We start from the raw sequence: 497,642 nt of genomic DNA, 5'->3' as shown, positions 1-497,642 counted from the left end.
AAAGTAGGATTGGTAGCCATGGAGAAATTTGGTTTAGAAGTTTTGAGATGCCGGGCGCTGTGGCTCAAGTCTGTAATCCCAGCACTTTGGGAGGCCGAGGTGGATGGATCACAAGGTCAAGAGATCGAGACCATCCTGGTCAACATGGTGAAACCCCGTCTCTACGAAAAATACAAAAAATTAGCTGGGCATGGTGGCGTGTGCCTGTAATCCCAGCTACTCAGGAGGCTGAGACAGGAGAATTGCCTGAACCCAGGAGGCGGAGGTTGCGGTGAGCCGAGATCGCGCCATTGCACTCCAGCCTGGGTAACAAGAGTGAAACTCCCTCTCAAAAAAAAAAAAAAAAAAAAAAAAAAAAAAAAAAAAAAAAAAGTTTTGAAGAAGTTTTGAGATAAGAGGGAGGAAAACAAATTGGGATACACAGAAAAGAACAAATGTAACTATGTCATGTCATGTCTTCTCCAGTCAGCCTCTTAGTTGTGATACTAGATCAGTTAAACTGTTGTTTCCCATTGCAGCAAGTGGCCTTGCAGGTGGGTTTTCAAAGCTTGGCCAAAAATCTTTGAGAAGAGACATTTCTACGAAAACAGAGGAAAAATAAAGGTAACATTTGGAACAGCCTAAAAATTAGTTTCCTTAGAGTCTGGAGGGCAGTCAGTTGTGAGGATGCCCAGATTTGGGTTAGAAACATCTTCAGTTGAAACAGGCAGGCAGTGGCAATCTGGCAGATTTTCCTGGGTTGTACAGATTTTTTTTTTTTAATTTTTGTGGTTACCTAAGTGTGTATATTCATGGGGTACATGAGATATTTTGGTACAGGCATGTAATGCGTAATAATCACAACATGGAAAATTGGGTATCCATCCCCTCAAACATTTATCCTTCATATTACAAGCAATCCAATTATGCTCTTTTAGTTATTTTAAAACATAGAGTTAAATTATTATTCACTATAGTCAAACTGGTATGCTATCAAATCTTAGGTCTTATTCATTCTTTGTGACTACTTTTTGTACTCATTAACCATCCCCACTCCTCACTATCCTTTCCAGCCTCTAGTAACCATCGTTACCTCCATGAGTTCAATTGTTTTGATTTTTTGATCCCATAAATAAATGAGAACTTGCGATGTTTATCTTTCTGTGCCTGGCTTATTTCACTTAACATATTGACCTCCAATTCCCTCCATGTTGCTGCAAATAATAGAATCTCATTCTTTTTTATGTCTGGAGAGTACTCCAACATGTATAAGTATCACATTTTCTTTATGCATTCATGTATTGATGGACACAGATTGCTTCCAATTTTTGGCTATGGTGAACAGTGCTGCAAGAACTATGGGAGTATAGGTATCTCCTTGGTACATTGATTTCCTTTCTTTTGGGTATACACCCAGGAATGGGATTGCTGCATTGCATGCAGCTCAATTTTTAGTTTTTTGAGGAATCTCAAAACTGCTGTCCAAAGTGGTTTTATTGATTTACATTCCCACAAACAGGTTATGAGTGTACCCGTGTCTCCAAATCCTCAGCGTTTGTTATTGCCTGTCTGTTCAGTATAAGCCGTTCTAACTGGGGTAAGATGATATCTCACTGTAGTTTTGATTTGCATTTCTCTGATGATCAATGATATAGAACACCTTTTCATATCCCTGTTTGTCATTAGCGTGTCTTCTTTTGAGAAATGTTTGTGCAAATCTCTTGCCTATTTTTACTCACATTATTAGATGTTTTTCCTGTAGAGTTGTTTGAGCTCCTTATCTATTCTGGTTGTTAATCTCTTGTCAGATAGATAGTTTGCAAATATTTTCTCTCATTCTGTGGGTTGTGCCTTCACTTCGCTGCTTGTTTTCTTTGCTGTACAGAAGGTTTTAAACCTGATGTGATTCTCTTTATCCATTTTGGCTTTGATTGCCTGTGCTTGCAGGGTATCACTCAAATTTTTGCCCAGAAAAATGTCCTGGAGAATTTCCCCGGTATTTTCTTATAGCACATGCATAGTTTGACATCTTAGATTTAAGTCTTTAATCCACTTTGATTTGATTTTATATTACACAAGAGATATAGATAAAATTTATTATTCTGCATATGGATATCCAGTTTTCCCACCACCATTTATTGAAGAGACTTTCTTTTCTGTAACGTATGTTTTTGGCACCTTTGTTGAAAATGTATTCAAGGTAGGTGTACGGATTTGTTTCTGGGTTCTCTATTCTGTTCCATTGGTCTATGTGTCTGTTCTTATGCCAGTACCATATTGTTTTAGTTACCATAGCTCTGTAGTATAATTTGAAGTTAGCTAATGTGATTCCTACAGTTTTGTTCTTTTGCTGACGATAGCTTTGGCTAGTCTGGGTCTTTTGTGGTTTCATATAAATTTTAGAATTTTTTTTTCTATTTCTGTGAAGAATGTTATTGGTATGTTGATAGGGATTACATGATATCTGTAGATTGCTTTGGGTAGTGTGGATATTTAACAATATTGATTCTTCCAACCCATGAACATGGGCTTTCTTTCCATATTTTGGTGTCCGATTTATTTCATCAGTGTTTCATAGTTTTCATTGTAGAGACCTTTCAGTTCTTTGATTAATTCCTAAGTATTTAATTTTATGTGTGGCTATTGTAAATGGGATTACTTTTTAAATTTCTTTTTGAGTTTGTTCACTGTTGGCCTGTAGAAATGTTATTAATTTTTGTGTGTTAATTTTATATTCTGCCATTTTACTGAATGATTTATCATTTCTAATAGTATTTTGGTAGAGTCTTTAGGTTTTTCCAAATATAAGATCATATCATTTGCAAACAAGGATAATTTCACTTCTCCCATTTCAGTTTGGATGCCCTTTTTTTTTTTTTCTCTTGTCTGATCATTCTAGTTAAGACTTGCAGTACTATGTTGAATAACAGTGGTACAAGTGAGCATTGTTGTTGTGTTTCTGATCTTAGAGGAAAGGCTTTCAGTTCAGTTTTTTTCCATTCAGTATGATACTAGCTGAGGGTCTGTTATATGTGGCTTTTATTATGTTGAGGCATATATATTCCTCTTATTCCCAGGTTTTTTTTTTTTTGAGCTTTCTTCATGAAAGAATGTTGAACTTTATTAAATGCTTGCTCAGCCTCAGTTGAAATAATAATAGTTTATGTCTTTCATTCTGATGATATATCACATTGATTGATTTTTATATGTTGAATCATTCTTGCAACCCTGGAATAAATCCCATTTGGTTATGATGAATGATCTTTTAAATATATTGTTGAATTAGGTTTGCTAGTATTTTGTTGAATATTTTTGCATTAATATTTATCAGAGATATTGGCCTGTAGTTTTCATTTTTTGGTGATTTTTGTCTGGTTTTGTTATCAGGGTAACACTGGCTTTATAGAATGAATTTGGAAGTATTCCCTCCTTTATGTTTTAGAATAGTTTTAGTAGAATTGGTATCAGTTCTTCTTTAAACATTTGGTAGAATTCAGCAGTGAAGCCATTGGATCCTGGGCTTTCCTTTTTGGGAGAATTTTGGATCTGTTTGGGTTTTGGATTTCTTCATGGCTTAATTATGATAGGTTGTATGTGTCTAGCATTTTGTCAGTTTATTCTAGGTTTTCCAACTCATTGCCATATAGTTACTCATACTGGCCACTAATTATCCTTTGATTTCTGAGGTATCAGCTCTAATATCACCTTTTTCATCTCTGATTCTATTTCTTTGGATCTTCTCTATTTTTTTCCTTAGCCTGGCTAAAGATTTGTCAATTTTGTTTGACTTTTCAAAAAGCTAACTTTCTGTTTCAATGATCTTTTGTATTATTTTCTTCATTTTAATTTCATTTATTTCTGCTCTGATCTTTATTATTTCTTCTATTAATTTTCAATTTGGTGTGTTCTTGCTTTTTTAGTTCTTTAAGATGCATTGTTATTTTGTTTATTTGAAGTTTTCTACTTTTTTGATGTTTCTGGCTATAAATTTCCCTTTTTGTACTGCTTTTACTGTGTCCCATAGCTTTTGGTATGTTGTGTTTCCATTATCATTTGTTTCAAGAAATTTTTCAATTTCTTTCTTAATTTCTTCATTGATTGGTTATTCAGAATCATATTGTTTAATTTCCATGCATTTGTATAGTTTGCAAAATTCCTCCTTTCACTGATTTGTAGTTTTATCTCACCGTTTTCAGAGAAGATACTTGATATTATTTCTGTTTTTTGAATGATGACTCTCTTTGTGACCTAACATATAGTCTATTTTTGAGAATGATCCGTGTGCTGAGAAAAAGAATGCATATTCTGCAGCCATTGGATGAAATGTTCTATAAATATCTATTAGATCCATTTGTTTTATAGGGCAGATTAAGTCATATGTTTCCTTGTTGATTTTCTGTCCAGTGCTAAAAATGTGGTGTTGACATCTCTGGCTATTATTGTGTTGGAGTTTATCTCTCTTTAGCTCTAATAATATTTGCTTCATATATCTGGGTGCTGCAATGTTTGGTGCATGTATATTTACTATTGTTATGTTCTCTTGCTGAATTGCTCTCTTTATTATTTATATAATGACCTTCTTTGTCTGTTCCTATAGTTTTTGTCTCAAAATCTATTTTGTCTGAAATGTGTGACTATTTCTGTTCATTTTTGGTTTCTGACAGCATGGAATATATTTTTTCATCCCTTTGTTATTATTCTGTCTGTGTGAGTCTTTATAGGTAAAGTGTTTTTTTTTGGAGGGTAGATTTTTCTTTTTTTTTGTTTTTTTTTGTTTTTTTTTTTTTATTGCATTTTAGGTTTCGGGGTACATGTGATGAACATGCAAGATTGTGGCATAGGTACACACATGGCAGTGTGGTTTGCTGCCTTCCGTCCCCTCACCTGTATCTGTCATTTCTCCCCATGCTATCTCTTCCCACTTCCCCACCCCCTGCCCCTCCCCCATTTCCCCCCAACGGACCCCAGTGTGTAGTGCTCCCCTCCCTGTGTCCTTGTGTTCTCATTGTTCAGCACCCGCCTATGAGTGAGAATATATGGTGTTTGATTTTCTGCTCTTGTGTCAGTTTGCTGAGAATGATGGTTTCCAGGTTCATCCATGTCCCTACAAAGGACGTGAACTCATCCTTTTTGATGGCTGCGTAATATTCCATGGTGTATATGTACCACATTTTCCCTATCCAGTCTATCATCGTTGGGCATTTGGGTTGGTTCCAGGTCTTTGCTATTGTAAACAGTGCTGCAATGAACATTCATGTGCACATGTCCTTGTAGTAGAATGATTTAGAATCCTTTGGATATATACCCAGTAATGGGATTGCTGGGTCAAATGGGATTTCTATTTTTAGGTCCTTGAGGAATCGCCACACTGTCTTCCACAATGGTTGAACTAATTTACATTCCCACCAACAGTGTAGAAGTGTTCCTATTTCTCCACATCCTCTCCAGCATCTGTTGTTTCCCGATTTTTTAATGATCGCCATTCTAACTGGTGTGAGATGGTATCTCAATGTGGTTTTGATTTGCATTTCTCTGATGACCAGTGATGATGAGCATTTTTTCATATGTTTGTTGGCCTCCTGTATGTCTTCTTTTGTAAAGTATCTGTTCATGTCCTTTGCCCATTTTTGAATGGGCTTGTTTGTTTTTTTCTTGTAGATCTGCTTTAGTTCTTTGTAAATTCTGGATATCAGCCCCTTGTCAGATGGGTAGGCTGCAAAAATTTTTTCCCATTCTGTTGGTTGCCGATTCACTCTACTGACTGTTTCTTTTGCCGTGCAGAAGCTGTGGAGTTTGATTAGGTCCCATTTGTCTATTTTGGCTTTTGTTGCCATTGCTTTTGGCGTTTTGGTCATGAAGTCCTTGCCTACACCTATGTCCTGAATGGTTTTGCCGAGGGTAGATTTTTCAAAAGAATTCCAACCATTCTGTATTTTTTGATTGGAGAGTTTAGTGCTTTTACATTTACTGCTATTGATAAGTAAGGACTCTCTCCTGCCAGTTTGTTATTTGTTTTCTGGTCTCCTCTTCCTACTGTCTTTCCTTCTTGTCTTCCTTTTATTGAAAGTTATTTTCCCTGGTGATATTATTTCATTTCTTGCTTTTCAGTTTCTGTATCTGTTGTATGTTTTTTGGTTTGATGTTACCATGTGGCTTGCAAATACTGTCTTATAACCCATTATTTTAAGTTGATAAAAATTTAACACTCTTCATAAAGAAACAAACCAACAAGCAAAAATAAAACTAATAAAAATTCTACACTTTGTTTCTACACTTCTTAACTTTGTGTTTTTTTATATTTACATTTTCTTGTATTGTATATGTCTTGAAAAGTTGTTGTAGTTAATATTTTTGATTGTCTCATTGTTTAGTCTTTCTTCTTAGGATAAGAGTAGTTTACATTATCACGCAGTGTTACAATATTCTGTGTTTTTCTACGTTCTGACTCTTTCCAATTAGTTTTATACCTTCAGGTGATTACTTATTCCTCAGTAACATCCTTTTCTTTCTGATTGAAGTACTCCCTTTAGCATTTCTTGCATCAGAGGTCTGGTGTTGATGAAATCTTTCAGCTGTGTCTGTGAAAGTCTTTATTTCTCCTTCATATTTGAAGAATATTTTCACTGGATATTCGATTCCAGGATAAAGTGGTTTTTGTCCTTCAGCACTTTAAATATGTCATGCCACACTCTCGTGGCCTGTAAGTTTTCCACTTGAAAGTCTGCTGCCAGATGTATTGGAGCTCCATTCCATGTTGTTTATTTTCTCTTGCTGCTTTTAGGATCTTTTCTTTATCTTTGACCTTTGAGAGTTTGATTATTAAATGCCTTGAGATAGTCTTCTTTGGATTAAATATTGGTGTTTGATAACCTTCTTGTACTGGGATATTGATATCTTTCTCTAGGTTTGGGAAGTTCTATGTTTTTACCCATTTTAGTAAACTTTCTACCCCATTTCTTTCTCTACCTCTTTTTTAAGGGAAACAACTCTTAAATTTGCATTTTTGAGGCTATTTTCTATATCCTGTAGGCATTCTTCATTGTGTTTTATTCTTTCTTTCTTTTTTTTTTTTTTTTTGAGATGGAGTCTTGCTCTGTTGACAGGCTGGAGTGCAGTGGTGCAATTTTGGCTCACTGCAACCTCCGTCTCCCAGGTTCAAGCGATTCTCCTGTCTCAGCCTCCCTAATAGCTGGGATTACAGACATCTGACATCATGCCAGACAAATTTTTGCATTTTTAGTAGAGATGAGGTTTCACCATGTTGGCCAGGATAGTCTCAATCTCCTGACCTTATGATCTGCATGTCTCAGCCTCCCAAAGTTCTGGTATTACAGGCATGAGCCACTGCACTCAGCTTATTCTTTAGTCTCTTCTGAAGGTCTGTATTCAAGCGGCCTGTCTTCAGGCCCACCAAGTCTTTCTTCTGATTGATTAATTCTGCTATTAAAAGACTCCAATTCATTCTTCAGTATGCCAATAGCATTTTTCAACTCTAGGATTTCTGCTTCATTAAAAAAAATTATTCCAATCTCTGTTAAATTTATCTGAAAAAATTATGTGTTCCTTTTCTGTGTTATCTTGAATTTCGTTGAGTTTCCTCAACACAGCTATTTTGAATTCTCTTTCTGAAAGGTCATATCTCTGTTTCTTCAGGATTGGTCCTTGGTGCCTTATTTAGTTCATTCGGTGAGGTCATGTTTCCCGGATGGTGTTGGCACTTGCAGGTGGTTGTCTGTGTCTGAGCATCGAAGACTTAGGTGTTAATTATAGTCTTTTCAGTCTGGGCTTGTTTGGACCCATCCTTCCTGTGAAGACAGTCAGGTATTTGGGATGACTTAGATGTTATTATCTAATCTGTACGTGATTTAGAGGGTACCCCAAGCCCAATAAGTCTCAGGGCTCACCAAGGCCCTCAACGTAATATGGGGGTGATACTGCTGGTGGTTTAGGGCCCAAAGGCTCTTCAGTTAGCAGACGGTGTCTGCGGCCAGGTCTGGGTCCTTCCCTTCACAGCAGCAGATTCCCCTCTCACCCAGGGTGTGTCTAAAATTGTCATCTGGATGCCAGGGTTGGAATGGGGGCCTCCTGACCTTGACTGACCCTGTTCTGCTGTGGCTGAGCTGGTATTTGAGATGCCAGAAAAAGTCCTCCCCCTCTTCTGTCTCCTCTCCTCAAGTGGAAGGAAGAGATCACTTTTGGAGCCGTGAGCTGTTCAGCCTGGGTTTGGGGGAGAGTGATGCCAGCCCTGCCTCAGCTGTCCCACCGGGTGTTTCAGTAGGTCACGTGCTCCCACAGTCCACGGTCTCTGGGCCCTGCCCCTCAGGAGGACTCTCCCATGAGGTACAGTCCTGCGGCCTAGAGTGCCTTTCAGGTTTATTTAGATCTCCTGAGCACTTTAGCCCATGGTGGTGAGGCTTGTGGGACTCAGGTTCCAGCCACTGGCATCGATACCGCTCTGGTGCTCCCTCTGTGGGTGGGTATGGGCTGAGTTTGTCCAGTTTTCCTTTCTGCTGTAACGGAGGCGGCACTGAGTTGAATACTCCCTTTCCCAGAGTACAGAAATGCTCTGCTCCCTGCCTACTGCTGGGGAGGAGGGGTTCTGTGTCAGCAGCTCAAGTCTGTTTTCTCCACCTCTTCCATGCCTGTTTCCGTGATAGGAAGTTAGAACCACATACTTTGAGTGGTCACCTGGTTTCTGGTCCTTATGAAGATGGTTTTTTGGTGTGCATTTCGTGGTTAAATTGGTGTCCCTGTGTGGGGGACGGTCAGTGAACCTTCCATTCTGACATCTTACCCCACCTCCAATCCTCATTGTGTTTTATCTACTTCATCCTTCCTTTATTCCTTCAGTGTGAAATAACCTTTAAATAACCTCTGAACTAGACAAAACTGCATTTCCATGGATAAAAACCAGATCTTTTTGTCTTATTTATAAACTTCCCTACCAAGAACACATCCTATCATCGATATTTTCATACAGAATTGTTTTCTTTATATCTAGTATTTTAAATTACATATATTAACTACAATTTTAACCACTACTAATGAGCAACCCTCATTTCTGGTGAAAAACCAAGAAAATTAGAAATTCCAGTTGTTATATACCAGATGCAGAGCCCGGGACAGAGGACAGAGCTGTGATGATAATGTCCGGAGGGTTCAGCATTTCCCAACTTGGCCAGGAGACCAGGCTGGGCCGGGGAAGATGGGGAGCACTGGGCTTAGCTCTGCCCTGCAGCCCGACGTTATGAATGCACGTATCTCCCCAGGCCTCACTGTGGCCACCTTTCTAGGCTCTAGAATCTAAAGGCTCAAAACCAAGGACATAAGCTCATAGCAAGATGTGTGAAAGGATTTGAGGGAGCCCGGAAGCCAGGCCATATTGCTTTAGCACATGGACAAATGAGTGATTTGAATACATGGAGGTATACTACAGAACACATGACAGAGGCTGGGGGTGAATCGGGGCAGAGAGAGTGGAGAGGATAGAGAGAAGAGGGCTGAGGGTGCAAGCATAACATAAGATGCTATTTTATATATATATATATATATATACACACACACACACATACATATAATCTATTCTATAATGCTTGACAGCACAGTGGGAAGACTGTATTAACAAAAAGCTATCATACTCAAGTGGTGGATGCCCTAAATGCCCTGACTTGATCACTAATATACACATATAATAAAATTTCTCATATACCCCATGCATTTGTACAAATACAAAAAGATAAAGCAAAAAAATCACAGAAGCAAAAGTTTTATGACTTTAAAACATGTAGTAGAGACGGTATAAATTGGTTTGACCAGCAGAGCCCGGCAAAAATGCTTAAAATTCTGAAGACATTTCTATTTTATTATACCAACAATTTTAAAACTAGCTGCATTTGTCAAAGATTGCTAGTCACGTGAACTTGAAACTCATTTGGGCTTATTTAGTGAATTTATGATTATGTCAATTTTGTACCATGTAGACAATATGTAAACACAGAAATGTACTCATGTATACATAAATATGCAGACAAACACAGATTTTATGATTCATCTTTAAAATTTTGCCGTGAGACAGGTAAAACTCCCTGGTTTAAAAGAACTGTTGGATTTAACTGTGCCTCCATAAATGTAACAAGTTAAAATTTATCTGTGCCACATGGTTTAGGTCCCTACTAAGTTTAGAGGAAGCAGGACAGTAAATTTACTCTCAAACCAGAGAAAATTTAAGCTTTTTCAAAAAAAGTTTGGTTGTATGTTAGAGACATAGAAGACGTTTAAAAATAGATACCAATATAACACAAAATCATAGGAATTCATCACATGCTCTATAAGGAAACCAATTTTAGCCAGATATGTAACTTCCAATTTAAGTTTCTGTGTTTTTACCAGATCATGGAGCTCAGGGCAGTGAATAGGGCTGACAAGGCTTTTATAGTTTCCAGAGCCTAGCACTTTCTATGTGGAAAGCAGGTGCAGCTGGAAGGCAGAGCACCTGGATCCCCAGAAACCAAGGATCCTGTGTCTACACTGAATCCCAGGTCTCCCAGAGCCGAGGCAAAGCCCAGGAGGGAATGCCATGAAGCTCGGCTGTGCAACAGTTTTGCAGTGCACCTCACTGCAAGGATGTTTCCTTTGAGGCTGTTGGGAAACCTAATGCCAACTAGCCCACTCTGTGATCAGCCTATTCCCCATGGGAATTTTAGACCTTGGTAGCAATTGTTCCTACAGCCTCCAAGTGTCCAAACTGTGCTCCTCTTGTCTAAATGCTCAAACAATTAGCCTTACTTCAGTAATAACCATTCACCGAACAACTGTCAGCCACCTCTAAAACTGCAGTGACCTGTCATCCATCGAACACTCAAAGGTCAGGTGTTCTTTCACGGTGAAAAGTAACCCCTGGCATTCTTAAAAGCCAAGGAGATTGGGAAACTCAATGCAAAAGGGAGTGGAACTTTAGACCTGAAAGCAGGCTGCCCAGGACTCTTAGGATTCCATGAGGAACACGAGACCCTAATGATGTGGACAGTAGCTGGGGCAGTACTGGGTGGAAGAGTGCGGTTCTCCTGCAAAGGCCCCACCCTCAGGCCTGGATACCCGGTGCCCTCGGTGGGAACAGCCATTTCTGTTTCATTCTCCAAAAGTTGTCTTTTGGCCCGCCACACTCCCTATCCTGTATCCATATAAACCCCAAACCCCTGGCTCTAGCAGGAGACGAGCAGATGAAGGAGAGAAGAAATGTAGGGAGAAGTTCAGTTGGGGACGGTTGGAGAACTCGCTGCTGAATGGCCAAACTCCGGGGAGAGATCATCTTCCCACTCCATATGCTTTCCAGCTCCCCATCTCCTCTATCCTGCTGAGAGTCACCTCCACCACCCAATAAAACCCACATTCTCCATCCTTCAAGTCCACATGTAACCCAATTCTTCTGGGATGCTGAACAAGATCTTAGGGTACAGATAGCTGTGACACTGGCCCTCTGCCCTAACAAAAAGGCAGATGGTCCCTGAGCTGGTTAACACTTAGGGTATCCACGGATGGCAGGCTAAAAAAGTGCACCTTAACACACGCCTACTTGGGTTCTGAGAGTCCCAGACTCCCACCCCTGGATGCTGCTGTGAGGCTGAAGCCTGGTGCCCTAGCTACTGCGCCTGTCCATCTCCAAGCTCCCCTCCCGTAAGGGGTTTGAGCAGCAGGGGAACTCTTGTTTCACTAACAAAGGGGTATTGCTGCCTCTTCCTGTGTGTTCAAGCAGTCTCAGGGCCACCGGAAGTCCCTCTAGATCTCTTCATGTGGCATTGAATGTCACAAAAAAGGGTGGGGTAGAAGGACGTGGCAAAACAAGTCTTAGATGAACCAGTTTGGAAAGATTTTAAACCTTCCAAAAACCAAAGAAGCTTTACATTTCTTTCTCAGCAAAAATGATACCAACAAGGAAGTGAACAAAGGGAGGGAACATAGAACTTTTCTACAAAAGGGTTCAGTCAACTGAAAAACTCCTAGGGACAAACAGTATCCAAAAGAAAAAAAAGCAGATGGATCATTTAAAAAAAAAAAAAAAAAAAAAATATATATATATATATATATATATATATATATATCCTGAATATCAGAGTTTAATTAAGCGAACTTTTGACTACAGAGCTCTTAAAAAATCTTTTCAAATCTCTCACTATCAGATTCGAAACCAAAAGTATTTTCCAAGTGACTCAGAACCAGAACCAGTAAGCCTTTTATCACTTAACTAAGGACTTCTGAGGAATCTGCTAAGAGGCACAAAACAGTCCTCACGACCATCTCAAAACCACCTCAAAGAAAGAACAAAGAAAGGAAGGTTTTAGTAGATACAAATGGGGTACAAGCTGCATTTCTGCCCAGCAGTACTCTCCAGGATGTCAGCTTCTCAGCTGACTGTCAGAATACACATTGCACATACCATTGTATACCCCATAGATGGAGGATTAAAAGAGACAAAATGTCAGTAAGACATCTCAGAAGCTGTGCATGGAAGGGAAAAGGGTCAATGATAAATGGGTACCCCTAGAAGTCAAGAGTCACACACATATTAAACCAATTTTTATTTGTTTATTTTTAGAAACGGAGTCTTTTTTTTAAATTGCATTTTAGGTTTTGGGGTACATGTGAAGAACATGCAAGATAGTTGCATAGGTACACACATGGCAGTGTGATTTGCTGCCTTCTTCCCCTTCACCTGTATCTGGCATTTCTCCCCATGCTATCTCTCCCCAACTCCCCACCCCCCATCCCTCCCCTAGAAATGGAGTCTTGCTCTATCGCCCGTGTTGAGTGCAGAGGCACAATCACAGCTCACTGTGTACTTGAACTCCTGGGCTCAGGAAATCCTCCTGCCCAGCCTTCTGAGTAGCGGTAGGACTACAGGAGCACGCCACCATGCCTGGTTTTTTGGCAGAGGGGAGGTCTTCTATGTTGCCTAGACTTCCCTGTTATCTAGAGCACACATCTGGTTCCAGGTTTCTTTTCCAAAAATTTATAAGTAACTAAAATTTCTATACAGCTCCAGAATGCATGCATAAAGAAACTCATGGGGCAACGCTTGCTGACATTAAGGCACCAAAATGTCCAAAATTGCAATTATTTGTTGTGAGCTACATGGGTAATATGATCCAAATTACCCTTAATATCCTGTTTTAAGGTCCATAAATACTGCTGAGGAGAAATCCACCACCGTGCGCTCAATCATTTCTTGTTGAGGAGTCCAGCCGCCCTCTTCTGCAGGGTACTTTCTATCTAATAAAACTTTTCTTTCAACCCTATACTGCTATAGGTAAATTCTTCTTACCAACCCGCAAGCCAACCACTTTCTGTTCCTGGGCCTCTGACACCTTGCTCAGCACATCGTTTATGAGATTTATTTATGATGATACAGGAAGTCATAACTTATTTAAAACCCTATATAGAGTTCCATTGTCTGAATGTGCCACAATTAAATCATCCTTCTGTTCATAGACATTTAGGTGGGTTTCAATATTTTCTTAGTGCAAAACACAACAGTGAATGTTCTGATACATAATCTCCATAGACGTTTGTATGAGAGTATGTGTTTCTTACATCACCTTGGAGCTTGTTAGAAATGCAGCATCCTGGGACCCACTCAAGACCTTACAGGAATAGAACTTATATTTATTCAAGATTTTCAGGTAAACCATAGGCTAATTACAGTTTGAGCAGTTGTTCTCAAATTTAATAGCAAATTGGAATTACCTCCGAAGTTCAAAACCAAAATAAGACAAAACAACTTATACCAGGGAATACGTTTAGAGATTCTGACTTAATTACTGTAGGCTGTGCCTGGGTCTCCAGGGATTTTTAAAAGCTCCTTAGGTGATTCTAATATGCAGCCATGATCGCTGGACTGAAATTATTATGGCTTCAGTGTATGTGGCACTTGGCTTTTATTGGGATGCCTCTTGCAATAGAACCCTACTTTCTTTCTAGAAATTATTGGGATGCCTCCTTAGAAAGAACCCATAAGAGGCCAGAGCAGGTAGGTACATTGAACTTTCAATAACCTGTCGAAGCACTTGAGCCGTGCTTTGTCCTGTTTTAAGTGTAGTTAGTGCTTAGTTGAACAAACACCTGCAATCCCCTAACTATATATCAGGTGATCTAATAAGCACTTTACTAACATTATCTAACTTAATTTTTGTTTGAAAATTTCCTTTCCACTTAAGAAGATGTTGCAATTTTGAATGAAATGGTACAGTTCGTCAGAAAGTCAGAACACATTAGTCATAAGACATACTACACTAGAGGAAGGCGAGGCCCCTCTGCTTGATGTTCGGTGAGAATGTGTGGCACTCTGCTTCCAGCACCCAGTCTGGACCTGTCATAGGAAACGCTGCCACCCACTCACCCAGATACGGGTGGGCTTCAAGTGCACAGAGGAAGACAACTCAGGACTTTGTTGATTTAGAGCAGGTGTCCCCAAACTACGGCCTGCCGGCCGCATGCGGCCCCCTGAGGCCATTTATCCGGCCCCCCGCCGCACTTCAGGAAGGGGTACCTCTTTCACTGGTGGTCAATGAGAGGAGCACAGTATGTGGCGGCCCTCCAACGGTCTGAGGGACAGTGAACTGGCCCCCTGGGTAAAAAGTTTGGGGACGCCTGATTTAGAGGTTGGGCTTTTCTGCCCAGAACTGCAATGTCCTTGTGATCAGCACTGGGAAAAGTCCTTTCAGTGGGGTCTCTGAGCAATTATTAATTTCTCCAGTCACTCCACATCTTTGCACAGAAATTGCAGAGCAGAGCAATTAAATCCCAAGTGGATCTCAAATATCACAACAGAAATTTCAAAACTGAAAGTTCATTTTTTCATACTTAAATTCATATCTAATCACACAAGTAAACGTACATACATCTTCACCATCAGATAAACACTGTTGAAAGGGAACATCCTCTTTTAACTCCACTTCCCTAACCCCGCTTTTCCCTTCCCAGAGGTAAATAGCATTATTGACATAATGTGTATCCTTTCAAATCTTCTTCTATGTATGTCTAAATATATAGTTTTTTTGTTGTTGTTGGGGAAGAATTTTAAGCCCTGTGCTTTTAATATCAACGATAGTGCTTCTTATGTAACTATTTTCTCACCTCTCTCCCAGATTTGCTAAACTCTTCCATTTGTTATCCTAGCTATGAATTTATTCACCCAGGATTCAGCTTAAAAATAAACTGCAGAGGATTGAAACAAATCACAGAAGTTGAAGAGTTCGCTGCTGTATCAGAATTGTATTTTTAAAAGGCAGTAACCTCTGTGTATCTCCTGTTTTAGATGGAGAACATTGTAAGGACCAGGCCTGTCCTGGGGTGAGGAATGTGCCTTATTTTTTCATTTGGTTCCTTTCCTTCTAGTGCTAGTGGCTCCTTTAGTCAGTGGCCTGAGGGATTCTCATTTGCTGAGTGAGATGCTGTTCCTTCTGCCTTTCCTTCCTCTACCAGCGGAGGAGGACCGATTAATTTTGTTCAGTAGGAATTCTCTCTGAGAGCTGGCAGGACAGCATCCAGTCACTGGGTTCAAGCTACTAGGAAGAGACACAGGAAGTTGCATTCTGTTCTGCAGAGGGACACTCTCGGAAGGACAGCTGTCTGAGGCCTTACACATTTCCTCAACATGCCCCCTGCCAAGTCTCTCTCAGTGGACCATGAAAAGAGGAGAGTTTAATGTTTCTTTGTGTGTGATCATCATTTTATTACTTGGTAACTGAGGAGGGAATCAGGAGATTCATCTTTGGACTCAAGGACTTTGCAAAGTCACTACCAGTCAGAAAAACCACGGCAATGCTGGATTTGAAGGGAGCTCTGTCTGCCACCTCAGCTGCCCTACTGCATGTGACGGCCACCTCTGGAGTTCATGCACTGATGGGCTAAAGAGTCAAAGCAAAGCATTTGAAGGTGGACACACTTGAAAAGGGGGAGTATTTCCAGGTAAAATCCGGTTATGACATTCTTTTGCTTAAAAACCATGAGTGGTTTCCCATTGCCTAAACTCTAGATTCTATTGTCAGAGGTCACAAACCAGCAGCCTGCAGCTAAATCTGGCTGGCAGATATGTTTCATCTAACCCTACAGTGTTTTAGAAAAATTAGAATTTATTACCTAGAGATTAAGGTCAGGAGATTTAATAAATTTGGATTTCTGGTCATATTGGCCAGCGATCTCTACAGTCAGGTGAGTAAGCTGTGGCTACGCTCTTTGGAAGGGGCCTGAGTTCTCTTCCATGGGCAACAGGCCTCTCTGTACTGGGCTGCCCCAGGGCTGCTTTCTCAACTGAGCTGCTGTTTCACTTTGTAAATACTGCTTTTTCCCCTGGAGCTTCCTCTGCCACTTCAGGGTGGTTTGCATGTAGGAATTCACCAGCCTTTCTACGGGGTGACCGCTGGGTAATGCGCATCAAGAGTCAGTTGATAACGGTGGATAAATACTCCCCAGTCTTACATCTCAGATGCATGTTTCCAAGGAGTATCCTACACAGCTTCCCACCCCTTAGAACAGAGCTTCAGTTTCCCACGGCTGTAGCCTGACCCACGTTCACCCCTGGACTGGCCTTCTCCCGCTTCTCCTTTTTACTCTTTCAGTCCCTCACTGTCATTCCTTGGGAACACTTCCCAAAATAAATGCCTGCAGTGAAGCCCCTGCTGAAGGCTTTGTTTTTAGCCCTGTTTTCTTCACCAGCTTACTTGACTCATTCAGTTTACCTTCATGACCCTATAGGCATTTGAGGTTGTGACCTGCCTTAGACATTCACATTTAGGAATGAGTCCCAGGTCTTCTATGCAACTATTACCCTGAGCAACTCCTTACATACTGCATGCAATGTCAAATCTATTTGCCAGTGCTGTTTCTCTTGCCTGAAATCCCATCCCCCCAACCCTCCACTGACTCCAGGCTACCTCTTTTCCTATCAAGCAAAATCCGATTCAGTTTTCAAGGCTGGTTTTGTGGCAGACCAGGTCTCCCTAAAGCAGGTGTCCCCAAACTATGGCCCGCAGGCCACATGCAGCCCCCTGGGGCCATTTATCTGGACCCCCACCACATTTCAGGAAGGGGCACCTCTTTCATTGGTGGTCAGTGAGAGGAGCACAGTATGTGGCGGCCCTCCAACGGTCTGAGGGACGGTGAACTGGCCCCCTGTGTAAAAAGTTTGGGGACGCCTGCCCTAAAGGATGAGCAGGCAGGCCTCTGTAAGAACCATTTCAGCACTGCGTGGTTAAGTTAAATATTAAAAGCTGAAAGAGCCAGGGGCCTCTACAAGGGCTGGGATGTAACAAAAATCCACCAACAGTTTCGCCCAGGCCTTTCCTAGGTAAGAAAAGAATTCTTAGCAGGACCCATTTAGAATTAAACAAGTTTTATTGGGGGTCTGAAGAAACTCCCCAGGCCTCCACACACAAGTTTACTGGGGTCTGAAGGAACTCCCAAACCTCCGTGATTTAGCAGGAGATCAGTTAAGGGTGATCACCCCAGTACCTGGACCCAGTTAGACTAAGTAAATTTACGGAGGCTCAGAGGAAGGTCTTGAGGACTCAGACCTCAGTTACAGATCAGAAGAAGTTAATCACCATGTCTTAAACAAATGCACACTTACAAGCAGATATACAGCTTAGAAGGTATATAAGCTCTGGACAACTTTGTAATTTTGAGGTGGTCTGGTGATATTTCCCGGCCTTCTCTCTGGACTCAGTGACAGAAATCAACTCCCTTCAGTTCATCTGCATCTCATTAGTAGGCCACGAGAACAGGCAGCCTGACCCTCAGGTTGGTCTGGGAATAGTTTCAGCTGACCTTCCTCTGCGAGCCCGGCCCTAATTCTTCCACACCTGCCCACCTTCAGAGGCAAAGAGAGAGAGGGTGCAGCTAGAGGGAGACACTCCGACGGAAATGGCATCGGTGTGCGAGCGTGGGCGCTTACCTCAAAAAGGAGGCGTGCTTCGTTTTCTGAGCTTAGAATAACAGTATCAAACACTGGGCTACACCTGTTACGTGCCAGGCACCATTCTGGGCTCTTTCAAAATAGTAGATGTGAACCTTTCTTCCTCACAAGGACTCTATGAGGTATGTATTATTATTGTTACTCTCATTTCACATATTAGAAAAATGGGATGCACAGAGCTTGAGTAGTTTGTCCAGATCACACAGCTGGGGTGGTCAGATAGACAGGAGGTCTGGTTTGGACTCTGTGTCTGATCCTTGTGACTTACCAGTTGTCTTTTTCTCTAAGATGATGATGGTAATGAAGTTGATGACATAGTTTATTCACCACTGATTAAAAGTTCTGCAAGATTAAGTTCAATGAAAGGAGAATGTTCTATCCTGAGTCTCTTTTCCTCAATCTAAAAAAAAGGTATTTTAAACTGTACTCAGCTGCACGTATGAGACTTTATTAATTACGTCGGATGTGGCAGCAATCCGGCTTTATATTGTTAAAATATTTTCATTTCTATTGGGAAGCTGCTGGCCCTTCTAAAATTAATAACCTAAGGGCAAATGAGAAACAAGAAAACCAAAGTGTGACTCAGAAAGAATTTACCACCCTCCTCCTCTCCTCATAAGAAAAATAATTGAATAGATCTTAGTTTTGGCTGTTGGACTCTCTAAAGTTAATAAATCCAAGTAAAACATAGTTACAAAGCAGAGAGAATGATTTATACTAATTAAGGAGAAGTAAGAGATTTTTAAAACAGAGCTTTTAAACAGAGTGAATGTAATAGTCTCATAATGAAGCGTTTTGTCTTCTTGAGGGCATTGATAAATGGTTAATCATTTTGTAATAATCAGATCATCTAGCACTTACTGAGTGCCTCCTGTGTCAGCAGCATTGTCACTGGGGGAAGCTGGCATTGGGCTGGTGGGGCTCTCGCTGCAGGTGGTGAGTACAGGTGGTGTGGAAGGCAGTGGGCAAAAACCAGCCTTTCAGACCCCAGTCCTCCCACCAGCTGGTATAGTGAGTACTGGGCACAGGTGTGGAGTCCACAGCCAGCCCTCCAGACCCCAGACTTCCCCACCAGCTGGCATAGTGAGTACTGGGCACAGGTGTGGAGTTCACAGCCAGCCCTCCAGACCCCATATCCTCCCACCAGCTGGTATAGTGGGTACTGGGCACAGGTATGGAGTCCACAGCCAGCCCTCCAGACCCCAGACTTCCCCACCAGCTGGCATAGTGAGTACTGGGCACAGGTGTGGGGTGCATAGTGAGCCCTCCAGACCCCAGACTTCCCCACCAGCTGGCACAGTGGGTACTGGGCACAGGTGTGGAGTCCACAGCCAGCCCTCCAGACCCCAATCCTCCCACCAGCTGCCATAGTGGGTACTGGGCACAGGTGTGGGGTACATAGCGAGCCCTCCAGACCCCAGACTTCCCCACCAGCTGGCACAGTGGGTACTGGGCACAGGTGTGGAGTCCACAGCCAGCCCTCCAGACCCCAGACTTCCCCACCAGCTGGCACAGTGGGTACTGGGCACAGGTGTGGAGTCCACAGCCAGGCCTTCAGACCCCAATCCTCCCACCAGCTGGCACAGTGGGTACTGGGCACAGGTGTGGAGTCCACAGCCAGCCCTCCAAACCCCAGACTTCCCCACCAGCCCTCAGAGATGGCACAGGAACTGTGCTGCATCCTGGGTGTGCCTCTGAGAGCTGCCTCACTCTACCTTTCTGAGCCTTACTTATCTTACAAGGTGGTTGGAATTGAATGGGATCATGAATAAGCCACCAGCAGTGTACATGATCTTTGCAAAATTATCATTTGTTTCAGAAGATTCAGACTCTTTGGTTGCCACAGTTACTTTTTTAAATGTGTATTTTGAAATAATTATAGATTCACAGGAAGTTGTAGAGATAATAGAGAAGTCTTGTGTACCTTTTACTCAGTTTACCCAAGTGGTTCCATTCTTAAAAATGCTGGTAAAATATACACAACACAGAATTTACCATTTTAACCATATTTAGGTATACAGTTTACGTGCATAGATACACTAGCCTGGTTATAACCACCACCATCGTTCAGTTCTAGAACGGTTTTTCCATTATCCCAACCTGATGGTTACATCTTATGTAATTATCACACATTAAACCAAGAAACTGGTGCTGGTGCAGTGTGTGTGTGTGGTTTGAAGGCTTTTAAAAAAATTATACTTTAAGTTCCTGGGTATATGTGTTCAACGTGCAGGTTTGTTACCTGAATTTACCTGCCATGGTGGTTTGCTCCATCTGTCACCTCCTCATCTATCGACATGGTATTTCTCCTAATGCTATCCCTCCCCAATTCCCCCACCCTCTTCTATCCCTTCCCTAGCCCGAACCTCCAACAGGCCCCAGTGTGTGATGCTCCCCTCCCTGAGTCCACGTGTTCTCATTGTTCAACACCCACTTATCAGTGAGAACATGCAGTGTTTGGTTTTCTGTTCTTGTGTCAGTTTGCTGAGAATGATGGTTTCCAGATTCATCGATGTCCCTGCAAAGGACATAAACTCATCCTTTTTTATGGCTGCATAGTATTCCATGGTGTATATATACCACATTATCTAGTCTATCATTGATGGGCATTTGGGTTGGTTCCAAGTCTTTGCTATTGTGAGCAGTGCCGTAATAAACGTATATGTGCATGTGTCTTTATAATAGAATGATTTACAATCCTTTGGGTGTATAACCAGTAATGGGATTGCTGGGTCAGTTAGTATTTCTAGTTCTAGATCCCTGAGGAATCGCCACACTGTCTTCCACAGTGGCCGAACGAATTTACACTCCCACCAACAGTGTAAAAGTGTTCCTATTTCTCCACATCCTCTCCAGCATCTGTTGTCTCCAGATTTTTTAATGATCGCCATTCTAATTGGTGTGAGATCGTATCTCAATGTGGTTTTGATTTGCATTTCTCTAATGGCCAGTGATGATGAGCTTTTTTTTTTTTTTTTTTTTAATATGTTTTTGGGCTGCATAAATGTCTTCTTTTGAAAAGTGTCTGCTTATATTCTTTGCCCAATTTTTGATGGGGTTGTTTGTTTTTCCTTGTAAATTTGTTTAAGTTCTTTGTAGATTCTGGATATTTGCCCTATTGCAAAAAAACTTTTCCCATTCTGTTGGTTGCTGGTTCATTCTAATGATATATATATATATTTTTTCCTGTGCAGAAGTTGGTAAGTTTGATTAGATCTGATTTGTCTATTTTGGCTTTTGTTGCCATGGCTTTTGGTGTTTTTGTCATGAAGTTCTTGCCCATGCCTATGTCCTGAATGGTATTGCCCAGGTTTTCTTCTAGTGTTTTTTTTTTTTTTTTTTTTTTTTTTTTTTTTTTTCTGAGACGGAGTTTCGCTCTTGTTACCCAGGCTGGAGTGCAATGGCGCGATCTCGGCTCACCGCAACCTCCGCCTCCTGGGTTCAGGCAATTCTCCTGCCTCAGCCTCCTGAGTAGCTCGGATTACAGGCATGTGCCACCATGCCCAGCTAATTTTTTGTATTTTTAGTAGAGACGGGGTTTTCACCATATTGACCAGGATGGTCTCGATCTCTTGACCTCGTGATCCACCTGCCTCGGCCTCCCAAAGTGCTGGGATTACAGGCTTGAGCCACCGCGCCCGGCCTCTTCTAGTGTTTTTATGGTGTTAGGTCTTATGTTTAAATATGTAATCTATCTGGAGTTAATTTTTGTGTAAGGTGTAAGGAAGGGGTCCAGTTTCAGCTTTCTGCATATGGCTAGCCAGTTTTCCCAACACCATTTAGTTAATAGGGAATCCTTTCCCCATTGCTTGCTTTTGTCAGGTTTGCTAAAGATCAGATGGTTGTAGATGTGTGGCATTATTTCTGAGGCCTCTGTTCTGTTCCATTGGTCTATATATCTGTTTTGGTACTAGTACCATGCAGTTTTGATTACTGTAGCCTTGCAGTATGGTTTGAAGTCAGATAGTGTGATGCCTGCAGCTTTGTTTTTTGTTTGCTTAGGATTGTCTTGGCTATGTGGGCTCTTTTTTGGTTCCAAATGAAATTTAAGGTGCTCTTTTCCCCCCCAGTTCTGTGAAGAAAGTCAGTGGTAGCTTGATGGGGATAGCATTGAATCTGTAAATTACTTTGGGCAGTATGGCTATTTTCATACTGATTCTTCATAACCATGAGCATGGAAAGTTTTTCCATCTGTTTGTGTCCTTTCTTATTTCCTTGAGCAGAGGTCTGCAGTTCTCCTTGAAGAGGTCCTTCCCATCCCTTGTAAGTTGTATTCCTAGGTATTTTATGTTCTCTGTAGCAGTTGTGAATGGCAGTTCATTCTTGATTTGGCTCTCTTTAAGTCTGTTATTCGTGTACAGGAATGCTTGTGATTTTTGCACATTGATTTTTATCCTGAGACTTTGCTGCAGTTGCTTATCAGCTTAAGGAGATTTTGGGTTGAGATGATGGGATTTTCTAAACATATAATGAAATTGTCTCCAAATAGAGACAATTTGACTTCCTCTTTTCCTAATTGAATACGCTTTATTTCTTTCTCTTGCCTAATTGCCCTGGCCAGAACTTCCAATACTATGTTGACCAGGAACGGTGATAAAGGGCATCTTTGTCTTGTGCTGGTTTTGAAAAGGAATGCTTCCAGTTTTTGCCCTTTCAGTATGATATTGGCTGTGGGTTTGTCATAAATAGCTCTTATTATTTTGAGATAAATTCCATGGATACCTAGTTTATTGAGTTTTTTTATTTATTTATTTTTTATTTATTATTTATTTATTTTTTTAGCATAAAGGGCTGTTGAATTTTGTCAAAGGCCTTCTCTGCGTCTGTTGAGATAATTATGTGGTTTTTGTCTTTGGTTCTCTTTATGTGATGGATTATGTTTATTGATTTGCCTATGTTGAACAAGTCTTGCATCCCAGGGATGAAGCTGACTTGATTGTGATGGATAAATTTTTTGATGTGCTGTTGGATTTGGTTTGCCAGCATTTTATTGAGGATTTTTGCATCAATGTTCATTATGGATATTGGCCTAAAATTTTCCTTTTTAGTTGTGTTTCTGCCAGGTTTTGGTATCAGGATGATGCTGATTTCATAAAATGAGTTAGGGAGAATTCCGTCTTTTTCTGTTGTTTGGAATGGTTTCAGAAAGCATGGTACTAGCTCCTCTTTGTACCTCTGGTAGAATAGGCTGTGAATGTATCTGGTCCTGGGCTTTTTTTGGTTGGTAGGCTATTAACTGCTGCCTCAATTTCAGACCTTGTCATTGGTCTATTCAGGGATTCAACTTCTTCCTGGTTTAGTCTTGGGAGGGTGTATATGTCCAGGAATTATCTATTTCTTCTAGATTTACTTTTTTTTTTTTAACATAGAGGTGCTTATAGTATTCTCTGATGGTAGTTTGTATTGCTGTTGGATTGGTGGTGATACCCCCTTCATTATTTTTTATTGCATCTATTTGATTCTTCTCTCTTTATTAGTTTGGCTAGCGGTCTATTTTGTTGATCTTTAAAAAAGAAACCAGCTGCTGAATTCATTGATTTTTTTTGAAGGGTCTTTTTGTGTCTCTATCTCCTTCAGTTCTGCTCTAATCTTAGTTATTTATTATCTTCTGTTAGCTTTTGAATTTGTTTTATCTTGCTCCTCTAGTTCTTTTAATCATGACGTTAGGGTGTCAATTTTAGATCTTTCCTTATTTCTGTTGTGGAAATTTAGTGCTGTAAATTTCCCTCTATACACTGCTTTAAATGTGTCCCGGAGATTCTAGCACATTGTGTCTTTGTTCTTATTGGTTTCAAATAACATCTTTATTTCTGCATTTATTTCATTATTTATTCAGTAGTCATTCAGAAGCAGATTGTTCAGTTTCCATGTAGTTGTGCAGTTCTGAGTGTGTTTCTTAATCTTGAGTTCTAATTTTATTGCACTGTGGTCCAAGAGACTGGTTGTTTTGATTTCTGTCTTTTTGCATTTGCTGAGGAGTGTTTTACTTCCAATTGTATGGTCAATTTTAGAGTAAGTGCCGTGTGGTGCTGAGAAAAATGTATTCTGTGGATTTGGGGCGGAGAGTTCTTTAGATATCTGTTAGATCTGCTTGGTCCAGATCTGAGTTCAAGTCCTGGATTTCCTTGTGAATTTTCTGTCTCATTGATCTGTCTAATATTTACAGCGGAGTGTTAAAGTCTCCCACTATTATTGTGTGGGAGTCTAAGTCTCTTTGTAGGTCTCTAAGAACTTGCTCTGGGTGCTTCTTCTGAAACAATTCCGAACAATAGAAGAAGAGTAATATTTATCCATTGCCTGTACCCCCATTTTGCCTTGGAACTAACTAACTTGCTTTTGATTTTACAGGCTGCTAGGTAAAAGGGATTTGCCTTGTCTCAGATGAGCCTTTGGACTTGGATTTTTGGGTTATTGCTGGAATGAGTTCAGACCTTGGGGGACTGTTGGGAAGGAATGATTATGTTTTGAAATGTGAAGACATGAGGTTTGGGAGGGGTCAGGGCAGAATAATGTGGATTGGCTCTGTTTATCCACCCAAATCTCATCTCATTGTAATCCTCATTTGTTGAGGGAGGGACCTGATGGGAGATGATTGAATGATGGGGGCAGTTTCTCCGAGGCTGTTCTTGTGATAGTTAGTGAGTATTCACGAGGTTTGATGGTTTTACAAGTTTGATGGTTTTACAAGTGGTAGTTTCCCCTGCTCTCTCTGTCTTTCCTGCTGCCTTGTGAAGAATATTCTTGCTTTTCTTTTGACTTCTTCCATGATTGTAAGTTTCCTGAGGCCTCCCCAGCCATGTGGAACTGTGAATCAATTAAATCTCTTGTCTTTATAAATTATCTAGTCCCAGGCAGTTCTTTATAGCAGTGTGAGTATAGACTAATACACTCCTAAAATATCAGTAGTGCTGTGTCTGCCTCTTTATGTATTGTCAAGAACTTGGCAATCCAACTTCTACTTTTCCCAGATTACATCATTTCTCCTCTGTTGGTTTTCCTCACAGCATTTCCAGAAACCACAGTGCCTAAGCATCTTACATGTTTTGGAAATGACAGGTGTAGGAGTGAACCTCAAACTGACTGAGAAGTCTCACCCTGGGAAAGCATGCTTCTGGAAGAAGGACATTTGCTTCTCCCAGAATTGCTGTGAACACCTAGGAAGGGCATGGGGGTGTCTGGTATTCCGGCATAGCCCGAGTGATTTCCATAACAAATAGGCATTAGATCTTCATGATAATGGAAAGAAATGATTAATATCTAAAAAATTCTTATCCACAGAAAGGTGGTTTATTCACAGTAGTTAGTGTATTTCCTTGTGAAATATATGGCTATCCAGGAAGTTTTGTTTCTATTTGTGTTATTGCCTATGAATGAATTTTTAAAAATGCCACATCAAAATATGCTGCTTTGGTGTCCTGATTACTTTAAACTGAAGACATTTGTGGAATAGAAAATGCAGCAGGGAGCTTTCTCTGAACTTCCCGTAATGACTAAAGAATTCTCAAAGAGGAACTCAATTGTCATGAATCACTTTCCTGGGAATCTTCTCAACCACAGAGGATTTACTTAGATCACAGATGGGGAGTCTGGAGGTTGACACAATGCTCAGACAGACTTTTCCAGAGTGTCACCTATTCTTCTGAGGGCTGCTCATGTGATAGCCCAACAGGTTCTTTTAGCCCACTGCACAGATAAAGCCAATGCATGAAGGCAGCAGTGCCTCAGCAAAGAAAAAGTTAAATGATCTCAAGGCAGCCAAGCAGAAGGATGGGAAACATTTTTCAGATCTTCCTCCCCAAGAGCTCAAAGCTTAGGGTTTTAAAGGATAATCTAATTGAAGCTTTAAGACTGAATGACTGCCCTTCTGGATTTTGGACTTGCATGGGGTCTGTAGCCTCTTTGTTTTGGCCAATTTCTACCATTTGGGATGGGAACATTTATCTGTTGCCTGTAATTCCATTTTGTCTTGAAAATAACTAATGGGCAGGGGACTAGGGAATGGGTGCTGCTGATTGGTTGGGGATAAAATCATAGAACTGTTGGAATTATCTTTACATGCCGAGTCACTTTCTGCATGGAGTTCACAGAATCAGTTGAGTCATAGGTCCAGGTGGCATCAATCAGTTTGCCAGAATGCAGGATTGTGAAAAATATATGAAAGACCAATCTTAGGTTTTAAAATAGTGATGCTATCTATAGGAGCAACGGGGAAGTTACAAATCTTGTGACCTCTGGCTGCCTAACTGGTGAGCAGTAAGCAATCTAGGGAACAATGGCTGGTTATCACCTAACTATGCATGGGGTCTTAGCAGAGTTCAGGCCTTTTTAATAATTCTAATCTTGTAGACTTTCATTAATTTTACACAGTTTCATTCCCCAAACCAGGAGGAGGGTAGTTTCAGGAAGGGACAGTTATTTTTGTTTTAAAGTTAAATTGTAAACTAAACCCTTACTATAGTTAGCTTGGCCTGTGCCCAGGAATGAGCAAAGGCAGCTTGTGAAGTTAGAAGCAAAGTGAAGTCAGCTTTGTCAAATGTCTCTCACTGCCATAATTTTTGCAAAGGCAGTTTTACTCAGAGACATCTTTTTATTACCTGAGAGACTTCTTATCTGCATAACAACACAACCTTTATTCATCATACAATTCCTCCCCTCATCATCACGTACCTTGTATCACCACCACCTCAGAAACACCAAGTGCCTATTCTTTTCTTTACTTCAGACACTGTGTAAGCTTTCTTGGAATCTCATATTTTGTGGAATTGCCATGCATATGTATGTAACACGATTTTTTTCTATTAATATGCCTTATGTTAATTTAATTTATAACTCAGCCAAAGAACCTAGAAGGGTAGAGGGAAGTTGTTTTTGGCTCCCCTATACCTGCTTTGTGTAACCATCTTTGAAATGTACATTTTCTTTTCTTTCTTTCTTTTTTTTTTTTTTTTTGAGACGGAGTTTCGCTCTTGTTACCCAGGCTGGAGTGCAATGGCGTGATCTCGGCTCACCGCAACCTCTGCCTCCTGGGCTCAGGCAATTCTCCTGCCTCAGCCTCCTAAGTAGCTGGGATTACAGGCACGCACCACCACGCCCAGCTAGTTTTTTGTATTTTTAGCAGAGACGGGGTTTCACCATGTTGACCAGGATGGTCTCGATCTCTCGACCTCGTGATCCACCCGCCTCGGCCTCCCAAAGTGCTGGGATTACAGGCTTGAGCCACCGCGCCCGGCCGAAATTTATATTTTCTATCATTGAAGAAACTTCATGTCATTGATGTCTGTGGAAATCTTTTTATCATCTAGTCAACCTAAGAAAAAGACACTAGAGAAAATTATCTCTAAATATGTTGGCTTTACTCTGGCATTGAAATGAGGATTATAATTTGGAATGTGTGAAATGGCAAGCTACTAGTGCATTCAGTGAGGGAATGATAAGGAGAGCTTGTATTTGTAGAAAAATAGATTTACATAAGCTGCTTAGAAACTGAGTTTATTGGTTCCAGGGGTTCAAAGCTAGAGTTGCTCTCAGTTCATTTGTGGAGATGCCATTACTAGGCAAATGCTCTTTCAAGAACATCTTACATGGATTACTGCAGTTTTAAAGAATGTCTAGTGATAAACTGTATCAAAAGAAAAGAGGCATGAAGGACATGAAAGGTTTTTAGAGAGTCTTTGGGAGTAGTTCTTATCTCAGGCATGTAAGCATGAGCCTCCCTTCTTGGCCTCCCTGGCCCTGTTTTGTTGGGCTCTGACAAAAGTGATTTAATCCTGATATCTTCAGCTTTTATAATTAATCATCCCACCATGGCAGATTCACAACAGATTTACCTCAGCAAAGGCAAGAATATAGACCTGTGGAGGGAGGGAAGGATGATGTGTCTAATTCAATGATGTAATAAGCAAATTTATTATATTTAAAACTTTAATCAGAAAACTACATTGAAGTAAACAAGCGGACAAACACATTAAAAGTGTGTATGCATATGTGTGTGAGTAATGGAAAATAAAATGTTGGAATCCATCTGGTCCTGGGCTTTTTTTTGGCTGATAGATTATTAATTACTGACTCAATTTCAGAATCTGTCATTGGTCTATTCAGGGATTCAAGTTCCTCCTGGTTTAGTCTTGGGAGTGTGTATGTGTCCAGGAATTTATTTACTTCTTTTAGATTTTTGAATTCAGAGTTGAATTATACCAGAGTTACAAAGAGGAGCTGATACCATGCCTTCTGAAACTATTCCAAACAATAGATGAAGAGGGACTCCTTACTCCCTAACTCATTTTATGAGGTCAGCATCATCCTGATACCAAAACCTGGCAAAGACACAACAAAAATAGAAAATTTCAGGCCAATATCTCTGATGAACATCGTTGCAAAAATCCTCAATAAAATACTGGCAAACTCAATCCAGCAGCACATCAAAAAGCTCATCCATCATGATCAAGTTGGTTTCATCCCTGGGATGCAAGGCTGGTTCAACATATGTAAATTAATAAACATCATACATCACATAAACAGAACCAATGAAAATAGCCACATGATTATCTCAATAGACACCAAAAAGGTCTTCGATAAAATTCAACATCCCTTCATGCTAAAAACTCTCAATAAACTAAGTATCGATGGAACATATCTCAAAATAATAAGAACTGTTTACGACAGACCCACAGGCAATCTCATACTGAATGGGCAAAAGATGGAAGCATTCCCTTTGAAAACTGGCATAAAACAAAGATGCCCTCTCTCACCACTCCTATTAAACATAGTATTGGAAGTTATGGCCAGGGCAATCAGGCAAGAGAAAGAAATAAAGGACATTCAAATAGGAAGAGAGAAGTCAAATTGTCTGTGTTTGCAGATGACATGATTGTATATTTAGAAAACCCATCATCTCAGCCTAAAACTTCCTTAAGCTGATAAGCAACTTCAGCAAAGTTTCAGGATACAAAATCAATGCAAAAATCAGAAGCATTCCTATACACCAATAACAGACAAACAGAGAGTCAAATCATGAGTGAACTCCCATTCACAGTTGCTACAAAGAGAATAAAGTACCTAGGAATACAACTAACAAGGGATGTGAAGGACCTCTTCAAGGAGAACTACAAACCACTGTTCAAGGAGAACTACAAACCACTGTTCAAGGAGAACTACAAACCACTGTTCAAGGAAATAAGAGAGGACACAAACAGATGGAAAAACATTCCATGCTCATGGATAGGAAGAATCAATATTGTGAAAATGGCCATTCTGCCCAAAGTAACTTATAGATTTAATGCTATTCCCATCAAACTACCATTGACTTTCTTCATAGAATTAGGAAAACTACTTGACATTTTATATGGAACCCCCCCCAAAAGTCTGTATAGCTAAGACAATCCTAAGCAAAAAGAACAAAGCTGGAGGCATCATGCTACCTCACTTCAAACTATACTAGAAGGCTACAGTAATCAAAACAGCGTGGTACTGGTACCAAAACAGATATATAGACCACTGGAACAGAACAGAGGCCTCAGAAATAATGCCACACATCTACAATCATCTGATCTTTGACAAACCTGACAATAACAAGCAATGGGGAAAGGATTCCCTATTTAATAAATGTTGGGAAAACTGGCTAGCCATATGCAGAAAACTGAAGCTGGACCCCTTCCTTACACTTTATACAAAATTTAACTCAAGATGTATTAGACTTAAATGTAAGACCTAAATCCATGAAAACCCTAGAAGAAAACCTAGGCAATATTATTTAGGACATAGGCATGGGTAAAGACTTCATGACTGTAAAACCAAAACCCAAAATTGACAAATGAGATCTAATTAAATTGAAGAGCTTCTGCACACCTGACCAAAGACTAATATCCAGAATCTATGAAGAACTTAAACAAATTTACAAGGAAAAAAAGCAGACAACACCATCAAAAGGTGGGTGAAGATATGAACAAACACTTCTCAAAAGAAGACATTTATGCAGCCAACAAACAAGGTCACTAGAAAAATGTAAATCAAAACCATAATGAGATACCACCTCATGCCAGTTAGAATGGTGATAAAAAGTCAGGAAACAACAGATGCTGAAGAGAATGTGGAGAAATAGGAAAGATTTTACACTGTTGGTGGGAGTGGAAATTAGTTCATTCATTGTCAAAGACAGTGTGGCAATTACTCAAGGATCTAGAACCAGAAATACCATTTGACTCAGCAATCTCATTACTGGGTGTATATCCAAAAAAGTATAAATAATTTTACTGTAAGGACACATGTACGTGAATGTTTATTGTAGCACTATCCACAATAGCAAAGACTTGGAATCAGCCCAAATGCCCATGAATGATAGACTGGATAAATAAAATGTGGCACATATACACCATGGAATACTATGCAGCCATAAAAAAAGGACGAGCTCGTGTTTTTTTTGCAGAGACATGGATGAAGCTGGAAACCATCATTCTCGGCAAACTGACACAAGAACAGAAAACCAAACACTATATGTTAACTCCTAATTGGGAGTGGGACAAGGAGAATGCAGGGCGGGTGGACACGGGGAGGGGAACATCATACACCGGGGACTGTTGGGAGGTGGGGGACAAGGGGAGGGATAGCATTAGGAAAAATACCTAATGTAGATGATAGGTTGATGGGTGCAGCCAACCACTGTGGTATGCATATACCTATGTAACAAACCTGCACATTCTGTACATGCATCCCAGAACTTAAAGTATAATTAAAAAAACAAAAACAAAAAACACCATGAAAGTGAAAAAAAAAAAGAAAGGATTGGAAATGAAAACTGCATTATTTTACTTTCCAGTTTTGGCTGTTTTTCCCTGTTTTATTTTGCCAAAAAATTGTTTGCCGTAGTATTACTAGATCATTCTTGTTTTATGGAGCAAAAGTAAAAGTCCCTCAGTTGTGGCAAGTATCTCTAGATGTTTTACAATAGAAAGAAGAGTTAGATAGGGCTATTTTTCTTTCAGTGTTCTTTAGGAGCCAGACACTGGACTATGGACTTAGGCATTTATCATTTCATTTAACTTATCTGATGGTACAAAAGGTAAGAATGAAGAAGAAAAGATAAGTTTTGGACACTGAGAGTGCTCTTTGAGTTTTATGAACTCTTGAGATTGAGGTTATTGTTCCCAAAATTCAGTGTGCATTAGGATCCTTGGGGTGCCTGCTCAAAACAGGAATTTTTTAGCCTCACCCTAAGTGATTGGGTTTAAGTAACCTGGGCTGGTGTTCAGAAATCTGCATTTTGATCAAACAACAGGTAACCTTGATGTTGGGGGCTCACACTGATTAGAGAGAATGTTTTGTTTTAAAAGTAAAAAAAAAAAAAGAAGTAACTTGTTCTTTTAATTTAAATTAACTTATTGCTGGAATTATTAAAATGAGAGACTTGGCAAAGTTTTGGTACTTTACATGAGATTTATTCATTTTCGAGGTGGTAAATCTTGAGCCTGAAAGAGAAGCCATTGTGAGGGAAAAGGATTGTAAATTTATTTAAAGAAATCGAGTTTAAAGTTTAAAAATGTTAACTCTAAGGAAAATTGATAAGCTGTATTTTTATCTGTTAAATTCTTGGAAAGTTGAATTTCACTTTTATTTATTATTATTATTAGTTTTCTTCAGTACCTTTTCTTATTCCATAAAGTATCTGAAAGGTAAATGGTGTAGTGGAAAGTGTGTAGATGTTGGCATTAGACCCAAGTTAAACCTCAGGCCTTCCAGTGACAGACTTTGTCATCTTGAGTAAGTCAAACTCTCAGAACTTTAGGCTCCTCATCTGCAAATCTGTATAATACCTACCTCAGAGTGTTACATGCAATAAATGATGGAAAATCCAATGCAATAAATGATGGAAAATCCCCCCAATATTGCCTGATACTTAATAAGTGCTTACTACATTTTCCCTGAGCCTCGCAATGAAACATATTGTAGACCAGCTTTTTCTCTCCCCTAATTTCCAATTATATGGTGACATACTATTTAAACTTTATCGCATCTTAGTTTGCTTGCTTCCAGTATGTTAATTTAGTTAACTCTGAGAGAGTTTTAGCATTTGGTGATGGCTAAGTTTTTGTCATATTTTTACCTGTATTCTAAGAATTCTTTATTTGTTTTTGTTTTCATTTAATTCATACATATTCATTTGCTGATACATTGGTTTGTGATATTCTTTAAACATATCATACACTTATCAACTGAAATATTATTATAAGTAATAAAGTTTAGATTTCCCGGAGTCCTCAGGTTGGTGGTGACCACTCAGAGTCTTCAACTCATTCAGAAATACACACTGAGGAAAAAAAAGAAAGAAAGAAATATGTATTGGGCAATAAGGAGAACCAAACTAGTTAGTAGATAATTACATTTCAGATGAGTAATTCAGAAGAGAACACTGGAATTCAACAGAAAAGTCACGGGAAATGCTGAAAGCAAGGAAGACAAACCACCCAGCCCAGCTTTGCCTGCCCACCTCCTCAATGCCAGTCTAGGGACCAGGGGATTGTGTACCTAATTTCACCACTGTTGGGGGCCTGAGGTTGGGTCTATATACCCTGCCACTACCATGATAGCTGGCACCAACATGCATATGCCAAATAATATATTCAAAGTGCTGAAAGAAAAGAGATTATCAGCCAAAGATATTATGGTCAGCAAGATTATCCTTCACAAATGAAGAAGAAAGTATTTCCCAGACAAACAAAAACCAAGAGAATTCATCACTCCTAGTCTGGCCCTACAAGAAATGCTGTGGAGAGTTCTACACCTGGAAATAAAAGAACATTATTTACCATCATGAAAAAAATCTGGAATTATAAAAATCATAGGTGGAGAAAATACACAAACAAGGAAGAGAAACAACACAAATGTTAATATCATGGGAAAACCACCAAACCACAATGATAAACAATAAGAAAGAAAAAAAGGAAAAAAAGACATACAGAACAATCAGAGATATTGTTTTCTATTATCTGGCATTTAATGAAATGGTAGAAATAAACTTTCACATTATAACCTTCAACATAAACAGATTAAACTTTCCATTTAAAAGATATAGACAGGATACATGAATATAAAAACATGATCCCACTATATACTGCTTATAGGAAACTCATCTCACCTGGAAAGACATATACAGACTGAAAATAAAGGGACTTAAAAAGCATTCCATGCAATAAAAAACAAAAGCAAGCAGGAGTATATATATATTTGAAACAGACTTTGAGTAAAAGACAAAAAGGAGAAAGAAGGTAATTATATGATGACACAGGGATCAATTCAGCAAGAGAATAAAATTTTAAACATATATGCATATTTAAAAGGTTACTATGAAAAAATATATGCACTCAACACTGGAATACCCAGATATGTAAAGCAAATATTATTAGATTTAAAGGAAGAGGCTGGGAAGATGGCCGCCTAAGAACAGCTCAGGACTTCAGCTCCCAGTGAAGGTGCAGAGGGTGAGTGGACGCCGCATTTCCAGACGAACTCTTATTGCCCACAGACCAGGAGATACCCAGGCAGAGGGGTCGCCAGCGTCGCAGTCCCAGCAGGTGTGGCTGTTTTGGCCCCTGTGGGGCTGATTCCGCCCGCGCGGCTGCTTTGACTACGCCCTGTTGCTGCGGTTCTCGGCACAAAAGCCACTGGTCTGGGAGCCCTCTTAGCTGGCGAGCAGAGCCCTGAGACGGCAGAGTTGCCCATTCATCTGAAATAGCGAGTCAGGCCAGGAGATTCCTAGGCAAAAAATCCGCCAGGAGCCGGCGCCACAGTTCGAGCCGACTCCGTGAGTCACAGCACAGGAGATCCCGGCGCCTTTCCAGCAGGCGACCCGAACGCGGGGTCCTTCAACTTAAAAGAAAAGACTCTGAGTCAGGGAGCCAGGTGATCAGGCTCGGTTGGTCCCACCCCTCCACCCCCAACAACAACGAAAACAAAAACAGTAATTGGAAACCCTCTGGGTTGAGCCCTCCAAACCAAGCACAGCTGAACCGGGACGGTCCGGCTCCGTGGGGGAGGGGCTTCCGCCATTACTGAGACTCTCCACCGCTAAGGAGGCAGGCTGCCATTGCTGAGGCAACCCGCCGTTGCTGAGGCAACCTGCCACAACAGAGACAGTCTGCCATAACAGAGGCGGGGCCACCGTTGCCCAGACAGTTCTAACTACGCCCATATAAAAAGGACTACAGGGAAGAGCTCAGGGCAGCTGGGCGGAGCCCACAGCAGCTCAGCAAAGCCCCTGCGGGCAGGCAGTGGCTAGGCGTGCTGCTAGCTGGGCGGGTCAGACCTGAAGAAAAATCAAAAAAGGCAGTAGTGCAATGGAAACTCATAAAGCTCCAACTCCCTGGGACAGAGACAGACAACAGGTGGATAAACCCACAAAAATGGGAAGAACCCAGCGCAAAATGGATGAAAACTCCCGAAACCAGAACACCTCTCCTCCTAAAAGGGATCACAACTCCTCACCAGCAAGGAAACCAGACCAGATGGAGAAGGAGGGTGATGAAATGACAGAATCAGACTTCAGAAGGTGGGTAATAAGAAACTACAATGAGCTAAAAGAACATGTTCTAACCCAACGCAAAGAAAATAGGAACCTTGAAAAAAGATTGGACGAACTGCTGACGAGAATGGACAGCATAGAGAGGAGTATAAGTGAATTGATGGAGCTGAAAAACGCAACACGAGAACTTCGTGAAGTATGCACAAGCTTCAACAGCCGAATTGACCAAGCAGAAGAAAGGATATCAGAGGTCGAAGATCAACTCAATGAAATAAAAAGAGAAGGCAAGAACAGAGAAAAAAGCGCAAAAAGGAATGAACAAAATCTTCAAGAAATGTGGGACTATGTGAAAAGACCTAATCTACGTCTGATAGGTGTACCTGAATGTGATGAAGAGAATGAATCCAAGCTGGAAAATACTCTTCAGGATATTATCCAGGAAAACTTCCCCAACCTAGCAAGGCAGACCAATATTCAAATCCAGGAAATACAGAGAACACCACAAAGATATTCCTCAAGAAGAGCAACCCCAAGGCACATAATCGTCACATTCACCAGGGTTGAAATGAAAGAGAAAATGCTAAGGGCAGCCAGAGAGAAAGGTCGGGTTACCCACAAAGGGAAGCCCATTAGACTCACAGCAGATCTCTCAGCAGAAACCCTACAAGCCAGAAGAGATTGGGGGCCAATATTCAACATCCTTAAAGAAAAGAACTTTCAACCCAGAATCTCCTATCCAGCCAAACTAAGCTTCATAAGTGAAGGAAAAATAAAATCCTTTGTGAACAAGCAAGCACTCAGAGATTTCATCACCACCAAACCTGCTCTACAAGAACTCCTGAAAGAGGCTCTACACATATAAAGGAACAACCAGTACCAGCCACTCCAAAAACACACCAAATGGTAAAAGAGCATCAACACAAACAAGAATCTGCATCAACTAACCAACAAAACAGCCAGGTAGCATCAAAATGATAGTATCAAATTCACACATAACAATACTATCCCTAAATGTCAACGGACTAAATGCCCCAATCAAAAGGCACAGACTGGCAAATTGGATAAAAAGCCAAAACCCATCAGTGTGCTGTATCCAGGAAACCCATCTTACATGCAAGGATACACAAAGGCTCAAAATAAAGGGATGGAGGAAGATCTCCCAAGCAAATGGAGAGCAAAAAAAGGCAGGAGTTGCAATTCTCATCTCTGATAAAATAGACTTTAAAGCAACAAAGATCAAAAGAGACAAAGAAGGACATGACATAATGGTAAAAGGATCACTGCCACAAGAAGAGCTAACGATCCTAAATATATACACACCCAATACAGGAGCACCCAGATACATAAGGCAAGTTCTTAATGACTTACAAAGAGACTTAGACTCCCACACAATAATAGTGGGAGACTTTAACACCCCATTGTCAATATTAGACAGATCATCCAGACAGAAAATCAACAAGGATATCCAGGACCTGAATACAGACCTGGAACAAGCAGACCTAATAGACATTTACAGAACTCTCCACCCCAAATCCACAGAATATACATTCTTCTCAGCACCACATCATACCTACTCTAAAATTGACCACATAATTGGCAATAAATCACTCCTCAGCAAATGCGAAAGAACAGAAATCATAACAAACAGTCTCTCAGACCACAGTGCAATCGAGTTAGAACTCAGAATGCAGAAACTAACTCAGAACCACACAGCTTCATGGAAACTGAACAACTTGCTCTTGAATGTTGACTGGATAAACAATGAAATGAAGGCAGAAATAAAGATGTTCTTCGAAACCAATGAGAACGAAGACACAACATACCAGAATCTCTGGGACACATTTAAAGCAGTCTCTAGAGGAAAATATATAGCAATGAGTGCCCACATGAGAAGAAAGGAGAGATCTAAAATTGACACCCTATCATCAAAATTGAAAGAGCTAGAGGAGCAAGATCAAAAAAACTCAAAACCTAGCAGAAGACAGGAAATAACTAAGAGCAGAGCAGAACTGAAGGAAATAGAGACACAAAAAACTCTTCAAAAAATCAATAAATCCAGGAGCTGGTTCTTTGAAAAGATCAACAAAATAGACAGACCACTAGCCAGATTAATAAAAAAGAAAAGAGAGAATAACCAAATTGATGCAATAAAAAACGATAAAGGGGATATCACCACAGATTCCACAGAAATCCAAACCATCATCAGAGATTATTACAAACAACTCTATGCACATAAACTAGTAAACCTGGAAGAAATGGATAAATTCCTGGACACCTGCATCCTCCCAAGCCTAAACCTGGAAGAAGCCGAAACCCTGAATAGACCAATAACATGGTCTGAAGTTGAGGCAGCAATAAAGAGCCTACCACCCAAAAAAAGCCCAGGTCCAGATGGGTTCACAGCTGAATTCTACCAGACATACAAAGAGGAGCTGATACCATTCCTTCTGAAACTATTCCAGACCATCCAAAAAGAGGGAATCCTTCCCAAATCATTTTATGAGACAAACATCATCCTGATACCAAAACCCGGCAGAGACTCAACAAGAAAAGAAAATTTCAGGCCAATATCCATGATGAACATAGATGCAAAAATCTTCAATAAAATACTGGCAAACCGATTGCAACAGCATATCAAAAAGCTCATCCACCATGATCAAGTAGGATTCATCCCGGGGATGCAAGGCTGGTTCAACATATACAAGTCCATAAACGTAATTCACCACATAAACAGAACCAAAGACAAAAACCACATGATTATCTCAATTGATGCAGAGAAGGCTTTTGACAAAGTTCAACAACCCTTTATGCTAAAAACCCTCAATAAACTAGGTATTGACGGAACGTATCTCAAAACAATACAAGCTATTTACGACAAACCAACAGCCAATATCATACTGAATGGGCAAAAACTGGAATCATTCCCTTTGAAATCTGGCACTAGACAAGGATGCCCTCTCTCACCACTCCTATTCAATATAGTACTGGAAGTTCTAGCCAGAGCAATCAGGCAAGAAAAAGAAATAAAGGGTATCCAAATTGGAAAGGAGGAAATCAAATTGTCTCTATTTGCAGATGACATGATTGTATATCTGGAAGACCCCATCATCTCAGCCCAAAATCTCCTGAAACTGATAAACAACTTCAGCAAAGTCTCAGGATACAAAATCAACGTGCAAAAATCACAAGCATTCCTATACACCAGTAATAGACTTCAAGAGAGCCAAATCAAGAACGAACTGCCATTCACAATTGCTACAAAGAGAATAAAGTACCTAGGAATACAACTAACAAGGAACGTAAAGGACCTCTTCAAGGAGAACTACAAGCCATTGCTCAATGAAATAAGAGAGGATACAAACAGATGGAGAAACATTCCATGTTCATGGTTAGGAAGAATCAACATTGTGAAAATGGCCATACTGCCCAAAGTAATTTACAGATTCAACGCTATTCCCATCAAGCTACCAATGACCTTCTTCACAGAACTGGAGAAAAACACCTTAAACTTCATATGGAACCAAAAGAGAGCCCGCAGAGCCAAGTCAATTCTAAGCAAAAAGAACAAAGCAGGAGGCATCACACTACCGGACTTCAAACTATACTACAAGGCTACAGTAATCAAAACAGCATGGTACTGGTACCAAAACAGAGATATAGACCAATGGAACAGAACAGAGGTCTCAGAGGAAATACAACATACACACAACCATCTGATCTTCGACAAACCTGACAAAAACAAGCAATGGGGAAAGGACTCCCTGTTTAATAAATGGTGTTGGGAAAACTGGCTAGCCATGTGCAGAAAGCAGAAACAGGACCCCTTCCTTGTGGGGAACACTCCCGTGTGAGACCCCTAAAAGGCGTGAGTCTCACTATACGGTGAGTTTGATCCCAAACACAGTTTCCTACTGGAGGCAGTCGAGCTATCCGGAATATAGGAACTGAAAGATGATTGATCAGTTTCTAATATCAACCACAATATCGTTTGGGCCTAAAAATATGCGTTGCTGCTAGACCGAGTGACCCCCTACCAGCAACCAGTTCCTGCTTTTTAACCTTTTTTATGACTCTCTTTTAAGAATAAGTTTTAACCTTTTCTTTACTTACCTGACTGCCTAATGGTTTAACTGTCGATATTTACAAAGCAAATACCACCATAAGGGATGGCTTTGATTCCTGACTCAGAGATTCCTGAATGGGGAAATTGAGTTAAGTTGAGTTAGGAGTAGACAAAGGAGAATCCGGTTAAAAGATATTCTGATGAGCAAAACCAGAAAAACTTTTCACATCTCAGTTCTAAAACAAGATCAAACCGGAGATACCTGCAGCCAGGAGGAATAATGTCTGGATGCAAACAAGCTTTGTGATTACAGGAAATTCTGTTACTTTTTACAACCACTGATTGTGTATCTGACTTTTCAATTGTATAGGCCATGTAAGGTATACATTTGCATTTCCTCTTGCAACCATTGTGTATCTGATTTCTCTATTGTATAGGCCATGTGAGGCATACATTTACATTCCTCTTGCTATGACGTAAACCAGAGCCAAGAAAGTGTATTTATTCCTGGCATTTGAAAAATAAAATTTGCTGTTTAGGCACAGCCTATCAGCCCTCCAGACGCCTCGCTTTCTCTCTCTCTGTCTTTATTATTTTCTCAGGCGCACTCCCTCTTCCAGGTATTGGGACCCTCTTGCAGGTCGAGAGACCCCCGGGCAGACATGCCTACCCGTCCGGACGGTCCACGACACTTCCTGACACCTTACACCAAAATTAACTCCAGATGGATTAAAGACTTAAACATCAGACCTATTACCACAAAAACCTTAGAAGAAAATCTAGGCAAAACCATTCAGGACATAGGTGTAGGCAAGGACTTCATGACCAAAACGCCAAAAGCAATGGCAACAAAAGCCAAAATAGACAAATGGGACCTAATCAAACTCCACAGCTTCTGCACGGCAAAGGAAACAGTCAGTAGAGTGAATTGGCAACCAACAGAATGGGAAAAAATTTTTGCAGCCTACCCATCTGACAAGGGGCTGATATCCAGAATTTACGAAGAACTAAAGCAGATCTACAAGAAAAAACCAAACAAGCCTATTCAAAAATGGGCGAAGGATATGAACAGATACTTTACAAAAGAAGACATACAGGAGGCCAACAAACATATGAAAAAATGCTCATCATCACTGGTCATCAGAGAAATGCAAATCAAAACCACATTGAGATACCATCTCACACCAATTAGAATGGCGATCATTAAAAAATCGGGAAACAACAGATGCTGGAGAGGATGTGGAGAAATAGGAACACTTTTACACTGTTGGTGGGAATGTAAATTAATTCAACCATTGTGGAAGACAGTGTGGCGATTCCTCAAGGACCTAAAAATAGAAATCCCATTTGACCCAGCAATCCCATTACTGGGTATATATCCAAAGGATTATAAATCATTCTACTACAAGGACACGTGCACACGAATGTTCATTGCAGCACTGTTTACAATAGCAAAGACCTGGAACCAGCCCAAATGCCCAACGATGATAGACTGGATAGGGAAAATGTGGTACATATACACCATGGAATATTACGCAGCCATCAAAAAGGATGAGTTCACGTCCTTTGTAGGGACATGGATGAACCTGGAAACCATCATTCTCAGCAAACTGACACAAGAGCAGAAAATCAAACACCATATATTCTCACTCATAGGTGGGTGTTGAATAATGAGAACACATGGACACAGGGAGGGGAGCACTACACACTGGGGTCCGTTGGGGGGACATGGGGGAGGGGCGGGTGGGTGGGGAAGTGGGAAGAGATAGCATGGGGAGAAATGACAGATACAGGTGAGGGGACGGAAGGCAGCAAACCACACTGCCAAGTGTGTACCTATGCAACAATCTTGCATGTTCATCACATGTACCCCCAAACCTAAAATGCAATAAAAAATAATAATGATAAAAAAAAAGATTTAAAGGAAGAGATAGATTTCAATATAATAATAGTTGGGGACTTCAGCCCCATGCTTTCATTGTTATACAAATCATCTAGACAGAAAATTAACAAAGAAATATTGGACTTACATTGCACTTTAGACCAAATGGATGTAACAGACATTTACAGAACATTGCATCCAACAGCTGCAGAATTCTCCTCATCACTACATGGAACATTCTCCAGGATAGGACAGATGTTAGGACACAAAGCAAACACAACAATTTTAAAAAATCAAAATCATGTCAATTATCTTCTCAGACCACAGTGGAATAAAACTAGAAAACAACAAGAGGAATGTTAAAAACGTACAAATACATGGAAATTAAAAACATGTTCCTGAGTGACCAATGGGTCAAGGAAAATATTAAGGAGGAAAAAAAATCCTAAAACAAGTGAAATTTGAATACAACTTACCAAAACCTATGTGATACAGCAAAATCAATGCTAAGAAGGAAGTTTATAATAATAAATACCTGTATCAAAAAGAAAGATGTCAAATAAGTAATCTAATGATGCACCTCAAGGAACTAGAAAAGCAGGAATAAACCAAACCTCAGATTAGTAGAAGGAAAAAAAATAATAAAGATCAGAGTAGAACTAAATGAAATAGATACTAAAAAATTAAAGGAAGCAACAGAATGAAAGTTGGTGTTTAGCAAAGATAAACAAAACCAATAAACCACTTGTTAGACTCACCAATAAGAAAACTGCTGGGCATGGTGGCTTATGCCTGTAATGCCAGCACTTTGGGAGGCCAACACAGGAGGATTTCTTGAGCCCAGGAGTTTGAGACAAGACTAGCCTAGGCAACACAGTTAGAGCCATAAAAAAAAAAAAAAAAAAAAAATTGCTGGGTGTGGAGGCATGAGCCTCCCAGCTACTCAGGAGGCTGAGGTGAGAGGATTGCTTGAGCCCAGGAGGTTGAGACTGCAGTGAGCCCTGACTGCACCACTGTACTGCAGTCAGGGTGCCAGAGCACAAACCTGTCTCAATCAATCAATCAATTAATAATAAAAATGTAATCTGGAGAGAATTGCAAACTTTTGAGATAGTAAATAAATAAATGAAAAAGATGTACCATGTTTTGGGATAGGAAAGCTAATTTATAGATTTAATGATGTTTTGTGGAAATGTTAGTGGGAGTTTTGACAAAATTATTCTAAATTTCACATGAAAAATGGATAAATAATAAGTCATGAAAATGCTGATAAAGAACAGTAATGATGAGTGGAGGGGATGGAAGCTGTCTTATAGCTAGATATTAATACATATTTTAAAACTAAAATAATCAGTGTCAGACCAGTAGAATACAAAGCCTGGAAGCAGACAAAACAGTCAAAGAATTTCACAAGTGATAAAAGTAGCATCCAAATCACTAGAGAAAGGCTGCATTGTTTTGTAAGTTGTGCCTGAGCAACTTGTTAAATAGGGGGAAAATTAGATTTTCGTTCTTGCTATAAATCAAATAAATTCTTAGTATATTGGAGAGGTAAAAGTAAATATATTAAGCCATAAAAAAGACTAAAATATGGTCAATATCTTACTTCAGGGAAGAAAGAAAAGTTGGGAGGAAAAGTTTCTGGACTCACAGTAGAGGTCAATGCAATTCCATCTCAGAAGTGAATCCACCATGTTGGCCTCTGACTACCCTCTACTCTGGGAAGGCTCTCAGATTTCCAGTTCATCTATTGTTCTTGTGTAAGAGCACGCACTTACTGGAAAGCCTGCCCTTAGGTCAAGCAACCTTGATGTTACGGACTTCAACTGTTCTACACGTCCCTTCTGAACCACCCCTTATCTATGGTATAGAAGCCCTGGGTCTGAGCAATAATGGTGTAAAGATCCATCATCTTGTCTCACCACTGCCTGAGACACAGGCATAGCTTTTCTTAGCAAGTCCTTATTAAATGCTTCTTTCTAAGGAACTGAATACGTCAGTCTTTTTCTTTGGCCTTTCAGCTTCCTTGGACTTTGGGGTAGGTTTGCATAGAACTGCCCACCTTGAAACACTCCCCAGATTGCTTCAACAGGTTTTCAAACATACTATCAATAGTAATATCTGTAGGATACATGACAAACCAAAATTAACCTCTTTTACAGACACAGGGTTTTAATAAGTAGATTAGAAAACAAATATTACAGTAGAAAAGTAGGCAAAGAATATAAAGAGATAATTCACAAAAAGAAAATACAAATACTAAAAAAATATTTGCCTTCAGCAGTAATAAAAAAATGAAAAAATAAACCAAGACAATAAGCTAACATTTAAAAATCTTTCACATTGGCAATAATTTTTTTAAAAAGGTCTGTGCAACATAGACCACATCTCTACACAAATAATAAAAACCATTAGCCAGACGTGAAGGTGTGTGCTCATGATCTCAGTTACTAGGGTGGCTGAGATGGGAGGCTCGCCTGAATGTGGGAGCTTGGGGCTGCGGTGAGCTGTGATCACACCACTGCACTCCAGCCTGAGTGACAGAGCAAGACCCTGTCTCAAACAAAAATTAATAATGTCTGATGCTGATGAAAATATTAGATAAATGTGCATTGCTGTATATCTTACGTAAATTAGTACAGCCTTTCTAGAATAAAATTTGCAATTTTAAATCAAGATATATTAATCCTTTGCTTCACTTATGAAACCAATAAATTTCATGGAGAATAATTATCAGAGATATTCAAAGATTTACATACAGGGATGTACATTAGAACGTAACAGGATAAACTATAAAATAAAATAAAATAAACTAACTAAACTAACTAACATAAAATAAACTATAGTGCATTGCAGAAACATGCATAAAAAATAAACTTATTGTATTCCAGTATGCGTACCATGGGACTTCGCAGTTCTTCACAAAAAGAGGTGAAGCCTATGTCTTCACTTTTTGACTCTGAGGTTGGTCATGTGACTTGTTATTGTCCAATGGGACATTATTAAACATGATGTAAATAAGCAGAGGTTCAAAAAGTGCTGTGTGTTGAGATTTGGCCTCTCTTGCTGCTGGACACGCTTTCATTAATTAGCACCTGAAAACACCTGGGCTGGCTTTCTGGCTGATGAGACGCCAGGTGGGAAGAGGCTCCCAGTATTCTGGCTATCCCAGCCTTTCCAGCTGAGGCCTCAGATATGTAAATCAGGCTATCTTGAATGGCCCATACCAGAGGTGTCCAGCCACCCACGTAACTGTGAGCAATAATAAATCTTTGTTATTTTATTTATTATTATTATTGTTTGAGATGGAGTTTTACTCTTGTTGCCCAGACTGGAGTGCAATGGCATGATCGCAGCTCACTGCAGCTTCCACCTCCTGGATTCAAGCCTTCTCCTGCCTCAGTCTCCTGAGTAGCTGGGATTACAGATGTACACCACCATGCCTGGCTAATTTTTGTATTTTTAGTAGAGATGGTTTTGCCATGTTGGCCATGCTAGTCTCAAACTCCTGACCTCAGGTGATCTGCCTGCCTTGACCTCCTAAAGTGCTGATATTACAGGCGTGAGCCACTGTGCCCAGTTGTTATTTTAAACCATTAGGTTTTGAGGCAGTTTGTTATACAGCAGAAATTAACTGACATGTACATCTAAAGAGTGGCAAACTCAAATGGCTTTAGTGGTCAGCAGGTAGCATAGATATATAAAACGTCTTTCTTTGTTTTCTGTTATCAGTATTTTGTAGTTTGTTGCATACAAGACCTGTACATAATTTATTAGGTCTATATACACATCAGTACAGATGGTTCCTGACTTGTGATGCTTCAACTTATGATTTTTGGACTTTATGATGGGTTTATCAGGACTTAACCCATCATAAATTGAGGAGCTCCTTGAAACTTATGATGGGATTACTATATGTAGTGAATATGTATCACTTTTGTACTATTATAAAGTGGAAAAATCATAAGTTGAAATATTATAAATATTATAAATGTTGCCAGCATTGAATGCATTTTTGCTTTATGATATATATATATTTATTTTTATTTTTATTTTTATTTATTTATTTTTTTTATTGCATTTTAGGTTTTGGGGTACATGTGAAGAACATGCAAGATTGTTGCATAGGTACATACAAGGCAGTGTGGTTGCTTTATGATATTTTTGACTCAGCGTAGGTTTATCAGGAGGCTACCCCATCGTAAGTCAAGGAGTATTTGTGTTTCATGTTTTGAGTTATTGTAAATGACTTTATATTTCTAATTTGTGTCCCTGTATTCATTGCATTAGCACAGAAAGGGAGGCTGAGCCTTGTTACTGCCAGGTGGGGGTGGAAGTCCAGGCTTCCCACTGGACACCTGTTGACATTTATGGAGAAGTCTCCTTGTTACTGCTGGTCAGGGGTGAAAGTTCTGGCTCCCATTAGGTCTCTTCTGATACCTGCCTACCTGGAGGCGTAGGAGTGCCTTGTTACCCCTCATGTAGTCTTCACTGACACCGTGGGAGGAAGGTGGCCTCATTACTCTGGGCATTGATGAAAATTCTCATTCAGCGGTTGGCCTCTTCTCAGATTTACCAGTGGGGTCCCAGGGAGCTCATGACTGACCAGTGGGGCCAAAAGCTCAGGCCCCCTGCTTGGCCTTGTCTGATGCAACACTGGTAGGTGTTGGGATACGTGGCGATAGGCTGGTGACGCTGGAAGTCCAGATTCCCCTTCAGCCTTTGCTGGCGTGGGTAAGATTGGGACACAGTTTTTTGTTTTTTGTTTTTTTTTTTCCCCCAGTAAAACAGTTTTTATCTAAACATTTTCTGTCTTGCTTGTCTGCTCCCTTCCTGGTTCTTTAGCTAGACAGAACGCTTCTTGGGGGCTTAAAAAAAAATCTACATTTGGTGTTTATTGTGTGGCTGTCTTTTTTTTGAGACGGAGTTTCGCTCTTGTTACCCAGGCTGGAGTGCAATGGCGCGATCTCGGCTCACCACAACCTCCGCCTCCTGGCTTCAGGCAATTCTCCTGCCTCAGCCTCCCGAGTAGCTGGGATTACAGGCATGCGCCACCATGCCCAGCTAATTTTTTGTATTTTTAGTAGAGACGGGGTTTCACCATGTTGACCAGGATGGTCTCCATCTCTCGACCTCGTGATCCACCCGCCTCGGCCTCCCAAAGTGCTGGGATTACAGGCTTGAGCCACCGCGCCCGGCCCGTGTGGCTGTCTTCCTAGGCTCTGAGTCTGGGATATATTGAAAAACCAGGAAGACCAGGATGCTGACCATGTCATTCCTCAGGTCGTAAGGTTCCCAGCCAGAGCTCAGGGTCTGCCTTCTTTTCTCCTCCCTTACGAGTATTCTTATGCTTGTTTTACATACATGTCCATGAAACAAATGTAAACTATGAGCTATAGCGGCTGTTTTTTCTTAAAATTTTATAATGGGAATTTTCTTTAGGCTATGCATTCCTGAAAAAACGCTTCTTTAAATTATTGTGTAATACAGCATTGATTCAATGACCTAACTTATTCAGTCAATCACCCCCCTCCCCCATTTTTTGACATTTAGGCTATTTTTAATTCCTCACTAGTATAGATAACACTAAGTGAACATTTTCTCGTAATAGTCATCCAATTCTCTAATTGTTTTTTAGGATATATTTCTAGGAGGGGAGTTACTAGATTAGAGAGTATAAAAACATTTAAAGGCCCTTGATAAATACTGGTTTTCGGAAAGGTGGTACTGATTTTGACTTCTAAAAGTAGTATACAAGAATGTCAGACTTATCATACTCTGAAGTTGAATATTATCACTTAAAAACTATTGCTGATTTAAAAAGCAGAAATATGTTTTTAAATTTTAAATAGGGTGTCTTTAATAGTGAGGCTGAGCTTCACTACAATGCTAATTTAATAAGCTCACCAATAATGTGGAAGTTTAAAAAGTAACTCACCAAATTCATAAAATTTAAAGCTTGATGATATATAAAAATCTATATATGTGCTAAAATTACGCAGAACTGTTCATACACATACACAGAAACACATACAAATGAGTGGATGAAAACAGGTGAAATCGGAATAAGGTCTGTGGTTTTGTACCAATGTTAATTTCTCAATTTTGAAATTATACTATATTTTTTTTTAATTGCATTTTAGGTTTGGGGGTACATGTGATGAACATGCAAGATTGTTGCATAGGTATTGTTACCTTTGGAGAAAACTGGCTGCTGGGTACATGGGACCTCTTTGAACTATTTTTGTGACTTAACGTGAACCTGTAATTATTTAAAAACTAAAGTTAAAAACACATGTTGGTAGTAGTATCTTCTATTTTGTTTTCATAACCCTTTTTCTGGAGTGTCTAAACATCTAAGTCTTGAACTAGTTTCCTTGTAGTTTCTCTGCTTGAACCCGGGACATGTGAAGATGCTGTTCTGTTTGTCACAGCTGAATCTGATATGGACACTTGTCCTTGCCCAGGGGGAGGCCTCACTCCTGCTGGGCATATCATAGCTCTGGTCCAACATTGCTGATAAGCAGAGCTGAACCGTGATTTCACCCCAGGCAGTCTGATTTTGCTTCAGGTCTTGTTCCTCACTCATACGTGGGCTTGGAGTTTCTACTTCCCACTTCACTGTTCTGCTGGGTGGACGCTGTGTCTCTTGCTGTAGCAGGAGCGGCTGCGAGAAACGGAGCTCCCGAACACTGAATGGGGAAGGAAAGGGTTTATTATTATTATTATTATTATTATTATTATTATTATTAATATCATGGCCGGGAGCTGGGCGATGGTTCCAAGTTACCCAGCTCACCTGACAAAGGAAGGTTTTGCCTTTATATAGGCTTATACTTTAGATATTACACGTGAAAGAATCTTAGGTTTACAGCCTTAGAAATTACATATGAAGATTTACAGCTTTAGGACTCACATGTGAAAAAATTTCGGGTTTACAGCTTTAGAAATTACATATGAGAGGTTTCAGGTTTACAGTTTTAGGAATCACATATGAAAGGGTTTTGGGTTTACAGCTTTAGAAATCACATATGAGAGGTTTCAGATTTACAGTTTTAGAAATCGCCTGTGGGCCGGGCGCGGTGGCTCAAGCCTGTAATCCCAGCACTTTGGGAGGCCGAGGCGGGTGGATCACAAGGTCGAGAGATCGAGACCATCCTGGTCAACATGGTGAAACGCCGTCTCTACTAAAAATACAAAAAATTAGCTGGGCATGGTTGTGCGTGCCTGTAATCCCAGCTACTCAGGAGGCTGAGGCAGGAGAATTGCCTGAACCCAGGAAGTGGAGGTTGCGGTGAGCCGAGATCGCGCCATTGCACTCCAGCCTGGGTAACAAGAGCGAAACTCCGTCTCAAAAAAAAAAAAAAAAAAAAAAAGAAATCGCCTGTGAAAAGGTTTCTGTGTTTGATCTTGTTTTAAGTAGAAACAGTGCCTTCTGGAGAGTTTCCCAAGACCAAGCCTGTCACCTGCAGGAAGGTGGTTCAGGAGGTGCCCGTCCGTCCGTCAGCCTCTTCTACTGAAACGCAGAGTGGCAGTTGAAGAGGACGTCGATCCCAGACACCTGGGTCTCCTTACTCATTGCCATTTGATCTGCTTGAAAACTGAATCTGTTTTGTCTCTTTCTTTTTTCAGAAGGGGATCTTGTAATTGTTGACATAACCTGTGACATTGGGGGGATGATTAATATTGGTAGGGTGGTCTCTGATCAAAAATGAGAAAATGTATATAAAATAATTAAATTTTAAAAGAGTAAATTATTTTAAAAAGACTATAATAATAGCAAGGAAAAGTTTCAACTAAAAATAAAATAGTGTAATGAATACTCCTAGGCAGTTAGGGTTTTGCCTGTCAGGCAGGACCAGGGTCAGGGCCTGAAAGGTTGCTTTTCAATTCTGTTTGCTACAAGCACAATAAAAATCCAAACCTTACTTTCAGAATTTGGATTTGTGTAATATATAAAACACATCAAAATGTTTTATATATTAGACATCAAAGTTAACATACCTTTTAGTTTAGTTATGTTCCCAAAGGACAGAGTTGACAAAATATTTTATCCAATTGATTATTTCAAACAGCATTAAAATTTAGATTCAGCATATTAACTATCTTCCTGGGTACATTTTCCTTGGGAAAAATCAGGAATATGTGCAAGATTTCAGTATTGAGATTATACCAGAAAGCGTAGTTCTGTGATCAAATGAAAAGTATTGTTAAGCTCACGTAGGGACCAAGGGAAGGTTTCCCTTTTGCATTCTGAAGCTTCACGGAAATCACTGACACAAGGCATATTAACAGAAGAAAAGACATACAAATATATTTGATCACAGTTTTATGTGACACAGGAACCTTTAGAATGAAGACTCAGAGCAGGAAAAACTGTCCATGTTTATGCTTAGGTTTAACATAGTGGACCGCCGTGTAGAAATATGACTGGAAAAAGGCTCTGATTTAATGCTAATAGAGCAAGAAGGGAAACCCAGCAAGGCCTGTCTGTCTAGATTCTTTTTTTTTTTCTTATGAGACAGAGTTTTGCTTTTCTTACCCAGGCTAGATTGCAATGGCATGATCTCAGCTCACTGTAACCTCCACCTCCTGGGTTCAAGTGATTCTCCTGCCTCAGCCTCCTGAGTAGCTGGGATTACAGGTGCCCACCACCATGCCCAACTAATTTTTGTATTATTAGTAGAGATGGAGTTTCACCATGTTGTCCAGGCTGGTCTCAAACTCCTGATCTCAAGTGATCCGACCGCTTCAGCCTCCCCAAGTGCTGGAATGACAGGTGTGAGCACCACACGTGGCCTGTCTAGAATCTTCTTGGCTGCTCCGTTCATTCCTTCTGGGTGTGAGGCGGGACACTCTCTGGAATGGGGGGTAGCGTCTCATAACCTATGATGGAACAACTAGGTTAGATAATTTCTTTGTGGCCGGTTTTTACATAGAAGGTGGGAGGGAAGTTAGAGCAATATGTTCAGGTTTCATGGCTGGCTGTGGGGAAGAAGGGTTCTGGCTTCTATAACCCACTTTGGAGAAGAAGAACTCTAGTTTCTGTGACTAGCCTGAGGGGAGAGTGAAACGGCAAAGACAAGGGGGTGGGAAGTCAGAGGAAAAACTCGGGTTTCTGAGGCCTTTCTTTTGGGATGTCATTTTCTGCACTTAGTATTCAAAAAATGTAAGACTGCCTGGGCAGTGACCTCTGGACACTGGAAACTTTAGTGAAGGAGCACAGGACCTCGCTGATCTGGAACGAGAGTCTCCGTCTTTAAAACACTTCCTAAGAGCTCATCATCCCCTGCCACTTAGTTCAGCCTTTGGAAGACGACGGTTCCCGAATTTATAGAATTTACATCTTTCTCTTGTTACGCCTTGGTAACCAGGCTCTCTGTTTGGAAGTGCCTTTTCAGATAAGACCTAAATCTCCCTTGATATGTGGAGCCTCCTCCTAGAGCTGATATGTCTTTCCAAAGCTGAATATGGTAAGTTTCCAGGCACCACTATGTTATTGATGACTTCTATTACCCTTTGACGACCTAAATGACAGCCCTGCTGGCCAGAAGAGCAAACTGACAATTTCTCTTTCTTCTCTGTTTTACAATCACACACACTTTTGAAAAATATCTGTGGTCACTTCTGTCTGCTTTTTCACTCCTGAAATGACTTTGAAATTGCTTTTTGAGTAAACATCTGAACTCAGGGGTGCGAGCTTACTGTTGGTTGGCCTGACTGACAGCCATTAATTCAGTGAACTCCTTATTCATTCCATCTTTGTCCACGAAAGTTACCAGCAAGTGCAGGGTCGGGAGGGTGAATGAGTGTTCATGCACCGTGTGTCCGTGTGTCTGTGTGTCTGTGTGTCTGTGTGTCCGTGTGTCTGTGTGTGTGTCCGTGTGTCTGTGTGTCCTTGTGTCTGTGTGTCCGTGTGTCTGTGTGTGTGTCCGTGTGTCTGTGTGTCCTTGTGTCTGTGTATCCGTGTCTGTGTGTCCGTGTGTCCATGTGTCTGTGGTGTCTGTGTCTCCGTGTGTCCATGTGCCCGTGTGTCCGTGTGCCCGTGTCTGTGTGTCTGTGTGTCTGTGTGTCCGTCTGTGTGTCCATGTGTTGTCTGTGTGTCCGTGTGTCCATGTGGCTGTGTGTCCGTGTGTCTGTGTGTCCATGTGTCCGTGTGTTCGTGTGTCTGTGTGTCTATGTGTCCATGTGTCTGTGGTGTCTGTGTGTCCATGTGTCTGTGTGTCCGTGTGCCCATGTCTGTGTGTCTGTCTGTGTGTCTGTGTGTCCATGTGTTGTCTGTATGTCCGTGTGTCCGTGTGTTCGTGTCTGTGTGTCTGTGTGTCTGTGTATCTGTGTGTCCGTGTGTCCATGTGTCTGTGCATCCGTGCGTCTGTGCGTCTGTGTGTCCGTGTGTCCGTGCGTCTGTGTGTCTGTGTGTCCGTCTCTCTGTGTGTCTGTATCTGTGTGTCTGTCTGTGTGTCTCTCTGTGTGTCCGTCTGTGTCTGTGTCTGTGTGTCTGTGTGTCTGTGTGTCCGTGCGTCTGTGCGTCTGTGCGTCTGTGTCTGTGTGTCCATCTGTGTGTCCGTCTGTGTGTCTGTGTGTCCGTCTGTGTGTCCGTGTGTCTGTCTCTGTGTCTGTGTGTCCGTGTGTCTGTGTGTCCGTCTGTGTGTCCGTGTGTGTGTCCGTCTGACCGTGTATCTGTGTGTCCGTATGTCTGTGTGTCTGTGGTGTGCTTGCCAGGTGATAGAGAACTGACCGATTGATAACAATTGACCCTATGTTCCTCCCCTTTCTGGGTGTCCTAGAAGATGGGCTAAAGGTATGATAAGAGAGGGGCATTGAACTTTCCAAATTAAGGCTGTAAGTATTTATTGGAGGGATAGATTATGGAAGAGGATAGAGTACATATTTAGCTAGCGTCTTTGAAAAAAAAAAGGGTTCTGGTTTCTTCCACTTTCAAGTGGAAGAAAATGTGTATTTTCCCTCATAGAGGAGTTCTTCCTGGCAGGTGGCATGCTGTGGCTTTGTATAGAATGCCAAAATGTCCCAATTATTCTTGCTTCATTTAAATTTTTTCTTTCTTAAAAATAGGATAAATAATAATAATGACTCCTTATTACAGAAGAAGATAATTAACTAATGAAGTTAAACTTACTTGAATATTCTGGAGAAGATTGCTTTGGAATAAAAAGGCTTATTGTTAAAACTATAAATTATCCTTCGAAATAATAATTTTTGTAGATGATTATTAGTACATTCTGGGATTTGAGTCTTTAAAAAGTTGATTAAATGTCTCCTTCACATGCAGCTGTCAGTTTTGGAACCCTTGTTGGGTGGGAGGTCAACAGAAGTCACCTCCTGATGGCTCTACGTGACCCCTGACATTATGAAAAACTCACAGTCCGGGAAGTGCTTTTGCAGTTTTCTTAGGTCTTACAGCAACCTGGAGAAGAAGGCTGAGGATCAGGCATGGGGCTTTGGAGTTTGCTGTTCAGTGAGCTCAAGGCTCAGGTGCTGACTCAGCTGGTCTGTGCTTCTTCCATCACCCCTCTGCCCCTGCCTGTGGAGGGGGCCAGGTCTGCTCTGCATGAGTCTCCTCACCCCAAGTCTCTTATCCAAGGTGCCTGAGTCTATGCCACAGAGAGGGAGTCTTCTTGTTTGAACTGTGGCATCTTAAGGCTCCCTGAGGCTATTTTGAAAATGTTCTTCATGACAGGCTTAGAATTTCCTTTCTTTTGTCTTCCTATACCTCTCCTCTTCATTTCCTGTAGGATTAAAAACAGTGAAGACAGTAAAGAGTGAATCTATAGATTTGATTATTTTCCAATAATAGTCGAACAGAGTGGGACACATGGTGGATGTTGAATACACAGCTGATGGACTAATGAATGGATAACAGCACTCATATCCACACTGGAAGGTGATGTGCGTGGTTGTGGAGTGTGAGCTCTGGAGCCAGAATACCTGACTTTGAATTTCAGAGATTCCATTTAGTAGCTGGGAGAACTTGGCCAGGCTACTTAATTTCTCAGCTTCCGTTTTCTTATCTGTAAAGCAGGGATAAATACTCTCTCTCTTGAAGTTAGTAAATAATAAGGGCTAAGAATAGTACTTAATACACATTAAATACTCAATAAATGCTGTTAAAGTATATTTCCATATATAATCTCACTTTATCCTAACAACCATTTGATGCCAGAAATGAGACAGGTATTTCTGGACCTCATAGCTGGAGAAGTCTCAGGTTCACAGGACTGCTAAGCAGTAGAGGGATGTCTAACATTTCATTCTGATTCCAAGGTCTGATTTTTCTAGATTAAAGTTATTTGTTTAGTTTTGAAGGTAATTAAAAGACATTTAAAAAGAAAAACAATTAGCTTTGCTTTCAGTAAAGGTGATGGGTCTTATGTAAGGTCAGGATCACGTTCTGTAGTTGAATGAGATGAAAACAGGTTGAATGAAGTAATGAAGATAAGAACTGGAGCTGCAGAAACAATGAGTCCTTATCAAAACGCCTCAGTGACTCAGGGGAGAGTGGAAGAACTTTAGAATAACCAAGGAAAACAATCAATCAATCTGATTTAAAACTGAATAATACATTCTTTATTTTTTAGTGTTGGCACTGAGCTTTCACTGAAAATTCCCTTTGCTCTAAAATGGCCCAGTTTTTCCTTTTAATTTGCATTTCCTTCCTGCCCAGATGCCACTGGCAGCAGCCCAGCAGTAGATCTGCTGAAACCACTGTGCTCCCGTGACTCGGTTTGGATCTCAGAACTGTCTTTTACATTCGCTTCTTTGCTTCATTTGTCAAACTTTGTACGTTGCACACCAAAATTCTGCCCGTAAAGAACAGGAAGCTTGGGTCATCCTTCTGGGTTTACTGTTTCATATTTGGTTTCTCAGCAACTGGAATCAAGCTCTGGTGAAAGTATTAACGTATTAGCAGCTTGGAATTGTGTTCCAGGCTTCTGGAAAGTGATACGAAAAGACTAAGCAACAAGGAGACCTGGGCACATTATTTATACATTTGGAGAGCTGGCTCACTCACCCAGGGAAATCCGGCGGCACAGCTGCCAGCCCAAGGTTAATTCTGTTTTCTTCTCAGCCAGGAACAGTGTGTGCTATTACACAGAGAGAAATGAGGACCTCTTAACTGGCAAAGAGGAACTTCTCTGCATAAAGAGATACTCCAGTCGCTGCAGGTCAACAGAAATGCTTTCACATTTTGAAATCTTGCTGTGTTCAAAGTTTAATGCAAAATCCTTCCAATTCCTGGTATTCAAAAACCCTGCATTAACTGGTTAGAGACAGAAGAGGGCACCTCACCATTCCTTATGCCAAATTTATTTATTTTTTGAGTGAAAAGGAAGCTGGCTTTTGAATGAAAATGAAAAACCACTTCCTTTTCCTAATGAATGAATGAAAAGATTCTGTTAATATTTTTAGAAGCTTAACTCCGAGTAGAAATGCTGTATTCACTTCCTACTTTCGAGACCTCAGAGTTTAAGTTGGAGACTAACTATCAAAAGATTGATTATATTATAAAGTGCCTGTCAAATACATTGAGGTTTTAAGCAAAGAGCACCTGGGATATCCTTCTCCTCTACTGGCTAGGTAACCAGTTAGTTAGGTAACTCCTCCTTTCTTCTTTTCCTCAAGTTCAAATCCCAGTTTTTCCTCAAATTAAATCTTTCTAAGCATCAGTGAATCTTCTAAATTTTATGCAAAATGTGTTTGTGTATTTCACTAGAGGAGTTTTGAAGTTTTAATCAGATTATCTACTGAGTTAAAACTCTAGGAAGTTTCCATGGTTAATACTACCTTATGCTAATCAAGTTTTTACTGTATATTCTGTCATAATAAATACCACTGGAATGAAAACCTTGGGACTTACCTAATAATTTAAACCATAACTGTTAGGGAATGCAGCAACAAACCTTTTGATGGTCTTTGATATTCTTTGTATTACGTTTTAGACGGAATCAAAAGGAAACTTTCCAATCTAACCTAATCACTCTAATGACTGGTCCTGGGAGTGGCACTGATTTGTCCTGGATTACACAGGCAGTGGGCATCCGAATTCAGAATTATAGACCAGTCTTTTACCCTTTCATCCACGTTCTTTTCTCTGAATCTTGCTTGGTTGAAAGTTTGCATTGGTTCCTAAATTAATGGAATCTTTATATTGATCTGCTCACACATATGAGTTGCTTTTTTTTTAAAGGTAGGGTCTCACTATGTTGCCCAGGCTGGAGTGTACTGGCTATTCACAGGTGAGTCTATAGCTCACGATAGCCTTGAACTCTTGGCCTGAAGTGAGCATCCGTCAGCCTCCTGAATAGCTGAGACTATAAGCACGTGCCACCATACCTGGCTTCTGTGTTGTTCTGTGTTTTATAATTTTGTAGATAGTTTTGTTTAAAGTGAACACTTTAAAAGCAGCCAAAGTACCGGTTGTTTCTTTTCCAAGTTGTCTTTGTGTGTAAGATCCCCTGATAAGCCCTATGCCTTGTTCACTGTCCCCGGGTCTGTTCTTCAGCCCTTGGACACAGTGTCATCCTCACTGGAGTCAGGACAGGTATGGTGTGACACATGCATTCTGGGGATAGACTATTTTCACAAGCACAGTTCTCAATTTCATTAACATTGGACCATGCAGCAGTGTTTCTTAGGGGTTATCTAGGTTTATCTAAGTCATCTCCTTAGCATAAACTCAAGTTTTCTTATAAAGGAGATCATTATGAATAATGAAAGACATTCCTATCACTCAGGAACTTCCAAAAATTTTAGAAGCCCTGCAACAAAACCCAGGAACAAAGACCAAATATATTTCTTATTACATCACACAAGCATTATTCTGAGCATGTAATTTCACTCTCAAATGGCCCTACAAGGTGGATGCTATTATCTGCCTTTTAAAAATAGACCAGTGGAATCTCAGAGACATTAAGTAATTTACCAAAGATCACAACATCTGTGGGCAGTGTTGGATGAAGGGAACGCTTCGTCTCTGTCCACCGAGGGTTTGCTGAAAATGAGCTGATAGCAGGCAGATCAATAGGAGAAAGAGGCAGGCAAAATGTATTCAACATGCATCAACACAGAAGCTACACACAAAGTATGAGATCTGGGAGGAGCCAGATGCTTGATTCTTAAATGCTGTCTTCACAGGGGAGAGATGTGTGGACCCGGAAGGCAGACACTGTTTTGTAAACGATTCTCTTTGGAAGCTGGGTGAGAAGGTTGCAGGAAGGAGAGGAGCAGAACTTCACAGGGACAAAGCTTGTCTTATTATGAAGATAAAGTCAGTGCTCTCCTCAGAAGAAAACGTGAAAAGTCTGTGTGGTGTGGTCATGGCCCCAGTCTCTGCTCTTCTCCAGCGGTTCATCTTTCCTGGGTATTTGATGAAAGTCCTAGGCAAAGGGTCTTAAGACAATTGCATTTATTTTGGGAAAAAATTTTCTTAGCCAGACAAATTCCAAAGAGAGTCCCTCCCAGTACTTTGGGAAAGAGGGTCCGAGGAAGGGCTGGAGGTAGAAGATTACAGAGATTTTAAGGCCGCTTCTCTGGCCAGCATGTCAAAGCACAGTATTTTGGGGGCATCATTTTTTGAGCCCTAACAGTGGCAAAGCGAAGACTTGAACTTAATTAATCTGACTCTAGAAGAATCTGAACACCTCCCCATCTACTATAAAATCAGGAATCTCGGCCAGCTTCCTGATCACCTCTGGACTAGGCCAATCTGATAGGCAAGAACCTTGCGGTCCTGACTTATTTTTATTTCTACAGATTGTTTGGTTCTAATCTAAGGATGAAAACAGACACAACAAACTCAGGTGTCTGTGGCAGTGCAGACAAGTCGCATTCATGAGTACAGAGGACCGCGCGGAGCATAATCCTGGTTTCTACTTTTTCTTTCAATTTTTAATTCAAAATATACTTAAAGACATTTTTACAGAAAAATATTTTCCTACCACGAAAAGAAAAATGAAACAAGTGAAATAATTGATGATCATCCATTGTCGGCGTTAGGAAGATGGTAGAGGTGGGCTAGGGGGCTGCACGTTATCGGAGATTGTTGCAGTGTCCAGAAAGAAAAGTCAGGATGAACTGTCACCAGAGCCTTTTCCAAGAAAAGGCAGGGACTCCTAGTTTCGTGTAAAATATGTAGATTTTAATTGTTAGCTGAATGTTTTAAAAGGTACAATAAGAGCTAAATAGAGCCTATTTTTCAACCAGAGGTTACTGGTTTGTAGCCTCTGAAAGAAAGGGAATCTCTCTTGTAATTGTGTTTGTGGGCATGTGCAGGTGAAAGAATAGATGGGAAAATAGAGTTATTTCGTGCTGTGATAGCCCAGTCAGTAATGAATGATTACATTTATCACCCTTCAACTGGACTGTATTCTAAGCAGGAGTGGTTTTCAAGTCAGGCAAACAAAAGGTCTGGAAACTGATAATAACGGGTTTATAGATTTGTAAAGCAACAAAAGAACTTCCTAAACATTCATGATAAATGGGTACAGTCTCTGGACAGTCATAATAGGTGAGCATTTTGCTCTGTGTGTCCAGGGTAACCTTCAATCGCTGTGGCAATTTGCATCTTGATAGATGGGTTATTTTATCTAGAATTTTGAACTCTTCCTTTATTCTGTAAAAATATAGGTTTAGGCAATTCTCTTCTCTTTCACTGTGAGATTTTGAGAAAATGTAGACAATAAATATACTTAAAGGGAAGAGGAAAATAAATGGTTGTAAATTCCTGCTCCATCCAGTCCCGTCCCACCTGTGCAGAGTGAGCATCTCCGGAGGCTTCCCGACTCTTACCTTTCACTGGTGACATCCAGCTGCAGGACACAATGGAGCAATGGCTCTTCTTTAGTTAGTATCTGGAAATTGGGACTTTCAGAATGGTAGAGGGAAGAATATAACAAATCCTCTTCCCCTCAAAACAATGATAACACAAGACTAAAAATCAACCACTTAAGAAATCTTGGAATTGACCAAGGACATACAGCAAATTGATTAGTGTTTGTTGAACAAGACCCACTAAACTGTGTACAAATAGTGAGAGTCTGTGCTGTCTTCACCTGGGCTGTTTCCCCTCTGCCTCCACAGTCCTGTCATGTGATGGCTTTGACAGAGTGGGGCAAGCCGTGAGAAAGAGGAACTTAGCTGCTGGTGGCCGCTGACTTGGTTTGAAGAAGGGAGCAGAAAATCCGACACCCTCAGTTACTGTTGTTAGAAATGGTTGGCAAACAAAAGGGGAAGCTCCATGCTGTGATCCTGCAAGAAATCAGCAAACCAGTGAGAAATTTGAAAGAATGATCACCATAGTGGGACTTGGTAAGCTCTCACTTATCCATGATGATTTAGAAGGCTGCCCAAGGCTGTGCACATTCTCATGAGTTATCCACAAATCCTTGGCTCAGCATGAGGGCTCCAGCCAGAAAGGTCCAGGGGAAAGTAAAAGCTGGAATAGACTTGTGAACAGTGCACTTGGGATACTGGGTTGAATATTGTTCCCTGCAAAAATGAGTTCAGGTCCTAACTCCTGGTACCTGTGCGTGTTACCTTATTTGGAAATAGAGTCTTTGCAGATGTAATTAAGATTTTGGAGATAAAATCATTCTTTTTTTTTTTTTTTTTTTTTTTGGATATGTGGAATAGTTTTAATAAAGAGTTTTACATACAGGACCCTTACATATAGAACAATGTGTTTGCAAATTTAAATAATATCTGAATGTACAGTGGCATGTATTCTTATCAAAGATAAATTCAAGTTTACTGTCTATCAGTTCTAAAATGCGTTTATACAGATTGTGAGAACTGATAAACAGAATGAGGCATAAAATATTCAAGTGCTATATGTCATCAAATAGCCTCCTTCTAACAGTCTTTATCCCCTTTTAAAAAAATTTCAAAACCTATACATACATTTTTAATTTTTAAAAACAGTCTGTTAAAAGGTAACATTTCATGTTAACCACCAATTCGTATAGTCTATAGTAATAAAACTAGATATGTGATATAAATATGTGTCGATTATGTACATATGTATGTTGAGTGTTTGTTTAAAACAAGCATACACACTTACGCATACCTGCGTATGTAGCACTGGGGGCACATACAACTCACACGAGTGCTGGCAGACAGTAGGACCTAGGCTCAAAATCCAGCAAGAGCTAACACAGCAACTTAGTTGCCTTTGGTTTCAGAAATTTGTCCATTTGTGATCAAAGCTAAAAGTTTTGAGTGTGCATGTATTTTTTAAAAATAAAATTCAACTTCAGAAATGAAGCTTTTCCAGTATTCCACTACTAGCAGTTAAAAAAATCCACAGCCACAAATTATCTTGATATTTCTGTCACTCCTCATCCCAGCTGAGGTTATTTACAATTTTTTTTCTGAAGGCAAACACCAAGCATACTCAGGATCAAACTGTATGTTGAGCCTGAATACTGCCATTCAACTATATGTATGACATACATCGCATGGGTGATATATAGGTTTGGAGGGACTGATGGCATTATGTAAGACTTAGGGTGGGGGAACACCCACAATATTTAAAAACCTCTTTCCAGCAGAATGATGATCACTTGGCACATCGGACCCTTCTGCAAGCCAGTTTGTTTTTAATGAGCTTAATGCCTGCAATATATTCCAATTATTTGGTGTTTGTTTTTAAATACATTCATAATGAAGTAAGAATTCCACAACTGTTTTCCCCAGAAGTGAGACTTCTACTGTCAGTTTTCTGTTAAGAACATTCATCGCCCAAGAAACAGCTCATGATCCAATAAAAGTTTAAATATCCTAAACTTCCATACAGCTGGATCAACTGCTGAGAAGACAGTTCTTAGAGCAACCCTGTAGAATTCTCCAGAATTTAAATTTCCTTTACAATTTTGTTTTTGGCCAAGTGCTGGTTTATAAACGTAGATCTTTCTATTAAAAACTATATAAATATACCATATTTCTTTCTACAGGTATCTTGAGCTTCATGTAAGCAAGTATTCAAAAATTCTGCTCACTTGAAATCCTAGATTATATTCTACTTCATTGATCCTTGGCATATAACACATTCTCATTTGCAGCTTGCTCATGAATTTGTTTTTAAATTCTAGCTTCCTTGATAAAGTTGCTCTTCATTTTGCTTTCCAAGGTGCCATCCTATTGACATCACGAACCAGTGAATGACCAGACATTACTAGGCTTTTAAATTATCCACTTAGCTGTCATGTGGATAATAAAAATGATTTGACTGAAGAAAGCCACATTCTTTCATTAAGTGTTCACTGTTGTCATACAGAGCAAAGAGTGGCTATCTGCTGTACTTTGCCCACGTCAATTAGGAGCTGTTTTATGTGGCGTTTAAGTTGGGGCAATCTTGCAAGTGGCTCCAACTCCCCTGTGAAATCAAGCCAGCTTTCCAGAACATCAACTTCTTTTTCTATTAGATCCATCCTGCTGGTAACTTCATTCTGCACATTTTCTATGTGCGTAAGGAGATTGAGCTGCCACTGAAGATGGGAGTCTCCTGGGTCTTCGGTGCCCTTTTTATCATTATAAACAAATACTGTATTCCCATCAGCTGGATTCTTTTCAGACATTCCGTGTTCTTTTGCTGAGTATTGTAAACGGTTTTTATTTCTCATGTGGAATTCTTGCTCTTCTTCAAAACTACTAACATCATCATCATCTGAGCTCCCAGGGTCTGCGAGAGATTTACAGTCCTGACCAAAACTTTGTGGCTTTTGATAACTGTGCTCACTAGTTATGTAAGTTCCTTCCATTTTTAGGGGCAAACGAGGTGGCTCTTTATGGTTCTGTACATATTTCTTTTCTTCTCGATTAACTGTGTCTTGTGCTATTTTTTTCTCTAACCCAGCTATTACTTGATCTTGGTCTTTTCGCTTCCCAGAACAAGCCCAGAGATGAAGGTCAGGATGATGTTTATTCTTTAGTATTCCAATCTTCAGCTGTAACCCGTGTAGCACTTCTGTAACACCACAGACATCAGCAAGCAGATGATGTGTAGAAACTATCTTTTTGGCATTGAGATGAGAATAATTTTCTTTGAAAAATGATAACCCGCACATTCTCCCATTATTCAACCACTCCTTATCATAACGGTATTTTGCACTCCACCTCTGACCCGGTGGGTCCCGGCAGACATAGCAGATGCACTGCTCTGGAATGCTCTCCTCCAGCAGCCCGATGCACACACTATGTTGCCAGCACAAGTATTCTTCACACTGGATCATGAAGCCATTCTCCTCATCCATCTCACAAACACATCGCACAATTTCATTAAGAGCATCATCTTCATCCTGAGATTCCTCAAAATTGGTTGAATCAAAGTCCTGATTGTATTCATCCCCACTCAGAAGCAAACTCTCCGTTGAAGAATCATCTAGGAAGTCTACATCTGATAAGTTTTCACCACTAAGATCAACGGACAGAATTGCCCTTGGGTACTGATAGGTTGTAGTTTTCTCCATAAACATGCTTCGTAGAGCCAGAGAACTCCCAGAAGATCGAGTTAGTGGAGAAGAGCACCTTTCCAAAAATTCGAGGGAACTGTCTTCATAGTCTGAATAGTCATGCTGCTTAGATTTCTTTTTCTTTTTTTTCTTCTTCTTTTGTTTTGGTTTGTAGTGATCTTTGTCTCTCTTCTCTCTTCTTTCCTTATCCTTTTCTTTTCTCTTACCAAATGCTGTTGAGCTTTTTTCTTCCAATTTCACTTTTTTTTTTCTGTTTTCGATACTCCTGCTGCTGCTGGAGCTCCTCTTCCATCAGCTATTGCTTTGGAAGAAGGATTTGGAAGCATCTGTGTATCCTCTTTTTCTGCCCTTGCACATTCATTATGATAAGAGGAATCTGAAGCTAGTGGTGCTGTAACTTCTGAACCACGACTTAAGTCAAGAGGGAGACAGGGTCCCAGCTTCTCAAGTGGCAAATGTGCAACATCAGGCACCTCTGGTACTGAAGATTCTTGCTGATTTTAAGAACTGATGGAGAATACTTTCCCATCAGTGGCTGGAGAGGGAGAAGAAACCTTTTCTACAGAATCATCAGGCATGGGTAAGGTGGCTAAACGCTGCGATCTTCTTCTCCACTCACTATGCTTGAAAGGTCTAGGGGGATTCACAGGCTGTGGAGGACTAGTTTTATTTATCACTGAAGAAGAAAGCTGAGATACAAGCGTCAAATCCTTGACTTGTATTAATTCTGGGGAAAGTGGTGATTTAGGGGGTTTTATACACCCAGAAGAATCTCCAGATTCAATGTTTGCATTTCTTGCTGCGAGCCTTCCCTGAAGACAAAGTTGAGGATAACAGTGCAGGTTTCTGAGTGTTGGCAGAACTGCTAATGGCAGCTTCATTTTTTTTCTGACTTTGAGGTTTAGGTGAAATCGCCTGCTCCAGCATTGGAGCTGTTTCATTGTAGTCTTCCTTTTTTTCAGCACCATCCACCCCAACAGCTTTGGATGCGAGATAAAATCATTCTAAATCACCCTAAATCTAATGACTGTTGTCCTTCTAAGAGAATGGAAAGGGAGATTCAAGATGAAGAGCACAAACATGTAGCTGAAGGCTGTGTGAAGGTGGAAGCAGAGGCTGGGATGACGTGTCGACATCAGGGATTTGCTGAGACCCCCAAGACACCAGGAGAGAGTCACAGGACAGGTCCTCGCCCAACCTCCAGAAGGAGCCGACTCTGCTGACACTGTGATTTCAGGCCTCTGGGCCCCACACCTGTGAGGGAATTCATTTCCATTGCTATAAGACACCAAGTGTGTGGTTACTTGTTCTGCAGCCTTAGGAAATGAACACACTTGATGCTGAGAATGTTGGAATAATTGGGTCAACTTCCCATGAGCCTGTGGCGATGTTGGGCTGAGAGACCTGTTTCTGATTTCTGGCTTCACAACTTACTAGTTTGTGGTCATAAACCTTTAATCTCTGTGAACCTCAGTTTTCTTACCTGTAAAATGGGCTTTGGCTTTCCTGAAGGAGCCTTCTCCTGAATCCAGACTGTAATGAACTCTCGTTCTCTAGGCAAAATTTCCCTGTATCTCTGCACTTAGGCCCTGTATTAATTATTTTTGCTTATCTTTGATTCTGTCAGACTGAACAAATTCTCCAAGGGCAGAAATTGTGTAATGCTCACCTCGATGGTCGTGAGAGCAACAACATGGCAGGTGTCCTCAATCCATGCTGCTACGGTTGATTGGAGGAGTAAGGCTGGTAGTTGGTAGCAGCAGTTATCTATGATAATTATTTATGACTGTATTTAAGATTTGTCATATTCTTTTTAGCCACACATCTGTACCTCCCTCAGGGAAAAGGCAGAATTTAGACTGTTTTTTGAGAAACATGTAGACTGAAGCTCATGGAGAGGTTTAAGGGAAATGCTGTAGTGGAAGGACACCACAGGAAGTGAGCGTGGTCTGCTCATAGCATGCTGAGCCTGTCTGCATAGAGGGGACGCTTCACTCCTGCATCAAAAGATGTGTTCTTGGCTGTATGTGAAGTTCCCTTTCCCTTAAAGCATAGAATGCAAACTCAAGAGTATAGGGTCCACATTTTTGCACACATTTCATTTTTGTGAAACATTATTTGTTGATGCATATGCCCTCAACATGTTTGTGGCCTAGGGTCATATGTGGTGAAACTAAATGGGATCACAGATCTCAGAACTATGGGCCAGACCAGCTGTCCGAATCTGGGATTATCTCCAGTTATAAATAGTGAGTGGGCACAAAATCAACTAGCAAAATTAAGGGTTATAGGGCTTGGGTATTTGGGGAAAGAAAGAAAGAAAAGCGTGCCAAGAAATCCAAGTGTTAGAAATTAACCCTCCAGGAACAAAAGCAGTGGAAATCTAGAGGCAACTGCAATTGACAGCAGCAATAAAGCTCATCAGGAATGGAAATGTATGAATTGGTGAAGAGGAAAATATAAGGTGTTTTGAGAGGCTGACCTCCCTCTGTAACAGAACTGTGGTGCCTGTTTTTGAAAAAAATAATTCAAAGGATTTCACTCTTTAAGGATATTGTATGTGAAAAAATGAAATCTTTATTTTATAAAAGAACTGCATAAATAAAATTAGCATTTAGAAGGGAGTTATTCACATCCCATACTCATGGATAGGTAGAATCAATATTGTGAAAATGATCATACTGCCAAAAGCAATCTACAATTCAAGGCAAGCCCCATCAGAATACCACCATCATTCTTCACAGAATTAGAAAAAACAGTTCTAAGATTCATATAGAACCAAAAAAGGGCCTGCATAGCCAAAGCAAGACTAAGCAAAAAGAACAAATCTGGGGACATCACACTACCTGATTTAAAACTATACTATAAGGCCATAGTCACCAGAACAGCATGGTACTGGTATAAAAATAGGCACACAGACCAATGGAACAGAGAAGAGAACCAAGAAATAAACCCAAATACTTAGAGCCAACTTATCTTTGACAAAGCAAACAAAAACACAAAGGGGGAAAGGACACCCTTTTCAACAAATGGTGCCGGGATAATTGACTAGCCACATGTAGGGGAATGAAACTGGGTTCTCATCTGCCACCTTATGCAAAAATCAGCTCAAGATGGATTTAAGTCCTTAGACTTAAATCTAAGACCTGAAAATATAATAATTCTAGGAGATAACATTAGAAAAACCCTTCTAGACATTGGCTTAGGCAAGCATTTCGTGACCAAGAACCCAAAAGCAAATGCAATAAACAGATAAGCAGCTGGGACCTAATTAAACTAGAGGTTTTGCACAGCAAAAGGAACAGTCAGCAGACAACCCACAGAGTGCAAAAAAATCTTTACAATTTGTACATCTGACAAAGGACTAATATCCAGAATCTACAATGAACTCAAGCATATCAGTAAGAAGAAAACCAACAATCCCATCTGAAAGTGGATTAAGGACATGAATGGACAATTCTCAAAAGAAGATATACAAATAGCCAACAACCATATGAAAAAATGCTCAGCATCACTAGTGATCAGGGAAATGCAAATCAAAACCACAGTGTGATACCACCTCACTCCTGCTCGAATGGCTGTAATAAAAAAATAAAAAAACAGCAAACCACACTGCCACGTGTGTACCTATGCAAAAATCTTGCATGGTCTTCACATGTACCTCAAAACCTAAAATGCAATAATAAAAAAAAAAGTAGATTTTGGTGTGGACTTGGTGAGCAGGGAACATGTCTACACTGCTGGTGGGAATGTAAACCAGTAAGCCACTATGGAAAACAGTGTGGAGAGTCCTTAAAGAACAAAAAGTAGAACTACCACTTGATCCAGCAATCCTATTACTGGGTATCTACCCAGAGGAACAAAAGTCATTATCCAAAAAAGATACTTGCACACATGTTTATAGCAGCACAATTCACAACTGCAGAATCATGGAAGCAATGCAGATGTCCATCAGTCAATGAGTAGGTAAATAAACTGTGGTATAGATATAGATTGAATACTATGCAGCCATAAAAAGGAATGAATTAACAGCATTTGCAGAGACCTGGATGAGACTGGAGACTATTACCCTAAGTCAGGCGTCCCCAAACAACGGCCCGTGGGCTGCCTGTGGCCCCCTGAGGCCATTTATCCGGCCCCCTGCCGCACTTCAGGGAGGGACACCTCTTTCATTGGTGGTCAGTGAGAGGAGCACAGTATGTGGCGGCCCTCCAACGGTCTGAGGGACAGTGAACTGGCCCCCTGTGTAAAAAGTTTGGGGATGCCTGCCCTAAGTGATGTAACTCAGGAATGGAAAACCAAGCAACGTATTTCCTCGCGCAGGTGTGGGAGCCAAGCTCTGAGGACACAAATGTATAAGAAGGATTCAATGGACTCTGGGCACTCGGGGGAAGTGTGGGAGGGGGCAGGGGATAAAAGACAGCAAATGTGGGCCAGTGTGTGCTGCTGGGGTGATGGGTGCACCAAAATCTCACAAACCACCGCTAAAGAACTTACTCATGTGTCCGAATACCACTATGCACCAACTACCACTATGCCCTAGTTTTATTTATGGAAAAATGAAATAAAATGGTGTTTTGGTGAGTGGCACAAAATGCCATATGTACTTTCTTAGAAGGCATCACATGTTGTTATAATTTCTGGCATCGTATAAAATTACCAGTAGAATTAGAAAGATCCTCACTTCATTATTATTTTGGTAAGAAATTATTAGCATGTAACATATAACATATAAATTGCAGAAAAATTTAGAAGCTCTAGTTAAGGATGACTTTTTTCCCCTCAGAGATGGGGTCTCATTATATTGCCCAGGCTGACCTTGAACTCCTGGGCTCAAGTAATCCTCCCACCTCAGCCTCCAAAGTAGCTGGGACCAGAGCACTAAGCTAATTATAAATAAAAAAGAAATTACTCATTTTCCACCACCCAAAGATAAGGGCATAAACTTTTTTTTTTTTTTTTTGAGATGAAGCCTCACTCTGCCACCCAGGCTGAAGTTTACTGCACGGTCTCGGCTCACTGCAACCTTCACCTCCCGAGTTCAAGCGGTTCTCCTGCCTGGGCTTCCTGAATAGCTGGGATTACAGGCGCACACCACCATGCCTGGCTAACTCTGTGTTTTTAGTAGAGAAGGGTTTTTGCCATGTTGGCCAGGCTGGTCTTGAACTTCTGGCCTGAAGTGATCTACTTGTCTCAGCCTCCCGAAGTGCTGGGGTTACAGGTGTGAGCCACCGCGACCGGCCAGCATCAACATTTTTATGTGGCTTCTCCCAGGTATAGTATGTATATCACGTTAAAATGAGCTTTCACACTATTGATAAATTCTTGATATAGTTGAGATATTGTGTAGCAATAATTTTTCAGTTACTTTGAAAGGGTTTGATCTGTGTAGACATGAATCCATTCTTTCACTTTCTCAAATATCTGACTGTGGAAAGGAGTCTGTCTGTCTCTATCGTCCATCTATCTAATCTATCTAGTAGGTTCCCTGGATCTTGCCCCTGGCCTGGATTTGGGGAAGTCCCAGGGCAGAACCTGAGTTCTGCGGGAGAAGCTGAGAAGGCCGGATGCACGCGCCTCCACCTGGCCCGCAGCTGGGGTCCGCAGAGGTGAACCACCCGTTGGGTCTGTGACCTAACTTCTGCTCCAGTCCTGGCTGCTGCCTCGTCTCTCTTATTTCTCTTTTCTTAGCCTGTGTCTCCATATTTTGGTGATTCTGAAAACTACCCAGAAATCCTTTAGAAAACATTTTCCTTCTTAAATGAGCTAATCTTTTTGCTACAACTCAGAACACTGATCCATACAATACTCTTCTCAGTTTCACTTGGAAAATAGAAGATCTCATTGCCTTCAGTAAGGCAATGAGAGGGAACCATTGCCAATGAGGGAACCACCTGGCTTTTAAGCCTCTCCCAGGGGCCCAGGAATTTAGACCCAGGAAGAATTCTGGAGACTGTCTTGTCATCTGCTAGGCTGAGAGAGTCATGCACCATGGTGGAAAGCACACCTGCCTTGAAGCCGGAAGCCGTGGAGTCAAGGCCTCACTGTCACTCCTTAGCTGTGAGACGCTGAGAACATCAGTTAATTTCTTGGGCTATATTTGTCTGTATATGTATACGGCCTCTAGAGAGAGGGACTTAAACTTGAATTTCCTCCACATTTGGAGATCTTTGATTTTAATCAGATCCAGAAACTTTAGATTTCACCTTATAGCTCCTAATTCTGAATTCTCAGTCCCAGTAATTACATAATGCTAAGTAAGTATAAATAATGATTTAAAAATCAAAGAAATAAAAACGGAGTCAATATATATTCTTCTTTTGCAAGTTTAAACTCATTTGACCTTTTGATGAGTCAGTAGCAGCACAGATACCTGGCTGGAATAATTTATATGGATGAAAGGGCATTTCTGCTGAGGTTCACAGCTAAAGACATGAATTATATTTTCACAATTATAAATCATTTGTTTCCTCTACTGTAGCCTCTTGTGAAAGAAAGCTCTTAAATGTCAATATTACTATGTGTGTTACCAGCAACGCCTTTTTCTTCAGTCTCTCAAGGATTCAAAAATCTTATCTCAGGTGAAACTTTGAAGATATAATTGACCTGTACATTCACGGTTAAGCACAAATCAATCAATGTTACATTATGCAGTTTAGATGTTGGGGTAAGGAGCACTTTCATCTGCTTCCTTTGATGTATAACTGATTAGTGACAGTAGCATAAATATTCATAGCATTTTCCTGCTGGTCAGAATCTGGCCCAACGTCTGTATTTTACAGACAAGACTAAAGAGACTGAGAAATTAACTGCCTTGTCTAAGACCATGTAACTAACTTTCAGGTTGAGTGGTAAATCTAAGACTAGAACCCAGGATTTATGGTACCTTCAGCAATATGATGTCTAAGGCAGTGTTTCCCAATGACTGGTGAGACCCAGAGCCTTGTTCACAGTGGGAACTCACCACTAAACGCTGGCGGTTAATAGAATTTAGTACAGTGTAATTTCTGCTGTAATGTGTGTACTGAAGAATCAAAGAAAATAGTTAATTTTTTAAAAGCAGAATTGAATATTTTAGTTCTGGTAGACAGTGATTTATTTTGGTACTTACGTTTTAGATTCAGACTTCAAGTTGCTAAAATCTTGAACTGTTAATACCATATTGAAATACGTGATAACTGACCCAGCGTCTTTCATTCTGAAAGCTCAAGTTGGTGTAGGGTGATAGTGACTTTGCTTGACTCTTTAAATAATTAATGAGAACATTAACGTTGATGTGGAGCCAGCAGTGGGGCCATTTAATGTGAGCTCTGATTAACAGGCCACTTCTGTTCTATCAAGGTATTTGACATATGCACACCGTGGCTCAGTGACAACGCTCTCTTCTTGTTTGGGTTAGAATTGTTTGCTTAGATTATGATCTGATGTATTTATAGTGTATTAAGGCCTTGTTTAAATGTGGCTAAAGCAGAATGGCAAATCTTTTTCAACAGTGTGTAATGACTTAGTTAAAATATAATTTATCAGATAAGATTGATATGCTCTGACAATAATGTGCAATCGAGTTACATTAAAGGAGAACAGAGATAAAATCCCACTGGGGATGAGTTCAGAAAAATGTGTGTAGATTTATTTTGGAATCTTGGTAATTAAGATGCAGCTGATCTGATTTCTTAGCCCTCCTCTGCTTCCTTTCATATTTCACTGTCATCTCTTCCCAATTTTAGGATCCTCTTTCGTTTTCTGCTTTAGTGTGCTGGCATTTTCTTTCTCTCCAGTGAGAAGCAGTTGGACTTCTTTTCATACATAAAAAAGTGATCTTTTTACATCTTGAAGTTTGCAGTTCGTTCTCTAGAGTTAGAGGTCCTATTTGAATAATGTAAATTGAAAAAATATTCTTCAATAGTTGTAGATATTTAGTTTCCACAGTCTTTTGGGGGTGTATTTCTGGCAAAAGTGAAGTAGCTTTGAATACAGAGAGTACTCCGCTCTGAGATTTTTTTCACTGTGGTATTACCCTTTAACAGAGTTTAGTTTGTGACAGGGACCTTTCCATGTTAAGTACCTACTATGAACATTATTCCTACATTGTTGTTAATTAGGAAGACAGGAGAGGAGCAGCAGTGACAGTGACATCTATGATAGAAGGTAAAAATAAGTGTGCCTTTGAATTGCCAATAAAAGCATTGCATCATGTGCAAACTATTTTCAACAAATGTTCTGTTCTGTAATGTGCCAGGTACTCCATTGTTTCATTACCTGGTACTTCTGTGAGGTTACAGGGCAAGAAAACTTTTAAAAAGGATGCCCTGAGGCATCGTGAGATTACTAAATCCCTTTTAAGCAATTGGCTTCTAATTTTCAAAAGTGAGTGGAAACCTTTAAAAAAATGAATTCATCCAAGAAACCACCATATTAAACAGAAAAAGCAGAGCTGTCTGCTGCCTGTGTGGACTGAGGTATTGGAGGGGCTGAGCCTCCCTGTATTAGCTCCCCTCTTGCCTGGATTTTCTGGCATCACTTTAATGTAGCATATTTTAAAAATCAAATCCTAATTTGGAAAATATTACTCTATATTTAAAGTATGCTGAGGTTCTCTGTTAACTAGAATAGATTTCCAGACCTTGCTAGATAGCAGAATATTAACTGTGCAGAGCAGATTTTGTAAGTAGGTTAAGCAAATGGCTTCATTTATGATTATATTTGAGGGGTGCCAAAGGTCCCTGAGAAAAAGTATCTATTTTATAAGATTAACGGTCACACTGGAAAGAGAATTCTGAAAAGACCCTTCATTTAAGTGGCTTAAGTCCTTACTTTATCTGAGAAAGGTAATACATTTGGGAGAAATTCAACCCAAGTCAGCATGAATGTATGAACACCTGTGATACACGAAGCACTGTATGTATCTTTCAGGAATACAACGATGAGTAAAACAGATCTTGCACTCAGAAGGTTTACAGTTAGGTAGTGGAATTTGGCTCAGAGAAATATGAGATAATCTATCGAATTCAATCTCCATATTTTGCCAAGAGGAACTGGTACTGTATGGCTAACCCAGGATCCCCCAGCTTGTTGTGACACTAACCTGATAATTGTTTGACTGTTTGCCAACTTTTCCTACTTCTCTAAGAAAAAATAAGGTTAGTTATTAGTGCCTTCTTTTATTGCATATTTAAAATTAAAAAGCAAACTACAGGAGAACCATTCTTTAATAAATGCCACGCACTTATCCTCAACCAACCCATGCAGCCTCTGCTGTTCGCTTCCGTCTCAGTCCATATTGTCGAATTAAATCCCAGATATCATATCATTTAATTTGTAAATGGTTTGGTATGCATCTGTAAAAGACAAGGATTCTTATTTGAAAAGCATAAGCCCAAAACTATTACCACTCCTAAAAATCTAACAGTAGTTTTGTCATATCATAAAATATGCTAATAATATTCAAATTCCCAATTGTCTTATGAATGTCATGAATATATTTTTCTTTATTTCTCCCTCAAAATCAGGATCCTGGCAAGATCCTCACTGCTAATTGGTTGACACGTTTTAAAAATCTTTGAATCTATAGGTTCCCCTCTGCATTCCGTTTTTCTTGCTATTTTTTGTTTGTCCGCTAGAGTTTTCCACATCCGATTATTCTTGCTGAATTCCTGTGATGTAGTTCAGTTGTTCAACGTGCTCCTCTGTCCTTGGTATTTTCAGCGAATTGTAGTTACCTCCAGAGGCCGTATGAGATTCAAGTTAGATTACTTTGGTGAGACGACCTCACAGACTGGGCTGGAGTCATTCATCTTCCGTAAGAAGACTCAGGCACAGAATACCTGGTTCTTCCTCTCACTCTTTTTCTGAAAAGGGCAACAACTGATGTCGATCAATGCCTAGATCCTTTAGTTCATTGGAGATTGTAGAATAGACGCATTCTAATTCTATCATTTAAAAAAAATTTACTGGCTAAAATAGTTCTTTATTACTTTTTATTTCTATTTTTTTCTACAGGTTTTTGGGGAACAGGTGTTGTTTAGTTACATGAGTATGTTCTTTAGTGGTGATTTCTGAGATTTTGGTGCACCCATCACCCAAGCACTAAACACTGTAACCAATGGATAGATAGTCTTTTATCTCTAACCCTCTCCCCCACTTCCCCCCACAGCCCCCTGCCGCGAGTCCCCAAAGTCCACTGTATCGTTCTTATGCCTTTGCATCCTCATCTGGCTGAAATATTTCTGTAGAGAGAAACATTCTATATTCACTTGTTTTCTGTTGCTTGTAACAGAATGCCTGACACTAGATAATTTATAAAGAGAAGGAGTTTATTTTTTATAGTCTGGAGGCTGAGAAGTCTAAGACCCAAGGGGTCAGTCTGCTGATGTCCTTCTTGCTGGTGGAATCTCTGCAGAGCCCTGAGATGGCACAGGGCGTCACACGGCCAGGGGGCTGAGTTCTGTCTTCCTCGTTTTCCTTTGCTTCTCTTAAAAATGTCACATTTCTCTGACTGTGTATCTTCCCCATCATCACTGTTATGAATTATCCCCAAAAGAGATGCTTAAGTACCAATTCTAGTACCGCAGAAAATGACCTTATTTGGAAATAAGATCTGTCATTGCACACATAATTAGTTAAATTAAAGTGAGGTCATATCAAGTTCTACTCTCATGATAGCCCATTAATCTGTACCAATTAATCTACTATCCCTTTAATCCATGAGTCCAGAAATGGATTAATTCATTCATGAAGGTCCTCATGAGTCAATCACTGCGTAAAGGCCCCACCTTCTTGGTATTGCCACATTGGGGATGAAGTTTCAGTGAATTTTGGAGGGGACATTCAAGCCATAGGAATTCCATCATTCCCTATTTTCTAGAGTTTGTGTAGTAGAGGTAGGATCAATATGTGATTCTTTCCATTTATCTACAAGTTTTTGGAATAATGAGTTGGTTTCTTATCATGTCCTAAGGACATGAATAATGACTCTCCATTTCTTTCTTCATTATTGAGATGGTTAATTTTATGTCAACTAGATGAGGCTATGGGACGTTCAGAGAGCTGGTAAAAGATTTTTATGGGTGTGTCTGTGAGGCTGTTTCCAGAGAGATGAGCATTTTGATCAGTAGAGTGAGTGCAGAAGCTCAGCCTCGCACTGTGCCTGGGCACTACTCAATCTGTCACGGGCTTGAATAGAAAGGAAGGTGGTGGTGGGGGGCGGCGGGGTGAATTTTGGCCTCTGCTTGGGCTGGCACATCTGTCTTCTCTCCTGCCTCACATTAGCCTCCTGGTTCTTAGACTTTCAGGTGTGGACTGGAACTACGCTGCTAGCTTTTCTGGGCCTCCAGCTTGCAGGGAGCAGATTGTGGGACTTCTCAGCCTCCATCATTACGAGAGCCTCCATCACAAATGTCTTTCTCTGTATGTCCCATTAGTTCTGTTTCTCTGGAACCCTGACTAATACAAGTACCATGGGAACTCAGAGCATTTAAATGAATTTGATGCATTTTGGTCCACCACACTTATTATTCTTATCCATGTACAGATTTTTCTATTTTTGGCCAGTGCAAGCCTCTCACCTGGGACACTTGGGTCCTCTCGACTTGACCTCAACTGCCTTTGACAGCTTTCCAGCTATCTGTCAATAAAAGATTTTCCAGGTTTATCTTTTACATTTCCTTCTCATTTATCAACATTTAAGAGGAAAGTACAAACACTTCTTAATTTTCCTGACAAGGACTGCTAAGGCTGAGTTTCCGTGGTTTCTTCACAGTTATTACCTGTATAGGACAAGCCCCCAGGCTCCAGCTCTGAATTTGAGTCTGTGCTGCACAGTAACATAGCGGCCTGGGGTTCTTGCTCCATTGACAGTGTTGCGGGATCTTGTCTGAGTCGCTTTTGCCAGCCTCAGGTCTTGTAATTTCTGCATGGAATAAATCTTTCCTTGCCGCTTGATTCTTTAGCAGTAAATCATTTAGTAGGAAGTGATTCACTGTACACATTCTGCCCTGTAAGAAGTCAATTCAGCAAATGGCATTGCTTCTCTTTTTAAAACTGCCAAGTTTATCTTGTATTTTCCCCATCATCTCTGTTACAAATTATGTCCCCCTCAAAAGAGATGTTCAAGTACTGACCCCAGTATCTCAGAATATGGCCTTCTTTGGAAATAAGATAATTGCACATATAATTAGTTAAATTAAAGTGCCATCCTATCAAGGTAGAGTAGGCCACTAATCTAATGTGTTTCTCATCCTGATAAGAAGAGGGAAGATAATGTGAAAAGAGACACACAGGGAGAGCCCTGTGTGACCATAGAAGAGACTGCAGTGATGCTGCTACAAGCCAAGGAACGATGGCCACCACCAGAGCAGGAAGAGGCAGGGGAGGGTTCTATCCACAGTCTAAGGGTGCATAGCCCTGTGGACGCCTTGATTTCAGACTTCTAGCCTCCATAGCTATGAGAAAATAAATTTCTGCTTCTGTAAGACACATAGTTTTTGGTACTTTGTTAAAGCAACCCTAAGAAATGCCTGCAGTCATCTTTATTCAATGTGCCAGTCTAACTCCAGCCACGTGCTGTACAGGGATGTTTTCAATGATGGTCTTGTAAGATTATAATGAAGCTGAAAAATTCCCACTGCCCAGTGATGTCATAGCCACCCTAACGTTTTAGTACCATGCGTGACTCATGTTTGTGGTGACGCTGATGTAAATAAGCCGGTGGCTCTAGCAGCCGTATACAAGTCTACCACATACAGTCATGCACAGTACATCATACCCGATAAACAAATGGCTGTGTTAGTCCATTCTCATGTTGCATAAAGACATACCTGAGACTGGGTAATTTACAACCGAAAGGGGTTTAATGAACTCACAGTTCCACATGGCTGGGGCGGCGAAGGAGAAACCAAGGCATGTCTTAGGTAGCAGCAGGCATGGGAGAAGAGCAGAACTGTTCTTTATAAAACCACCAAACCTTGAGAGACTGATTCATGTCCAGGAGAGCAGCACAGGAGAAATCTACCCCCGTGATTCAGTTACCTCCCACTGGGTTCCTCCCATGACATACGGGATTGTGGAAGCTACAATTCAAGATGAGATTTTGTTGGGGACACAGCCGAACCATGTCAATGATGGTGTTACTGGTTTGTGTATTTAATTATGCTAAATTTATTATAATTATTTTTTTGTTTTGATATTTGTTTTTTGAGACAGGGTTTCACTCTGTGGCCCAGGTTGGAGTGCAGTGGCATGATCATGACTCCCTGCAGCCATAAACTCCTGAGCTCAAGCAATCCTACTGCCTGGCTAATATTTTAATTTTTGTGCAGATGGGGTCTTGCTATGTTGGCCAGGCTGATCTCCAGCTTTGGGCTCATGTGATCCTCCTATTTTATTGTTCTAAAGTGTTGGGATTATAGGCATCAACCACCCTGCCTGGCCATTATTTTAGAATGTATTCCTTCTACATGTGTACAACAGCCTTAGGCAGGTCCTTCAGGAGGTATTCTAGAAAAAGGCATTGTTATCCCAGGAGATGACAGCTCCATGTGTATTATTGCCCCTGAAGATCTTTTGGTGGGAAAAGCTATGGAGGTGGAAGACAGTGATAGTGATAACCCTGACCCTGTGCAGGCCAAGGATAATGTATGTGTGAATGTCTTAGTTTTTAACCAAAAAAGTTTAAAACATAAAAAACTAAAAAATGTAAATATAGAAGATGACTTACAGAATAAGGATATGAGGAAACAGGATAGTTTTTGTACAGCTGTATAATATATTAGTGTTTTAAGCTGTTTTATCACAAAAGAGTCGAAAACTTAAAAAAAATTATAGAAAGCTATGGTTGGTTTCATAAAATTAAATAAATTTAGTGTCATCTAAGTGTGCAGTGTTTGTAAAATCTGCGGCAGCGATGTCCTCAGCCTTCACATTCACTCACTCACTGACTCACCCAGAGCAACTTCCAGTCCTGCAAGCTCCATTCACAGGAAGGGCCCTGTACAGCTGTACCACGTTTTATCTTTTATACTGTATTTTTACTGTACCTCTCATATTTAGATATGTTTATATACACACATGCTTGCCACTGTGTTACAATTTGCCTAGAGTATTCAGTACAGTAACTTGCTGTGTGGATTTGCAGCTTAGGAGCAATAGGCTAGACCATCTATCCTAGGTATGTAGTGGGCTTCCCCATCCACGTTTGTGTAACTACTTCTGATGTTCATATTTCTCAAAACGTATCTCCTTTGTTAGGTGATGCGTGACTGTATTGAGTCAATAATAGAGAACGTTTTCTACAAATGGTGGTTTAGGTTTTTTTTTCAGATTAGAAAATAAATTGTTAGAATTTCTTAGTTTGCATTTAGCATAGAGAATCAGATAATTTGGGTCAAACCCTCATTTCACTGATGTGGAAAGTGAAGCCTCAGGGAGTAAAGTGTCTCTCCCAAGGTTACACAGTTATATGTGGGAGAAACAGAATCAGAACTCAGATTTCTGGATGCACAATTTGAAGCCTTTTCCATTCCATACATTTTTCTTTTTAGCTCTAAATTCTTTCTCTTTTCCTCTTTCTTCTTATCTTTGCAGTGAAATTTTAATAACAAGTAATGCAGTATGCTGAGTCAGTGGAGTATAGCACAGAGCTGAAAGGATAGTCCATACTTATGCCAAAAAGTAAATTCTTTTTTATAGTCACATGAATTTTATGAAAGTGGATTTGGGTTTTACTGGAACATCTTTGTATTCCCTTTGTCTCTAGAGGTCAGTGTGGCTTAAAGAAACTTTGTTCTACTTTGTTTCAAATTATATTCAGTTAATGCTTAATTAAAGTCACTTTGATCAAAGGTGACAACAAAATGATGGTCCAGGGGAACAGGAATTAATTCAAAATTACAACCACTATACACATTAACATATACAATGATATTGATGTTGGCACATGGAACTTTTCACTGAGTCCTTAGATTTTAACAACTGTAAATAATTGAACTAATTCTTACATCTTTTAACATGTAAATTATTATAATTTTTTTGTTTAAAAGATATATGACTCTGTATTAGTCTGTTTTCATGCTTCTTATAAACACATACCTGAGACTGGGAAGAAAAAGAGGTTTAATTGGATGTAAAGTTCCACATGGCTGGGAAGGCCTCAGAATCATGGTGAAAGGCACTTCTTACCTGGAGGCAGGGACAAGAGAAAATGAGGAAGAAGCAAAAGCAGAAACCCCTGATAGACCCATCAGGTTTTGTGAGACTTACTCACTACGATGAGAATAGTATGGAGGAAACTGCCTCCATGATTTAAATGATCTGTCACTGGGTCCCCCCCTATAACACACAGGAATTATGGGAGTACAATTCAAGATGAGATTTGGGTGGGGACATACAGCCAAACCATATCAGACTCTATTCTAGATTCGTTTTAGAGAGAGATGTTGGTGCTTCTTGTTTGAATGAACATTTATGACTAGTCACGTTTGTTCTTCACGAAGATATTTTGAAGCAGATATATATATATATATATATATATATATATATATATATATATGATGCATATGATGAAAAATATATATTTGTGAATATATATATTTCATCCTTTTTAAAAATTGTACTTTAGGTTCTGGGGTACATGTGCAGATCATGCAGAATTGTTGCATAGGTACGTACATGGCAAGGTGGTTTCCTGCCTCCATTCCCTGTCACCTATATCTGGCATTTCTCCCCATGTTGTCTCTCCCCAAACTCCCCACCCCCTGCTATATCTCCCCAGCCACCCTCCCAACAGACCCCACTGTGTGATGCTCCCCTCCCTGTGTCCATATGTTCTCATTGTTCAACACCCTCCTATTAGTGAGAACACGCGGTGTTTGATTTTCTGTTCTTGTGTCAGTTTGCTGAGAATGATGGTTTCCAGATTCATCCATGTCCTTACAAAGGACACAAACCCATCCTTTTTTTGGGCTGCATAGTATTCCATGGTGTATATGTGCCACATTTTCCTTGTCCAATCTATTATTGATGGGCATTTGGCTTGGTTCCAGGTCTTTGCTATTGTAAACAATGCCTCTGTGAACATACGTGTGCATGTGTCTTTATAATAGAATGATTTATAATCCTTTGGATGTATACCCAGTAATGGGATTGCTGGGTCAAATGGAATTTCTATTTCTAGGTCTTTGAAGAATCACCACACTGTCTTCCACAATGGCTGAATCAATTTACACTCCCACCAACAGTGTAAAAGTGTTCCTATTTCTCCACATCCTTTCAGCATCTATTGTCTCCAGATTTTTTAATGATCGCCATTCTAACTGGCATGAAATGATACCTCAATGTGGTTTTGATTTGCATTTATCTAATGACCAATGATGATGAGTATTTTTTCATATGTTTGTTGGCCTCATATATGTCTTCTTTTGAAAAGTGTCCATTCATATCCTTCACCCACTTTCCAATGGGTTTGTTTGTTTTTTCTGTAAATCTGTTTTAGTTCTTTGTAGATTCTGGATATTAGCCCTTTGCCAGATGGGTAGATTGCAAAATTTTTTTCCCATTCTGTTGGTTGCCAGTTCACTCTAATGATTTTTTTTTCTGCTGTACAGAAGCTCTGGAGTTTAATTAGATCCCATTTGTCTATTTTGGCTTTTGTTGCCAATGCTTTTGGTGTTTTAGTCATGAAGTTCTTGCCTATGCCTATGTCCTGAATGGTTTTGCATAGGTTTTCTTCTAGGGTTTCTATGGTGTTAGGTGTTATGTTTAAGTCTTTAGTCCATCTGGAGTTAATTTTAGTGTAAGGTGTCAGGAAGGGTCCAGTTTGTGTTTTCTGCACATGGCTAGCCAGTTCTCCCAGCATCATTTGTTAAACAGGGAATCATTTCCCCATTGCTTGTTTTTGTCAGGTTCGTCAAAGATCAGATGGTTGTAGGTGTGTGGCATTGCCGCCATGGCCTCTGTTCTGTTCCATTGTCTGTATCTCTGCTTTGGTACCAGTACCATGCTGTTTTCATTACTGTAGGCTTGTAGTATAGTTTGAAGCCCGTAGTGTGATACTTCCATCTTTGTTCTTTTTGTTTAGGATTATCTTGGCTATGTGGGCTCTCTTTTGTTTCCATATAAAGTTTAAGGTGTTTTTTTCCAGTTCTGTGAAGAGGGTCACTAGCAGCTTAATGGGGATAGCATTGAATCTATAAATTACTTTGGGCAGTATGGCCATTTTCACAATATTGATTCTTCCTAACCATGAACATGGAATGTTTCTCCATCTGTTTGTGTCCTCTCTTATTTTGTTGAGCAGTGGCTTGTAGTTCTTGAAGAGGTCCTTTATATCTTTTGTTAGTTGTATTCCTAGGTACTTTATTATTTTCATAGCAACTGTGAATGGGAGTTCGTTCTTGATTTGGTTCTCTTTTAGTCCATTATTGGTATATAGGAATGCTTGTGATTTTTGCACATTGATTTTGTATACTGAGACTTTCCTGAAGTTGCTTATGAGTTTAAGGAAATTTTGGGCTGAGATGATGGGGTCTTCTAAATACATAATCATGTCATCTGCAAATACAATTTGACTTTCTCCTTTCCTATTTGAATACCCTTTTATTTCTTTTTCCTGCCTGATTTCTCTGGCTAGAACTTCCAATACTATATTAAATAGGAGTGGTGAGAGAGGGTATCCTTGTCTAGTGCCAGATTTCAAAGGGAATGCTTCCAGTGTTTGCCTATTCAATATATTGTCTATGGGTTTGTCGTTAATAGCTTTTATTATTTTGAGATATGTTCTATTGATACCTAATTTATTGAGAGTTTAAAGCATAAAGGGCTGTTGAATTTTGTTGAAGGCCTTCTCTGCATCTATTGAGATAATCATGTGGTTTTTGTCTTTGGTTCTGTTTATGTGGTAGATTATTTTTATAGACTTGTGTATGTTGAACCAGCCTTGCATCCCTGGGATAAAGCCTACTTGATCATTGTGTATAAGCTTTTTGATGTGCTGTTGTAATCAGTTTGTCAGTGTTTTATTGAAGATTTTTGCATCTATGTCGTCATGGATATTGGCCTGGATATTTCTTTTTTTGTTGAGTCTCTGCTGAATTTGGTATCAGGATGATGCTGGTCTCATAAAATGATTTGGAAGGCTTCCCGCTTTTTGTATTGTTTGAGATAGTTTCAGAAGGAGTGGTACCAGCTCCTCTTTGTATGTCTGGTAGAATTCAGCTATGAACCCGTCTGGACTGGGGCTTTTTTGGTTGGTAGGCTATTAATTGCTGCCTCAAATTCAGCTCTTGTATTGGTCTATTCAGGGTTTCGACTTCTTCCTGGTTTAGGCTTGGGAGGGTGCAAGTGTCCAGGAATTTATCCATTTCTTCCAGGTTTATTGATTTGTGTGCATAGAGTTGCTTGTAGTAATCTCTGATGGTAGTTTGTATTTCTGTGGAATCAGTGGTGATGTCCCGTTTATCTTTTATTATTGCATCTATTTGAGTCTTCTTTTTTTTCTTTTTTATTATTCTGGCTAGTTGATCTTTCAAAAAACCGGCTCCTGGATTTATTGATTTTTTGAAGGTTTTTTTTGTTTTTGTTTTTGTTTGTTTGTCTCTGTCTCCTTAAGTTCTGCTCCAATCTTAGTTATTTCTTGTCTTCTGCTAGCTTTTGAGTTTTTTTGATCTTGCTCCTCTAGCTCTTTCAATTTTGATGATAGGGTGTCAATTTTAGATCTTTGCTTACTTTTCATGTGGGCATTTATTGCTATAAATTTCCCTCTAGACTTTGCTTTAAATGCATCCCAGAGATTGTGGTATGTTGTGTCTTCAATCTCGTTGGTTTTGAAGAACATCTTTATTTCTGCCTTTATTTCATTGTTTATCCATTTGACATTCAGGAGCCAGTTGTTCAGTTTCCTTGAAGTTGTGCGATTCTCAGTTTCTTAATCCTGAATTCTAATTTGATAGCACTGTGGTCTGGGAGACTGTTATGTTATGATTTCTGTTCTGTTGCATTTGCTGAGGAGTGATTTACTTCCAATTATGTGGCCAATTTTAGAGTAAGTGTGATGTGGTGCTGAGAAGAATGCATATTCTGTGGATTGGAGGTGGAGAGTTCTGTAGATGTCTATTAGGTCCTCTTGGTCCAGATCTGAGTTCAAGTCCTGGATATCCTTGTTAATTTTCTGTCTCATTGATCTGTCTAATATTGACAGTGGAGTGTTAAAGTCTCCCACTATTATTGTGTAGGAGTCTAATTCTCTTTGTAGGTCTCTAAGAACTTGTTTTATGTATCTGTGTGCTCCTGTATTGGGTGCATATATATTTAGGATTGTTAGCTCTTCTTGTTGCATTGATCCTTTTACCATTATGTAATGCCCTTCTTTGTCTCTTTTGATCTTTGTTGGTTTAAAGTCCATTTTGTCAGAAACAGGATTGCAACTTCTGCAGTTTTTTTGCTCTCCATTTGCTTGATAAATATTTCTCCATCCCTTTATTTTGAGCCTATTTGTGTCCTTGCACATGAGATGGGTTTCCTGAATAGAGAACACTGATGGGTCTTGACTTTGTCCAATTTGCCCATCTGTGTCTTTTGATTGGGGAATTTAGCCCATTCACATTAAGGGTTAATATTGTTATGTGTGAATTTGATCCTGCCATTTTGATGCTAGCTGTTTTTTTTGCTCATCAGTTGATGCAGTTTCTTCATTGTGTCAATGGTCGTTACCATTTGGTATTTTTTGGAATGGCTTGTACTGGTTGTTCCTTTCTATGTTTAGTGCTTTTTTTAGTTGCTCTTGTAAGGCAGGCCTGGTGGTGATGAAATCTTTGAGCAACTGTTTGTTTGTTAAGGATTTTATTTCTCCTTCGCTTATGAAGCTTAGTTTGGCTGAATATAAAATTATAGGTTGAAAGTTCTTTTCTTTAAGGATGCTGGATATTGCCCCCCACTCTGGCTTGTAGGTTTTCTGCTGAGAGATCCCTGGAGGACCCTCCTCCCTACCCATCAGAGGCCATCGGGGGCTTTTCCATCCACTCCAGCACTCTGGTTCAGATCCTGCACTTCTCCCCCAGTTTGTATAACACACAGACCAGGAGATTCCCTGCACAAAAGGCACCATAAGTTTCCAGCACAGCTGTTTCAGCTGTCACCACAGGTTTCCACACAAAAACTCACACCAATCTGGGTGGCCGTTTCAACTGGTGCCTGGAACACCTGGGAGACAAAGCTGCCCATTCAACTGAAAAAGAGGAAGCTGAAAGCAGGAAGTGAGGTGATCTGGCTCAGCAGGCCCCACCAGCAGCTCTGAATGAAATAACAAAGCTCACAGCTCAGCACTAGAGCTCTGATAAGAGATAGACTGTCTCCTCAAGGGGCTTCCCAACCCCCATAGATCCAAAGAGGTACCTCATAAAGGAGACATCTGGCTGATATCTAGTGGGTACCCTTCTGGGATGAAGATTGCAAAAGAAGAAACTGGCAGCAACACTTACTGTTCTGCAGCCCCTGCAGGTGATCCCCAGGCAAGCAGGGTCTGGAGTGGACCTCAGCAGTCCTGCAGCAGAGGGGCCTGACTGTTAGAAGAAAAACTAAAAAAAAAAAAAGAAAAGAAAGAAATACATTCAATGTCAATAAAAAGGGCGTCCACTCAGAGACCCCATCCGAAAGTCACTAACTACAAAGACCACAGGTACATAAATCCACAAAGATGGGAAGAAACCAGCATAAAAAGAATGAAAACACCAAAACCCAGAACACCTCTCCTCCTTCAAGGGATCACAACTCCTCACCAGCAAGGGAACAAGGCTGGATGGAGAATGAGTCTGATGAATTAACAGAAACAGGTTTCAGAAGGTGGGTAATAACAAACTTCTCTGAGCTAAAAGAACATGTTTAAGTCTGCTGCAGTGGAGCTCATAACTGCCTCTTTTCCCAGGTGCTCTGTCCTGGGCAGGTCGGGCTTTATTTCTATGTTCCTGATGTGCTGCTGCCTTTTTTCTGAGTTGCCCTGCCCAGCAAGGAGGTAGCCTATTCATCTTTTGCCAGCAGAAGTGTTGCTGAGCTGCCGCAGGCTCTGCCCAGCTGCTGTGTAAACTTCCTTGTGGTTTTGTTTACAGAGGTACAGTTAGAATTGCCTTGGTAATGGTGGTCAACCACTGTAATGGTGGTCAGCCTCTGTAATGGTGGACTGCCTCGGTGATGGTGGACTGCCTCTGTAATGGTGGACTGCCTCGGTGATGGTGGACTGCCTCTGTAATGGTGGTCTGCCTCTGTAATGGTGGTCGGCCTCTGTAATGGTGGACTGCCTTGGTAATATGGATGCCCTACCCCACACAGACCTGGACCATCTGGGGTCTGGCTGTGCTTGCTGGGAAACTCTCAATCCAGAGTGTTTCAGATTGCTGGTCTTTGTGTGGGTGGGGCCTGCTGAGCCAGATCACCTCACTTCCTGCTTTCAGCTTCCTCTTTTTCAGTTGAATGGGCGGCTTTGTCTCCCAGGTGTTCCAGGCACCAGTTGAAACGGCCACCCAGATTGGTGTGAGTTTTTGTGTGGAAACCTGTGGTGACAGCTGAAACAGCTGTGCTGGAAACTTATGGTGCCTTTTGTGCAGGGAATCTCCTGGTCTGTGTGTTATACAAACTGGGGGAGAAGTGCAGGATCTGAACCAGAGTGCTGGAGTGGATGGAAAAGCCCCCGATGGCCTCTGATGGGTAGGGAGGAGGGTCCTCCAGGGATTGCACTTCCCTGGTGAGGCAGTGCCCTTCCCTGCCTTGGCTCACCCTTTCTGGGCTACACCCACTGTGTGAACAGTCCCATTGAGATGCACCTGGTATACCTCCTTTGGAAATGAGGTGATAACTCACCCTCAGTGTTGCTCTGGCTGGAAGCTGCACTCCAGAGATGTTCCTATTTGGCCATCTTGGATCTCTCACTATATATTTCATCCTTAAGTGGTATTTGAAACAGAAGAGGCTTTGTGAGCTGCTTGAGATAGAAAATTTTCATGGGAAAAAAATGGAATGTCATTGAAAAGTCTGGTAAATCTTTGTGACAACTACCAACTTTATTATCCAAAGAGCTTTCAAAATTCTTTTCCTCTCCTATTCCCTCTTCCTCACTCTTTCCTTTTTTATTTTATTGGGATAGTATAAGGCTGAGCTTCTGACAAAATTAATAGGTTTTGTGCCATTAATGAGAAATCTCAGATGAGTTTTCCTATTGAAGTGCTTATAAATGAACACACAGTAATACTGAGACAGGATAGGGGAGGAAGGGAGTCATATTTCCAAGTGTCTCCTTGGGGCCAGCCAGCTGCTAAGTAGGAAAGTACCCCTACCAGCCACAATCCCAACAGTTCTGCTGTTATTCATTTCCTTTGTTGAAGTTCCATGAACAATTTTATTTGTAGAAAGAATCCAGTTGTTAAGGTTCAAAAACCCTGTACATTAATTACAGACATAAATTATAAGTAGAGTAAGGGTGGCTGAACGAAGCAGCAAACATGCTGAAGGCAATGAAAAGAAGTAGCTAAATTCTGACGATACGGAAAGAGAAAGAGAAACCAAAAGTATACACCAATAACTTCATAGTAGTGTGGGGCCATTTTGTGTACAGAGAACAGACTGCATATTCCTATGGACGTTATTACCTTTCTCATCAGTTAACATATATGGAACTCTTAGAGTGTGCTGGGCACTGTCCTAATTTCAGGAGATACTAAGAAATATTTAGCACCGATTCTACCCTAAAGTTTGGTAGATATAGAAATAAAATGTGTCAAAAACAAACAAACAAACAAAATAAAACAAAACAACCCAAGTTACTACAGCCTATTTGGTATTGGAAAGTACTAGACAAGTTCAGGGGAAGGAGGAATTATGGGAAGCTGGATTGGTTTGAAAAGGGATCACAGGCAAGTACAGCAGATACTGATGACTTTTTTTTTTTTTTTTGAGACGGAGTTTCGCTCTCTTTACCCAGGCTGGAGTGCAACAGCGCGATCTTGGCTCACCGCAACCTCTGCCTCCTGGGTTTAGACAATTCTCCTGCCTCAGCCTCCTGAGTAGCTGGGATTACAGGCACCCGCCACCGTGCCCAGCTAATTTTTTTGTATTTTTAATAGAGACGGGGTTTCACCTTGTTGACCAGCATGGTCTCGATCTCTTGACCTCATGATCCACCCGCCTCAGCCTCCCAAAGTGCTGGGATTACAGGCTTAAGCCACCGTGCCCGGCCACTGATGACTTTTTATCCAACCTATTTCATCTTATTCCTGGGCCCACAACCTCCCTTGCCACTGAGATGTGGCCATGTTAATGAGTTCTAGCCAATGGAATATTAGCCATGCTCTGTGTCATTTTTATGCCTAGTCTGTGATGTCCTCTCATGCATGTTCCTCCATGCACCTTCTCGTTGTGCAGCGGTGACATTAGAAGCCTAGTGTTAAAGATAGCAGAGCTATCAGATAGAAGAGTCTGGGTGCCTGGGTTCCTGAATCACCACGTGGAGGAGAGCCACCTAACTAATAGGAACACCCAATTTGGACTTTATGAGAGCAAGAAATAAACTTCAATTGTGTTAAACTGATATAGTTTGCATCTGTGTCCCCACTCAAACCTCATGGCGAATTGTAATCCCCAGTGCTGGCGGTGAGACCTGGTGGGAGGTGGTTGGATTATGGGGGCATATTTCCCCCTCTGTGCTGCTCGAGTGACAGTAAGTGCTTGAGAGATCTAGTTGTTTAAAAGCTTGTGGCACCTCACCATCTCTCACTTGGTCCTGCTCCTGACATGTAAGAGTACCTGGTTCCCCTTTTCCTTCCACCATGGTTAAGTTTCCTGAGTCCTTCTGCCCCAGGAAATCAGGCAGATGCCAGCATCATGCTTCCTGTACAGCCTGTGAAACTATGAGCCAATTGAACCTCTTTCCTTTATAAATTACCCAGTCTTGGATATTTCTTTATAGCAATGTGAAAATGGACTAATACATAAACCATTGAGATTTTGGTGTTTTTCTGTCATAGAGCTTATGTTACTTAACTAACACAGAAAGTGAGACTAGAACAGAATGTTGAAGGATATGTAGAATACAGACAGTTACAGCAAATGCTGAGGGCATCTCAGGCAGGAAGACTCAAATGAGCAATGTCAGGTGGCTGAAATGGAATATTAAAAGAAATTTGAAAGTTAGGTAGCTTCAGTTTATGTAGCCTAAGGTTTGCACCCAACTTTATTGCCAAGGTAAAAATGGGGAAGATAAAGGGAAATAATACTATACTTTACCCAAATTAAAGTATTGTTTCAGTGGTGGTGGAGGCATGCTCCAGGAAGATTCATATGGAAGTGGTGGTTTGGATGGATTAGCTATTGGTGAGGTGAGAGTGAAGGCAGAGATAACTTCCAGGAGAATGTTGGTGAACAGCTGAACTGGGTGATAGTGGAGGGGATAAAAGCAGAGTTTGAACATTTGAGTCATTACTAAGTGTGAACGTGGGTGACTAACTGTGGGAGCACTGAGCCAGGAAGGAAGGAATAGAACTTCCAGGTCTGTATGTTAGCTCAGTACAGTAAGTGATCCTTCTAATTATGAACTTGAGGCACAAAGAAAAGAGAGTATAACATTTATTGTTGTCTTTAAAAAAACAAGGTAGTATTACAACATATTTGTTGTAGAAAGCTCATCAAAATAGCATGTAAACATGTCAGCATATGGCCTGCTCACAAATCCATCTTGTCTTCATGGGCACACAGGAAGAGTGTATTTCCGAGGTGAAAACATGTGGATACGTTATAGCCAGAGGAGTATGGGTGGAACTTTATACACCACTACTAGGTCTGCCCATACATCCCTGGGTTTGATTCCCCAGCCTCTTAGGGGCTACATGTTTCAAAATATGAACTGCAATATGGAAGAATCTTAATCCCTGAGTAACCACTTGGATGACAGCTTTCCCGAATAGCCACCCAAACACATTAAACTGTAATTTGGGAAGGAAATACACTTTTAGTGTCTTAACCTCTGATGTTTTAGGGTATATTTTTATAGTAGCATAGCTGATCTTTTTCTGAGTTAAACACAACTTTCAGTTCTTCAGCAAACTTTTATGAGAATCTAATATATTCAAGGGATGGACTACTTCTAAAATCAAACTTTATTTATAGCATCTCTTGGTGGAATATCCCTATGACAGCACTGTTCCACTGGATTTTTATAATCTTGAAATTCATTAAAACTTTGAAGTCATCCATCTCCTGTCTACTCTTATCCTCCCATTATTTGAATCTCAGTTATTAAACTCTGGTCTTTGTGTCAGTTTTTAAAATAGGAGTATTGACAGCATATTTTGACTGTGCCTTTTATTAAATTCCTTTTTGATGAAACTCTTTACTTAACAGATGAGAAGAGTTTGAAATAAAGAAAATGTAACTCAAAATATCTTGCCTCAGATAGCTTTGGGGGTAAAAGATACGGTTTAGTCTCTTTTATTTTTTCTTTATTTGACAGCCAGTCAGCCTAATGATGTCATAACATCTGCCCACATAACTGGAGATTTGAGCAGAGATTAAAAACCTTGTTCACCTTGGGAATTCCAGTTCTGCAACAAGAAGTTAAATAACCAGAAGATTTTACAGAAACAGATTTATATCTCCTCTCTGTCAGATCTCTCTACCTTCACATCCGAATGTCAGACTCTAATGTAAGCACTCCTAAAAAATTTTTAACATACTCTTATATACTCATCATTATTTTTATTGAGTACTGTATGAGTACACAGATACTTATATACTCATCATTATTTTTATTGAGTACCGTATGAGTACACAGATACCATTCTTAGGATGAAAACTGTAGGCAGACCTGATTGCTGGAAAACAGACTCTTGACCTTAGCTAACGTTACTATGGAATTCTGGAACAATTCTGAAAATATGTCAACCAATTGGATAACCTAGAAGACATGAATGAATTCTTAGACACATACAACATACCAAAACTAGGTAATGAAAAATATAAAATCTGAACAGACCAATAGTGTATAAGAATATTTAATCAGTAATAAAAAGTCTACCATCACAGAATCCAGGACCAGGTGGCTTAATTGCTGAATTCTACCAAACTTTTAAAGAGGAGCTAATACTAATTCTTCCCAAACCCTTCCAAAAAAACAAAGTGGAGGGACTACTTGCAAGCTTATTTTACAAGGTCAGAATTACTCTGATACCAAAGGTAGACAAATACACAACAAGAAAAGAAACTTATAGAACAATATCCTTCATGAACATAGATGAAAAGGTCTTTAACAAAATATTAGCAAACTGAATTTAACAACTCTTTGAAAGAATCGTCCACCATGATCAGGTGGGATTTATCTCTGAGGTGCAATAATTGTTCAACATATGCAAATCAATAAATGTGATCCACTGTATTAATAGAATGAAGAACAAAAACCATTTGATCATCATAAGAGAGGTAGAAAAAGCATTTGGCATAATTCAGCATCTCTTTATGATAAAAACTCTCAACAAATTTGGCATAGAGGGAATGTACCTCAAAACAATAAAGGCTGTATATGCTAAACCCATAGGTAATATTATTCTCAATGGCAAAAATTTGGAAGCTTTTCCTCTTAAATCAATGATAAACCCATAGGTAATATTATTCTCAGTAGCAAAAAGTTGGAAGCTTTTCCTCTTAGATCAGGGACAAAACAAGAATGCCCACTCTCACCACATTTTTTCAACATAGTACTGAAAGTCTTAGCAAGAGCAATTAGGCATGAGAAAAAATAAAGGGCATTTAATATGAAAAGAAGTGAAATTGTTTCTATTTGCTGACAACATGATTTTACATATAGAAAACTCTTAAGACTCTACCAAAAACTCTTTAAGCTGATAAGCAAATTCAGTAAAGTTGCAGGGTACAAAATCAATGTACAAAACTAGGACTGTTTCAATGTAGTAATAAAAACCATCTGAAGATAAAATTAAAAAATAATTCAATTTACAATAGTAACAAAAATTAATTTGATGTAAATTTAACCAAGGAAGTGAAAGATCTGTATACTAAAATCTACATTGTTTAAAAAATTGAAGAAAACACATAAAAATGGAAAGCCAGCCTGTGTTCATAGATTCTAAGAATTAATATTGTGAAAATGCCCATATTGCCCAAAGCAATCTATGGGTTTAATGCAATCCCTACCAAAATGCCAATGTAATTTTTCACAGAAATAGAAAAACAATCCTTAAATCAGTATGAAACTACAAAAGACCCCAAATAGCCAAAATAATCTTGAGGAAAAAAAAAAAGAACAAAGCTGGAGGTGTCATCTTTCCCAGTTTTAAAGCATGTTGGAAAGCAATCATAATCAAAGCATCAGGGTACTGGCATAAAAATAGATGCATTGATAAATGAAACAGGTTAGAAAGCCCAGAGATAAATCTGCACATTTACAGTCAATTGATTGAAGACAAAGTTGTCAAGAACACACAATGGGTGAAAGAACAGTCTCTGTGTTAAATGAGGCTGGGAAAATTGGATATCCATATGTAGAAGAATGAAGTTGGACCTTTGTCTCATACCACATACAAAAACAAACTCAAAATAGATTAAAGACCTGTATATAAGATATGAAATTGTAAATCAACTAGAAGAAACCATAAGAGAAAAATTCCATGATATTGATTTGGGCAACAATTTTTTGCCCCCCAGAACACTGGCAAAGAAACAAAATTAGACAAGTAGGAAGACATCAAACCAAAAAGCTTTTGCAAAGCAAAGCAAACAACAAATGGAGAGACAATCTGTAGAATGGGGGGAAATACCTGCAAACCATACGTCTGATAAGAAGTTAATATCCAAAATATATAAAGAATTCAAACAATTCAATAGCAAGAAGACAAACAAATTGATTTAAAAATGAGCAAAGGAATTGAGCAGACATTTCTCAAAAGAAGACGTACGAATGACCAATACATACCTGGAAAAAAAATTCATCATCACTAATCTTAGGGAAATGCAAATTAAAGCTACAATGAGGTATCACCTCAATCTGTTAGAATGGCGTTTATAAAACAGATGAAAGATAAGTATTGGTGAAGAGGCAGACAAAAGGGAACTCTTGTACATTGTTGGTAGGAATGTAAATTAATGGAGCCATTATAGAAGATGGTGTAGGTGTTCTTCAAGAAACAAAAAATAGTGTGTTTGGTATGATTTTGGTTCTTTCACATTGGTTGAGGATTGTGTTATATCCAATTACTTGGTCAATTTTGAATATGTGCCATGTGGCAATAAGAAGAATGTATATTTTGTTTTTGGGTGGAGAGTTCTGTAAACGTCTTTCAGATCCATTTGGTCCAATGTTGAATTTAGGTTCTGAATATCTTTGTTAATTTTCTGCCTTGATGATCAGTCTAATACTCTTGGTGAAGAGTTAAAGTCTCCCACTATTATTGTGTGGGTGTCTATGTCTCTTTGTAGGTCTCTAAGAACTTGCTTTGTGAATCTGGGTGTTTCTGTGTTAGGTCCATATATATTTAGCATAGTTAGGTCTACTTGTTGGATTGAATCCTTCACCATTATGGAATGTCCTTCTTGTCTTCTCTGATCTTTGTTTGAAATCTGTTTGGTTTGAAATTGAGATTGCTACCCATTAGTACTCTTTCACATTCCTATCAGGAATTTCCCTGAGACTGCATAGATTATAGAGGAAAGAGGTTTAATTGAATCACAGTTCCACATGGCTGGAGAGTTATCAGAAAACTTACAATCATGGTGGAAGGAGAAGCAGGCACCTTCTTTACAAGGTGGCAGGAAAAGGAGATGAGTGTATGAAGAAGGAACTGTCAAACAGTTATAAAACCATCACCATTAGCATGGGGGAAACTGCCCCTATGATCCAATCAGCTCAAATCAGGTACCTTCTAGACATGTGAGGATCATGGGGATTACAATTCCAGATGAGATTTGTGTAGGGACACAGAGCCAAACCATATAACCTGTTATATTCTGTTTTCTGTTTGCTTGGTAGATTTTCCTCTATCCCTTTATTCTGAGCCTATGAGTGTAATTACATGTGAGACGAGTCTCTGGAAAACAGCACACCCTTGGGTCTTGCTTTTTTACTTGCCACTCTGTGCCTTTTAAGTGGGTCATTTAGTATTAATATGCGTAGATTTGATCCTGTCATTGTGCTGTTAGCTGGTGGTTATGCTGGCTTGTTTATGTGGTTGCTTTATAGTGACACTAGTCTGTGTGTTTAAGTGTGTCTTTGTGTTAGCTGGTAGTGGTGTTTCCTTCCCATATTTTGTGCTCCTTTCAAGATTTCTTGCAAAGCAGGTCTTATGGTAATAAAAGCCCTCAACATTTGCTTATCTAAAAGGAATCTTATTTTTCTTTCATTTAGGGAAGCTTATTTTTGCTAGATATAATATTCTTGATTGGAGATTTTTTTCTTTAGAAACATTGATTGTAGGCCCCCAATCTCTTCTGGCCTTTAGGGTTTCACCTGAGAGGTCTGCTGTTAGCCTGATGGGGTTCTCTTTATAGGTGACCTGCCCTTTGTCTCTAGCTTCCTTTAATGTTTTTTCTCTCATTTTGACCCTGGAAAATATGAAGATTATGTGTCTTGGGGATGATCTTCTTGTGTTGAATCTTGCAGAAGTTCTTCATATTTCTTGAATTTGACTGTTGGCCTCTGCATCAAGGTTGGGGAAGTTTTCATTAATGATATTCTGAAATATGTTTTCCACGTTGTTTACTTTCTTCTCCACCACTTCAGGGATGCCGATGTTCATAGATTTGGCCTCTTTACATATCTCATACTTCTAGAAGGTTTTCTTCATTCCTTTTTATTCTTTATTCTTTATTTATATCTGATTGTCTCAATCAGGGAAGCAGTCTTCCAGTTCTGAGATTCTTTCCTTAGCTTGGTTTATTCTGCTGTTAATACTTGTGATTGCATTGTGAAATTCTTGTATTGTGTTATTCATCTTTCAGACCTGTTAGCTTTTTTTTTTTAATACTGGCTATTTTATCCTTTAGCTCTTGTATTACTTTATTGTGATTCTTCTTTTCCTTAGATTGAATTTTGCCATCCTTCTGAATCTTGATGACCTTTGTTCCATATTCTGAAATCTTTTATGTCATTCCAACTTGACCTGGTAAAGAAATCTTGTTGGAGAGTTGGTGTAGTTGTTCAGAGGACGTCTCTGGCCATTTGGGCTACTGGAATTCTTGCACTGGTTCTTTCTCATATCTCTGTGTGGGTGTTCCTTTACATGTAGTGTAGATTGAGTACAGTCAGCAGACTTCTATTCTGCATGTTTTCACTGGGCCTAGGCTTTGCGCAGGGTCTTATTTGAAGCTGCCTTCTTATCTCTGGTTACGGAGGGGCGTATATTAGTGAGATATTTGTGTTTTTGAAGCTTTGGGGTGTGATCCAGCAGGTGGTCAGATGGTAGGCTCTTTGCTCCTGGGTGGGCTGTTGCCCTCTCCTGCTTTTCTTCATTCTCCATGGATTGGGTTGTTTGCTTGATTAGTCCCAGTGTAAGTACCTGAATGTTTCAGCTGAAGGTTGTGTTTCCTCGTGCCTTCCATTCCTCTCCATGACAGCTGCATCTAGTTGGCCATCTTGGTCACTCCTTCCCAGTTTTTTAATAAGATTACACTACAGATTTTTTTTTTTTTGAGACGGAGTTTTGCTCTTGTTACCCAGGCTGAAGTGCAATGGCACGGTCTCAGCTCACCGCAACCTCTGCCTCCTGGGTTCAAGGCAATTCTCCTGCCTCAGCCTCCTGAGTAGCTGGGATTACAGGCAAGTGCCACCATGCCCAGCTAATTTTTTTTTTTTTGTATTTTTAGTAGAGATGGGGTTTCACCATGTTGACCAGGATGGTCTTGATCTCTTGACCTCGTGATCCACCCGCCTCAGCCTCCCAAAGTGCTGGGATTACAGGCTTGAGCCACAGCGCCCGGCCAGATATTTTTATAATGTAAATTTTTACTCACAAGCCTGGCATGGGTGTATTTGCATGTCAATGAATCTAGAGCTACAAAATCATTTGTATGAGCTAAAAAATATTTTTTACAGGAAAAATACTGTAATTAATATGACCAGTCTTTTGTTAATGAACATTTCAATGGCTTCCAGTATTTCACTATTATAAATGATCCTTCCATGAACTTAGATGTATACATGTTTAAATTTTGTATGAGTAGTGTAAATTCAGGAGGAAATTGCTAGGAGGAAGGTAAGCACATTTATTATTTCCAAGTTTAATATTACTGGAAGGAGAGTGTATCTTTTATTTTGTATAAGGCATGGAAATAACAATGGAGAGGAGTGTACTCAATGTGTATAGCTTTTGTATCACTACACAGTTGAAAAATTAAGTCAGAGCACTGCAAGTTAAATCTCTGGAGAAAAAAGCAACCTTGTAGAGACTGGGGCATCAAGGAAAGACCATTAGTGTTGAGGAAATTCCAGTGTGTTTTGACCTGAAATGAAAAACAAGTTATGAACAAAGGACAAGTCAAGTAAGCTGATATTAGTTATGAGTCAATAGTCTTTTTCTTTAGTAAACAAAATACTTCAATCCTGGTTTTACTATTTTTGGGGTGTGCTGTTCAGCCATGGTTATCTGAGTTAGGATCACCTCAATGTTTGTTCTTCGCAACCCCGAGTTAGGGAGTAAAACAGCCCAACTTGTGGAACCCAGCTCTATGAGAAGAAGTTTGAAGCACATCCATAACTAAGTTTATTTGTACCTCTTCAAACAAAGAGAACTTGTTTGAGCTCATCTATAGGAACATAAGTTGAATAAGAAGTTTTAATTTAATTTTTAGATTCAGGGGTACATGGGAAGGATTATTACATGAATATATTGCATAATGATGAGGTTTGGGCTTCTAATGAACCCATTACTCAAATATTAAACATTGTACCCAATAGAGAATTTTTAACCCTCACCCCCTTGCCACTCTTCCCCTTTTAGAATCCTCAGTATTTCTTACTTCCATCGTTATGTCCATATGTAGCCATTGTTTAGCTCCCACTTATGAACGAGAACATGTGGTATGTGATTTTATATTTTTGAGTTATTTCTGTTAGAAAAATGCCTTGCATTCCATCCAGTTTGCTGCAAAGAACATGATTTTATTTCTTAAATGGCTGAATAGTATTTCATGATGTAAATATACCATATTTTTCTAATCCAGCCAACTGTTGATGGACACTTGGGTTTATTCCATAACTTGGTTATTGTGAATAGTGCTGAGATAAACATACAAGTGCAGTGTCTTTTTTGTATAATGATTTCTTTTTTCCCTTTGGGTAGGTGCCCAGTAGTAGGGTTGCTGGGTCATATAGTAGTTCTATTTCTTAGTTCTTTTAGATATCTCCATGCTATTTTTAATAGCGGTTGTGCTAATTTACATTCCCATCAACAATGTGTAAGTGTTCTCTTTTCTCTGTATCCTTGCCAACATCTACTGTTTTTTGATCTTTTAATAGACATTCTATACTACACAGCCAAAAAAAAAAAAAAAAAAAGGAGGGGGAGACAAAATTATGTCATTTTCAATATGAATGAAGCTGGAGGTCATTATTCTAAGTGAACTAACACAGAAACAGAAAACCAAATACTGCATGTTCTTACTTATAAGTGAGAGCTAAACACTGAGTACATATGGACACAAAGAAGGGAACAACAGACACTGGGAAATTTAGGGTGGAGGGGAATGAGGAAAGGAGGATGGAAATAAAAAAGTACCTATTGGATACTATGCTTATTACTTGGGTGGAGAAATAATCTGCACATCAAACCCATGTGATACGTAATTTACTTATATAACAAACCTGCACATATACCACTGAAACTAAAATAAAAGTTGAAAAAATAAAAACCAACAACAACAACAACAAAAACCATTCTGATTGGTGTGAGATGGTATTTCATTGTGATTTTAATTTGCATTTCTCTGATGATTACTGATGCTGAGCATTTTTTCATGTTTGTTGGCTGCTTGTATATTTTCTTTTGAGAAATGTACATTCATGTCTTTTGGCCACTTTTTAATAGGATTGTTTGATTTTGTCTTGAGTTGTTTGAGTCTTTTTTCAGATTCTGGGTAGTAGTCTTTTGTCAGAGGCATAGTTTGCAAATATTTTCTTTTATTCTACAGGTTGTCTATTTACTCTGTTGATAATTTCTTTTGCTGTGAAGGAGCCTTTTAGGTTAATTAAATCCTATTAATTGATTTTTGTTTTGTTGCATTTGCTTTTGTGGTCTTATTCATAAATTCTTTGCCTAGGCCAATGTCCAGAAGAGTTTTTCCTAAGTTTTCTTCTACGAATTTTTATAGTTTCAGTTCTTACATGTAGGTCTTTAATTCATCTTTGGTTTATTTTTGTATATGGTGAGAGATAGGAGTTGTTTTATTCTTTTGCATATGGCTAGCCAATTTTCCCAGCACCATTTATTGAATATGGTGTCCTTTTTTATTGTTTATTTTTGTCAATGTTATTAAAGATCAACCGACTGTAGGTATGTGGCTTCATTTTGGGGTTGTCTATCCTGTTCCACTGATCAGTATGTGTCTATTTTTGTACCAGTACCATGCTGTTTTACTTACTATAGTCTTGTGATATAATTTGAAGTCAGGCAATATGATATCTCTGGATTTGTTCTTTTCACTTAGGATTGCTTTAGCAATTTGGACTCTTTTAGGGGTCCATGCAAACTTTAAGATTGTTTTTTTCTAATTTTATGAAGAATAACATTGGTACTTTGAAAGATATTGTGTTGAATCTATAGAATTCTTTGGGCAGTATGTTCATTTAAAAAATACTGATTCTTCCAATCCATGAGCATGGAGTTTTTTCTATTAGTTTGTGTCATCTCTGATTTATCAGTGCTTTGTAGAGATCTTTCATCTCATTGGTTAAAGTTATTCATAGGTATTTTTTATTGTGTGGCTGTTGTAAATTGGATTGAGTTCTTGATTTGTCTCTAAACTTGAATGTTGTTGGTGTAGAGAAATGCTATTGAATTTTGTACATTGATTTTGTATGCTGATACTTTATTGAAGTCATTTATCAAACCTAGGAATCTTTTGGAGGAGTCTTTAGAGTTTCCTATGTATAATATCATGTCTTCAGTGAACAGAGTTAATTTGGTCTTCTTTTCTAATTTGAATGACTTTATTTCTTTTTCTTGTTCAATTGCTCTGGTGGAAACTTCTTGTAGTATGATGAATGGGAGTGGTGAGAATGGACATCCTTGTCTTGTTCCAGCTTTTAGGGTTAATACTTTCAGCTTCTCCCTTTCAGTATGATGTTGGCTATGGTTTGTCATATATGCCTCTTATTATATTGAGGTGTGTTCCCTCACATCCTAATTTGTTTAGGGTTTTTTTATTACAAAGCGATGTAGAATTTTATCCAATGCTTTTTCTGCATCTATTGAGATGATCATATGGTTTCTGTTTTTAATTCTGTTTATGTATTTATGTGGTAAATAACATTTATTAATTTGTGAATGTTGAGCTATCCTTGCATCCCATAATAAAACCTACTTGATCATGGTGAATTATCTTTTTGATGTGCTATTGGATCCAGTTTGCTAGTATTTTGTTAACAATTTTTCACCCATGTTACTTAGATATATTGATCTGTAGTTTTCTCTTTTTGTTGTATTCTTGCCTGATTTGGTATCAGGGTATTAATGGTTTCATAGAATGGGTTAGGAAGGAATCCCTCCTCCTTGCGTGTTTGGAATAGTTTCAGTAAGATTGCCACTAGCTCCCCTTGTATGGTAAAATTCTGCTGTGAATCCATCTGTCCTGGGCTTTTTGTTATTGAAAGATTTAAAATTTTATTTTCAAATAACTCATTTACTTTTACTTTTTACTGGTTTGTTCAGAATTTCTATTTCTTTCTGGTTGTTGGTGTATGTATATATAAAACATCTCAAGATGTTTTATATTACCAAGAATTTATTTATTTCCTCTAGGTCTTCTAGTTTGTGTCCACAGAGATGTCCATAGTAATCTCTGATGATCTTTTATATTTCTGTGGTATCAGTTATAATGTCATCTTGTCATTTCTGATGATGCTTATTTGAAAATACATTCTTTTTTTTTTTTGGTAACTAGCTAGTGGTTTATCAATTTTCTTTATCCTTTCAAAAAACAAACTTTTTATCTCATTGATCATTTATATCTTTTTTTGGTCTCAATCTCATTTAGTTCTGCTCTGATCTTTGTTATTTATTTTCTGCTGCTAACTTTGGGTTTGGTTAGTTCTTGTTTTACTAATCCCTTGAGGTGTGACATTAAGTTGTTAATTAAAGATCTTTCTATCTTTTTGATGTAGACATTTAATGCTATAGACTTCCCTCTTAGCACTTCTTTTGCTGTATCCCAGCGGTTTTGGTATGCTCTGTCTATTTGCCTTTGATTTATTCTTTCACATTGACCTTGGGTAGTCTGATGATTATATGTCCTGGTGATGTTTAGCTTGTATAGTTTTGTCCAGATGTTCCTTGGATTTTTTTGTATCTGGATGTCTATATCTCTAGCAGGATCAGGGAAATTTTCCTTCAAATATGTTTTCCAAACTTCTTACTTTTTTTTTCCTCAAAAATGTCTATAAAGTCATAGGTTTGGTCACTTTACATTATCCCATATTTCTCAAAGGCTTTGTTCACTTTTTAAATTCTTTTTTATTTGTTTTTGTCTTACTGGAGTGATTAGAAAGACCAGTCTTCAAGCTCTGAAATTCTATTTTATTGCTTGGTCTAGTCTGTTGTTAAAGTTCTCAACTGTGTTTGAAATTGTTTCAGTGAATTTTTCATTTCCAGAAATTCTGGTTGGTTTTGAAACATATAACTATTTCATCTTTCATCTCTTGATTTTTTTTTTCTGGTTTCTTTGTGTTGTTTTTTTAACTTTGTCTTGGATCTCATTGAACTTCCTTATAATCCGTATTGAGAATTCCTTATCTGTCATTTCAAAGTTTTCATTTGGGTTAGGATCCATTATTAGAGAGTTAGTGTGGTCCTTTGGGGATGTCACAACATTCAGTTTCTTCATGGTGCTGGAGTTCTTGTATTAGTTTCTTCTCATCCATAGAAGCTGTCACTTCTTATTTTTGAAGTTATTTTCATTTGGGTAGATTTTTCTTCTTTCCACCTTGAGAGGTGACTGTTGTATATGTTCAGTAGGATCCTTAGGCTTTGTGTCTATGTGCTTTTAGAGGGCCAAGGCTCTATATGAATTCTTTAGTTATAGATAGTGTTGGTGTAGGGTTTTCTCAAATTCTAGTGGCTTGCAGGTTGTAGTGGTGGGGTGATGTATGTGTGGTCAGGCTCACTATCTCTTACAGATATGGGGAAGGCGACATCTCAGGAGGCTCATCTCATCCCCCAGTGCTATGCAATTCTGTCAGCAGGGATTACACTGGGTTGTGCAGTTTACTCTACAGGCCAGTGGTTGGTGCTTGTGTGTACAGGCCAGCTGAGCACTGTACAATGATGTCCACAGTTGTGATGGGTCCTGCAATTTGACTTCCCAGTCAGTAGTGGTGCTTTCAGATGAAAGGCAGTTGTGGTGATGGCAGCGGAATATTTATCTGGCCTTTTGTTGATTGGCAGGTCATGGGACTCTCAGGGGTCCCATCCTGTTTTTGTGCTCTGCTGCCCAGGTGGCTGAAGGGAGTAAAGCTGGGTGGGGCTGAACTGGGACAGTTTGCAGCTCAGCTTCCAGGGCAGGTGTAAGTGTGGGTCGTGGTGGGGGTTTAGGGGAAGCTTTCAGCCTGCTGGTATCACCCTCCAGGGAGGAGTGCAGGTGCCTCTCCTGTACCACTAAACTGGCTCAGGAAAGAGGGGTGGTCTGGGGTTTTCAGCCCAGCAGGTGGCCATGGGACCCGCCAAACTCACACACCCTGGACCCAAACAGATGCCCTGGAGCCACCCAGATGCCTTGGCTAGGTGGGCCAAAGGATCTGCCCTGACAGCAGGCCTTATGGTTTAGGCTAGTGCCAGGTTGAATGAGTCTGGCTCCAGAAAAAAAGCAGTTCCTGCTTCTGGAACCAGCCTGGTCCTGGCTCTCTCACCCTTGACTGTGCTTGTCCCTTGATTTGAGCTCATATGAACTCTTATTATTTTGGCTTGCTTTATTCACCTTCCTCTCAATTCTTGGCCCTGCTTATTTTCCTGATTTCGGGGCTCCCTCAGTTCATTCCCGCTTCTAAGAATCTCTTTGGCCAACCCAAGTCCTGGACTTCCTTTCAACTTGATTCCAGGAGACTCTCAGTGTGTTAGGGGAACAGACGGATGCAAGGCAGTGTGGTGTGGTAGAGTGAGTGCCTCGGAACAGGCTGCCCATGTCACAGTCTGTGTCTGCCACTTTCCGGCTATATGACCTAGTCTAAGACACTTGGACTTTCTGTGCTTCAGTTTTCTCATTTAAAGAATGGGAATAATAATAATAATAGTCCCAGCCTCATGGGGTTGTTGTGAGGATAAAATGATAATTAAACGAAATGAATAAAAGTGCTTAGAACTATGCCTGGCATATAGAAAGTGCTTAATGATTTTCATCTATTATTGTTTATTTAGAGTGAGAGTGCCCTGGAAGTTCGAGGAAGGAAGCAGTTAATTTGGTCCAGGAGAGCTGCGAAAAGTCACACAGCAACCACGACACTGGAGCAGAGTTTTGATTGATGGGTGCTCTCCCAGAAGCTGGGTTGGAAGGAGGCCAATCTAAGAAGAAAAAGCTGATGCAAAAGCTCAGATAGCAGACAGAATTGGAAATGTAGCATGCATGGGGCTTTGGATGAACGCTGGGGTGACGGATCAGGAATGCATGGCAGGTGACAAAGCTAGAGATGTTGACAAGAGGAAACTGGGAAGGGCTTTGATGCTAAGCCAGGAAGTTAGTTCTTTACACCCAGGCAGCAGGAAGCCAACAGAAGTCTTCAGACAAGGAAGTAATTTCAGTCAGATTTGTAAGCTTATGTTGGCTCTGCTGCAAAGATGAATTGCAGTGAGTTGCAGTGTTGGCAAGGAGTCCCTTTGAAAAGGCTACTTCATTAATTCACAAGGAGATAGCATGTGAGAGTTTAATATGATGGGCTGTTAAGGACTGCTCTTCCCTGACCTTTTTCCTGTTGAGTTTTTGGGTTGGGTAGGTGGATTTTTTACTCATTTGTTTTGTTTTTCCATTTCTATTTTATTTATTTTTCCACAGCACAACATAAAAAGCCTGTTCTTCCTATACTAATAATTCACAGCTTAAAGCCACTACACTGCATTGGTCAACTTAAAAACCTTTCTGCAGCCAATGCAGCCTAGGAGGGTTAAAACTTATTTGGTCCAGTGTTGTAGCTTAGAGTATGGATGAGTTTTGAGTTGCCTTAGAAGTTAGTCCTTCCTCGGCTTCACTTAGACCACTCTAGCAATATCCCTGGGTGAATGCCTGAGAGTTAAGGATTAAGTTTAAAAGTCATCTTGGCATTTTCCTGCTTACATTGGTTGGATTTAGGCTGATTTCATAAAATCATAAAAATTCAATAAATTTTTAATTTTATTTGGTTTGCTGCAGGGGAAAGTCTAAAAGAATTCTGAATGGTCTTCCTTCATTGTTCCTCTTGTTATTCTCAAGTTCTTCTTGTTATTCTCAAGTGGAGAGATCTTTCCTTCAGAGTCACAGTTATTCCAAGAGTATGTCCTAACTCAAGTGTTTTGAATTATGTTACCTGTAGAACTAACTCACCAAGATCTTTGTAAAAACCCTGAACAGGTCTGAAGAGTGTCCATTTGGAATTCCAAGTTATATTTCCTATCTAAACTTTCCCTTTATTTGCTCATGTCATTTTTTTGGTTTGTTTTAACTCCCATGTTCTGTCCTCTTGAAAAAGTAGCAAAGCTTCCTGTGGTTTTACAGTTTTTTCCCCTGAAGCAGCTAGGGCAAAAATCTACAAAGACAAAAGGAAACCCTGGCAGAGATCTTTTTTTCAAACACATTTCTATTTAGCTGAGAAAAAGACTGCTTAAATGCCTATGCCATACAATTCGTTGTTCCTTTTCATTTATACTGAAAAAAAGGTTTTTGGAGTTGACCAGTTTGCCCCTCTTTGAAACATTCCTCTTCGTTAAACAACATTTAGAAGCATTCAACCCAACATGAATAGTAATTGGGGTTCAGCTTCCTTTCTCTTTTTGTTTTGGGTCTTCAGATGGGGAAAGGTAACTGATATTTGTTTAAAAATGATTCTTTCAGAAGCAATTAATTAATCTGGTGAGACAACTGCTGGAAGTATCCCCACACTTTCTTTCAGGATTGCTGGAGTTTTCAGTGTTCTTTGGCTGGAGGACCTCCAGCTGACACTGGAGATTTCTCTTTGCTTAACAACCTTGTATATTTCTCTGGGTGTGCCAGAAAGATCCAGGGACTGAAAGATCACCAGTGCCTCCAATGCCATTAGCATTCCCACTTACCTTTTCTTCTTTCATTTTAAGTTGCAGGGTACATGTGCAGGACGTGCAGGTTTGTTACGTAGGTAAACATGCCATGGTGGCTTGTGGCACCTGTCAACCTATCACCTAGGCATGAAGCCCTGCGTGCATTAGCCATTTATCCTGATGCTCTCCCTCCTCGGCTACCACTCCCTCCCCACCACGTGCCCTGGTGTGTGATGTTCCCCTCCCTGGGTCCACATGTTCTCATTGTTCAACTCCCACATATGAGTGAGAACATGTGGAGTTTGGTTTTTCATTCCTGTGTTAGTGTGCTGAGGATGATGGCTTCCAGCTTCATCCCACTCCCTGCAAAGGACATGATTTTGTTTCTTTTTATGGCTGCCTAGTATTCCATGGTGTATATGTACCACATTTTCTTTATCCAGTCTATCACTCATAGGTGTTTGGGTTGATTCCATGTCTTTGCTATTGTGACTAGTCCTGCAACACACATATGCGTGCATGTATCTTTATAGCAGAATGATTTATATTCCTTTGGGTATATGCCAAGTAATGGGATTGCTGGGTCAAATGGTATTTCTTGTTCTAGATCTTTGAGGCATTACCACACTGTCTCCCACAATGATTGAAAAAATTCATGTTCCCCCCAATAGTGTAAAAGTGTTCCTATTTCTCCACAGCCTTGTCAACTTCTGTTGTTTCTTGACTTTTTAATAATTGACATTCTGACTGGTGTGAGATGGTATCTTATTGTGGTTCTGATTTGCATTTCTCTAATGATCAGTGATGTTGGGCTTTTTTTCATATGTTAGCTGCATCAATGTCTTTTTTTGGGAGGTATCTGTTCAGGTCCTTTGCACGCTTTTCAATGGCATTGTTTGTTTTTTTCTTGTAAATTTGTTTAAGTTCCTTGTAGATTCTGGATTTTACACCTTTGTCAGATAGGTAGGTGGCAAAATTTTCTCCCATTCTGTACATTGCCTGTTTGCTCTGATGATAGTTTCTCTCAGTGTATGTGCAACCAGCCTCTGGAGGGGTTCAGAGGAATATGAGAGCTATCTTCAGATATTTGAAGGTCCATCAAGTGGAGGAAGAATTTAACATATTTGGTATACAGCTCTGAGCAATAGCACCAGGATAGGTGAGTAAAAGAATGTCCAGAAGCTAACACTTTCCACAATGTGTTCTGCAAGGACTGTGGGATGCTAATGGATGGGGTTGAGGTGTGGAAAGATATGGGGTTAAATGAGTTAGAAAATGCTGCATTTATGCTGGTAAACATTTCTTTGTGAAAGTTAATGAGTGTGGTACATATCTAGGAGGACATGATAGATGTGGATTTGACTGTGGAATGCTTTTCACGGAGGGGTCAAAGGATGGAGGCCCCACACGGAAAGTGCTAAGAACATACTCTGCTGCCTAAAACGAAAATAAATTTTGCCATTATAAGTTAAAAGCCTTTGGTGTGAGTTCTAGCTGCAATAAAGTACAGTGGGACCCCCAAACACAAATAAAATACCTTGAAATGCAGTTTTATTTGTAAGATAGAAAATAGAACTACATAGTATTGAGGTCCTTACTAGACCTCAATTGCTATGGGTGGCTTCAGGATGTATTAACCCTCCTGTCTGTTGAGTTGTTCCTGCCTGAGTGGAACCCGCTTGAAAAGCACACAGTGGGCTGTGGGCATGATGCCGAGGGCACAGCTGCACATGGCTCAAGGTGCTCCTGCCGTACTTCTGCTCCTGGCCATACTTCTCCCCACGGCATGAATGGACATTTGAAAGCACCATAGCTGAACACTTGCAAGCATGGACACCTCCTCAGTGCTTTCCTCTTCGAATGATGAGTATAAATCTGAAAACTGCGTTGAGTCTCACTGCAAGGAATGATATCAAACAGCCATTGATACTCTGATTGAACGTGGGTTAGAAGCATACCAAGAATGTTTTGCCCAGGAACGAGCTTCAGACTTTCTTGCTGAGGAGGAAATTAATTGTAATTTGAAAAATGTCCAGAAAGTTGCACAAAGCACAGCGCATGGTACTGATGATTCCTGTGACGTTCATCTTCAGGACTTATCAGCCTGTTGAGTCTGATGTGGAAGCTCCACATCTTGACTGAGGCTGGCCATACCCCGACTCTTTGGGGTACCCATACAGATCTCTGTTTTCATCCACCAGGAGCACATCTGTTACAATAAAGGAAACTATTCAGAAGATGATAAAAGAAGCAAGAAAGGTCATTGCTTTTGTGATGCATATGTTTACAGATGTGGACATTTTCAAAGAAATAGTTAGGCATCAACTTGAGGAATATTTGTATACATTCTGCTTGACGAGTCCAATTTTGATAATTTTCTAAATATGACTGAGAAACAAGGTTATTTAGCTCAGCATCTCAGGAATATTTGAGTGTGGACAGTAAAAGGCCAAGATTATCTTTCAAAAATGGGGGCAAAATTCCATGGAAAAATGGAACAGAAGTTTTTGTTAGTTGACTACCCGAAGGTGACAGACGGTTCTGACCATATATATGTGGTCATTTGGGAAAGCTCACCTCAGCATGGTTCAGATAATCACAGGACAACTTGTTGAGTCCTTTGATGAAGAATTTATAACTCTCTATGCCACATCCTGTGGCCCCAGTTCATTTGCTCAGGAAGAACCAGCAAGTGTGAAAGCAAAGCCTTCTGAGAAAACGCCACTTAGCAGCATTTGGTTTCTTCATCAGCATCTGTTTCCAGTCAAAGAAAGGTTTTTAGTAGACAAGACAAGATTCATAAACTAGGGTCTAGTTACTTCAAAAACAGAAGGATAGATACTTTAAATGAGCATGACAAATATAACATAAAAATCACAGATACAAACCTCATTTTTTCCCAAACTTTAAAGGTCCAAACGCAATGCATCTGTTTCAACCCCATCAGGTGAATGAGAATTGGAAAAGGCATAGTTATGCTGGGGAACAGCCAGAAACAGTGCCATACCTCCTGCTTAATAGGGTTTTGAATAGAACCGATAATCCACCTGGTAATTGGAAAAGGCCTTCTGATAGTCTCAGCATGGCAGCTCATCACGGGGAGGCTGTGCAAGCCACCACAACACACTGTCCAGAGTTTTTCACAGAGAAAACAGCAAATCTTGCAGACAGGAATTCAAATGTTCAGAGGTCTTTTAATGGGACAGATAATCATATCCACTTTTTGCAACAACGAATGCCAACCCTTTAACATGCCACAGAGTCATTCCTATGTAACTGGAGATTTGAATCCTACATTCAGAAGCTACACCAGACTCAAATGGACCAGCTTTAGGTGACCAGTTTGAGGGCTGTCATAGTCCTGAGAATTTGAAGGCCAATGCCGTTTGTACTCATTCTTGGCGTTGTTCCTCTTTAGTATTTAAACCCACTTTGTCTGAGCAAAAGGAAGTTAGCAGTTGTACAGCTGGCTCCTCAAATTCAACTATCATTGGTTCTCAGAGAAGTGAGACACCTAAAGAGGTCCCAGACACCCCTACACATGTACAGCATTTGACAGACAAACCCTTGCCAGAATCAATTCCCAATCTCCCATCACAGTCAGAGGCACCAAAAATGCACACCTTGCAGGTTCCTGAAAACCACTCAACAGCCTTAAACGAAACTACAAACAGCCAGACTGAATCAAATAATTATATATATACAACGGTGTGCATAAATAAGCAGACAGAAAATCTAAAGAATCAACAGAATGAGAATCTACCTAAAAGGCGTGGTTTCCCATTATTTGACAACTCAAAAGCCAACTTAGATCCTGGAAATAGTAAGCATTGTGTATATAGTACACTCACCAGGAATCAACTTAGACAACCAGAGAAGCCCAAAGAAGATTTGCTGGAAAGTTCTAGAAGCATGCACAACGTGACTCATGTGGATGAGGAGGAAGTTACCAAGAGAAACCTTCCAAGTGGCATGACTACCAAGTCAGTTTCCTGCTTTACTTGATGTGAATAAAGAGGAATCCAACAGAGAACTCGCTTCAAAGAAGGAAGTTAAGGGTTCCCCTAGTTTTTTGAAAAAGGGGTCTCAGAAGTTAAGGTCATTACTTAGCCTTACCCCAGATATAAAAGAAAATCTACCCAAATAAAGCACCTGCCTTTTATAGATTGTGGAGTAGCTCTGACACATTAGTTTCTGAGGGTGAAGAAAATAAAAAACCAAAGAAATCAGATACAAAAGCTGAGTCATGTCCTAGAAGAAAATGTTCTTCCTCATGAAGCTCTCACGGCAGCATCCACAAGAGTAAGCAAAAGTTAACAGCCCACCTCAAGGGATAAATGCTCCATCAGATGAAAATAAAAGAACACTTTCTGCAGGTCCAGTTGAAAGGAAGTTCTTGGAAAGGGCAGGAGATGCCTCTGCCCCAGGATTTAACATTGAACAGACTCAATATCGAGACCCAAGGGAGACGAACGCAGCTGTTACTTCTGAAAGAAGACCAACTTCTTATCCAAGGCCAACACCCAGGGAGCGTCTGTGATCTCACTCAACTGGCCCGTGTGTTTGCGTCATTTTGAGCCGTTCTGTAAGATTGAGAGCTCTGCTCAGCCAACAAGCAACGTGCCAAATACCAGTATAAATCGCCTGGAAATGAAATCTGTGACCATGGGCAGCGGTTACGGCAGGTTTAGTCCAATGCTTAATTCATATAATGCTGGTGTTTACCACTCATATAACATTGCTGATTATTGCTCATATCAATCCAGTGAGAACAAGCTTTGAGGATTTATGCAAAAATTTGGAAACTTTATACACAAAAATAAATAGTTATTAAAATGCAAAATGAATGAGGCTATAAATATTTGTCCAAAGAAAATTGATGACGGTCTTTGTAACATGCCAATAGATTTTTCCTAAGGACAGGATTATGGTATGATGTATATGTTCACAGCGTACTAGTATAAAGTTATTTTTCTGTGATAAAGTTAGGGTCTGCCGTAGATAGAATTTCTCTGTAAACATGTGATTTGTAAGTGGTAATGGTAAAAATAACAGATGTATTTAAACCATTTTTTTTAGACTGAAGTCCTGTCTCACTTAGAAACTTAAGTGGATGATGTCTGATGTACGGTGTTTACATATTTACCATTTTCTTTTAAAAAGGTCACATACTACGCTCAGTAACCCTTTATAATATGCCTTTGTAGTGTTTTCATATCTTCAAAAATATAAGCAAATGGGACAAAGCCTTTTTTAAAAAATTAACTTTAAATTCTATAGGATAACTTGTTGTTTATTAGTATTAATATTTCTGTGGAGAATTGTACAGCTGTTTGGGCAACAGCAGTATCATCTAAACTATTTTTAAAAAAATTTTGCCTGAAGTGTTTGCAAAGTATCAGCCTCACGTGGTATAATGACTTTTGCAGGAATTTATTTTCCTAAGCCTTTGACAACTGTGTGGGGTGCGCTTCTCCCTACTACAGATCCAGGGAGCTATCACCTGTAGGCTGCTGATTTTTTTTATAGGGATTCCTTACTTCACATTTGCAACAAACCAGCAAGAATTTAGAAAATCTGAATGATTCCCTTTCCTTTTACTATTGTATAAAAGCTTTTAGAAATGTAAACTGCCTAAATTTTTGTTAGATTGGCATGACAATGCTAAGGGGTCTTGCTTATGAAAATTCTTGCTCTTTTTTTTGAGAGGGAGTCTTACTCAGTCACCTAGGCTGGAGTGCAGTGACTCCCTCTCGGCTCACTGCAACCTCCGCCTCCTGGGTTCAAGCAATTCTCCTGCCTCAGCCTCCCGAGTAGCTGGGACTACAGGCACATGCCACCATGCACAGCTAATTTTGTATTTTTAGTAGAGACGGGGTTTCACCATGTTGACCAGGATGGTCTTGATCTCTTGACCTTGTGATCCACCTGCCTCGGCCTCCCAAAGTACTGGGAGGGATTACAGGTCTTGCTCTTCTTTAAGTTGCACCAAATATGATATGACTGCATAGTGTTTTCGTAAGAATACCATCGGGAAAATGAGAAGTTGCGCTGGTCTAGTTCTTCCATGATTTGAGGATGATATTTAGATGATAAGATACCCTTTGTCTTTCTTACATTAACCAAGTACAAGCTCCATATCTGTTCCAGAGACTCTTACTTGACTTTGCTTCATTCACAAAGAACAGAAAGAAGCAATGCATCCTGTGAGAAGTGTGAAGTGTTTTTAATATCATTTTAAATATATTACCTATTATATTCTAAGTTGCTGTGTGGAGCAGTATACTGTTGTTTTAAAAATACAAGATTCAGACAAATTTTAATATGAATCTCATAATTAAAATAATGGCATTAAAACATCTATGTCGTTAAAATAATTTTCCATAGTGTTTAGAAACCATAGGAAAAAACATTAACAAGAGAAAATATGACAGGAAAAGAGAAGCTAACAAAGCCCAGAATCCACAGTTAACCAAACTACACTGACTTTGTTAATACGCATTCTTTGTCAGTATTGGATGGGGAATTAGGATAATAAGCCATTACGCAGTTCTGAAATGGAAAGGCCTAAAATTTAGTGCAATGTAACTTTAAAACTGAAATTACCTAAAGACTAGAAGTTTAATCACGTTTAATTATGACCAAAAGCCCGTTGCCTTTTGTACAGAAATTTCCTTAATTTAAGAAAATATAGATAGCGTATGGAAACATCCTTTTAAATAGTTCCTGAGCTCTTAAGTGGAATTGAGGAGAGCAGGACTCCAGCTCCTGGGCTCAAGAGATGGGTTCTCGCCAGTATGCCCAGTCCAGACTCTAGCTTCTGGGGTCAAGCTTTGTTTCACCACCTCCTGACAGGTAACTTAGGCTTTTGAATAGTGGATTTATTTTTCTCTATCTTTTTAAAAAAATTGTTTACCTTGTATATTTTTTCTTCAAAAATACCTATGTTTCAGAATATGTACATAACAACTTTCCAAAGTCTCTGTGGCCAAGGGAGAGTATAATACTTCAAAAAATTTACAGCTGTTTAAGTTTTAAACAGACACCATCACAGTTTGTGAATGAAATCGTTTTAAGGTCTTTTTCTCCTCATATTAATATTAGGAGACAGATAATGTCGCTTTGATGAATTTTGATATTAAAGTTTGTTAACGTAGTTTTTACTCTCTACATAGTACTGTACATTAGTTTATAAGCTGAAACTCAAGACAAATGGATATAATTTCAAAGTAGTTCTTGGTGGATGGCTAGAGAATAGTGTAAGTGACCCTCTATCCCGAATATGCACATATCCCTCTATTACAAGTTTGGGATTTGTGATAATTCTGACATGGTGTGTTGAGGTGTGGGCATATGTTGTCAGTCTACACTTGCGGAAGCAAATATCTTGTTTAATCAAGAGGTTGTCTACTGCCATCTAGATAAATAAGGCAAAAAGTTTAATTCTGGCTGAATTCAGCTTTACTCAGGATACACCTGTTCAACTACTGTTCCACAGATATTTTTGTGTTCTGTGAATGTCTGTTGATTCTTGATGTGCCTGTGGCTAAGGTATGCAAAGTATGTGACATGTACGTTGCTGTTTTTTAAAAATAACTGAATCATGAGATTCAGGTAGATTCTGGGTTCTGGCATATTTAAAACAAAAAGGATAAAATGATAAGCCCAAGAGCCAACCTGTTAACTTTTCTTTTTTTTTTTTTTTTTTTTTGAGACAGAGTTTCGCCCTTGTTACCCAGGCTGGAGTGCAATGGCGCGATCTCGGCTCACCGCAACCTCCGCCTCCTGGGTTCAGGCAATTCTCCTGCCTCAGCCTCCTGAGTAGCTGGGATTACAGGCACGCGCCACCATGCCCAGCTAATTTTTTGTATTTATAGTAGAGACAGGGTTTCACCATGTTGACCAGGATGGTCTCGATCTCTCGACCTTGTGATCCGCCCGCCTCGGCCTCCCAAAGTGCTGGGATTACAAGCTTGAGCCACCGCGCCCGGCCAACTTTTCTTTTTTAAGAGATGGGTTCTCGCTAGTATGTCCGGTCTGGACCAAGCAATCCTCCAGACTCAGCTTTCTGAATAGCTCAACGTATTATATATGTATAATGTTATAAAGAAATATTCTTTCAAATGAACCTTTGTTTTTAGATTAATAAATGAATAATAAACAATTTTGTAAAAGCATTTAAAAAAGGCACACGGGGCATTCACGCTGGTTGCTAAATATTTATCAGCAGACTGCTTCCAGAGCCTGACCAAAAAATTATCTTTCAGATGTGTTTCTTCTGAAATTGTACATGGCATTGTCATTACTACTATTATGTTACTTATAAAATGAAATTAATAATAGTGCTGATTTTATTGTTAGATATTTGGGGCTTTCTCTACTAAGTGATAAAAGATTGCTTCAACAATATATACCATTTTGCTGGAATAGGCTAATACGGTGATGATGTGCTGACTAATTTTTGTTTGGAATTTCAAAGGCTAATTGAGTTTATGTTATTTACATCTGTTGGACTTGAAAATGAAATATGATAGTGTATTTAAAACCAGGTTCTGGGCTGGGCATAGTGGTTCACACCTGTAATCCCAGTACTTTCAGAGACCAAGACAGGAGGATTGCTTGAGTCCAGGAGTTTGAGACCAGTCTGGGCAATATAGTAAGACCATGTCTCTACAAAAATAAAAATAAAAAAGCATGGCAGTGCATGCATATAGTCCCAGCTATTCAGGAGGCTGAGGTGGGAGGATCACTTGAGCCCAAGGGGTCAAGGCTTCAGTGAGTAGTGATCACACCAGCACTCAAGCCTGGGTGCCTGAGTGGGACCCTGTCTCAAAAACAAACAAGTGAACAAAAACTCAGTTCTTGCCAGTCATATATATTGATTTTTATAAAGTGGAAAAACATGGAAAATAGATATACTATAACTGACACAAGAACAGAAAATCACACACCGCATGTTCTCACTCATAGGCGGGTGTTGAACAATGAGAACACATGGACACAGGGAGGGGAGCGTCACACACTGGGGTCTGTTGGGGGGAACTAGGGGAGGGACGGTGGGGGGTGGGGAGTTGGGGAGGGATAGCACGGGGAGAAATGCCAGATATAGGTGATGGGGAGGAAGGCAGCAAACCATATTGCCATGTGTGTACCTATGCAACAATCTTGCATGTTCTTCACATACACCCCAAAACCTAAAACGCAATTTAAAAAAAAAACCTAGCTACCCCCACTGATCTCAGGGCTTGGTGGTGGTAAAATAAAATAATAAAGTGACACTGAAAAAAACCACAAAGATAATCATATCTCTTTATGTAATAAAGACCAACCCAAAGTTCTTCTTAAACAGTTTTTTTTGGTAACAGACATAAATAAGAGAGAAATAAATAAAGATGTTGGACTATAGAATTTGGACCTAAAGAAGTTTGAACAGGTTGGAGTGACTAAATCTTTTAGAGACAAATGTTAAGTCCCACACTTGGGTAAAAAATGTTTGTGCTGCAGAAAAGGGGAGATACTAACCCTGCCTCACCAACTGTGGGGAAAGATGATGTTAATTAGCAGTGAGTAAATGTTCTGTGGCTCCTAACAGAGAGAATGTGCACTTAGATCACAAGCGAACTCCGATTGGTGAGACGCGAGGTGACAATTATGTTTAAGCCAACCCAAGAGAAATGTCATTTCTGTGAAATGAGGCCAAGAAAATTCATGTCTGGTTCTTGGCGGGGAAGATTGTGACACGACTAATTTTTATCAAGCTTGGCGGCCTTAATTTATAGCCATAGATAGTAAATATTATGGCTGAAATTTGCTGGTGATTGGTTAATTGAAAGACAATCAGTTAACCAATCATTCTCTCTTTTTGCTTTACAGAGGGATGGTTTGCATGTCCATCGTAGGTCATGAGTGACAGTCCAGAGGCTGGAGCTGACATTGAAAAACACACTGATTATTATGGGACCAAGTGTCTCCTGGATGAAGGTAAGTGGGATGACGTCCCAGAATGTAACCTCAGGAAAATATTATCTTCTCAAGCATGCTTTCTCTCCTGCTCTCTCTCTTCCACCTCCCCTCTCTTTTTCTAATTAAATTGGTGTCATCCAATATTTAGCCATATTTCTCATTGTCTGCCACAAAGCTCAGAACTAAATTGAATACTCATTTACAGAAAGCAAGTCATTCATCTGTGAATTCTAGTTCACTGTCCTTTCACCTTTCTAATGAGTAATAATCATTGTTTTATATCTGTTTCATCTGTTCTGTTTCATACAAATCTTGATGTTATATATTTTTTCAAATTTAGTTTTGGAAATAGGCAGAAAATACATGATGTATACATTTGAAAAATGCTGGCCCAGAAGTTACGATTAACAGATGAAACTGCTTGCATTTCACAAGTATTTTTGAATGTGAATCAGGCTTTATTACAAGGAAATATCTTATCCAAAAATATTAAATATTATTTAAAACAAAGAAGAGTGCCATCTGTTCAGTATTTTTATATGAGGTAGAACTTTCCTATATGGAGACAGATTTTTTTCCGAAATAAATATTTTGACTCTCTTTGTCAGTCTTCCCAGCCCCCATGATGAACGGAAATAATTTTGTAATTGTTCATAGACCTTCTAAGACCCACTACACGCTAGACAGGGCCCCAGATGTTAGAGATGGGGGAGCATTGAGAGACCTGGTGAGCGTGGCCTGGGTGAGGGGCTGTCTTAATGACGCAGTGACCCACAGAAGGATGAAGAAATGAACCTGGTCAAAGTTCTACCGGCTGAGAAAGAACGAAGCTGAGATGGGGATCCAGCAGCTGCTTCGGAGCACTGGTTATGAAATTGGCTGTACATTGGAATCCCCTGAAAAGGTTTAAAAACACTAAAATCTGGGTAAGCAGGAAGGGAGAATCAGAGGTCAGTGTGATACAGTTTTTCCTTGAGTACAGGGTTTTCTCTTCAGAACTGTCTAAATCGTCACTCATCACTGTGTTCTGGAGGTCTTGAGGTTGCCTTCTAAAGGGCTTAGGAGGGAAGCTGGGGTTGTTTTCTTTGGAAGGACTTCAGTGACTTGTCCGTGATCTGTTCTAGGTAACTGTTCTATTCTGCTGGAGCAATGTGGCCCTTTTACTGCTGCCTTTAGTGTAACCTCTGCCTTTTCCCTGGGGACACAATTGTGCCTATGAAGGGAATCAATCCATTTCCTGATTTCAGACGGACACTTTCCTATGAATACATAATAAATCTTTGGAGTGAAGCATGCAGGATCTGGAGTTGACTGCTCAGTTTTCAGTGCTTTCTCTACCGCTTACTAGCTAGGCAAGTTACTTAACCTCTTTATCTGTAGAATACAAATATTAATAACACAAACCTTATAGTTTAAAAAATTATTTCATTTTTAATTGACAAATAATAATTGTATTTATGGAGTACAAAATGATGTTTTGATACACATATATTTTGGAATAATCAAATAAGGCTAATTAGCATATCATTCACCTCCAATATTTGTTATTTCTTTGTGGTAAGGACATTTGACTCCTTTCTTTGAGCCATTTTGAAATATACAATATATTATTATTAACTGTAGTGATCATGCTGTAGAGTGAAACACCAGAAAGTATCCATCCCACCTGACCGAAACTTCATGCCTGTCGACCAACCCCTTCCCTTTGCCTGTCCACCCCACCCCACCAACAAAACCTTACTGTAACCACCTCTCTGCTCTGTATTTCTATGAGTTTGACTTCTCAGATTTTGTGGAATATAAATATGAAATAGATCATGTGGTGTTTGTCTCTATGTACCTGGCTTACTTCACGAAGTATCATGACCTCTAGGTTCATAGGTGTTTATGGTCAGTATTAAGTGATACAAGGAAATCACGTAGAAAATGTCCTGGGACATAGTCAATACTAGGTTAGTGAGTCTCAAAGTGTGGTCCCCAGACCAGAAGCTGCAGTGTCCGCTGAGGACTTGTTAGAAATGAGAGGCCTTGTTCCCATTGCAGAGTTGCTGAGTCAAAAACTCTCAGGGTGGGACCAAGCAATTTGAATTTTAACAAGCTCTCCAGGCAGATCTGATGCTAAAGTTTGAGGGCCAAACTTTAATATTGTTAAAGATTACTTGTGGTTATTTAATTTATTCCCACCAGCTCTCATTTCAAACAGCAAACTCAACCGAGTGGTTATTATATTATCTGAAAAGAAACACTTTATAACAAAGTAAGTTTAAAAAATTTAAATTAATTTATTGATTAATTTTAGAGACAGGGTCGTGCTCTGTGGCCCTGGCTGAAGTGCAGTGGTGTGGGCACGGCTTGCTGTGGTTATGCCACAGTGCCTGGCTGATGTCTTTTTTTTTTTTTTTGGCTGGAGTGCAGTGGTGCGATCTCGGCTCACTGCAACCTCCGCTTCCCGGGTTCAAACGATGCTCCTGCCTCAGCCTCCTGAGTAGCTGGGATTACAGGCACCTGCCAACATGCCCAGCTAATTTTTGTATTTTTAGTAGAGACGGGGTTTCACCATGTTGGTCAGATTGGTCTCAAACTCCCAGCCTCAGGTGATCCACCTGCCTCGGCCTCCCAAAGTGCTGGGATGCCAGGAGTCTTGGCTGCCTGGCTAATTTTTATTTTAGAGATGGCATCTCACCATGTTGCCCAGACTGGTCTTGAGCTCTTGAGCTCAAGTGATTCTCCTGCCTCAGCCTCTGGAGATGCTAGGATTTCTAGCATGAGCCACTGCATCTGGCCAGAATTATATTTAAATAGTCAAACTAGTCTCCTTAAATTGAATGTCAAATAATCACTTTAAAATAACTTATTTGCAATTATCAAGACCCTATACCATCTTCATTACTGAAAACCACCACAAAGTTGCTGCGATGTGATTAATCAGTCCGGAGGAATGCTTTTCTCCTTGGCTCCAGGATACAGCTTTGGAAATCTTTGGGAACGAGGTGGCTGTCTGGGACTGTGAAGTGATGAGCCTGACTGGCACACCCCAAATTGTGGGAAACCGGGTTGACCCGGTGGGGTATTACCGTTTATGAAAGGCCTTGAAAGTTAGTAAAATTAAGCTTGATATGGTAACGACCCATGGTGACAGCTGAATCTTTTTGAGAAGGGAAGAGAATGGGAAGAAAAGGTTGCATTGTAATAGGGAAGGCTGGTTACCCAAAGCCAGTAAATGCGGAGGCTTCGGAGGTTTTAGAATATCAGGATGGGGAGGAGGCCTGGAGAGAAAACGTGCTGGCCTCTACCAGAGACTGCATGTCAAACCACCATAATAGCAGTGATGTCGCCAGACCCGGGATGGCACCCAAAGGGCTGTGTTCTAGTGCGGGCTTTTGAGTGACGGGAGTTCCTGGGCTGCAGGTTGGGCGATCGCTTTGTATTTACAGGTGGTCTTCATCGGCCAGCAGGTGGAGGCATGGGAGTGGGTCATCACAAGTGAGTTCGGCCCTCTCTGGCTTGCTGGCTTTTGCACTCTTGACCTGACAAGACACAATAGGTGATGCAGACCCTTCAAATACTCTGAGACTGGGAAAACCTTCAGTTCGAAAGCATGCATTGCCCAGGGTTTGTGCTAACCCTGGGATACTGGATATGGGCCTTAAAGTCAACAAGTGGTTTTTTTAGACTCTAGTGCCTCAAGCTGTGTGTGTGTGTGTGTGTGTGTGTGTGTGTGTGTGTGAAGGGGTGTGTGTGTGTTTGATACAGGGAAGAGGGGAGGAGAAGAGAAGAGGAACTGCTTGTCTTGTCTTACTGGTGGGAGTCTATCCTTTTCCTTGATGTGATTTTGCAGGTCACTCTGAGTTGGATCTTTTGCTAAGGAAAGGCTGAGTGTTTTGTGTGCCTGCCCTTTCCTCGTGGGTCTAAGTGGGAACGAAGTTGACTTCCAATTCTGGAGGAACTCTGCATAAAGACATTCATGTTCTCACAGTAATTTTCCTTCCCTTTGTGATTTGGGGAGCTACAGCTGTGCATGGTCCTATCACAGAATTTAAGTTTTGCCAGGGTCACAACAGCATGAACATTTTTCCTCCATAGTAGGTTTTGCAGGGGGGTGGGTGTGGGAAAGCAGATTTCCAGAAATATCTTACTTTGAGTTTATCTATTGCAATGACAAGGTAGACTTACAAAGTTCTGTGATCATCTATTTGTGGGGGGGTTTAAGTATAAACACCAAATAAGTCTCAGTCCTTGAGAGATCATGCTCAAAGTCATCTTAACCTGAGACACACTTGGGTTTTAGAGGGGGGTTTGTGCAAGGTCACCAATGCTGCCTCCATCTATTTCGTGAGTTCCATTTCTCATGTAGGAAAACCATCAGCTGACAGGGATACTAGAGATAGTGTGGGCTGTGTTCTCTGTCTTTGGTGCTGATTTAGACTTCTTTCTTTTACTTATTTTTATTTTTTAAAATTATTATACTTTAAGTTCTGGGGCACGTGCAGAACGTGCAGGTTTGCTACGTAGGTATACATGTGTCATGGTGGTTTGTGGCACCTATCAGCCTGTCATCTACATTAGGTGTCTCTCCTACTGCTATCCCTCCCCTGGCCCCGCAACCCCTGCTGTCCCTCCCTCAGCCCCCACCCAACGACAGGCCCTGGTGTGTGCTGTTCCCCTCCCTGTGCGCATGTGTTCTCATTGTTCAAAACCCACGTATGAGTGAGAACATGTGGTGTTTGGTTTTCTGTTCTTGCGTCAGTTTGCTGAGAATCATGGCTTCCACTTTCTTACTGTTTTCAATGCTAGAACCAGCAAGAACAAACTCATCATCTGTTCTATTTCCAGACATCTTAGGATCATTGTTCTTCCATCTCTATTATTCATTTCTTCCACACAATCATTAAATGTACATTTATTAATTGCCTTCTACATATTGGGCAAAGTATGAAGTGCAGGGATTAATATAGCTGACATTCAATTATTGCTATGAAAATGTGAAGAAGACATTGTGTTATGTTACTGTTAATTAATGATTCTGGGATTAACATTGATATAATCAACTTTGGCATCTATGCTGGTGAGAAAAGAAAGTACAGTGAGGTTTGGTCAAAAGAGTTAAAGGAGGGATGAAGTAGGAATGGCTGGGTGGTGACAGTCCCAGATTTCATTCACAGATTCTGGGTTGTGGCATAAACAAAAGAATAATTTGAAAGCTTTCTAATCATTTTTTCCTACTTCAGTTCTTAACTGGCATGTTTAGTTATAAGCTTCAGATGTTAGTTTACATCTACAGAAACAGTGTTTCTTCTTTTTAGAATGCCAGAATGAAAAGGTACTGTTTTTGCAACATCACTTGCTTCTGCTTTTATGTTACATCACAGATTTTTAAAATATCAATCAGATTAAACAATTAAAAAATATCTTTTTCATGTATGCAATTTCAACAGGAAATAAGCTAATAAAAATCTATTATCTATCATCTATCTGTCTTATCTATCAGTCTTTGTTGTATGTTAATGTAATAGAGCATCACAGAGTGTGTAATTCATAATGAATAGAAGTTTGTTTGGCTCACAGCTGTGGAGGCTGGGAAGTCCAAGACAATGCCACTGGCATCTGGTGAGACCTTGGTGCTGTGGTGTCTAATGAGAGGAGGCAGAGGGGTTAGACAGCACAGAAGCAAGCAAGAGAGGTGAACTCACTTTTATGAGAACTCACTCATAACAAATCCACTCTTTTAATAACAATCCTACTCCTGAGATAATGACACTGATCCGTTCATGAAGGCAGAGCCCTCACGGCCTAACCACCTCCTAATGGGCCCACCCTCTGCTACTGTCACAGTGACAGTTAAATTTCAACATGGCTTTTGGAGGAGATATTCAAGCAATATTACTTCGCCCCTTGTCCCCATGACTCATGTTCTTTTCACATGCAAAATATCTTCATTCCATCCTGATGCCCCAAAAGTCTTAACTTATTCCAGTAACTCAAAAGTGCCAAAGCCAGAGCCTCATCTAGCTCAGACGTGGTTGTTCAAGGCACAGTTCATTTTGAGGAAACTCCTCTCCAGCTGTGAGCTTGTGACATGAACAAACTGCATGCCTCCAAAATACCGTGGTGGGGTGGGCATAGGATGGATACTCCCATTTCAAAGAGGGGAAATAGGCAAGACTAAAAGAAGCAACAGGCCTGAAGTATGTCTGAAACCCGAAAGGAAAACACAGGTAAATTTAAAGCTCTGTAATGATCTTCCTTGGCGCCATGTCTCACTTTCTGGGCACACAGGGGCAGAGACTGGGCTCCCTCGGCTCGGGCAGCTGTGTCCTGTGGTTTTGCTGGCTTTGTCCCCTCAGCAGCCCTCATGCGTTGGCATCTGGAGCCTGCAGCTTTGCCAGGCTGGGTTGCATGCTGGTGGCCATGCAGTTCTGTGATCTTGGGGGCAGCCCTACTTTGTGCTGCTACTGGGTATTTGCCTAGTAGGTATTGCCCTGTTAGGGACTAGCTGTTGCTTGAACAGGGACTCTCTGCAGAGAACTTGTTCCTGTGGCTTCTCTGGGTGTTGCTTTAGTGTGGGCTCTCTGTGGTGGCTCCACCACCGTTATGAGTCTCGGTCTGGGCGCCAGGCTGTCCATGGCATCCTTTTAAATCCAGATGGAGGCTGCCATGTTTCCACAGCTGGTGTGCCATAGTTATTGTCACATGGTCAGGGGTTTGAGACCAGGCTTTTACACAAGGCTTGCAACTTATAGCTTCTGGACTGGCAGGTTGAGCCACCTTGGGGCCCACTTGAGCTATGGCTGGGGCGGTTGAGGATTGCCGTGCTGGAATATGGATGCAGGGGTCCAAAGTGGTTCTGGGCAGTGAGCCTGTGAGGGTGCCCCAGTCTGTCCCCCGAAAGCATTCTGCCTTCCGAGAGCTCTGGCCCGGGATGGAAGGAGCAGCCTCAGAGGTGTCAGCAATGCTTTCAGGGCCATTCTCCCATGGTCTTCATGGTCTCTTCTATTTGTACTGATCTCTTTAGCAGACAGTCACTTGGCCAAACCTTTAGTTTGCTCTCGCAAACACGCTTTCTTATTCTTCACATTGTCAGGCTGAATGTTCAAAGAAAATTTGTTTGCTTATCTTTTAATTATAAATTTCATATTTAACATTGCTTTTTAGCCTTTTGGCTAAAATCCAGTGTATAAATTCTGTATTTAAGTCATTTCTTTCCACTTATATCTTACTGTATGCAGTTAAAAGTAGCCACACACATCCTTCTGTATTTTGTTTATAAAGTTCTTCTGTCAGATATTCTGGTTCATCGCTATTAAATTCTGCCTTTCATAAAGCTATAGAGTATGGATACAGTTCAGACAAGCTCTTTGCCAGCTTATAACAAGGGTGGCAAACCTTACTCAAGTTTCCAGTAAGATATTTCTCATTTTTGGGCTGGGCATGGTGGCTCATGCCTGTAATCTGAGCACTTTCGGTTGCCAAGATGGGCAGATCGCCTGAGGTCAGGAGTTCGAGACCAGCCTGGCCAACATGGTGAAACCACGTCTGTACGAAAAAAATACAAAAATTAGCCAGGCATGGTGGCAGGCACCTGTAATCTCAGCTACTCAGGACGTAGAGGCAGGAGAATCACTTGAATCCAGGAAGTGGAGGTTGCAGTGAGCCAAGATTGCACCATTGCACTGCAGCCTGGGTAACTAGAGAGAGACTATCTCAAAAAACAAACAAACAAACAAACAAACAAACAAACAAAAATCCTATTTCTCATTTTTGCCTGAGACCTCATTAGAATGGCCTTCATTGTTTATATTTCTACCAGCATTCAAATTACGACCACTTAAGAATTTATCTCTGAAGCTTCAGACTTCCCCAAAGTTCTTCTCTTCTTCTGAACCCTCAGCAGAATCACCCTTAATGCTCCTTTCAAGGCTGCCGAGGCTTTTGCTGGTTTGCTCCTACAAATTCTCCCAGCTTCTATCCAGTTCCAAATCTATGTCACCATTTTCAGGCATTTGTATGGCAGTAGCTCCACCTCTTGAGGCCATTTTTCTGGCTTAGTCTGTTTTAGTTTACAATAACAGAATAGCACAGATGGGGTAGTCTGTACTGAACAGGTATGCATTTGCCTCATGCTTCTGAGGGGTGGAAAGTCCAAGAGCATGTTGCTGGCATCTGTCAGGGGCCTCAGTGCTGTGCCATCCATGGCAGAAGGCAGATGGGCGAGACAGCTCAGAAGCCAGTGAGCACCAAAGGGCGGAATTCACTTTCATATCAATGCACCCCAACAATCACGACATTGCTCCATTTGTGAGGGTGGAGGATTCATGGCCTAATCACCTCTTAATACTGTCACAATGGCAATGACATTTTAATGTGAATTTTGGAGAGGATGTTAAACCCACGACAATATCTATCTTTATTTAAACAAGATGATACAATTATAGGATTTGTGGATGAAGATACTTCAATCATCAGAATAAGTAAATCACTTTTCTTTAAAACTTTAGCCTTTAGAGGCCTATTAAAAGAACAGCAGGAGATTTTTTTCAATGATGCTCTGTTATTGTTTTAGTTCAAAAAGTGGTTTCAGTGGAACAGGAGTGAGTGTGAATCTCGGGCTGATTCAGTGCTTTCCCTCTAGCAGAACCCACCTACTGAGAGACACACCAGGGCTCTGACGCAGAGGAACAGTGTAGATGTAGAAACACCCTTCAAGAGGATGAAAAAAGGATCGAGATGGGCATTGAGTTTCTTTTTCTGATTCGTTCTTTTTGATAATATAATAGCCGAAAGTCACCCTTACTTTTCAGAAGGGTCAGAATGTTACTGCCAGAGATGATCTTAAGAAAAAGCATAGACTCACTAGGAAGAAAACAATAACTGGCTGTTCAAGTGTGTTTGTGAGGGTGTGTGTGAGTGTGAGTGTGTGTGTGAGAGAGGAGTGTGAGTGTGTGTGTGAGTGGGTGTGTTTGAGTGGGTGTGTGTCTGTGTGTGTGATTGTGTGAATGTGAGTGTGTGAGGGAGTGTGAGTGAGGAGTGTTTGAGGAGTGAGCGTGTGTGTGTGTGAGTGAGGATTGTGTTAATGTGAGTGTGTGTGTGTGAGGAGTGTGATTGTTAGTGTGTGTGAGTGCGTGTGTGGATGTGTGTGAGGAGTGTTTGAGTGTTTGTGTGTGACTGTGTGAGTGTGAGTGTGTGAGTGTGTGTGTACATGCACAGGGAGCCTCAAACTTTTGAGAAAGTGTAGGTACAGCTGGCACCCAGAGAGTGACTCATGTGATCTATGAAACATCAAATAATCCTTCTCTGTTTATCTACTTTATAATTATGGCCTGTCAGATTTCCTTCTTGTATTTGTTTGAAAAATAACTACCCAGCCAGAGCGATGTAACTCTTTCCACGTTTTCCAGCTGTTCCATTTGCATCGTTGGCTCAAATGTCACCGTGAGCCGTTGAAACCTTCCTGTATGGCATTATATTAAGTAACCTTTTGTTTCACGTAGGTCACCACTTGGCTTTTAAATGTTCGTAAATTTCAGAAACTACTGATTCATTGCGAGCAGCCACAGGTGAAAGGCTTTATCTCTCTGGAATCCTTGTAAAATAGCCAGTCTCTCCAAAAGCAATTCTGAATCTTTTACACAAAAGCTAAAAGGTTAATGCTATTACTGAGGTGACATAAAGGGGACACATCTGCTTCACAAAACTGGTGGCTTTTTCATTGCCTTGTTCACGTAATGAGGCTCCTCTGAGTTGCTGGCTGCATTTTGCTGTCTTTTGGAAGCTTGGTTCATGGACAGATACATTTGTTATTCAGTCTTGTCATTATTGTGATTTTTTTTCAGTCAACATTTGTAGAGGGAGCATAGATCCATTAAGTTTTTCTTCCTAGATCAAAGTCTCAGTTCAAGCCAGGCATTGTGGCTCACGCTTGTAATCCAAGCACTTTGGGAGGCCAAGGTGGGTGGATCACATGAGGTTACGAGTTCGAGACAAGCCTGGCCAACATGGTAAAATCCCATCTCTACTAAAAATACAAAAATTGGCCAGGCATGGTGGCGGGTGCCTGTAATTTCAGCTACTCAGGAGGCTGAGGCAGGAGAAGTGCTTGAACCTGGGTGGAGGGTGCAGTGAGCTGAGATCATACAATTGCATGCCAATCTGGGCAGCAAGAGCAAAACTCCATCTCAAAAAAACAAAACAAAACAAAACGAAGTCTCAGCTGAGATTTCTGAGACGGTCACTATCGAGATCTGCTGTTTAGTATCATCCTGCATTCCTTAATTTGTATCAGTAATTGTAAGAAAAAAAGACGAATTGTAGATGTGTCTCCTGCCATCTTCTCTTTACTCAAAGTCTTTAGTAGTCAAGATTCAGAGTAGCTTAGACATATAAGGCTTCTGGCCATGGGGAAGTCTAAAATTATATTTGGGATTTCTCTAGGAAGACGTTTAGCTTCTCTATATTTTGTGATACTTCTTTGATCCTGTTTCCATTTTTAAACTATTTACCACCTCCTAAGAAGACAGGAGAGATGGTTCCAGAGATGAGCTAGCTCCCACTGAAGAAAACCACATACAAAAGCCTAGAACCAGTGGAAAGCAGAAAGTAGAAGCTATGTGCCTGGAATTTTTAGTCTTCATGCCTGTACAAAACTTGTCAGAAATTATAACTGAGACCATTAAACAATTGTAGGACCTTTTTTTGTGCCAGCCACTATGTTAAATGATGATATTTACAATGTTGTAAAGTTTACAGGGCTGCTATATCCCATTCTATAGATGCATATACTGAAAATACAAAATACTGCATGAATTGCTCAAGATTACATGACAGCTAGGTGACAAAGCTGGGTTGGAACCACTTTTTTTTTTCTGATTACCTGCAAAGTTCTATTTTGCATAATCAATAAGTAACATTGATCAGCTTCTTGATACTCTTTCCCTTTGCTCCCTCCGATTCTGTTCCTCCTTCCCACTTTCCTTTACCTGCCTCCCCTTCAAGTCACAGTCTAAGTAGTTTTCACTTTGTTGAATGTTACTTCTAGGGAACTCTCAGACCTCCCAGGCAAAGGAGCCCCTCTGCTACATGCTCTCAGGTCACCCTGGAGTTTTCTTTCAGAGCATATATCACACTAACAGTTATTCGTGTCGTTCTTTTCTACTGTCTCTTTTCCATAGCAGACGTGTGGTTCACGAGAACAGAAAAGTCTCTGTCTCGTTCTTCATTGCGTCACTGGCCCTTGGCAGAGGCTGCACACATAAAAGCAGCTTTAAACATATTTGTTGAATAAATACATAGCTATGAGTGGTAGTTGTTGTGTTATATTTACTATTTTTGATAATTATGTGTCACTCCTTATAGGAATGCTCAGTGGAGCAAGGAAGAAGCTGTCAATAAAAGCAACAAAAAACCTGCCAGCGTTAGTGATTTCTGAACACAGCCTGAGGTTGAGGTGACCACACCAAGAACAGTGACGTGTCCAAAGTGGGAAAGGAGGGCCAGATGAATGGAAAGCAAGTTAGCAATTGCTTTGCCTTTGACCTATCTGCCAGTCAGTATTCAGGAGTTTCTGAAAGAGAATTGCCTTTCTTCCTATAGCTTTGAATTAAGGGAAAGTATCAATTCATCTCCACGTTTACCCTGCTAACAAAAAAAGAAATATCCAGAGGCAATGGCAACAAAAGCCAAAATAGACAAATGGGACCTAATCAAACTCCACAGCTTCTGCACGGCAAAAGAAACAGTCAGTAGAGTGAATCGGCAACCAACAGAATGGGAAAAAATTTTTGCAGCCTACCCATCTGACAAGGGGCTGATATCCAGAATTTACAAAGAACTAAAGCAGATCTACAAGAAAAAAACAAACAAGCCCATTCAAAAATGGGCAAAGGACATGAACAGGTACTTTACAAAAGAAGACATACAGGAGGCCAACAAACATATGAAAAAATGCTCATCATCACTGGTCATCAGAGAAATGCAAATCAAAACCACATTGAGATACCATCTCACACCAGTTAGAATGGCGATCATTAAAAAATCGGGAAACAACAGATGCTGGAGAGGATGTGGAGAAATAGGAACACGTCTACACTGTTGGTGGGAATGTAAATTAGTTCAACCATTGTAGAAGACAGTGTGGCGATTCCTCAAGGACCTAAAAATAGAAATCCCATTTGACCCAGCAATCCCATTACTGGGTATATATCCAAAGGATTATAAATCATTCTACTACAAGGACATGTGCACACGAATGTTCATTGCAGCACTGTTTACAATAGCAAAGACCTGGAACCAACCCAAATGCCCAACGATGATAGACTGGATAGGGAAAATGTGGTACATATACACCATGGAATATTACGCAGCCATCAAAAAGGATGAGTTCATGTCCTTTGTAGGGACATGGATGAACCTGGAAACCATCATTCTCAGCAAACTGACACAAGAGCAGAAAATCAAACACCGTATATTCTCACTCATAGGCGGGTGTTGACAATGAGAACACAAGGACACAGGGAGGGGAGCACTACACACTGGGGTCCGTTGGGGGGAAATGGGGGAGGGGTGGGGGGTGGGGAAGTGGGAAGAGATAGCATGGGGAGAAATGACAGATACAGGTGAGGGGACGGAAGGCAGCAAACCACACTGCCATGTGTGTACCTATGCAACAATCTTGCATGTTCATCACATGTACCCCGAAACCTAAAATGCAATAAAATAAAATAAAATAAAAAAAAAAAAAGAAATATCCAGAGGCAATTTCAGTTATAAAGTTCCCCCCAAACATTTTTCAATTTACACCCATTATTTTTCAGGGCCAGTTATGGATTTCTACATTCCTAATCAGACTTTGTTTTTGAGGAAATTGTCTACATGTCTCATAAACTTGCACTTTCTTTTATGTGTGTGTGAAGTTCAGAGAGATTTCGTTTTTCTCTTTAGGTTTTGCTGATTAAAGTCACGTGAGACAACTTCGATTGCATTTTTATGAGTTCTGGTTCACAATATATCAACTTTGAAGTGGTTCCAAAATTTAAGCCAAAGATAATGCAATCTGAACCAGTCTGACCTCTGATTCATGAGTCTGATTTATAGACTGAATACTGGAGTGATGTTAAGAATGTCAATTTTTAGAGCTTTCAGGCTAAAACAACTATTGTAGAAGTGTTTTTAATTCATTCCAGAAGATTGTGCTAAGTGAATATTCAGTGCTATACAACATTGTAAAATGTTTAAATCAAGGAAAAATAATTTTACTGCACCAAAATCTATTCAAGAGTATGAAAAGACAGCAGAAACAAATTCCTTTTTATATAATAGAAAATTATGGTTCCATGGTGAAACCCTGTCTCTACTAAAAATACAAAAAATTAGCTGGGCATGGTGGCACGTGCCTGTAATCCCATCCCAGCTACTCAGGAGGCTGAGGCAGGAGAATTGCCTGAACCCAGGAGACGGAGGTTGCAGTGAACCGAGATCGCACCATTGCACTCCAGCCTGGGTAACAAGAGCGAAACTCTGTCTCAAAAAAAAAAAAAAAAAAAAAAAAAGAAAGAATGTTATGGTTCCAAACGTGTAGGATTGAGGTAGTCAAAGTGTAATAGGGCATATAGGCACACAAACGGCTGTTAAAAACAAAAACAAGAATGATCCAGAGGCATAAATATATAATAAATTATGCTACTCATTCAAAAATAAAATCTGGTAATTTACAGAAATACACAAAATGCAATAGGATGAAAAATAAATAGAAATATTTCAATTACTTCAATCTAGAACCAACATGGAAGATGACTTTGTGTTGTAAAGTTGGATTTTTAGTAATGCAGCAACATTTTAAATTATTAAATAGTAAGAATTTAGTTATAGATTGTTTCAGGCCTGCCCAGGTGCAGTGAAAGAAGTATAGGTAGACTCTAACTGAAGAATGGCTAATTTAGGAAGAATCTGCCTATGCAGACAAGACCAGATGCTTCTCTTTATTCTCCTTTAGGGACATTTGGGCTCTAGACCACATTTAAAGACCATTGATAGGATCAATGAGCTGAAAAGATATTTTACAACAAAAATACGGAGAGGTAGAGTGTGCAAAGATCAGCCCTATTTTTCCCTCGTTGCTCCTTTCCCTAGTGGTGCTCAACCTGTTTCTGCGAAGTCTCTGGTGAGAAGTGAACAAGAAACAGAGAATGAGAGGATCGATTACTTTTGAAGTTTACTCCCTTTTATTTTATTATATTTTATTTTTTAATTGACAAATTTGGACAAATGCAAAAAATTAGGTACCCACGTCCCAGTTGGGATATACAAGAGCTCCTGCATTCTCCCAAATTTCCTCCTAGTGTACTTACATTAAAACTCTCCCCTATCACTGATGTGTTCTCTGCCCTTACAGTCATGACTTTTCTCAAGTGTCTAAAAAGGGAATTGGCTGCTCTTTCTATGAAGTAGTCATTCTTTTATTCCTTTACTTTCTTAATAAACTTGAATAACAACAAAATGGAATCATACAGTATGTCATCTTTCAAGTCCAGCTTTTCCACTTAGGCTGATGGATTTAAGATTCATTCATGTTGTTTTATGTATAAATGGTTTATGTTTTGTTCTGACTGCAGAGCAGTGCTTTATCGAATGGATGTTCCACAGTTTGTTTATCCGCTCATCCACGAAGAACACTTGGGTAGTCTTCAGTTTCTGGTGACTATAAACATTTGTGTGAAATTTTGTGTACATATGTATGAACGTAAGTTTTCACTTCTCTTGTGTAAATAGTAGGAGTGGGATTGTTGACTTCGAGTCATTTAGTAAGTGTATGTTTAACTTTGAAAGAGACTGCCAAACTGTTTTATAAAGTGGCTGCACCATTTTGCATTCCTACCACCAACCTATGAGGGTATCAGTTGCTTTAAAAAAAGTCATTCCACTAGAATTGCAGGGGTAGCTTATTATGGGTTCAGTTTGCATTTCTCTAATGTTGAACACCTTTTCATTTGCTTTCTTATCATTTGCAGATCTTCATTGGTAAAGCGTCTAATAATTTTGCTCATATTTTTGGTTTTCATACTGAGTTTCAAGTGTTCTTTATTCCCATTATAAATCACTTTTTAAGTATGTGGTATACAATTTTTTTTTCCAGTCTGTAGTTTGTGCTTTTATTCTTTTAATAATGTCTGTCACCAAACAAAAGTTTTTAGTTTTGGTGAAGATTTATTTATCAATTAAGAACTCTTCAGTTAACTCAATTTCTTTGGTAAAATAGGAATATTCAGCTTATTTATTTATTTTTGAGTAGGTTTTGGGTCATTTGAATCTTTCAAGGAATTCCTCAATTTTATTTACGTTGTTGAATTCACAGCTATGAAGTTGTGTTTAATATTCTTTTACTATCCTTTTTTTTGTTTTTTTTTGAGATAGAGGCTTGCTTTTGTCTCCAGGCTGGAGTGCAGTGGCGATCTCAGCTCACGGCAACCTCCACCTCCTGGGTTCAAGCGATTCTCCTGCCTCAGCTTCCCTAGTAGCTGGGATTACAGGCACCCACTACCATGCCTGGCTAATTTTTTTGTATTTTTAGTTGAGAAAGGGTTTCACCATGTTGGGCAGGCTGGTCTTGAACTCCTGGCCTGAGGTGATCCACCCACCCGGGCCTCCCAAAGTGCTGGGGTGTGAGCCAATGTGCCTGGCCTACTATCCTTTTAATGTGAGGTTTGTGGTGACACATTCTCTTTCATTTATGTTATAAATAATTTCTATCTTTTTCCTATTTTTATTGAGCTGCCTGGCTAAAGATTAATTACTTTTCTTGTTTTTTTCTTTTCTTTTTTTTTTAAAGAACCAATTTTTCATTAATTTTCTTTGTTCCCTTTTCTCATTTTTAATTGATTTCCAGTGCTATAATCATTAATTATTTTCTTCTACTTGTGTAGCTATTTATGGGGTACATTTTATTTGCTTGCAGCTTAATTTGCTCTTATTTTCTAATTTCTTAAGTGAAAGTGCACCTTAGTGACTTAAAACATTTCATCTTTTCTAATGTTACCATTAAGTACAATAAATTTCACCTAAGCACTGATTTAGTCTCATCCCATACATTTTGATGTGTTATATTTTCATTTTCATTTAGTTCAAAATATTTTCTGATTTCTTTGAGCTCCATTTGACCCGTTGATTACTTAAAAGTTTGTTGTTTAACTTCCAAATATTCAGGGATTAAAAAAAAAAAAGACATTTGTGTTACTGAGTCCTAGTTTAATTCCATTATGGTCGGAAAACATGTTTTATATGATTTCAGTTCCTTAAAATTTGTTGAAGTTCATTTTACAAGATGGGCTATGATGCCCCTTGGTGTATGTTGCATGTGTGATTGGAAATAATATGAATTATAGTGTTGTTGGGTAGAGTGTTCAACAAATGTCAATTAGGTCTGGTTGGTTGATGGTGTTATTCAATTCATCTATATTACTTCTAATTTTTCTATTAATTCTATTGATTGCTGAGAAAGAAATGTTGAAGACTCCTAATGTAAATGATGTGTCAATTTCTCCTTTCAGTTTTGTGAGTTTTTGTTTTGTGTATTTTAAGGTTTGTATTCAGGATCATACAAATTTAGAATTGCTATGTCTTCTCAGTACAAATGGACTCTTTTCTCACGCAGTGTCTTTCTTTATCTTTGGTAACTTTCCAAACCCTAAAATCTTTTTTTAGTCTGATATTAATAAAGGTCCTGCAGCTTTCTTTTGAATAGTGTTTCCAGGTAGAGTTTTTACCATCATCTTACCCTGTAAGTATTATAATGTATCCACTCTGACAATTTCTGTATATTAATTGGTATATCAAGAACATTTGTTTTCAGTGTAATTAATAATGTTGTAATTAGGCCTACTATTTTAAAATTTGTTTATTGTTTTTCTTATTTTTAATTTTTATATTTTTCCTTTCCTAAATTCTTTTGGAATATTTGAATTATTATCATTATTTTATTTAGTGGTGTAATTGAATTTATTTATTGGCTTTTCTCCCTTTTAAATTTGTATTTCCAATTTTTGTGGGCATATAGTAGATATATATATTTATGGGGTACATGAGATACTTTGATACAGGTATGCAATGCATAATAATCACATCATGGTAAATGCTTGAGGTAAAAAGCCTAAGGCATTTATCCTTTGTATTACAAGCAGTCCAATTATATCTTTAGTTATTTTAAAATGTGCTATTAAATTATTTTAGACTATAATCATTCAGTTGTGCTAGGAAATGTTAGGTCTTATTCATTCTTTCAAACGATTTTTTTGTATCTATTAACCATCCCTGTATCCTCATGCCCCGAACCCTCCAACCCCACTACCCTTCATAGCCTATAGTGACTATTCTTCTATTCTCTGTCTCCATGAGTTCAATTGTTTTAATGTTTAGCCCCCACAAATAAGTGACAACCTGTGACATTTGGCTTTCTGAGCTTGGTTTATTTCATGACATGACCTCCAGTCCCATCCCTGTTGTTGCAAATGACAGAATCTCATTCTTTTTATGGAAGAACAGCACTCCATTGTGAACAGGTACTGTATTTTCTTTATGCATTTGTCTGTTGATGGACACTAAGTTTGTTTCCAAATCTTGGCTGTTGTGAATTGTTCTGCAACAAACGTGAAGTGCGGATGTCTCTTCAACATACTGATTTCCTTTCTTTTCAGTATATATCTAGCAGTGCGGTTGCTCGTATTTAGGTCTATTTTTAGATTGATAGGTCATATGATAGGTCTATTTTTAGATTTTTAAAGAGCCTCCAAACTATTTTCCATAGTGGTTGTACTAATTTACATTCCAACCAACAATGTATGAGGGTTCCCTTTTCTCCATATCCCTGTTAACATTTACTATTGTCTGTCTTTTGCATGTAAGCCATTTTAACTGGGGTGCGATAATATCTCATTTTAGTTTTGATTTGCATTTCTCTGATGATCAGTGATATTGAGCACCTTTTCATACACCTGTTTGCCATTTGTATGTCTTCTTTTGAGAAATGTCTATTTAGATCTTCTGCCCATTTTAAATTAGATTATTGGATTTGATCCTGTAGAATTGTTTGAGTTCCTTACATATTCTGGTTTTTAATCCCTTGTCAGGTGGACAGGTTGCAACTATTTTCTTCCATTTTGTGGGTAGTCTCTTCACTTTTTTGATTTTTTTTTGGTTTTGCTTTGTAGAAGCTTTTTAACTTGGTTTGATCCTATTTCTCATTTTTGCTTTGTTGCCTGTGTTTATGAGGCATTGCTCAAGAATTTTTTGCCTAATCCAATGTCTTGGAGAGTTTCTCTAATGTTTTGTAATAGTAGTTTCATAGTTTGAGGTATTAGAGATAAGTCTTTAGTCCATTGAAATTTGACTTTTGCATATAATGAGAGATAGTGGTTCAGTTTCATTCTTCCACTTATGAACATCCAATTTTCCCAGAACCATTTATTGAAGAGACTGTCCTTTCCCCAGTGTATGTTCTTAGCAACTTTGTCAAAAATGACTTTACTGTAGATGTACAGATTTGTTTCTCGGTTCTCTCTTCTGTTCCATTTGGCCTATGTGTCTGTTTTTATACTAGTATTATGCCATTTTAGTTACTATAGCTTTGTAGTATAATTGGAAGTCTGATAATGTGATTCTTTTGGTTTTGTTCTTTTTGGTTTGGATAGCTTTGGCTATTGTTTTTTTTTGTGGTTCCATATGAATTTTAAGATTTTTTTTTTCCTATTTCTGTGAAAATATCATTACTAATTTGATAGGGATTCTCTGGAATCTGTAGATTGCTTAGCGTAGTATGAACATTTTAACAATATTGACTTTTCCAATCCATGAACATGGACTGTCTTTCCATTTTTTTGTGTCCCCATTAATTTCTTGTATTCATATTTTATTGTTTTTATTGTAGAGCTCTTTCAATTATTTGGTTAATACTCAGTAATTAATTTTATTTGTAACTATTGTAAGTGAGATTATTACATTTTTGATTTCTTTTTCAGTTTGTTCACTCTTGGCATATAAAAATGCTACTGATTTGTTTTTCAGTTTGAATTGTTTTTTTGGTGGAGTCTTTAGGTTTTTTTCAACGTAAGATCATATCACTTGCAAATAAGATAATTTGACTTTGTCATTTCCAAGTTGGGTGTCCCTTATTTCTTTCACTTGTCTGATTGCTCAAGCTAAAACTTTCAGTACTTTGCAGAATAACAGTAGTGAAAGTGGTCATCCTTGTAATGTTCCAGATCTTATAGGAAAGGCTTTCAGTTTTTCCTTATTCAGGATGATACCAGCTATGAGTCTATTATATATGGCTTTGATTATGTTAAGGTTCATTATTCTATACACAGTTGTTTGAGAGTTTTTTTTTTTTTATCATGAATGGATGTTCAATTGCATTAAATGTGTTTTCAGCTTCAATTGAAATGATCATATGGTTTTGTCCTTCATTCTGTTGATATAATGAATCACATTTTGATTTGTGTATGCTGAACCATCTTTGCATCCCTGGGATAAATCTCACCTGGTCATGATGAATACTCTTTTTAACGTGTTGTTGGATTCGGTTTGCTAGTATTTTATTGAGGAATTTTTGCATCAGTATTCATCAGTCATATTGATAAATAGTTTTTTGTTTCTGATGTGTCTTTGGTTTTGATATCAGGGTAATGCTGGCCTTGTAGAATGAGTTTGGAAGTATTCCGTCCTCCACTATTTTTTGGAAAATTTGAGTATGATTGATATTAGTTGTTCCTTAAATGTTTGGTAGAATTCAACAGTGAAGCCACTGAGTCCTGGGCTTTGCTTTTTTTTTTTTTTTTTTTTTTTTTTTTTTCTGGGAGACTATTAAGGCTTTGATCTCATTACTTTTTATTGGTCTGTTTAGGTTTTGGATTTCTTCATGCTTCAATCTTGATAGGTTTTATGTTTCTAGAAACTTAGTCATTTCTTCTACTAATTTTTCCACTTATTGGCCTATAGTTGCTCATAGTAACCAGTAATGATCCTTTGAATTTCTGCACTATGATTTGTATTGTCTTTTTCATCTCTGATTTTATTTATTTGGGTCTTTTCTCTTTTTCTCTTAGGCTGGCTAAAGATTTGTCAATTTTATTTATCTTTTCAAAGAATAAAGTTTTTGTTTTGTTGATGATTTGGATCATTTTCTTCATTTCAATTTTATTTATTTCTGATCTGACATTTATTATTTCTTTTCTTCTGCTAATTTTTGGATTTGCTCTGTTCTTGCTTTTATAGCTTTTTAATATGTATCATTAGGTTGTTTGCTTGAAGTTTTTCTTTGTTTTGATGTAGTTGTTTGTAGGTACATATGTCCCTCTTATTACTGCTTTTGCTGCATCCCATAGGTTTTGGTATCTTGTCTTTCCATTATCATTTGTTGCAAGAAAATTTTCAATTTCTTTCTTAATTTTTAAATTTACTCACTGGTCATTCAGGAGCATATTGTTGAATTTCCATGTATTTGTATTGTTTCCAACATGCCTCTTGTTTTAAATTTCCACTTTTATTCCACTGTGGTCACAGAAGATGTTCAACATTATTTTAAGACTCTTTTTTAAATAACTTAACATGTGGTCTATCCTTGAGAATGGCACATGTGCTTAGGAAAATAATGTATTCTGTAGCTATTTGATGAAATGTTCTGTAAATCTTTATCAGGCTCATTTGATCTATAGTGCAGATTAAGTTCAATGTTTCCTTGTTGATTTTCTGTCTGGAAGATCTGTCCAATACTGAAAATGGGTATTGAAATTTCCAGTTATTATTGCATTAGGTTCCGTATTTCTCTTTAGCTCTAATAACACTTTCTGTATCTATTTGGGTGCTGCAGTGTTAGGTGTGTATATATTTACAATTGTTATATTTTCTTGCTTAATTGACTCCTTTGTCATTATATAATGATATTATCTGCCTTTTTAAAAAATTTCAATTGTCTTGAAATCTATTTTATCTCATATAAGTATAACTGCCTCTGCTCTTTATTATTTCCAGTGGCATGAAATATCTTTCTCCATCTTTTTATTTTCAGTCTTTTTGTGTCTTTATGGGTGAAGTGGGTTTCTTTATTCTATTTTTGCCTTTTAAGTTCAGGGGTACATGTGCAGGCTATTAACAAGGCCAACTTGTGTCATGAGATTATTTCATCACCCAGGTATTAAGCCTAGTACCCTTTATGTATTTTTCCTGATCCTCTCTCTCTTCTCACCCTCTATCCTCTGATAGACCCCATTGTGTGTTGTTCCCCTCTATGTGTCCTTGTGTTCTGATCATTTAGCTCCCACTTCTAAATAAGAATGTGTGGTATTTGATTTTCTTGAATTAATTTGTTAAGGATAATGCCTCTAGCTCTAATCGTGTTCCTGCAAAGGACATATCTCATTCTTTCCTTTTATGGTTGCATGGTATGCCATTGTGTATATTTATCACATTTTCTTTATCCAGTCTATCATTGATGGACACTTAGATTGATTACATGTCTTTGTTGTTGTGAATGGTGCTGCAGTGAACATACATGTGCATGCGTCTTGACAGCAGAATAATTTATATTCCTTTAGATATTTACCCAGTAATGGGATTGCCAGGTCAAATGGTGTTTCTGTCTTTAGGTCTTTGAGGAATAGCCACACTGTCTTCCACAATGGTTGAACTAATTTACACTCCCAACAGTCTATAAATGTTCCCTTTTCTTCACAACCTTGCTAGCATCTGTTATTTTCTGAGTTTTTAGTAGTAGCCATTCTGACTGGTGTGAGATGGTATTTCATTGTGGTTTTAATAGGCATTTCTCTAATGATCAGTGATGTTGAGCATTTTTCATATGATTGTTGGCCACATGTTTTGTACGTCTTCCTTTGAAAAGTGTCTATTCATGTCCTTTGCCCATTTTAATGTTTTTTTTTTCTTGTAAATTGGTTTTAGTTCTTTGTAGATGCGTTAGAACTTTGTCAAATGCATAGTTCGCAAATTTTTTTTCACGTTCTGTAAGTTCTCTGTTTACTCTGTTGATAGGTTCTTTTGCTGTGCAGAAGCTCTTTAGTTCGATTAGATTCCATCCATTTATCAATTTTTGCTTTAGTTGCAATTGCTTTTGGCATCTTTGTAATGAAATCTTTGCCCAAGCCTATGTCCTAAATGGTATTGTCCAGGTTTTCTAGTAAGGTTTTTACAGTTTTGTTTCTTTTTAAATTTTATTTGCATAGGATTTTGGGGAGATGGATGGTATTTGATTACATGAGAACATTCTTTAGCAGTGATTTGTGAGATTTTGGTATACCCATCACCTGAGTAGTATACATTAACCCAATTTATAGTCTTTTATCCCTCACCCCCTTCCCACCCTTTCCCTTTGAGTTCCCAAAGGCCATTATATCATTTTTATGTGTTTGTTTCCTCATAATTTACCTCCCATTTATGAGTTAGAACATACATTTGCTTTTCTATTCTTGAGTTACCGTTCTAAGGAAAATAGTCTCCAATTCCATCCAGATTGCTGTGAAAGCCATTAATTCATTCCTTTTTATGACTTAGTGATATTTCATTACACACACACACACACACACACACACACACACACACACACACATATCTCACAGTTTCCTTATTCACTCATTGATTGATGAGCATTTGGGATAGTTCCACATTTTTGCAATTGCAAATGTGCTGCTACAAACACGCATGTGCAAGTATCCCTTGTATAATGATTTCCTTTCTTCTGAGTAGATGTCCAGTAATGGGATTGCTGGATCAAATGATAGTTCTACTTTTAGTTCTTTAAGGAATATTTACACTGTTTCCATAGTGCTGTTAAATTTAAGTCGTTAATCCATCTTGAGTTAGTTTTGTATGTGGTATAAGGAAGGGATCCAGTTTCAATCTTCTGCATATGGCTAGCCAATTACACTTGCACCACTTATTAAATAGGGAATTTTTTCCTCATTGCTTGTTTGTCAGGCTTGTCAAAGATCAGATAGTTGTAGGTGTGCAGTCTTATTTTGGGGTTCTCTATTTTGTTCCATTGGTCTGTGTGTCTGTTTTTGTTTCAATATCATGCTGTTTTGGTTACTGTAGCCTTATAGTATAGTTTAAAGTTGGATAGCATGATACCTTCAGCTTTGTTCTTTTTGCTTAGGATTGCCTTGGCTTTTTTGCTCTTTTGTGGTTCTATAAGAATTTTAAGTAGTTTTTTTCTCATTCTGTGAAGAATCTCAGTGGTGGTTTAATCAGAATGGCATTGAATATACTGCTTTGGGCAGTATAGCCATTTTAACGACATTGATTCTTCCTACCAATGAGCATGAATTTTTTTTTTTCATTTGTTTGTATCATCTCTGATTTCTTTGAGCAGTGGTTTGTAGTTCTCCTTGTAGGGATCTTTTACCTTTCTAGTTAACTGTATTCCAAGGGATTTTATTCTTTTCATGGCAATTGTGAATGGGTGTTCGCTCCTGATTTGACTCTCAACTTGACTATTGTTGGTGTATAGGAGTGCTAGTGATATTTGCACATTGATTTTTTATCTTGAGACTTTGCTTAAATTGTTTATCAGCTTAAGAAGTTTTTGGATGGAGACTGTGGGGTTTTCCAGATATAAGATCATGTCATCTGCAAAAAGAGATAGTTTGACTTCCTCTCTTCCAATTTGGATTCCATTTATTTCTTTCTCTTGCTTGATTTTCCTGGCTATGACTTCCAATATCATGTTGAATAGAAGTGGTGAGAGAGGGCATACTTGTCTTGTGCTGGTTTTCAAGCAGAATGCTATCAGCTTTGTCTAATCAGTATGATGTTGACTACAGGTTTGTCAGAGAGGGCTCTTATTATTTTCACATATATTTCCTTCAATGCTTAGTTTATTGATAGTTTTTAACATTAATGGAAATTGAATTTTATCAAAAGACTTTTCTGCATTTATTGAGATAATCATATGGTTTTTGTCTTTAGTTCTGCTTATTTGATGAATCACATTGATTGATTTGTATATGTTGAACCAACTTTGCACACCACAGATAAAAGTCTACTGATTGCGGTAGATAAGCTTTTTGGTGTACTGCTGGATTCGATTTGCCAGTATTGTGTTGAGGATTTTTGCATTGATGTTCATCAAGATATTGGCCTAGTTTCCTTTTTTTTTGTTGTTGTTGTATGTCTGTCATGTTTTGAGATCAGAAAGATGTCAGCCTTATAGAGTGAGTTTAGGAGGAGTCTCTCTTCCTCAATTTTTGGAATAGTTGTAGAAGGAATGGTGCCAGCTCTTCTTTGAGTATCTGGTGAATCCGTCTGGTCTTGAGGTTTTTTTTAGTTGTTAGAATATTTATTATTGTCTCAATTTCAGAATTTATTGTTAGTCTGTTCAGGGATTCAGTTTTCTTCTTGGTTTAGTTTTGGGCAGGTGTATGTGTCCAGGAATTTATTTAATGTTTTCTAGATTTTCTAGTTTATGTGTGTAGTGGTATTCATAATTCTCTGATGACTGTTTGTATTTCTGTGGTGTCAGTGGTAATATTCCCCTTGTTGTTTCTGATTGTGTTTATTTAAATATTCTCTCTTTTCTTCTTTATTAGTCTATCTGGTGGTCTATTTATTTTATTAATTAAAAAACAACAAACAACCAGCTGCGAGATTCATTGATCTTTGGAATTTTTTGTGTGTCTCAATCTCCTTCAGTTCAACTCTGATTTTGGTTATTTTCTGTCTTCTGCTAGCTTTGGGATTTGTTTGATCTTGGTTCTCTAGTTCTTCTAATTGTGATGTTAGGTTGTTAACTTGAGATCTTTCTAACTTTTAGATGTGGGTACTTAGTGATATAAATTTCTCTTTTAATAATGCATTAGCTGTGTCTCAGAGATTCTAGTATGTTGTATCTGTGTTCTCATTAGGTTCAAAGAACTTTTTAAATTTCTGCTTTATTTTCATTATTTACCCAAAAGTCATTCAGGAGCAGGTTATTCAGTTTCTATGTAATTGTATGGTTTTGAGTGAATTTCTTAGTCTTGATTTCTAATTTGATTGCATTGTGGTCTGAGAGACTGTTTGTTTTGATTTTAGGTCTTTTGCATTAGCTTAACACTGCCTGCAGAAACCAATAAACAAGCAAAAAGAAAACTGATGAAAAAAAACTCTACACTTTAATTTTGTCTCCTTTTTGTTGTTTCTATTTATATCTTATTATGCTGCCTATGTCTTGAAAAGTTGTAGTTATAATTTTTGATTGGTTCATCCTTTAGTCTTTCAACTTAAGACTAGTTTACACACCACAGTTATAGTGTTATAATATTCTGTTTTTCTGTGTACTTACTATTACCAGTGAGCTTTGTACCTTCAGATGACTTTTTTTTTAAATGGAGTCTCACTCTGTTTCCAGGCTGGAATGCAGTGGCACCTTTTCAGCTCACTGCAACCTCCACCTCCCAGTTTCAAGTGATTCTCCTGCCTTAGCCTCCTGAGTAACTGGGATTACAGGTGCATGCCGTCATGCCCAGCTAATTTTTTGTATTTTTAGTAGAGATGGGGTTTCACTGTGTTGGCCAGGATGGTCTTGATCTCCTGACCTCGTGATCCATCTGCTTCACCCTCCCAAAATGCTGGAATTACAGGTGTGAGCCACTGCACTCGGCCTGTACCTTCAGATGATTTCTTATTGATCATTAACATCATTTTCTTTCAGTTTGAAGCACTCCCTTTTGCATTTCTTGTAGGTCAGGTCTTGTGTTGATGACATCACTCTACTTGTGTTTGTCTGGGAGAATCTTTATTTCTCCTTTAGGTTTGAAAGATATTTTTACTGGATATACTATCCTAGGGTAAATATATTTTTTTCTTTAGCATTTAAAATATGTAATGGCATATTCTCCTGGCCTGTAAAGTATTAATATCTACTGAAAAGTCTGCTGCCAGATGTATTGGAGCTCTGTTGTATGTTATTTATTTTCTCTTGCTGCTATTTTGATTTTTTTTAAATCTGCGACTTTTGGGAGTTTGATTGTTAAATGCCTTGAGGTAGTTTTCTTTGGGTTCTTATGTATTCTTTCTAGAAGTTTTGCTTGTCATTTATGGGAGAGACAGTGGACTTTTTCTACGTTAGCCCAAACTAGAAGCCTCACACTATTTTTTGAAAGCATTTGTTTATTCTATAAATGGGGATCAGTTATAGTTTAAATAATTTTATTTGAATGGATCCAAGATGGCCAAATAGGAACAGCTCTAGATTGCAGTTCTCAGTGAAAATGCAAAGGGTCAGTGATCACTGCATTTCAAAACGAATTTTAACTGTTCACAGACCAGGAGATTCCTGGGCAGAAAAGTGCCACAAGTCTCCAGTGCAGCTGTTTCAGCTGGCGCAGTGGGTCTCTGCACAAAAACTCAAATAAATCCAGGTGCCATTTCAACTGATGACTGGAATGCCCAGGAGACATACTTGCCCATTCAACTGAAAAAAAAGGGGGTGAAACAGGGAGTTACGTGATCTGGCTTGTCTGATCCCACCCCACAAAGGCCAGCAATCTGAAACACTCTGGATTGAAAGTTTCACAGCAAGCACAGGTGGACCCAGGATGGTCCAGCTCTGGGCGGGAGGAAGGGCATCTGCCATTACTGAGGCAGTCCACCTTTACCAAGGCAGTCTGCCATTACAGAGACAGTCTGCCATTACTGAGGCAGAATGTCATCACTGAGGCAGTTCTAACTATATCCCTATAAACAAAACTGCAAAGAAGTTCACACAGTAGCTGGGCAGAGCCCACAGCAGCTCAGCAGTGCCTCTGCTGGCAGACTGTGAGTAGGCTACCTCCTCACTGGGCAGGGCATCTCTGAAAAAAGGCTGCAGAATGACAGGAACTTATAAATAAAGCCCCACCTTCCTGGGACAGAGCACCTGGGAAAAAAAAGGCAGTTATGAGTTCTGTTGCAGCAGACTTAAATGTACCTGCCTAGCAGCTCTGAACAGAACAATGGAGCTCACAGCTCAGCACTTGAGCTCCTATAAGGGACAGACTGTCTTCTCAAGCAGCTCCCCAACTCCTGTATAACCAAAGAGACACCTCATAAAGGAGAGCTCAGGCCGACATCTGGCAGGTATCCTTCTGTGACAAAGATGACAGAAGAAACTGGCAGCAACCCTCACTGTTCTGCAGCTGCTGCAGGTGATCCCCAGGCAAGCAGGGCCTGGAGCAGACCTCCAGCAGTTGTACAGCAGGGGAACGTGACTGTTAGAAGGAAAACTAAGAAGCAGAAATAACTTCATCAGCAACAAAAAAGATGTCCACTCAGAGACCCCATCTGAAAGTCATCAACCACAAAGACCACAGGTAGATAAATCCATAAAAATGGGAAGAAACCAGCACAAAAAGGATGAAAATACCTCAAACCAGAATGCTTCTCCTCCTCCAAGGGATCACAGCTCCTCACTAGTAAGGGAACAAGATTGGATGGAGAATGAGCCTGATAAATTGACAGAAAAAGGCTTCAGAAGATGGGTAATAACAAACTTCGCTGAGGTAAAAGATCATGTTCTAACCCAATGCAAAGAAACTAAGAACATTGAAAAAAGGTTTGACAAAATGCTAACGAGAATAAACAGCTTAGAGAGGAATATAAATAAATTGATGGAGCTGAAAAACACAACACGAGAACTTCATGAAGCATACAGAAGTTTCAACAGCCGAATCGACCAAGCAGAAGAAAGGATATCAGAGATTAAAGATGAACTCAATGAAATAAAATGAGAAGGCAAGATTAGAGAAAAAGGGTAAAAAGGAATGAACAAAGTCTCCAAGAAATATGGGACTATGTAAAAAGACCTAATCTATGTTTGATAGGTGTATCTGAATGTGATGGAGAGAATGAATCCAAGCTGTAAAACACTCTTCAGGATATTATCCAGGAGAACTTCCCCAACACAGCAAGTCAGGCCAATATTTAAGTCCAGGAAATACAGAGAATACCACAAAGATATTCCTCAAGAAGAGCAACACCAAGGCACATAATCTTCAGATTCACCAGGGTTGAATGAAGGAGAAGATGCTAAGGGTAGCCAGAGAGAAAGGTCGGGTTACCCACAAAGGGAAGCCCATCAGACTCACAGCAGATCTTTCAGCAGAAAACCTACCAGCCAGAAGAGTGGGGGCCAATATCCAACACCCTTAAGAAAAGGACTTTCAACCCAGAATTTCATATCCAGCCAAACTAAGTTTCGAAAGCAAAGGAGAAATAAAATCCTCTACAAACAAGCAATTGCTCAGAGATTTCATCACCACCAGGCCTGCTTTACAAGAGCTCCTGAAAGAAGCACTAAACATAGAAAGGAACAACCAGTACCAGCCACTATGAAAACGTACCAAATGGTAAAGAGCATCGACACAATGAAGAAACTGCATCAACTAACAGGCAAAACAACCAGCTAGCATCAAAATGGCAGGATCAAATTAACACATAACAATATTAGCCCTAACTGTAAATGGGCTAAATGCCCCAAAAGACACAGACTGGCAAATTGGATAAAAAGTCAAAAACATTGGTGTGTTGTATCCAGGAAATGCATCTCACATGCAAGGATACACATTGGCTCAAAATAAATGGATGGAGGAAGATTTACCAAGAAAATGGAGAGGAAAAAAAAATAGCAGGAGTTGCAATCCTAGTCTCTGATAAAATAGACTTTACACCATCAAAGATCAAAAGAGACAAAGAAGAGCATTACATAATGGTAAAAGGATCAATGCAACAAGGAGAGCTAATGATCCTAAATACATACACACCCAATACAGGAGCACCCAGATACATAAGGTAAGTTCTTAATGACTTACAAAGAGACTTAGACTCCCACACAACAATAGTGGGAGACTTTTAACACTGCATTGTCAATATTAGACAGCTCAACAAGACAGAAAATTAACAAGGATATCCAGGACTTGAATGCACACCTGGGCCAAGCAAACGTAATAGACATTTACAGAACTCTCCACCCCAGATCCACATTCTTCTCAGCACCACATTACACCTACTCTAAAATTGACCACATAATTGGAAGTAAATCACTCCTCAGCAAATGCAAAAGAATGGAAATCATAATAGTCCCTCAGACCACAGAGCTCAGAATACAGAAACTAACTCAGAACCACACAAATTCATGGAAACCGAGCAACTGGTTCCTGAATGTTGACTGGATAAACAATGAAATGAAGGCAGAAATAAAGATGTTCTTTGAAAGTAACGAGGATGAAGACACAACATACCAGAATCTCTGGGACACATTTAAAGCAGTGTCTAGAGCAGGTGTCCCCAAACTTTTCACACAGGGGGCCAGTTGACTGTCCCTCAGACCGTTGGAGGGCCGCCACATACTGTGCTCCTCTCACTGACCACCAATGAAAGAGGTGCCCCTTCCTGAAGTGTGGTGGGGGGCTGGATAAATGGCCTCAAGGGGCCGCATGCGGCCCGTGGGCCATAGTTTGGGGATGCCTGGTCTAGAGGGAAACTTATAGTAATAAATGCCCGCATGAGAAGAAAGGGAAGATCTAAAATTGACACCCTATCATCAAAATTGAAAGAGCTAGAGGAGCAAGATTAAAAAAAAAACTCAAAACCTAGCAGAAGGCAAGAAATAACAATATCAGAGCAGAACTGAAGGAGATAGATACAAAAAGCCTTCAAAAAAATCAGTAAATCCAGGAGCAGGTTTTTTTGAAAAGATCAACAAAATAGAACACTAGCCAGATTGATAAAAAAGAAAAGAGAGAAGAATAAAATAGATGCAATAAAAAATGATAAAGGGGATATAACCACAGATTCCACAGAAATACAAACAACCATCAGAGATTACTATGAACAACTCTATGCACATAAACCAGTAAACCCGGAAGAAATGGATACATTCCTGGACACTTGCACCCTCCCAAGCCTAAACCAGGAAGAAGTCGAAACCCTAAATAGACCAAAAACAAGGGCTAAAGTTGAGGCAGCAGAAGAGCTTACCACCCAAAAAAAGCCCAGGTCCAGATGGGTTCATAGCTAAATTCTACCAGACATACAAAGAGGAGCTGGTACCACTCCTTCTGAAACTATTCCAAACTATCCAAAAAGAGGGAATCTTCCCCGAAGCATTTTATGAGATCAACATCATCCTGATACTAAAACTGGCAGAGACTTAGCCAAAAAAGAAAACTTCAGGCCAATATCCATGATGAACACAGATGCAAAAATCTTCAATAAAATACTGGCAAACTGGTTCCAAAAGCACATCAAAAAGCTTATCCACCATGATCAAGTAGGCTTCATCCCAGGGATGCAAGACTGGTTCAACATATGCAAGTCTATAAACATAATTCACCACATAAACAGAACCAAAGACAAAAACCACATGATTATCTCAATTGATGCAGAGAAGGCCTTTGGCAAAATTCAACAGCCCTTTATGCGAAAAGCTCTCAATAAACTAGGTATTGAAGGAACATATCCCAAAATAATAAAAGCTATTTACGACAAACCAACAGCCAATATCATAGTGAATGGGCAAACACTGGAAGCATTACCTTTGAAATCTGGCACTAGACAAGGATGCCCTCTCTCACCACTACTATTCAGTATAATATTGGAAGTTCTAGCCAGAGCAATCAGGCAAGAAAAATAACTAAAGGGTATTCAGTTAGGAAAGGAGGAAGTCAAATTTTCTCTATTTGCAGGTGACATGATTGTATATTTAAAAGACACTATTGTCTCAGCCCAAAATCTCCTTAAACTGATAAGCAATTTCAGCAAAGTCTCAGGATGCAAAAATCACAATCATTCCTATACACCAATAACAGACTTAAAGAGAGTCAAATCAAGAACGAACTGCCATTCACAATTGCTAAAAAGAGAATAAAATACCTAGGAATACAACTAACAAGGAACGTAAAGGCCCTCTTCAAGGAGAACTACAAACCACTGCTCAAGGAAATAAGAGAGGACACAAACAGATGGAGAAACATTCCATGATCATGGTTAGGAAGAATCAATATTGTGAAAATGGCCATATTGCCCAAAGTAATTTATAAATTCAACACTATCCCCATGAGGCTATCAATGACCTTTTTCACAGAACTGGAAAAAACCACCTTAAACTTCATATGGAACCAAAAGAGAGCCTGCATAGCCAAGTCAATTCTAAACAAAAAGAACAAAGCTGGAGGCATCATGCTACCTGACTTAAAGGCCTCAACTATGCTACAAGGCTACAGTAATGAAAACAGCATGGTACTGGTAGCAAAACAGAGATATAGACCAATGGAACACAACAGAGGCCTCAGAGGCAACACCACACATCTACAACCACCGGATATTTGACAAACCTGACAAAAACAAGCAATGGAGAAAGAAGTCCCTGTTTAATAAATGGTGTTGGGAAAACTGGCTAGCCATGTGTGGAAAGCAGAAACTGGACCCCTTCCTGATACCTTACACTAAAATTAACTCCAGATGGATTAAAGACTTAAACATAAGGCCTAACACCCTAAAAACCCTGGAAGAAAACCTAGGCAAAACCATTCAGGACATAGGTGTAGGCAAGAACTTCATGCCTAAAACACCAAAAGCATTGGCAACAAAAGCCAAAATAGAAAATGGGATCTAATTTAAGAGTTCTTTCCTGCACAGCAAAAGAAACAGTCATTAGAGTGAACCGGCAACCAACAGAATGGCAAAAAATTTTTGCAATCTACCCATCTGACAAAGGACTTATATCCAAAATCTACAAAGACCTGAAACAGATTTACGAGAAAAAAACAAACAAACCCATTCCAAAGTGGGCAAAGGATGTGAACAGACACTTTTCAAAAGAAGACATACATGAGGCCAACAAACATATGAAAAAATGCTCATCATCACTGGTCATTAGAGAAATGCAAATCAAAACTACAGGGAGATACCATCTCACGCCAGTTAGAATGGCGATCATTAAAAAATCTGTAGACAACGGATGGTGGAGAGGATGTGGAGAAATAGGAACACTTTTACACTGTTGGTGGGAGTGTAAATTAGTTCAACCATTGTGGAAGACAGTGTGGTAATTCTTCAAGGACTTGGAAATAGAAATTCCATTTGACCCAGCAATCCCATTACTGGGTATATATCCAAAGGATTAAAAATAATTTTATTATAAGGACATATGCACACGAATGTTCATTGCAGCACTGTTTACAATAGCAAAGACTTGGAACCAACCCCAATGCCCATCGGTGATAGACTGGACAAGGAAAATGTGGCACATATACACCATGGAATATTATGTAGCCATCAAAAATGATGAGTTCATGTCTTTTGTAGGGACATGGATGAACCTAGAAACCATCATTCTCAGCAAAGTGACACAAGAACAGAGAATCAAACACCGCATGTTCTCACTCATAGGCGGGTGTTGAACAATGAGAACACATGGACACAGGGAGGGGAGCATCACACACTGGGTCTGTTGGGGGGCCAAGGGAGGAACAGCAGGGGGTGGGGAGGTTGGGTAGGGATAACATGAAATGCCAGATGAGGGTGATGGGGGGATGGAGGCAGCAAACCATATTTCCATGTATGTACCTATGCAACAATCCTGTGTGATCTGCACATGTACCCTGGAACCTAAAGTACAATAAAAATAAATAAATCATTTTATTTGTTGTGTCCTTCAGGTTTTTTTCTGAATTAAATATAGTCGTGGGGTATCTGGGTGACTTATTTCCATTTTAACATCATTTATCTGTGAAAATATATTCTAAAGTCTAAAAAACCATCGTATGAAAACAACACTTAAAACACAACTCATTCCTATTGTATCTTCCTGGTAACAGAAGGGCTTGGGTCTGAAAGGAAAACTTGCCTTGTTCCTAGAGTTTCCCTTGTTTCTGTGTTTAATACCCTAGCGGTTGACTTTAGTTTTCAGGTGTTGCAGTCCATGTCTGCTCTTCTGGCTCAGAACGTGCGTAATGCTGTTTCCTGGTGGCTTCATGGCCTTTGCCTGGTTGACTGTTTCTGTCCTTCTGGGTCTGGAGCTGTCACAGTCTGTTCAAACCCTTCATGCTGATTTTTGGAGACGATCACATCAGCTGACACTAACATGATTTGCTTTCTTTCTTAATTGATTAATTTAAAATCTTTTATACTTTGTGCCAGGCATTGTTTTAGATATTGCGATACCAAAATTAACGGCATACAGACCATTAAATGGCATAGAGACCTCCTACTAAAGGAGGAGAAAACTTCTTTCTCCCTTAGTAGAAAACTATAAATGACCATATTACAAGGGTGAAAGAGAAGCTATGGGAATTTAGAGCAGGGCTGGATTACTTCTTGCTGCGGAGATTAGAGACGACTTAATTAAGGAAGTAGAAATGGAATGGGCCTGAGAGAAGCAGCAGGGCTTAATCATGCGGAGAAAGGAAGACAATACGCTGGAGGAGAGTGTGTGCGAGGAAAGGGAAGGATCTAGAGAAGGGCCAGCTGGGGGCAGTGGGTTCGTTCAGCTTATGGGCTGGAAGTAAGGGGCTCAGGAGGAGAAGCTTCTGTCCTCTCATCAGGCACAGACGTGCCGCAATATAGCCACCATCCTGTGTTCAGGCAGCTTCTTTATATCCACCCATTCCCTTCCTCATTGCATGATTATTGTGGAAATTAAGAAAGCAACATGCCATTGAAGATTCCATGTAAATACTGGGGATATTTCTTCTTTAAGGGAACTCTACCTAATCTCCAGAGGCAGGTGACAGGGAGCATGATTATGTAAAGATTCTCCATCTTCTCAAAAGCCTGCTTCTCATAACACAGAAGTCTCTGCTTCCAGAATGCCCAGAAGTGACCTTTCTGCTCCCCAGATGGAGAAACTTCTCCCATAAATTGACTGTAGACTGGATTCCCGGTGAGATCAGAGGACTGGAGGTCTCATCAACTAGCTCTGAAGGCATCTTGAGAAGGAGGATTTCTGAAGGGTTCTAAATAAGTAGAAGGGTTGTTGGGATAAGCAAATTGACTTTCAAGATGACAACACTCATTTGCATGTAAATTTTCTCATCTATTTTTACTTTAAAGCTTGATTACATCATAGTCACCCTGCATATAGCTCAGAGCTGCCTGCTTCATGTTTTTTTTTTTTTTTAAGTCAGCTTAAGGAGGCTAATTGTCTCAGTGCCTCTTACAACCTGTTATTTACTCAGAAGTGCATCTGCAATAATGCGTTAAGTGGTAGCCTAGTGACCTGAAAGAGTTAATGTGCTTCCCCTTTGCCAAACTCCTTCTGCCTTAGAATCACTTAGGCACTTAGAGGTTTTATTCGGTGAATACAGTGTAATCATGTTTGACCCACACAGCAAGTATAGGCTTTTAAAACACGTTAAGACAGGGTTGTCTACTGACCCGTGGCAAACATCAGAGAGGAATTAACAGACAGTTAAGGAGCAACTGTCTGTTTCATGGCGGCTGTACCTGCCATTGCACAGTATTTAAAGTCAAATCAGAACCAAGACTGGAGACTGGCCAGGCAAATAGAAGCAAGTCACGAGGGAGGGTCAAGGTGACTTTAAGCTGAAATGCAAAATAAACTAAGGGAAAAAAAAGCCAACCAGATCATGGCACTTCCCTGCTTAAAAACCTACAGTGATTCAGAATAAATCTTAAACTCCTCAGCATGACATACAGATTCTTTATGAATCGCTCCCAAACTAACTCTCTGGGCTTGTTTCCTGCGTGTTTATCTGTTAGTTTGCTAAGGCTTTCATTGCTAATACCACAGACTTGGTGGCTTAAACAACAGAAATTTGTTTTCTCTGGGGGCTCTAAGTCTGTTACTAAGGAGTGGCAGGTTGGCTCCTTCTGAGTCCTCTCTCCCTGGCTTGTCGGTGGCACCTTCTCCCTGTCTTCACGTGGTTTTCCTTTGCCCATCTTTGTCCAGATTTCCTCTTGTAAGGACAAAATGGGAACAGCAGAGTGAGCCCTAATCCAGGGTTCTCATTTTAACTCAGTTACCTCTTTAACGATTCTGTCTCCAGATACAGTCACATTCCAAGGTACTGGGGGTTAGGACTTTAACATGTGACTCTTGAGAATGTAATCCAGCCCATGACAACACCCATCCCCAGTCACACGAAATCACCCTCAGGTCTCCAAACGGGCCTTGTCTGCACTCACTTCTTGGCTTTAAGATACACCTGTCCTGTGAGTAAAAACTCTTCCTCACAGGCTCAGCTCTTACTTGCCTTGGGCATCACCTTTGTCCCTGCTAGCTGTGAGCCAGAGACCCACGCGGTGTGTCACTTCTGCACTGAAGAAAATTGTGCTCAACAAATTGATAAATTTAGGGACTCAAATAAAATGCAATAGGTATTATTAATTCTTCTGTGCATTTCTCCCCTTTCCACATCTCTCCTCCTTAATGGCACTGGCCAGTCCATATCCAGCCCAGGCCAGCCTTCTGGGTCTGCATCTGGTTTGAGCTGAAGCTGGGTGATCCACATGTGAGGGGGGGTGGCATGGTGGGGGGCAGGTCCTTGTGGCTGTGTGAGCTGATCTGCTCAGTGTGGTAGCCGTTAACCAAATATGGCTATTTCCATGTAAGTTAGAATTAAACAAAATTAAAAATTCAGTTTCTCAGACGAGTAGTTACATTTCAGCTGCTCAGTAGCTACAAGTGGCTAGGGGCTGCTATACAACCAGCCTATCGTTTCCATCAAAGCAGAAGTTCTACAGCTCTATGAGGACACAAAAGGCCAGGTTAGTCTGTGTTTACTTCCTCTGCCTAACCTTGAACCTTTTATTTGGGAATAGGGCAATCCCAAGCATAATGAGCTGACCAAGGTTTCTTGGCTTTCTGGAAACAAACAAAACTCTGACTTCAGAATTTACCGATTTTATTGTGGTCCTTGGGTGGAACTCAAAGCTGGTCCTCACAGTTAGAATCAACAACTCTTTTAACACATTTCTACTCATAAGCATTCTAAGGCTACAGAAGTGTTCAATGATCACCTGGGATACAAGGGAAGGTTGTCTTGGGTGCTCCAAGTTTCCTTTTATTCACTTTGTTCTTCTTTTGAGTGTTAGAATCTCCTCTTCCAGTCACGAAGTATTTTTTCTTATTTTTTCCCACTAAGCACTGACCTTAGGGAAAAATTATATATTGATCATTTCTTCCTCAGCATGGACTTATTATATTACCATGCCCTATTGTTGGATGAAATAATATAGGGAATCTGGTTTAGGAAACATGACTCTCCCCCTACCAACGATGCAAGCCTGGAGAAGTATTCCGTCCCTTCCTCGTCTGTTTCTTCTGCTGTAAAATGAGGACAGTAATGTCTATTTCATATGGTTCTAAGTACTGGGAGGAAGTGCAACACCTACCTCAGAATACACATATTAAAGGTAGTTAAAAGTTTTTTTCTATGTGAAAGAAATTTAATTATTGGCAAGTCACCAGTCGATGCTTATTTAGGGCAAGAGAGAAGTAGAGCCCTCTTGCACGACTCCTAAAAGTACTCCCAGAGCCAGCTCTCTGTTTGCCACAGATCAGGATGAGCCTTGAAGGAGGCACAAAAGGTAAAGCCTTGTTTGGCCTCTTTGGTTTTTCCATCCAAACCCAAGGTGGTGTGTTTATGATCTAATTTCTCTAACAATATTGTAAGGTTCTTCATCATGAACAGAGGCTTCGCATTGTGAAGAAAAGGTGACTTCTGGAAGTGTAGAGAAAAGGCTCAGTATGGCAGTTCATTATTTATGGTAGCCACAGTGGAAAGGAGGTGGATGCAGCCTGGGAGCAGACTGGATTTGTTAGGCATGGCTATGCGCCTTTGCCCCTGTGAGAAATACATCACAGAGTGGGAGAAAATCTTTGCAATCTATACATCCAACAACAGATACCCAGAATCTACAAAGAACTCAAACAAATCAGCAAGAAAAAAACAACCCCATCAAAAAGTAGGCTAAGGACATGAAGAGACAATTCTCAAAAGAAGGTATACAAATGACCAACAAGCATATGGAAAAATTCTCAACATCGCTAGTGATCAGGGAAATGCAAATCAAAACCACAAAATGATGCCACCTCACTCCTGTAAGAATGGCCATAATCAAAAAATTAAAAAAAATAGATGTTGGCGTGGATGCAGTGTGAAGGAAGCGGTTTTACACTGTTGGTGGGAATGTAAAGCAACCACGGTGGAGAACACTGGAGATTCCTTAAAGAACTCGGAGTAGATCTGCTGTTTGATCCAGCAATCCCACTGCTGGGTGTCTACCCAAAGGAGAAGTCATTATACAAAAAGATACTTGCACATACGTGTTTATGCAGCACAATTTGCAATTGCAAAAATATGGAACAGCCCAAATGCCCATCAATGAATGAGTGGCTAAAGCAAAGGTGGCATATATATATATGTATGTAACATGGAATACTGCTCAGCTGTAAAAAGGAATGAAAGAATGTTATTTGCAGCAACCTGGATGGAACTGGAGACTGTTATTCCAAACGAAGTAACTCAGAAATGGAAAACTAAACATCGTATGTTCTAACTAAACTCATATATGGGTGTTAAGCTATGAGGATGCAAAGGCATAAAAATAATACATCAGACTTTGGGAACTTGGGGGAGAGGGTGGGAGTGGCGGGATATAAAAAACTACACACTGGGTGCAGTGCACACTGCTCAGGTGATGGGCACACCAAAATCTCAGAATCAACATGAAAGAACTTAATCACGTAACCAAACACCAGCTGTCCCCCCAAAGCCTATTGAAATAAAAAAGAAACCCGTCAACTGTTCCACCCGTTATCTCGTCAGGAACTGCCTGTGTTGTGGGGACATTTGGGGATAACAGGACAAAATAACGACTATCAGTATTCAGTAGAGAACCTGGTATTAGAGGGACAAGTTTCCTTTTAAAATGATGCTTTTATTTGATTCTTAAAATTACCAATAACCAGAAAACCGCCCTAAAAGAAAGAAAGATATAATGTAGCCTTCCAGTTCTAGCATGAGGAAGCTGATTTCAGGATTTTCGCATTTAAAGGAAAGCTTTGCTTTTCAGGTATGTATTGCATTTGTATAAGAACAAGATTTATTTCTGAGAGTCATCCTTTATTGGTGGTCACCACTGACAAGAAGAATAATGGGCTAACCAGAAACTACACATGTAAAAGGAAAAGTACTAGAAATAGAAGCTCTTCATAGAATCACACAAAGACCTCCTTAAAGTTTCCCCCTAAACTGAGCTAGATGTTCTATCAGGTAATTACTTTGCTTTTTTCCACGATATATTTTAAATTTGAAAAACGTAAGTGAAAGTGTTACAATTGCAAGAGATTTATGTGCTATTGTCCTATTTGTTTTCCTACTTTATAACAATTGACTACATAATTCAAATACTTTAGATCTGAGCTTTCAGATGCCATGACCAGCCGTAATAACTGGGTCAGAATAAATTCCCAAAAGGTTGAATAGGGTAATGTTATGGTATTTTGAAGGACTACGAAGCATTTCATGGGCTATTTCTTTTATTCACTAACATAAATAAAGAGTGGTCCTTCCTCCACTCCACTTTTTCCCCTTTTTGCTTCTTTCTTTTTCTCCTTCCTTTCTTCCCTTTCTTCCTCCCTCCATTCACAGACTTCCTTTTATTAACTCACGAGTCTAGGAGCTTCTAGTTTTACTCCTTGCTATGTAACATGAAGTCTTATAGAATCAAGTATGCAGTATTTACTGATTTCCTACTACATTCCAGACATGGTTCTAGGCACTAGGAATACAGTGAGTGAAAAGGTATGTAAACTTGTGTCCTCATGGAGCTTATGTTTTCAAAATATCTCAGAGTTGTTGAGGGTTTTCTTAAAGTGTTTTGGGCATTTTCATAAACTGTAAAGGGGAATTCAGTTTCTCTGGTTTACAGCACACATTAAAAAGCCATTTCCGCTGGGTGCGGTGGCTCACGCCTGTAATCCTAGCACTTTAGGAGGCTGAGGTGGGTGGATCACTTGAGGTCAGGAGTTCAAGACCAGCCTGGCCATCATGGTGAAACCCCATCTCAAAAAAAAAAAAGCCATTTCCAGCTACTGAAGGAATTGTAGACAGCCTATTAGAAAGCTTGGGAAGCCTTGACCTTAAGATAACTATTCTGGTCAAGTGCTTTAAAAATGTCTGTCTCTAAATCTCGCATTTCAAATGTAACTCATCTACAAACTTCCATGGTCATAAGTCGTCTTTTAAAAAACTAAAATTGTTTTTCTTTTCTTTTTTTAAAATTTGATGGATTGTCCTGTTTCCTCATTTCCATTGGAATGTGTATGAGCAAATGCCACACAGAGCCTGATTTATCTTACTCATTTAGGTTCTGGAATTTGCATCCCTTTTCCGCTGACACACAATAGATGGCAACATGTTCTGCATGAAGATCACAGCCACTCTGTTCTCCTTACGCCGAGTGTATTTTTGAGATCCTAAGCACGAACAGTCCAACTCTCAGACCATATGTTAACAAATTAGGTGGCAGGACTCTAAATGCAGGCAAAAGTGAGCACTCTCGTGGAAATGCGTTTTGCATGAATTTAGCATTTATGAATGGGGAAATGCCAGGCAAGTTTAAAACAATTTGTTTGAAGTAATTAACTTCGTCGCACCTTTTTGAATTCTCTCCATGGTGTCATTCTTTATCATAATTTGCTGAACTAGACCCGGCAATTCAGGTTGTGAATCAACTTAGCTAAGGACACGCTAAGTGATACCAGGAGACTACCCACCTGGCGTGGTGTGCAGGAACATTTTTGTTTTTTCAATGCTGAATTTTTCCTCTCTCTAACAAAGGGAGACAAATTACCCTTTACATTACACAAACTTGAATTTTGTTATTTTATTTACTGCTTTTTCTCAAGTATAATCATCCTAAAGTTTGAATTTTTCCTCTATGAAGACTCCCTCTGTGAGGGGATCTGAACCCGATGGCAATACCACTTTTGTTCTGAAGATCTAGGTTTGCAAATGGGAAGTATTAGTAATACTTACTTCATAAAAGCTTATGTCTAGGGCAGAAAAGTCCTTTGATCCTTTTCCCTTTATTTGCTTCCCTTTTCTAACTTTTATTTTCAAATATTTAATGAATATTTATTAAATATTTATACAAACATGTATAATATTAAATATTATAGGCTATTGTTAAATATATATGAAGCACTATTGGGATGAGAATTAATTTAAATAATATTATGATGGTAATAATGGTTAATGGGTACCACTCAGTGCCTGTGTTTGCCAAGCATTTAGTTTATTCATGAACGTGTTTCATGAACCCTGACTTGGAGCTCTAAAATCAGGAGTATAGCGTCCTGTTCGTGCATAGCAGGTGCATAGTAAATGTTAACAAAACACATGGCAAAACCCCATTTCTATGAAAAATACAAAAAATTAGCTGGAGGTGGTGGCAGGTGCCTGTAGACGCAACTAATTAGGAGGCTGAGATGGGAGAATCGCTTGAGGCTGGGGAGGTCAAGACTGCAGTGAGCTGTGATGGTGCCACCTTACTACAGCCTGGAAAACAGAGCGAGATGCTGTCTCAGAACAAAAACAAAACAAAACAAAACAAAACAAAACAATGTTAACCAGATGCATTTAAATTGTGCATGTTGTTCATGAAGAGCTTGTCTCGTTCTACCCCTTTTATTTACCTCTGAAACTTTATTTTGGAGAGGTACCATCAAGGGACCCAAAAAGCTGGTTTGGTCGTGGCTTCAATCATGGTATTTATGAAGATGCCGACCAGTTGATTTTCAAGTCATCAGAAGACAGGGAGAGGGAGAAGAGTTTTGATTAAAAGAGAAGATAAGGCCGGGCACGGTGGCTCAAGCCTGTAATCCCAGCACTTTGGGAGGCCGAGGCGGGTGGATCACGAGGTCAAGAGATCGAGACCATCCTGGTCAACATGGTGAAACCCCGTCTCTACTAAAAATACAAAAAATTAGCTGGGCATGGTGGCGTGTGCCTGTAATCCCAGCTACTCAGGAGGCTGAGGCAGGAGAATTGCCTGAACCCAGGAGGCGGAGGTTGCGGTGAGCCGAGATCGCACCATTGCACTCCAGCCTGGGTAACAAGAGCGAAACTCCATCTCAAAAAAAAAAAAAAAAAAAAAAAAAAAAAAAAAAAAAAAAAAGAGAAGATATAGGAGTTAAACAAAGTGAAGGACTTGCCTGGGTGGTGAAGGATGGGGTGAGCTCCATTGAGTGTCTCCATTCCTGCAAAAGTTAAAGTCATTAATAATTGACTGCTGTGGACATTTCTTCACTTTCTAAGGACAGAGAGCTGGGGCTATGGGGGAAGGTGCAAATGATGACTGTGACAGTGAAGTCAACTGACCATGAACAGTGCAGGCAGCTGTGTGGAGAGGCAGTTGGGGGACAGAAGGAGCTCAGCTCTTGGCTGAGGATGAGGGCATGGCACTTCTCTTTCGTGGGTCCCAAAGTCAATTTAGCAGCCCTCCCAGCTCTTCCTTCCTGGGCTTCTTTGTCTCGGTTTGGTAAATGAGGTGGTTTCATGCCTGCATTTTTACCTTCTGATACCTCTTCTGAAGAAAACGCTTATGGAATCACTTGATTCTGGCTGTATGGCTGTTGGTGGAACCAATGACTCTACTCCTATCATTTTTCATCCTCTTTTTTAAAAAATCATACATAAAGAGGTTGGCAAACTCTGAAGAAAAGGAACAGATCCATGAACACAGGTGATCCATAACATTTATTTATTTATTTAGACACAGAACGTGGCTCTGTTGCCCAGGCTAGAGTGCAGTGGCACGATCTTGGCTCACTGAACCTCTACCTCCTGAGTTCAAGTGATTTTCCAGCCTCAGCCTCCTGAGTATCTGGGATTACAGGTGTCCACTACCATGCCCAGTTAATCTTTTATATTTTTAGTGGAGACGGAGTTTCATCATGTTCGTCAAGCTGGTCTCAAACTCCTGACCTCAGGTGATCTACCTGTCTTGGCCTCCCAAAGTGTTGGGATTACAGGCATGAGCCACTGTAGTCGGCCTGAATCATAACATTTAGGTATGGGATGGAGTGTGATATGAGTGTATTGTAGCCATAGGGGATGGAGAGAGGGTGAGAATAACATTAAGAGTTTTCCATATTTATAACAGACCTTAAAATTAAAATGCAAAGCAATTTAGAATACATTGATAAGTAAAAAGAAGAAAGTGAAATTACCTAATAATGACTGCAAACACTTTTTTTTTTTGAGATGGAGTCTCACTCTGTTGCCCAGGCTGGAGTGCAGTGACGTGATCTCAGCTCACTGCAACCTCCGCCTCCTGGGTTTAAGCAGTTCTCCTGCCTCAGCCTCCTGAGTAGCTGACATTATAGGCACCTGCCACCACACCTGGCACAATTTTGCAGTTTTGTATTTTTAGGAGAGATGTGGTTTCACCATATTGGTCCAGCTGGTCTCGAACTCCTGACCTCGTGATGCGCCTGCCTGTCTTGCAAAGTGCTGGGATTACAGGGGTGAGCCACTGCACCTGGCTGACTGCAAACAATTTTATGTCTAACGAAATATTTTTTCTAATTTGCATTTATACTTATTTTCAAACTGAGTTAAAAATCTTATTAATGTACAACAAATTCATTTCCACATTTATATATATATATATATATATATATATATATATATATATATATATATGTTTAGATTATTAGGGATTTTCCTATGACATTTTGTAGCTAGAGTGACTCGGTATACATAAAAGCAATAGATTTTTGTTACATTTATTTGATAGTGGCCCCTGACTCGTCTCGCTTATTATTTCTAATAGATGAGATCATCTTTGGTGTTTCAGAGAGGATGCAGGTGCCCTAGGAGCCAAGGGAGGGGCAACTGGCTGGCTGCTGCTAGGCTTCATGGATTGTAAACTTTAGTCCTGCAGTTACAGAAACTGTACCTAACACCAGTACCCTTGCAGCTGGATCAAAATCCACTTCAGCAGGAGACTAGTGGGTAAACCAGAAAGATAGTTTACTAACATACCAGGAAAAGTCATCCCTTTGTAGGGATGAGAATGATCTCATGGTTCAATACAAGGCACTCCCATTCTTTATTTTGCAGTAGCTGAGAAACAAAATTAACAACAAAAATTTGCTTGGGGAGCAGGCAGATCAATGGACTTGGAATTCATTTCAGTTGGGTCATATTGGAATTGGTAGGTTTTCTCAAATCTCAAGTGGGAGCAAACCCTTTTCACAGGTCCAGAACGTCAGATTTCATTCTGAGCAATTTTTATTCTCCTACCTAGTGCTGGAGCCATACTCCTAAAGGACTTGCCTTCTAGATCCAGCATTTTTCTGGGTCACCAACTGTAGTAGTCTGTTCTCACACTGCTTGGATATAAATATCCAAGACTGTGTAATTTATAAAGGAAAGAGGTTTACTTGACTCACAGTTCTGCATCACTGGGGAGGCCTCAGGAGACTTACAATCATGGCAGAAGGTAAGGGAGGAGCAGGCATCTTCCTCACAGGGTGGAGTGAGTGCCAGCGGTGGAAACGCCAGACGCTTATAAAACCATCAGATCTTGGGAGAACTGACTCCCTACCATGAGAACAGCCTCGGGGAACCACCCCATCATCCAGTTACCTCCACTTGATCTGACCCTTGACATGAGGATTATGGGGACACAGAGTCAAACCATGTCACTGACTTTGAATACTTTTTTCTTTTTTTTCTTTTTTTGATTTTTTTTTTTTTTTTTGAGACAGAGTCTCTGTTGCCCAGGATGGAGTGCAATGGCACGATTATGGCTTACTGCAGCCTCAACCTCCCACCGAGGTTTAAGTGATCCTCTCACTTTAGCTTCCCAAATAGCCAAGAGTCAAGGTGCAGGCCACTATGCCCAGCTTTTTTTTTTTTTTTTTTTGTATTTTTAGTAGAGATGGTGTTTCACACATTGACTAGGCTGGTCTCAAACTCCTGGGCTCAAGTGATCGACCCAGTTTGGCTTCCCAAAGTGTGGGATTACAGGCATGAGCCACTGCACCTGGCCACATTCTTTCCTTAGATATGTTCTTACTACTGAGAAAGCTAGGAAAATATTTTTAGAAGAGTACGTCTTTCTCTAGGGACAAAGAGACTTTCTACACCCATTGTGTGTTGATTTAATTAGATGAAATCTCAGCAGGTGGTCTTAATTTTCTGCCTACGATCACCTTCATCCATGGTTTCTACCAGCATAGTGAAAAAAATAGAAGGACTGGTGGCCATGTGGACTCCTGTAATTTCTTTTGTAAAAACTAATGTTGTTAAAAATACAAAGGACAGTTAATGAATACATTTTGATGACAGTGGAGACACTGCCAAGTTCAGGAATAGATGGAGCCAATAAAGTGTGAGTGTGCTAACCTTTGACCTTCTCCACCTCAGTTCCCTTTCTGTGGCCAGCACCAGTGCCACGTCTGTGAGAGCCCTTCAATGACAGCTGAAGGATGCTCTAGAAAACAAAAGGCCTGGACTTTCTTGAGACTATTTTTGGAAAATGGGCTGAGGGTGCTGTTCCTGTTGGCATCTCAGGGGATTATGTTGCTGTTTTCTCGTGAACCAGAAGGAGAATTAAGGCCCTTAATGCAAAATGAGCAGATAAAACTGCTCACCAACTTAATCAATACACATCACTTTTTTACAGTTTGGCTTAGGATAGTTTATTGGAGTCAGTCCACTGGGTGTTATCCGAAACATTTGCCAGAAAAAGTGTTTCAGCTAGGCTTGCTTGAGCTGAGAGAGCACACAAAATAGCCACCAAATTCAACATAAATACAAACGGAAAGAGGAGCCAGACAGAAAATAACATCACATTATATAAGTAACCTTGTAAGTGATGAGGACTAATTAGGCTGAATGGGACCATTTTACTTGGGTCTGGTGTTTGAACATCCACAGTTGGCCCTTTACTTCTTCCTTTACGATCTGCATGTGTATATATATGCAAGATGCCTATATTGTATATACACACATGTGTATGTACATAATATATGTATATATAATGTATGCATTTCATTAAATTTCCATAGCAGGTGCCACAACTATTCAAAATCATTTCTCCTCTACTAAGCCCTTAAATATTCACTCCATCTTCATTCTCTCGGCAAATAAATATACCTGTAAGTTTTCACTCTTAAGGTTAGGATAAACCAGCAAGCTCTTTCCCTTATATGTACAGTACATGTAATACCTCTGTCATGTATATGTACATATGCATAGCACGTGTTATATCTGTCACATGTTTATGTGTATCTGGACAGCATGTGTAACACCTGTGTCACATGTATATGTGCATATGCATAGCATGTGTAATATCTGTCATATGTATATGTGTATATGTATAGCATGTGTAACACCTGTGTTTTATGTATGCGTATGCATGTACAGCACGTGCAATACCTGTGTTATATGTATATGTGCATGTGTGTAGCATGTGTAATACTTGTTATATGTACATGTGTATATGTAGCATGTGTAATACTTGTGTTATATGCATATGTGTATATGTGTAGCACATGTAATACCTGTGTTGTATGCATATGTGTATATGGGTAACACATGTAGTATCTGTGTGTATGTGTAGCATGTGTAATACCTGTTATATGTGTATATGTAGCATGTGTAATACCTGTGTTATATGTATATGTGTATATGTACAGCATGTGATCAGTTACTTGGTCCTGCTGTCTGAACATCTGTTGTTGCTCTGGAGCATGTATCGCATCCTAGACTTTCCATGTGCTGCTCATGTGAGGTCATGCTCTTACTTCCACTTTACATATAGAGAAAAAGAGATGCTTTTCTAAATTGAAAGCTCAGAGGAGAGCAGCCTTCCTAGTCCTTGCGTTCTGTGCAGCTCTAGGGGCCTTCAAAGCCGTCACAGTGTGTTCAGCGACACTACCTTCAGCAGGACAGCCAAGTCCTGGAATAGCTTCCATGTCTGTCAGCAGAAACATTTCAGGATCAGAAGGGGAAATCCCGTCAATGGCTGCTGAGTCCTATAAATAGGGCTGGTTTTTGAATCATTGGGAGTGGCTGCCAGTAAAAGGCAAGAATACAAAAATAAAGAAGAAAATCAAGAACAGACCTGAGCAGGAAAAAGATCTAGAAGAGGCAGAGTTAGAGAAAACAGAGAGGAAGGAAATCACAGACGACAGCCTCCCTGAAGTCAGGCAAGCAATGGGCCATTTCGATGAGAGCCAGGAAAAAGCTGGTAAGAAGTGACTGGCTTTTGGAATAGAGAATTCATGAATGGAACAGTTTCAGCAGAGTGGGTAGAGCAGGGTCAGACCCCAAGGGGCTGAGAAGGAAAAGGGCAGCCAGGGAAGAGGCAGTGTGGATGGGTGGTTGGCACAGGCGTCTGCAGTAAGGACAGGGCAGCCAGGGAAGAGGCAGTCTAGCTGGGTCGTTGGCACAGGCGTCCACAGTTAGCTGGTCTGGGTCCAGTTCTGCATGCTGCCATCTCCTAGCTCTTCCTTGTGAGTTCCTTAAACTTCCCAAGTCACTTTTCTCATTTTTACCAAGAACTTACAGCAGACCTACCTCTGGAGGAATAGATGTGATAATGGTTGTAAGATGTAGGACAGTCCTAGACTCACAAGAAACATTTAATAAAATCTGCAGAAAAAAAGTAGAGGCAGTAAATTTAGATATATTTGAGAAAGGAAGAGGGAAAGGTGATCGAAGAACAGAAAAACTGGAGGACATTATAGGCTCAGTAAAATGGTGACTGTAAAGGAACATACTGGTGTAGAAGACAGAAAAGGTGGTTATGGAGGCGTGAGAGGACAGTGAAGTCAGAAAGCTGGAAGGAAGAAGGCCCTGGCCAGCCATGCCTTTTTCAGGCAGAGTACAAGGAAGGGAAAGACCTTGCTAGATTATCCTAACTTTAGGAGTGAAAACTCAGGGCCGGGCACAGTGGCTCACACCTGTAATCCCAGCACTTTGGGAGGCCGAGGTGGGTGGATCAGGAAGCCAGGAGATCGAGACCATCCTGGCCAACACGGTGAGACCCCGTCTCTACTACAAATAGAAAAACTTAGCTGGGCGTGGTGGCACGTGTCTGTAGTCCCAGCTACGTGGGAGGCTGAGGCAGGAGAACTGCTTGAACCAGGAGGCAGAGGTTGCGGTGAGCTGAGATTGCACCACTGTACTTCAGCCTGGGCAACAGAGCAAGACTATTTCTCAAAAAAAAAAAAAAAAAAAAAAAGAGTGAAAACTCAGAGTTAATTTATTTGCTGAGAGAATGGGAATGGAGTGAATGTTTCAGGGCTTAGTAGAGGAGAAATGCCCTTGAATAGTTGTGTCACCTGCTATGGAGAATGATTGAAAGAAAAGCGCAAGATAAACAGCCGAGCTCTGTGTGTCCTGCTGATGGCAGCCCGACTTTACGGTCAGTTATGAGGCTGACACTGGTGGAGTTCTCTGGGCAGAAAGAAGGTGCCCAACTGGTAGCAGGGGAGTTTCTGGCCATAAGGCAAAGTGGCAGGCCTAGGGAAGAGGCGTCCAGGGCAAGGGAGGGCATTGTTGGCAACTGACTGAGGTCCAGCCGGGAAATGAGCCCAGTCAGGCTTCAAACGAGACAAGGGAATAGAAAACGTGGTACAGGCAGATGTAACGGACACTTCCTTGCATCTTCCTAGAGGCCACGTTAGCTCTCACGAAGTTTGAGACCCTGCCTTCTTCGACAAAACTAAGGTAATTTTTCAAGGAAAACTTGGCAAACCTTCCCTAGAAAAAGAAGTAAGCTGTGGTTCTGTGCCCTTCTGATAAAAACTACAGAATTCACAGGGTCATTCAGTCTGCTTGGCCAAATGTCTTCCTTGAATGTAGACTTCAAGGTCAGTAAATCAGGAAACAAGACATTTAAAAATTTTATTTGCCCTGTGGGAACACTTGAGAAGCAAATCTGCTCCACATCTGGAGAACTGGATACGCAGATGTGAGCCCTGCACTTCAGTCTTGTGAGAACTGGAATGATTGAACAGGAACATTTTTGGCTTGCAGAGATAGCTTATTTATAGATAACTCACATCTCAAAATACTTTTTAAAAAATAGCTTTTCTACTAATAAATATTGCCATAATTAAGAGAATACTTTTAATCTCATGATAGCTCAGTAAAAAGGTACGTTAGTGTCCTGTTGCTGCTGTAACAAATTACCACAAGTTTAGTGGCCTAAAACGATTCAGATTTATTACCTTATGGCTTAGAGGTTAGAGGCGGGTTTCAGTGGGCTCAACTCAAGGCTTTGGCGGAGGCTCTGCAGGATCTCGGGGAACACCCGTTTCTTTGCCACTTCCAGCCTCTGCAGGTCCCTGTATTCCACCGTGTACGGTTCCTTCCCTCAGGTTTAAAGCCACCTCGAGGCATCTCCAGATCTCCTGTTCTTTGGCCTCTGCTTCCATCGTCACATCTCCTCTGAGCCTCCTGCCTCCCTCGGATGACGACCATTGGGATACGCTGGGTCCCCTGGATCCTTAAGTACAGCTCATCTGCAAGTTCCTTTAGCCTGGAAAGTGACGTATTAATGTGTTCTGGGGATTGAAATGTGGCATCTCTGGGGGCCATTGCTTTGCCTGCCATAGTGGGTATTATGACCCTTTGAGTGCTTTTCCTGAAGCCAGGTAGCTAGTGATGGTGTGTGATGTCCGAACTCAAGTGTCTCTGAATCCAAAGAGCTCATTGTTTCTGTGAGACCATGGTCATTTCCTTAGTATAAAGAAGTTTTGGATTCATGTATTTTTATACAAGTGCTACATGAAATGTGCGTGTATATGAGCTTCCTGCAGGCAAGGTAACAAGTTACCAGAGACTTGCTCTCTTAAAGCAGCAAAGGTTTATTCTTTCACAGCTTTGGAGGAACCATGAAAAGTATAAATCAGTGTAAAATCGGAAGTTTAAAATCAGTTTCACTGGGGCCAGAACAGAAGTGCCAGCAGGGCCACTCCCTTCAGAGGGTTTACGGGAGAGCCTGCTCCTTGCCGTTTCCAGCTTTTGGTGGCTACAGGCGTACCTGGGCTCGTGAAAGCGTCACTGCAATCTCTGCCTCTATCTTCATCCCCTCCTGTGTGTATCTGTCTCATCTCCCTCTGCCTTGCTCTTATAAAAATGCTTGAAATGACATTTGGGCTCTCCACACAGAATGATTTTCTTATTTCAAGATGAGGTTTTCTCGTATCAATCTGGGTTCTCCAGAAAAAATGAATTAATAGGAAGTATACACACACACACATATATATATAAAGTAGGATATATATATATATAATATATACAATTCCTATATGTGTATGTGTGTGTACACACACACACACATTTCCTAAACACACACATACATATAAAGTAGGATATATATAATATATACACTTACTATATGTATATGTGTGTACACACACACACACACATTTCCTATACACACACACACACACATATAAAGTAGGATATATATAATATATACAGTTCCTATGTGTATATGTGTGTACACACACACACAGACACACATTTCCTATATATATATACACACACACATATAAAGTAGGATATATATAATATATACAATTCCTATATGTATATGTGTCTAAACACACACACACACACACATTTCCTATACACACACACATATAAAGTAGGATATATATAATATATACACTTCCTATATGTATATGTGTGTACACACACACACACACATTTCCTATACATACACACACATATGAAAAGTATGATATATATAATATACACTTCCTATATGTATATGTGTACACACACACACACAATTTCCTATACATATATACACACACACACACATATAAAAAGTATGATATATATAATATATACACTTCCTATATGTATATGTGTACACACACAGACACACACACAGACACACACATTTCCAATACACACACACACACACACAGACACACACACATTTCCTATATATATATACACACACACATATATAAAGTATTATATATAATATATACACTTCCTATATGTATATGTGTACACACACACACACACACACACACACACACATTTTGAAGAATTGACTCATATGATTGTGGGGGCTGGCAAGTCCAAACTCTGTAGGACAGGTCTGTGGCTGGAAACTCAGACAGGAATTGATGCTGTGGTCTTGTGGCAGAATCTCTTTTTCTCTGGGAAACCTCAGTTTTTATCTTAAGCCTTCAGCTGATTGGATGAAGCTCATTCACATTATTGAGGATAATTTACTTAAAGTCAGCGGACTAAATCTTCATGGTGACTGTGGAGTACTTCCACAGCAACACGTGGAGCAGCGTTTATGAATAATGACTGCACACTACAGCCTGGCCAAGCTGACATACGTGTCATAGGACTTGCATCTATGAGAGCACTATTTGGTATATTATAGCACATTATAAAAATTAAGATTTAGATAGCATAGAGGATGAAGAGCTAAAGAAGGCTCTTAGTTCACTTTCTGTGCCCCATTCTATTCTCCTTCCGAGAATAAACACTGTTAACTGTGGGGTGTCTGTAATTTCAGACTTTCCCCCATGGATTTATAGATTCACATAATATATGTATATGTGCATAAATATTTTATATGTATTATTTTGACTTGCTTTAAAATATGTCTTAAAAATTTTCTATATCTGTACATACGGATCTATTTCAATTTTTAAGAATTATCTTCATGGCAGAAGGCAAGGAGAAAAAAATAAAAAAAAGAATTATCTGCATAGACGTCCAAGGTATGGATGTCTCATAATACATTTAACTTCTTTCTTTAGTGATAGACCACAATTTTCATTTTTTTAAACTATGAAAAACACGATTACAGTGCATAATCCTTGATCATCTGTCTAAGAATGATTATGTCTCTAGGAGACGTTTTTAGTAGTAGAATTGCTAAGTCTAATGGAATTCACATTTTAAAATTTGATAATGCTCTTAATTGTTCTCCACAAGGGCTGCCTGATTCGCACTCACACAACCGCAGAGCACGGTACTCACTCGTCCTCGCCCTTGTCAACTCAGAATCGTCATGTTTTCATATTTAGCAGCCCGACTGGGGGGAGATGAAATATCCTTGTCTTGGTTTATTTTTTTTTTATTACTAATGTTATATTAAACATCTTTCCAAGCATTTATTGGCCATTTTTATTGCTTTTCCTATGAATTTCCTGTGCCTATCCTTTGCTGATTCTCATTTGGGGTGCCTTTTTAAATTGCTAAATTGCTTTTTAGGAAATTATTTATTCAACATATTGTTAATTTGTTTACTGTATGAATGACAGGCATTTTACCTGTGTTTTTCACTTGCTTGTGAACTTTATTTTAGTTTTATGGATTTTTAAACTGTTAATATTTTGATATAGTTGGATTCGTTACTATTCTCCTTTGTGGCTTCTTGGTTTTGTGCCTTGCTTAGGAAGGGCTTACCTATTTTCTGATAGGCTATGAAATGGAAAGCATATGGATTTTATATTTTTAGCAAAGAGTTTATATTTGATCATTACAGTGCAGCAAACCTGGGTGATTGTGCAGTGGCTTGATAGTTGGCTGTAGTTATCATGATTTTCCACAGACTGTGTTCTCAAAGAGCTTTGAAAGAACTGAGCTTTCTAGATTTTGTTTTACTTTGTTATTTAGAGATGGGGTCTTACTACATTGCTCAGGTTGAAGAGCAGTGGCTATTAACCACTGTAATCATAGTGCATTGCGGCTTTGAGTTCCTGGGCTCGAGGGATCTTCTTGCCTCCACCTCCTGAGTAGCTGGGACTACAGGTGTGTGCCAGCATGCCTAGCATTTTTTTTTTTTTTGAGATGGAGTTTCGCTCTTGTTACCCAGGCTGGAGTGCAATGGCACGATTTCGGCTCACCGCAACCTCCGCCTCCTGGGTTCAAGCAATTCTCCTGCCTCAGCCTCCCTAGTAGCTGGGACTACAGGCGTGCGCCACCATGCCCAGCTAATTTTTGTATTTTTAGTAGAGACAGGGTTTCACCATGTTGACCAGGATGGTCTCGATCTCTTGACCTCGTGATCCACCCACCTCGGCCTCCCAAAGTGCTGGGATTACAGGTGTGAGCCACCGCGCCCGGCGCATTTTTTAAAAAATGTATTTTATTCTGTTTTAGGTTTTGGGAAAAAAAACAAAAAACAAAAAACCTTTCTGTGCTTACTAATCAAGGAGCTTCGGAGACATCCGAAGCTAGTTCCTTCAGTACTGTATTTTCCATCCTATAATTCACAAGCATGGCATTTTCCCCTACAGTAAAATTAATGCCAAAGGAAGCAAATAGTCAGTAGAATAAACTCAGTCTTAACCTTCAGTGTCATGCTGGTGATGGGCTGTTTCTCAGTCTCCCTCTGTGTCACTTGTATGTTGGCTTTTTATTTCCTGCCATTTTATGAATTGAGAGTTAGTTCTCTCCAGTTTTATCTGTTACGGTAAGAATCCCAGCTGGACATGATATCTGTTATGGAAATTGCGTATATATTTTTTATAACAACATCTGCCTTTTCACACTGCAAAAATTGGTCCTGGACAATGTGTCACCATCGAGTTACATGGCTTCAAATGACACCCCCAAATCCCAGGAAACATTAAATATGTGACACAGCATAATGGGGCTTCCTGCTGGGCTGCACCTGAGTTCTCACCTGTTCTTTGACGTTTTACCCATTTCAAAGTGAATTTCAACAATATTTTCATACATAACATAGGTAACCAGGAAATTCTCCTTTCTTTTATTCTGCTTGTAGCCTGTGAGTTTGGCAAAAAATAGATTATTTGGAACAATTTGAAAGTCTTTTAAAATTATGTTGATCGTTGAACTTTTCAAGGCATGTATAGCTTTTAAGGAGTTCACATTTTGAAAATTGCATGGTTCCAGTGACTTTTTTTTGGACCAATCTACCCAGGTGGACATAGATAGGAATTTTTTTATATATAAGAGTATATGAAAAATGGAAGAGAAGATAGGTGAGAATGAGAATCAAATTCTTTTGGAGAATTATATGTCTTAAAAATAAAGAAATTAAAACTCTTCGAACAGATAATACAGTCAGTTGTTCAAAACTGAGTGTTGCCAACGATATATGTGAGCAGCAGCTCCGCACACCTGCCTTCCAGCCCCCAGCCCCCTCCTAGAAGGGAACCGACAGTACCAGTTCCTTAGGAATTTTGCAGAGATAGTCACGTGTAAGCAAATGTATGTCTATATGTGTCTGCATACCGTAGGGCACGCTATCAGGAAGGGCAGACAGGCAGAAATTAATAGAAATCTTAGTTCTTTCATTCAGGCAATTCCACGGATAGAAATGGGCTCACTCAGATGATCTAGTATAATCGTTATTAGAGCCAATTGATCATAGGTGCTAATTACATCTGTAAAATACTTTCACATGACACCTAGATTAGCATTTGATTGAATAACTGGGACCACATCCTAGTCAAGTGGACACACAAAACGGATCATCACAAGTCCACTGCTTGTCAATCTGGCAGCTCCTTAAACGGCACATAATCTCCAAATGAAGACAGTCACGAAGTCAAACTTCCACCTAACACGTCACAACTATCCTGTGTAGAGTGAAAACATGCTAATTATTTCCAAAAGACAACGCAAATCCTCGGGTGATGTTCACTCTTATTCTTAATATCTTTTAACTTAGGTGAGGTGACGCAAAGTTACCCGTAATTAATACATAGTATGTTAGATGATAAGAGTGGGAAGAAAACAAATCTATTTGGTTAAAATATATGCAAATATATTCATAACAAAATGAGAAAGAAGTGCTCATACCGATCACAGTTTCTGCAGCTGGCTGGGTGATCCTTACTGGTGTCTGTTGCTGCCTTCTCCCACTACACGTGACGTATTCATTTCTTCTTTGCCCTCAGCAAGCACCTCCGTTTATCCTGGCTGGCTGGCTGCCTGGTGGGGTGACCCACGTTTCACTCCTGAAGGATCTGGGCCATCATCCTGCCTGGACTGGGTTGCTGTAGTTTTTCATTGATTTAGAGCAATGGGCATGGCCGTACTGAGACCCCATAAGGCAGAGGCCCCCAGTCCCCAGGCTGCACAGCAGGAGGTGAGCCATGGGTCACAGCAGCAGTGCCAGGAGATTCTCACAGGTGCGCAGACGCTGTTGTGAACCGTGCGTGCGAGGGATCTGTGTTGTGCCCTCCTTATGAGAATTTACTTAATGCCCGATGATGTGAGGTCAAACAGTTTTATCCTGAAGCTGCCTCCCCTTTCCACAGTTTGTGGAAAAATTGTCTTCTATGAAACTGGTTCCTGGTGCCAGAAAGGTTGGAGACTGGCCAGGAGGGGTCTCCTGTGTTCCGCACACTCACTGTGTAATAGCAACCCGTTTTATTCACCTGGTGACTAAGATCAGTCTCCCCAGCCAGTATGGTAATCCTTCTTTGCCTGTAGATTCAGGACCATGAGTGACAGTGGCTTAGTGCCAGTCTTAACCTGCAGTGTAGTGAATTCATGGCTGTGTCTCCTGGTGGAAGCATTTTCTCTCTTTGAAGCTAAGACATTTGGACCAGCCGCACAGAGGTCCGCTGGGGATGGGGAGTCATGAGATGAGAAGCAAAATTGTTGCTAGTGGCTGATCAGAGCTAATTTTGAGTGATGCCGCTTCCATTTCTAACCCTTAATTCCTGGACTTTTGAATTCTGGCTGTCAGAGAAACAGCAGCACATACTGGACGCAGATTCAGGGTCCAGTCAGCTCTCGAGAACGTTGCCCCGGCTGCGCAGGCATTGCCAGCTGGCATGGTAACCGAGTCTTCAAAAGCCATTCCGCTGTGCTGTCAAAACAGCGGCTTCAGAGTGCTGGGGAATGTGCAAGACCAGCGAACGCCATGGACACAGGTCCACGGCTGCACTTCATTTGCTGTGCAGATTTCTTTAATCAGAGGCAGTGCTGGGAGGAGGATACGTGGAGTAAGGCATTCTGCAGGTCCAAGGACAGCATTTTCAGGAGTACGATTTTGGGCATGAAAGGCAAATTCCTATGCAGAGTAAGTGTGTGTTCCAGTAAGAACAAACTTGTGCCCTCGTTGATGATGGAAGTGTCCGGAGTAATCAGCCTTCAACCAAACGGATCACCCTACGGGTGGTGCCATGTCAGAGACTCGGTGTTGGTCTCTGCTGCTGGGAGATTGGACGCTCATTGGTGGCTGTAGCTGGATCAGCCTTGGAATTCATATGCCTGAACCTGTGCATAACTTTATCTCTGCCCCAGTGACTGCGTTTTTTTTATGAGCTGTTGGGTGATGGGAAATGGCTGGGGAAGGAGGTGGACTGGTATCCACTGTCATCCTATCTGCTTGAAGCCGGCATCACAAACTGGCTCCTCCCTTGCTTCTTTCACTTACTAAATCTCTTGAAAATATTCCATGTCAGTGCCTGAAGAGTTTTGAGAAAACATATCTTTCCAAGATATTTTTTTGCTTTGTATAACGTGACCAGACTGAATTCACAGTCACGTGATTTAAGTGAATGTGAACAAACGGGCAAGCTCATGTCGGGACTTGACCTGATGTACCTTCTCATGCGCTGAGCTCACCCCATGGAATTAGACACACTCAGCACCTGAGAAGGAAGTTGTGCCGTCAGGCTGCCGTAAAGTCCCTGCAGCTTGAGTCCAGTTCAGTGTTGGCTGTGACTGTGTAACACTTACAGCAGCTCATGAGCAGTGACCCAAAGCAACAACCATGCTTGGCTGTCCCTGTCAGTCCCAGCTGCTTCTTAGCTCAGTGATGTCTATTCCTTTCATTTGTTGATCTGTGTCTCCTCTCTAGTCTTCTGTCATCAGGGACTTGACATAATCACTGTGGTAGTCTAAGTGCCTAGCATAATGCCTGATACATAGTAGGTGCTCACTTTGTATCCACGTTTAAATTCATTCAACAAATATTCACTGAGCTCCTACTATTAGTGCATGTTGAATGAATACTCCCTTTCTGTTTTCTGTATTTCTTTTTCTGGCTACAATTCTTTCCTCCTTTCTTTCTTTATTTGACACAAGAGGAAAACCAGTCTTATTGAAAGACAACTTAGTTCATTCAGTTCTACAAACACTTGGTGAGTGCTGACTGTGTGTGAGGCATAGATTTTGAGAAAGCTTTCTCTCGGGACACTGTTTAGTAGAAAAGGAAGACACCTAAGAATACAGTCAAAGGTAAGGTAGGGAAAGCCAGGACAGGCACATGCATTTGGAGCTCAGAGAGCATTTTCCAACCAGCAGCTGCTTAGTGTGATGGAAGAGGTCACAGGTGAGAGAGTAGTACTGATAACCAGGATTTGTGTAGTCACTACTGAGTTCTCGCACTATTGTTTGGTACCTTTCACATGTTAGCTCATATAAGCCTCACAGTAACTCTGAAAGGGAAGTCCTCATGTGTCCCAGCTTCTGGAATGGGAGAGCTCCGATGCAGAGAGGTTTGTGGACACGGCAGAGGCCTGTATTCCCTCCCCAACCAGCAGCTTCACCTTCAGCCAGTGGCCCAGAGGAACTGAGGAACCTGTCCTCTCAGGTGGCTAACGCTTAGGTGGAATAGCTCTGAGGCGAAAGTCCTTCACTATTGCAGTTTCCTGTGGGATAAACGTCAGCCATCATAGAGGTAGCTGGCTTGATAGCGGTCCCTTAACTAAAGGAAAGCTTTTCCCTTTCTCACGTCCTCTATTCTCCTACTGGTATCTTCCGAATCGCCCAGATAAACTGCTCTCAGTTCAATCCTTGTCTCAGTCTGCTATGGGTTAATCCAAAGTTTTCAGTGAGCCCAAACTAAGACAATAACAGACCCAGGGTAGATTTGAACCGGGTATTTAGACTCTTGAGCATATGCTCTTACCAACCCTTTACTGGGATAGGCAAAGAGGCTGAGAAAGGCCTCTGGGTTTGAAGAAAATAGTTTAGTGTGACTGGAACTGAGGGGTCTGGGGAGTGGGGTGTGGGGAAGGGGTGGGAGATGAGGTCAAACATGCCACGTAGGATGAATGCATGACGTTCATGTGGATCAAAGCAAGGCATATGAGCCTCATTGCAAAGGCAATGGGAAGTCATGGCTAGGTTTTGCTCAGGGTTTGAGGTGAGCAGATTTCCATTTACAAAAGCTTATTCTGCTGACAATGTGAAGGAGGAACTGGAGTGAGGAGCGGTGGAGGGACTGCAGGTGGGGTGACTGGTTTGAGGCTACAGCAGCAGGGAGAACTGAAGTGGACAAGGAAAAGAAGGCACTGACCTGACGGACACGGAGGCGTGGGGTCCACGCAGTGTACATGGGAAAGAAGACACTGACCTGACGGACACGGGAGCATGGGGTCCATGCAGTGTACATGGGAAAGAAGACACTGACCTGACAGACACGGGAGCATGGGGTCCACACAGTGTACATGGGAAAGAAGACACTGACCTGACGGACACGGGAGCATGGGGTCCACACAGTGTACATGGGAAAGAAGACACTGACCTGACGGACACGGGAGCATGGGGTCCACGCAGTGTACATGGGAAAGAAGACACTGACGTGACGGACACGGGAGCATGGGGTCCACACAGTGTACATGGGAAAGAAGACACTGACCTGACGGACACGGGAGCATGGGGTCCACACAGTGTACATGGGAAAGAAGACACTGACCTGACGGACACGGGAGCATGGGGTCCACACAGTGTACATGGGAAAGAAGACACTGACCTGACGGACATGGAGGCGTGGGGTCCACACAGTGTACATGGGAAAGAAGGCACTGACCTGATGGACACGGAGGCGTGGGGTCCACGCAGCATGGTGCAGGGTGGTTTTGTGGATGGCCTTGGACTGGCTCAGTTCTCCACCTTTCTTGCTTGTAGTTTCTGAAGAATAACTACAGAACGTGCTGAGAATGTAGCCGCCTGAGAGGAGGGATGGCTGGAACCGGCCCGTTTCCGTTCTAATCTCCCCTACAAACTAGATGTCTTTCCATGCTTCAGCAAGTCACAGGACCCTGAGGTTTAAATCTAGGGTGAGCTGCTTTCTGAGTCCCTCAGCTTCGGTCCAAGTGGCACATGTGGTCATGACTCCATTTACCCTGAGCCTTGGGGGACCAGCTCTCAGTGAATCTCAGCCTTCTGCTGTCCCTTGCTGCCTCTTTGTAAGTAACTTGTTGTATGTGAGTGTTCTGTGTCCCTGGATTCTGACAATTTGACAACCAGTGCACAGTGAAGCTGCTTCGCACATGGCGACTGGCTGTGGTTATGCGCACGCTTTTTTTTTTGAGATGGAGTCTCGCTCTGTCACCCAGGCAGGAGTGCAGTGGCGTGATCTCGGCTCACTGCAACCTCTGCTTCCCGGGTTCAAGTGAGTCTCCTGCCTCAGCCTCCTGAGTAGCTGGGAGTACAGGCATGCGCCACCATGGTCTGCTAAGTTTTGTGTTTTTAGTAGAGACAGGGTTTCACTATGTTGGCCAGGATGGTCTCCGTCTCCTGACCTCATGAGCCACCCACCTCACCTCCCAAAGTGCTGGGATTATAGGCGTGAACCACCGTGCCCGGCCAAGGTGCATACTTGAGGGCAATTGAGATATGTATGGTGAGTCTGAGGATTTGGGTGGAGGGCAGTGACTTCGACTGTAGTGGGAATATAGTGGGGGCGGGGACTGGGATATGTGACACCATGTGTATTCAGAAAAAGGACTGTTTCTATTGAACATACTAAGTTGTAAGTGCCTGAAGGTTATCCAGGTAGAGATGTCCAGAGGCAGGTGAAAACAGAGCTCTGAGATTTAGGAAGGAGGCGAAAACTAGATGTACAAATTTGGGGATATCAGTTGCTCTTTAAAGGTATTAAAGCCCTGGGCGTGAATGGAGTTCCCTGAAAACTCCAAAAGGAAAAACCTTGCTGTGGACAGCATATGTATTTTCAGGCACATGATCTCATTCAATTTTCATAATAATCATCTAGGATGAGGATGAAAGATACTATTTTCATCATGATCTTGAGAGGGAGAAAGTGGAGATGTGAGCAAGGTTAGGAAACTTGGTTCCTTAGCTGCAGAAGGGAAGAGCTGAGATGAAGACTAATCTGCTGACTCCAAGCCCAGTGCTTTTCCCATCCCACCACATGGTGACTTCTGGAAATAGGTCTGCACGCCTCTGTTGCATGGTTTAGGTATTCTCTAGGACAGTGTCTTTTTGAGAGAAGCTGTCGTATTTTTCTTCATGTCACATATATCTATGTTGTATTGTAGAAACCTGGTGTATGCCCAAATCATGATGTGTAACGTTCTTTTCTGTAATTTACACCCATTTACTGACAACTGAATGGACATTTAACCCAACGATTGCAGCTAGGCATAGATGACCCTGAATCCTGTTTTTCCAGGGAGTGATTTCTTTGCAGGTAAATTCTCAGAGGCTCAGCTAACACAGGCATTTTTCTCAGTCCATTTGTTTCTACATTGCCTGTCACCATGGTTGGGTCCCTTTTCCTTATTTTTGACCATGTGCTAAGCATCCAACCATGCCACACAGAATGAAGATTTAGGCTGTAATAACTCACATGTATTCAGTGGACATCCTGAATGCCCACAGCAAACCTTTCTGAGGTTTTTCTCGTCCACCTTTTATGATCTGTGGAAGGCACTCTCCAAATAGTCCCGTAAGTCACGCCAGGAAAGGATACTGACACAAAGCACCTTGAAATTCAACCAGGTTTGGCCAAGAGCTTAGTAAACCTACTTCCCTCTCTTATTTGCCCAGGAAATGACACTGACATTTGAAAAACTGTTACAGAAGAGATCTTGTTATGTGACAAATTGTTACAAAAATTACATGATTTGTGGCATATTTTATTTATTTGGGGAAAAAATCCTGACAATATCAAATACATAAAAGTGAGTCAGGCCCTCATCCCATCTCCTGGGGCAGTCAGTGCCAGAACTCAGTTGGAAGGAGCAGCTTGAACCCACAGAGGGCAGAAAGGGGCTTGTCACCTGCTGTGGCTGGCAATTCACTTTCCTGCTTCTAGAAGCTTCTGTTAAGTGTGGGTGGGAAAAATGGCCCCTGATTTGTGCCACGACGCTCCCTGTTGTGTTTTTTTAGCATCTTGCTATTTTATTTAATTTCTAGTCAATTATACCGATGTCTGGATCTATTAGTGATTTCCTTTTAGGCAGAAAAACCTCACCATCCCGATCCTTTTCTTTGAACATCAGAGTTTGCTTATTCTATATTTATTATGATAGTAATCAGTCATGACTTATTTATAGGAAGGAATGGTTTCTGAAACTTCTATTCCCTACCTTCAGCCCCTTCCAAGTTTCTAGAACAGAGCACCTGCAACTCATTTAGGATGTGAACGTGCCTTGCCTGGTGAAAAATTTGAATAAGCCATTTCTTCCAGAGGGCTGTGTGTGTGTTTGTGTGTGTGTGTGTGTGTGTGTGTGTGTGTGCACGTGCATGCGCAGACCTCTGAAACACTGTGACCTCTTTCCCAGTACATCAGACTTTCTGAGTATTCAAATGATTTTTGTATTCAAATGATTTGAGAGCAGGAAGTGTTTCATCATATGAAGAAAATGTTGGTCATCTATAGCCATCCTTTCTTTTTAGGAGAATAAAAATGTTTCCAGTATAATAACATTTAGCCATGTATCAGGTAATTTTCTTTTTACTTTTTTTTCAGTTTGCTAGAAATTGGACAGCAAAAGTAAAGAATAAATAATATTTTCACTTTCTGAATTGATAGCTCATGTTTGTGTCCTCAACCCGAAGTTGAAATGAGCACTGGCTAACCCTTGCTTGAAAGTGTAAACACACTTACAGTGTGTGTTTAATCGGAGCTCAGTTTCTTGACTGTTTTCTGGGGAAAAATGAGGCACTTGGGTACAGTCTCTGGCACGTGGCTCGCTGTTAACAGGCATCGAAAGTGCATCCATGTTCATCCCCCACTGCTCGTCTGTGCTCTCCCTGTACCTCTGTTTCATTTTGGGTCACTCTGAAGTTTCTAAATTCAGACGCGCCCTTGCTCAGCCTCATGCCTCTGTGTTAACGGGCAGTTTCTGGGATTTGAGACTTGCTAGATGAGATTCAATACTGGGACCAAATCCCTTCTTTCACCACCTGGGGGAGTGGATGGGAATTCTCCTCAGAGGTTCCTCCCTGAAAGGAACTGGGAGCAGGTGATGAAAACCCACATTAGTTTCTGGACTCCTGCTCCGCGTTGCTTTGATTTGGATGCTTTCAGATCTTCCTGGACTGACCTTAGCTATGATAGTCTGTTTGGCTGAGTTAAGGCTGGGGCCAATCTTAGGAAAATCTGTAGGAGAGAAGAAGCTTGTCTTAAGAATCTTTTATTGCTGTGAAATTTGCTGTGCCCATCTTTCTACTTTGTCTCCCAACTTTTAGTGCACATTCTTAAAAGAATGATCATTATGTATCCCCACCCAAACCTCACCTCGAATTGTAATAATCCCCATGTCAAGGGTGGGACCAGGTGGAGATAATTGAACCATAGGGTGCTTGCCCCCATACTGCTCTTGTGGCAGTGAATGAGTCACAAGATCCGACGTTTTTGTGAATGGGAGCTCTCCTGCACAAGCTCTCTTGCCTGCCGCCATGTAAGATGTTCCTCTGTTCTTTCAGTTTCTGCCATGATTGTGAGGCCTCCCCAGCATTTGGAACTGAGTCAGTTAAATCTCTTTCCTTTGTAAATTATCCAATCTTGAGTATGTCTTTATCAGCAGCATGAGAACAGACGAATACAGTAGGGTATGTAGTTATTACCATTTTTAAGAATGCACACTGTGAGTTTGGAGGCACTGCAGCAGGGTGTTTGTGAAAGAACACAGATGACTAGCTTGGAGACAGGAGGTCAGGACAGTGCAGATGAGATTTAGCTAAACCTTAAAGGATGCATATGACTTAGCCAAGTGGAAAGAAGGAAGATCAGAGAAGTGTGAAGCAGAGGAAATGTAAGTGCAGAAGCCCTGAGGCGTGAAAGAATTTGGAACATGGGGGATGGCCTTGGACTGGAACGGCTGAGGTGTAAGTTAATGTGGGAAACAGACTTGATGGACCAGTTCCCTCCACAATCCAAGTCGTCTGCAGCAGCACAACATTGTTCGCTTTTCTCAGGAGTGTGAGTCTTCCTTAATAAAGGCTGGTCTGCAGTCCCTTGTTGAATGAAAAATCTCCTCCTTTTAGCTTGCTTTGATGCCTGCAAATGCAAGGGTTTGGGCTGGGTTTGACTTACTACTTCTCATAAAACAGAAATGAAAATGGAGAGAATGACCCCATGAAGGTAGCTTGTAATTTTCCAGCAGCTGCTTTTCAGAGATCTCGGATGACCGTGACATCATTGCTGGCCTTCCCTGGTCTTCCAGAGAGTCCCTTTGTTCCAGTTCTCCATGGGATTTTTGTAAATCGAGTGTGGTGGTTAATGCCAGGAGTTTTTGAGGCTACTCAAACTATGAAAAGACTTCCTTCTAAAGAGAGGAAACAGTTGTGTATTTTCATTGTTGGATAATTTGAGGAAACAGTTGTGTATTTTCATTGTTGGAAAATTTGGACATGTGGCTTCTCAAACATACCAAGTGAAATCTTTTAAACAGTCTTGGATGTTTGCCGGGTGAACCTGAGGACTGTATTCCAAGGGTTATTTATTCAGCCAGATAGCGTGACATTTTCAAAGAAATTAAGAATTGGAAAAGGGAAAGCCCCTGTTTGTATGAGCACAAAACCAATCAGTTACAAGTGGCCTTCACTGGCCAGCCTAGACCGGCTCCTGGAATTTCTGTTGGCAGATACCTGAGCTATATTTAGAGCACTCTCTTTTTCTAGGAATGCTGACATTTCCCAGCTGATCATGACTTTCTGGAGATGGACCTAAATGTAGAACTGGCACCAAATTCTGCGTCTGTCACAACAGTTGGAAAGGAAGGGGCGTATTTTATATGAGTCCCCAGTCTGGACTCCCTGATTTCTTCTCAATATTGCTAGATGTTAGCTACAGCAGCTGAATGCTTTTGGTTAGAGACAGGCACTGTCAGCTCTTCCAAAATGATGCTTCTGTCATGCTCAAGAAGGCACAGGGAGAGCCCATTTTGTTTGCTCACCATGAGAAGGAACTAAGTGTCAGAGTTTGCAGCTGCCTGGTGGAAACTGCTAGAATTTTAATGCAGCACGTAAAAGGGTTGAGATTTGGTGATTCTCCAACTAGAGGAGGCTGATGGGTTTGGGCAGACTTTAGGTGAGGTTATCCTATGGATGCTGAGGTGTCAAAATAGCGACAGTGTTGCAGATAGCAGGTGGGGCTCCACCTGGTGAGTAACCTTTCTGTTGATTTATCTGTGATAAGAAATATCACTGGACAGTCCAAGGAGTACTTACTTACTTAAATGTTATGAGGTGGGAAAAAACCCCTAAGAGGTAGGGAGAAGGAGAATTCATTCCTTTATCTTCTTCATGCTCCTGAATGTTGATTTGCTCAAAAATAAGCAGGGAAGCGGGCAGTTGAATCTGTGCAGAACAAATAGGCATTACTCAACCCCAGGGCTAACAGCCTTAAGAAGTTGCAGAGAATTTCCTTAGTATCTGGTGAATGGTAATGGTTGCTTAAATTATATTATTCAAATTCAGAATCGTTGCTCGTATATCATCACTCCTTTCCCTTCTCTTAAACTAGTTTTTGTTTACCTATAAATTCTTATTCTATCAGTTGTGAATTCTCTGGTTAGTATTTCTCTATGAAGACATTTTTTAATTTGCCATTATTGATGAGTTTCAGACACCCAAGTGTTTGCTTTGAAAAAGAGATTCACTGTTACGTCCCTTTTTTTCCCACTTGTAACTTCATCTCTTGCCAGTTATGCGAAACATTGATAATACAACATTGCATTTTCATCCAATTCCTCAGCAATCTTTCAATTAACTAATCAATTCCTTTAGTTACCTGCCATCTTTTTCTAAGGGGACTTCTTGTCTTCTGCTAAAATCAAAATATTCCCACATCTCTCATGTAGTGAAAATCAGAAATACTTCTTCCCCCTTTTAAATTAATTCTGTGATTACTGAGTGAGTCATGCACGGAAAAATTGCAAAGTAAAGGTGGAGCACTGGCCCTTTTGCTTTAGTTACCTGCCATCTTTTTCTAAGGGGACTTGCTTTACCTCTCAGTAATACTTGCTTTCCTTCCCATTCCCATATATATGGGACACTTTTCTTCCTTCACCCGAAATCTGGGAGAAGATTTTGGGACAAGAATCTGGCGTGAGTTTGCTTCACATTTTCTGCCGTGGACATCTGCTGTTCTTGCCTGCCCAGAACTCCTTCTGTTGTTTTCACACGCCAGTTGACCTTTGAGGAATCACCTGACCTTCCACTTAGCATGGCAGCTACTCACATGCCCTGCCCATCGCCACAGAAGTGGGCATGTAATGTTACGCTGTAAGTCTGGCCCAAAGGAGTTTGCTATCCTCTGAGCCACACTGGTGGGCCCAGCAGTGGACAGGTGATGCAAAGAGAACTCACAACTTAGTCTCTTGCCTGTTTTTATTAATTGCCAATTTATAGTAATTTAATTAACTTATTTATATTAAATGCCAATTTATATATGCCAATTTGTATTAATACTGGGGCTTTCTCCTTCTGTAACTATAGAAATAGGGATTTTGTGAACGTGTAGTTGCTGGAGATGATCTTTGCTGGTGTGCCATGAGAAATGCAGTCAAAAGAAGGAAAAAAGCTGGGGGAGGGGTGGGGAAGAGAGGTTTTTATGAAGAGAAGTGGAGTCTGATACCTAAATAGGTTTTTAGCAATGTAAATATACTAGTTGGTAAAGCTGTGTAGAGGGTGTAGAAGACTTTGAAGCTTTCTTTATGGTCTCTTAATATACTATGTTGGTAACAAGTCATACTACACCTTGCAAGGGCTTGGAGATCAAATTTGTCTTAAAGTTAAGGAACAGTTCTGGAAGCCCTAATTAAGTGATTATATTATTTGAGAGAACGACTTCTTTTTCCACTTAAATGGAACACTTATCCCGAAATCACAGCTGGAGTTTACAGACTGACATTCTCTTCCAATTCCTTGGCATTGCACTGCAGAGTTCGTGGTGCCTTAGCCAAGACAAACCCATGGCAATTATAGCAGCATTTTGTTAGGAGCATTGCTATGCTCTCAAGTATTCTCAATCTGGTTGTCATTAAGTTGAATTAGAATGTAATGTAGAGTTTCAGCAGGGTTATTTTTCAGAAGGTCAAGTCATATTTAAGAGGTGGTGCGTGATTAAAACTAGCACGGACATCAGAAGGATTTAGCTAGCTCATCAGTTTAATTCACACATGAACATTTGGGTTCTAATGGATATATTCTTAACCTTTTAAAATTGATATCCTTTGTGCTACCTTCATAAATTTCCCTTATGTCATAATCCCATCTGAATGGGCTATTTTTCATGGTCTTATGTTGGAAACAAATGGAAATGGCTCTTCCCCATCCCCTCCTCCATTTCAATAAAATAACACTAATAAAATAAGTCTCTGCAGGAGTATTAATTTTATTTTGTGCAGATTTGGTGGGTAGATATTACAGGGAGACAGATTTCAACTTGTTATAAGGAAAACATTTTAGCATGAAGTGGTGACCTAACTCATCACTGACAGGATTCAGGTAGTAACCATTTCTATTGCTAGATAATTCCTGCTTAAGATCTTACAGAAGGAATTCATTTATTGATGTGTGTTTTGGGCAAAAAGACATTTGAGAGCTATTCTAGCTTCAAGAGACTATATACTACTAGTGGGCATACTAATGCCACGTGCACATTTATTATTAATTACAGTAACTGCTATTATTACTACTAAGCCTATTAAGTGCTTTATACAATGCTTGATATTTACATACATAAGCCATTTAAGCCCTATACCAATACTTTGTAAATATCATCCCCTGCCATGTGGATTAGATACCTAACTGTTGTTCTCTATTTTTTATTTCATGTGTGTTTGGTGACCCTTCTAGTAGGTTACAAAGGCATTCTTAAATATAAGGCAGTGTTGTATACTTTGTATTATTTCTTACAGTTACTTCAAATATGGAAGGGCAGAGCAGATTCAGTACAGAAGTTATTTATTCAGTCCTGCAGTGCACATCAGGCTGACAAACTTTTCAGAAGAGTCCTGAAACTATTTCCTGAGTCTACTTTCCCATATGGCCCACACATGGAAGTGGTTATCGCAGAGCTGTGACTATTCTTACTAAAGTATTTTACAGGGGAGAGAGAATAGAGCAGAAGTCTACCTTCAATCATCCTTTCTTCCTTACATGCACAATGAGAACCCCCTTTCTTGCTTGAACACTGTTCATTTCAGTGCTTTTGTGGAGGAGAAGGGAATTTAGCTATTCTTGTGTTATAACCAACCATTCCTTTAAAATGATTGTTTTAACTCACTTGAATCAATTCCTCATATTGTTTTGCTATCCTGCTGGCCTCACTTTAAATGCCAGTGGAATGATTACAGTGTTAAGCTATTTCACCCACAGAAACGTGGTAAGAAATTTATGGCTTGACATACTGAAAATAATACTTGTTTTATAAATGCCATACATAGTCATTTTTTGGTCATTCACAGCAACGGTAAAGGGTAGCCTGCTAGAACCCTAAATGTCACATGTCCACATAAGAGGCATTTTATGATTGCTACACTGTCATTACCATCAGCTAGTGTTTGGCCAGTAGCTTTCTACAGAATCATATATTTTATTATGGCTATTTGAAAGCAATCATTGGTGCATTTACCATTTCTGGGTTTTAATATGATTGCAACTCAGAGACTCTGAAATCAATAAAGTTTTAGATGGCATGTGCCAATTGGATAATGGAAGTGATTTGGAAGTGTAGACATTTATACCATCTGGGGAAGTCATTCTTGTTGAATAATATGGAGATCAGGGCTCTGCTTCTGGCAGATGGAAATACAGCCTTAGGGCTTAACAAGGAAAGACTTACTGGGAATATCAGCGGAAAGGCGATTTTCTCATCCACAGATGGATATGTACAGATTCTGTCTGAGAATCACACCTGAGCTCTGAAGTTAGCAAATGGTACTCGTTCCTCCTTCCACATGCCTGGGACGGACCGTGAGTGTTAAAAGGGACCTTGGTGATTGGCTGATCTCACCTCCTAATTTTACAGACAAGGAAGTCAAGAGACTAACTGAGAACTTTCCAGTCATCCAGTCACCTTATCTCCAGTGAAGTCTTTGACTTTCAGTTCCATGCTCTTCACTCCTATGATCTTTTCCCAAGCCTCAGCATCCCCAGTGTTATCTGAAAGATTCCAAAGTCATGGAAATGGCCACCACAGCAGGAAAGCTACAGACTATTCTCTTAGCTCTTCACCATCTTAGTACATGTGGAAATTATTTAACATCTCTTAGCTTCAGCATTTTCATCTGAAGGATGAGACAATAATCCCTCCTCCAATAGGGTTGTTAAACGATTAAATTAGTTCACCTGTGCAAAGTATTTAAAACATTATGATTAGTCCTAGATCTTTCTCCTTTAATAATGAGCATTAATTGTGTATACATCTAAATTATTTGAAGGGGCAGTTGCTGTATTGGGATTCTAGAAGGCACCAATTAATCTCTTTTTGGTGTCATTATTTAAAAATTTCTACATTGTTGTCTTAAACATTATTTGGAAATTTTTAATAAAAATTCAGAGTTAAGTAAAAATAATCCAATAATTTCACTCACATATATTTCACTGATGGATCTCTCAAAGGGAAGCCTAAGGAACATTAAAGATGGCACATTTTCACCTCTATAGTCTCAAATATTTCTTCAGTATCTTCAGAATTATATTCTTTAAGTGGAGTAGAAATAAAACAGTTTTTCATCCTATTTTCAAATGGTCACAACGTTGTATGTATGTGTTTGGGTGTTAAGAAACTTTCTTTGTAATCACTCAAAATACCTTTAAATACAGCGAAATACTAATTTTTGGACTACCATAGGCTTGTCAGCTCAGAATGCAAGAAGTATTCAAATCTTGCAATTTACTAGATTTAAAAAAAAAATTTAATTACACATTTGAAGTCCTGATTACATCCTAGGGAGTTATTTGCTTATGAAAAGTCAAACTATGAATTACAATATTGCAGAATAATTTTCCATTTCATCAGATTAGTTTTACCATTCATTCCACAAATGATTTGTAAAATTTCACAATACCTAAAAAACTTTGATACTACATTACAAAAAGGTACTTAAATATGGATGAGAAAGATAGATGTTTGTCTTCTTCTTTTGATATTGATATTAAATGAAAGATGGAATGTTTTTATTTGAAATCAATCCCACCTATTTCCCCCCAGACACAGTAAGTAAATAGCAATGTGAATGAAGGCTTTATGTCTGTTATTCAGTTCAAATATGTGTTAGAAAAAAGATCTGTTCAGTGTATAAAATATATCAACAAAAAGGGAATCGTAAATAGAAAAATAAAACATGTAGAAGAGACAAATATTCTGTGCACATAGCTTTAAAATCCCAATAGGGAACAGTTGTCAGAAGAAGATACTACACATTCATTAAACATAAACTCCCAAAGAGCAATATTCCAACACATTAATTTGCCACAACAGATTTACCCATTGAAACCAGTCCACCAATTTTTACCAGCAAGTAGCATCTTAATTTTACCATCTAACAGTTAAATTGAAATGAAATAAAGATTTCCACACAAATATCAGTAACATAGACTTTTCTGGATTGTAATGGAGCACCTACCAAGATTCAGTCAGCTCATAGGTAATGACACCTCCTTGTAAGTATCATCTCTTCACACAGTAGCAGGGTCTTAAATGGAAAAGGAGTCTGTTCGTTTTCTACACAAATCACGGGAAGATAGTATAGAATTGGCTCATGAAAACAGCTTATATTTTGGAAATTAATTTTAAAAATCTAAAGTTATAAATAAAAAGTGATGGAAAAAAAGTAGCTGGCTGGGTTTCTCCTCTTCTTTACAGTGATATGGTAAAAAATACAAGGAAAGCACCTAACTTCCTTTAATTAGGAAATCTGGTCCCTTCACTTGCTGTAGGGCTCAGTTTAGAACAAGAAAAGAAAAAAGTATTTTTGGCTGTAGCTTTAGTAAACGATGAGTGATGAAAAATATTGTCTTCAAGAGAGCTGACAACTCAGAACACAGACTCTATCACACTGATGTCACCTACATTCCTTCACAAAGCTTGGCAAATGAATAACTGAGCCCTATTTTGGTGGAATGAGAGAAGAAAGTACTAGTTCCAGCACAGAAATAAGATGATGGAAACCACCAACTGACACGAAACAGTTATTTCTTCTCCTGAATAATACAGACATCATGTTTGCATATAGAACAGCTTTTGCATTATTGCTCTACGTACAAGAATATATTAGGGAGCTCATAACAGACGGCACATTACAAACTTAAGGTTCTTTGGTGAAGAATGAAAGAAAACAGTATTTGAGCTTTAACAAAAATTATTTTATCCACATTTGCGTTTATCTATTGATCCTCTGGAGCCTCTCACAGAGCAGGGAGAGGTACTGTGTAAGTTTCACCATGGCAACAATCGCCACTCCCCCAGCCATCATACAGGTTGGCCAGAAGAGCGAGTGGAACAGCACGTTGGAACTGTAGAGTTTGGTTAGAATGACGCTCTTCTGGTTTCCTTCTGGGTCAGAATAGCAGGAGAAGTGTTGGTACTTCCTGAAGTTTTCCATGACAACATTCACCAGGGACATGGATTCTTCAAAGTTTTTCCCACACTTAGGTATATAGGAGCACTGCAGAGAATGAGATAAACTGTTAGGAGAAGATATTCTGCATTTTTCAGACTCAAAGAGGGTGAGGAGTATTGTGTCCACATTTGTGAGCTGTGGAATGACCATGGTGGTTATTCTTTTCATATTCAAGCTGGTGCATTTGGAAATACTAATAAATAACAAATTGGTTAAAACAGTGTTCTAAGGTATCTGACCAAGTTGTCCCTTGATAGCTCACTTATATGATTGAAATAAAATGACAAATATACTATTAGCTTGATTTAATCATTCCATGTTACATACATAAAATAAATTAAATGACTCCCAGTGGATTCTTTCTGCTATAGCTAGGATGATAGGTTTTAATTATTCTCTATCGAACATACTTCTTTATGGAATCAGAATGTCAACTCTGTCATCTTTTCTGTTTGTCCACATCTGTCCCCATAACATCAAACCTTCCAGTTCTTGCAGGGAAAGTAGTTTACTCTTATCTTTTTGTCTTGGCTTCATTTTATTTGGTTACTTTGCAACTATCATAAAAAGAACAGCTACGCTTCCGTTGAATTACTGAAAAAGAAATCTCATAATGTGTGGGAATATTGAATAGCTAAAAAGCTGAGCTGAGTGGGTCAGATGCATTTAGCACGCCAAAGTAGCTTTTCCTATAAGCCAAGGGAAAATAAAGCAGAAGCGAATCAGTTTGTTCTTTAATCACCCTCACCTAAGAACTGACTCAACCTTTCTTTTGATCTTTTTACCTCTCGTTTCTTTGGGTATCTCTTTTGCACGTCTCTCCTCTCTTTATTTCTGCACACTTTGATATGGTTTGGCTCTGTGTCTCCACCCAAATCTCACTTGAATTGTAATCCCATGAGTCAGGAGAGGGGCCTGGTGGGAGGTGATTGGATCATGGGAGCAGCTTCCCCCATGCTGTTCTCATGATAGTGAGTGAGTTCTCATGAGAACTGATGGTTTAAAACTGGCGGTTCCTCCCTTGCGTTCTCACTCTTGCTTGCTGCCATGAGAAGATGTGCCTTGTTCACCTTCATTTTATGCCATGATTGTAAGTTCCCTGGGGTTTGCCCAGCCATTCAGAACTGTGAGTTAATTAAACCTTTTTTCCTTTATAAATTACCCAGTCTCAGGTAGTATCTTTATAGCCATGTGAAAATAGACTAATACAGATAATTGGTACCAAGACAATGGGGTATTGCTATAAAGATAACCTGAAAATATAGAAGCAACTTTGGAACTGGGTAACAGGCAGAGGTTGAAACAGTTTAGAGGACTCAGAAGAAGACAGGAAGATGTGGGAAAGTTTGGAGTTTCCTAGAGATTTGTTGAATGGTTTTGACCAAAATGCTGATTGTAATATGGACAAAGAAGTCCAGACTGAGGTAGTCTCAGATGTAGTTGAGAAACTTATTGGGAACTGAAGCAAAGGTTGCGTTTGCTATGTTTTAGCTAAGAGATTGGTAGCATTTTCCTTGAGCTCTAGAAATCTGTGGAACTTTGAACTTGAGAGAAATGATTAGGGTATTTCTAAGCAGCAAAGAAGAAATTTCTATGCAGCAAAGTACTCAAAATGTTACCTGGCTTTTCCTGAAATACACAGTTATACGTATTCACAAAGAGATGATTTGAAATTGGAGCTTATGTTTAAAAGCATAAAGATTTGGAAAATGTGCAGTCTGACCAATAGTAGAAAAGAAAAACCCATTTTCTGGGTAGAAATTCAAGCCTCCTGCAGAAATTGGCAAAAGTAATGAGGAGCTGAATGTTAATAGCCAAGACAATGGGGAAAATGTCTCCACATCATGTCAGAGATTTTTATGGCAGCCCCTCCCATCACAGGCATGGGAAGGAAAAATGGCCTACGGCCCTGCTGCACTGTGCAGCCTTGCGACTTGGTGCCCTGCTGTCCAGCCATGCTAGCTGTGGCTATAAGGGGTCAAGGTACAACTCAAAGGTCATTGCTTCTGAATCAATTGCTTTAGAGGGTGCACTCCCCAAGCCTTGGCACCTTCCAGGTGTTGTTGGGCCTGCAGGTGAATAAAGTTTTGGAACTTCCACCTAGATTTCACAGGATATGCAGAAATGCCTGGGTGTTCAGGCAGAATTCTGATGCAGGGGAGGAGCCCTCATGGTGAACCTCTGCTAGGGCAGTGTTGATGGGAAATGTGTGGTTGGAGCCCCCATTCAGAGTCCCTACTGAGGCATTGCCTAGTGGAGCTACGAGAAGAGGGCTGCTGTCCTTCAGACTCCAGAAGGGTAGATCCACAGACAGCTTGCACTGTGTGCCTGGGAAAGCTGTAGGCACTCAGAGCCAGCCTGTGAAAGCAGCTGCAGGGGCTGTATGCTGCAGAACCACAGGGTGAGGTTGCCCAAGCCTTGGGAACCCACCTCTTGCATCAGTGTGCCCTGGATATGAGACATGGAGTAAAAGGAGATTATTCTGGAACTTTAAGATTCATTGACTGCCTGGCCAGGTTTTGGACTTGGATGGGGCCTGTGGTCCCTTTGTTTTAACTAAATTCTCCCTTTTGGAATGAGTGCATTTACCCAATGCCTGTATCCCCATTGTATCTTGGAAGTAACTGACTTTCTTTTGATTTTATGGGCTCCTAGATGGAAGGGATTTGCTCTGTCTCAGATGAGACTTTGACCTTGGACTTTTGAATTAATGCTGAAATGAGTTAAGACTTTGGGAGACCATTGGGAAGGCATGATTGGTTTTGAAATATATAGAGAACATGAAATTTGGGAAGAGTCAGGAGCAGAATGATATGATTTGGCTCTGTGTCTCCACCCAAGTTTCATCTCAAATTGTAATTCCCATGTGTCAGGGAGGGACCTGGTGAGAGGTGACTGGATCATGGAGGTGGTTTCCCCATGCTGTTTTCATGAGATATTATAGTTTAAAAGTGTTTAGGCCAGGTGTAGTGGCTCACGCCTGTAATCCCAGCACTTTGGGAGGCTGAGGCAGGTGGTTCATGAGGTCCAGAGATTGAGACCATCCTGGCTAACATGCTGAAACCCCATTATTCTCTACTAAAAATACAAAAATTAGCTGGGCATGGTGGCATGCACCTGTAGTCCCAGCTACTCAGGAGGCTAAGACAGGAGAATTACTTGAACCTTGGAGACGGAGGTTGCAGTGAGCTGGGATTGCGTCACTGCACTCCAGACTCACAACAGAGTGAAACTCCGCCTCAAAGACAAAAAAAAATGTTTGGCAGCTCCCCCCTTGTGCTCTCTCCTGCCACTAAGAGAAGATGTGTCTTCCTTCCCCTTCCACCATGATTGTAAGATTCCTGAGGCCTCCCCAGCTGTGTGGAACTGTGAGTCAATGAAACCTTTTTCCTTTTCAAATTACCCAGTCTCAATTATTCTTTACAGCAGTGTGAAAACAGACTAATACACACTTAAATCTTTGGATTTTTTATTCTTTAGTATCTCTCTTTTCCTTCCTTGCCCTTCCTTTAGCCCCCACCTGGCTTTAAATCTTCCTCTCTTCCTTTGCTTATATAAAAAAACCCCAAACCTTTATTTTTGTCCTTCTCTTTCTCCTATTTCTTATCTAGATACAGATGGAATTAAATAACTTTTTTTTTGTAGTTTTTCTTTTTATTTTATGTTAGATATAGTTGGGCATATTTTTTTAATTAAAAAAGCTATCTCTGAGGAAATCTCTGTAACCTATTTTCCTTGGTTTATAAATGTGCTGTGACAAAACTGATAGGATAAGGAGGCTTTTTTTTTTAGCTTGGAAAAAAGTGATTTAAATCACTTTTCTGGGAGATGTTTGGGTTTTTGGTTGACTCTATTCTCTGTTGGTAAGAACCTTTCAACAGACCTTTTACTTTCCTGCCCCTTGTTTTATATATATGTTATCAAATGATTAATTTATCTGATTTATCAGAATTAAATTGGTTTCTGTCAGAATCACTGCTTATCTGTACAGTGTTTTAGTTTGAGTGGACATATTATGCTCCTTTTTCAAAACATTGTTATTTTTAGTTGGAAAATTATTATAATAAACTGATTTTATTTATGAAACCCACATCTTGCTGTCATTTACCAATTTACAAATTGTGACTGTAAGTATTCACATATATGACTTTTACAATGTGATTGGTACCCCTGTGCAATGCACAACCTCCATGACTATATGCAGAAACACAAATAAGGTTAACTTTGAGGTACAGTGACATAAGTTTTGGGGTAGAAGCCTGAAATTTCAGAAAAATTTAGACCAGATTTCCCAGGAACAAAATATTTAAAAACAAAGAGTTTTAGCTAATGAAGTATATCTGGATTACTCTTTTCCCTGACTTTATTAGCAGGCCCATAGGCACCTTGCTTTTTTTTGCTGAGCTGTAATCATTGAATTATTTGACTATAGATAGCAGGAAAGTTCTTTGACTAGTTAAGAATGGAAGATGAGCATGCTGCATTTATCATAAACCATGTTTAATGGGCTATTCTTGTAGCAAGGTCTGGTTGACACCTTAAAATTTAACCAGTTAAGAATAAATGTGAACATGTTTGTATAGGTGAGGAGAGCAGAGAATCCTCTTGTATGAGCAAGGCATTAAGGGGCTGGTTTCTCCAAGAAAGCAGAATGTTTCAATCAGTTATAATTTAGTGTGAAACTGGCTTTTGACTGCCATGAAGTAAATTTTTCGTCATGAATTTGATCCAGATGCCTCTGGATCAAAAGGGTGTTAGGTGTGGGAATATCTTTATTTTTGTCCTTCAAAGATGGACATTTTTAAAGATGCCCTGATCATTTCTTTAACATTTTTAGGAATACTTGTTGAACCAAAGCATTTAAAAAATAACAGACAAACCATTTCTGGTTGAATTTACACCAAGCCAATTTAGATTATGAATGCTTCAGGTATCTGTATATTTTCGTGCCAAGATACTTTATAGAAGAAATTTCAGTGGTGAACGGTGCTAAGTCATTGAAATGATCTCAGTAAAAATGGCATTCCACTGAAAGTGAAGTTTTTCCTTTTCTTATGCTTCTGTGAATTGATTCCATTTAAAAATACATATTTTTAAAGAAACATCTGTCAGCCAAATGGCAATAATTCTGTCAGTAGGTAGGATTCTTCATATAAACTACCATTGAGACCGTCTGGCAGAACTGTAACACAGGAGCTTCTAATGAAAGTTGAAAGCCATTGGGCTTTCATAGAGTGCACTGGATGGACGAGGCTTGGCTCATCCTTGATTGATAGCGGGACTTCAGGGCCTGTGGTGCAGACACATGCAACAGGCAGACACCGGTGGAGAAAAGGCGCTCTGCTGCCCTGCTGTTTTTAGCTCTTTCTCATCTTGTCGTTTTTTAACACACACACAAACCAGTTGTCACTAGACTGTTAACTGCCCCTGAAAATGAACATTCAACTGTATGTCAATCAGTCATCTCCTTTTATTATTGATAGGCCCTTTGGTGATCACGAATGTCTGAGTATATAACAAACTCCTAACTTGTCTTCAGGAGACCTGTTGACTGTGTTGCTGTAGGCAAGTTGTGTGGCCTCTCAGAATCAATGTTTTAAATCTATATAATGAGGTTAATAGAGCCTTCAGGGTAGGTCTGTGTGTGTGTGTGTGAGGATTAAATGATGGATATGTGTAAAGCCTCAATAACTTTTCATTAACATGTTTTTCTGTTGGAATTCCACATTTGTCCACACGATCTTTTGAAAGTCTTCAATCAAGCATCACAAACTAAACTATGACGTCGCTAAGAAAAGCAGAATTACTACTATAGTTGCATGGCTTTTGCAGAGGCAGTCCTGTCAATGGCACCGATCTCCTGTCTCTGGCCTTTTTGTCTTAGGAGCTTTGCATTATGCTGAATTCTACACTAGGAGTCTAGGTTTTTGTTTCTGTGGCTCAAACGATGGCCATGAGTATGTTTCTTAGCCAGATATGAATTTAGAATGAAGATTTAGTTATCTTATGATTTTATCATGTGTTCGGAGAGTATTTTCATGTCACTGGTTTTGAACTTATAGAATGCATTTCAATAAACAAAATTTACTAAGTAAGATATAACTTAGTTGGAAAAATGTAATTTGGATAGAAAAAATAAACATCCGGCATTTTTAGGTCTTTCTTTTTTGGTGGGAGGTGGAGGAAAGGGAAGATTTAGCTTTTAGACTCTGCATGATATATAGCACAAAGAACATATGAGTAATAATTTCATATATACAATGCATTTCAGTACTGATAAAAATATGTTAATATTTTTACCATGATTATAGGTCATTCTTTCTTTTCTGCCTTAACATGTGTCTATATAAATCTATCAAACCTCTGAAGCAGGCTTTCAGTGGAAGATTTAGACTCACATCTCTTAATCTTGAGTTTTGTTAACAAAATCTTACTGCTTTTCCCAGTCCTTAGATTCTTGATGGACAGAAACTTCTCCTTAGTACTGAAAACCCGGGGATGGACCTGTGGTCATGTGCTCTCCCTTCCCAGCTGAAGAGCCTTCGCTGCTGTCCATGTCTCCTGATCACCCTTTCCCTCTCATGGGCAATTCAGGTCCAGCAATGGCATCTCCTCTCCAATTTTTGGGGAACTGACTGAATTTATTTTCTTAGCCTCACTTCCAGGATTTTTTGGAACAGTTATTTTTATTCTCATGATGGACAGAAGGTTTCAGAAACTACCTGTTGGGCTTTCTTCAGATGCTCTTCACGAGGCTTGTGTGAGGTGAAGAGTGATGTGCCTTCATCTTAAAAATAAACGATGTGGGGAAGGGAGGAGGCAGTAAGAGTGTTTGGCTGAATCACCTCACTGCCAGCCTCCGTCTCCTTGCGATGGCAGGAAGGAGGCTATCAATGTCTCAGATCACTTCAAGGGAAGGGTGTGTTATTCATTTGGCTTTTTATAAAGAGGAAAGTGTCTTATTCTGAAATGGGGTTAGAAGTTTAATCAAACCCAATCAATATTTATTGTCTCCAATATACCATGTAGCGTGATATATATGGGTGATAAAATCATAAACGATATAGGATGCATATAGAGAAACATATGGGTGATGAAATGGGAGACTGTACCATCGCAGAGGTGGGCTGCAAAGGTACTGTAGGACTGAGCAGCCAGGCCCTAGTCTGCCATGTCCAGGAGGCAAGGAAGCAAACAAAACCCCAAACTGGAAAGAGCACTGCTCACGTGAAACACAAATATCCCTGGTTCCAAAGTCAACGGGATGTTTTCCAGTGTTCTCAAACAATGAATGTCGTGCACACATTTACTAAGCATATATAATGTACCAGACTTTGCATTCTATGCTTGAGAATGGGACATAACGTGAATGTTCAGAGAATGTATAGATTGCCAGCTGGTAGCCTTGAATTCACAAATGCATTTTGAACTTTTGAATTTTTGAACATTAGTGATGAATGGAGGAATTGAGAAAATAAACGGAGACTTCATTTCTTCCCACTCCTTTGAGACTTCATGTTCTTTACCAATACTTTTTTCTAAAAAAAGTGGATCTTACAACATTTACCTTAGACTTGCTCAGTTGGAACTTGTAGTATCTGCTTGATTTTGGCAAGCGGACTGCTCCAAGTACTTAGTAGTGAAAAGGAAAGCAGAATTCACACTGTCACGCACGACTGTTTCTTTCAGTATTGAGACAAAGTCCCGCCACGGAGAGGATTTCCTTTCCTGTCTTTGCCCGTGGGTCTCATATCCATTATGGCACTTCTGCTTGATTTGGAGTAGAGGAGAAACTTGAAAGACCTAGAAACTGACTAAGGAGCTAGACTCTTCCTGGAGCTTTGGGATTAGACGATACCCAGAGAGTTCAACCATGGAGCCCCTGGAGTCTGGTGTACCCACTTAGTCCTAGAGTGAGGCAGATGTCTAATCCGACCTCGACTGTTCACCACAGCCCTCTCTCCTGGCAACTGGAAAGCACTAGGTTCCTTTCCCTGCTCGTCTTCTCCACGCGCAGTGTCGGCTTCTTTCTGGCACATTCCTTCTACTTGTGCACAAAGGTGCCCTCAGCTGTCCAGGCTTCAGTTTTGGGAAGGAGAGACTAAACTGTCCATCACAAAAGTGTTTCTGAATCTGTGGTCTACAGGCAGTTTCAGCAAATGTCTAAGAAATATCTCAAATTTAAAATGCTAATTATGGGATGTCAAATGCCAAATTTCAGGGCCTATTCCCCGCCACCAACCCCCACTTCTTTTTTTAGCCCATTTCAAGGTAAGCTTCTATCTGCTTAATATCTACTCTATGTAAACTGGTGCTGAATATACAGACCTAATCTTACCTGTGGATCACAGGTAATTCTATTCCTTGCTCACTGTTTCTTACTTGATCCTAAGCGCCCTTTGGAATAGAATGGGAAGGTGTAGATTCTCACTTGTTCACCAAAATATCTGTCAGAAGATAAATAATTCATAGAATTTAGATGTTTTAGAACACGTGTCTTTACTCTCTCAAGGAGATGCTCTAACGTTTTACTCTTTAAGAGCAAGCATGATGAAGTAAAGAGACTTAGATTTTAATTCAGATGTGATTAGCTAGTGAATGTGTAACTCTGGGAAAATTATTTTATTATTTTGATCTCAGCTTCATTATGTGTGGGGAACCACCCCCCCAACCCCCCACCACACACACATCTGGTGTTAGCAGCATGTTGTGAGAATGCAGTAGGAGAAACTGAATTTGGATTTTTCTACATCATCAGACCAGATATATAGTATTATGCCATATGCCAAAAATGAGTATAGTTTTCTTTTTTTGGACTAAACTATATTTTGAATCTATCCTCAAACCATATGGGCATGTTTTGCGAATTCCTGGTGAGTAAAAGAGGTTTTAAACTCCTGAAGGAGATCAGCATTGAGGAATTCAGAAGTAAAAACCCTAGTGAGTTAACACTCAGCGGCTGCTTTTATGATGCTCGTGACGGCCTGTAGCCAAGGCAGGGACCCCTGAGCCCTCTTCTGGCTCCCAGAGCCCATTAGTCAGTGGTGGCTCCAGAGAGCATGGCAGTTCATCAGCTTGAGAAGCTTCGGTCATAATGTTGACAAGAGGTTGGGCGCTGGGTGTAAAGGCGAAAGAAAAAGCTATCTGCGAGAGGGTGAAAATGTAAAAATAAAATCCTTCCTACTAAGACGCAAGCAGCTTGACTGAGACCCTTTCACCTCCTATTGCCTTAGGTCAGTTGCTATCAGTAGCGTCCGATGTATCTCAGTACAACCATACCCATTTCTTGGTAACTGTGAGGAGACCATTATTTTTGGGGAGCATGGGAGGATAACAGGAAAGGGAGTTGACACTGAGAATTTTTTGTTTTTTCCAGAATTATCTTGAACATTCCTCATTTTGCATGAAGACGGTTTAGTGACCTTTGACATGGAGGTGATTATGTATTCTCAGTGTGTATATGTCAGATTAAAGGCAGAGGCTAGCTATCCAGAAAGTGAGGAACTGCTGGGCCAGGAATGTTTGCTGCCTTTTCCCTGGGAGCATTTCCTGGTGAGGAAGGTGGTGAAAGCCTGGGAGGCTGACTGGCATTTCTGACAGTCTTGCAGAGCTATGAGCAGGAATTATTATTGGAGATCTGTCAGGTTGGGGTCTTGGTAATTCCCCCATTCACTTTGGGTTGGGATTCCAAAGAGCTGCTCTCTGGGAGTGCTAGCCTGAAACAGATAGGTCCTCACAGGGACTTCAGTTCAGATTTCAGTATTACAATTTGTGAAGTCAGAATGAGGTGATCCTGCATGGTGAGTGCCTGGCAGAAGCAAATATTTTTGGAAAAGATGCTGTTATAACATTATCCTAGGATTAAAGTTATTTTTATAAATAATTTTGCAAATATAATATCTGAAACCTAATTTAAAAAGTCAGATATTGTAAGACAACATGAAAACAAACAAGAAGGAACAAAAACAGAACAGGTACAAACAGTGAAGATATCAAAATCACTTCATAATGACTGTAATTTTACTTTTTATGCTGAATGATTTAAAGGACAATAATTAAAATGTTGTAGAGAATTGGAAATGATTAAACAAGACTCAATTGGATATTCTAGAATTAAAAAATAAAGTCAGTGAAATTAAGAACTCAGTGGGTGGGTTTAAGAGTTGATTTGCAGAGCAGAGGAAAGAATTGCTGAATTAGAAGACAGGTATGCATCCAGAAAGAAGCAAAGGAGGGAGAAAAACAGAAGGGAGCACAAGACACGTGGTGGATACAATGAGAAAGCCCAGCATACGGCCCGTCGGAGTCCCAGAAGGTGAAGAGGCAGCGAATGGGAACAGACAGTGTTGATGAGATAGTGACAGAATTTTCTAAAACTGACAAAGAATATAAAGGGGCAGGGAAGGAAGCCCTGGAAGTGCTAATGCTAATTAGGCTAAATAAAAATAGTTGCATGTTTTGTCACATAATAGTTAAATTGCAGAAAAACCAATAAAATAATCTTCAAAATAGGCCAAGATTACCTTCAAAGAAGCAGCAATTAGACTGAGGGCCGATTTCTGAACAGTAACAAAGCTTATCAGAAGACAATGGAAAAAATAATAGCCAACTTAGAATTTTATACTCAGAAGGTACTCAGTTTTTCAAGAAGAAAAATGAAATAAAAAATGCCTCCAGATAAATAAAAATGAGAACTTTTTGGGGAAAGCATTGCACTAAAATAAATACTACTAAAGATGATCCCAGATGGAAGAACAGAGATAAGGGAATAAGAATAATAAAAATGGGAAATATGGGAATCCATGTAAATTAACATTGATTATACACAACAACAGTAATATGTCTACACAAGCTTCAAGGATACGTAACACAAAAATGATAGTAAGACAGAAGGTGAGAAAAGAATAAAAAAGTGGAGTTAAAATGTTTCAATGTTTCTTCTTGCAACTAGATTGCAAGTTGTAAAATTTTATTTTAGGTTCAGGTGCAGGTTTGTTATATAGGTAAATTGTATGTTGCAGGAGTGTGGTGTACAGATTATTTTACCACCCAGCTCATAAACATAGTGCCCTCTAGGTAGGTTTTAATTCTCACCCTCTTTCCTCCTCCACCCTCGAGCAGGTTTTGGTGTGTGCTTTTCCATTCATTGTGTCCATGTGTGCTCAATATTTAGCTACCACTTACAAGTGAGAACGTGTGGTATTTGATTTTCTGTTCCTGTGTTAGTTCACTTAGTATAATGACCTCCATTTCCAGCCATGTTGCTGCAAAGGACATGATCTCATGCTTTTTCATGGCTGTATAGTATTATTCCATGGTGTGTATGTACCACATTTTCTTTATCCGGTCCACTGTTGATGGGCATTTAGGTTGATTCCATATCTTTGCTATTGTGAGACGTGCTGCCATGAACATACATATCCATGTGTCTTTACATCAGAACAACTTCTGTTCTCTTGGGTATATGCCCAGTATTGGGATTGCTGGGATGAATGGTAGTTCTGCTTTGTGTTCTCTGAGCATTCACCAAACTTTCCACAATGGCTGAACCAGCTTACATTCCCACCAGCCGTGGAGAGGCGTGCCCTCTTCTCCGCAACTTCACCAGCATCTGTTATTTTTTTACTTTAAAAATAATAATATTCCATGGATGAGTTCGTGTCCTTTGTAGGGACATGGATGAACCTGGAAACCATCATTCTCAGCAAACTGACACAAGAACAGAAAATCAAACCCTGCATGTTCTCACTCATAGGCGGGTGTTGAACAATGAGAACACATGGACATGGGGAGGGGAGCATCACACACTGGGGTCTGTTGGGGGAAATGGGGGAGGGACAGCGGGGGGTAGGGAGTTAGGAGGAGAGATAGCATGGGGAGAACTGACAGATACAGGTGAGGGGAAGGAAGGCAGCAAATCACACTGCCACGTGTGTACCTATGCAACAATCTTGCATGTTCTTCACATGTACCCCAAAACCTAAAATGCAATAAAAAAAGAATAATAACAGAATAGACGACTTCTGATGAAATAGAGGGAGAGATGAGATTATAAAGATAATCCAATGAGAAAAAGTGTGGTCTCTTCAAAAATGGACTGGCTATCCATTAGAAGATGGATTTTTTTTGACATTTCATGTGGCTATCTATGTGAAAAACAAAACAAAACAAAAAACCAAGAAACTGGATCCCTGTGTAAAAATTAATTCCAGTCAGATTTTACTGTATATGTGAAAGGGAAAAGAATAATACATCTAGAATGTAATTTAGGAGAATAACTTTATGACATTAGGGTGGGTAAAGACTATTAAACAGAACAGCAAAAGGAAAAGATTGACAAAATCCGACTACACAGAAATTAGAAGCTTCTTTCACTGAAAGACATTCAGAGAGTGAAGAGGCCACATAATGGGAGAAGACATTTGCAACACATCTAACCAACAGAGGTTCATATTTAAATAATTTCTACCATAAATGTAAAGAAGAAACAATTCCATAGAAAAATGGGCAAGCAACTTGCATGGACATTGCACAAAAACGGATATCCAAATGGCCAATAAATAAACAAAAAGATGCTTGATAACATTAGCCGTCAGAATCACAAGGAAATATCACCACATTAGCTAAATTAAAATTATAGATGTTACCAAGTGTTGGGAAAGATTTGGAGTGGAAAGCACTCTCATGTCCATAGGGTTGGTGAGAATGTAAATCGGCACATACATTTTGGAAAACCATTTGGCATTATCTTCTTAACTCCCAGATATATATATATATAGTCTATAATTTAAATATTCCATTCCCAGGTTTATACCTGAGGGACATGTGTGTGCGTGTGCACCAAGAGACATATATGAGAATATTCATGGTAGAATCACTTGTGATAGCCCCAAACTATAGACAACTCAAAACTCCATCAACAGTAGAATGAATAAATAGACATTCATACAATGGAATATGATACAGTAATGAAAATGAATGAACTATAACCAAATGGAATAAATCTAACAAAGATAATGCTATATGAAGAAAACCAGACAGAAAGGATTCTATATGATTTCATTTATGTAGTTTTTAAAAATGAGGCAAAACTATGAATACAATATGTAGTGTTTAAGGATATATCCTGAGGTGATAAAAGTACAAAGAAAATAAAGTAATTGTCATAAACAGGAAAGTTGTTGTCTTTAGTGGAGGCAGAGCCTATAGTTATCGAGAGGGGGCCTGTAGGGTGTTTTGAGCGTACAGAAAATGTTGTATTTCTTTACGCTTAAGGTGGTTACAAATGTGTTTGTAATACTTGAGCTGTACTTTTTCATTTCATGCACAGTTTCATATGTTATAATTTACTTTAAAAAACAAGATAGTGGGGCCAATAAACCAAATGACGACCTGGTATTCTGCTGAGAGCAAATAAGTCCTGAATATATATCTGGGACATTTATTGGTAGCTTCACTCTCCATTTATAGCTTAAATAATGCATTTTCATAGGGCTGTAGTGATAAATTGTCAAAATGAGGAAATGAAAATATGTCCCACTTTTTGATGCCTGTTCAGATTTAAGAGTTTTATAGGCATTTGTCATTACCAGTCAGCTTTGATTTAAAAATCTGACTTAAGGGAAAATCTTGAAAGACAAACGCTTTGTGAGGTAGCTGGGCTTTACATTTTGCAGCATGGGTATTATTTGTGGCTACTTCAAACGAAAGAAAACCAGAGAAAGCGTATTCAAACAACATTCTCTGAAATATTTATTATGTTGAGTCCTCAGAGATATTTGAAAGAATTCTTTTAAGATCTCGTAACGAAAGTGCAAGGTGGGTTTCCTTACGTTGTGTCAATATATCAGAAACAAACCCTATTCACTCCCTATGTGCTGGTATTGAACCTTGAACCGACTGCATTTTTTCAATGACTATAAGCTTTATCATTTAAGTGCTGACAATTTAATGAAAAGAAAAGCTTTTACAAGAAAGATTCGAGGTCAAAGCGTTGTGTCATGGTAGTAGGAGCATATGAGATTGTTCTGCAGAGCTAATTGTTACTACCATTCCAAAACACAATATATTTAACTTAATATTGTAATGGCAACTGGGTTCTGCCGACACCTTCCTGGTCATCCCCGACCTTATAAATGTAAATTTTATGTAAAGCTTTCATAAAATATACATTCACTGAACATCTACCATGTGGACTTGAATATATTAGTGCTGGAAAATTGAACCTCTATGAATATAACATATGTGAAGAGGAACACACACACATAAACACACATACCACACACACACGCACACAGAATGATCGTGGGTTGAAGGCAGCATGCTCTGATCAACACTGTGTATACTCAAGTCTCATCTTCATAATGACTTTGCAAGGTGACCATTTGTTACTTTTTAGAGAAAAGGAAGCTGAGGATCAGAAAGTTTAAGTTATATCCCTAAGGTCACAGAACTAAGTGACAATGACTGTGGAAACCAGAACACACCTTTACCTGATGGTTGCAGGTACCTGACAAACATAGTTTTAGCTTGTACATCTCTAAGCTGCATACTTGCTTTGAAAGACTCAGTCTATTTGTGTAAAGACATATTTCTCAGCAAACTAACACAAGAACAGAAAACCAGAAACTGCATGTTCTCACTCGTACGTGGGAGTTGAACAATTTGAACACATGGACGCGGGGAGGGGAGCATCACGGGCTGAGGCCTGTTGGGGGGATGGTGGGGCCTGGGAGAGGGACAGCATTAGGATAAATACGTAATGTCGATGACGGGTTGATGGGTGCAGCAAACCACCAGGGCATGTGTGTACCTGTGTCACAAACCTCCACATTTGCACATGCACCCCAGAACTTAAAGTATAATTTAAAAATTATCTAGAAAAAAGATATATGAATATTTACCATTTCAAATGGAAGTGAAAGATAAATCTGAACTGTCACAAATATAGGAATGATTTGTCCACAGTTTGCAGAGAAAATAAATATTTTCTAGGCAAGAGTCACATAGCGAGTTCTCTGAATGGGAGAGACAGGCTTTTTGCTTCCTGAAAGCATTTTCCTTTGAAATGCTGGCAAAGGGGAACTTCAGAGGCAGAGAGCCTGCTGCCAAGCTCCGCAGGGTAACTGAAATGCCGTGTGCCCAGTTCCTACCTTCTGATTGATTTTTATCGTCTCTTCCGTGTGGTAGAGGAGGAGCTTTTCCCCGGAAGAAGTCAGGTTCACGTACACCTGGAGGCAGGGGTACTGGGAGCGTCTCCAGCAGTCTGGACCGCAGCTGAAGGAGCAGTTAAATGTTTCCGTGATGGACGCGTTCAGCAAGGTGCACTGAGACTCTTCAGTCCACACGCTGCGAAGGAAAGGGGACAGTAAACACAGGCCCAAGAGCTAGCAGTGAGGAAGACACGGTCTGAGGGAATTATTTCTCAACTCCTGAGGCTGAAACATCTTTTCCAAATCGCTAACATGATCTATCTGTGTAAAGTTTAGGCCTTTGAATAGAACGGCTTTAAGCAAACTGCAGTAGAACTTAGACAAAGTTTGACGCACAGGAAGTTTCTCAGTGACTTCCACTGGATGTGGTATTCTGCAATGCTTGGCTTCAGTTCCTTTGTCCTTATTGAATTCACTGGTAACACGAGCCAGGCTTTGGAACCATCACCTGTCCCGCCCTGAGTTCCCACAGTGCAGGCAGCTTCTCGACGTGCTCCAGCCCCTACCTCTGTGTGTTTTACTTTGTGCTTTCTTCATCACAATTCCCACCCCGGCCCTGTTTGCAGGCATGGAAGGTGTGCGGGTGAAGGAGGGGCAGGCCTCGTGTCCAGCTTGATGGAGGCAGGACAGTGACAGGTGTCTTGAGGCCTTGCTAACAAGGGAAAAAAATGCCTCGACCCTTTCATTATATCGCAAGCGATCACTTCCTGCACATTCCTTTTCCCCGGTTGGTGCTTTGCAGACACGACCTTCTTTTGTTCTCTCAACAACTGTGTAAGTTGGGTAGTAATTTCCTTTTAAAAGTGGGCCAGGTGCAGTGGCTCACACCTGTAATCCCAGCACTTTGCGAGGCTGAGGCGGGCAGATCACGAAGTCAGGAGTTGGAGACCAGCCTGGCCGACATGGTAAACCCCATGTATACTAAAAATACAACAGTTAGCTGGGTGTGGCAGTGTGCACCTGTAATCCAGCTACATGGGAGGTTGAGGCAGAAGAATCGTTTGAACCTGGGAGGTGGAGGTTGCAGTGAGCCAAGATCATGCCACTGCACTCCAGCCTGGGCGGCAGGCTGAGTGAGATTCTGTCTCAAAATAGGCGTGAACTGAGAAATCTCATGACATATGCAAGGACATATAGGCAGTAAGTGATGGGAATCGTGAACCCACCCAATCTCGTAATTCTCAAAGGCCCAGGCTCATTCTATTGTGTCTCCCCACAAACACAATGGAAAAGAAATCCCTTGATGCAGGCTAAAGGGTGAATCAGGGTGCCCTGTGACCTCTCACCTGGAAGGGTTCCAGCTGCACTGTGGCCAACTTGTCATTTTAAAATACCTTTAATTTTATGTTCGATCAACATTTGTAATTAGGAATTAACACACCAGCAATCGATGGTTTGGTTTTGGGCATAAGCTGATCACCACAGCAATGGGAAAACAGGTTTTTAAACTGCAGATTAATACCCTTTCCCTCTGTTGCACGGCCATCTGCAGCTTCACACTCCTTTGCATGCGTGAGGTTTTATTCCAGAAGCAGTTACCAGACCTGATCCCTTCCCTTGGTGTGGCCAATTGTATTTTCCTGGAACACGGGCGGTCAGATTTTGCTTATCTACTGAGGGAAGAGTCTTGGATGGGTCCAAGCAGATGTGAAGATTTGACAGCGCTTTGGAAGCAGCGACCCCCCGGGGCCCGAGGCATCAGCATTTTCATTGAAAGTGAGCACAGCTGAGAAACACAGCAGAGCAGCGCACGTGTGAACGATGAGGCTGTAATTTCAGCAAATGACTGCATTTCAGCTAGATTTTGCTTCTAAAATGAAAGTATTAATTTAGACGGAGAAAGAAATGCCACAGAATGGTTTGATATTCTTTTGGATTGAAACCTCAGTGTTTCATGTGAAAGGGTCTTGCTTCTTTAAGCTGAACTGCTGTGAGACTTTCCCCATTCGATACAGCAAGGCTGGGCTCGCCTGCGTTCAGAGTGTCCAGTTTATGGACAGAAGTTGGCTAGAGATGCTGGGGTGTTTACCACACGGCTCACGTCGTGTGGTTATTGGCCTTCCTGTCCATTCAACAAACTTAGGGCCGACACCGAAACGAAAAGATTCAACATCTGTCATTTTAAAAAGTTGATGCATGTAGGGTTTCTCCACCTAGAAGGCACATGAGAGTCACCTGGGAGCTTGAACAGACACTGCAGCCTGGGTCCCTGTCCAGACCAATTCAGTCTGACCTTCGGGGGTGATGCTGGTGAGGGCTGGGAATTAGTGTTTTTTAAAAGTTTCTGGGGAAGTTGGAATGTTCAGTTGAGAACCGCTGATGTGGAAGGTGATGGAGGGGTTGGGTGGTGGGGGAAAGGGGTGAGGGTGCAGAAGAGACAGAAGCGTGATGTGGCAGGAATAGGAACTTCGGAATACGCAGGATGTGGGCTTGAATCTTAGCTTGGCCACGAGCAAGAGCTGTGTGACACCGGGGACATCACATGTCTCCTGAGCCTGTTTTATAATGAGTATATTTATACTTACCTTAGAGAGTAGTTGTGATAATTAAACAGGTGAAAATCTTTCTTTGACACCTGGTATCCAGGTTATATGTAGAGCTATATTTATCATTATTATTAGGTCACATTATTGAAAGATATTATTTACCAGGAACTTTGCAAAGTTCTTGTCAGGAAAGAAGGTGAGGAAGACGCCCTTCAGGGCGCCTAAGTGACGGGGAGGATGGCGGAGACAGCGGCAGGGTCCCACCTCCCAGCGGCCTTACCTCTGCATGTAGGAGCGCAGGAGTGTGATTCCCAGCAGAAAGTACATCATGATGGAGCACAGCATCATGGCCAGTCCCAGGAGGATGGCACGGTCCTCTCCTGCCTTCAGGGCTGTGACTGTTTTCCTTTTGTCCAGCAGGTCATGGTCCCTGATTTTCTGGTAAATATTTCTGAGGTTGAAAACAATATGGTCTTACACAGAGGTGAGTTAATCAGCCTGCCCGTAGGGAGCAGGCCAGTTTCTGCCCAAGCCTTCCTAGGGCCTTCAAACCTGCTTCAGGGCAGCTGGACTCGGTGTGTGTCCACTACTCACACACAAGCACACACCTGCATGCGTGCATCACACACACAAGCACACACACCTGCACGTGTGTATCACACACACTCACAAGCACACCCCTACACTTGTGCATCATGCACACTCACAAGCACACACCTGCACTCTTGCTTCACACTCTCACACACAAGCACACACCTGCATGAGTGCATCACAGACACTCAAAAGCACACACCTTCATGCATGCATCATGCACACTCACAAGCACACAACTGCACATGTGCTTCACACACACAAGCACACACCTGCACACATGCTTCACACACAAGCACACACCTGCATACATGCATCACACACAAGCACACCTGCATGCATGCATCACACACACAAGCACATACCTGCACGCGTGCATCATGCACACTCACAAGCACACACCTGTACACATGCATCACACACAAGCACACACCTGCACACATGCTTCACACACAAGCACACACCTGCACACGTGCATCACACGCACAAGCACACCTGCACATGTGCTTCACACAAGCACACACCTGCATGCGTGCATCATGCACATTCACAAGGACACTTGCACACGTGCATCTCACACACACAAGCACACACCTGCACGTGTGCATCTCACACACTCATAAGCACACACCTGCACACGTGCATCACACATACAAGCACACACCTGTATGCGTGCATCACACACACAAGCACACACCTGCACACGTGCATCACACACACAAAAGCACACACCTGCATGTGTGCATCACACACGCACAAGCACACACCTGTATGTGTGCATCACACACACACAAGCATACACCTGCACACGTGCTTCACACACTCACAAGCACACACCTGCACATGTACATCACACACAAGCACACCTGCACATGTGCATCACACACAAGCACTCACCTTCACACGTGCTTCACACACACAAGCACACACCTGCATATGTGCATCACACACACAAGCACACCTGAACATGTGCATCACACACAAGCACACTTTCACATGTGCTACACACACAAGCACACACCTGCATGCGTGCATCACACACCCTCACAAGCACACCTGCACGTGTGCATCACACACACAAAAGCACTACACCTGCATGCGTGCATCACACACTCACAAGCACACACCTGCATGCGTGCATCACACACACAAGCACATACCTGCACACGTGCTTCACACACACAAGCATACACCTGCACACGTGCTTCACACACATAAGCACACACCTGCACACGTGCATCACACACTCACAAGCACACACCTGCATGCGTGCATCACACACACAAGCACACACCTGCACACATGCTTCACACACACAAGCATACACCTGCACATGTGCTTCACACATAAGCACACACCTGCACACGTGCATCACACTCACAAGCACACACCTGCATGCGTGCATCACACACACACAAGCACACACCTGCACACGTACTTCACACACTCACAAGCACACACCTGCACGCGTGCTTCACACACACTCACAAGCACATGCATGCCTGTAGGTGCACGGTTCCAAGCAGAAATAAGCCCTCCTTCTTCACTCTGTGGCCAACGTCTAATTGTGATCTGATTTTCCTTCTATCTCATTCCAAAGAAAGAAAACAACCTTCTCAACCCTCAAAATAATGCTTTGGGTTGTTGATGTTACCCTTTAACCCAGAGCTGATCATTACTGATTTTTAAATAATTTTGGAATATGTAATGGCGCATTGATTCAAATAAATGGCAACATATACCAGGAATATGTCAAATGAGTCCTTCATTTCTCTTCAGTAGTGATAGGCAGAAGTTATTTTGGTTACGTTTTTCTCAAGCTGGGGTCTGCTTAGGACTTTATTGGCTTGAGATTGATGAGCAGTGTGAAGATGTGGAGTGGTGACCCGGCCTTCTATTCTCGTATGTGTAAACATTCGCCTGAGTTAGAAAAGTGTCATTCAAATCAAGGCCAGACCCCGTAACTCTGGACAGTTTTATTAGTATTTTGGTTTTTAATTTTAGAGCAGCAATGTAGGGTAAGAAAGAACGAGAGTTTGGAGTCAGCTGTCTCCCGAGTTTAGTGGTTTCACTGCTTATTAGCTGTGTGATCAGTGGAAGTGCCTTAGCCTTTCTGCTCCCCAACTGGCTGCAAAGTGAAAACGATGTTTAAACACATTTTAATGGCTGACATGATACAAGCAAATCCTCCAAGAGAATGACTGACTTACGTAATAAATGTTTCCCTTCAAAAATGGGGTGGGGAGCTACAGCTCAATGACACGGACATCGGAACACCCTGAAATTGCTACTTTTCTCCAAATGACTTTATATGGACAAAATGGCAAGAAAAGGAATAGTATATAAAGCTTAGGAATGGAGGATTGGATTTGAAACCAGGTCTGGAGGAGAAAGCAGAAAAGGAGAGATGGGCAGGAAGGCACTCCCAGAAATTCCTGCGGGCCTGCGACCCAGGCAGCCCCTGATTGCTCAGTTTCTATTTTGAGGCTTTGGATTGCAGGGCAGCGGGAACGGGAACATCGCTGGCCCTTGGAGCCTAGAAACAGTGAGGACAACAAATAAAATGCTGAAAATGGAAAAAGAAAGTCAAGTCATTTTTTTTTTTAGCTTCAGGCAGAAAGCCAATATGCCCAAGAATAACTTCAGATTTTTCATTCAAATTTTTTATCACTATTCACTCTTGTTGCTTGGGAGAGGACCCAGAGTAGACTCTGAAGAGGAGCTTTGCAGGGAGGGAAGATACCGGTGGTCTGCACAGTGGTGCGTTTCTCCAGGGCTTGTATTTAGCTGACTGGTGTTTATGGCCACTGTCTGTTCCGAGCTGGTTTTTAAATATTTTGATTCCTTATAGAGGTCATAGAGTGTGTATGTACTTAATATATTTCCATGAGTTTGTCGGGCTGAGTATTTATTAATCTAAATATTGGTTGTACAAAACGAACTAATCAGCTTATGATTTTTATTTTGACATTTTCTTTATGAAGTGGTTTACATGAACCTTACTCTCCCTGTGAAGTGTGCCCACTGCATTGCAGCGGGAGCGTCGGAGCTGCACACAGGCCTCTGCTCACCTGCGTTTCATGGCCCTGCCCATCCTGGCCTCTCTGGTTCTCACCTGCTCTTGGCTGCTCACGGTCCTTGCCAGAGGCCTGGAGGGCCCACGGCTTTCATTGCTCCCCTGCTCCCAGTCCCAGTGCCCCTGGAGTCGCTGGCCTGCCCTGCTTTTGACTTCCACAGCTTGGCAACTGCTCACCCTCTGTGTTTCTCTATTTGTTTTTGAGATTCTCTTTGGAAATTGTAGGATTTATATCAAAGCTTTTTAAACTTCACGTTTTATGAACTCTAATTTAAAAAACATCTTGTCCGTTAGCAGCTAAAGCCAGTGGGCAGAAAGCTTTCTGAATCAGGAAGAGACAGAGTCTAAGTAGCTTCAAAGACCTGCTGTAAAACAATGATCTGCTGTTACTTCACTAGTACTATTTATTAACATGTATTTAACTCTGATGACTGCCATTGAGATCCATATTCCTGCAGATGGAGGACAGCAAGGAGGGAGCACGATCTCACAATTCCGGGTGTTCAACTGTCACATAGCATCACTTACGTCAGCCTATCCCCATAAAAGAGAAGTGTAATCAGTCAGTTGTGTCACCAGAGCATGAAGCATACAAAGATGATTCGAACGTGTGGTTCAAAAACAAATCACAATTTGAAAGTGGTTAGCAAATGTTTTTGATATGTTCCGGAATGTAGAGAGATGGGAAAAGGGAGTGATTTTCATACAGCCCAAAAGAATCTGAGAAATCAGGTTACTACCCAGCAAAATGAAAGTGGGTGAGTGGAGTGGGCCACACCCATGGAATTCATTAGTCAGTGATTATGGAATTAATGTAAAATAAAGAAATGAATAAATGACTTAGAAGGGCGAAGAGTTCAGTTTAGGTTCACAAACTTCTGAATGCTGGCAACCTCTTGTGATTGGAGATATGGCCCCTGCCCAAAAGGAAAACAGACATGTATATAAATATCAGCATAGGATGAAAAGTTTAATGATTGAGCAATTCACAGATATTCCCATGTGTTCCCATAATAATGGGAGTACGGAAGACGGGGGGAATACCCCAGCCTGAGGGAGCAGGACAGAGCAAGGGTTGAATTTAGAAAGGGATCCTGAAGGAGAAACACGTAAAACAAAATCTTCGAGGTTGAATCAGAGTCAACCAAATGAGGCAAAGAGTTAAGGGTGTTTTAGACAGAAGGACTCACGTGAAGGAAGGGATGGAGACCTGCAATGGCAAGGCGAATATCAGAAATGACAACTGTTTTAATATTACTGAGATGCCTATGGGTTGGGGGAAAAAAGAGGCAGATGAATTTGCAAAGGTAGGTAGGCCATGAAAGGTTTTGTAAGTCTCTCTAAAGAGCGTGGCCTTTATTCTGTAGTGAATGGGGATCTGTCAGAGAGTTTCAGAATGATCACTCTGGCTACTGCGCAGAGTTCAGATGAGAAGCAGGACAAGCCTCGATCAGAGAGAGGGATGGGGAGGTTGCAGCTGTAGGGCTGGCGGGGGACAGCGCGGCTGAATCTAGGGCCTAGGTAGCACATCTGAAGAAGAAGCGGCACATGCAGAAACATCTGCGAGACGGAACTCAGGATCTGGTGGCTCACAGAACACGGGGGACGTTGAGGAGGAAAGAAAAAGGACGTAGTGTAGACTTATGCTCTGTCCTCGGTGTGGACGACTGCAGAAATGGGGCACGTGGGAAGGTGAGATTCTTGTTTCCATGTTTCCCTACTCTTCCAGGACCCAAAGACGTGACTTCTGCTGACCTTGCTAAAGCGGAAGAAGGTGACTGTATATTTATAGATTCTCTTTCCACAAGTTTCGTGTCCCAAGCACAGGCAGAGGAGTGACGAATCTCAATGGTGAGATAGGCCAGAGTCTGAAAGTCAGAAGGCCACCTCTGTTTTTCGGGTCACTGCTTATGTGGGGCGTAATTTCTGTAAAAATAATGATCATTTTGGACTTGGTTTTGTGCAGGCCTAGTGTGCTTTGGGATTTTGCTTGTCCAGGTAGTGTGGACAGTAAGTCTCAGTGGGGGAAGAGGATATTCACAGCCTGAGGCAGGGTGGGTTCTACCCCACGTTGTCTGCAGTGCCAGCTGGAAGGAGCAGGAGGGGATATTTGGGGCCACAGGCCCACGCATTCTCTTCCATAGTAGGAAGGCTTGTACAGCGTGAGTGACTGTGTGATGCTAACAAGTCTGGTTGCTCATCACCCTTTGGTTATTTCTGTCTATTCTTGATGAATCTCTCTGAGAGGAGTTGAGGATAGGTTAGCAGTGCTGAGAAGAATGGAATGAGGGCTGGCATAATTTGCTGAAGTAGAGAGCTTGGGAGGAAGAGTGAGCCTGGGGCGCGACTACAAATTCAGTTTTGGCTAAGTGTGCTGTCCCCCAGATTTGCCTTTGTGCGTCTGAAGCTGATGCAGCCTTGGTGTGTCTTGGCAAGCACCATATGTAAGGTCTGCTGAGGTAGTCTTGGCTTCACTGTGAACCCCATGTTGACAATAACAAGTATTAAGTATGTGCAGTCTTCACTCTGTGTAGAGAACATATATGTATACAGGGAATATTCTGCTCAAAGCCTTTGGAGAACAGAATTTACTAATAAATCTACAGGGCAAAGCCAAGTATCACAAAAGTGTTTGTGATAAATATCTTTTAAACAAAATATTTTCAATTGTTTAGTAAGGCTTCAATCAATTTTACCCCCAGCATTAGTCAACATAGTACAATTTTATTTTGAGCCCCACATTTGCATAGTTTCTAGAAGTTTGATATTGGGGCTCAGCCCATAATTCATAAACAAATTATGAGGCCATGCAAATACAAATATGGATATAGAGCGTAAAATGTGCAAGGAAGTTTATCCTCCTTGGCTGTCACTGATTTGAATCAAGATTCCTTTGGTATCTACCCTAGAAGGAGAAGGAGAAGGGGAAAAGCATTCAGATTAAGGCAGGGGAAAGGCCATTTATGAATGAATTTGTCTATTCATTAGTCAACATTTCTAAGTCTTCATAAGAGGCAACACAGTGTGCTAAATTCTGGTAATTCCAAATGATTAAGACTCCGTGTCCCAAGGGCGCTGAGTGAACTATCGGTCACTGCAAGGCATGGCGATGAGACCGACTCACGAGGTGTGTGCCAGGGAAGTCCATGCAAACGCCAGGCCAGTTTGCTGAAGGCTCCTGCTCAGTGGCGAATTCCCAAAAGCCAATTTACTGAAGGATCCACCTGCTGAATAAATGTTTTGCCAACTTTACCACACTCACAGATTTAACAAAGACTTATTTTATGGAGTATTGTTTTAAATATGGTAAATGAATATAAATACATCTTTGTATGAATATTTTAAGACTATGTTTAAAAAATCTGTTCAGTCTTAAAGTGTATTTTTCTTACAAATACATTCTTCTTAGCAGTATTTTAAGATCAGTTTGATATTTTTAAAAGCTAAGTTTTCTAGGGAGGCTTAGTCTCTTGTAAATATATTCTTATGAATATATTTATAAATATGCCTTTCTTGAATATGTGTGTGAATGTATCCTTCTAACAAATATAACAAAAATTTAGCATGTCATGTGGGAGCCTTTCAGTTTTTACTAGTTTCAAATTATTTTTAGAGTAACTTTCTGTTTTGCTAATATTTTAGTATTATTGAAATTCTGGTGGCAAATTTCACATTATGACCACTTTGATGGATTTATCAACTTTATCAATTAACCAAAATTTGCTTCTTGCACTCATTGGTAAAGGTTATGATAAGAATAGTGGGATCCTTGGATAAGCCGAAAAGAAGAATCAGTGAACACAAAGTCTGGCCCACTGACCTAGAGAAGGGACACCCAGGAGGTAGTGGACGGAAGAGCAGGGGCAGAGGCAGCGGGAGGGCATGGCTGGGGTGGGGCAGGGAGCAGGGGACGGGCAGAAAGGGAGGCTGGGACAAGAGACAGAAAGACGGAGGGGCCGAGAGACTGAGGGACAGTGGAGAGAGTTTGAAGGCCCCAAATCTGGCCCCCCCATACATTTTTTAATTCCTGCTAACCTACTGAGTGTGGTTTATTACAGAACGATGTAGGGTCACAATGATCATACAAGATTTTTGGTATATGACTAAATTCAATAAATTCATCAGAATGACTGAGGGGAAATGGGTTTCTTGGCAAACTGGCTTTGGGCACATTGGCCGTTACTTTTTCAGGCATTTGTGGATCAATGGTAGAAGCAAAATACAGAAAAGGGCCAAATAAATATCAGGAATTAAAAACCACGACTACAGACATGGATGGATTAAACTGCCCAGGACTGTGATTTATAAGCACAGAGCTGGTTTAGGAAGCCTGCCAGTTAGAGGCCGTAACCGGATTTAAGTGGTGATGATTGAGTCCTTTGACAGACTGAATTAAGTCTTGGACGAGGAAACGGTTGAGAAGGGAAGAATATCTAGGCAGAATGTGAGAGACTAGAGATAGCAGAGTGTGGCTGGATTCCAGGATGTCGTGGGCAGGAAAAGGCAGCAGGGGCCAGAGAATGAGGATCTCGTACGTGTTTTGGAGCTGGAGGAGGCATTACAAGAATTAAGCGGGTACAATGATCAGACACGTGCTTTACAAAGATCACTTGTGTTAGGTGTGGCTGGTTGTTTAGAAATGTTTACATATGGAGACAAAGAGGCTGATTCTTAAACTCTCCCGATGTTTCAGGTATTAGATAAAGAGGGGTTTAAAAAAAGAGGAGATTAAGATTTAGATCTACTTAGATGAAGCTGGAAGCCATCACCCTCAGCAAACGAACGCAGAATCAGAAAACCGAACACCGCATGTTCTCACTTACAAGTAGGAGCTGAGCAATGAGGACATGTGGACACGGGGAGGGGAACCCCACACACTGGGGCATGTTGCGGGAGGGTGGAGGGGCAGAGCATGAGGGAAAGGAGCAAACGCATGCTGGGGTTAGCAGCCAGCTGACGGGTTGGCAGGAGTGGTGAGCCACCATGGCACACGTTTACCTGCACTCCAAACCTGCACATCCCGCACTCGCACCCCAGAACTTAGACAAACACACAGATCTGTGCATCATTTGTGTCTAGAACTAGCCACACTACGAGTGTTAATGAGACTCCCTTGTAGTCAGAGAAACGAAAGACAGTGTGGGCACTGAAACATGGAGAGGGCAGAAGAGCATTCTGCAGAATCCTGAAGCTATCAGTGTGCGATGGGCCACCAGGTGGGTGCAGGGAAGAGAAGTAGGGAAAGCGTGAATTAGAAATGAATTAAATATATCGGAAATGACTTGGCTGCGAACTCTTCCGGAACATACATGTGCTGAATATTTGTTTGTGCCTCTCTGGCCCAGGGGTTACTGAGCTGTCCAAGAGGTAGAGACAGACTATGTCTTTGCAGGCTCAGTCTCCTGCATTTATTAGGCTCACGAAATATGCTCCTTTTATGTGGACTACACTGGCTACAGCACGCAGAGGCGGTGAGCTGGCCAGGTACAGGGCGGCTGGATGGTTGATTAAAACGAAATAAATCAGGGGCCGTGGCTGGAACAGAACCTCAGTTTCTGTCTCACCATCAGTGTCCACTGGCTCTACCACCAACACATTTAGTATTCTTCCCAGAAAAGAATCAAACTTTCCAGGCACTGACACCTGTAGTTCCCAGACTGAGGGAAACATGCCCTTCTGTTAGATCTTACGGAGGTGAGCCTGTGAGGCAGTGGCTTGCTGAGGCCGTCGGGGTGTCAGCGAGCAGAGCTGCTGTTCGTGTCTGCCCAGGAGAACACACTGTTGTTTCACATGGCAGAGAAGGCACGTGTTGGTGAATGCAGCCACTGCTCTGCCTTCTGTCCCCACAGCCTCCCTCATTTTTGAGTTGTGAGTCTTTTACGTATATCGTAATCTTCAATTCGTTTTAGACTTCATGGATTTTTTTTGAGCCGATAGGTGTATATTTTATGGTCCAATTTGATTAGCTTAATTATTATTCTCTTTTTAATCTTTTAATGTGCACATTTCATTGGAAGCAATGTGTTTTTGAGTTTAGGAAGAAATGACAACCACACTTCATTTATGTATGTACATATCATTAATGTGAAGGATTTTGTCCATGAGCCTAATGTTATTATTGCCAACTTATTAATTCGTGAGACCTCCCAGGAAGTCTTGCAATGCCGTGACCCAGGTCTTATGGATAAGACGCTAAAAGTGAGAAGGAAATTATGGAAACAAAGGTGGGTATTATTTTTTTTTAGTCCTGCCTTTAGCTTATTAGATAACACACTCTCCCAATAATATCTTAATATTGTAATTCATATTTATTTTTGTTGGACCAATTAGCATATTGAATTTTATGAAAGGCCATAATTCAAGCTGTAGAAGGAAACAGAAAATTGTGTGAATTGTCCAGATAAGTGAGTGTTATAACCTAAAGAGCCTTTGAGAAGTATTGACCTTGATATTGACCACATTATTTGGCTCTAGTACAATAATGCTAGAAATAAATAAAAAATAACTAGAATAACATCTACAGATGGAAGTAAAACTATAGTACAAAGAACTCATGGGTCATAGAATAAACAACAAGAATCAATCAGCAGAATTAAATGATGTGAAAAACACTGTAGAGCCAGCAGTGGGAGGCAGCGTGAGCAGTGCGTGGAGAGGGGCACACAGTGTTCGATGCCTGCATCAGGAAGAAAGCCAGAAGGTAATGCATGAGGCCTCCACATTAGGAAGTTAGAAAAAGACCAACAGAATACACTAAAAGAAAGTATAGGGAAGGAAATAATAAACTTGAGTAGAAATAAATGAAACAGATGAACCATATTAAAGGACTAGTGAATTCAAAGGTTAAACTTTTTGAAAAGACTAATGAAATAGACAAGCCTCTGAAAAAATTTGATAAAGAAAAAAATATAAAAGGGCCAAATGAATATCAGGAATTAAAAACTATAGCCACAGATAAGGTGTGGATTAGAAAGAAAATATTTTTAAAAACTTTATGATGAGATATTTGGAAACACTGAAGCATATACTTCCTGAAATACACAGCAAAGTTTTTCAAAAATATAGCTTGCTGAAACTGATTCAGAAATAGAGAACTCAAATAGTTATAAATCATTAGAAAATTGAATCATCAGTTAAAAATATCACCATAATGGAAATAGCAGTCTCTGATCACTTATAAACTCTACTTATAGTATACAGATCATTCCAGACCATAGAAAAAGATGAAATGCTACCCAACCCATTAATGAGGTTTGTAAACTATGTTACTAAAACCAAATCAGAACAATACACAAAATATTATAGGCCAATATCTTTCATAAACATAAATGTGAAATTCAAACAAACTATATAGCAATATATAGAAATGAAAATATACCATGATCAAGCTGAGGCCATCCCAGGAATTTATAATGTGGGCTGCTATTTTATTATCTATTTTACAATATTTTGCATAAAACTATAAATGAGATATTATCGCTTATTAGTCAATAGTACCTAACATTTATTGTTTATTATATGTTAAATGCTATACACAAAATACCTTTTTAAATATACAAAAATAATCTTATGAGTAAGCTATGGATTATATAAGAATGGATTTAGACAATTTAGATACAAATACATGTTAGGACAGTCAGAATATCTTACTCCTATTATAATCATGAATAGACCTGGTGCATAGGAAAAATGGTTTCTTACGTCAGTGTGGTATCTTTATTTTCTGCAGTTATTTTATACATTACTTCTGAAACACATAAATTGTCAAACCAGAGTGGCAAAAAGAATTTGGAAAATAATTCTTGCTTATGGAGTCTCTCTCTCTTTTTTTTAAAATTTATTTAAGTACTTAACCCTCTTCTCTCTAGAAATGATGAAGTCTGAGGGATGTTATAAAAGGAAAGAACAGGTTAGCTCAGATTTTCATATTTCAATAGTTTTCTTTCTTTCTTTTTTTTTTTTTTAATAAGAAAAAGAATAAAGAAGAGGAAGAAAGAGAAAGAGGAAGAGGGAGAGAGGATGGGGGTATTGCTTTATTGCCCAGGCTAGAATGCAATCTAAATATGGATATGCCTATAATTGTTCTTAATAATGGAGATATAAAAGAAAATGAGGGAAGAGAATAACAAGCAAGGAGCCAACCAACATTTCATTTAAACTTCTAAGCTGATATGATGTGGTACTGATAAGAGTGTATATTTTGTATATTTAAAGTGGAGAGTTCTATAAATGTTAATTACATTTACTCGTTTCAGATCTGAGTTCAAGTCCTGGATATCATTGTTAATTTTCTGTCTCATTGATCTGTCTAATATTAATGTTGAAGTCTCCCACTATTATTATGTGGGAGTCTAAGTCTCTTTATAAGTCTTGTATGTCCGCGTATTCCTGTATTGGGTGCGTATATATTTAGGATCTTTAACTCTTCTTGTTGTTGCATTGATCCTTTTATTATTATATAATGTCCTTGTTTGCTTCTTTTGATCTTTGTTGCTTAATTGTAACTTCTGCTTTTTGTTTATTTATTTTAGCTCTCTGTTTGGTTGGTAAATCCTTCTCCATCCCTTGTTTTGAGTCTTTGTGTATCCTTGAATGTGAGATGGGTCTGGATGCAGCATACTGATGGGTTTTAGTTTTTTATTCAAATTGCCTATCTGTCTTTGGATTGGGGGATTTAGTCAATTTAAATTTAGAATTAATAATAATATATGTGAGTTTAATACTGCCATTTAATATTAGCTGGCTATTTTGCCCATTAGTTGATGTAAATTCTTCATTATATTGATGCTCTTTTTGGTATTTTTTTAGAAAGGCTGATACTGTTTGTTCCTTTCTATGTGTAGTGGTTCTTTCAGAAGCTCTTGTAAAGCAGGCCTGGTGGTGATGAAATCTCTGAGTGCTTGCTTATTCACAAAAAACTTTATTTTTCCTTCACTTGTGAAGCTTATTTTGGCTGGATGTGAAATTCTGGGTTGAAAGTTCTTTTCTTTAAGGATGTTGAGTATCGGTCCCCACTCTCTTCTGGCTTATAGGGTTTCTGCTGAGAGATCTGCTGTGAGTCTGATAGGCTTCCCTTTGTGGGTAACCTGACCTTTCTCTCTGGCTGCCCTTAGTATTTTCTCCTTCATTTCAACCCTGGTGAATCTGACGATTATGTGCCTTGGGGTTGCTCTTCTTGAGGAATATCTCTGTGGTGTTCTCTGTATTACCTGGATTTGAATATTGGTCTGCCTTACTAGGTTGGGAAAATTTTCCTGAATAATGTCCTGAAGCATATTTTCCAGCTTGGATTCATTCTCTTCGTCACATTCAGGTACACCTATCAAGCGTAGATTAGGTCTTTTCATATAGTCCCATATTTCTTGGTGACTTTGCTCGTTCCTTTTTATCCTTTTTTCTCTAATCTTGTCTTCTTGTTTTATTTCATTGAGTTGGTCTTCGACCTCTGATATCCTTTCTTCTGCTTGATCAATTCGGCTGTTAAAACTTGTGCATACTTCACGTAGTTCTCGTATTGTGTTTTTCAGCTCCATCAATTCACTTATAGTCCTCTCTAAATTGTGTATTCTTGTTAACATTTCATCAAATCTTTTTTCAAAGTTCTTAGTTTCTTTGGATTGGGTTAAAACAAGTTCTTTTAATTCACAGAAGTTTCTCATTATCCACATTTTGAAGCCTGCTTCTGTAATTGGAACACACTCGTTCTCCATCAAGCCTTGTTTCGTTGCTGATGGGGAACTGCGATCCCCTGCTGAGGGAGAGGCGTTCTGATCTTGGGTATTCTCAGCCTTTTTTGGCTGTTTTCTTCCCTTCGTTATAAATTTATCCATCTGTGGTCTTTGTATTTACTGTCTTTGTAATTGGGTTTCTGAGTGGACGTCCAACTTACTGATTCTCAGCACCGAAATCTGAGCAACCCACTGTGCCGACTAAATCAGCGGCGTTAAGATTGATGGTGCTTTTCTGACTCTGCACCAAGAACCAACACTCTGAGGCGCCGGCAAAACCGCCTCGCCGGTCACAAGAGTCGCGCTGGCGACCCGTGGGGCTCCTCCGCTGGGAATCTCCTGGTGCGTGAGCAACAAGAATTCATGTGAAGGTGTGGCGTCCTCTCTAATTTATTATCTATTAATATAATCTGTTACATAAACATATTAAAGGGTTATAATCAGATAGTAATGTAATAAATGTGGAGAAACATATCTGACAAAATTTAACATCCATTCATGATAAAAACTCCTATCAACTTAAAAATAGATAGGAACATCCTTACTATAACAAATGGTATAGAAGAAATACCTATAGTAAACTTGATACTTAATGGTTAAATGTTGAAAGAATCCATTTTCTGAGCAGAAACAAAGTAAAGATGTCTATTATTACCTGTTTCATTCATGATTTTCTGATTTACTAGCAGTAGAATGAATGAATGGTATATTTACTGATAAAGAAGAAATAAAAATGTATTCACCAATGACATAATTATGAAGAAAATACAAAAGAATAGATAGATAAATTATTAATAAGAAAATTTAGGCTGGGGACAGTGGCTTGCACCTGTAATCTCCATGTTTTGGGAGGCTGAGGTGGGAGGAGGATCACTTGAACCCAGGAGTTCAAGACCAGCCTAGGCAACACAGCAAGGTGCCATCTATAAAAAGAAAATTATCCAGGCCTAGCTGTGCATGCCTGGGGTTTCAACTGCTTGCAGGGCTGAGGTGGGAGGATTGCTCGAGCTCACGATTTCAGGGCTGCAGTGAATGGTGACTGTGCTACTGCCCTCCAGCCTGGGTGACAGAGCAAGACCCTCTTGCAAACAAACAAACAAAAAACAAAAAACAAAAAACAAAAAACCCCAAAACAACAACAACAACAACAACAACAACAAAAAACCAAAAACCTAGTACAGTTGTTGAAACCAAATTGATATGCAATAGTTAATTGCCTTTCTATATGTCAGCAAAAATAGACAGTATAATTTAAACATTACAGAAAAAAAAGAGTACTCAAAAGTAAATGGAATAAAAACAAAAATTGACAAGTGGGACTTAATTAAATGAAAGAGCTTCTGCACAGCAAAATAAGTAATTAATAGAGTAAACAGACATCCTACAGTATGGGAGGAAATATTTGCAAACGATACTCCTGACGAAAGACTAATATCCAGAATCTGTCAGGAACTTAAATCAGTGAGAAGAAAACAAACAACCCATTAAAATGTGGGCAAAGGACATGAACAGACACTTCTCAAAAGAAGACACATGTATGCAGCCAACAAATATGAAAAAACAGTCAACATTACTAATCATTAGAGAAATGCAAATTAAAACCACAATGAGACCATGCAGGATGGCTATTACTAAAAAGCCAAAAATAACAGATGTTGGTGGGCTGGGAGAAAAAGGGAACACTTGGACACTGTTGGTGGAAAAATAACTTAGTTCAACCTCTATGAAAAACAATGTGGAGATTTCTCAAACTCCTAAAAATGGAACTACTATTTGACCCAGCAGCCATTATTAATACCATTACTGGAGTGGGAATCTACCCAAAGGACAAGAAATCATTCTATCCAAAAACACCTGCACGCATATGTTTATAAAAGCACTGCTCATAATAGCAAAGCCATAGAATCAGCCTAAGTGTTCATCAAATGTGGCACATATACACTGTCAAATACTGCACAGCCGTAAAAAGAATGAAATCGTGTCCTTTGCAGCTGGAGGCTATTATCCTAAGTGAATGAATGCAGAAACTGAAAACCAGATACTGCATGTTCTCACTTATACGTGGGAGTTAAACAACGGGTACACGTGGGGAAACAACAGACACTGCGGACTCCAAAAGGGAGCAGGCAGGGAGGGAAAAAAGAGCGGGGAAAGTACCTGTTGGGTACTGGGTTCACTGCTTGGGCGTGGGGTTCAGTAGAAGCCCACAGTTCAGCATCACTCAGTGCGCCCACAGAACAAACCTTGAGCATTCCCTCCTGAGTCTCGGATTAAAAAGCATCAGCAACAACAGCAAGTAGTGAAGTTATAGAGTAGGGTCGTTCAAGTTTCTTCGTTTTTTTTGGCAAGATAATGAAATCATTAATTATCTTCACATTGGTCAATTAATGCACACATGAAAAAGTAATTATCTCAAAACATAAATGAAATATCCAAATTCCCAACTGTGAGAAAATAAAATACAATTTTAAAGATTTAATTAGTTTGGCTGAATTAAACACACAAAAATTATACAAATAAATAAATGGTGAGTTAAAAGGTAACTTGAGTTTGAAGAAGGCAGTCCAAATATATTGATAATCATAACTGATTTACTCTACAATATTAGCCTGAAAGTCCCTGCCAATGGAGTAAGAATGTAACACGTAAGAAAAATATCATAAGGATTGGAAACAAAGAAACATTATTATTTGTACAAAATACAAATATGGGAAATCCAAATAAACCTATCAGCAACTATTTAAAAGCAAACTGAGTTCTACAAGGTTGATTGATTGAAAAAAATCAGTAAATACAAAAGCAGTAGCATTTCTATACATTAGCAGTAAAAACACAGTATATCTAACATAAGAGATATGACTATAGTTGCCAGAAAATGTTGCTTAAATATAAATCTAATGAAATAATTGCAAAATGTATTTGGATGAAATATAAAATTCATGGACAAATAAGGAATTATATTCAGGGATGTGGAGACTCAATATTTAAAACAACTCATTATTCAATAAATTCAATGCCATTTCAATAAAAAAGACCGTACTTAGAAATAAATCTAATAAGTGATGTACACTTTTTCTTAGAATGTAGAACTTTATCAGGAGATATTAGGGAAGACAAACCCATGTAGAGGTTAATCATATTCATTCAGAGAAAGACTTGGTGACATAAAGATGTAAATTTATCACAAATTAATTTTATAAAATTCTAATAAAAATCCTGAGGTTTTTTTTTTGGGGGGGGGGGAAGTGTGATAGGTGTGACTTGCCAACCTGATTTTAAAACTTACCTGAAAGTGCAAGTGTCTAAGAATAGTAAATGCACTTCTGACTACAAAATAACAAGATGAGTGACTCGTCCTATCAAGTATCAAGATGTATTACAGGCATAATGCTAAAATTTGTAAACTAGAGTGTGGCGTTTGTCTGAGATTGACAAAACTGGCCAGTGGAACAGAAGAGAGATTCAAAGACATATCCATGTACATATGGAAATGTAATATACGATATGTGATTTTAGCTCAACGGGGAAAGGATAAATTCTCCAATAAATGGTGCTGGGGCAATTGGATATAAATTCCAGATGACTAAATCCTTAATTGCGAAAGATAATGCTACAAAATATTTAGAAAACTGTGCAGGAAGTTACCTATTTGAATCTGGAGTAGGAGGGGATTTCAAAATATTTCAAAAATTGTTAATTTAGAATATGTTAAAACGAAGAATATGTTAATATATTTATCAAAATACATGGTAAAGAAAGTGAAAAGCCAGACCACAAACAGGGAGAAGCTATTCACATAGATACAGCAGATAAAGAATTAATATGGACTTTTATAAATAATTCCTACAAGCCTAGTGAAAGATAAACAATCCAGTAGAAACATGATAAGGGATATGATTATAATTGACACAAAATGTTACTTAAATATAAATCTAATGAGATAATTGCAATAAACAGTCAAGTATTTGACCAAATTCGGCCAAATATTTAAGCAGTCCACTCAGAGAAAAGGACTAAAGAAATAGATGCAATCTCATTACTAATCTGAGAAATAAAAATTAAAATCATAGTACCCTCTGGATTAATGAAAATTAGAAATCTGAAAACTCTAAACAAGGCTGTGAGGAATGGGAATTGCATATGTGGCTGCTTTGGAAAAACCACAGCTTGGTAAAATTAAAGCTGTGTATCGAACCAACCATTCCCATGTTAGGTTTAAGTCTGAAGCAGGATCACACATGGGCACAAAGAGACAGCAGCACTGCAGGTAAAGACAGAAGAACTGGGAATAACTCAAACATCCATCAGCAGTAGACCGGGTGAATCACGGTAGGAGGGTCATGCCGTGGACCCCGCAGAGCAGAGAACACGAGCCATGTGACTCATGCGGGCACTGTCAGGTCACAGCAACGCAACGTTTCGGGAAAAGCAAGTTGCAGAATAAATATGGCATGGTTCCATTTATATGAAGTCTCCAAACATTCAGATACAAACAATATATTGTTTAAAGGTTCAAATGTGATAAACTCACGAAAAAAACCAAACCAGAGAATGATATACCCAAAATTGAGGATGGTGATTATCTCTGGGTGGGGGCTGCGATGGGAAGTAGAATCGTATTAGGAAAGCATCCTCAAGGGCTTCAAAAATTCCAATTGTTTTGTTTTTTAAGCTAAATGATGGGGATCTGGATGTATATAATATCTTTTTTTGTATATAACATATGTAATAAATATTCCTTTGCTTCACTTTAATATTTAATGAAAACAATTTAAAGAATATTTGATAAACAATCTGTAATGCCCTTAACTTTAAAACCTTTCTCTTCTTTAATTTCTAGTTATTCTGTTTTTTTTCTTCTGCTTGAAATTAAATTAAGTTCAACTAACAAAGTAGTTTGTTTACAGAATAAAAAATACTTCTTCATATTGCTGGGTTGTAGAATGGAAGATGAAAATAGGAACTTACATTTTGCCTATAGGAGATGATTAGAAAAAGGTCTGGCTTTGAATTAAAGTAAGGAAGAAAAAAGTAAAACTGACTTCCATGTCTTCTGAGCAAGAAGACATTTGGTTTCGGAATTTAACTTTTCCTTCTATTAAGTTGTTCTGCCTGTCCTTGAGCTGGTTTCCTGGTATCTACTATCTGAGGAATCCCAGGGAATCCAATATCCTGACATATTTGGCTCTGGTCTCAGGAAGAGGCACTGTGGAGCAGCTGAGGACTTTGGATGGCCCGGCCTCTTGGTTTGCTGTAAGAACACAGCTGGAGAAACCGGGCACATGCAGAGCCCAGGTTTGCAGAATGAGAAGACACTGAATTAACAGCAATTTCAGGCAGTGCTGTTAGACAATCTAGTTAATTTATTTCCAAATAATTAATGTGAGGACCTTAATTATGTAGCTTTATTATCAGCCATCATCATCTTCATTATCACCATGACTACTGCCACCAAGAGCATCTTAAACAGAGCCACACATACTGCTCAAAGTCAGTTTAAAATCTGAATCTTCTCTTCCAAGAATTTATGAATTAAACAGCAAAGATGAAGAGGTTGTCAAGAAAAAAGGCAGAGACAAAGGAAGTCCACCATTAAACCAAGGATACCAGCTGAATGGCCGATTCCACGTATTTGTGGGCCCTGCTGACTTATTTAATAAGCGTTTGCACCCCCATCCATAAATAAAGCTTGAAAATGATTTCCTCATAGTCGTATTTTAATTATCATAAATTCCATCATTCTGAAATGATACTTTGAACATAAAAAACAGTAATTTAAGTTTCATAGAATCCTACTGATGCAGAATACTAAGCTAACTGTTCACACCTTTCAAGCTCCACAAATGTTGATGGGTTTATCATCATCTGTGATATACAGCATCCAACTCTGCTTTAACAACTCTTCCCCTTGTGGGAGTGGGTGTTCACTGTCACTCCAGATATTTCAAGTTTGACAGGAGCCTGTGTGGGTACTGGGGTGCAGGGAAGAGCACGCCAGCTTGGGTCAAATCCTGATTCCATCACTGGCTAGTTGTTGGGCCTTTGGAAGTTATTTAAAATCTCTCAGTTATTTAAAATGCCTCAGTTTCCTCATCTGTGAAGCGGGCATAACAATCTCTGTCTTACAAGTTAAGAGATCACAATTAAAACCAACAGTCCACAGTAACTGCTTCTTAAAGGTTAATTCCTTTGTTCATAAAAAGCAGCAAAATGTATTAAATGATTTGATGGGGGTAAACAGAAGGTGAGACAAATGCATTATACTTCACGTGCTCTAATAAAGCCTTCAGAGTTTCAGGAGAGTTGGCTGTTGACAGTTGCAATATTCCTGCAGGCAGCACGATTCTTGGATTTGGTCCTGGCAGGAAAGTCTCAGGACCAAATCTCTGCTCTTCTGCACTTTCAAATATGGAATTTGAAATGACACATGAAATTTTATAGTGTTACAGAAAAGATCTGGCTGAAAGATTATTCAATTGAAAATTTGAATACAATTTGGAAATAAATGGAAAATAATTTGATTGAGCCTTGGAAAAAAGCAGTGGAAGCCTAGGGAAGATCATGTAAAGCAAGTTTTCAGCTAATCTGCTTGGCCCCACGGAGAGCTGAGGGGCTCTGTTCAAATGCTAGTTGCCTTCTGGGCTCTAATTTTACTTAAATATCATATAATTATTTTTCCATAATTAAGGTAACAACATATTACAAAACATTTGGAAAGCAGAGCAGTGAAAACCATGCTATTTCTTCCAGACTTTTTTGCCTTTGTGTGTTTTTTGTGGCTGCAATCATAGTTTGTATGCAAATTTTCGACTGGCTTTTTTGGTTAATGTCAGAGCATTTTAAAGTGCTAAGTGGTATATTATATTCAATGATTTATTTAGCAGATTTTCTGTGGTGAATTTTCAAGTTGCTTCCCAATTTTTGCTGTAATATATAATCATTGTGAAGAACAACTTTCCTTTTGAAATTTTTACAGAATTTTTATCTGTGGGGAAGTCAGGTTTCAGAAGGAAAATAAACGTATCAGCTCTGAAAACAGTATTCAAGCAAACCCCCTTCAGTTTCTTCTCCTTGTGTCCAGCACTACTGATCAACTGTAATTTTTAATTTTAATTTTAGTTTTTCACAAATACCCTTCAACCAAATCAATCTAATTTCTATCAGATTCTGCCTGATGTGCAACTTGCTTAAGCTGCAATATGCTGGTAAAGGCAGTTATATTTAACATTTATCTCCACGTAACCCAAATAATAGTACAAGGTCAATGAGGAAGAGGGAGACTAAATATTTAAAAACGACTGGAGGATTTGACGAATACATTCACTCCCTGAACCCAGGTTTGAGGACTGGACTGAGCTGCATAAGGTCATCGTGTCTTTCATCAGCGCTGGTCTGCCCTCCGTCCTTCCTCCACTCCCTCATCTTTCCCTCCCCCAGGCTGTTCTCCCAAGGATTTTGAGGCCTCAATGAATCTGTCTGCCCTCTTTTCCTCTTCCCATAGTTTCTGTTTCCCACCCCCCGCCATATATCCAGTGCCCAGAAATGCAGTTTTCATCACTTCAGAAGAAGAAACTGAGCTGCCAGTGGTTCTCCGTGTTTATCATTTTATTAACCATATTGTTTATTTAGTTGTTATTAATTAATTCGATGAGTAAATTATTATTAAACCATCTGGTGCTCAGTGTCTTTTGAGCACCGCGGGCCAGGTACAGTGCTCAGCACTGGAAATCCAGCGACACTGTCTGTCTGGTTAAAGAGGGTGTGGGGAGTGCTGGTTCTTACTGGAAACTGGAAGGCTGAGCCAGCGTTGGCCAAGCAAAGAGCTTGTGACAGGGAACAGCTTTTGCAGAGCTACGGTTGAAAGTGAGCATGTAACGTGTGGGGAGACGGAGGGCAGCATGCTGAGCCCTGCTCCTCAGTGCAGAGTCCGTCCTCACCTGCAGGGCCAAGGCTCAGCTGCCTGAATCACACCTTCCTGTAACATCCTCGTGGGAGAGTCAGGTCACATGCTCTCAAGAGGGCCCAGAATCCCAGTGCATTTACCTTTTCTCGTCATGTCTGTACGAAGAAGACGTCCGGCCGCTGGTCCATATAAACATCTTAGAGGATGTTGGGCCAGGGTCTCCTCTCCTTGTGGTGGGTGTCCCGGAGGCTTGGCAGAAAGACCTAGAAGAGGCACACACTGGAGTTAACAGCCAGGAAGAGCTCTCCGTGGACCGACTCTGAAACAACACCGGGGCTTTGCGGCCATGGGCAGAGGTTCTCAATCCCGGCTGCACGTTAAAATCGACTGGGAAGTTTTTAAAAAACACTAGAGCCTGGTGCCTCTCGGGAATTTGCATTCGATCTTTTTAAAGCTCCCTTAGCTGATTGTAACACACTGCTGGGGTTGAGAGTCACTGCCTTCGGCAAACATGATTTCCTAATTGATGTTAAAATCACATTTTCCCCAAAATATCTCCTTCAAAACATCACTTTGATATGGTTTCATACTCTGTACTATGCTGTATTTTTCCAAAAGTTTAGTTCAGATTTGGATCCTAAAATTCGACTTCTTCTTTCCTCTTCTATCTGTTTTTTTTTTTTAAGTGCTGACAAGTGTGACATGTTGGTGACGAAGCGTCATCTTGCAACTGTGCCCCACTTCTGCTAATGTTGTGGCTTCTGCTTATGGCAGTTGAGTCTGTGCCTAAGAAACTTAACAGTACCCGTGGCAGTGGATACTGGCTTCTGGAGACCAGGTTTATAGAATCAAGAGTCAAGGTATTTTAAGAACGCTGTGTAGTTTTGGTTATGACTTGGCTTCAGGAGAAGTTCTTTCCTCCCTATGCACAGCACTAAAAGTAGTTAGCTATTATTATTTGTTTTTCAGATAATAATAATTTTCTTGGGCACCAGGAACATTAAATAAAGAAGTCTTAATCACATGTAAAAATTAAATGATATTTAACATGATAGAACAAAGGTAGGAAGACTGGAAGTTCCTTCATGGATGCATAGTCATTAGTGGCTTTACGTCTGGTTAAGCACAATATTAATGAAAAGCATGAGATGGAAATAACATTAGCTACTGTGACCATATTGGATTAGCTATTATATCCCATATCAGAGATTAGCTACTATATACTATATTAGAATAGCTACTATATACCATGTTAGATTAGCTACTATATAACATATCGGCTACTATATGCCACGTACTTATGCACATACATACTTCATGAAATGCATTTGCATGTATCTATGTTGCGCTTTATACAGTGAAAACTCTGCAAGGTGGGTAGTGATGTCATTTCCAGATTCTAAATGCTGCTTTCAGGATTTTGAGATTTTTGCTTACATTTAGAAGAGGTAGAACCATGCTTCAATCCAACATCTACTTGCCTTCAATTCTTACAGTTTTTTTTTAAATTTATTGCATTTTAGGTTTTTAAATTAAAAATGTGTCCTTTAGAGACGAGGACTGCCGTATTTCCCAGGCAGGAATGCAGTGCTAATCACATGCACAATCATAGCTCACTGCAGCCTCAAACTCCTGGGTCCAGGAAATCTCACCTCCTCAGCTTCTGCAGTAGTTGGGACTACAGATCTGTGACAACAAGCCCGGCTTGGCTTCGGTTCTGTAATGTGCACGTGAATCACCTCAAGATCTGGGCCAGCTGTGGTGGCTCATGCCTCTAATCCCAGCAGTTTGGGAGGCCTAGTTGGGAGGATCGCTTGAGTCCAGGAGTTTGAGACCAGACCTGGCAGCTTTGCAAGATCCTGACTCTACATAAAATGAAAAATAAACAAAATTAGCCAGGCGTGGTAGTGTTTGCCTGCAACACCAGCTGCACGGAGGCTAAGGTGGGAAGAGAGCTTTAGCCTGGGAGTTCCAGACTGCAGTGAGCTGTGCTTGTCAGTGTACCACCGCAGCCTGAGTGACGCAGAGAAAGATTTGTTGCAATGCACATTCAGCTTTAAAGGTCTTGGGTGGAGCCTGAAAGCCTGCCCTTCTAACAAGCTCTGAAGCAATGCTGATACTGCTGGTCTGCAGTCCTCACTGAGCAGCAGGGATCTAATATGGTATATAGCAGCTAATCTCAGAGGAAGTGGCTCTCAGACCTCACCGAGCAGCAGGGAACAGAGCACACACCCAGAGGGAGTGGCTGGTTACAGGCCCCATTGTGTCACTAACTAGCTGTGTGACCTTGAGAAAGTCACTTAATGACTCTGGGGCTTACTCTACCGTGGAGAGTTTGAAACTGATAACTTCTAAGATACCTCTTAGCACCAACATTTTGTGATTCAAGAAATCGAAGAATGAATCTAAGCATATGCTACATCTTTGTGTATTTACTTTCTGGGATTGGGTCTGGAAATTGATCTCCTTTTGCAGCCCTGAGGTCAGCACCAGGGCGCTAAGGAATGGAGGCTATGGGAGGCAGAGCACTGGCTGGGAGTTAGGTAACCAGGACAGATGCAAGAATCATGCACCTGCCCTTGTTCTAGGTTAATGGCAGCAACCAAAGGAGTCACCTAATGGATGCCCCAGACCCTAGATTGAGAAAGACATAGAAATTATGTCTGCTGTCTCTTTAAACGGCTTACGTCCGTGTTGTTTCAAGTTATTTATGTTTCTTTTTGAACATCTTTAAAATATCAAATAGAATAGGGACTACATCTGTTATTAAAACCAGTTAACTTTCTGGAAAGAAGAGTCCTTTTAATCTAAATTGAATGAATTACTTCATAAGAATGAGGACTGGCTTCAGCTTTCAAGAAGTTACTTCAGCTTGTACTCGTGTGGAATCCTCTGACTGGTTCAGTCATACCTTCACAGGCACCATCTGAGTCTAGGTAAAGCAATAAATTCCTGAGTGCTGTCCTATTCCTGGCTATTAGACAGCCTTTAACAGGTACACCATACAAATTGTAACTGTTTTGAAACTATGCAAAGTGAAAGGAGCTGCAGTGATTTCAGTATATTTAGAATATTTTCAGACTGTGTGTCCTTATTCAAGCATTGTACCTTTGCTCTGTTGTTTAAGATGATATAGAAAGCGGGAGATGAAATCTATATTTATTCTGATGAGCTGTCTAAATCTTGTTGGAAAGCACTTAATGACTCTTCAGTTTATTCCAATGAGTAGATTTAGAGTGTTTCTGCCCTAGTTTTCTTTCATAAAGATAAACTATTATTTAAAACCTGCTAAAGACTTTGCTAATTAAAATAAAACGGAGTAGCTGCTTTAAAGACAACAGTATGAAGGTTCACGCAGCTGGAAAAAAAATTCCAGGCTTCGATGAAACACCTAGAATTCCAAGTATGTTAATGGAAGCTGGTTTCCCAGCTCAAAGACAGCCTTCCCGAACTCCTTAAGAAATTAATTCAGCTTTGCTCACTTTAAACTTTTCATTTGAACTGTGATCAGGAAAGGGATATAGAGACCAAAAGAAAGCGCTTTAGATAAAATCTTACAATTTGGAACCCTAACAGGGAACAGAGATCCGCGTGTATGCGGGCTGCACAGAGCTGTGGGCAGTGGGGAGAGGGAACGGGAATCGAATTCCACCATCAAATGATGGAGGAACTGGGGCGAACCTGGCAGAACCATTCCTAGGTGACTGCAGGTGAGCACCACGTGAAGATTCAGAGCCAACAGGTGCAACCTCAGCCCTGGGGGAAGGAGACAGTCCGTGAAGATGTGACGATCCTGCGTCCCAGGAATCTGTGAAGGGCCCTTGTCCATGTCTCAGGCACACACCTTGCTAGCTTCTGTTTCCCTGGTTCAGTTCTGGCCATTCCTCCTGCCTTCACGGTGAAGGAGTTACCTCGTTTCAAAGCCACCTCGGACGAGCTTCGCCTGGGAGCTTTATCCCACCCACACAAACAGCTTCCTCGTCTCTGCTCCCAGTTCTCGGACTTACCTCTGCTCAGGCAAGGCAAGGCCTGTCCTGGGTGCCTGCACGTCTGCCCCCCACGCGAGGTTATAAGCAACTGTAAGGCAGGCCTGCGTCTTACGCACCCTTAGGGCACAGTCCGGGACAGAGTGACACGTGGCTGCGTTTGCTGCCTTGACCATCTAGTATCTGCTGGAAAGTGTGGACCTTGGTGTGATTTGGCCTCCTGCACTGCTACTCACCTCCTGGGTGCAGCTGATGTCTCCTCCCTGACCCTTCCCTTAGCTGGCCTGTCCTCCACACTTACCCTCCACTTCTCCCCTGCTCTGGATGGTCCAGCTCCATCTGTCCCTTTCATTGACTTGGAAAGAACATTTCTATTGCGTGGTGAAGGATCATATCTCGGGTTTTCCTTAGACAGGGCAGCATGGCCTGACAGACAGAAGACAGCTGAGGGCAGCAGGCAGGCCCTTGTCTGTGTGCCTCCTGCACCCTGGGTGCCAGCTCTGTGACTTGGACAAGCCAAGTTCACATCGCCGAGCTTGTTTCCTCGACAGTAGAAACGGGTTTCTATTTGCCTTTCTGGGTTGCTTGGGAGATAGATAAAACAATACGTGTAAAACTGCTTAAAGTAGATCATGGCATACAGTAGGCACACACTGAACCATCGTTTCTTTGCCCCCTGTTATTTATTTAAAACAAATGGATTCGATTTTATCTTTCTGTAAAAAAATTCAATTAAGCCACTTTGTACTTGTACATTGAGACTATTGATTTTTTCTTCTATGGGTCGGGGCACTCAACAGAGGAAAAGTGGTTTTCTGAGACGCGGGGTGATAAACTCTGAAGTGCTGTCTCATTAGCATTAAGTTCTGATACCCATTCTGAGACAGAAAAACATAAAGATAGTGCCTCTGAATACTGGGCACACATTAGAATCATCTGGAAAAGGCTTTTAAAAATGCTGGTGCCTGGTCCCACTCCAGGCAGTTCAGAGCCTGGGGGGTGGGTCTCCGGCATCCATGTATTTTTGGAAGCTCTCCAGGTAATTATGAAATGCAGCCGCGAAACACGACTGGAGCCTCTCAGGCTCTGAATTCATGTGAGTTTAATTACTTATGGATACTCCTTTTGCTTCTAGAAGCTTCTGCTGGAGAGTCGTGGTTCTGTGGTGCCACTTCGCTGTGGCTTCTCACTTCCTTCAGGTGCTGAGGCCTCGAGGTGACAGCTGCAAGGACAGGTGAGTGTGGGAGGAGGAGCAAAGTGGCTGCAGGTTCCTAGTGCTCGTGGCCTTGAGCGACGCGTTTGGGATCCTCGGAATGAACTCCGCTTTGTTAAATGAGCAAGCAGGAGCCAATGGAGCGATTTAACACGTAATTACATGCCTAATCTTGCATAAAATTGTAACACTAATGACATTACTCTGGCAACTCAAAAGGTCACTCTAAGCACAGAAATTTAGGGTTGCTTCTAATATCCAAGACTTTGTCTTTGTAGGTGGCAGATTATACGTTCTCCTCAGGAACTGAGTTGTGTTGGCTCCAGGAGCCTTCCGGGAAGAAGCTACATATACGGTGATAATTTTAGACTTAGTGATTTAATTTAGAAAACATTGGTACATCTTATTACAAGGAGTTTTAAATGTCATTGAGTTTTTTTTTTCTCCAAATCAACTACATACTTTATTTTGTTTTAGTTCATTCATTTGCCAAACATTTATTAAGTGCCTCTTATATTCCAGGCGCTGTTTTGGGTACTGTGGGCACCAAAATATTCAGACCTGCTTCTAAGGAGTCCAGTTCATGGAAAAGGTCAGAATAGCAAATCGACATCTGTGCTACCCCAGACCCGCTCTCTTCTAAGGTTGCTGTGACTTCCCAGCAGGTGTATACAATAGCTGTCTCTCCACATTTACTTAGCTCTCAGCTTGCTGAATTTGATATTGTTGCTCATTTCCTGCTACTATAAAGAGAATGTTCTAGATGCTTCGCAACCTTGACTTAGAGGACAGTCCTCTCTTGGCTTTCCTTCTCGTTATCTAGCTGCTCCTTCCATTTCTTCTGAGGATTCTTATTTCTCTACCTACCCTTAAATGTCAATATAATTTTGGGAACTAGCAAGTACTACTGAACAGTCTCTTGATGATGCTTCATATCAAGAATAAAAACTACTTTAATCTCCCAATTTGAAGCCTAGAAGATTGAGTGAGTAGCTCTGCTTCTGCCCAGTTGTAGAGGTAAAGAAGAGTGCATGGCAGGACACCATTGTCTTTTGAGAAGAATGAAATAGAATATATTCTGTGGATTGTTATTGCAAGCTACTTTTCTTTCTTTCTTTGCCATTTTTATGGGTATGTAGTAGTTGCATATACTTTTGGGGTACATGAGTTATTTTGATGCAGGCATATAATGGGTAATAGTCATATCAGAGTAATTGTGGTATCCATCAGCTTGAGCGTTTATCATTTCATTGTGTTGCAAACCATTCAGTTATTACTCTTTTAGTTATTTTTAAATGTGCAATACATTATTGTAGACTGCAGGCACCTGCTGTGCTGTTAAACACTAGACCTCATCCATTCTCTCTGTGTTTTGTATCCACTAACCACGCTCATTTCGTCCCTCCATCCCTGACTCTCATTCCCAGCCTCTGTCTGTCTCCATGAGTTCAATTGTTCTAACTTTTAGCTTCCACAAATGAGTGAGACCATGCAAAGTTTGTCCTTTTGTGCCTGGCTTATTTCACTTAAGGTAGTGACCTCCAGTTCCATCTATGTTGGAACGAATGACAGGATCTAGTTTTTATGTCTGAATAGTACTTCACTGTGTATGTGCACCGCATTTTCTTTATCTATTCATCTGTTGATGGACACGTAGGTTGCTCCCAAGTCTTGGCTATTGTGAATAGTGCAGAAATAAACACGGTAGTACAGGTATCTCTTTGATATACTGAATTGCATTCTTCTGGGTATATCTAGCGGTGGAATTGCTGGATTATATGGTAGTTCTATTTTTATTTTTTTGAGCAACCTCCAAACTGCTCTCCATAATGGCTGTACTAATTTAGGTTCTCACCAGTAGTGTACGAGGGTTCCCTTTTCTCCACATCCTCACCAGCATTTGTCATTGTCTGTCTTTTGGATAAAAGCCATTTTAACCTGGGGCGAGATGATACCTCATTGTAGTTTTGGTTTGTATTTCTTTGATGATCAGTGATGTTGAGGAACTTTTCATATACTTGTTTGCTGTTTGTATGTCTTCTGTTGAGAAATGTCTATTCAGAACTTTTGCCCATTTTCCAATCAGATTGTTAGATGTTTTTTCCTATTGAGTTGTTTGAGCTCCTTATATATTCTGGTTGCTAATCCCAGATGGATAGATTGCAGGTATTTTCTCCCCTTCTGTGGGTTGTCGCTTCACTTTTTTGAATTTTTTCTTTGCTGTACAGAAGCTTTTTAACTTGATGTGATCCCATTTGTCAATTTTTGCTTTGTTTTTCTGTGTTTTGGGGGTATTGCTCAAGAAATCTTTGCCCAGACCAATGTCCTGGAGAGTTTCCTCAACGTTTTTTTTACAGTGGTTTCATGGTTTGAGATCTTAGATTTAAGTCTTTAATCCATTTTGATTTGTTTTTTGTGCATGGCAAGAGATGGAGTCTAGTTTCATTCTTCAGCATATATTTAGTTTTCCCGGCACTATTTATTGAAGAGACTGTCTTTTCCCCAATACATGTTCTTGACACGTTTGTTGAAAGTGAGTTTAATGTAGATGTGTAGATTTATTTCTGGATTCTCTATTTTGTTTCATTGGTCTATTTGTCTCTTTTTCTTCCAGTGCCATGCTGTTTTGGTTACTATAGCTGTGGAGCATAATCTGATGTCAGCTAATATGATTCCTCCAGTTGTGTTCTTTTAGCCCAGGATGGCATTGGCTACTCTAGGTCTTTAGTGGCTCCATATAAATTGTGGGATCATTTTTCTAATTCTGTGAAGAATGTCATTGGCATTTTGATAGGGATTACAGTGAATCTATAGACTACTTTGGGTACTATGGACATTTTAACAATATTGATTCTTCCAATTCACGACTATGGAATATATTTTCATTGTTTGTAAACTCTTCCATTTTTTGCATCATCATTTTATAGTTTTCATTGTAGAGTTCTTTCACTTCCTTGGTTAAGTTTATTCCTGGATATTTTATTTTATTTGTAGTTATTATAAGTGGAATTACTTTCTTAATTTCTTTTTCAGATTGTTTGCTGTTGACATATAGAAATTTTACTATTTATCTTTAAAGTCTTAATTATTCAAAGACTAATCCAGGTTAGCTTGGCCAGTCAAAGGATTTGACAAAGGGAAACTTATCCAAGGATTTGACAAAGGGAAACTTATCAAAGGATTTGACAAAGGGAAATGTAAAATAAGTTTGTTTATGGATATTCAATTAATCTTCTGTGTGCCTAACATTGATAGGATGAAAAGTCTGAACAAATTTTTATAAGGTTACTGTCAAGGAGCTTGCTACCAAAACCACAGAAATCCCTTAATATTCAGATTTTAGAATTGCCAAATTCTCACAGGACCTCAGGCACAGATTATTGAGGGTGGGGAGAGTGTGAGTAGTTATAGCAAAGAAAAAACAAAAACAAACAGCCTGTTCTCTACAGTACAACTGTGTGCAATTAAGCAATAATACTTGATATAGGCTCTAAAATTCATCAATAAAACAAAATGCTACTTTTTTTTAAATTGCATTTTAGGTTTTGGGGTACATGTGAAGAACATGCAAGATTGTTGCATAGGTACACACATGGCAGTGTGGTTTGCTGCCTTCCGTCCCCTCACCTGTATCTGTCATTTCTCCCCATGCTGTCTCTTCCCACATCCGTACCCCCCAGCCCCTCCCCCATTTCCCCCCAACGAACCCCAGTGTGTAGTGCTCCCCTCCCTGTGTCCATGTGTTCTCATTGTTCAACACCCGCCTATGAGTGAGAATATATGGTGTTTGATTTTCTGCTCTTGTGTCAGTTTGCTGAGAATGATGGTTTCCAGGTTCATCCATGTCCCTACAAAGGACGTGAACTCATCGTTTTTGATGGCTGCGTAATATTCCATGGTGTATATGTACCACATTTTCCCTATACAGTCTATCATCATTGGGCATTTGGGTTGGTTCCAGGTCTTTGCTATTGTAAACAGTGCTGCAATGAACATTCGTGTGCACGTGTCCTTGTAGTAGAACGATTTATAATCCTTTGGATATATACCCAGTAATGGGATTGCTGGGTCAAATGGGATTTCTATTTTTAGGTCCTTGAGGAATCGCCACACTGTCTTCCACAATGGTTGAATTAATTTACATTCCCACCAACAGTGTAAAAGTGTTCCTATTTCTCCACATCCTCTCCAGCATCTGTTGTTTCCAGATTTTTTAATGATCGCCATTCTAACTGGTGTGAGATGGTATCTCAATGTGGTTTTGATTTGCATTTCTCTGATGACCAGTGATGATGAGAATTTTTTCATATGTTTGTTGGCCTCCTGTATGTCTTCTTTTGTAAAGTATCTGTTCATATCCTTTGCCCATTTTTGAATGGGCTTGTTTGTTTTTTTCTTGTAGATCTGCTTTAGTTCTTTGCAAATTCTGGATATCAGCCCCTTGTCAGATGCGTAGACTGCAAAAATTTTTTCCCATTCTGTTGGTTGCCGATTCACTCTACTGACTGTTTCTTTTGCCGTGCAGAAGCTGTGGAGTTTGATTAGGATCCATTTGTCTATTTTGGCTTTTGTTGCCATTGCTTTTGGCGTTTTGGTCATGAAGTCCTTGCCTACACCTATGTCCTGAATGGTTTTGCCTAGATTTTCTTCTAGGGTTTTTACGGTGTTAGGTCTGATATTTAAGTCTTTAATCCATCTGGAGTTAATTTTGGTGTAAGGTGTCAGGAAGGGGTCCTGTTTCTGCTTTCTGCACATGGCTAGCCAGTTTTCCCAACACCATTTATTAAACAGGGAGTCCTTTCCCCATTGCTTGTTTTTGTCAGGTTTGTCAAAGATCAGATGGTTGTGGGTATGTTGTATTTCCTCTGAGGCCTCTGTTCTGTTCCATTGGTCTATATCTCTGTTTTGGTACCAGTACCATGCTGTTTTGATTACTGTAGCCTTGTAGTATAGTTTGAAGTCCGGTAGTGTGATGCCTCCTGCTTTGTTCTTTTTGCTTAGAATTGACTAGGCTATGCGGGCTCTCTTTTGGTTCCATATGAAGTTTAAGGTGTTTTTTTCCAGTTCTGTGAAGAAGGTCATTGGTAGCTTGATGGGAATAGCGTTGAATCTGTAAATTACTTTGGGCAGTATGGCCATTTTCACGATGTTGATTCTTCCTAACCATGAACATGGAATGTTTCTCCATCTGTTTGTATTCTCTCTTATTTTGTTGAGCAATGGCTTGTAGTTCTCCTTGAAGAGGTCCTTTACGTTCCTTGTTAGTTGTATTCCTAGGTACTTTATTCTCTTTGTAGCAATTGTGAATGGCAGTTCGTTCTTGATTTGGCTCTCTTGAAGTCTATTACTGGTGTATAGGAATGCTTGTGATTTTTGCACGTTGATTTTGTATCCTGAGACTTTGCTGAAGTTGTTTATCAGTTTCAGGAGATTTTGGGCTGAGATGATGGGGTCTTCCAGATATATAATCATGTCATCTGCAAATAGAGACAATTTGATTTCCTCCTTTCCAATTTGGATACCCTTTATTTCTTTTTCTTGCCTGATTGCTCTGGCTAAAACTTCCAGTACTATATTGAATAGGAGTGGTGAGAGAGGGCATCCTTGTCTAGTGCCAGATTTCAAAGGGAATGCTTCCAGTTTTTGCCCCTTCAGTATGATATTGGCTGTTGGTTTGTCTTAAATAGCTTTTATTGTTTTGAGATACGTTCCGTCAATACCTAGTTTATTGAGGGTTTTTAGCATAAAGGTTGTTGAATTTTGTCAAAAGCCTTCGCTGCATCAATTGAGATAATCATGTGGTTTTTGTCTTTGGTTCTGTTTATGTGGTGAATTACGTTTATGGACTTGTGTATGTTGAACCAGCCTTGCATCCCCGGGATGAATCCTACTTGATCATGGTGGATGAGCTTTTTGATATGCTGTTGCAATCGGTTTACCAGTATTTTATTGAAGATTTTTGCATCTATGTTCATAATGGACATTGGCCTGAAATTTTCTTTTCTTGTTGAGTCTCTGCCGGATTTTGGTATCAGGATGATGTTTGTCTCGTAAAATGATTTGGGCAGGATTCCCTCTTTTTGGATTGTCTGGAATCGTTTCAGAAGGAATGGTATCAGCTCCTCTTTGTATGTCTGGTAGAATTCAGCTGTGAACCCATCTGGACCTGGGCTTTTTTTTTGGTGGTAGGCTCTTTATTGCTGCCTCGACTTCAGACCATGTTATTGGTCTATTCAGGGTTTTGGCTTCTTCCGGGTTTAGGCTTGGGAGGATGCAGGTGTCCAGGAATTTATCCATTTCTTCCAGGTTTACTAGTTTATGTGCATAGAGTTGTTTGTAATAATCTCTGATGATGGTTTGGATTTCTGTGGAATCTGTGGTGATATCCCCTTTATCATTTTTTATTGCATCAATTTGGTTATTCTCTCTTTTCTTTTTTATTAATCTGGCTAGTGGTCTGTCTATTTTGTTGATCTTTTCAAAAAACCAGCTCCTGGATTTATGGATTTTTTGAAGAGTTTTTTGTGTCTCTATTTCCTTCAGTTCTGCTCTGATCTTAGTTATTTCCTGTCTTCTGCTAGGTTTTGAGTTTTTTTGATCTTGCTCCTCTAGCTCTTTCAATTTTGCTGATAGGGTGTCAATTTTCGATCTCTCCTTTCTTCTCATGTGGGCACTCATTGCTATATATTTTCCTCTAGAGACTGCTTTAAATGTGTCCCAGAGATTCTGGTATGTTGTGTCTTCGTTCTCATTGGTTTCGAAGAACATCTTTATTTCTGCCTTCATTTCATTGTTTATCCAGTCAACATTCAAGAGCAAGTTGTTCAGTTTCCATGAAGCTGTGCGGTTCTGAGTTAGTTTCTGCATTCTGAGTTCTAACTCGATTGCACTGTGGTCTGAGAGACTGTTTGTTATGATTTCTGTTCTTTTGCATTTGCTGAGGAGTGATTTATTGCCAATTATGTGGTCAATTTTAGAGTAGGTGTGATGTGGTGCTGAGAAGAATGTATATTCTGTGGATTTGGGGTGGAGAGTTCTGTAAATGTCTATTAGGTTTGCTTGTTCCAGGTCTGTATTCAGGTCCTGGATATCCTTGTTGATTTTCTGTCTGTTTGATCTGTCTAATATTGACAATGGGGTGTTAAAGTCTCCCACTATTATTGTGTGGGAGTCTAAGTCTCTTTGTAAGTCATTAAGAACTTGCCTTATGTATCTGGGTGCTCCTGTATTGGGTGCATATATATTTAGGATCATTAGCTCTTCTTGTTGCAGTGATCCTTTTATCATTATGTCATGTCCTTCTTTGTCTCTTTTGATCTTTGTTGCTTTAAAGTCTATTTTATCAGAGATGAGAATTGCAACTCCTGCCTTTTTTTGCTCTCCATTTGCTTGGGAGATCTTCCTCCATCCCTTTATTTTGAGCCTTTGTGTATCCTTGCATGTAAGATGGGTTTCCTGGATACAGCCCACTGATGGGTTTTGGCTTTTTATCCAATTTGCCAGTCTGTGTCTTTCCATTGGGGCATTTAGTCCATTGACATTTAGGGATAGTATTGTTATGTGTGAATTTGATGCTGTCATTTTGATGCTACCTGGCTGTTTTGTTGGTTAGTTGATGCAGCTTCTTGATTGTGTTGATGCTCTTTTACCATTTGGTGTGTTTTTGGAGTGGCTGGTACTGGTTGTTCCTTTATATGTGTAGAGCCTCTTTCAGGAGTTCTTGTAGAGCAGGTTTGGTGGTGATGAAAACTCTGAGTGCTTGCTTGTTCACAAAGGATTTTATTTTTCCTTCACTTATGAAGCTTAGTTTGGCTGGATAGGAGATTCTGGGTTGAAAGTTCTTTTCTTTAAGGATGTTGAATATTGGCCCCCAATCTCTTCTGGCTTGTAGGGTTTCTGCTGAGAGATCTGCTGTGAGTCTAATGGGCTTCCTTTTGTGGGTAACCCGACCTTTCTTTCTGGCTGCCCTTAGCATTTTCTCTTTCATTTCAACCCTGGTGAATGTGGCGATTATGTGCCTTGGGGTTGCTCTTCTTGAGGAATATCTTTGTGGTGTTCTCTGTATTTCCTGCATTTTAATATTGGTCTGCCTTGCTATGTTGGGGAAGTTTTCCTGGATAATATCCTGAAGAGTATTTTCCAGCTTGGATTCATTCTCTTCATCACATTCAGGTACACCTATCAGATGTAGATTAGGTCTTTTCACATAGTCCCACATTTCTTGAAGATTTTGTTCATTTCTTTTTGTGCTTTTTTCTCTGTTCTTGCCTTCTCTTTTTATTTCATTGAGTTGATCTTCGACCTCTGATATCCTTTCTTCTGCTTGGTCAATTCGGCTGTTGAAGCTTGTGCATGCTTCACGAAGTTCTCGTGTTGCGTTTTTCAGCTCCATCAATTCACTTATATTCCTCTCTGTGCTGTCCATTCTCATCAGCATTTCGTTCAATCTTTTTTCAAGGTTCCTATTTTCTTTGCGTTGGGTTAGAACGTGTTCTTTTAGCTCACTGTAGTTTCTTACTACCCACCTTCTGAAGTCTGATTCTGTCATTTCATCACCCTCCTTCTCCATCCTGTCTGGTTCCCTTGCTGGTGAGGAGTTGTGATCCCTTTTAGGAGGAGAGGTGTTCTGGTTTCGGGAGTTTTCATCCTGTTTGCGTTGGTTTCTTCCCATTTTTGTGGGTTTATCCACCTGTTGTCTTTGTAATTACTGTCTTTCAGATTGGGTCTCTGAGTGAGCTTCTAATTCGTGGATGCTGAAGTTACTTCTTTTTTTTTTTTTTTTAAACTTTCCTTCTAACAGTCTGGCCCCTCTGCTGTAGGACTGCTGAGGTCCTCTCCAGGCCCTGCTTACCTGGCGATCACCTGCAGCAGCTGCAGAACAGTAAGGGTTGCTGCCAGTTTCCTCTTCTGCTATCTTTGTCCCAGAAGGATGCTCAGTCCATTCTCTCCTTTATGAGGTGAGTCTTTGGATCTATGGGAGTCAGGGAGCTGCTTGAGGAGACAGTGTATCTTTTATTGGGGCTTAAGTCCTGAGTTGTGAGCTCTGTTGTTCGTTCAGAGCTGCTGGGCAGGTATGTTTAGGTCTGCTGCAGCTGAACTCATAAAGCACTTTTTGTTCCCAGGTGCTCTGTCCTAGGGAGTTGGAGCTTTATGAGTTTCCGTTGCACTACTGCCTTTTTTGATTTTTCTTTCAGGTCTGACGTGCCCAGCTAGCAGCACGCCTAGCCACTGTCTGCCCGCAGGGGCTTTGCTGAGCTGCTGTGGGCTCCGCCCATCTGCCCTGAGCTCTTCCCTGCAGTCCTGTTTATATGGGTGTAGTTAGAACCATCTGGGCAACGGTGGCCCCGCCTCTGTTATGGCGGACTCTCTCTGTTGTGGCAGGTTGCCTCGGCAATGGTGGGTTGCCTCAGCAATGGCAGCCTGCCTCCTTAGTGGTGGAGAGTCTCAGTAATGGTTGAAGCCCCTCCCCCACCTAGCCAGACCGTCCTGGTTCAGCTGTGCTTGGTTTGAAGGGCTCAACCCAGAGGGTTTCCAATTACTGTTTTTGCTTTGGTTGTTGTTTGGGGTGGAGGGGTGGGACCAACCAAGCCTGATCACCTGGCTCCCTGACTTTTCTTTTAAGTTGAACGACCCCGCGTTCCAATCGCTTGTTGAAAAGGCGCCGGGATCTCCCGTGCTGGGACTCACTGAGTCAGCTTGAACTGTGGCGCCGGCTCCTGGCGGATTTTTTGCCTAGGTATCTCCTGGTCGGGCTCGCTATTTCAGATGAATGGGCAACTCTGCCGTCTCAGGGCTCCGATCGCCAGCTAAGAGGGCTCCCAGACCAGTGGCTTTTGTACGGAGAACCGAACCGCAGCAACAGGGCGTGGTCACAGCAGCTGCGCGGGGCGGAATCAGCCCCGCGGGGGCCAAAACAGCCGCACAGGCTGGGACTGCAATGCTGGCGACCCCTCTGCCTGGGTATCTCCTGGTCTGTGGGCAATAAGAGTTCGTCTGGAAATGCGGCGTCCACTCACCCTCTGCACTTTCACTGGGAGCTGAAGTCCTGAGTTGTTCTTAGGCTGCCATCTTCCCAGCATTCGTAATGCTACTATTTTTGTGTGTTGATTTTTGTGTCCTGCAACTTTACTGAATTTGTTTATCAGTTCGAATAGGTTTTTGGAGAAGTCTTTAGGTATTTCCAAGTATAAGATCGTGTAGTCTTCAAACAAGGATAATTTGACTTCTTCCTTTCCAATTTGGATATGTTTTATTTCTCTCCCTTGTCTGATTGCTCTAGTTAGGGCTTCCAGGACTATGTTGAATAACAGTGGTGAAAGTAGGCATCCTTGGAGTGTTCCAGATCTTACAGGAAAGGCTTTCACTTTTTCCCCATTCAGTATAATACTAGCTCTGGGTATGTCATATATGGCCTTTATTGTGTTGAGATATGTTCCTTCTATGCCTAGTTTGTTGAGAGTTTTTATGATTAAGGGGTATTTATTTTATTAAGTGCTTTCTTTTTGAGTCACTGACCCACATCACATTGTTAATTTTTAAGTTCTGCAGTACCTGTGCAGGATGTGAAGGTTTGTTACATAGGTGAACATGGGCCACGGTGGTTTGCTGCACCTGCCAACCCACCACCTAGTTATTCACCCAGCATAACCCCATTATCTATTTTTTCTAATGCTCTTCCTCCCCCATCTCTTCCCCCAGCAGGCCCCAGTGCATGTAGTTCCCCTCCCTGTGTCCATGTGTTCTCATTGTTCAGCTCTCGCTTGTAAGTGAGAACATGCGGTGTTTGGGTTTCTGTTCCTGCATTAGTTTGCCGAGGATAATGATGTCCAGCTCCATCCACAACCCTGCAAGGAATCATCTTGTTACTTTTATGGCTGCATAGTATTCCATGGTGTATATGTACCACATTTTCTTTATCCAGTTTATCACTGATGGGCATTTGGGTTGATTCCATGTCTTTGCTACTGTGAATAGTGCTGCAATGAGCCTACCAATCAAAAAAAAGCCAAGGGCCAGATGAATTTCCAGCTGAGTTCTACCAGAAGAACAAAGAGGAGCTGATGCCCTTTCTTCTGAAACTATTCCAAAGAGTTGAAAAGGAGAGACTTCTCCCTGACACATTCTATAAGACCAGCATCACTCTGATGCCAAAACCTGACAGAGATACAACAAAAAAAGAAAGCTTATATCCCAATATCACTGATGAACATAGATGCAAAAATTCTCAATAAAATACTGGCAAACTGAATACAGCAGCATTTCAGAAAGCTTATCCACCACAATCAAGTTGCCTACAACCCCGGGGTGCAAGGCTGGTGCAACATACACAAATCAATAATGTGATCAATCACATGAACAGATCTAAAGAAAAAACACAGAATTATCTCAAAAGATGCAGAAAAGGCCTTCAATAAAATCCAACATTGCTTCATGTTAAAAACTCTCAATAAACTAGGTATTGAAGGAACATACCTCAAAATAATGAGACATTTTTGACAAACCCACAGCCAACATCATACTGAATGGGCAAAAGCTGAAAGCATTCCTCTTGGTAACTGGCACAACAAGGGTGTCCTCTCTCACCATTCCTGTTCAACAGAGTATGGAAGTTTTGGCTGGGGCAATCAGGCAAGAGAAAGAAACAAACCATATTCAAATAGGAAGAGAGGAAGTCAAGTTGTCTTTGCACATTACTTGATCCTGTATCTACAAAACCCCATCATCTCAGCCCAAAAGCTTATTAAGCTGATAAGCAATTTCAGCAAGGTCTCAGGATACAAAATCATTGTGCAAAAGTCACAAGCATTCCTATACATCAACAACAGACAAGCAGAGAGCCAAATCATGAATGAACTTCCATTTACAATTGCCACAAAGAGAATAAATACCTAGGAATACAGCTAAGAAGGGAAGTGAAGGATCTCTTCAAGGAGAACTACAGACCATTGCTCAGGGAAGTCACAGAGGACACAAACAAGTGGAAAAGCATTCCATGGTCATGGATGGGAAGAATCAATATTGTGAAAATGGCCATACTGCCCAAAGTCATGTATAGATCAATGCTGTTTCCATTAAACGACCTTTGATATTCTTCACGGAATTAAATGCTTTTTCAACATCAATGGAAATGATCATGTTTTTTGTCCTTCGTTCTGTTTATATGATGTATCAAATTGATTGATTTGCATATGTTGAACCATCCATGCATCTCTGGGATAAATCTCACTTGGTCATGATGAATTATCTTTTTAATGTGTTGCCGAGTTTGATTTGCTGGTATTTTGTTGAGGATTTTTTGCATCAATTTTCATCAGAGATATTGGCCTGTTGTTTTCTTTTTCTGATGTCTTTGGCTTTTGTGTCTGGGTGATAATGGTCTCATAAAATGAGTTTGGAAGTGTTCCCTACAGCTCTATTTTTTTGAATAGTTTCAGTAGAATTGGTACTAGTTATTCTTTAAATGTTTGGTAAAATTCAGTGGTAAAGCCACTGGGTCCTGGGCTTTTCTTTGCTGGAAACCTTTTATTATGGCTTTGATCTCATTATTTATTATTGGTCTATTCGGGTTTCAGGTTTCTTCCTGGTTCAATTTTAGTGGATTGTATCAGTTCAGAGAGGCCATGACAGATTTAATTACAGCCCACCCGATAACCACCACAGTGGGACAGAATAGGACCAGTGACCCATATAATCATTTTATTTAGTTTTGCTTACAGTGAAGGGGACCAAATGAATTAATAATATTTTTTATCTTTAATTCTTTAGTCATTTAAGACTTTTGGGCCTATTTTTGCCTGATTCTTAACATGCTAAATTAAGAGTGTTAGCCTGACTGAAGGGATTTGAGGCATAATTTGGAGAAATGATTGAATATTAGCATTTGTCAGAGATATTCTGGGCCAGATGCCAACTTTAAGAGTGGATACTTTTTGTTTTTTCTGGATAGTTTTTTTTAAAGGTTTCAGGTGAAAGGCCACTTAGAAGCAAATGGACCCTATAGTAAAAGCAGACTTTTACAATGCAAAAGACACTAATCAGATAAAGGGAAAGGTATTTTAAATTCTAAATCCTACTCTGACTCGCTAAAGGGTTATACTTAAAGATATATTTTAAAAAATCAGTTAACAGGAATAATGATTCCCTTTAAATGACTACAGGTCAAATAAAAACCAGATCAGGTCAAATTGCTTGGGTTCTATGGTGAAAGACTCTTGAGAAATATTAAATTAGATACTTATTCTTTTAAAAAAATCTATGATTTCAGAATTGCCTGGAAAATGTTTGATAGGATGTCTCAGGTGCCAAGGAAGCTCTGTAAATACCATGAATAACTTAGAATAGATTCTTGAGTTCTCAGTTAGGGACTTAGAACTCAGGGGATTGGGAGAAACCGTTTTAGATGAGTGACTGACAGAATTTAGGGTCTTGAATTCTTCAGTCCACACATAGACTCCTAAAAGACAACCCAGTTACAAGAGAGGAAGCATGGATCCGGAAGGCAGGTGGCCTTGCTTTACCTCTCACTTCTGTTCCTTCCTTGCTATATGACATGGGGTAAGCTAATTAATCTCTGAATCTCAATGTCTTTATCTATGAAATGAAGGTTGTAACAGCTGCCTCCAACAAATGTTTTGCCATGAAGCAAAAAGACATGTTCAATGTTTGGAACATGATAGGTTCTAATAAATATAAATTATTTCTCCCAAAAGAACAGATTTGGTTCTTTGTCCAACATCTGCTATCAAGACCCAGAAGAACTGCCTCTTTGGCCATAGGGAAAAGCAGCCAGTAGAGTTAGTTGTTTTCTTGGGAAAATAGATATCAGTCTGCTAAGAAGCAGTCATTAAAAGTGGCTTCATGTTAGAAGGTGCAGGTTCATAGGCTCCATGAAAGAAATGATGCAGACCTGAAACCTAGAGGAGGTCCCTCACTCCTCCCTGTTCCTCACCCCTCATCCCTGCAGCCACCAAACCCTTGCTTATAATATATTCTTAATTCATTTGGTCCCCTTCACTGTAAACAAAACTAAACAAAAATATCTTCTTAATGTTGCTAGAGAAGCACTATCCAGGAGAAGCAGAATGTGAAGCACATACATAATTTAAAATTTTCTAGTATTATGTTAAAATAATAAAAGCAGCAGAAAAAATTAATTCTAATAATATATTTTATTTAACCCAATATGCCCCAAATATTATCATTTCATCATGTAATAAAAATTAAAAAATTAATGGTATAATTTACAATACTTTCACCAAGGCTTTGAAATTCAGTGCAGATTTTATATGCACAGCCCTTTTCGATGCAGACCAAGCACATCTGGAGTGCTCACTCGTCACCTGTGGCTAGTGGTTACTGCTCAGAGTCTGCCCTCTGTCATTATGTCAGTTTTAGCAACAATAACAAAATGCCAAAACTAATTGCTATTTTTATGTATTGAGCACTTGCTGTGTAACACGTCTTATGTTTTATATGTATTACATTGATGACCCTATCAGATATGTGTTATTACCACCCCATTTTATGAATGAGGATGCAGAGGCTTAGGAAGGTTAAGTGATGTGTCCAAGGTCATGCAGATGTTTAAGTGCAGATCTGGGATTCAAACCCAAGTTAGTTTGATGCCAGTACCTATCACCTTGCTTTTCCTGAAATTCTCAACTTGTCTCCTAACTGGTTGACTTGCCTTACAGCAGGATATTTTGCTACGGCTGTGTCAAAATAGCCATTTCAAATTATAATCCCATTATTTTATTATTTCTACCAAGTTGTTATAGCACAGGCATCCCTGGGCTTCAGCCATCTTTGAGCCTAAACCTATTTGTCGCTGTATTCATGAGGATCTTTCCATCCCTGATTGCATCCCTGAGTCTCAGCTGGGAGGCATGGGGTTGGGGTGAAGTGAGAAATGTTGTAGGCATCAGGATGGATGAAGATTGTTGGAGAAAATGCCAGCATTGTCCCTAAAAGGAATAAAGACTCCTGAGGGAGAAGGCTGATTCCAGGTGTGGGGTAGGAAATATGGAAGACGAATTATACCAGGCAGCAGGGCATCTAGAGACTATGAGGATTCTTCCAAAGAGCTCGGGGACCAACCTGGAGATGGAGCAAAGAAAGGGCATTCTAAGCACCAGTCAGGACAACAACTGAAATGCACAGAAACGCAGCAAATGTGTTTAACCCAGGATTTCATGGTGCTATTTTTTTAAAAAAACTAATTGGTCACCATTAGAAGGTGCTTGAGAATCAATGTATTATATTGAAACCTGGTAAGTATAGGAAAGGAGTCTATCATTTATCCTGTATTTCTTATATTAACTAAAGCACTGGGAAACCGAATAGCAGGTGAAGTAAAGTTTTTTCTTTTTTTCTTTTTGGAGAGGTGTTTAACCCAGCTAACGAGGATGGGATAGTAGAATTAAACTGTCATCACTTCACAACTCTTAGTGGGTTAATGGACTGAGACTGTGATCGTGAATGATTTTCATCATCAAAAAGAGAACAACCACAATATCAATTATGATTTAGTCTTGCAAATAAAACCCTCAGTCTCAATATAATTAATCCCTTAGATCTTATGAACAATTTATAGAACGTAAAGAGGACAGAGGAATATGTTTTAAAATCTTGTGGGGGTCAGTCATCAAAATTGATACTAAGAAACTCTATAGCACAAAGTGGAGCATTTAATAAATAAACTGAAAAATCAAAATGGAGAATCTACAAATTCAATGTAACTAGACCGACATATTGACTACGATGTTTGAACTTTTTCAAATTCTGATTTACAACCTGTAAAGAAAAAAAGTCATGTTCTCCGTTGTTCTTCTTAATTTTTATTTATGCCAGTACAATTCTTCTAGTTTACTTCTTGACTTATATCCATCAATGGCTTTCCAACATCTGTAAGTAAACCCAAGAAAGAGTTTGCAGCATCTCACTTCGAGGAGGGGATCATAAATATAAACTCTAGAGATGGTCTCCCGGAAGAAGTGGAAATTGATCGCCAAAAAAATGAGTCACAGTGGAAAGATTTTCTGGGAAAGGCCATCGCATAGGCTCACTGAGGTGAGCATTTGGGTGAACCTGGGTGGGAGGCTGGGGTCTCCTATGTGGAAGGTCCATATCGTGCAGCTGGAGAATCATCCTCTACGAAAAGTTCAGGCTTGGGCCTGGAGGAGCTGGTGCTTGGTACAGTGGGATTCGTCACTGCACATTCCTGTGGCCGCTCAGGTTTCACTACGAGATGATGCTTTCTTAGTTCTTTCCCCTCACGTTTCACACATTCTCTTGTATTCCATGCCATGGAATTTCCAGATCCTGAAGGTCAGGCTGCAGTTATGCATGACTTTACGCTGTGCATTCGTAGCCAGTCACAGCATAATATGTCTTGACGCTGCAGCTGAAGTGGGCGATTGAATGACTAAATGATGACATCCCTCTTGTGCAAGTGGGGGTAAGGAGATGCCCGGTGGCCAGGTGCCAGGAGTTGGGCTGGAGGGTGCTGGAGCCACAGGGAGGGAGAGCCTCACTGGCTAGTCCTGAGCCAGTGGACAAGCCCAGGCCAGACAGTAACGTGCAAGTGCAAACTCTAACGTCAAATATTATATTCAGATTCAAAGACTGACCTTGGCCTGTTCCTTGGGGAGAAACGTGTTTCCGGACCACAGAGAATGGCACCGTGGTTTCTCCTGCCGTTGAGATTTGAGACGTGCTTGGCTCTGTGATGCAAGCAGTGAGCCTGGAATGTGTCTGTGTGTGTGTGACAGTGTGTGTGAGAGAGTGTGAGAGTGTGTGTGTGTCTGTGACTGTGAGTGTGAGTGTGTGAGTGTGTGAGAATGAGTGTGTGTGTCAGTGTGATAGTATGTGTGTGTGTCTGTGTGTGTGAATGTGTGTGTAAGTGTGTGTGAGTGTGTGTGGGGCTTAAAGGGTAGGAATCAGGAATGTTTTTGACATCAGACTCACATGACTGACTCTGCTTTCCTCCTTATTGACCATGTGGCTTTGAGTTGATCATTAAGCCCGTCTCAGCCTCCTTTCTCCCTTCCTTCCTTCCTTCCTTCCTTCCTTCCTTCCTTCCTTCCTTCCTTCCTTCTCTCTCTCTTCCTTTCCTTTCTTCTTTCTTTCTTCTTTCTTTTTCTTTCTTTCTTTCTTATCTCTCTCTCTTTCTTTTCTGTCTTAATATTTTATTGCATTTTAGGTTTTGGGGTACATGTGAAGAACATGCAAGATTGTTGCATAGGTACACACATGGCAATGTGGTTTGCTGACTTCCTCCCCATCACCTATATCTGGCATTTCTCCCCATGCTATCTCTCCCCAACTCACCACCCCCCCGCTGTCCCTCCCTCATTTCCCCCCAACGGACCCCAGTGTGTGATGCTCCCCTCCCTGTGTCCATGTGTTCTCATTGTTCAACACTCGCCTATGAGTGAGAACATGTGGTGTTTGATTTTCTGCTCTTGTGTCAGTTTGCTGAGAATGATGGTTTCTAGGTTCATCCATGTCCCTACAAAGGGCATGAACTCATCATTTTTGATGGCTGTGTAATATTCCATGGTGTATATGTGCCACATTTTCCCTGTCCAGTCTATCATCGATGGGCATTTGGGCTGGTTCCAGGTCTTTGCTATTGTAAACAGTGCTGCAATGAACGTTTGTGTGCATGTGTCCTTATAGTAGAATGATTTATACTCCTTTGGATATATACCCAGTAATGGGATTGCTGGATCAAATGGGATTTCTATTTCCAAGTCCTTGAGGAATCACCACACTGTCTTCCACAATGGTTGAACTAATTTACACTCCCACCAACAGTGTAAAAGCGTTCCTATTTCTCCACATCCGCTCCAGCATCTGTTGTCTCCATCTAACACTTAGTACAATTTTAAATGCTGTGCATTGCTTTTATCTAATATCTCGGTGTTTTCCTTGTTACTTTGACCTTAGTTTTGACTAGAAGCTCTTCTGTGAGGTAGCAAAATCATTCAGCTTCCAGAGGTTAACAAGCCTCCCAGAACCATCTTTACACAAATGCAGATATTAATATGTGACATAAAGAAAGTGAACAGATTCACTTTATGCCACATGGATTCACTTTCTTTATGCCACATGATATTAATATCCTAATTCCAGAAACACTTCTAAAGTTCAAGGACATATTGTAGCAATTTGACTTTCTGGAGCAAGAACTAATATATGATTAACACAAAAATAAGAACGCTATTAAAAATTGTCAACAGTCTAGCAATTAATATTCACTGCCAAATCATCAAGTACATTATTGTTTTAAACACTTGGTTTAAGTTTCCCATATTCCCGATACTGTCTGAAAACAGGGAATTAATCCTTCACATCTAGTGTGTTACCTGACACCTACTATGTGTTATACAACAAATGTTATGTAAATAAATGCATCAGTAAATAAAAAGCCCAGAACAACTGTTTAAAAGACAAAGAAGGCACCCAGGGGAAAGTGTTACAGGCGGTGGGCACATGCCAGGACTCAGAATAAAGGTCCAGGATGTGCACACAGACTTGGGAGTATAAGAATTTTTAAAAGAATTATGGAGAGTGAGGAGGGAAGGTTGCTTGGATGGAACCCTGGGGAGAAGCATCAGTTACTGGATGCCTTTGAAAACTGTAAGTGAAAGCAGGGTCTGTTAACTTGAACCATCTGGAGGAAGGTCTGTCCCTCCAGGTAGAGACAGAGTCTGCAGTTTAGCTTCTGTTCTTGGGAGCCCCAGAGAGAGAGTCCCTGAGCTGTCCTTGATGACTTCCTGTGTCAAAACTTAAGCAAAAATGATTATAATTTTCTTTATTGCTTTGTCATTTGTAAATGAATTTGCATTTAGATGGAGAATAACATGTTTGACAAGAGCCATATTCATTATATCAAAATGTTTCCCAAACACTCTGGAAGGGTGGCGATTTGGTATGAAATGGACATGTTTTGCATTATATATCTGAGGATGATAAGTGCTTGTCAAGAAAAAGAATGCCGATTTTAAGAATGTAATACTTTTACTGTGAAAATCCAGGACATTTTGGTTTCAGTAAAATAATAGTCAAAATTCTATTTTATCTAGAATATAAGTGTTAGGGTGTTCCTCCTCAATATTTTCTGAGTAAAGCATTGCCATGAATGTGTGATCTGGGAACAGCCTGCCAGGGACCCCAGAATGCCCTAGTCCATGCCAGATTTCCCTTCCAAAGTGTGGAATATATAGGGGGACCCAAGAGCAAAAAGTAATAGACAACTTTTTTTTTGAAAGTGTCAACAGGAAAAACTCAGAGCTTTGATGTCTTTGAAGTGACAGAGGCAGGCAGAATGAACACCACTGGCTTTGAGTCCAAAGAAACCACAAGGGCAGTTCAGGTTGAACTAATTCCCTGATCGGGTGTAAGATGTGATAGTTGAGGACTACACTGAGCTGAGATGGAAATTAATTAATTGATCACCATCAGTTAGACAAGACATTTGCCTACTTCTATGTTTTAGTTCTTTAAAACTTGTGCCAAATGAGTCATTTTAAAACAACTATTTATTGAATACCTGTTATAAGCAAGGCACTTTATCTGCATTAGGATATTTAGCAGTGTATAAAACAGACCATTTTAAAGCTGCTGTATTAGTACATTTTCACACTGCTGATGAAGACATACCTGAGGCTAGCAATTTACAAAAAAAAAGAGATTTGTTGGACTCACAGTTCCACCTGGCTGGGGAGGCCTCACAATCATGGCAGAAGATGAAAGGCACATCTCACATGGTGGCAGACAAGAGAGTTTGTGCAGGGAAACCCATGTTTTCTAAAACCATCAGATCTTGTGAGACTTATTCACTATCACAAGAACAGCACAGGAAAGACCCACCCCCATAATTCAATTGCATCCCACCAGGTTCCTCCCATGACACCAACAGATAACAATTCAAGAAGAGATTTGGGTGGGGACACAGCCAAACCATGTCTACTGCTAAATTAAACAAAATGAAATTATTGACATTTGATCTTTTTTTTTTTTTAACCAACATAAAAGGCAGTTTCATATGGTTCAAGCTAATACATTCAAGTGGGATAAAGAGATAAAGATAACGAAATGAGGCTGTACATATATCATGTTGGCTGGTGATAATGCCTTGGAGAATATTATTCAGGGTAAGAAGATACTGTGGGAGAAGGGGTTGATATTAGTGACCTCACTAATAAACTGACATTTTGACGGGGACCTGAAGGACGTAAAGGATTTAGCCAGAGGTGAGTAAGTAAGGAATTTAGCTATGAGGTGAGTAGGTAAGAAATTTAGCAATGAAGTAAGGAGGTAAGGGATCTGGTCTTGAGGTAAGGGATCTCTCCATGAGGTAAGGAGGTAAGACATTTAGCTATGAGATAAAGGAAATCTGGCCATGAAATAAAGACATAAGCGATCTGGGCTTGAGGTAAGGAGGTCCGGGATCTGACCGTGAGGTAAGGAGGTCTGGAATCTGGCCTTGAGATAAGGAGGTCCGGGATCTGGCCGTGAGATAAGGAGGTCCAGGATCTGACCGTGAGGTAAGGAGGTCTGGAATCTGGCCTTGAGGTAAGGAGGTCTGGGATCTGGCCGTGAGGTAAGGAGGTCTGGGATCTGGCTGTGAGATAAGGAGCTCTGGGATCTGGCCGTGAGGTAAGCAAGTAGAGGATTTGACATTCAAGGCAGGAGAATGGCAAATGTAGACCAAAGGTGATAATGTACTTACTGTTTTTGAAGAACAGCAAAGAAGCTAGTGTGGCCGAAGCAAAGTGAGAGGCATGGAAGTGGGGGAGGTGCATTAGAAAGTGAGTAGAGGGCTGGGAGCCATGGCTCATGCCTATAATTCCAGTGCTTTGAGAGGCCAAGGTTGGGAGGGTCACTGGAGCCCAGGAGGTTGAGGCTGCTGTGAGCTATGATTGCACCACAGCACTCCAGCCTGGGCAACAGAGCGAGGCCCTGTGTCTTAGAAAAAGAGAAAGAAAGAAAGAAGAAAAGAAAGTCCACAGGAAGCCAGATAATGGAAGGCCTCTAGGCACATCCAGGACTTGTCTTTTGCCCGAAGTGGGGTGGAAAGTTGCTGCAAGGGCTTGAGCATCTCATGTAATGATCTTGTCATGGAGTTCTTCTGGCTGGTGAATTGAGCCCTTGCAGGGGGCAAGGGTTGGAGCAGAAAGACCCATTCTGAAGTCATCTTTATAAAGAGTCAGGACAGAGATGGTGACCCTGTGGGGCAGCAGGGCAGTGGTGGGGATGCTGAATCCATTTTGAAGGTGGGGCTGACAGGGTTTGATTATAGAGTGTGTGAGAAAAAGAAGAGTCAAGGATTATTCTAAGATTGATTTTGTGATTTTTGTATTATCACGTAAACCAGATAATTATAATTTAATGAGTATATTGTTCAGAACTGAAGCATAACTGGACTAGATTTTGTGCGATTATTTTTCCCAAGAGTATCTGTTGGACTTATCTATGCCGGCAGGCATCTCCATTCATTGATCCCCAAATTAATCCTGATACCAAAAAGGCATAAAGGTTAAGAGTTGAAAAGTCTTGCGTTCTGACTCTGCCAAATAGCCAGGATGTCAGGTACCTGTCCTAGAAGTCTCAGCTTCCTTCTTAGATGAAGCTAGCAGCTTGGGTGATGGCTGTGGTTAAGTCAGATAATTATGTAAAATGTCCAGCAATAAATGTTTAACGTAGTTTTCAGTGATAGCAAAATGTGTACAGACTCTATCAGAGTTCTTGGCAGCCCTCTGCACCATTTTCACATATTTTATCTAATTTTAACTTTTGAATCTTTCTTACTGAGAATCATTTTATGGTAGTTTGCTTTTTTATGTTGGTAAAAATCATGGCCAATTTGTCTCAAGAATTTCCCTAAAAATTTGTGACACTCATGAAGTAGGCAAAAGTGGAGACTCTGCTGGGTCCTGTTTCCTGGCCTCTGTACAATACCACATGTGGTCCTCCTGTTCTGTTCTCTCTGAACCTGAGGCAGTCCGTCTTGATCTGCATTCTGGTGGTCAACATCAGGGTAACCTGAAGCTCCTATCTCTTGTATTTCAAGTCATTGAAACTAGAGCTGTGCCTTGATTGCAGTCAGATTCCTGTAGATGTGACCTATATACTATCTTCCGACCATGTCTGAGAATCTGGGCCCTTCCTTATCTGTGACATAGCCTCTCTTAGAGCCTGGAGCTTGGCTCTTGAGCACCTGCCTGGATACCAGGCTGTGTAACTTGGGCAACTGTAGAATTTAGCACCTGAACTGGCTCTGAGTGAAATGAGGACCTACACATGATGCAGAAACGACCCCATCGGTAACCACGTAACCGTGCATCAAGCTTTGCATAGGACAGTCAATATTTGGCTGTCATTCTGTCATCCCACTGGCATTCCTTTTTACTCTCAAATTGTTCTGATTTGGACAATAAATTATATAAACGACTGACTGAGTTACAGACATGTTTTTTTCGGTTAAGAGCTAATTTACAGAGACTACATTCCTTGTAGTACATAGATCCATTTCTAAATTTTACGCTTGTTTATTTATATAATTTGCATGTTCTGACATCCACAAGCTTTTGATTGCTGTAGCTTTATGTCACATTTGAACATATGCCAAGACTAGACATCATTATAACTTTTTTCTCATTAAAATTTATTGGCTATTCTTCAGCACTTATTCTTCCAGATAAATGTTAGAAACAGTTTGTCTCATTTATAAGTTTAAAAATCCTCTTAGGATCTTGATTGGAATTTCTCTGAATTTTTGAATTAATTTGAGGAGAATCAACATTTTTATGAAATCACGTATTTTTATACTTCCTGCCTTGTTCTGGAATACTGTCAATGGATTTGCAATTCTTACCCTCTGCCCTCCTTTTGGGATCCCTGCTGATGGCGTTCTTTGCCTCTCTGCAGTAGTTGTTATTTTGACCATATGATGGATCTCATGCCTTGAACAAAGTGTGCCATCTTTTAATGTCAACAGCTGGGCCAGACCCCCCTCCTACCCTACCCCAGCTGAGGGATGCTGGTGTTTCCCATGTTACCCTGACCTGGTGCAAGGACTGGTTATGCAGGCACCATAAGACGTGATAGGGCACACTTTCATTAAGCAGTGAAAGCTTTTTGTACTCTCAGTGAACCTGAAAATCCATTTACACCATATATACTTTAATGGCAAAATAATGGCCAAAACATCAAATGGTTCCAGTGAATTTGAGGTAAATCAGAGATCATGCACACCATGATCGACAAGCTAAATTGATAAAGTCAATGAAAGAAGGCACGGTTAGGAAATTGGAAGTGTCTTCCGCTTCACGTGGCAGGCAAACTTTCATTCAAAAGTGGGCGAAGGATATGAATAGACACTTTACAAAAGAAGACATACAGGAGGCCAACAATCATATGAAAAAATTCTCATCATCACTGGTCATTAGAGAGATGCAAATCAGGACTACATTGAGATACCATCTCACACCAGTTAGAATGGTGCTCATTAAAAAATCTGGAGACAACAGGTGCTGGAGAGGATGTGGAGAAATAGGAACACTTTTACACTGTTGGGAGTGTAAATTAGTTCAACCATTGTGGAAGACAGTGTGGCAATTCCTCAAGGACCTAGAAATAGAAATCCCATTTGACCCAGCAATCCCATTACTGGGTATATATCCAAAGGATTATAAATCATTCTACTATAAGGACACATGCACACGAATGTTCATTGTAGCACTGTTTACAGTAGCAAAGACCTGGAACCAACCCAAATGCCCATCGATGATAGACTGGACAGGGAAAATGTGGCACATATATACCATGGAATATTACATAGCCATCAAAAATGATGAGTTCATGTCCTTTGTAGGGACATGGATGAACCTGGAAACCATCCTTCTCAGCAAACTGACACAAGAGTAGAAAATTAAACACTGCATGTTCTCACTCATAGGCGGGTGTTGAACAATGAGAACACATGGACACAGGGAGGGGAGCACTACACACTGGGGTCCGTTGTGGGGAAATGGGGGAGGGACGGGAGGTGGGGAGTTAGGGAGAGATAGCATGGGGAGAAATGATAGATATAGGTGAGGGGAAGGAAGGCAGCAAACCACATTGTCATGTGTGTACCTATGCAACAATCTTGCATGTTCTTCACATGTACCCCCAAACCTAAAATGCAATTTAAAAAAAAGCAGAAAAAACCCCACAAAAAACAAAAACCGAAAAACTTACAATAGATAGCATCAATGAAAGTGTTTTTTCCTCAGAGGAGGGGTTGGGTTGGGCTTGCTGGCTTTATTTTGCTTTGAACATTAGACAGCTTCTCTGGGTGACACGGGTATTGCTGTCACTTCACTCCACAATGTTAGTACATCATGGGGTATTCTTCCTTTCAGATTTCACTCATGCGAAACTAAAGGAAAAGTGTGAAAATTAGATACATCGAATTGATGAGTATGTCTTGGTGTTTTGTTTGCTCGGTGAAATGTATATGTGGCTTTTTAAAATTACTTTTGTTGTTATGTGGGGGAAATAAGACATGGATCAGTAAGATCTATGTGGTGAAAACGCAGATCTGCCTGAGAAGTAATTGCATGCTGCTTCTCCCTAGAAACGGGCAGGGCTCCTCTAGGGAAGTGAAATGGCAAGCAGGTGTCCTGACAGCAAGGCATCTTGAACTTTGGAAATTCGTACCTCCACAGTGCTTTTCATTCCATTTCTGCCAGCCAAGAAAACTGTGTCAGGTTTTACTTTATATAGTGTGTATTATAGAAAGCACAAATATCCAGGACTTTGGGAGGCGGAGGCAGGCGGATCACGAGATCAGAAGTTTGAGATCATCAGCCTGGCCAACATGGTAAAACTCCATTTCTACTAAAAGCATAAAACAGCTGGGCATGGTGGTGCATGCCTATAATCCCAGCTACTCAGGAGGCTAAGCCAGGAGAATCACTTGAACCTGGGAAGCAGAGGTTGCAGTGAGCCGAAATCACACCGCTGCACTCCAGCCTGGGCAATAGAGTGAGACTCTGTCTCAGAAAACAAAAAACAAAACAGAACTGTTATCTATTTTCTTCAAAGCATTTCTTTGATTTGAGATTATCATTTAGAGTACAGTGTATAGTCTTTACGTGCTCTGATGCTTTAAAAAACTCGAGGGTGCTGCAATTTGTAAGACGGAGAATACGATGGGGAGTGTAATGGGCTGGGATGGAGTCTTATGAAGTCAGTGGGAAGGAGGGGAAGTGGGGTCAGGCACAAGCGTGTTAGCTCCAGCAGCACAGGCATCAGGGGAAACTGAGCTCAGAAGAGACACTGCCACAGGGGTGGAGCCGCAGACGCACCCGGCATCAAGACTTTATGTCCAGGAGCAGAGCAAGTGCCTAGTACATACTTGCTAAAATTATCTTTGAATAAATTGTTCTGGGGGAATCTACCATCACTTAAATTCCTATCTGCAGACAGTAGGTAGTGGGGGAAGGTACCATTCCTTGGGAAAATAACTGTGCAAGAACCAAGGTGGGTATCAGCCAAATGGGAACGCAGCAGCCTGTGGTGACACAGATGATCAGATCAAAGGAGAAAATGTCTCGGCAGAAGTCCTTTCCGGTGGACTGGCCCCAACCACGGCCGAAGAGCCACCAATCTCCATAAAACCCTCAGCCGTGGGTTGTAGACACCAGGTTGGCCTTGAATGAGACACGTGAGTGAGGCGAGGGAGAAGCTGGAGGGGGACTGAGGTCACAGCCGTCCAGCCATGGCACCTGACCTCAGATAGCCCCATGCACAGGGGCGGTAGATGAATAAAGAAGGTGTCTGGGGCCTCATCTCGTGGTACAATAGGTTCCTGCCTTTGGCATTCTTCTGCTCTCAGAAGAATGCCAAAACACATATAGTTTTTAGCAGTTTGATTTGTGTTTCCTTTTGCGACAGTCTCTTACTAACACTAACCACAAAATGGAGCAGATTTATTTGGGCTCCAGAGAATATTGGTTGATTTTTTTTAAAATATAAAGAAATATCTTAAAGATGAAATCTATGTCAGCTATCCTCCCTCGGTCCATGCCTCTCCCAACCTTGAAGCAGCCCCAAATCCTGAATTTGATTCATACTTTCCAGTTCATGTTCTGTGTATACATGGCTTTCAGTGTTTCTTGAATATATAAACACTCAGACCATTTGTGTGTATTATTTCACCACATTCTAGTTTCACTCAACATTGTGCTTCATGATTTACCTGTTCTGACACACATAGTTTCATGTGCTTTCATGCTATTCCTTTGAGTAAATATAAGACAGTTGGTTATCTGTTGATGCTCAGTTCAATCAGGGTGCCTGAACCACAGCTTTATTCACATTTTGAACCAGATGGGGATTGTTCTGTGCATTGTAGGGTATTTAGCACCCTCTCTGGCCTCTACTCACTGGATGCCAGTAACATCAATTATGACTATCAGAAAATATGTCCAGACATTTCCACATGTCCCCTGGAGGGCAGCCCACATGTTGAGAACTATTGCCTTAGTCTGTTTCCAATTTTTCATGATGACAAGCAATGATGCCTTGTTTCCCGGCACACATATGTGAACATTTCCTTAGGGTAAACATCTAGAAGCGGAACTGTGGCTTTGAGGGTAGGTAAGTTGTTGAATTATGCCCTAAAATTACATCAATATCATGATACTCTTTTAAAGCCACTTATGTTTTTATTTGACATTACATCTAAAGTAATGTCCTCATGTCGAATCAAGTGAATAATTCTATGCATTTTTAATAAATTGTGAATAGAGATGTTTGCTACAATGTCTTCCTTTAAAATACTTCAAATCTAGTTGGGAGGACATATCAGAAATATGTACAACGATAAGTAACAAAATAGGAAAATAAAACATCAATTCAAGATAGTTATGCAATTGTCACAAGGCAGAATTAGGCTAACTGCCAAATCACACATGTGAAAAATATTTATGGGCTGAGCAGGGTGGCTGATGCCTGGAGTCCCAGTGCTTTGGGAAGCGGAAGCAAGAGGATCACTTGAGGCCAGGAGTTTGAGATCAGCCTGGACAACACAGTGAGACCCCATCACCATAAAAAACTAAAAAAAACAGGCATGGTGGTATACACCTGTAGTTTTAGCTACTTGGGAGGCCAAAGCAGGAGGGTTGCTTGAGCCCAGGAATTTGAGGTTATAGGGAGCTATAAAGGTGCTACTGCACTCCAGCCTGGGTGACACAGCAAGACCCTATCTCAAAACAAAAATAAAAACAAAACTTGTGATGGGAATCTGGAAGAGGGATAGATCTGTTTTTTCTGGGAGGTAAGGGAAGGCTACCGATGGGAGGTGGGATTTGAGATGGGTCTTTTAATTCAGTGAGACTTGGACAGGGGAAGAGGAATGGATGTGGAGCAGCAGAAAAGCGTCTGGTTCTATTGTAGGCACGGTGTCCCGGGGAAGAAAGAAGGTTGTGGATTAAGAAAAAAGAAGAGTCAAAGGAACAGGGGAAAGTTGACTCTAGAATATTGGGAGTAGGAAAATAAGGTAGTTAATATCTTACAATCACTGTCTTCTTGGTAGAAGTAGGAGAAAAGGCAGTTAATTGAATGTGAGGAGAGAAGAGATGGGCGTGAGGGCTTGATAAACAGGAAGATGATCCAGAAGAGCCGTTTTAAGGAGTTGTGTGTCCTAGGGGACCAGACAAGTGACTGATAAAAGCATTGCCTTGTACAAAACCAGAAAGTACAGGGTGTCAGTCTTGTTTCTCCAATGCACACACATGTGGACGTGCATGCACACACACACACACACACACACACAAATTCCAGCAGAACTGATCTGGAATCTCCACTTAGGCATTTGCTGAGGAAGTTAATGTGGTTGTGGAAGGATTAGTGACAGATTAGGAGGCCACAAATCACATTTACTGAAGTAAACACCCTTGAAAAAATCTGGTCTCAGGCTCCCTTTAAGAAAATAAAGAAGAAAAGGTAGAAAGTGAAGAGTCAACTAGAAATGGGAGGCGGTTTTATTTTACAAAACTGATTGCAAGCTAGTGTTCTCACAGACACTCGCCCGTGTCTGAAGAGGGGTCTGTCATCACGGGCCTGTGACAGGCACCTTTCTCTAGCGTGTGGTTGATAACACGTGTGTGAGGCGTAGTCGCCACAAGAATGTCCTTTGAGGAAGAAAGAGCCATGCCCAGGCTCAAACGCCTGTTTTATTTTTTGGTGCCTACATTATAAGAAGACACAGCACCATTAGCGAAGTACAATTTGTGAGCGATATTGTACAATTGAGCATGGATGTGTTCACACTGAAATTTAGTTAAGATTCCCACACTGCATTATTCATGTTAGACATCAAAGAGGAGCAATACATATGCTACGTTTTTTCCTGGTTCTCAATTTAGTTTACTGTTCTCGTTGATTTGTTTTCATAGAGTCACACGAAGTATTATACTTTACTTCTATTAGTTCAGTTATCTGAGTGACTTAAATGGCTATTCAAATACTCTTTCCTTCTAATTTCATTTTCTTCTGTGGCTAACACAGTGCTCTGGGCCAGGAGAGAGATCGTATTTTATTGTTTGGGCAAAGTTTAGTTTCTGTACATGCATGTCACTCTGGGTAATGCAAACATAAAATTTCCAGTGTTCATGGCGTGCTTTGTTCCCGCAGCCACACAAGTCTTACAAGGATCTTCCCTGGGCCTTCAGACTCACAACACTGAGTGTTCTGAGTCTCGGGAAGCACACACGTGCAGCTCTTCATGACTTGGATATTTCTGAGAAATGTGTTGATTTTGCCCTGTGGGCAACGTAGAATGTATTTTACACAAACCTGGATGGTCTGTCCTACGATGCATTTACACTGTATACACAGACCTGTTGCTGCTAGGCGACATACAAACATGGACAGTTTGTTCCTGTACTGGGCACTGCAGGCAATTGCAGCACAATGATAAGTATTTGTATATTTAAACATAGTAAACGTAGAGTGAAAATGCAGTATCATAATCTTATGAGGCCACTGTCCTATATGCAGTTCATCATTGACCAAAGAGTAAGGTGTATGAATGTCGTATGTTGTGATCATATGGTATGAAGAATTTCTGCTTTTTTGGGTGACAAGTCATGAAAAATCAGTTTATAATTCAGGGTGCCACCATATTTCTTGTTATAATAAGTGTATTTACACAAAGACCGGAATGTGCAAAGTTATTTGTTTTGAATAATGAGATGCAGACTTTATGTTTGACAAAATTGTAGAGGGTGCGGCGGAAACAGCACTAGACGATGAATCAAATCACGGGTTTAATTCCGAGTCCTTCGTTTCTCGTCTAACTGTGCACATTTCGTTTCCTTGAGCCTTGTTTCTTGCCTGCAAAACAATCCTGATTATTGTTGAGTGGCTTTCTGCTTTAAAATGAGTTTGATATTTGTCATTCTGTGTAATAATGACAAACATCCTGTGAATTTTAACTTAGTCATTGTTAGTCCCATGTTCTCAGGTCATGAAACAGACACTGAAGCCTTTTCCGAGGCATGCTACTCATGAACGACGGAAGTATAACACCCTGTGGGTTTCTACTTCCAAACGGAATATTTATTCTACTACTCCACAGTGGTGTGCTGGTTTGATTCTCTCACAAGAAACTGCTGAGTATCAAAAGACATGATCCAAATTTTATCTCCACCTACCCACCATCTCCCATGGTCATACCCTAAACTGTAACATCACTGGTATCTGCACCAGCTCAGAAATCCTGATTTTCGACCTCCTCCTCCTGGTCAGCAGCATTCACTTGAAGCTTATTTATTCCAACATTCTCTGTGCAGCAGCGTTTTGATCTTACTGAGCCTTCCAGCCCAATGCCACAGCTACTTTTCATTATGCATCAACTTCTCACTTCCTCTCTTTGCTTCTCTCCTCATCCAAATAGATTTCACGGTCCTTCCCTATAATCCCTGCTTAAGGCCTTTGCCTCATTTCCGTTCATTGTCCTCGTCTGACTGAACCCCAGCCTTTGGTGAAAACCACCACCGACCTTTTCTGCTCCAGTACAGCACCTGCCAACCTTTGCTGAAGAAAATCACAAAGCCCGGCTTCCTGGCTTCACGTGGAAGAATGACTGCATCTCAGACGGAACTCAGCCACCACCTGCAGCTCCGATGGGTTCGATTTCTCTCTTTGAAAGAGTTAATTCATATCTTCACCTCTCTTGTCACACTTCCCACAGTTTTCAGTTCATTAACTGACCTCTTGCCTTTTCCACCATGAATCTATACAGCCCTCCTTCCTGGATTACCGCATCTGGTTCCATGGCTTTCATTATCATCGATTGCCAAGTGACTTCCAAATTTGTGTCTCTGCATTTGTCTCCCGAACTCTAGACTCACATATCCTTCTTCCTGACACGATCTGAGTATCTATGAGACGTCCCAAACGTGACGCACCCCAGCAGGACTCTGGATCACTTTCCTGACAGGTACTCATTCCCATTTTTTTTTAACTCGGTAAAGTGATCACCCAATCTACTCAGTTTTTCAAGCCTAAAATTTCATAATAACATTTAATTTCTTTCTCCATTCCCTCATGCTTTCCTAAATGCAGAAATCTCCATGCTCTGTTGCTCCTACACCCAGCGTGTCTCCCTAAACTGTCCATTTCTCTTCACCACTGCGGCTGCCACCCCGTTTAACTGTCAACCTTTCTGTCATCTGGATCAGGTACGGCCTCGTTGCTGGCATTATTTTTTCCTGACTCTTCCCTTACATTCTACACCCTGCAGCTACAAAGAGGCATTTTAAAATAGGAAATGATATCAGGGCTTCCCTTGCGTTAGATCTATTAATGGATTTCCATTGCTCTTGACGTCTGAACCCCACAGGCCCTGCACGTTCTAATGCGGCTGTGTGTCCTCCCTTCTTACTGCGACGGAGCCACACTGGACGGGCCGTGTCTTCTCAGGGCGTTTGCATGGCTGCTCTCATGTTCTGGAACGCTCTGCTCCCCACTCTCGGGTTGGCTGGCTTCTGCTCACCTTCTTGTGTTCAGCTCGGTAGCTCGTCCCCAGGAACGCTTTGTATGAGCGTGCTTTCTAAGAGCTTCACCTGCTTTTCCTTTTCCTTCCCATTACTTTCTCTTCTTAACATTTTTTTCTTCACATTCGTCTCAATCTGAAATTACCTTGTGTGTTTGTCTGTCTGTTGTGTATGTCCTTCAGCCAAAGGGTCACTGCATGACATTGGGGACCCTGTCTGTGGTTTTTTAGCTCTTCCTCAGTGCTTGGGTCATTCCCAGCAGCTGCGAGGCTCCCGACAAGGACACTTGCTGGCTCAGTGCCTGAACATAAAGGTCTCTTTGCTGCTGCACAGAACTTTCCACTCTACAGACGGGAGGAGTCCCGTTAGCAGATCAGGACGCAGCTGCTCTTTACTGGGCACCAAAAGGCAGAATGACAAGCCGGGTTGCCATCCGACAGTTCTCACCACGTGAATATCTATCTTCTGTTTTGCCACCTCCAAACTAGGACCAATCGGATGTGGCTAGACTGCAGGGAAGTATTGATTCAGATAAATAGTATCTGTTAAGAAAGCTTTATGGGGAAATGGTGTTGCACAGAAGAAATATAGTTCTGTTTCTTCTGGGCTTTAAGAAATAACCCTGGACTTCTGTCGCTTGTTCCAGCGACGGCCTGAGAAGAATGCTCAGGGCTGCTCTTGCACGGGCGCTGCGGGAAGCCGCCTGGGACAGAGACGAGGATGGGGGTCAGAGCGTGTGGCTCACCCCCGTTCGCTTCCAGCTTCTTTGTCTAAGCCTGAGGTTTTCTTTCAAGTTCATTCAGACTCAGAGAAACTGCCCACACCTCAACTCCAGTGTGTGAGTCATTAAGGGTGTGCCACCTCGAATTTCCTACACCTTCCCATCTTTGCGGAATTCACGGGATTAAGGACCTTCTCCAAATTCCTGATGCCGAGGCCCTGGAGCCCAGAATTGCAAGGGGTGCCTGTTGTTATTAGTAAATCAAGTTATTAGATAACGTTTTGATCAGAAAATGATATAAGCAGTAAAAATGTAAACCCTAAATATCCTCTGTAATTATTCTTTCCTTCAATGGCCAACACTTGTATGTATTTTTTCTATTTGTTACTTGACTCTAAGGAAGAAGCTGATTATAAACATTTTCTTTAGAGGTGGCCTTCGTTATGACATCTGCTCTTTGGGCCAATTTCAAAGCTTTTCCTCACGGCACCCATCCTTGCTTACCTCCCTTACACTTCCAACACATCTTTGGTCCTTCTTTCTCCATCAACTTATTTCCTTTTTGTAAAACAAAGTTTAGCTAAGACTGATAGGTACAAAGAGAAGTAAACCCAAAGAAAGAAAGGAGAGTTACCGTCAAAAATTACTAGTGAAAATTGTGGTCCACACACACACATATGCATAAACCTCATGGATATATGTACACACACACACACACGCACACATATCCTCTTGGATACACACACACACACACACACATATCCTCTTGGATACACACACACACACACACACACACATATCCTCTTGGATACACACACACGCACACATAGACACACACACATCCAAGAGGTTTATATGTATTTATATGAATGTGTGTGTGTGCGTGTGTGTGTGTATGCCACAACTGTCACTGATAATTTTTGATGGTAACTCTTCTTTTTCTTTGGTTTTACTTCTGTTTGTACCTATCAATCTTAGCTAAATTTTCTTTTACCAGAAGGAAATAAATTTAAAGAGAGAGGAGGAACAGAGATGCATCGGAAGCGTACGGGAGGTTAGCAAGGTGCCGTGAGGAAAGGCTTTGAAATATACCTATTTCCAAGAGGCTTTTATTCGTCGTCACTTTAGTGCCACTTTCCCCCATTTTGGCAATTTTTCTTGGCAATTTTGCTGTTTAAAATCGTTCCCAAGTGTAGTGCTGAAGTCTGTCCAATGTTTCTAAGCTCAGGAAAGCTGTGACGTGCCTTATGGAGAAAATGCGTGTGTCAGATAAGCCGCATTCAGCATGAGTCATGGTGCTGTTCACTCTGGGCTTGATGCTGAGCAATCCGCAATAGGCACGTCTAAGAAAGAAAGAGAAACTGGCTGATACGTGCCTGGGGGTGAGGCCACTCTGGAAAGTGTGAAGTAGCATCAACGGTGCTCGATAACACTACAGAAAAGATGGAGAAATGGCTGAATTTGGGTTCCTGAGATGATGCCTGACAAAAACAGGCATAATGGACAACAGCGTTCCGAGGCCGAAGGTCAGAGAAATTGATACTCATTTTACCCAGTTCAGGAGAATTTTATTTTATTTTATTTTATTTTTTTTAATTTTATTTTTTTTATTGCATTTTAGGTTTTGGGGTACATGTGATGAACATGCAAGATTGTTGCATAGGTACACACATGGCAGTGTGGTTTGCTGCCTTCCGTCCCCTCACCTGTATCTGTCATTTCTCCCCATGCTATCTCTTCCCACCTCCCCACCCCCCGCCCCTCCCCCATTCCCCCCAACGGACCCCAGTGTGTAGTGCTCCCCTCCCTGTGTCCATGTGTTCTCATTGTTCAACACCCGCCTATGAGTGAGAATATAAAGTGTTTGATTTTCTGCTCTTGTGTCAGTTTGCTGAGAATGATGGTTTCCAGGTTCATCCATGTCCCTACAAAGGACGTGAACTCATCGTTTTTGATGGCTGCGTAATATTCCATGGTGTATATGTACCACATTTTCCCTATCCAGTCTATCATCGTTGGGCATTTGGGTTGGTTCCAGGTCTTTGCTATTGTAAACAGTGCTGCAATGAACATTCGTGTGCACGTGTCCTTGTAGTAGAATGATTTATAATCCTTTGGATATATACCCAGTAATGGGATTGCTGGGTCAAATGGGATTTCTACTTTTAGGTCCTTGAGGAATCACCACACTGTCTTCCACAATGGTTGAATTAATTTACATTCCCACCAACAGTGTAAAAGTGTTCCTATTTCTCCACATCCTCTCCAGCATCTGTTGTTTCCCGATTTTTTAATGACCGCCATTCTAACTGGTGTGAGATGGTATCTCAATGTGGTTTTGATTTGCATTTCTCTGATGACCAGTGATGATGAGAATTTTTTCATATGTTTGTTGGCCTCCTGTATGTCTTCTTTTGTAAAGTATCTGTACATATCCTTCGCCCATTTTTGAATGGGCTTGTTTGTTTTTTTCTTGTAGATCTGCTTTAGTTCTTTGTAAATTCTGGATATCAGCCCCTTGTCAGATGGGTAGGCTGCAAAAATTTTTTCCCATTCTGTTGGTTGCCGATTCACTCTACTGACTGTTTCTTTTGCCGTGCAGAAGCTGTGGAGTTTGATTAGGTCCCATTTGTCTATTTTGGCTTTTGTTGCCATTGCTTTTGGCGTTTTGGTCATGAAGTCCTTGCCTACACCTATGTCCTGAATGGTTTTGCCTAGATTTTCTTCTAAGGTTTTTATGGTGTTAGGTCTGATGTTTAAGTCTTTAATCCATCTGGAGTTAATTTTGGTGTAAGGTGTCATGAAGGGTCCTGTTTCTGCTTTCTGCACATGGTTAGCCAGTTTTCCCAACACCATTTGTTAAACAGGGAGTCCTTTCCCCATTGCTTGTTTTTGTCTGGTTTGTCGAAGATCAGATGGTTGTGGGTATGTTGTATTTCCTCTGAGGCCTCTGTTCTGTTCCATTGGTCTATATCTCTGTTTTGGTACCAGTACCATGCTGTTTTGATTACCGTGGCCTTGTAGTATAGTTTGAAGTCCGGTAGTGTGATGCCTCCTGCTTTGTTCTTTTTGCTTAGAATTGACTAGGCTATGCAGGCTCTCTTTTGGTTCCATATGAAGTTTAAGGTGTTTTTTTTTTTCCAGTTCTGTGTAGAAGGTCATTGGTAGCTTGATGGGAATAGCGTTGAATCTGTAAATTACTTTGGGCAGTATGGCCATTTTCACGACGTTGATTCTTCCTAACCATGAACATGGAATGTTTCTCCATCTGTTTGTATCCTCTCTTATTTTGTTGAGCAATGGCTTGTAGTTCTCCTTGAAGAGGTCCTTTACGTTCCTTGTTAGTTGTATTCCTAGGTACTTTATTCTCTTTGTAGCAATTGTGAATGGCAGTTCGTTCTTGATTTGGCTCTCTTGAAGTCTATTACTGGTGTATAGGAATGCTTGTGATTTTTGCACGTTGATTTTGTATCCTGAGACTTTGCTGAAGTTGTTTATCAGTTTCAGGAGATTTTGGGCTGAGATGATGGGGTCTTCCAGATATACAATCATGTCATCTGCAAATAGAGACAATTTGATTTCCTCCTTTCCAATTTGGATACCCTTTATTTCTTTTTCTTGCCTGATTGCTCTGGCTAGAACTTCCAGTACTATATTGAATAGGAGTGGTGAGAGAGGGAATCCTTGTCTAGTGCCAGATTTCAAAGGGAATGCTTCCAGTTTTTGCCCCTTCAGTATGATATTGGCTGTTGGTTTGTCATAAATAGCTTTTATTGTTTTGAGATACGTTCCGTCAATACCTAGTTTATTGAGGGTTTTTAGCATAAAGGGTTGTTGAATTTTGTCAAAAGCCTTCTCTGCATCAATTGAGATAATCATGTGGTTTTTGTCTTTGGTTCTGTTTATGTGGTGAATTATGTTTATGGACTTGCGTATGTTGAACCAGCCTTGCATCCCCGGGATGAATCCTACTTGATTATGGTGGATGAGCTTTTTGATATGCTGTTGCAATCGGTTTGCCAGTATTTTATTCGTTCTCATTGGTTTCGAAGAACATCTTTATTTCTGCCTTCATTTCATTGTTTATCCAGTCAACATTCAAGAGCAAGTTGTTCAGTTTCCATGAAGCTGTGCGGTTCTGAGTTAGTTTCTGCATTCTGAGTTCTAACTCGATTGCACTGTGGTCTGAGAGACTGTTTGTTATGATTTCTGTTCTTTTGCATTTGCTGAGGAGTGATTTATTGCCAATTATGTGGTCAATTTTAGAGTAGGTGTGATGTGGTGCTGAGAAGAATGTATATTCTGTGGATTTGGGGTGGAGAGTTCTGTAAATGTCTATTAGGTTTGCTTGTTCCAGGTCTGTATTCAGGTCCTGGATATCCTTGTTGATTTTCTGTCTGGTTGATCTGTCTAATATTGACAACGGGGTGTTAAAGTCTCCCACTATTATTGTGTGGGAGTCTAAGTCTCTTTGTAAGTCATTAAGAACTTGCCTTATGTATCTGGGTGCTCCTGTATTGGGTGCGTATATATTTAGGATCGTTAGCTCTTCTTGTTGCAGTGATCCTTTTACCATTATGTCATGTCCTTCTTTGTCTCTTTTGATCTTTGTTGCTTTAAAGTCTATTTTATCAGAGATGAGAATTGCAACTCCTGCCTTTTTTTGCTCTCCATTTGCCTGGTAGATCTTCCTCCATCCCTTTATTTTGAGCCTTTGTGTATCCTTGCATGTAAGATGGGTTTCCTGGATACAGCCCACTGATGGGTTTTGGCTTTTTATCCAATTTGCCAGTCTGTGTCTTTCCACTGGGGCATTTAGTCCATTGACATTTAGGGATAGTATTGTTATGTGTGAATTTGATGCTGTCATTTTGATGCTACCTGGCTGTTTTGTTGGTTAGTTGATGCAGCTTCTTGATTGTGTTGATGCTCTTTTACCATTTGGTGTGTTTTTGGAGTGGCTGGTACTGGTTGTTCCTTTACATGTGTAGAGCCTCTTTCAGGAGTTCTTGTAGAGCAGGTTTGGTGGTGATGAAAACTCTGAGTGCTTGCTTGTTCACAAAGGATTTTATTTTTCCTTCACTTATGAAGCTTAGTTTGGCTGGATAGGAGATTCTGGGTTGAAAGTTCTTTTCTTTAAGGATGTTGAATATTGGCCCCCAATCTCTTCTGGCTTGTAGGGTTTCTGCTGAGAGATCTGCTGTGAGTCTAATGGGCTTCCCTTTGTGGGTAACCCGACCTTTCTCTCTGGCTGCCCTTAGCATTTTCTCTTTCATTTCAACCCTGGTGAATGTGGCGATTATGTGCCTTGGGGTTGCTCTTCTTGAGGAATATCTTTGTGGTGTTCTCTGTATTTCCTGGATTTGAATATTGGTCTGCCTTGCTATGTTGGGGAAGTTTTCCTGGGTAATATCCTGAAGAGTATTTTCCAGCTTGGATTCATGCTCTTCATCACATTCAGGTACACCTATCAGACGTAGATTAGGTCTTTTCACATAGTCCCACATTTCTTGAAGATTTTGTTCATTTCTTTTTGTGCTTTTTTCTCTGTTCTTGCCTTCTCTTTTTATTTCATTGAGTTGATCTTCGACCTCTGATATCCTTTCTTCTGCTTGGTCAATTCGGCTGTTGAAGCTTGTGCATGCTTCACGAAGTTCTCGTATTGCGTTTTTCAGCTCCATCAATTCACTTATACTTCTCTCTATGCTGTCCATTCTCGTCAGCATTTCATCCAATCTTTTTTCAAGGTTCCTATTTTCTTTGCGTTCGGTTAGAACGTGTTCTTTTAGCTCACTGTAGTTTCTTACTACCCACCTTCTGAAGTCTGATTCTGTCATTTCATCACCCTCCTTCTCCATCCGGTCTGGTTCCCTTGCTGGTGAGGAGTTGTGATCCCTTTTAGGAGGAGAGGTGTTCTGGTTTCGTGAGTTTTCATCCTTTTTGCTCTGGTTTCTTCCCATTTTTGTGGGTTTATCCACCTGTTGTCTGTCTCTGTCCCAGGGAGTTGGAGTTTTATGAGTTTTCCGTTGCACTACTGCCTTTTTTGATTTTTCTTTCAGGTCTGACCCACCCAGCTAGCAGCACGCCTAGCCACTGCCTGCCTGCAGGGGCTTTGCTGAGCTGCTGTGAGCTCCGCCCAGCTGCCCTGAGCTCTTCCCTGTAGTCCTTTCTATATGGGCGTAGTTAGAACCGTCTGGGCAACGGTGTCCCTGCCTCTGTTATGGCGGACTCTCTCTGTTGTGGCAGGTTGCCTCGGCAACGGCGGGTTGCCTCGGCAATGGCAGCCTGCCTCCGTAGTGGTGGAGAGCCTCAGTAATGGCGGAAGCCCCTTCCCCACGGAGCCGGACCGTCCCGGTTCAGCTGTGCTTGGTTTGAAGGGCTCAACCCAGAGGGTTTCCAATTACTGTTTTTGTTTTCGTTGTTGTTGGGGGTGGAGGGGTGGGACCATCCGAGCCTGATCACCTGGCTCCCTGACTCAGAGTCTTTTCTTTTAAGTTGAAGGACCCTGCGTTCCGGTCACTTGTTGAAAAGGCACCGGGATCTCCCGTGCTGCGACTCACGGAGTCGGCTCGAACTGTGGCACCGGCTCCTGGAGGATTTTTTGCCTAGGAATCTCCTGGCCTGACTTGCTATTTCAGATGAATGGGCAACTCTGCCATCTCAGGGCTCTGCTCGCCAGCTAAGAGGGCTCCCAGACCAGTGGCTTTTGTACGGAGAACGGCAGCAACAGGGCGTGGTCACAGCAGCTGCGCGGGCGGGCGGAATCAGCCCCGCGGGGGCCAAAACAGCCGCACCGGCTGGGACTGCGATACTGGCGACCCCTCTGCCTGGGTATCTCCTGGTCTGTGGGCAATAAGAGTTCGTCTGGAAATGCGGCGTCCACTCACCCTCTGCACTTTCACTGGGAGCTGAAGTGCTGAGCTGTTCTTAGGCGGCCATCTTCCCAGCATTCCGAGAATTTTAAACTGTTCTTGACCAGTGTTTTATTATAAGGAAATAGTGCATGTAATTAATTATTTGTAAAAAATATATATTAGGTGGTATTTCAAACAGAAACACACATAAAACAAGGTTTTGTGTTGACTGGTTGACAGAAACATTGTGACCGGAGGCTCACAGAAACCTAACTCTTTGCTTCCCATAGGAACAGTGGCTTTAGTGTTCATGAGACTTTATACAACATGACTAGTGCAAATAATGAGATTGACTGCCCACATGCATACTCTTCTCTGTCTATTCACACACACACACACACACACACACACACACACACACAGGTGGAAAATATATACTATATGTACACCCTTTAATATGTATATTTTATTAACATGGGATCATGCTTTTCACAGTTTTATAATTTCCTTTTTTTCTATTTTAACATTTCATCTTGCTCATCTTTTCAGTTGAACTGATTTCTGTCATATAATTTTTAATGCCTGCATAATATTTATTCCATTTGATGAATGTATTAAATTTTCAGCAAGAAAGTTGGTAATAATTTATGTCCTCCTCAGCAGTGCCTGACCCCTGATCCCAGCTGAGTATTGTCTGAAATTCTTCCCCATTTCATTGTTGTGTTTCTCATTCTCTATCTGGTGTAATTTCTTTCTCTATTTCTGCCTTGGGTGACTTGAACTGTAATATTTTAGGCATGAGGCTAATTTTGAAAAGCTCTTCTGGTTTTGACAGCAGTGTTTTTAGTCTAACTCAGAAGACAGTCATATTGTAGTTGTTAAAGCCATGCCCAGAAAGTAAACTTGTCAAATTTCCAATATTCAAAAGGTTTTTAAAGAAGTGAAGGGAATAATAACCCTGAGAGCTTCCTTTGCATAGCTCAGGAAATATCAGAAATAATCTCATTGCCTGCCCCAAGTTAATATTTGAAATAATTTAGGCAAAACCAAAAATATCATAGCGGCGACACTGACATTTTGTTTGGCCTGCTTGATAATAAATGGCGGCTATGGTCCCACTGAGGTTAAAAGTATTTTTGTTCTTAAACTGACCTCAACCAAAGGAGAGATACTGAAATGCGTTTTCCCACTCTACATTAAGCTTGAAACAAAAACTGGAGCAGCCCCCACTGCTAAGAAGACTGTGGTGCTCCCACCCCGGCGTGCTGTGCCACTGACAGTAACATCCAGGAAACCGCAGTAAGTGTGAGGAAGTTCTCACGGTGATTGTCCTCACTGGCTGTCTTGAAGCCGTTTTACGTTCAAAATGCCAGGTTCCCTCACAGGGCATTTGCTGAGTGCCCCTGCTATGCAGGTGCTCCGGTGTGTTTCCTGGTAGCTGTGGCCCCAGATGGGGGAGTTGCTGGCACTGCTCATGGAAATGGCCCTGCTTCCCCCCCTCTGCTGCTGGTGTTAGAATCTCTTGGATGGTAGGCAAGCCTGCGTGTGCCTGCCAGGATGGGGAAATGGCCCATCTGCTCTGTGCTGAGCTTTGATTTCATTGCCAGTGACGGCTGCAAGGCAGACGCCCACACGTGGGGTGTGCAATGGTGCTTAGAGGCTGGGGAGAGGAACTGTAGTCAGTCTGTTTATAGCCTGTCACCCAGAGCGAGGGCCAGACGTGCTGAGCAAGCTGCCAGCAAAGCTGCAGGGTCTGTGCCATCCCAACCAGATGATGCTGGCACAGAAGCTGGCAGCACTTGGTTCCAGCCCACGGAGGCTGCCACAGTGGTGTGACCTTGAGCAAGTCACTTCACCTTCAGACTTCGTTGCAGCCAAGTGTCACCTATCAACTGCAGACTGCAATCGAGCTGCCCACCTCGCCTGCTGCGGGGACACCTGACATAACATCAAATCTCAGTGGGTCACCGAGTGCAGCACAAATGCTGTCTCCTCTGTGGCCGCCCAGAGGGCACCTCTGACTCCTCCCACTGCTCATAGTCTTTCCTTTGGAATTCTATCGGCATTTTAACAGCATCGTTCTTTTTGGACGCGTAATACATATATTAGCAAACATTTATTAGATGTGCCCACTTTATTCTGGCTACTATTCTAAGTACTTCATTGTTAGTGGGGGGGCAGGTAGAATAGTGAAATCAGGTACAACAATAAATAACCAAGTTCTTGAAGGTTTGCTTTAAAAGTAATATGAATTAAAATGAAATTAGTATGTCAAAGAGAAATTTGCCTCTTGTGTTCATTGCAGCATTACTCACAGTAGCTAAGACTGGAATTGACCTGTGTGTCCATCAGTAGATGAATGAATTTTTAAAAATGTGGCATATATACACAATGGAATATTATTCAGCCATGAAAAGGGTCATCCTGTTATTTGTGACAATGTGAATAAATCTGGAGGACATTACATTAAGTAATATAAGCCAGGCACAGAAAGGCAAATACTGCATAAACACTTTCACTTACATGTGAAATCTAAAAAAGTTGAATTTGTAGAAGCAGAAAGGAGAATCTGATGAGACAAGAGAATGGAGAAACGTTGGTGAACGTATACAGAATTTCATTTAGATAGGAGGAATAATCTCAAGACAGTCCTGCTACAACACAGCGATTATCATTCATAACAATGTATCGTATTCCTGAAAACTGCTCTGAAAGTAGATTTTAAGTGTTTTCACTACAAAAAGACATAAATATGTGAGGTCATGAATTTTTTAGCTTGATTTTGCTTTTCCACAGTGCATATATATATCAACACATCCCATTGTATACCATAAATATACTAATTTTTAGTTGTCAGGTAAAATATAGTATGAATTATCTATATTGCATCTAATTTTCTCCCAATAACTCTGTGTCCCCCATAAGAGAAACTCTATTTTGATAACTCCCTCGGCCACCTGAAAGAACTCACCAGTGTGTATCATAGAAAGTAATGACAGCTTATTGAACACTTACAGTCCCAGGTAGTTCTGTAAATACTTTCCATGAATCAACTCATTCAGTCTTCATTCCAGTCCTATGTTCTTACTGTTTTATAGACAGGACGTGAAAATGGCAGAGAGTTTAGAACCTGCTCAGGGTCACACAGCGAGTGTATGGCAGGTTCTGACTCCAGAACACACACTGTGATTATCAAGACTTCCTCCCGTGGTAGATGGGGTCCAGAAATACTAAGTGAATAATGACCGTTAGAGTATTTTAAGAGGATTAAAGTCCTTTATAAGGCTAAGTTGTTACTACTGTTACTACAGACATAGCCGTTATTACATGATGGCAGTTGACATCCTACGACCGTTTCGGAGGAAGGAAACCTCATCTTTGTACTTCTGATGCTGGAGCTCATGACATACAGAGAGAAGCACCTGGCAGAGTTGAGCAAACCCAGTATAAGACACAAGCTCAGCAGGAGGAAAGCTGGAAGAAACGTCCTTGCTTTCTCATCATCATGCCTGGGCCCACAGTGTTTAGGCTGATTCTGGGTGAATCTGATTACTGGCCTCAGCCCACAGTGTTAGTTTTCTGCTTCTCCAAAAGACTATGCATTAAGTTTGTCGTTTATACAAGCTTATTATTCGCTGACTTTATCTTTACTCTCAAATATATCCTTTACTCTCAAATATATCCTACTTACACTAGACAGTATCATGCCATCTTTAATTTCTACCTCCCTTCAGTTGGTGGCTAAATCCTGCCCATTAAGTGTTTTTGAAGTATATTCCCTGTCTTCTACTCTGACTGCCATTAACTTCAGTATTTTTTATTACATCACAAAAATAGGTTTCTAACTGGCCTCTCAGAGTATGATCTGTATTTTCTCCAGTTTTCCATTCTCTAATTTACGTTTATGAAATACACATCTGATATTATCCCTTGTTGTTAAAAGTCATTAATGGCTTCCATTCACCTCCAAGATAGACCATAAACTCACTCCACAATGTGGCCCCACTTGCTCCTTGGACACCATGCCCCACCATGCTTCTTTATTAATTGTATATACTATAACCCCACCAGACTGCTGTCTACCATTCCCCAAATGGGTCAGATGCTCCCATGTTCCCAGGACACATGCTTTACCTTCTCATTAAAAATTCCACTTGTTAAAAAGTTTGATTTTCTTCAAGGCACAACTCAATGTCATTTTCTGATTATCCTGAGTTGGAATTCATTGCTATTCCTAAAAATTCTATGTTTACAGTTCTCTTCTGACATTTATTTGTTTATATTACGAGATAAGTAGCATACCTTTTATTTTTTTTTATTTTTTTTTATTTTTTTTTATATAATAGATTGGAAGCTAAATGAACTTTAAAAACATTCATCTTTGTAGCTGTATAACAACTAGCATAGTTGTCCTATATTTTTAGATTTTTAAGTATGTGGGGCTCATCTCCCCATAGAGACTGTTGGCTTTGGCAGGCAGTGGCCATTTGGAACATGAACTTGCTTCTGTATTTGGGGTGTTAACTTTAAATTTTCTTCTACCAGTCAACAGCCCTGTGCAGGTGACCAAGAAGAAGTTCTTCTAATTCCTTCTCCCAGTGATGGCCGTGAGGGATAGAAGTGACATCTGCAAAGAACTGGATACATTAGAGTCTCAAAAAGGTAGGCATTGATTGGTTGCTTTATGTTTGAAGTTGGCACAACGTTTCCCTCTTCACTATTGTAACTTTGTGTACTGCCACCATGTCTGCATTTGTTCTAGAATAATATACCCGGTAAGGTCTTGACACTGCTTCTAATTGTGAAGAATTTAAAAGATTCTTATTCCTTATTTGTCTCTAAACTATTCCTTTGTGTATCCTTACTTTGGTGTTCATGGAACATAGAAGAAAGCCTCAGTCTTGCAGAGTGTAATGCCTGCATACAACAATCAATAAATAAGTATTTGTTGGCTCAATAAATGGGGAATAAGTGAATGGCTTCCACGCTCCTGGTAGGCAAAAAAGCACAAACTATTCAGTTATGTGAGTTGTCATGCAAAACTATCCTGGGTTTCTAGGCAGCATATCTGAGAATGATTTTTTAGTATCTGAGGGTAGATTAATCTACTCCTCCCTTAAATAATGAGTAGATCCATTGAGAAGAAAGTGCTGTGGGGTACTCAGGCAGAATTCAAAAGAGCATGAGCATTACACGAAGCAGGAAATTTATTTGCCTGCTGGAGCTGATGAGCAAGTAACACCAGGGAATTGTTACTATCTCTTCAGGACTGTCAGGGTGAAAAGTTTTCTCTCATATTTCCTAATGAGGTTCTGCCACCTGGGAACTCCATGAGCTCCTGTTGTCTGAAAAGCGGGGCAAAGTCAGGATTGTTGTTGGAAAAACTGACTCTGTGGTCCATGTGGGTGTGAATGTCTTCTGTGTGCTGAATGACTTGGTGAATTTCAGACTCCTTCCACCTGAGTTAGGTGGGACGAGGGCAAGGCAGATCAAGTTACCTGGGGAATGGCAAGCACCAGGCTCTGGAGCCAGAGGCCACCGGATTCCTCCTTCGGAGTGGAATGGCCGACTGGCCTTTCTGTCACCCTTATCAATGAAGAGTGTTCAAAGTCGAATTGATTGAGCAGTGTTTTTTTGTTTTGATTTGTTTGTAGAAGGCTGTCATAGACTAAAATAATATCATAAAATGACATCTTAATTAGCTACTTTAGATTCATTTGTGGGAAAAAAAAGTCAAAGTCGAAACTTTGCTTCCTTTACTTTTCCTTCCCAAAATGCCTGCATCACCACTCCTTCTTTTCTAATTTTTTTTTTCTTTTTCTTTTCTTTCTTTTTTTTTTTGCCAAAGTTACTGACTAAGAAGATCAGGGGATCTTACTGGAAAAATAAGTGGATTGTTTTAATTCCCACTTGATTTGACTTCTTTTCCAAGTGACTTCCTCAGCAATAAGGAAAGAGTCCCCACATCTGAGCTCTGAAAGTGGTCAATGGATGTGTCTCTTCCTGCAAATTCAGTGTCTTGAAGACACATGACATGCTTAGTGGCAGCTCTCCTGTGCTTCCACTGTGATTTTCATGCCCACGCCTGTGGGAGAGATCCTCTGTCTTCAATCTCACATAGTTACTCTGGGTCTGACAACCAAATTAAGAGCAGAAGAAAATGCTGAAGTGGTAAATTTAATCACCTTTCCCAGAGGTTAGAAACACTTCTCAGCTACCTCTGTCCTCATACATCTATCTTCCAATCTGTTCAACTCAGCTGTCACAATTTCACCCCAACTTACCCCTCACTAACACTCGAAATGCTGCCTTTAATTAATTCTCCACTCTCAGAACTTTGAGCAATGCCAAGTTAGTTAATTATCCAAGTGTGTTGCTTTAAGCATTTCCTAGATGTGAATTATAAAAATTCTTGGTGAGTGCCAGCATCATATCTTCAAAGACTTTAGTTTCCTTGCCCTCCACAGACCTGTGCTGGATACAAAATGAGCAGGTGGTACAGAGCCGTGTCTAGATGAAATTTTCTCTCTCAACTATGATATAGGTATCCAGAAACATCCGCCTTTGTTTTACTGAAAAAGTGGGAAGGCTCAAGGGAAAGGTGTAACCAGTTTTTGAGTAAGTTCTACTAGAATTATTATTGAATAACTTCTCTTAGATCTCTAGGGGCTAGTAGCTCTGTGCTATATGTTACCAGTTTAAATGAGATAAGATTATCATGGATGCCAAATTGTCTTGTTGTAGTGGAAATTTGTTTTACAAAAAGTCTCTTATGAGAAAGAAAAGGAAAGCAGTAACATTTATTTATTTTCTTCTCTGCAGGCGTTCTAATATATGCATTCTTCATGACAAACATGTGATAGATATTAATATCCTCGTTGCTAAAGATGAAGAAACTAATCTCAGAAAGAAAAACTAAGTGAAGACAAAAGAAGGATTTGAACTCAGGTTTGTCAGAATTCTGGGCCCATACTGTTTAAACCACTAAACCACACTGCCTCTGGGTCACTTGATAAACAGCATTCAACCATTAAGAAAGTCAGTAATGAAGTTGTGCTCTCCTTGAGATTACAGACCATTCGTTCATTAAACTGGAATCTTTGGTTTATTGTGGTCATAATTACGTGTCAACAAGAGATAAATTTGTTGAGTTTCTCACATATGAGCACCTGTCTTGCTTCCCTTAGCAGAGGACATGTCTCAGTCAATATTTCAACATAATGGACACAGTGTCACCAAGACACAAAGTCTCAGGATAGTTAAGAAATCCTTTGTGTTATAAACTATAAAAAGAGGTTATAGTCACTTTGAGTGAAGTGATGGTTCCAAATAAGGCAGAATTTGGCCTCTAGAAACATGGAGAGAAATATCTAAGAGGAAATGTGGAAATGAAATTGGGTTAGTCATCAGATTTTTAAAAACCTTGATTGCTGAATCTACAAAATGGGTACTTTTAGAACTGTCACTCATAGTGCTGCCATGCCAGCAGACTCCCCTACTCGGTGCTGTTTTCAACCAGGTAACTTTCCTGCCTACAGAAGCAGAAAACTGGCCCAGGGTGAGCACCTGTCATAGAGTGGACTGGCTAACTTTGAGGAGGTTCATCATAAAAAGATGAATAGGAAACAGGGTGAAACCATGAGGTAGAATTAGGGCCAAGAGAAATCGTGGTGAGCTGAAGTTAGGAGCATCTCAACCAAGTAAAAATGAGGTTGAAAAAAGATTGGTAGGCTCAAAGATAAGACTAAGTTATTACATAGTCACTGAGACAATAGGTTTCGGAGTGCAATGGATGTGGGTTCTTATTAGATGTGTGATCTTCAGCAATTTAAAGATATTCAGCATCTCTAAAGTTCTGGTTTGTTGTCAGTAAAAAGAAGATAATAATAAATAAATAGTAAAATGGAGATAGTTTTCATTATAAGGTTGTTGAGAGGATTTTATGAATTAATACACGGTAAAACTGTAGAACAGTGGCTGGCATTTTGCTAATTCTACAACAGTGATATGATTTCCCACCCAGATCTCATCTTGAATTCCCATGTGTTATGGGAGGGACTCAATGGGAGGTAATTGAATCATGGGTACAAGTCTTTCACGTGTTGTTCTCATGGTAGTGAATACGTCTCATGAAATCTGATGGTTTTAAAAAGAGGAGTTCCCCTGCACAAGTTCTCTCTTTGCCTGCTGCCATCCACGTAAGACGTGACCTCCTCTTCTTTGCCTTCTATGATTGTGAGGCTACCCAGCCACATGGAACTGTACCTCTTTCTTCTCTAAATTGTGCAGTTTCAGGTATGTCTTTATAAGCAGCATGAAAATGGGCTAATATTGTAAATTGGCACCAGAAGAGTGGGGTGCTGCTGAAAAGATACCTGAAAATGTGGAAGCAACTTTGAAACTGGGTAACAGGCAGAGGTTGGAAGAGTTTGGAGGACTCAGAAGAATGCAGAAAAATGTGGGAAAGTTTGGAACTTCCTAGAGATTTGTTGAATGGCTTTGACAAAAATCCTAATAATGATATGAACAATAAGGTCCAGACTGAGGTGATTTCAGATGGAGATGAGGAACTTGGGAACTGGAGCAAAGGTGACTCTTGTTATGTTTTAGCAAAGAGACTGGTGGAATTTTGCCCCTGCCCTAGAGATTTGTGAAACTTTGAACTTAAGAAAGATGATTTAGGGTATCTGATGGAAGAAGTTTCTAACCAGCAAAGCATTCAAGAGGTAACTTGGGTGATGTTAAAGGCATTCAGTTTTATAAAGGAAGCAGATCATAAACATTGGAAAATTTGCAACCTGGCAATGTGATAGAAAAGAAAATCCCATTTTCTGAGGAGAAATTCAGGCTGGCTGCAAAAATTTGCATAAGTGATGAGGAGCCGAATGTTAATCCCTAAGACAGTGAGGAAAATATCTCCAGGACATGTCAGAGGTCTTCCTGGCAGCCCCTCTCATCACAAGCCCATAGGCCTAGGAGGAAAATTTGGTTCTGTGTGCCAGACTCAGGGTCCCTCTTCTGTGTGCAGCCTAGGGACTTGGTGCCCTGTGTTCCAGCCACTCCAGTCATGGCTGAAAGGGGCTAATGTAGAGTTCAGGCTGTGGCTTCAGAGGGTGCAAGCCTCAAGCCTTTGGCAGCTTCAATGTGGTGTTGAGCTTTCAGTCCACAGAATTCAAGAACTGGGGTTTGGGAACCTCCACCTAGATTTCAGAAGATGTATGGAAATACCTGGATGTCCAGATAGAAGTTTGCTGCAGGGGTGGAGCCCTCATGGAGAACCTCTGCTATGGCAGTGCAGAAGGGAAATGTGGGGTTGGAGCCCCCGCACCACAGAGTGGGCCATTTTCTCACCCAGGGGCACTGCCTAGTGGTGCTGTGAGAAAATGGCCACCGTCCTCCAGACCCCAGAATGCTAGATCCACTGACAGCTGGCACAGTGGGTCTGGAAAAGCCACAGATGCTCAATGCCAGCCCATGAAAGCAGATGGGAGGGAAGCTGTACCCTGCAAAGCCACAGGGGTGGAGCTGCCCAAGACCATGGGAACCCACCTCATGCATCAGTGTGACCTGGATGTGAGACATGGAGTCAAAGGAGATATTTTGGAACTTTGACTGCCCTGCTTGATTTCAGACTTATGTGGGGCCTGTAGCCCCTTTGTTTTGGCCAATTTCTCCCTTATGGAATGGCTATATTTACCCAATGCCTATACCCCCATTGTGCCTGGGAAATAATTAACCTGCTTTTGATTTTACAGGCTCATAGAAAGGAGGGACTTCTTTTTCTCAGATGAGACTTTGGACTGTAGACTTTTTAGTTAATGCTGAAATGTGTTAAGACTTTGGGGGACTGTTGGGAAGGCATGACTGGTTTTGAAATGTGAAGACCTGAGATTTGGGAGGAGCCAGGGGTGGAATGATGTGGCGTGGCTGTGTCCACACCCAAATCCCATCTTGAATTTTCATGTGTTGTGGGAAGGACCTGGTGGTAGGTAATCAATCATGGGGGCAGGTCTTTCCTATGCTGTTCTCATGATAGTAAGTAAGTCTCACAATATCTGATGTTAAGGGGGAGTTTCCCTACACAAGCTCTTTCTCTTGTAAGACATGTAAGACATGACCTGCACTTCCTTGCCTTCTCCCATGATTGTGAGGCTTCCCCAGCCATGTGGAACTGTAAGTCCAACTAAACATCTTTCTTTTGTAAATTGTTCAGTCTGGGGTATGTCTTTATCAGAAGTGTGAAAATGGACTAATACAATCAATGTTTGTCTTATTACTTCAGAGGCACCATACTAAGTGTTCATATGATTTATGTCAGTGAATCTTTCAACAACTGTATGAGGTAGGTTTTATTAGTATCTCCACTTTGTGGATGAAGAAACTGAGGCACAGAGGTTAATTAACGTCTTCCTGGCCACACAGCTAGTAGGTGGCACAGCTGGCATTTGAAGTGGGGCTTTATGGGTCACGTCTGCTTGTTCACCATACCTTCTACTGTTTCTCTGTAACTGATGAGCTGCAGCAAGAGGAGTATAGAGCCAGCAGATAGAAAGTGGCTGAGCCCTAGAGTTGGCTGACAACTTGTGTAAGAAGAGCAAAATCGGGCTGTGGGACTTGATGACTGCCCAGGGTCCACTGCAGGTCCTGGGAAGCCAGGCCATGCCTGATCCTTTTTTGTGGCTCCCACAAGATCCTGTGTGTCCTTGCACGCAGTTCCCTGTTTCAGGAGAGGGCTCCACTGAGCCTTGGTTCCAGGCGTGATGCTGAGCCACTGGTGTCAACACCTGCTCTGTCTTGAAGAAACAAGGTTTGTCAAGGATTTTTGTTCCATGGAAACAGGGATTGGTTTGGTTTGGTCCCCAGCATCCACCTCACATTTAGCACAGCACATAGTAGGGGTCCTGAAATAACTTTTTGAGAGAATAAATAAAAAACTGGAGTAAAACAAAGGTAAAGTATATCTCTCGTCTAATTACTGATATCAGTGTTTCTTTTAATGACTAATTCCTCATGCACTAGTCCACACAGTTATAGAAAATGACCTTTTGCTGAGAAATAGAAGGGTTTGCATAGTAGTTATAAAATGAGTGTTTTAAATTCCTATTACTTGAAGGACTGAGGAGCAAAAAGACATTTCAGGCTATTAATCTATATTTACCATGTCAACAATTTATCAGGCATAATGCCTAACAATAAAAGCCCCATTATAGCTTCATTTAACATGAAATATTATGTCATTAACTTACTCTATTATGTGTATTTCATCCTAATCACAGAAATTTCTAAGAGCTCACAGTCTCTTTCCATCTCTGTGGTAGTTAAAATAAGATTTCACTTCTGTCACTACAGCAAATCATCTTCCAGTGAGCACTGACCTTCTGAGGGTCACATGCCTATACCCTCTAAATGAAAATTTGCTGAGGATATTTCACAAATCTCCGGAAATAGATGCTTTATTTCTGTCCAGTGTTACATTCTCTTCAAGGATTGCCTTTCTTTTTCTTGCTGAAAATTCATAGCAAGACCAGCGGTCGATGAAGCAAACACTTCTCAGGGTTCCCCTTGATCCTCTGGCATCAAATGCTTAAAATGTAAAGCTGGAGCTTCCAGCGCCATGAGCTCCAGAGACAGAAGTAAATGAAAAGTCAACCTTTCGGCTGTGTTTCTGCCCAAGCTCCTGTGTTTGTGCCCCCATGGCAGCTGAAGCAGTTTGCTATGAGAACACACAGTTCCAAAGAGGAACTTGACGCACGCAGAGACTGGAAAATGTCACTGTCAGGGAATGACGGGGACCAGGGCTCCTTCTGACCAAGTCCATTTGTACTTGCAGGACTTCGTCAACATGAAGGGAGGAGCCTGGGGACTCAGGTCACTTGCAGCAGCACTGGGAGTCTGTGCTGGCTTTTTCTGGGGAAAATTCAGAAGACGAGAAGGCTCAGTGGCTCTGGGTGTCTGGAGCCTCGGTGGCCTCAGAGGATGGTGCTTTAGGGAGGAGGTGTGGTGGGCATCATCTGACATCTGTGTGGCCAGGAGAGGTTACCATCATCATCTACTTTTATGTTTGTCTTGATAAAAATGAGAAACATAAATTTATGTGTACAATGTTTACAGTAGCTTTATTCTAACATATTTTGGACACAACTTCTTTCTAGGAGACAGAAACTTTGGGGAGTGGGCATGTGACAACCAAGAACATTGTTACATGATGTGGTCACAGGCCCCCGGGCTCCTTTTCTGCACACTCAGCACTGCTGACACTGTGATGGAGGGCACAGTGCCATAGCTAAGACTCTTCTTCCCTTTACTTCCCTTCTAGGAATCCCACTCATTCCCTTTACTTCCTTCTAGGAATCCCACTCATTCCCTTTACTTCCTTCTAGGAATCCCACTCATTCCCTTTACTTCCTTCTAGGAATCCCGCTCATTCCCTTTACTTCCTTCTAGGAATCTCATTCATTCCCTTTACTTCTTTCTAGGAATCCCACTCATTCCCTTTACTTCCTTCTAGGAATCCCACTCGATCCCTTTATCTCCTTCTAGGAATCCCACTCATTCCCTTTACTTCCCTTCTAGGAATCCCACTCATTCCCTTTACTTCTTTCTAGGAATCCCACTCATTCCCTTTACTTCCTTCTAGGAATCCCGCTCAATCCCATTCCCAGAATCCCACTCATTTTGCCCACAGGCCTTGGTCCTTGTAATTCCTCAGAACAGTGTTTCTTGTAATAGTCCCACACTCAAAACGTCATGCATTTTTCCTTTCTCTGAATACCACACAGCCTCTGAGACAGCCTGGACCAGACCCTGGTGCCTCGTCCCCAGCCTTTCTCTGTCAGGTCATCAGCCTGGACATTCATTGGCCGGTGTATACACAGCAAAGTGATGAAAAAATGATACCCCACAGCCATATTGAAGCAATATTCCACGGTGTGCAAGGCCATCAACTCAAACCCTTTCAGAGATTTCCCCATCCCCAGCCATATGTTAGGTACTACGGTGCGTGTTTCTGCCTTTATCACTTTGGGAATCTCTCCAATGGCTGCCTTGCTGCTGAGCAGGGAGGAGAGATGATTCTCGGTTGCAACAGAGGTGTTAATTATACCAGTGACAGACTTCCCTTAATAGGGCTTTATTGATGTCTTTGTCTCAAGCTTGAGAAATCTAAACAAAGGATATTTAAAATTTTCCCTTGACCAAAAAATGATTATTTATTTATTTTATTTATTTATTTCGAGATGGAGTCTTGCTCTGCGGCCAGGCTGGAGTGCAGCGGCGCGATCTCGGCTCACCGGAAACTACGTCTCTCAGGTTCACGCACTTCTCCTGCCTCAGCCTCCTGAGTAGCTGGGACTACAGGCACCTGCCATCATGCCTGGCTAATTTTTATATTTTTAGTAGACACAGGGTTTCACCATGTTGGCCAGGCTGGTCTCAAACTCCTGACCTCAGGTGATCCGCCTACCTCGGCTTCCCAAAGTGCCGAGATTACAGGCATGAGCCACCGTGCCCACCCAAAAACTAATGATTTTTCCCGTAAGTTGTACGGTGATGTGTTAGGGGTCAAATGGAAAGAAAATCTGGCGCAAATCCAATGCCATGTAGAGTTCCTTGCTTTGCCACAGCCCTGATCCCTACAGCATAAATCTGCCTCTGATCAGAGGCGTTTTCCTAGAGCTAAGACCTGGTGTGCAGGTATAGAACACGTCTGGACAAAGTTCCCACCCTTGTGGAAACAGCGTGGTATTCCATTAGAGATTTTATGAATGTGAGTCGCATTTGAATCTTTCTAAATGAATGCACCTGATTTTCCTAACCATTAACCGTAGAGTAGTTTTAATGGCTGTGCTCCATGAGGTACGTAGTGAAACTGCCTTTAGACAGTGTTCTACAACTTTCAATGGATCGTTCTGTAGTCAAATGTATTTTTATTATAGATATTAACAGTGGGTTAAACTTTCTTTACCTGCCCATTATGCTCATAAATCAGTGCATTTGTAATGGTAAGGAAGACGAACTTGTTAAAGCTTATGTTTGTCCTTTCACATAATCATCTCAGGGCCAGATAGGTGCTTATTCATTACCCATTAGCGCTGGGCTTCTCCACAATGAGTATGAAACTAAATCTGTCCTATGAGCCTCTGTAGAGGCAGAGTTGGGATTTACAGGAGAAGGAGAAGGTTAATGGTTAAATAGAAGGCAAGTTCATTCCCTCAGCAGGCGTCTACTGAAGGTCTGTTGTGGACACCCCACGTTAGACTGGGGGTCTCACCAACAGAGGAGGAGTCCGACCCTTGAGGAACCTGCTCTAGCTGAAGGAAGGTTGGAAGCCCAGAGAGGATCAATGTCCTGCCCTTTAACCTCGGCCCAGAGGGAAAGGATTGTGGGGAGAGGGGCCTTCCTGGGAGGAGACAGGGAGGGAAGACCTGCTGGAGGTGAGGCAGAGCCAGCAAAGGGACAAAAGCTGAGAAGGGAGTGTGGAGTTGACGCGGTGGAGGTAAGAGGCCTTTATAGAAAACTCATAGAGCCAGTGGAGACAAGGAAAACAAGAGACGTCGCCCTTCCTTCCAGGAGGAATCGAGGACATAAATGTTCAGTGCTATGTGCTGTGCAGTGTGCTGGGTGCTTCAGAGTTGCTCCATTTTTTCCTTAAAACAGCCCTGTAAGTAGATGTTATGTCCATTTTAGAGGTGACGGAATGAAGTGAGCAAGGTTACGTATCTACCAGAATTCACCTTCGAGTATGTGGCAAAAGCGATGTTGGAGCCGGGTGTTCCTCTCCAAACACACCCTCGTCCTCACGACAGAGGCCAAGACCTCCACTGCAAGTTGACAAACATGCTCATTTATCGATTCAACCAACATTGAGCCCTGTCGCCTGCCAGACAGTTGAGGATATTTCTCTCTCACTCCTTACTTTTGAGCTCTCATGAGTCTCTTCTGCTTGCCTCTAAGCCTTATACCCTTTTAAGTTTTTTCAAATTTGTCACTTATGAAGAATTGATGATTTTGTTTTCCAGGTCTGCTGTCCAGGAAATTAAATCATTTTTTACTTTGAGCTTCTGATCTGTACAGTGGAGGATACTAAGAACCTTTCTCCCATAATTCCGGGTCGTTTAAATGAGGTAATACATGCAAAAGAGCGCAGCACCTGATGGATAGCAGGTGCCCAGCACGTGTCCGTTAAGGTGGCCACCAAAGATTCTCCCTCCGCAGAGAACATCCCCTTGGAAAACAACAGCTCTGCTGATGGCGACGATGGTGAGTAATGATGGAAAAGTCCTTAAAGACGGAGCATGTCAGCTTCCTAAAGGTGTGTTTTGCATGGCATACTAAGGTTAACAGTAGCTCCTAAGATTATTATGTAGAAGAATCAATGTAAGCTTTAACCAGTTCTTCTTTCTTATGTATAATGGATATACTGATTTATGAACACAATGGGCAGGTGAAGAAAATCTAACCAACGATTAATATCTATAATAAAAAATGTTTACAAAGCCTCGACAGCAGCAGGAGAAGAAGGAGAACAAGAAGCACTTGCTAACATTTAAAATCAGAAAATTTTACATAAAAGTCTAAATTTCTGAATTTTCTTGAAAAATAAGAAGATTTTCCAAGATTAGGGTCACGTTCCCACGTCTGCTGGAGCTGAGCGGTAGCTGTCCTGTGTCGGACTCTCTGTTCCAGTTTTCCTGGGACAGCGTGGTTTGTGCCCACTGACCTGGTGTAGTTGTGAACAGCACCCTCTTTGCTTCTGGCGCGGAGACGTGTTATGGGTCCCTTCATCTCTAGTACGCTCTAGGCCCTCTAGGCTGACAGCACTGCCCCTCACCTTGATGTTACCTACCTGCCCCCGTAACCATCAGCGTTTGTGACCTTGCTGTATGGGCATGCTTTTCCCATAGACTGTTCGAATAGCACACTGTTTTCCAAAGGATTTGGAGGTCAGAAAGATTTAGCCTCTCTACCTTCAGAAACTATATTCAACAGTCACTCTTGAATTCAAGGAAAGGGTAATGTCCTGCTAAGTTCTGTCTGCCCCATGGAGAGCCTCTACCAAGCATGGTAATTTGCTGGCAAATTTGGTCAGACTCAGTGTGTTGAACGAGATAATTCATTTGCCTTTGAGGAGTTCTTTCATCTCTGCAATAGAAAAAAAATCTGGAGTTGTCTTCAGAGGTAAATTCCTTGCAACGCTCAAACAGCAGGAATAAGAAGATATGATTTCCATGGCTATATGGTAATGTCCTGCTACTTTTTATCACTTTTCCTTTGACAGAGAAGTCTCTCCTTCAGCTTATCACTGGAGGTGGGCAAGTCAGTGTTTTTGTCCTGGTTTTTTAGATGACGAAGCTGACTGAGAGGTTAAGTGACAGAGCCTGAAGTCACACAGCCTGTGGGTTATGGAAGTGGGGTTGGCCCAATTCCAACTCCTCTCTTTAGCCTTCCACCTCCCCAACATACATGGTTTTTCTGTTATTTAGGGACATTTTTCTAAGCTAGAGGCCCCCTCATACATTCTCACCATTCATCTTTTGACTTTTTTTCCTAACTGCATATCAGTTGACCACTGGAAATCATATATTTTTATAAAAATACAGAAATGCCTCCAAGCCCTATGCCCTTTTAAGTTTTTTTTAAGTAAAAAAAACCATAAAATGGAGACCTATAAAAAGGACATAACATCTACTTACATGGCTGTTTTAAGAAAAGCATGGACCAGCTGTGCACCGTGCCTCGTCCCGGAGGGCATCACTTTCTACGTGTCGAGAAACAGACTGATTTCATAGGTATTTACTGCAGGTGCATCATGGACTAGACATAGGCTCTGACTTCATTATACTTACAGTCTATGAGCAGGGAGAGCAGATATCAGTCCAACAAGCACGAGGTTGTAATTACAAACTATAGATGCTGGTCAAGACCAAGTTTCTGCCCTCAGGGGCTTACATTTCAGCGAAGAAAAAGTACTCAGGGGCCTAACGGGCTGGGTGGAGGGCGAGTGGGGAGAATTAGGGTACAGGAGGGAATCTGCTATGAGAGCCAGAGAAGGCTTTTCTCAGGAAGTGAAATTTGTCCTGGGGTCAAAAATAAGGCTCTAAGTTGGGTAGGAAGGTTCTAGGCAGAAGGAGATTAATACTGAAGGTTAATAAAAGTGTTAATCAATCAGCAAACACACTGACATTCTCTTGTCAACACAAACACCAACACCTTCTCATCTACTGCCACTTGTGAGGAATGTCCCTCAGGGAAGGAATTGTTGACAATTATCAGTTATTCAGTCAGTCAACAAACACTTACTGATACCTACTTGAGCATTTACTAAACATCAGTGTTGTTAGCAAATGCAGACATCTCAGAGCTTCAAAGTGAGTATCTTGGGTTACATTGGAAAAAGTGGTAACTTTGGGAATCCACTTAGAAAACTTGTAATTGAATCCTGAGTAATCCTCATCTCCCAGTTGTCTTTCCTGATGTCACCTCAATTTACATTTATGTGTAGCTCCCTTAAGCCAGTAGGCCAAAGCCATTATCATCTTTTTTTTTTTTAATACTAAATTATATGTTCTTTGTCTAACTGGGACTGAGGGTGGGAACGAAGTTGGAGGGTGGACTGGGCCATGCTGTATTCACCTTTGCTTCCTACGTGTCCGAGCACAGGGCTCTAGCACTTGGGATTTATTTAGCGAATGGTTGTTGGCTGGATGTCTGATGATAGACAAGTTTTAAATTTGATATTCCTTAGTCTCGTTTTTTATTCTACTAACAATGTGCTATAACGACTGTAGAAACATTTCCTAGAAAGTAAGAAGAAGGAAGTTTGAGATCTAAACTGAAATCCCTTAGGCTGTAGTTTGTTAAAAAGTAAAGGAAACAAAAGAAAAGTGTCTTTATTCTTACATCCTGAAATGCACACCTAGAACCATTAGTGGTCTGTCTTGGGGGAAGAGATGGAACTAAAATTTTCCATAATGCTGTATATATATGTACATATGGAGACAGAGTCCTACTCTGTTGCCAAGGCTGGAGAGCGGTGGCAAAATCTGGGCTCACTGAAACCTCCACCTCCTGGGTTCAAGCAATTCTCCTGCCTCAGCCTCCCGAGTAGCTGGGATTACAGGTGTGGCCACCACGCCGGGCTAATTTTTGTTTATTTAGTAGAGATGGGGTTTCGGCTTGTTGGGCAGGCTGGTTTTGAATTCCTGACCTCACATGATGTACCTGCCTCAGCCTCCCAAAGTGTTGGAATTACAGGCACGAGCCACTGCACCTGGCTATGATGCTAACATAGTTGCAGAGTCTGGGAGGGAAAGGATTAGGTGCTAGTCTTACTTCAACTTTTATGTTCTTTGATAAAGTTGGTCAGACAGTCTTTCCCCCGAGACTTCTTGCATGATTACCTGGCCAGGACATTTCATGCATCATGTGTTGTTTTGGCACCAGCACTTCAATTAATTTAAACATTAAGCATTTTTTGTTAGTTTTAGGAATACTTGTTAGTATCAGCTGTGACTCTACGTGGTGGGTGCCTGTGTGTGTCCATCAGGAACCTTCGGAGTCTGTGTTGCTAAAGAGGCTCCTCTATCAGCCCTCCTTCTGAAAGCTAGCGCCCATTCTGAACGTCATCCAAAGCCATCCATCAAACCGGTTCCCGCGTGGGCAGAGGTGAACGTGCCTCTGGCGCCGTGTCCGGTGTTTGCATAGCTTGTGGGGTTTAGTCCTAGACCTTCCCCTTTAGCTGCAGAATGGTAAGATCTGGAAAGGGGAGGACAGTCTGTTCTTTGGTGAGAAAGACAGGAAAGTGGGTGAGTGTGAATGCAGTTGTCTCAGTCCGGCGAAGCAGGTGCAGAACGCAGGAGCAGGCCCTTTAAGGCCTAAAGCCAGCATTCATCACGGCCCTGGCGTTTGCATGGTGAATCAACCCTTTTAGATGGCTATCTTTTAGGTAAAGTCATTGAGTCCTCATCAGCAGCACGATGTAGCCGGTTCTGTTTTGTGAACTGTGAGTGGAAAGGGCTCTTGTTGCCGTATGTGAAACGCTAGTTTCAAGTCAGCATGCTGTTCTGGAAAAGGCATTTGCTCCGTGTCCCGGGAAGAGCCGGGTTTCAGCCTCGCCGGGTCACCCCCAGTCTTACGTCCCAGGGAAACGCTGTGTGTCCTCTGAGCCTCGGGCTTGCTACCAGGATTAAGAGACGTGTGACACTTGCCGAATGTGCAGCAGACACCCAAGAACGGCAGCTCTATCTGTGCTCCGCTAAGCACTTTCCTGGACGTGGTTGAATCATCCCTGAGGGGACACGTCAGCATTCTGTGCCCTTGGATTGCGTCTGTCCCTCTGTGCCACTGCCATCAAGTGCGGTGCTGACTCTCGTTACGGAGTAAAAGCGTCTCACCTCCTGGCCCTTATCCTGTGGTTCCTACTCTTCGTCTGCACTCCTGAGTGGTTCTGCTCTCCTCTGTGATGTAGCAGGAACCCTAAAACCATGTATGAAGGAGTTACATGTAGCAGCACGAACCCCAGCATGCGTATCATCTCACTTAAAATGTTCACGATGGAGGTTACCTCCACTTAAAATGTTCAGCAATGGAGCTTACCTCCACTTCAGATATGTCATGATTTCGTTATGTGAAGACTGGAAACAGCTTAGAAAAGGCCACAGCGCAGTGAGTTGTGAGGAGCTGGAACTTGAACTCCGTTGTTTTGAACACACCCCCCAAAACTGGGTTCTCAGCCCCTAAGCCAGGACCCCTCGGAGCGTGTGTTGGCTCACATAATGAGAGTGGATGCATATCACACAGATGATCTGCTCCATTTAGTAACAGGCAGAAAGCAACTCCGATTTGCAGGCTTTGGGCTTTTGATCGTTGCTGGTCCCTGTTCTTGGTGCCTTTCCTCGTAGCCAGTCTTGGCACTCTGCAGTGAAGTCAGACCGTTTTGAGAACTGTGACCTGGGCCATCTCTGTCCCTCTGCCTGGCCTGACTTCTGACCAGCTGGGTAGCAGACGGACGCTGCCCAGGGGCCAACTCCTCTGCGTCTGTGTGCGGCACCCCTGTTACTCTCTGGCTGTCTCAGTTCATAACAAGCTTTTTAACCTCACTTGGGTTTGTTGACAGACAGATACTCAGGCTCGTAGCAGAAGGCAACGTGCTGGGGCGTCTTGTTTAATTCAGGGCAGGAGAGCGGCTGAGAAGGAAACCGACCCCTCCTCTTATTCACTGCTAGCCTCTGCCACGGAGACGAATCTTGATGAAGATATTGATCTGATAATGGGCTAATTGTGGCAGAGATTTATGAAGGTGAAAAGATCTCAGCTGGCATACAAGAACCAGAATTTTCAGAAAACGTGACTATGAAGGTTAGTGAGAGTTTGTGTGAATCTTTGGAAGTCATTAAGAATCACACAGAAGTGGTCCTTAGTAGGCCTTTTAATAGATACACTGTAATTCATTGATTGAAGACACCAGCTGACTCAGTTCACTGACTTGTAGGGAAAAGGTAGGATTACAACAGAGGATTCCTCTGGAATCTGGCTCCAAATTTGGAATCAGAGGCGTTGGGTCTAAAACCTGGTTTTGCCGCTTACTATTCTTTGAACGGGGCAAGTGGTTTCACACGTGGGCCAGGAATTTAAAGGCTGGATGAGATAATGGGTGATTCTAGGATTGTGTATGCCAACATTCAAGCAGACAGAAGCGGAGCAGCTCAGTTTTTCTGCAAGTATCACAGAGAGCCTACTACGTGCCAGGCCCTCTGCCAGGTGCCAGAGATTTATTAGTGGATTTGATGGCTGAAGTCCGTGTGTTTAATAGTGTTTTTATTTTAGTGAAGGGAGACTGAGGAAGCACAAAAATAAACAAGATGCCGTTGAGCACCCTTAATCTGAAAGTCCAAAATCCAAAATGCTCCAGAATCAAAAATGTTTCGAGTGAAGACATGATGCCACAGTGGAGAACTTCACACATAGATGGTAACACAAGCTCTGCTTCACGCACAAAATTAGTAAAATTGTCCAAAGTTACCTCCAGGCTGCGTGTATAAGGTGCATATGAAACAGACAAGAATTCTGAGCTTAGACTTGTGCACCTTTCCAAGTTATCTCACTATGTAGAATCAAATGTTCCAAAATCTGAAAACACCCGACATTTGAAACACAGGGTTTCTCAACCTGTCGTTACTCATCTACAGAATTGTGATCCTTCTTTTCCCTCATATCTCATATCCCACTGGTCAGAACATCCTATTACTGGCTCTGCTTTTAACATACACCTGGAATTCAGCCATTTTTTACCTCCCCCTCTGCTGCAACTCTTCGGTCCTGCTACCACTATTTCTTACTTGCATTTCTACAATGTTCTTCTGAATCATTTTGTTTTTATCCAGATTCTTCACAGTTTAGACTTTAGACTCACCACAGAAGCCAGATGATCACCTAAAAATTTAAATCGGATCATAGTCCTCCTCTTCTCAAAACCCCCCATTGGCTGCCAATACAGTCCAGAGGAAAAGTCAAATCCCTGCAGAGGCCTGTGATGTCCTGTGTGGTCTGGCTTCCTGAGCCCTCTCTGGTCTCATCTGCCCGGCGCACTCTGCTCCAGCCACACTGGCTTCCGTGCTGTGCTTGGAATCTATCAGCAATGTCCTGCCTCAGGACCTTGGCACCGACAATTCTCTCTGCTTAGAGTGCTGTTGTTCCAACTAGCTGTATGGCCAACGCTTCACCTCTTTCTGAAATGTCACCTGCCCATCTAACTGAAATCGTAAACTTTGCTGCCTGCCTCCTAAAATTTCTACTCCATGTATTTATTTTTTTTATTTTTATTTTTATTTTTATTTTTATTTTTATTTTTTGAGACGGAGTTTCTCTCTTGTTACCCAGGCTGGAGTGCAATGGTGCGATCTCGGCTCACCGCAACCTCTGCCTCCTGGGTTCAGGCAATTTTCCTGCCTCAGCCTCCCGAGTACCTGGGATTACAGGAACGTGCCACCATGCCCAGCTAATTTTTCTGTATTTTTAGTAGAGACGGGGTTTCACCATGTTGACCAGGATGGTCTCGATCTCTTGATCTCGTGATCCACCCGCCTCGGCCTCCCAAAGTGCTGGGATTACAGGCTTGAGCCACCGTGCCCGGCCTCTACCCCATTTATATACTCTATTTTTATGACTTTTTTTTTTTTTTTTGAGACAGTCTCTCTCTGCCGCCCAGGCTGGAGTGCAGTGGCGCAATCTTGGCTCACTGCAACGTCTGCCTCCTGGGTTCAAGTAACTCCCTGCCTCAGCCCCCCTCGTAGCTGGGATTACAGGTGCCTGCTGCCATGCCCAGCTAATTTTTGTATTTTTAGTAGAGATGGGATTTCACTATGTTGGCCGGGAGGTCTTGAGATCCTGACCTCAGGTGATCCACCTGCCTCAGACTCCCAAAATCCTGGGATTACAGGTGTGAGTCACCACGCCTGGACTTTATGACTTTTTATTGTAGAATATTTCAAAGATACACAAAAGTAGAGTATAATGACACCCTAAATATGTATTGCTCAATTTTAACAACTGTCAACTATGGCCAATCTTTTGCTATGTATTCCCACCCACTACTCCTCACCCCAGATTATTTTAAAGCGAATCCCAGAGTCATATAATTACATTTGTAAGACAGTCCAGTCTCATTATTTGTGGTAGTTATGCTCCATAAAGCCACAGTGAATGCTGAGCCAGTGAGTACTAAACCGCAACTCCTGAGAGTTGGGCTCCCATGAGCCTCTGGTCACATTTTCATCAATAGATCAATACACAACCTTGTTTCGTGTGTCTTTCTGTTTAAATGCACTTTATATAATATGCATTATTGATTCATTAACATGGCACTCAGGGCAATGTCATTATAACTCATGCTTGGATGAAGCTTCTCTAACCACATGTATTTTCTCTGCTAAGCATATCACAGCTTTTTTGTACCTAGGAGCACTAGATAGCACTTTGGTCCTATGCTTGGGAGACATTTTAAACAGTAAAATCACCAACAAAACCCACAAAAATGTGGCACTAAATCGGTCATAAAAAGGGTACTTCCTGGGAGCTGAAGCCAGAAGGCAGTGCGCGGCCCCGCTCGGCCTCAGGTGGGAGCGTGGCTTCAGGCAACTCAAACGTGTTGCCTCTCTGCACATGTCTCCTAATGACTGTGAAAGCTCTTCAAATGCTGATTTTAAAGGTACAAATAAATTGTATAGCAAGTAGGTAAATCTGTAAATATGGAATCTGCAAATAATAAAAATCTTCTGTAGTTGAGTGTCTATTTTCAACAGAGATTCTTTTTAAAAACATAATCACACTATTATTATTTTAGATTTTTTTTGTTTTTTGTTTTTTTTTAGACAGAGTCTCACTCTGTTGCCCAGGCTGGAGTGCAGTGGCACAATCTCGGCTCACTGCAACCTCTGCCTCCCGGGTTCAAGTAATTCTTCTGCCTCAGCCTCCTGAGAAGCTGGGACTACAGGCACCCAGCTAATTTTTGTATTTTTAGTAGAGATGGGGTTTCACCATATTGGCCAGGCTGGTCTCGAACTCCTGACCTTGCGATCTGCCCACCTTAGTCTCCCAAAGTGCTGGGATTACAGGCATGAGCCACCGTGTCCAGCATTATTTTAGAAAAATTTTAATAATTCCTCAATATAATCAAATATCCAGCCATTGTATCTCCCGAATTTTTTCTCTATTTCTTAAATCTCTTTTAATCTGTACATTTTCTCTCTACTGCTCTCTTTTTCTCTCTCGTTTTTACCTTGCAATCCTTGGTTGCAGAAACAGATTGTTTCCTACAGTTTGGATTTTGCTGATGGTTCTTTTGGCATTATCTGACAAGGTCCTCTGTCCCCTGGGCTTCCTGTAGGTTTGTAGTCAGATCTGCAGGCTTGATCAGATTCAGGTTTTATTTATTTTCACTCTTTGGCAAGGCTGCTTATAGGCTGATTTGTACTTCCATCGAGGAAAGTGGATGAAAACTGCCTGTCAGGTACCATATTCACTACTTAGGCAACATGATCCTTAGAAGCTTTAACCCCAGCACAATGCAATAAGTAACAACCTGTACATGTATTCCTTGAATGTAAAATAAAATAATAAAAAATAAAAACAGGAAAGATATTATGAAAAATCTCCAAACACTTAGACATTAAAACACTCTTCTAAAGAGCATCGACCTATTTTATTTGCTGAAAATTACAAAATGCTGATGAGAGACATCAATAAATGGAGATACATATTATGCTAATTAATTGGAAGACTCAATAGAGTAAAGTTGTCAATTATCCCCAAATCGATTCATAGATGGTGCAATCTCAGCTCACTTAACCTCCACCCCCAGGGCTCCAGCCATGCTCCCACCTCAGCCTGCTGAGTTGCTGGGACCACATGCATGCATCACCACGCCCAGCTAATTTTTGTATTTTATGTAGAGATGGGGTTTCCCCGTGTTGCCCAGGCTGGTCTCGAACTCCAGAGCTCAAGCCATCTGCCTGCCTTGGCACCAAAAGTGCTGGGATTACAGGCATAAGTCACTGTGCCCCAGAGGTGGGACCAGTTAGAGGTGACTAATATCCGAGGGCAGAGTCCTCATGAATAGATCAATGTTGTTATCTCTGGAGTGGGCTCATTTTCACGAGAGCAGGTTTGTTATAAGGTAAGTTTGGCCCTGTCTTGGGCTTTCTCACCCTCTCTCACCCTCTTGCCATCCACCACGAGATGACACAGCAAGAAGGCCTTTGCCAGACACCAATGGCTCAGTGCTAGACTTCCCAGCCCCCAGAACTGTGAGAAGTGCATTTCTTTTCCTCGTAAATTACCCAGTCAGTAGTGTCCTGTTTTAGCAATACGAAACTAAGCAACTCTTTTCAACAAAGCTATTGGAACAATTTGATATAAATATGGAAAAAAGAACCTCAATTTAAACCTCATACTCCCTTATTTAAAAAATAACTAAAAATAGATGATAGGTAAAAACTGTAATATTAAGCTATAAACTTATAGAGAAAAACATAGGGGGAAATCTTTGTGACTTGGGATTTAGAGTTGTCAGTTATGACACCAAAAAGGATAAATTGTACTTTATCAGAATGAAATCTCTTGCTCTGCAAAAGACTCTGTTAAGAGAATAAGAATACAAGCCACAGACTAGGAGAAAACATTCAAAATTACTTATCTGACAAAGGACTTGTATGAAGGATGTGTAAAAACATTCTAAAAATTTAAAATTTTGAAATGGGTTAACAGCTTGAACAGACATTTCACCAAAGTAGATTTAAAGATGGAAAATTAGCATGTTAAAAAGATAACCGGGCTGGGCGCGGTGGCTCCGAGGCAGATGGATCACGAGGTCAAGAGATCGAGACCATCCTGGTCAACATGGTGAAACCCCGTCTCTACTAAAAATACAAAAAATTAGCTGGGCATGGTGGCGCGTGCCTGTAATCCCAGCTACTCAGGAGGCTGAGGCAGGAGAATTGCCTGAACCCAGGAGGCGGAGGTCACGGTGAGCCGAGATCGCGCCATTGCACTCCAGCCTGGGTAACAAGAGCGAAACTCCATCTCAAAAAAAAAAAAAAAAAAAAAAAGATAACCACCATCATTAGCTATTTGGGAAATGTGAGTTAAACTAAAATGAGATAGTATCACACATTGATTAAAATGGCTAAAATTGAAACATGCTGACCATTAATATTTGGTGTCTGAAAAAATGTGGAAAGCTGGAACTCTCATGCACGGTTGTTGGGAATGCAAAATGGTGTACCCTGTCAGGCACAGTGCGGTGGTTACTCACAAAGTTACAGAGCCAGGCCAGTCCTAGTTTCTGGGGATCAAGGTTAAAGGTGGCATTACCACAGCCTGTAGAGAAGTGTCTTAAAACGGAATCCCCAGGAATGTTCAAAGATCCTGCAACTCCCTTGGAGTTAAAAGACTGCAGTAAGAGGAAAGCCTAACGTTCACCTACTTGGAACAATGCCAGCCTCCGGTGTAGGATGTGGTATGCTGACAGAAGTAAGGGTGTCGACATGCAGTAATTGTAAGGAAAAGGACAAAGCAAGTGTTGAAGATGTGAGAAGCTGGGCTAAGCTGTAAACACTGTAGTCTATAAGCAGCCCTAACCCAGAGGTACCAGGCCGGACTGACACAGTGATGCTTCTGAAAAAGTCACAGGGCTGGGCTGCAGCTGTGAGGGCTCGTCAGCTTGGATGACACAGCCCTACTCTAGATGTCCAGAGCCCATCTTAGACCCCATCTTACAGCCACCTGGAGGTCTGGCTTCTTCTGTGGTGGGATAGAGCTCATAACACTTGGGCTTCCAAATCCGACTATGAGTTTAGAAGAGACAGAGATCTGTGTCCCTGTGATGTTGGTAGGACCGTCTATTTGGTTGGGTCAGTAAGAGGCATATCTGATCTGGAGAAGAAAATCAGAGTCAAGCGCGCTGAGGTGCTTCGTGATTTGACTCTCTGAGAAGGTGTGGGACAGTGGAAAGAAGCTGGGAACTGGTCTATGCCCTGGCTCTATCCCAACTCCATGTGTGGTTTTAATGCATCTCTCACTGAATTCCAACATAGCTCAGCTAATCTATGTCACTTCTGATCTCAAACTGGGAAACTGAGTCCCAGAAAGCTCAAATGACTTACCTTGGGTGACACAGTCACTTAGTGCCACACTGGCTTTAACTCAGGTCTGATTCCAGAGTCAGGGAACACATAAGAAAATGATTTTGATCTTACAGGGAGGCCTACCTAACTTCTGAGAGAAAAGGTTTACTTCCTTGAGAGGAAGGTTGGCTAGCTACTAGATACAGAGACACATGCAGGGACAGACAGACAGAAAACTCAGGGACTTGGTAAGATTTTCCTGCTTGGCTGGTTTTTCACCTGCGTGCAGGGCCATACAGTGGAACACCTGCTAAGAGGAAACTGTAAGGAAATGCTCGTCCTCAGGCACACAGCTGCAGACACTGCATCCCGAGCCCGTGTATTTGCTAAGTGTTATTCTGATCTACCCCCACAGACGGATGCTTGCTGTGGCCGACGACGCGAAGGGGCTCAGATCAGAGGCTGCTCGTAGAAGGACAGCAGGTGAGAAACAGTGAAGACTATCCGGAAGGAAATGCACGAAGGTAAACTATTTACAAAAGGGATGAGACGTGCCTGTTTATTATTGATAAAGAAACGGCGGCAGTTTTGAAACAAAATAGGTAAGTCTCTAGAAATGGACGGGAGTTTAGGAATGGTGAAGGAATCTCACTTCAGATTATCAGGAGTTAACAAAGGTGAAGATGTCTTTTTTTTTTTTTTTTTGGTAACCAAAGTACTAACAAAACTCTGACTCTGCTCCCGCTTCCTGCCTAAGTTCCCACTGCTTGTCCACCCAGACCCCAGTTCAGCAGAGGCTGCCTCATTCATCTTTGCATCACTTATTAGACTAGTCTAGCAGAGTGCTAGCATACAGCAGGTACTCAATAAATGCTTGCTGAATAAGTTGATAACGTTGACTTAGTGTCTCTAAAGGGCCACATAAAGAATTATTGTACCTCTTGAAAAGAGGCCTCCCTGAAGCTGTTTTAAATCCAGGAATAGAAGCCAGTTATCTGGCTTGATGTGACCAGCAAGGGTGTTTAACGTCGGATGTCCAGTTCTCTCTGGGAGAGCTGAAGCAAACCCAGGGAGACGACCCGGCGACCCGGCTCCTGGGCAGCACCCTGTGCGGAGTTTATTAGGCTTCATCGTTAACTGGAGGCCCGGGGAGCAACTTTCTAGCAACTTAACAGCCAAGGAAGGGAATCGATGTCAGGTTAAGAGAAGCTAATCAAAGGACCTCACGTATGAATGTGAAGCCCGCGGCAGGATCTGAGGAGCTTAGAAACGGGTGAAGAATATTTGGTGCAAGGTACAGTGAAGGCAAATGGTTGGTGAACGCAGTGGTGCTGGAAGTCCGTGCTTTGGAAATAGCGGCCTTTTAAAAGCCCAGGTCAAACTAGATATGAGGTTAAAAATCATAACAGAAACACACCAGTTTCTTCTCTCTCATTTTCCATGTGTATTTGGATACATCTTGATGCTGACATGTGTCTATTTTAGGTCAAACATGTTGGAACTTGAACAATTCATCTTTTTTTTTTTTAAGTTGCTGAAATTTGCCCAGACATAAAATGTGGACACAAGCTTGCCAACCGATCATTTACCTGACTGCCAAAAGGCAGTGCTTTACGTTTATTAAGTGATGCCTAAAGACGGACTCTTCTATTACCTGTGAATATAAATGACACCCTGTACAAAGAAGGGGTGTCCCGGGAACATCTTCAGTCTGACTTGGGGGTGAAATAGAACCTGCACTGGGGACCTGGCCCTCCCGACATCGTGCAGTTACTGGCATGCAAGTGTGTGGAAAACCTGCCCTGAGATGCTCTCAAGGCCTGTCGTTTTGAGAGATGCAGGTGTCAGCCTGGTGTGGCAGCTCATGCCTGTAATCCCAGCACTTGGAGAGGCCAGTGCAGGCAGATCACTTAAGTCGGGAGTTCGAGACCAGCCTGACCAACACAGCGAAACACATCTCTACTAAAAACACAAAAATAAGCCGGACGTGGTAGCAGGTGCCTGTAATCCCAGCTACTCAGGAGGCTGAGGCAGGAGAATCGCTTGAACCCAGGAGGTGGAGGTTGTGGTGAGCCGAGATTGCACCACTGCACTCCAGCCTGGGTGACAGAGCGAGACTCTGTCTCACAAAAAAAAAAAAAAAAAAAAAAAAAAGGAATGCAGCTTTTAGTCCTGGCTCCACCTCTTACCGCTTCTGTGGCCACTGGTGAATTGTCTTTATGAGACTCAGTTTCCTCCTGATTGAACGGGAGGAAGAATAGTATGTAGCTCAGGAGGTTGGCGTGAGGGAGATGAATGTGGTAACATGAATGTTTAACAAGACCCTGATATACTGCAAATACTCAGCAACTATTTTATGTTATCAATGTTATTATGTACCTTATCTGGGCATTCAGAAAAATTCAGAAATATCAAATGTGGAGGAGAAGCCAGACTCGGTGTTGCTGGGTGTGATCAAACTGTAGAATGTTCGCTCCGCTACTTCCGTTCATTCAGAACCACTGGGAGCTGGTTGAACTGTAAGCTTTGGTGAGAGGTTTGTGTATTCGGTTGGGAACGACTGACGGGGTGGGAACACGGCTCACGGGGTCGCAGGCAGGGACGGGACAGTCTCATAAAGCACGAGAGGGGGCAGGCAGTCCCGGCGTCTCGCTCAGGGCTGGCGGACGACTGCAGCTCTCGGACTTGCTACCTGAGGAGCTGATTCTGTTCACCCGGGGCCCCGGTCTCCTGGCCAGGCCTGCTTAGCTGTCATTCTACCGTGAACGGGAAGCTCACTAAGCCAAGGGCTCTTACTCCAGCGATAGGAAACAAACTTAACCAACTAAACACACGCAGTACTTAGCAAATACCAACTGCACATAGCGTTTAGTCAATAATCCCCAACTGAGGAAAAGGCAGGTCTCAGCTGGGTAGAACCAGAAAACCCAGGACAGACGCCTGGCGTGGCTCCCAGATACGCTTGATCTGAGCAGGACTCAGAGACCAGAAGAGCAGCCTGGTGATGCAGGTCCTCACGTGTTCCTCCTTGAAAGAGTGAACCCTAGATGAACACTGAGCTCAAAGACACAGGGAGACATCTATCAAAATGCTGAGAAGGTGAACTTCAGAGGAATGGCCCGTGGAAAACATCCTCAGGAGCCCATGGAAGGAAACGTCCAATATTTGCCTCGACCAGCCACCAACTTTCTGAAACCAAAAAAAGAAACAGAACTCTGCCCTGCTCTTTCAGATCCTTCTTCCCAAGTGATGCGAGTGTTTAGGAGTTAAATTTTCTTCTGTGGCTCCTGCAGTCCCCCTAGAATAGAGCTCTAAAAGCAGACAGACAGCTGTTTCAGAGAAGCATGAGGCAATAATCAGCCCACATTGCTTACCAAAGCACAAAGCTCTTGGGAACACAGGCCATTATTCAAATCAGACCCAAACTCTCTCTTTCTCTCTTATTAAAATCCTCAAACTGAAAAAGTAGGCTAGAATATTCAAAATCTCTCTGTAATTTTCCTCCAAAATAAACAATGTGGTCAGATATTTTTTTCTTTTCAGAGTTCTAAAAATGCCCCGGCAGACATATAGAATTTCGTACTCAGGAATGAAGAGCTTCAGGAAGCTGCAGATGTAACGAGATGTTTTTTCTAAACAGAAGTCTAGATGTTTTTTCTAGACAGGAGACTGGTGGAGTCGTGATTTCCATGTTCAGTCTCTCTCCAAAGTCTAAGAAAGTGGGCCCAGCCTCAAGGGCCAAAGCTTTGCCAATGGCTGATGAACATCAGATTTTCCTAAAATGACTCCGACTCTGGTCACCGCTGTTTAGAAGCCTTCGCCAGAGCAAAACTGCCCACCTAAAGGTGAACAAGTTCAAACGCTTTCATTTGACCCAAAAACTCCTTCTCATTGTGATTGCAACTGTCCTTCCACACTGGGCTCGCTCAGGCCTGCCCCCGTTCCGTGCCATTCACTAACCACGCGCCCCGCCACACGCCCTCACACACGCTCTGCTCCCCTCCAAGCGCCTGGCAAATTCCCACTGGTCCTCCAAGACCCGGTGCCAAGTCACTTCCTTTCGATGCCTCCCGGATTTCGTATCCCAAGTAAATGTGTGTGTATTTGCAGTAAGAGGAATACCAAAGACGAAGAGTCTGAAACCTGGACTCCTGTGTCCGCCCCAAATGCACTAGGCTATGAGTTTGCCAGTTGCTTCAACTTTCTATTTGGTTTTTGTTTCTAAAATGGTGATTTGTAACCCCTAGTATTCCCAATTCACAGATGTGTTACACAGTTCGTTCACAGAATAAAATATAAAACCTCTTTCAAAATACCACTCAAAACTCCAGACGACGTGCAAGGCGGCTTGCACTGTGATTGGGGCAGAAGTCTCTGGAGTCCGTCTGAGTCCTGGCTCTGGTGTTTATCGCGAGCATGACCTTGGGCAGGTTAACTGACCTCTCTGAGCTTCAGATTCCCTGTCTGTAAAGTGAAGATCAGAAAAGCAGCAAGTGCTTGTGGGGTTCCTAAAATATAACCCACATGGATGACAGTGAATGTCGTGTGCCTCACACGTGGTGTGCATGTGGTACCTGTCAGCTGTCACTGGCGGAACCTCTCGCTGCAGTGGCAAGAGCAAGAACTGTCTTGTTCAACGTCTTCGGCACCCAGACCACTGGCTGGCGCTTGGAAAATATCCAATAAATATTCGTCGAGTCGATGTAACCCCACACTTACTCACATGACTGCAACCCCTTCTACTAGACGCACGCACTGTGAACAAAGCAACGTTCAGAGACTTCTTGGGATGGGTGTCCAAAGTAACAGGTAAATTTCTAATCAGTTTCAAGTCCCTCCCTTTACACACAATGTCTGTCCATGACAGCGTGTAGGTGGTTGGACTCCCCAGTAAATACGTTACTCTTGTTATTTTCTATTGTGAAAAATGATATGCAGCTACCAGGACACCATTAATCTCCTGGTTTGAGTAGGCATGCTAAGGTGAGACATTTTCAGACTTGTGTGGCACAATGCAAGGATTAAACTCACAACGTCACAGTGGAAAACACGGACTTGAACACTCCCTAGTCACAGTGACAGCAGCAGACATTTGGTCTGCGGAGAGAGGACGAAGCTGAGGGAACCAGCGTTTGTTCCGTGTCATCAGAGACCAACCATGTGACTGTAATTAATCCCCAATGCAACACATTCACACTTTCCACTCCACAGATGTGGCATCAGAGGTTCAGAGAAATTAAATAGTTTCTCAAGGAAACATAACATCATTTACCCAAAACCAGTCCTTCCTGCACAATATGAAGCCTGGCACATAGAAAGTTCTCAGTGCGTGGAGAATATTAAATACGGTTTTATTTTATTTCTTCTGGCTGGTCAGAGATGGTGGCAGAAGTGATGTTCGGCCTCTTTTTAATTTTAACTGGGGCTTTTGGACTGCTGTGAAGACTCAGTTTCCTCTGGGTTTCCTATAGGAAGCGGCTTTGCTGACTGAGACAGCTCCCAGTCCCAAGTGAATCTAATTCGGAAGCTGGTTCTTATCCTGCCTTCTTGCTGTCTTATGACCAAATCCTGTCTCTTGGTTCCTAAAGAATGGTTAGAAATTTGTCTTGGTTGGAGAAGCAGGGCAAGGCCAGAATGATTGTCTGGAACTATATTAAGGGCTGGTGGGTATGGTAGAAGTTTTGGGAGCTTAGGATTAGTCAAGTTCTCTCCACGCAGGATGCAGGAATAAAAATAAAGTTCTGCAGACCAAATGCTAGGCACAATATTCAGAGTTTTTACTTGTAGATGATATTTAATCTTTATAATTAAAATATTTGCAAATGTACACAATTAAAATAAAGGCAGTCCGGCATGGTGGGGAAGAGTTTGTGTTCTGCGACACCCTGGTTTGAATTTTGATTCACTATTGGCAAGTGCCATTTTCTCATCAGTTTTTTTCAACTGTAAAAAGAATATTAATTATAATATCTACTTCGGGTGATTTTTGTGAGAATGAAATGCAAAAAACTTCATAAACTATTGATATAAAGGGATAGGTATAGTTCTGGAACAGAGTAAGCACTCTGTTGCAGGGTTGATGTCCCCTTGACAGCAGTATCCTGGGGCAGAACCCACGTCCATTCGGTTCAGCCCCCGTCTCCAGCTCCTTCTGTATAGTAAGTGCTCAGCAAATATGAAATGTGGGTTGAATAAATAAATAAACGCATAGTGGATGTAATGGTAAGAGCATTAGAAGGACCTCAGGCCAGGAGGCTAAGATATAATATCAATACTATAAGGAGGGTTTAATGTTAAAATAAAATTAAGAAAAGCCTCAAGGAAAACTTTCAAACTTTGCTTTCTACCCCATTTAGTACAAGGGAGAATTTGAATGTTTTAAATGGCTCTCATCTGCATAACGGATTTTCTTTGGCCTCCCTCCTAAACACACATACACACATGCAGACACACACGCACTCATGCACAAACACACTCATGCTCACACATACACATGAGTTGGGGGTACCTCTGAAAACAACCTGCCTCCAGGCCTTGGGCTTAGTTACAGCCCTCTATGAACAGGGGTTTGTGTAGGCTGGGGAGGAGAAACACAATATGGTTTCCTCTGGCTGGCATGCATATCTAGAATTTAGGATTATCGAGGTCTGAGGCTTGGAATAAGTCACCTGAGAATTGTGTCTTCTGGGGAAGGTTCTCTCCAAAGTCCTAGACTGCCCGGCATTCCTTCCCCCAGTTTGAATATGGGTAGTTCAAGGCAGTACTTTCTTGCAATGGGGAAAGAAAAAGCACCCAAAGGCAGTTCAGAAGTGAATATGCTCTGGGCTTTGAGAAGGCCTCGCTCTGAGAAGGAGCTGAGCACCCCTGCTTGACTCCAGGGGCTGGCTGGAGGGTGCCATTTAGTTCATGCCTGGGGTTCCTCCTGCCCGTGGTAGGGAAAAAGAAACTCTATATTAACTAAATTAATATCGTTAATTTTTGGTTAACTATATTACTTCAGGTCCCTGGGGGCTACCTGCCAGGAATGGGAGGTTATCTGAATGGATAGGTACACACTGGAGCTTCAGGGTTCAGAGGAGGTAAATGTGCATTTTCAGAGCTTAGGCTGAGATTTAAGTGCTTGGTAGAAATTGCTTTTGATCCTGGGTTCCTCTGAAAGGTTTTGGAACCTAACTAAATCCATACAGGGATTTTATCCATGCAATCTCAGCTGCTTTATCTGTAAAAATGGTGAAAATATTTTTCTCCCAGAATGGTTGTGGAGATGAAACAAGATGTGTATGAAACTGCTTAAATGAGCAAATAAAAATCTAGGGGAAACTGGGAAACAGATACCAGAATTGCTTAAACTGGTGTCTTAATGTGTTAATTTAAAAAAGTTCTCTACTTCTACCAAAACAAAATTTCTACTTGACAATTTTGCGAGTTCATTTGAAGTCACTGAACTTAACTGGATGAACAGAACTCCATTGTGTAAAATGTTCTGCGATTTATTCTTTTTACATTTCAGATGTGCCCTTTCTGATGCTTGAGTTAGGGAATCTTACTGCGTAAAAAACAGTCTAAAAAACCCACATTGTCTTTTGCTATTGACCTAGCACTGACAGAGACTGCAGCTAGTCACAATCTCGGAAAACCAGTGTAAAATTAAATGCTGTGTTCTAGGGTTGTTTCAATACTTTGCCACAGCCTATGGCTAGAAGTTTAATTCAAGACTTCCCCAGAGCTGAAGCCCAGGTGATTTAGCCACAAGGCCTGGAAAGCAGGAAGACTGTTGCCTGGCAACCAGAAACATCTGGAAACATCCAGTTCACTTTCTGTTTAGTGTTCACAGTCCTCTTGATATTTCAATACTCATAGCAGATGGTAAGCCTCCTGTTTGAATTTTAAAGGCATGAAACAGAGTAGTGAAAAGTGGAGACAACATTTTCATTTGCAGACTAACAAATTGGCTTCAGCTCCAAATCACTGGGAATTTGCAAAGACTCATTTTCTTCATGTTGATTTTCTCTTCTTCTTCCCCTAAATAGAACTAGTGCACTGCTATTTTTTCTTCCCTTAACTTATAAGAGGAGTTAAGCTTCTCATAAACCAGAAATGCTTGCTGGGAATGTTGATAAAGAAGGTAAAGATAGAAGGAGACTTTAGAATATTATTTATTCATTTGCTCATTCATTCATTCGTTCTTTCAGTCACCCATTGGTAAATGAACAAATGCATGCTGTACTGTTTAGTAATTAAGAGTCAGAAATCAGATACTCTTAAGTTCAAACCTATCTGTCTGAACCACCACATTTGAAGTTATTTAACCTCTTACTAAGCTTCCATATCCTCTTCGTAAGAGGAATAATAATAGGAGCTGTGTTATAGGGGCTTTTCAGGTGAGAATTAGGTGAAGTAAGGCAGGTAAAGGGATCAGCACAGCTCGTGGTGTAGAGGGAGTGCTCAGTAAGTCGTCGGTGAGGCTGTTGCGACTCTGTTATTGCTGTTGGTAAAGTCCCACTCCAGTCCACGCAGTGATATGAAGGTTTCTACAACTTACTGGAAAAGAGTTTAAGCTCTGCCATCAGACTAGCTGTGTAGGTTTGATGAACTGTCAGTGCCTCAGGTTCCCAGGTGTAAAATGAGGTAAACAAGAGCATTTCTCAACAGGTGTTGAGAGAATTAAACGAGAGAATGTTTTTTAACAGTTTAGCTCAATGCCAGGCAGAGAGCCAGTGCTTCATGCGAGTTGGCTCCCAAGGCCATTGTTATCACCACGTGAACCCCACTTGGTTCAGAGATGAGTCAATCCCGGTCCCTGCTCTGGGGCGGCCCCACATCCACTGGGGCACACTTAAACACGAATACCTAGAAGGGGCCGGTGTGAATATGGAGCTACAAACAGAAAGCCACAGACCCCCAGGAAGTCGCATCCTCCTAAGGCGACCACTCCGGCTGTGCTTCTCCTAAAAGAGAAACTCTGGCAAGTCAACATGTGAAAGAGTTTATCTGAGCAGACAGCAATTCATGAATCAGGCAGCTCCACACTGGGTGGCTTAGGGCTCTGTCCAGGCGCCAAGGGAAGGGCTTGGCAGGAGGGACGTGGAAGCAGAGCCCGTGCATCACTCGACTGGTGAAGTCTGAGCAGCTGCTTTCCTGGGACTGTGCCCGTGGAAGTGCAAGACAACGTAACGAGCGGGAAGTTGGCCTCCTGTGATCGGCTGAGCTGAAGTTTTGTTTTCTGTTAAATTAGCCCCTTACAGGAAGTGAATCTGAGCTAGGTTTCCATTTGCTTAGGTAGGAACCCAGGGTGTGAGGGTCGCCTCCGTCCCACAGCTCCCGGGTGGTGATTTTAACAGCTTCACTCTTGGCTGCACATGGGCACCGCCGTTGAAAGTGACTGAGGCCTGGGCCCTCTTCCCAGAGATTCGGAGAATGGCATGAGGCGTCACCTGGGCGTCAGGATTTTTTTACAGCTCTCAGGTGATTTCAATGGGCAGCCAAGAGCAGAATGACTGTGAACTCATCACCTTTTCTGCAAAATTGGCATCTGAGAGGAGTTGTGAGGCTCTAGTGCTTGTTATTCAGCCCCCGCTCAGAGCACGCATTTCAGATACCAACTGCAACAGTAGCAATACTTTGGCAGTCATTGCTCTCATTTATTTAGAATATTTTATCTCATTTAACTATCCCAACAACTCTGAAAGCTACTTTTCTCTTCTTTACACAGATGAGAAAACTAATGATAAAAATATTTAATTTGTTTACCCAATGGCTCACAGCTGGTGAGTAGCAGGTGTCTCCCCTCCACTCAGCTCAGCTAAAAGCTCACACCAGAGGCCCTGAAATTCGACCCTGAAAACCAGCACCACTCCTGCTCATCTCCTCCCTGAGGCGTTTCGCCTTCTGACTCCACCGGCGAATGGAACAGATTAGGCCTTCTTTCTGCGGTTCCTCTGATGGCTGTGCTTTGTGAGAACGTGGTAAGTCAGTCAAGCTCACTGTGGAGCTTCCTTGGTAGAGGAGTCGGGTGTTTTTCTGGAGGCACAGAAACATTGGCGCGGACTGTAACGTGGACTTGCAAACACTGGGGGTTTGGGACGGTGCGGATAGTGGGCTACGTTAGAGCTGGACAGAGTCTGGGGTGCACACAGAGCTGTTCTTCATCACCCAGGGTAAAGCTGGGCCCTGGCAGCAGGACCACAAACTGGAAAGAATGACCTCCTCCTTCTCATGAAGCTCCTGGGGGCTGAGTGGTGCTGGTTTGGATTGAGAGTTGAAAGGAGATTGGAAAAGGATGCCAGGCCAGACGCTGTGTCTGGTGGGATTCCGTGTGCGCCCATTTGGAAACAGTGTGGACCTTCTAAATGCTCCAAATGTGGGAGTTTCTGCACAAAGAATAGACGGTGAGGGCTGCTAATGTCACCTTACCTTTGCAAAGGGCATGTAATTGCAAAAAGGAACGTCAGCTGTTGTGTGGGGAGGCCCTCCTTGTGTCCGCGTTTTGCATACATTATCTCATTTAATTATAAAATTCCTATGAGCTTAGGATTATCATGACCTTGCTGCAAATAGAAACACTGAATCTCCAAGACTAAGGATTCTGTGGAAGATCAGGCAGCTGGCAATTTGAGAAATGGGCAAAGAAATGCCTTCTGCCTCTGGTTGCTGACACAGAAGGCAAGAGACACAGGCTGTCGGTGTGTGTCCTGGAGCGGCTCCCCACGTCCAGCCTCGGGCACCTGGCTGACTTCTGACAGGTCTCCCCTTCCCCGCGCGTTTCAAGGTGCGTCTCCGTGGGGCGTGCGGCTGGCGGGAGCAGGGGCTTCATAGAATGAAGGCTGAAGTGTGTCTTGTTTGTGCCTTTCCTCCTCTGCTTCTGCTTTTCTATGTAATTCTTTTGGCTGAAGGAGATGAGGTTTTATTTCTTCTCCACTGACTCCGGGTACTTGACATTCTGCTTCCTGGAGGAGATGCTTTGACTCTGATTTTGGTATTTCCTTTTAACTATGATTATTTCAGATATGCTGAATATAAATTACAGTTCAAAAGCACAGGGATGAATAACAATGATTTTTTTAAAGTTTTGTTGGCAAAGAAAAGACTATTGCAGAAAACTATAAAAAGCATTCTTTTTTTAAGTCTTTCCAAAAATACAAGCATCATAACCCCTTTGGAGTGTGTATGTATCTGGAACTTATTTTAAGCCTCCTTTCCTGTGTGATTAAGCTCTAATTTGAACAACATTTCTGTAATCCTTAAATTTATGAAAATAAAAGCTACTTTCTCATTTATGTGACTTGAAGGTAGACAATGAAACGATATCTGTGATTTGACGGTACCTGACACACGTTCTTGGCTAGGCAGGCTTTGGCCTGTGGGATGACCTCAGAGACAAGTGAGAATATTATCTCTTACCCCGAGAAGCTGGTGTACCGCGGCAGCACGGTGTCACAGGCCTGAGCTTCATTCCTTTCTTTGCTGCTTGGACAAGAAGTGACCACCTAGAAAATTGTCCAAGGAGTCACCCCTTCATCGATACCATTCAGGGGCCCAGATTGGGCCTCTGCTCAGAAGCCTGAGGTGAAGCTACCGTAAGAGCTGTGTAGGGATGTAGTCAGTGGCAGGTTCTCAGGATGTGACTGGTTTAGGCAACCAGCTTGGGGATCGGGGTTGGGAGCGTGAGGGCGGAACCAGGCATCCTGGGCTTTTGCCTTAGAGAACCCTAGAAAGGAGCTCGCAGGAGAGCTGATGCTAGCTCAGACCTGAGTTTGAAGAGGAGGAAAGGGTGATAGTGGCAGTGGCGGTGGTAGGTACCTAGAGAAGTAGAAAGAGACGCTTGTGAAAAGTTCATCTCATAGGAGTCAGGTGGTTGGAAAATACCCTGACTGTTCAAATACATTTATTCCTAGCAGTTAAGGAGTCGGCCTGTGGAGGGTCTGGGCTTCAGTCCTGGTTCTGTTCTCTCATTACTGCTGCTGAGTTTGACGAAGCCGGTTAACCTCTTGAGTCTCAGGCACTTACATTGTAGAAGAGGAAGTAAGGTGATTTCTTTCTTCTCACTTCCACCAAGGTATCTTTAAAATCAGGTTTCCATCTTTGTGAAGGGAAGATACTTGTCTAGAGAAGCACTATTGAAGAAAATTGTATTGCAATGATAGAAATACTGTATCACCACGTGCTGACAGATACAGTAGCCACCAGCCCACATAGCCATTGAACCCTTGAACTATGGCTAGTGAGACAGGAATAGGGAATTCTTAATTTTGTCAGATTTAATTAATTTAGCCTTGCTTGGCTAATGCCTACCATATCTAGACAGGTATCTAGGTCTAAATAAATTTGAAACACATAGTATGCTTCCAAGTTTGGAATGTATGCAGGGGTAATACCCAGAATGTTTTACAGCCAGCAAAAATAGAGGGAAGAGACTATCTCATTCGCTGACCTCTCTGCCTGGGAGCTGCCACTATGAGTTTGAACTATCAGAAAACGTTTGTTTGGGAGTGTGAATCACAGAGCAAATCAAACATAGGCCATGTCAGTTTTTACGGTGACACTTGAACCTTGGTCGTTTTCTCTGGAAGATGGAGATTTTAAATAAAATTAAACATAAAAAGACTTTGTCAACTACTAATGCCATATCTTCAAATGCCAGCATTAAAGTGGAATGATGCCTTTCTCCAAGTCCTGATGTTAATTGGTCTATAAACGAAAGCATTTCCTTTACTGCTTAAGAAATCCACCATAGACCTGACTCTTGAATTTCCTCTGGACTTAAAACTCTGGGAGTCATGTAACTTTATGCCATAATTTAAACCACTTTATTCCTCACTCTTATGTCTTGTGATAAATGTGTGAAGTTACTCACAGATGAATTCCTTTTGATTACTCACCATTTAGAAAGATTGGGTCTACAGCAAGCAGTGTTCCACACAGAAAGCTAAGATAAACACACCCGTGGAATAGAGACATGATTACATAAACAAAGCCAGTAGAGAATGTTCACACATTCATGTGACTCTCACAGCTTTAATGACTCATTTATGCTATATATATTTTCCCGTAATTTTGGCCCAGCATTAACTGAGTACCATTAGCTAAAGAATAAGTTTTTCTTTGCTGTGATTAAAACCCTTGGATGCTTCATCAATTCCAACATGAATAATGAACATGAACAGCTACTTTCTTTGTGTGGGGTATCTGAATGGACTTACCAGGGTCTCTATATCATCACCTGACTGAAATGACCAGCAGGAGGCCAGGGGGTACAATGGAGAACTAAAGATCTTCCTCTTCCTATATTTCCTTTTTTGCAGCCACCTCCTCTGTTTTTCTAAAAGCCTCAGGAATAATGGAATGGTGGAAAGCATGTAGGCAGATCCCAACTCCAAAAATATTCCAGTTCTGTGGCCCTGCACTCAACCTCTTTCTCACTCGCAAAATGAGTCTATGAGTACCCGAGAGAGATTAGAATGTATACACCAATCCAAATGCCCATCAATGACAGACTGGACAGGGAAAACGTGGCACATATACACCATGGAATACTATGCAGCCATAAAAAATGATGAGTTCGTGTCCTTTGTAGGGACATGGATGAACCTGGACACCATCATTCTCAGCAGACTGACACAAGAACAGAAAATCAAACACTGCATGTTCTCACTCATAGGTAGGTGTTGAACAGTGAGAATACATGGACACAGGGAGGGGAGCATCACACACTGGGGTCTTTAGGGGTGGGGAGAAATAGGGGAGGGATAGTGAGAGGGAGGGTGGGGAGGAATAACATGGGGAGAAATGTCAGGTATAGGTGTCGGGGGGGATAGAGGCAACAAAGCACCTTGCCTTGAATGTACCTATGCAACAGCCTTGCGTGATCTGCACATGTCCCCCAGAATCAAAAGTGCAATAAAAAAAGAATGTACTCAGCACCCAGCAAACAGGAGCCCCTGAAGAGGTGGTTGTCATCACCGTCATCTTTCTCTTTTTCGTTCACATTCCTCTTGCCCTTTTTGTTTCCCCTTTTTTTCCTGCTAATACTGATCATCCTTTAATACTTTTCTTGGCTATCTTAACACTTTAAGGGAACAAGGCTGTCTGCACAGTTAACCCACTAACTAGTCTTCATCCTTCTCATCTTGTCTCCCAGCCTTTCCTTGGCCTGCAAATACATCCAACAAGCCCATTACTACATACGTGATGGCAAAGTGTGGGAAGCAGGTAGCTTAAAGCTACGTAAGCAGAAGTGAAGGAAAAGGTCACCACCTTTAAGGGCTCACTCAGTACCAGGCACTGGGACCAGATGCTTTTAGTAAGGAAGACGGCCTGGTGTGTCTCTTCTGACTCCCCAAACAGATTTGACGGCGATGGTCTCAGAGTCGGCTCAGAACCCTTGATTAACAGTCCTTAGCACTGATTTTTGTCTGGACGTGAATGCTATTGGAGTTTTAGAAAACCATTAGATGAAATTTATTTTTGCTTGAAAAGTCTATGTAGAACATGAGTGGCATGAATTCAGTTTATGTAAAAGCTGTCACAGTAAAATCCTAGAAGGGAGGACCTTCGGCTGTTGTGACACAGCTCAGGGGGCAGTTTCACACTCAAACAGGCCAATTCTCTCGGTCACTTTAAAACTCTGTTTGAAGAGTAGTTTAAAGCATCTGCAATTTCTTGTTTGTGGTTTTTTTTTTTTTTAACACTACTCATCAAGAAGTTCTTGGTGGTTGGGGATGAGCTGGTTGGAAAAAGTAATGAGCTCTTGTTTCTAAGTCTTGAGTAATATATGCTGCAAATATCTCCTCAGATCTCTTCCTAAATCTCAGTTCTGTTAGGCGTGGAAGAATATTTAGAATTCTTATTTTTGTACTGTAAGGAAATGGCCACTGATGGCACATGTCTCCTCACCTTGTTGGGCTTGTTTTCCTTTTGAGAAAGAGGGGCCTTGGCCTCGTCCAGCATGACTGTATGGCCTGAAAGTCCTTTCACTGAATCTAAGTTCCAGAGGTCCAGGGATTTAATTTACCTTCCTGGGTAGGGATGGGAAGCTGTAAGAGAGCTTGTGCATATACTTTCCAAAATATATGTACTTTATTAAGGCTTTAGGCTGAAAATGGAATTTTAAAGAAACCCTGTAAGTGTTTTAGACAGTGAAGTGGAATTATTTAGTTGACAGGAGATTAAGTACTGAATTGGTTGTGAGAAGATCTCGTCTTTTTCTAGCTCATTTAGTATCCATAAGCAACTAACATGGGTATTAATGTTTGCATTGTAAAATTAATGTCATTATATCTGCAAAGAATTATTTTGAAAATGAAAGGAGGCCAAGTGAATGTCTTCTGTAGGCTTGAGTCAAGAACTCCCAGTCGTCTTGGTAATACTGGGTTGGATGGATGCCCAAATCTGCTGGAAAAAGACCAGAATCTTCAGGTCTTCAGAGGAAAGGCGCTGACCTTGCATGGTTACTGCACAATGGGACTCAATTTTGAACCATGGCAGCTCCCGGGGAATGGGTGCTTTGAATGGGCAGGAGCAGCTTTTTCCTGCCACAGGCCTCTGGAACCCTGGCAGGAGGGGAACCCTCGATCACCACGTGACACTTGAGGTGGCAGTAAGGGCTGCCGAAAGAAATGGTGGGGTGGCAAGCCAGTGGATGTGGGGCCCAGGGGGTTTGGTGCAGTTGCATCTGCAGTGGAGCATGGCCAGGGACGGCCATCTCCATAGGCCTGAATTTCTCTCGTAGGAGACTTTAGCCCTAGGGGAACTGTCAGTTCTGATCTCCGCAGGGTGGTCTTGCACATCAGACAGGGCTGGCCTGACTTGAGCTCTGCTTGGTCTCCTGGCCTCTCCCAGGGCCTTGGCCTGCCTATGCCTGTTTATGCTCAGTCTTGGGTGCTCTGGGGCCCATGTCACAGCTTCTGCACGGGCAGACCTTTCCTGACTGGTGGAGAGCTCCAGTGAGCCGGTCCTATGGCCTCACACCAGCACGGAGGCTCCCTCCCACACTGCAGCTTCCCCCAAGCCCACATCGGTTCCCCACATCACTTTGCTGGCATGTGTATGCACGGGTGGGTTTTGCTTTACTTTGCCCGTCAGGATGCAAGAGTGCAGCCCACTCCCCTTCACTCAGCAACCACCATTGCAGAGGGAGCCTTGGCCGGCACAGAGCCAGCAAGCCCCACCCCCACCAGAGCCCTGCGTTTGCACTAACACTGTGCAGACAACCCTGGGTCCTTCCATGCTCTGCACGACCCTGCTTGCAGGGCATGGAGAAGCACCCAGGCCTGTGCTGGTCAGCACCCTGGTCAGCACCCTGCCCCAGACCAGCAGCACTTCTGGGCAACAGCGCACACGGGCTCCAGCAGGGCCCTCTGTACCTCCTGGTTGCACTGCCCCCACCACTGTGGTGGATAACCGCAGGGAGGCAGGCACCCCCACATCTGAGAGCACCCTGCTGCTGCCCCTCGGCTCTCCCAGCACGGTGGACTCCGAACCTCGGAGAGCCCAACACAAGTCTCCCAGACTTAGAGCCTGCAGTCTGGCAGTTGGAAGCTGAGCATTGGCCCCTAAAATCTCCCAGAAACTAAGTCAGCTGAATCCATCTTATACCACAATCAGATCTTCAAGGTCATCAAATAGAACAGAAGAAAAAAAATTCAAAGGTCAGGTAGCTAAGCCCACAAAGATGAGAACAAATCAGCACAAGAACTCTAAAAGATCAAAAAGGCAGAGTGCTTTCTTCCCTCCAAACAGCTGCGTCACTGCTTTGGCAAGGGCTATGAACTGAGTTAAGTTCTGAAATGACAGAAAATAGAATTCAGAATATAGATAGGAATGAAATTCATTGAGCTACAGGAGTATGTTGAAACCCAGTGCAAGGAAGTTAAAGTTACGATAAAACAATGCAGGAATTGACAGATAAAATAGCTAGTATAGATGAGAATGTAACTGACCAGGTAGAGCTGAAAAACAAGAATTTTGTAATGTAATCCTAAGCATTCATAGCAGAATGGACTAAGTGGAGGAAAGAATCTCAGAGCATGAAGACTGGCTTTCTGACATAAGACAGGAGTATAAATTGTTCTGTCATAAAGACACATGCACACATATGTTCGTTGCAGCACTATTCACAATAGCAAAGACAAGGAATCCATCTAAATGCTCATTAATGATGGACCGGATAAAGAAAATGTGGTACATATACACCAAGGAATGCAATGCAGCCATAAAAAGAGCAAGGTCATAGCCTTTGCAGGGGCATGGATGGAGCTGGAGGCCGTCATCCTTAGCAAACTAACCCGGGGACAGGAAACCAAATACCACATGTTCTTATTAAGTGGGAGCCAAATAACGAGAACACATGGGCACCTACGGGGGAGCAACACACACTGAGGCCTGTTAGAGGTTGGAGGGTGGGAGAAAGGAGATCAGGAAAGATAACTAATGGGCGCTAGGCTTAAAACCTGAGCGATGAAATAAGAAATGCCCGTGACACAGTGTTTTTTTTTTTTTTTTTTAAATTAAAAGGCCGGATGTGGTGGTTCACACCTGCAATCCCAGGACTTTGAGAGGCTGACGCAGGCAGATCACTTGAGGTCAGGAGTTCATGACCAGCCTGGCCAACATGGTGAAACCCCATCCCTATAAAAACAAAAACAAAAAACAAAACATGGTGGGCATTGTGTGTACATCTGTAGTCCCAGCTACTCAGGAGGCTGAGGTGCAAGAATCACCTGAACTCTGGAGGCAGAGGTTGCAGTAAGTTGAGTTTACACCACTGCACTCCAGCGTGGCAGGCAGAGTGAGACCCCTGTCTCCAAAAATTAAAAAATGAATAAAAGATTATAAACATAAAAATACTTTGCAAACTCAAAGGCCTTAATTGACCTATAGACCTCTAGATCACTCGAGTCACTGTCCAGGCATGTTTGAAAGACGAGTCCTTAGATTGCCTGCCAAAAGGTTTGAAGCAGATGACGTCTAAGCTTCATTCCCGCCTTGAGTCTGCCATATGATGACTTTGAGTGTCTGAGTGAACTATCCAAAGTGCTGAATCTGAGCACATCGATTTATAAAGGGAAATCATATTTTATGCGAGTGGTTTGTGATTAATGACTTTACATGAAACGTAATTTAAATAATCCAAGGCTAATTTTTGCAAAGTAATAATCGTGAAGAAGAATGTGTGTCAGACACGAATTTCCTTCCATCGTAATGGTTCTTTCCTCACTCTTCCTCTTTCTCTTCCTTCTTCTCATTCTCCTCCTCTTCCTTCAATGATGCTTTTATATCTTTAGATGCAAAATAATTTATTATTAAACCACATTTCTCTCCTAAATCAGCAGCTCATTTTTTCATGGCAGATACCCAGTCTTTCAAGTGTTTTAGCATATCTAACGTTTATCCCAAAGTTGTCATTTTTGGAGTGTTTTTTTTTTTTTTTTGCCCTTGCACCACGATTTAAAACTTTATTTGAAAATTTATTTGATTAGAAACTTTATTATAGTATATTAAAAGGCTACATATATTCATAATAGTAAGCATCACACTAACAGCCAAATAGTCACCAGAACTCTCTGCCAAAGTTCTGATACATACAGTGATAAGATTCACATGATTCTGGCAAAGGATAAGTTATTTTTGCCAGACAGAATAATACAATTCATAATTCTCTTGGCTTTCTACTTCAGAAGTAATGTTTCTTGATTTTTAAAAACACAGATTTTTATTGCATAAACTTTTGTGTATACAGTGATTTTATTAACATTTTTATATCACACTATTTCAAATTTACACAATCTAAATTTGCATAAAATGTCAATTACACTACTCTTTAGGGTCTCTCTCCCTTTGTTTGGCTGGAGAGGAAGACACAGGTGGTGTGCCCCCCCTGCCTTTGGTAAGTTTCCACAGCAACACGCGTCGTTTCAGTGGAGATGTCGTGGAGTGCCGCGTGACAGTGTGACTGGAGTGAGAAGATCCAAGTTCAAGCCACGGTTCTGTGACGCTCTGACTCTGTCCTACCTGTGCGAGGTCCGTGTTTTCCTTTCCAGACAAAGGAAGGGAGAAAGGGTATTTCCCGAGTATTTGGGTATTAAATCAGATCGTTTGGATGTCCTTCTTCTATAACTTCTAAGGTACTATAAAATCGCAAGGCAGTTATAATGACTAACACCATTTTTAACACTGCACAAAGCGCCATAAAATGAGATAAAAATATGGTCTTAAAAGTCCAGGGTTATAAAGATGTTCATCATTATCGAGTCAATGTACGTTTATTTTTAACTACCATTTTTGAGGAGAGAATGGCACAAATTCACTATAGTGAACAATAGAAATTTACATTATTTTTTTTATTGCATTTTAGGTTTTGGGGTACATGTGATGAACATGCAAGATTGTTGCATAGGTACACACTTGGCAGTGTGGTTTGCTGCCTTCCGTCCCCTCACCTGTATCTGTCTTTTCTCCCCATGCTATCTCTTCCCACCTCCCCACCCCCCGCCCCTCCCCCATTTCCCCCCAACGGACCCCAGTGTGTAGTGCTCCCCTCCCTGTGTCCATGTGTTCTCATTGTTCAACACCCACCTATGAATGAGAATATACGGTGTTTGATTTTCTGCTCTTGTGTCAGTTTGCTGAGAATGATGGTTTCCAGGTTCATCCATGTCCCTACAAAGGACGTGAACTCATTGTTTTTGATGGCTGCGTAATATTCCATGGTGTATATGTACCACATTTTCCCTATCCAGTACATCATCGTTGGGCATTTGGGTTGGTTCCAGGTCTTTGCTATTGTAAACAGTGCTGCAATGAACATTCGTGTGCACGTGTCCTTGTAGTAGAATGATTTATAATCCTTTGGATATATACCCAGTAATGGGATTGTTGGGTCAAATGGGATTTCTATTTTTAGGTCCTTGAGGAATCGCCACACTGTCTTCCACAATGGTTGAATTAATTTACATTCCCACCAACAGTGTAAAAGTGTTCCTATTTCTCCACATCCTCTCCAGCATCTGTTGTTTCCAGATTTTTTAATGATCGCCATTCTAACTGGTGTGAGATGGTATCTTAATGTGGTTTTGATTTGCATTTCTCTGATGACCAGTGAAGATGAGCATTTTTTCATATGTTTGTTGGCCTCCTGTATGTCTTCTTTTGTAAAGTGTCTGTTCATATCCTTCGCCCATTTTTGAATGGGCTTGTTTGTTTTTTTCTTGTAGATCTACTTTAGTTCTTTGTAAATTCTGGATATCAGCCCCTTGTCAGATGGGTAGGCTGCAAAAATTTTTTCCCATTCTGTTGGTTGCCGATTCACTCTACTGACTGTTTCTTTTGCCGTGCAGAAGCTGTGGAGTTTGATTAGGTCCCATTTGTCTATTTTGGCTTTTGTTGCCATTGCTTTTGGCGTTTTGGTCATGAAGTCCTTGCCTACACCTATGTCCTGAATGGTTTTGCCTAGATTTTCTTCTAAGGTTTTTACGGTGTTAGGTCTGATGTTTAAGTCTTTAATCCATCTGGAGTTAATTTTGGTGTAAGGTGTCAGGAAGGGGTCCTGTTTCTGCTTTCTGCACATGGCTAGCCAGTTTTCCCAACACCATTTATTAAACAGGGAGTCCTTTCCCCATTGCTTGTTTTTGTCTGGTTTGTCGAAGATCAGATGGTTGTGGGTATGTTGTATTTCCTCTGAGGCCTCTGTTCTGTTCCATTGGTCTATATCTCTGTTTTGGTACCAGTACCATGCTGTTTTGATTACTGTGGCCTTGTAGTATAGTTTGAAGTCCAGTAGTGTGATGCCTCCTGCTTTGTTCTTTTTGCTTAGAATTGACTTGGCTATGCGGGCTCTCTTTTGGTTCCATATGAAGTTTAAGGTGTTTTTCTCCAGTTCTGTGTAGAAGGTCATTGGTAGCTTGATGGGAATAGCGTTGAATCTGTAAATTACTTTGGGCAGTATGGCCATTTTCACGATGTTGATTCTTCCTTACTATGAACATGGAATGTTTCTCCATCTGTTTGTATCCTCTCTTATTTTGTTGAGCAATGGCTTGTAGTTCTCCTTGAAGAGGTCCTTTACGTTCCTTGTTAGTTGTATTCCTAGGTACTTTATTCTCTTTGTAGCAATTGTGAATGGCAGTTCGTTCTTGATTTGGCTCTCTTGAAGTCTATTACTGGTGTATAGGAATGCTTGTGATTTTTGCACGTTGATTTTGTATCCTGAGACTTTGCTGAAGTTGTTTATCAGTTTCAGGAGATTTTGGGCTGTGATGATGGGGTCTTCCAGATATACAATCATGTCATCTGCAAATAGAGACAATTTGATTTCCTCCTTTCCAATTTGGATACCCTTTATTTCTTTTTCTTGCCTGATTGCTCTGGCTAGAACTTCCAGTACTATATTGAATAGGAGTGGTGAGAGAGGGCATCCTTGTCTAGTGCCAGATTTCAAAGGGAATGCTTCCAGTTTTTGCCCCTTCAGTATGATATTGGCTGTTGGTTTGTCGTAAATAGCTTTTATTGTTTTGAGATACGTTCCGTCAATACCTAGTTTATTGAGGGTTTTTAGCATAAAGGGTTGTTGAATTTTGTCAAAAGCCTTCTCTGCATCAATTGAGATAATCATGTGGTTTTTGTCTTTGGTTCTGTTTATGTGGTGAATTACGTTTATGGACTTGCATATGTTGAACCAGGCTTGCATCCCCGGGATGAATCCTACTTGATCATGGTGGATGAGCTTTTTGATATGCTGTTGCAATCGGTTTGCCAGTATTTTATTGAAGATTTTTGCATCTATGTTCATCATGGATATTGGCCTGAAATTTCTTTTCTTGTTGAGTCTCTGCCGGATTTTGGTATCAGGATGATATTTGTCTCGTAAAATGATTTGGGCAGGATTCCCTCTTTTTGGATTGTCTGGAATCGTTTCAGAAGGAATGGTATCAGCTCCTCTTTGTATGTCTGGTAGAATTCAGCTGTGAACCCATCTGGACCTGGGCTTTTTTTGGGTGGTAGGCTCTTTATTGCTGCCTCGACTTCAGACCATGTTATTGGTCTATTCAGGGTTTTGGCTTCTTCCAGGTTTAGGCTTGGGAGGATGCAGGTGTCCAGGAATTTACCCATTTCTTCCAGGTTTACTAGTTTATGTGCATAGAGTTGTTTGTAATAATCTCTGATGTTGGTTTGGATTTCTGTGGAATCTGTGGTGATATTCCCTTTATCGTTTTTTATTGCATCAATTTGGTTATTCTCTCTTTTCTTTTTTATTAATCTGGCTAGTGGTCTGTCTATTTTGTTGATCTTTTAAAAAAAACCAGCTCCTGGATTTATTGATTTTTTGAAGAGTTTTTTTGTGTCTCTATTTCCTTCAGTTCTGCTCTGATCTTAGTTATTTCCTGTCTTCTGCTAGGTTTTGAGTTTTTTTGATCTTGCTCCTCTAGCTCTTTCAATTTTGATGATAGGGTGTCAATTTTAGATCTCTCCTTTCTTCTCATGTGGGCACTCATTGCTATATATTTTCCTCTAGAGACAGCTTTAAATGTGTCCCAGAGATTCTGGTATGTTGTGTCTTCGTTCTCATTGGTTTCAAAGAACATCTTTATTTCTGCCTTCATTTCATTGTTTATCCAGTCAACATTCAAGAGCAAGTTGTTCAGTTTCCATGAAGCTGTGTGGTTCTGAGTTAGTTTCTGCATTCTGAGTTCTAACTCGATTGCACTGTGGTCTGAGAGACTGTTTGTTATGATTTCTGTTCTTTTGCATTTGCTGAGGAGTGATTTATTGCCAATTATGTGGTCAATTTTAGAGTAGGTGTGATGTGGTGCTGAGAAGAATGTATATTCTGTGGATTTGGGGTGGAGAGTTCTGTAAATGTCTATTAGGTTTGCTTGTTCCAGGTCTGTATTCAGGTCCTGGATATCCTTGTTGATTTTCTGTCTGGTTGATCTGTCTAATATTGACAATGGGGTGTTAAAGTCTCCCACTATTATTGTGTGGGAGTCTAAGTCTCTTTGTAAGTCATTAAGAACTTGTCTTATGTATCTGAGTGCTCCTGTATTGGGTGCATATATATTTAGAATCGTTAGCTCATCTTGTTGCAGTGATCCTTTTACCATTATGTAATGTCCTTCTTTGTCTCTTTTGATCTTTGTTGCTTTAAAGTCTATTTTATCAGAGATGAGAATTGCAACTCCTGCCTTTTTTTGCTCTCCATTTGCTTGGTAGATCTTCCTCCATCCCTTTATTTTGAGCCTTTGTGTATCCTTGCATGTAAGATGGGTTTCCTGGATACAGCCCACTGATGGGTTTTGGCTTTTTATCCAATTTGCCAGTCTGTGTCTTTCCATTGGGGCATTTAGTCCATTGACATTTAGGGATAGTATTGTTATGTGTGAATTTGATGCTGTCATTTTGATGCTACCTGGCTGTTTTGTTGGTTAGTTGATGCAGCTTCTTGATTGTGTTGATGCTCTTTTACCATTTGGTGTGTTTTTGGAGTGGCTGGTACTGGTTGTTCCTTTATATGTGTAGAGCCTCTTTCAGGAGTTCTTGTAGAGCAGGTTTGGTGGTGATGAAATCTCTGAGTGCTTGCTTGTTCACAAAGGATTTTATTTTTCCTTCACTTATGAAGCTTAGTTTGGCTGGATAGGAGATTCTGGGTTGAAAGTTCTTTTCTTTAAGTATGTTGAATATTGGCCCCCAATCTCTTCTGGCTTGTAGGGTTTCTGCTGAGAGAACTGCTGTGAGTCTAATGGGCTTCCCTTTGTGGGTAACCCAACCTTTCTCTCTGGCTGCCCTTAGCATTTTCTCTTTCATTTCAACCCGGTGAATCTGACGATTATGTGCCTTGGGGTTGCTCTTCTTGAGGAATATCTCTGTGGTGTTCTCTGTATTTCCTGGATTTGAATATTGGTCTGCCTTGCTATGTTGGGGAAGTTTTCCTGGGTAATATCCTGAAGAGTATTTTCCAGCTTGGATTCATTCTCTTCATCACATTCAGGTACACCTATCAGACGTAGATTAGGTCTTTTCACATAGTCCCACATTTCTTGAAGATTTTGTTCATTCCTTTTTGCGCTTTTTTCTCTGTTCTTGCCTTCTCTTTTTATTTCATTGAGTTGGTCTTCGACCTCTGATATCCTTTCTTCTGCTTGGTCAATTCGGCTGTTGAAGCTTGTGCATACTTCACGAAGTTCTCGTGTTGCGTTTTTCAGCTCCATCAATTCACTTATACTTCTCTCTATGCTGTCCATTCTCGTCAGCATTTCGTCCAATCTTTTTTCAAGGTTCCTATTTTCTTTGCGTTCAGTTAGAACATGCTCTTTTTGCTCACTGTAGTTTCTTACTACCCACCTTCTGAAGTCTGATTCTGTCATTTCATCACCCTCCTTCTCCATCCGGTCTGGTTCCCTTGCTGGTGAGGAGTTGTGATCCCTTTTAGGAGGAGAGGTGTTCTGGTTTCGGGAGTTTTCATCCTTTTTGCGCTGGGTTCTTCCCATTTTTGTGGGTTTATCCACCTGTTGTCTGTCTCTGTCCCAGGGAGTTGGAGCTTTATGAGTTTCCCTTGCACTACTGCCTTTTTTGATTTTTCTTTCAGGTCTGACCCGCCCAGCTAGCAGCACGCCTAGCCACTGCCTGCCCGCAGGGGCTTTGCTGAGCTGCTGTGGGCTCCGCCCAGCTACCCTGAGCTCTTCCCTGTAGTCCTTTTTATATGGGCGTAGTTAGAACCGTCTTGGCAATGGTGGCCCCGCCTCTTTTATGGGGGACTCTCTCTGTTGTGGCAGGTTGCCTTCCTAGCGGTGGAGAGTCTCAGTAATGGTGGAAGCCCCTCCCCCACCGAGCCGGACTGTCCCGGTTCAGCTGTGCTTGGTTTGAAGGGCTCAACCCAGAGGGTTTCCAATTACTGTTTTTGTTTTCGTTGTTGTTGGGGGTGGAGGGGTGGGACCAACCGAGCCTGATCACCTGGCTCCCTGACTCAGAGTCTTTTCTTTTAAGTTGAAGGACCCCGCATTCTGGTCGCTTGTTGAAAAGGCGCGGGGATCTCCCATGCTGCGACTCACGGAGTCGGCTCGAACTGCGGCGCCGGCTCCTGGTGGATTTTTTGCCTAGGAATCTCCTGGCGTGACTCGATATTTCAGATGAATGGGCAACTCTGCCGTCTCAGGGCTCTGCTTGCCAGCTAAGAGGGCTCCCAGACCAGTGGCTTTTGTACGGAGAACCGCAGCAACAGGGAGTGGTCACAGCAGCTGCGTGGGCGGAATCAGCCCCGCGGGGGCCAAAACAGCCACACCTGCTGGGACTGCGATGCTGGCGACCCCTCTGCCTGGGTATCTCCTGGTCTGTGGGCAATAAGAGTTCGTCTGGAAATGCGGCGTCCACTCACCCTCTGCACTTTCACTGGGAGCTGAAGTCCTGAGCTGTTCTTAGGTGGCCATCTTCCCAGCATCCTCAGAAATTTACATTATAATGCACAACAGTGTTTTCCTTAGACTTAAGATTTTCTGAATGTTACTTTGTTTAAAATTTTATAGTAAAGAGCAATTTCTCTGAAGATGGATTTGACTTAAGCCAAAACCGATGATGAGTTTAGTTTCTTTTCTCTATTTCTTAGTTTTTATTTCTACAGAGTATTTTTTATGTATAAATACAGAAACATTTCTTTTCAAATAAAAATAAATACTGATAACAAAGTTGGTAACTATTGATGTTCAAATTATTTGATGGAAATACGAAGAGTTTACCACCTTTTCTTAAGTCTCTTTCCTTGTCTCATATTCAACAACTTTCTTGTGGCCCTTCCACAAAAATTAAAGCCTATGCAAATATAAATAAATACGAAGTCCACAAAAACTTTAAGTCTGAGTTAGAAACTCACTGGCTAAAAAAATCAATCATTAGAAATTCTATCTTTAGGGTTTTCTTCTGTTTGCTCCTCCTTCATTTTTCCTGAAATTGCAGATTGGACAAAACCATTTCAGGCCTCTGGGGTATGTGTCTTCCATGTACAGCGGAGCAGGTGATGAGTCAGAAAGCATTGTTATGGAGTCTGCAGCTTAAATCTCGTGTATTCATTTGTTTATGTGCTACACAATTTCTATTTATTGGTCTCGTCCCATTATAAATTTATCATTATAAAAAAGTAGGTATTTATTGTGCCCTCATTTAGTTTAGAATCTGAGATATCATAAATCAATAATGAGAAATTTTACAAAGTTGTCAGAAAAATATGACCACATACTTGAATTTTAAAAATTCAGGCTACAATTGCTATTACTAGCTTCATTTTTTTCTAGTGGTGAAGTGGTAAAATTTGCCATAATTAAACCTCAATTATTGCCCTATAAAATATTTTTAACCTGACCACTCAGAATCTCATTAGTTTCTTTATCTTTTAAAATCATCTAGTTCTGAAAATTCTTACTTGAAATGCAAAAGCAAAAGAGAGGATTGTCAGTAACCAACTTAATCCTTGACTCGATGTTTCTCACCCAAAACCTAATCTCTTTCCTCCTCCCATATTTCATTAATAATTTCAGGATTATTACCCAAACTTTAATTGATTGAGTTACCTTAGCAACAGTGGACCCAGAATTTCTGGTAAGAAAATTTCAGTTTTGTCAGGCAAAGATATTTTTTCTTTGAGTGACATTCATTTGTAGTTTCATCTTTAGGAAGAAAGCCTATTTAAAAATATGTAGTTTGCAGAGATCTTTCGTTTCCGAGGAGTTTTGAATTGTTCCCTTTTTCTTCACTCAATGTTTAAAGGTATTTTCCAAGAAGAAGAAAAAATAATGAAATGACTAAAAGTGTCAAAATCAGAGTGTTTTCTTAGTAGTTTCTGTGGCCACTCATGAACAAAAGTGGCAGACATAAAAATAAGTAATAAACACCGAGGTTCTGCATGCAAACTTTATTTTACAACCCCTGATCACCTCCTCAGTTTGAAACTCTTTTCTGCCCTGCCGTGCTGTCTGCTGCTTCTCCCCAGTTTTATTCACTTGATTCCTCAGCATTATGTTAACTCCCAGAAGCAGCAGGACACTCAGCATTGGACTGGGTATGTTTTTCTCATGCAGCGGTGTAGAAACTCCAGATCCATAAGTACACTGAAGCATATGACAAAAAATATGATGAGACTAAATGAGGAAACGTTTGGATATAAACACTAATCTTTCTTTGATCAGGATAGGAACCAAAAAATCTGATCTGACTTTTTGAATTGTTCATGCAGTTTATTCCAGTCATGTGAAAGTAAATCAGGGTCAGCCCTTTTTTAATGGCACTACCTTTATTTTAGAAAATGTCGTGGCTGCAACCAGAGATATGGTTTCCTCAGTTCCCATCTCTAAGAGCATCCTCACATGGATTCCTGGATGGAAATGCAGAATGACCTGCTTGTCCTCACCCACCCTCTTAGGCCACTTTGTCCTTGGGTGGTGTTTGTTTTTCTAAATGAAATATGCTTAACAGAATTTCCCATCCATTAATACCTATTCATAGATTCAGTAGAGAGATACTTGCTGATTTGCTTTCATGGTTAAAAATATAGATAAGAGCGGTCTGGACTTCTTGCCAGTAGAAATTCACAATCTACAGTTGGTTGGAACATGATTTGTTCTTCTTTTAAACATAAGGTTTCCTGAATTAATGGAGACAGTATGTCCAGATAGCACTCTCTGATTCATCAGGCAGTCTTCTTGGTAACTACGTCTTCCTCTTTGGTTTTTTTGGGTGTTGGGAAAGTTTTTAATACTGTAAATGAACTAACTAAAAGTTGTACACCATATACAGACATGGACTTAGGCACATACATACACAAATAGGTGTTACTGGATGGGATTTAGGACACGCTAACCCCAAATATGACACCTCGGAATTTGAGAAAACAGCAAAGGTATGAAGGTCACTTTCACCTTCCCTCCTTCTCTCTTGAAGGAGGTAATAAAACTTAGGAAGAATTTTTCTGGTCGGAAGCAGGTTATAAGGCCCTCATTTGAGAGGTGCCCTCCCTATGCTCAGAAGAAAAGCACTTCTTTAAAGACATAGGCCACACAGAGGAACTGGAATAAACAGGTCTTACTAAATTCCTTCCAGATTATTACCACCTGATCACTTTAAAAAATAAATCATATTTCTTCATGACTGCCAACTTCATCACCAAACCTACCATGGAAAATGTGCAGGTTTATCCATTTCTTTGGGTCTTTATTTCTTTATGAAGTGTACCATGCTATGTAAAACTTGTGTTAAATAAATATGTATGCTCTTCTCTTGTTAATCTGTCTTTTGCTATAGGGGCCTCAGCTGTGAATGTAGAATGGGTGAGAAAAACATATTTCTCATCCCATCCATACTAAAAAGAGGGTTTACTATTGGCGAAAGTATGGGACCATCAAGGGCTATTCATTCTCTCTCTTTCTCTCTTTCTCTCTCTCTCTCACATACACACACACACATACGTACACACACGCACACACAATGAAATCAGTTATGAAGGAATACTAGAGTTTCCAAAAAGTATTTCATAATGATTTTATGAGAATGTGGTTTGTGGTAGTCAGCACTTTTTCATGAAGCTTGGAGGACTTTTTACTTTGACTAACCAGAATTTGGAACTTAGGTGCCACTTAATCTCTATTTTTTTTTTTTTTGAGGCTGAGTTACGCTCTTGTTACCCAGGCTGGAGTGCAAAGGCGCAATCTCGGGTCACCGCAACCTCCGCCTCCTGGGTTCAGGCAATTCTCCTGCCTCAGCCTCCTGAGTAGCTGGGATTACAGGCACGAGCCACCATGCCCAGCTAATGTTTTGTATTTTTAGTAGAGATGGGGTTTCACCATGTTGACCAGGATGGTCTCGATCTCTTGACCTCGTGATCCATCTGCCTCGGCCTCCCGAAGTGCTGGGATTATGGGCGTGAGCCACCATGCCCGGCCCACTTGCCTTTATTTTTAAAAAGTGAAAGATAACTTACTTAGAATTAACTGAAGCAGTAGATATTTTACTGAATTTTCTTCTGCTGATTTCTATCTATCAATGCTTAGTCCTTCAGAGTGATACTGTTTAAGGAGAAAGCACTTGCTAGACTGTGGGAACATTATTGATTAACTTCATGGTGAGGAGATAACTACTCAGGCTTGGAGCTAATAATTTCCTGACAAAACGCTTCCCATGTGCATAGCCCTTCAAGTCAATAGGATGATGTGTCTAAAGTATTAAATGTTAATTTCTAAATATAAACATGGAACCAGTGTTGATGTGGCTGGTGGATTTGGCAAGAATAAGCAATAGCCACCTTGATCTCTTTGAATGGAAGTAGCACCCACAGGCCAACATGTACTTATAACCATGTGCCTTAATGTTACAAGGCAACAGGAACCTCAAGGTATCTACAAAAGATCTTATCAAAGAGCAAAGATGCGATCAAAAAGCATTCTCAAGGGTGGATCCCTTGGACTAAACTAGAGTAGTATTATTGACAATTACAGCCTATTACACAACTAAAATATTGATAACTACTTGTCCCAGCCCCACCTTCACTCCTGTTTATCAAGGAAAGCTCATGGCAGGGCCGAGGCGTGAGCACAAAGCCAGGTCCACCTCCCTTCAGAGCCCTTGCCTGTCACCAGATCAGTGTTTACCTTGGGATTGGTAAACCTCTCCTCTCAGCTCTGGCTCCCACCCTTCAGGTCCACATGGCCCCAGAGCTGTCCAGCAGACTATTGGAGGAAGGAGGGAGGGCCTTCCAAGCAGGTAAAAGACACATGCATTTGTTTAGGTAAGAAAGGGAAATTTTCACAGATGAGTGCTTTTAAAACAAATTTTACTGTGTATGTTTAAGGTGTACAATGGGATGTTATGGGATACACGGAAATAGTCAAAAGGTTGCTGTAATGAAGCAAACATACCCACTATCTCAATTACCCATTTTTTTGTTTTTGTTTTTGTGGCAAAGCAGCTAAAGTCTACGCATTTGGCAGGAATCGCCTACACAGGACGATTGTATCGCCTCTAGTCGTGCCTTAGATGTCTGGACCCGTTCATGCTGCACGTGTGCTGTTTCATAAACTCCGATCTTCACCTCCCATTTCCTCTCCCAACCCCGCCCTGGAAACCACTGCTTTGTCCTCTGTCTCTACATATTCCAGATTTTAAAGATTCCACATATAAGTGTGGCTATGCAATTTTTTCTCTGTTTGGCTAATTTCACTTAGCATAATTTTCTCCAGAGGTATCCATGTTGTGGCAAATGCCAATATCTCATTTTTCAGGGATCAATAATTTTTCGTTGTATTTGTAGAATGGTTTCTTCACCATTCACACGGTGATGGACGCTTAGGCTGTGTCCACATCCTGGCTACTGTGAGCTCGTGAGAGCAGGTGTGAAGTGGGGCTTCCCATCCTCTGGGCTGTCCCCATAAGAAAAGCGATGAGTATCTCCACCTGTCATTTCCTCTGGGTATCTGACCAGAAGAGCGGTTGCTGGATCATGGGGCAGTCCTATTTTTGTTCTTTAGAAACCTCCACATTGTTCTCCATCATGGCTGCACCAGCCTGCATTCCTACCAGCAAGGCACGTTTGCTTGTTCAAGTGCTCAAGCATTCCCTTTTCTCCACACCTTTGGAAACATTTCTCTTTTGACTTTTTGACAATAGCCAGGCAGATGAGTGCTTTTTATAAGCATTTGAGAAGCCCGGGGAATCAGTCATTAGCAAACGGGTGCAGCTGACAAGTAAAGGTTAAACTGAGGAGTGGGCTGCACTGTCTGACGCAATGATGACCAGGCCACTGGGCTCCTGAACTGTGGCCGATGTGAGCTGAGATGATGACTGGGCCACTGGGCTCCTGAACTGTGGCCGGTGTGAGCTGAGATGATGACTGGGCCACTGGGCACCTGAACTGTGGCCGGTGTGAGCTGAGGTGATGACCGGGCCACTGGGCTCTTGAACTGTGGCCGGTGTGAGCTGAAGTGATGACCGGGGCCACTGGGCACCTGAACTGTGGCCGGTGTGAGCTGAGATGATGACCGGGCCACTGGGCTCTTGAACTGTGGCCGGTGTGAGCTGAGATGATGACCGGGCCACTGGGCACCTGAACTGTGGCCGGTGTGAGCTGAGGTGATGACCGGGCCACTGGGCTCCTGAACTGTGGCCGGTGTGAGCTGAGGTGATGACCGGGCCACTGGGCTCCTGAACTGTGGCCGGTGTGAGCTGAGGTGATGACCGGGCCACTGGGCTCCTGAACTGTGGCTGGTGTGAGCTGAGATGATGACCGGGCCACTGGGCTCCTGAACTGTGGCCGGTGTGAGCTGAGATGTGCTGTACGCACAAGACACGCGTCTGAATGTGAAGACGTAGCATAAAAAGAATGTAAAATATCTAATGTAATTTCTATATGAGTACATGTTAAAATGATAATTTTCATGTATGTGTTCAATGTTTATCTGAGATTCTGGGGTACATGTGCAGATTAGTTATCTGAGTATATTGAATGATGCTGAGGTTTGGGTGTGAATGATCCTGTCACAGCTACTGAGCATAGCACCCAACAGTCAGCTTCTCAAGCCTTGTCTTCCTCCCTCTCTGCGCCATCTGGTAGTCCCCAGTCTCCACTGCTGCCGTTTCTATGTCCACGAGTATCCAGTGTTTAGCTTCCGCTTACAAGTGAGAACATGCAGTATTTGGTTTTCTGTTTCTGCATTAATTTTCTAAGGATAATGGTCTCTGGCTGCATTCATGTTGCTGAAAAGGATATGATTTCATTCTTTTTAATGGTTGCATAGTATTCCATAGTGTTCCTTACCACATTTTCTTTGTACCATCTACTGTTGACAGATACCATGTTGATTTCATGTCTTTGCCGTTGTGAATAGTCTTGCAATGAATGCACAAGTGTATGTGTCTTTTTGGTAGATTTATTTTCTTTGGGATATATATTGCTGTGTTGAACGTGGGCTCTAAGTTCTTTGAGAAACTGAGAATCTCTTTCCACAGCGGCTGAACTAATTTACATTGTCACCCACAGCGTATAAGCATTTCCTTTTCTCCTCAGCCTTGCCAACATCTGTATTTTTTGACTTTTTGTTAATAGCCATTCTGACTGGTGTCGGATAGTGTCTCATTGTGTTTGATTTGCATTTCTCTGATGATTAGTGACGCAGAACATTTTTTCATGTCTTTGTTGGCTACATGTATGTCTTTTTTTGAGAAGTGTTCATATATTTTGCTCATTTTAATAGGGTGATTTTTTGTTTGTTCAATTGCTTAAGTTTCCTATAGAAAATGATAATTTAGATATATTAGATTAAATTAAATCGTCAAAATCAGCCATTTATTTTCATGTTGCTCTAATGTCGATATTAGGTGATTTTAAAGCTATGTATATAGTCCACATCTGTGTCACGCATTAAATTTCCACTGGACAGTGCTGATCCAGAGTTAGGACTTAAGAGGAATATTGCTTAGGAGATGCCAAATAGAAGATCTGAGTAAATAAGTGATAAAATCAACATTATACTCGAGGATTATGTTCTGGTGGTCATTGCATCTTAGATAAATTTGCAAGGAGAAGACAGCAGTTGGAGGGAAGAGATGCCCAAGAGCCATGACTGTGTCTGCCTCACTGGTCCACTGTCTCTCTCCACCTCCACAACAACATTGATATCTAAGTATTCCTCCTGTTTCGCAGATGAAAAAACTGACATTTAGCACTGATAGTAACATTCCTCCAATTACTTAACCTACTGAAATAAGACTGGAGGTTCAAACTGTCCCTCCACTTGACCAGGGAAGAGGAGAAGAATGGCACGGGGTGCTGGGGACAACTGTGGGGATGGGGAACTTTCAGAAAACTGCGACACAAAAACTAGCAGGCTCTGAGAAGAAACCAGTGCAAACAGTTAAGAAAGCAGAGATTTAAACAAACGTTAGGACCAAAAGCCTTGGGGATGCTGAGAGCAGTGAGATAAAGTTCCAAGTTCAAATGCTGATGAAATAACGCCGTGCTCCTCCAAACCGTTCCATAAATCCATTCGACTAATATACATTCAGTGAACTCCCACTGTATGAATGACAGTGTCTAGCAGGATGGTGGGGGGCAAAAGGAACCACAAAATGCTTTGTCTAGTCCAGGCATCCCCAAACTACGGCATGCGTCCCCCTGAGGCCATTTATCCGGCCCCAGCCGCACTTCAGGAAGGGGCACCTCTTTCACTGGTGGTCAGTGAGAGGAGCACAGTATGTGGCAGCCCTCCAACGGTCTGAGGGACAGTGAACTGGCCCCCTGTGTAAAAAGTTTGGGGACGCTTGGTCTAGTCCTTTGTCTACTTGAGAAGGCGGGAAGTATGCTCTGAACCCATTGAGTGGTAACAAGGCTCCAGGTAGTCAAAATGACAGCACCCGACTAGGTATTCATGGTAGTCATCTGAGGACCTCTGGATAACTACCAGTGGGACCCTGTGCAAATTACTTAATCCCACTAAGATTCAGTTTTCTTATCTATAAACTTGGGCTAACATTATCTATCCTACCTTTCATGGTTGTTGTGAGAACCAAAGACCAAATAAAGCAATGTGTATGAATACGCCTTGCAAATCGTACAGTGCCATTCTTGACTTAATTGATTAGATGTTATTAGATGTTTTTAGGCTAGACCGATACAGGCCCGCTGTTTTTGGGGGTCCACTACTAAATCCACAGTTGTTATCAGGCTTCCAACTCATTTCCAGAAGCACCTGAATATGAATTAGCAATCACAAATTATTGAGCACATAACTAACTCTTACTGCTTACAACAGTCCTGTAAAGTTGCTATTGTCAGCCCCATTTTACTAACAAGAAAACTGCAGCTCCGGTTTCAGAGACTGTAGTGAACAAGTGTGAGGCCGTGATCTGAAATCTTTGCTCTCTGACACAAGTTCTGTGCTCTGTCCTCTGACGCCCAGAGTCTGACTCTCTGGGTCTGGAGTATCTGTGTGTCTGTTAAAACTTTTCAGAGACTTTAATAGGCAGCTGAGCTAAGGAATCACTGCTCTAGCAAGCTCTTGGTGACAGGAGTTGTCTTGTGAGGAGGCTCAGTCTCTGACTGTGAGAACAGTCACAATCTGCCTCCTGGAGCTTGTACCGAGGCCCAATCCTACCCTGCAGGACACAGAGGCAGCCTGCAGGTCTTTCAATGGCAAGTCCTTCAGCCACTGCAGCATTCTTCAGGGGTGTCTGCTTAGGGAATCTGGGGCTCCTTTCCTAAGTGGCATGTTCTAATCGTCTTCAGACACCAAGTCCAAAATTTCTTTCTCTACTGGGATCCATTTTGCTGAGAGAATATGGAAAGACAAGATTTAGAAAAGGAGTCACTGAACAAGCTTGTTGATGAGAACTGAGCGGGATCAGGAGAGCGTGCTGTCCCTGGTGGGCACCTAGACTGCATCTGTGCAGTTGCCAGCAGAGAGCTCTGGGGAGGAGATCAGAGACATGCCCTCAGCAGCTTCAAAAGCCAAGAAGGAAAATGAGGAATTCCTCGTATTAGAGTTGGGTTCTAGTATTTCTCTTGTAAGATGTAATATAAAGAGTTTTAGTTGTGCCTCGATTTTCCTGCATTTCCAGTTCCCCAAATGATAAAACAAAACAAAAATCTTTGGAAATAAAGAAAAAGGTTTGGATAAAGAATAGCCCATGTGAGTGACAGCCAGCCTCCAGATAGCCCAGGCAGGTGCTGTAGAAGCTTTCAGCGTAGCTGGAGCACGTGGGAAAGTGTGCTTCTAGCTGGACAGCCCTGAAGAGACCTCTGGGCCTCTCCAGGCAGGTGCTGGTGGTGTCAGATTAAAGGAAAAGACAGCCCCTCTGCACTCCCCAGCTGTCCCTAACCTTATCTCCCTCTCACAGGCTTTGCGTTGACTTTACTGGGATTAGGGAGGACGTGTGCAATCTCATGCACGAAATGGGAGGCAGAAACACTCAGCTGCTACTTCCTGCACAGAGGAGAGGGGTGCTCCAGGGCTCCCTGGGGTCTCCTGAGAGTTGTCCACACACAACCCCAGGGTCTGGGCAGATCCTTCCCCACTGTCACCGCCAAGGTCACACTATGTTGGCCTCCAACTGCTTGGGGGAAAAGCTCTGAAATGTGTCTTCAGGTGACGTTTCTGAGGACAGATCGTTTTGTAAATGGGGGCATTTTTACTTACACTCTTTCAGATCCTTGCTGGAAAAAATAAGGGAAATACAGACAAAAATCAAATAATAGGCACTCTGGAATGGTGACTCTTTATTGCACCAGGGCGTTTTTAAATTTTATGTCTGTTCTCTCCAGGTCCTTGCTCTGCTTTTGGGCATCATTTTTTTAATCAACACCCACAGAGGTCAAAGGGGACGGGGCAAGTGGGCATGAACTTGGGTTTAACTTCTCTTTGTTTCTGAAGAGCCTTGAAATGTGCATGTGGCCCCGGCTGCCTGCCTAAGACTAAGACCTTCCTTGAAGCTGACCTTCACCACCAGCTCTTCTTCTGCACATCTAAATCAGCACGCCTCTCGGAGCTTTGCGTAGAATCATGTATCCACCTGTGCAAGCCCCGACAGACGGTTGGAAAGCTCCAGGAGAAAAACTCGGTTATACAGAATACCTACTAAAAATCACGCACCGTGCTAGAAGTGTTACTACTCATTCACTCGCTCATTCATTCATTCATTCCACAGATACAGCAGAGCCCATAGGCTGTGTGTGGGGGTGTGCACCTGCAGTCCCAGCTACTCAGAAGGCTGAGGCAGGAGGATCACTTGAGCTGGGAGCTCCAGGGGGCAGTGAACCATGAGGGCACCACTGTACTCCAGTCTGGGTGGCAGAGAAAGACCCTATCCCTAAAAAGAACAAAAAAGAGAAATTGAGAATTGAGCCCTTAGTTAATATTCCACGAGTGATTAATGTTCATGTAGCGTATATCTTTTGGGAGATCCAGTCAACAAACAAAAACACTGATAACTGAACAACAACAAACCTGTTACAGCTATAAAGTTAAGACAGGTACAGAGTTAGAGAATAACAGAGGATTTATTTTAGAAAGAAGACCAGAAAGGTCTATAGACGCTTTTAAATTGAACCCGGTAAGGTGGTGAGAAAGTCAAAACCATACCAGTGACCGGGGGAAGGCTGTGGCCCATGGAACACTCCATGGCCCCACTGCTGGTCTCCCCTGCAGCCCACAGAATACTAGATGGCCCCCACGTGGTGCTAGGACCTGGCCTCCCCTTCTCCGCTCACTGGCGTGCTTTGCCCCTAGAATACAGAAAATGTTTCTGTATCTTTCTCTTCTTTCTCTTTCAGATACGGCAGCATCCCCAATAGGTGAGGTCTGAGTTTTCCTGTGCAGGTGGCCATCAGGGTTCTGAGTACTGGCTGTGTCAGCAATGCGGTTGTCAGCCATATGAAGTGTGTTCAAAGGCAGCTCTAGTTTGATGTGTTTGATCAGCCACTCACATAAGGCTGAAGGTCAACCAAGTTCTGATTTGCTAGAGTTTCACTGCCAGGTTTCCTCTCTTCTTTATCCCTCTTATGTTTATATTTCTTTAGCTAATTCCTTTCTTTCTTTCTTTCTTTCTTTCTTTCTTTCTTTCTTTCTTTCTTTCTCTTTCTTTCTTTCTTCTTTTTTGAGATGAAGTCTCACTCTGGAGTGCAGCGGCGCGATCTTGGCTCACTGCAACCTCTACCTCCCAGGTTCAATTGATTCTCCTGCCTCAGTCTCCCGAGTAGCTGGGATTACAGGTGCCTCCCACCACACCTGGCTATTTTTTTGTATTTTTTTAGTAGAGACGGGTTTCACCATCTTGGCCAGGATGGTCTCAATCTCTTCACCTTGTGATCCACCCACCTCTGCCTCCCAAAGTGCTGAGATTAAAGGCATGCACCACCGTGCCTGGCCACTAATTTCTTAACTTGTGTAAAATAAAAATAAAGGCCCTTAGGCCCACAGGCAAGATGGAATGGGTTCTTTGTGGCAATAAGATACCAAATTATAAATGGGACCTGCAGCCATGTCAGACAAGGGCTAATTCATGCCCCGCCCACCTCACTTACAGAATGAGCTGTGTTCTCACAGCCACAGTGTTTTCATGTCTGTTTTTTCCTCTAACAGCTAAACAAGCCCTGGTCTCAAGATAAAAAACACTGAAACAATGGCAGCTCCCTGGCCCCTGACACTGACTGACTCAGCCTCCCATTCCACAAGCCGTAACTCGGGGTTGCTTGGACAAGAGACTGATTTCAGCAACTTTCTCGCAGTTGGAGAATGCTGAGGATGAACGGGTCCTGGCCAGGTTAGGGGGCTGTGAACGGAGCCCTCATGTCCTTGCTTTATCTTTGAACGGACAGAGGCTGATTGTCATGAGTTTACGTGTTGAGTCACCCCCGAGTAAGCCTGGTCACCGTAGCATGCGTGGCGATTAGTTCCCATCAGGGCCCTTCCTGGACCTTCACAGCACCTCAGTACCTGCTGGGTGTGCACCCCTGACCAGCCTGTTCACGAATTCTTGCCTCGTCCTCCTCCCTGTGAAGGGCTCCCTTGCTTTCTCCCTACAGGCCAGCTTCCCAGCCTGCCCAAGTGACCTCTCAGGCTGTAACCTTCTGTCAGAAAGGACGTCTGCTCTCTCAACTGTGAAACCCTCCTGATTTTTCAGTTGACCCCTGATTCTCTTTGCATGGTGTGCAGATGATAGGCCAGGGAGTCGGGAGGAGGCCCGGCGGTGAAACACGCGTTCTTGGTGGGAAGACAGAACAAAGGAGCTGAGGGCGGCGGGGAGGGGGCTGGACAGAGCTTCGCCCGCACGGGGGGCTGCGGAGGGTGGTCTGCACCCCCGGCTTCGCCTGCTCAGGCTCAGCTGAGTCCTCCCCACGTCGTCTCGTCTCCTGTCCTTTCTGAGGCCCATTCTCCTCCTGTCTTTGGTTGTTCAGAGTCTAAGTTGTCTTCCACATGGCTGCCAGTGTTTTCATTAGGAAAAGAGATTAAACACCAGAGCTTAGGAGGAAATCTCTGAGTCGGGAGGCCCTCTGTCAGCGACGCCAGCATGGGGAGCTGGATTCCCACTCCCAGAGCTCCACCAAGTGCTTTTGTCTTAGCCGGTCTCACTTAGATTAACTGAGGCAAAGGTGACACCCCGAGGAAAGCAGAACTGGGCTGAAGAAGACCTCGGTCCGATGGCAGGGGGGTTGTTCTGGCCCGTGCTGTGGTGAGGTAGGCAGGCCGGAGCAGGGAGCCCTGGCTCTGGGCTCTGCCAGCTGTCTGGGACTGGCCACTCCCGTGGCCCCGGGTGGACTGTCCACCTTCTCGCAGCCTCCTCGTCAGGTGCGGAGGTCATGCCTCCCATACTCCAGAGAGAACTCCGTGAGGCAATGCAGCGGACCACGTTTGTGACTGTAAACTGCTAAACAATGGGAGGTTCTGTCTTTCCCTAGTGTGGTGAAGTTGAGAAAAGCGAGTGTCGGGAGAGCGTGAGGAGGCTGCATGGTGTGTGAGTGTTCCACACGGCTACTGAAAGCCTGTCTGGCTGTAAAGACCACTGCGAGGGCACCTGCTGTGAGAGGCTGCTTCACCTGCGAGTGGCTGCTTCTGCCTCTTTATGGAGTATTGTTACCTGGGTGACAATAAAAAGACTCAAGCTTAGGGCTCAGCAGAAGGTGGTAAAATTCAAACCATGTGGAGCCACTGAGGCGTGCTTGGAGGAAACAGTGGGGCTGGAGGAGAAAATGGGATGGCTGGGGAGGGTGTGAAGGCAGACTGGGTGTCAGGGAGAAGGGGCGTGTGAGGGTCCTTCCTTGGGTCCCAGCCCTGCGCCCCTCTGTCCGTGTCAGTGCCTCTGCGTGTCTGCTGGTCAGCTCACCTCCGTCTGCCCAGAGTTAGGCTGCAGCCCTAAGATGGAGTGCAGCCCTTGGCACCTGTGTCTGCTCTGTTAGTCTTGTCACTCACAGCTCTGAGACTGGGCTTATGCCCTGGGTGTCCTCCAGTTCTTTCCTGGGGCCTTGGCACTGCTATGATGCCAGCCTGCTCCCTTCCCCAGGCCCGCGTGCTCTCTCCAAACCCCAGCTTCAGCCTAGTATTAGAGCAGCCACATGGGCTTGGGGTCAAAGAGACTTGACTTTGAACAGTGACCCTGTCTCGTACCAGCGGGGCGATTCTAGGCAAGCTGATTAACCCTCTGAGCCTCAGTATTCTCATCCTCAGAGTGGGGGTAATAAGCATTTTGAACAGTTACAAGATAATGTATATAAAGTATCTAAAAGACCTAACCCAGAACATGCTGTTAACAGCTGGTTGATATAATTAGGGTTATTGCACAGGTGGGGAAAGTTCTGGAACAAGCATGTTCCTCTCTGTCTGATGGGAAGCCAGAGGCTCCTCTAGCCACTGACTCTAGCATTTTAGATAGCAATCCTCATTTTGTAATGATGCTGTCAGCCCCTTATTTACACTCTGGTCTCTGATTTTCATGGCCATTCTGTTCTCTTGCTCCTAGAAATTTCTAGAGCAGAGCAGATAGTTCCAATTTTAGATGTGCTTTTCCAAGAAAATGTGTGAATGTTGATCAGAGATTTTTCACATTTATTGAAGAAAACTTTTTTTTATGTCTAAGGAAAAAGTAGTCAGATGCCAGCTTGCCCTCTTCACTCACCCAGGTTTGCCCTTGCCCAGGCTTTGTCCTGAGTCCACCTGAGCAGGTGTGTCAGAAGTTCTGACACCTACAGAAATGCAGCCCTGTGGGAAAGCTGGCAGTTCATCCTTCTAAACTGAATGCCACTCGATCTCCTTGAAATGCCCTCAGAAACAGGGTCACTGGTCCTTAACTAGAGGAATAAGCTCCTTTGTTTTAAACCTCATCAGGTTCTGCAAGTCTAGGCTGCTGTTTACTGTTCAGTAATTTGAATACAACAGGCTTTTCACAAATGCTTATTAAGAGGCTCCTAGGCTTTTAAATACTGAGTAGCTTGTATCATAGGACAAGTCCATGGTTGAATTAAAATGAATCAAAATAATTGTATTTTAAAATTATATTATCATTCAACATTTGCAAACACTTACTGAATTCCTACCTTGAGCTAGATTTGGTGCTGAGAATTCAAAGCCATAAAAATATTTCTGTTCTTGTGAAGCTTGCCTTCTGTTTTAATAGTTAGCAGAGGACACACATCATGATGTGTTACGTTTGAGGGTAGTTTTATAGGGAGATGTTAGGTAGGGAAGGACAGGAAGTGCAGGAGCTGCAGTTACAATTCTGGGGTCAGAGAGAGTCTTGCTGAGAACTTGGGAGGAACCACGTGGCATTCTGGGAGAAGAGCATTCCAGGCAAGGAGGAAAAGGGACAGGGCCCAGCTTGTCCCAGCAACGGCAAGGACACTGTTGGGGCTCAACTGGGCCAGGCAAGGGGAGAGCAGAGGGGGAGCTCGGATGGTGGTGGCCCCAGGGTGACAGGAGCCGGAGGCCTTGCGAACACTGGCTTCTGTGATGAGAAGAGAGGAGCCGTCATCTTTGCCTGTGAGGGTCGCTCAGACGGCTTTCCTGGAGCTAGACCGTGATGGGGGTGCTGGGGAAGGTGGAAGCAGGAAGACCTCCAGTCGTCGATGTGGGAGACAAAGGCAGCTTGGGTCACCGTGGTGGACACGGTGGCGTCAGATCCTGGATCTGTGCTGAAGGTGATGTCAATCAAGCATACCGATGGATTAGATGTAGGAGGAGAGAAAGAGGGTCAAGCGTGTCTGCTAGATGTTCATCCTGAGCCACTGAGGAGTCACCGCTATGGGTGAGACATGAGTGTGGGTGAAGTCGGGCTGGAGGAACCAGATGTGCATCTTAACGTGCTGAGCTACAGAGATAAAGTGTGCGTCAGACGCCCAAGTGGAGCTGCTGTTAGAAAGCTAGAGCAGAGTCCGGAGGCCCAGAGCGGAAACGTGCAAAGTCGTGAGTTTACAAAAGGTACTTAATGCCATGGCATTAGACAGGGTCATACAAGGAGCGAGTGTGGGAAGAGAAGGGAAGAGGCAGAAGGGACAAGGGCTGAGACAGGGGAGGCGGAGAGAGCGTGGCCGGGGCCGAAAAGGAAACCAGACGGTCACGGTGTTCTGGAAGTGAGTAAAGAACATACCTGGTGGATGAAGCGGGGCAGAGTCAATGGTGTCAAGTGTTTCTGAGACGTAAAGAAAAGGAGGCCTGAGAATTGATGTTTTGTTTAACAAGTAGAGGTTCAGTAAGTGTGATTAAAATGGTAGAGTGTGTAGTAAACTTGATTAAAACCAGTGGGTAAAAGTCTAATTGAAACGAATTTAAGAAGGAAGGGGAAGGTGTAGGCAGAGGCCTGTAGGGCTTTTACAGACGGAGACCTTACTATAATGAGAAGCAGAAGGACCTTACTGTCATGAGAAGCAGAAGAACGAGGCCATTCCTGCAGGCAAGTGGAACCAAGAGAAGATTCTGGAAAGACTGGAGGATTAGCCTGAGCCTGCCTTTGGGCTGATGGTAAAGTTTCCATAGAGAATAAGGTTTGATCACAGTGTTGGAGCACCGTCTTGGGTGGGCAGGGTCCGGTGCAGTGGGAAGGGGGTGCCCTCCCAGAGGTGCCCTGACAGTTCATCTGCAGTCAGAGCAGGGAAGGTGACATTTACAGGCACAGATGCTGGTAAATTGGTGAGTGTGGTGGCGGGAGCTTGAAGGAGTTACCTTGTGGTGGCTTCTGTATTTTTTCAGTAGAATAAGAATCAAGGTCATTAGCTGAGAGTGAAGATGTGGGAATAGAAACCAGAGATATAAGAAATAATAAGATCTGAATAGAAGAATATTGCCTTTGCTAATAGACTAGGCAAGTATATTAATAATACATTCTCCCTTAGGCCCATTTGAGGTTTATGGCCGTGAATAAAAAGCAAGACTCTCTCCTTTGTTCATGCCTGGTCCAGCCGTAAGAAGCTGCATGGGAACAAGCACAGATTAAGCGGAGAGCTGAATTTAACCAGGGTTGGGGTTTTGCCAAATAAATGTAATAAAGTCCAAGAGAGGCAAAAGAATTGAGGGGTCATGCAAAGGAGGCTGCAATTGGCTACGCGCTTTAAGCTGGGCACAAGAGAAGGGAGAATGAGCAGGCCAGGGGCTGTGAAGGAACAGGACAGGGAACACTGGGGCCCTTTGTACCATCAGTGGTTTTTGGTGATGTGTAAGAGCAACTAAACCAGACACAGAAAGTGCTGCTCAGAGAATGGGATGCTTCACATTTAGATTATAGCGTTTTGCAGGCTTGGAGGACAAGCCTGGAAATGAGTGGCTGAGATGGGAAGATGGAATCTACGCCTGGAGCAGAGCAGTTTTAGAAATGGGAAGTCAGAGTGTTGGAAATCTCATCTTGTAGATACTGAAGTCACTCCGAATTTAAAGAATTTCCCTAGTAAAAATATTGAAGACGTTAGCTTAGGCTGCACCATCAGTGTCCTCAAATCAAATGCTCATGACCACACTTCTCTGGGTGTATGAAGTCACTAGGTCAGTGTCTGCAGAGACCCTCATGTGCGTGTAGTGACCTCCTCTGCCTTTCCCTCAGCAATCTGTATGGTCCTCCAGGCTATCAGTGATGCTGCAGCCGTCTCTGGAATCTGCTTTCCTTACCCAACCACAAGCTCTTGAAGGACATGGATGTATTACTAGTCACAGTGACCTTAAGGGCTGGCGCTGTGCTCAGTAGGTATTTGTTAATTATCATGGTTGAGAACACTGATTCTGGAAAAGACCTAGGTTCCAATTCCAGCTGCCTCTTACTAACTAAACACTTCTGGAAAACACACTAATGACCATTTTTTTTAACTGTAAAAGGGGGACATTACCCCCACTGCCCGTGCACCCCTCTCAGGGCTGTGGTAGGAATCGTGTGACAAGGCTTTACACAGAAGATGCTCCGTGTAGCCCTGGAACACAGAAAATGCTGCCTAAATGTTAACTGCTGATGCATGAAGGCAACAAAACTTCACGTCTGGATGCTTTCCAGAGTCCCACACTTCCACACCGGCCAGTGCAGTGCTGTGTCCTTTAGAGGAAAAGCGTCCTGGGAGGAAGCTGGCTCTCTGAGAGTCTCCAGTCATTAGATGACGTGCCCAGTGAGAGATGATGAAAGAATTCTGTGACTGGAAAAGACTCCTGAGTTCCTGCTCCTCTTTGTCTGCACAGCCCGGGAAATGCGGTTTCTCCGTTTCCATAGTTACGGAAGAATGGTCGGTGTTGCTAGTTCAGCCTGCATGCCGTCAGTGATTACATTATTGTATTACATGTTGATTAAGCTAGAGTACACAGATGTGATAAATGCTCATTTATAAGCACAGAAACTGCTCTTTCAGAAAAGCACTGGAGGAGTTGTTCTCGGATCTTTGTTTTCAGGGAAGCGGGGACAGCAGAGCAGGGAGACGTGGCTGAAATGCACACGGCCTCATGCCACGCAGCTGGTCTCTGCTCTCTGTTGAGCCCTCAGCCTTTTCACTGACCAGGAAACTGCTGTGCATCAGGAGTGTCACCTTCTGTCTGTATTCTGTGTCTTCTCCCTGAGCTCAGAGCTCGCTGCTCAGAGACACTGGGGGCTCAGATAATGAGTCTAGACTGCCCATTATTGCTCTGCCAAGCAGATGGGAGCACCTGTCATGTGTGGGCAGACCATCTCCAGAGGCTGGCCAGCAGAGCTGTGTTTAGACCCTCTTTATTTCCAAATGCCACAAGGTTACAAAATTAAGGGAGAGTTTGAATCAAAACATCTTATATCAACCCTCAAAGCAATTGAAAAGTGCTTCTTGTCTTTTAGTGGAATTATCCCTGAATTGGAAACATTAATCAGAGTAGTTTTCATTCAATGGGCCTAGGAGTGTTTGGAAACAATACAGGCATTTTGATTCTCTTGATTGCTTTAGATTCTGCAGGTTCAAACCAATTATCAACCAAATGCTCTATTTCCTTGAAGCCTGTGTGTTTCTGTGTGTGTGTGTGTGTGTGTGTGTGTGTGTGTGTGTGTGTGTGTGTTGGGGGTGGTTGTGAGGGGGGCAGTGGTAGTGTTTGATTTTCAGGAGTTAACCTTTTAAGTCAGGAATCAGATTGAATCTGAAACTTCTTTCTATTCTAGAACCAGTTCTGTTGTCAGCTGTCACTTGCTCCAACCTCTGCTATACCCAGGCCTCCCGGCGGGAAGGATCAGGCTCCCTTTGCACGTTCCTAGAGGCCTTGAGGTATCAGCAAAACATTTGAGATGTGAATTAGAAGACCTCAGTTTATCCTGAGAGCAGTTACCAACAAATGAAGGCCTTGGACCCGTCTCATCACCTCTCCCAGCTTCAGCTTCCTGTGTAGCAGAATAAGCTCTCTGAGCTGCCTCACAGTAGAGTCAATGCAACTTTCAGCCAGAGTCAGATGGCTCAGTTCCAAGCTTGGATTCAAAACTTAACAGAATGGTGACTTCAGGCCTCAGTTTTACCACCTGCAAAATGGGGATAATTAGGGTACATAATTTATAAGGACTGAGCCCTTCTGTTGCGTATCTGTCTTAGGAGTTGAGCAGTGAGCCATCATCTTTAGGTAGGTTTCTTCTGCCAATTTTAAATTTGCTTAACACCAGTACACTAAAGACCTCAGAACACTGCTGTGTAACACTAACCCTGCTGATTACTGTTGCTATTACTAACAGACATCTAAATGGTCTTCCAGTTTTAACATTTTCTTTTCTTTCTTTTTTTTTTTTTAAAGATGGAATTTCACCATGATGGCCAAGCTGGTCTTGAACTCCTGACTTCAGGTAATCCACCCACCTTGGCCTCCCAAAGTGCTGGGATTACAGGTGTGAGCCACCATGCCCAGCCTAACATTTTCTGTTATGTTTTAATATCATTCACGTCTGCAGTCCCCACCCCTGACACTGGGTGGGTAGAGCCCAGAGATGCTGCTAGATGCCCTGCAGGGCACAGGCCAGCCCTGTTTCCACCCCCCAAGAATTATCCCGTCCTTGAGGATTGCTGTGAAGGAGGGATTTGAAACCTGCTTTGAGTGTCTCTTGGTGATGCGTTTTCTTTTCCTTTGCCAAATTAGTACTTATTGGCAGTGGTGATACTTCTGGCTCGACGAGGGGGATGGAGGAGGGTGGTAAGTCCTGTTTTATACCCTTAACTTTCCACGGAGAAAGCTCAGCTTCAAATTCTTTCTCTCAAATCAATCAATATGTGTATATACTTTCTAGTCAAGAAGAATCAGTGAAAACCTGCCCCAGACACCTGCAAACGACGCTGGCCTTGACTGTGTCCACTTCCCACTTGCTGCTGCCTCACACTCTGCCCACTGCTTGAGTCGGGCTTCCTCTGCCGCTGACCCCTTTACCTTCGTCCCTACTAAAATCCTGCTCGTGCTTTAAGACCCATGTCAACCGTGGTTCCTTCCATGATGCTTTCCCAAGACATCCAAAGCTTCCCTTTTACACTGGCTCCCAGAGCCTGTGACTTTATCTCTCGTGATGATCTCACAGCCTGCCCTGTGTCACAGGCGTGGACATGTTTGCGTAATAATTTCTCCTAAACGGTAAGTTCCTGGAAGCCAGGGATCGCCTCTTATTCACCTTTGAATCGTGTTTAGAGTTTAGCCAGCATGTTGCAGACAGTGAGGGTTCAGCCGACACCTGGTGAATTACAGTATTGTTCCTGTGAGCACGCTCCACCCTGCAGGTTCACTGCGGTTTCCTAGGACATCCCAGGCCCGCATTAGAATTCCTGTTTTCATGTTCCTAGTTATTACCTTTCCAACATCCACACTCTGCCCTGCCCCCCTCCTCTCTCCTCTCTCTTTTTTTTGAAGGTTAATTATTTTCATTGAAGAAAACTGCCGTGATATACTTCATTTGTCTGTCCTCTTCTGTTAATGTGCAAGCTATTTTGGGGTCGCAGTAAAAGGCTGCAGCTGCTGTTTATAAAGTGGGAAGCAGTCCTCCATTTCCTGCGGGTTACATGCCCGTCCACCTTCACTCACGCTTCAGAGCTGCTTCCTATGAGCCCATTTGATTTGCTTTTTCCCAGTCATGCTGCCCACCCAATACACGGCACCAATCACGGAGGGCTTTCGTTTTATTTTTGTCCTGGCTTTAATTTTACATTTGATTTGAATTCCTTCCTTACTCCTCTCTTATAAGAAGCAGAAGACGGGAAAACCCTCTGAGCTATGTAAATATCTTTTTATGAATTAGACTTCTAGAGGTGAGAGCTTCATTACTGAAGGAAAGATGAACATTCTGTCCCTGTGATTCGATAATAGAAATGTGCCATTTTATAAAGCCTTAAGTGTTTTTTTTAAAAAAACAGTGGTCATATATAAACCATTTAATGTTGTAATCACTTGCTATTAAAGAACAGAAGAAACGGACAATTGCAGTAAGTCACTGTTAGTAACCATAGCTTTATTTTTACTGCTGATGAATTTCATTTGGATCTGCCGTGAGTACACAGTGCCCACACATGCACAGGTAGGAGTCGTGATTGAGACGCACTCTGCCACAATACTGTTAGATCGATGCACAGATCATAACTTCGGGGCCTCGTAGGGAGGAGAGTCATCACTTCATGACTTTAAAGAACTTCCAAGCTCGGCCCCCCACACTTCTTTTTTCCTACCTCTGTCTAACCTCACTTCTGCTAGGGCTGTGATTTTAAAGATGATCCTATGTGTCACGTCCTTAAAAATTTCAGTCTCCACTGTGCACAGCGTGGGGTCCACAACTCCTCAATATCATAGAAAAGGCTCTTTCACTCCCCCCAAATTTATTTCTTGACTCCTGTATTCAATACACACTTTACTTCAGCCGCAACAAACTTCTTTCTCTTCTCTGAAAATACGCTGGATCCTTCTGTGCCTTGGACCCTCTGAACAAAAGCTTCCTATTTCCTGGAAGGCTCTGCTCTTCCCATCTCCTTATCTCCTCTTGACATAACCCCACTTCCTCCTGTGAAGTGATCAATGTGAACAGGATGAGCAAAGGGCTTGCCACAGAGCAGTGGCTCAGCAGATACATGTTCCATGAATGGACAGACAACGGAACTTGCAGATTCGAAGAGGGATCTTTGTCTTATGAATGGGTTCTCTTCCGGATGCATATACGTAAGTTTAACCCAGCATGACTGATCCGTGTACAATATTATTTTGTGTAAAAATAGATGCTTACTCCCCCTGCTTAAAAACTCATGGGGGCTAGAGAGGACAATCCTCACAGTAATTATTCCCCACCACCACCCACTGCAGACCGTTTCTCTGTCAGCCTTGGGAGATCAGAAACCCTGGGGTAGGGGGAAGACATGGAATTTTGGACAGGAAAGCTGATACTCAAAGAGTGGGGCCTAACGGGGAGAGTCCTGGGAAGGTAGAGGTTCTGATGGGCGGGGTGGGGTGTATTAGTTTACTGGGTCTGCTGTAACAAAGTACCACAGACTGGATGACTAAACAGTAGACATTATTATTTTTTTTTTCAAAATTCCAGACCTGGAAATCCAAGATCAAGGTGCCAGCAGGGCTGGTTTCTTCTAAAGCCTCTTCTTTTTGGCTGTAGATCTAGCCACCTTCTCACTGCATCCTCATGTAGTACCTTAGTCTATTTTGTGCTAAAACAAATACCTGAGTGTGCTCGTTTATAGGAAATGAAAATGTGTTTTCTGGCAGTTGCAGAGGTTGAGAGTCTAAGATTAGGGCATCAGCAGTTGGCGTCTGGGGAGGACCTTCTTGCTGTGTCCTCACAAGGTGGAGGTAGAAAGGAAAGTCAGCTAGATGACGTGTGAAGCCTTTTTTATGAGAGTCGATCCCATTCATGAGGAAGGAATCCTTACGGCCTACTCACTTCTTAAAGGCCTTGACTTCCTAATACTATCACATGGCACCACCTCTACTTTGGAGGGGACACATTCAAACGATAGAGCATGGTCTTCTCTGTGTGTGTGTCTTAATTTCTTCTTGTTATAAGGATCCCAATCAAAATGGATTAGGCCTATCCTAATAACCTTATTTTAACTTAGTTACTTCTTTTGTGACTCTATCTCTGAAGACATTTGACCTTCTATATCTATGAATTAAAAATGTTTGAAAAATAAAATATAATGAAAACAATGCAAATAAAAAAATACTTAAAAAAATAAGTATTATAAAAAATCAAGTGACAATTTAAAATATCTGAGAAAATGTACATAGGTTATGGGAAAATACTATATTATTTTATGTAAGGAACTTGAACCTCTGAAGATTTTTGGTAACTGTAGGGTCCTGGAACCAATTCCTGTGCAGTCACATTCGGAGGTGCTACATGTTAGGACCTCAGTGTACGAACTTTGGATGTCGGGTGCAGTTTAGTTGTTGACAGGGTGGAAACTGGACAGCAGTGGCTGCTCACAGGAAGCCCTGGAGAGCAGGAGCTGTCCCTTGCCTTGGCATTTTTCACAGTGCCTTATTCATGGTGGGCATTTAATAAATCTTTTGGAATTAAATGAAAGAAGTGAAATAAGATTCTGGTTATGTCTTTTCAACATGCAAGCTTTCCCTGTTGGCCTTTCTTCATATGTGAGTTTTATCAGCATTTTGTTAACATGCTGATTTAAATGATTTTTAAAAATACACTGCAGGATCAAGGATTAAGGCCTTTCATTCTACACCCTTCCTCTGGATTGGCAACAGCTATCATTTCTGGTATGTTTATTTCACTAATTTTAAATCCAGCAAACTGTATTGCCATGCAGGTCACGTGCTTCTACAAAGATGTTTTGCTAAATGATTTGAGGTGGCTCTCAAAATTTAGACACAGTGTTTCTATTGCATTGTCTTCATCTATGTCTTTCATGACACTCTTGCAAATGTCATAGCGTTGATCTGTTGGTCTTGTTCTCAGTGAACCATGCTGGTGTCTAGTGATCGTTGTGCTCTTAGGTGTTCACAAACCATGTTTTAAGTAACTTCTTAGAACATTTTCACCTACTTCCCCAGTCTGCTGCTCTCCAGTGGCACACACCCCATGCACCCACATTGAACAGACAAGTAGAGCTAAAGCATAGAAGCCTACATAGCTGCTTCATGTGCCCAGTAAAGCCACATCATACGTACTTATCAACATTAGCTGGAGGCATAATAGAAAGGCTTAATGGGGATGCTATTCTCGGACAACCCTGCTTGACAGGATTTGTGCTGATAAGAAGATGCTAGGAATAGTTCTGAGATTTGAGACAGGTCACTTGTATGGCCTCAGTGTCTCCATTTATTATTCTCCTGGCATTATATTACATATTTATTTGTTCACATATTCATGAGTATCTCATTTTGGAAGACAAACTGTACATGCATAGAAACTTTGCCTGTCATCAGAGCAGTTCCTGATAGTAAGCAAGTGACAGATTCTCTGAGGTTAAACTTGCTTGTATTTCACATTATAATACCAATATTTGTTATGCCTAATCTCAAAGTTATTGAACACAGCTAAGGAGGCATAATGGCAATTTACAAATTGTAAAGTAGCTTGTAAAGATAAGTTAAACAGCTATAAATATATGTTGTTTTGAAATACAGTAAAGAAACGCTATATAATAAAATGTTACATAAGGACTTCAGACTTGATGGAGTAAAAATCTTTTTTAAAAATCTGTGTATTTGCTGGGTTGCCAGCTCAGTATTAAAAAATTATTTATTTTTTTTTACCATTTTTTAAACAATGTTGACTTTGTTTAGAGAAATCTAAAATAAAATAAAATTATATTTGAAAGCAAAAATTATTGAATTTACAGATAGCACGTGAACCTCTCTTCTCTTAATAAACTCTTTTAAAAGTGTGACTTGTCCCTCAAATGAATCCTGTCTATGAGAAATGTCCTCTGGTGAAACCTTAAAGGTCGCTCAGAATTCCTAGAAGCTCTTTGTTTAAATAATCACATGAAAAGATTCCTCTTAAACTTGTCTGTCAGCAAACAAATGCCACAAAGCAGAATGAATTTTATACCTTTTGGGAGTCCATTAATTTACTTTCAGTGGTATCAAGTAATGAAAACTCTTATAGCAAGGTCACAGTTCCACTTTATATCAAACAACTATCCTTTCTCATGTATGATACATGAAGCACATTTCTTGCTCAGGGCAAAATGTTTTATTAAAAATATTTCCTTTGTTCTTTTGTATAGATTGTCCTTTGTGACAAGAAAAATTGTCTTCATGATATATCTCTTTAGGACTTCATTGTATAATTATAATTATATCAATAGAACTTCATCTAATGCTACATTGATTTTCTTTCTTTTCTCTAAGAAGGATGCCATTATTTAGGTGACAATGCAATTTTTCCCTTCTTTCCTCCTTCCCTCCCTTCCTTTCTTCCTTCCTTCATCTCTCCTTTCTTTTAACTGTGGGAGATTTATAAAAAGAGAAACAGAAAAAAATAAATCTTTCAGATATAGGGAGGCCTTTCTTAATCCTTTGACTACAAAGCATCACTGATAATTATAGATTTTACAGAGCAAACAAGCCGACCTTCATAATCCCCTCCTTATACCACCACAAGTATATTCTCTAGCCTAAACTGACAAAAAGGAAAAAAAAACCAACCACTATATAATAGAGTAGCAAAGAGGAGTGCACACCCAGGCTGTTTCACTTTAGAATCATTCCCTCTGTCACTCAGACTTGGATTTTTATAGCCTTTCACCCAGATTACTACAGAAGTTTCTCAGTTTTTCTCCCTCTAATCTCTGCTTTCTTCAACCTGTCTTTCCCTCTGTTGCCTGAGAGCTGTTTCTAAAGTTCCAATCTAATTATGTCATTTGTTCTCTACTTTTATTAAAATTTTAATCCTGACCCTCTTCCTCCGTTTTGGGCATTTCCAACTTCCGGGGCCAGCTGCGGTGAGTTCCTGCAGGTCCCAGCATACCACATGGAACTCCTCTGAATGAGAGTGGGCATCCCCGTCCTCCCAATCATCAGGGGTAAAGCACGGTGATGTCTGAGGACATTAGAAGGAACAGCAGCCCTTGAGCACCCCGTTCTTTCTCTTGCCTCCCACCTAGATGGTTAGAAGGAACAGTCTTTCTTCTTTTGTGAGGTCTTGTGACCTCATTGCCAGGACTCTTTCGAACTTGTGACACCATCTCTGGGTTAACCTCCTTGCCACCAGTGTTTCAGCTCCAGTACTTCTTTCCCATCAGTTTAACACCCTCTAAACACCCATTTGAACCATGCTAAGATAGCTTCAGTAGCTTTCAGATGCCCGCAGGGAAAGCCCATATGCATGAGTTTTAGATTCACTTTGAAAGTTCTGTGCTAATAATAAAGTGTTGTGCAAAATGGGTAATAGTGTTGTCCTTGAATGCACTGTTGTCACTTTGGCATCAGCTAGGTCCCTGGAGAGCAGCTATGTAAAGTTCAGTCTTTCTAATAATATGAATGACTTCAGGGATGGAAACATAATCTGTCTTCAATGTGTACTTTGCTAACCCTACCATGAGACTTAAGGGATTTTCTAAGCCAGAAATAAGTCATTTGGAGATGAGATTATGAATATTTCTGCTGTTTCATAAGGTGGCTCTTTAAGAGTTAAAAGAGAAACTGACATCTAGAAAACATTAGGGAAATTTTTATTGGAGGCAAGATGATGTCATTGTTAAGAGCATGGGTTATGAATTCGCAGTTCTTCAGTTCCAGCTTGGAACACTTTTACATTCTGGATAAACTATCTTATTACCAGTGACTCTCAAAGAATCATGCCTACTGTGTACATACCCTTGAGCGCTCTCTGTGTTAACCCCGGCTTGGGACGTTGTGATGTGACGCAGCACAGGCTCAAGGACTCTGCTTACTCACCGAGGCTCGTCTGTCTTACTCCTCCCTGGGAGCCTGTGTGGCAGCAAGTGAAGAACACTAGTCCAGCCTCCTTGAAGATGAGGGACCACATGGAGAGGGAGGCTCTGCTGTCCCAGCTCCCCCAGATAATAAGTAAGCCTGGCCCTCACCACAGGGGCAGAGGTGAACCCTCTCAGCTGAGCCCAGCCCAAATTGCTGACCTAAAAAAATGGGAACAAATAAGTAATTATTGTTTTAAGCCACTTTGTCTCTGGGTGGTTTTGTATGTAATAGTAGCTACCTGATACATTGGATGACCAAATTACTTCTCTTAGGCCTGTTTTATCCTAGGTAAATGGGGCTAATTTTAGTAATTTGGGGTCACCATGAAGATAGATAATCCATTTAGAGATCTTAGCATAAGTGATCAATAAATATTACTTATATTTTATATAAGGAATTAAAATTAAGTTTGGAGTGAACTAATGTAATGTTTTCATGTTTGTCATTTCACACTCACACTTCCTCTGTGAGATATTATCCACAGTTTATAAGTGAACAAGTGGAGATCCAATGACACCCTTGATGAGCAAACGTTTTCTAAAACAGGGCTCTTTGCGCTGTGTAACAGCCGATACAAGCTCTCGTACTTTCTATACCACAGAAAAGGTGTGAGACCGTATCGGTGTGAACGTTGTGTGTAGCCTTCATCCTTGGTCATATTTTATAACCCCCAATGATCTGTATCATTGTTTACACATCATATTTATCTTGCATTTTCTGTGTCTCTAAGTTACCTCAAATCCTTTTTCAAAACCTTTTCAAGGCACTAGAAAAAGAATATAAAAACATAAATATTGCCTAAGTCGTGACATGGCCCCTTCAGTAGTTTATGGTGTTGGATAAAGCTGAGTACATGGCAGCTTGTCTGGGAACACGCAGAGAAAACAGTTTAGCAAAGCGTGTTCTACTTTTAGGGTTATCTTTGAGAGGAAATTCATTTCATGGCTATGCAATCGTTTCAATTCCTTAGGATATAAACACCCGTGCTCCTAATTGTGAAAACCGCGTTTATTCCCATCTAGAGTCAGTACCTTTGGAATATCCCGTGTGGCCTTAGTCATGCCGTTTCCGAGACGAATATCATAACAGATTATTTACTTTCTATTTAAATTTCAGTGCCATCTGCAGTCTCCTTGATTTGTTTGATTTCTCTGAGCTTTTGTTTTCCCATCTGTAAAATGGGATAATAACAGTCACCTTGCCCTGTTGTGAGGACTGCAGGTCTAGCCGTGTGTATTGTGACTGGAGCGTGAGAGGCGCTCAGCGAATTGAAGACACCAGCACAAGCTTCTCACACTTGAGTGTGTGTGTAAGTCACGTGGGAATCTGGTTGAGGCTCCAATTCTGAGTCGGCAGGTTCGGGGCAGGATCCAAGGTTCTGCATTTCCAGCAAGCTTCCAAGTGATTCTAATGCTGCTGGTGCCTGGACCACACTTTGAGTGGCAAGCATGAAGATCAGGGGTTGATAAACTATCGCCCATGGGCCAAATTCAGCCAACTGCCTGGTTTTGTAAAAAGGTTTCACTGGAATATGGCCAAGATCATTGTTTATCTGCGGTCTGTATCTGCTTGTGCACCACACTGGCAGAGCTGAGTGCCTGCAAAAGAGGCTGTGTAGCTCACAAAGCTGTGTGAATGCTCCCTCTCTGTATAGAACACTCACACACACACACATACACACACACACACACACACACACTATATGACACATATAAAATATCATATGCATATAGAAAACACTGATGGTTTGTAACATCAGGAAGGGGAATGTGATGCTGCTAGAGGGTGGATCTGTCCGAGGAATCGGGTTATTTTCATGGACCACACAAGAGCAGCATGTAAGGAGAAGATGCCGGGATAAGGGTCAGTGCCAGGCCCTGTGCATACAAAGTAACAGGACCTGGCAGCAGGTGCACAGGGTCTGAACTGACCCTGCCCTTTGCCAGCTCTGTGACCCTGAGTGAGTCATTTTCACCTCTCTGAGCCTCGGTTTGCTCAACTGTAAAACAGCATTCACCAAACCAACTCATGGATTCTCGTGGAGTATTAGTGATTATGCATGAAATATATTTCACATATAACCTGCCACAGAGCAGATAATAAAATTCCTGTTACCAGGGCATGGACTAAGCAAAGAGGGTCTTGTTAGCTGCGGGAGACATGGCTACAGCTTCTAAGTTAGTGTGACGCTCAGGATCAAGTGGGCAGTTGTTTCCTGGTTCTAGGTGGTCCTTCTTGGGAAGGGGCCCTGGTGAGAACTCAGCCCTGTCACGTGGGCTGGGCTTCGTGGCAGAGTTCTAGTCCTGATGGTAATATTTCAGAATATGAGATAAAAGCCTTATCATACAGATAGGGAATATTCATAAAAATAAAAATGACTATTTTCACTTGAATTCCTACCACTGTCTGGTGCTGTAATAGGTATTTTGCCTACATTTTCTTATTAAATCTCTTCTGCAAACCTTGCAACATAAATACTAAGAGATGAGATAGCTGGTGCTCAATAGAATTAAGTAATTAATCAAAGGGCAATCAGGTGGTAAGTAGCAGAAATGGACTGAGATCCAGGACTGTGTGATTCAAAATTCACACCCTTTACCTTTGGCTTTGAGGCTCTCATGCTGGAGGACAGGAGGAATGGCTGGAACTTGATGTAGAGACTAGTGCTCAGGGCCTCATCTTAGGCCTGTTGGGAGCTCAGCCTATTGTAGAACTCCAACTTCAACCCCAGTTTCTGTTTGCTGATGGAAAGTGGTCTCTTGAAAGCAAAGCCAGGCTGTCTGTGACTAGGCAGGAAACTGCTGGGGCTCGGACGGCAGGTTGGATAATAGGAATGATGATGATCATAGCAACAGCGGCCCTTTATAAAGAACTCCAGTGGGCTATGTGCTGCACACACGATCTCATTTAATTAACACGACTTTCCCATGAAATAGGAGTTATTTCTATTTTAGAAGTTGAGCAGCTTGCTCGTGAAGCCCATGTGGCTTGCACTGTATGTCAGAGTGTGCACATGAGCCAGGCTGTACAGCACAGAAATCGACCAACTCTGGGGCCATGCCTTGGCTTTGATGTTAGCTGAGTGAGCTTGGGATGACCATGTGCCCTTCCAGGCTTTTATTTCTTCATCTGTACACAGAGTTGATTGTACCAGAAAATATCTCATGGATATTCTAACACCAGCATTTTAAAATTCTATAAAATTGACATCAAAGTTGACTAATATCACTCTCTGGAGAAAATGGAACTTTTTAAATTATGGTTTTAAAGAACATGTTGATGCTTTAACTCTCAAGCATCATAATATTCATAAAAATGATTAAAGGTGAGGGGCCTCTATGTCTGAATGTGGGTTTGTTCTTCACAAATGTTTTGTATGGCTGGCAACCTGAGGATGCAGAACATTCTGCCTTGAAATCAAATTGCGTAATATAATGCTTCTGTGATTTTCACCTGGCGGTTGTCACATCGGATCTGGCCTCCATTCTGGAGACATGCACAGAATTCCATAGTGACTGCTTCATGCATGAGCTGACTTTGCTATCTGAAATGTTGAAAATATCCTTAGCTTATTGCTTTGGGAAAGCTCCTTTATCCAGAGTAGAGACCAGAAGGGAGTGTGCATTTTCTGAGGGCCCCAGGACTCTACTACTGACTTTCTGTGGAGGCCCAGGCTCAGGCATTTGCCTGAAGAGACAGCCTGGTATTCTTAATGATCTGATGAGGTGGGTGCTGCCTCTCAAGTATGTCATTCACATGCAGTCAGCACGGAGTGTGCCGGACTTGATGAGATTATCCCACTCAGGAAGATAACATTCTGAGCATTCTGTAGGCTTTGGATGGAGTAATCTGAGCAGTCCTTCATTTGTATTATTATTCTGAGCATCATTTACTGAGGAATATACTGTACTCATGGTATGGTACTACATGACGTAAAGAAAGCAGAAGACCTGGCCCTTTGGGCTTTCTGTTCCTTGGCTGACATGCATTCTATGGAGACTGGAAGGCAGCCATCCACATATTAGTTAATCAGAAAAAAATCATCTTTTACACTGATGAGAGAGAATGCAACATGGATATCTCAGCTCAGAGGAAAGGAAAAGTAAAAGAGAGGGGTCAGTGCAGCAGTGAGAGAATGCTTCTCAGAGTAATTAGTACCATGAGTTTTCCTGAGAGCATAAAAAGTGAGTGCTGGAGAAAAGGGAGGAGGTAACTTTATCTAGATTAAATAATGAAGATTCCTTTAACTTTCGTGAACGGGTAGATGGCTCTGACTTCAGCTTCTCAGTGATGAGAACACTCGTAGCTTGCTGGACTAAGCCCGTGTCATTATGAGGAAAACCTGTTTCTTAACGTGCATACTTTGACGACTGGCATGCCAATGGCGTAATTTTGACAAGATCTTAGTTTCAGAACCACTGATGGCTGTCTGTCCCCTCATCCTCTTTCTCTGTCCTCTTCGTTCCTTATTTCTCCTTCCTGGACTCACTCCATGCGTTTCAGCAGGATGGGATTCTAAAGTGCCAATACCAAGGTAGAAGTAATGGCAAAATAGGGCTGGATCAAAGTCGGATGCTTGAGGCAGTGTATGCCGTGGTTCAAAGGTGGCTTGTCTCCATCACAGCTCATGTTGACACTTGATTCCTGACGTGGCAGTGTTGGGAGCTGGTGCATTTTAGAAGAGATTCGGTCTTTAAGATGCATTGTTGTCTTTGTGTGGGGCTGGATTAGTTACCATGAACGTGGGCTGTTGGAAAGTGAGGCTGCCTCTGTGTTCTCTTTGGTACGTGCTTCTGCTGTGTGATGCCATCTGCCATGTATGGCACAGCCTAAGGCCTTCACCAGGTGCAGCCTGTAGAATTTCCCAGCCTCTAAAACTGTCAGCCAAATAAACTTCTTTTCATTGTAAATTATCCAGTTTCAGGTATTCCAGTATAGCGATAAAAAATAGACGAAGACAGTGTGGTACAAAATACCATAGAGCAAAACCATAACTGATCACAGGCCACAGACATGAGGAGCGCGTTCATCCGTCGATGGTAAACTTGCTGTTTACTGTTACCTTGTTTTGAAACAGTCTCGTCTGAGGTAGGTGTAACTATCCTTATTTGGCAGGTGAAAACCCAGGGCTTACAGAGATAACATAGCTTGAACAAGCTCACACAGGCTTAGAGTTTGTTCCAGGTCAGTCTGACTTCAAAGGTTAAACTTTACCCTGAGAGCAAGAGCCCTTGACTCCAGGCTGGAGTCAGCTGCACCCGCTCGTCCCTGTTACCACCCCCACTGCCCCCACAAACACGTTTTAATCTTGGTAATATGTGCTGTTTAAACTTCACACATGAGTCTTAGAATATAGGCCAAAATGAGTACAGCATTCCTTTATTTTTTTGAGACAGAGCCTTGTTCTGTCACCAGGCTGGAGCGCAGTGGCGCAATCTCGGCTCACTGCAACCTCCATCTCCCAGTTCAAGCAATTCTCCTGCCTCAGCCTCCCGAGTGGCTGGGATTACAGGCCCCCATCACCATGCCCCGGTAATTTTTGTATTTTTAGTAGAGACGGGGTTTCACCACATTGGCCAGGCTGGTCTCAAACTCCTGACCTTAGGTGATCCACCCACCTCGGCCTCCCAAAGTGCTGGGATTACAAGTGTGAGCCACCGTGCCAGCCTGAGCACAGCATTCCTTTAGATGGTTGCAAGAACACCCTGTCACCTTTGTATTGCACTGATAACACATTTCTGCTATAACACCATTATTCAAGAATTCTCAGGTGATAATTTCTACTTTATAGGAATATCATTTGAATTCAGCATTCATTAGCCTGAATGCCTATTAGCTTATGAAATAAAGTTTGCCTGTTCCTGGAGAATCATTTTTGGAAACTCCCACTTTTCATCCTGCTGGAATTCAGTTGTCAAAAATAATTCTATTTGCATTTAATAGACTGTGAAGATACCTCAGAAGAAATTAAATGCACATTTTCATTTACATTCATATAATATAATTGAGGCCCCATTCAGCACTTTCTAGGTCATATATTGATAGGTAAGCCTGTTTTCCATCATGCTTAGGTATTATTTACATGTCTGGATATGAGACAATTGTTGCCACTTTCAGAAAGGAAATGATATTTCCTTTTGATAAAGGAGAAAAGGCCTTTTATGGGCCTCCTTTGTGGAGAATGTATCATTTCCAGTTGGTTTCATTACTGCTCTATCCCTGGTAAAAGAAGGCTGACAATTATTGTGATTCAGATTTCTTGTTTTCCCTGTGATAAAAGTAAATTCTGGTGAGAAGTTGTGAATTCAGGAAGTCTGCGAAGCTCCTACTTTTATGTGATTAACTTTTGAGCATCAGGCTTTGGGGCGATCCTCAGAACCAGGTTGTCTGCTGAGAAGTGTGGCAGATGCCAGGACCTGGGCCTCCCTGGCCTCTGGAAACCTCACTCTTCAGACCAGTGCACCACAGCACTGCCACCCCCTGCTGGGCTAACTCTCTTCCTGGATCTCCTCTTTGCCTTGTTTCATCTTTTTTGGAGAATGTTCTTGAGAAAAGATTGGGAAAGATCAAAGGCAAATCAACCAAAGGAGGCTCTTCACTGTCCTTGTAGGTGTTTAATTCTTACCAGTTACTCTGAAAGCATTCTCTTTTAATTTCTCAGCACTCCATCTGGGCTACAGCTGAGATGTTTTATTTCCAGTTCCTTCACTACTTCTTAGAGGTGGAACCCAGAGATCATTCTACATCAGCTTTTCTTCACTAAATTTTTCACCTGTGATTTGAAACTGCCTTACACTACTTTAAGTATGAATTTGGGTAAACTCTTATTAATACAGAATACAATAATTCTCCATTTTTGAGAAAATTAAAATTAATGCTCAAGTACTTATTACTAATTTGTGCAAGATTTTCTTTTCTTGGACAGGGAAAGGTGTATTTAAATATAATTCATTTTACTAAGTCCATAAGGTGGAGCGGAGGGAGAGAGAGAGAGAGAGAGAGAGAGAAGCTAATATTTACCGAAGTTTACACTAAGCCCGTTATATACCTGATTTTTCCTCGTTTAGTTCTCATGACTGCTCTCTGAGGTAGAACCCACTAAAATACCCATGTTACAAATGAGAAGACTGAGGCTTAGACAGCCGGAGATGACACAGAAGAGATGAGCAGAGGAGCCAAGACTCGAACGCACTGAGGCTGGCTGTAGAGCTCACCCCCTTGAACAAGTATGCAATCCCGTTTTTCAAACCTCTCCACCTTACATTTTGCCAGTCAAAATGTGTTCACCTCAAAATGTCTTTGCCTTTTGTGTTTTCCTCACCAAAAACTCTCTACACTTAAAAAACAAAAACCAAAAGCAAATACATAAAAACCCCAGCTTTTTAAAAAAGAAGTCTAAGTACTAGAATACAGTTCAAAGCTATGTCTCAAGAGAAAACAGGTATATAAAAGTCCTTTGAAAAATACAAACTGTCAGTTTTGACCACTTTTTGTTGGGATTTTATGTCTCATTCATTTTTGCCATTAATTTTATTATTTTCTTTCTCTTGTTTCTTTGGGTTTGCCCTATTGCTCCTTGGAGTTGAATGTTCAGTTCAAATTTTTGGTCATCTTTGTTTTGTGATAAATATATTCAAAGCTGTAAATTTTCCTGTAAATGCTATTTTCTGTGTCCCTCATATGTTGACATGAGATGCTTTTACTACCCTTCAGTTTAAAGTATTTATAAATTTGCATAAATAAAACCAAAATCTTCTTCATTGAAAAGACAAACAAGAAGAATCAACTTATGGCAAGACTGATTTTTAAAAATAGATGAAAACACATAAAATCCAGAATGCAATAAGGAAAATGGTGACAGATAAATAAGTTTATAATATAATAAAAACAATATTGTAAATTATGTGCCAAAAAGTTTCAATAAAATGAAGTAGACAAATTTCTGGAACTGCAGGAAGTGCTAAAATTGGCTCAAGAAGAGACATGGTGAGGTCTATAACCTAAAACTTCTGGGTCCAGCCCACTTCACAGATGATCTGACTCAAACTTGGTAGTTTTCATCTTATGAAAGAGTTTTCAGAACATAGTAAAAGAAGAGAAGATTATCTAACTCATTTCATGAGACCAGTGTAATACTGAGATGAAGGGTACATGAGCTCATCAATTACAGGCCAATTTCAATGATGGTTATTGATGTAGATATTGCGAATAAAATCTTAGCCAAATTCAACAGCGTGTTTTGAAAAACTTACCATTGATCATGATTTAATGTTAAAAACAAAGATAATTTGACATTAACAATATATTAATGTAATTCATTAATAAATGGAGAATAATTATTTAATTATATCAATTGTCGCTTTAGTTAAAGCATATCAGAGACACCTGATGAAGATATATGATATCTGAAAACCCCCTTGAGGGCCAGGCCTTCCTTAACTTTGCAGAAGCGACAAAAAGATTAGAGCAAACATCCTCTGTTTCTATTTGAATACGCTTTATTTCTTTCTCTTGTCTGATTGCCCTGGCCAGAACGTCCAAGATTATGTTAAATAGGAGTGGTGAGAGAGGGCATCCTTGTCTTGTGCCAGTTTTCAAAGGGAATGCTTCCAGCTTTTGCCTGTTCAGTATGATATTGACTGTGGGTTTGTCATAAATAGCTCTTATTATTTTGAGGTATGTCCCATCAATACCTAGTTTATTGAGAGTTTTTAGCATGAAGGAGTGTTGAATTTTATTGAAGCCCTTTTCTGCAGCTATTGAGGAAATAATGTGTTTTCTTGTCATTGGTTCTGTTTATGTTTATGTAATTGATTACATTTATTGATTTCTGTATGTTGAACCAGCCTTGCATCCCAGGGATGAAGCCAACTTGATCATGGTGGATAAGCTTTTTGATGTGCTGCTGAATTTGGTTTGCCGGTATTTTGTTGAGGATTTTTGCATCAATGTTCATCAGGGATATTGTTTTGAAGTTTTCTTTTTTGTTGTGTCTCTGCCAGGTTTTGGTATCAGGATGATGTTGACCTCATTTAATAAGTTATGGAGGAATCCCTCTTTTTCTGTTGTTTGGAATAGTTTCAGAAGAAGCACTCAGATTCATAAAGCAAGTTCTTAATGACCTACAAAGAGACTTAGACTCCCACACAATAATAGTGGTAGCATTTAACACCCCATTGTCAATATTAGATCAACAAGACAGAAAATTAATAAGGATATTCAGGGCTTGAACTCAGCTCTGGACAAAGCAGACCTAACAGACATTTACAGAATTATCCACCCCAAATCTACAGAATATATATTCTTCTCAGCACCACATCATACTTATTCTAAAATTGACCACATAATTGGAAGTAAAACACTCCTCAGCAAATGCAAAAGAACAATAATCATAACAAACAGTCTCTCATACCACAGTGCAATCAAATTAGAACTCAGGATTAAGAAACTCACTCAAAACCGCACAACTACATGGAAACTGAACAACCTGCTCCTGAATCACTACTGGGTAAATAATAAAATTAAGGTAGAAATAAATAAGTTTTTTGAAACCAGTGAGAACAAAGACACAATGTACCAGAATCTCTGGGACACAGCTAAAGCAATGTTTAGAGGGAAAATTATAGCACTAAATGTCCACAGGGGACAGCAAGAAAGATCTAAAATTGACACCCTAACATCACGATGAAAAGAACTAGAGAAGTAAGAGCAAACAAATTCAAAATCTAGCACGAGACAAGAAATAGCTAAGATCAGAGCAGAACTGAAGGAGATAGAGACACAAAAACCTCTTCAAAAAAATCAATTAATCCAGGAGTTGGTTTTTTTTTTAAAGATAAATGAAATAGATAGACTGATAGCCAGTCTAATAAAGAAGAAAAGAGAGAAGAATCAAATAGACACAATAAAAAATGATAAAGGGGAGATCACCACTGATCCCACAGAAATACAAACTACCATCAGAGAATACTACAAACACCTCTACACAAATAAACTAGAAAATCTAGAAGAAGTGGATACAGTCCTAGACATATACACCCTCTTAAGACTAAACCATGAAGAAGTTGAATGCCTGAATTCAATAATAAGCTCTGAAATTGAGGCTAATTAATAGCCTACCAACCAAAAAAGTCCAGGAGCAGAAGGATTCATAGCCAAATTCTACCAGAGGCACAGAGGAAAAATACATAATTCTATAGATGATGTTGGGAGAATTCTTGCAGTACATGGAAAAAAATAGCTGGATCCCTACTTCACATAATACGCAAAAAGCATCTAATTGAAATAACTTCTAAACAAGGCCAGTAAAAATATAAAATGAATAGAAGGTGATGTTTATGAGTATCTCTGTAATTTTTATGTGTTCAAGAATTTCTTGAACAAGACTGAAAGAGCTTAAAATGTAAAGGGCAAAGGTGATGGATTGATTTACATCAAAACAAAAATTATATTCAATAAAAAACACAGGAAAAATCACCAGAAGATGACAAACTAAGTTACTTACAAAGTGTAATGCAGACAAAGGAAGCTAACATCTAAATCACATAGGGAATTGCACATCTGTAAGAAACGGCAGGAAGCATAGGAAAACTAGGCAGTGCCCCGATGAGGCGGTTTAGAGAATGGGCCACCTACGTCCATGAACTGAGGGACATGATGAATGATAACATCAAGATATGAGCAACATCACACTTATTAGAGAAGTGCAAATTCAAAACGCAATGAAATACCACTCCACATCCATCAGGTAACATATGTTAGCACATCAAATAACGCCATGCTTTGCCAAGGATACGGGTAATGGGAAAATGGTGCAGCACACCAGCAGTGACACTATGTATGCAAATCCTGGTGCCTAGATATGTATATAAACCAAAAAGATCTTCCAAAGACGTACATGGAGCTGATGTTTGTTACGGCAGCAAGAAAAGAAAGCAAGTTGAATGTCCAGCTAGGACAGATAAACAGATAAGTAAAATGCAATCTGTGCATGCCATGGAATACTAAGCAGACAAGTAAGGCTTATATAAAAACAGAATGCTTCACTCAAGAAGTGTTAAGAGAACAAAAAAATGACTTTTTTTTTTCTTCATTTTGTTTTTAAGAGACAAAATCTGACTTTGCAGTTCAGGCTGGAGTGAAGTGAAGTGGCATGGTCATAGCTCACAGCAGCCTTGAACTCCTGGGCTCAAGTGATCTTCCCCCTCAGCCTCGCAGGTAGCTGGCACTGCAGGTGCAGGCCACCACACTTGGCTAATTTAAAACAAATTTTTTTTATAGAGATGGGGTCTTGCTATGTTGCCCAGGATGGACTTGAACTAGTGGCCTTAAGCAATCCTTTTGCTTCAGTTTCCCAAAATGCTGGAATTACATGTGTGAGCCATTGTGCCTGGTGAAACAACTTATTTATAACATAATACTTTTGTGTATATCATATATGGGCACACATAATTTAAGAATACATAGAGCTCTAAAAAAATAAAATTAAAAATAAGAGAATACATAGGGCTCTAAATGAATGTGTGAATGTAGAATATTAAATTCTTTAGCGTGGATACCTAGGGTGCAAGGAATAAGAGCATTGGTAAGGGACAAAGGGAAAAATTGGGCTTTGCGTGGACTTGATGAGAGTGTGTCATGAGCTGAGAAATGTGATTCATTCAGTGTCGTGCACTTGAAGTCAGAAAAGAATATTGTATAAATGAAATTAATACAGATAATCATATCAAAACATTACTGATATTCTCATGTTTGAAAGCAATAATTGTCTTTGGTCATTTGGCTTAAAGTAAGATTTTTATTTTTCATGAATTGTTGGTGAATGTTTATTCAGTGATGATACGTCCTACTCTATTTGAGTAGGGTCTGTGTCACTCTTTTCTATATCCCACCTCAAATATTATTGCTGGACCGTGATCAATTTTCAGTAAAGGTTTGTTGAATAAATAAATAAAACTGCCTTGGTTATCCAAAAATCATGAAGGGGAGCTTACTTAACTTTTATTAAGTACTTAATGTGCTGTAGGTAAATAACATGTATTCTCATTTAATCACCTAAACATTATGGGGTAGCCCTTCTCATTTGCATTTTATAGATGATAAAACTTGGGTTCAGGTAATTTAAAAAACTTTTCTAAGCTAATAGGTGGTGGAATTAGGATTTTAATTCAGATTCTTATGATTCTAGTGCAATCTATTAAGGCGCTGGAAACAGGCGAGTACCAGAAGAGATTGCTAAATTCTAGTAGAGAGCAGCTGATCTCTTTTTCTTATTTATTTTCATCTGTAAATGTTGTCTGTTAGTGTATTTCTAGAATTAAACAGGGAAAGATGGAGAAAAGCACACAGGGAATGAACTTCATCTGCCTAATAGGAATCTTTTCCCTTTATGTTATTACTTATTTGTGTTTACTGTTTTAATTTGGAAGGAGAACTTTATGTCTTATAAAGCGTTGCAGCCTGCAGAGTGGTCTTTCTGACAGGCTGGGAAGCGTATTTATCCTCACAACTGGCATTAGTAGATGGGCAATCCAGAGAGGCCCAGCAGCAGGCAAGCCGAGACTGAAGGTAGAAGCGGCTAGATGATAAACTGATACAGTGGAATCAGCATATAACATACTTTATAGCTGTCTTCTTTATTACATCTATTTTCAATTACAGTATAGCTATAAGATCATATTTATTTTCCTTAAAGCTTCTTAGTATTTATCCAACAATAATATATATGGAGAAGTTGATTCAAGAGATTAATTGTGGCCATATAATGAATTTTACTATTGAAAATGCTTTTTTAATAAAGGTGATTTATCTGGGGAGCTGGCATAGTTTTTATTGAAGTCGTTTTTCTCTTTATTGAGTGGAGGATAAATGTTCTCTAATGAATTCTGTCACCAGGACCAGGCCAAGTTCATTAACATCACGACACACTATTAACTGACTGTCCAGAGATGTGACTTGGGAGGTGGATGCCAGAGAGTGCTCCCATCACCCTGCCGTCTGTGCTCCTGACTGACTGACTCAGACCTGCTGGCAGAAAGGGTTGCTTCAGCAGTGCTGGAACAGCAGGTTCTTACTTCCTCAGTGAGCGTCCCGCTTTCCCTGGCTGCGACGTCCACATCTCCGGCCCGTAACCGCTTTCCTTTTACCTTCCCACAGGTCAGAGAAACAGATTCCCTTTGTCCCTGGGGGCAGATTCAGTCTCCCCTTTTCTGGCTGGCAGAGCTAAGTTATACTAAGTCTGGGCCAAAATGAAACTGGCAGTTGAACCAAGGTTATAATGTAGAGGAAACAGATTAATGTCCTGATTATTGATCACAACCTTTGTCATGGCTATTGAGCCATCGTCAGCTATCTGCGTGATTCCACAGTCCTGAAGAGTCCACTGCCCAGGACAGATGGAATAGAACCTCGGGCTGTCCCCTACAGCTGCTTGATTTCCCTGCGACCTTCAAACTCCGTCTCCAGGACTGTCATCTAGGCAGGGACACAGATGCCCTCAGGAAATGAATGTTCCAGGCCTACTCTCTGGACACTGCCACCTTTTCCTGTGTTCAGACGAGACGTTTTTCTTGATGCCCATGGATGTGGGTAACGGCATGCAGTTGGATGCCAGGTGCAAGGCCTGCTTCACCTCTATGTGGAGACGGATATGTGCCTCTTTATCCGATTCCAGGAGGGCCTCATAAATCTCCTGTCTCCCATCAGGTGGCACCAGACATTCTAAATGTTAAATGCCTAATACTTTGTATTCCATTAAAAGGTAATAGGCTCATGAGGACATTGATTTCTTGGGCACGTGTGTTTCACAGACACTTTCGCGTTTGTGCCTCACCCGTATGCACTCCCCACCTCAGCCTGCGGGGAGCACCTGTCTGTCTTGCCCAAGGGCCTCCTGGGACCCCAGAGCCTGCTCTGCGGCCTGGTTGGCAGAACAGAAGTGCCACAAACACTGGCCCAGGAGCACCTCACCAGTGAACGGAGAGACGCCTCCACTGTCTTTGAGCTGTTTTCTGCATGGCTCCCGGGCTGCCCTGGCGGGACTGCATGTTGGTAGTGCAGCTGGGTGGCTGGCTTGATATTTTCCCTTCACTGACTGCCTTCCTTCCTGGACTTCATTTGCATGCCCCTTACAGATGTTTCTCTCCCCTGCCAAAGAAATGACTGGTCCTGGAATCATCGACTCAGAAGTTTGCTTTCAGGAGATTAAAAGTGAGAAAGGTGAGGGGAGAAACATAAGAACCTTGGATCTAGAACACGGGAGGGGAACTGCCAATAGAAAAAGAAGACAGCATTTTAAAAAACAAGAACCAATGTCTTAGGTACCAAGGACCTTGAAAGGCACTTTTACATACACCCCTCTTCATTTAATCCAGTTCAATCTACTTCTGTACAGTACATTCTTATCCCTATTTTATAGGTGGGCAAAGTAAAGCTCAACAAGATGAACTTCCTAAATGTGTGCAAGCTGTGAGGTACGCAGAACATTGGTTCACATGGAAACTGTGTGGCCCTGGGTTTGCTGCTTGTTCCATAACATCGTGTTTGCCGCCACTTGGCCTCACAAAAGTAAATGTGTGCGTCTACGGCAGAAGCTGACAGAGAGCCAACAGGAGAAGCTGGTGCTGCACGTCAGCTTAAGGACAGGCTGTGAGCACTGGGAGGCAAAAGTGGCCCCATCTGAGCCTTCCTCAATATCTCACAGATGCACCACAGCTGCAGAGGGCCAGCTAAGCCAGGCAGGTGAAGTCCAGGTGTGTCAGGATGAGTGTAAGCCCTCAGTGTGAGAGTGCAGTGGTTCCTGTATAGTTGTGTCTGGGTGTGTCAGGATGAGTGTAAGCCCTCAGTGTCACAGAGTTCAGTGGCTCTGGTATAGTTTTGTCTGGATATGCTCCTTAGTCACGTGGTGCCATGGAGGACATGGACTTTGAAAGTTAGTAGGACTTTGGTCCATTTCAGGTCTTCCCCACCTGGCCCTCTCCAACAGCAGTTGAATAATGACCCACTTCTGTTTTTTGGGTAAATGTGCTCTTAGTGCCTTTGCACACTGCTGCATTTTGTCTGGAATTCTTTCTTGCCTCCCTTCTACTTGGAGAGTTTCTCCTATACCTTGAAGCCCTAGTCTAGCACCAGCTACTTGGGAACCTTCCCTGACTGAGGCATTCTGGTTAAGTACTTAGTTTTTGTGTTGCTCGGAGGGCGTTACCATTCCTTTTGGATCCTAAAGACTCCTGAAAACCAGATATGATTCATGGGTGGTGGAACTGGGGTAGTATTTAATATGTTGGTTTGCCCCAGAGGACACAGTCAGTTAGAAGGCCATTGGTTGGATGTCTAAAGGTGTGAAGGGGGATGGAAAAGACAGTCACAGACTCCTTTAGATTCCTCTGTTGGTTTCGTGGGCAAGGTCTAAGCTCTTAAGGGATGACGATATTGAAGAAAGACTCTGCGTTCTCAGGCTGCTCTGAGAATTGGGCAGCCATAACACGACAAGGAATGTAGATTGAGGAAGAAGGCAACGTGTGTGAGGAATCCCTGAAAGTACCTGAAACAACAGGGCAGATTCCTGAGAAGGTCAGGAACTTGAAATTTGAGACATTTCTCTGACTGAAACCTACTGTTTCCTATAGGCTGGGGACATCAGAGACCTGATGTATAACTCCTGCAGAACAGTGAACTTATCTTTTTTGATAAGATTATCAATATCTTGAAATAAGTTAGATTCACAATTGTTGCAAAGAAATGCACAGGAAAGTGTCATGCACCTTCACCCACTGTCTATCCAGCAGTAGCATCCTGCACAGCTGTGATACAATGTAGAAACTAGTAGAAACTAAGAAATGGATACTGCTGCAATCTTCAGAGGTTACTCAGTTTCCAGCAGTTATGCATGTGTGTGCGTGTGTGTGTGTGTGTGTGTGTGTGTGTGTGTGTGTAGGGCTATACAACTCTATCACATGTTGGCCTCATGTAACCACTGCCATAATCAAGACACTTAATTGGACCATCATCATGAGACACTGTCACATGACTGACACCTTCATAGTCACCACCTCTTTCCCTTGTACTCTGATCCCAAAGCCCTGGCAACCATGAATCCATTCTCCAGCTCCATAATTATGTCATTTCATGAATGTTCCACAAGCAAAATCACAAAGAATGAATTCTTTAAGATTGGCTATATTCATTCACCATGACTTCCTTGAGGTTAATCTGGGATATTCCCTGCAGTGGTTCATTTCTTTTTATTGCTGAATTGTGTTCTATGCTATTGTGTACCACGGACACCTCGTCCCACTCCACACATAGCTGGAGCTCAGAGTCAACTTCAGAAAAGAATAACTGACTGTACAGATAACTTGCTGTGTTAAACATCTTCTGCTGGTGGGGAAGGTTGAAGCTGGCTATTTCCATATCGTTTAGAACAGGTAATTGCTTTGACCTTCTGATTCAAATCCACTGCCGTGAATCCCCTTAAATCAGCAGTCACCTCATTTGACGGATGAAGAAGTAGATTAAATAAGACCAAATGATACGACTGTGTTTCCATGCTGCCACGATCAGGACAAATTTTAAATTGGTGATACATTTGAAAACTTCAGTTTTTAATGTCTTGATTACAACACAAGATTTTTATCCCAGCAATGGACTTTAACAAAACATTTGAAATCCCAGGAAATGAAATTGTATGAATGATTGAGTTTATGTATAAAAACCTGAGGAGAGGATCTCAGAACACGTTCTTCCTCACTTGCACTTCTAATAATAGTAATACCTTCCATTTCTATTGTACTTGAAAATTATGAAAGGCAGTGTCATAGAGAGCATTGTGCTTAGTAAGGAATTAATATTGTGAGGAAGGTGGGGAGCACAGGGTGGTGCTGGTGATGGGTGCTACTGTCACCTCCCTTGACACAGAAGAGAACAGAACTACAGAGGTGTCATCTTACTTGTCCAAGATTGCACAACCACTCAGTTAATAAGCCTGGTTAGAACTCTGATCATCATTCTACATTCACCTCATTTCTCATGGATAAGTAAACACTTTTTAGAAAAGGAGAAGTCTTTGCTTTTCCGTTTGGAGACTATTTCCCTCATTTGACTTTTATACTCTCAATGTCAAAGTATCCCGTATGTGTATTTCTGTAGCAATCACTTGCTGAAAGCCATGTTTGTAAAAACGAAATCTCTATCTTGATTGGTTTTCCCCAAACAAATTAAAGATACTTAGAATAAACTGCTGTATATTATAACACATGATTGCAGTAATTTATTTTACCTGGGGGCAAAATCTTAGCTGTTTAGTAAGTTTTATAAAAATCTCCAGATGGCTTAATTATACCATTTTCGAAACCAAGGGCGTAAAAGTAAAATGGTTAGATAAGCATAATTTAGAAACATAGAAATAAAATATAAAAGATAAAAGGGAAGTTTTAAAAAATAAGATTTACCCATTCATGATAAAAACTCTCAACAAATTAGGAATAGAGAGGAACTTTCTCAACTTGAAAAGAACATGTACAGAAAACCTAGAATTAACATCACAGTTAATAATGTTAAAGAGAAAGAGAACATTTTTCTCTAGGGAACAAGGAAGAAAATTTCTCTCTTATGACTTCTATTCAACATTGTGCCCAAAGTCCTAGCTACTGCAGTAAGATAAGAACAAGAAAGAAAAGGCATACAAAGTTGGAAAAAAGAAATAAAACTTTCTTTATTCACAGATATGATTGTGTGTACAGAATATCCCAAAGAATCAACAGGAAAACCCTCCTGTAATAAATCAGTGATTATAGCAAGATCTCAGAACATAAGGTTAATATATAAAAGCCAGTTGCTTTACTATTAGCAATAAACAAATGGATTTGAATTTTTTTTAAATGTACCATATAAAATTGCACCAGTGAAATGTAGGTATAAATCTGACAAAATATGTGTAGATTCTATATATGAATAACTACAAAACTCTTTGATAAAAAAATCAAAATAAATGGAGATATAGTCCACAATTATTGATTAAGAAGACTTAAGATGCTAATTCTTCCAAACTGAATCTATAAAGTTCACACAGTATCAGTCAAAATTTCAGGAAGCTATTTTATAAATAGTGACAGAGTGATTCTAGAGCTCTCATGAAAAGGCAAAACTCTAAAATCATTCCCTCAATACTGAAGAAGAACAGAATTGGAGAACTGAAACTATTGATTTCAAAAATTAATATAAAGTAAAAGAAATCATGACAGTGTGGTATTAGTGAATTAACAGACACATAGATCTTGAAAACTGAATTAAGAGTCCAGAAGCAGACCCAAACAAACATAGTCAACTGATCTTTGACAAAGGAACATAGACAATTCAATGGAGGAAAGGCAGCCTTTTCAGCAAATGGTAGTGGACCGATTGGATCTCCATGTGCAAAGAAGAAGAATCTAAATACAGACCTACAGATCTTATTACTTAAAAAAAAAAATGGAAAATGGATAATTTACCTCAATGCAAAACTATAAAACTTCTGGAATAAGCATAGGAGGCAATCCAGGTGACCTTGGATTTGGTGACAAGTTTTTAGATACAACTCCCAAAGCACAATTTTTGAAATAAAAATCGATAAGTTGTTATTAAAAAATGAGAATTTGGCTCCATGAGTTGGAAATTAATTTTTGGTTGTGAAATAATTAACTTTTAGTCCAGATAAGTTTTCAAATACACATAAACAGGAAAATGTTCAAGGCCTAGAGACTTAGGGATATGATTTGGTTCCGTGTCCACCCCCAAATCTCATGTTGAATTGTAAATGGCAGTGTTGGGGAGGGACGTGGAGGGAGGTATTGGGGTCATGGGAACGGATTTCCCCCTTGCTCTTCTTGTGATAGTGAGTTCCCCCGAGATCTGTTTGTTTAAAAGTGTGTAGCGCCTCGCCCTTTGCTCTCTCTCTGGCTCTACCATGGTAAGAAGTGCTGGCTTCCCCTTTGCCTTCTGCCATGAGTGTAAGTTTCCTAAAGCCTTCCAGCCATGCTTCCTGTACAGGCTGTGGAAGGTTTAATCGTGAGTCAATTAAACATCTTTTCTTCATAAATTGTCCAACATCAAGTCGTTCTTTATAGCAATAATGGACTAACACAGTTAACAATAGAGATAGTAGCATCTTGGGCCCATTTCATTAAGTTGTGATATATAAAGTCCACAAGAATGTGAGGTTTAAAATAAATTTTAATATTTCGTGGTACTCTTTTTCTTCTAGGACAGGGGAAAACTAATGATGTTTATTGACATGTGTTCTGTGTCAGGCATTGTACTAGGCACATACATAACAGCGTGAGGAAATCTTTTTCTTTCCCACTTTTAGCTATGAGGTTAGTACATGCTCACAGTAATTTCACCCCTCAATCCATATAGAAATAATAGAAGGATGTTATGCAAGACATGAAAACCAAGAATTTGATTTTTAAAAAATTGAAAAAAAAATTAATTTTAAATGTCCTTCTGATGTTGTATACGTCAACCACATGGCACACGTAGGTATGGAGGTGCTATAGTGAATCCCTTTTTAAAAAATTTTCCAAGAGGCCTTAGAAGTTACTGATAACTCACAGAGAGTGGAAGAAGGGAAAGGAACATGCAGCAGGAGAATAGACAATTTAGGATCAGCTTGAGAAGGGCCTTTTTCCCCAAAGGGGAAAGTTATTCCCAAGGATGAAGAAGCCTGGGGTCTGGGGTATATAGATCTTATTTATCTTAATAACTTTGTCATGTAAATATTAACTAACCATCTTTCTGATAATAAAATGAGGCTCAGAGAGGTTAAATACTTTGTTCAATATCACACAGCTAGTGGTAAATAACAGAGGAAGGACTGAGTCCTCGTTGGAATCCATGGCCAATGGACAGTGCAGCCCGGTGGTCACACAGGTGCATTCCAGTGTCAGGTTACTATCATTCCCTTCGTGGGATTTTCATTTATTAGCTGTTTAACCTTGGATAATTTATTCAACATATCTGTGCCCCAATGTTCACATCTGGAAAGTAGTGATAGGATCTTATCAGATTGCTGTGAGAATTACATAATGAATGTCAAGCTTTTAATATACTGCAGGGTATATAAAACAGATAAATACTATCAGCTAGAATTATTTTTAACATGACTTTGCTTCTGTCATAAACAGCAAACAGTATTTGAAGATGTTACTTGGATTTTCAGACATGAAAAAGAATCTATTCACGGGTAACTCCAGGACAGCTAAACTAGGTAAGAAAAACAAGAGTAGAAAAACATCTTATACATGAAATCTGTAGGCACCACTGCAGAATGTAGGATCCTACCTTAAGTCAATGGTCTATATTTCTAGAATCAATATAAATTATGTGGATGCTTAAAAAAATCCAACAATTTAAGTCCTTGAATGTCCATAAGGAAATGATTGACTAACGCTATTTAAAAGTCTTGTATGAAGGCAGTCTACAGGCATTTGATAGTCTGTACCAGAACAGCCCATCCAAACCACTCCTCTAATTGACATGTTCTTTCTACTACCTAAGAAAATACTTCCTGGCCAAAATGTTAATTTCTTTCATATCTGTCTTCTCTGATGAGACTTCAACCTCAATACATATGAATTGCCACTAAAATATATACAAGGCATTACATTAGTTATTTGAGGTTACATTCTTGTCAAGAGTGTCTGTCAAATAAGTATTTTATCATAAAAAGTGAGAAATGCCATAAGAGAACTGCAGATATAACTGTAGGTGTTTGGAGGCAGAAAAGATTGCTTCCAGCGGGAGGACAGGGAAAAGCTTTAGAGAAGAGGTGGTGCCTTGACACAAGGGTAGATTCAGACATGAAGAGATAATGGGGAAAGCAATCCAGAGGGGAATAAAAACAGGACGATACGAAGGAGGACTCGTGCAGTTCAGTACGTTCAGAGTGTGTCTGAAAGACGTTAGAAGGAAATGAACCAAAAAGAGGTTGCTTGAAATGAGGTTGTGAGAATCTCAAAAGCCAGTCTAAGGAGTTTGAATTTTACGCAGAGGCTAAGGGTGCAATTGAATGTGTTTAAGAACAGTAGACTTTTCCCTGTCCTTTGAAAAATAACTCTGGTAGCTATTTGCAGAATGGGCTGGAAGGCAGGAAAGAAGTGAGGCCATGAATTAGATTTTGTGGAAATCCACAGTGAGGTCTGAATCGAGTGTGGACGGTGAAGAAGACAAGACATAAGTGTGAGATGTTGTGGAAGCTGAATTGGCAGGATTGAGCCCCGTTTAGATGAGTGTCCAGGAATAGAAAGGAGTTCATCAGATTTGAAAGCTCTGTGACTAAGAGGGTTCTGGAACTCCTCAACAGAAACAGAAGTATTAGAAGAAGAAGGATTGACAGAAATACTGAAATCACTGTGGGACTTGGTAAGTCCGAATGCATCTTACAGAACACCCACATAGACATGTTCAGTAGCATGTTGTAAGGGAGAATATCTATTGGACAGAAAATAACTTCCACGTGCCGGGTTTGTTATGAGCCTTGCATCTCTTCCACCATGCTTGTGACTACCTAGTACCTCCAGGTTTGCCTCATGGGTTTGCTAGTGGTTTCTTCATAAACCGCCTATCCCTGCATGACCTTGATTTCACTAATATTAGACCATTTACATTCATCTACCGAATTAGAACAACAGGAATGGCACCTCAGAAATTTTCTTGTTCTCTAATTTCTCCTTATAGATCAAGGAAACTAAAGATCAGCATAATTAACTACCTTCTAAATGTTATTAAATGCTAATGAAGACTCTGCCCCGCAGTCCCTTCCAAGTTCTGCTGTGTCATAAGATAGTTCTGCCCATCCCTGTGTCACAGGAACTCCTAACCTCAAGAAAAGAAAAAAAACAAAGATAATTCGACCATACTAGTGAAGCTGTAGAAAAAGGGGAATGTTTTGAGACTGTTGGTGGGAGTGTAGATTAAGCCAACCATTGTGGAATACAGTCTGGAATATAAGACCTAGAAGCAGAAATATAATTTGACCCAATAGTCCCATTACTAGATATATACTCAAAGGAACATAAATCATTCTGTTATAAAGATACATGTATACATATGTTCACTGTAGCACTATTCACAATAGAAAACGCACAAATCAGCCTAAATGCCCATCAATAATAGACTGGATAAACAAAATATAGTAAATATACAACATGGAATACTATGCAGCCACAAAAAGGAATTAGAGCATGTCGTTTGCAGGGACATGGATGGAGCTGGAAGCCATTTTCCTTAGCAAACTCATGAAGGAACTGAAAAGCAAACACCACGTGTTCTCGCTTATGAGCAGGAGATGAATGGTGAGAACCAGTGGACACACTGTGGGGAACAACACACACTGGGCCTGCAGAGGGGTGGGCTGAATCCCTGGGTGGTAGGATGATCTGGGCAGCACACCACCATGGCACATGTTTACCTAGGTAACAAACTTGCGCATCTGGCACATGTACCCCTGCATTAAAAGTTGAAAATAAAAGCAATGTTCGGAAGAGACCCCAATGTCAGAGAAGGACGGTTTTGGAAAGAGGTCCCAGATGACTTGCTCAAGCAGTTTTGCGTATTTGCCCCACATGAAAAGAACGCTGCGAGCTTCCAGGTACCAAGAAGCTAAGAGAGTGAGCAGAGTTTCTGTTTCTGATCATATGTTAAGTCCCCAGTGCACAGTGACACCACACGGCAGTGGAGTAGGTCCTGGGTCTCTCTATTTGCGGGCATTTTTTAAATGATATGCCTGAAAACATAATTTGTCTAAATTGAAGAAAATTTTTTGTGTTACTTTTTACATTTTTTCCATAAGTTATTGGGGTTCAGGTGGTATTTGGTTACATGAGTAAGTTATTTAGTGGTGATGCTAAGACTCTGGTGCACGCATCACCCAGGCAGTGTATCCTTCATCATTTGTCGTCTTTTACCCCTGTTCCCCTCCCATTCTTCCCCCCAGGTTCCTACAGTCCACTGTGTCATTTTTATGCTGAAGGGATGTTTTGTGAGAAGCAATTTGCTGTAACTCCCTGAGCTGGGGTTGGAAAATTTGGAAGAAACCAGATACTGATTTATTGTCATTTCTGAGTCACAGATTTCACGCACTTCAAGTACTCAAACAATAAATTATGTTGTATCTAATTTAAAATCAAAGTTCGGAATTACGTTAGCTTGGGGAAAATGCCCAAACCATACATAGCACGGAGTGCACAGGTGAAATACGTCTTCTGCATCTCTGATGAGAGTGATACCAGTGAAATTATGAAACTCTAGCTTTTGGTTAATAACAATTGTGTTTGTGGTACTAATGACTATGAATTGGTAGGTATTGAACAAGAACTGAAGTATTGAATTTTTATAATTATTATAATTTACCAGGCAATGATCTTTAAAATGATAATAAGCTAAAAGATAATTCACGCCCAAATATAAATTCTTAAATGTTGCAGTATAGACACGCGGGTGAGTGAATTGGTATGTGAACAAAACACTGAATGAATACCTGAAGATAATTCAGTTCTTGATGGTACCGGGCAGCCTGAATCTTCAGGGACTCTGACAGAAAACTGGGCAGAGCTGCAGAGCAAGAGATGAGTCTGGTATGGAGAGTGCGGCAAGATGCCAAAGGGTGCTTCTCATCATTCATAGAAAAACCACGTGGGGCAGCTACACCTAGAGCTGTCCGTTGCTTTTCCCTCTGCCCAGTGTCAAAGCTGAGCTTATTGTGAGGAAAGAAGTGTGTGTGTGTGTGTGTGTATATGTGTGCGTGTGTGTGTGTATGTGTGTATGTGTGTGTGCGTGTGTGTATGTGTGTGAGTGTGTGTGTATGTGCATGTGTATGTGTGAGTGTATGTGTGTGTGCGTGTGTGTATGTGAGTGTATGTGCATATATGTGTGTATGTGTGTGAGTGTATGTGTGTGTGCGTGTGTGTGCATGTGTGCGTGCATGTGTGTGTGTGTGTGTGTGTATGCATAAGCATCTAAGGGACAATTATTGCAAACCAGACTCCCATGACTGCCGGATACTTGTCTTAGTAACATATATGTCCCCGGGCCTCAGTAGCCTACTGGTAAGGAAGAGAACAAATCAACAATCTGCATCCAAATGGTGCTGGCCTTTAGCTCTCCTTAGTTGAAGCAGGTCGGTCAAGTGTCCTCCTCTGGCTGGTATTTCAGCTCATCTCCAAGGCTGTTGAGTACAATAAAATCTTTGTGCACTGGACATTGCTGTCCCGGCTTCAGCCTTTCCACTGCAGAGAAGCACCTGCTACGTCTCAAAGCTGAAAAGTCATACACCAAAACAGAGCTCAGTTCCCTTCCGTCACCACCGCCTGGGAGCCTCAACATGGGACAGGGGGAGGGGAACGTTTCCTCCCTGTTGAACTCAGACTTAATCCGTGCACCCATGTTGCCTTCATCTCTCCCATTTTACCCCAGGCCTGGCACAACTAGAACTTCTACTCAAAGGGCCTTTTCTTCAGAGCTCACACAATTTAAATACAGAGGTGTAGAGGCCTTCAGGGTCACAGCCACTCATACACTTAATCTTGGTAACTCCCCTTGGCTTTTTAAACACTCTCCCTGAGATCTCACATCAGAAAGATGGCAGCTGTTCACTTTGGCTTTGGAGGGAGTCTAGCACTGGGATTTTCTTTGCTGGGGCAAGCTGTGTGATGTGGTTTGTGTCCCCACCCAAATCTCATCTTGAACTGTAGTCCTCCTAATCCCCACATATCGTGGGAGGGGCTGGTGGGAGGTAATTGAATCATGGGGTGGTTACCTCCATGCTGTTCTCATGACAGTGGGCCAGTTCTCATGCAATGTGATGTTTTTTTAAGGGGCTTTTCCCATTTTGCCTGGCTCTTCTGCTTGCTGCCACCATGTGAAGAAGGACATGTTTGCTTCTCCTTCCACCATGATTGTTAAGTTTCCTTAGGCCTTCCCAGTCATGTTGAACTGTGAGTCAATTAAGCCTCTTTCCTTTATAAATTACCCAGTCTCAGGTATGTCTTTTTTAGCAGCACAAGGACAGACTAATACAGTAAATTGGTACTGCAGAGAGTGGGGTGCTGTTGTAAAGACACCCCAAAAAGTGAAAGTGACTCTGGAACTAGGTAACAGGCAGAGGTTGGAACCATTTGAAGGGCTCAGAAGACAGGAAAATGTGGGAAAGTTTGGGATTTTTCTAGAGACTTGGAGGGCCCAGAAGTCAGGAAGATGTGGAAAAGTTTGAAATTTCCCGGAGACTTGTTGAATGGCTTTGACCAGAATTGTTATAGTGATATGGGCAATGAAGTCTAGGCTGAGGTGGCCTCAGATGGAGATGACACACTTGTTGGAACTAGAGTAAACGTCACTCTTGCTATGCGAGGAGACTAGTGGCATTTCGCTCCTACCCAGAGATCGGTGTAACCCTGAACTTGAGAGAGATGATTTAAGGTATCTGGCAGAAGAAATTTCTAAGCAGCAAAGTGTTCAAGAGGGAGAAGAGCATAAAAATTTGAAAAATTTGCAGTCTAATGATGCAATAGAAAAGAACTTATATTCTGGGAAGAAATTCAAGCCAGCAGCAGAAACTTGCAGGAGTAACAAGGAGCTAACTGTTAATTGCCAAAACAATGGGGAAAATGTCTCCAGGGCACTCAGAGACCTTCACGGCAGCCCCAGAGACCTAGGAGGGAAAAACAGTTACCTGGGTCCTGTCCAGGGCCCTCCTGCTGTGGGCAGCCTCAAGCCTTGGTGGCCCACATCCAACCATCTCCAATCTTGGCTACAAGTCACCAAGGTGCAGGTTGGGTCATGGCTTCAGAGGGTGTGAGCCCCAAGCCTTGGCGGCTTCCATGTGGTGTTGAGCCCACATGTGCACAGAAGTCAGTAATTGAGGTTTGGGAACGTCTGCCTAGATTTAAGAGGATGTATAAAAATGCTTGTGTGTCCAGTCAGAAGTTTGCTGCAGGGGTTGGAGCCCTCATGAAGAACCTCTGCTAGGACAGCACAGAAGGGAAATGTGAGTTGAAGCCCCCACACAGAGTCCCCACTGGGGCATGGCCTAGTGGAGCTGGGAGAAGAGGGCCACTGTTCTCCAGACCACAGAATGATAGATCCACCAACAGCTTACACTGTGCCCCTGGAAAAACTGCAGACACTCAATGCCCGCCTGTGAAAGCAGCTGGGAGGGGGCTGTACCCTGCAAAGCCACAGAGGCAGAGCTGCTCAAGGACATGGGAGCCCACCTCTTGCATCAGTGTGACCTAGATGTGTGTGAGACATGGAGTCAAAGGGGATCATTTTGTAACTTTAAGGTTTAATGACTGCTCTATGGGATTTTGGACTTGCATGGGGCCTGTACCCCTTCTGTTTTCAACAGTTTGTCCTATTTGAAATGGGTATATCTACACAATACCTGTACTCCCATTGTATCTGGGAAGTAACTAACTGGCTTTTGATTTTACAGGCTCATAGGCAGAGGGACTTGCCTTGTCTCAGATGAGACTTTGGACTTGGACTTTTGAGTGAGTTGTGGGATGAACTAAGACTTTGGGGGACTGTTGGGAAGGCATGATTATGTCCTGAAATGTGAGAACATGAGCTTTGGGAGGGGCTGGGGTGAAACGACATGGTTTAGCTGTGTCCCCACCCAGATCTCATCCTGAACTGTAGTTCCCGTAACCCCACATGTCATGGGAGAGACTCAGTGCATGGTAATCGAATCATAGGGGCAATTACCTCCATGCTGTTCTCATGACAGGAAGCTCTCACAAGGTCTGATGGTCAGCACTTCTTGCTGCTGCGATGTGAAGAAGGACATATTTGCTTCCCCTTCTGCCATGATTGTAAGTTTCCTGAGTCCTCCTCAGTCTTGCTGAGATATGAGTCAGTTAAACCTCTTTCCTTTATAAATTACCCAGTCTCAGGTATCCTTATTAGCAGTGTGAGAATGGACTAATGCACCATGAGTTTTAGTTTGATCCAAGGGATAAAGAGCATACTGTGTGTGCTACCTTTGCTCGAGCCGCTCTGCTCAGGACCGTTAGTGTTTGTTGTGGAGATAAAGGCAGAGGCCCATATCCAACAGTCAGATAAAGGCCAGCGTTTTGAGCCTCTGTGTTGAGATGTGTACATTTCCTGAGGCATTGTGCTATTCCTGTTTCCAAAGGAAACAAAAGCGTCAGGATAACATGGTCTTGCCTCCCAGATGATGCAGAATAATTGATAGTTTCAATTAAACTGCTTCCAAACCTGTTGCACTGTCAGCCTGTTGCAGTGAATGCAAATTAAATAGCCATATTTCTATTTTAACTGAAAATATTTTCTAGGAAAGCTAGAAACCATGCATGATGTAAAGCTGTGGCTAGAATTGCTGTTTTCTCCATGTGAGAATTAAGTCTGGGTCCATTATGCTAGGTAGGTTGTGTGGCTTGAGAATTCTTAGTGCAGTTAACTCTGAGTAAAATATAAATGTATTAGCAAAGGAGTAGCAAAACAAGCTGAAATCAATAATTTGAATTTTAGTTAGTAATCCCATTTTCTCCCAACACCTTTTGAGTTTCAGCAAATACCACACCTGAGAGTTGAATTTCCCTCTCTCATGCTTTGTCCACCCTGGCTGTAGTCAAGGAACAATTATCCACCAGTCCATCGATTCAGCCACTCGTCCACTCATCTGCCTATGCAGGGTCCGCCATGGGCAGCAAAAGGGAATCAAGGAATGCCAGCCAGAGAGGCAGAAGCCGGGTGGCTTTGTCGGCTCGTGGATTGTGGGGTGAAATGCATTCATATCCTTTTATCAATAGCTATGCGGCTTGGGCTCCCCAGCCTTTTCAGTCTCTGTGGCTGTTCCCGACAGCACTAATAAGCCGTCAGTCCTTTTTTGCCCCGTGTTAGGCAGTAGACACCACTGTGAATGCCATATTTACCGTGAATCTCGGAAAGTACTGAGAGGTTTGTCAGTCGCAGAGAGGAAGGAATCTGAAGTGGGAATAGGATCTAGAGGCTTGGGCCGTAAGTAAGGAGTAATTTTCACCCTGAAGAACCATATTAAGGAGCCAGAAAGGGTCTCTGCCTTTCTTGAAGTTTAGAGATTGAAATCCTTTTAAGCGATAAGCTTCTATCAGGGAGGAGTACAAACACTTTCTCTGTATTAAAATGTGGTATGATTTTATTAAGTTGTCTGACTTATTTCTTTGTTTGTAAATAATGCCTCACATATTCAGACTTACTGAACAATAAAGTGTTTCGCATAAATAACTTTTCCAGATAATTGAAAGTTGCTTTCTAAAATGCTAAAGCTGGTTAGGCTTGGATAACATTTTTCTTAAAACTGTTTGAGCACTTCTGCTCTTAAGAGTAGAGTCCACTAGTGAAAGAAATTTTGCTTAAAAGACAGAAGTTCATGTCTCCATTCCTCACATCAATTTGCATTTACTGTTGCATATAATGGTGTCTTTGTATCTGAAAAAAAGGAAGAAAAGAAATGGAGAAGGGAGGAGAGAATGGCATGGTATCTGTTACCCTCCAGCCTCCTTGGATTTACTATAAACTAGAAGTTGGGCTGTAGTGCCTACAGTATGCGTATAAAGGCCAGAAGCTGGCACAACTGTTTTCAAGAAACAATTTGTGGCATTACAGACCCAGTGTAAGCTGAGTTAGGAACTGGGTGGCAAAGCCTAGCAAAGAGTTTAGAAGAGATGACTCTGTCTGTGACTGACATAAACACACTTGACAGTCCCTGACCTTTGCACTCGTGGTGGTTCCAAAATTCTCATACAGAACAGCTTACTGGTGGCAGTCCTGTTGGAAGGGGATGCTGGAACACTTATTTTATTTTGGATATGATTTTGTGAATGTGATCTAGGTTAAACACATTTTAATCTAGATCGTACATTTACTTGTCAGTAGGTTCTAGGAGAATATTGCTGGGAACTGTGGGAGAGGGAGGGGTGGAGCCCAAGAAAGCCGTCCTTTGATGCCGTCTTTCTTGCCACGGTCTTGGCATAAACAGAAGTGGCTCGATTGTATCAGAGTCTTCTGAAAGGAGCATCAGGAAAATGCACGTTGTGGTCATTTATACCTGGAAGTAAAAGAGGAAGAACGCGATATGGCCAACACTGGGGCAGGGCGACCCTCCTCAGCACCGGGTACGCAAAACCGTCATGTGGGCACAAAAGTAGCGGAGTCTGTTGGTCATGCCTGGCCACACGGGCAGTACATTAAACATTTATCATTTTTCTAAATCTAAGAACCATCGCTAGCCGACACTGTACTGCAGCCTGTACTGCAGAAATGTTCTTTGAAAGTATGGACGTACGTGAGGCATTCGCCTTCCTCTAAATGGGCCCAAACCTAATGAGGAGGTTCCATTTGTTTATTTCCGCGAGCACGAACTTACGACTTCTCCTTCTTGACAGTTTGTTTACTTCTTGAATTATTTGTGTTTATTGTGTATTTCTTTGAGGTCAAGGAGTTTTTCTTATTGATCTTTGTGTATCTATGTGTCTGGCACAAAGCTTTTACTGTAGGAGATACACCGTAACTATTACATAACAAAGTCCAGTGATGACTGTGATCTTAGAATATCGGTGACCTCATTTCCCAGAGCAGGGTCCTGTTTATGCTGCTTTGAATCTCTCTGTAACGCCTCTGAAGCCTTGCAGCCACCCCGTTCTCACCCCAACCAAGCAGCACCCTACTGCTTGGATTGCTCTTGGACCTTACCCAGCCGCTCGGACTTCTAATAGATTTGCCCATCACCACTCTCCCTTTCAGGAGGAATCAGCTCCTTAGCTCCTGTTAATTTTTCCTACAGGATTGCATTTAGTTTATCCTTGCTTGCTCTAAAATTAGAACGCACTATCTATAATAAACAAATCAAACAAATCCAGGAGAGCGGTATGAACAGATAAATAAATGTAGAGAAATTTAAGAGCATGTATAGAAGACAATGACAGGTTAATATGGCTGGAACTAAAAGTGCTGGAAGGAGTGAAAGGACCGAAGTTTGGAAAGCTAACTGGGAGCTGAACTGGGAGTTGGGTCATAATGCAGATAATTAGGAGCCATTTTAAATATTAAAGAGAATTTGTCTGAATGAAAATATTCATTCCATACGTTAAATGTAATAGTTAAATTTACTTCAGTTAAAAAAGTATGTTTTATATTGTTGAGATGGTGTCAGGAGAAGATATTTAAGTAGACATAAGCCTTATGGCAAAAGTAGTCCATGCTCTTGGGCCATGAGCAATTTAAAACCAAGTGTGTGTTGGAAGTATTCTCTCCAGAGCAGCCCAACCAGAATTCTTTAAAAGACGTAGGCATTTGACCATCTCTACCATTTTTAAGGATGATTTTCCCTTTCCTAAATCCCAGGAAATTACATAGTGGTCCTTAATATAAACACCTGAAAATGCCCTTCTGTGGCAAAGTTTATTACATGTCTTCCTAGAGGGTCTCTGCCAGTGGCATCTTCCCATAATGATGCTTCAGTTCATTTAACTCACACTCTGAGCTGAGTACTTACAAAAGCCCCGTCATTTTCTATATAGTTTAAGACTGCAATTCCTTGAAAATATTGCTAGATCACAATCATCAAACCTCATTCTCTAATCTCAGAAATGATGGCTAGTCTACCCTCTCCAGCATTTTGATTACATTTATTCTCCAATTCATGTTCTGTGTTATAGGAAGTAAAATGAAAAGTTAAATGCACTTTAATTGGTGGAAACCAGGATCCTTATTTTTCCTTTCAGAGGGTTTCTTTTCAAGAACTCTTTACTTAGGAAATCAAATGGGAACAGAAGCTGGTATTCACAGAGAAAAACGAAGGGCTCCTGACTTCCTGTGCTCAGCCCTCCTCTTAGCATGAAGCACTGGAGCAGAATTCTGGGGAGGAGTGTTGAGGCAGATGGGTATTGACAAGAAGTGGGAGAGGCTTGGGGAGGGTTACTGTATGAGACACCATAATCTAGCTCTAAGATCATTCTAATAACAATTAGAAGTTTGTAGATGAGTATATTTTGAAACTGTTAAAATATGAAGCAAAATCCTATACAATTAATCTAGAGCCATTGTTTTCGTAATTACAACAGGGCTAAGTGGTTAGTTTGAACTCATTGCCATTAGCAAGGAAATTCACACTAGTCAGTTCCACACAATTACAACTGCCTCTTTAGCATTTTCTGAATGTTCAAGTCTCACTTTTCCCTCCATTCAAAATTTATATTCTTTGCTCTTCTTTGGAAAATCAGTGACTGAAATACAAGAACAGAATATTTGATTGCATTGGTTGCTGTCCCTATAATACAATTCAAGTCTTTGAGAAGCAGCAGCTTATTTCAATACAGTTTTATCAGATTAGCATAATCAAGGCTGAAATGGCTCATAAAATACAGGTGGAGATAGAACAGCATGATTAGCAGCTGCAGGCCTGTTCTTTTTCCCTGTGACCTTAAATCAAATGGTCACAATGATGAAAGAAAAGAGAAGTTTTCCAGGGACAAAGTTGAGAAGACACCTGAACATTTGTTGAGGAGAGTTGTTTCATACAGAAAAGAGCCAAAATGAGATGTTGGTTCTCAGATGCTTTTATAAGAACAAATGTAAAAGTTTTCTTTGGAAAAAGAACTGGGTGTTTGGTTTCAGCAAGAGTCTTATGATCAGACTCTGGACTGTGCAGAAAGCTGTTCCCTCAGGCATTCTTCTGCAATCCTAAGTAGTTGTTCAAAGCCTCGAAACAGACTTCAAATTCTTGTTTCAAAGGCAAAATTAATGGAATAACAACATAAATTAGTCTTAGTATTTTCTTTGCAGTTGTACATTTAAGGAAAAATATTACCAGATAACTGAAATATAAGACCAATCATGAATGAAATGAAATAATTTTAACTTTTCTTTCTGGTTACCTCAGAAGTTTAGTGTTCTAACACAGAGAGAATAATATAAATCTCAGTTTATAAATAATCTAGACAACTCAAGTCCTCAAACCTCTATGAGGCAATTAAGAAGATGGCATTAATTGCACTTAATAATTTTACACAGGAGACAGGCCTTTCTGCTTATAAATTACTTTTGTAGCCCTGGGTTTTGTCGCTGGCCAGTGTAAGGCAGCATAGTTACAGTATGGCATGGTCAGGCTTTGTGTCCCACCCAAGTCTCATCTTGACTTGGAGTCCCCCAAATCCCCAGGTATCTAGGGAGAGACCTAGAAGTGACTGGATCCTGAGGGCTGTTCACCCCATGCTGTTCCCGTGATGGTGAGCGACTCCCCAGAGAGCTGATGGTTTCGTGAGGGCTCTTCCCACTCCGCTGGGTACCCTTTCCCGCCTGCCGCCTTGTGGGGAAGGATGTGTTCGCCTCCCCTTCTGCCATTACTGTAGTTTCCTGAGGCAATCTCAGCCATGTGGAACTTGAGTCAATTAAACCTCTTTTCTTTATAAATTATGTAGCCTTGGGCAGTTCTTTATAACAGTGTGAAAATGGACTAATACTGAGTAATGAAGATAGCTGTTGAATCCTCACCATGTGGCACTTGGCAAGCCATTTCACTTAAATTATTTCATTTTTCCCACAAGCTTGTGAGATAGACTTTATTATAATTTTCCCTTTATAAATGAGAAATAAATGCTCCGAAGTTAAATAACTTGCATGGGTCTGACAGTGAATGACAGTACTGGTGTTGAAATTCAAGTTTCTGACTTCAGGTCGCCTTTGCTTTTTTGCAAGATCTCTCATAACAGCACAAGGGAGCAGTGCCCACGACAGAGATTACAGAAGCATTTTTCCCATTTTCCATTTTCCTCAGTGATATGCTAAGGTGAACTCAGGCCCCAGGGCGTCTGAAATCAACCTTCAACCGGGCACTCATGAACACAGGTTCCCTAATCAGCTTCTTCTTAAAAAACACTCTGTGTCCTTTAGGCCCATTTCACTGTGATCAGTGACACGGGCATACTCTCACTAATACTTATGGCACGATCAAGTCTTACTCTGCGGGTTGAGTCATGTGAAGCGTTTACTCTTTGTCGTTGATAATCTGGAAGAGCACGAACAGATGACCCCTGACTGACGTGGGAAGGGCAGGAAAAGTGAACAAACGGATACAGAACATTCTGTGCTGACGAGAGTCCGTTCTGCAGAGTCGGAAACAGGTTCAGAATAGTCTACGATGTCACCCAGTCTGCCTGCCGAGTAGGTGAAGGGTTCGTCTGGCACCTCGGGGTGTGTAACTCCAGGCCCGTCTTCCCTTCCCTGCTCACCACTGTCCTCCACTACATAATAATTCACTGCCTTGTTTGCGGCAGTCTGTTCTCTATCTTCCTGATAGACTTTGCTGTGAGTTAGAAGACAGAAAGCTAAGCCCCCTAGTCGCTCCTCCACTCCCCGGCCCCCTGGCCGGCCGCCCCACCCCAGTGATGACCCCAAAGCACAATGCCTGGCAAGCGGCTGGGCCCGATGGAGGCCTAGGGCTGGGGTGGGGCTCCAGTCAGACCCCCAAAAAGAAGGAGGTGCTCCCCATTTCCAGGCCTTAGTCGGGGGGGGGGGTAGGCTAGCTTCCGGGCGTGGGTCTTTTCCCTACCAGCCCCTTGTCCTGGGTAGGCCCCTGCCTGCCTCTCTCTGCCTTTTCCTTGGGTATCCTTCCTACAGCCCCTGCAGCACTGGCATGGGTGGCAGAGCCCACTTGTTTCAGGGACCCCAGAGGTGCCTCCTTGTTCCCGGGACTGTGGGTGGGGGGAGTGTGGAGGGAAGAATGGCCAGGCAGGGGGTGCAGGGCGTTGTTGCAGAGGTAAACAAGGAACAAAAACCTAGAATGAATTATAAAAGTTTGCTGAACCTTAACTCAAATACCAAACACTATTATTTTTATTTTCTATGGAACTGAGAAATAATGCTTCTTTTGTTAGTTAAACTGCAGTGAACCAGTTTGAGCCTGTCACTGATTCACTGAACTGAAACCAGACTAGAACATCAAAATATTTTTTAAATCACACGTGAGTTGACTGAATATTGTTTAGTTAAACGTTCCTGGCTTGTCCACGGTCAGAACTAAAAGTCAGGTGGATCATTTCTCCCCGCCGTACGTCTGAGTGTGGGCAGAGGCAGCATAACAGAGGCTTTGGTAACGGAATAGGGAGAGGAAATCTACCAAATCAATGTTTCAGACGTTTCTTTTAGCTAATTTTGTTTATCAAACAAACTCTGACAGTGAGATTCAGTCTAAATCACCTGAGTGTGGCCCTGCGCTGTTTGAAGCAGGATCCCTGAGTTCCAGGCCGCGGGCACGGCTGCCCCTCTCGGGAACGTCAGCACATCGTCAAACATGAACGAGCCCCACACTAAGCAATACCGTGCAGGCGCTGAGTTCTGCAGACTCCATCATGTTTTGTGTGTCGATGATTCCGTGGGCTTTATTTCTCTCCTGAATGTTAACCCATTTCTATTTGCTGTTCCCTTGGAGTCCTGACTGGAGTCCCAAACTTGACATGTCTAATGTTGAGGAGTTCTCTGATCCTTCCAACAAACGGCTCCTGTATTGACTATTTGTGTTAATGCCATTCTCCTGGTTAGCCAGGCTTGAAACTTAGTTAACTCATTTAATCTCTTTCTTCTCGTACTCAATCAAGAAGAAAATCAGTGTACCCCCTTGTTACGGCCCAGTTTGCATCAGGCTGAGTTTGCGATGCTGTACTCAGATTTGGGGGTGGGCAGGGAAGTCAGCAGGGGTGCCTGGGCAAGCAGGTGCTATGGGGAGGTTAGCTTAACAAAGCCGAAGCAGCAGGTGGAGAGGTTTTCAGGAGTCACAGCAAGATCGAGGTTCAGAACGGGGCGACTCCAGGGCGTTGTGAATGGTGACTGGTTCAGCCCTGCCTGCGGTGACTCTCCTCTGGGCTGTCTTTAAGATAACTCTCGTCTTGGGAACGTTGAGAGTCAGGTTCTTCCTTTGGCTTTACCATTTATTAGCTCTATGACCTTGAGCAAACAACTTTCTGAGACCCAACATTATCAAAGGTAAAACATGGATAATAATTCCTTCTTTGCCTTCTTTGGCTTTGTGGTTGGAATTAAATAAAATGCTCATGCAACAGGCACATACGTTTCAGTGTGCCCGGTGCAAGTGGTGATATTAGGTGATAAGATCCATGCACTCAGCTCTTCATTGTCCATTTATTCATTCACATACTTACCAGACCCACTGCGCGAGGCACTGTGACACCGTGGGAAACACTTCTCAGCCTCTTAGACAGATCCTCCCCTCCCAGAATAGATGAGAAGGCAGGTTTTAAACAACTTGTCACCGGACTGACAATAGTTTTCAGGTATACTCCACTTCCTGTATGCCAGGCTTATTCTAAGCATTTACCTCTTTTGGTCTTTCTGAAAATCCTATAAGAGAAGCAACAATAACCTATTTTACAGATGAGGAAATTTAGCCCCAGAGAGCTTAAACAATTTGCTAGAGGGATTTCACAGCTAGTATGTGGCAGAGGCAAGATCATAACCCTATTAATCTGTCTCTAGATTCTGCTTATCCTAATAATCACTGTATCAAACTACCTCCCTTACTTGAGCCAGACCATCCATCCAGGTATGTAAGAGCAGTCACTTCCAAATTCCATAGTTAACTAACCTTTCTGATCTTGAGTTCTCACCTCTGAAAATAGGGGATAATACTAATGCCTACTTCATGGTTTGTTTTTTTTTTCTTAGGATTAAAGGAGATTATCCTTGTAAAAGAACAGAGTAACTTATAGCACAAATGCACAGTAAATATTAGTTTTTGGCTATTGATTATAAGTTCAATGGGAAACAAGTGCAAGGTGCTATGAGGGAGTAAAACAGGAAGACCTGGTCTAGCCTGGCTTAGAGGGGCATGAAAACCATCCTGGAAAAAATATTTAAGCAGAGCCCCAAGGATGAAATGATGAACAAAGATGGCAGGGAGAGAAGAGTGGAGGAAGCAGAATATCGAAGGACATCGGGCAACTAGATTAGTTCCTTCCAGAAGCAGGGAAAAGGCCAGTGTAGCCAAAATGGAGAAACAAGAGGAGCAGGAATGGGGGCTGGCTGGAGAGACAGAAGAGGAACGTCTCCATCTGTCCCTCCCTTGTTCTTTCCACGGCTATCATGTGAATTCGGGCTCGATTATCTCAGGCCTAAATCATTTCAATGACTTTGTAATTATTCTTCCTGTCTGTACTGGCTTGCATCTTCTATTCATCATGCATCTTCCTGGCAAATTAAGATCCTAAAGCATCCCTTTGACCACGGCATTGCCTGACCAAAAAACTTTCAAAAGTTTGCCATTGCCTGTCAAAATAAATTCCAAACTCTTCAGTAGAGCATACAGCGGTAATTTCTATCTGGCTTCACGCTGTTGTGGGTCTGTTCTCTCACAGCTTCCTTCACATACACAAAACTCTTCCTAATTTTGCTCTGTCCTGCTTGGACTAGAATCCATCCTTCTTCCCCTCTGTGTCCGCTCTTGGCATTTGCGAATCCTGTTTATCTTTCACAGTTGTATCAAGTGTTTTCTTTTTGCCAGGAGTTATGTCTTCATCCTTAAAATTCTACAGCTTTTTGGTTGTCTTTTGCTGCAGTCTGAATGTTAGTGTTTCCACAAAATATGTATGTTGACATCCTAACGTGTAAAATGATGGTGTTAAGAGGTGGGAACTTGAGAAGTGGTCAGGTCGTGAGTGCTCAGCATTCTTATGAAGGCGACTCAGAGAATTAGCTCATCCTTTTCGTCGTGTGAGAGCACGGTGAGATGAACCAGGAAGCAGCCCTCACCAGACTCTGAATCTGCCAGCACCTCGATCTTGGACTTCGCAGCCTCCAGAACTGTCAATTTTCAGAGACAAATTTCTGTTGTGTATATCCCACCCATTCTATGGCATTTTGTTACGACAGCCTAAATGGACAAAAACATTTTTCCTGTATACAACTTTTTCTCTAAAAAATAATTTAAAACATTTTCAATTTAAAATCTGCATATAAAAATTATTTATAGTTTGATTAACTTAGCATTTTAGCGTATTTTTCTAGTGGTATGTGTAAATATTGAGAACTTAATTTTTATATACTTTTCATCATAGCCTCATGTTCATAACAAGTTTTTAAAAATAATATTTTGAGGGCTGCCTAATATTCAAGTGTAGGAACATACTACAGTATATATAAACATTCCCCTATGTGAACATCAGTTTCCTGATCCATGGAATAAGTAAGTCATAAGAATGTGCTCCAGCCTGTGCTCCAGCATTGTTGTAGAGATTAAGAAACATGTTAAAGAACTTACAAAAGTGACTAAGGCACAGTAGAAGCTCAGGAAGTAATAATCATTGTTCCCTTTTTCTTGCTGAAAAATTTCCCTGTAATTCATCTGCTCTCAGATGGAAGATGGAGTGTTTAGGGGTAAGAATGAGGAAGCTCTTATAGGAGGGACTTCTCTTTGCCTGTTAAAAACAAAGATTATTCTTCCCACAAGAAACAAAAGCTTCCATTTCTCTCACAAGACTCAGTAAAAATTACCCAAGACATGTAAATTTTATTTTTAGCAATTTCTTGGGTCAAGGAAAAGGCTGGAAACAAAACGTGGTTTAAAGATGATGGAAATGAAATTCATTTATGCTCCTTATTTCCACACTTAATTGTGGATTGACTTTAGACTTTTTGGTTTAATTGTCGCAAGCGGAAATATCTTTGGGCCTCAGTTTCTTATACTCTAATAAATCTTTATAATAAAATGAGTTAGAGTTAGCCTTATTTTATCCAATTACTCCCAATTTGATTGCAGGTCCAAGAGCATTTTAATCCTCTGGTATTCAGAGTCTATAAATCTTTGATAATTTCACGTTGTAGCCCTCTTTTACTCAGTTACATATTTGGTGTGTCGAGTCTTTCTTTAGGTTTTTATCTCCTTGATCAAAACTGAGCAGGCTTCTTGACACACTTCTAGTCTCTATAGTTCAATTTCCATGTGACTCCTGCCATTTATTCCTAGAGAAGATAAACAGTCTCTTATTTTGAATATATCTGCCATACCTGCAGCTAAGGAAGCTTAGTATATGAGTGAATAGTGGAGCAGTCTCACTCTCCTTCCCCTACAAACTGCAAACTCTGCAAAGGCAGAGGTCATATAATGCTCTACGCTGTTCCCTTGGGACTTAAACTGTGACTGATATATGGCACCTGCCCAGTAAGTCTTGGCTGAAAGAATTAATGATGACTGCTTTTTCCTCACTCTCTTAGAGGAACCTTTTTAGGACATGAGCTTTGGGATCAAACAGAGCTGAGTTTTAAACCATCACTGACTGGGTGTTCCTGAACAGGCCTTTTGTATTCCCCAGTCCCAGACTTTTTTTTTTTTTAATCTTACAGTGAAAAAAAATTCTTACCTAAGGACTAAAGGAAATCATATGTGTAAATAGGCTTGACACATAGAATATGCACCATAAGAGGTATCTTTCCTTCCTTCTTGAGACATCCCAATTCAGTCCTTTTTAAATTCTCTTAGCCTGTCCTCTATCTGAGGCTAAGTTCAGAAAAGAATAAACTCTGTAAGTAAAAGGCTATAAAAAGCAGTAGAAAGATGGGGAACTTTCAAGGGGCATTGAGAATTTTTTAAACTTCTTTATGACTTTCAATAACTTTAATTTTACCAAAATACATTTGTTTGTCAATCAGACAGATTACCTTCCCTTTACCTCATCTATTTTCGTTTGTGAGGTGTAAGTGAAAAGGAGACCCAGAGAGTGACAAAGTGTCAAGACTCTCTGTGCTTGTCCCCTGAATGCAAGAACGAGGCTCTGGCTACGCGTCTGGTCTTTCTGTTGAAATAGGGTGAAGACAGAAGGATTAGGGCAGGATGAGTCAGCACACAGGCTCTGTGGGCAGGTGGGTTATGAGGAGGAGATAAAAATTCATGTAAAGAAAACTTTGGTTAGATTATCTGGCATACTATGAACCCTAAATAATGCCAATATTTAAGACAATAATAGATGATGATAATGATCATGTTAATGGTAATAACTAGAAGGAAATCCACACAAAAACAAATAAAAATATTATTTTTACTGGTATTTATTTTTGTATTAAGTGGAAAAATAAGAATTTGAGCTTGTAGACTCATAATTTGATATTGGTTGAAGTTTTCTTCCCTCATTTTGGCTTATATTTTGCCTATAGGAAATAAGATAAAATTTAGTACTTATAGTTAAAAATACTATTGTATAAAATGATTCTAAGTTTATTAAAAATCTATATATCTGCATGTCATTTTGTTTATAGGCACAGATACCATGAAATATGTCAGAAATGTGTTTTCTTAATTTGAAGAATGATTACTTTTGAGTGCTGGGTTTTCTTTTGTGTTATTTTAACAACTTCACCTTTGTATTTTTTAAAAACATTTAATTTTTTTAAGTTGGTGATAACATTTCTTTTGAATAATAATATTTTAAAACAAGCTAACAATCATAATTAGAAGCAAATATTTCAATATCCTAGTAATAATTCTGAGTGGTAGTAATTTGAGCAATTCTTATTTGTTTCTATGTTCTTTTAAAAATAAAAGACACACACAACAAATACCATCTTAAAGACCACTAATATCTAGGCAACACACAAAAATAAAGCATCTTCATCCCCTCTGCCCATATCACATTTTCCCAGTGGGGTAGATGGATGTCTATCCAGCCCTAAAATCTCTACAGGGAGGAAAAGGCAATTATTCCCTCTGGTCATTCACTCCAGCCTGGTCCAGTAGAAAAGGAATTGCTTGGAGATAAGATACCCAGATTCCATTTTCCGTTTTTACAAATGATTTAGTGTAAATCTGTAGGCATATCATGAAAGCGTTATGACTTCCTTTTTGTTTTTGCATCTATGAAGTGGGGATTATAAAACCAACCCCACAGGAGGCAGAGCAAGAAGGTGGGTTAGAAGCTTCCTCCGATTGTTCCTCCCACAGGGACACCAAGTTAGCAATTATCCACAGAAAAATACACCTTTATAGGAACCAAGAACCCGGTATGCTCTCATGGTACCTGGTTTTAACTTTGTGTCACTGGAAGAGGCATTGCAGGAAAGAGAAAGACAGTCCTGAATTTCAGGTGCCACCCCTCCCAACCCCAGGCAGCAGCAGCTTGGTGCACAGCGTGTCTCTGGGTGCTGGAGGTCAGCGAACACAGCCATTCTGAGGCCTTGGATACAGTACTATCCTGTTAGAGCAGAAAAGAAAACCAGACAAAACTCTGCCAATACCCACCCAAGGAGGGAATGTTTAAACCAGCCCTAGCCGGGTCAAGTGCTGTGAACCTGAGAACCTGAGAACCTGCCATGAGGCTGCAGCACTCTATCTCTCCAAGTAAACTTGAAGGGCAGTGTGGGTCACAGGGGCCGCAACGCTTAAGTGAGGCTCATGCCAAACTAGGTTCAGAGATGGTGGGCTTGGGGGCACCGGCATACTAAGACACCAGCTGGGGCTGCCAAGGGATGGCTGGCTTCATCTGTCTCATCTCAGGCGGCAGAGCTCACAGATTCAGAAGACAGGCCTTTCTTCTGCTTGTGGAGAGGAAAGGGGAGAGTGGGGAAGACTTTGTTTTGCATATTGGGTACCAACTTGGCCACAGCAAGATAAGGCACCATTCAGAGTCATGAGACCCCCATTTGAGGCCCTAGCCCTCAAATGAAGTGACATTTCTAGACATCTGGGTCAGAAGAGAACCCACTGCCTTGAGACAAAGGAAGCAGCCCTGGAGGCATTCATCACCTGCTAACGGAGGAGCCCTGGGCCCTGAATAAGAAGCAATGATGCTCAGGCCCCACATCCAGGCCTTGGGTGAGCCTCAGAAACTTGCTGGCTTCAGGCACCAGCACAGCCACAGTGAGGCCGAGCATCCCATGGGCTCTCGTGGTCCTCAGTTCCAGGACTTGACTCTGATATGACATTTCTGGACCTCCCCTAGGCCAGAGGGGAAACCGCTGCCCTGACAGGTGAGTCCCAGGCCAGGCCGCACTGATCAGAAGCTGACTCAAGAGCCCTCAGGCCTGAAGGGCACGTTGGCTGGAAGTCCGGTAGTTCTCCCTGTGGCTGGGGTGTGATGGCTACAGAGTGAGGCTCCTTGGCCTTTGGAAAGGGGAGGAAAGAGTAGGAAGGAATGCATCTCGTGGTTTGACTGCCAACTCAGCCTCAACACAATAGAACACCAGGTAGATGTCTAATGTTGACTCTGGTCCCTGATTCCTGGACAGCATCTCTGGACCCATTTGGGGCCTTGGGGAACTCACATCCTGAAGGGAGGGATACAGGCCTGGCTGGCTTTGCCACCTGCTGCGTGTAGAGTCCAGAGCCTTGAATGAACACAGGCACCATCCAGGGAGTGGTTACAGCGAGCCACAGGCGAGACACGGTGTTGTGCTGCTTCCGGTCTGACCGGTGCAGTCACTGTGGTGCCGACCATGCGGGTGTCTGTGCCACTCCACTCTCAGCTTAGGTGACTCGGAACAGAGAGAGACTGTGTGCTTGGGAGAAAGTAGGGGGAGAAACAAGAGCCTCTGTCAGGTAATCCAGAGAATTCTCCCAAATCTTGTCCAAGACCATCAAGACAACACCACAGTCTGCAAGAACCACAGCATTACTAGGCTTGTGGTGTCCCCTAAAGTAGACACGGCTTAGATCACAACACCGAAGCCCTTTCAAATGTCCGAAAAGCATTCACAAGTAGGACATCTACAAATAAGCCCAAACAGTGAAGACTGTGGTAAATATGTAACTCTTTATGCCCAGACACCAAAGAACATCTACTCTCATCAATACCATCCAGGAAAACAAGAACTCATCAAATGAACTAAGTCACCAGGCACCAATTCTGGAGAAACAGAGATATGTGACCTTTCAGGCAGAGAATTCAAATAACTGTATTGAGGAAACCCTAAGAAAAAGGAATTCAGAATTTTGTGAGTGATATGGTTTGGCTGTGTCCTCACTCAAATCTCATCTTGAATTGTAGCTCCCACAATTCCCACATGTTGTGGGAGGGACCTGGTGGGAGGTAATTGAATCATGGGGCAGATCTTTCACATGCTGTTCTCATGATAGTCTCACCAGATCTGATGGTTTTATAAAGGGGAGTTTCCCTGCACAAGTCCTCTTCTCTTGTCTGCCACCATGTGAGACATGCCCTTCACCTTCTGCCATTATTGTGAGGCCTCCCCCAGCCACGTGGAACTGTGACTCCATTAAATCTCTTTCTCTCTCTCTCTCTTTTTTTTTAGTAAATTAGCCCAGTCTCTGCTATGTCTTTATCAGCAGTCAGAAAACAGACTAATACTATAAGATAAATTTAACAAAGAGATTGAAATAATTAAAACAAATCAAGCAGAAATTCTAGAGTTGAAAAGTGCAATTGGCATACTAATGAATGCACCAGATTCTTTTAATAGCAGGACAGATCAAGGAGAAGAAGGAATTATTGAGCCTGAAGAAAGGCTATTTGAAAATACAACAGTCAGAGGAGACAAAAACATAAAAATGAAGCACACCTACAGGATAAGAAAATAGCCTTGAAAGGACAAATCTAAGAGTTATTGGCCTCAAAGAGGAGGTAGAAAGCTTACTCAATGGGTTAATAACAGAGAACATCCTAAACCTGGGGAAAGATATCAGTATCCAAGCACAAGATGGTTATAGAACGAAGCAGATTTAACCCAAAAAAGTCTACCTCAAGGCAGTTAGTAATCAAACTCCAAAGGTCAAGGATAAAGAAAGGATTCTAAAAGCATTAAGAAGGCAGAACAAATAACATATAATGGAGCTCCAATATCTCGACAGCAGACACTTCTGTGGAAACTTGACAGTCCAGGAGAGAGTGGCATGGCATATTTAAAGTGCTGAACTTTACCCTTGAGTAGTATATCTGGTGAAAATATCCTTCAAATGTGAAGGAGAAATAAAGACTCTCCCAGACAAACAAAAGCAGAGGAATTTCATCCATACCATACCTGTCCTACAAGAAGTGCTAAAGGGAATAATACTTCAATCAGAAAGAAAGGGATATTAATGGGCAATAAATACTCACCTGAAGGTACAAAACTTACTGGTAATAGTAAGTTCAGAGAAAAACACAGAATATTGTAACACTATCTGTGGTGTGTAAACTACAGTGGCACAACCTTGGCTCACTGCAACCTCCTCCTCTTGGGCCAAGTAGCTGGAATTAAAAGCACCTGCCACCATGCCCGGCTAATTTTTGTATTTTTAGTAGAGACAGGGTTTGCCATGTTGGTCAGGTGGGCTTGAACTCCTGACCTCATGTAATCCTCTGGCCTCGGCCACCCAAAATGCTGGGATTACAGGCATGAACCACTGCTCTCAGCCTAACAACTTTTAAGATCTAGTCACTACAGTAAGACAGAAACAAAACAATGTTAAAAAGTGGAAGGACGAAGTCATGGTGACTTTTTATTAGTGTTCTTTTTTGTTGTTGTTGTTTATGCAAACAGTGTTGTTATCAGGTTAGAATAATGGGTTGTAAGATAATATTCACAAGCCTCATGGTAACTTCGAACCAAAAAATGTACAATGGATACACAGTAAAAGGTAAGAAACAAAATCATATTATCAGAGAAAATCATCTTCACTAGAGGAAAACAAGAAGAAAGAAGAAAGAGAAGATCATACAACAACCATAAAACAAACAACAAAATGACAGGATTAAGTCCTTATCAATAATAACATTAGCTGTAAATGGACTAAACTCTGTAATCAAAAGACAGACTGGCTGAATAAATGAAAAGCAAGACTCATTGATTCATTGCACCTATAAGGACAAACATAGATTGAAAATAAAGGGATGGAAACATATATTTCATGCCAATAAAAACCAAAAAAGAGCAGGAGTGACTATATTTCTATCAGACAAAATAGATTTCAGGACAAAAATTATAAGAGACAAAGAAGGTCACTATATAATGATAAAAGGGGTTAATTCAGCAAGAAGATGTAACAATTTTTAACATGTATGAACCCAATACTGCAGCACCCAGATATATAAAGGAAATATTATTAGAGTTAAAGAGAAATAGGCCCCAATACAATAATAGCTGGGGACTTCAACACCCTACTTGAAGCATTGGATTGATCTTCCAGACAGAAGAATCAACAAAGAAACATCAGACTTAATTTTCACTATAGAACAAATTGATCTAATATTTACAAAACATTTCATCCAACATCTGCAGAACACACAATCTCTTCCTTAGCACACGGATCATTCTGAAGGATAGACTATGTGTTCGGTCACCAAACAAGTCTTAAAACATTTAAAAAATTTTGAAATAGCCGTAATCTTCTCTGACAACAATGAAATAAAACTAGAAATTAATAATGAGGAATTTTGGAAGCTATATAAACATGTGAAAATGAAACACTGTATTCTTGAGTGATCAGTGCATCGATGAATAAATTAAGAAGTTAATTGAAAAATTTCTTGAAATGAATGATAATGGAAACACAATAAGCCCAAACCAATGGGATACAGCAAAAGGAAGTTTATAGTGATAAGTGTCTACATCAAAAAAGAGAAGAAACTTCAAATCTACAATCTAACAATTCATCTTAAAGAACTAATAAAGCAAGAGCAAGCCAAACCCATAATTAGCAAAAAGTAAATAAATAAAAAATAAAATACAAAAGATCAATGCAACAAAATGTTGGGGGGTTTTTGGGAAAAGTTAAACAAAATTGACAAACCCTAAGCCAGACTAACTAAGAAAAAAGAGAGAGAATCCAAATAAATAAAATCAGAAATGAAAAGGAGGCATTACAACGAATACTGCAAAAACTCACAAGATTACTTGTGGCTACTATGAGCAACTGTATGCCAAAAAATTGAAAAAAAATCTAGAATAAATGGACAAATTCCTAGATACATACAACCTACCAAGATTGAACCAAAACATGAACAGACCAATAACAAGTAACAAGATCAAAGCTGTAATAAAGTCTCCCAGTAAAGAAAAGTATGGGACCTGATGACTTCACTGCTGAATTCTACCAAATATTAAACAAATAGGTATCAGTTCTACTCAAACTATTCAAAAAAAATAGAAGAGAAGTGAATACTTCCAAATTTATTCTACGAGGCTAGTATCATCCTGATACCAAAACCAGACAAAAACACATCCACTTCATGGTAAAAAAAACTTCATGATAAAAACTCTCACAAAGACTGGGTAGAGAAAGAACATACCTCTGCATAGTAAAAGCCATATGCCTGTGTAACAGTCCTGCACAATCTGCGCATGTGCCCCAGAACTTTAATAAAAAAAATGTATATACAAAAAAAATAAAGCCATATACAACAAACCAACAGCTAGTACCATATTGAGTGGGGAAAAACTGAAAGACTTTCCTCTAAGATCTGGAACACAACAAAGATACTATACAAATTAGTATTGGAAATGCTAGCTGGAGCAGCCAGAAAAGAGAAAGATATAAAGGGCTTCCAGACTGGAAAAATAAGTCAAATTGTCCTTGTTTGCAGAAGAGATGGTCTTACATTTGGAAAAAACTTTGAGACTCCACAAGAAAATTATTAGCATTGATAAATTCAGTAAAGTTGCAGGATACAAAATCAACATACAAACTTCAGTAGTATTTCGATATGCCAACAGTGAACAATGTGAAAAAGAAGTTAAAAAGTAATTCCATTTAAAATAGCCTCACATAAAATTAAAAGCCTAGGAGTTAACTTAACCAAAGTGAATGATCTCTATAATGAAAAGTGTAAAATGCTGATTAAGGAAATTGAAGAGGATACCAAAAAATGGAAAAATATTGCATATTCATGGATTGAAAAAATCAATATTGTTAAAATGTCCATAGTACCCATAACGATCTATAGATTCAATGCAATCCCTATCAAAATACCAATATTTTTCATAGAAATAAAAAAACTATCCTAAAATTTATATGGAACCAAAAAAGATCCAGAATAGCCAAAGCTATCCTAAGCAAAAAACTGGAGGAATCACATTACCTGACCTCAAATTATACTACTGAGCTATAGTAACCAAAACAGCATGGTAATGGCATAAAATCAGACACATTGACTAGTGCAACAAAATAGAGAACCCAGAAACAAATCCACACACCTACAGTGAACTCATTTTTGACAAAGGTGCAAAGCACATACACTGGAGAAAAGATAGTCTCTTCAATAAATGGTCCTGGGAAACTGGATATTCATATGGAGAAGAATGAAACTAGACCTCTATCTCTTATCATACAGAAAAATCAAACCAGGCTGGGCATGGTGACTGACACCTGTAATCCCAGCACTTTGGGAGGCCAAGGCATGTGGATTGCTTGAGCCCAGGAGCTTGAAACCAGCCTGGGCAGCATGGCAAAACTCAGTCTCTACCAAAAATATGTGAAAATTAGCTGGGCATGGTGGCACATGCCTGCAATCCCAGATACTCACGGGACTCAAGCAGGAGGATTCCTTGAGCCTGGGAGATGGAGGTTGCAGTGAGCTAAGATGACACCATTGCACTCCAGGCTGGTGACAGAGGGATACTCTGCCTCAAAATAAACAAAAATCAAAATAGATGAAAGGCTTATATCTAAGATCTCACTATTTAATGACTACAAGTAAACATTTGGGAAAATTTCCAGGACATTGGTCTGGGCAAAGGTTTCTTCAACAATACCCTACAAGAACAGGCAGCTACAGCAAAAATGGACAAATTGGGTCACATCAAGTTAAAAAGCTTCTGCACAGCAAGGGGTATAATCAAAGTGAAGAGACAACTGACAGAATAGGGAAGACACCTCGATAGGATATTAATAATCAGAATACACAAGGAGCTCAAACAACTCTAAAGGAAAAAAATTAATAATCTGATCAAGAAATTGGCAAAAGATTTGAATAAACATTTCTCAAAAGAAGACATAAAAATGGCAAGCAGGCACGTGCAAAGGTGCTCTTCATCGTTAATCATCAGAGAAATGCAAAACTACAGTGAGATATCGTCTCACCAAAGTTAAAATGGGTTATAGCTAAAAAACAGACAATAACGAATGCTGGTAGGATGTGGAGGAAAGGGAAACTGCACACTGTTGGTGGGAACGTAGATTAGCCACTATGGAGAACAGTTTGGAGGTTCCTCAAAAAACTAAAAATTGAGCTACCATAGATCCAGCAATTCCACTGCTGGGCCTGCACCCAAAGAAAGGAAATCAGTATATCGAAGGGATGTCTGCACTCCCCTAAGTGTCCATCAACAGATAAATGGATGTAGAAAGTGTGGCATATGCAGTGGGGTACTATTTAACGATAGAAAGGAACGAGATACAGTCCTTTGGAGCAACACAGAACTGGAGGTCGTTATGTTAAGCGGAATCAGCCAGGCACAGAAAGGCAAACTGCATGTTCTCACTTATTTGTGGGATCTAAAAATCAGAACAATTGACCTCATGGACCCAAAGAGCAGAAGGGTGGTTCCCAGAGGCTGGGACGGGCAGTGGAGGGCTGAGGGGACAGTGGGAAGAGGTACAAAACACAGAATAAAGAAGACCTACTCTATCTGATAGTGCAATAGGGTGATTGTAGTCAGTAATAATTGTACATTTTAGAACAACTTAGAGCAATTGAACTGTTGGTAACTCAGTGGATAAACGCTTGAGGAATGGACACCCCATTCTCCATGACTGTGCTTATTTCACATTGCATGCCTGTATCAAAACATCTCATGTACTCAATAAATACATGTGCCTACTGTGTACCCACAAAATTAAAAGATAAATTAAAAAGAAGACCAACCCTACGTATATTTTAGGACAGTTTTAATGAGAGAATTAAGAGCCAGTTAGAGCATTTCAATTTTAACTCCACATCCTGCAGGAATAAATGATTATTACCAGCCTCTGGGTAAAATTATAAAATTCTCTTGCATCTTTGTTTACTTTCCTTCGTGGATTAAAAATCCCACAAATTCCAGTTTTTCTCTAAAGCATTCATAATGTCTGCTGCTTTACTTTAGAAGTTTGAATTTAATTTTCTTACTTATTTTGCTTTTACTTCTTTCAAAGTCTGTCTATCCTGTGTCTGTAATTTTACTTTCTCTCATGTATATTCCCATGCTTGTTTAGAATGATTCACAATATAAAACAACATTTTTAAGCTGTCTTACTCCCTTTGTGTGCTGTGTCTCCTAAACATTAATATTTTACTTTAGGAAGAACCCTAGTACTGACAGAGAAACAGCATTCATTCTTGCGAGCTGAATAGGAACATGGATCCCATAAAGATTGATCTGTTCTTTTCATTAAAACTTATAAAGAAAATCTGGTTTTAAATAACTGTATTAACATGATAACAGGGCAGAGAAGGAAATCACTTATGTTAGATATTCAGTAGCTGACCCAAAAAATTATGTATACTTCCTTAAGGCTTTGTCATTAGTGTTTCCTAATAAACCAGTTAGCAAACCTGAAACACAAACTTCTGTGTGTTTACACACACACCCACACCCCCCCCACACACACACACAGACTGTGAATTTTGACGGACTAATGCTAATTAAATTGATAATTGCATTACTTGGTTCACTACCTTGGCAATCCTGTATATAAGCTCTCACATAAGATAAAATGCCCACATTACAGAGACTGAGAAACACAAAACTCTGAACGTGGTTCTGAAATCTGGGAAGTCTAGAACAAGAAGTTAACAGGCTGTTGTAATCAGAGGTTTGAAGGAGTTTGTGCATTTAGAAAACAAAAACATGGATTATAAATGACCACTGATATACCACATCCATAATCCTGCCTGTCTTTTGATTTTTTAAATTTATTATCAACTTAGCCATTCCATGTTTCATATTTTTTAGGGCTCAAAGTATCTTCTAGGATATCTAACCCATTTGCCACTGCACAGGACACCCCCACCCCATTTCTTTTTACACCTGACTTACCATTAAGTTTCTATATTCAGTTCTTTGTGTTGCTTTAACCTCTTTAACAGGAATTTGCTTCAGTGGAAATAATACTGATCCTAAATCTGACCCCGGGGCTGGTCCTGTCCTAGTCTGTTCAGGCTGCTATAACAACCTACCATAACCTGGGTTGCTTATAAACAACAGAAATTTATTTCTCACAGTTCTGAAGGCTGGAAGTCCTAGATCAAGTTGCTGGCAGATTCAGTCTAGTGAGGGCTGCTTCTTGGTTCATAGATGACTGTCTTTTGGCTGTGTGTTCACATGGTGGAAGGGAAGAGAAAGATTTTTGGCATCTCATCTTGTATTTCCTGAGACCAAAGTTTTCTCTGTAGCTCAAATCCCATTCATAGGATCTCTGCCCTCGCGACTTACTCTCCTACCAAAGGCCCTCACCTCTTAACACCATCACACTGGGGATGAGGACTTTAACATATGGATTTGGCAGGGGTGGGATGGAAGCATTCAATCCGTCGCATTCAGCTTCTGCCCCCATCCCCAAATCATGTCCTTCTAACATGCAAAATACATTAAAGACACTACCACAGTCCCAGAGATGACTGAGACTCAAGCTATGATTCATCCAGAGACAAACTGCTCTCCAGCTGTCAGCCTGTGAAACCAAACAAGTTACGTACTTCCAAAATACAAATATGGCTCACACAAAGGATAGAAATTTCCACTGGAAAAGAAAGAAGTAGGAAAGAAGAAACAGGTTCCAAATAAGGCCAAGCTACAGGGCAAAACTTGTTGAGGTCTTAGCTCCGGAATAATCTTCTTTGGCTTGTGGCTCTGCCCTCCAGGCCCACCAGCTGGGGAGGTGCCTCTGTGTGGGCTCACAGCTTTGGGAGGAAGCTGTCTAATCAGGTGAAGCCCAGGCAGTGCCTCCTCTTTATAAGCTGAAGAGGCATCTCTGATGGTCTTTGAATTGCCTTTGGGGTCCTTCTTCCCTTGTTTTCAATAGTGCACCTTTGCGGCAGAATCGATCCTATTCTATAAAACGTATTTATGGGATAGGTCCTATCCTATAAGATGTAAGAAATCCGACAACCTCCTTCATCCCTTCCTATCTCCTTCCCCTTCAGTTTAAGCAGGTGGTTTTCCTTCTGGAGTGGCTGATTAAGTCCACAGTTCACGCCCACACAGATCTTATCAAATGGCCACTAGGACACAGCCTTAGCGTTCCAAACATTTTTTCTTAATTTTTGCAATATGGATGGCTGTGAATTTTCCAAATCTTGAAGCTTAGTTCCGTTTTGCTTAACAGTTCTATCTTTATGTCATTTTCTCATCTTACATCTTACTGTAAGAAGTCAGGAGGCACTAAACTGCACTTTTAACGCTTTGGAGTTATTTCAGCTAAATATCCAATTTTATTGCTTGCAAGTTCTATCTTACGCAAGACCCTAAAACATAAACACCATTCAGCCAGGTTCTCTGTAACTTTATAAAAAAGATCACCTTTCCTCCAGTTTCCAATATAATATTTCTCATTTCAGTCTGAGATGACTTTTGCTGTTTATGTGCCTACCAATATTCTGTTCATGATACTTAGGTATTCCTAAGGAAGACTGAGGTTTTCTCTGCAGCTTTTCTCTCTGAGCCTGTACCAGAATTACCTTTAAATGTCTGTTCATGGCAATGTAGACTTTTCCTAGCATGCACATCCAGGCTCTTTCAGCCTCCACCCTTTATCCAGTTTTAAGGTATTTGTTACAGTAGCATGTTCACTTCTTGGTACCAATTTTGTCTTAGTCAGTTTGGGCTGCTATCAGAGAATTCCATAGATGAAGTAGCCTTTATGAAAACAGAAATATATTTCTTCACAGTTCTAGTGGCTGGGAAGTCCTAGATCAAATTGCTGACAGACTCTGTATCTGGTCATCTTCTGGTTGTGTCCTCACATGACGAAAGGGTGAGAGAACTCTCCAAAGCTCTTTTATATCCCATTCACGGGGCCTTGGTCCTCACAACCTAATCACCAACCAAATGTCTTGCATCCTAATACCAGCATATTTGAAAACATGAATTTTAGGGGAACACAAACATTCAGTCTGTAGCAGGTCCTAAAAAAACCCACTTGGCCTTAAGCAAGGCATAAATCCTTGGGAATCTCTTTTTATAGAGTGGTGAAACAAATGGGTCAAACTGAATATTGTTGAAGCTTTCATCAGTTTTGTGATTCTGTTGGTCATAAGCTATTGTATCACAGTTATCATATAATGTGTCATGTTTTCAGAATTCTTAGGCTAGCCAGGAACTTAGAGATTGTCTAATCAAATTGAATAATTTTGCTTACTAGGAAACTGATTGATTTAAATGATGTACTTTGTGTCAAATAAGTTAGCCAGCAGCAGGACCAGATTCTGTGCTTTCTCATACAAGGCAAGTAACTTCAGAACGAATATCATTAGTCACCAATAAATCAGATGAATGATTTGGTAAGGGAAATGCTACCAGGTAGTGGTGAAAATGAGATTTTCTGGATTTTTGTAATGTTAAAAACCAAATCTTGTAATTCCAACCTTGTGAATTCCATTTACATTTCTTTAGTTCATTAAAAAATATTCATGAAACATTTAAAATCAGACTCCACTTTCTGCACTAAAACCATCTGATAATTTTAGGTTATGAGGAGAAAACGATGTGGATTTCAGACATTCTGAAGTGCTGCTGGCTGAATGCTATAAAATATTCATGGCTCTGGGTTACACTGTGCTTTTTTTTTTTTTTAAACCACTTCTAATTGCTTCTTTCAGCATTTTTTTGGTGGGGGGGGGTGTTGAATTATACTCAGTTAAACTTTGTGGCATTATTTTCCATATTCTGAAACTAATTTTGTGATTTATCTTGATCACACCTGACTTGTCCATCTTGTTCCCATGCTGCCCTCAGTCCCCTCCAGCCGCGTGTCAATTCTGTGGTTTAATTTTCTGTCTCACCTGCAAACAGTGCTTCCTGAGCAAGGAATGGCATTCCCATTTGCTTTGTTCCAAAGGGGTGAGACTGCTGGGGACAGGTGGGCAGGGAACGAGGACACGCTGAGGATGAGGTGATGGGAGAGGAAGATCGGAAACAGGATGCCCTTTAGAGAAAGAGGTGGGCATGGGTGGGCATGTCGGGCAGCTGCCGAGTCTCCCTGGAAAGTGGGGGGCCGCAGCCACCCCCGGAGGGTTCCGCGGCTCCGCAGTGTGAGAACTCTCGTTCCAGGCTTTGAGCTGTCACTGATACTCCTCCTTTTAGACAAATGTATGTGTAACGTCAGTGTCCCTCACCAGCCTGTATGTCGCTTGCCCTGGACATGAAACTGTCAAATGTCCTTGAACACAGAATAAAGGTACTTAAGCCTAAGAACAGGCCGTAGAATTTCCCATTCCCACAGCCCCTCCGCGGCCTGGGGTGCAGTGTCATCGTCAGCACCGCGCCCAGCACCTGGCTGGTCACTCAGCCAACGCTCTCCCTGTGGCCTCAGCTCTCCACGTCTCCAGGGCCCCCCTGTCCGCCACCCTCCCCTGCTGGTCCCCAGAGCCCCCCGTCCGCCACCCTCCCCTGCTGGTCCCCAGAGCCCCCCTGTCCGCCACCCTCCCCTGCTGGTCCCCAGAGCCCCCCTGTCCGCCACCCTCCCCTGCTGGTCCCCAGAGCCCCCCGTCCGCCACCCTCCCCTGCTGGTCCCCAGAGCCCCCCTGTCCGCCACCCTCCCCTGCTGGTCCCCAGAGCCCCCCTGTCCGCCACCCTCCCCTGCTGGTCTCCAGAGGCCCCCTGTCCGCCACCCTCCCCTGCTGGTCCCGTCCGCAGCTGCAGAGCACCCTCTCCACCGGGAAGCCTCCCTCCTGTTCTGCTGGCTCCTTGAGCACGCCTCGTTGCCTCTCCTGACCTTTGGATCTAACTTTTAGGCTTTCCCTTTGCCCATTTCTCAAATAACCCATTTCTTTTTTCAAAACTTTGTTCTAGGGCTTCTCTTTCTACCCGCATGTTCTCTCTGGGCTGTTTCTACAGCTTTAGTCTCTGTCTCTAGATCTTCGCCCAGATCCCGGACCTGCGTCTCCAGTCCATTTTTCTTCTAGCTCCTAAATAGCATGCATTGGACTACCTGCTTTGCATAAATCTGATACAGACAGTGGAAATAACTTGCCCTTAATTATTACTGTTTACTTGTGAAACTTACAGGCACCACCCTCAGGACCCATGTGCCATTTTCCGCCCCAAATCGGCTCCTCCTTTTTTCCCTGCCCCAGGGAATAGCGTAACCCTCATCAGCTCACTTCAAAGACCTCGTCACCTGCCATGCCCAGTTAGTCACTGAGGACTCAGTTCCACACCTCGATCACAGCCCATCACCACCCCCACGTCACCGGCCCAGGCCGTCACTGTCTCTTACCATAACGTCCACCTGTTCTGGGAGACGCGCTTCCCACCCCTCTGATCTCCAACTCCAGTGTATTCTTCACGTTGGTAGTTCTCAGTGTGTGGTCCCCAGACCAGCTGCATCTGCACCATCTGGGAGCTTGTTCAAATCGCAAACACTAGCACCATCACATCAGAAGCGCCGGGGTGAGCTCAGCTGTCTGCGGTGTAACAAGCCCTCCTGACAGCTTCGGTGTTTGTAGAAGGTGAGATCCTCACCAGCCTCAGCTCTCTCACTCCGTGTGTGTCCTACTGAGCTCTGGCCCTTTACTCACCCGGCCTCCTCGCCAGCCGTGGGGCCTCGGACCTCCCCTTCCTCCTGTCCACTTGGCTGGCTCCTCCGTGTCCCTGGCTTTGCTCACAGGCCACTCCCCCACCTCGAACCTCCCAGTGCCCAGAGCTGGCCTGGGGCTGGTCCCGAGTGTCCCGCAGGACTCTGTAGTGTGGCGATGTTTCCTGCCCCTCCTCGATTGTAATGCTGATTCCTTGTCTGCCACATTCTCCAGGAAGTTTCTGAGGATTTGGACCATGTTTATTCTGTTTACTAAAGCTTTATTTCACGGAAGCTAAGCCAGAATTATTCAGATATAGTACGCAAATCACCCAAAAAGGGATTTATTTTGTGGGGCGGGGATGAATGGTTCTGGTTTGAGCCCTGCGTCCCTCTGGGTTCCTGCCGCTCTGTCACCACAGGAGATAGCTACCCTAGGTCGGCAATCTATTCCAGTTCTCCAAAGCAACACTGTCCCCTGTATCCAGGCCTCTGCCACACCAGCTACATCATCTGAGCAGTGATTAGGGTATTATCCTGCATCCACCTTTCTTATACCTCCCTTCTCTATCATTATCAAGACAGTCAACAAGCCTGTTGAGGAAAAATCATGCAGAAGCCTGAATTAATTGCAGAGAGACCTAATAATTCAGTCTGGCAGAAAACCCTTTAATTTACCCACTGTCCTCCAGTTCTTCACCAAGCCTCCTCCGAACAGTCAGACAATTGCTGGCCAGACATTTGCGTAATGGCTTTCCTTTTGCTGTCTTTGTTCTTTCACGGCCCCAACGAATTGCTTGAGAGTGCGTTAGTTCTGGGCTCTTTCCGATAGAAGCCCTGTGTGCTAATATGGAACACGTAAGTCATCTGCCTTTTCAAAGCACAGTGCAGAATTTATTGGTGTTGCTGTAACTTTTGCAATAGCAGAGAAGCCGCCAAGCCCTCTAGGTAAAACAGAATTAGGAACTTCTCTATACGGTTCCTTCATCCTGAGACTCAAAAGGATGGCTCCTGCTGAGAAAAGGCTGGGAACGTAATGAAAGTTTGGGTTTTTCTAAACTTGCTGTAGAAATGTTCTTTCTGAGTCAGCTGTGGACAGGGATATTCACTGACCTCAAGATTATGCTATCCAAAGAGGATTGTGTTATTTTCATACAAATGAAAAACCCCTCACAGAGCCACATTCATTAAAAAGAACAGTAGTGGTTGCAGGGAGGTCCTAAAGACCTTAACAGCATCCCTTCTTTTTTAAAATTTTTATTTAATTATACTTAAGTTCTGGGATACATGTGCAGAACGTGCAGGTTTGTTACATGGGGATACACGTGCCATGGTGGTTTGCTGCACCCATCAGCCCATCATCTAGGTTTTAATCCCCCCATGCATTAGGTATTTGCCCTAATGCTCTCCCTCCCCTAGCTCCACACCCCTCTCCTATTCCTCCCCTAGCCCCCATCCCCTGACAGGTCCCAGTGTGTGATGTTTCCTCCCTGTGTCCATGTGTTCTCACTGTTCAATGCCCACTTATGAGTGAGAACATGCAGTGTTTGGTTTTCTGTTCCTGTGTTAGTTTGCTAAGAATGGTGGTTTCTAGCCTCATCCATGTCACTGCAAAGGACATGAACTCATTCTTTTTTATGGCTGCATAGTATTCCATGGTGTATATGTGCCACATTTTCTTTATCCAGTCTATCACTGATGCTGAAGAAGATGTAGAGAAATAGGAATGCTTTTACACTGTTAGTGGGAGTGTATATTAGTTCTACCAATGTGGAAGACAGTGTGGTGATTCCTCAAGGATCTAAGCTTTAGTATTTGTAAAATCTGAGAACCTCACCAACCTCAGCTCACTTGCTTTGTATTTGTCATAATGGGATTGCTGGCATACACCCAAAGGATTATAAATCATTTTACTATAAAGACACATGCACATGTGTGTTTATTGCAGTACTGTTCACAATAGCAAAGACTTGAACCAAAAAAATCTCCTTCTTAACGTCTCTGAGCTGTATCTGCCCTTGCCCTTCATCCCTGCCATTTCTTTCCTGGAATTCCCATCCTCCCTTTCCTCTCTCTCCAGAGCAGGAGAACCCTTCCTACCCATTATGAAACAATACTTATGTAGACTTCTGTTTTATCAAATAAAGCTGCTTTTTATATGGAAATAAAAAGCATTTTTATTTTTCAATGTACAACTTTTACTTATTAAAATTAAATGTATTCCTCAACATTAAAAATAGAGTTACTGTATAATCCAGCAATTCTACTTCTGGGTATCTATTCCAGATAATTAAAGGGGCCTAAAGAGATATTTGCCCACCCATGTTCATAGCAGCACTATTCACAATAGCAAGACATGAAAGCAACCCAAATGTCTGTTGATGGACAACTGGATAAACAAAATGTGGCATATATATATACATATATGTACAATGGAATATTCAGCCTCAAAAAGGAAGAAAATTCTGACATATGATACAATGTCAATAAATCTTCAGGACATTATTCTAAGTAAAATAAGCTAGTCACGATGGGGCCCAGTGGCTCACACCTGTAATCCCAGCACTTTGGGAGGCCGAGGTAGGTGGATCACTTGAGGTCAGGAGTTCAAGACCAAGCGGGCCAACATGGTGAAACCCCATCTCTACTAAAAATACAAAATTAGCAAAGTGTGGTGGCACATGCCTGTAATGCCAGCTATCTGGGAGGGGGAGGCAAAAGAATGATTTGAACCTGGGAGGCAGAGTTTGCAGTGAGCCAAGATGGCACCACTTCACTCCAGCCTGGCTGGTGACAGAGTGAGACTCTGTCTCAAAAGAAAAGCTAGTCACCAGAAGAGAAGTACTGCAGAATGCCTCTTGAGTAAAGTATCTAGATTAGTCAAATTAACAGAAACAGAGAAGTAGAGTGGTGGTCACCAGGGGCTGGCAGGGGAGAGGCAGATGAGTTCTTTAATGGGTATCAAGTTTCAGTTTTGTAAGATGAAAAGGTTTTGGAAATTGGTTGCACAACAGTATGAATGTGCTTAACATGATTGAACTGCATGTGTAAAAATGAATAAGATGGTAAATCTTATGTGTATTTTACAACATTTTTTTAAAAGTAAATGCACAAGATTAAAGAAAAGTCACGTGTAAGGACAATTGAGGAACACAAAATACTTGAAATCTGGAATTGTGTGTTGTGATTTGTCATCAGCATTTGATGACATATTTTTAAAAAAAATCCTGTAGCCTGATGACTTTTTCTTTTTCCTGCTTTTTTAGTAGCTTGCCATATAATTCCAGGCTATATCAATCTTAATAAAATCTATTAAGATTTCAGGAGGATTTTTTAAAATTAAATTGGAAACATAATTTCAACCATTCCTGATGTATTAAAATTTGATCTACATCACACTGAATTTGTGTCAATTATTGTTTTTAACAATAATTAAGCAAATGTTTTCAAAAGCAAATTGAGATCCGACTTTCAAGATGGCCGCCTAAGAACAGCTCAGGACTTCAGCTCCCAGTGAAAGTGCAGAGGGTGAGTGGACGCCGCATTTCCAGACGAACTCTTATTGCCCACAGACCAGGAGATACCCAGGCAGAGGGGTCGCCAGCGTCGCAGTCCCAGCCGGTGCGGCTGTTTTGGCCCCCGAGGGGCTGATTCCGCCCGCGCGGCTGCTGTGACCACGCCCTGTTGCTGCGGTTCTCCGGTTCTCCGTACAAAAGCCACTGGTCTGGGAGCCCTCTTAGCTGGCGAGCAGAGCCTTGAGACGGCAGAATAGCCCATTCATCTGAAATAGCGAGTCAGGCCAGGAGATTCCTAGGCAAAAAATCCGCCAGGAGCCGGCGCCGCGGTTCGAGCCGACTCCGTGAGTCGCAGCACGGGAGATCCCGGCGCCTTTTCAACAAGCGACCGGAACGCGGGGTCGTTCAACTTAAAAGAAAAGACTCTGAGTCAGGGAGCCAGGTGATCAGGCTCGGTTGGTCCCACCCCTCCACCCCCAACAACAACGGAAACAAAAACAGTAATTGGAAACCCTCTGGGTTGAGCCCTTCAAACCAAGCACAGCTGAACCAGGACGGTCGGGCTCCGTGGGGGAGGGGCTTCCGCCATTACTGAGACTCCCCACCGCTACGGAGGCAGGCTGCCGTTGCCGAGGCAACCCGCCGTTGCCGAGGCAACCTGCCACAACAGAGAGAGTCCGCCATAACAGAGGCGGGGCCACCGTTGCCCAGACAGTTCTAACTACGCCCATATAAAAAGGACTACAGGGAAGAGCTCAGGGCAGCTGGGCGGAGCCCACAGCAGCTCAGCAAAGCCCCTGCGGGCAGGCAGAGGCTAGGCGTGCTGCTAGCTGGGCGGGTCCGACCTGAAAAAAAAAAAAATCAAAAAAGGCAGTAGTGCAACGGAAACTCATAAAGCTCCAACTCCCTGGGACAGAGACAGACAACAGGTGGATAAACCCACAAAAATGGGTAGAAACCAGCGTAAAAAGGATGAAAACTCCCAAAACCAGAACACCTCTCCTCCTAAAAGTGATCACAACTCCTCACCAGCAAGGGAACCAGACCGGATGGAGAAGGAGGGTGATGAAATGACAGAATCAGACTTCAGAAGATGGGTAGTAAGAAACTACAATGAGCTAAAAGAACATGTTCTAACCCATCGCAAAGAAAATAGGAACCTTGAAAAAAGATTGGACGAACTGCTGACGAGAATGGACAGCATAGAGAGGAGAATAAGTGAATTGATGGAGCTGAAAAACGCAATACGAGAACTTCGTGAAGCATGCACAGGCTTCAACAGCCGAATTGACCAAGCAGAAGAAAGGATATCAGAGGTCGAAGACCAACTCAATGAAATAAAAAGAGAAGGCAAGAACAGAGAAAAAAGCGCAAAAAGGAATGAACAAAATCTTCAAGAAATGTGGGACTATGTGAAAAGACCTAATCTACGTCTGATAGGTGTACCTGAATGTGATGAAGAGAATGAATCCAAGCTGGAAAATACTCTTCAGGATATTATCCAGGAAAACTTCCCCAACCTAGCAAGGCAGACCAATATTCAAATCCAGGAAATACAGAGAACACCACAGAGATATTCCTCAAGAAGAGCAACCCCAAGGCACATAATCGTCAGATTCACCAGGGTTGAAATGAAAGAGAAAATGCTAAGGGCAGCCAGAGAGAAAGGTCGGGTTACCCACAAAGGGAAGCCCATTAGACTCACAGCAGATCTCTCAGCAGAAACCCTACAAGCCAGAAGAGACTGGGGGCCAATATTCAACATCCTTAAAGAAAAGAACTTTCAACCCAGAATCTCCTATCCAGCCAAACTCAGCTTCATAAGTGAAGGAAAAATAAAATCCTTTGTGAACAAGCAAGCACTCAGAGATTTCATCACCACCAAACCTGCTCTACAAGAACTCCTGAAAGAGGCTCTACACATATAAAGGAACAACCAGTACCAGCCACTCCAAAAACACACCAAATGGTAAAAAAGCAGCAACACAATCAAGAATCTGCATCACCTAACCAACAAAACAGCCAGGTAGCATCAAAATGACAGCATCAAATTCACACATAACAATACTATCCCTAAATGTCAATGGACTAAATGCCCCAATCAAAAGACACAGACTGGCAAATTGGATAAAAAGCCAAAACCCATCAGTGTGCTGTATCCAGGAAACCCATCTTACATGCAAGGATACACAAAGGCTCAAAATAAAGGGATGGAGGAAGATCTACCAAGCAAATGGAGAGCAAAAAAAGGCAGGAGTTGCAATTCTCATCTCTGATAAAATAGACTTTAAAGCAACAAAGATCAAAAGAGACAAAGAAGGACATTACATAATGGTAAAAGGATCACTGCAACAAGAAGAGCTAACGATCCTAAATATATATGCACCCAATACAGGAGCACCCAGATACATAAGGCAAGTTCTTAATGACTTACAAAGAGACTTAGACTCCCACACAATAATAGTGGGAGACTTTAACACCCCATTGTCAATATTAGACAGATCAACCAGACAGAAAATCAACAAGGATATCCAGGACCTGAACACAGACCTGGAACGAGCAAACCTAATAGACATTTACAGAACTCTCCACCCCAAATCCACAGAATATACATTCTTCTCAGCACCACATCACACCTACTCTAAAATTGACCACATAATTGGCAATAAATCACTCCTCAGCAAATGCAAAAGAACAGAAATCATAACAAACAGTCTCTCAGACCACAGTGCAATCGAGTTAGAACTCAGAATGCAGAAACTAACTCAGAACCGCACAGCTTCATGGAAACTGAACAACTTGCTCTTGAATGTTGACTGGATAAACAATGAAATGAAGGCAGAAATAAAGATGTTCTTCGAAACCAATGAGAACGAAGACACAACATACCAGAATCTCTGGGACACATTTAAAGCAGTCTCTAGAGGAAAATATATAGCAATGAGTGCCCACATGAGAAGAAAGGAGAGATCGAAAATTGACACCCTATCAGCAAAATTGAAAGAGCTAGAGGAGCAAGATCAAAAAAACTCAAAACCTAGCAGAAGACAGGAAATAACTAAGATCAGAGCAGAACTGAAGGAAATAGAGACACAAAAAACTCTTCAAAAAATCAATAAATCCAGGAGCTGGTTTTTTGAAAAGATCAACAAAATAGACAGACCACTAGCCAGATTAATAAAAAAGAAAAGAGAGAATAACCAAATTGATGCAATAAAAAACGATAAAGGGGATATCACCACAGATTCCACAGAAATCCAAACCATCATCAGAGATTATTACAAACAACTCTATGCACATAAACTAGTAAACCTGGAAGAAATGGATAAATTCCTGGACACCTGCAACCTCCCAAGCCTAAACCTGGAAGAAGCCGAAACCCTGAATAGACCAATAACATGGTCTGAAGTCGAGGCAGCAATAAAGAGCCTACCACCCAAAAAAAGCCCAGGTCCAGATGGGTTCACAGCTGAATTCTACCAGACATACAAGGAGGAGCTGATACCGTTCCTTCTGAAACTATTCCAGACAATCCAAAAAGAGGGAATCCTTCCCAAATCATTTTACGAGACAAACATCATCCTGATACCAAAACCCGGCAGAGACTCAACAAGAAAAGAAAATTTCAGGCCAATATCCATGATGAACATAGATGCAAAAATCTTCAATAAAATACTGGCAAACCGATTGCAACAGCATATCAAAAAGCTCATCCACCATGATCAAGTAGGATTCATCCCGGGGATGCAAGGCTGGTTCAACATACACAAGTCCATAAACGTAATTCACCACATAAACAGAACCAAAGACAAAAACCACATGATTATCTCGATTGATGCAGAGAAGGCTTTTGACAAAATTCAACAACCCTTTATGCTAAAAACCCTCAATAAACTAGGTATTGACGGAACGTATCTCAAAACAATAAAAGCTATTTATGACAAACCAACAGCCAATATCATACTGAATGGGCAAAAACTGGAAGCATTCCCTTTGAAATCTGGCACTAGACAAGGATGCCCTCTCTCACCACTCCTATTCAATATAGTACTGGAAGTTCTAGCCAGAGCAATCAGGCAAGAAAAAGAAATAAAGGGTATCCAAATTGGAAAGGAGGAAATCAAATTGTCTCTATTTGCAGATGACATCATTGTATATCTGGAAGACCCCATCATCTCAGCCCAAAATCTCCTGAAACTGATAAACAACTTCAGCAAAGTCTCAGGATACAAAATCAACATGCAAAAATCACAAGCATTCCTATACACCAGTAATAGACTTCAAGAGAGCCAAATCAAGAACGAACTGTCATTTACAATTGCTACAAAGAGAATAAAGTACCTAGGAATACAACTAGCAAGGAATGTAAAGGACCTCTTCAAGGAGAACTATAAGCCATTGCTCAACGAAATAAGAGAGGATACAAACAGATGGAGAAACATTCCATGTTCATGGTTAGGAAGAATCAACATCGTGAAAATGGCCATACTGCCCAAAGTAATTTACAGATTCAATGCTATTCCCATCAAGCTACCAATGACCTTCTTCACAGAACTGGAAAAAAACACCTTAAACTTCATATGGAACCAAAAGAGAGCCCGCATAGCCAAGTCAATTCTAAGCAAAAAGAACAAAGCGGGAGGCATCACACTACCGGACTTCAAACTATACTACAAGGCTACAGTAATCAAAACAGCATGGTACTGGTACCAAAACAGAGATATAGACCAATGGAACAGAACAGAGGCCTCACAGGAAATACAACATACCCACAACCATCTGATCTTCGACAAACCTGACAAAAACAAGCAATGGGGAAAGGACTCCCTGTTTAATAAATGGTGTTGGGAAAACTGGCTAGCCATGTGCAGAAAGCAGAAACAGGACCCCTTCCTGACACCTTACACCAAAATTAACTCCAGATGGATTAAAGACTTAAACATCAGACCTAATACCATAAAAACCTTAGAAGAAAATCTAGGCAAAACCATTCAGGACATAGGTGTAGGCAAGGACTTCATGACCAAAACGCCAAAAGCAATGGCAACAAAAGCCAAAATAGACAAATGGGACCTAATCAAACTCCACAGCTTCTGCACGGCAAAAGAAACAGTCAGTAGAGTGAATCGGCAACCAACAGAATGGGAAAAAATTTTTGCAGTCTACCCATCTGACAAGGGGCTGATATCCAGAATTTACAAAGAACTAAAGCAGATCTACAAGAAAAAAACAAACAAGCCCATTCAAAAATGGGCAAAGGATATGAACAGATACTTTACAAAAGAAGACATACAGGAGGCCAACAAACATATGAAAAAATGCTCATCATCACTGGTCATCAGAGAAATGCAAATCAAAACCACATTGAGATACCATCTCACACCAGTTAGAATGGCGATCATTAAAAAATCGGGAAACAACAGATGCTGGAGAGGATGTGGAGAAATAGGAACACTTTTACACTGTTGGTGGGAATGTAAATTAATTCAACCATTGTGGAAGACAGTGTGGCGATTCCTCAAGGACTTAAAAATAGAAATCCCATTTGACCCAGCAATCCCATTACTGGGTATATATCCAAAGGATTATAAATCATTCTACTACAAGGACACGTGCACACGAATGTTCATTGCAGCACTGTTTACAATAGCAAAGACCTGGAACCAACCCAAATGCCCAACGATGATAGACTGGATAGGGAAAATGTGGTACATATACACCATGGAATATTATGCAGCCATCAAAAACGATGAGTTCACGTCCTTTATAGGGACATGGATGAACCTGGAAACCATCATTCTCAGCAAACTGACACAAGAGCAGAAAATCAAACACCGTATATTCTCGCTCATAGGCGCGTGTTGAACAATGAGAACACATGGACACAGGGAGGGGAGCACTACACACTGGGGTCTGTTGGGGAGAAATGGGGGAGGGGCGGGGGGTGGGGAGGTGGGAAGAGATAGCATGGGGAGAAATGACAGATACAGGTGAGGGGACGGAAGGCAGCAAAGCACACTGCCATGTGTGTACCTATGCAACAATCTTGCATGTTCATCACATGTACCCCAAAACCTAAAATGCAATAAAAAAAAAAAGAAAAAGAAAAAAAAAAAAAAAAAGCAAATTGAAAGCAAATGTTTCACAGCCCTTACAGAAACTCCATAAAACCCTAAAGCTTTGGTGAGCCACAGTTTGAAAACCACTGCTGTAATTCACTACGTTAATCTACTTGGTTTTTACCTCTGTCAGTCAACTCTCCACACAGCTGCTGGACTTCTCTTTGTAGAACAGAACTGGCCTTGACATGTCCTTGCTTAAACACCCTCAGCCCCTCAGCAAGACTCCCTCTCTGTAGCAAGGTGCTTACCCTCGCTGTCTGTGAGGAGCACTGAAACTTCCAACCTCGAGTTTATTCCCAGACAAAATAAACCAAATATTTTGGGATGGATTCTGCGTATATTTCAACAACTCCCAAAGTGTAATGTGCCGCAAGAATGGAGAACAACTGACTTAGAAGAGAATGCACACACTCCCTAACACGACACGTAAGAGCCCCAAGATGCGATCTTTTCCCAATCATGCCTGACTTCGGCGTGGCCCCACATTTGGCTCAGACGAGGTCCCCGGTCACGTGTGCACCCTAACCCCTCCCTCCTCGCTTGGGTCACTGCCTCCAGGTCCGGCCTTTTCTGTTCTATGCCCTGAGAGTTCACCTTGACAACCACCTCCAACGTCATCAGTTCCACGCTGCTTCCTTCTTTTCTGTGTCCTTCCTCCCCGCTTTCTTCTGACCAACGGATGAACTCTACTGTAATCATAGATTTCTTTCTGAAAAAAAGAAATCTGTCTCTCCCTATTTGGCTCATGATTGATGCAAATTCCTGGGAAAAGTTTCCTTACCAGAATGAGTACATAAATGAATGAATGGATGAGTGAACAAATAAATAAATAAATAGAATATCTATTAGATTGCTGAGAAATCTGGTCGCTCTATCTGTCTATAACAATTCATATTCTCTAGTGCTTTACAGACGTTTCTTATCTATAATTTGCATCCCAGAAAAGTGCTGCTGTCTCTTGGCTGGATTCAAACCTGGCTCATCCCACCAAACACTTTTATATACGCAGCTGCTCTCCAGTTTAAAGAGTTTAGAGGTTTTGATGGAGAGTTTATAGCAAAATAGTCAGGTACCTGAGCTCATGTAGCCACTTTTGAGGCTGGTTGTAAACTCTAATTAGAAACCTAAAGTCTGCCTTTCCTGTTTTTTATCCTGCATTTTCCTGAATTCATGATCATCAAACTGTTCCCTAATAGTTTAAAACTCTGAGTTCTTATTAAGGCTCCATGTTTTACTTTTCCCGCCATTTCTTCCTCCCACTTGAATTTTTAACATTTGGGATATTTAAAAGCCAACACAAAAGAAGATGTGGCCAAGGAGATTATCGACAGGGCCACTTTTTACTGGCATAACTTGGTCAGAGCGGAAAAGATGATCATCATCTATATCTTGCTGATAACCTTGTCAGCACAATCCATGGCAGTTAGAAAAGTGAATGGTGAAGAGCATGTCATCTGGGAATGTTTACGGGACATGATGGGCGCTGTGGAGTCTGAGCACCTCCAGTGTGTCTGCTTCAGGAGTCTGAATGCAGCTTGGGTGAGTGCTGTGTTTGTTGGATCAGCGCATCAGGGAGTGGAAATGACAACGTGATTCCGTTCCCACTCATGATGCCAATTTTATCCCAGTGAAGCCTTCTCTTTGATTATTCAGTGGGCCTAGCTGTGCACACTCAGAGTTGTGCACGTTTCATGAGGAATGAAGCGAGGGAGAGACCCGTGGCTTTCAGGGCCTGCACACTTACAAGTGGGCTTTGCTTTCCCAGTGGCTGCGTCCTGTGGTCCCTTTCTTCCTCACAGTGAGGATATCCGAGATAAACTTTAGACACTAACGGAATGGGTGCTGAGCTGTACATTGTGTGTCTTTGTACCTACAAACATCACGTTCCAGAGCGCCCACAATCACAACTCGTTAGTAAGGCCATGATTGTAACTGGCTGTGGAGCTCCTTTATGATGTGATAAAAACCCGTTATCGAAAAGAGGCATAAGAATGTCATTGTGTGAGTTAAACTTCTCCCCACGATGCCTGTTGAAGCCAGGTAGCTTGAGGCTGTGCATTCCTAACTCTGCCCTCGGCGTGAGTGGCATCTGTGTGGAAGAACAGCTGGCACACCCATGAAGGCTGAACCTCAGGTGGAAACTCCACCCACCCTCTTCTCTCCATATGCCACAAAGAAACCTTAAATTTGAAGCAAACACTGGATTGGATATATTAACAGAAAGAGGTTCTCTAATAAATTATAGCTTTTGGTTTGGGGAGAGATTTATGGGTCCTGTTTGAGAGACAGATTTAGTGTCTGGTACAAAATGGAATCTCCTGTGTTTTAGAAACATGGAAGTTTCTTTCGGTCAGGCTGTTGTGAAGATAACTCATTAATTCCTGGACTTCACTTATCGTAACAGGGTTTGGCAATCTCTGGGGTGGTGGTGGTGGGGATGTGGGGCTAGAAGGTGGGAGAGGACTGTGGATAAACGTGTTGACTCTTTTAAGGCAGAAAGGAAACGCAAATTAACCAGTCGTGATGAGGGGAGCATAGGTAGAGAAAGCTTGGACTTTGGATTTATGTGTTCACTGGGTTCATATCTCAACTCTTCCAATTATTAGTAGCTTTGTGACCATAGGAAAGAATGTTTTAGTCTTTCTGAGTTTAAAAATAGAAAAATAACGCCTTTCTAGTCAGATTGTTGTGCAGCTTAGATAACATGAGCAAAGGTCAAGAGTGTATAAAAGTATAACATCAGTGACGTGTTCTTACTGAGGCGAGGTTATTAAAATTGAAAACAGATCGTCTACAACTGGATGCATGGGGTGTGTGAGCAGGACCGAGAAACTTAGTCAACAAAAGTGGAGCGTCCAAGGGATTAAGACTGAAGAGCAAGATCAAAGATGTTGGCATCTGTGGGAACAGATCTAAGCTTAAAGGTGGCAAGAGCTAAGTGGCTGAGGTGGTTGAGTGGAAAGTGCCTCTCAAGGGCGTCCAGACACATTATTGGGGTCATCATTCTCCTCCCCTTCTGCACTTCTTTGGAAAGCTCAAGATTCCCTGCCTGAGAGTTTCTGCTGATTAAACCCAGATCCACACATGGAGCATCTGACCTACTGAACGGTGCCCAATAAAGACCATTTATTTTCTTAGCCTTCAGTTTGAAATGTAAAGAAACACCCATGCCTCTTGTCATCCTGTGCTAGGCACTGGCATGGCAGCTGTATGAGTCCATTCTCATGCTGCTATTAAAGACTTACCCGAGACTGGGTCATCTATAAAGGAACAGGATCTACCTGACTCACAGTTCTGCATGGCTGGGAGGCCTCAGGAAACTTACAATTATGGTGGATGAGGAAGCAAACACATCTTTCTTGACATGGCAGCAGGAAGGAGAATGAATGCCCGGTGAAGGGGGAAGCCCTTGTAAAAACACTGGATCTCATGAGCACTAACACACTGTCACGAGAACAGCATGGGGGAACCAACCCCCATGATTCAACCATCTCCACCTGGTCCTCCCACAACACATGGGGATTATGAGAACTACAATTCAAGATGAGATTTGGGTGGGGACAGTCAACCCATGTCAGCAGCTAAGGATGAGCAGGACCTCAGGCTCCTCAGAAAGCTGACAAGCAGAAGAGGAACAGGCACTTGGACTGCCAGGACTCAGACCACGAGGGCCCATTCACCAGCTCAAGTAAAAGCCTTCGTTTCTCAAACTTTAAACCAGGTATCACAACACTGACCTGCCTAGTATTTGGACATCATGAGGTTCAAAGTCAAACAGAGATAATGGACGATAAACACACTGGAAACAGTTAACCATCATGTGAGACTGTGACTGCTTTTTAACATGCCCAAATACCCCTGTTAACAGTGATGTTCATCCAACAGTTGACAGCCTCAGCATATTGATGTATTGATTTTTGTTTCTTGTAGTGAATACTGTATATGACCACTAAGGCATGGAATAATAAGACATTAGTAATTCAATATTCAAGCAGATAATTGTATGCCCATGTCTGTATTAGCCCGATAAATGACTTCATAGTAGTGTGTCCTTGGAAATGAGAATTGCAAACAGATTTTTCATAAGAGAAGACGGCAGAGAATGAAATGCCTCTAATGATACTAATATGATACTTTTGTATTGTTGTGCAAGTTGGGATCTCAGTGTTATTTATTCATTTCACATTTTTAGTGCTTTTTCTGTGTTAATATTCCTTTTTTTAAATCTACACTCACTTATAAATAATGCTTATATGTTGACAACTTCTGAGTTAATTCATCTAGATGCAGCCTCCCCCTTGAATTCCAGGCTAACACATCCCATTGTCTACAAGGCACCCTCACTTGAGTGTCTAATAAGCACCTCAGTCCAACATTTCCAAGACTGAACTTCTAATTTGCTTCTATCCTCTGCAGAGATGCCCTTTCTAGTCTATCTCAGTAAATGGCTACTTCAATTTTCCAATTCTTTTGACCCCAAACAGGGGGGTCATCTCAGATTTCTTCATTCTGTCACACTCTACGTCAATTCACCAGCAAATACTATTGCTTCTAGTTTTATAACACGTCTCTGGGATCTGGCAGCTTCCCACCATCTTCGCTGCCTCCACACTGATTTCTTGCTCAGGTTGATATAATTCCCTCGTAATTGGTCTCTCTGCTTTTGCTCTTCTCACATTTGCACTCTCACAGACATCTTTACCATGAAAGCCAGAGTGAGCCTTTGAAATAAAAACAGATCATACCAATTATTTGCTAGAATACTTCCAGCGACATTCCATATTACTCAAAGCATAAGGTCCTACATGACCTGCTCCATTTCTGGGGGCACCTAATCTCCTAATATTCTTCCCTTTGCTCACTTTATTCTTGCCTCAGTGGTCTTCCTGGTATTGCTCAAACATGTCAGGCACACTTGGGTAGGTAAGGAGGGAGGGAGGGAAGAGGGCATACCAGAGGAACAAAATAGCATCCTCAGAGTTATGGCTGTTTCAGTGCTTCTGGGCTCATGCAGTCATGATTAGAAATAAAGGCTTAGTCAGGTAATGAAAGGTCTAGTACGCCATGTCCAAGAGGTTGGACTTTATCCAATAGGTATGGGGTGGCCAATGAAGAGTTTCCAGCAGAAGACAGACATGATCAGAATTGCATTTGAGGGATTTAGGGCAGAGATGTATCGAAAGGAGAAGATGACTTGTTGGAAAGACATTGCAGTAACACAGGATAGAGCACAGAAGCCCAGTCTAAGGCCAGGGAGTTGGTGGATAAGCCATTCCAGGAAGTAGAATATGCCATTTTGTGGACGTTAAATAACCATTGTTGAACAAAATAAGCATTGGTAAAAATCAGTAGAATAACACTGTGTCACCAGTTAGTTTTCAGAGTAGATTGTAGTGGGAGAGTTCATCTCAAGGGCTCCAAAACCCACTTTGAAATCATTTTGCAAAATTTAACTTATCCAATGAAAAAGTGGACTCAGATAAGTCGAATCATGTCTTTCAATGCAGTATTCTCTGGCTAGACTCTGTGGCGTGTTTAATGGTGGATTTCAAGATGCATTTTATGTGATTAGTTCCTGTAGAAGGAACAGAGTCAGGTGATATATGACTTCTTCCTGGTTTGCTTATTTTATTAGACATGTATTTCATTTCTGGTACTTGTTCCCAGATGTTTCATTTTCCATTTTACACATTATAAATATGCACATAAATATTTTTAAAGTTTCTGTTTCTCCGGGTTGAATATGTGCCATATAACGGATAACCGCTCTGGAAGTACCCACGGAATAAGCTGCTCTGGCCTTCAAGCTTAAGTCAAATCAGATCTCAGGAATGGCATGTTAGTTGGCATCGAGATCATCTTCGCCCCCATTCCCCAACACCAGAGCCCCTTCTCTGCCCCTACTTTATTTTAAAAATAAAGAAATTGAGCGGTGAGGGGACATGTCAAACTTTATGCCTTTAGTGGCCAAAACATTTGGAATATTAAAAGGTGTTCTCTGAGACCATTTTAAAGCAAAAGAGTCACACGAAGAAAGAAAATGACCTCAGTGTGCGTGAGAAGCTCTAGAGAGTATGCGAACACATCGGGCCCTTCAGAGATTCTGATTCCATAGAAACCTTCACTTTGAAAAATGCCTCCCTGCAGTGATGCTGATGTAGATGGTCTACGTGCCGTACTTTAAGAATGACTTCTGTGAAACAGAAAAGCAGGCACAAACCAGGAGTTTACCAAAGCATATAGACCTGCCGGAACTTTAGAGAGATTGCAGTATAACCCAGATCTCAGGTTGACAGATACTACTTCTCTATGAGTATCTCCTTATGGAAAACATAAATGGCACACGGCAGCTGCCAGAGAGCCCTTGGTGGTTGAGGCCAGCACAGCACAGTAATTATAAATACAGTGGTCCCTTCCCAGCCATTTGTGTATCAAGCCAGCCTGATTTTGATGGATTTCGCATACGCATCACTCCTTAAGAGAGAGTGAGATAAACATAAATATTAAATGATGTCTTTGTCCTCAGGGCACCGCTGGCTTAGGAAAATAGATGTGGTTCTCTCTTGTGGGAGGCAGCAGCTCATCTGAATTGCCTTCGTTTTCCACCTGCACGCTTACTTTCTAGTCGTCTAAAAGAACCGTCAAACTAGGTCTTTCAGGAATGCTTTGCTTGAGGGCTAAGGGTGAGAGGTCACACGTTACGTAGCCTGAACATGATTTACAACTGCTGGCATGATTAAGATAATTCAGACCATCCATAAATATTGCCAGAATAGCCAAGAAAAAGTCCTGTGGAAAACAGTATATGCTACAGACATGAAGGGAGTGTACTCTTCCGGCCTCGCATGGGAACGTGCCAACTTGAACTGGGTTATTATAAAAATTCACATAAGGCTAACCTGACTCTAGGAATCATCTTATTCAGTAATTTCACACACAAAAAAAATGGAGTGGCAGAATCCTTTTTTCAAATGAAGCTTTATATAGAACCCCTGAAAATAATACAAAGGCGGAGCTGCTCTCAGCAAAGCCAGGAGAGAAAGAAAAAGCTGAGCCTGATCTTTTCCAGCTGCTGACCGACCGACCTGATATCCTAGATCAGAGTCTAACGGCTTCACGGGAAAGCGCTGCTGGAGTTCTGTCTCTTTGTTTTAGACAATGGCAGCCATGACCAAAGATGTTAAGGGATTTGCCTACGGCAAGATGGGCTGGAGTCTTCAAGCTAAACTGAGGAGTCCAGGGACCAGCCCTTATTCTCGGAAGGCCAAGCTGCCCCTCACTCCTTGGTACAGATGCCAGATTACAAAAACACACCACTGGTAATGGAGGTCCCACTGGCATGTACAGCCTCTTCATGGTCATGTGACAGTGGCTGAAAGCCTCTTTCTTCAATCTGGTTTTCTTTATGGAAGACTGGTCTAAAGCAATGAGACATCAGGGTGCTACCTCCAACTGAGAAGGCTTGAGACTGAGCATGAGAAACGTTGTTAAGAAAACGGAAACCCTGAGTTCCTCATTGACGAATGCTTTGAATCTTACTGGGTAGAGCACGTGGTTCTGCAAAAAGATGGAATGAGCCCTGAAGAAGGGAAAAGTGATGAAAACCTCGTGACCTGTGCAATGCAAGACGAGAAATGTGGAACTCATATACAAGACTCACACACGTGAGGCGCCAAAAGTCAGCTCTTTCTTTTGGCAGACTCATGTGTATGCTGATTCCTCAAATGGATATTTATTCATCTTAAAGACTGAGTATTGATTATATCTAGGGATGTTTGGGATTCCTTGGACCTATGGACTAACTGTGAGAGGATGACAATTACTTTAAATAAAGAGCTATCAAAATGTGACTTATGAAATACCAGTTTCTCGTCCATTCCAGATTATACCATTTTGTTTTACAAGTTTCCTGGGTCAAATTCTGAAGTAATCGCTTTCAGCCATTAATCTGTGCTTTGTTTTTAGTGGCTCATGGATTATGCGACATAATAAAGAAACAAATGAAGTTAGTAGACTTGCTTTCTCTTTCATTCAAATAAGAGGAAATGTTTGTGGGTAAAAGAGTTTACCAGTCCTGTTCCACACTGGAAATGCAGTGGGGCCCTCACTCTACCTTCAGAGTCATTAAAGTTTTACATAAAAGCAGAGTGGTCAGGGCCGGGGCCCCGGCGTGGTATCCTCAGTCAGGATCAGTCACGGCGCCTCTTAGTTTACGTAGCATTTTCACCAGCTGCAAGCTGTATGGCTCAAGGCAAGTTACTCAACTGTTTTGTGCATTAATTTCAACCCCAGATACGAGATACTAGTCGTACCTACTTCATAGTGTTGATGAGGATTAAACAAGATAACGCATACAGCTCTTGGAGGAGTGCCTGGAATTTACAAATGCTCTACAAATGTCAGCTATTATTTCCAAGTGGTAGGACAATGAGTGATTTTTTTCCTCAATTTTTTTAAAAAAAGTTAATACATTTATGCTTTATGTTACCTTATGGCAGAAACTAAAGTCATAACTACAAAACAAAGAGTAAAAAAATTTTGAAATTTGAAAATGTTGGAAAGCTCTTTATTTTCCTAAATCTGACGTCAACTAAGGTGAGGTTCAATTTTTAAGTGGAATAATGTGCATATGAAGGGGAGAAAAACGGATAAAAAATGTGTAGATAAAATTGTTTTACCCATTCTTTTTGCAAATACTCATTCTCCCTTCTTCTCAACGAATATGTGTCACTATGACCTGCCAGCACTAAACAAGAGAGAGAAGGAAGAAGGAAAGATGAATAAAAAATGGCTAGATGCAATTCTCTGGTTAAACCTTCCCAGATCTCGATGTAATAACATTTTAGTCTCACCCCAAACCTTACCTCTCACTGTCATACTTTTGGGCCAGTCATTTTAACTGTATTGTTATAGATTCAGATCTGACTTGATCTTACCTTACACGTTAGGCCATTGGGATGAACAATTTAAAATGTTATGACTGTCTTTAGGGGATTGCAAAATAGAGTTCTGAGATCTCACTTTTACACGGACTTGCCACTTCAGTGAATTAACCTGCGAGTATTTATTGAATGGTTAATTACTCTAGGTCCAGATTTTAAAACTTTGGCCAGGGCAGGTCACAATCTCTTTTCAAATGTGTGGTAACCCTGGATGGGATCAGGTTGAAATAAATCTGTTGCCAAGGAGTTTGAGACCAGTGTAGGCAACACAGCAAGGCCCGAGTTCTACAAAAATATTAAAAAATTTGTCAGGTGTGGTGGCACACACTTGTAGTCCTAGCTACCAGGGAGGCTGAGACTGGAGGATTGCTTCAGCCCAGGAGTTCAGGCTACAGTGAGCTGTGATTGCACCACTGCTTGGGTGAAACAGCAAGACCTTGTCTCAAAAACAAACAACAAAAAACTCCACAAAAACAAAACCACGGTCTGAGTCCCTGTGATCTGCTGGATCTTTCTGAGACACCGTGATTGGGAATTAGGGAGTGGGGTGTGGAGATAGAGCCCGTTGAGTTAGCACAGGGGCCGGTGCTTGAACGTGAGCTCAGGCAGAACCACGTGTGCTAAGAGAATTCGGTGATTTTACGATGCACCCAGAGCTTCTGTCAGAAGTCTGGTCTCTGGAAACCTGCTGTTTTCCTACTTGGAGGGCTTGGAAGGGGGAAGTTGGGCTGTTAGAATGGGGGTAAAAACCCATTACATTGATTTCATAATGATTATATGTTTTAAGTAATTTTCTGTTTACATAAACTTGCCTTTCTTTGTAGTAAAGAGTCTTTTAAGGCCATAGAAGATGGTTAAAAAAAGCAACTCCACTAATTATTTAGATTTGATTTAAACCTGAGGGGAATCACTTCCTTCACATAGGCTCTGTTAAACCACTTAATGGCTGTGTGACCTGAACAGTCATTAGCTGTTGAATGCTTTCTTTGCCCTGGGTCCTTGCTCCGTGTTTGATATTCATTATCTCATAAATTACTCACAATGGTCCTTTGAATGGCCCCTCTTATTTTCTCCATGAGGAGCCAGGCTTAGAGTTCTGTAGCAACTGCCCAGGGTTTTAGAAATGGTGTAATGATGCCGGGTAGCTGGGCTCAGTGTCTTCAAGTATGAAACGGAGTCATGATAGCTACCTCCCGGGTGCTGTCGGGAATACACGTACATGTTTATGCACAGTATGTGATATCTACACATGCATTGCACACATACGATATTTATCAATATATTTAGATAAATATTAAAAATTGCACATATACATATATGTGTGTGTCTGGTACATAAGAAACATTTGATAAATAGCTTTATATCAACAGAGATCACCTTTCTACAATGAGAAACTTGCTTCTGTAGAGGAATCTACAGACATGACACAGGTGAGAAGTCGGTGAAGAAGCTTGCATTTGAGCCTTGCTCACACTCTCCTAGGGCAGAGTTTTAATTGCTTTCTACTATCTCCCTGCTCAAAGTTCCCCGAACATTGTAAATCTCCCATTATTTAAATGAATTATATACTGATAGGACTCTTTTGCTTCCACCTCAGATAATGGTGACAGAGCTTTTATCTTCTCGTTGGAATCAGGGCTTTTTTCCACATGATGCCTCTCCCTGGTAGGCTATGAGCTTCTTAAAGGCAGGGTCGATCCGGTCAGTGAAGTCCCTGACCAGCCACGGGTCCCTAATGTTGTACACGTGCTCTGTTACTTGGTATCTCCTAGTAGGTCAGCAGAGCCCCCAATAAAAAGATTGCTGGAAAAGATCATCAATCCCCTGAGTTCCGTTTCCTGGGGGAGAAAGATCCTTGGACTCTAGAAGTCTTCTTTCCACCCTGTTTCCCAACACTTCCCAGGCCTTAGGTCAGCCTGGGGTAATCCATTTCTGCTGGAAAAGTAATTACGGATTATCTAGTAAAAATGGATAAATGATGATATCGTAAAAAGATGTTCCCTAGCAGACAGGAAAACACAGTATAAAAACTGAAGAAGTTAAGAGTCATTTAATATCAGAAGAGGAATAGATAGTCAGATCCACAGAGCAGAACAGAGTTCAAATCATGCCCTCTTCCCCAGTTCCTATGTTCACATCATAGATGTGGCATTTTGAATTAGTAAAGGAAGAATAGGCTATTTTCCTACATATATTTAGAGAAAAATAAAAGTATATTCCTCCTTGATATCCAAAAGGTAGATTTAATCCACCTTTTACTCCAGGTGCATTAAAAAATCTAAAAATAAAAAAACAATATTGTATTAGAAAAGGTATAAGAGAATAGTTTTATAATCTTGACATCAAACCAAGAAACCACAAAAGATAAAAATGGCATTTTTGGCTGGGCATGGTGGCTCATGCCTGTGTTCCCAGCACTGTGGGAGGCTGAGGTGGGCAGATCACAAGGCCAGTAGTTCGAGACCAGCCTGAACGACATGGTGAAACCCTGTCTCTACTGAAAATACAAAAATTAGCGAGGCGTGGGGGCACACACCCGCAATCCCAGCTACTCAGGAGGCTGAGGCAGGAGAATTGCTTTAACCCAGTGGTTGCAGTGAGCTAAGATCGTGCCACTGCACTCCAGCCTGGGCATCAGAGCAAGACTCCATCTCAAAAAAATAAATAAATAAATAAAGAGAAAAGACTGGCAAAAAATTTTAAATTATGACACTATGTATATGTGAATACAGAGAAAAATATTCAGGGACATTGTAGCAGTGGTTACCTCTCCTGAGGGTAATGCCGAGATGTCGTCCTGTGTTACCTAGACTCTTAGAAAAACATTAAAGAGAAGAATGTTTAGAGAAAACATTGATGTATTTGTCATATCTATCTGTCTGTCCATCTGTCTGTCATCTATTATTTATCCATATCAGAAAAATGTAGGGTAGTATCTTTAAGCTGTATACAATTTTAACCTGTATTAACCCTATTTCTTTTATTAATGGAGATTGTTTTTTTCATCTTTGGTTACTTGCCCTCTAAGCTGGGCGCAGTGGCTCATCCCTGTAATCCCAGCACTTTGGGAGGCCAAGGCTGGTGCATCATCTGAGTTGCAGAGTTCGAGACCAGCCTGGCCACCATGTAAAACCCCATCTCTACTAAAAATGCAAAAATTAGCCAGGCATGATGGCATAGGCCTGAAATCCCAGCTGCTCGGGAGACTGAGGCAGGAGAACCGCTGAATCTGGGAGGTGGAGGTTGCGGTGAGCTGAGACCACGCCCCTGCACTGCACTCCTGCCTGGCAACACAGTGACTCTGTCTCAGAAAAATAGAAGTGCTCTGTTTCCACCTTTTTATTCTGAAAAAAATGATGAGAGACTGTCTTTGAAAAGTAAATTTTAAAGGCATAAGATTTATTTTATGCTAAAATACAATGCTGACTAAAAGAGCTCATCTTCAGACTTCCTGACATGTTTGATTTGTTACCACAATTACTTTTTCTTTTCTGTCCAATGGCAGATCACAAAACTCCTTTTTAATTTGGCTCTCTGCTGGTGTTTGCAGCTGGAAATTATTTCCACCCCCTGTTTAGGGCAAGGGAAAGCCAGAGATGGAAGGAATCTTAGAATTCATCCGGTTGAAATCCTCCCTCCTAAACTTGAATTCTCTCCACAAAAACCCCTCTTGACACATCCAAGTGCTCATCCCAGATGCCCCAGCACACGTAAAAGAGGCAAAGAGCAGAGACAGAGCAGAGGGGCAGCAGCAAGGGAGCAGGGGCTTCTTGCACACCGCAGAATCGGGCTGTTTTCTATGCCACTCTACCACACAGAGGAGACGCAAAGGTGGTTTTATCAAAGGCTCTTTCTGTCTATCACACGCACTGACTAATAAACTTATATGGCAGTGTGCGAACATTAATGGGAATGAATCATTCCTGAATTATTAGCTCACATTATCATATAAGTGATCACTTTTATTTTCTCTCCCAATAGTGCTATAATCTCTAATAAAGCAGTTTATACATGTTTTAACTGAGACTACAGTGTGCTAGAAAACTAGCATTATATTGCTTTATTAATAAAAATGCAAAATTATTCAGGCCACTTTGCTCAGATGCCTAAGTCTCTGGATCAAGCCCAGTCAGCCCACCTTACATCTGGAAGAAAAACATGTCAGACTGAGCCCTGAACACAGTGTTATAGAAAGTATCCCAGGCGTGGTATATTCAAATCCCCAGATAAGATTGCTGATAATGGTATCTGTTTTCAGCCTCTGTCTCTCTCCCCTTCCCGACGCTAAAAATTTCTTTTATCAGAATTTGGGATTCTAGTAGCAAAAGTAAGTGGAAAACAATGACCCTATCTTTGATGCATGCTGGTCATGATATGGACAATGAAAGGAAGTCCTCTAGGCTAGCGAAAGGGATGCTTAGTACAATAACTTGGACTTAAATGAGGCCAATTGGCTCTGTAGGAACACAAAAGAAATGACCCTGAGCGGGGGGGAAGACAGATCTTTCTAAATTTCATCATGCATCATGTGGGACAAAAGAGCCGCTGACAAGTGTACTATGATGATGCTGTTTTCAACAGGTTCTGTCAAAGTCTGAAAACCACACGCTTTGCTAGAGTTGCTCTTTGCTGGGAGAGAATCTGCTTTCTGTTTGCAGAATTCCACGTGAAGGAAAGAGGATCCTGTCTGGAGAGTTTTAATTTGACCCAAAACTTTAATCAAATGACTTTTCTGTAGATCCTTCCCATAGTCTGTCAAGAAGAGCTCTGCTGCTAAAGCCAAAAATATTGGCAGATAAATTCCTTCCTAGAAGAAAGAACATTGTGGACAGGTGCACACAAATACAGTACGTAAATGATGGCTATGCCTCAGAGGGCTTCTGTTTGTCCTTTGAGGGTGATGGAGGGAGGTTATTGCATCTTTTGGCATGAAAATAGCAGGTGGGATAATCAACTCACCTGTCTATCAAGAGAGTGAATTTAAATGGGTGCTGCTTACTTGATATTAATACAGTAGAAATTTGACTGTTCAGTCCAAAATCAAAAAATAGGGATGATTTTTCTTACAAACTCTTTCTTTTGTAGAGGGAGGGAGGGAGAGAGCAGCTGAGGAGACTGGGCAGGATCTCTCCTGTAAAGTCAGAACAGCTACCCTGTGGCAAAGTACCCAGCACTGTCTCCCACTAAGCCTCACTAATTTATCTCAGTCTATACACGTAAGAGCCCAAGGCTCTAACATGCCAGCCTTGGGCCAGATTCCCATTCTCGTTCAGGGTTTTTAAGGTGAGCAGCGAGCTGCTTTGGAGCCACGACACCTGTGTGTTGGCCGGAATCTAAAAGCCATGCCCAGAGGCCACGAGCCTTCCCTTTTGTCACCTTTTTGAAGCGGGCTGTTAGCGCTGCCAGCTAGGACAACCCCTTGCTACTGCCTTTTGTCTTCTGTACATGCCCTTTGCCAGTACCCTTGGAGAAGTCAAACATTACAAAACATGATGAAAACAATACCATTTCTGGTTAAATAAGCTATGTCAACCCGGGTTTTCTTAACCAGGGAAGAGTTTGGTGAGGAGCTTCACAGACCTCAGGCTAACCTTCCACCTGCTACCGCGTCACTTTCAGGCCACGAGAACAGAGTTCCTATTTACAGTTACAGACTGTCACCTCCAACTACTGAATTAAAAGTTCTTGATAAATTCCCAGCCAAAATGAGACTGAAACTTGCCCTTATTAGGTTCCCTTTTTATATTTGTATAACTTAATTTTGATTTAAATGAGAAAATAAGATTTAACCAATGACTAGCGTAATCTAATGTAATTGCTTATGTTACTTTGTGGAATGTGAATAACAAATGGATTATACTTTAAACAACCAATTATTCTGTAAGCATATTAGTAATTTTCATAGTAACTTTTTATTTCTAAAACATGCATTTTGGTGTGTATTAACAACTCTAAGGTAGCCATTTCATCCATCAAGTAAATAACATATACTTTAAGACTGTTCGCTTGAAGTCCTAAGACACAGATCATATTGAACTCAGAGCACATTCTTTTTCCTTCCACCCATAATCAAATGAACACATAGAAAGTTATTCCAGTTTTAAAGAGGATTAATATCACTGGATTCTTATTTTAAGTTTTGCATGTACCATGTCTTTGCTTCTTCAATTTTGCCATTGAGGAGCTGGGTCTCAGAAAAGTTAAATCATTTGCTCATGGTCATGCAGTTATTTAGTGGTAAAAATAATACTCAATCTCAGGTCTTTTTTTCTGTATTGCACCATTTCACAAGTGGTGTTATTATATTTTTCTTATAAATGGGCAAATAAACAAAATCATGTGCAAAGTCTTCCTATTTATCGAAGGCCTAAGAAAGAAATGGACAATGGAAATAGAAAATAATCCTTCTTCAGGGAAAGCTAAATGTAAATTAACTTTTAGAGAAAATTAGTGATGGATGTGGGAATAGGTCAATCAAAAAAATGACCTATTGAATGATTTGCACCTGTGTTTGTGAAACCAGACAACCCATGTGTCTTGTAATTATGTGACATGTCTTAAGGAAATAAAATATTTGTTATGCTCCTTACCTGAGTTTATACACGTTTAGAACGCTGTAGGAGAGGTGGTAGGACTGAAAATATAAGCTCTAAAACTGGGTGAACTTCTGACTTAAAATCATGCTTTTGTGAGATCCAGCTGTGGAATCGCAATGCATTTAGGCTAAATAAATGGCGAAGTGAAGAGGTTTTGATTTTAAACAGTGTTCACAGTATCACCAACAAGGATGACGTAAATACATATACATAAGGATTCTTCCCTCGGATTCAAGCTTGGTCACAGTCTCTCCACTGCACGTCGTAAGTATGTATTGCAAGCACTATTTTTATCACGCCGGTTTCTAAAAAGTGAGGCTGGTGGATGCCCACCTACCTGCGCCCCACTGTTCTCACCTCTGCTGTAGTTTATACTGGTAATAATCAGCCTGGGAATCTATAGAAAGTTTTTTGGTTCACAAATGCCTTTATATCTTTTATTTCATATTACTTGTATCCTGTCAATAATCCTGTGGAGTAGGAATCATGGCAAAATTGCCATCAGTTCCGACTCTCACTAGATGGTATCTTTATTTTCTTGGATTTGCGCTCCTATATGTTTGGAAGTTGATTAGTCACAGCTCATAATTGCTAGTGTACATATTTTAACCCAGTGTCTCTGTTCTTTTATCTAAAAGAAACCAATTCAACTGCCCTTCTTGATATCCAATTTAGAGTGTCACACCTTTGGCTCTATTCTTGGAAAAAGCCATCTAACATTAGAACATAATTTTATAATTTTTGGAGTGCTTCAATGTATATTATGCCATGTGCTTCTCATGGCAACCTCCCTCTGTCATGTTTCTTTATTTCCTCCAGGTGGGAAATCTCTCTCACACTTCTTGATCATTTTGATTTCTCCTTTCACAGGCATCATGGGTTTATTTGAGTAAATGCCTTACATTTGTCTGTTAGACACTAAGCATCTGGAAAGCAGTTTGTCTCCCAGTGCTTAGTGTCATGTCTCATACAACACTGTTGCTAAATAAAAGCTTTTTTGGCGGGGGGACAGGGTCTCACTCTGTTGTCCTAGCTGAAATTCAGTGACACAATCATGGCCCACTTCCTGGGCTCAAACAATCCTCCCACCTCAGCCTCCCTAGTGGCTGAGCTGAGGCATGCATCACAGGCCTGGCTAGTTTTTTTTTTTTTTTTTTTTTTTTTTTTTTTTTTTTTGTAGAGACAAGATCTCCCCATGTTGTCCAGGTTGGTCTCGAATTCCTGAGCTCAAGCAATCCTCCTGCCTTGGTTTCTCAAGGATTATAGGTATGAGCTACCACTGTACACAGCCAAATAAAATATTTGGTAAAGTACTGAACTGGTCTTAAGACTGTGTGTGGAAGAATTCCTCAAACTATGGTTGCTCTTATTAATATTGTACTACTGAATTAGACCTTAAGTCATAAACTTTGGGAGTTGTTACTTAGAAAACTTCTGGCCCAGTGTGGTGGCCCACACCTGTAATCCCAGCACTTTGGGATGCCAGGGCAGGCAGATCACCTGAGGTCAGGAGTTCGAGACTAGCCTGGTCAACATGGTAAAACTCCATGTCTACTAAAAATACAAAAATTAGCTGGGTGTGGTGGTGGGTTCCTGTAATCCCAGCTACTCAAGAGGCTGAGGCAAGAGAATCTCTGGAACCCTAGAGGCAGAGGTTGCAGTGAGACAAGGTTGTGCCACTGTCCTCCAACCTGGGCAACAGAGCAAGACTCTGTCTCAAAAAAAAATGTACATATTTCTTCCTCAAACGTATTTACATTTTGTCCATAATAGGTTCTGGAGAGCCTATTATAATATTTACAGTATGAATCTGTCAATAAATTAAAAAACCTACTTAAAATATGTGTCCAGTTATAAAATTAGTAAACAGTTTCAGATTCATTTATTTTAGTTGCTCCAAGCATTTGGTTAGGTTTTTATTTCTTCAAGTCATTGTTTCCTGTAGTGTGTCTGGATGAGGCTATTTATATTTCAAGATTGCTTTTCTTCCTATGCAAGTGGTGTTTGGAGGACTGAGTCTGGGTGAGTAAGGTCTCACATTTGCTCAGAGATGCTAGGATTGCCCTTTGTTTTATCTTGCTATTTTATTTTCAAAGATGCAGAAGTAAAGTGGGGAGAAGCTAATCTGCAACCAACATGCGCAAAATCACCGGTTCCTCAGAGTGCAGATCGCACTGGAATTTCACTGGAGATTGATACATTTCCCCTGTTATTACTGCTAGGTATCAGGCTCTATGCAACTACGTTGTTATATTTTAAGGTCATATGTTTGGGATCCTTCATAATCTTTCATCATCAGTATTAGTTGAGAGCAGCATAGAGAAGAAAACAGACAAGATACGTTTGTTCTTTGGATGATTCTTCTTTGAGAAAATCGGTGATTTTCTCTTTTCTTAGCACTCTATTAAATGGGTCATCATGCATTCTATATATGGATATAATTTTACAGCTTTGTTCAGCCAGTTAAATAAGCAAGTGGTATGATTCTGCCAGAAAGTCTCTTCTCTCTATACTAAACCTTATACTCACTCACACAAAACAATGTTCACTGACCAACCACCCTTCCTTTGTATGTGCTATGCAGCTAGCCCTGAAAGTGTCCATTTGCTTGGAGAAATGATTGTGTACCATTTGAACATTCAGAATGGCAGAATTTTAAATTCAGAAAATAAATTCTTACACTTGTGCAGTAATTTACCAAGTGAGAAACAAAGACACAAGCATATGTATGTTTATTTCAGCACTATTTACAATTGCAAAGACTTGGAACCAACCCAAATGCCCATCAGTGATAGACTGGATAAAGAAAATGTGGCACACATACACCATGGAATACTATGCAGCCATAAAAAAGAATGAGTTCATGTCCTTTGCAGGGACATGAATTAAGCAGGAAACCATCATTCTCAGCAAACTGACACAAGAACAGAAAACCAAACACTGCATGTTCTCACTCATAAGTGGGAGTTGAACAATGAGAACACATGGACACAGGGAGAGGGAACATCACACACTGGGGCCTGTCAGCAGGTGGAGGCCTGGGGAGGGAGAGCATGAGGACAAATACCTAATGCATGCAGGGCTTAAAACCTAGATGACAGGTTGATAGGTGCAGCAAACCACCACGGCACATGTATACTAGGTAACAAGCCTGCACATTCTACACATGTATACCAGAACTTAAAGTAAAAATAAATTTTAAAAAAATTTAAAAAGAGGTGAAACAGAAAAAAAAGTGTATTGATAAGGAAAAGGCAGATCCAAAGAGTTTGCCTTACTTAACAAATGTTCCTCCTATTTTATTTATTTATTCACCAAATATTTATGTCACACATGGTTAGATCTTATCAAAAGGTGAAATGCGGAATTTGTCAGTTTCAAAATGGAGTCACTCGTGTTAAAACCACGACCACAGCAACGGTGTGGTCTTGACAAAGCTCTTGACAAATAGAGCCAGGGAAAGCCGTGATGCCTGATCACAAAACCATCACAAACGGCTCTGCTACACAGACATATACATGCATAGAGCAACTGAAGAGTAGAAAGCATAAAATGGTAATACACCACACTAGAGATTGTATTTAAAGTTCACGTAGTAATTCAGTGCTTTAAAAGTTGATAGTTAATTTGTGAAAGAAAATAGAAGCCACTGTGACATTGTGGAAACAGTCCAGGAGGTTTACATCAGAATATGGCCAGCGTGGCTTTCTCGGGAAAATGACTTCATGTCTGAACACAGTTTCCCAGTCCCAAAGTGATGAGCATGTGATGGCTGTTCCAATGCTTTGCTGACTGGCTGCATCCTGTGAGGCAACACAGTTAAACTGTTGAGTAAACTGTGAAGTAAGACAGCGTATCTTTCTGGTCAAAGCTCCTTTTCTTCTCGACAGAGTTCGTTCATTATATTACCTGTTACCCTGTTTTTGTGAGAATAAAAATTGCTGCTCTCTGTATTTCTGTGGACGGTCACTCTCCGTGAGGTCTTTGCTCGTTTAGCTGCTGCCTCTGCTCCTTTTTCACTTGTTCTTTGCTCCAGAATCAAGTATTCAGGGCTTTTCATTCCACAGTAACTAGTGACAATTATGTGAAAAGAACTGAGGAATAAAAGTCTTTGTTGTGTTGAGTTATCAACAAAGGAAACATTTACTTAACCAAGAGCAAAAAAAGGCCTCATTACTATTGGGCACTGTCCAGAAGAGACTGGAAATATTTTAATTATAACAGCCTTCTATTGCAGTATGAGATAAGTTTCTAGTCTTTCTTGAAATATTTTCACATTTTGTCTAATGACTTTCTGATTTCTCAGACTAAATTAAAAAATTGGAGGGGACTTTTTTTATTGCAGGGCATCGTGAATGATTTAAAAAAATAATGTATAAAACATAGTCCTCCTTTAGAGAGTTATGATTTGTCTCCCAGCATAATTATAAATTCATGAAAACTAGGAAATGATTTTCAATGATTGAGAGACTGAACTTTCAAGATAGTGATGACTTGTAAGGCACTACAAATATATTGGGGAATATTAAAAACAAGCTACTTTATTCTGAGGATTAAAAGAAATAACATGTGTAGGGGAAAAAGGCAATGTATCCCAGGTTACATGTCATTACTAACAAAAGAAAAGAAAAACAGTCATGGCTACATTCCAGGTAATCTCGCTCTGTGCCAGGAGTAGAGAAACGATATTACGATGAATACTATAAGAGTTATGTTTCAAGACAATAACACAATTTTAAAGTTTCATCTTCAGCCCCTTTATGATATAAATCAGGGAAAAAGGCCTGCAATGCACAGATACCAGCCGATGGAAGCACAGAGGCAGAGGCCATCGTTAGAAGCAATTCTGTGTTTCCCCTTAAAAATCACTGAATTTTGAGATAGACACGTTGACGTTCTTAACTCGTTCAGAAGGTTGAAGATAATTAAGTTCGTTATCCTAAATATTTACATTTATATAATTCTTTACAGTTTACAAAGTGGTTTTGCGTAAGTTATTCCTTTAATGAGTGTAGATGATGCTCAATGCAGCAGGTTGTGAGGAAAATGTGTTTTTCTACTCAGTGTTTGAATCCTGAGGCAGGCTGGGCAGTTACAGAACTGGGTGCAATGCTGTGGAGCTCATGGAGGATGTAGAAGTGATTCATGGAGGAAGCTGTGGGTGACATCTATTACTTTCTTTCTTCTACACCCTTTTCTTTTGGGAATTGCCTCTTTCTCTTGCCATGATTCGGATGAGGCTGTCAATCAAAGGTCGTGCTTCCCTCTAGGCCGCAGAGGTGGTAAATCAGAATGTGCTACGTTCAAACCACTGTAATTAGTCACCACGATCGGTGTGGGGCTGATCAGATTTAAGCAGGGTCACTTCACTTGAAGTCCTTGTTTAAGGTAATTATTTGGATGTTTGAAGAGAGAGCCTCTCTGTCCTATTGAGGACAGCGTCTGTGTAGCTCTGAATCTGCTGGTGGCTGTCTATTTCTAATACGTGGGGGAAAACTTCTGGAAAATGCAGCCAATCCAAAAGGAAAAGAGCCAAGAAAGAAAGAGAGGACAGCTTTGAGCAGCTATGCTAAGCCCGTCACCTCCCGGTATTTTTACTTATGCAAGCCAGTATAACTCATATTTGCTTGGATGTATTTGAAATGCGTTTCTGTCGTTTATATCCAAAAGAGTTCTGAATAACACAGACTCAATTGTTTTGAACCAAGGTCCTAGTTCTATCTAACTTTCTGTCAGTCAATCATCCATCTTAAAGATTTCACATTCCAGGTAGGAAAAATGCATTTATTAGTTCGATAAGTATTCCCTGAGTGTCTTGCCAGCACTGGAAAAGTGCTGGTCATGATATATTTCTCTCCCTTCCTTTTATCGCTCCTCCTAAGAGCTGTGAAGTTCTGTGACTATTAAGCGGATTGACTAACCCCATGATGACAGCATGAATGTCATCACAAGGTTTCCTGCTCTTTCAAAGCAGAATTCCTTCCTCTGACATTGCAAGTGTTCAAGAGATCGCTGGCGTTTATGAACGTGTGTTCCGGAGCGATCCAGATTTTGTCTGTGGTTTCAAACAGGTAAACAGGAAAGTATCCTGTAAGAGGCGCAGCAGGGACATACATCCAAGCTGGTGCAGGTGACGCTCAGTGGGGCAGCGACTGGCCCTGCTTCTACCATCAGTCAACATCCTTTAAAGTCTGAGACATTTATAAACGTGCTTTGAGTCAGGTGAAAAGGAGAAAGGGAAACGACTTTTTCTTTGTGTCTTTGATTACGTATCTTCTTATCTATGTCTGAATATATATTATGTTATAAACCACGTCTCACGGCAGTGTCAAATGGAAATTAGGCTTTCCACATGCTGATTTTCTAGATAACTAAAAGTTACTTCTTTAAGTGACAACATTGTTTTATAACATTAAAATAATTGAAAGGGATCTTAAAACACACATTTCTATGTTTTCTTAAGCAAATGTGGTAATAATAATGTAGTTTCCTAAGTGGATTCCACGTGCCGAACCCTGTGTTAGCCACTTACATTCAACATTTCGTTTAGACCTAGCCCTGTGAGAGAAGAGATGGGCTCCTTATTTAAGGGAGTAGTAAACTGAGAATCATGGTTAAGTAACTTAGCCAAGATCACAAACCCACAGGGTGGCAGAGCTGGGATTTGAACTCAGATATGTCTGACTCCACAGCTGCAATTTTTAATACAGTGTCGTCATGAAGAATATAAAGTATGTGTTTTGCAAAGGTTAAATGACGTTCTCTCTGGCTATAAACAGTCTAAACGATTTGTCCTGGTGCAAATGTCCTGGTGAACACTGCTCCGTCTTCTGAGTCATGTCTGCCTTTTATAATTTTCCCTATATTTTTTCTTTATTGTTAGAATGCTAGCTATAACTCTGTGCTATTGTAAGCAGACCTGACTGTAGCAAAATGCATCCTCCATTTCAGCTGATTGCTTCTTATCTGCTTTAAGGCTAAATAAGTTTGCTAGTGATTTCAAGCCCTCTGTGTAGCCATGGAGAGGCGATAATGATGATAATAATGTAGTGATCATTTACTGAATACCTCCTGTAAGCCACTAGGTGTATTACACATGTGTCTACTTAATCTCCATATTTAGACCTTTCTATTGGCTACTCAGGACTTGCCCCTAACTGTTTTCTAGGTCTCAGGTAATTTTCAAACAGATGATATTGGCTGATAAATGACACCATGCGTGAATGAGCTATTCAAACACACACACACACACACACACACACACACTCCCACATGTGTACTCTCATCTACATGTATACTCAGAAACTCAGATTGCTTCCATTGATCTTTCTGCTTCTGGTCAGACTTTGGCAAGGATAAAGATCAGAATGAGAAAACCTAGAATGGTGATATGCCAAGTACGCCATCAACAGAGTCACAATATGCCTGTTTGGAAATAACCTAACGACTTCCACTAAGTACTAGAAGATTTGAAGACATCTCGTTAGTCTGTGTAATTACTCATTATAATGCATTCTCAGTACCTACAGCTACAAAAGAGAGGAAGTTTATCTTTAAATGAATGCTTCTCAATTATACCAATATCAGTATGTTTTGCTGTAATATTTCCTCAGGTGGTTAATTCATGCAATATGAATGCACATTGTTAAATACAGTGCTACTTGATAACTTTTGCAAAGTGCGTACTATAAATGTATCCTTAGTAAAATGAATTTTTGCTGAAATGTCCCCACTGGAGTTTTCTGGATTTGTACACATTTATCTAAATATAAAAAGGCAGATTTTTCATGTTTGCTTGATTTATAAAATTTATTATGTTATTCCTCTCTGACATTGGGTTCAAAACAAAAAGCAGAGAAACTGGTTTTCTTGAAGGAGACAGGAGGTAATGGCTAGATAGACTGACATTTCTTTTGATTTGCTTTTGGAGAAAGTTTTTGAATGGCTTGTATGTTATAGTCCACATGAGTTTTCCCTGAGATAACATTGCCAAGTAGGAGTGTGTGTGTGTGTACATGTGTAAGTGTGCATGTGTGTTTGTGTGATATGGCCAGATACTACTATTCAAGTGCTGAGACCACTGACCTTTACAGATGTGATTCAATTTACATTTGGACCTACCTCTAAAAGTATCTAATAGAAAATTAATACCTTTAGCAAACTGCACATTCTAAACATGGTTTTATCTTGCTTTTCAATAGGCCAGAAAAAAATTGGACTAAAATTATACCTTGAGAAAGTTATAGACTACTATAAACCTTAGCAGATCAGCCTTGAGCATTCTCATCTGAAAGACTTTATGTGTTATTACTTAGATGTTTTAGGAAAATGCATAGGAGAAGACCTTAAAGGACATCTGGTTCAACCGTCTCTGTGTGCGTCAACTTATTCTCATGATATTCCCCTTGCCAGTACGAATCTGCCCTGATTCAAAGAGATGAGTTATTATCGTTTAGTTTAATTTGTCTACCTTCAATATTCTTGGATCTTTGGAAATAGTTTTGAATTTTTTTATATTCATGTTTTACTCTTCATTACATTGTTTCCAGGTTCTAGACTTCATTAATAACTATAATCAGTGTTATTAAATATTGCAGTGTTTCTAAAAATCCAGCCCTTCTGCCTGCTTTGAGATTTATATTGTGAAGATGTGATTAATCAGATTCCTGATGTTCAGCAGGATACTAGATGAGAAAAGCCAGAGAGAAGATGGTGAAGGTTTAAATTTGAAGATATAAACGCATTGGTAGAAAATTTGAAAGTGGTTTTATCAGTGATAACTATGTGTACCTGACCATGTCTTCAGGGGTCAGTTAACTGAATAGTTAGACCTGCTCTAAAGAATGACACTCTTGGAAAAACAAACTGATGTGACACAACACTTTTTTTTTTTTTAATCAGTCTTCATGTCTAGAGGTATATATTAATTCTTGGCAAAAGGATGAGTTTGTGGCGGCTGCCATGGCCTTCATCCATGCTTTAATTGATTTTCCTTGGACAGTGTTTCCTATTCTGTCACATAATTCTACCGTGCAGCATTTTACTCTCTAGACAGTGTAACGTCATCTCAGAGGGAGGAATCCCAAAAGGGTAGCTTAGAAGTCAATCCTGAAGCAGCAACTAGGATGAGTCCTGCCTGGAGCAGTTACTTGTGTGACTCCGGTTCATTATGCCTTTCCACCTTTTTTAATGGAGTAGTCCTTCTCTGTCTGAGATAGTTTAAATAATGTGGAATGTGGTCTCATCCACTGTAACCCTTTCTCATTCTCTAGCTGTAACCACTGCTAAACACTTGCCATGTAGTGTTCCAGATCATTCACTATATCCACACAGATACATGTATTTTGTTAATAAAAAGTCAATTTTGCTACTTACGATATTTTTATACTAAGAAGTATTACTAAAATATTCTTCCAAATGAATTTAATTTCATATACTTTAATATTTTTATTTCCTTCAAAGTATTCTAGAATATAGATGTATTTTAAGTTGTTTTACCAAATAACTCTTAGGTTGCCTTCAACATTTTAATATTACAAATAATGCTGCAATGAGGGAAATTGCACATAATATCTTTGCACACATCAAAAAGTCTTTCTGAGGAATAAATGTCTGAAAATTTCATTACTGAGGTAACAATTTTGCTTCTTAAATGTTTTGATAGATTCAGGTGAATTACTCTCCAAAACATTTGTATAGATTTGTAATTCATCAAGTTTTTTAAACTGAGCTCTAATTTTCTTGTGCAAAATGGGGATAAATTACCTTTTTTCCTCAAGATTAATATGAGGATTAGATAAGGCAATGCATGTAAATCACCTAGCACCGTGTCTGACCGAAAGTGGGTGTCTGATAAATCCTTATTCCCATCTGTTTGCTTTCCAACTACCCTACTTTATACAAAGCAACAACATGCAATTGTTAGACAGGTCTGATTTTTCCTCTCAGTTTTTCCACTTAGATTAAATGCACTGTTCTCAGCACTCTGATATTTAGACTTATATCAGTGCTGAATTTCTTGTCTCAGAGTTTGTTCTGGTCACCACTGTTACATATTGGCCATTGTCCTTCTGTGACACAGTACCCATCATAATCAGAATCTCAATTTTCTTTTTTTTGGGTGGGGGGGGTGGAGTCTTGCTCTGTTGCCCAGGCTGGAGTGCAGTGGTACGATCTTGGCTCACTGCAACCTCCACCTCCCAGGTTCAAGTGATTCTCCTGCCGCAGCCTGCTAAGTAGCTGGGATTACAGGTACATGCTGCCACTCCTGGCTAATTTTTGTATTTTTAGTAGAGAGGGGGTTTCAGCACCCTGGTCAGGCTGGTCTTGAACTCCTGAACTCATGATCCTCCCACCTTGGCCTCCCAAAGTGCTGGGATTGCAAATGTGAGCCACAGCACCTGGCCGGAATCTCAGTGTTTGAAAAGAACTTTGCAGATGTCTTCTCAGCCTCCCTGTGGCTCTCCATTTCCATGTTCTGGGAATCTCAAGACATGGATTTATATTTTAAATGATTCGACATTAAAGTGTCCCCATCGACTCCGTCTCACAAATCGTCATAAAGGTGGCTCTGAGAGAATGCAGATCCTGAATCCTGATGCCCCTCATCACATGCCCAGGCTGTTGGCTCCTTTGCTGTAGGAATCTGGGGGCCGCTCTGGTGTTCCCCCACACAGCGTCGGAAGCTGGATTTAATCATCTTTACCTTCAAAATAAAGAATCCACTTGCACCAAAGCATTACTGAAGAGTGTACAGTTTATTGACAATTGGAGGAAAAAGAGAGGGTTTGTAGAGCCCAGCATTCCCCTCCTGGTTTATTTTCTCAGCCTGGCAGCTCTTCAGTCTTCCCTAGCTTCTTACCTACCTTTTCACTGCTCCCAAGTAGATACGATGGTTCCTGCTTCCCGTCCCAGAATCTGCTCTCGGGGGCTTCTTGGTCTCTTCCCTTAGTCGTGCAGTCTTGGCCCAGCCGTGCCACACCCAGGGGTCACACCTGTCAGCCCTCAGGTAACGACAGATCCTCTACTTTCCAGGCCCTGCTTCTCAGCAGTCAGTGAGTGATCGTGGTACCCGGAACATACTGTCCTCATATCACAGTGAGATCAGCTGTGGTAGAGCCAAGCAGTGTATCGGACAGAAAGGCCACTTTATTAATGAAGTTAACACAGCTAATTGTGGAAAGGGAGGCTTTCCGGGCCTGTAAATACAGCGTTGCTTCATGTACAATGTTACTAGAAACCGTATTTGTACATGAGCTGTCACTAATTGTAAGTGCAGTCAGTCTTGGTGATCATATTTTAGATTTGATTTTATGTAAACCAAGGTGGGTAACTGTGTTTTAAGAAACCACAATTAAAATTGTGTAATGAGAAAGTTCTAGAAAATGGCTCAGATTACTGTCATTCCCTGTGCGAACCTTGCCAGCATGCCTTGGCTGGTCTGGTGAGGTCTCGTGTTTCCTTCTGTTTGTCTCATTTTGTCACTCTTCCTTCACTTTGCACACACTGTAGTTGCTGCATCCCAGATGACAGCTAAAGGCTGCTGCATTTCTTTCCCTTCTGAGTTTTGGAATAAAGTATGTTTTGAATCTCCTGATACAGGGAATTTTGCAAAAGGTAAAAAATTGTAAAGTGAGCATTTCCAACTCTGCTAACATTGGAATCTAATGCAGCAACATTACAGAATGATGGGATTTTAGAGTTGGAAGGACCATACAAATCACCTAATCGGATCCTCCCCTATGTTCAGCCACGAGGAGATTTAGGCCTGAAAAGGTCAGCCTTTTGCTGAGAGTCACGGAGCCATTTAGTTTCAGAACCAAGAACAGAACTCGGCCACCCGAACCCTAGTTTAATCGCTCAGCTGCATCCAGCTTTCACATAGAAGCAAGTAAACAAAGTGGCCTATTTCTCAGCAGCATTTTGTTTTTACTGAGAGCGCAGGGGATCATGTGCCACTTACAGTCATCTCTAAAAATTGTATAATAATCCTCCCATTATCCTGTTAAACTATTGCTGCAGCTCTGTGCTTAATTGATTGAAATCTATTATTCATAATGCCATCTCGTTCCTGTTCAAATAACATTATCCTTATGACTAAAATTTTACGGAGACATGCTTGATTTCTTATCAGAGTGAGATGACACATCAATAGAGCAGAGTTTTCATTTGTGAATGCAATTCAGTAGATATTTTCCAAGCACCTATTCTGAGTGTGGCTTTCTCTTTGGTACTTTTTTGGATGTAGAGGCAACATGGGGCCTGACTTTTACCTCAGATAACTGATGTTCCGCTGTGTGCTTCTGAGTGTCCAGAAGCCTCTGAAGCAGAACACAGCCTGTGCCTGAGGAGACGGCGCGGCAGGCCGGCTCAGCGCCTGGGTCTGCACCTGCTTCTGTGGCTTAGTAGCTGTGTTATCTCGGGCAAGCAACTGCAGTCAAGCCTTAGTGTGCACACCTGGGGACAGAAATGCACTAACTTCATATAGTTATTTCAAACATCCTGATAAAAGACGAGTCAGAAATCATTTAGCACATCCCTGACACACAGTGCTCAAAAACGTTAGCTAATGTTTAAAATCTTTATCACCTTGTGTCAGTGAATCTCCATTTTCAAAGCACAGTGTACAGTGAAGCCAGTTACCTTGCCAGATTTAAGAGAAGACAGCGTTGGCTTTGGGTAGATTTCACTGATTGATTGACTACTGTTTGATTGATTTAGTTGCGCTTGTGTGGCTCGGTGGAGCACATTTGCCCGTACGGCAATCCCAAGTGTTGAAGAAAAATTCTTAGGATAAAGTTGGGAATAGCAATCTCTTCAGTGGGGTATCTTTCATTTAATTTTGCATTATTTGTTTTCATGAGAAATACCCTCCAGAGAGAAGTCTCCCTCCCTTTGATTGTCAGCTTTTATTAGTCACCTCAGAGTCTCAGACAAAGGCCTCCGGATTGTATGTCAGTTACTTGGGTTCTCACCCTGTCTTATCTCTAACTCACTCTGTTGTTGCTAATAGATCAGCCTCTCAGAGGAAACGTTTGAGTCAAATGGTACAAAGTATCTTGGAAACACATGAAGTATGCTGTTTGGTGATCTAAAGCAATCAAATGAACTGACTAATTACTTGCCACATTTTTTTTCTTGTGGTTCTTAATTTACATATATGTAAAATAATTTTTATATATTAGTAATTTAAATATATTCATTTTCCCTGTTTAATAAAAAATATGTATAATAGATAATAAATATATTGCTTATATATGAAAGAATATATACATATTATATATTGTTTTAATCTATATTATATATATTCTTAGTATGCATATAATTTTTTTAAGCAGGGAAAACTGTGGGCAAGGAAAATGACCTTATGCATCTGTATAGTCTGAAAAAGTAAATTATGCCTAATTTAAAATGAAATGTTTCTTAAACAATTTTGCAGTCAGGCTATTAATAATCATCTTTGCAAAGCAGACAATGTACACCAGAGCATATTGAAATATTACGGATTCATGAATTGCTGTCAGTTTGAATTTGTATATATTTTCTCATCACCAGAAATGCTGTGACCTAGCATGCAGAGGGAAAAAGGGTGCTGGAAAATAAGAGTGTTGTTAAATGTTTTTGTTAGACAATTTATATGTGCGAAAAATTAATTAGTGATATAAAGTACGTATTTGGATAATGAATACCGTGAAGACTAAACACTTGTTGCCTGAAACAATCAATTAAGATACTTTTTTCTAGAGTCCTCTAGATGCTTATATCCATTCTTCAACTCAGTTTGCATGTCTAGGCATAGGTTCTTTTAAAAAATTGTTCAAATATGAGAAAATTCTAACAGTAAAATAATTGAAAATTTGAAAGGCTGAGAAAAATCATGATTCCAATGTATTATATTAGAGTTGAAACCTGAGACTTGTGAATTAACATCACACAATCTTTTAAGATATGAGAAAATATATGCTAGAATTAAGAATAACTGTTACTCCAACTAAGAAAAGAAAAATCAAATTCCCTGTGAAAGAAAGCATCCCCCCAAGTCTTCATTTCATTCACTCCTGACTTTGTCGTCATTCAGACAGTTCCGAAGGCAGGAAACGTTGCATTTTCTGCAGTTTTCCATCATGCCATCATTTTGCAGCTATTGTAAATTGTAGCCTCTTCTCTCTTCGTGTATGACCAGTTCTTTTTATTAATTCGTGGGGTGAATGCAGAATAAACACAGCTCCTGGCGAGTGCTGCTGACCCACAGCGCGGCTGGCCTCCCCCCCACTCATGCTTTGTCGCTCTTTCTCTCAGTTCTTTCCCACCTGTCCCAGAGCTCATGAGGTGACCCAAGAGCTGCTGCATACTTGGATAGGATTAAGAAAAGAAGGACCACAGAAAGGTGCCTGGTGGTGTTTGTGCCAAGGTACGGCAGCCCTTTCTGGCACACGGTGTAGGAAGAGAGCAGTCAGCCATGCAGGGTGAATAGAAGCCAGCCCAGTGCAACTCACTCAAGGCAGTGAGAAGCCCACTGAAGCACAGAGCTGAGTTTAGAATATTTACGCAATGCTCCTCTGTTTTACAGATAAGGAACCTGACATTGAGTGGTAAATGTATTTATAATTTAAAAAAACCCTGGAACTGTGCTCCATGAAATATTCTTTATAGTTTGTTTTTAACTATTTTAGAAATGTTAGTGATGGATGAAAAAAGTACAGACAGAGATGAGAGGGACTTAATTCTGAAAGAGGGATCTAGCTTATTCATCTTGGTTTACAGACATAAAAACCCCAGGCCCCGAGGGATACAGCGCCTGTCCTTGTGTTACAGCCCTGCAGCGGAGGCCACTGCTCTTGTTACTGCACACAGAGCTCCTTTTAATCACCTAGAACAAGTCCTGTCACAGCTTGCAGGGTCTATCCTGGTGATCTGTGGGCTTGCAAGTTTTCCTTTTGCCTTTCATTGGATTTCAAACAATGTATTGAGTATGGCAACTGAATTATTAGAGTCAGTTATCTGTGTATTCTATGGGCAATTTAAAATTGACTTGGGTTAAAATGGAAAACTTCACACTAGTCATAAGAAACCCTTCAGAGAGGTAGCAATTCAATCTGGTTCACATAATAACAGCAATAAAGAAGACATTGAACATTTTTTTTCTCTCTTTCTTGCGAAGAGCTAAAACCAATTTAAAGATTTTCTTATTAATCCTCCCAAAAGAACTACAGCTGTTTTGCTAACCAGGAGCCTCATGACAGAGGTCCTGAGGCCAAGTGTGAGTAGGAGCTGAAGGCACTGTGGGGCTCGGGAGCTTCATTGCAAGGTCTCCTGGTGTGGTTCACTTGCTGTTTGATGGTGGTCAAATAACAGAATCTCTCTGAAGCCTCATCTACCATAATTTAAATGGGAGGAGGTGGGTGAGATAATCTCCGAGATCCCTTCAAGGATGAATTCTCAGTGATTTCATAGAGATCTCGATGCACTGCTTAGAATTCCTTATTTTTTTTTATAACCTTTGCTTAAGGTCTTCAAAAGGCTCTATTAACATTAATGTTCCTGTAGCTGTTCCCCAATTATAAGTTTTCTTTTTTTCTTTTTCATAAAAGTAGCAAGAAACACAGGAATGCCTTTTCTGAGTAAAGGCACAGCCAACAAATAAGGATAGAGAGAATAAAGCAGTGACTGGACATCCCCTTGTTTACCCGTGCGGGAACCCCGGTACTATTTGGAATGCTTTAAATTTCTCTCATGGCCCAAACTTACTTTTGTGTCCTCAATGTAAGCATCTCACCTTCTACTTTCTCAGTCTGAAGCCATTCATCAGGAACCCTTTCAAAGTCTGTCTTTCTAAACCAGGCATCCCCAGACTTTTTACACAGGGGGCCAGTTCACTGTCCCTCAGACCATTGGAGGGGCGCCACATACTGTGCTCCTCTCACTGACCACCAATGAAAGAGATGCCCCTTCCTGATGTGCGGCGGGGGCCGGATAAATGGCCTCAGGGGGCCGCATGCGGCCCGCGGGCCATAGTTTGGAGACGGCTGTTCTAAACGTTTCTGCTCTTAGTTCACCCTTTCTTTACTCCCACCTCACTACGATATTACCCTCATCTCCATGGAAAAAGAAAGCCTTTGTCACCCCCAAATAACCAACAGGGGTGGTCTTAATCTAATGTCCCTTCTTCTAAGTCAGTGATTCTCGTAACTAGACACAGATCTGAATCACCTGGGAAGACTAGTAAATAATTCAGGTGTCTATGCTATCCAAAACAATTTAATCAGAATCAGGACCAGGCATTAGTATTATAACAAGGGTCCTGGGTGAGTTTTATGTTAAGAAGGGGTTGCTAACCAGTGCTCTGGAGGTCTTGATTGATTGATTAATCCTTGTTTATTCTTCAGCTTTAATCCATTTTACTGGCTCCTTCCCTCCAACCTGCAGATGTATTTAGCCTTCTCTTACCTAATAAAACCCCTTCCTCTGTCCCTCAAGCTGTGATTCTGGGCATCCTCTTCCCTCCCACTTTCTCCTCTCAGTGGTTCTGCTCCTAGCAGCAGCTTTCTATGTGGCCACCACGTGGCACATGCCACCCTCACTCTTCACGCCACTCAGGCTCTCTTCAGGGCCTGACACGCCCCTTCACCCTTGCTCTATAGAATTTGCTCTTCCTTTGGCCCCTGTGATTCCACAAAGTTTCCTATAAAACTGTGCATCTGTGAGTCCCCAGAGCATAGATGCTTCTTCCTGTTCTCTACTAGCTGCCATTGAATTGTCGATTTATTCTCTCTTCTAAAATGATTGCTTAAGTTTAAATGATCACATCCATGAAAATGGCTCTGGAATCTGCATCTATTCCCTGGAGTTATATGTCCCCAGGATGTGTCCTCATCTGGATGTTCATCCTCCACCTAAACTCAACCGGTCCCAAACTGAGTTGATCATCTTCTACTGATTTTAGCCCTTCTCTGTGAAGCTTCCTGATGACCTTCAGTCAGCACTGTCCTTCCAGTTTTCTGGGCTTCTGAATTCTGGTTATCTTTCACTCTTCTTTTTCCTATTTAATCTCCATATCCTGTGCATTCCACGTTGTGTCTGTTTTGCCTTTGCAATTTTGAGGTGTCTATTCCCTTCTTATTTCAAATTCTTATTCAAGCCCTTTCTAAGACACAGACCAAATATGCAGCCTTCCATGACGGCATCCCCAGTTCCTGGTCAAAATGAGCTTTCTCCTCTTTGGTGATCCCAGAGTGCTTTGTGAGTCTAGTGTGACGGTGAACACATTCTGCTTTCTGGTCTAGCACCTGTGTACTGTCTCCACCGTGTAGGTTAGGCCCTCAGTGTCAGAGGTGGTATTTTTTCTTGGATATAGTTAGTACTGAGGACCAGGGACTTACAGTCTATCTGAGTAAACAAAAATATCTCTGCATTCTCCCTCCCCCGGGCCTCCCCCCAGCACACTGCAATACAGTGGAAATGGCTGTTCATCATAAAGTGAATAGTGACAACAGGGCTTTGTGCATGTAGCCCCTGCTTCTGTAACAACAGCTAGTTTTGATTTCTCACCTATCATATGAGCACACATCTTATAGACGCCATTTCATCAACCTTCCCCAAAGACCTGCAGCATAAACATGACAAGCATCCACTTTACAGATGTGGAAACTGATGCTCAAAACATGAAGTGACTTGGCCAAGATGACATGGCCAGTAACAGGAGGACAGGGGCCGGATCCCAGGTGTGAAAGTGCATGCTCTTAGCTTCATGTGATTTCATTAGACTAAAGTGGGTGTCGTGTCATACAATGGGAGCTGATGGCACAGGGAAGAGAGTTCTTCGCTAGGGGAAGGTTTGTGGACAATGAAGAGTTATTTTATTGAGAGAGTGAAATGTTCTGTTCAGTCTTTCTTTTGACTCTCATTGTCCATGGACCTTCCCAGGTGCAGAGTCTGCCTGAGCAGCAGGTAGCAGGGGCCTTTCCATGTGTGAGGACACTCCTCCTGCGTGCCAGCTCCTCTGATCTGTCAGGCCACCATTTCTATCCCCTCTCTTTTCATCCTGAAGGAGTCGTATTTAAGTAATCTCAATTTAAGTGACCAGAACATTGGTCTTGGTCAGAGGCTCTTATCAGCTAACTGCTAAGGAAGGATTAGTTTGACAGCCTTGCGAAGTCCTCTTTAGACAAATTCTATCCATAATAAAGCCACTTGCAGAGAGCGGATACCCATGTCCCTACACAAGAGCCATATGCTTCTGAGAACCCAGACAGTGCTTTCTTCTGAGTGGTAATCAATACTAATTTGCAGGCAACTTGAGAGTAAGGGAGCATGTCTTCTAGTCTGTTTATTAAACTTAGTTTCTTACTAGGTTACTGACTTCTGAATGTCAATTATACTTATTTCAGAGAAATAATGCAAATTTGAGTTCTTTTCTTTTTTGAGAGGAAGGAAAAGCATAAGGGCTTTTTTTTTTTGAAAGGGGCCTGATAATTGATTGTTAAAAAGAATCGAATTAAATTAATTTGCAAGTTGGGTCACTTGTTCTATATCAGAAAGAAAGGAATTGTCATTTCTAATAAGGTTCTAGGTGATACTGATAACAGAAAAAAATCATTTTTCTTTAAACATGCATGTTTATGAACTCTCTAAATATCACTATGATTTTAAGTTCAATTCTATAACACCAAATGACAGTAGGCATGGCTCTTTGGTATCAACTGCAGTTTTGAAATTTGACTTGGATAAATATTTCAGGTTTGAATTCTTACTAAAAGTTGATCAAATTTATCTACAAACATGTCTCTGAAGTTATGATTTTACATGCATAGTGCTTTGAAATTGTACTGCAGTGGCGATAGAGTATATAAACTCTGAAATCAGGATTGGATCAGTTGAATTTGAATCAAGGCCTTCACGCTGGTTAACTGTGTAACTTTGAAGAAGTTGAAGGGCCTCTCTGTGCCTCAGTTTCCTCATCTGCAAAACAGATATTTAAAAAACCTACCTCATAGTTTTGTCATCAGGCTGAGATGAGATAATCATGTAAGCATAACGCCTGACACATAAATATAATAAGTAATCAATAAATGTTAGCTATTATTTATTTTAATAGTTCTTGTCAAAACAATCTGGCTCTGGTATATTTCTTTTCAATGGTTTTGTCCAATTATTTGCATTTTTTTCTCTGCTTGCCTTCATTCCCTCTTTTATTTTTAGGAAGACTAATATGAACAATTCTCTAGTACTACAGAATCTCTGACTGGGTGTGGTGACTCACGCCCGTAATCCCAGCACTTTAGGAGGCCGAGACTGGCAGATCTCTTGAGGTTGGGAGTTTGAGAACAGCCTGGCCAACCTGGTAAAACCCGTCTCTACTGAAAATACAAAGATTATCTGGGTGCAGTAGCACGTGCGCCTGTAATCCCTGCTGCCTGGAAGCTGAGGCAAGAGAATCGCTTGAACCCGGGAGACGCGAGGGAGGCTGCAGTGAGCAGAGGGTTCCACTGGGCTCCAGCCTGGGCCGCAGAGGGAGACTGTCTAAAACAGAAGAATCTCTCCGCAGTTGACCAGAGGATGCTCAGTGCTGAGTGGCTCTCCTCAGCCAGCACCCTCTCTGTGCCTGGGTTGCAATCCCCATCACGTCTTGCATCTGAGTGGCTGCCCATGTAACTGCCTTTTTATTTTGTTTTCAGTGGGCATTCTTAAAAGTCCGTGTTGGCCAATATTCAGTTCATTTCTCAAAAATTTTAAATCACATCTTGTAAACATATCCAGATTAAGATATGCTGCAAACCAGGATTCGGGTTCTTTGCTAGCATGGTGCCAGATGGTACTTAAGCGGGAGAACAAGGGATATTTGTTTCCTCCCTCACATTTTATGTATCTGTCATAAATCTTAACTGACTTTAGGTGATCTGCAACTTATAAGTTCAAGTTTCAGATGAAATTTCATTTTAATGTTTTATTAAAATTTCTTTCTTTTGTGATTATGAGTGAATGCAATATCATTGCAGAGGAAGCATGTTGACAGGCAGCGACAAAAATCCAGCTAAGATAACAGCATAGGGCAGTTTTTTCTGCTTATCTTTACTGTAGAACTACCAGTAAGAAATGCTTAGGCATTATTATGCCTTCAAAACACGAATAACATCAAACTCTGCACTAGTTAGCAAAGAAGAGCGAAATATAAGCATCATTACAGGGCTGTCAGAGTGGCTGTGGTGTTTATTCACAAATCTGGCAGACTGCTGAGGGTTAAAATATGTAACTTCTTAGGGTACTGCTTTCGAATACAAATTATAATACTTTTAGAATAATAGATTATTTGAATTCCTATAATTTAAAGAAAAGCAAAAGCAAGGATACTTATATTTGTTTGAGTTAAAACAGTTACAATTATAAATATTTTAAAAAACTAATAGAGATGGAAAGAACTGTGATCTAAATTCTACCTAGTTTGGGGGAAGGTGGCTTTATAGAAAGGCAGTCTATGCATCATATTAACGAAATCAAGGTTGATTTTGGGAAATGAGATGGAAAACAAAGCTGATAGTGCCACTGATAAATGGAGTTATGGAAATTATTGGGTAAATAAAATAGAGGCATAATAATGTTTCGTCTAAAGTGGGTGATCAACCTGAATTGTCGTAGAGATGGTGGCATGAGAATGGAATACTTTTGGGGGGTTTTGTTATTCAAAAAATAAGTGCAGAGAAATAGACAAACAATTTGATGATATGTTCCGAAAAGAGTAGAGAATCTGTTACAAAACATCTTCCTTCTTCGCTGGACTTGCTCTTTCACAACTCCTCGGTGTGGGCATTTGTCCTTCTTCCACAGTCGGCATTCAGGATTGTGGTCGAGCCTCGGCCGGCGTCTCGGTGGGGACCGGCACCTTGCGTTACTCTGTGCATGCAGAAAGACAGAAGACAGATTTCGACCCCCAGGAAGGCAGGCGGCCTAGATCAGCTGCCCCGGAAGCTCGTGTGAGGCTTGTGCTTTCTTCCAGGGTCCAGAGCTCCGGGTGTGGCCCTCTGGGGCCCGACAGTCCAGGCCTGCACAGTCGAGGCTTGTGAGCTCTGGCACCTATGGAGAAAGTGTGTCACATGCCCAGCAGGTGTCAAACGGGATGCTTGAAGGTCCGGCACTCTGGCAGGCTTCAGCTTGAATAGGGGCGTTGCCATCTTCAAGTTGTGTACCTTGGGCAAGCTGATAATGCTTTCTGAGAGACAGAATTCCCAAGTGCAGGATAGGGAGTTTAGGACTGTTCTGAACTCTAAAGCAATCCCCAAAATGCCTAGCACAACCCTTGCACTTAGTAAAGGCTCACAAGCCATAACTGATATTGTTGTGTAAACTGTCTGCCATCTGCAAAGTGCTCAATAAATGTTGTGTAACATTGCAGATATTTTTAGGGACTTGTAAGCGGTGATCACCTTAGAACAAACAACTATTTCTGCATGGACTTGGCCTCCAGATCCTCTGCGGAAATGCACACATCTTACTGAAGAAGGTTCGAAAGGCAGAAGTGATGGCAGGCAGGGCGGCCTGCAGTTTACGTTGGAAGAGCTGGGGAAAGCCTGGTTCTGCCGTCACCTGCCGTGGCACTTGGGACAGGACTCTCAGTGCTTTTTGACTTCAGTTTCTCTATCCTAAATGGGGTTGGCGATGTTCACCACACCGAGCTGTGAGCATAATAGGAGATAAATTTGGAGTGAATTCTATGCGTAATCTACAAAACAGGGTAAGATACTAGTTCATCAGCTACCAAAGGCCCTCCTAGCCAGCCTCTGGGAAGAGAGCAGCTGTCCTGTTCTTCTTCCTCACCAGCCCTTTGCCAACTGCCCTCGCTCTTACTTTCCTTTCGGGAGAAACTTTTTCTTAGAATAATCTGCATCCTCACCACTCACTTAGACCCTTACCATCACTGAACCTGATTTTGACACTTATCCTCTTTGTGGAAAATGGTCTCCCACTTTCTCACTGAGTTAGTCAGATCCACAATCACAAAATCCAAAGTCCTTCATTTGAATTCTCCATATTTACATAATTACCCACTCTCATCTTAATAGAAACAGAAGTCATTTACTGAAATGCTGCACTGTGCCAGCAAGCTGGCACACATGATGTGGTTTAGCTCGTACAAAGCCCTGTGTGCAGGTATCCGGGTCCCACTTTACAGAGGCGGAAATGAGGCACTGAGATGTTAACGGACCTGCTCAGTGTCGCATAACTGCCACACAAGTTCCAAAAAAAAAAAAAAAAAAAAAAAAAAAAACCAGACTGGAACCCTGTTAATACTGATGCTCCTTCTTGGAGCTTTAGCTTCTGTTCATAATATTTTTCCTGTCTATTAAAATACTCAAAGCACGGTGTACCTTTTTCATGGCATTTGTCTCAGTATCTCTCTTCTGACTCCTGGGAACTTGACATTCCTCTTGAATAATGTATAATCCTCAAGGACCTCTTTTAATGTAATGCCTTTGTGAGGCAAACTATTTTTTTAACAAAGGAAGTATTAGACAAAGAATCTTTCCTTGGAGTTGCAAAGTCTGAGGAGTAAAAACAAAGTAAGAACATGAAAATGACATCACCTCCTTCTTAGTTAATTTACTTATATAGCCAACATAAAACTGACCTTATCAAGGTAAGAGTTTCCTTTAAGCTAACTGGTCAAGAGGTTTTTTTTTGTTCTGTTTTTTCACAAATAGCACAAGGGGGCAGAAATATAACTGAAGAGAAAAAAAATATGCATACTTTTCTTATAAGTTGCATTTGGAAACATTATTGTTATTCTGATTAATGACAAAGAGTTCCAGCCAGGGTAGAGCCATGAGATTTAGATAAATGCTAGGTAGAATAACAATGCCCAGGAAAGAAACTTGAACAAGTTTGCATGATGCTCAGACAGACGGTAAACCAGAGACGAGGGTGGCTCCTTTTCTTGCTGACCTTTGCTTAGCAGAACTCTCACTAGAAAAGAGCTTGCTTTAGGTCATTGTTAAAACTGCTGTGTGCTCACCTGCTTTGAAAAAGAAACAGGCAGCCCAGTGCGGTGGTTCATGCCTGTAATCCCAGCACTTTGGGAGACTGAGGCAGGCAGACTACCTGAGGACAGGAGTTCAAGACCCAGCCTGGCCAGCATGGTGAAGCTCCATCTTTACTTTAAAAAAGAAAAATTAGCTGGGCATGGTGGCAGGCACCTGTAATCACAGCTACTTCGGCAGCTGAGGCAGGAAAATCGCTTGAACCTGGGAGGCAGAGGTCGCAGTGAGCCGAGATTGCACCACTGCGCTCCAGCCTGGGAGACAGAGTGAGACTCCGTCTCAAGAAAGAAAATAAAAAAGAAGAGGAGAGGAAGGGGAGGGGGAGGGGAATGGGGAGGGGGGAGGAGTGGCGGGGGGAACAGGTCAGGTAAGCCCCGAGGCAGGCTGAGTTTCCCTTCTTGGTGGTGTTGCCCCTTTTCTCTCTCCTCTCTATTTCAGTGTCTAATTCTTCTCTCCCTTCATGCTAATCAGGATAGCATTACTGTATTCATTTATATATCCAGTGGGCAAGATGTGTGAAGTGGGTGTAAAGCATCGTATACAACATTTTAAAGAAAGCAGGCTGAAGTAGAGAGCTACCAGGTATAATGAAATTGCCATTTTGTAAGTGAAAATAAAATATTAGCCATTTCATATTGCTCATGTTTTTCTGAGATACCTCCACTTACACTGACCAAAACTCTATAAAGTAAGTGACATAATCTCACTTAATAAAGGAACTCAATTATTTGCCCCAAAACAGGTACTAGGTGGATTTTGAAGTCAGGTCACATTTCTTTTGATTCATTAATTCATCTTTTGATATTCCTGTCTTCAAATTTTTAAGTAGAAGAAAAAAAAGAACACTTATTTATATGTATAATTACGTGGCAAGTAAGTACCAAAAGGTAAAATCTGCCGAAGGAGTTCAAAGATTGAAGAGGTTGCTTCTAGCTTGGAGTGAAAGGAATAGAAAAGGAAGAGGGAAATGGGAAAAGGTTAAGGGGAGGCTTTGTTTAAGAGGAACCATTGGGAGCTGGCAGAATTTCTACAGGTGAAAATGAGAGGGGACAGAGACCTTTCCTGATGTTTGAAATGCAAAGGGCTCAGTGACAGAGGTATAAAAATACAACAGGCACGTTTGAGATACCGCAACTGTACACTTCAGTTGTAACAGGATGAGAGAAGGGGAGGTGAAGATCAGACTAGAAACTAACCTGGCCTCCAGAAATCAGAGGATCTTGACATCCAGCCCGAGGAGACTTCGTTGGCTTGGTTAAGTGAGAACAATGGCTGTGAGGAGGGAAGTTTCACCACCAAAGTCGTAGTTTGAGACTATTCATTTGGAAGGTCTATGCAGAAGAAAACCAGGGCAGAGAGACATCGGAACTTTTTTTTCTCAAAATGTGTAATGTATAACAGGTCTGTCTATACTATTTGGTAAATTTCCAGGCCTTGCCCAAAAAGATTCTGATTAAACATGGGCCACATGAATTAATATTTTTACAAAGCTCCCCGGAGAATTCTTGTGCAGGTGATTCAAGAACTATCACTTTGAAGAACAGAAGACTAGCATTGAGGAGGTTATTTAGCAAACTACCTTAATAACCAAAGTGTGCCAAGAAAGGGGTTTTATTCCTACATGAAGGAAAAAGGCACAGAAACAAAAGATATCTTGAAGGAAGAATCAGTAGGCCAATTAGGTCTATCATTGGAGGAGGATTCAAAGGCAATTATTGGCCTTAATCGCTGGAAGATTCCTGGTACAATGACTAGAAACATGAGACACCACAGATTTATTAGGTCTGATAAGAGTTTAATTTTGCCAAGTGAATTTTGAAGTCTAACGATGACAGCCGCAGGGAAATGTCAGTGTAGGAAGCAGACAACACAGGACCTGGACTGGAGGAGCCAGGCTGCAGCTGGAGAGACGGCTCGGGTTTTAGGTGTGGACAGAGGAGATTCGCAATTACTGAAAAAAGCTCTAAAAAGAGAAGATTTTTTTTTTTTTTAATCCAGGAAAGGAGAAAAGATGAAAAGAAGGTACAAGAGGACCCAGGAGGTTAAACAGTTAAACATAATTCAAGTCAAGTAAAGACAGGACTTCAAGAATAAACACGCACACACACGCACACACATACAAACGCACACACACATATACACACACGAAGGAAAGGAAATGCGTATGCTCTATAATTTTAAAATGGTTTTTGATGACAGGGAACGCTAGTCCTTTTCCAGTGTTCCACAATCTCACTGTCTCTCTAGTTGTTCAAGCCAGAAATAGTTACTCTTGACTTCACCTCCTTCTCTACCCACATCTCAAATTCAGTCCATGAGCAACTCTACGAAGTGATTTTCTGTCTTAGTTCACTTCTGTGCTGCTACAACTGAGTAATTTATACAAAACAGAGATTTATTTCTTACAACCTGGAGGCTGGGCAGTTCCAGGTCCCGTGGTGGAAAGCAGAGGAGCAAGCACAAACAAGAGAGCAGTGAAGGAGGAAAGGGGCCAAACGCGTCCTTTTATGAGGAACCCACATCCACAATGACTAGCCCACTCCAGCAAGAACGGCATTAGTCCATTCCTGAGGGCAGAGCACCCATGACCCACTCACCTAAAGGTCCCACCTTTTAGCACTGCTGCTCTGGGGGTTCAGTCTGTCACATGACTGAAGTTGGGAGTGTATTCAAATATGGCACTTTCTAGACACTTTCTTCTGGCCACCTTTCTGCCACCTCACTGCTGCCTGGGCCAGGCTGGCATCCTCTGAATTACTGCAGGAGCCTTTCCCTGCCTCTTGGCATCCACTTTCTTCTCTGTGTTGATCACGACACAGCCATCACAGGTGCCTTTGGAAAGCACAAATACCCTGGAACCCCTGCTTAACACCCTGGATGGGTTTCCATTGCTCTCAGAATGACAAGCAGACTCACGAATGCGACCTGTAAGATGGCACCTCGCTTGGCTCTTTTCTACATTTTTAGCCTTACTGCCAAACCCAGGCTGCTGGCCCTTGCTCTCCAGACACACTGACTCTCTGCCAGGGCACAGCCCCACCAACTCCCATAATAGGCTATAATTTAAAGGGTAGGAGGATGGAGAATGGATTTTTAAAATGTGTAGACAACTTAGGATGTTCTTAGGTTGAGGAGAAGTAAGTAACTTCCTTTTTATCTTGATTATTAATTTTCTTATCACTTCTCACTAGAATGGAAGCCCCAGTCAGCATATTAAATACCAGCAGGTGTCTGAAACCGAAATTACTACTTTATATGTGTATATGGGAAAAGACAGTTTTCTTCAAAAAGGCACATAAATCAGAGCACATTCATTTTCTTCAAACCATTCTTTCTCCACTTTTAGTTCAGCAAACACTAAATCCACTTGTCAATGGGAAAATAGGCCTCGAAGATGGAGAACAGCTTGTTACAGAAATCTCCAGCCAGTTTTCCTGGTCCCAGTTCTATTGTTTTCTATACCTACAAACATTTTCTCATGTTGGATATATGTTAACTAAACCTTCCCTCTCCTTTATACATAAACTTTATTTCTCTCTCAACTTTTCACTGGACTCATTTTAGCAGAGAAACGAGTCCTGTGCTGTTCTATTTTTATGTTTTCAAAGCAAACAGTTACCCTGAGTTATCTACACAGAGAGCCTCACATGGCTGTTCCCAAGCACCACACAACAGCAGATAAAACCACGATGAAGCAAAGTTACACCAGAGAGGAAGAAATGGGACTAATCCTGTTAAAATGTCATTACAATGTGGCCTCTAAAGTTAGGTTTTTTCTTCTGGATGTCAGGGATTTTTTCCCCCTTCTTCTAATTTCCTCATTTGAAATATCCCAGGAAACAATCCAGAGACAACGAATAGTTCCAGAATTACCACAGAAATATAATCTCTCTGTAGGAGTTTCAGTTTGATTTGATGGAGCCATCCATTCTTCCTGCGGTCGGAAATTTTCAGATGCTTATGCAAAACCAGACTCAAGACATTCAAGAATTATCTCATGAGCAAGATTTACCAACTTCTTCTGCCTCCTTCTCATAAAGTGCCTCATGAAGCATGTCCAGAATGATTATCTGCCTTCGATGCAAAGCAAGAAAGACTCTAGATTTGCATTTGAATTGCTGGCTATTTTTAACTTTCCCAGAGTTTTACTCTGAGAGATATTTTACCTTTGTGGATGAGTTAAGGAGTCAGGTGCTTGACCTTTACTAGCTTTCCAGTGAAAAATCCATTGAAGAAAAGACTACAAATGTCTCACTAAACCAAACTCATTGTTTATGAAGTCCTGAATGCCGTCGGTGGCATTCCCAGTCACACGCAGTGGAGTAAGGGCTTTGTTTTGAGAAATTTCCAAATTGAATCCTCCTCAGTAAGAATCCTATGTGGACTTATTTTGTAAATGATTTCCAGTCACAGAAATGCCTGTTAGTGACAGGATTCTACAGACAGACAGGCAGCGTCAGAACTCACAAACGGCTCTTTCCTTCCCCTTCTGTAAGAGCCATCTCTACACCATGGCGTGCAAAGGGGATTCCGTGGAATTAAAACTTGTGTGGTTTCTACAACCCTCAATCCCTAGTCAAGCAGCCTGGTAAATAAAGATAAGACCTTTACTTGATTTCCCTAATATGGCTTTACCTCGGGGGCAACGTGAAGAGGAGGTCCTATGTTAATCAAGAAGTCGTTTTTTAAAACCCTATTGTATATATTTAGTATAATTCTATTCACCTGAGCTTTATTAAAACATCGTCGCTGCTTTCAGAGTTTGTAACCTAATTATATGGCTAAAAATCAGACTTTAAAAATTTTAGTTGCATGTTTTACTACTTGCCTATTTTTTTCTCATCAAATAGATTTGTTGAAAACTGAAAATAAGCTTTCATGTCCAGAATCTTTTGGAGTTTTAATTTTACAGTCAGGAAAACACCAGGATGACGAGGGAGGTATGTGTGGGATTCAGCTGACATTTTCCCCGTTTGGTATAATGCTGGCACATGGAAGCCAGAGCCCTACTGTCCCGTATTACCAGTGTCTTCTCTTTCTCTCCTAAGAAGTCAGAGACTTGACTGCTGACTCGTCCCCTCCCTTCCCCTGAGCTGAAATTCTCACCCAGGCTCATCTGTCACCCTGGCTTTGATGAGGACAGGGTTTAGGCATTTGCTGTCTCAACTGTCCAAGTCAGCTTTGAATGGAAGGTCCCACCATGTGCTTTAGAAAATGGGGTAGTGGCTGTGGGCAGAGAGCAGAGAGGAAGGGAGAGAGAAAGAGCCGGAAGCGCATCTGCTACGGGCCTGGGAAGATAAAGAGCAGAGGTGAGAGGACGGGCGGATGAGAGGTCAGTGAGCCCACGGCGGATCCACGGCAGACCCACGGCTTTATTATCATAAAATAATTCCCTGCTGCACTGCATTTCTGAGGTGTCTGATTGTTTTGACCACGTGGGTATTTATCCTTTTTAGGTCAAACTGGACACTAGGAAATCTACTATAGATATGATTGATTTGTTGCTTCAAGAAACACTTACTGAACGTTAATTACTGCCCTGAACTCTGCTAGGCACTAAAGGTGCTGTGATGGCGATGACCCTGTCCTAAACCTTCCAGAGACCCACAGTGTAAGGAGGGTAGAAGGGGGCAGATAAGTGAACCAAAGATCACAGTGTAGTGCAATAAAGGCCATGGTGCCATCATGCACAGGGTAGTCTCACAACAAAAAGGAGCAGCATGTTGTGAAGATTTAAACAATCAAATCTTAAAAATCTGTGACATTTTTATGACAGTGACACAGACACACTTTGGGAGACAGGTGCTTCTGTTGGGACCAGCTGCACTTACAGAGGAGGATTTGAGAAATGGCAAAATAGTCAAGAAAACATTCCCTAAATTCAACCACTACTTAGCAAGTTTCAGGAATCAGAAATTTGAGAAGTTATTTGGTGCAGAATGAAGTTCAGAAATAATTGAAGAAGAGGAAAGTTTAACCTATATAGTCAATCAGGACTTGAGAGTTTTCCAATAGTTTGATTGGAGGTTCTGATGTTTTCATTGAGCAATTAAATGAAACACCCTTTGCATTCAGAAATTAATGCTAAATCTAGAGTAATGATGAGGCTAATTGCCAATTTCATGCACGTTGTGCACTGAAGGCACCTGTATGAATGTGCATTCACCTGGCCAGCTCCTCAGGGTTTCAGTCAGTGCAGCTACAGACAGACTGAAAACGCTGAAGCCGGAGCCTGACGGTGCCGGCTAGCACTGGGCTGCGGTTCTGTCCCAGGTATGTGAATTACACAATTACGTTAGGTATCTCAGAGAGGCAGACATTTTCTTTGTTCTTTCCAGAACTGATGCTTTCATTTTGAGTCTAATAAGAAATGAGCAAATGTCATACGTTTCAGGAAAATTGGTTTCTGGTTCTGGTCAAATGACTCTTAAATGACATCTATTGAATGAATTTGGAGCACAAAATACCAAGAAATAAAAACTAGAGGAGACCTTTAAACCAAACTTTGCAGCATTAGAACATAAACAGTTAAGGGTTATAGTTTCATCTTGCATCATAATAGTTAAATACAAATAGGTCATAGGCATTATGCACTAATTTGTGCCAATCATGGTGCTAACAGCTGGGCAGAGGTTATTTCGTTTAATCCTTGTGGCCCTGTGAATGATACAGCATTACTACCTACTTTCTGCTGAGGAAAGGAAGACTCAGGCAAGACGCAGGTCTGGGATTCAAACCAAGATACTCAGGATGTGAAACTGGTTTTCTGATGTTCCATTAAATAGAGTGTCTGGGGAGGGTTTCTTAATATGTAAATTTGCATTCGTTCAGATTCTTTCCTGGGAGTTTGAGTGCACTTTTTGTTTAGGGAAGGTGTGCATAAGATACCTGTATTGTTCAAACAGGAAAGAAAATTCTATTCTTTAGATTCTTTCTTTAAAAAAATTCCCCTAGTCACCAGTTGCCTTCAGTCATCAAATACATTAAAGACAGTTAATCTAACATTCTACTTATCAGGAGTCTTTAGAGCTGAATGGAGAATAAATTTTGATAGCACAGTTGCTCTTTGACCTTGAGCAATTCCATTAACTTTCCTCCTTCTGAGTTTTCTTATCTGTTCAATGGAAGGTATCTGCTACTGAGATATGCTGTGAAGATTAAGTAACAATAGTAATGAGATAACTATTCCTTTTTAAGCTTCTTCTCTGAGCCAGTTACTCTAATGGGAAAGTGGTATACATTATGACATTTAATCTTCTACCCTACCAGGTGGGTATTAGTGTCACCAATTACCAGTGAGGAGACTGGGCTCAGTGAGGGTTAAGAAACCCACCCAACATCACGCAGCTGTGAAGTAGAAAAGTGAGATTAAAACCAACTTCATCCTGTCTTAATGCCTGTATTTGTCTCAGATGCTGCATCCTTTTCACGTCACACTACCTCTTGACACTATAAAACATTCTAGAGATATTAGACAGTATTTATATTCAATTTGTACAATAAGATTATTGTATATTTTAATTAATTAAAAATGGATAAATAACAGACCATGAGATTTTACCATGCTGATTTTGAAAGTGTAAATAAATAGTATGATTATTGATTAGTATTAATTGATTATTGATTAGTATTGATTATTGATTAGTATTAATTGATTTCTGTTCCTGCACAGGCTACTGGGGCTTGTACCTCAGAAAGGCATACTAACCCCAATCATCCCTAACAACTTGGTTTTACCATCCCTTTCCTCATCAGCAGAGGAGAGCAAAGAAAATAGAGGACATGTCAACATTTATAGTCATTTGTATGGGAGATTGGAGAAAATGTCTTTTTTGAAATAGAAGTCATCTTTTGGATAAGATCAAATTCAGACAAATTGAATTTTTATTTGCTTCGACATGGATTGGAATCAGTGATGTGATTTTTCTCCCTCCTGTGCGGGAAGGGTAAAGAAAACCATCTTGATAAATTTCCTTAACTTTCTTGAAGGTGTTCAGTATTTTTCTCTTTGGAAAAAGTCACAGAGTGTTTTGACACAGAGCTGTTACTCTGAGGTTGAAAAACTTATACTTGGAATCTAATGCTACTAATGGATTTTGAACACTTAATTCCTACCCTGAACAACTTGTTCATTCATTTGACAATTGCTCATTAAGTGCCTACTACAGAAGAGGCCCTATTCTGTGAATAGTTGAGAAAGCAAAGAACAATTCCTGCTTTCACAGAGTTTACGACAGAGCAGAGGGAGACGGACAGTAAAATCTTAGCATGTGGCGTCCTGGGGATCACAGGGAATGCTATGGAGAAAAGGAAGCGTTGTCTGGGACTCAGATGTATGCAAAGGGATGAGATTGGAGAGGTGTTTTCAGGGAAGTCTTGTGACATTTAGCAGAGACCTGAAAAAAAGTAAAAATCCGAGTCAAGTAACTCGGACAGAACTCTGTAGGCAGCAGGCAGAGCGAGTCAAAGGCTCTGAGGATTGAGAGTACTTGGTGGATTTAAGCACCGGCCTAGGAGGCCAGTGTGTAGTGGGAAAGTAAGGGTGGTAGCAGACCGGTACAGGAAGGAACCAGGTTATCCCATGGCCACTGTGAGGCCTTGGCAGTGATGCGGAAAGATACTGGAGGCTTTTGAGTGGATGGTCTGACTTAACTTCAATATCGAAATGAGCGTCAGTGTTGGGTAGAGAATAGAACGTGTGGTGGGAGAAGGGAGGCAGAAGTAAGAGACCAACTGTGGAAAATATGTAGTAATGTGAGAGTTGGTCATGACCTGCCAGAGTGGAAGCAGTGGAAATGATAAGAATTAAATCCTAGAGGCACTAGGATTTCCTGTGATGTGCAAAAGACTCGAGAGAGGATCACAGAGGACTCCAAGGTTTTTCTTCTGAGCAAGTGCAACAATGAAGTTCCCATTTACATCGATGGAGAAAAATATGGAAGGAGGACATTTTGTGGAATTCAGAAATTTGATTTTGAACATATCCTGTGTGAGACGCCTATATGATATTTAAGAGGAAATGTTATGTAGGTAGTTGGAAATACAAATTATGGAGGTTAGAGGAAAAGTCAAGTTTAGATTAGAATTGGTGAGCTCTCTGTATATGGGCAGTTTCTGAGGACCTGATACTGCATTGAACTCATTTAGGGTTTAAGTATAGATAAAGAGGAAATTTACAGTTGATCCATGGAACAGTCCAACTTTTAAAGATTTAGGAAATAATGAGGAACTAGCAGGAGATTGGAAACGTCTCTATAAAATAAGGAGAAATTACACACACACAGACACACACACACACACCCCACACCACAGACACACACACACACACACACACACACACTCTCTCTCTCTCTCTCTCTCTCTCTCTCTCTTTCTTCCCTTTTTTTCCAGAAGCTTGAGTTAAGAGGTAGGAGTCAGTCCCTGAAAAAGGATAATACTGTTTTTCTTGAAGTTCCAAGAACCTGAAGGGGGAAGAGGATTTGACAGTGGAATGGCAGCTTCAATCAGTCATGCTTACACAAACAAATTGGCTGGTATTTGAGGTGAATCCGTAGTACATAGCACAGGGTCATGGGCCAAGAAGGCAGAAGGAGGTAGGGACCGACTTTTATGACGTGTCTTCTTGTTACTATTAATATAATAGATGCTTTTTGAAAAAAATATAGCAACCATGCAAATGTATGAAGGGAATAAAAAGCACAATTCTACCTCACTGGGATAACTCCTGTTAACATTTTGATGATTTTTTTCTAGATTTTTTTATACACACATATACATGAACAAAATTAGAATTATATTGTATGTACGTTATTGCAGTCTGCTTTTTTATTTGCTATAATACAAGAAATAGTTTTGGAAGACTTATTTTTCATTATCTTTTGATGGGAAAGAGAGATGATCAAAGGGAAGATCGTGTTAGTTTGAGGAATATCTGGTCCAATATCTTCCAGTAAAGTGGGGTGATGACTGCCTGTAGATGAGAGGGACACAGAACAGCAGCAACTCTGGGTTCTGAGTGTCCTGGTGACTGATAGATGGCTGTGTTACCTACCCACGGGGACCGAGGAAACAAGACTGACTAAAGCAGTGCTGGTTTTTTACATCAGGTGGATTCCAGACTTGCTTTTTGTATAGCTGGAGAATTGTTTGTTTTTTTTATTACTAGATGTAGCAGAAGCCGAAAGAAAAAGATCCTCCAAATATTTTGGCTGATATCTAACAATGTAAACAGGCAATGAAATTAATTTGTGATACAAAGTAGATTGTTTTGACTAATTACTTGGTTTGACTTTCCTCACGGCTTACAAAGAATAAAACCAAGCCCCATATCTCCTCTGTATTTTTCATGTTGTGGGGGTACAGTCCAGACACATGTCATCAAGAATTAATATGGAAACTTTTTCCTCATAAATCTGTGAAAATTGTAAAAATCCATTTTAGTTTATCAATCAAGTGTTATGAACATAACTACAGCAAAATAACTTCTCCTGTTGACAACTTCCGTGGCACAAATTGCCTCTAAAGTAAATACTTGGTGCATTTAGATTCAGAAGATATTGGTGAGACCAGAGGCAGCGTGAGTCCTTCTTCCCGTAATGAAAATAATATAAATAATGTCCAGCTGCAAACCTCTAACAACATAAGTAAAATGTATGTGTGTATTTTTGCTCGTGTATTTTGAGCTCTCTCTTTCTATACATGCGTTCTTGACTGGTGAGGTCAATTGGCTGGAGAAGGGACTTCCAAGGTCAAGGGCACACATTCCACTGGCCACACAGAAGCAGAACACGGTGTCATAGCTATCAAATGCACCAGGAATTCCTACAGTCATTTCATGGACATGTGGCTGGTCACAGAAAGACCAGCCAAGAGAGTTCAGCTGGTTTAGTAAAATCCAACACACTGTCAGGAGAAACACACCGGAAACTTTAACACGGATGCCACCGACTATGGGCAATGAGTTCAACTTTGTATGTGGATTGCAGTAAACACACAGAAGCTCACAACTGTACAAACTCAACTGCATCAGAGAAGAGCAGAAGCCCTACTTATCCCTAATTGCAGTATTTAGCTGAAAACAAACATACTCCAATTGTCTTTTACTTTTATTTCTAGTTAATTCTGCATTTGTCTGGAAATTTTTGATGCATTTGAATATTACTTTTTTATAATTTACTATTATTTCATGTATCTGCCATTCATTATCACCAATCAGTGCCTCAGAATATAGAGTCTTTCAGAACATAAAGCAACATCTTTACAGCTCAGAGATTATGAAGTCCATTGGGGAAATAACAGCACCAAGAAATTCACTCACTGTGTTTCTGCCATTTCACATTGAGGGTCATATGCAATGACAAAGACTGAAACTTGCACCATCGATCAAGTTCAGGAAACACTGGTTTCTGATCGTCGTACTTTTGCCTTAGAAATCTCAGCTTGTGATTTCCTGACATTTCCTTTCCTGACTGTACTGTGCCAATCCCATGTAAAGTACAAGGCACTGTGAGCTCCTCTGCAAATCTACTCATTATCCACTGGACTTTGGAACCCATCTCTGAAGGAGAATTGCGTTTTTATGCTGTTCGTTTGAAAAACAAACAAAAGGTAAAATGTCAAGCCCATAACCTCTAACGAATCACCATTTCCATCTGCAGCCCCGGCAGTTGTTCAAAAGCAAGAGCAGGCACAGAAAGAAAGCCCCCTTTTTTAGTCGAAAACTCTTGCCCTGCAAAACCATTCACCCAAACAGTGTGGGTCAGCCTTTCAATATGCAAAGCGGACCACGGCACCCAATTTTCTTTCATAATAGATGACATAGGAAATAGTTCTTTGTCAGGGAAATTTGTCGTCATCTTCGAATTTCCCCTTTAAAAAAATCAGACTCTGACCATCAAAACACATTGACCATAGAAATAAAATATTTATCTAACAGGTTTCACGTCTGAAGGGCCGCTTCCCTGTCCTTATTTTCCGCGGACATTCGTGCCTCCCACACACCCAAGTCTCTGCTCAGCCCCGGCAGTGGCACCGAGATACGAGGCGGAGGGTCTCCTTGTGACCTCCATGCACCGGCTCCGCGGGAGAGCGGCTGCCCGCCTGGAGGCGTTTCTGCCACGAAGCAGAGCCTGTCCACGGAGCCCCGGCAGAACGCTCCCACGCCCCCTCCCTCCTCTGCCTGCTTCTCGCTGCACACCTGCCAGCGACTCGCGATCCCCGCGCCCCGGAGCAGACAGAAGGCCGGAGCGGCCGCAGCCCCCCGCGTGTTTCCTGCAGCCCCTACCTCCGGCAGCTGTCACATCTTCCTCAAAAGCCGCGCTCAGCGTTTCCCGACCGCGATCCGGCGCAGTCCTGCAAACGGCCGCCGGTGACCATCGTCGTCCTGTGCCCGCAGCCCTGGGGACACGAATGCCACAGCCCCTCCTAACTCAGCGCTTCATGCTCCGCGCTCGAGACCAAGAGAGTTTGGAAGGACAATGGAGCTGACGGGCGCGCTAGACGGCCATGCCTGGGATCACTTGTCTGGAGCTCCGTGAAAGCGCTTCCCACCGTTTCAGAGCGCGCAGGAGGAGGGCCGACTAGCCTATGGCAGGCATGTCGTTTCTGTTTTCATTAAATACTGTAATAGGCTGCCTGTTAGCAAGGCTGCGATAGGCCCAGCGTCGCTGCCCCCGCTGCTTTTGAATCCTTGCATTCAACGTGGAGAGAGGCTCCCAGACCTCCTCCCAGGCAACGGCACCTGCCCGGCACCAGGTTTCCAAATCCTCTGTGGCTGCAGAGCGTAGCCAGTCGGTGTCTTCCACGTGGAAAGTGAACTTGGCAATACACACTCTAGGATTCTGGAAACAGTTCTCACTCCCAGGAAGGGATTCCTGCTCTTCCCAGTGACAAACATGTGTCCTCCGGAGTGAAGTGTGAGAATCAATCCAAATAGGAAACGTCCTCATTGTGACTGAGGCGTGACTGACAGAACACGTGCAGGCAACACCTCAAAGGACGGCTCAGCGAGGCTGAATGGGCCGCTTCGTGCAAGTGTCTGTTCCACGCTGACTTACAAAGCTTTGTGTTTTAGTCCGAAGCACTCCCATGCCGGGCACTACTGCGAAACAGGAAGTTGAGGGGTGGAAAGCGTGGGGCTGGGTATCGATCCTGCTCACGATGATGGAAGACAGAAGAGGGATTTCTTAACACGGGTCAGAGAAAGGGTGTTAGTTAGCTGGAAGTGCTACTCTGAAAAACGTGAAGTATCTTTGCAAGTATGGAAGCAGAGAAAGTTCTTAGTAGCTCAAGTGATACAGAGAACGTTTATCCTTCAGATACTCAATTTATTCATTCCTTTCCCCTTTTCCTTTCTTCCTGCTACCCCAGGAGCAACAGTTTCTGCAGAACCTAGATCGTCTACTCAGGGGAATGCTTAAAGGGAGCAGCAGATACAATGAACGGGCATGTCTTGTACCAGCCTTTGGAACTAAAAATGAGTAGCGATTAACAAAAACTGCTACAAACTACTGAACAGAATCTCGGAGAGAATGATTCTCAATCACCGCTATTAATTACTGATAGTTTTGTAACCTAGAAATGTTCTCTTCTCTCTCTCTCTCTCTCTCTCTCTCTCTCTCTCTCTCTCTTTCTTTCTTTTTCTTTCTTTCTGGGTCCACTGTGTCACCCAGGCTGTTGTTGAAGCTTTCTTTTTCTAAACTCCTGGTTGTCAGTTTGAATATGCCCCGATGGTATGTGAGGTTTTAGTTGTTACTTGACTGGTCACAATTTATTCTCAGGAATGAAATGTGGTTTAGTGGTAAAATTTCCTTGTAACACAAACCAGAATTTTATTTTATTCTCTGAGTATCCATATATTGGTTTTCTTTGGACAACCAAAGTCAGAAAATACTTATTGAAACTCAAATTAAAAAAAAAAAAATTTGCCCATTTAGTAGGTAGGACAAAGAAAAAAAGACTTTTTCAAATTTTCAGTTTTTCAAACAGTAAAAAATTAATAATAATTATTTGATGTTAAGTGTACAGGATATTTCACTAGCCTCATGCTCATCCAAGAGGAACTATTTCTCACCAGAGTAATTAAATTCTCACAGTTGTGAGGAGTCCAGGGAATACAAAATTATTTTCTTTAGTATCTCAGCTTCACAGTTTGCAGTTGGAGCAATTGACACCACTGAAGTGAGAGTACAAAAACTCCAAAAAGAAATTGCTGGAAAACAGTGCTTCAAGATTTTATGAAAATCCTGTCTTTATAGGCAACAAATAATTCAAACATTTGTAATAGAAGGATTATTTCAGGAAAAAAGTATTTATGATATTCTTTTTAAAATAATGGAAAAGTAATATATATCACAGTTATTTTTTTCAAATATAAGGAAGTGTTTAAATTACAACCTAAACACCACTATATGATTGGGGCAGGGGGAGAGGAGAAGGGAGGGAAAGGGAGGGGAAGGGAGGGGAAGGGAGGTGAGGGGATCAGAAAAAAATACCCCAGTTGTAAACTTCCCTCCAATCTTCATCTGTGGTTAATTCAGAAAACAATGCTAAAAATACAAGTGATAAATGAATAAGATTTTGATGATGGGATCACATGAGAAAGTGGGCCTGGGGCAGGGATGGTTAGCAATACTTTCTGGAGGCTCTTCCTGGAGGAGCAAAGAAGGTGCCTGGCTTGGACCAGTCTGAGAATAAAGGAGGTTTCTGAAAGGAGCAATGTTCAGATGGGAATGGGGCAGAGCATAAGAGGGTTTTCTGAGGTAGCGAAAGAGGAGCAGAAAATCAGGAAGGAAAGCTGTAGGAGGAGAAAACGGAGAAAGGAGATTTATGAGGAAGAGAGGAGAGAATTTCTGAGCTCTACTGGTGCTGGAAGAGGGCGCAGGCCTTGGAATAAGCAGCCTGACTCTGAGACTGTTGGGCTGGCCTGTTTGTGCTTCACTGTGTTCAAATGGGATGGCAGCAATGGCTGTTCTAAGCCTGTGGTGTGAGTGAAGGGACTGATAATGTGTGAGATGACTGAAATAATGTTAGTTATTACAGAGCAGAAGAAAGAGGGAGACCCAAGCTTGAAGATGAGGAGAGGGGCAGGAGAGGAAGGAAGAGGAGAAAAACGGGGCTTGAAAAGAACCTCCCCAGGGGGCTTCGAAGGAGAAACATTCCTTCTGCTGAATCACAAAAGATACAATCTCTTTCTTGAGTTTGTTTTGTTTTCTGGATCACATTTCAATAGCTGTTGCTTTAGTCTACCTCCATCGTGAAGCTTCAGATCCTAAAGTGTCTGTGAAGCTCTGAATTTGTTGAAAGCTTGTTCTCTACCATTTTGAAAACAGTCGACCTGAGGATTGAATTTAGTAACTCTTAGCGTTGTTTTTCTGGATGGTTCCCTGTAGAGTGAAGTTTGGGCCGGCAGAAGGCAGGGACTGAAGGGATATTTCAGAGCAATATTCCCAAACACATTCAGCAAGAATACTTTGTGCATCTGTAACTCGATCACATTTCAACAGCATCTGCTACCTGAATGCACGTAAGAGAACTTGTTCTGGAGAGAAGTTGTGTGTGTTAACAAACGTTAGGTTGAGACCCGGAGACTGGGTAGAGTGGTATAACCGCACACGCACAGCCTGCCAGTGACATGGTTTAATGAATGGAGCGGTGAATGCATCATGTCCTTATGAGTCATCACTATTAACATGAAAATTCAATAGATACATAACCAGAAAATGTAGCTACCTGTTAGAGACACAAGTGCTAACTCTGTTTTGGAGTAGGTAGTGTATGCTCTGAGCCATACAGTGAGTGGCTGCTGGTACCCCATTGTGACTACGTTCTAGGAGCAACAGGAAGCTTGGTTTAGACACTGCTTTCTGCCTGTGACATTCTGTGAATGTTGAGGCGGACTCACTCAGACGCGATCTTCAGTTCCACATTAGGTGCATACAAAAGGCGTTTTCTAGTATAAACCCAAATGCATAACCCTAGGAAGTAATTAAAGACAACAGTGAAGAAAATCCAACATTAAAGCAGCATCTTCTTTCTAAAATAGAAATGAAATGCTTTTATTGGTCCATATCACTTTTCACAGATTTTCCTTCAGATTTAAATTTCTCTAGAAAGGATTCATGAAATTGTAATTTCTGAAAGTTTACATTTCTGGAGTATATTTGCCCACATCACATTTGATCCTCAGAATAAACTTATTGGGTGGCAAGGTAAATATTAATAGTTTCATTTCCATCTAGGGACACAGAGGATAAGGGAGGTTTAATGATTTTTTTACAATCATAGCCTGGGAGTATATCTTTTAATTCATAATCCAGTGTTCTTTTTATTTCATAAAATTTTTCACCTAGGTTCTGTTCTATATTTTTTAAGTTAAAACTTCTGCTTCAGAAATACATGCAGCATCAGATTTTTTTTTTAATTTAAAAACAAAAGACACAACAAAGAGAAGCTACAGACTGGTAGAAAATATTTGCTAGACATATTTTATGAAGGACCGTTATCCAAGCTATACAAGGAACACTTAAAACTAGCAATAAGAAAACAAACAACCTGATTAAAAAATGTGCCAAAGACCTTAACAAACCCTACACCAAGGAGGATCTGCGGATGGTAAATAAGCCTATAAAAAGATGCTCCACACCGTATGTCATCAGGGAATTGCAAATTAACAACGCACTACCACTATGCACCTAGTAGAAGGGCCAAAATCTAGAACAATGACAACACCACATTCTGGAGAGGATGTGGAGCCACAGGAACTCTCATTCATTGCTGGTGGAAATGCAAAGTGGTGCAGCCACCCTGGAAGACAGTAAGCAAACCATACTCTTGCCATACAATCCGGCAGTCAGGCTCCTTGGTATTTATCCAAAGGAGTTGAAAACTTAGGTCTACACGAAAACCTACACACAAATGTTTATAACAGCTTTATGCATAATTGCCAAAATTTGGAAGCAACCAAGATGTCCTTCAGTAGCTGAATAAATAAACTGTGGGACATCTAGATAAGAAAATATTATTTAGCACTGAAAAAAAGAGCTATCAAGCCAGGAAAAGACACAGAGGAATGTCAACTGCATATTGCTAAATGAAAGAAGCCAATCTGAAGAGCCCACATGCTGATTCCAGCTACCTGATGTTCTGGAAAAGTGACAACGACAGAGACAGTGAAAAGATCATTGGTTCCCAGCAGATGGGAGGTCAGAGGAGGGATGATTGGACGAAGCACAGAACATTTTTAGGGCTGTGAAAATAGTCTGTATAATACTGTAATGATGGATCATGTCATAATATGTTTGTCCAAACCCACAGAATGTGCAGCACCAAGAGTGAGCCTTACTGCAAGCAAAGGACATGGGTGGTTCTGAGATGTCAGCGTAGCTTCATCAGTTTTAATAAATGCACCATGCTGGTGGGGGTGTGGGAATGTGGGAGGCTCTGCTGACATGGGGCAAGGAATACAGTGGGGGCTGCATGGGAAACCTCTGTATATTCTCTCAACTCTGCTGTGAATCTAAAACTGCTCTAAAAATAAGGATTTTAAAATAAGCTAAAAATAGCATAAAATAAGAGACTGCTGGAATATATATATTTCTCCTACCATGTGGCAAATACTCATGGCTTTTTAAAAAACATTTTATTTTACTGCTACTTGTGTTTTTAAGGTAGAGTTGCTAAATATTTTTAAAAAGTGATGTATAGAAGTTCATAATTCTTCTAATTACAGAATCACTGCTGAATAATTCTGTAGTAATTGCAACTGCACGGGACTTTCTGACCTGTGGGTTACAAGCAAAACCACCAAGTAAGACCATGATTTGGGTCACTTTCTTGGATTCTTTGATTGCTTTTCTGTCCTTATCACTATTAGGAGAGCAAGTCCAGGAGGACCTACGCCCCCCCCCCCCTTACCTTCAGGTTTTATGTAGTGTCATTACCATTCTGTATGCATGTGTTTAAATGCAAGAAGGAAATACATGATACTGTAATATACACAGTAATTGATTTTATCTGAATTTTCAGAATAGCAACACCCTCCCCAAACCTCCTTGACTCTCCACCAAACACAGATGGATGATGCAGACCCCACTCTTGTATCCCGTGGGAAAGTACTGGCATAAGCTGGTTTAACCACTTTCAGAAACCGTAGTTCTTTGGCTGAGGGATTGCATTTGGCAGACAGCTTATTGGAGCCTCATTACCATTCTTCTGAAGCCTGTCAGAGTACGGAACATAAATCAGTTATAAAATAAAACATAAAATAGAGCATTGACAGTTGCTGAGGTTTTATCTCATTTGAATTCTCCTTCCTGGGACCTAGCTGTGATCTCCCTGCTTATTAGAAATATGGACCATATGAATGTGGCACCCAGGCTCATTGTGTCTACATGCATTCAATGGAAAAGTGATCACTGGTTGCTATACAACAAGGCAGTAGATACGATACCTGCTGCTTTCAATATCAGGTTAATTAAAAGACATCTGTCTTCCAAACAGAAACAAAAGTCTTTGGTATACAGAGAGCTCCAAAGTTAGGTACAAAAGGCAAAGATTTACATGTTTGTTAGTGTTTACATTCATGTGTATATTTTATTAACTCATTTTATGTTGCTAGATTCTTTAAGAGAAAGAACATTTAACAAAATGCTTTTTAGCAAAATGTGAACATTTATTGTGAAATGTTTTGTTTTACAAAATGATAGCATAATCCTGAGAAATCTATTGTGTCTTTGCTAGGTGGAGAATGTTTAAGGGCTTATTAAATGATAGGCATATAGGAAAGTTTTGATAAATATTTCCTTTTTAATAATTAGAAAAAGAATTGGCAAAGTGGATATAAACACATACATTTATATATTGAAGTAGATTTGCAAAGTTGTTTTCATCAAGTGTGTAAGTTAGATAGGATAGTAGTGTCATTGTACACCCTGTTTTATTCCTTAAAAGTAAAACAAAACAAAACGAAAAAGCCTGGAACTTGTTTAATTTCAATTATAAAAGGGATACACACCTAGTATTGAAAAATCGAAGTATAGAGAAAACATAAAAATTAAAGTATACAGAGAATATTTTAAAAGTTTCTTATGATCCCACAATCCAGAGATAATGTCTATTATAACATTGAAAAGTTAGCACTTTATTGCATATAGTTTATATATTAATTTTCTCCTTTATAACATATTTTCTATGTTATTTTGAAATCTTTAAATCTTTTTAATAAAAGTTTAGCATTTTGTCATGTGCATGTTTTCTAATTTGTTTCAACAGCACTCACTGGTTAACACACAAGGTATTTTCAATTTTCATTGGCAAAATGGCTTCGCTAAAGGCTTAGTACGAAAGTCTTTGCCTACATCTCTGATTCCATTATCTTAGGACAGATTTCCATGTGTGGATTGTTGGGCTGAAATGTACATGCACTAAAGGGTCTTGGTATGTTCTTGCTAAGTTGCTCTGTTGAAGGGTTCTGCCATTTTCACAATCCCATGAGTGGAGTATGACTCTGCTTCTGGCAGAAGAGTCATCATGGTGAGAAAAAAATGCTTTATTCCAGTCTTCCACACAGGTTTATTTCACTTTCTTTTTGCTTTTGGGACTGAAGTGGAAATCACTTTTCACATAACAAGAGGGGAATGAGAGGGGGCAAAGGAAGAGGATACCTGGTGTTGGCATTTTTATTGTAGTTTCTTGAAATAGAAATGTTTTCATGCTTATTGTGGGAAGAGGGAAAGTGAAGAACTACTTCGAAGTCTGGTCCCCAGATTCATGTTGTTCCTATGCTCAAAGCAGACTCTCCCCCTCACTGTGTCCTTTAAAACCTTGGGTATTTCTACTCCCAGGGGGTTCTGATGTATGCAGATCCACATAGTAAATCTGGCATGTCTTTCTGGAAAATCAATTTGCTCAATGACTGGGGACAGGAGTTTTGCATGTTTGTGTTCTATTAAGTTTTTAACAGATGCATAAAATCAGGTTTATCAGCAAAGGTAAACTCAAAAAAGAAAGAGTAATTTTATGAACTGGGAGTCACTGGGAATCTGGCAGTTTCTTTGTCTTCAGGGAGCTTTTGTGGTATTAGTCAAAATGAACAGAAAACAAGTCCTCAGTGAGAACTGGTGATGCTAATACAAAAGGTGGGAGCAAGTTAGAAGAAACTTATATTGCTTGCTATATGGAGAGAGAGTTTGTTTCTTTTCTAAGATGCAGTATTTTTTTGGTTGTTACACATAGGAAAACTGCCCACATACAAATCAGATCAACATCTTGCTAAAACTGCACTCAACTAAATGTTAATTTACATGATTCCATGTTTAGTTTTAACTTCTATCACTGAAGTAACTTAAATTCTGTGTATGTGCATGATTCTACTACCATACCTAATTTATGTCTGAAGTAAGCTAATTCTAAAGTTGTATTTTCAACTGGCTAGTTAAAAACAGTAACTCTTTTTAAATGAGCTTGAAATAAATATGCAAGGTAATAAAGGAACTTAAGAATAACCTGAAATTATTGACATGTGTCAAAACTGACATCCTTAAAGCTTGCTACGAAGTGTTTGATAGCAACAAGGTTGATAGCATGACCTGACTATGTCTGGAAAATACATAATGAGAAGCACTGGACTTGTCAAAAAGTAGAATGTACCCAAATGTTTATTTAAAATTTGAGTATATTATTACGGAAATAGAGAATAACCTTTTTTCTTATACAAGAATATAATGGATAAACATTCCACAAATCCATCATTTCTTTTTTTTTTTTTTTTCAAACTGGTAATCAATTTATTAAAATAACTGACTTAAGCATCTGCAATCGTGACTTCCACCTCAACTCCTGGCTCAATACTGATGGAAGTAATCTGCTGAACAATCTCAGAAGGACTGTGCAAGTCAATGAGTTGCTTGTGGATTCTCATCTGGAAATGATCCCATGTTTTAGAACCTTCACCACAAGGTGTTTTTCTTGTAGTGTGAATCCATCATTTCTAAAGGGAAATTTAAAAAAACAATCACAGAATTTTTAAAGCAAAAAAAAAATCATTAGAGTTTTGCCAATTGAAAAGAAAAAGTCTTGGGTAGAAGTAGTAGACTGCATTACAAAATCAAACAAGCCATTCAGCCAACTTGACATTATCTTTAAAGTGTAACACTTAGAAAATGAAGCTCATAAAACAGTGATAATTTGGTGAAATCTTAACTATGCATATGACAAGATGGTGACTTTGTAAAAATTAGAAAAAGCCACCCCTCCATCAGGATTTATGAACCTTCTGTTAGAAAATTGTCTAAACAAGTAGAAAAACACTATGATGTCTACATATATAAATGGAAGCTCTGGAATCACAGCGTGGAAACCCTGCATGACTACATGTGACAGTCTTTATGTCTAAACTGAGAAGTGGTAGCACAAGCCAAATAACAGTGGCAAATTTGTGTTCTAAAAAGGATTAAGATTTACCTTCCTTTTTTCCTTGTATTTTAATGATAACTTGGATAATCATCTATGTTTATTTAATGCCTTATTATTAATGGTCATGTTTGTCATATTAATTTGCAAATTACTCAATTGCATTAAACGATGAAGAAGTTTAGTAAGTTATTTAACAAGAACAATAGCAAGTGCAAAATTACATCAACAAAGAGGAGGAGATTTTTATGACACAGTTGGTTGAATGTGGCTCACTTCCACTCTTTGCCTTTCTCCGATAGACTGACAGTTCTTTGCAGGTGTGACCTTGAGCTCTGTTGGATTTCCTGTGAAGAAAACTCCAAGGAATGGATGAATGCCTGGAAACTTACTGCTGGAAGTCACAGGGCAGTGACAAGAAAATAGCATATCATTGGAAGACTTGACCCACGGGATCTATAAATTCCTAGGGAAGCTCCTTACTAAAAGGAGACAAAACACAACATTCTGTGTGTGTGTGTGTGTGTGTGTGTGTGTGTGTGTGTGTGTCTGTGTGTCTGTGGAAATAACAAAATTCAAGTTCTGGATACAGTTTTTAGAGCTAAACACATGACTTTCCAACTAAACTCTTTATGAGATATCAAAGAAGCTGGTCACTGTTGAGACAAAAGATCAAGTGCAAGATACATTTTGAGGCACGGGGCAAAAATATAAAGAATCAGAAAAAGACAAGACTTGAGGATTTAATGCAAACAACTAAATAGCCAAAAACAAGAGCTACAGCAGAATAAGAGGAAAAAGTAAAAAAGAGGCAATATATTATTTACTCTGAACAGAGGAAAACTGGAAATCTGCTGTAGGCAGGATTTATTGAATCTTCTCATCATAGTCTTGAAAGAGCATTACCCCAGTAGGTCTTTGTTTACTAAAAGAAGATTTGTTGAAAGAATCAAACAACTGATGGAGGCCCATGAAAAGAATACATGACGATCAGTGACACTGGGTACACACGTTCACATTCACAGACTCGTACACAAACGTCAGACGGGAAAAGGCTGGCTGGCAATGTGTGTCAACAGTGCGCTGTAAGGACCCTGGAAGTAGAATGAACAGTCTCACTGAAAGAGAAATTTGGATTATTATTTTTAAAAAGCCTAGAATGAGAGTTCTACACTGACTCAGCAAAAACTAGGAGTCAGGCCAGGGGAGGGATAAGTAAAAACCTTCCAAAGGATTCCTTTCTGGGGAAAGGAGGAGAGGGCCAAGCATTTAAGATGCCATGTTGTAGAAGACAGGGGAGGGAGCAAATTGAGAAGAAATACAGCATCTTGGTTGTATAGTGTGTTCTGGTGTGAAAATGTGCACTTAGTGCTCAAAAACAGGTGAGAAAAAATAATCATTGATGGGATGGAACAGTACCATAAAAGTCCCAAATTAACAAGAAAAAAAAGAAAGAGAAAAATCACAATAGGCAGCAGCATGGTCAGCAAAGGTAGGGGAAAGAAAAGAGCAGAAGTAATAGAAAACAAATAATTAAGTGTGAAGGAAGACATAAGATCGAGTACAATGGTTACTATGTCGTTTGTAGACAGAATTTTCCCTTTGAAAAGCTGAGACATCAGATTGGGTTAAAGCAAATTTAACCCATGCATATGCTATTTAAAAGAGAAGACAAAGGTGAACAAAGATTGAAGATAAAGAGGTGACAAAAGGTATTATACAAATGCAATAGAAAGTTATAATATCAGTGGCAGTTGATATATTTAAATTTGAAAGTACTACAGAGGATAAAAGGAAGTATTATATAATGATAAAACAGATACTATTTGAATAACCAATGATAATCATACACCTATATTTACCCACCAATGTAAAACATCAACTAGCTAAATACATAAAGCAAAAACAATGAAAAATTTGAGAACTTTTAAAAAATTAAAATAGGTAACACTATTTTAAGGAAGTGATAGCTCTAAGAATTGGACAGATTAAACAGGCAAAAAAATAAGTGAAATCATAAAGCAATTGAAGATCATACATAAGTATTTGTAAACAGCTTCCATCTTTCAAATAGATAATTACAATTATAAAATCATAGTAATAATGTGATAAGTAAGTACTTGAATAACAAAGGAAAACCTTACAAACTGTTAAAAGTTGGGTGTGAGTCTTCTATCAAGTATAATTTGTGGCAGAAATAAATGAGAGGTGACTAAAGAAAGGTTATTTCATATAAGTAAAATTAAAAACTCTTGAATTACCATTGTAGAAACGGGAAGTCAAATGGAAGTTATTATTTATCTAAGAACTACAAAGGGAGACTCTTTATTTTATGACTTAGTAATCTTAAAATATACAGCCCCAAATGCCTGTACTATTAAAAAAAAAGATGAGAAAGTAAAGCAAGTAGTATATATCTGAAAAGATTAGAAAAGCAATTTTTAAAAAGTAGTTGACAGAAAAGATAAATTAATCTAAAACCTAAAAACAAATGGAATAGATATACTCTAAGCATGATTAAAGAAAATACAGTGAGCAAAATAGGTGACATCAGTTAGAAGAAAGATAATTGTAAATATAGAGGAATATATATATATATTTATAATAAAATAAATTTGAAAACTTAGATTACAAACATGCTAATAATCCAATCATCACAGAAAAGATTAGATGTGTTCACATCTGAAATTTTACCTCAACCTTAAAGAATAGTTAATTGTAAAGCTATTTCTAATCTGTACCATAAAAAATGAGTAAATCATTTAATTTGATTTTTTCAAGTCAGAATAACTTTAGTACCAAACCAGAATAAAGTTACTTTGAAAAAAAAAAAAGCTTCAACAGCAAAATGGTGCAAGGAAGGAAAGAAAACTAAAGATCAGGTTCATTGATTAAATTGTTAGGAAAAATGTAGCTTCCTGACATGGGAAGGCATTCCTGGATGGCCCTGCCTCCTTTTGCAGCTTCATTTCTTCACTCCATTACTTACAGGTCACTGCACTTTGAGACCTTTGTCGAGCCTCCATGTTTGATGTTTTCTTCCCTCTCGGCTTGTGCTCGTACTGCTCTCTCTGCCTTCCATGACTGCTCACGCTTCTCCTCTCTTTTTCATCTGGGGAATGTCTCATTTTTAAGACCTACTCCTGCCCTCTGATAGATGCCCATGCATTGCTCATAAGAAATGCTGCTTCAGCACAGAAATGGGGTCTGTTTCCCTTAGGACACCCAGCATCTGGCTCTGTGCGTGACTCATAGAACATTTGCCATAAAAGTGAACTGAATCAATGTATGAAGGGATGAACAATCTGTAGATGCTGAAGACTCTGTTGCCTTTTACTATCCATAGTGACAGCAGTGGTGGTTACCTGCTGCTCAGAGGCCCACTCATGGTGATGACAAACGTGTCTCTTTAGGGATGGACGAATTACCTTCTTTTGTTTCATGACCCACGTGTACGCCTGACGGGGGTGCTGGTGATGGATTTTACATGAACTGCCAGTTGTGTGCATAGCTGCTAGATTACTTGCTCATTCCCTTGTTCTTGCCTTTGTGTATGAAAGAATGGGGTGAGAGCTGGGGCAGAGGAGATGTTCCAGAAGCCCTGCTCAGTGATCCAGAAGGAGTCTTTGCCTTTTACAGCTCCACTTATTACCGTGTTTCATAAAAATTCTCTAGTGTCTTGGTAGGGTGCTTTGCTGGCTGATGACTCAGTGAACACTTTTGACATTCATTGCTTGTGCAGCAGGCATCTTTTAACTACAAACCTCAAGACTGTCTAGGGGAAAATTTCTTCTGAATGAACTCAGAGGAGTTCAGCAGGTGAGCTTGATTCTGCAGCTGTTAGAACTTGCCACTTTTTGTAGGTATTTTTTTTTTTGTCTCTCTAGACTTTGCCATCTGCCATTGTTACATGGCCCAGATGCACAGAATTTTCTCATCTGCCTGTAAACATGACTCTGTCATCCCCTTCATTTGTCTGGTCATTAGTTACCAAATTGTTGAGGGTCTGGCTGACCATTCCTTAAAACATCTGTTGCAGAGGCTACTTCTCCAAGCAGAATGAAGAATAGCTAATACGCTTTGCAATCAGTAGCTTATATTTAATTGCTTTCTCCCAATTCCAGTCAACTTGCAAAATGTTTAATAATCTGCATAATTTATAGTCACTTGTCCTGTTTATTTGGGCATGTAAAATGTGCCATATGGAAATTAAGGCCATATGCCTCCAACTTCAAAACTCATTTTAAGTACCATATTCTCAGAGAAGTCTTTCCTGACCCCACCCAGAATAAGCTGTGATTTCTTCGTCTATTCATGTCAGTATTTTATAATGTGCCAAATTTAATTACAATTGTTTGTATCTCTTTTACTGAGAGGTGAAGTTGGGTTGTATATGTCTTTTTACTTCCATAATCTCATTTATGAACACCATTAGCAATTAGAAATTAACAGGTGCTCGATAGAGACATGTAACTTGACTGACCAGCTACCTTCATTTGAACTCTTTATATCCATGCTGGTGAGTTCTTAAAGAATGCAGAAGACCAGTGCTAGGAAAAATTCTAATAAGCAGACTTTGGTGATGTTTCTCTAGAACCCTGGCTTGGAGGCAGGAACACTGGATTTATAGTTGGAAAATGTGGATTTCAGTATCATGACTGATGCTTTTTAACTTTGCATGCAGTAATTTTGAATGTCACCTTGGAAAAGTCACGTATCATCAACTTTTCCATTTCTGATATAATATGTATCCCCACCTCATAGGAGCATAGTGTAATGAGAACTGAATAAAAGAGCATTTGATAAAATGTGAAACCACATGCAGAAGGGAGCTGCTAAAGTCGCTTCTGCTCACTTTGATGTATTCAATGTATACACATAGGTCACATGATAGATTTAATTTAGTTCACTTAAATACTGTTTTAAAAATCATTTGTCACATAAAGAATATAGAGCACTCTAAAAATGATAATAAAAGTGATTTGTCTTCTGGGCACAACTAAGGCTTTAAGTAATCCTTTGAAGATGAAAATATGACAGGTTACGACATAATGGAAAGCATGTAGGAGAACTGCTGCTGACTGCCTCTTTAGTTCTTTCCCAAAACTATATGGGATTCTTTATATTCATATATGCAAGTGGCATTTGACCAAATTGGGCTGTCTGTATAAGAGCTTTATTGAGTAATTTTAAAGGAACTTTCCACTTTTGTTTTCCTTGATAGGAGGTCACAGAATTCACTTGGCTTCAAATAGACCCGTGTGAGTCCTGGGAAGTTGGTTCAGCTTCCTCTCCCTCTATGTATTCTGCTGAAAGTCAATTGATGTCTGATGCTATTCCGTTTGTTAAGTGGTGGATTACTGATCAAACGTTATCTCTCTGGCAGAGCCTACAATGTATCTACAATGACTTAGAAACCCTCACATTTTACTATCATCTAGAGTCCCACAATCACTACTCTCTTAGGTTTGTTAATTTCTCCAAAGCCTTCCAGTAGTTACTACCAGTATTCTTTCTTTAGGATAATCAAAAGCAGGGTAGAGGATAAATTATCCATCTAAATTTGACATACAAAGCCCTTATCAGTTCCCTAAGATGCTGTCTTGATCACATAAAACAGGCTTTTTTTGGTCTATGACCTTTAATTAAGTTTATGCCATTAGCTTCTCCTATCAAAGTATTGGAGGCTAATTTGTTCCTTTTATCTTAAAAAAAGATGAAAGGCCTAGTATAATGCTTTCAAAAATTTTCACATACTTTGATTTCATCTTATTATTGCTATTTTTCAATTTCAGTTACTTAGTGTTTTAGAACCAAGATGCTAAAACTCAGCATGATAGAAAACACACACCAGTGCTTTAGAAAAGGACAGACAACAAATTAAAGGCAGAAAAAGAAATGGAGCAAAGAATGGCCACACAGGATCTGTGGTCTGAGCTTCTGGAAATGTCATCTGTTCCAGCGTTACTCACCTTGGCTGCAGGACTTGATGCTACTGAATGTCACTTGTTACCTCCCCAGGCTAACACAACTTTCCAAGCACAGTCTCTGATTGCTTCTTATCTGAAAACCTGGGCTGACTCACATTCTGTGACTGGATAATAGTCACTGCTTTTGTTCATGGAATATTCATTCACTCAATTAATAAGAATTAATAGGAATCTTGCAACATGCCTAGAGATGACATGGAAAATTACAGGTTTGTAACTCTAAGTTTTTAACAGAAGAAGGTCTTACAAAATTTATTTTTCCAGAATCAGAGAGTTGATACGTGATTTGACCTAGGAGTACTTGCCTTTAAATCTGAGTTTAGCCATTTACTTATGTGTAAATCAGGGAACCTTTAACTTTTGTGTTCTTCAGCTTTCTCATCTATTGAATAGGACTTTAAATACCTACCTCACAGAATTATCATTACGTTCGGTTGTATACAATTCCTTTGAATACTCTAAAGACAACTGCCGGTTGGTCTCCAGCTGTTGCTTGTCAAGATCAAGCCCTATCAGAAAACCCTAATCTCGTGTAGGGCAGGATAGTTGGGATAGTTTTGGTTTCTATAGATCTCATTTCTCTTGACCTTGGTCATGTTTCTAAATTGAGTTTGCAGCACAATGTCAGTCCTCATGGAAATATGATCAAGAGCACATACACTTCAGCTAGCATCTGGCTAGAAACATAATCTGAGAATAGTCTTCCAAAATAAATGAGTAGAGACACGGTGATGTTCAGTAGGGAGAAGTTGTAGAACCAGGGTAAGTCACGTTTACATCAATGACATAGCAGAGATCAGTGAAGGTTATTAAGTGTATCAGTGACAAGGTTGTGTTAACTGGGTTCTATTACTTTGATAAAAGATAGATTCAGAATTCAGTGTGACTTTGGTGATTTAGGAAATAGATTAGAAATAAATACGGAAAAATTGTTTATAGCTAGGAGCAGGCACGACACAGGATGGGGAGAAGGCTGAAAGGTGCCCATATTTATGAGGGAAAGAGCTGGCTATGTGTGGAGAGGCAGAAAAAGAAAGTGAGGTTCCGGGTGGTTATCTGACTGCCTGTGAGTCAGCAATGCGGCATTGCAGTTAGAGGAGCCGGCTGAGTGCTGCAGGGTATGTCAGCAAGGTGGCATGGAGCTGCATCTGAAGGTGCACTTCCCCCTAGGGGATACTGGACCCACACACATGCATTATGAGTCTGAAGGTCCCTGTGGTCTTCCCAGCTTTGGATTTGGCCTCTGCTTAAATATCTGTATATATTTATTTAGGGCACCTACTCAGATCACTTTTGCAGAATGAAGATGGCTTTTCTCTTTCTGATGTGAGCCATAAACAATGCGTTATGGGAGAGTATAGTTACCTAAAAATGACAACACCCCATCTTATTTAGGGCAGGTGGAACCCCAACCCTCTTTAGCCTCCTTTATTAAACTGTTATTTTTCAGTTGTTTTGAAAGTTTAAAAATAGTTTAAAGATTTTCTAGTTTTCAGCCTATATTATCTCTTCAATAAGTAAACCCTTCCGTTTACCACTAATCTGGGTTCTACTGTGCAGGAAGACCATTGCACCCTGTGTCTTGTCTAAATTCACTTTCTTCATGGACAGCCCCTTTTTCTTATGTCTGCTTGATGACAGCTCCTTACCCCCCAGGTCTCAGCTGAAGCCTCACTCTGTGTGAAGCCTTTTTGACCTTCCTGGGTAGAGATGTATCCCTTACGCTCACCTCTGCTGCACTGTGTACCTTCCCCTGTTAAAGGCTCATTCATCACACTGAATAGAATTAGAATGTGAGCTTCTCGAAAGTACAGATCAAATCTTACTCATCTATTCATTTTGGTATTCTCAGACCCAGAAGTGCCCCTGGCACATGGTGTGGGCTCTGTAATATTTGATGGAATGATTTAATGAGGAAATGAACGAAGATGAGTATGTAACGACAAGATCTACGTGAACAGGTTAAAAGAAAAGTCTGGTATTTAACTGGAAAAAAGGTAACTCCAACTGTCTGCTTCCATAGTGTACCACACAGGTGAGGAATTTTACTTTAAGAAGAATGTTGAGTTTCCCATGAGCTGTAAGAAAGAAGTCTTTCTGGGAACAACTAAGCATAATCTTTTCTGTCTTCACATACAGAGGGTGAGCTAAAGTAAGTTTCTTCTAACTTTAAGTTCTTTGTTACCTAAGGCTAAGCTCCAGAGTTCTCTAATTGTTGGCTTGTACCAGTCGCTTGAGGGTCCGTCATGGAGACAGACTCATCCTGAAAAGCCCAGTTTCACCTTCAGCAACCTGCAAGAGGCCTTATCTGCTGAAGTCAACTAAAAGTTTAGCCAGTGATAAAATGTTCATATTGTCACACATTCATTTAATAGTAAGGGGAAATGTGAAACCAACAGATATTTTTTTAAGGCAGCAAAATGTACAAACACATCATTTTCATTCTGTAACTCTCTTTCCTCAGGGTAGGTCTCTTTCCTCTGATCAGAGGAAAATACACATATTTACCATAGTCCTGTCTCCAGGTATTTTCTTTCTGCTTTTTAAGTGAAGTATTTCATGCCTGTCAAGGGTGTTAATGATCTGATCCTGACTGTAAAGTTACTGATCTCTGAGGTGTGATTTCTTCCACCCACTACCATTTTTGTTTCAGAAACAAAGCTACAGAAAATGGCATCATTTGTTTGCCTGATGACATGCTAAACACACACACACAGAAGAAAAAGAAAAAGCCTCCCTCCTGTCCTCCAGCTCATTTTTAATATTTATCTTTCCCTGAGCACATCCAGCCGGTCTTTAATGCTGTCGTCGTGTTCCTAAGCAGGCTGACTGGGCGTTAGCAAACAGCAGCAGGAAATCTCTAGCCCCTGACAATTAGAGAAGGCACCCCTCCAAGAAGCGAGTCTAAAAAGCACATCTTCACATTTTAAAAATCTCAGACTCAACACATGTATGAGGGTCATGATTTCATTTTCGGTTTTAGAATATCATGGTTTTCATAGTGTCCCATGATTCTTTTAATTCCTCTTAACAAATTGAGTTATAGATATATTTTAATTTATAGCTCAATTTAAGAGTATGGAAGACATTATTCATCAGTCACAGACCTCAAGACCTCAGTGAGAAATCGGTTGGTAGTGGTGACAGCGTGGGTTTGAGAACTGGGCTCACCTGAATCTGAATCATGGTTCTGTTATGTTCTACTTGCATGGCTAGGGAAATAAGCTTCTCTGTGCCTCAGTTTCCCACTTATAAGATTGACATTACCCCCTTTTCAGAGTCAGTGTCAAAATTAAGTGAATTGAAGCATGTAAAGCTCTTAGTAAAATTTTCAGATAGATAGTAAACTGATAGTGGCAATGAAGATGATGATAGAGTTGAAGATGCAATTTTTCAGCAGAGTTCATTCAGACAGAAACATTCCCTGACACTTGTGGAGATCACAAATCCTTGATGGAAAATGTCTAAGGTTTCCAAGGTGTTGATTTTCAAATTTCTTTCATATATATATATATATATATATATATATATATATATATAAATGCGTTTTATGTTTTGGGGTACCTGTAAAAAACATGCAAAATTGTTGCATAGGTACATACATGGCAATGTGGTTTGTTGCCTTCCTCCCCATCACCTATATCTGGCATTTCTCCCCATGGTATCCCTCCCCAACTTCCCCCCCCCACCGCTGTCCCTCCCCTAGTTCACCCCCACAGACCCCAGTGTGTGATGCTCCCCTCCCTATGTCCATGTGTTCTCATTGTTCAAGACCCACCTATGAGTGAGAACATGTGGTGTTTGATTTTCTGTTCTTGTGTCAGTTTGCTGAGAATGATGGTTTCCAGATTCATCCATATCCCTACAAAGGACCCGAACTCATCATTTTTTATGGCTGCATAATACTCCATGGTGTATATGTGCCAAAAGAGCCTAAATCTTCAATATTCAGACAGTCTGCCAGCAGCATTAAAGAGAGAAGTCTCAATCTATGTAAATCTAGAAGTTGTAATTTGTCATTTATTATCTGAATCTCCAAATGCATGTTTTGGGTCTTTGTTTTATTTAAATACTTGGGTGATAATTAAATCACAGGAGTATCTATGGCATAAGTGGTTGAGTAATCACCTCTTAATCTCAAATACCCTGTGACTGTTTCTGACAAACATATTTGAAGACATTTACAAAAGAGGATAATTTCAAATATTTTCTCCCATTCTGTTTATGTCTGTTTACGCTGTTGATAGTTTCTTTGCCATGCAGAAGCTATTTAGCTTAATTAGGTCCATTTGGCAATTTTTTTGTTTGTTCCAATTGCTTTTGAGGACTTAGCCATAAATTCTTTACCAAGGCTGATCTGTAGAATGGTGTTTCCCAGGTTTTCTTCTATTATTTTTATAGTTCAAGGTCATACATTTAAATATTTAATCCATCTTTAGTTAATTTTTGTATATGGTGAAAGGTAGGGGTCCACTAGTATTTAGAATCTCTTAGGAACTTAAACAATTCAACAATCAAGAAGTAATCCTTTTAAATAGTGTGAAAGGACATGAACAGACATTTTTCAAAAGAAGATGTGCAAGCAGCCAACAAACATATGAAAACATGTTCAGCATCACTAACCAGTAGAGAAATCCAAATCAAAATATTCAGCATCACTGACCAGTAGAGAAATCCAATAAAAAACCACAAGAGATATCATCTTACTCCAGTTAGAATGGCCATTATTATTATTATCATTATTTTTATTATTTGAGATGGGGTCCTACTCTGTCACCCAGGCTGAAGTGCAGTGGTGCGATTATGGCTCACTGCAACCTCCACCACAAGCTCTCCTCCCACCTCAGGCTCCTGAGTAGCTGGGTCTACAGGCATGTGACACCATGCCTGGCTAATTTCTTTCTTTCTTTCTTTCTTTTTTGTATTTTCTATAGAGATAGGGTTTTGCTGGGTTTTTTTAAAAAAATAATATTTTTTATTTTTCTTTTTATTATACTTTAAGTTCTGGGGTACAAGTTCAGAACATGCAGGTTTGTTACATAGGTACACACGTGCCTTTGTACTTTCCTGCACCCATCACCCCATCATCTACATTAAGTATTTCTCCTAATGCTATCCTTCCCTTTGCCCAGGCTGATCTTGAACTCCTGGGCTCAAGTAACCTGCCTGCCTCTGCCTCCCAAATGCTGTGATTATTGGCATGAGGCACTGCACCTAGCTGGCTATTACTTAGTCACAAAATAACGAATGCTTGTGAGGCTGCAGTAAAAAAAGGATGCTTACACACTGTTGGTGGGAATATAAATTAGTTCAGCCACTGTGGAAAGCAGTTTGGAGATTTTTCAAAGAATGTAAAACAGAACTACCATTTGACTCAGGGATCCCATCACTGGGTAAATATCCAAAGGCAAATAAGTCATTACACCAAAAAGACATGTGCTTGCATGTTCACGGCAGCACTATTCACAATGGCAAAGACATGTAATCAACCTAGATGCCCATCAATGGAGGATGGGATAAAGAAAATGTGGTATATATGGACCATGGAATACTGTGCCGCTATAAGAAAGAGCAAAATTATGTCCTTTGGGCTGGGTGCAGCGGCTCACGCCTTTAATCCCAGCACTTTGGGATTCTGAGGCAGGCAGATCACTTGAGGTCAGGAGTTCGAGACCAGCCTGGCCAACATGGTGAAACCCTGGCCCTTAAAAAAAAAAAAAAAAAAAAAAAAAAAAAAAAAAAAAAGGTTATGTCCTCAGCAAATTAATACAGGAACAGAATACCAGATATTGCATGTTCTCACTTATGAGCAGAAGCTAAACATTGGGTATGGATGGACATAGAGATGGGAGCAGTGGACGGACACAGGAGACCACTGGGGGCAAGAGAGGCAGAAAGGCAAGGGCTGAACACTGCCATCGGGCCCTGTGCTAACAGCTGGGAGACAGAGCTGTCACCTCCAAACCTCAGCATCACACTATATACCCATGTAACAAACATGCGCATTCACCCTCTGAATCTAAAATAAAAGTTAACATTTTTTAAAAAGTAAAAAGGGTCAAATTAAAAGATAATTATAATAATATAACTGAGTTGTATTTTAAAAGTAAATAAATGTATAAATGTTAAAGATCAGTAGGAAAAAAAAAAGGTGTTGCTATTTTAAGGTAATTAATATTTTGGTTTCCTTGGCAGTAAAAATAGGACTTCACCAGATGGCAGCTGTCTTTTTGGCTAGTAATGTCATGCTATATTTTCAAAGAAGAAATGGGGGAGGGAGGGAAGACGCTGTTGAGAACAGCTTTTTCAAATCACACCAAGGCATATAATATGGGGTTTGGGAATGGAGGAGGAAATGAATAAACAAACAAGGTATTTTTATTGCCTAAGAGCATGAACCTAGTTTTCTGGAGAAAATGTGACTTTTCAGATGAAATTGATCACGTGAGAGCTGTGGAATTCTGTAAGGGTGTATGTATTAGAAATAGAGCAATGCAGACAATGAAATGCCCTGATGCCTCAGAGCAGGAGAATGCTCCCCTGAAACAGAGGGAAAGGCAGGACAGGTGGGTCTCCCTTACTCTGAATTCCTCTGCAGGGTTCTTCTCCTTTCATGGCAGGTGGATTGATGTAAGACTCTTGCAAGCCTCTGAGAAAAGCTCTGGGGTGACAAAAGTACCCTCCCAAGCTTACCGCCTGGTGAGGAAAGCAGGATGTCACCCCCTTTATGGACCAAAGCCAAGGCCCACGCAAGCCAAGAGGAAGGCCGAGGTCCCACGTCTACTGTAGCTGGGGGCAGTTAGACCTCAAGCCTTTTCTCAGAGTGATATTCTCAGTCCTTTCCAAATGGCCTTGTGGAGGGCGATGGTGAACCAGACGGCTGAGCCACGAGTGAGACTCAGAGGTAATAACAGTGGGATTTGTTGAATGCCTACTATGTGCCAGAATCTTTACATGTGCACTCTCCGTTTCCTTGTTAATCTCAAAACAGGCATCATCTCCACTTCGTTGGAATGACAGAGAATTGAGGCTTATACTGGTGGAGTAACAAGCCCAAAGTGACACTAAGATGTCATTTAAGCCCCTGTCATTCTGGAGCCAAAGTGCCTACGTTCTTCCCACGATATCACAGGGTTCCATAAGGCACAGGTATTAGTCCATTCACACATTGCTACAAAGAAATACCTGAAACCGGGAAATTTATAGAGAAAAGAAGTCTAATTGGCTCACGGTTCTGCAGGCTGTACAAGAAGCATAGTGGTTTCTGCTTTGGGGAGGCCTCAGGAAACTTACGATCACGGTAGAAGGTGAAGTGAAGCAGGCATATTGTACATGGCAGAAGCAGGAGGGAGATGGAGATGGGGGAGACTTTACACATTTAAATAACCAGATCTCATGATAATTCACTCACTCGCAGGAACACAGCTGAGGGCGTGGTGCTAAACCATTCCTGAGAACTGCCCTCATGATGCAGTTGCCTCCCACCAGGCCTCACCTCCAACACTGGGGATTACAATTGGTTGTTAGATTTGGGTGGAGACACAGGCACACTTGTGTTTTCTGGCCTATTCTCATTTTCTTTAGCTTCTGGGCTGGCAGCACAGGAGGAAATATGAGTTTACATGATAAGATTAAACATCCAGATTTTAATGTGCCCAGTAACATGAAGTATGTGTCAATGTTACTTTAGAATAAACGATTATGGAGGACAGTTTGAAGATTCCTCAAACTAAAAATAGAGCCACTATATGAACCAGCAATCCTACTGCTAGATATCTACCCAAAGGAAAGGAAATCAGTATACCCAAGACAGAGCTGCGCTCCCGTGTCTATTGTTTTTCCTTTATTGCCACATTGAAGCAAGGTAATATGTGGAAAAGACATGCATTTGGAAGTTAGGCCATGCAGATTTTAGTCTGAGTTGCACCATCACAAAGTTACGGCTTTGGGTAAACTATTTAACCTTCTGTGCCCCAGTAACTTCAAATGAAATTGAGGAGTAGACTAAACTACTCTTTCTCCAATTTTTCCTCTAGGTCTAATACGATATGATTTTTAAAGGATCTCAAAGCCTTTATTAAAGAAACCATCACCGCTACCCCCACCCCATCACAACTGCCCCATTTTCATGTGAAAAGACTGTGGTACACATATAGCAGATAACTTATTTCACATCTGCTTTGAGTGCGAATAGACTCCTGATTGAGTCTTCAGTGATGGTTTGAGTAGATTTAGGTGCACACTTTCCAAATAATTACCAATATTCATGAAGATGATTAACTCACACAGACTTAGGAGGCATAATACAATTTTTAGAAATATCATCTGATGCCAGAAATGTTTAATGACGATTCATTTATTTCCCCAGTCAGCTGAGGCATGAGGGCAAAAGAGAAGATAATTTCATGGTTTTACGTGTTCTGTGGGTACATTCTTAAAAACATCCCTAGCTGTATTATTTGCTTTCTAGACTCATTAATTCTGCTGAGGAGATTAAAGAAGCAAATGATAGTAAAAGAATTGAAAGCTCTAAAATGCTCACGTTAACATACGTTATTGCGAGGAGAGTATCAGTAGCTGCTGATGTGAGTACTCCTAAATTCAGATTCTCTGGACATGTCACAACCACTCTTTACAGTGACCTTTTAAGGCAGTGACTGTCATATTTTTAAAATAGCTTTATTGATGTATAATTCACACTGTTGTCTTCCTTTCGTCGGCAAGGTAAAGAACCTCACAGAACCGATGTTACATATTTGAAGGAACTTACTGTTTATGCTGGAAGCATAACTTGAGCTCAGATCAACCTTATTGAAAGGTCTGTGTATTTTCCTCTCTGCTGGAGGGGAGAACATGACCACAGCGGTGTAGAAGGGATGTCCTGTGGAATGGGCGATCTTTGGTCTGAGTGCATGCTGAGGGCATGGCTTCTCGTGCTAGAACATATGGCTGTTTGGAATGAGCTGCAGAAAGTGGCTTACACTTGAAAACCGGTGCTCTTACAAACATTTCTCTTGAAACTTATATGCATGACTGTCCCCCACCTTTTGCTCATTGTGTGTATGTCCACTCTTTCAAAATCTTAAAACGACAAAGTTCAAAACTTAACAGTTATCTGGTTTAATGCTCACTTTTACAGAAGAGAAAATGGACACTCAGAGAGAGTAAGTACTGTTGAAGAGTAGAGAGAGTCTGGAAACATGGATCCGCGTCCAATGGCAGAGTATCTCGAGAGCCAGATTAGGAAATTTAGACCTGAACCTACAGCCACTGGAGACACTTTAGACGTTCAAGTGAGGAAGAGACCTTTACTCAAGGTCACACCCTCATCTGAGGTTGAGATGACAGTAAAGTCCAGATGGACGTGTTTAATTGTTACCATCTGTACCCGGGTCCCTCATTCACTTTAACCTTCGATCTGTTTGGGTGCCATAAAGATAAACTAAGATTGCTGGAGCCATGGTAACTTTGTCACTGATGTGTAATATAAGTGTAAATAAGTGTTACAAATAAAAAAATCGAAGAAAATGTCTTGTTATAAGAAAGGATTGTTTGCTGCATTGGATTTAATCTAGATACCTTTTAGAACAAAGAAAGCATATTTCACAATTGCAACAAGTAGATTAAGCTTAATAGGAAGTTCGTAATTTAATTATAATAAAAAATTTGGAACACAGTGTTTTCTATTTAAAGATAAACCAAGGCAGAATTTTTCACCTGGAACATTTATTTTCCCTGTATTATGAATATTCCACATAATCAGCAATTTTATTAACCCATACTTTCAATATTTCATAAAAAATTGTTATGCTTATGATTATCCTCCCATATTCTTTCCTCTGCTTCTTTACTTTTGCTCTGGTGTCTGTTTTTATTTCACTTTTCTTAAAAAAAAATACATACAAACCTTTTCTTTTGTAAGTGAAAATAATTTGAAGGTTTTATACTTGATGTAAAAGTCTATGTGAAACATTGTTTTGGGGACAGAGTCTCACTCTGTTGCCCAGACTGGAGTGCTGTGGCACTATCTAAGCTCACTGCAACCCTTGCCTCCTGGGTTCAAGCAATTCTCTTGCCTCAGCCTCCTGAGTAGCTGGGATTACAGGCATGCACCACCACACCCAGCTTATTTTTGCATTTTTGGTAGAGACAAGGTTTCACCATGTTGGCCAGGCTGGTCTCAAACTCCTGACCTAGGTGATCTGCCCACCTTGGCATCCCAAAGTAGTGGGATTACAGGGTGAGCCACCATGCCCAGCCAAGAAACATTCTTTATGAATTTTGTTTTACTATTTGCTTCAGGGCATGCCATGTTATTGTTTAATATTTTCAGGTTATCTTTGTATTGAAATACTGTCCTATTTTGGCTTCTCTGAAAATAAACAAAGAGATGGGGGTTGGGGTAGGAATTAATTTCCTAGGGCCCCTATAACAACATACCACAAATTGAGTGACTTAAAAAACAGAGACTTATTGTCTCACAGTTTTGGACACTCAGTCTGAAGTCAGACTATGACAGTGTTGGTTCTTTCCAAGGGCTGTGAGGGGGGGCTCTGTTTTGAGAGCTGTGAGGGAGGGCTCTGTTCTGAGGGCTGTGAGGGAGGGCTCTGTTCTATGCCTTCCATATACCTTCTGCCAATTTGCTGGTGATCTTTGATCTTCTCTGGCTTGTGGCAGCATCACCCCAATTTCTGCCTTTATCTTCATATCGCATTCTCCCTGTGTATGTCTACATCAAAATTTGCCCTTTTCGTAAGGCCACCACTCACACTGGATTAAAGCCTACCTTATTCCAGTATGACCTCATCTTAACAAGTTATATCTACAATGACTCTGTTTTCCAGTAAGGTCATTTTCTGAGATTCTAGGGGTTGGGACTTCAACATACAAATTTTGGGAGCCCACAATTCAACCCATACAGGATACATGATGTGTATCTGAGAAGTAAAGGGATAAGAAGCAGCATGGGGCAGAGGAAGCAGTTAAGCTGTGACGCAGAACCTCCAAAGCCTTGGAGCTGCAGGCAGTGAGCTTTGGAAGAAACATTGCCCATCAGAGTGTCCTTCAACAGGCAGTGGTGAGACTTTGCCCCTCTGCCTCATTCAGTCATTGGGTACGGGCTGCCAGGAAGGACTTGACCTTGGCTGGGGCATCTGTCCGAAGCAGAGGGAGACCCTGAAGCAGAGGGAGACCCTGAATCAGACCCCTGAAGCAGACCCTGAAGTCTTCCAAGGGAGACCCATGGAAGGCCAGCTACAGACTGCATCCCTCATGGGGACAGCAAGTCCTTCCATGAAGGGAGATCGGAGTGGGAGAAATCCATGTCTACACAAAAACAGTAAATGTTACTGACTTCTATGAAGGTCAGAAAAACCTTGACCTGAAGAAATATTGACCTTATAAAAACGTCTCTTCTCCACTTAAATGCCTAAAGTATCTCCATTGCCTAAAGGTTCAGGTCTAAGTCCCCTAATCTGACTCTGAAGTTACTTGCCATTGGACTCAACTCTATGTTTCCAGACTCATCTACTCTTCAATAGAATCCTCTTTCCTAGCCATGCTGATATTTCTTTACCTGGAACATGACTTTCACATTCTTGCCTCCAACACTTTGCACAAATGGAACTCCTGCTTAATGGTCTACCTGTTGAGAAGTACAGAAGTATTGAACACATGGATTTTAGTCCAAATGGAAGGGCCTTGAAGGTCAGACTAAGAGGTTTATAACTAAATCTATAGTCTAACCCAGGGGTTGACAAAATAGCCTTCAGGTCAAATCCAGTCTTCCACCTGTTATTGTAAATAAAATTTTATTGGAACACAGCCATACCCTTTTGTTTATATATTGTCTGTGGCTATCAAGTTACAATTCTGCTCAATGTCAGAGTTCCGTAGTTACAACAGTAACTGTATTGCACACAAATCCTAAAGTGTTTACTGTTTTACTGGCCCTCTACAGGTAAAGTTTACTGATCCTCTAATTCCTCTAGACCAGGCGTCCCCAAAGTTTTTATACAGGGGGCCAGTTCACTGTCCCTCAGACCATTGGAGGGCTGCCACATACTGTGCTCCTCTCACTGACCACCAATGAAAGAGGTGCCCCTTCCTGAAATATGGTGGGGGGGGGGGGGCAGATAAATGGCCTCAGGGGGTCGCATGTGGCCTGCGGGCCGTAGTTTGGGGACGCCTGCTCTAGACCAACCTTTTGCTGTAGTAGAAGGAAACGTACCACCATCCCCCTTCAGCACTAGGAATGATTCCTACTTTTACTGAGCTCTCCAATCTCTAAATTCATAAGGCACAGAGCAACTTTGCTGTATTGGGATTTGTGCTTCCAACGTCTATATCCCATGGATCCAGCCAGATTGTGAGCTTCCTATGAGCAGAGACTGTGCCTTCATTTTACTTAGGACTTTGCACAGTGCTTGACAGGGAGCATTTCTTGATAATGTGGAGATTAATATCACTTGCTTGTGAGGCAGTTTCTTGGGCTGCAGAAATGGGCTTTTGGGTCCAATAGATCAAGTTCCTCAGTGTTATGTGTGTGACCTTGGGAAGACACATAATTTCTCTTGGCTTCAGACTGCGCTTGGCCTCACTATGATTTTCACAATTTGAACCTACAGGAGCCGTATCTTTTGTTCCATGCTATAGCTACTGAGGTAGGCGATGCCTCTCACACTCAAGCAGAGTGGAGCAGAAGGCGTTGTGTCAAAGGCATTGCCAGAATGACTCATTCGTGTCACACACAGGCTTGTGCAAGTAAAAGAAAGAAGAGATAGAGCTCTGAACTTTTTCAATGGGGGCACTAATGGCATTGGTGGGGGCGATGACAGTTTTCTAAGGTGAGGGGGTCCTTCTCTATGTAGAGTGTTTAGCTTTCTGTCTCTTTCCCACTAAATGCCAGCATTGACTCCAGCTACCACTGTGACAGCTGTAATGGCTCATGCACATTTCCAAATGCACGCCAAGGGTCACCGCCACCTTGTCTGAGAACCAGTGGTCACACTCAAGGAAGTGCTAGGCATTCTGGCTGTGTCTTACAGATCTCTAAGGGGGTGAGGAGACTTCCAGCAGACTTCTACTTTTTTCTGTTTTGTGTAGCTAAGATTTCTTTGAAAGATGCCTATGGCTAAAATTTTTGAAATTAGATATGATAGTAGCTGTGTAGTTGAAATCAAGCATTGCTTCACTGTAAAGGCTGAAACAAAACAGTGTCAGATCAAAACTGGAAAAGGGTCATTCAACCAATGGAGGCATGGATCAGGATAGAAAAAATGGTGGGGGGTTGGGGGGCCCTGTCCTATCAAGACCAATACAGACCCTCCTCTATCGTCTAGATAGGAACACAGACCCCAGCATCATATTGCAGTCGTGATAATAATAATGTTCAAATGAGTGATTTGGTACCTAGTAGGAGCTAAGTATTGCATACATACTATTCCTACACATTAACAAACTTAGCGTGGCAGCTATTACAGAGGCCAAACAGCCTCAAGGAAGTGGAGCAATTCAATCTTAGTTTTGCTATAAAAGCCATAGACTTTCTGCTCTACCAAGCTATATCATGTTATTTGTAATTTCTTCTTCATCTAACATATCAAATAAACAATTGTTTGCATTGGGAATGTTGCTTTGGTTGATGTTTATGGTTTTTTCTTTCTTTTGTTTTTTTAAATCTAGAGACAAGGTCTTGTTCTGTCACTCAGGCTGTAATGCAGTGATGCACGGCGCACCACAGCCGTGACCTGGGCTCAAGCAATCCTTCTGCCTCCTGAGTAGCTGGTAATATAGGCATGCACCACCATGCCTGGCTAATTATTTTATTTTTGTAGAGATAAGAGTCCTACTATGTGGCCCAAGCTGGTCTCTAACTCTTGGGCTCAAATGATGCTCCCATTCGGCCTCCCGAAGTACTGGGATTACTGGCTGAGCCACCGCGCCTGGCTAAAGTTTGTGTTTAAATGTGAAAAACTTGGATGTGGCATAATGCATGTGATAATACAGCGTTTTTTTCTTCCCATCAATCCAGTCTTTGTCCTCATTAAGACTCCTTTCAGGTAGTCAAGTGAGGCACCTGCACTGGGGCAAACTGTCCACTACTCAGGCATGCCAAGGAAGGCATGTCTCCTCTAGAAAGACATCAAAGCAGCCTCTTCCTGTGTCACTTATCACTCCGTGTTGATACGGATTAGAAACAGAAGGAATCTGCAGAAATCAGACATCTCCACAGGGGCCAGCTTTTCTTTCTAACAGGTCGTAGGAATAGTTCTACAAGGTAAATAAAGCACTGTTTGAAACTGTGGACTTTTGCCTTTTTAGCTAAGATAAATATGTGTCACTTATGAAAGTGCTGAGTCAAAGCGCTGAGTCAGGACTTTAGATGATTAAGTATGCTGCTATTGTTAAATAAACGAGACAAGTCAATTGATTCTCATCTATGGAACATGGGAGTCTATTCTGCAAAATCAGCTAATGTGCCTAATCATTCACAGAAGTTAGATATGAGACTTTTATGTGTCCATCAATAATAAACCATTGTTATGAAACGCAGATACAGGATTTCCCATTCTGCTTCTCAAAATGCTTTATTCCTGTGTTTCACTGTTGACAGCTCAGCAGAGGCATGCAATATTTCTCCCCTGTTTTCCAGCTTATCACATAGATGAATTGTCTAGAAAATGCCATAAGTAATTTTCTCTATATTTACTTAAACTGCTTATACAAATTGCTCCATCAGTTCAGGATATGAAGTTCTATAGAAATTAGTAGCTTATATCTCTGGCTTTAGGTTTTTAGTGTTTTTGGGTTTCATTGTCTTCTTTCTTAAAGTATGTTATAAAGATCTGGGCAAACAAACTCTAAAAAAAAATTTTTTTCCTTCAACCCGCTTCACTACTTAGTGTCTCTTTTCATAGTAAAAAGTGGTCTTATAACATTAAACAAAATTGTGTTATAAATGAATACATTTTTAAAAGAAGAACTCTGCACTTGCAGATGGAAGAGCCGGATAATCTTTGCTTGTAATGTCTTTGTCCAACCTCTGGATTGGCTGTGTGGCCAAGGGCAAACCACTGTTAGTCTGGACTAGGGTTTGCTCATCTGCCAGATGAGCCTGTGGGAACAGGGGTGGAAGCACCCAGCAAGTGCATCACCCTTCCTGTCTGACATCTGTGCTGAATGGTGTGGGTTAGGCATTGTTCTCACGCCAGTAGAATCTGTCTGGCTTCAGGGTCCTTGTCAACACGGATCTCTAGGCAGTGTTTCCAAATGATCAAATTGATGCAAAGTAAAAGCAAGTTGTCGTCTTTTGTCAAATGACTCGTTGGTTCTTTCAAGCTCACATTAATGAGCTGTAATGTCAGTCCCTCTTAGATATTTTTACATATGCAAGAGACAATGGGTGGAGCACAAAACTTAATGGAAAGCAGTGACTCCCTGACAATAAAACATTATCAGAGTAGATGCGAACATCTGGGGAAGGACAGATGGGTGTTTGAGGCCTTCTTGGTATCATTCAAATCCCATGCTGTTAATATCACCTTACATTACCTCCCTTTTAAAACTCATTCTATTTAGCCTTTTACAAACTAAGAAATTTTAATTGTTAATTTATAAGAATGGTTTTTCCACTACTTAAGACTGAATAAAAACTAGAAATGTTTTTATTTAAATAAAAGTTTCAACTAGATAGCTGGCTAGAGGCGTCTGGTACTCTCCTCCTCTGCAAAGAAGAACCAAAAGAGGGTGTAGATCATGACACTTCTAGTAGCTCATCTAAGAGAGAACACAGGAATTCAACAGAGAAATAGCAGTAAACATGTAAGGCAAGGAAAGACTAGGAATCAGGAAGCCTGCTTGGTTAGGGTTGGCTGAGAGAGGCTCCTCAATGTGGGGAGAAAGCGAGTGAGAGACCTTCCAGGAGCCCATGTTCCCACTCCAGACTCTGGCAATTCTGGCCATTGAGAAACTCTCAATCCTCATAGGCCCTGGGACAAACATAGGGAACTGCCTGGAGAATGCATAATGGCATTGCTCCAGAGAGAAAACTCATGTCGAGACTCATACTTCCTCCCACGCTGAGTTCTAAGCAGCTGCAGCAAGGTATAACTTTGAGAGCCCAGCGCCACCAGCCTGAACCCTGTCCTGGAACCCGATAGCCCCTGCCCACAGCTGCCAAAGCTGGTGTCTGTTGCGGCCAGGCTCAAGCACAGGCCATCAGCACTGATGAAACCACCCCTACTAGTGAGGCCACTATGCAATTACAATGGGCCTAAGGTTAGGCTCTCCTGCTGGCAGCTACACCTGGGGCTGAAGGTCCCCTAACTACCTGCTCATGGCTAATGCCACTGAAAGAAACCCTGCCCTTTCCAGCAGCAGGACCACAGTGGCTACTGCTGCCACCACTCAATCAGTCCACCAAAGTCTTGGGATCACCCCACCCCTGCCTTCCATAGCCAGCACAGCATGCATCGCCAGAGGGCCTGAGAACAGACCTACCTGGCTTGATTCCATTTCTAACTGCTGTGTTCATGCACATAATTCAGAGACTTGGGGATTTCCCTGCCCCATCCACCATCGCTGGCATCTGAGCAATCCTCCTGGGGGCTTGAGAAAGGGCCCATCCAATCTGCTGCTACCACTAGAGCTGGCACCTACTGGCATGTGCCACTTGCAGGCTCAGGGGACCAGCCCGCCTAGCCTGTTGTAACCACTGCCAACACCAGCACAGACTACTTGGAAATTGAAAAGTTGTCCCAGCAAAGCTACACCATTGCCTGTGCCACATCTGCTGCTCAGGAGCCCAAGGACCCACGCCCATTCCCAGATCACTGCTGCAGCTACTGGCACCTATAAACCTCAAAATTGGCTCTGGATTCTGTAACACCAGTGCCAGTGTACACCATCCTGGGAACAAGGATAGGCGTGCCCAGCTCATCACTGCCACCACTGGGGCTTGAGGACTAGCCCACTGCTCCGTATCCCCAGCAAAGCTTCACCAGAGGCTTCACTAACAACTGCTTCTGAAGCCACTGAGGAAATCATAGACACCATTGATGCTGTTTATAACCAAAGAAATTATGTAACTGCTCAGTAGGTTCATTTTGCCCATGAGACAAATTGAATACATTTGTCTCAGATAGAGACAATTTATTAGGAAAGAAGAATTGCAATAGGGAAGAAAGTTGATGCACAAAGAGCTGGCTAAATGGGAGACTGGAGCTTTATTATGACTCAAATTAGCCTTGCTGAAAATTTGAAGGCCAAGAATTTTCAATGATAGTTGTGGGCAAGGGATTGGGTGCCGCTGTTGGGTGTAGGATACAATCATAAGGGTATAAAAATATTTGTGTTAGGATACAATCATAAGGGTATGAAAATGTATCTGTGTTAGGGTACAATCATAGGGGTATGAAAAATGTGTTTGTGTACTGAAACTGCTTCTGGGTGGGGGCCACAGGACCAGCTGAGTCAAGAGTTAAGGATCTGGGTGGGGCTACTGGTTGTTAGAAATGCAAAAACCTGAAAAGACATCTCAAAAGGCCAAGCTTAGAATCTGTGTTAGTGATGTTATCTGCAGGAGTAATTGGGAAGTTGCAAATCTTGTGACCTCTGGAATAATGGCTGGTAATCATTTGTGTGTACACCTTAGCTAAATTTAGGCTACTGTCATCCTCCTAACCTGGTAGTCGTTTATTAGTTTTACTAAGGCAGTTTAGTTTTGGGGAAGGGCTATTATCACATAAACTATAAACTAAGTTTCTCCCAAAGTTAGCTTGAACCAAGCCCAGAAATGATAAGGAAAACACTTTAGGACATTTGTCTAGGCAAAGATTTTATTACCAAGACCTCAAAAGCACAGTCAATAAAGCAAAAATTAGACAAATGGGACTATATTAAACTAAAAATATCTTCTATACAGTGAAGAAAACAATCAACAAGATGAAGAGACCACCTGCAGCATAAGAGGAAAATACTTGCAAACTATTCATTTGATGAGAGACTAATATCTGGAGTATACAAGGAGTTCAACTTGACAGTGAGAAAAACACAAGCAAACCCATTAAAATATGGGAAATGGGCATATGAAAAATGCGCAACTGGGCACAGTGACACACTCCTGCAATATCATCACTTTGGGAAGACGAGGTGGGTGAATCACCTGAGGTCAGGAGTTCAAGACCAGCCTGACTAACATGGTGAAACCCTGTCTCTACTAAAAATACAGAATTAGTCGGGCACAGTGATGCATGCCTGTCACCCCAGCTACTTGGGAGGCTGAGGCAGTAGAATCCCTTGCACGCAGGAGGCAAAGGTTGCAGTGAGCTGAGATTGCATCACTACACTCCAGCCTGGACAACAAGAGTGAAACTCCATTTAAAAAAAAAAAAGGAAAAAAGAAAAATGCTCAACATTACTAATTATCAGGAAAATTCAAATCAAAGCCACAATGATATATCATCTACCTCAGTTAGAGTGGCTATTATTAAAAAGACAAAATAACAGATGTTGGTGAGGATGCAGAGAAAGAGAACTCTTAAATACTGTTAATGAAAATGTAAATTAGTAGAATCACTGTGGAAAATAGTATAGATATTTTTCACAAAGCTAAAAAAAGAGACTACTATATGATACAGCAATCCTACTACTGAGTATCCAAAGGAAAGAAAATCATATGTTGAAGAGATACCTGCACCCTCATGTTTATTGCAGCCCTATTCACAATAGCAAAGATTTGACCAACCTGAGTGTTCATCAACAGATGAATGAATAAATAAAATGTGGTACATATACACAATGGAATATTATTCAATCAGAAAAAGAATAAAAGCATGTCATTTGGAGCAACATGGTTAAAGCTGGAGGTCATTATGTCAAGTGAAATAAACCAAGCACAGAAAGATGTATGCTGCATGTTCTCAGTTATATGTGGAAGCTAAAAAAGTTGATCTCATGGGGGTAAAGAGTAGAATGGTAGATATCAGAGGCTGGGAAGGGTGTGTGGGTGGGGAGGGGAAGAGAGGTTGATTAGTGGGTACAAATACAGTTAGAAGGAGTAAGTTATAATGTGCAGTAGCAAAGTGACTATAGTTTTAAAAAGTGTATTATATATTTCAAACAAAAGCTCTAACAGAGGTTTTGAAGTGTTCTCAACACATAGAAAAGATAAATTCTCATGTAGTCAATACTCTAAGTTCCCTGACTTGATCATTACACATTTCATGCACGTAAAAAAATATCATGTGTATTCCACAAACATGTATAAACATTATGCATCTATAAAAGATTCTTAAAATGTGACCACATGTGATAAATATCTTCAGAGTAAAATAAGAAATAATTATACACCACCTCTCTTTTTAAGGTAGTGGATGAAAGACGTTCCAAAATATATAGTGCCGACAAAATAGAAATCCTCTAATATTTTAATTTTGACTTTTTGCCCAATGTTCTGATAATATGGAAAATCCAACTGAAATCCCCATGGATGATTTATGTTATTTAAACTCTTTTATTGAGTGAGAGACAGATATTTCTAATCTGGGCATGGTTAATATCTCCCATATTAATAAATAACAAAATAGTTCCTTCATGTTGTCTAGTACTTTATAATAGAAAAATGCTTTCTAACACATTTATGGTTATCTTTTTAATTTATTTTCTCAATCAGGAGACTACTACATGTTATAAAGAACTCAGTTAGAAAGAAGAAAAATTATGAGTAGTATAGTTAAGCTCACTGCCCAAGCTCATATCTCTAGAAGACTCTAAATCTAGGTTTCTTGACCTTCTGTCCTGAGCTCATCTGTCTCTACTCTGCTTTTTAAAATACAGATATATATTTTTTGAGTTAATTACTTAGAAGAATTTTATATATAAATAAAAATCAATGGACTTTAATTGTGAGAAAATTGAAGAAAGCTGCAAAATTTTGGAGAAATGAAAAGAATTTTTATTGACATAATTGGGTTTCTTTGTTTCAGAGTAGCTGATAACTGGCCTCAAATCCTCAAGGGATATTATTTTCATAGGCAACAGGCTCTTTGCATTTACTGTTAACCATGTGAACATATTGAGAATGCACACAGAATACTCCTCTCCATCCCCCTCCCCAACACCATCCACTATTTCTCCTCTATCACAATTTCTATTCTCTGTCTCTTAAGGTAAATGTATTAGAGCTGATCATAAGAGACACATATTATCAGGTGGCCATTTATTGTGTATGTACTGGCAGATTTGCTTATTGTTCCTTTTGATGGGGTTGTGGCCTTCCGTAAATTATAGGCAAGACCAGTGAAAGCACCTGCTCTTTTCCCATATGCCTCTTTGTTTCTCTCCAAGTCTAGTTCCCCTTTAAACTCAATGTAGCCAAATGACTCATGTAACGTCACACGAGTATCACCCCAAAGCAGCTCATTTCTCATGGTCATGCTAAGAACCTTGCCGTCAGGGATTTGTGAATTTTCCTGCATCCTCGTTGGGATTTGACTCATACTGAAATTTGTTAGCCTGAACACAATCATTTTTTGTCAAGTATATAAAAGGATGCATAAAAGGAAGTGCCATAATGAAAAGAGTTGAAGCTTGGAACTGGACAGATCAAAGGATTTACTTCTGGTTTAATTATTTATTGGGTTGTCTCATGCAACTACTTTAAATTTTTTTTTGACACTTAGCTTTCCCATCTGGAAAATACAAATAATATTCCTTTTATTTGTTATTTGTTATTATTATACTTTAAGTTCTGGGGTACATGGGCAGAACCGGCAGGTTTGTTACATAGGTATGCACATGCCATGGTGGTTTGCTGTATTCATCACTCTGTCATCTACATTAATTATTTCTCCCAGTGCTATTCCTCCCCTAGCCCCCCACCCCCCTGACAGGCCCCGGTGTGTGATGTTCCCTTCCCTGGGTCCATGTGTTCTCATTGTTCAACACCCACTTACGAGTGAGAACATGCAGTGTTTCATTTTCTGTTCTTGTGTTAGTTTGCTGAGAATGATGGTTTCCAGCTTTATCCATGTTCCTGCAAAGGACATGAAGTCATCCTTTTTTATGGCTGTATAGTATTCCATGGTGTATATGTGCCACGTTTTCTTTATCCAGTCTATCATTGATGGGCATTTGGGTTGGTTCAAGCCTTTGCTATTGTAAGCAGTGCCACAATAAACATACATGAGCATGTGTCTTTATAATAGAATGATTTATAATCCTTTGGGTATCTACCCAGTAATGGGATTGCTGGGTCAAATGCTATTTCTAGTTCTGGATCCTTGAGGAATTGCCACACTGTCTTCCACAATGATTGAACTAATTTACACTCCCATCAATAATGTAAAAGCGTTCCTATTTCTCCATATCCTCTCCAGCATCTGTTGTTTCCTGATTTTTTAATGCCTAAATCTTGGCTAAGATTTAAATTTAACCATCAGAGGCATGAAAAATAAATATCTCCTTGGCAACAGATTACTTCTCATCGAGAATTCTGGAAGTTACATTTCTAAAGTGACTGCCTGATCAATACATGGTTTCTAGAGCACAGCATCTGAGAGAGAAACCTAATGAATTCCATTTTATTTTCCAATCCAAAGAGCTGGCAAGTGTTTTCCCAGAGAGCTTTCTAAAAGTGAAGATCGAAAGTCTCTGTCTTGATGAGCACAAGCACATCCCTTCTTAAGGCAACGTTTTCTCATACGGGACAATGGTGTGGATTGGCCTGAAAATAACATCGAAGTAGTTACCACCACGCTTTTGTCTCTTGCGTCTGTTGTGAACATGGCTGAGAAATTCATGGAGGCAGTTTTACATCCTGATCTCAAGAGATGTGTTTTGCAGAATTACAATGCATTTGTAACACTAGGCGTAAAAGTACTCTCTGTCAGAAGAATTCAAGCCTGGCAAGTCTTCTTTCTACTGTTCATTTCATTAATTTCAACAAGCAATTTTTGATCACTTGTATTAGGTAGCATGGAGAAATAACCCAAGCAATCTTATATGTTTTAGGTAATGTGTAAAGAAATAACCTAAGCTGCTCGCATTAACGTGTATAGCTGTAAGCCTATTTCAGCCTTTATTTACTGGGATAAGGTGGTGGAAACCACAGTTGGGCGTTGGTAATCAGGTCCACAGCTGCTGTCTTAGGAGTGATGCATGCACCACAGTTGTGGCCATTTTTTTAAGGGATACAAAACTTTCACATCATGCCAGGAGGGTTTCTTTTAGACGATTATTGAATATGGTTCTGATAGGAGATTTGTCAAAGGAAGCCGGCCTGGTTAAAATTTTCCATTACCTGAATCAGTTCCTCAAAACATCGTTTACAAAAAAACAAAAAGTATTTTGACTCACTTTTAATGATGACCATGATAGTACTGACTGTACAAGGATTGATGAAGCTTTCTCTTACATTGTGAACTAAAGAAAAATAGGTCAATAAATATTTGCATTTTAGCTGGACTACATCCCCAGTTTGGAAGAAGTGGGAGACAAATGGTTAGGAGGTTTTCTGAGGTCTTTTAGTCTCATATTTATAGGGAATATTTAAACCAGGGACAATTACTTAAATGTTAATATTATTATTTTTTTAAAAATCAAAATGATTTAATGAGAACTAAAGCAATACAGCCGTACCACCCCCAACAGCTTGGCAGACTATATCTTTGAGCCATACCTGGCAAGCAAGAATATATTTCTATGTTCTTCACATACCAAGGGGGTCTGATGAGGTGGGTGTAGAGGAGGAAAGAGAAGTTCATGTCCTTCAAAGTGGGTACAACCCTAGAACGTGGAGAAGAGGCCGGGAAAGAGCAGTATCCAGACAAAAGCTTGTACATGGAGACATGGAACAGGTTAGCTTCTGAAAACTCAAGTGTTTAAGCTGGGGCTTGTTCCTACATTTTCTCATATACTCAAAGCATTTAAAAAGCAAGAAAAGTGGTTCTAGGCTCTTTGTTATTTACATGACCTTTGGCAAGTCATTTAACTTTATAGAGTTCAGTTTCCTTATCTATAAAATAACAGGATTGAATTAAATAATCTTTAAGGTCCATTGAAGTACTGATATCTATAAGATTAGAAGCACTAATACTTAAAAGGATTAAAATTATTATCTATCCATTCTCCTTCTCTCCACCAAAAGCAAAGCAAAGCAAATGAACAGAAGTGGACTATATCTCAATTTGGGTAGTGAGACTGATAAATACTTCATTCTCCTTGCCATCAGAACTTAAGAAATCTCAGTAGGGTTAAACCCCTTAAGGCTTGCCTTGGGTTGGATTATCGACTCAAGTCAGCCTGCCTCGTGCCTCTGAAGAAAGACCTAAGGTTTTCCTGCAGCATGACCTTCTCCTTTACCTGCATGCCTTGGTGGACCAGCCTTCTGCCTGGCCACCTCCTGTACACACTTCAGGACTGAGCATGACAAAAGATTCAGCAGAAAGTCTGACCTTTTCAGATACCATATCCCTCCCACTAGAAAAGCAAAGTCTTATTCAGCGGGCCCTTTATTCTCTGCTATGTAGCATCCAAGTTACTACATCATTGTAAATTTAACTGTTTATCACCCTTCTCTCCCACTAGTCTGGAAAGCAAGGGCCTTTTTATTTATCTTGGAATTTCAGAGATGAACACTTTGCCTAGAACTAGGAGGTGCTCAATTAATGATGTTGATTAAACTAATGAATACATAATTAAACACTATTCAGGGAAAAAACACAGAGACAAAACAATGTCTTTAAAAGACAAGCCAGACACATGTCTGCTTTTTCTAATAGTCCATTTCAAAGAGTGTTCTGTCGCCTTTCCATTGGGAAGAGTCTAACAGAGGAGATAATACTAATCACTTCCCATTTGCATTCAATCGCCAATTTTCCCGAGCTGCATTTGGCTGGTAGCAACAGCGTCTCATCTGGTCCCATCCACTGGAGAGCATTCCGTTGCAATTGCTGCCTTAACGTAAGCTGGGAACGTGTCACACACAAACTACTTACTTCTGCATCATAAACTTCTAATGTTTCTTTAGGCTGATGGGGTTTCATGTTTCCCGAAGTTGGGAGATGAGGCAAATACTCCTTTCTTCTTGTCAGTGTTTTAGATTGCCCCTCACCTTGTGTGACCCTCCTGTCCTGGTGCTCACTAGAAGTCTGAGATTGTTAGAGTTAGCCGACCTTCTTCCAAGATACTGTTCCTTCCTTAAAACCAAATGTAAGTTTCTAGATGTTGACTGAAGATAAGAGGCCAGACATCCATGGAGTTTACGCCACGGGTAGTGTACGAGTCTCAATTTTGGGGTGTGCTTAGATCAGTCCATACGATCACTCCCCATTTCAAAACCTGCCAGTAGTTCTCCCTCTAATTCTCTAGGGGCAGAGGGTGTAAGCATGGATGTGGCAGGAGGTGGAGAGCAGCCCTCAGCACTGGGCCACAGAAACGCACAGGACATGGTCCTGAACCCCATGGAGTGCAGAACTCATAAGGAGACAGATAATTAAATTATAATACAATGTGATAACTGCTAACATAGGAGTGAGCATATATTCCTTCATGACATTTCCTATTTCTCTGGCACCTAAGTAGAGTACAATGCAGTGTGTAAAATGTACTCCCCTGCTCCCTTAGAACAGCTATGAATTATCTGTTCCTTCAGAAGCCTGGGGCCACACGGTTCTATCACATCACTGGTTATAGTTATCAATCCAGGTCAGACAGAGGGGAGAAAAGAGCTATGACCTTGCCTGGATTCATAACTAAGGAATTCGCTCTCTACCTGTGTGAAGGAAGAAACTCTCATGTCCTTGCCCTCAAGGGGCTGTTGGTCTGCTGGGGGAGGGAGAAATGTGACATACTTGCCCTCAAACTTTCTAGATCCAATAGGGCATAGTGAGAACAAGTTGAAGTCTGCATTAAAGTGCAGAGTGTGTGTGTGCGTGTGTGTGTGTGCACGCGCGCATGCATGTGTTGAAGGAGGAGGGGGAAGAAGGTGGTTTCTTGAGCTGTGAGTTGGGCAGTGTATTAGTCCATTCTCACACTTCTATAAAGAACTACCTGAGACTGGGTAGTTTATGAAGAAAAGCCATTTGACTCTCAGTTCTGCTGGCTTTACAGGAAGGATGCTGGGGAGGCCTTGGGAAACTTAAAATCACTGTGCAAGGTGAAAAGGAAGCAGACACATCTTCACATGGCAGAGCAGGAGAGACAGAGCATGAAGTGGGAGGTGCAGCACACTGTGAGGGAACCAGATCTTCTGAGAACTCATTCACCATCATGAAAACAGCAAGGGGGATGTCTGCCCCCACGATCCAGTCACCTGCTACCAGGCCCCTCCTCCAACACCGAGGATTGCAAGTCAACATGAAATCTGGGTAGAGATACAGAGCCGAACCATATCATTTGGCCCTTTCCAAAACTTATGTCCTCCTCACTGTTCAAAACACAATCATGTATTTCCAACAGTCCCCCAAAGTCTTAACTTATTCCAGCATTAACTCAGAAGTCCAAGTTCAAAGTCTCATCTGAGACAAGGCAAGTTGCTTTCTCTATACACCTGTAAAATAAAAAACAAATTAGTTACTTCCAAGATACAATAAGGGTATGGGCATTGGGTAAATGCTCCTATTCCATAAGGGAGAAATCAGCCAAAACAAAGGGGCTTCAGGCTCCACGCAAGTCCAAGACCGAGCAGGGCAGTCATTAAATCCTAAGCCTCCAAAATAGTCTCCTTTGACACCGTGTCTCACATCCAGGCCACACTGATACTTCCACAGCCTGAGCAGCTTCACCGCTGTGGTGCCACAGGGTACATCCTTGTGGCTACTTTCACAGGTTGGCATTGAATGCCATGAATGCAGTACAAGCTTCAATCTACCATTCTGGAATCTGGAGGATAATGGCCTCTTCTCACAGCTCCACTAGGCAGTGCCCCAGTGGGGACTCTGCATTGGGGTTCCAACTCCACATTTCCCCTCCACACTCCCCTAGTAGAGGTTCTGCAGGAGACCTCTGCCTGGACATTCGGGCGTTTCCATGCATCCTCTGAAATCCAGGCAGAGGTTCCCAAATCTCAGCTCTTACTTTTTGTGTATGCACAGGCTTAACACCATGTGGCAATTGCCAAGGCTTATGGCTTGCACCCTCCAGAGCCATGGCCTGAGATGTACTCGGGGCCCTCTGAGCTGGCTGGAGCTGGAGCAGCTGGGACACCGATAACAGTGTCCCAAGGTTGTGCAGAGCAGTGGGGCCCTAGGCCCAGCCCTCAAAACCATTTTTCCTTCCTAGGCCTCTGGGTCTGTGTTGGGAGTGGCTATGTGAAGGTCGCTGAAATGCCTTCCTGGCGTTTTCCCCACTGTCTTGGCTGTTAATCTTTGGCTCCTCTTTGCTTTTGTAGATTTATGCAGCAGGCTTTAATTTCTTCCCTGAATAGGGATTTTTCTTTTCTACCACTTGGTCAGGTTGCAATTTTTCCAAACTTTTATGTTGTGCTTCACTTTTAAATATAAGTTTCAGTTTCAGATAATCTCTTTGCTTGTGAATATAAGCATATACTTTCAGAAGCAGTAAGGCTGCATCTTGAACACTTTGTTGCTTATAAATTTCTTTGCCCTAAATCACCTCTCTCAAGTTCAAAATTCCACAGATCTCTGGTGCAGGGGCACAGTGCCTCCATCCTTTTTGTTAATGCATGGCAAAAGTGACTGCTGCTTCAGCCTCCAAAGTTCTTCATCCCTATCTGAGACCACCTCAGCCTGGATTTTATTGTCCGTATCACCATCAGCATTTTTATCACAACTATTTAACAATTCTATAGGAAGTTCCAAACTTTCCCTCATCTTTCCTTCTTTTTCTGAGCTCTCCAAACTGCTCCAACATCTGCCTGTTACCCATTTTCAAAGCTGTTTCCACATTTCATGAATCTTTACAGCAAGGCCCCACTTCTCTGGTACCGATTTTCTGTATTAGTC

At 41.1% G+C, this 497,642-nt stretch overlaps 2 protein-coding genes and 1 pseudogene across 3 annotated transcripts; 1 reads left to right on the top strand and 2 right to left on the bottom strand.

The window, feature by feature from the left end:
* Positions 1-58,276: 58,276 nt before the first annotated feature.
* On the bottom strand, positions 58,277-61,872 carry LOC120367580 (PHD finger protein 20-like protein 1). The gene has a single exon (XM_039478799.2). It carries the CDS (start codon positions 60,889-60,891, stop codon positions 59,686-59,688), a length of 1,206 nt encoding a protein of 401 aa, XP_039334733.2. The 5' UTR covers positions 60,892-61,872; the 3' UTR covers positions 58,277-59,685.
* Positions 61,873-102,160: 40,288 nt separating this feature from the next.
* Positions 102,161-105,158, top strand: LOC101028812 (protein FAM83B pseudogene; annotated as a pseudogene).
* Positions 105,159-175,331: 70,173 nt separating this feature from the next.
* On the bottom strand, positions 175,332-456,377 carry KCNMB2 (potassium calcium-activated channel subfamily M regulatory beta subunit 2). Of its 2 annotated transcripts, none has more exons than XM_074404573.1 (5): positions 220,748-220,953; positions 219,236-219,358; positions 198,078-198,248; positions 195,252-195,447; positions 175,332-180,144 (listed from the first exon to the last, which is right to left on the bottom strand). In XM_074404573.1, the coding sequence occupies exons 2-5, from the start codon at positions 219,289-219,291 to the stop codon at positions 179,860-179,862; spliced, it is 708 nt and encodes a 235-aa protein (XP_074260674.1). In that variant the 5' UTR covers positions 219,292-219,358; positions 220,748-220,953; the 3' UTR covers positions 175,332-179,859. The 2 variants fall into 2 exon arrangements, with proteins under 2 accessions (XP_074260674.1, XP_003926967.1); XM_003926918.4 differs by lacking the exon at positions 220,748-220,953 and adding an exon at positions 455,565-456,377 and having other exon boundaries at positions 175,333-180,144.
* Positions 456,378-497,642: the final 41,265 nt, after the last annotated feature.

This window comes from Saimiri boliviensis, chromosome 8 (assembly GCF_048565385.1).
Source record: "Saimiri boliviensis isolate mSaiBol1 chromosome 8, mSaiBol1.pri, whole genome shotgun sequence".
Taxonomy (NCBI): domain Eukaryota; kingdom Metazoa; phylum Chordata; class Mammalia; order Primates; family Cebidae; genus Saimiri; species Saimiri boliviensis.
Note: the sequence above shows the minus strand (reverse complement) of the source record. Positions and strands in the feature narration are given on the sequence as shown.

What these genes read in the sequence shown, in the direction of transcription:
- LOC120367580 (XM_039478799.2), bottom strand. Translation starts at nt 60,891, where the DNA reads ATGTTTATGGAGAAAACTACAACCTATCAGTACCCAAGGGCAATTCTG.
- KCNMB2 (XM_003926918.4), bottom strand. Translation starts at nt 219,291, where the DNA reads ATGTTTATATGGACCAGCGGCCGGACGTCTTCTTCGTACAGACATGAC. An exon ending in CTGCGCTCCTACATGCAGAG is followed by an intron (nt 195,448 to 198,077) that starts GTAAGGCCGCTG and finishes TTTCCTTCGCAG; the next exon opens with CGTGTGGACTGAAGAGTCTC. An exon ending in CGATAAAAATCAATCAGAAG is followed by an intron (nt 180,145 to 195,251) that starts GTAGGAACTGGG and finishes CATTCTCTGCAG; the next exon opens with TGCTCCTATATACCTAAGTG.